The sequence below is a fragment of the Notolabrus celidotus genome, chromosome 16 (assembly GCF_009762535.1).
Source record: "Notolabrus celidotus isolate fNotCel1 chromosome 16, fNotCel1.pri, whole genome shotgun sequence".
In the NCBI taxonomy this organism is placed as follows: Eukaryota; Metazoa; Chordata; class Actinopteri; order Labriformes; family Labridae; genus Notolabrus; species Notolabrus celidotus.
In genome coordinates, this window is record NC_048287.1 from 2,147,371 (window position 1) to 2,724,086 (window position 576,716).

Sequence of the window (576,716 nt, forward strand, 5' to 3'; positions counted from 1 at the left end):
GTCCTCAGACAGCTCTTTCGTCTTCACCATTGTGACAAAGGAACAGGGGAACAACAGATGGCTTTTTAAAATGCGGAAGTCATCATTTCCTCTATAGAATTTTTTTTTTCACTTGATTCATTTTTTTCAGAAGATATTCCACATTATGTAATTTGTGACATGGTTAATACATTTGAGCTAAATTACACATTATTACCAGTGTTTACAAGTCTTCACAAAGCACACAAAGTGAGACAGAGGATCAAAGATTTCTGTGTGGTGACAAAGGGTCAGTTTTCTAAAATAGCATCAAATCTCACTTTGATGCTCACCTGCAAAGCACAAAGGTGGAACAATAGAGTAAAGCTGCTGTGCCACTGATCTGCCTTTGGAGGTAGGAAGAAGAGTAAAGGTGAGTCAGTGGTGTTGTATAATGTTGGAGTTTAACAGTGTGTGTGTGTGTGTGTGTGTGTGTGTGTGTGTGTGTGTGTGTGTGTGTTTGTGTTTACCAGTAAGAGGTCGGTGCACATGCTTCAGCAACACAGAACAATGCGCAACTTGTGGCTCAGGTTTTTACACATTCTCTCTGCTAGCTGATACGAAACAACCCGCATCAACACCTTTAAGTAAAGACAACCTTTCACCTCAGCCGTTGATGTGGGAGAGTAACTGGACTGTAGGATAATTCTATCTCTTTACAGGTAAGACAACAAGAGGTAAGACATTTTTATAGATCTCAACAGATGATGGAGTGAGAGTAATTTCTTCCACAACATACAAAGACTGAGGGATGAAGTGTTTTATTAGAGTGATTCACATATGTGACAAAGACACATGTCAGAACCACAGTTTCCTCTTCTCTAAATAAAGGAAGAACACAAACCAGCAAGGGGGAATAACTTTAGACAAAGAATACAAAGTCTTTAAAATTACAATTCATGGATGACAATAGTTCTCAAGCTGCTTCTACAAATGTAAAAGCAGTCTTAGTAAAAAATATTGAAAAGTTATCACAACTCATTTAATTTATCCATTCGCTTTTACACTTTCTTATTCATAAAGTTGAATGTTACTATTATTATATTATTGTTTTACACATTAATAAAGTACATTCTATTTTAAATATACTAAATATAGATCATATATAGATAAGATAGTATGTAATAGCATGTTAACTGTAGGGGTCTGGCTGTGCCAGGAGACAGGACCTTGGGGGGGGTGGGGATGTCGTTCGGTCCTTTGGTTGTCTGGTGTGGCCCCCACTCCCCTTGTGTTATGGTATTCATGGTGGTCACTTCAACTGTGAATATGTACCATGGTAGTTCACCTTATCCATTACTATATGGTTGATGCACTGAAATCTCATATTTAAGTCTTTGCTTTTTGTATTTATTTCTTCTTCATTATCATTGTTAAGATTCATATAATAAGAAGGATTATTACGATTTATTTATGTTTATACCTTTATTTATTTATATCTATTGATGTGTACATATTTGTGTATTTATATTCAGACTTCATTCCATATATTCAGACATTAATTCCATGAATTCAGATTTTACTCCATATATTCAGACTGTATTCCATATTGTTGAAGAGGTAAAGGTAGGTAGGGCTAATTCGTTTTAGTGTAGGCAGTTTTCAGGACGGTGTATCGATCAGGATACATTGAAGGATGAGGAGACAGTGCGTGCCTTTGGCTGCCGTAAGGCCAGCAGTATTTATTTCCTTTTCTCACACAGTTAAATAGGAATATTGGAATAGTTAAAACTGTGAAAGGAAGGAACAGGAGGAGCAGGGAAACTAACAACTAGGCACACAAACTACTGCTCTGCCTGTCTCTCCCCAAACATGCGCACTCTGAACGGAGCTTAACGAGCTGCATGACTCATGCATGCAGGCAGAGCATGACCATTAACCCCTTACTCCCTGAGCCTCTGAAACACATATGTTCAGTGTTTATTTAGATTTTAAAGCTATTATATATATTATTATTTCCTGAATGGCTTGCTTTAAAATACAGTTTATATATATATGTATACACTTTTTTTTTGCTTGCTCCTTTTTTAACCATCAATTATCTAATTGCCCTGGTTATTATTATTCTTATCCTTTATTTATTAGTTATCCCTCATATTCCCAAACACTCTCAATGTTTCTTAAAGCTGGGGTTGGTAATCAGATTTAGATACACTTTTTGTCATACTGGTTAAAATGATCTTTATGTCCTGATGGCAATCATTACATGATGTGTTCCTAAAAAGGAGGTAAAAAAAAGCTGCTATCTACAGCCGGAGTAAACCTGGGAAAACACCAACCAATCACTGTTTTTTGGCTCCCCAAATTTTAAACCAATCAAATCCCGTCCTCCTCCTGCGCGTACATTTCCCCGGCGTTCACTCCTCCGAGTCCCCGTCTCCTGCCTCTACTTCCCCTGACTCTGTTTACTGCCCCTCTCGCTCGTCCTCGGGCCTGTCCCCTCTGACCTGATGAGGTGCTTTGCTCAGGACTGTAGTCCGGATCAGAGTCTAAAAAGCTCTCACCAACAAGCAGAATAATTAATGACGTTCAGTAAGTCCTACAGAAAATATAGATTTATTGTAGCATTCGTCCAGACGCTGTAGGGATGACGAGCAGATTCGTGAACACGTTGAGTTTTAATAACCGGTCACTGTCGGCCGTGATCACGCCAACCAACAAAACAACAATCAATGTTTGAATGAATGAAGAACTTCTCCTCTTGTCTCTCCTCTCTCCCGCTCACACACTCTACACCTCTCCTGATGCCTTCACTGACCGTCAACACTGTAGGAATTAAGAACATCTACACTGAACACGTTTAACAAACAGTAGAGCTGTTACAGTTTTATATATGTGTTATAACTTTTCTCCTGATATCGTGTCACCGGTACAACTGGATAATGCTAGCATGATAGTTGTGAGTACTAACAGCAGCCATGTTTGTTTGTGTTTTTAACTTTCACTATGAGAATGTTTTGCTGAGGACCGGTTTTGAATCAGTCACCATCATATGGTCGAGAATCAGCGGCGCTCGTGCATGTGAGCGGGGGGGGGGGGGGGGGGGGGGGGGGGGGGGGGGGGGATGGGGGTTAGACGGAGTCATGAGGAAAAGGTACATTCAAATTCATGCTGGTTTTCCGAGACTACCAACCCTAGCTTTAACACTAACTGCATATTTTGAAAAAAAAACCCCAAAACACTACAATTCAAGAGTAATTCCTATTAATTTGAGAATAAAATATTGAAATTACAGTTTTTTCAATAAGACCACCAGTCTTAATTGTAGCGTGACTTTTAAAGTGGTTGTGATTGTGTGTTTTTGTAGTTTTCATAATCACATACTTATTTCATGTTGTGTTCACAGACTGGAACTGAGCTAATTTCAGAACGCCCTGCTGCTGAGATGCTTCACAGAAAGCTGTGCGTGCGTCTACTCCTCATATATTTCACTGCTGTGGGGATTTTTATGACATCTTCGTGGTTTTTTTCATCGTACCCAAGGTCTTTTCCACCTCAGAATGCGAGCCTTTGCGCTTGTGATAAATGTATAATGGACTTTGAACCTGGATTAAGTGGGCTGTTTAACAAAACTCCTGAGCTCTTTTTGTCCACGAAAAACAACATATCTGAGAAGATTTTTAATTGGTGGAGGGTAAGTACCATCTTTCAGATCTTAAAAACTTGCATACAGTTATTATTCAATGTAACAGCCTCTGCTAAGTAGACATGGTTGTTGAAAAAAAATTGAATGAGTTAGAATTGGTTCTATAGTTGATTGGATTTCACTGTCATTTAGTTTTTTATCCTTTTTTTGTTTAACAGCGTCTGCAACCGGAGTGGCGCAGCTTCAGTGCGTACCAGACAACAGTGAAGAAGGTGTTTCAGATTTTCCCACCAAGTCCACAATTGACAGAGCCCAGCCCAGACCGCTGCAGGACTTGTGCTGTGGTTGGGAACTCTGGTATCTTGAACGGCTCACACTATGGACCTCTAATAGATTTTCATGATATCGTCATAAGGTACAGTAAATCATGACCCACTCTGTGGAGTTCTAAAACAAAACAAAAGGTACTACAAGTTAAAAAATACCTCCATCCTGAGAAATCTGGATTTGATGATGATGATGATGTTGGAAGTGTTACAAAGATCCAGTAAACTAAAAATACAACTTCAAGGCTGTCCCTAATTTGATCCATCCATTAAAGAATCCTTCTGAAGCAACAAAAAACTAAAAACAATGAAAATTTTGCATTAACACGAAAAACATGAAATAAATTGAAGGCAAGGCAAGTTTATTTGTAAAGCACCATTCATACAAGAGCAGTTCAAAGTGCTTCACAGAGTTAAAAACAAAAACCAGAACAGTAACAATCAACAAAAACACATCAAACACTTCAAACATTTACATTTTATATGCAGCCAGTTATGTTTGATCTCTCTCTCTCTCTCTCTCTCTCTCTCTCTCTCTCTCTCTCTCTCTCTCTTTCTCTGTACTTATGTAACTTAACATACATAGTAAACAGAAAAAGAAAAAGAAAAAAAGGAAGATTAATAAAAAATAAAAAATGAAAATAAAGAAAAAAAGAAGAATTACCATTACACAGAAAGGCATAAAAACCTAAATCAGAATGCAAAGAAAGTAAAATAATAATAATAATGAAACAGATACAACTGAAGGACAATTTACATTACTAAACAACATCAATAATAATAATAATAATAATAATAATAATAATAATAATAATAATAACAACAACAATAACAATAATACATCAATAACATAATTAAGTTACAATAATAATAATAATACAAACAATAATATCAATAATTATAATAATACTAACAACAGCAACAATAATTAATATGATTATGATTATAACTATATTATTATGATTTAATAACATAATTATCACCAATAATACTAAAACTAATAAAAACAATTATTATTGCAATAATAATATTGATAACTTAAATAACAACAATAATAATAACAACAATAACAGCCATAATAATACAAGTACGGCAATAATAACAGTATTAATAATAACAGCAATAACAATAGTAATAAAACCAGTAATAATGATAATAATAACAGTAATAATAATCATATTAATAATAATTACAGTAATAACAGTAATAATAATAATTACAGTAATAATAATAATATTAATAATAATTACAGTAATAACAGTAATAATAATAATTACAGTAATAATATTAATAGTAATAAAATAATACTGATAATAATATCAGCAATAGCAATAATATTAATTACAATAATATTATTTTATTAATAATACTAATAGTAATATAATAACAATAATAATGATAATAGTAATAACAATAATACTGATAATAATAAAATGAACCTTTAACCCTGTAAGACCCAGATATAGAAATACTTGAGAAAAAAAATGTTTCACCACTCATATGTTTTTGTAGGGGGACTCTGATACAGAAATTAAAGGGTTTTTAAAATGTTGATGTTTTAGTAAGATTTTAGGGATATGTTGTAATATTGCAACGTTGGGTCTAGTTGGGAGCAGAATTTCTGTATTTATACTCACCTTGTTTAGACAAATATACTAAACAACTTAGGTTTCCTTTGCAGTGTTGAGTGCTAATGTTGCTTCATAACAGCTTATGTCATGGATAATAATCATAAAACAATCATATTTTTTTATGAAGTCATTTAATAATTAAAAAAAAAACAAGATAATACTGTATTTACAAAATTTACAAAATCCCTTCTGGGCATTCAAAGTCCTAGTGTCCCAGTGTTCAGCTTTGTTCATTTGCAGCATAAGTCCCAGAAACAGTTCTTTTCCTCTGAAAGCAAAGACGAACATCACACTTGCTGCGTAGGGTGTGGGTATTTCTATTCTACATAATCGGACACAAACTTCTTGAAGTACTCTAGTGGTGTATTGAGAGAAATTACATTATTGGTGATGTCTGGACCAGAGAAATCAGTATTGGGACTAATGAAATCCTTTTTCAGCCAATAATACTGGTCGCGGGGCTTTTTGTGTTTGGTAGTTTGGGGCTGAATGTTCATATAATCATCAGCTGGGCAGTCAGTGGGCTGCAGATTTTCTTTGTCCACTTTGCATGTTCATCTGCCTCTTGCACTGGTATCAGTGTCTGAATCCATCTCAAAACCATTGTCTCCATTTGTGATGGCATCAATCCCATCCTGCACACTGTAGAGAACATATCTCTTTGTTGGTGGCATTCTGAAATGGAAAAAGTAAAACAGACAAATTAATAATAAATATGTACGTAAGCGAGTAAGACAGATGAGCATATATTCTCCAGGCTAAATAGTTTCAATTCAAATGTATCCTAATCGGACTTTCACATTCCACCAAATTTACACTATAGTGTGTGGATGGCCTGTTAGGCTCTCTACTTATCATACTAAAAGGGAACACTTCACATCCCCACATTCCAGAACATTCTCACCTCTCCCTGAACAATAAAACAAGCAACCCCCCAAAACATTCAGAACCTGTTTCTGCCTACTCTAATGCAACAAGAAGCTATTTGAGCAGAAAACCCCCCCCAGGATCAGTTAAATTATATACTTCAACTGGTCGGGCAGGTGCCTTTCTGTGTGGAGTTTGTATCTTCTCTCTGTACATGAGTGGCTTCCTCCCAGAGTTGAAAAACATGCTCATCAGGTTAATTAACCCCAGGATCAGTTAAATTATATACTTCAACTGTTAATTATTTTAAACTGATGAGACACGGATGCAGTTTCAAATACTGCTACATGTAGAATTTCATATACGGCAACCAAAAATAATTGAATCAATTATTGTCTAAACTCAACATTTTAACAGAAATCACATTAATAGTTTGTATTAACAGTAATCATCATATAAATGATATTTCTAAAGCATATCTGTTCATATGTGAACATGTGAGAAGTACAGTGTCCCCATGGAATGTGTCAGGTGTAACTGCTATTTTGACTACCACGTTGACCCAGGGTTGTAGAATTACAACATAGACATAACATGCTCAAAATCACATTTGATGAATGAATTCCACAATAACTAAATATAATCATGTTATAGACATTGTAATCATCATCAAAAAAAATATTTGAGACATTTTACTCACTTGAATCATGAAAAATCCAGTCCAATAAAATAAGGAGATGAGTCTGGAGAAAAGTCTGCAGGTTGTGTGAGTTCATGGCCCGCTTGCCGGACCTATGAACACATTGACCACCCAATGGCAATGCAAGGTGAAACAATAGGACCCATTGACTATGTAAATGTGGTCTTTAAAAAAAAACCTTTGTTGATTTTTTTTAAAGAATATCTTAAACTGATGTTGTAATATTACAACTGTGGGTCTTACAGGGTTAATCATTTGATTCATCTCAGAACTTCTTCCCAAAGATTAAGACTCACACATTGAGTCTTCCCTGTGTCGAGTCTCAGTCTCAGACCTCTTGACACCCCCGCAGGGTGCCTGTATGCCCAACATCTTATAGATCCAATATCAGGTTCATTCCATAACGCCATACCTTGTCAGAAAATATCCAATTTAAAATATGACATTAAACAAACATAAGCATGAAAACATAAAATATTTGAAAATCTAAGATCCAAAAAGAAAGAAAGTAAATTAGTTACAAAATGTCCTTAAAACTCAGTTTTAAAAAAACAAGAAAGAAGTGAAATTTCACATCTGAAGCGTAAAAACATGGAAAAAGTGAAAATTCTGCTCACAATATCCCCTGTTGTGTAAAACCCTAATAATGCTGCACTACTGCTCTTTTGATACATGAAATAAGTGTCAAATAAATGTGTCCTCTGTACCATTTAGAATGAACAGAGGTCCTACCAAGGGCTATGAAAGAGATGTTGGAACCAAAACTACCCATCATGTGATGTATCCTCACAGTTCTTTTAATCTGGACAACATTACTCGTCTTGTGCTGTTTCCATACAAGACAAGTGATCTCGAGTGGCTCATCAAATCCTTAACTCCAAGGTGGGTGCACTTTACAAACCTGATACAAGTCGTCAAACATGAGGTCAGAACATGATATTTGTTTTAGTGTTAGGATGACATTCTTTTCAAGATGGGCAGCCAGTGAATCTCAGGAAAGTTCTCATGAATTAAAGGCTTGTGTTTTGTGAACTCGGTCATCTTGAGTTCAAGTTTTTAATGATTACTTCTACAACTACTATTACTACTACTACTACTACTACTACTACTACTACTACTACTACTACTTCCACTACTTCTACTTCACATGTTTAAGACCCTTCTATTTATTCTTCTCTTCATAACTTTTGTAGGTTTTTTTTAAATTCACATTTTCAGCTGTTTCACAGCCTTCAGCTTCATGGGAAATGCAACCTTTCAATTTAAAATTAAATTCCAGCAAAATGAACACTTCTAAATAAACAAGCACGATAAGAATGAACTTAGATGTCAGAAAGCTTAGTTGAGAAAACTGTATTCAACATATATTTAAATTTTCTAGTTTTACCCTGCACCATATGTTTTAACTGAGGAGGCAGGCTTTATGACTTTCACTGCAATCAGCCACCAGGGGGAGCTCTAACAGTATACTGGCATCACTCAAGGCTGTTCATACAGTCTTTTGTTTGGACCCAATGTGTTTGAGTTACAGTAAATTCCTTTTTCAAAGTGAGACATCAAATTCTAACCACCTATTTCATTTTTTAACATCATTTTGAAAAGTTATCATCCTTTTTGGGTTTCACACCAACGTTAAATAAATCACTTACACAAGTGAATGTCAATGTAATGACGCAAGTAGATACAAGTTGCAGAGCAAATGACTCAATTTGTGCATATTGCGTTAATTAAGTATATTGTATTATTAAACTATAAACATCTAACATTTGATAAGTCAATTAAAATCACAGGTTTCCTGCTGGAGTTTAGGGTATAACTCCAAGAGGCCTTCAACACATCAAGCCACATATGCCATCCAAGTTTCAAACACTGACGTGAGAGTCCCCTCTAAATAGACCACTTTTGGACATTTTAAGGGGGTGCTATCAGGCCATTTTGGAAAAGTCCTGCACAAGATCAATAAAATATGTATTTTTTGCCAGTTCCGTCACATGTGAAACACAAAGACATGAATCTGGAATGGGAGACTGATCAGACCAGGTGACAACAATTAGACAAGCTGGGTGCATGATTACACAAAAGTATTGGAATGAGTATGAAACAAGAGGAGGGCTGAGTACACAGAAACACAGGACAAGGCTTTGAATGACTGAATGAAACACATGATTCATACTGCAAGTCACTGCATTAAAAATAGACATGACTCTGTAGTGGAAGTCACTGCATTAAAAATAGACATGACTCTGTAGTGGAGGTCACTGCATTAAAAACAGACATGACTCTGTAGTGGAAGTCACTGCATTAAAAACAGACATGACTCTGCAGTGGAAGTCACTGCATTAAAAACAGACATGACTCTGTAGTGGAGGTCACTGCATTAAAAACAGACATGACTCTGTAGTGGAAGTCACTGCATTAAAAATAGACATGACTCTGTAGTGGAAGTCACTGCATTAAAAACAGACATGACTCTGTAGTGGAAGTCACTGCATTAAAAACAGACATGACTCTGCAGTGGAAGTCACTGCATTAAAAACAGCCATGACTCTGTAGTGGAGGTCACTGCATTAAAAACAGACATGACTCTGTAGTGGAAGTCACTGCATTAAAAACAGACATGACTCTGTAGTGGAAGTCACTGCATTAAAAACAGACATGACTCTGTAGTGGAAGTCACTGCATTAAAACAGACATGACTCTGTAGTGGAGATCACTGCATTAAAAACAGACATGACTCTGTAGTGGAAGTCACTGCATTAAGACAAACATGACTGTAGTGGAAGTCACTGCATTAAAAACAGACATGACTGTAGTGGAAATCACTGCATTAAAAACAGACATGACTCTGTAGTGGAAGTCACTGCATTAAAAACAGACATGACTCTGTAGTGGAAGTTACTGCATTAAAAACAGACATGACTATGTAGTGGAGATCACTGCATTAAAAACAGACATGACTCTGTAGTGGAAGTCACTGCATTAAACACAGACATGACTCTGTAGTGGAAGTCACTGCATTAAAAACAGACATGACTGTAGTGGAAGTCACTACATTAAAAACAGACATGACCCTGCAATGGAAGTCAATGCTTTAAAAACAGACATGACACTGTAGTGGACACATGAATCTGGAATGGGAGACTGATCAGACCAGGTGACAACAATTAGACAAGCTGGGTGCATGATTACACAAAAGTATTGGAATGAGTATTAAACAAGAGGAGGGCAGAGTACACAGAAACACAGGACAAGGCTTTGAATGACTGAATGAAACACATGATTCATACTGCAAGTCACTGCATTAAAAACAGACATGACTCTGTAGTGGAAGTCACTGAATTAAAAACAGTCATGACTCTGTAGTGGAGATCACTGCATTAAAAACAGACATGACTGCAGTGGAAGTCACTGCATTAAAAACAGACATGATTCTGTAGTGGAGATCACTGCATTAAAATCAGACATGACTCTGTAGTGGAAGTCACTGCATTAAAAACAGACATGACTATGTAGTGGAGATCACTGCATTAAAAACAGACATGACTCTGCAGTGGAAGTCACTGCATTAAAAACAGACATGACTCTGTAGTGGAAGTCACTGCATTAAAAACAGACATGACTCTGTAGTGGAAGTCACTGAATTAAAAACAGACATGACTCTGTAGCGGAAGTCACTGCATTAAAAACAGACATGACTCTGTAGTGGAAGTCACTGCATTAAAAACAGACATGACTCTGTAATGGAAATCACTGCATTAAAAACAGACATGACTATGTAGTGGAGATCACTGCATTAAAAACAGACATGACTCTGCAGTGGAAGTCACTGCATTAAAAACAGACATGACTCTGTAGTGGAAGTCACTGCGTTAAAAACAGACATGACTCTGTAGTGGAATTCACTGCATTAAAAACAGACATGACTCTGTAGTGGAAGTCACTGCATTAAAAACAGACAAGACTCTGTAGTGGAAGTCACTGCATTAAAAACAGGCATGACTCTGTAGGGGAGATCACTGGGCTCAAAAACACATCCAAAAATGTTCTAGTGGTTTGACAAAAAAAGTATGACATTCTTTTTGATAATCATGTACGCTGCTCCCTACGCTGTAAAGAAGGAAGGGAGAACCCAGCTTGTTATCAGCAGTAAGAAAGAAAGTAAAATTAGTTACAAAATTTCCTTAAAACTCAGTTTTAAAAAAACAAGAAAGAAGTGAAATTTCACATCTGATGCATAAAAACATGGAAAAGGGAAAATTCTGCTCACAACATCCCCTGTTATGTAAAACCCTAATCAAGTGTCCATGGCATGGGTAGCTCACACATCTGTGAAGGCTCTATTAATGATGAACAACATATACAAATTGGAAGCAACATAAGCTGCATAAGGGAAGCTTTTGATAAAAAATAAATACAAAAAAACTCCAGAAACTGGTCTCCTTGGTTCCCACATGTTGTTAAAAGAGGATGCAACACAATGGATGGGTCTGAACGAAAGGATGCCACATGTTCCAGTTAGTAATGATAGACTATCTCCTTATGTTTCCTCCAACAGAGAAAAACCAGACAACAAGCCAGGGTTAGAAGCTAACAAAGATTTGGTGAGTATAATGATTAATTTTGCTGAAAGCTGACACATATAATATTTGATGAGTCATCAATAGTAGTTTGTCTTTAAGAACTCATTGAAACATTCACAGGAATGCACCTGAATGTATAAAAAGCTAACTTTGCACCTGAACAGGTGATGATCCTCAACCCAGCTTTCATGAGATATGTTCATCATGTTTGGCTAAAAAAGAAGGGCATGTATCCATCCACTGGCTTCCTGACTTTGATTCTTAGCCTGCACATGTGTGATGAGGTAGGTTCATACCTAATCATTAGATTATTCCTTCTCAAACTGTTTGTCTAACGTAACTGATACAATGCAGAAGGTCAAACAATGACAGCCCTTGTGATAGGATGTAAAGATACTGCTTTACTGTATGATGCATTTCCTGTTTCACTGAATGATACGTTTCTGGGAGTTCAGTGTAAAGACCAGCTAAAGCTTTGGTTTCATGTTCTGTTTCCAATGAAATGTGTCCTGAAAATCGACTTCTTGTTTGTTAGTTTTTGTTATAGCAGATGAGAAGTTCTATCACTGCCAAAAACAAAGTGAACAAATACGTAAAACAAGGTATTCAATGTAACATTATTGTTTTCCCAGGTGGACGTGTTTGGGTTTGGAGCAGACAGATCAGGAAACTGGAACCATTACTTTGAGCCGCTTGCAGTTGAGGAGCTGAAAACTGGAAATCATCCTGGAAATGATGAGTATAAAATCATTCAGCGATTACAACGGCTGAAGAAAATCAGGTTTTTGAGAGGATGGTGACCTGGGTTTCTTTTTTGTGAAAATATAAGGGCGCTTTGCAAAGTAGATAAGACAAAAAAATCCAGATAGTTTGTCTTGTCAGGTTCTTGTTCTGTCTTTTTAATCTGCAATCTCTTCAATACCATGTTTGTGCTGTTAGGGAGTAACATAACTTGCAATAAAATCATGTCCTATCTTTTTAAAGTTCAACACAACTGTGAGTTCTATCTATTGGTCAACAAAACTATTTACTTTTTTTTTTTTTTTTACTAGGCCGTTCACACTTTCATTTTATTTACTTTTTACTTTTCAAATTGTATTAATTAATATACCTTTTTTTATTTTGCAAGAAATGTGCTTTACAAAAGGAAGTGACCAAATGACACGCAGACTAACAAGGTTACAACAACAGTAACAAAGACAGTGAGGGGGATTCATGATTAAGAAAAAGAAAAAAATGAAGATTAATAAAAAATAAAAATAAAGAAAAAAAAGAATTACAATTACACAGAAAGGCATACAAACCTAAATCAGCATGCAAAGAAAGCAAAATAATAATAATGAAACAGATACAACTGAAGGACAATTTAAATTACTAAACAACATCAAAAATAGTAATAATTAGAATAATAATAATAATATAGATAATAATAATAATACATCAAGAAAATAATTAAGTTACAATTATAATAATAATATAAATAATAATAATAATAATTATAATTATAATAATGGTTACAATAATAATAATAACAACAACAATAACAATAATACATCAATGAAATAATTAAGTTACAATAATAATAATAGGAACAATAATATCAATAATTATAATAATACTAACAACAGCAACAATAATTAATATGATTATGATTATAACTATATTATTATGATATAATAACATAATTATCACCAATAATACTAAAACTAATGATAACAATTATTATTGCAATAATAATATTGATAACATAAATAACAACAATAATAATAACAACACTAACAGCCATAATAATACAAGTACGGCAATAATAACAGTATTAATAATAACAGCCATAACAATAGTAATAATACCAGTAATAATGATAATAATAACAGTAATAATAATGATAATATTAATAATAATTACAGTAATAATAATTACAGTAATAATACTAATAGTAATAAAATAATACTGAAAATTATATCAGCAATACCAATATTAATTACAGTAATATTATTTTATTAATAATACTAATAGTAATGTAATAACAATAATAATGATAATAGTAATAACAATAATAATAACAGCAATAACAATAGCATTATTAATAATACTAATAAAACAGTAATATCATTATCATTGTTATTATTAATAATAATAGTAATAATAATAATTATAATAACAATAATAATAACAATAACAGTAATAATAATTACAAAATTAATATTATTATTATGATTATTATTAATAATAATAATCATAATAATAATAATAATAATAATAATTAGTGTTACAGTTAGAAGTATCACTTTTCCAATAATCATCAAAATCATCATTGTAAATTTGCAACTTTCCTTTTGTAGTGGAGGCTCATGTTGCAGGAATGAGGGGTCAAACCATTCAACCTGATTTTTATTTAATGCTATTATTTTTGTATTAATGCGGTCAAATATTGAATTGAGTCAGCGAGGTATTGAAAGGTTGTGCCCTTTGTTCCAGGTGCACTAAATAGTTTTCTTGGCTTTTGCTAAGGCAAGTTGACTACTTGTCAGGTGATGGTTCAACTGATGAGAATTCTTGTAAAATATTTGTATGCCCTATGTTTACATGTTGATACAAAAATGACCTGTCTTAAGAGCAGCTGTGAGGAACTCTCAGGTTTCTAGATTTTTTTTGTGGGTAAAGTGATAAGTCCAAACTCTTTGTCCAAAACTCCTGATTCCAGCTTGGACATCATCATTTGCCTGGCACAGTTTTTCTGCTGTTGTGTTGTCATGATCATGTTTGCTGATGAGTTTTATTCAGGACTGTTTTTTTTTTTATTCAACAATAAAAAATGTTTTTTTTTTTACAAGTATTTCATGTGTTTTATCATCTTTGAGTTGTGTGGTGAAGGTGTAAAGCAGGAGGGCCCAACCTTTGTTATGACCAAGATCTACTTTTATGGTTGTCAGTGTGCCGAGGTCTACAACAGTTACCAACAGTTGAAGTCAAAATGATTAGCCCCTCAGGAATTCTGGAACATTTTCCTTAAATTCTGCCCAATGTTTACATCATTGATAAAACTTGATATGATCACACATTCACCGGTGCTCTGTAGGAGCTTTGGTACATTTTGGAATGTAAAATAAATTTTTACCTTTGTTTTTTATTAAATATAGTGAAAAATGAGGTGGTCAAAAATATATGCCCCCTTGTGAATTTTTGCTTTCAAACCACCCCTGTGCAGTTAGCTGGTTTCCTAACAACACCTGTCGGTCAATTGGCTTCCTAACAACAACTGCGCTTCAAATCAGCATTGAGATTCACTTAAGGCACTCCAAACAGGGCACTCGAACACATTATTGAGAGAGACTACTCTTACTAACCATGCCAAAGACAATGGAAATCAGTCTTGAGCTCAGAAAGAAGATAATGGAGGCTCATAATAAGGGGGAAGGCTATACTGTCATGTCCAGGTGTTTTACAGTGTCTAAAACAACATCATTGTAAAGTACAAGGAGACAAACTCTGTTAGAAACAAAACGTGAAAGAAAACACAAGATTTCAAGAACTCTGGAGAGGAAAACAGTCGAAGATGTCAGCAAGAAGCCCCGGACATCTGCCAAGATGATTGTTTCTGACCTGACCTCCTCTGGTGATGATATTTGAAGGAACACAGTTGTTAGGGGTCTTCATCTTAGTGGGCTTCAGGGCCATCGTCCCAGAAAAACCCCTTCACTCAAAGAGGGTACATCACAGCCAGACTGAGGTTTGCCCGTAAACATTTGAAAGGTAAAGATGAGTTTTGGAAGTCCATCCTTTGATCTGATGTACCTGTTTGGACACATGGATGTTGATTATGTTTGGCCAAGAAACTGAGAGTCCTCAGAACACCATTCCCACAGTTAAACATGGTGGAGGGAGCATCACAGTTAAACATGGTGGAGGGATCATCACAGTTAAACATGATGGAGGGATCATCACAGTTAAACATGGTGGAGGGAGCATCACAGTTAAACATGGTGGAGGGATCATCACAGTTAAACGTGATGGAGGGATCATCACAGTTAAACATGGTGGAGGGATCATCACAGTTAAACATGGTGGAGGGATCATCACAGTTAAACATGGTGGAGGGATCATCACAGTTAAACATGGTGGAGGGATCATCACAGTTAAACATGGTGGAGGGAGCATCACAGTTAAACATGGTGGAGGGAGCATCACAGTTAAACATGGTGGAGGGAGCATCACAGTTAAACATGGTGGAGGGATCATCACAGTTAAACGTGATGGAGGGATCATCACAGTTAAACATGGTGGAGGGATCATCACAGTTAAACATGGTGGAGGGAGCATCACAGTTAAACATGGTGGAGGGAGCATCACAGTTAAACATGATGGAGGGAGCATCACAGTTAAACATGATGGAGGGATCATCACAGTTAAACATGATGGAGGGATCATCACAGTTAAACATGATGGAGGGATCATCACAGTTAAACATGGTGGAGGGAGCATCACAGTTAAACATGATGGAGGGAGCATCACAGTTAAACATGGTGGAGGGAGCATCATAGTTAAACATGGTGGAGGGATCATCATAGTTAAACATGATGGAGGGATCATCACAGTTAAACATGGTGGAGGGATCATCACAGTTAAACATGGTGGAAGGAGCATCACAGTTAAACATGGTGGAGGGATCATCACAGTTAAACATGATGGAGGGATCATCACAGTTAAACATGGTGGAGGGATCATCACAGTTAAACATGGTGGAGGGATCATCACAGTTAAACATGGTGGAGGGAGCATCACAGTTAAACATGGTGGAGGGAGCATCATAGTTAAACATGGTGGAGGGATCATCATAGTTAAACATGGTGGAGGGATCATCACAGTTAAACATGATGGAGGGATCATCACAGTTAAACATGATGGAGGGATCATCACAGTTAAACATGATGGAGGGATCATCACAGTTAAACATGATGGAGGGATCATCACAGTTAAACATGGTGGAGGGATCATCACAGTTAAACATGGTGGAGGATCATCACAGTTAAACATGGTGGAGGATCATCACAGTTAAACATGGTGGAGGGATCATCACAGTTAAACATGGTGGAGGGATCATCACAGTTAAACATGGTGGAGGGATCATCACAGTTAAACATGGTGGAGGATCATCACAGTTAAACATGGTGGAGGGATCATCACAGTTAAACATGGTGGAGGGAGCATCACAGTTAAACATGGTGGAGGGATCATCACAGTTAAACATGGTGGAGGGATCATCACAGTTAAACATGGTGGAGGGAGCATCACAGTTAAACATGGTGGAGGGATCATCACAGTTAAACATGGTGGAGGGATCATCACAGTTAAACATGGTGGAGGGATCATCACAGTTAAACATGGTGGAGGGATCATCACAGTTAAACATGGTGGAAGGATCATCACAGTTAAACATGGTGGAGGGAGCATCACAGTTAAACATGGTGGAGGATCATCACAGTTAAACATGGTGGAGGGATCATCACAGTTAAACATGGTGGAGGGATCATCACAGTTAAACATGGTGGAGGGATCATCACAGTTAAACATGGTGGAGGGATCATCACAGTTAAACATGGTGGAGGGATCATCACAGTTAAACATGGTGGAGGGATCATCACAGTTAAACATGGTGGAGGATCATCACAGTTAAACATGGTGGAGGGATCATCACAGTTAAACATGGTGGAGGGAGCATCACAGTTAAACATGGTGGAGGGATCATCACAGTTAAACATGGTGGAGGGATCATCACAGTTAAACATGGTGGAGGGAGCATCACAGTTAAACATGGTGGAGGGATCATCACAGTTAAACATGGTGGAGGGATCATCACAGTTAAACATGGTGGAGGGATCATCACAGTTAAACATGGTGGAGGGATCATCACAGTTAAACATGGTGGAGGGAGCATCGTACTGTTGGGCTGGTTTGCAGCCTCAGGCATAGGGAGCCTTGTTCGGGTGCATGGCATCATGAAAAAAGAAAGTTCTGTTGACATTTAGAGGGATAATATGAAGAACTCTACTCTTAGTCTAGGCTTAGGTCGGCGCTGGGTCTTCCAATAAGACAATGACCTAAAGCATACGTCAAAATTGGTCCAACAGTTCTTAAAGGACACCAAAACCTAGGTCCTGGAGTGGCCTGCACAGTTCAGTTTGCTGATCATTGTGTAGTCTCTTCTCAGCAGATTAGATCCTCCACATGGTCCACAAGTAGCAAAACCTCCAGGCTGTTTTAAAGGTGACATATCATGCAAAATCGACTTTTCAATGGTTCTGTACCTGAAATATGTTTCCCTGGCATGTCTACAAACCCCCCGAAAATGAAAAAAATCCATTCTGCCTCTTTTCTGATTTCTACACCTTTCTGTAAATGTGTGCTGAAACGAGCCGTTTCAGATTTCCATGGACTTGTTACGTCACAACAATATCCGGTCCGTGACGCAAGTCAGAGCTGGGAGCTTGTTCAGCCCTCAACTCCGCCTCCAAGTTCACTTTCTCTGCAGACTTCTACAGTCCATGCTGCAGTCAAGTTTGTTTTACAAAGATGTCGAACAAACGTGCTAATCTAAGTTGCTCAGTTGTTGGCTGCTTAAAAAGACATACATGTATGTTTTTACTCCCCAAGTCTGAAGATGTGAAGACCCGGTGGATGGATTTTATTTTTGATGGAAAAGTGCCCACAACAACAGCTAAAATGCTGTATGTGTGAGCTAACCACTTCACCTCAGACTGCTTTTCTAACAAGGGACAGTACAATGCAGGCTTTGCAGAAAAACTGCAGATGAAACATGGATCAATTCCGACTGTCCGTGACCCACATTCAAACTCCGGAGCTGTAAGTTTAATCATTTTATGCTGGTTTACTGTGTGTGTAGCCTGGTAGCCTGTTAGCCTGTCGGACTAGTGTTAGCATTGCAGCTAATGTGGGTAGTATCATAGAGGACATGCTGGAGTAATTTATATAAGGTTTTATGCAAGCGAAACTATGAAAACATAAGCCTAATTTGAGTGTAACCATATCCATGCGTTTACTTTGGAAGTCTGTGACTATTTTTTACGTGCTTTCCTTGTAGCTTTGCATGCTCCTGTAATGTAGACCGTGCTCAGCTGTTGTTACAGACAACCGGTCTCAGATCGCCACTGTTGTATCTGTTACTGTTGTATGAGCTTGTATGCATTCCTCTGCTTGGTGACGTCGTGTACGGGTGCCTACAAAGTATAAAGACAGAGAACGAGTCATCATTTATAATGGCTGTTTGAGCTAGTGTTTATATCAATACGCATGTTTGCGCCTACAGTGAATGTCTGTAAAGTACAATGATAAGCAATATGTGGAAGGGAGAGAAGCAGACTTTTTTATCATTACAAATATGTGAAATGTCCTGCATTGATAAGCTTTTGCGATATCGAATTTAAAAAAACAACAACATAGGTGCATTGTTCTTTTTAACTCTTTGTCTGTTTAGAAGTGAAGGCATTAGTTGTGATTGTTGTTTCACTATTTCTAGCTTTTTACAGAATTACACATTTGAAAACATGTAGGTGTAACCTGTGTGTCCTCTGTACAGGCCAGCACATCAGATGTAACTGTGGAGTTTCATGCAACAAGGGATGTTGCATGTCAGACTGACCAGCTGCAGACACATAGTGTAGGCACACAGCTGTCCCTGAAGACTCTTCAGCCTCATGTCAGAAGTAAAGGTTTGTACCCTCCTATTATACACTTGTGATACAGTTAATAGTCATTTAGCCCTTGACATTTCTTAATTTGCTTCTACTGTAATATTGCTCTGTGTTAATCTGTCACATTTATAGAGCTTCTTTTCCAAAAATGTAATTTTTTGCAGTTGTTCATGCTGCTGTGTCCTGTAGGGATTTTGGTGTTGGAGCATCCATTGCTACCTCTGCAGATCCTCTGTGTTTCTCATCAACACCAGTAAAGAGACCATCAAAGAGAGCTCGTTTGGACCTCGTGGAGGAGGGGGAGGAGGATCCGTTAGAGCAGCCATTCTCAACCCTGGGGTCCCGACCCCAATGGGGGTCGCGAGATGATTTCTGGGGGTCGCCAAATAATTTTCGAAAAATATATCTAATATTATATTACAGAATTTCAGTCAGGGAGCTGTTCTAGTTGCTTTGTGCTTCATTACTTTTTCAAAATGCATTGTATCAACTAAATTTGTATGAATTGACCTGTGCGCGTGAGATCATGCTCCGTGACCCACGGCGGGAAAAAAGACAAAGAAAAACAAACCATTAACCTCGCGCTACATTTTGCAACAAGTTTGCTAGCTTTCTGATGCTGTAAAATGGAGCGATGGCTTAAGAGAAAAAGTGTTCCAGCTCGAGACTTGGGTCAGCAGCAGGGGTCTCAGAGTCAGTCACCAGACAGTCTGACAGCAGGACCACCCCCTGAGAAACGGAAGGCACTGGGGCCGACACCGGCTGACTCCAGAGCTTCGAGGCTCCGTAAATATCAGCCCGACTTTCTTAAATTTGGATTTTCGTACATGACTAAAAACAACGCAGAATACCCACAATGTGTCATTTGCTCTGAAGTGCTGGCAAACGAGAGCTTGAAACCAGTAAAACTTAAGAGACATTCTGAGACAAAACACAGCGGCTTCATTGACAAGCCAGTTGAGTTTTTTCGGCGCAGGGAGCAAGAACTAAGGAGCCAAAAAACGGTGGTCAGTGACTATGCTACAGTCCCAGCTAAGGCCCTGGCAGCTTCATATGAGGTGGCATATTTGGTGGCTCAATCGAAAAAGGCTCACACGATCGCGGAGAGTCTCATCCGCCCCGCAGCCGTAGCGATGACAAGAGCATTGCATGGAGAGAAAATATCTAACACTCTTTTAACCATTCCCCTTTCAAATGACACTGTGGCACGCCTGGGTCGCGGACACCAGTGCATGTTAAATTGGGGGTCGCGACTCAAAAAGGTTGAGAACCGCTGCGTTAGAGGGCAGTTCGTCTATGGCAACCTCACTAGGGCTAGATGCTACCTATGGCCCTGCAGACTCAGTCGCAGCCTTGGCAGAGTCAACACTGAGGTCGTAAGTTACTCTAATATTTATCTCTATATGCATGTGTGAGAATAAAATAACAATTTGTGAGAGTGAGCCATGTACACTGCTGAATTAAGCTCAAGCTATTTATGCTCATAATTATAATGATAATAATATTTTCATTTATTGATTTCTTTACACAGAGATGAAACATCTACTCCCACCCACAAAACAAAAAAATACGTAGTGTACGAAACCTCCTTAATGGAGTTGTTCAAGGTGTGTCCTGTGTGCACGCGGGTGTGTGATGTGCGGACTCAAAGGTCGGGGACATTCCTGTCTGTGGAACAGCGGTGTCCCCATTGTGATTACCTCAGACGCTGGAATAGCCAACCTATTGTTGGAAGCACTCCAGCTGGAAACCTTCACCTTTCCGCAGCTGTATACCTCAGTGGAGCATCTTTCTTCAAAATAGAAAGGGTAAATTACACACAACTACTTTCCCTGTGAGTCTCTTAATATGGCATGTCATTTTGCTGTCTGTTTTTAATTCAAATAATATAACACAAGAAATTACTACAACAAATGTTGTGTCCACCTATTTTACAACAGGTGTTCAAGGCAATGCAGCTGCAGCTGTTCAGTTATAACACATTCCGTCGCTATGCCAGAACCTACATCGAGCCAGCAGTCATCCACCATTGGAAAGCACTGCAAGATGTGACCCTGCAACGCCTCAGTGAGGAGACCAGAGTAGTACTTGGTGGTGACATGAGGGCTGACTCTCCAGGTATTTCAATTTGAATACATGTAGGAGTACCAGAATAAATGCCACACCACTTCAAGTAATGACATAGTAAATGATGACTAAAGTCAAGATATTAACACTGTTTTAACAGGGCACTCTGCTAAGTTTGGTAGCTATACCATGATGGACCTCAATACCAACAAAGTCTTGGATATCCAGTTGGTTCAGGTGACTAGGAAAATATATGATTAGAAAAATTAGATTTATTTTTATTTTTAATTCACTGTTCATTCTGCATTTCCTAATACTACGTGTTTATTTCTGGTGGTGTCGGCAGAGCAATGAGGTTGGTGGGAGCTACCACATGGAAAAAGAGGGCCTGAAGAGGAGCCTGGCATTATTGAATGCACGTGGTGTGACTCTTCACTGCATTGTCACTGACCGCCATCCTCAAATCCAGAAGTTCCTCCGGGAGAGCAGCATCACCCAGTACTATGATGTATGGCACATGGAGAAAGGTAGATTTCCTTATTATCGAATACAAAACATTTTTTTGGCTCCCTGTTTAATACAGAATCACTTTCAAAATCCTATTGTAACCGGTCTGTGATGTCCCTACATTGTGTTCTGGTACTAATGACGATTCAGGAAACAGAAGGTGGGTTCTTACATCTGTAACCTTTAAATGAATTCAAAACTTTGTAAAAAAATTAACTGGAAGCAGTCGAAGTATTACATAGAACAGAATCATGTTTGAATCTCTTTTTCTAACTTTTAGTAACACACACACACATACACACGCATACACATGCACACACACACACAGTCTCTAGGATACGCAGGTAGGAGGAAAAGGACACCAAAATAAGAGAAATAAGAAAATGAATGTTTTGGTGAAGGCTCAACCACAACAACCTGTTACACTATCATTAGTCCATAAAGCACTCAATGCTTCTTCTCCCCAGACAACATTTCTGACTTGCTCACAGGCTATAACCATAGACTGTACAGTCATGGCCAAAAGTTTTGAGAATGACACAAATATTACATTTTCACAAAGTCTGCTGCTTCAGGGTTTTTAGGTGTTTTTGTCAGATGTTTCTATGGTATAATGAAATACAATTAGAAGCATTTCATAAGTATCAAAAGCTTTTATTGAGAATTACACAGAATTCATGCAATAAGTCAATATTTGCAGTGTTGACCCTTCTTTTCCAAGACCTCTGCAATTCTCCCTGGCATGCTGTCAATCAACTTCTGGACCAAATCCTGACTGATGGCAGTCCATTCTTGCATAATCAATGCTTGGAGTTTGTCAGAATTTGTGGGTTTTTGATTGTCCACCCGCCTCTTGAGGATTGACCACAAGTTCTCAATGGGATTAAGATCTGGGGAGTTTCCTGGCCAAGGGCCCAAAATCTTAATGTTTTGTTCCCCGAGCCATTTTGTTATGACTTTTGCTTTATGGCAAGGTGCTCCATCATGCTGGAAAAGGCATTCTTCATCACCAAACTGCCCTTGGATGGTTGGCAGAAGTTGCTCTCGGAGGACGTTCTGGTACCATTCTTTATTCATGGCTGTGTTTTTAGGCAAGATTGTGAGAGAGCCCACTCCCTTGACCGAAAAGCAACCCCACACATGAATGGTTTAAGGATGCTTCACTGTTGACAAGAGACAGGACTGATGGTAGCGCTCACCTCGTCTTCTCCGAACAAGCCTTCCTCCAGATGCCCCAAACAATCGGAAAGGGGATTCATCAGAGAAAATGACTTTACCCCGGTCCTCAGCAGTCCAGTCCCTGTACCTTCTGCAGAATATCAGTCTGTCCCTGATGTTTTTACTGGAGAGAAGTGGCTTCTTTGCTGCCCTCCTTGACACCAGGCCTTCCTCCAAAAGTCTTCGCCTCACTGTGCGTGCAGATGCACTCACACCTGCCTGCTGCCATTCCTGAGCAAGCTCTGCACTGGTGGTGGCCCGATCCCACAGCTGAAACACCTTCAGGAGACGGTCCTGGTGCTTGCTGGACTTTCTTGGGCGCCCTGGAGCCTGTTTGGCAACAATTGAACCTCTCTCCTTGAAGTTCTTGATAATTGGATAGACGGTTGACTGAGGTGCAATCTTACTCGCTGCTATAAACTTCCCTGTTAGGCCCTTTTTGTGCAATGCAATGATGGCTGCACGTGTTTCCTTGCAGGTAACCATGGCTAACAGATGAGGAACAATGGTGTCATGCACCATCTTCCTTTTAAAGTGTCCAGTCACTCAATCATGACAGATTGATGGCCAGCCTTGTCCTCATCAACACCCACACCTGTGTTAATGTGTGTGACTCCTGTGTGTCATTGAAATGATGTTAGCTGGTTTTTTGTGGCAGGGCTGAAATGCAGTGGAAATGTGTTTTTGGTGATAAAGTTCATTTTCAAGGCAAAGAGGGACTTTGCATTAATTGCAGTTGAGCTGATCACTCCTCATAACATTCTGGAGTATATGCAAATTGCCATTATAAAAACTGAAGCAGCAGACTTTGTGAAAATTAATAGTTGTGTCATTCTCAAAACTTTTGGCCATGACTGTATAATAATGGACGTAGTATCGGTGACGTCACCCATCTGTTCCTGAGAGCTGTTTTGAAGCCAATCGTCGGAGGCAGCCATATTGGAAATGCGGAACTCAACCAGGCAGACTGTGACGTAAAGGGGCGGAGTTTGAGCCTCCTAGCCAATAGCCGTCTGTTCCCGTCTGGTAGTCAAGTCAGTCATGTCCTTATTTGGGTAAAACTTGTAATCTTAATATCTTCTGAACCGTCGCGTTAGAAAAAAATTCACCCCGTACAGTGTGTGCTGATAGAGAGATTAGCTTTGTAGACCCAAGCTGTTTTTGAACCAGGCTGTAAACATGTTTATTAATGCTGTAAAGATCGTCTTTTTCCCATTCATGTCTATGTGGTATCTGGTGTTTCTGCAGCCAGCCTCAAGAGGATTCTTGATGAACTGCAGTTTGTAAAACTTCCGCATGGGCTCCATCGTTTGAGATCGGAGGTTGCCGCTTGGCTATAACCTGACCCGGCCCCTTAGGTCATCAGGTGGAAGTCTTTTAAATGTACCCAGAGTCAGATCCAAGTCTGGTGAAGGGGCCTTCGTTTCCAGTGAAACAAACTGCCTGCTGACCTCAGGTCCATCACTACTGTCTGTACCTTTAAAACAAAACTCAAAATGTGTTTATTATCCAGAGCGTCTGAATAGATACACTGTGTGCATGTGAATATGATGACTGATGTGACTGGCTGCGTGTGAGGCAACACTTGCTTTTTGTTTGATTGCTGTTTGCTGTGTCTCCTGTATGTGGGATGTGTCTAATGTTTGCTATATATTGCTTTTCTTAAAAATCAGTACAACTCAAATAATCTCACAGCTCCCTCAAGTGACATTTACATAGACTTTTCTCTTTTCAATCAATCAATCAATCAATCAATCAATCAATCAATCAATCTTTATTTGTATAGCACCAAATGACAACAAACGTTATCTCAAGACGCTTTTACAAACAGAGCAGGTCTAGACCACTCTATGTCAAATTATGAACCGAGACCCAACACCAAGACAGGATAAGACTCAGTCTGACCCCACCTTAATCCACCATGAGCATTGCACCTTGCAGTATTTAGCTAGTTACAGTGGAGAGGACAAACTTCCTTTAACAGGCAGAAACCTCGAGCAGAACCAGACTCATGTTAGACAGACATCTGCCTCGACCGAGTTGGGTCTGGAAAGAGGGATAGAGTAAAATAAGAGAGAGAGGGAGCGGTGATAGTGATGAGACGAGTAGTAGTAGAAGTTGCAGCTGGAGTCCAGCACGTCCGTATCAGCTGGAGTCTGGAACGTCCACAGCAGGAGGACGTCTACGGCAGCTCAGAGGAACCTACGAGACAAGGGAGCTCAGGGACTCCAGAAAGGTCTATGGTTAGTAACTTTAATGGGACAGGGAGAGTTAAAGTAAGTGATGTTATATTCTAACACTATTGAAACATGAACGTGTGTGTGTGTGTGTGTGTGTGTGTGTGTGTGTGTGAGTGTGTCTGTGTGTGTGTGTGTGTGTGTGTGTGTGTCTGACTTCTTACTAAGAAAGTTACAGGACCCAACCTTTGACACTGTAGCAGAAATGACACATAGATGGCAAGCTGCCAACTTCCTGCTTCAGAGGCGTTCCACCTGCACCATTATTAAAGCTGCATTTGATCATCAGTGGCTGACTGTGTCTTGTCCTGCTTGTAAATCATTTTCTGTATCACCTCTCAGGTAAGAGAAAAAGTTCCATGTTATTTTACAGCTGACTGTATTTCTAAATATTTCCTACATTTGTTGGTATTTTTTATATTTTCTAAAACTGGGTGTGTCCTCACTTCCTCTTTAAATGTAATCTTTGTTGTCATTTCTCAGATGTTTGTCTTGAACAGTCTTTGAATTAAAATATATATATATATATATTTCTAAAGGAGAGAAACATCATTAAATAAATCATATATTTTCATTTCATTTCATTATTTCTTGTGTTCTCTGAATATTTTGCCTTGAAAGCTTGAAGCATCTGCCTCTGAATAACCTTTAACTCTAAACTTCTAATGTGTAGTTGTATCAAACTACACCAGAAGTTCCTCATTTATAGTCTGTGTTCTTTAAATTCACTGCATAGTATGAAGCTAAACTTAACAGCAGCCACCAGGAACACAGTTGTTTGTAAGCGTTGTCTTAGTGCCAACTGTGAATAACCAGCCTGGCAGGATCTGATCAGACTTGTGATTTCTGCTGAACTTGTTTGTTTTCACTGTTTGACCTGTAAGGTGTGACACAATAGGTATCAGGGTACAGTAACCATGTGTGTCCTCTGGTAACCTTTTAATCTCAGAGTTCAGTCAGTTTCATATTTCATAATGTGCCGGCCGTATGTTGATTTTAACAGAGATCATGTGCTAGAGGTTTCAGTGTCTCTATTGGACAGTATTCTAAGACTTCAGGTGATCCCACAATGATGAACTGACTCACTTGTTGTGTCACGTTTTGGATCCACAGATCGTCTCTGTTCTTCACTCATCATGCCAAGATGCCCTTCGTATTAAGTAAATCCAAACTCAGATTTATTTTGTACCTGCTCTGCGTCACTGCCGTTGGTGTGCTGTCTTTTTACTCATGGAAGTTAAAGTTGCATAACCTCCTGCAAATGCAGTCCAGCCTTTGTTTGTGTGGCAGCTGTATAAAAGATAACGATCCAGTGTTTGGGGAGGTTATCAATGCTGCTCCTCCACCCTTTCTGTCAAGCAACTACTCAATCCCTGAGGGAGATTTCAACTGGTGGAAGGTAAGTGTCTCTTTAAATACACAGCACAGCACTGATAAGCTCTTTCTGAGAACTGCTTGATATCCTCTTCGTCTCTCATTCATTTATGATACACATCTTCTCAAAATATGTTCACACTGTCCATGAACAAACAGGAGCAGTAAGAAGAGAATTTATAGTACCTGCCCCTCTCATAATCACAACATAATCCACCACCAGTGCTGGATAGTAAAAGAGTAAATTTACTTGAGAACTGTACTAAAAGTCAGATTTTGTCATACTGGTCAAAATGATCTTTATGTCCCAATTAATTTTCACAATTTTAATATTCGAATTTAGAATTTTCGTTGACAGCCCTACTACCAACAGGTATTTTCAAGTGCAATGAGCAGTGCAGGCACTTTCAGTGTTGAGTGTCTTTAAACTGACTGGAATTTTGTAACTTGGCTCAAGCGCGTTCACCAACCTTTTAAATCCCTCATTGTCCACCAATGAAAACGACTGCAGGGGGATGATTCATCAAGTGCCTTCTCATATCACTTGTATTCCCCGACTTGTAGTGGATCGTGGTCTGGCAGTGTCTGCAAACAGTTTTTTTTGCGTGTCCGTCATGTTTTCTCCTCGATCGTTTTTGTTCACTGCAAAACCAAAATGTGTCCTTCTGATTTCAATTTTGCAGGAGGTTCCACTAGTTTAAGTTTCCCACTCTGCTCCCCCTCTGTGCTTTCAGCCATCTCTTCCTGCACTACACAGGGGATCATGGGAGATGATGTTTGCTTCTCAGACCGGCCCACTCAACTCAAACTACACTAGCGGGAGTCCTCCGAGTCCCTGTTTGATACCGTCACATGCCACGGTATTATTGTGAGAATTTTGAAACCGAAATACTGCGATATTTACAATACCCTTACATCCCTAGAAAACACCAACCAATCCCTGCCATCAGGAGCCAAATGATGAAACCAATCAAATCCTGTCCTGCCGTTCTGCCCGCCTCCTGCAGAGCGTACATTTCATGTTTGTTTGTGTTTTTAACTTTCACTATGAGAATGTTTTGGTGTTTTCTTACCGCTGAGTGAGACATGAGTTGATGTAGTGCAAAACACAAACCATGTGCTGAGGACCAGTTTTGAATCAGTCACCATCATGTGGTCATGAATTAGCGGCGCTCGTGCATGCAAGCCACGCAAATCCATGCTAGTTTTCTGCGACTACCAACCCTAGCTTTAAGTAAAAAAGCAAGTACTCCAGGACTTTAACTCAAGTCATAATCTGACTGAACAACTTTCACTTGTACTGAAGTATTATTTTACCTGGAGGATCTATACTTTGACTTAAGTAATAAAGCTGTGGACTTTGTCCACCACTAAACCAAGGCAAGGCAAGGCAAGGCAGCTTTATTTGTATAGCGCATTTCATACACGAGGGCAACTCAATGTGCTTTACATTAAAACATTAAAAGCATTGGAGACATTCAGACAGGCATAAAAGAACACAATTAAAATGACAAATATAATAAAACAGAAAAGAAAAGGAAAATTAGAAATATATTAAAAATTACATTAAAATTTTAATTTAAAGTGAGTTAAAATAATCTAAGATAGGAAGGCAGTGGCAAATAAAAAGGTCTTAGTCTTTGATTTAAAAGAGGTGAGAGTTGGAGCAGACCTGCAGCTTTCAGGGAGTGTGTTCCAGATATGTGGTGCATAATGACTAAACACTGCTTCACCATGTTTCATTCTGACTCTAGGGACTGAAAGCAGACCAGTACCTGATGACCTCAGAGGTCGAGGTGGTTCATAAAGTAGTAGCAGATCAGCAATGTATTTTGGGCCTAAACCATTCAGGTCTTTATAAACCATCAGCAGGATTTTAAAGTCTATTCTCTGACAGACAGGAAGCCAGTGTAGAGATCTAAGAACTGGAGTGATGTGGTCTACTTTGTTGGTCCTTGTTAGGACTCGAGCAGCAGCATTCTGTATGAGCTGCAGCCGTCTGATGGACTTTTTAGGGAGTCCTGTAAAGACCCCGTTACAGTAGTCTAGTCTGCTAAAGATAAATGCATGGACGAGTTTTTCTGCATCCTGCTGAGACATAAGTCCTTTAATCCTTGATATATTCTTAAGGTGATAGTAGGTTGACTTTGTGATGGTCTTAATGTGGCTGCTGAAATTAAGGTCTGAGTCTAAGACTACACCAAGGTTTCTGGCTTGGTTTGAACATTTCATCTGTGCAGATTGGAGCTGAGCAGTGACCTTTAACCTTTCTTCCTCCAAAAACAATCACTTCAGTTTTTTCTTTGTTTAACTGAAGAAAGTTCTAGCTCGTCCAGTCATTGATTTGTTCAATGCATTTACTCAGTGTTTGTATGGGACTATAATCCCCTGGTGATATGGTGATGTAAATGTGTGTGTCATCTGCATAGCTATGGTATTTTATTTGGTTGTTTCTTATTATCTGACCTAAGGGGAGCATGTAGATGTTGAATAGTAGAGGCCCCAGAATGGATCCCTGAGGTACTCCACATACGATTTTCATCCGCTCAGATGTGTATTTACCTATAGACACAAAATAGTCCCGGTCATTTAAATAGGACTTAAGCCAATTTAGTACTGCACCAGAGAGTCCCACCCAGTGTTCAAGTCTGTCCAGTAGTATCTTGTGGTCAACTGTGTCAAAAGCAGCACTGAGATCAAGTGATACCAAAACTGAAATTTTGCCATTGTCTGTGTTTAAATGAATATCATTGAGGACCTTGACTAGAGCGGTCTCTGTGCTGTGATGTGATCGGAATCCTGATTGGAAGACATCAAAACAGTCATTTATCATTAGATAATTGTTCAGTTGTTGAAAAACAGCTTTTTCAATAATTTGACTTAAAAAAGGGAGGTTTGATATCGGCCTATAGTTGTTCATTTCTGATGCATCTAAATTGTTCTTCTTCAGGAGGGGTTTAATTACTGCTGTTTTCATGGCCTGGGGGAAGACACCTGTAAGAAGAGACATGTTGACAATTTGAAGCAGATCTGAGGTCATGCAGTCTGAAACCTTTTTTAAAAATAGTGATGGTAGAATATCAAGGCAGCAGGATGAGGATTTCCAGAAGGCCAACCCGTTTGTAATCACCTTTTCTTTCCACAAACATCAAAATGTAGCACCACACACTGAAACAATCAAATACAGATTGATTCTTTTAAACCATAAAAAATGTGAGCAGCATTTCATATTATCATCCACAGTATATCTCCATGAACTGAAATACACATTTGCTTTGATGTAGTGCACGCGTATGGATATTTGAAATTAAATTCCCGTCTATGATCGTCCTCATGAGATGTAAACACTAACAGCTTCTGCAGGTTTTCAGGTAATGATCTGTTTCTGGCTTTAAACGTAACTAATAATATTTTAAAGTGAACTCGATCTTTAAAACCACATTCTAACATTTGCTTTATTTATAAGCCTGGTTGCTCTTTTCTGTAACACATACAAAGGGTTAATATTAGTCATATGTACATGTTCCAGATACCTCAGAGCAATAACTAAAACATGGAAGTGAACAGTACAGAATACGAAGAGAATCCAAACTGTCAATGGCCACGCCCAAAACACCAACACAATTCAGTTTATCATCTATTATCACTCCCAGAAATGTAGCTTCAGACGCCCTTTCAATGTAAACACCATTACCGTCCGCCTGCGTCTCACTCAGGACTCTTTAAATGCTGCTGCTTAGTGTGTTTCCAGATGTGTTTGAATGACGCTGTATGTTCCCCTTCGATTACCAGACACTGTCCTTAATGTTATTGTGCTAATGTGGAGGGGAATTCTGATGCTGGTCCAAGCCTGATCCAGCTCTAACTATAAGCTTTATCAAAAAGGAAAGTTTGAAGCCTACTCTTAAAAGTAGAGAGGGTGTCTGCCTCCCGGACCCTGACTGGTAGATTATTCCAAAGGAGAGGGGCCTGATAACTGAAGGTTCTACCTCCCATACTACTTTTAGAGATCATCTGCTAACGTGCACTCTGACTTAGGCAGATTTAATTAATTTCTTTAAATAGTACTCTTTTTAAAAATCTTATCTTTAATTAGAATTTGAGATTTAGATTAAGGTTTCTACATGTATTGCCCTTACTGTCTTGTCTTCCTTGTCGTAGGATTTCTAGAAATGTCATTAATATCATCTTTCTTTCTGTTGGGTGTCAGCACATACAATACACTCCACAGAACATCGATTACTTCAACATGACCGTGGAAAAGTTGTTTAAGATCTTCCCGCCCTTCCCGGGTGTTAGTGAAGCCCGTCCTGACCACTGCAGGACTTGTGCTGTGGTTGGAAACTCTGGTAATCTGGCTGGATCACATTATGGACTTCTGATAGACCATCATGATACTGTAATAAGGTATGTTATCAGTCCAGCATGAATTATAAAGATTACTGTTTCAAACATTGTCTCTTGACTTTCTGATTAAATATGCAGTCCTCTGTTTAATTTAGAATGAACCGAGGCCGGACCAAAGGCTATGAAGGAGATGTTGGGACCAAAACTACTCATCATGTGATGTATCCAGAGAGTGCTATTGATTTGGATAACACCACTCATCTTGTGTTTTTTGGATTCAAAATGCGTGACATGGAGTGGCTCCTGAAGTCTTTCGATCTAGAGTAAGTGCGAAGCTGTTATCTGTTCGTCCAAAAACGATGTAAACTGTCAGCGAATGAGCAACATGAGCTGTGTAAGAAGGATTATAGGGTTAGATAGATATTTGGGGTATGATGTTTTCAATGTCACAGGAGTCACTCTCCAAAAGTAACCTTTTTCACTAGAAGGTGAGATGAAGAGGAACGAGGGGGGGTTGCATCAGTCAGCGTATCAAAGCTCTGCAGTCAGCACCCATGGCTAACTCATTAGCTGGGAAATGTGCTTGTTAACCATCGTGGCCTCTAAGGACTGAGTCTCTATCTGTGGTGGTCCCTAACCAGAGTTTTGTGTTAATCAGACTGAAAGATGTATGCAGATTAAAAACATTTACATTAGCCTGCTTTATGGCTACAATCAATCCACCTTTATTTGTAAAGCACTCTTCAACAAAAATAGTGTAACATAAAGTGCTGTACATGAAAATAATGATAATTGAAATAGATAAATTAGAAATTAGAAATACAAAAAAACAAGCCCATCCCACAATTCATATGCAAGGTTAAGAACAAGTTTATATAAAACAATAATAATAACAATAATAAGAAAAAATAATAATAGAAATACAAATAATAATAATGATAATAATAACAATAACAACACCAGCAAAAATAATAACAATAATAATAACAACAACAATAATAATAATAATAATAATAATTATAACAATAATAACAAAAATAACACCAGCAATAATAATAATAATAACAATAATAATAACAACAATAACAACAGCAATAATAATAACAATAATAATAACAACAACAACAACAACAATAATAATAATAATAATAGTGATAATAATAATAATAATAATAATAGTGACAATAATAATAATAATAATAATAATAATAATAATAATAATAATAATAATAGTGATAATAATAATAATAATAATAATAATAATAATAATAATAGTGATAATAATAATAATAATAATAATAATAATAATAATAATAATAATACATAAATACAAGTGAAAAAAATAAGTTGCTGATAAACTGAGGAAACACTGGAGGAAAAATAAAATGTTAAAACTCAAGATAGAAAATCCAACTCACCAAAATAAAATAAATTATTAAAGGTGACATATCATGCAAAATTGACTTTTTAATGGTTCTCTACCTGAAATATGTTTCCCTGGCATGTCTACAAACCCCCCGAGAATGAAAAAAATCCATTCTGCCCCTGTTCTGATTTCTCCACCTTTCTGTAAATGTGTGCTGAAACCAGCCGTTTCAGACTTCAGTGTTTTTCATATCTCACAATGCCATCCGGTCTGTAACGGAGTCAGAGCTCGGAGCTTGTTCAGCCCATAGACTGTATAAAATACAACTCAACCCCTCCTCTGTTTTTCATTACCTGCACACGTGTGCTAACAAGGAGCTTAGGAGGGAGGCATGCTAGTTGTAGGCTGTCTTAATAAACACAAAGGTCTGTTTTACTCCCCAGGTCTGCAGATTTGAAGATCTAGTGGATGATTTTTATTTTTCATGGAAAAGTGGTAGCGCTAGTTAGCATAGCCACATAGCTACATGTTTGTAGCTGTGTACCATGACACACGTCTACATACTGACAAATAAAACAACAAGAAACACTAAATCTGTGACCAATCCTTCAGAAAGGTCCTGTTGCAGGCGCCTCTCCGTCAGGATCAGATTCTGGATCAGATTCAGAGGGTTGAAGTAACATGATCTCTGAGCAGCCGTGTATATTCAGCCAACATGTAAATATTAGATCAACGTGCTGGACAGTCGAGGCCACATCCACTTCCTGAGGGGGCGTGGTCAGAGAGAAAACAGAGTGTTCTGAGCAGGGCTGAAGAAGAGGGTTTTTCAGGCATGTCAAAATCTGATTTCAAAGTGTTTTTTTGAACATAAACTTTAAAGACATGTTTTGGGGACCTCTTAGACCAATATATTTTGGTGAAAAAGAGCGGAATATGTCACCTTTAAGATAATAAAAACTAAAAGATTAAACCAGTAAAACCATATTTCGATGTTAACACCATTATAGTATTATTTCAATACAGGAGTCTCTGTAACATGAATCTACATCTCCACATGCTTTTTAAAGTCATTTATCTGGGTCCTTTAAATCCTATTTATTACCTACAGCTAAATGTTATCTGACCTACAGTGACCTCTGCATCCTCAGCCTCTGCTGCTTTCTGCTCTGTATTTAAAGAAGGAAGAGATTTCCTCTGCATCTCCACCTGAGGTTATCAGGTAGAGTTTAGTGATTAATAACTTCACCTGTGATGTTGTGATAGTGACACTGTCAGCACTCTGTCATCACATTCACACAGCTCTAAACTCTCCTGATGAACTTTAAAGAGGATGATGCGTAATTGCACGTCACAATTTAAGTTAGCTATAAGAACAGGGCCAACCCACTTTAATGAGGGATGGATCAAATCTTTAAACAGTGCAGAAGTTTGTTGAACTCAGAACAACTCGTCTAATGAACACTTCAGCTACCAGTGTCACAGATCTACCTGTCACTCTGTGTCTGTGTGTCTGTGTTTACCTGCTGTCAGAAACCATCTCATGCAGCGTCTTTGGATCAAACCATCTACAGGGAGAGGAGGGGATGTTTTTGGGGTTTGACTTCTTGAAAAGTGGTTAGAGATTAGAGGATCTTATTAAAAATCTAGGATAAAAATTTAATTAAGGTTTTCAAAAAAATAAGGTATTCAAATATCTGATTGGGCACGTGCTCCATCAGATTGAATGAGCATGCAACCCCCCCATAGAAGTTGATGGTCACTCATTTGACTGACATCAACATGAAAAGGGGAGATTATTAGACTCCCACCTAAACCAGGAGTGTTGGCAGGTCTGTAAATGTGTCTGAAGTCTTTTCTGTGGATTGATTTGACATTACGTGTGATCAGTTTGTCTCTGGTGGTCCTCATATTAGTGAAAGTTAACAACCGTCATCAAGGGGTTTTAACCAATCAGAATCAAGCATCATACACAACCGGAAGATCAGTTAGACAGCCGGGTAATATTCTTTACTAATGTGCAGGACTCCTTTTTGCAGATTGATTTGACACATATATTTGTATTTGACAGACTAATGTTTAAACTGTTTCTCCTCTTAGTTACCTGTTTATCTTATGCTGAATTTAACCTTTAGTGTCACCTCCAACAGGAACTACAATAAAGTGAACTACAAGAGGAGAGCAAACAAGGATTTGGTGAGTATTATATTTGTAAAGAAACCGTAGCATTGTGCATTCACTGTTGAAAAGAAAGTGTCGGCTTGAGGGTAACACTTATTCCCAACAGGTGATGATTCTCAATCCAGCTTTCATGAAGTATGTTTATGAAAAGTGGCTTCAGAAGAAGGGCAGTTACCCGTCTACTGGCTTCATGACTGTGATTCTCAGCTTGGTTATCTGTGATGAGGTAGGTTTAAATCACACAGCAACTTCTGTATAGGCATTTTCTGACCGCAGGAACTTTACCCCTGAACTACGTGCATTTCGACCGGTGGACCCAGGGTCTAAATTTAGTTCAGGGGTAGGTAATCTCGCTAGGGGGGTAGTACTTTTCAAAGGTCCCGGGACTTTCGGGGGCAGGGCCTGCAATGCTGAACGTGTCTGATTGGTAGATTAACCGCAGTGTTTTTATTCCGCCCACCGTCCACAATAATAATAATAATAATAATAATAATACTTTATTTATATAGCACTTTTCAATACGAAGTAACAAAGTGCTTTACAGTGGGCAATAAAAACAAGAAGTGCAAAGCAAAATGAAGCGATTCAAAATAAAATGAAATAAAAGCTTAAAACCCAACAAACTTATTAAACAGACCCTTAAAATCTGAGCTAAAATTAAATAAAATCACACAATAAAAGGATTCCTGTAAAAGTGTGTCTTGAGTAATGACATAAAACACGGGACTGATTCTGCAGGTCTGATCTCCTCTGGCAGGCTGATCCAGAGTGAAGGAGCCCTGACTGAAAACGCCCTGTCCCCTTTGGTTCTCAGTCGGGTCCTTGGAACAGCTTACAGAGCACTGCCAGAGGATCTCAGACTGCGACTAGGTTTGTAGGGGGATAAAAGCTCAGATATATATAGAGGGGCAAGTCCATGTAGTGCTTTAAAAGTTAATAAAATAATCTTAAAATCAATCCTAAAATCAACAGGCAGCCAGTGTAGATGAGCTACAATGGGGGTAATTGGGCACATGTTTTAGTTCCTGTTATAAGACGAGCTGCTGCGTTTTGAACTGTTTGAAGACAGTGGATTGATTTTTGACTAAGACGTGTGTACAGAGACTTACAGTAATGGAGACGGGAGGATATGAAGGCATGAATACGTTTCTGAAGATCTTTGGCTGACATTAAGGACTTCACTTTGGATATATTTCTGAGCTGATAAAAACCAGACAGGACAACTTTTTTCACCTGTGTCTCAAAACACAAAATTCCAATCAAAAATCACACCAAGCTTTTTGGCTGAGGGTTTGAACTTATTTCAAAGCTCACCCAATTTTGGCAGGCTTTGATCCCTCTTCGCTTGGGGGCAAACACAATGACTTCAGATTTGGAGTCATTCAGTTTTAAAAAGTGGTCTGCCATCCAAGATTTAATTTCTGACAGACAGTTGTGGAGATGAGTGATTCCTGATTGGTTATTATGTTTTATTGGGACGTTAAGTTGCGTGTCATCAGCATAGCAATGATAACGGACATTGTATTTATGAATTATATGGCCAAGGCGGAGCATGTAAATGGAAAAAAGAGCGGGACCCAGGACTGAACCCTGTGGAACCCCATGTGATAGGTTTGCCGTAGATGAATAGCCGATGACACTACAAACACTCCAGTCTCTCAGTAAGAATATTATGGTCTATAGTGTCAAACGCAGCACTCAGATCCAACAGAACCAGGATAGCGCAGTCACCAGAATCTTCAATTAAAAGGAGGTCATTACAGACTTTGAGCAGAGCTGTCTTGGTGCTGTGGAGAGATCGCAAGCCAGACTGGAATTTTTAGAAGACTTTGTTATCGTTTAAATGGTCGTTGAGTTGCTTAAAACATTTTTTTTCCAGGATCTTAGCTAAAAACTGGAGTTTTGAAACAGGTCGATAGCTGTCAAGAGCATTAGGATCTAAGCTAGGTTTTTTAAGGAGTGGCTCAACCAGAGCAGTTTTAAAATAGGCAGGAATAGAGCCAGACAACAAGAGCTATTCATAATAGATACAATAAAAGTGCCAATGGTGGGCATGGTCTCCTTTAGTAGTCTTGTAGTGACCACATCTAGAGGGCAAGTTGAGGGTCTCATGCCTTTAACCAAGTCACAGAGTGTGGATAAAAACACAGGGTTAAAAGAGCTGAGGGATGGGCTTTGGAGTGGATACTGATTCGAGGATTCAAGGTAGGGAGGGCTGAGGAGACTTATAGCATTGGTCTGTGATCTAATTTGCCTGATTTTACAGGTAAAAAAGTCTTTAAAACGCTCACAGAGGTCAGGTGAGGTTTGCAGATTGTTATTCAAAGGGGGACTAACAAGCAGGTCAGGAATATTGAATAATACTCTTGGTCCAAATGCACCTTATGAAAGCCTTTCAGAAGTCGATCTGTATTATGCACATCATAAGATATCCACAAACGTGTGTTGTTACTCACTGCATTTATTTATTTGTTTATTTGTTTATTTTATTTGTTTTATTTGTGTGTGTGTGTGTGTGTGTGTCTGTGTGTGTGTGTGTTCCCAGGTCAGTGTGTTTGGATTTGGAGCAGACAGTGATGGAAACTGGAGTCATTACTTCGAACGGCTCGGCAACAAAAACTTCAGAACTGGACCTCATCCTGGAGCGTATGAATATGAACTCCTTGAAAAACTACACAAGGACAAGAAGATACATTTTTTCAGAGGATTTTAATTGTGTGTGTGTGTGTGTGTGTGTGTGTGTGTGTGTGTGTGTGTGTGTGTGTGTGTGTGTGTGTGTGTGTGATTGTGTCAAACTCAGTCACATGGACAGATTGAGGAGAACACTGAAACAAAGGAGAATGTTTGACTTTCTGTAGAACGAGCTGAAATCACACATTCAAGTTCTTTGATCGATCTGCTTATCATCCATGAATTCACAGTCTAATATTTAAAGCTGGGGTTGGTAGTCAGGTTTAGATCCACTTTTTGTTATACTGGTTAAAATGATCTTTATGTCCTGATGGTAATCAATACATAATGTGTTCTTAAAAAAGAGGTAAAAAAAAGCTGCTATCTACAGCCGGAGTAAACCTGGGAAAACACCAACCAATCCCTGCCATCAGGAGCCAAATGATGAAACCAATCAAATCCAGTCCTGCCTGTTTTGGTGTTTTCTTACCGCTGAGTGAGACATGAGTTGACGTAGTGCAAAACACAAACCATGAGCTGAGGACCGGTTTTGAATCAGTCACCATCATATGGTCGTGAATCAGCGGCGCTCGTGCATGTGAGCGGGGGCGGCGTTTTGGAGGAGCTCCGAGGGGGAGGGGGGGGAGGGGTTAGACGGAGTGCTGAGGAAATGATACATTCAAATTCATCCTAGTTTTCCATGACTACCAACCCCAGCTTTAACATTAAACTGACGCCAGAAATGCAAATTCAAAACGCTGGCCCAGTTAAAAACGAGGCGTGGACTCGCTGCTGAAGGCTGCACATGAAGGAGACAAAGCACAGCGGGTCAGGCACACAGGAGGAATCAGGCATCAGGGCATAAAAACATAGACACAAGTTAAAGTCTCTGGTGGTGAAGTAATAATCCGGCACTGAAGTGTCAGGAAGACCAGGGATGTAGAGGCACTGATGAGCAGATTGCAACAGCAGCAGTGAGCCAAACCTGCACACACACACACACACACACAATGGCCCAATCTCAATGACCACCCTCATGCACTCACTGACTTTGAGGCGCGTTCACGCTAAGTCCACGAGGGCTTAAGGTTGATTTATACTTCTGCATTGCCCCTAAGCAGCAGGGGCTGATGCAGACATGAGCACCACATACTTGAGCGTTGATGTGTCTGTCACCCATAGACTGTATAAAATATGGACGTGGTATCCGTGACGTCACCCATCTGTTCCTGAGCTCTGTTTAGAAGCCAATTGACGGAGGCAGCCATATTGGAAATGTTGAACTCAACCAGGCAGAGTGTGACATAAAGGGGAGGAGTTTGAGCCTCCGAGCCTGGGAGTCACGTCAGTCATGCCCTTATTTGGGCAAAAACTCGTAATCTTAATATCTTCTGAACCGTCACGTTAGAAAAAAATTCACCCCCCGTACAGTGTGTGCTGATAGAGAGATTAGCTACGAAGAGCCAAGCTGTTTTTTGAACCAGGCTGTAAACATGTTTATCAATGCTGCAAAGATCGTCTTTTTCCCATTCATGTGTATGTGGTTTCCTGTGTTTCTGCAGCCAGCCTCAAGAGGATTCTCGATGAATTGCAGTTTATAACACTTCTGCATTGGCTTCATCGTTTGAGACCGGAGGTTGCAGCTTGGTGTCGCCCTGAACTACAGCAATTCTCCTCCGAAACACTTGAGGGTAGTGTGGTCTCTCTGATAGCCGGTCGCCTGCTCCCTGCCCCGCTACGATCTCTGTTTCCTTTTCCACAGAGATTCAGAGCGTGTTCTGTTAATCTACAGCTGATACATGTTGCTGTTTATCATACAGACATGATTACATGAAGAATAGAGAGGAGGAGATGAAATACACGGCTGATGAGCGGGATCCTTGAAGTGCTGTAAATGCGGGAAATACAATGCAGCCGAGCGGACCAATCACAGGGCTTGCGGTCCGCGTCGATTCTACAGGTAGTTACATTTTGGAGGAGGTGCACTTCAGCTATGTGCGTGGGCCTCTGCATAGGTATGGGAGCGACACGGACCCCCGGCGTAGGCTACGCCGTCGATTCGACACAGAAGTATAAATCAGCCCCTTTCTGTAAGTGGGCAATTTTGCAGACTTGGCGTAAGGGAATTACCCATAGTTCATAGCACTGTGACGTCAAACACAAGATTCCCAGGGGAAGCCCGCGAGCGTGGAAAGGTAAACGAGCGCCGTAACATGATATTAAAAAAGTGCACCAGTAAAAAAGAAGCAAGAAAGCTGCAATGAAAGGAAGAGGCAAGGGCAGGGAGGAGGGTGAAACAAAAATGGGAAAATCACTCCCACCACAGGTGTGTCCGCATGACTGTGGTATTCAACCATAAGGCCATGAGAAACCCTCACCAATACAACCGGTCCAGCCTGATGTAAGGGCATACACATATCCTTTTGTTGAGTGCTTCACAGTGTGAAGAAGCTGTGAATATATATTTTTTTACATATAGGGCAAGTTTTTAATAATGCTAAAATGGAGATTATAAAGTTTGTTAGTACGTACGTAAGCAAACCGTGATAAGCTATCCGGGTGGGACCTCTGGATTCATGTTATTTAAGGCTATTGTGTTACTGTGACAGAAATGGCGTGCATAATCTGAGACTGGTTTGACAGGAATGGGCCAACTAACCTAAGAACCAAAGTACACATCCCTTTTATTCGAGTGTAGAAGGAGTCAACAAAGAAGAAGGAGCTGAAGTAATCCTGCACGTAGGCTGACTTCTCTTCATATACTGAATAAGGGATGATGTACAGGGAGTGGTAAGCCCACGTGAAGCGGAGGTCTGAACTGTGCTGTGGGAGCTTCATGTCAGTTTACTTTAATATTGTGTATCTCCTCTCCTCTCCTCTCCTCTCCTCTCCTCTCCTCTCCTCTCCTTTGAGACCCTGAAAATGGACACTTTCCAGGGCACTGGTAAAAAGGCGTTGTACCAGTGCTGCATAAAGGTCCTGCACCTGCGGTCACTAGGAGGCCTAAAAGAGTCGAGCTGGTCTGAGTTTCTCCTCTAAAGGCAGCTGGCGGTCCTTTTACAAGCTGCCCATGCATAAGCGGGCAGCAGACCTCCAGTGGAGGGTTGTACATTGAGCGATAGCTCCGAACAGATACAGAGTGCACCTTGATCCGGAGCTGGAGGAGGGATGTGGGTTTTGTCCTGGAGTTGAACATCTTTTCCATCTGTTCGTCCAGTGTCCTCAGCTGGCAGCTCTGTTTGAGATTTTAAAGTCCTGGTTTCAGGCCCTCGGGGAAGGTTTCTCTTCTGATTTGTTCATTTTTGGCCCAAAAAAGATAAGGATGCACACCTTAAGGAACTTTGTGTCGGGGTCGGCTAAGTTGGCCATCTGGCTGACACGTAAAAACCAGCGCCTAGGCGTGGGTAGTTTGCAGCCGGTGCTGGTGCTGAAGGGTCTGCTGAAGGCCGGACTAAAGGCCAAGCATCTGTACTACAAATTTACAGACAATCTGCAGACTTTTAGGCACACGTGGGCCATCAGGGGGGTTCTCTGCTCCGTCGGGGGTGATGGAGAACTTAATGTACATTTTTGAATATGACGAACACTTTGGTGTTTTTCTCTGGTTTTGTTTGTGTTAAGGATTTTCTCCTGTTCGTTGTGAGAATTAAGTTATCTGTGTTCCCTGTTGAAAAAAGAAAATAAATGCTGTTTTAAACCTCAAACCTCTCCTCTCCTCTCCCTCCCTCCCCTCCCGCCACGACAACCCTCCTGTAGTAAGTTATTGAAGTTACAAGCACAGTTTAGATGTTGGTTCATGCTCTCATTTCTGCACGGCTTGACTATTGAAGTTCTCTTTTCACCAGCCTCAATTAATTCTCTCTTGACCGACTACAATTAATTCAAAACACTGCCGCAAGACTGATAACCAGGTCCAGCAAAACAACTCACATCACCGCCGTCCTATTCCCCTTATATTGGCTGCCAATCAAATTCAGAATACAGTTTAAGATGCTCACATTAAAGGTGACATATCACACTCTTTTTCATCAATATATATTGGTCTAAGAGGTCCCCAAAACATGTCTTTAAAGTTTATGCTCAAAAAAACACTTTGAAATCAGATTTTGGTCTGCCTGAAAAATCCTCTTTTTCAGTCCTCCTCAGAACAGGCTGTTTTCTCTCTGACCACGCCCCCTCAGGAAGTGGATGTGCCCTCGGCTCTCCAGCACGTTGATCTAATGTTAACATGTTGGCTGCTCACAGATTGCCTTACAGGGCGAAAGTTAAGAGTCTGTTGGAGTTCTTGCACAGAACAGGAGTGTACACAAGAATATGAGAACTGATCTAAGGATTTGATTCATCGACCTGAGGAGGGCAGCAATACGCCGTTGTTGCGTCTAGCCTGCCGTACCCAAAGAAGAAGAAGAAGAAGAAGAAGAAGAAGATCACGTTACTTCAACCCTCTGAATCTGATCCAGAATCTGATCCTGACGGAGAGGCGCCTGCAGCAGGACCTTTCTGATCCATTGGTCACAGATTTAGTGTTTCTTGTTGTTTTATTTATCAGTATGCAGTGTTTCCCCTAGGTTTACAGCCATCTGTCTGTCTATCTGTCTGTGTGTGTGTCTGTCTATCTATCTATCTATCTATCTATCTATCTATCTATCTATCTATCTATCTATCTATCTATCTATCTATCTATCTGTCTATCTGTCTGTCTATCTATCTATCTATCTGTCTGTGTGTCTGTCTATCTATCTATCTATCTATCTATCTATCTATCTATCTATCTATCTATCTATCTATCTATCTATCTATCTATCTATCTAGCAAGTACTAACATCATCAACATTTCACTCTTTTAACTCTTTTGCTTTTGTTATATCTTATGTTAAATAATCTAGCCTGCAAAAAAGTCAAAAGAAAACATTCTTCATGTGAACACTATATCTAATTCTCACATTGCACTATTACGACGGTCCCTGAATGCACCTGCAGTAACAGGCGCTCTGGACCTCTGGACAGACAGTCAGCTCACGGCACTCTTTGATGCCAAGGAGTTGATCCAAACTTACTAAATGTGTCTGATGTTTCACCAAACTGGATTAAATCAAGCTGTAGACGCAGAGCTTTTTACGGTGAGAGCGGCAAAAACGTAAACAGACGTACCCCGGTTGTGTTTTTGTCACTAACGCACACCGGGGGGTAAAAATCCTCAATGAAGAAGAGGAGACTGGTTCACACAGCACACCTGCTGCAGGTAGAGACCAAGCTAACACTGAGCCCCCCCAATAATAACTCAGCCAGTCACAGGAATGCATAGCTTTCATTTCTAAAGATTAGACACACAGCGGGGAAAATATGAACTCTTCATGTCCGACGGTCCTTCTTAAGTTTTCATCTGAGTTTGTATTATCAGTGATGCACTTCAGCTCGTCATAGTCTCGTTTTCGTCTTGGAAAAACCGAGTTGTTGATAAACATTTATCGTATCTTTGTGATGTGTGTATGTGAGCGCACGTGTTTGTGTGTCTGTGTGCGCATGGAGCGGAACGCTGCCATGTGATACAGAGAGCAGATGAGCATAATGACATCCTGTCATGTTAATAAGATCAATAACATCAGGATATTTAGTCTGTTTAATAAAAGAACAAGTTATAGACCTGATCTATAAGAGAGGTAACCCTCAATTGCTTCTGCTGTGATCTGGCGCTATATAGAAAATAAAATTTACTGAACTTCCAAGGGGGGCGGGGGCCGCTGTTGGGGGGTCGCCCCCTGTATAATGGTAGGGGAAACACTGGTATGTCGACGTGTGTCTTGGTACACAGCTACTAACATGGAGCTATGTGGCTATGCTAACTAGCGCTAGCACTTTTCCATGAGAAATAAAAATCATCCACTAAATCTTCAAATCTGCAGACAAAACCGACCTTGGTGTTTATTAAGACAGCCTACAACTAGCATGCCTCCCTCCTAAGCTCCTTGTTAGCACACATGTGTGCAGGGAATGAAAAACAGAGGAGGGGTTGAGTTGTATTTTATACAGTCTATGGGCTGAACAAGCTCCGAGCTCTGACTTCCTGTTACAGACCGGATGTCGTTGTGACGTATGAAAAACACTGAAAACTGAAACGGCTGGTTTCACACACATTTACAGAAAGGTGGAGAAATCAAAACAGGGGCAGAATGGATTCTTTTCATTCTCGGGGGGTTTGTAGACATGCCAGGGAAACATATTTCAGGTAGAGAACCATTAAAAAGTCCATTTTGCATGATATGTCACCTTTAACATATAAAGCTCTCCATCATCAAGCAGCCTCTTATATCTCCGACCTGCTCCACCCTTACATCCCCAGTAGACCCCTCAGATCCTCAGACCAGGGTCTGCTTGCTGTGCCTCGTGTGAGGCTGAAAACTAAAGGTGACCATGCCTTTGAGCATGTGGCTCCATCTTTCTGGAACAATCTGCCGGGCCAAGTGCGCTGTGTTGATTCCTCTGAGACTTTTAAAAAGCAGCTTAAGACACATTTGTTTGTCATGGCTTTTGACCATCTGTTGTAATTTGTTGTTTTGTTATCTGCTCTCATTATCTTCATATTTATTGCCCATTGTTTTTTTCTTGTCGATATTGAAACTCTGTGAAGCTCTTTGTGACTCTGCTCTGTGAAAGGTGCTATACCAAATAAAGTGTACTTACTTACTTAGTGATCAGTCCTTCAGTGTAATGTGTAATGATTTATAAGGTCTGAGTCAAAGGATGTTGTTGAGCTTGTGAAAGGAAAGTGTTTGAAAACACTAATCGTCAGGTCTTTTTAACTCTGTAAAGCCTGAACCATCAAGTAATTGCAAGAAAATTCTAAATCTTTGAAAATGGAGTGTTTATTGGACCTTCTGATGAATTAAAAAATAAATTTAATAGCACTTTTCATATGTGAGTTTTAATTTGTATCATATTTGATGCACCAGGCATTTTGGTGCACATTTGTTGCTCAAAGATTCTTCTTTTTTAATCAAACTAAAACATATAAAACAAAATTTTTGACCTATTAAACTTTGAGTTTCCTTCAAATGTTTTTTCTATATTGCATGCCAACATCATATATATTTAGTATCTGCTACACAACAAAAAAACCTAATGTATTATATATTTCTTCTATATATCAATCATCATGATACAGCAGGTTACATATATAAAAATACAATATACATTATAAATATCTCAATGTCTACTCTAAATATACCTGATTATGTCATTTTAACATGCTCTTACATAATAAAAAGACTGTATGTTGCTTTATGGAATAATATATGAAATTTAACAAAATGATGATCGACAGATCTGTAAATAAATGTCCTTATATATCTGCTGTATCTATTTATATACACGATACACACATTTTCAACACAGTTTTTCTATAAATGAAGTAATGAAATATTAATTAGTTTAACATCAATCCAGTAACTATTCCTCTTGAAGTTTCAGGAACAATTTGAAAGTTTTTTTCATCCAAACTTTTTCAAACTTGGTAAAAGTATCACTGAAAAACCTTGAGTGGGTCTCTGATCCACAGCTGACATTTTGGATGTCTGAAGTGACGTCCTTCTGGTGCATGAATTACTCACACCTGGTGGATTATCTGTGCACTGCATGTATCTGATTGTATACATCAGGTTTTTACAGAGAGAATATATCACACTGATGATGTAGAGCTCTCAGAAACTGATGTATCAAATATGATACGCTTAGAGTTATAGGGTTAATAATAATTAGGGTACCTCAAGGGTCAGTGCTTGGTCCCCTCCTGTTCTCAATATACACCACATCACTTGGTGCAGTGATCCGCTCCCATGGCTTTTCCTATCACTGCTTTGCAGATGATACACAGCTTTTCCTATCTTTCCCACCTGACGACACAACTGTCTCAGCCCGGATCTCATCCTGCCTTGCTGACATTTCTAAATGGATGAGGGAACGTCACCTACAGCTCAACAGGATCCGACCCTACCTGACAGAACACGCAACACAGCTCCTGGTTCAAGCTCTTGTAATGTCACGCATTGACTACTGCAACTCTCTACTGGCAGGCCTCCCTGCATGCACAGTCAAACCTCTGCAAATGATCCAGAACGCAGCAGCAGCACGTCTGGTCTTCAACCAGCCTAAGACAGCTCATGTCACTCCCCTGCTCATCTCACTACACTGGCTTCCAGTTGCAGCTCGCATCAGATACAAAACTCTAATCATCACTTACAAAGGAGTCACCAAAACTGCTCCAGTTTACCTGGAACCCCTCATCCAGGTCTACTGCCCTTCTCGCCCACTACGCTCAGCCTCTGAAAAGCGCCTAGTGCTTCCAGCACACAAGGCCTCAAAATCACTAGCTGGACTCTTCTCTTCTGTTGCCCCTAAATGGTGGAATGAATTGGCCAACTCTAGAGTCCCTCTCTACTTTCAAAAGACAGCTAAAGACCCAGCTCTTTAGGAAGCACTATGCACTTAGCTAGACTGTTCTCCACTGTTGTCCCCAGTGGCAGATCATGTCTTCCAGCTACAGTTGACTCGCACTGTCCTGCTCTACTCTGGGAGGGTCTTAAATTGTTTGGTTGCTTCATTGTAGATGTTCCTTATTTCGGAAAAAAAAAAAAAATGTGCATTGCCTTTACACTGCTTGGCAGTACCTGCACCCAAATTGACTTGAAGCACTTTGTTACTCTTACTGATCTTGTTTCCTCTTGTCTAGATCTTTGCTTGTGTTGTTCTTGTTCTCGTATGTACGTCGCTTTAGATAAAAGCGTCTACTAAATGACACTGTAACATTGTAACATTGTAACATTGTAATAACAGCATTTTTTATTTTGTCACATTTGAACATTTTTAAGTTGGAACTGCTCATCCTAACCTTGATTTCAACTTATGACTCTCCAGCATTAATATTTATAATCAAAAAATATCTAGGTGGTCAATAATGAGTCTGTGTATGAGCAAACAAAGAGTGAGTCTGACCTCTAGTGTTCAAAGTGTAGTAAGTGCTCTGTTTTGACTGTGCTCCTTGAAAACTCAGCTTACTGTACATTTCTAGCTTAGCTGAGAAACCCACTGATCATTTCATGGTTCTGAAAGTGATTGAAAAGAAGCTTCTTTCTTTTTTGTGAAGACATGATTGATATTATTTATAATAAATTAATAGAACAATTTCCCCCACTTAAATTAGGTCTCTGCTTTTTGTTTAAATGACTGTTTTTTTTTTCTTCAATGAAATCAATTAATGTTAAAAAAAGAAAAAAAAATCATGACTGGGATGGAAGTGTTGAACAGAAAAAGAGAGGACATAGTCTGATTACCAATGACCGTTTTATTTCTAACATTTCTTATTGACTTACATGTGTGTAAAATTTAGAAAGTCTTAAAGGGTTCACAGCTGCACAAGAAAACAAATACACACCAATAAAGGATTATCTTCTCTTCTCTTATAAATCAACACTACATTGACACTGACTTTTCATGTTGTTACTTACTGCAGCACATGATGCCAAACTATAAGTTAATCCTTACTGCAGCATATCAAGCACACTTTTTCTCGCTCAGCTAACCACCACTGCTCCTGATTAATAACTGAATCCAGAAATGAGACTGCTCTGTTGGACCCTAGCAGGCCTCTATTAATAGAACTCCATTTAAGAGGTCAAATGAAAGCAGGAAGAGGAAATCTGCTGGATCTGAAATACTTATCTTACAGGCTGCGCCGTAACAAAGCTTAGATAGTTGTTTGCTTCCTTACTGCAGTGATAACCTTGGCCCTTAAAGGTGTTATGGAACTGTTTAACCCTGTTAGGTTACTCAATGTCTGGTCGGCTGTACGACTCTGACAATTTTTATTTGATGTATATTTTACAGACAAGGAAGAAAATACCATATCATAACACAACAGACAAACTATAACTTACTTCTTCACACAATGAAACAATGACACAACAAGTTATAATTCACTACTTGATTGTTTTTATTGTATCATCAGTCACCAGATCCAACTTACATTATTCAATGATTTCATCATTTAGCAAATACAATAAAAGAAGTGTATTATAATGATGTCTTTAAATCAATGAAACATATCTGAAAGGAAAGCATAAATGGAGATTTCATAACTGTGATGTGAGAGTAGTGACTGATCAGGGTTTGGTCAAGCATCACAACTGTTTTCAATAGATTCAATAAACCTGTGAGGTCTGTGGACGCCATCTCATCTCGCTCCAGGTCTCAGTGTCACCTCCAGCTAGTCCAAGTAAACAACCTTCTCTCAGCCTCTGCTGCAACTGATCACAGCTGAGTGTAGGATGTTTACATGGACTGAGTCTGAACAACTTTTTAGAATCGCCTTTCCAATCAAAGCCTGCTGTCGGTCCATGTTTGAGATGATCCACACAGCATCCATGTACACTACCAGTCACAAGTTTGAACACACCTTCTCATTCAATGGTTTTCATTGATTTTAATTAGGGGTGTAACAATTCTTTTTAACAACGATTCATTTTGTATCATGATTCGTGGTTGCCGATATGATTAAAGGACGATATTGGTTCATTTAGAAATATACAATCCAAAACGATTCAGTGACTTGAAATCGATTCAGTAAGTTTTTAGCCAAAAATTCCACCAGTGTGAGTGTGAAATAAACACCTTGATAATGGACAGTCCTAGAGTCCTGTTGTTTCTTGTAAGGGAATCAGGTATGAATTAATTATCAATCAATCAGACTTTATTTATAAATCGCTTTTCATACAATGACATTGTAACACAAAGTGCTGTACATAAAAACAACTTCAAATAGAATAAATTAAGAAAAAGATCCCAGCCCCAGCCCCAAACCCATCCCACAATCCTAAGGGTAACAACACAATATGCAACATAGTAATAAAAACAATCAAAATAAAATAAATAAATAAAATAAAAAAAGAAGTTGCTGAACGAACTGAGGAAACGCTCTGATGAAATCTTAATGAGGAAACACTGGAGGTAAAATAAGATGTTAAAACTCAACACAGAAAATTAAAATCACCAAAGTAAATACATTTCTAAGATAATAAAAGACTAAAATATTAAACCATAAAAAGAAAATAAGATGTGAGACTTAAAATAAATAAATAAGTATATAAATAAATAAAGTAGAATAAAAGTGACTAAATTTGAAATAGATAATAAATAAATAAATAGATAAAACTATTAAGAATAAAAATAAAACTTAGTTAAAAGCAAGACTAAAAAGGTCGGTCTTGAGTTTGCCTTTAAAAATGTTGATGCTCTGTGCAGCCCTCAGATCCTCAGGCAGGGTGTTCCACAAGCGTGGGCCGTGATAATAAAAAGCTGCCTCACCGTGAGTCTTAGTTTTTACGTTTAGTACCATTAAAAGTCCACTACCTGAAGACCTGAGGGCTCTCACTGGCTCATATGATAAAAGCAAATCTGATAAATAAGAACGAGCAAGACCATTAAAGGTGACATATCATGCAAAATTGACTTTTTAATGGTTCTTTACCTGAAATATGTTTCCCTGGCATGTCTACAAACCCCCCGAGAATGAAAAAAATCCATTCTGCCCCTGTTCTGATTTCTCCACCTTTCTGTAAATGTGTGTGAAACGAGCCGTTTCAGACTTCAGTGTTTTTGTTACGTCACAACAATATCCGGTCTGTAACAGGAAGTCAGAGCTCGGAGCTTGTTCAGCCCATAGACTGTATAAAATAATACTGAATCCCTCCTCCGTTTTTCATTACCTGCACAAATGTGTGCTAACAAGGAGCTTAGGAGGGAGGCATGCAAGTTGTAGGCTGTCTTAATAAACACAAAGGTCGGTTTTACTCCCCACGTCTGCAGATTTGAAGATCTAGTGGATGATTTTTATTTGTCATGGATAAGTGCTAGCGCTAATTAGCATAGCCACATAGCTATAGGTTCATAGCTGTAGCTGTAGCTGTAGCTGTGTACCAAGACACACGTCGACATACTGACAAATAAAACAACAAGAAACACTAAATCTGTGACCAATCCTTCATAAAAGGTCCTGCTGCCTTTCTGGCAGAGGTCGGTTTTACTCCCCACGTCTGCAGATTTGAAGATCTAGTGGATGATTTTTATTTATCATGGATAAGTGCTAGCGCTAGTTAGCATAGCCACATAGCTACATGTTCGTAGCTGTGTACCAAGACACACGTCTACATACTGATAAATAAAACAACAAGAAACACTAAATCTGTGACCAATCCTTCAGAAAGGTCCTGCTACAGGCGCCTCTCCGTCAGGATCAGATTCAGAGGGTTGAAGTAACGTGATCTCTGAGCAGCCGTGTATATTCAGCCAACATGTAAACATTAGATCAACGTGCTGGAGAGCCGAGGCACATCCATTTCCGGAGGGGGCGTGGTCAGAGGGAAAACAGAGTGTTCTGATGAGGAATGAAGAAGAGGACTTTTCAGGCAGACCAAAATCTGATTTCAAAGTGTTTTTTTGAGCATAAACTTTAAAGACATGTTTTGGGGACCTCTTAGACCAATATATATTGATGAAAAAAGCGTGATATGTCCCCTTTAAGAGCTTTAAAAACCAATAAAATAATCTTAAAATCTATTCTAAAAAAAAAAATTATGTATAGCAATATCTAGTGGGCTGACATGCTCCCTTGTTCCCCCCTCCTGTCAGTGAAGCGACCGTGGCCTTCAAGGACAACAAGCTCCCGTGACCCATGATACGTATAATCCTCTATTTGTCAAGTTTTACCATCGCAAACACATAAATACTAATCATACTCTCTTTTTCTTTTTTCTTTTTTGGTGGAAACCCACTGAAACGAAACAAATCAAAATGTTTGTGGCCCTCGCTAGATTATCCATTCCATTCAAACACGGCAGATATAAACGGCTTGTTCTAAGTTAACAAAGACAACACACATTTTATATTCAGGTCATTTCACACTTAACATACTTACTAAATATTGCACACTGCACCTTTAACGCTTTAAACTCCCTCTGTAATAGATTGAGGTTTCTGACAGTGTATTGCTTGGAGGTTAAGTTGACCCTCATTGTGCATGGGGAGACATTCAAAATGTGATACTTCTAAATACCACAACCTGACATCACATAGTGACCCAAGCTAGCTATCCATTGTATACTTTTTGTAACACTACATGATAACTTCCAGGTGGAGAGGCAGAGACCTGAGAGAGTGTTATGGGACAGCTAGCTTCTAGAGGTAACAGTGATGTAACTCCCTTTTTACTGGTCTGCCCAAAAAAATCTATCAGAAAACAGCAGCTTGTTCAGAACACTGCTGCCAGAGTTTTAACACGAAAAAAGAAAAGTGATCACATAACTCCTCTTCTTAAAACTCTGCACTGGCTCCCTGTTTCTTTTAGAATTGATTTTAAAGTCATTTTACTTGTTTTAAAAGCTCTTAACAGCCTTGCTCCTCCATACATTACTGATCTCCTGTCATTTTAGGTTAAAGAGGGAGAGAGCTTTCTGTTTTTATGCCCCTAAGCTGTGGAACTCTCTGCCTCTGGACATCAGAACGGTGAGCTCTCTGGGTGTTTTTAAAATTAACCTTATTACTTACCTTTTTAATCTAGCTTTTAATTTGGAGTCATTTATTTTTAGCCCTGGACTGCATTATTATTTTAATATTTTAATCATTGCTTTAACATTTATTTATCTTCTTTATTTATCTATTTATTACTTATATTCATCTTATCCTGTCTACCTTATTTTTAACTTTTCTTTCAACTATTACTTTTTTATTAATTTTACTGAATTGATTTTATTTTATTTTTAAGTACTTTATTTATAATTTTACAGTTGTTATTTTCTGTCTCTGTTATTTGTGAAGCACTTTGGGCTGCATGTTTATTTGTATGAGCGGTGCTATATAAATAAAGTTGAGTTGAGTTAATGAAAGGAGGAGAGTCACATCTGTAGCCCCCTTGCACCCTAAATGAGTGAGGAAGAAAATGTGAAGATAATAGTAAAAAAAATATATTGTTTTAGAATATAATTTGGAGTTAAAATGCAGAGTGATGCCAGTAAACATTTAAAAGCTTGTGATTCACTTTTGCGTTTTTAAAATAAAAGGTTTGCAAAGCAGTTTTTGAAGTCTTGAAGTGTTCATGATTGACCTGCTTTTGTTTTGTTTTGTTTTTTTCTTCACACTTTGGAAGCTCTTAGCTTAATTAGATAGAAAATGTAGGCTAGACTTAAATAAGCATTTTGCTTCTGCCTTTTCAGTCATCACTTAATACATTACTTTGTTGAAAGTGTCTGTACTGTGAGAATTATTGTTTTATAATGACTGAATAGGTTCTACTACTACATTATGTATTTTGAAATGGTATATATTTTGTTCCTGCTATTACTATTTTATTAATGTTCTTTTAGAGGTCATTTTTATTTTGAAACATAAAGCTGTATGTCAGATGTCTTTAAGTGTACATGTGATGTGATTTTTGTTGGAGTTGGCTACAACAGGAGTTCCCAAACTTTTCGTCCCACTACCCCCAAAATAAAGGTGCCAAAGACTTGTGACCCCCACTGTCCCTCAAAGTGATTTAATGTGTCTTCATTTAGCTGGTCTGCAGAAAATGACCCTACCTATATGATCATGTGTCTGTGTTTCCTGTGCTGTTATGAATGAACCTGCTGCTACTGATGCTTATTATAATTAACTGTTCACTAACCCTAAACTTAGGAGTCATACAGAGCAGGGGTTCCCAAAGTGTTGGCTGGGAACCCCCGGTGGGTTGTGACACACATGGGGGGGTCGTGAGATGTCTTCCAGAATTTTTTATTTTTTTATTTTCTAAAAACCTGTATTATTATATATTTTGTTTATTTACCTTCTTTTTTTATTTGTATTCCTTTATTTGTTTGTACTGTTTATTATTATAATTATTTCTTTATTATTTTTATTATTATTATATATATATTGTATTTTTTTTATTCTCTTTGATGGTTTTTTATTACTTATATACAATTTGTTAACTTGTGGTGAAGAAAGAAATACAGAAAAAATGCAATAAAAAAAGTTGAATGACAAAAGTTATCTAAAAGAAGTACATTTTACCCATCATAGTACAAAATATCAACAAAAATAGTAGCTAAACTTGAAATAAAACCTTGAAAATATTAAATGTAATGAGTTTTCTGCCTTTCTTTGTTTCCAGATGACTCCTAAGTTTAGTGTTAGTGAACAGTTAATTATCAAAGGCATCAGTAGCAGCAGGTTCATTCATAACAGCACAGAAACATGCACATATAGGTAGGGTCATTTTCTGCAAACCAGCTAAATGAAGCCACATTGAATCACTGTGAGGGACAGTGGGGGTCACGAGTCTTTGTCACCTATATTTTTAGGGTCATTGGCCGAAAAGTTTGGGAACCCCTGATATAAAGAAAGGCAGAAAACTAATGAAAAAAAAATATTTGCAAGGTTTTATTTCTAAAAGGGATGAGCAATGATTTTGGAATATTTGAATATTCGTTCACTTTGTAAAAATCAAAGAGTTAATTTGAATATTTTTTCATTTTTAAAAGTAAAAATTTTCAGGGTTTTTACTGGTGCCTGGTTGTAATACAGTATTCCCGCCAGACGGTGGCCACAGAGCGTCTTAAAGCAAACAGCTAAAGTAAACATTAGCGAAAGTCGTGGCGATTTCTCGGTTTCTGAATCTCACACCAGTGATGTAGTGGAGTCCTCAGTCCTCTGTGTTCGAGTCCGAGTCAAGTCCAAGTCACCAGAGAAAAATCTGATTCCGAGTCCTCATTATTTGAGTCTGAGTCCAAGTCGAGTCCTCACCGGTAATATTATATATTACAAGGAGGGCAGCCGTTTGAATCCAAACTATTGACTGTTAGACTGGCTGTGTGGGACCTTTTGGATGTGTAGGAAACACATTTATTTATTTATTAACATTAGTGTTGGAGCTATTTCCATCATTTGATGTCATAAATATTAATTATTCTAATATATTCATTATCATTTTACTTTATGTCATTTACTTGTTGTTGTTTATATTAAGGGCAATGTCATGTGCATTATTATGATTTTATTTTAGTGTCATTTTGATAGTTTGATGGTTTTCACCTGGATGGGCAGGTAAGATAGGAGGGGCGGACACAGGGAGAGGTGAATGTTGTTGTTTTTCTTTATACCAGAAGATGTTAGAGCACGAGGACGCTACAGACTGTTTAGTGAGAAACTATCTTGTTTAATAAGACTTCAGAGAATCTGCAGTTTTTCCTGGACATTTAAAATGTGTCTGATCCTGTACGATCCGCTCTCCCCCTGCGCCATGGCCGGTTTGATTTTCAGTTTTGAATTTAGTAAATTGACGAGGTCTGACTGCCACTGCAGTGAGATTCTAATGAAATCCGGCCGGTGTGTCTGGAGATTAATTTATGAATGAAGCCACAGCGCTGTGTGACGTGTGTAAATGCGCACCGTCTGTCGAAGAGGGAACGTGCTCAGAGATTCTGCTGCACTAGGATCACTGCTGGTGTCCATTAAACTCAGCCCAAACACTATTCATCAGAATTCTAATGAACCAATCAACTTAATAACTGTGGTTTAATAATATTATCGTTAGCATGCTAACACAGTAAAGTGATGAACGGTCTCAGTAACTTTAGCATCTCTCTTCTCTGGGTTCACCCTGTACAGATGTCTGTTAAAGTTTGAGCTGGTCTCTTTCCTTGATGGGTCTCTTAAATATCCAACATGTTGCTCTGCTCTAGCTGCATTTACTGTGAAATCTTTGAAAGAAAAATGCACATCAGTCCGAGTCCTGGACTCGAGTACTACAACACTGTCTCACACTACTACACACATATTTCCAAAGACTGAGCAGGGCTGTAAAATGTAAACACACACGCCATGCTGCGTCACAGAAACACATGAAGATTGAGACAGACACTGAGATTACCTAAAAAATTAAAAATCTTGAGACCCCCAATTAGTGTCTGGCGACCCCCCAGGGGGTCCCGACCCCCACATAGGGAACCCCTGGGCTACAATACAAGGGGGCACCAGTTGTATTTTGCCTAGGGCACCAAGTCGGTTAGGTCCGGCTCTGATGGCGCACATACAGCGGGCTTCCAGTTCTGCAGAGCTGAAGGTAGTTGGCAGCAGCAAACATCAGACTGAAAGCTCTGCTGATAGACAGCTTCCAGTCGGGGATGTTTACAGTCAGAAACTACCCTGTGCATCGGTTCAGTCACAGATGGTGACGACGAGTTGTTAAAGAAACCTAGACCGCAGAAAAGGGACTCATGGTGGAAGACTTTGTTTCATGCATGACCAAATGTGATTTAGATCAGAGTGGACTTTACCTGCAGCTGCTCTGTCCAAGTGCAGGACACTCACCTTCTGACATGGACTACAGATTACTGCCTTCGCAGATGATCTCTGTAGTGACTCCAGATTCCAGTTCAGAGAGTCGCCCTGCAGGAGAGAGAACACCTGACCTCATTTTGGGCAGCCTTTCTGGGTAAATCATGCTGAAGCTGAGGTCAGCTAACATGCAAACACACAGACATGGTAGGAGTAGTTGCTTTGTGTTGCTGTGAATTATAAATCACCCTTAAAACAAACTTTTGTAAACTGAACTCTCTGCTTTCACAGATAAACGAGCATGCTAGCTGAATCATATGAACTTTCTGAACATGTAAAACATCCTGAGCTGCTGTAACACCTCTTTCTCTGAATGGTGTTGTAATGTCAGTGAAGTTAACACAGCTGGAGAGCAGCTCCAAGGCCAGCTCCAGCGTCCTGTCCTCACTCACTGCAACACAGATAAAGACACTTTAAAGAGCGGGCTAGCCTCCAGTCACCACCGGCTATGGTCGGGAGTAACAGGGTGTCGTTAGCGAACCACTTAAAGTAACTTTGACTTGTCAGGCTGACTGCCAAAGTCAACAATATAAGGTGGTAACTGTTAGCACTAGCTCCTTTTAGCCAACGACCTAGGCTAGCTAGCTCGGTGTCATAGAGCTAGCTAGCTGCTGTTAGCTCACTGTGACCCTAACCTTCTGCTGTCTGACGTTTCCTCACCGGCGAATTCAACGACGATTCCCCGAAAACAGAGGCTCGAGCCCCGCTGCAGAGCACTGGAGTGAAGTTTGAGCCGACTTGCTCCTGTTCTCTGAGGTTTCCTGCAGCCTGTGAAGTTTCCTTCCGTTTTCATTCACTTGTCTTTATTTTGACCTTTGGTTACTCGACACCAACACTGACGTCATTGTCATGGCAACAGACTCCGCCCACCGTGAGTGGAGTCAGACAGGGAGTGATTGTGTACTCCTGACATAAAGCCCTCAATCTGCTCACTGAATATCATACTGAGTGCAGCGGTCATATGTGTGGGGTGTCAGGCTTACACAGCTCCCTGCGTCTAATAAACAAGATGAAGGAGACTAATTAGCTGCACCTCTTCAGATTTAGTGGAGCATCAGTGTTTTTATACGGAAGGGGATTAAGGCCACTGAAAAAAAAAATTTGAGGTCCATTGTATTTTTTAATTATTATTCTGAGAAAAAATTCAGAAAGTCTGAATTGTGAAATTAATGTCAGAAAAAAAAAAATCAGAATTCTGAGATTATTAAAAGCAAATGAACCCCCAACAGAATGCTCCTCTTACAGGGGGATTAGTCTTATGGGATGTGACGCAAAGATATTATGTAAAGCACTCTCCAAAAGATCAGACAAAAACATACCCAGATTGATAATTGATGATCAACAAGGATTTCTAAATGTATTATATAAGAAAAACAAAGCTGAAGATACAGCAATGTTGGCACTAGATGCATGTCAGGCATTTGACAGAATCGAGTGGAATTACCTCCTGAAATTACTCCCAAGATATGGAATTGGTGAAAGTTTCCTCCAATGGATTCAACTACTGTACACGAATCCTGCAGCACAAATTCTAACTAGTAGTAATATATCAGAATCCTTTAACCTGCAGCGATCAACCAGACAAGGATGCCCTCTATCTCCTCTTCTTTTCACATTAGCAATAGAACCGTTAGCCATTGCAACAAGAGCCCATGCAGGAATATCAGGTATTAGGCGGAAGAGATCTTTTTTTCACACAGGGTCAGGTGGGTTTGGATAACTTTTTTCCCTTAATGAATAAAATAATCATTTAAAAACTGCAATTAGTGTTTACTCTGGTTATCTTTGTCTAATATTAAAATTTGTTGGATGATCTGAAAAATTTAAGTGTGAAAAATGTGCAAAAATATAAGAAATCAGGAAGAGGGCAAATACTTTTTCACAGCACTGTATATTACAAAAGGAAAACGGAAGGATTTTGTGCATCTCTGGGAACCGTATATGAACATTATAGAAACTGGACAGTAGATCTCATCTGAAAAATGTGGGATCAATGTTATTTTATTTATGTCTTTATTTTTTTCAAAAATTGTGTATGTGTGTGTGTGTGTTTATTGAAATTGTTGTTGTAATAAAACAAAAATGCTAATAAAAAAATATTGGGAAGAATAATTCTGAGATTAAAATCAGAATTCTGACTTTCTTCACAGACTTCTAAATTTAATCCAAGAATTCTGACTTTTTTCTCAGAATAATAATAAAAAATATTTTGGACCTTATTATTTTTTTCAGTGGCCCTAATTCTCTTCTGTAATGCTAGGAGATGTAGAATTAACAACAATAGGTTGTTTGCATATAACTGTAAAAGAACACAAAAAGGAAAAGTGATCACAGGTCAGTTATTTAAATATTGATTATTTGAAACAATGTGCTTAACCCTATCTCTGACTTGACTCTTTCCTTACAGCTTATGCCTGATTTTTAAGTCCAGCCCAAAATCTCACCTTTGTTGTATACCCTAGTTCAAACCCTAAATACCTTGTTGCAGCTGTGGTGAACTTGTGAGCCTCTGGGTAGCATATCGCCTTAATCAGGCTCTTGAATGGTAGCAGGGGGTTAGTTTTAATAACTTGCTTAAGCTTAGAAGCAGTTATGCGCCCAGCTCGTTGCCTGTACCAAATCCTGGATGCACCCTGGCTTTGAGTTTCCTTCTCTGCAGCCTGGACCTGAGAAGGGGTTAGTTCCTCACACTGGAAATCCTGGCATAGCTCCTCAAGCTCTTTGGGGGGTAGCTGCAGAGTCTCTGATGTTCTGTATTCAAGTACAGTCTTAGGCAGCATGCATGATTTGGGGACAAATTCCTTGTGGTAATTCTCCCTCACCATCAGTGCAGCACTCCTTGGACAGTGTCCGGATAAGGAATCAAAAAACCTAGCGTATGTCTCTGACCCTTTCTTCACTCTTGGACATTCTATCAGCTTCTCAGACTTACACTGATCAGTTGACCTCCCAGTTGACTGGCATCATCCAGTTTTTGTTTTTTGGATTTGGCTGAGGAGAAGTCTATAAGGGCAACAGGAGCAGCAGGAATCTACAGAATATGGAAAGCATACAGGTAATAAGGCACTGCTCTACTAGGGGAAAAAATTCAAAACATTCCTGCTCTCCATAACATGGTACATTTAAGATGACACTGCAAAAACAATCAAGTAATAAAATGTATCATTCAAAGATTGTGAATTGATTCATTTAAAGCTGCTGTGAGGAACATTTGTTTTGTATCGATTCTGGCGCCCCCTTGAGGACAAAGTGTTACCTCTTATCTCTTGTCCTGTACATGCAAAAGTAGTGTTTTCAACAAAAGCCTCATCCTGTTGTCTTTTAATAGTCAACTTTATCAGGCAATGTGATTATTTTCCATGAAAACAGTCAAATAAAGGCTGTTTCTGAAGCGAGATGTCCATCATCTGGTCTGACACCTACCCCCTCAGGACGGTTTCAGGCATTAAAAATGACAACAGAGAAGGTGTCAGTGTTGTTGTTGATGGTCTTGTTTGCTATTGAAGGTCATAAAGAGGCATCAGTATCATTTTCAGTCTGTTTCTCAGCCAGTTCAAAACTCCTCACAGGGCCTTTAATCTGGAAAATAATTATTTTCATGAGAGATGCAGACACTCATTTCTCAAGTGGACTGTCCTAAGGTGATCTTAAAATACCTTTTCAACATGGGAAGGCATAAGCCACTTGCACTTTTCTGTCTCATCCTAACTCCAGCCTCAACAGTAAAGAGGACAGCCCCTACATGTGAGCATGATTCTGATAACCTGTGGAAAAATATATATATCACTTAGCAATTTACTGTTAAGCACAAATGGAGAGTTGCATATTACAGTTCATCTGTAGGGAAGCACTGCTATTAAAATATAATACTGTCACTAGCAAATAACTTGTTTTTAAAGTTGTTGAAGCACAGGGTTGTAAACTTTGAATATCTGTCTGGAGTGAGATTTTTTTGACATGGACATATGATCACATGTATTTGCACTTAATGAAGTGAACTTGATCACATTTACAGGATCCACATAAGAATGATCAGTGTTTTACTCCGGCTGCTTGTGGGGCAGGGGTGAAGAAAATAGAAAGAGAACTTCCTTTCAAATCTGATACTGAAAGAGGGGGTTCATTTAAACAAATCTTTAAGGTCATTTTAAGGGGGAGTATTTTATTTCACGTTATTGCTAATGAGCTCACGTCATGTGTCAATCAAAACCACCTTATTGAGCATCACACTGAGCAAGGGCGCCATCTAGTGACAACATTTAACACACCTTAAATGTCAAAATGATAACTTAGCATGTCTTTTTTTTTTTTTTTGTAATTCATATTTTTATTTGTTTTTCAAAACAAAAAACAATACACTGGTACACCACTTGTACAACATAAATCGACATACTCACATAAGACTACATAAACTACAACATACAATAATAAATAGACATTAGACAGTAATGTCTAGTGGGGGGGGGGGGGCGCAGTTCATTTACAGAAAATTCAATCATATAACATTCTTTTCCAAAAATTGCCTTATAAAGTTCCAGGGTCCTTCATCTCCACAGTCAAACTCAGATAGGGATGAAGCGGTCGTTCCATTGACAATAAATCCATAAATTCTTTTAACCAATCGTCGATGTTAAAGCAATTTGGTCTACGTATTTTCCAGTTCATCATAATAATACGCTTCACTGACAAAAAGGCTAGCGTGATGATTCGTTGTACAAGTGTTGAGCGTATGTTTCCTACTCTGGTGCCAAGAAGGCAGACTGTTGGACAGGGTGGTATTTTTACTTTCAAAATAAAACTCAATCTTGCAGTAACCTCGTTCCAGAATCTCCTAACGGAAGGACAGTGCCATAATAGGTGGATCAATGTTCCTGTCTCGCCACAGCCATGCCAGCACAAATGTGAGAGGGAATTGTTGATTTTTTTTAATCTGGTTGGCGTGATGTAAGTCCTATACAACATTTTTAATTGAATAATTTTATATCTAACACATTTGGATAAGGCTGTTGTGTTTTTAAGAACAGTCTCCCACTGTACAGTGGTCACCGACTTTTTCTCGTATTTACAACTAAAATCAATCGTTGAGCTACTTGTCTCAAAAAGCACCTCCACATGCCTTAAAGGTGAGTTGGATAACAAACTGAGGGAGATTGCTTCAGGGAAAAGATTAGTTTCTAATCTATATAGTTTATTTTCCACTGCTTCCTTGGACAGCTTATCAAATATAAAACATCAATGGGAGAGAGATTTGGGTGTATCCCTGACCACTGTACAGTGGGAACTTAGCATGTCTGACAGAAGTTAATCAGTCAAAGTAGAGCAGATCAGAATCCTATGTTTGAGCTGCTGATTAATCAACACAGAGATATATACATTACATAGAGTTTTTATGGTGTTGTGTTTTGGCATGATATTTGTCTGGGCAGAGTGGGAGTATGAGTTGGCAACCCTGAAGCATCATCACTTAGATATAAATCACAAGTATACACAGGACAAACAAAGGGCAACAACGTACCCTGCCATGCAATTACAGTGACCTGTGATCACCTCACCGTCCTGTTTTGCAATAATCCATGTCTTTAAAGGTGTTTCACCGGACCGTTTAGAGTGGTTAACCTGCGGTAAGGTAACAAACGTTAGTGTTGATAGCATTGTGGCGAGGAGGACAATTCATATGGAAATGTATTGAAAAAAACTCACCCTGGAGAAAACCAAACGACAGTCATCATTGAGCACCTTGATACCCAGGTCGTGGACCCAACCACTCAAGAACACTGTGAGCCTGGAGGCTTTTGAACGCCTTCATTTGCTCAGTGGGGTTTAATGAAGTCTGGAGGAAGAGGTAGTTTGTGATGTCAACAGCAGACACATTCAGAAATAAACTCAGGTCAGTTAAAAAATCGGAAGTCCTCATGAGATAAGGATCTCTTCCGACATAATCCAGATTTTTTTTCAGTATCTGTGTCTTATTACGGTGTCTAGAGCAGCACAGTACGGGCTTTCCTCGGTTGCGTCCATTCTGAAATTTACTTCCTGACCCCCATTTGAATTCCACCCGTCACTGGCGTCACGTGACTGCAAACAACCTATTTAGCTTTCTACTTTGTTAATTTTGCTGTATTGATTTTCATTTTATTTTATTATTATTATTTTATCAAGCACTTTGGGCTGCATGCTTGTATGTATGAAAGGTGCTCTATAAATAACAAGTAGGAAAGTTTCCTTACAGTAGCAGAGCATTCCTGGGTGTACCACTTCAAAAAAAGGTTTTATTATTAATTCAAAATGTGAAATCACAATGTCATCTTGCCATTCTAGGTAGTTTTATGAGTTTGCTGAGTTTCACCTCTTCAGACTTAGTGGAAGCTCAGTGTTAGAGGATGTAGTGTTATCAGCAGAAATAACAATGTTAGACAGTTTCCTTACAGTAACAGAGTATTTATATTAAGACTTTTAAACATAAACTAAAAATAAAAAATGCATTCAGTCTGGGTTTTATGTAGGGTTAAGAATTGTATTACTTCAATTTTTATATTGATTTTAATTTTTTTTTACTATTTTATTAATTTTGAATATCTGTTTTTTCAATTTATTTATGTACTCAATTTGTTATGATATTTTTAGCATCAATTTTATCTTTAACTCTTATTCTTACCCGTTTTTATTTAATTTTTCTTAATTTTTTTATTATTGTTTTCTTTTTAACTATCTTTATTCTTAATGTTGATTTGACGCTTTAACTTATTTTAATCACACATATTTAATTGTTGTCGGTATCCATTAGTCTCTATTCTAAAATCCATTTTTGTTTTTTAATATGTCTTTCCATTATTTTATTTCTGCTTCTTTCTTGATTTCAGTCGTTGTAAAGCTCTTTAGGTTGCATTTGATTTGATTGATTGATTGATTGATTGATTGATTGATTGATTGATTGATTGATTGATTGATTGATTGATTGATTTCTTGGTGTATTACTTAAACATCTGGTTTATTATTGATTCAAAATGTGAAATCAGAATGTCATCTTGCCATTGTAGGTATCTTTATATACCACATGAGTTTAACTGTTTTTTTTTTTAAATCCCTATCAGTGCATTTAACAACAATACCTTTAAGCAATTATTCAAAATATGTTGGGGTTTTTTTTCCCAATACTTTATCGTTAATTCTGCCCCTGTTTGGGGCATCAGGAATGATGAGGCTGTCATAAGTTACTCACTAAAGTATCCAACATTACTTACTGCATACTGGTGGCATTCAGATTATTGTAATTTTTAAAAAAGGGTAATATTTGGTCTGAAATACAGTATATGATCAGAATCAGAATCAGAAATACTGATTCAGTTGGGGGGAATTCAGTTGTTACAGAATGCTCTTATACACAGTATGAAGAACGTCAAAATATTAATAGAAAGAAGGAAGGAAGGCATATAGGGAAGTTGGATGTTGCAGTCAGGATTGTTTTATTCACATTCACTATTTGTGGTTCAATAATCTCCGACTAGGCATTCATATTCTAAATCCTACATTGATCTACCACTAAAATATATATATATATATTTTAAGTTATGTTTCATGGTATTTTTGCCGTTACCAGTAGAACTGCTTGTATGCATGTTTGCAATTTGCTTTATTATGATAAGTTGACCAAAATTCACTTTTAACGTACGATAATGATAATAATGTAATAATAACTTTATTTATATTGCACCTTTAAAAACAAATGTTTACAAAGTGCTTTGACGAACAAAGCATGGTTGGAATAACAAAGTAAACCTTTTGACAGACAGGAAGGAGGAATTTAAACAAAACAGAATAAAACATGAAGTTAGAAAGAATACACATACATTAAACAGAATGAAGTGGTGTGAAAATAGGCTAATAAGTCATTGTTTACGAGGTTTTTCAAAGATAAAAAAATAAATAGATAAATATGGATAAGTAAATTAAAAGAACAATAAAATAGGTTTTCAGAATAAAATTTTAAAAAAGGGAAAAGGATGAATTAAGAACATTAAAATAGAGATAAACTAAAATAATGAATAACTAAATACAATTTAAAACAATTAATTAGTTGGATAAAATCTAAAAATAATAATAAAATAGAAGTGCAAGCGGTTAGACGAATGAAGTCACATAAGAGCAAATCTGAAATGGGTTTTAAGAAGAGGTTTAAAAGAGGTCACTGACCCTGCAGGCCTTATCTCCTCAGGGAGGTCGTTCCAAAGTCGAGGGGGTCTGATGGAGGAAGCTCGATCCCCTTTGGATTTGAGCCTCGACTTTGGAACGACAAAAAATGCCCCACCTGAGGATCTGAGGTCGCGAGATGGCTCATAATTTGTTAGCATTTCTGATGTAGTTCAGGGCGACACCAAGCGGCAACCTCCGGTCTCAAAATATGAAGCCCATGCTGAAGTGTTATAAACTGCAATTCATCGAGAATCCGCTTGAGGCTGGCTGCAGAAACACCGGAAACCACATAGACATGAATTGGAAAAAGAAGATCTTTGCAGCATTAATAAACATGTTTACAGCCTGGTTCAAAAAACGACTTGGCCCTTAGTAGCTAATCTCCCTCTATCAGCACACACTGTACGGGGGGGTGCATTTTTTTCTAACGCGACGGTTCAGAAGATATTAAGATTTTGCCCATGCTCTTAGTCTAGGCTTTCGTCGGCGCTGGGTCTTCCAGCAAGACAATGATCCAAAGCTTACGTCAAAATTGGTCAAACAGTTCTTAAATGACACCAAAACCAAGGTCCTGGAGTGGCCCGTGCAGAGCCCAGTTCTCAATCCTGTTGAAAATCTGTGTTGGGTACTCAAAGTGAATATCCATGCTCAGAAACCATGTATTTTGGACCAGCTGGAACAATTTGGATTGGAAAAATGGGCCAAAATCCCTCTAGAGACATGTGCCAACCTTGTAAAGAACTATTTGAAGAGGTTGTTGTCAGGTATGGCTCAGAAAGGGTGAACTATTGACTACTTAGGGCCAGGGGGCTAATCATTTTGGACATGCCATTTTTACCTTTTCTTGTTTCAATTCATTGCATCAATAAAATATCCAAGTCAAACATAGTGAACATTTGTCTTTGTTATTTTGGAAACAAATAAACTCTAAACACTTGTTTTTAATGGTCATTTTCATGGCAAAATCAAGGGTTTTATCTGATTTCACAAGGGGGGCTAATAATTTTGACCTCAAGTGTAGATGTTGGCTAAGAGGCTCACATTACGTCACACTCTGCTTGGTTGAGTTCAGCATTACCAATATGGCTGCCGCCGTCGATTGGCTTCAAAACAGCTCTCAGGAACAGACGGGTGACGTCACCGATACTACATCCATATTTTATACAGTCTATGGGCGAGACCCAGGCAAGCTTTAAAAGTGGTCAATAAAATCTTAAAATCTAAAACACAGAGGAAGCCAGAGGAGACGAGAGAGGACAGGAGTGATGTGATGTTGTCTGTTAAAACCAGTTAGAAGCTGAAATTCTTATCTTTGAAATTCAGTTTTCAGTGATGGGATATATTTTAAAGGTTAATGCTTGACTCGTGCTAAACTTTGAGCTCAGCATGATAAGTTACAAAGTTGAAGATTGTATATTTCAGTGTGAGGCCTTGCACTTTTTGTAAATTCATGAACACAGGCAGTTTTCTTTTTTATTGATTTGTTGAATTTTCTTTTAAATGGAAAAAAGGCCCTGACTGAATCCCTTTAGATCTATCACAGAGTCTAATGTAAGGTGTCCTCACTGCTGAAGGGAAATTATCCGTCTTAACCAGTTATGATGTCTGCCAATAAGAAGTTGCTTATCAAAAAAAATTAACATCACTGAGACATGCCACCTGTGTGAAATACAGGGAGTACCTTGTAGCTTTGAGGTTTCATCATCCGATGTGGCTCTACTGATGTTGACGTGTTTGATAAGTAGTGCATTCATTCTCCTAATCAACAGCTCCCCAGGTTTAAAACATCAGAAGGATCAGACTGGACAGCTCAACTCTTAACTTTTGCAGGAGTATGAGTTTATACGTCTGTTGTTCTAGTAGCTCATGTAGCGTGCAGGGTTTATGGGGTTTGCACTGAGATGGTTCGACAAAGCATGCACACCGTAGGCTGGAGCAAAATATAGCCTTTAACTTTAAAACTGTCAGAACCTGTTCCTGTTTGTAGTTTTTATTACCTGCTTTATCCAACATCCTCCACATGAGGTCAGACTGGATCCATCTACTCACACCCTCCATCAGTCAGTGGGACCAAGTAAACTGTGCTCTTATGGATCATTCATCATGTATTCACTTTTTAATATGCTGCACACACATGAGCGTGTTGCCTGATTATTCCAAGTGCTCAAGTTTTAGACCAAAATATTAAGCAAGATCAGCAGAAGCATATTCCTGAAATCCTCTCTGAATGTATTAACAGGAGTCATTAGCTTTCTGGAAAGTGGTGTAGCCCTCGGTTTGTAACACTGCTGAAGATTTCTTAATAATTGATATAACATATCTCAGTTATTTCTTATGAAAAGAGTGGGAGAAGAAAATCCATCTATAACCTAACCAGGAAAATTGATTCCCTTGTCATTCTGTGTGGTCTGAAATTGCCCAGAGCTATTATAAGTGAGACTGATTTTCTCTGTGCAGTGGAGTGGAACATTTTCTCCTTGTAGAGCTTTTTGTGAGATGTGAACAGATTCATAAGCAACAGCACAGCTAAAGAGGTGTACTGTTTCGAGCTCTCAGGCAGATATCCTAAACGTGTCAAAATCTACAAAATTATTGATCAAGAAATCATCTTTGGCAAAGGTGCATGTGTTGAGCTTTGCCTCCACACATTATTCTTATTTTCTCTGAAGGCTGTAACTGGTGCTGCAGGTTTTGTATCCTACTGATGAGGGAAAAGCTGATATGATCTATGAAAAATTAATATGAAGTGTTAGAAAGGCCAGCGTAGTGGGAAACCATTTCGTTTTTAACATTTCAAGAGCAGTATTTTTATTTTTACAATACACGGCTCAAAACTGCTCAAGTAATTTGGTAAAGTGTTTTAGCACATCAGAAAAAATATATATCTCAAGACGCTTTTTCAAACAGAGCAGGTCTAGACCACTCTATGTCAAATTATGAACAGAGACCCAACACCAAGACAGGATAAGACTCAGTCTGACCCCACCTTAATCCACAATGAGCATTGCACCTCGCAGTATTTAGCTAATTCCCCCAGCAGTCTAAGCCTATAGTAGCATAACTAAGAGCTGGTCCAAGCCTGATCTAGCTCTAACTATAAGCTTTATCAAAAAGGAAAGTTTGTAGCCTACTCTTAAAAGTAGAGAGGGTGTCTGCCTCCTGGACCCTGACTGGTAGATGATTCCAAAGGAGAGGGGCCTGATAACTGAAGCTTCTACCTCCCATACTACTTTTAGAGACTTTAGGTATGACCAGCAGGCCTACATCTATCATATTATTCTATCTATCTATCTATCTATCTATCTATCTATCTATCTATCTATCTATCTATCTATCTATCTATCTATCTATCTATCTATCTATCTATCTATCTATCTATCTATCTATCTATCTATCTATCTATCTATCTATCTATCTATCTATCTATCTTTATTTGTATAGCGCCAAATCCCAACAAACGTTATCTCAAGACGCTTTTTCAAACAGAGCAGGTCTAGACCACTCTATGTCAAATTATGAACAGAGACCCAACACCAAGACAGGATAAGACTCAGTCTGACCCCACCTTAATCCACCATGAGCATTGCACCTCACAGTATTTAGCTAATTCCCCCAGCAGTCTAAGCCTATAGTAGCATAACTAAGAGCTGGTCCAAGCCTGATCCAGCTCTAACTATAAGCTTTATCAAAAAGGAAAGTTTGAAGCCTACTCTTAAAAGTAGAGAGGGTGTCTGCCTCCTGGACCTTGACTGGTAGATGATTCCAAAGGAGAGGGGCCTGATAACTGAAGGTTCTACCTCCCATACTACTTTTAGAGACTTTAGGTATGACCAGCAGGCCTACATCTATCATATCTATCTATCATATCTATCATATCTATCTATCTATCTATCTATCTATCTATCTATCTATCTATCTATCTATCTATCTATCTATCTATCTATCTATCTATCTATTTTCACAAAGTATGATTTAGGAACCAATCAAAGTGTGCCGGCTGAAATCTGCAACGTTGTCCCTGAATGGCTTTAGAAGTCTTTTTTTTGGTGAAGTGATAAATGCAAAAATCAATACTGGCTCAAGTCAGACTGAGGTTCCTGTAAAATGTGGCTCTGGGTAGTTTACCATGGAGGCTGGAAATGATTAAGGCTATCATGCTTCCCCACAAGTTTACTATTCTCCATGATTGATTGATAATGCGTATCAGATCATGACATCATTGACAACCACTCAACCTGGCTCAAACTTAGCAAGGCGCAGGAGTATCAAGGAGTTCAAATGTAGATAGATATCCTAACACTTAGTCGGTGCAATTTTCACTCTGCATTTAGCAGAACAGATTGAGTAGAAATTGTATCCATCGAATCCAATCCACTTTATTTATTCAGCACATTTAAAAAAACAATCAAGTTTAGCAGAGTGTTGCACAGTGAGGTCAAATAAGTTAAAACACACAGAACATAAAACGCTGTCAGAGAATAAAATAGAACAAAATAAAGGAATCAGAATGAAACACATAAAACACTTAAAAAAATAGATTTAAAAAACACACAAAAAAGGAAAAAATAGAAAATAAAAGAACTGACAGAGACAGAGACCACACAACTCTCATGCTGGCTTAAAAGCCAAGGAGCACAAATATTTTTTTAAGACAGGATTTAGAAATCATTAATATTGGGGACAATCATGGGGGGGGGGGGTAGCTCGTCCAGCTGCAGACCTCCACTCTCTGCCAGTTTAACGGCTCCTCCAGCATGAACCAGAAGCTCCCCTCCATGGTAGGACAGAAGTGACGTAAATCTAATCCTCCTTTGCGGTCTGAGCCGTCTGATAGGCTCCTCCAACTCCAGTTTTGTCGTGGTTCACTTTAAATGAACCCTTTATATTCACACAAGGAGCAGGTCTCCTAATGCACCGCCATGTTTCTACAGCAGCAACGGACAAACTATACATTACATCATACGCATTTCTGTTTTAGAAAGTCTGGCGGTTGTAGGACAAAGAAGAAGCAGAAGATGACGAAGGAGGGGAAGGTGAGGAACAGAGGTTTTTTACATGTACAAAAGGATTTGTACTGATAGATGTTTTTGATGGTAAAACTTGATAAATGGAGGATCACTTCTCAAATTCAAAGTTTGATAGGCTTGAAAATTTTGTTTTTATATGTTTTTGTTTGTTAAAAAAAATAAGAAACTTTGAGCAAAAAAATTGCACCAAAATGCCTGATGTATCAAACATGATACAAATTAGAACTCATGAAAAGTGCTATTTAATTTTTTCTTTATTTTCTTTTTTGTCAGAAGGTCCAATAAACACTCCATTTTCAAAGAATTAGAATTTTCTGGCAATTACTTGATGGTTCAGACTTTACAGGGTTAAGAAAAAAGCCTTTAACATTACAGATGACCCGTCTTTTCCTTTACACTCCCACTTTGAATTGCTACCATCAGGTCGGCGCTTCAGACTCCCATGAGCCACAAAAAACAAGAACTCATTAAATCATTAAATTCTTAAATTGTGAAATTCAAACCAAATTCAACGTTTTAATTTGTCGAGCTCTTAAAATAAACTGTGGCACCTCCAAACTGTCCAGAGATTACAGGGGCTTTCTTCATCTGTGACCTAAATTGCTAGACGCCCCAATGACCACATGCTCTGTTATAAATAAAAAAGCATGCAGCAGTGTAATAACACAGACGAAGTGTATAACAAAGCTGCTGCTCATTAAAGACGATGTATACGTTGTAAAATGAGATGCTCTTCATTGGTGATTCAAAAAGGTGTGTGTTATTAAAAACTCTGCAGTCTCTCTTTGTAAGAACATGATGAGCTGTGGAGAGTGTCAGAGGAGTGAAACCAGCAGGAACACAGCCTCTGCTCTTTACAACAAGTTACACTTATTGACTGCAGGGCTTTCAAAAACATCACATTTTGAACTTCATTGAATTCAACAACAGCAGCTTTATCTTTGAACACCAGCAGACTCCAACATGCTGGCTTCAGCTTCTGTTTCAGAGGCTCTGCTGTTTGACACTGAGTGAGGGCTCCAAGGCTTCTCACACTCACACACACACGCAAACACTCAGCTCTACGTGTGTGAACATGTGTCAACCATCTCAAGACTTACCAAGGACTTATGGCAGGCGTATGCTGGATGTATGATCCATATGCTGCATACTTACTCGCTGTACTACGACGTATACCAGCGTGCTTCAGCGTGCTCTTAACTTATACAAACTTACCTATAACAGATGCAACGTACGCCAGCATGCTCGCCAATGTGTGACAGGGCCATAACCGCCATGGAAATGGAAAATAAATCATATTTAAATCAATATTTTGTGTCAACCTGTCCGTGTCTTTAGCTGGGAGTTGTGTAATAATGGGATAATGTATTGAGAGTGGGTGGGTATGTGAATTGGAATCTGTGGGCCAAGCACCTGTTCACTATACAGTGCCACTAAATGTCTCCCCAGCTTGACAGCCACCAAGCCCTAAGCTCACGGATTCTGTATAGATCTTTGATTCCCTAATCTGACATTGGGATTATTGTAACAGACAGAAGGATTGCACAGTCTGACCTCAGTGTTAGTCCAGATCTGTTATAACACCTCTTATAAAACAAACAGCATGTTCCAGACGCTGACAGCCCACTGCATCATTCCATCGATGGACAACTCAAAGTGTCCGATTCAGCTGACGTGCATGTCTCAGGACTTTCACAGGAAACTGGAGCACCCAGTGACAAGTGAGGAGACGGAACTTTCTCTCAGTGAGGGGACAACGCTGACCAGTGAGGCACACTGGGACGCCGGGAAATCAAAGGCAATATGACGGCATTCAACTGATCCGTGCAACACCACTGCAAATAAGAGTTTCCATAGCAACAACACTGACATTTAAATGTTCAAGTGTACCTAAATGGTCCTCACTTAAGCAGTGCAGATTAGGACTTGTTTTTCAGGCCACATAGTGTGTACATGGAAATACAATGATGGTTTTAAACACTTAACACAGTGTCTTTTATTCTCAATGCTTATTCACAACTCTTAATATTTTTAGTCAGCACATGTTGTTTGGTAAGTCCACCAGTGCTACCAAAGGATGAAGTATCATGAGCAAGTGAGGGTACATCTAGTTGGTGTTGAATCCAGTCAGTTGCTCACACGCAGTTGTCTCTCTTCAGCCTTTGAAGTATCACCTTCACATTAAGAGAACCTGCAGGGTGTACTCTGTTCTGTGTTCTACTGAGAGGCAACTGAACTGTTACTTCAGGTTTAGTGCTTTTACAGCACTTATTCATTGTTTGCAAACACTACCTGTCAAAAGTTTGGGTATACCTTCTCATTCAATGGTTTTTATTTATTTTAAGTATTTTCAACATTCAATCAATCAATCAATCAATCAGACAGACTTTATTTATAAAGCGCTTTTACATACGATGACATTGTAACACAAAGTGCTGTACAAGAAAAACAACTTAGAATAGAATAAATTAAGAAAAAGATCCCAGCCCCAGCCCCGACCCCAAACCCACCCCACAATCCTAAGGTTAACAACACAATATGCAACATAGTAATAAAATAAATAAAATAAATGGTAACACTTTACAATAAGGGTCCCTTAATCAGCATTAGTTAATGCATTATTAAGCATTAATTAACAGTTTAATAATAGTTTAATAATCGTTATAATGTATTACCTAACATTAACTAACACATTAGTTAGTGCATTAATAAGCAGTTAATTAATGTCCACTGCTCAGAGTTAATTAATACATTATTAAGCATTAATAAAAGTTACAAAACTTAATTAGTTAACCATTAGTGAATGCTTTCTGGACCCTTATTGTAAAGTGTAACACATGCATCACTTAAGTAACACATTATAAATGCTAAACTGCCTCATAAGCATCAGCATAAGCATAAGCGTGTGCATCACTTTTAAGTGTCCTCTGGAAACACTTCTGTTGTGTTGCTGTCTATTTGCAGCGCGTTTTTCGAATGTATTGTGTTGTGGTCTTTGCATCGCGTTTTCTAAATGCTTCGCATGTGTTGTCAAATTGATGAAGATGTTTTCTATATGTGTTGCTTCAACTACATTTCAACTCATTTTGCTTCAGCGTATGTGTTACCTAAGGGATACATGTGTTACACTTTACAATAAGGGTCCAGAAAGCATTCACTAATGGTTAATTATGGTTAAGTAATGCTTATGAGGCAGTTTAGCATTTATAATGTGTTACTTAAGTGATGCATGTGTAACACTTTACAATAAGGGTCCAGAAAGCATTCACTAATGGTTAACTAATTCAGTTTTGTAACTTTTATTAATGCTTAATAATGTATTAATTAACTCTGAGCAGTGGACATTAATTAACTGCTTATTAATGCGTTAATTAATGTGTTAGTTAATGTTAGGTAATACATTATAACGATTATTAAACTATTTTTAAACTATTATTAAACTGTTAATTAATGCTTAATAATGCATTAACTAACGCTAATTAAGGGACCCTCATTGTGAAGTGTTACCAACTAAATAAATAAAATAAATAAATAATTTGCTGAACGAACTGAGGAAACGCTCTCATGTTATCTTAATGAGGAAACACTGGAGGTAAAATAAGATGTTAAAACTCAACACAGGAAATTAAAATCACCAAAGTAAAATACATTTCTAAGATAATAAAAGACTAAAATATTAAACCATTAAAAGAAAATAAGATGTGAGACTTAAAATAAATAAGTAAATAAATAAATAAAGTAGACTACATTTGAAATAGATAATAAATAAATAGATAAAACTGTTAAGAATAAAAATAAAACTTAGTTAAAAGCAAGACTAAAAAGGTCGGTCTTGAGTTTGCCTTTGTAGATTAAAACTGAAGACATCAAAACTATGAAATTATATGGTTTTGCCATAATATGGATTACAACCAGGGCGCACAATTAACTTTTTCCCTTATCTGCCATTGGCTAGTGACCTCCAAAAATGTAACGGCCAAAAATATTTTTTACCGGCCAAATAAAAAAATCATGCCATATTTGAGTTAAAATAATTACCATACATTTTTATTATGAAAATACAACTTAAGCATCACTTAAAGAATACAGTTATGTACAGATAAAATTAGATTATTGCCATTTTATTATACTTCATTTCAAGGTGACTGCTGCATCATCATGTATTATTTGGAAATATTCAAAAATGCAACCTTTTGCATTGACTGAGCGAGCCAAATGTCTATCTCATCAACTAATATCAAATGGGACCGAGGTTGGCCAGCCTAGTCAATTTTCCAGTTTTCTTTGAAACGTGGTATAGTGACATTACTCCGTTTAGCTCTCTGTTCCTCTCCTTGATCGTCTCCTGCCTCCCGATTATCTTTTTTGTTTGTGGTGGCCTCACGCCGCTGACGTCACGCCGTTCCAGACGTACCAAATCACAACGCAAGTACAGCACGCCGCGAGGATCTAAAATCAATTTAACAGCCTCAGGGCCCGATCTACTAAAGGTTTGTGTGTATAAAAACAAGTGCTAACTTGATAGCGCGCGCAAAGCTGACGTAGCACCGAGGATTGCGTCTTTGAAATGAGCAAAATAGCACTCGCAAATCATTTAGCATGTTTGCCTTCATGAATATGCAGAATACATGTAGATCATCAGAACGCGCAAAATACTGGGAGGAGAAGATGCAAATGTAATCATTTAGCACACGCAATGTGATTTATCAAACCTGAAGCAGATAGTGCACGCTGTATTTGCGTCTATATTTAGCACGTTTGAAAGGCAGGTGCAAACTGGCACAGCGTTACGCACACATGGCTGCGGTCACTGCAAAGCTCATCATAACTTTACAACATGGCCACAACAGCAGGGCTTACAAGCATTACTACATGTTTTAGTCAATCAAACCAAGAGAACAAAATAATAATAATAATAAAACACAAATTCAAAGCAGTTCAGCACCACGGATAGCGACCGCATCATTCTGACACCCACTTTAACTTTTTCAACTAATGAGAGCACAGTAGGTCACTGTATCAACAGATATACAGTTTAGTCAAATTGGCACAGCAGCCCACATCTTCACATATAAACAAAAAACAATATGAACTAGGCCTACTCACCACTGTTTGGACGAGCCTTAAGCTCCGCGGACTTGTCCACGATGCACTGTATGTCCATTTTCTTTGATCTGTCATTCTCAATAGATAACATGACATGTCCACTCAGTCTCTCCTGTCCCATCGTGCTCATCAAGGGGTTTTTAGTTAGTTTTAACTTGGAGAATGAGCGCTCACTGAGCTGCGCCAGGCAGCTCTGTGTAACTCCTCATCTCGTGCTTGCAGCAGTGTGTTGGGGTGAATTGACTCAAACATGTTCCCAGTTCCATTTAAGCTGGTGAATCTTTGGGACAGTTGCTGGATGATGATATCAGGCATTGAAAACGTTCACCTGAAAGTTGCTCTCTGCGTCAGTGAGGCGATGGTGTTCATCCAAGTGACGCCTAACTTTTCTAGAGCAAGAGTGGCAGACTAAGCCTCATTAAATCGCTCTCTAAACTCCCTCAAAACACTGATTGCATTTTGGAGAAGAGTAGATGCGTTTATTTCATTGGCAGATCTTCTGTTTTTTCTCACATCATTCACCTTTTCACAGATGGCCTCCCAAATCACGTTTCTAACACTGAGATGTCTCTGCTGGAGTTCACCGATGTGTTTATTTCCCTCCTCCACTAAAACCCCCAACTCCATGTCTTCAAACTTCATTTATCACTTAAGACCACTCTGCTCTCTCAAACTCTCCATGGTGACAGCCGATAGCACACGCAAAATCCTCGTAAAATAGGGCGGTCCACACCACTTTTACACTCGTTATCATTTGCGCACGCAGTCTTAGTAGATCACCCGCAACACGCCCAGAAATAACACGTGCAAAATTATTATTTGCACACGCAAATTAGCGCTCGTTATTTGGGATCTTAGTAGATCAGGCCCTCAATGTACAAACATTTGCAGCTGTTACATGAAGTTCAGCAAAATACATTTGCATTATGTCAATTAAGAGTTGTTTGCCTTTAAATATAAATAATATTTATATTTCAAAATAAAGTCAAGGTTGTAGTAAAAGTGTTTGCTGGGGTGTATTTCCCCCTGGTGTCATTGTTAGTCTTCTTCCCCTTCCTGCCCTCGCAACACTTTACTGTGTGATGTTCATTCCCTTAGCTTGGAGTACCCTTCACTCTCCTTTAAAGAAATTGGGTTACTTGGGGGTTGGCTGGAGAGTGGGATGGCTTAGGCGATATTCAGGGACCAGAGAGCTACAGTTTATATTCACTACCAATATAAGCAGAGAAAATCGCTTAAAGACCTTCTGACCCAGCAGACGTAAGAGGGCACAGAGGCTTCATGTAAGTGCTCAGTGAAGCGCAGTGGGTTGCTGGGAGTGCTAGCAAGAGATTTACTTTCTCAAGTTTGATACTGCTTCGAGGAACTGGCAGAGCCTTGCACTCTGACAAAACTTTCACTTTCTCATGCCTACTCAGGGTTTGATTTCTGAACTTAGTGCCAATAGTAGAGAGCAGCTTTGGAGCTTTCAGCAGTGCTGCAAAATTAACATCAAACTTAGACAAATTTAGCAAGTTTTAAACCTGCATCATTACATTTGATCACTTGGTGCATAAAAAAACAACAACACAGTTTCAACTGATCAGAATCAGAATCAGAATCAGAATCAGAATCAGCTTTATTCGCCAGGTATGCTTGAACACACAAGGAATTTGACTTTAGTAAACTGTGCTCTCTTTGTACAAGGCATAAGAATAAGAATAAGAATAAGAACTACAATAAAAAATAAAATAAAAAATATAATAACAATAACATCAGCTATAAATACAAGAAACAAAAAATAGGCTTGACTAATATGTACAGGCTAAAATAATATGATAAAGTGCAGTGGTGAGTTGCAGAGGTAGTTTTACATTATAAAATAGTAGTTAAATAGTACAAAAAATAGAAATATGGAATTCTGCTTTGAGAATTGTTGCATTGTGTATCTACATGTATATTTACTGATAACAGTGAAATGAATAATGTACATGTTCATTTTTGTCTTCAAGTGCTGCAACATGCTACCTCCCTCTCCCTCCAGTCTGGTAATAGACAGGTTATGTATAGTGTGTTTTACAGGAAACTAAGGTTTAGAATAAATCCTGCTGAATGATGACACAAGGAGAATAATGCACGGGGAAAAACACTAAAAAGCTTATTTTAAAGCCAAGTCATCTCTATTTACAGAGGAAGGTAGAGAGAAAGAAAGATAACACAAGGACAATGATAAACAATCAAGACATTAAAGAAAAATATGAATAATCCTTTTGGTGATAACTGATAAATAATCTGCTCTGCATGTCTGCTCTGTCTGGGTGGACCACAGCCCTGAGCTGCCTAAGAAACCCTACACAGGGAAGCTGTGGTAGAATAATCCACCAACACCTTCAACACTTTTTAAAAATGTTTAAAAATCATTAAAATAACTTAAAATATTTCATTAAGATTTATTAAATAGTATTTTTTTTTTTTTCATTTTTCAAAAAGTCTTTAAAATGTATTAAATTCAAAACATTTGTAGATTAAAGGTGCAGTGTGTAGTAAATTGCAGCCTGTAGTTGAACAGACTTTGTAGAAATGATATAATCAGTGATGGACAAAGTACACAGCTTCATTACTTAAGTCAAAGTATAGAAACTCCTGGTCAAATATTACTCCAATACAAGTGAAAGTTGCTCTGTCAGATTATGACTTGAGTTAAAGTCCAGGGCCCGTCTGCACGTCCAGCCATTACACAAACAGGACCATTAGTCTTAAAGTACCGTTGTGGAACGGCCCATTTGGCCGTAGCGTTAGCTGCATGCATGACTGCAAATAATTGGCCAATGAATTAATTGCACCATGACAGTGAGGCTGGTGCAAAGCGTCATATGTCCAGGGAACCTCCTGAAAAACCCTGATCCAACAAATTTGAACATGCCTGCTACGCATAAACAACAGTAAACATGGTGAGCGGTACCGCTGTGACTGAGAGAAGATCAAGAAGAAACAATGTTTCAGAGGAAGAAGAAATGGACATTTGATTAGAAGAATCTAGAATGAACAAACAGCTGTTATCAGCAAGTCAATCCTCAAAGATCACAAACAAGGAGAAAGGGAAAGTTTGGCTTCAGATCTTGAACCGGGTGTTTCTGAGCGCACAGAAGAAGACCTACAAAATAAAATAATGTCTTTGCATATTTAGTCTTAAACTGTAACACATAAGCACGATGTCCTCCATCCTTTAAACAGCCTAACAGGTGTAGTAATCCTGCTGTTAGCACCTGTAATGGTGGGGTCTACCTCCATTAAATGTAATGCTTTGTTGGGGTGTTAACCTGACTCATGCAGACCGCTAATCCATCTATTTTTCACCTTTAGTACAAACGGCCTGTTTTCAGCGCTAATGGCTGGACGTGCATACGGGTCCTGGAGTACTTGCTTTTAAAAACACTGAAGTATTCAAAGTACTTTTTAAAATGTCTCTAAATGTATTTTCACAATGTCAAGAGTCAAGACTACATAGGAGTACATTCTGTTACATCATGTTTATTTAGAAACCATTACTTGAAATCTCTACAAACTATACCATGGAATAAAAACAGACACTAAGTTACTCCAAGCACAGACACCTTAGTTTGAAATGTTCATCTGGAATGAAACAAAGGTTACGTAGCTCAACACGCTGTCTCTGGTTGGACTGTGAATGTTTGTATGTTTGGGCAGAGTGGGAAACAGGGAGAACATTTCAAACCATACGTATCATTCTTCATTTAAAAACCTCTAACACGGGCTGAAGATATGGACATGGGTGCTCAGGTGGAGAATTACAGACATCATTACCACCTCTACGTACATGAACTGTCTGATCTGAGTGAAACATGCTCTGTGTTTGCTCCACCTTCAACCATGGAGACACACGATATACAGGTATGACTAAACCACTGAGACAAACAGAACTACACAAACACAGTTTACTGTCTAAGGGTCAGATTTCAGTGAAGAGAGAAGGACATTCATGAGCTGACTTCAAAGATAAGGATAAGATAAGATACTCCTTTATTCGTCCCACAACGGGGAAATTCATGGAGTTACAGCAGCAAACAAGAAGGTGTACAGTACAAGAATTTCAACAAGAATATATATAGAAAAGAAATGTTCATCAGAGACGACAGCTTGGCCATAATTCTCCTGTCAGCCACCACCTCCACAGGGTCCAGGACTGAGCTGGCCTTCTTCACCAGTGTGTTGAGTCTTGCTCCGCCCACAGCAGGTGAAATCCTTCCAATGTGGCGTTCGTGTCCGGTGTTAGCTCTGTTAGCATGATGCTACTCTGCTAGTACTCCCTCTTACATTCCTCGTAACGGTGGGTGGAAGGACAGGTCCATGTGGTCCTTTTTAGCTTGCACCTCAGTACCAGCACATCATCCTTGCTTCCTTCTCCTCAGCTCACAGGGAACATCAGGCCTAGCAACGTTTAGCATCGACATGCTACGGGCTGCTAACAGCTGATCTCATATGTAAACAATGCGACCATGATTACGTAGGATCTCTGGACACACACAGGAACAAAAATAGATGATTAATATACAACCCCAATTCCAATGAAGTTGGGACGTTGTGTTAAACAGAAATAAAAACAGAATACAATGATTTGCAAATCATGTTCAACCTATATTTAATTGAATACACTACAAATGCAAGATATTTAATGTTCAAACTGATAAACTTTATTGTTTTTAGCAAATAACATTAACTTAGAATTTTATGGCTGCAACACGTTCCACAAAAGCTGGGACAGGTGGCAAAAAAGACTGAGAAAGTTGAGGAATGCTCATCAAACACCTGTTTGGAACATCCCACAGGTGAACAGGCTAATTGGGAACAGGTGGGTGCCATGATTGGGTATAAAAGGAGCTTCCCTGAATTGCTCAGTCATTCACAAGCAAAGATGGGGCGAGGTTCACCTCTTTGTGAACAAGTGCGTGAGAAAATAGTCGAACAGTTTAAGGATAATGTTCCTCAACGTACAATTGCAAGGAATTTAGGGATTTCATCATCTACGGTCCATAATATCATCGAAAGATTCAGAGAATCTGGAGAAATCACTGCATGTAAGCGGCAAGGCCGAAAACCAACATTGAATGCCCGTGACCTTCGATCCCTCAGGCGGCGCTGCATCAAAAACCGACATCAATGTGTAAAGGGTATCAGCACATGGGCTCAGGAACACTTCAGAAAACCACTGTCAGTAAATACAGTTCGGCGCTACATCCGTAAGTGCAACTTAAAACTCTACTATGCAAAGCAAAAGCCATTTATCAACAACACCCAGAGACGCCGCCGGCTTCTCTGGGCCCAAGCTCATCTAAGATGGACTGATGCAAAGTGGAAAAGTGTGCTGTGGTCTGACGAGTCCACATTTCAAATTGTTTTTGGAAATTGTGGACGTCGTGTCCTCCGGGCCAAAGAGGAAAAGAACCATCCGGACTGTTATGGACGCAAAGTTCAAAAGCCAGCATCTGTGATGGTATGGGGGTGTGTTAGTGCCAATGGCATGGGTAACTTACACATCTGTGATGGTATGGGGCTGGGTTAGTGCCAATGGCATGGGTAACTTACACATCTGTGATGGTATGGGGCTGTGTTAGTGCCAATGGCATGGGTAACTTACACATCTGTGATGGTATGGGGCTGTGTTAGTGCCAATGGCATGGGTAACTTACACATCTGTGATGGTATAGGGCTGTGTTAGTGCCAATGGCATGGGTAACTTACACATCTGTGATGGTATGGGGCTGTGTTAGTGCCAATGGCATGGGTAACTTACACATCTGTGATGGTATGGGGCTGTGTTAGTGCCAATGGCATGGGTAACTTACACATCTGTGATGGTATGGGCCTGTGTTAGTGCCAATGGCATGGGTAACTTACACATCTGTGAAGGCACCATTAATGCTGAAAGGTACATACAGGTTTTGGAGAAACATATGCTGCCATCCAAGCAACGTCTTTTTCATGGACGCCCCTGCTTATTTCAGCAAGACAATGCCAAACCACATTCTGCACGTGTTACAACAGCGTGGCTTCATAGTAGTGCGTGTACTAGACTGGCCTGCCTGCAGTCCAGACCTGTCTCCCATTGAAAAGAGACCCCCGGAGACCCCGGACTGTTGAACAGCTGAAGCTGTACATCAAGCAAGAATGGGAAAGAATTCCACCTACAAAGCTTCAACAATTAGTGTCCTCAGTTCCCAAACGTTTATTGAATGTTGTTAAAAGGAAAGGTGATGTAACACAGAGGTAAACATGACCCTGTCCCAGCTTCTGTGGAACGTGTTGCAGCCATAAAATTCTAACTTAATGATTATTTGCTAAAAACAATAAAGTTTATCAGTTTGAACATTAAATATCTTGTATTTGTAGTGTATTCAATTAAATATAGGTTGAACATGATTTGCAAATCATTGTATTCTGTTTTTATTTATGTTTAACACAACGTCCCAACTTCATTGGAATTGGGGTTGTACAATAATAATGAGTAACTAGAGCATTGATAGAAATGTAGTGTAGGGATGTGTCATGATCAAAAGCTGTGGCTCTGAGAGCCGATGCTTTGTAGTGAATCAGAAGAGCCGGCTCGCATCGAGAGAGAGCCGGCTCCCAGTTTTTTCCTTTCCCTGCTTAGCTCTCACAGTGCTCAGCCCCAGCTCTGCTCACAGCAGAACTTTGTTTTGATTGGTCAGCATGGCGATGGATAGCATATGTGAGGATATAGGATACAGGTGATGGAAGGCAGGCTGTGTATCGTGGCTTCATCTGTTCCTTCAGAGAGAGTCTTCTTGAAGACCGGGCAAATACTCACTGAGAGGAGAAATCGGATCAGCCCATCAAAGCTGAGGTATCTGATTTTTCTCAATGCCAACCTGAGGACATTAATAATGTTTGCTTGAGTTTGGTTCTGGTAATGTTTGCTTGAGTTGGTTCTGTTTCTCTTTACCTGAGTTGGTTCTGGTTCTGTTTGCTTGAGTTTGCTTGAGTTCGGTTCGGTTCTGGTTCGGTTCTGGTATGGTTCTGGTTCTGTTCTGTTCTGTTCTGGTTCGATTCTGGTTCAAGTCTGGTTCGGTTCTGCTTCGGTTCTGCTTCGGTTCTGGTACAGTTCTGGTTCGGTTCTGGTACGGTTCGAGTTCGTTTCTGGTATGGTTCGGGTTCGGTTCTGTTCCGATTCGGTTCTGGTTCAGTTCTGGTTCGGGTCTGGTTTGGTTCCTGTTTGGTTCTGGTTCAAGTCTTGTTCGGTTCTGGTTCGGTTCTGATACGGTTCTGGTACGGGTCCGGTTCGGTTCTGGTTTGGTTCTGGTTCAAGTCTGGTTCAGTTCTGGTTCAGTTCTGATACAGTTCTGGTTCGGTTCTGGTACGGTTCTGACACGGTTCTGGTTCGGTTCGGTGCTGGTTCGGTTCTGATACGGTTCTGGTTCTGTTCTGGTTCTGTTCTGGTTCTGGTTCGGTTCTGGTTAGGGTCTGGTTCGGTTCTGGTTTGGTTCTGGTTGAGTTTGATTCTGGTTCTGTATGCTTAAATTTAGTTCTGGTTCTAAACCTAACCCTAATCCTAACCCTAACCCTAACCCTAATCCTAACCCCTGATCACAACCCTAACCCTAACCCTAATCATAATCATTACCCTAACCCTAACCCTAATCACAACCCTAACCCTAATCATAATCACAACCCTAACCCTAATCATAATCACAACCCTAACCCTAAGGCAAGGCAAGGCAAGGCAAGGCAAGGCAAGGCAAGGCAAGGCAAGGCAAGGCAAGGCAAGGCAAGGCAAGGCAAGGCAAGGCAAGGCAAGGCAAGGCAAGGCAAGGCAAGGCAAGGCAAGGCAAGGCAAGGCAAGGCAAGGCAAGGCAAGGCAAGGCAAGGCAAGGCAAGGCAAGGCAAGGCAGCTTTATTTGTATAGCGCATTTCATAACCCTAACCCTAACCCTAACCACAACCCTAACCCTAATCATAATCACAACCTTAACCCTAATCACAACCCTAACCCTAATCATAATCACAACCTTAACCCTAATCACAACCCTAACCCTAATCACAACCCTAACCTTAACCCTAACCCTAATCACCCTAAAAGTAATAAGTTTTCCAAAAAAATAATACTCAAGTAAAGTACAGATACTCAAAAAATGGAGAGCCGCCTGCAAGCTAGTTCAGGCAGACAACTCGAGCTCCGCTCATTCATACTGACACGTCATCATCCTCCCTATCAGCTGATCTCAACATCCTCTCATTGGCAGCCTATTTAAGCTGCAAGTCTCCCTGTCTCTGCCTTGTGAGTGCTCCTGCTGTCCTGCTCAGTGCTGTGTGCAAACTTCGTACCCACCTCCTCCTCCACCTGCTGGCTCTGAGGGGGGTTAGTCCTATCTCATTACTCCTAAATGTCTGCATTTAAATAATCTATGAGGAGTAATGAGGTTCAGAGCCCATACGCCAGACACAATACTGTATGCTGCAATAAACTTTATCTTAAGTAAACATGAGTTGTCTGACTGAAATGTACTTAAGTACAGCACTCCAGTGAATTTACTCTGTTACTGTCCACCACTGGATATAATATATTTGAAAGTGTGTTTAAATGAGTGTATAATCACCTGAATGTTTAAAAAAAGGTCTGTTTTAACAGGACAGCCATGTTTTATAGCATAAAACATGTAGCATTTTTGTGTTGAGTGAGGGGCAGAGTGAAATGCACCAGTTAGAAGGTGGAGAGGAACAGAGAGGAAGACAAAATAGAATAGAATATATGTTTATTTTTATTGTACATGGTGCAATGTAACTGCAATGCAACCCTTTTTTTTTTATATATATATATATATAATTTTATTTTATTGAGTGTACAGGTCCAAATACATCAGTACATGCTGTGATTCAAATAATTAATCATCTTGATTCCAAAGAATAAAAAATAAAATAAAAATAAAAACAGAACAAACAAGCAAAAGACAAAAACAAAACAAAGAAATCAAATTTCATTTCATAGATCCTGTGTTGTTCATTCACATTACAGTTATGTTAAGTTGATCACACAGGTAGTGGGTATCCCTTACACCCACTCTGACATATTTACACTTGTCCACCATACACCTTCACCGACATATAGACTCAAACCAACACCAATACCAATACCAACACCCCCCACCACACACACACACACACACACACACACGCTAATACAACAAGTCTGAGGGGGGTTCCTTAATGTTTATAATACTCGGGTGATTTTGTGACTTCTCTCGTCTACAGAGCTTCATAAATCTTGCTCCATATACTGTCAAATAGTTTTCCTTTATTGCTGTCCTCCGATATGGTCCTTTTTAATACTCAAATAATATTTCATGAGTGTTTTCCACATTTGAAGCGTATGCAATGCAACCCATTTAACAGAGCAGGGAGTAAAATGAATAAAAATCATAAAAAACAGTAGACAAAAATAAATAATGAATAAATAAAAACACAAAGCATTCAACATTTAGTCATTCAAATTATTGCAGAAGAAGAGAGTGGTTGTTGTGTGCAAGATAATTTGTACTGATTGATGTTTTTGACGGTCAAAATTTGACAAACTGAGGATCATACTAACAGTCTACAATCTCACTGCTAGATATTGATACATACTTCAATTTCTGCACACTGTACATTTGGATACATAATAAAAACTGAGTTTAAAAATAAGTTAGCAGCCATTAGAGTACACAGTATGAGATCTACTAATTGGCTCACTCTCCAGGTCCCCAGAGTTCATTCAGAGCTGGGAAGATCTGCTTTTGGCTTTTTTTCACCATCTTCCTGAAACTCCCTTCAAAGCACGTTAAAAATGAATGCATTTGTTTCTTTTAGTCATTTTAAATCATTACTTTTAAACTTTTAACTGACTTTGTGTTAACATTACTTTTCAATGGTTTGAACATGACTTTTTAATGGTTGACTGTTTTAATTGATCATCATTATTTTAAGGTTTTATCGTTTATTTGCTTTTCATGACATCTTGACGTCATTGTAAATGAGGGCTTCGCTCTCAATGATTTTCGAGTTTAAATAAAATAAAGATAATTATAAAGCAGATGTCTGCATATGAGTACAGACAACAATCTGCAGACAACTCCACTCTCCTCTCTCAAACTAGAAGTAGGACTGTTGAATTATTTTTGTAATGAATGTAAGACCTAAGGATATGCATGCAAAACCTAACCCTGTAATTGACTAAATTCAAGTCTGTTCATTTAATAAGTGATTCAGTTTCTTCTCTCCATACCTCCATGAATGATAAGAATTGGAAAGGTCCCTAATCTGCTGGTCGGGTCCACTTTGCTGAGGAAATGAGGTGTCACTGCTGACATGGTAGTTTGCATCTGACAGGTGATGTAGGTGTTGTGGCACGAGTGATATTGACAGCCTCTGGTGTCATTAGCATGGGAACTAGCTGCTAATGGAAGAGAGACAGTAGTGTCAGCAGTATTCAGGAGAGAAGCCTCGTCTGTCAGGTACAGTTTCCTCCTGGTCCTTCTCTGTGGTTTAAACATTTGAATATGGACTGAAACTTAAACTACAGCACTTACAATCAGAATGCTTTTAACGTCATTGTAAGCTTGATGACCGGTAACACAGGTCATCATTTTGGTGCACCACAGAACGCCACAGGAAGTCATTCCTGCCTGTCACTGCACAATACTGTGCTCCTTTATTCCCTGTGCTTTTGTGCATAGCTGAACTATTCTGCACTTCTGTACATACATACCTATTATTATTTTTATTGTGCTCATATATACACTACCAGTCAGAAGTTTGGAAACACCTTCTCATTCAAGAGTTTGTATTTATTGTAATGATTGTAAACACTGTAGATTAATACTGAAGACATCAAAACTATGAAAGAACATATATGGAATTATTGAATGAACAAAAAAGTGTTAAACAAAGCAGAATCTGTTTTATATTTTAGATTCTGTAAAGTAGCCCCCTTTTACCTTCATGACAGCTTTGCACACTCTTGGTATTCTCTCAGTCTGCTTCATGAAGTGGTCTCCTGGAATGGTTTCTAATGAACATGAGCCTTGTCAAGAGTTCATTTGTAGAATGACTTGCCTTCTTAATGTGTTTGAGACCATCAGTTGTGTTGTTCAGAGGTAGGGTTAGTACACAATGGATAGCCCTATTTGACTACTGTTGTAATCCAGATTATGGTAAAACCAGATTATTTCATAGTTTAGATGTCTTCAGTATTAATCTACAATGTTGGAAATAATTAAGATAAATAAAAACATTGAATGAGAAGGTGTGTCCAAACTTTTGACTGGTAGTGTATATCTTATTTTATTACTTATTTCTATTGATATTCTTATTTATTGTGTATAAGAGCAACTGTAGTGACTTAACTTCACTTTAATCTGGTGGTCAAACCAAACCAAGTAGGGCAATTCTTCAACAAAAGCAGCCTTTTATTGGCTGCAGATTTCAGCTGTAATTTGTAATAAAACCACTTTCATCTTTGAATTTTACTGATGCGACAGGGTCAGGAATATTTCTTTCATGTATTGAGAGCTCCTGCACATCTTCAAGTGAAAAATGTCATTATTTCTGACCGTCAAAGGCTGTCAGGGATTTTCCTGTCATAAACCGGAGCCGGCACTATCCATTACCTCTGTCCTCTTCAACCTTTCAGGGACGGTGGTCCATGTTTCTGTGTGAAAGGACATGGCTCCAGCATCAGGAAGCACATCCCTCTCTGTCTCTGCAGGGCCTGCTGGGACCTCTTAGGTGACAGCGTCACTCGAGCTGAGGTTGAGGGCTTCCTCCAGCCGGCTGCTTGGCTGCCTGCCTGCTTCTCTTCCTCCGAGCTCAATGGACATTGATCCCCCAGCAGCGACACTGTGTCCCAGGGAAGGGTAAGCAGATACACCTCGTTGCCTCCAACAATCATTCTGCCCCTGTAGGGACAGGTCGTGGTAAATTAATAGTGTGCTTGCAGCGACTAGATATTGTTAATGTATTTGCTATTGATGGAGTGAGATAACATGAGTAGCTTCAGCCTTACTTAACACAAAACATAAATCCTCCAAAGGCACTGAGGAGCAGCAGTACAGAGAGAGCTTTTTCAAGCTTTAAGCCAGGGTTATAAGAGATATATTCATTTAATTTATATAAATAGCACTGCAAGCAGCTGTAGAGTTTGTTTAAATAATTGATTTTCATGTAATTCTCAGCATAAAACCAAATTCAAGTGCTGGATAAATACAGTGCTGTTTCGTAAAACACAGTTTCATTTAGATTTTAACTGAACCGTGAAGTGTCAAAAGCTATTCAGTGAAGAGGAGTGTGGAGGGGAGCTGAAAGTGAAAATAACCCACTAGACCCTGTAGTTCTCTACTCAAAACCCTGACAATCTTTCATTTTATTGAACGGGAAAGAGGCTTGAAAGCCAGAATGAATACATGCTTTTGTTTAAAATTGAAATCTTCTCATTTTGACAGACTGCTCTATTTATTGTTCACATGATGCTGAGCAAAGGTCCCTTTAGGAGACTCTGTCAGGTAAACACCTATCAGACACATTCAGATACTGCTGGTAACACTATCACCCAGGCATTCAGTTCATGAAAGGTGCACTTTACCTAAAACTTGCTGCATAATCCACTTCATCCTTCTTGAGAGCTGTCACAGAGCTACATATGCACGGTCTAAGCCCACTTTGAACTTTTTGGATTTGACAGGCTTTGGTGTGCTGTAACATGACTTATACGGCTGAACTGCTTTAAAATTGCACCCAGAAATACAGGATTCTTGGTAGGTCTTTTACTTACCGATTCTTCTCTGGCTGCATGCTCAAATGGCACATCTTCATGTGTACCTGTGGCAACCGGTAATTTTGGGCCTTTAGGATTTTTAGCCACCTTATATGACCACCAGTGTCAACCAGTGTTAATCTTGGCGGCTATTTTAGATTTAGTCTTAGTCTTTAGACGAAAATGCCTGTTAGTTTTAGTCACATTTTAGTCTTTGATTTTTTCCAAAACATTTTCACTCTTAAATTAAAGCTGGGGTTGGTAGTCAGATTTAGATACACTTTTTGTCATACTGGTTAAAATGATCTTTACGTCCTGATGGCAATCAATACATAATGTGTTCTTAAAAAAGAGGTAAAAAAAAAGCTGCTATCTACAGCCGGAGTAAACCTGGGAAAACACCAACCAATCACCGTTTTTTGGGTGCCAAAATTTTAAACCATTCAAATCCCGTCCAGCCGTTCTGCCCGCCTCCTGTGTGTACATTTCCCCGGCGTGCACTCCTCTGAGTCCCCGTCTCCTGCCTCTACTTCCCATGACTCTACCGACTGCCCCTCTCGCTCAACCTCGGGCCTGTCCCCTCCGACCAGATGAGGTGCTTTGCTCAGGACTGCAGTCCGGATCAGAGTCTAAAAAGCTCTCACCACGGGGGCTCTGACAAGCAGAAGAATGAATGACATTTAGTAAGTCCTACAGAAAATGTAGATGTACTGTAGCGTCCGTCCGGACGCTGTAGGGATGACGAGCCGATTCATGAACACGTTGAGCTTTAATAACCGGTCACTGTCGGCCGTGATCACGCCAACCAACAAAACAACAATCAATGTTTGAATGAATGAAGAACTTCTCCTCTTGTCTCTCCTCTCTCCCACTCACACACTCTACACCTCTCCTGATGCCTTCACTGACTGTCAACACTGTAGGAATTAAGAACATCTACACTGAACACGTTTAACAAACAGTAGATCTGTTACAGTATTATATATGTGTTATAACTTTTCTCCTGATATTGTGTCACCAGTACAACTGGATAATGCTAGCATGATAGTTGTGAGTGCTAACAGCAGCCATGTTTGTTTGTGTTTTTAACTTTCACTATGAGAATGTTTTGGTGAGGACCGGGAGGAGGGGAGGGGTTAGATGGAGTCCTAAGGAAATACTACATTCAAATTCATGCTACTTTTCCGAGACTACCAACCCCAGCTTTAATTCATGTTGTCGATCAGATATCTGTATCAGGGTTATACCAAGTGTTAAAATCGTCAACATTTCACTCCTTTAACACTTTTGCTTGTGTAATATTTTAAGTTAAATAATTCAGCCTGGCCCTGCTAAAATGTCAAAATAAAACATTCTTGATGTGACCACTGTGACTGTATTTTGATTCTCTTGATTCACAGAAAAATGCCATGAAAGGACTGTATTGCACATTTACGACGGTCCTTGAATGTACCTGTAGTGACAAGCGCACTGGACAGACAGTCAGTTCACGGCACTCTGAAATGCATCTGCATCTTTGATGACTAGGAGTTGATCCAAACTTACTAAATGTGTCTAATGTTTCACCAAACTGGAACAAATCAAGCTGTAGACGCAGAGCTTTTTACGGTTATAGGGGCAAAGACGTCAAATAGTCCTAAAACTGAAACAGACGTCCCCAGGTTGTGTCTTTGTCACTAACGAACACCGGGGGGTAAAAATCATCAATGAAGATGAGACAGATGCATGGAGGTGAGGAGAGCTGGTTCATAAAGCACACCTGCTGCAGGTAGAGACCAAGCTAACACTGAGCCCCTCAGATAATATGGATGTTTTTCTTCATAAGAAAAGTCTTCTGTCTTGTCACCCTACCCATAGCAGAAACATATGAAGAATAGGAGAGATGTTGTCACATGTAGTACACAGACAGTACTAGTCAGAAATCCCTGCAGCTCCTTTAATGTTGCTGTAGACCTCTTGGAAGCCTCCCTGCCAGTTTTCTTCTGGTCTTTTCATCAGTTTTGGAGGGATGTCCAGTTCTTGGTGATGTCACTGTTGTTCCATATTTTGTACACTTGATGATGACGGTCTTCACTGTGGTCCATGGTATATCTAATGCCTTGGAACATGTTTGTACTCTTCTCCTGACTGATACCTTTCAACAATGAGATCCCTCTGCTGCTTTGGAAGCTCTCTGTGGACCATGGCTTTTGTTGTAAGATGAACTGAGGACATGTCATGAAAATCCTCCAAGAACAGCTGATCTTTATTGGGATTAATCTGAGTCACTTTAAATTATGACAGGTGTATACTGACTACTATTTGTCATGAGTTTGAATGTGATTGGTTAATTCTGAACACAGCCACATCCCCACTTATAAGAGGGTGTGTACACTTATGCAACTACTTTTTTTTATTTTTCATTCCTTATTCTTCCCCCTAAAAGATTATAATTTTTTCTTCAGTTGAATTGTTCATGTTATAGGTCACATTACAGGTGAAAAAAGTTCTGACATGTGTAACCCCTTTCTGAAACTGGAATGGTTAAGATTTGACGGAGCTACCACTTTAAAGTTTATAAACAGGATCCTGGGTGCTTAGCTTTTGGATGTTGAACTGACTAACTCTCCCATTACCAGTAAAGTTATTACTAAAGGATAAAATATGAAGAATACAGTCATATAGTGAAGTAATAACCAGACATAAATAGCGCGGTGCCTCCACTGAAGAAATACCTAACTCAGCTTAGGAGCTACTCCTGTATTTCCCCAGAAACAATATAAAGACTGTTCAAAATATCAGCAAACCCTGTGTCAATGAAATAGTCAGGACCACCATGTAAAAGGGATAACAAACATATATTTATTTATTTATTTGTGTGTGTGTGTGTGTGTGTGTGTGTGTGTGTGTGTGTGTGTGTGAGAGAGAGAGAGAGAGAGATAAAACACCTCTTCTAACAACTATACCCAACAGAGCATAACTCCCATGACATTAACAGAAGTGTCTTTAAACTCACTCTCTCTAAATAAATCACTTTATGGTTATCCACCTGAACTCTTTTAAATGTTCACAAAAGTACCAAGCGCTTGGATTTTAAACCGTTTGGGCCCATAAGTTGGTGAACATTTGCTGAATGGAAATCCTCAATACACTCGACTTCCAATATGAAAGTCTTCAGGTACTCACGCGACCACGGTTTATAGTCGAACAAATCCAGGGGCAGGTTAATGGAACAGCAGCGGGCCGGCTGCAGCTGACAGCCGTCTGTGAAGAACCGTCCTCAGGGAAAACCAGGTCCGTCGGTCACAGCATCGATTGTCCATCACGAACACGGTGCTAGCTTAAAATGTCCACGCTTACAGTCCAAACTTACACGTTAAAAGCTATGAAAACAACAAACGCAGATGACGTGCAGCACGTTCACTTTCCGCTCACGGGAGAAGAAAATAAAAAGCATTTCAGTCGGTTTCACACAACTTGTATCTTAACAAAAATGCTTCCCCAGGCTATAACTGCGGGCATCGATTTCCACTGTCCTCCCTTCACTCTCTCATTCATTTCAGTTCCCTTCCTGCCTCAACCATTCGCTTCGTAAAACAGGAAGTAACCGCCAAGAAAGGATTATGGGAAATAGAGTTTTTAAAGAATACGCTTGTAATATGCAATGATACGGTCTTTCTAAAGGACCATAATTTGTAGGTCCCTACACATGATTTATCTTGGTATCATTTTTTTACATCACAAAACCTGGCATTTTAACAAGGGCGTGTAGACTTTTGATATCCACTGTATACAGGTTGAGGGGCAACAAATGCTGCCATCCAGACAATGACGTCTTCAGGAACACCTCACATATTTCAGCAAGACGACGCCAAACCACCTTGTGCACCTATTACAACAGCATGGCTCTGTAGTAGAAGAGTCCAGGTGCTGAACTGGTCTATACTGTTGTTAGCCAAGAAGAACTTGCATGCTCCTCAATACGTAAGCATTTCCTTTAACCTTTGGAATAGTGAAAAAAAGAAACTGAGTGCAAGTTTCCCTCCCTGCTGCTCCAAATGACAGAGTCTGTGTTCGAGCTGATCGCCTGTGGAGAAAAGCTACTGCTGCGGCGGCTTCCTTAACCTCGTCACTGTTGCCCTGAGTGAGAGCTAAAGGTCAATAATAGATCAGTTGCAGGGAGAACATAACAACAGGGTTTGGAGTAGCTGGTGTGTTGGAATTGACTTTGTGGAATGTGTAAATACAGGATAGGGAACAACTCGCAAAAAGAGCTTACCAATTTAGAGAAATGGGTCCACTGCAGCAGACGCTGTGGCCACATAGTTATTCCAGCGGGCGGTCAGCCTGCAAGAATGCTGAAACCTTACCAGTAAATAGTTTTGACACTGAAACATCAGACAAGCAGAAAATTGAGTCTTTGATCTGTTTCATCACGAGTGATCACTTGGTCATATCAGAATCATGGCTCAAAGGATGTGTTACAGATGCAAGAGCACATCATGAATCAAAGGAGGGATACTCGCGCTGTGCTGATAGGAGCAGTCAAACTCAATGTGATTTTACGGTAATAAATTCTGATTCTTTCATCTTTTCCCATTTAGCTGTTTCACACCAAAAACCATCCAGCACGTTCTCTCTGAAAAGTCACAATTCCTTGCGTGTGACGTCTCCAGCTGCCAGCCTGCAAATGCTCTTGCAAGGCCTTGCTTGATGTGCCTTTGTCTTCTTTGTTGCTCTGAAGGGGATTGAAATTCCTTGTGTGAAATGATATTTGAAGTGATTAAAGAGAGTCATTCAGTGGAGCTGACAGTTCTAATGGAGAGCAGAAACCGCCCGTCCAGCCCTAATAGCCCGGCAGGCCTCCTGACAGCGTCTGGAAGAGCTGAAACACACTGTGGGACCAAGTGCCAAGAGGGATATATTCTCTGATTTAATTTACAAAGATGTTGTTTGTTGAATTGGTTATGCTGCTTGAGGCACAGAGGGAAACAGACAGAATGACAGAAACTAAAAGTTCTGAGCTTTTAAGTTGTTTTCTTCTGAGTTTCTCTGGTCAACCATCACACTGCTGATGGTTACACACTCTTGAATAATGTTGACTAAAATTAGCTCAGAAGTGTGGCGCAGGCTTTCTAGTTTCAACACAGATCAAATGATCTACTTTTACTCCATTTATTTCTCATCCTCAGCTTCATGCTTAATAAACCCAGAGAGTTCTGCCTTTACTGAGCATGTGCTGGATTATGAGTCTTTGCTTTCACCTTACAGGGATGGAGACGGTGAAATGCAACATTGGTGTCTGTTTGATCAACATGAGTATAACATGAAGCTTCTATTATATTAATTCATGTTTGGTGGTTAAACATGTTTAAATCATGTAGTTTTAACATGACATGCAAAATCCTTCAAACTACAAGATATCTTTATGTCAACACAACCTAAAGGGTTTAGGTAGGAATCCCATCTGCAATACCTCTCCAGAGCAGAAGGTGGCAGTAATGTGCGTCAGGCCCTGTTCATCAGCCAAGGTAGCGTGCTTCTGGCAAAGAAGAGCCATTACAGGGAGTTGGGAGAGATCGCCTGTGACTGACTGCAATTGGGGGCGCTGGTGGCCTAGCGGTCTAAGCGCCCCACGTATCGAGGCTATAGTCCTCATCGCAGAGGTCGCCGGTTCGACTCTGGGCTGGTCGACCATTTCCTGCATGTCTTCCCCTTGCTCTCTACTCCCCACGTTTCCTGTCTCTCTTCAGCTGTCCTGTCAATAAAGGCCAAAAAGCCCAAAAAATATAACTTCAAAAAAGTTATTGTGACCCAAGACAATGAAGTCAGACCCTACCTTAGTAAATATGTTTAGTTTATGTTAGTTCAATACTTTATGTTCACTCAACATATTTACAATTAGTTGGTTCAACAAAATCGTGTCTCGCTAAATGAATGCAAAGAGACAGGGTTTAGCCAACAGCCATGTGTTCCCATCTGGGAGTCAAGTCAGTCATTTCCTTATTTGGGCAAAAACTTGTAATCTTAATATCTTCTTAGAAAAAATTCACCCCCCTACAGTGTGTGCTGATAGAGAAACTAGCTAAGTAGAGCCAAGCTGTTTTTTGAACCAGGCTGTAAACATGTTTATTTCTGCTGTAAAGATCGTCTTCTTTGAATGGGTGTGTATGTGGTTTCCTGTGTTTCTGCAGCCAGCCTCAAGTGGATGCTCAATGAATTGCAGTTTATAACACTTCCACATTGGCTTCATATTTTGAGACCGGAGAATGCCGCTTGGTATGAACTCTTGGAACCTGGAGCCAATCATTAGACCTGGTGTGATGTGCTCCAGAGAAGATTTTGAGTTTCCAATGAGAGGCACAGCTGACTTGATTGACAGGTGGGAACACTGTAGCTGTTGGCTAGGAGGCTCAAAGCCCGCCTCTTTACATCACACTAGCTTGACAGCAGTTATTTTTAATTCAATATTCCCAATAATCACCTCAGAAACAGATGGTTGCTGTACGTCAGGGATACTACGTCCAATATTTATACAGTCTATATTAAAAACACACTGTTCTACGTTTTTTTTACTACATTCATATTGTGTACATGTTCAAATTATGGACAATTTTTTCTCTATTTCCCTTTAGCTTCACTGAATCTTAAAAATACTTCTTGGTATGTATAATGCATCAAATGTTAAATCCTTCTGAGAGTCAATCTGTGTGTAGTAATGAACTACACTGATTTGTGCAGTAACAGAACCCTGTAGCCTGTACAGACCTTGAGCACTTTTAAATGACTACCCTTCATTACACAGCTGTGTTACATACTTGATTCTGATCAGTTGTAATGGCAGGCCGTAGTTATGAAGAGCAGACTGTATCAGAGCAGCAGCTCTAATCACAGAGCTGTAATCACATCAGTGCACAGAGAGGAGTCTGGTTGTGTTGGGAAAACTGAGAAAAGAAACAAAAACAGAAGAAATGTTAGAAGAGGTTAAAGACAAAAACTGAAGGTTACGACAGATAAATCTACGGGATTAAAGGTGACACATGAGGTAAACAGTTGGCAGCTGTTGGGATAGAGCGATGATCAATCAATCAATCAAGCTTTATTTATATAGCACCTTTCATACAAATAAAATGCAACCCAAAGTGCTTTACAGCGACTGAAAACAAGAAAGAAGCAGAAATGAAACAATGCTAAGACATTTTAGTGGAAGATAATAATAATGATAATAATAAAACTAATAAAAATACAAATTAAAAATAAGAACAACATAAAAATAAAATAAAATAGAGACCAATGCACACCAAAATAAAATATGTGTAATTAAAATAAGTTAAAGCATCAAAATTAAGAAATAAAAATAGTTAAAATAAATAGATTTAAAAGGTAAGGATAAGAGTTGAAAAATAAAACTAAGGCTGAAAAATATCAATAAAACTGAGTAGATAAATAAAATTAAATAAATGAATGAATAAATACATAAAAATAGAATAAGATAACAGTTAAAATTACTAAAATAATAAAGCAATATTTAAATCAATATTATAGTAAAAGGTAGGTAATAAAATTGTTAAACTCTACATAAAAGCCAGACTGAATAAATACGTTTTTAGTTTACGTTTAAAAGTCTCAATATCTCCATCAGCTCCTCTCAGATCCTCCGGCAGGCTGTTCCATAGTTTGGGAGCGTAGTGGCTGAAAGCAGCGTCACCAAATGTTTTAGTTCTGCTCTTAGGAACAGCTAAAAGAGAGGAGCCGGAGGATCTGAGAGACCTACCTGGTTTATATACTAAAAGCATCTCTGAGATGTAGTCTGGTGCAAGGCGATGCAATGCCTTAAAAACTAGTAAAATCATTTTAAAATCAATACGAAAAGCAACAGGCAGCCAATGTAAAGATTTTAAAATAGGCGTAATGTGTGCTCTCCCTCTGGTCCTCGTTAAAACTCTAGCTGCTGCATTTTGTATTAACTGCAGTTTGTTAATTGTGTTTTTTGGAAGACCAGAAAGGAGAGCATTGCAGTAGTCCAGCCTGCTGGTTATAAAAGCGTGCATTAGTCTCTCTGTGTTGCTCAGAGAGAGAAACGGCCTCACTCTAGAAATGTTCTTTAAATGATAAAAGGCTGTTTTGGTGATAAAACGAACACGTGGTTTAAAATTAAAATCAGAATCAAATAAAACACCTAGGTTTCTGGCTTCTTGGCTTGGATTAAGTCCATGAACATTTAGTGTGGAGGCCAGTTTCTCTCTCTGAGCCTTTGAGCCGATGACAAGTACGTCTGTTTTTTCCTGGTTGAGCTGTAAAAAGTTATGTGACATCCAGGTTTTAATATCTAAAATGCAGTTAAAAAGTGAGTCAATCGGCCCAGTGTCATCAGGATGACATCATGATGGATGAAGAATAAAATATGCAAGAGCTGCTGTATTTTAATTTTAATAATAATACTAATAATAATACATTTTATTTATAAAAGCGCTTTAAAAGGTTCTCCAAGCGCTTTACATGAAAATACAATTATACAATAGGAAGCAAAAGGAGAACAGTGAAGAAAGCAAATAAAAGCAAGGCAGCAAAATAAAACAAAACAAGAAAAAAAATCAATCAATTCTAGTTTAAAAGCCTTTGTAAATAGGTGTGTTTTGAGTCCGGATTTGAATTTGGTGAGTGAGGGAGAAAATCTGAGATGTTGGGGGAGAGAGTTCCAGAGGGTGGGGGCAGCGACAGAGAAGGCCCTGTCCCCCCAGGTTCGGTGCTTGGGTTTGGTGAGAGGGGTGAGGAGGTTGGCGTTGGTGGAGCGGAGGTTGCGGGAGGGATTATATGGCTGCAGAAGGTCGGTGAGGTTTTTTAACATATTTTGTTAAATATGTTTCTGACTGCTTTTAAATTCTTCAACTGGTTGTTTCAAACTGGGATTGACTTCCCAATTTAGTAGCCAGAGCAAGAGTGGCAGACTCAGCCTTATTGTATTGCTCTCTAAACTCCATCAAAACACTGATTGCGTTTTGGAGTAAAGTCGATGCGTTTTTTCATTGGCAGATCTTCTGTTTTTTCTCACAGCATTCACCTTTTCACAGATGGCCTCCAAAATCACATTTCTTCTGTCAACGCTGAGATGTCTCTGCTGGAGTTCACCGATGTGTTTATTTTCCTCCTCCACAAAGACCTCCAACTCCATGGCTTCAAACTTCATTTATCGTTTACGGCCACTCTGCTCTCTCAAACTCTCCATGGTGACAGCCGATAGCACACGCAAAATCCTCATTAAAGGCCGGTCCACACCACTTTTGCACTTGTTATCATTTGCGCACGCAGTCTTAGTAGATCACCCGCAACACGCCCAGAAATAACACGTGCAATGTTTTAGTTTGCACACGCAATATAGCGCTCATTACTTGGGATCCCTATGTGTTATCACCAGATCGTATTTCACTTAACTCAGTTTTGAGCCACACATTAGAGAAATAACAAAAAAGGCTTTTTATCACCTAAAAAAACTTTTCCAAAGTGCGTCAGTTTCTCTCTCAAGCCGATGCAGAGACGCTAGTTCATGCTTTTATAACCTGCAGAATTGATTATTGTAATGCTCTTCTTTCTGGTCTCCCCAAAAAGAACATTTCTCAGCTTCAGCTGCTCCAGAACTCAGCAGCTAGAATGCTGACAAAGACCAGAAAGAGGGCCCACATCACACCAATTTTAAAGTCTCTGCATTGGCTTCCAGTATCTTTTAGAATAGATTTTTAGATTATTTTCTTGTTTTTTAAAGCTCTTAATGGTCCTGCTCCTTCTTATTTATCAGATTTGCTTTTATCATATGAGCCAGTGAGAGCCCTCAGGTCTTCAGGTAGCGGACTTTTAATGGTACCAAACGTAAAAACTAAGACTCACGGTGAGGCAGCTTTTTATTATCACGGCCCACGCTTGTGGAACACCCTGACTGAGGATCTGAGGGCTGCACAGAGCATAAATATTTTTAAAGGCAAACTCAAGACCGACCTTTTTAGTCTCACTTTTAACTAAGCTTTCTTTGTATTCTTAACAGTTTTATCTATTTATTTATTATCTATTTCAAATTTAGTCACTTTTATTCTACTTAATTTATTTATTTACTTATTTATTTATTTTAAGTCTCACATCTTATTTTCTTTGAATGTTTTAATATTTTAGTCTTTTATTATCTTAGAAATATATTCTACTTTGGTGATTTTAATTTTCTGTGTTGAGTTTTATCATCTTATTTTACCTCCAGTGTTTCCTCATTGAGATAACATGAGAGCGTTTCCTCAGTTCATTCAGCATCTTATTTAGATTTTTTATGTATTTATTTATTTATTTTATTGTTTTTATTACTATTGTTGCATATTGTGTTTTTAACCTTGGGATTGTGGGGTGGGTTTGGGGTCGGGGCTGGGACAGGGATCTTTTTCTTAATTTATTCTATTTCAAATTGTTTTTCTTGTACAGCACTTTGTGTTACAATGTCATTGTATGAAAAGCGCTTTATAAATAAAGTCTAATTGATTGATTGATAGATAACTACAACAACAAACCGTCATGATAAGTGGAGCCAGGCCTGGAGTCAACAGGTCAGAGGTTTTCAGAGGACCAGAAAGACAACATGGATGAGGAGAGGAGGAGGAGAATCCTTGATTCAGTAATTACAGTGGGAAAACCTCGATCACATGACTCCAGCTGTCCGGAGGTCCTGCTCCGTGCTGCGTTCTGAAAATGTAACCGATGGGTGTTGACAGACGAGAGCGCCCGGAGACGGACTGTACACGGATCTGGTGAAAGTCCTGTGTTAAAGGTTTGTGTTTTAAGGTTTGTTAGTGTCGTTAGTGGAGCAGCACCTCATCCCGCCATGTTTGTTTTGAAGCACCAACCTCTTATGTGGACGGATCTCATGAGTGAAGGAGCGATCCAGGGGAAAGAGGATATTTGAAACAGTCGATCTTTGGATTATATGAATCCAAACATTAAAATAGTATAGTTTGAATCAGAGAATTGAATTCTATAAGAAGTGCTGGTAACTTCAACTCTCAGCAGCCAGCTGTCAGAAATATCAACACTAAGTTCTCAATGACGTTCATTAAGTAATAAAAGTACTGACCGTATATTTAGAGTCTACTCTGACTTTAAACATGTCAAGGTTAAAACTGTGTAATTTCCAGGTTCAGATCCTCTCCTGGATGTTAAAACTGCCTGATTTCTTTCTTCGCTTACCGACAGACTGTTGTATCCAAGCTGTCAGGCAGCCTGTCTTTACACTGAGGCCTCAGCGCTTGTTTCCAGCATCCCCACGTTAAACCATAATTATCATCCAGAATCTCCACCTTTGTACCTGCCACTCAGTGCTGCTCCCTGTGTAATAAGCTGCTCTCCTTCCTGTGCTGACAGGAAGGTTTCCCAGAGCCAGCAGACGGCTGCACATTCACACGCTGACTGCTGGCTGGTTAGGAGGGAGACATAGCCAATTACCCTTTTCCCCCTCAGCACTCCTATCTTTCTCTCTCTCTCTCTCTCTGGTTAACAAGAGCTAATGGAGGTTTGCTGTGGCAGAGATAACAGATACCTTTGTTCATATGACTGAGGCCTTTTTTTCTCCTGTTCCTCAACTGCTTTGGGTAAATTCAATTTATGAATTAACAGATTGTCAAGCCAAGTTGTGGAGCAACCTTCTTAGATATTGGTATAATATTGCTTTATTTCTATTGTTCCTGTATCTTTACTTCTGAGCTGGTTTCTGTAAGATCTGTGATTGCATTTGGATCTGAAAAATATTCATTCAAAAACAAAGTGTGTAACTTCATCTCCATTTACTAGATCAACATACTGACAAACCACGCCACGCTACCAGATGACATCTGTCATCACGCTTTTCCAAACAGAGCAGTTCTAGACCGTACTCTATAGTCTATTATTAACAAAGACCCAACATCAAGACAGGATCAGATCCAGTCCCATCTTACAGACAGGACTCAGTCTGATCTCATCTTAATCCACCATGAGCAGAGCACTTTGCAGCATTTAGCAAGTTACAGTGGCAAGGACAAACTTCCTGTAACAGGCAGAAACCTCCAGCAGGACCAGACTCATGTTAGACACACATCTGCTGAGACCGTGTTGGAGAGAGGGATAGAGGGAGATGAAGAGAGAGAGAGAGATGATAGTGGGGAGACGGCTAGTAGTAGTTGTAGCAGCTGGAGTCTGGCACGTCCACAGCAGCAGAGATCCAGAGGAACCTACGAGACAAGGGAGCTCAGGGACTCCAGAAAGGTCTATGGTTAGTAACTTTAATTGGAAAGGAAGAGTTAAAGTAAGAGACCGGATCCAAGTGTGCCAGTTCCCCCGGCAGTCTAAGCCTATAGCAGCATAACTAAGAGCTGGTCCAAGCCTGATCCAGCTCTAACTATAAGCTTTATCAAAAAGGAAAGTTTTAAGCCTACTCTTAAAAGTAGAGAGGGTGTCTGCCTCCCGGACCCTGACTGGTAGATGATTCAAAAGGAGAGGGGCCTGATAACTGAAGGTTCCACCTCCCATACTACTTTTAGAGACTTAAGGTACGACCAGCTGGTCTGCATGTTGGGAGCGTAGAGTTCTAGAGGGGTAATAGGGCACTATGAGCTCTTTAAGATATGAAGGTGTCTGATCATTAAGGGCTTTGTAGGTCAGAAGAAGGATTTTAAATTCTAGTCTAGATTTTAAGGGGAGCCAGTGTAGAGAAGCTAACACGGGAGAGATGTGCTCTCTCTTCGTGGTGGATGTCTGCCGTACAGCTAAAACTCAACATATGAGCAGCATTTCTGGCCTACAATGATAATGATCTTAACAACTTTCACTGACCAGTAATTCTGTTGCCTACCACTAGGGGGCAGCATTGAATCCTTTAGTCGCCTAAATGAGCACAGAAGCCTGGACCTACATTTTGATTTTGAGTCTGAAAATGTTCGTATACACTTCAGAAAGAACTTCCTTGTTCAGCATTTGAATATATTGATACCACTGGACGGATGACTGATTATAAGGCTCCAATCCATAGACTGTATAATAATGGACGTAGTCTCCGTGACATCACCCGTCTGTTTCTGAAGCGCTGTTTTGAAGCCAGTCGGTGGCGGCAGCCATATTGGAAATGTTGAATTCAACCTAACTTCTGTCGATCTAGTGTGAGGTAAAGAGGAGGGCCTTTAGCCTCCTCTCTAACAGCTACAATGTTCCCGCCTGTCATTTGAGTTATTCATGCCCTTATTTGGGCAAAACTCGTAAGTTTAAGGTGGCGTGTCCACCGCCGCCTTTTTTTGCGGCGCTAGCGCCCTCAGTTTCTGAGCCCTTCTGGACAGCATTTATTGTTGCTGGGTAATAAAAGTCGTCACGTCGACACTTCCGTGTCCCGTCATGTCTGTTTTAAAGGGGACATATCACACTTTTTTCATCAATATATATTGGTCTAAGAGGTCCCCAAAACATGTCTTTAAAGTTTATGCTCAAAAAAACACTTTGAAATCAGATTTTGGTCTGCCTGAAAAACCCTCTTCTTCATTCCTCATCAGAACAGTCTGTTTTCCCTCTGACCACGCCCCCTCAGGAAGTGGATGTGCCTCGGCTCTCCGGCACGTTGATCTAATGTTTACATGTTGGCTGAATATACACGGCTGCTCAGAGATCGCGTTACTTCAACCCTCTGAATCTGATCCTGACGGAGAGGCGCCTGCAGCAGGACCTTTCTGAACGATTGGTCATAGATTTAGTGTTTCTTGTTGTTTTATTTATCAGTATGTAGACTTGTGTCTTGGTACACAGCTACGAACATGTAGCTATGTGGCTATGTTAACTAGCGCTAGCACTTATCCATGATAAATAAAAATCATCCACTAGATCTTCAAATCTGCAGACGTGGGGAGTAAAACCGACCTCTGCCAGAAAGGCAGCAGGACCTTTCTGAAGGATTGGTCACAGATTTAGTGTTTCTTGTTGTTTTATTTGTCAGTATGTCGACGTGTGTCTTGGTACACAGCTACAGCTACAGCTATGAACATATAGCTATGTAGCTATGCTAACTAGCGCTAGCACTTATCCATGACAAATAAAAATCATCCACTAGATCTTCAAATCTGCAGACGTGGGGAGTAAAACCGACCTTTGTGTTTATTAAGACAGCCTACAACTAGCATGCCTCCCTCCTAAGCTCCTTGTTAGCACACATTTGTGCAGGTAATGAAAAACAGAGGAGGGATTCAGTATTATTTTATACAGTCTATGGGCTGAACAAGCTCCGAGCTCTGACTCCGTGACAGACCGGATATTGTTGTTACGTAACAAAAACACTGAAGTCTGAAACGGCTGGTTTCACACACATTTACAGAAAGGTGGAGAAATCAAAACAGGGGCAGAATGGATTTTTTTCATTCTCAGGGGGTTTGTAGACATGCCAGGGAAACATATTTCAGGTAGAGAACCATTAAAAAGTCAATTTTGCATGTCACCTTTAAAACACTCTGTATGCTTCAATCATGCTTTCATTCAACGGCATTTTAACATGAAACTGTAAAACATTGATAGAGATCGTGTCAGAGCATCAGCAGCAGCTCTAAACCAGGAAATCATATCTCAAAGAAACGAGTGTGATGACTTTTCTTCTCCACACTGACCTCTGCCATTGTGTTGACAAAGTTGATTGTAGAAGTCCGGCCCCTTCTTGATTCTGATTGGTCGGTGATCAAGAAGGGACATTGATGAGCGCAGCGGTGTTCCAAAAGTTGAGCTATTTTCAACTGAGAGCTCTGTGACAAAAAGCAGCTGACACTGGGTGTTCTTGCGCTGAGGGTGCTGAATCACATAGAGTTTGAAAAGAAAATCGGCACTGCCAGCGCAAAAAAGCCGGCAGTGGACACAATGCCTAATAACTTCAAAAATAACAAGTTATAAATAATTTCACCCCTGTACAGTGTGTGCCGATAGAGAAATAAGCTATTCAGACAACACTTGTTTTTTGAACCAGGCTGTAAACATGTTTATTTCTGCTGCAAAGATCGTCTTCTTTGAATGGGTGTGTATGTGGTTTCTGGTACTTCTGCAGCCAGCCTCAAGCGGACACTCTGTGAACTGCAGTTCATAACATTTCCACATGGGCTTCATTTTTTAAGACTGGAGGTTGCTGCTTGCTCCAAACAGAAATGGTTGGCGAACTTTGGGAATAAAAGTGTTACAGATGAATTTTTTTACTGCTGAATTCAAGCAATGAGTCCATGTTTGTACAGTCATGGCCAAAAGTTTTGAGAATGACACAAATATTACATTTTCACAAAGTCTGCTGTTTCAGTTTTTATAATGGCAATTTGCATATACTCCAGAATGTTATGAGGAGTGATCAGTTCAACTGCAATTAATTGCAAAGTCCCTCTTTGCCTTGAAAATGAACTTTATCACCAAAAACACATTTCCACTGCATTTCAGCCCTGCCACAAAAGGACCAGCTAACATCATTTCAATGACACACAGGTGTCACACACATTAACACAGGTGTGGGTGTTGATGAGGACAAGGCTGGCGATCAATCTGTCATGATTGAGTGACTGGACACTTTAAAAGGAAGATGGTGCATGACACCATTGTTCCTCATCTGTTAGCCATGGTTACCTGCAAGGAAACACGTGCAGCCATCATTGCATTGCACAAAAAGGGCCTAACAGGGAAGTTTATAGCAGCGAGTAAGATTGCACCTCAGTCAACCGTCTATCCAATTATCAAGAACTTCAAGGAGAGAGGTTCAATTGTTGCCAAACAGGCTCCAGGGCGCCCAAGAAAGTCCAGCAAGCGCCAGGACCGTCTCCTGAAGGTGTTACAGCTGCGGGATCGGGCCACCACCAGTGCAGAGCTTGCTCAGGAATGGCAGCAGGCAGGTGTGAGTGCATCTGCACGCACAGTGAGGCCAAGACTTTTGGAGGAAGGCCTGGTGTCAAGGAGGGCAGCAAAGAAGCCACTTCTCTCCAGTAAAAACATCAGGGACAGACTGATATTCTGCAGAAGGTACAGGGACTGGACTGCTGAGGACTGGGGTAAAGTCATTTTCTCTGATGAATCCCCTTCTCGATTGTTTGGGGCATCTGGAGGAAGGCTTGTTCGGAGAAGACGAGGTGAGCGCTACCATCAGTCCTGTCTCTTGCCAACAGTGAAGCATCCTGAGACCATTCATGTGTGGGGTTGCTTTTCGGTCAAGGGAGTGGGCTCTCTCACAATCTTGCCTAAAAACACAGCCATGAATAAAGAATGGTACCAGAACGTCCTCCGAGAGCAACTTCTCCCAACCATCCAAGGGCAGTTTGGTGATGAAGAATGCCTTTTCCAGCATGATGGAGCACCTTGCCATAAAGCAAAAGTCATAACAAAATGACTCGGGGAACAAAACATTAAGATTTTGGCCCCTTGGCCAGGAAACTCCCCAGATCTTAATCCCATTGTGAACTTGTGGTCAATCCTCAAGAGGCGGGTGGACAATCGAAAACCCACAAATTCTGACAAACTCCAAGCATTGATTATGCAAGAATGGACTGCCATCAGTCAGGATTTGGTCCAGAAGTTGATTGACAGCATGCCAGGGAGAATTGCAGAGGTCTTGAAAAAGAAGGGTCAACTCTGCAAATATTGACTTATTGCATGAATTCTGTGTAATTCTCAATAAAAGCTTTTGATACTTATGAAATGCTTCTAATTGTATTTCATTATACCATAGAAACATCTGACAAAAACACCTAAAAACCCTGAAGCAGCAGACTTTGTGAAAATGTAATATTTGTATCATTCTCAAAACTTTTGGCCATGTTTGTATATGTGCACTGTTTGGATGTAAAATGCTCACAAACAAAAGGAAAAAGAAAAAGTTAAGGAGATTTAAACTGTGCTAAGAGGAGAGTGAATATTGATTGAAACTCATTTGAGTTGCAGTAGTGGAGGCAATGTCTGAAGAAGCTGCAGTGTGAATGCTGCTTTTTAAAATGCTGGCTCTTGCATCATTGCCTTTAAAGGTTGAACAATATTGATAATGTGTTAAATATGTTGAATATTTTAAACTCTGTTGGACGATGCTGAACTGAGTTGCACGGTTTAATATTTATGATGGAGTTAATTTCCGAGGAATGAAATGCTATCTGTGGTCTTCGCTGGTCTCAGGCTGCTTGTGTTTATTGAACTCGTGCTCACATGAGTCTTGAGTGGGATCCTGAGTGGGAGGGCGAGTGGCACGGAGAATGAAATGAAACAGGATACTGCAATTTTCATAAGTACACCACCACAAATAATAATAAGTCAAAAAAGATGGAGCTAAGAATGAAGGAATAGTTGCACCAAGTGATTTCAGTGGAGTAACAGCGCAGATGCTCTCCTTATTCACCTGTTGCCGTGTGTTTCGTTTGGACAGCATCAGAAAATCATTATTATCTTATTCTAAATCTCTACAGTTATGAGAACATAAAAGCAGTCCTGTTTCATCATCCTGCTTTGCTTTGGTTCAGGTCGACTCTGAGTGGGTTACCTCTGGAACAACATGGAAGAAGTTGTTGTATTTCTGCATTTAGAACTAGACAATAATGAATGAACATCCTGTATAGTAGGAAGGCATATGTTGTGATCATTCTTTTAAATCAACACCGTTGTCATGAGTTGCTTATGATCAGTTTGTGTTTTCCATGTTTTGTATTTTGTCATTGAGAACCTGTTTTTATCTCAGTCTTGTTTCCTCTCTGTGTATTCTGTTTGTTATAAGTTGACCTTACGTCTTCCTCGTGGTTTTAGTGTTTCATGTCTTGTGTTGTCTTCCCTGTGTGTGAAGAGTTCCCTGTTTTATTTTGTAGTTTTTGCTCCCTGTGTTTCTGGTTTAGTTTTACGTCCTGTGTTTTCCCTCCATTTAGATTTTGTGCTGAGTGTTTCCACCTGTGTCTAATTACCTCTGTGAGTATACAAGGCTGTTTTCAAACCGCCTACTATACCAGCAGTACGTACTGATTTGTCCTAAATTCAGTATGTAGTGTGTGAACAAGAGCAAAATCTGCAGTATGATAAAACTCCCCAGATGTCGTACTGATTCAGGAACATGTCTCAGTCTGCAGCGGACCAGTCTCCCTCACGTACTGTTTCCCACAATGCACAGCGCTAACCTTCTGCTTCTTCTTTTTTCCGTACATCATCAATCAATCAATCAATCTTTATTTGTATAGCGCCAAATCACAACAAACGTTATCTCAAGACGCTTTTACAAACATAGGAGGTCTAGACCATGTCAAATTATGAACAGAGACCCAACACCAAGACAGGGTAAGACTCAGTCTGACCCCACCTTAATCCATCATGAGCATTGCACATTGCAGTATTTAGCTAGTTACAGTGGAGAGGAAAAACTTCCTTTTAACAGGCAGAAACCTCAGGCAGAACCAGACTCATGTTAGACAGCCATCATGCCTCGACTGAGTTGGGTCTGGAAAGACAGATAGAGGGGAGTAAGAGAGAGAGGTGATAGTGATGAGACGAGTCGTAGAAGCTGTTGCCGCTGGAGTCCAGCACGTCCGTATCAGCTGGAGTCCAGATCGTCTGCAGCAGGAGGACGTCTACGGCAGCTCAGAGGAATCTACGAGACAAGGGAGCTCAGGGACTCCAGAAAGGTCTATGGTTAGTAACTTTAATGGGACAGGCAGAGTTAAAGTAAGTGATGAGGGGGTTGGAGGGAAGAAGGTGAGCTAGGATCCCAGTGTGTCAGTGCGCCAGTTCCCCCGGCAGTCTAGGCCTATAGCAGCATGACAAAAGCTGGTCCAAGCCTGATCCAGCTCTAACTATAAGCTTTATGAAAAAGGAAAGTTTTAAGTCTACTCTTAAAAGTGGAGAGGGTGTCTGCCTCCCGTACATGACGGGGCGCTCAGTTTTTATTTGCTGTGAAAATGATTAAATTCCATATGAACCACTTCTTAACTTTTTAAATCATAAGTGATGCTAAAGAAGCAGTTTATCTATCAGCTTGGTCGTTGTTTACTTCCGCTTTCTGAAACAGGAAATCCAGCGCCACCTAAACCAGCATCCTGCAGACCAGATCCAACAGAACAGTCAGACTACAGGTTAAATCCAAAGGAAGTATGTAGTATGTAACAGGCCTTTTCGAAAAAAGCCCAGGTCTCTGATCGTTTTCGAAAGCGCCTGCTACATACTACCTACGAATGTAGTATGCACTACGTACTACATACTGGGTTTGAAGGTAGTCTGTAGTCTGACTGTTCTGTTGGATCTGGTCTGCAGGATGCTGGGTCAGGTGGCGCTGGATATCCGGTTTCAGAAAGCTGAAGTAAACAACAACCAAGCTGATAGATAAACTGCTTCTTTATCATCACTTATGATTTAAAAAGTTAAGAAGTGGTTCATATGGAATTAATAATTTTCACAGCACCTAAAAACTGAGCGCCCCGTCATATACGGAAAGAAGAAGAAGTTAGTGCTGTGCATCATGGGAAACAGTATGTGAGGGAGACTGGTCCGCTGCAGACTGAGACATGTTCCTGAATCAGTAGACATCCAGGTAGTTCTGGCATACTGCAGATTTTGCTCTTGTTCACATACTACATACTGAATTTAGGACAAATCAGTACATACTGCTGGTATAGTAGGCGGTTTGAAAACAGCCTCTGTGTTTCCTCCCTTCTGTGGCGGTTCATTATGTTATATCGTGCTCCTCATGATACCGTTGTGTTTTCTTTGATGGACTTTCACTTAAAGCTGGGGTTGGTAATCAGATTTAGATCCACTTTTTGTTATATTGGTTAAAATGATCTTTATGTCCTGATGGTAATCAATACATAATGTGTTCCTAAAAAAGAGGTAAAAAAAGCTGCTATCTACAGCTGGAGTAAACCTGGGAAAACACCAACCAATCACTGTTTTTTGGGTCCCAAAATTTTAAACCATTCAAATCCCGTTCTGCTGTTCTGCCCTCCTCCTGCTCGTACATTTCCCCGGCGTGCACTCCTCCGAGTCTCCGTCTCCTGCCTCTGCTTCCCCTGACTCTACTGACTGCCCCTCTCGCTCAACCTCAGGCCTGTCCCCTCTGACCCGATGAGGTGCTTTGCTCAGGACTGTAGTCCGGATCAGAGTCTAAAAAGCTCTCACCAACAAGCAGAATAATTAATGACGTTCAGTAAGTCCTACAGAAAATGTAGATGTACTGTAGCGTCCGTCCGGACGCTGTAGGGATGACGAGCCGATTCGTGAACACGTTGACCTTTAATAACCGGTCACTGTCGGCCGTGATCACGCCAACCAACAAAACAACAATCAATGTTTGAATGAATGAAGAACTTCTCTTGTCTCTCCTCTCTCCTACTCGCACTCTCTACACCTCTCCTGATGCCTTCACTGACCGTCAACACTGTAGGAATTAAGACATCTACAATGAACACGTTTAACAAACAGTAGAGCTGTTACAGTATTATATATGTGTTATAACTTTTCTCCTGATATCGTGTCACCAGTACAACTGGATAATGCTAGCATGATAGTTGTGAGTGCTAACAGCAGCCATGTTTGTTTGTGTTTTTAACTTTCACTATGAGAATGTTTTAGTGAGGACCGGTTTTGAATCAGTCACCATCATATGGTCGCAAGTCAGCGGCGCTCGTGCATGTGAGCGGGGGGGCGTCGTTTTGGAGGAGCTCTGAGGGAGGAGGGGAGGGGTTAGACGGAGTCATGAGGAAATGCTACAGTCATGGCCAAAAGTTTTGAGAATGACACAACTATTAATTTTCACAAAGTCTGCTGTTTCAGTTTTTATAATGGCAATTTGCATATACTCCAGAATGTTATGAGGAGTGATCAGCTCAACTGCAATTAATTGCAAAGTCCCTCTTTGCCTTGAAAATGAACTTTATCACCAAAAACACATTTCCACTGCATTTCAGCCCTGCCACAAAAGGACCAGCTAACATCATTTCAATGACACACAGGTGTCACACACATTAACACAGGTGTGGGTGTTGATGAGGACAAGGCTGGCGATCAATCTGTCATGATTGAGTGACTGGACACTTTAAAAGGAAGATGGTGCATGACACCATTGTTCCTCATCTGTTAGCCATGGTTACCTGCAAGGAAACACGTGCAGCCATCATTGCATTGCACAAAAAGGGCCTAACAGGGAAGTTTATAGCAGCGAGTAAGATTGCACCTCAGTCAACCGTCTATCGAATTATCAAGAACTTCAAGGAGAGAGGTTCAATTGTTGCCAAACAGGCTCCAGGGTGCCCAAGAAAGTCCAGCAAGCGCCAGGACCGTCTCCTGAAGGTGTTAGAGCTGCGGGATCGGGCCACCACCAGTGCAAAGCTTGCTCAGGAATGGCAGCAGGCAGGTGTGAGTGCATCTGCACGCACAGTGAGGCGAAGACTTTTGGAGGAAGGCCTGGTGTCAAGGAGGGCAGCAAAGAAGCCACTTCTCTCCAGTAAAAACATCAGGGACAGACTGATATTCTGCAGAAGGTACAGGGACTGGACTGCTGAGGACTGGGGTAAAGTCATTTTCTCTGATGAATCCCCTTTCCGATTGTTTGGGGCATCTGGAGGAAGGCTTGTTCAGAGAAGACGAGGTGAGCGCTACCATCAGTCCTGTCTCTTGCCAACAGTGAAGCATCCTGAGACCATTCATGTGTGGGGTTGCTTTTCGGTCAAGGGAGTGGGCTCTCTCACAATCTTGCCTAAAAACACAGCCATGAATAAAGAATGGTACCAGAACGTCCTCTGAGAGCAACTTCTCCCAACCATCCAAGGGCAGTTTGGTGATGAAGAATGCCTTTTCCAGCATGATGGAGCACCTTGCCATAAAGCAAAAGTCATAACAAAATGGCTCGGGGAACAAAACATTAAGATTTTGGGCCCTTGGCCAGGAAACTCCCCAGATCTTAATCCCATTGAGAACTTGTGGTCAATCCTCAAGAGGCGGGTGGACAATCAAAAACCCACAAATTCTGACAAACTCCAAGCATTGATTATGCAAGAATGGACTGCCATCAGTCAGGATTTGGTCCAGAAGTTGATTGACAGCATGCCAGGGAGAATTGCAGAGGTCTTGAAAAAGAAGGGTCAACACTGCAAATATTGACTTATTGCATGAATTCTGTGTAATTCTCAATAAAAGCTTTTTATACTTATGAAATGCTTCTAATTGTATTTCATTATACCATAGAAACATCTGACAATAACACCTAAAAACCCTGAAGCAGCAGACTTTGTGAAAATGTAATATTTGTGTCATTCTCAAAACTTTTGGCCATGACTGTACATTCAAATTCATGCTAGTTTTCCGAGACTACCAACCCTAGCTTTAAGTATGTTTTTGTTTATATCTTATTTTGTAAAACATTTTATTTCACTCTGCACTTGGGTCCTCCTCTTCGTTTCTCCTAACTGAGACAACCCTGCTTCCGGGACTGACCTTACACACCTTGGGCAAACCAAAACATGCATTAACTTATGAAATAAAACGATCCCTCAGCAGATTCATGTGTTGATTTGAAGCAGAAATTTGTGAAGATGGAAAGATCAATGATTCAGTGTTTGTTACATATCTCCCCTCCACTCTGCTTATTCAGTTCACAACAGTGCAGGAGTCTCATTTGTACATGGAGCTGTCAATCATCATCTTTTTTTAAACCAAATATTTCAAAGTAAACTCCAGAAATATGAACACTGTGACATAAATCATAATGATAAGAGGTAATTACAGTGACAGAGATTATGTTTGATTAAAATTAATTTGATGTGTATTTATTTTTTAAAGTTTGAGTCATGTTCCATCTGTTTACATGAAGGAGGCTGGGTTAATGATGTGCTGCAGCAGGTCAGCAGGGGGAGCTGTAAATGAATTTTCCACAGTCAGTGAACACTTGTGACGTGCATTTTAATATAGTATTAACGAAAAATAACGAAAACGTGTTTCCAGATCTGCTCGTTGACCCATGTCATGGCACCGTCCTCTGATCTTAAGAGACACGAGGGAAACTCAATGAGGTAAAGGAAAAAAGCTGCACAAATGAAAGTTTCTGGTCTCAATGGATGTGGGTCATACTTTACTGTTAAACAAGACGCTCTGTTTGATTATGAACATTAGTGCTTTTTTTGATGATACAGATAAAAAAGCATTATTTTATTTTTGTGTTTTAACTCATTAAATGTTACAAACTGGACTCACAATGCTCCATTCATCATCTCCAGTGCTCCTCCTCCCTCTCACAGCAGGTAATGAACTATTCCATCACCAGAGGAGCCGCTGAGACTGCTGCACACTGCTGCACACTGATGCACACTGCTCACTTCCAGGGACAGAGACTCCTGCACTCATCTGTACAACATCAAAACTTAAACAGGTTGTATTATTCCAAAACATAATAGAGGAGGGAAATGAAGTTTTAACGCTGATTCATGTTGAAACCACGGACAGATTATCGAATGTTTCCTATGTAATACCTTCATTACCACACTGTAAAAATGAAAACTTAACATTGTTGACCTGAAATTTTTTTATATCTAAGTAAACAAAAAATGTTCCATTTTGTTTCAAACTACATCAAAGTAGTGATCTCAGCTCCCTGTATTCAGTGTGTTGTGTAAAGTTGGTCTCATTTCATAAGTTAGGTTGGTAAAACTTGAAATGATGGGTTTGAGGCTCGGCTAAACTATTAGAGTCTGCTTCAGTCAAAGAACGGGGTCTCCAACTCAAATCTACAGGGGTCTTCATCCACACTTTCAATTCCCCACATGTGGCTCCATCTCTCCTGTCCTGTGTGGATTTGATCACCCTAAAGGTGAGTGTATAGTTTGAGTATTGTATTGAACACGCAACACAGCTCCTGGTTCAAGCTCTTGTAATGTCACGCATTGACTACTGCAACTCTCTACTGGCAGGCCTCTCTGCATGCAAAGTTAAACCTCTGCAAATGATCCAGAACGCAGCAGCAGCACGTCTGGTCTTCAACCAGCCTAAGACAGCTCATGTCACTCCCCTGCTCATTTCGCTACACTGGCTTCCAGTTGCAGCTCGCATCAGATACAAAACTCTAATCATGACTTACAAAGCAGGAACCAAAACCGCTCCAGTTTACCTGGAACCCCTCATCCAGGTCTACTGCCCTTCTCGCCCGCTACGCTCAGCCTCTGAAAAGCACCTAGTGCTTCCAGCACACAAGGCCTCAAAATCACTAGCTGGACTCTTCTCTTCTGTTGTCCCTAAATGGTGGAATGAATTGGCCAACTCCATTCGATCTGCAGAGTCCCTCTCTACTTTCAAAAGACAGCTAAAGACCCAGCTCTTTAGGAAGCACTATGCACTTAGCTAGACTGTTCTCCACTGTTGTCTCCAGTGGCAGATCATGTCTTCCAGCTACAGTTGACTCACACTGTCCTGCTCTACTCTGGGAATCTGTGTTCAGGTCTTGAGTGACCCAGCACTTGGTACTTTGGACATTATTGTGGTGATGTTAATTGTTGATGATGATAATGGAAGGTCTTAAATTGGTTGATTGCTTCATTGTAGATGTTCCTTATTTTGGAAAAAAAAAAAAATAATAATAATTCCATACTTATTTTTGTGCATTGCCTTTACACTGCTTGGCAGTACCTGCACCCAAATGGACTTGAAGCACTTTGTTCCTCTTACTGATCTTGTTTCCTCTTGTCTAGATCTTTGCTTGTGTTGTTCTTGTTCTTGTATGTACGTCGCTTTGGATAAAAGCGTCTGCTAAATGACATTGTAACATTGTATTGAAACTCTAGCTTTACAGTTGGTCAGTTGATGGTGAGTTGATTACCGGTTACTGTCACTTTAATTTGTTTAGTTAGTTTAATAAGACATGGTCATTACCAATAGTTAGCCTCTAGTTAGCCTCAAAACTCAAAAACCTAGTGCAGACAGTTGCCTTGAATTGATGAGTTTTCACAGCTTCCTTGTTTTAACTGCAGATTCAGCAACTTACCATCAACACTCATGGAAACAGATACAAGTAATCTAAAATAAAGTAAAACTGCTTTCATGAAAGAGGAAGATCAAAACAGAGAAGTGTTCTTTGAGTGTCTGTATTTTCCTCAACAGCTTGAGCACCGGTCTGCTCCACTTCAGATTAAAAATGTATACATGGGTAACTTTAACTGACTTTTGAGTAGTGTAATGTAATGAAGTAGTAATACTTTATTACAGGGTTCAATATCTTGTAGGAGTTATTTGTTTCTTACTTGTGTTATTCTATTTCTGACAGCTTCTACTTTACTCTGATACATTTTTAAAGTAAACTTTCTTCTTCTTCTCCTCTGAAACCTTTCCCTCAGAATATTTCTCACTTGTTCTCACTTTGCTTCTCTCGGACCACCAGGTTACTACACACTGACACACTGGGATCCCGTCTTTTCCTCTCTCTGCCTGTCTCTTACTTTAACTCTTCCTGTCCCATTAAAGTCACTAACCATAGACCTTTCTGGAGTCCCTGAGCTCCCTTGTCTCGTAGGTTCCTCTGGATCTCTGCTGCTGTGGACGTGCCAGACTCCAGCTGCTACAACTACTACTATCCCTCTCACCACTATCATCTCTCTCTCTCTTCATCTCCCTCTATCCCTCTCTCCAACACGGTCTCAGCAGATGTGTGTCTAACATGAGTCTGGTCCTGCTGGAGGTTTCTGCCTGTTAAAGGAAGTTTGTCCTTGCCACTGTAACTTGCTAAATGCTGCAAAGTGCTCTGCTCATGGTGGATTAAGATGAGATCAGACTGAGTCCTGTCTGTAAGATGGGACTGGATCTGATCCTGTCTTGATGTTGGGTCTTTGTTAATAATAGAACATAGAGTACGGTCTGGACCTGCTCTGTTTGGAAAAGCTTGATGACAACATTTGTTGGGATTTGGTACTGTAAATATAAAGATTGATTGATTGATTGATTGATTGATTGATTGATTGATTGATTGATTGATTGATTGATTGACTACACATTATCCTGCTCATTACCTGGCCACTAACTTAATATACCACTGATTTAACACCAAGATATGATGATGATTTTATTGATTTAAACATTTATCTTTAACAACTCACTGATGGAATGAACATTCAACTTCATATTTCATTCATAGTAATATTTTCACATTCTAATTTTTTTCAAATGCAGAAAATAACAGAAGCACCTCTACAAGGTCATCTTCCCTCTTACTTTCCTGTTGTATTTTTCTTCTCACCTGAACAGTCCTGTTATTCTTCCAAAGCTGCACTGTGCTGCAGTTTGAGGTCGCTTCATGTCTCTCTAATTCAGCTCCTCATGTGTTCCTCCTGTTCATTTCTAAGTGTCCCATTTCTTGTGTTCTCTGCTGGTGACTGTTCAGCCATTAACCCTCCTCCATGTTGCCTACTGGTTTGATTTGATATGACGTGATGTCCCCAGTGTCACCTTTGCTATTCAGAGTTAATGACCCTTCTCAAGGAGTATAGACCAATCCGAATCAAGTATTTAACACAGCTGAGTGATCATGAAGAAAGGCAGTTAATTAGAAAGAAATTAGAAAGTCGTTACCCTTATACAGGTAATACGCATGTCTGTGTTTATTTAGTAAACACACCTGGGTCTGTCCTGTAGTTCTTTGGTTTTATGAATTGAACAGAGATGATTTAACATATAGTCATGGCCAAAAGTTTTAAGAATGACACAAATATTACATTTTCACAAAGTCTGCTGCTTCAGGGTTTTTAGGTGTTTTTGTCAGATGTTTCTATGGTATAATGAAATACAATTAGAAGCATTTCATAAGTATCAAAAGCTTTTATTGAGAATTACACAGAATTCATGCAATAAGTCAATATTTGCAGTGTTGACCCTTCTTTTTCAAGACCTCTGCAATTCTCCCTGGCATGCTGTCAATCAACTTCTGGACCAAATCCTGACTGATGGCAGTCCATTCTTGCATAATCAATGCTTGGAGTTTGTCAGAATTTGTGGGTTTTTGATTGTCCACCCGCCTCTTGAGGATTGACCACAAGTTCTCAATGGGATTAAGATCTGGGGAGTTTCCTGGCCAAGGGCCCAAAATCTTAATGTTTTGTTCCCCGAGCCATTTTGTTCTGACTTTTGCTTTATGGCAAGGTGCTCCATCATGCTGGAAAAGGCATTCTTCATCACCAAACTGCCCTTGGATGGTTGGGAGAAGTTGCTCTCGGAGGACATTCTGGTACCATTCTTTATTCATGGCTGTGTTTTTAGGCAAGATTGTGAGAGAGCCCACTCCCTTGACCGAAAAGCAACCCCACACATGAATGGTCTCAGGATGCTTCACTGTTAGCAAGAGACAGGACTGATGGTAGCGCTCACCTCGTCTTCTCCGAACAAGCCTTCCTCCAGATGCCCCAAACAATCGGAAAGGGGATTCATCAGAGAAAATGACTTTACCCCAGTCCTCAGCAGTCCAGTCCCTGTACCTTCTGCAGAATATCAGTCTGTCCCTGATGTTTTTACTGGAGAGAAGTGGCTTCTTTGCTGCCCTCCTTGACACCAGGCCTTCCTCCAAAAGTCTTCGCCTCACTGTGCGTGCAGATGCATTCACACCTGCCTGCTGCCATTCCTGAGCAAGCTCTGCACTGGTGGTGGCCCGATCCCGCAGCTGTAACACCTTCAGGAGACGGTCCTGGCGCTTGCTGGACTTTCTTGGGCGCCCTGGAGCCTGTTTGGCAACAATTGAACCTCTCTCCTTGAAGTTCTTGATAATTGGATAGACGGTTGACTGAGGTGCAATCTTACTCGCTGCTATAAACTTCCCTGTTAGGCCCTTTTTGTGCAATGCAATGATGGCTGCACGTGTTTCCTTGCAGGTAACCATGGCTAACAGATGAGGAACAATGGTGTCATGCACCATCTTCCTTTTAAAGTGTCCAGTCACTCAATCATGACAGATTGATCGCCAGCCTTGTCCTCATCAACACCCACACCTGTGTTAATGTGTGTGACACCTGTGTGTCATTGAAATCATATTAGCTGGTCCTTTTGTGGCAGGGCTGAAATGCAGTGGAAATGTGTTTTTGGTGATAAAGTTCATTTTCAAGGCAAAGAGGGACTTTGCAATTAATTGCAGTTGAGCTGATCACTCCTCATAACATTCTGGAGTATATGCAAATTGCCATTATAAAAACTGAAACAGCAGACTTTGTGAAAATGTAATATTTGTGTCATTCTCAAAACTTTTGGCCATGACTGTAGTTTGTGTTCTCTGACTATGTTTAGGGTTGTATTGATATTTGCCCTGAGCCAAAAAATGACTGAAATGGACACAAAGTTTTAAAACTTGAGTTTCTCGAGCAGAGGTCTCAAAAAGTTTAACTCCAATTCTTCAAGTGAACCCATTTTTTAAAGTTATACCAATTAAAAATCACCACTTTCTTTTTATTTACATCTTTCACTAGTACTTTTACTTTACAATACTTCAGTACCAACAATATCAGGAAAACAATGTGTTGTTCTGGTTTGGTGTCTCTACTTTTACTCAAGTACGGCTTTTAGCTCACTTCATCCCCAACTGATACTGTTTTATTAGCAGATAATAAATGTTTGCATGTAGAAGAGTGTTTTTACTTCATGTAATAACTGTTTATAAAAGATCTGAGTGGCTCTTAACCCTAGAACACTAACATTGGATGATTTTCATTATGTTGCAGCTGATTGAGTTGCACGGGTCCCTGGGTAGCTTCATGCTGCTCTCTGATGTCACCAGGGTAGGCCTGTTTCCCTTCTACCATCCCTGTTTTCTTCAGCAGGCACATGTTCGGGTGATTTTCACCCAACATTAATAATTGAGAGTAACTTCTTTGTTATCTCTCCAACAATTATCAGTGATCCAGGGAGACTGTGCCTTCACTGGATAAGGCTCACGTGTCCCGGGAATGGTTGGCTCAAAGAAAAAGTTCCCAGCTCCATTGTTTAAAAAATATATATCATCAATTATTTATTATCATTAATGATTTCCTAATTTTTCGCTAATTTTGGAGCATTTTTACAGGGTCCCACCATGGTACTTATTTGTGTTTTATACTGGGAAATACAAGAAGAGTACTTCAATTTGCAATGTATTGTTGTACTATGATATATTTTGATATGAAGTACTTTTTATTGGGTATATTCTATCGGGTAAAATATACCCGATGTTAGTGATGGTGTTACTAACTGATACGTTAGAGTTCTAGGGTTAAGAGGTCCAAACAAAACCTGACAGAGACCCTGTGCCTGATGTAGCCAAGGACCTAGATCCCTCCTTCCGCCCCTTCATGAAACAACTTACCGTGGATAATAAAATTGTAACATGAATGGTGGATGAAGTAGCTGAAAGCCTCTAAAAATGTTAAAAGTATATATCATCAATTATTTATTGACATTATATATTATTATATATGTTATTTTATTATATATTGACATATATCAGGAAATAATTTCAATCAAAGTGAAAGTATGCTGTTGTATTTTCTTTGATCTATGAAATGAATTGATCCTGAGCATTGAAAGTAAAGGTACAAGACGCTGATACTAGAAGATCAGAATTTCAATATGAACATCTTATGAATTAGACACTTGATGAAGAACAAGGGCTTCAGGATTTGAAGACTCCCTCTGGTGAAATTAAGTTTCTAACCGTGTTAAGGTGTTCGCTCAGGGCATTTTTTTACAACACAAGATGAATCATGAATGAAATACTCTGCCTTGAAAATGCAGCGTAACAAAAACAATGATTCACATCCACCAAAACAGCAAAAATGTGTGTCTCTCTGGTTGTATTCATGATTCTGTGCTCTTATGTTGCAATCATACCAGATACAATTGCGCTATTTGCAAATGTTTTGTGTTTACTCGCTTAATTTGCATGAATGACACACTGAATTCGCTTGTCATAGCCACATGTACATGGGTGCCCATGTGCCCACCCATGTACATGTGACTGCCTCACCAGTGCAGTGTTATCAAACAAGGGCCCAATCTCAATGTCCTCCCTAAGCCCTGAGCCCTTCTTGACTTAAAGGTGACATATCACGCTTTTTTCATCAATATATATTGGTCTAAGAGGTCCCCAAAACATGTCTTTAAAGTTTATGCTCAAAAAAACACTTTGAAATCAGATTTTGGCATACCTGAAAAACCCTCTTCTTCAGTCCTCCTCAGAACACTCTGTTTTCTCTCTGACCACGCCCCCTCAGGAAGTGGATGTGGTCTCGGCTCTCCAGCACGTTGATCTAATGTTTACATGTTGGCTGAATATACACGGCTGCTCACAGATCACATTACTTCAACCCTCTGAATCTGATCCAGAATCTGATCCTGACGGAGAGGCGCCTGTAGCAGGACCTTTCTGAAGGATTGGTCACAGATTTAGTGTTTCTTGTTGTTTTATTTATCAGTATGTCGACGTGTGTCTTGGTACACAGCTACGAACATGTAGCTATGTGGCTATGCTAACTAGCGCTAACACGTATCCATGATAAATAAAAATCATCCACTAGATCTTCAAATCTGCAGACGTGGGGAGTAAAACCGACCTTTGCCAGAAAGGCAGCAGGACCTTTCTGAAGGATTGGTCACAGATTTAGTGTTTCTTGTTGTTTTATTTGTCAGTATGTCGACGTGTGTCTTGGTACACAGCTACAGCTATGTACAGCTATGAACATGTAGCTATGTGGCTATGCTAACTAGCTCTAGCACTTATCCATGACAAATAAAAATCATCCACTAGATCTTCAAATCTGCAGACGTGGGGAGTAAAACCGACCTCTGCCAGAAAGGCAGCGGGACCTTTTATGAAGGATTGGTCACAGATTTAGTGTTTCTTGTTGATGTATTTGTCAGTATGTAGACATGTGTCTTGGTACACAGCTACAGCTACAGCTACAGCTATGAACATGTAGCTATGTGGCTATGCTAACTAGCGCTAGCACTTATCCATGACAAATAAAAATCATTCACTAGATCTTCAAATCTGCAGACGTGGGGAGTAAAACCGACCTTTGTGTTTATTAAGACAGCCTACAACTAGCATGCCTCCCTCCTAAGCTCCTTGTTAGCACACATTTGTGCAGGGAATGAAAAACAGAGGAGGAGTTGAGTTGTATTTTATACAGTCTATGGGCTGAACAAGCTCCGAGCTCTGACTCCGTGACAGACCGGATATTGTTGTGACGTAACAAAAACACTGAAGTCTGAAACGGCTCGTTTCACACACATTTACAGAAAGGTGGAGAAATCAGAACAGGGGCAGAATGGATTTTTTTCATTCTCGGGGGGTTTGTAGACATGCCAGGGAAACAGATTTCAGGTAGAGAACCATTAAAAAGTCCATTTTGCATCATATGTCACCTTTAAATGACGTCATCTGTAAAGTGATTGAGGGCAGGAGGCTGTAAGGGCTCAAACTGTAGAACTGGAATGGGACAGCACTTTGAGACCTCTCACGTGACCTGCATGACATCACCAGCTCACCTTAGCGGCATTAGGATTTTTTATTGCACAGTTTTTACTTTCCTCAAATTCAAGGTGCTCAAGGGATGACTGACGTGACCCAACTCATAAATGTACAGACTGCTTAACCACACAATTTAAAACATCTAAATAGGCTATATAATTATAAATATATAAATTATACTGTGTACACATATCTATGAAGATAAACAGATTAAGGCTGTTTTTTATATTTATACTTAAATTAAAACTTTTTTTAATTTCATGTTCCTTTGTTTGTTTACCTTTCCATGCTCGCGGGCTTCCCCTGGGAATCCCGTGTTTCAAGTCACAATGTTATGAAATATGAGTAATTCCATTACACTAAGGGACCGATCTACTAAAGGTTTGCGTGAATAAAATCACGTGCAAACTTGATAGCGCATGCAAAGCTGATGTACTAATCGAGAGCATTGGATTGCGTCTTCCAAATGAGCAAAATAGCACTCGCTATCCATTTAGCGTGTTTGCCTTCATGAATATGCAGAATACATGTAGATCATCAGAACGTGCAAAATACTGGGAGGAGGAGATGCAAATGTAATCATTTAGCACACGCAATGTGATTGATCAAACCTGAAGCAGATAGCGGGCGGTGTTTTTGTGTCTATATTTAGCACGTTTGAAAGACAGGTGCAAACTTGCACAGCGTTACGCACACATGGCTGCAGTCACTGTGCACGAATCCTCTGTGCGCGTGTCAACATATTTGGACTGTAGGAAGTAAAAATAGTAGAAAGATATCATCTATCCAGCAATGCCATTTTTGAGCTGCTAGATGACCTAATTAAGGTCTGATTTGGAGCCAGTCACAAAAAGGAGCCATGCCATATCTCACAGTGAGCACTTGTTTATTCCTGATAGAATATCAAAATGTAATGTGTAATCAAGCTTCAACAAAAATCTGAGTGAAAATAAACATCCATAACTCTGAAAAAACTCTGTTCAAAAACAGCTTATTTTACAGGTCAGAGCATTTCTCAGGACTGTGTGGGCGTGGCCTAACTCTTTGATTGACAGGTCAAGAGAGAGTTCACAGCCTGCATGTTTGAGCCGTCTGACTCTGAATCTAAAGACATCAAAACTCCAGAATCTGAAAATGATTCATTAACAATGATCTCTGAGTGCTGAGTCACTAAATACTTCAGAATCAGGACTTCTATCATTTATTAGTTTTATCACTCCGTAGTCTCCGGGGCATCAGGACCATGGGACGCCCGGAGCAGAGGAGGCTGAAGTGGAGTATGTTCACGCAGAGGAGCTCGGCTCCGGGTGTCAGACGGAGCTGTTTGTCTAAACTCTGAGTTGTTTGGACAAAGTTAGTGAACCGGTTCTGGGGAAAGTTAGTGAACCAGTCCTGGGGAAAGTTAGTGAATCGGTCCTGGGGAAAGTTAGGGAACCGGTCCTGGGGAAAGTTAGGGAACCGGTCCTGGGGAAAGTTAGTGAACCGGTCCTGGGGAAAGTTAGGGAACCGGTCCTGGGGAAAGTTAGTGAATCGGTCCTGGGGAAAGTTAGGGAACCGGTCCTGGGGAAAGTTAGTGAACCGGTCCTGGGCAAAGTTAGTGAACCGGTCCTGGGCAAAGTTAGTGAACCGGTCCTGGATAAAGTTAGTGAACCGGTCCTGGGAATAGTTAGTGAACTGGTCCTGGGAATAGTTAGTGAACTAGTCCTGGGGAAAGTTAGTGAACCAGTCCTGAGGAAAGTTAGTGGACCGGTCCTGAGGAAAGTTAGTGAACTGGGCCTGGGGAAAGTTAGTGAACCGGTCCTGGGGAAAGTTAGTGAACCTGTCCTGGGGACAGTTAGTGAACCGGTCCTGGGGAAAGTTAGTGGACCGGTCCTGGGGGGAGTTAGTGAACCGGTCCTGGGGACAGTTAGTGAACCGGTCCTGGGGAAAGTTAGTGAACTGGTCCTGAGGATAGTTAGTGAACCGGTCCTGGGGGAAGTTAGTGAACTGGGCCTGGGGGAAGTTAGTGAACCGGTCCTGGGGAAAGTTAGTGAACCGGTCCTGGGGACAGTTAGTGAACCGGTCCTGGGGAAAGTTAGTGAACCGGTCCTGAGGAAAGTAAGTGAACCGGTCCTGGGGGGAGTTAGTGAACCGGTCCTGGGGAAAGTTAGTGAACTGGTCCTGGGGTAAGTTAGTGAACTGGTCCTGGGGTAAGTTAGTGAACTGGTCCTGGGGGAAAGTTAGTGAACCGGTCCTGGGAATAGTTAGTGAACTGGTCCTGGGGGAAAGTTAGTGAACCGGTCCTGGGGAAAGTTAGTGAACTGGTCCTGGGGTAAGTTAGTGAACTGGTCCTGGGGTAAGTTAGTGAACTGGTCCTGGGGAAAGTTAGTGAACCAGTCCTGGGAATAGTTAGTGAACTGGTCCTGGAGGAAAGTTAGTGAACCGGTCCTGAGGAAAGTTAGTGAACTAGTCCTGAGGAAAGTTAGTGGACCGGTCCTGAGGAAAGTTAGTGGACCGGTCCTGAGGAAAGTTAGTGAACCGGTCCTGAGGAAAGTTAGTGAACCGGTCTTGGGGTAAGTTAGTGAACTGGTCCTGGGGAAAGTTAGTGAACCGGTCTTGAGGAAAGTTAGTGAACCGGTTCTGGGGTAAGTTACTGAACTGGTCCTGGGAAAAGTTAGTGAACCGGTCTTGAGGATAGTTAGTGATCATATGCGGTACTGCTTTAGCCACTCGGCTGCGGCTCAACTCAACCTCGTCCCAAAGTTTCCCCAAATCCACCGCAGTTATAAAAATAGAAGAATGACAACAAGCTGTCATCTTCAGTGGTGGATGTGCAGACAGAGACACACGAGCACAGCGGTGCAAAGCGCAGAGAGACAGCTATACAGACAGATTACAGACAGTACGTGATTAGCAAACAAGCTAACAGTTGAGACAACAATGAGGGGAGCTGGCTGAGACGTCAGGAGACGGTCTGAGCAGGAGTGGAGTAGTTTTGTTGAACATGTGTGAACGTGACTCAGTGTTTCATTTCTGATTGGTTAAATATTTATCATGTAATAAATATCAGGTTAAACCAGCCCCCTTAAAACACAGTGTGAAAAAGTGTTAACAAACGTGATTGAACATATTTGAAAAATGGATTGAAGGTGAGTTCTAATATTTTTACATAGTTTTTAGTATTTACATATGGTCTGAAATATCATAGGTAGAAGGTTTTCGTTGATTTGGGTTCCCAGGGCCTCTAAGTAAAGATTCACTTGTAGTACATATACAGAATTATCCAGAGTTCAATTTGAATTTAACGGGAGGTTTTCCTGTAAGTGACTCTTTCATCCGGATGATATGAGTACCGGAGTGAACAGCTCGGTGTTTGACATATTGACATTCACGGGGATCGAATCCGTGACCTTCCTGTTGTCTCTCTGTTACAGGATGAACTCTTGAACCACAGAGCTGCCCTGCAACTAAAGGAAACCTAAGTGGTGACTTCTACAATCAATATTCGGCCCCTTTTGAGGTTTGTCCTGCCTTTACAATGTGCCGTTTCCATATTTTATATCTTCCAGCGTGATTTACTGGGGAGCGGAGTAAAAGGATGTGAGGCCAATTCTCTGCTTAACAATCTTTGTTTTTCAATTTCCTCTCTGGATTTCAATCTTTGCACTGAATAAATAAGCAGATCTGTGTTGTTTGTGCTTCTCGGCCGCAGAATAAAAATATGCCTTGTTTTTCTCGCTGTTCCGAAGTTGCAGAAGAGCAGCGGTACAGTGTGAGCGAGTTGGAGGATTTGGAGGATGAGTTGAGTAGGCTGAGTGGGTAAATCCTGTTCTCAGGTCTTTCCTCTCGCTGCCTTTGGCGTCATCTTTGATCCACCATTACAGTGCCTAATGGTTCATAAAACTAGGGCTTTAACTTTTTCAGACTCCTCCTTTTACATCTTCCTCTCTGACATATCTTTCCACAGAACACACACACACACACACACACACACACACACACACACACACACACACACACACACACACAAACAAACCATGTTGGATCTCTCTCATGAATAAATCTCATTTACAGTTTTTCTCAATTTTTTACACACATTTTCTGAAGCATGCCTCATACTCTCAGAACTCTATACACAAAAAAAAAACACACACAAAGGGCAAAACCCCTCAATTCTCCTGCAAAATGAAACTTTACATTCAAAACAATGTTATTTCTTCTCAAAATGGTATTTTGTTTTCAAATGACACACACAAACCACCATATGAATAGACATGTATAAGAACCAGTTGAACACTGATGTGCTCAATGTAAAACACTGATGAATGGAAAACACTTCTTCTCCATTCATCATAATGACTTAGGCCTTTTTCTGTTCAGTGTTACACTTACCAAAGACAGTACATACATAAGTGTGTTGTACAATATTTTAGAATATTGTTTTTATACTCAAAACACACAAATACATGGTAACAAATATATTTAAATTTTCCCCCCCAAAAAACAATGTACACAGTGTACATCCCAACCAACACAAAGTTGCACATACAGTGGTCTACATACAAAACAACAGAAGAATGTACTGTAGGGGAGAACGGGGTTGGTTGTCACACGGGTTGGTTGGCACACTCATTATATCTCGGCACCAGAGGGCGCTGTCTCTCAAATTGGGGTGTGGACTTTTCCAGAATTAGGATCAGAGCTCACCTACATAGTCTTCTCTAAGACAGCTGAACTTGAGGTGAGAGGACTTTTTGTGTTTTTCATGTCAAATAGTAAATATTCAGCTCCTCAGTATTTTTCTTCTAGGCTTTTAAACAATGGGTTTATAACGAAGCAAGTGTTACCCTTACAAAGTGTGAGGGGAAAGCTATAGTTTAGATTTGTATTAGCTTGCTAACTAGTTGTTAGATGGTTGTTAGCCTTGATGTGAGCAAAAATTTCCAGTTGGGGTTGGTCGTCACATTCTCTATGTTGGCAAAATCATGCATGATGAAATGAGTTGGAGTGCGCAGACCCTACATTTGCCATATCTGTAACTCAGACAGTGACTGCATGTAGCCTAGTTGAGTAGGCCATTGTTGTTAGGCCTATTTGTTTTGTTCTGTCTGTTGTTATATAGGCTGGCCTAAAGATGTGTTTCCTGTTCATGTTCCTTGCTCATTGTATGTTAAAATGCATTAAGTTATGTAGGCCTATCACTTATCAGTGCAATTAAACTTTCAAATTTAGTTCTGCCTTCTTGCCTTTTTTAAAAGATTGTTCCCATTGAAATACCATTGTGACAACCAACCCCATAGTGTGTGACAACCAACCCCATAGCGTGTGACAACCAACCCCATAGCGTGTGACAACCAACCCTATAGTGTGTGACAACCAACCCCATAGTGTGTGACAACCAACCCCATAGTGTGTGACAACCAACCCCATAGTGTGTGACAACCAACCCCATAGTGTGTGACAACCAACCCCATAGAGTGTGACAACCAACCCCATAGTGTGACAACCAACCCCATAGTGTGTGAAAACCAACCCCATAGTGTGTGACAACCAACCCCATAGTGTGTGACAACCAACCCATAGTGTGTGACAACCAACCCCATAGAGTGTGACAACCAACCCCATAGTGTGTGACAACCAACCCCATAGTGTGTGACAACCAACCCATAGTGTGTGACAACCAACCCCATAGTGTGTGACAACCAACCCCATAGTGTGTGACAACCAACCCCATAGAGTGTGACAACCAACCCCATAGTGTGTGACAACCAACCCCATAGTATGTGACAACCAACCCCATGGTGTGTGACAACCAACCCCATAGTGTGACAACCAACCCCATAGAGTGTGACAACCAACCCCATAGTGTGTGACAACCAACCCCATAGTATGTGACAACCAACCCCATAGTGTGTGACAACCAACCCCATAGTGTGTGACAACCAACCCCATAGTGTGTGACAACCAACCCCATAGTGTGTGACAACCAACCCCATAGAGTGTGACAACCAACCCCATAGTGTGTGACAATCAACCCCATAGTGTGTGACAACCAACCCCATAGAGTGTGACAACCAACCCCATAGCGTGTGACAACCAACCCCATAGAGTGTGACAACCAACCCCATAGTGTTCGACAACCAACCCCATAGTATGTGACAACCAACCCCATAGTGTGTGAAAACCAACCCCATAGTATGTGACAACCAACCCCATAGAGTGTGACAACCAACCCCATAGCGTGTGACAACCAACCCCATAGAGTGTGACAACCAACCCCATAGTGTTCGACAACCAACCCCATAGAGTGTGACAACCAACCCCATAGTGTGTGACAACCAACCCCATAGTGTGTGACAACCAACCCCATAGTATGTGACAACCAACCCCATAGTGTGTGACAACCAACCCCATAGTGTGTGACAACCAACCCCATAGTGTGTGACAACCAACCCCATAGTGTGTGACAACCAACCCCATAGAGTGTGACAACCAACCCCATAGCATGTGACAACCAACCCCATAGAGTGTGACAACCAACCCCATAGTGTGTGACAACCAACCCCATAGTGTGTGACAACCAACCCCATAGAGTGTGACAACATACCCCATAGTGTGTGACAACCAACCCCATAGTATGTGACAACCAACCCCATGGTGTGTGTCAACCAACCCCATAGTGTGTGACAACCAACCCCATAGTGTGTGACAACCAACCCCATAGTGTGACAACCAACCCCATAGTGTGTGACAACAAACCCCATAGAGTGTGACAACCAACCCCATAGTGTGTGACAACCAACCCCATAGTGTGTGACAACCAACCCTGTGGTATGTGACAACCAACCCCATTGTATGTGACAACCAACCCCATAGTGTGTGACAACCAACCCCATAGTATGTGAAACCAACCCCATAGTATGTGACAACCAACCCCATAGTATGTGAAACCAACCCCATAGTATGTGACAACCAACCCCATAGTGTGTGACAACCAACCCCATAGAGTGTGACAACCAACCCCATAGTGTGTGACAACCAACCCCATAGTGTGTGACAACCAACCCCATAGAGTGTGACAACCAACCCCATAGAGTGTGACAACCAACCCCATAGTGTGACAACCAACCCCATAGTGTGTGATAACCAACCCCATAGTGTGTGACAACCAACCCCATAGTGTGTGACAACCAACCCATAGTGTGTGACAACCAACCCCATAGAGTGTGACAACCAACCCCATAGTGTGTGACAACCAACCCATAGTGTGTGACAACCAACCCCATAGAGTGTGACAACCAACCCCATAGTGTGTGACAACCAACCCCATAGAGTGTGACAACCAACCCCATAGTGTGTGACAACCAACCCCATAGTGTGTGACAACCAACCCCATAGTATGTGACAACCAACCCCATAGTGTGACAACCAACCCCATAGTGTGTGACAACCAACCCCATAGTGTGTGACAACCAACCCCATAGAGTGTGACAACCAACCCCATAGTGTGTGACAACCAACCCCATAGAGTGTGACAACATACCCCATAGAGTGTGACAACCAACCCCATAGTGTGTGACAACCAACCCCATAGAGTGTGACAACCAACCCCATAGTGTGTGACAACCAACCCCATAGAGTGTGACAACCAACCCCATAGTGTGTGACAACCAACCCCATAGAGTGTGACAACATACCCCATAGAGTGTGACAACCAACCCCATAGTGTGTGACAACCAACCCCATAGAGTGTGACAACCAACCCCATAGTGTGTGACAACCAACCCCATAGTATGTGACAACCAACCCCATGGTGTGTGACAACCAACCCCATAGCGTGTGACAACCAACCCCATGGTATGTGACAACCAACCCCATAGCGTGTGACAACCAACCCCATAGAGTGTGACAACCAACCCCATAGTGTTCGACAACCAACCCCATAGAGTGTGACAACCAACCCCATAGTGTGTGACAACCAACCCCATAGTGTGTGAAAACCAACCCCAAAGTGTGTGACAACCAACCCCATAGTGTGTGACAACCAACCCATAGTGTGTGACAACCAACCCCATAGAGTGTGACAACCAACCCCATAGTGTGTGACAACCAACCCCATAGTGTGTGACAACCAACCCATAGTGTGTGACAACCAACCCCATAGAGTGTGACAACCAACCCCATAGTGTGTGACAACCAACCCCATAGAGTGTGACAACCAACCCCATAGTGTGTGACAACCAACCCCATAGTATGTGACAACCAACCCCATGGTGTGTGACAACCAACCCCATAGTGTGACAACCAACCCCATAGAGTGTGACAACCAACCCCATAGTGTGTGACAACCAACCCCATAGTATGTGACAACCAACCCCATAGTGTGTGACAACCAACCCCATAGTGTGTGACAACCAACCCCATAGAGTGTGACAACCAACCCCATAGCGTGTGACAACCAACCCCATAGAGTGTGACAACCAACCCCATAGTGTTCGACAACCAACCCCATAGTATGTGACAACCAACCCCATAGTGTGTGACAACCAACCCCATAGTATGTGACAACCAACCCCATAGAGTGTGACAACCAACCCCATAGCGTGTGACAACCAACCCCATAGAGTGTGACAACCAACCCCATAGTGTTCGACAACCAACCCCATAGAGTGTGACAACCAACCCCATAGTGTGTGACAACCAACCCCATAGTATGTGACAACCAACCCCATGGTGTGTGACAACCAACCCCATAGTGTGTGACAACCAACCCCATAGTGTGACAACCAACCCCATAGTGTGTGACAACCAACCCCATAGTGTGTGACAACCAACCCCATAGTGTGTGACAACCAACCCCATAGTGTGTGACAACCAACCCCATTGTATGTGACAACCAACCCCATAGTGTGTGACAACCAACCCCATAGTATGTGAAACCAACCCCATAGTATGTGACAACCAACCCCATAGTATGTGACAACCAACCCCATAGAGTGTGACAACCAACCCCATAGTGTGTGACAACCAACCCCATAGTGTGTGACAACCAACCCCATAGAGTGTGACAACCAACCCCATAGAGTGTGACAACCAACCCCATAGTGTGACAACCAACCCCATAGTGTGTGACAACCAACCCCATAGTATGTGACAACCAACCCCATAGTGTGTGACAACCAACCCCATAGTGTGTGACAACCAACCCATAGTGTGTGACAACCAACCCCATAGCGTGTGACAACCAACCCCATAGTGTGTGACAACCAACCCCATAGTGTGTGACAACCAACCCATAGTGTGTGACAACCAACCCCATAGAGTGTGACAACCAACCCCATAGAGTGTGACAACATACCCCATAGTGTGTGACAACCAACCCCATAGTGTGTGACAACCAACCCCATAGTGTGTGACAACCAACCCCATAGTGTGTGACAACCAACCCCATAGTGTGTGACAACCAACCCCATAGAGTGTGACAACATACCCCATAGTGTGTGACAACCAACCCCATAGTGTGACAACCAACCCCATAGTATGTGACAACCAACCCCATAGAGTGTGACAACCAACCCCATAGCGTGTGACAACCAACCCCATATAGTGTGACAACCAACCCCATAGTGTTCAACAACCAACCCCATAGAGTGTGACAACCAACCGCATAGTGTGTGACAACCAACCCCATAGTATGTGACAACCAACCCCATGGTGTGTGACAACCAACCCCATAGCGTGTGACAACCAACCCCATAGAGTGTGACAACCAACCCCATAGTGTGTGACAACCAACCCCATAGAGTGTGACAACCAACCCCATAGTGTGTGACAACCAACCCCATAGTGTGTGACAACCAACCCCATAGTGTGTGACAACCAACCCCATAGTGTGTGACAACCAACCCATAGTGTGTGACAACCAACCCCATAGAGTGTGACAACCAACCCCATAGTGTGTGACAACCAACCCATAGTGTGTGACAACCAACCCCATAGAGTGTGACAACCAACCCCATAGTGTGTGACAACCAACCCCATAGAGTGTGACAACCAACCCCATAGTGTGTGACAACCAACCCCATAGTATGTGACAACCAACCCCATGGTGTGTGACAACCAACCCCATAGTGTGACAACCAACCCCATAGAGTGTGACAACCAACCCCATAGTGTGTGACAACCAACCCCATAGTATGTGACAACCAACCCCATAGTGTGTGACAACCAACCCCATAGTGTGTGACAACCAACCCCATAGTATGTGACAACCAACCCCATAGTGTGTGACAACCAACCCCATAGTGTGTGACAACCAACCCCATAGTGTGTGACAACCAACCTCATAGTGTGTGACAACCAACCCCATAGAGTGTGACAACCAACCCCATAGTGTGTGACAACCAACCCCATAGTGTGTGACAACCAACCCCATAGAGTGTGACAACCAACCCCATAGCGTGTGACAACCAACCCCATAGAGTGTGACAACCAACCCCATAGTGTTCGACAACCAACCCCATAGTATGTGACAACCAACCCCATAGTATGTGACAACCAACCCCATAGAGTGTGACAACCAACCCCATAGCGTGTGACAACCAACCCCATAGAGTGTGACAACCAACCCCATAGCGTGTGACAACCAACCCCATAGTGTGTGACAACCAACCCCATAGTGTTCGACAACCAACCCCATAGTGTGTGACAACCAACCCCATAGTGTGTGACAACCAACCCCATAGTGTGTGACAACCAACCCCATAGTGTGTGACCACCAACCCCATAGAGTGTGACAACCAACCCCATAGTGTGTGACCACCAACCCCATAGTGTGACAACATACCCCATAGTGTGTGACAACCAACCCCATAGTGTGACAACCAACCCCATAGTATGTGACAACCAACCCCATAGAGTGTGACAACCAACCCCATAGCGTGTGACAACCAACCCCATATAGTGTGACAACCAACCCCATAGTGTTCAACAACCAACCCCATAGAGTGTGACAACCAACCCCATAGTGTGTGACAACCAACCCCATAGTATGTGACAACCAACCCCATGGTGTGTGACAACCAACCCCATAGCGTGTGACAACCAACCCCATAGAGTGTGACAACCAACCCCATAGTGTGTGACAACCAACCCCATAGAGTGTGACAACCAACCCCATAGTGTGTGACAACCAACCCCATAGTGTGTGACAACCAACCCCATAGTGTGTGACAACCAACCCCATAGTGTGTGACAACCAACCCATAGTGTGTGACAACCAACCCCATAGAGTGTGACAACCAACCCCATAGTGTGTGACAACCAACCCATAGTGTGTGACAACCAACCCCATAGAGTGTGACAACCAACCCCATAGTGTGTGACAACCAACCCCATAGAGTGTGACAACCAACCCCATAGTGTGTGACAACCAACCCCATAGTATGTGACAACCAACCCCATGGTGTGTGACAACCAACCCCATAGTGTGACAACCAACCCCATAGAGTGTGACAACCAACCCCATAGTGTGTGACAACCAACCCCATAGTATGTGACAACCAACCCCATAGTGTGTGACAACCAACCCCATAGTGTGTGACAACCAACCCCATAGAGTGTGACAACCAACCCCATAGTGTGTGACAACCAACCCCATAGTGTGTGACAACCAACCCCATAGTGTGTGACAACCAACCTCATAGTGTGTGACAACCAACCCCATAGAGTGTGACAACCAACCCCATAGTGTGTGACAACCAACCCCATAGTGTGTGACAACCAACCCCATAGAGTGTGACAACCAACCCCATAGCGTGTGACAACCAACCCCATAGAGCGTGACAACCAACCCCATAGCGTGTGACAACCAACCCCATAGAGTGTGACAACCAACCCCATAGTGTTCGACAACCAACCCCATAGTATGTGACAACCAACCCCATAGTATGTGACAACCAACCCCATAGAGTGTGACAACCAACCCCATAGCGTGTGACAACCAACCCCATAGAGTGTGACAACCAACCCCATAGCGTGTGACAACCAACCCCATAGTGTGTGACAACCAACCCCATAGTGTTCGACAACCAACCCCATAGTGTGTGACAACCAACCCCATAGAGTGTGACAACCAACCCCATAGTGTGTGACCACCAACCCCATAGAGTGTGACAACCAACCCCATAGTGTGTGACCACCAACCCCATAGAGTGTAACAACCAACCCCATAGTGTGTGACCACCAACCCCATAGTGTGTGACAACCAACCCCATAGTGTGTGACCACCAACCCCATAGTGTGTGGCAACCATCCCCGTGATGACAATGTGTCAGAGTGTCTTTGATAATTAATTTCCTCTTTGTTACAATGAGTTGGAAAATGAGAGGGATACACATTTTAAGCCAACCCTTTAAGCTTCAATTTAATGTAGGAATGACTATTGAAATATGTTTTGATAATGAGCAATCATCAAAACAGTAAAAAGTGTGACAACCAACCCTGTTCTCCCCTATACAGTTACAGTAAAAAAATTAATTAAAAACTATGCTGCATCCTCTCTTCTGTTTCGGTCTGGCCACATAACCTCATCCACATAACAAGCAATGTTTTCCCTGGCCAAGCAGTGGGGGAAATATAGCTCTGATTTCTAACTGTAAAACTGTGTGACAGATGTTAGCCCATGTGATGAGTCAGTGTGTATAGTAGGGCAATTAACTTTAGGTTTTGAATGACAGTGTGTTACTTGAGAAAACAAGAGATTTTCTTCATGAAAATTGTGCCAAATGCAGAGAATTGTGTGTAGTGGATTTGAAAAAAGTGTGTTTTAGAACTGCAATTTGAGTGTAAAGCAGGAATTGTGCTTGTAGTTTAGCAGAATTGGTTCAGGGGGTTTGTGCATTTATTTATTTATTTATTTGTTTATTTCAACAGGGACAGTGTACAGCCATTTAGTTGTACCAGAGTTAGCTAGCAGCTAATTTATATCTGTAGTCCATGGGCAGGAGACAGAGGCGATGCCTCTGTTAAAAACAAACAGTACATAATTTAAACAGCTACACAATAATACATGACTACTATAAAACAACAGGGATACATTTCCATCAAAACTACCAACACAATAATAAAATAGAAATAGCTAAAAGCACTACACTATGAAGGTCGTTATATTTAAGTGTGATGAGTACATGATTTCATCCTGGACTTATATTTAGCAAAGCTGCAGCACTCTCTGATTTTACTCAGTGATGAGTTCCATGAAGTTGTTGCTCTAATAGAGAGGGCTGATTTACCAAATTCAGAAGATCTGTGGTGTATGACACAGTCACCTCTATTTGCTGTCCTAGTTGTTCTTCCATTATCTTTACGCAGAGATATAAACTCTTTTAATGGGGGAGCAGCCAGACCATGGGGGAGCAGCATGGGTTACATGTTGAGGTCATTGTGTCTTAAGTACTAATATTTGTGTGTAAACAAAGAAAAACTGTAATCATTTTTGATTCAGTCAATCTGAAAATGCTCTTCTGTTATGACATTAGACTCTGCTGATTATGAGTCAGTATTTAAGAGCAGATGAAACTGTCAGGGGTTTGAAACACTGGACTTACTTTAAAGTATTTTAAACTAGATTGATGATTAAAACCACGGACTATGAACCAGAAGGGCCCGGGCAGGACCCACCTTTAAATCTTAAAATATACACTACCAGTCAAACTACCACTCACATCTCAATCAACCAATCAATCTTATTTATAAAGGGACAAATCCCAACCAATGTTCTCCTCAGACTCTTTTCAAACAGAGCAGGTCTAGACCGTACTCTATGTTCTATCATTAATAAAGACCCAACATCAAGACAGGTTCAGATCCAGTCCCATCTTACTAGGGATGACCCCAAATAGTCGAATATTCGACGATTCATTCTAACGAGCCTTAGTCGACTGCCAATCTCATAGTTGAATATTTGCATATGAAACGTGGATCATTCCATTCAAACCATGGGGGTGCTCAATGTCTAATTTTACAGTATTTTCCTGTTTCCTGTAAAAATAGTGTCTCATATATCCTATTTTGATATAAATATAAACTTATTTAATGTAATTCTGAGAACAGCTCTTGAAGTGTTAAATCTCCTTACAGTGGTAATTAAATCTCCCCTGGTAATTAAAGGTGGACTCTCCCATTTAGTGGGACCTGTGGAGCAGACGTACCTCAGCTGGTCTTTAAATCTTTCTACGTTCATGGCAGCTCAAAATGTCAGAAATAAAACTTCAGTTGATCCTAAAAACTAGTGATGAAGATGAGGAGCAGCTTCATGAAGAGGGCTGTGAGATCAAGGATTACCGGACCACACAAAAACTGCCCGGGGCCAAAAGAACGAGGAGGAATACCCAAAGCTGTCTGAAGCCTCAAAAACAATCCACATCATCCCATCCACCTCCACACCATCAGAGAGGATATTCTCAAAGACAGGATTTACAGTCAACAAAGACAGGAGCGCACTTCTGCCCGTACACACGATGGTTTTCCTCACGTACAATTTGAAAAGACTCAAGCGGACAAAGACGTGATGAAAGACTGTTTTAAAAGGTTCTGATAAGAGATTTAAAAACCCTTTAGCTGGTTCAGGTTTGATTTTGAACATTATACAAATGTTTAGTCTTAAGTTAGACAAACTACCCTCCACAGTGCTGCTCTCCTCTGTGTGAACACTGTTTAAATATCTCCTGATTCCTTATTCTACAGTGGAGCGTTGTTCCATGTTTAATGGATGGTGGTCTTATTTGAGTTTTCTCTCCTTCATCACCTCTTTGTTTTTGTAATATAGATTTAAAAAATCTAAGTTTTATACTTATAATATTCTGTTGTCCCTTTACTTTAAGCTATGAGTCTCTTAATTGTAAATGGTTATGTGTAATATTGTCATGCGGTCACCATCATGCAGACTTTGGGTCAATAAGGAAAAACAACAAACATTCCACTATTCATCCACTATGGGCAAAATCTGATGAATCAGATTCAACTAAGCTAATCCTTAGTCGGGCTCACCCCTACATCTTACAGACAGGACTCAGTCTGATCTCATCTTAATCCACCATGAGCAGAGCACTTTGCAGCATTTAGCAAGTTACAGTGGCAAGGACAAACTTCCTTTAACAGGCAGAAACCTCCAGCAGGACCAGACTCATGTTAGACAGACATCTGCTGAGACCGTGTTGGAGAGAGGGATAGAGGGAGATGAAGAGAGAGAGAGAGATGATAGTGACGAAGGCTTTTTATATATATATATATATTTCTTTTTTTAATTATATTTTTGGGCTTTTTGTCTCTATTCGATAGGACAGCTGAAGAGAGAGAGGAAATATGGGGAGAGAGCGAGGGAAGACATGCAGGAAATGGTCACGGCCGGGAATCGAACTGGCGACCACTGCGATGAGGATTGTAGCCTCTGCATGTGGGGTGCTTAGACTGCTAGGCCACCAGCGCCCCGTCTTTTTATAAGTTCTTATAATACAAGTATGATCTCTCTTCTTCTATGTCTTCCAACTTCATCTTGGATGGCCGCTCACTGAATGTAAAAACACCTGGCTGTGTGTTTGTTATTCTGTGCTGGGTGCCTCCATGGAAGGGGACCACTCCTTATGTACATAATAAAGGCTCCTTCTAAATGAACCAAAACAAAATGATCTTTATGTGGAAATATTATACACTCATTTAAACAGTTTATGAATATTATTTTCCATTTCTGCAAAATCTGTTCTCTCTAAAAACTCCAAACTGCACCTGAAAGTTTCCCTTGGCTTCAGCTTCAGGAGTTCTCGGTTCCCTGTTTTGATTTCACAGCCAACAACTTTACTTTTTAAATTACTCTTCGTGCTCACATCATCCGGGGAATTGCTGGAGACCAAAACACAGCAGAAAGGAAGAGTAAATATTGGACCAACTTTGCCAGGTGGCCAGAAACAAAACCGGACATGAATGCTAATGTTCCTCTCAGTGTGTGTTTTTTTTTTTTTTTGTGCTAAGTAGACAAAGAAAGACTCATGTTAGTTTAGAGATGTTAGCAAAAGATGTCTGTGAAATCAGCTGTTTTTCTCTCAGTCTGATATTCACACAGCTCCTAACTCCAAGCGTATCATATTTGATCCATCAGTTTTTGAGACCTCCACATCATCAGTGTGATATATTCTCTCTGTAAAAACCTGATGTATACAATCAGATACATGCAGGGCACAGACAATCCACCAGGTGTGAGTCATTCATGCACCAGAAGGACGTCACTTCAGACATCCAAAATGTCAGCTGTGGATCAGAGACCCACTCGAGGTTTTTCAGGGAGATTTTTACCAAGTTTGAAAAAGTTTGGATGAAAAAAACTGTCAAATTGTTCCTGAAACTTCAAGAGGAATAATTACTGGATTGATGTTAAACTAATTCATATTTCAGAACTTAATTTATGTCTCTCAGCTGGCCTGGGAGCGCCTCGGTATCCTCCCAGAAGAGCTGGTGGAAGTGGCCGGGGAGAGGAGTGTCTTGGCTTCCCTGCTGAGACTGCTGCCCCCGCGACCCGGACCCGGATAAGCGGAAGAAGATGGATGGATGGAGAACTTAATTTATAGTCAAATCATGTTGAAAATGTGTGTATCAAAATTGATACAGCAGGTATATAAGGACAATTATTTAGAGATCTGTCAATCATCATTTTATTACATTTCATATATTATTCCATAAAGCAACATAGTCTTTTTATTATTTAAGAGCATGTTAAAATGACATAATCAGGTATATTTAGAGTAGAAACTGAGATATTTATAATGTATATTGTATTTTTATATATGTAACCTGCTGTATCATGATGATTGATGACTGGTTGAATGTTGCCATGGCTCCCTAGTAAATAATTATCTTTTGCTCATTGATTTCCACTAAAAACTGAACAATTCAGAGAAGAAATATACAATACCTTAGGTAGTAACACTTTACAATAAGGGTCCCCTAATTAGCGTTAGTTAATGCATTATGAAGCATTAATTAACAGTTTAATAATAATTATAATGTATTACCTAACATTAACTAACACATTAGTTAATGTATTAATAAGCAGTTAATTAATGTCCACTGCTCAGAGTTAATTAATACATTATTAAGCATTAATAAAAGTTACAAAACTTAGTTAGTTAACCATTAGTGAATGCTTTCTGGACCCTTATTGTAAAATGTAACACATGCATCACTTAAGTAACACATTATAAATGCTAAACTGCCTCATAAGCATAAGCATAAGCGTGTGCATCACTTTTAAGTGTCCTCTGGAAACACTTCTGTTGTGTTGCTGTTTATTTGCAGGGCGTTTTTCTAATGTATTGTATTGTGTCTTTGCATCGCGTTTTCTAAATGCTGCGCATGTGTTGTCAAATTGATGAAGATGTTTTCTTAATTTGCTTGTGTTTTGTCTTTTTGCATGTGTTTTCTTCAGTTGCAGTGCTGTGAGCTCTCAGGGCCACCGTACTTCTCTGTGCCAGTTGAGATGTTATCTGTGATTATCTGTTTTATTCTAAATAAAATGTTTTTAATTCTTTATATGTGTTGCTTCAACTACATTTCAACTCATTTTGCTTCAGCGTATGTGTTACCTAAGGGATACATGTGTTACATTTTACAATAAGGGTCCAGAAAGCATTCACTAATGGTTAACTAATTAAGTTTTGTAACTTTTATTAATGCTTAATAATGTATTAATTAACTCTGAGCAGTGGACATTAATTAACTGCTTAATAATACATTAACTAATGTGTTAGTTAATGTTAGGTAATACATTATAATTATTATTAAACTATGATTAAACTGTTAATTAATGCTTCATAATGCATTAACTAACGCTAATTAGGGGACCCTTATTGTAAAGTGTTACTCATTAGGTTTTTTAGCTGTGTAGCAAATACTATGTGTGACGTTGTCATGCAATATGAAAAAAATAGTTTCTGTTTGAATTACTTGGAGAAAATTTTGAAGGAAACTCAAATTTTAATAGGCTAAAAATGTTGTTTTTATATGTTTTAGTTTGTTTAAAGAAGAAGAAACTTTGTGCATTAAATGTGCACCAAAATGCCTGATCTATCAAATATGATACAAATTCCGGTAAACTTCCATTGGAAGTTAAGCTGGGGAATTTTGGAAATATTCCAAATTGCACATTTTCCATGGGAGTTAACTGTGAATTGAGGATCATTTAATGGAAAGGTATCATATCCAAGCATAAATATTTGTTTTGTTATAAGCAGACATCCATCCAAAATAGAAAGCATGTGTGCTTCATGTGATGGAGGAATGCACAGTGCATGTAGGGGGCGTGGTCTCAATAGCCCTGCAGTAAGCAGTGTGCTATGTGCATGTGATTGAGGAATAGCAGAGATATTCCACTGTAGTGTAAATCTGGTTGTTTTAGTCAGGATTATGATCAAATATATTTTCCCCAACTATATTTAAGTTCTCTATTAAGAGCCAACCTTCAATTTAGTCAATTCCTGCTTTATTCACGTTTATTCTCATAAATTCCTGATACTTCCCAGAATTTTGCAACCCTAATACAAAGTAAAACTCTTACATGAAAATTGCTATTTAATTTATTTTTTAAATTATCTGTCAGAATGTCCAATAAACACTCCATTTTCAAAGAATTAGAATTCTCTGGCAATATTTGATGGTTGAGGCTTTACAGGGTTAACCAACATGGCCACTTCTCTGAGCCTGGATCCTCTCAGATGCAGTAAATGACCCCATCACTTTCTTCTGTACAGTATTTAGAATAACAAAGTGGCCCTCATGATGAGATTTTATCTAACCAATATGATAATTTGAAATTTAAGTGGTGCAGAGAAGAGCTTAAAGACTACCTGAACACGACAGGAGGGTCGACCCATGCGAGGAGACATTCAGAGAGTATTGGTGCATATTAAAAAGAGCCTGGGGCTGCATGCGTGCTGGTGGCTGCTGATGCTATCATAGTATCATTGTTCTCCTGCTTAATCGCTGTGGCTAATGACAGGAAATGAAATCACCCACTGTAGACCAACACGCTTCCCACAGAATAATTACTGCTGTTGACCTTGTGTCTCTGCGTGGTGTGTAAGTGCTCTGTGATAACACTCGCCGCACATTTAGTCACTGCATACCATGGACTACTTCAGGCTGCTCTGTTAACCTCTTAGTCATTACAGGCAAACAAAAATATGCAAACAGAGGGGCTGGCTTCATGTTGTATTTGTAGAACTGTTAGAAATGATCAGTCTAATAAAATGCTCCTGACATCAGGTTCTGTTTATTACCCTCATTATCTGTTCTGTCATGTTCACACAGTTTAGAGAGTAAAAACACAGCCTTTGTGCAGACAGTGCGATCACACAGCACAAAGGCCTAATGGAACACGTCAGTGCGTTATTATTACATTCACTAAATTATTATCTCTGCTGCTTTTTCGCTGCTTGCTATCGTTTCATTGGTTCAAAGTGTGAAGATGTTTTCACCACATTTTCATTTCAGTATTTTTTGTTTTTGCTTCTTTTAGGGAAAAAAATCTGTGCGAAGCTTCTGAACTCTTCAACCCATGCAGCCTATATATAATACACTGGTATAAGCAAGACATGAACTCATGTCATATTTTTAATTGCATGTGAAAAAAGCAAAAACAAAAGTTTCACTGAGGACAGCTTTCAATCTGAGATGCTTCTGTCTGACAACCAAGCGGCAACCTCCATCCATCCATCCATCCATCTTCTTCCACTTATCCGGGTCCGGGTCGCGGGGGCAGCAGCCTCAGCAGGGAAGCCCAGACACTCCTCTCCCCGACCACTTCCACCAGCTCTTCTGGGAGGATACCGAGGCGCTCTCAGGCCAGCTGACAGACATAGTCTCGACAGCGTGTCCTGTGTCTTCCCCGTGGCCTCCTCCCAGTCGGACACGCCCGAAACATCTCCCCAGGGAGACGTCCGGGAGGCATCCTGACCAGATGCCCGAACCACCTCATCTGGCTCCTCTCGATCCGGAGGAGCAGCGGCTTTACTTTGAGTCTGAGCTCCTGACCCTCTCTCTAAGGCTGAGCCCAGACACCCTGCAAAGAAAGCTCATTTCGGCCGCTTGTATTCTCCATCTTGTTCTTTCGGTCACTACCCACAGCTCGTGACCATAGGTGAGGATTGGAACGTAGATTGACCGGTAAATTGAGAGCTTTGCCTTCTGGCTCAGCTCCCTCTTCACCACGACAGACTGGTGCAGCGCCCGCATCACTGCAGACGCCGCCCCGATCCGTCTGTCAATCTCCCGCTCCCTTTTCCCCTCTCTCGTGAACAAGACCCCGAGATACTTAAACTCCTCCGCCTGGGGCAAAGACTCCCCTCCGACCCGGAGAGGGCAGGCCACCCTTTTACGACTGAGCACCATGGCCTCAGACTTGGAGGTGCTGATCCCTATCCCCGCTGCTTCACACTCAGCTGCAAACCGTCCCAGTATGAGCTGGAGGTCACTGCTCTATGAAGCCAATAGGACGACATCATCTGCAAAGAGCAGAGACGGAATCCCAAGGCCACCAAACCGGACACCCTCCGCCACTTGGCTGCGCCTAGAAATTCTGTCCATAAAAGTTATGAACAGAACCGGTGACAAAGGGTAGCCCTGGCGGAGTCCAACCCCAACTGGGAACGAATTTGACTTACAGCCGGCAATGCGAACCAGACTCTGGCTCCGATAATACAGAGACTGAATGGCCCGTAGCAACAGGCCATCCACCCCATATTCCCCGAGCACCCCCCAAAGGATACCTCGGGGGACACGGTCGTAAGCCTTCACCAGGTCCACAAAGCACAGGTGGCAACCTCCGGTCTCAAAATCTGAAGCCCATGCGGAAGTGTTATAAACTGCAGTTCATCGAGAATCCTCTTGAGGCTGGCTGCAGAAACACCAGAAACCACATACACACCCATTCAAAGGAGATGGTCTTTACAGCATTAATAAACATGTTTACAGCCTGGTTCAAAAAACAGCTTGGGTCTACATAGCTACTCTCCCTATCAGCACACACTGTGCGGGGGGTGCATTTTTTGCTTACGCGACCATTCAGAAGATATTAAGATTAGGAGTTTTTGCCCAAATAAGGACAAGACTGACTTTGCTGACAGGCGGGAACACATAGCTGTTGGCTAGGAGGCTCAAACCCCGCCTCTTTACCTCACACTAAGTTAGGTTGAGTTCAGCATTTCCAATATGGCTGCCACTGCCGATTGGCTTCCAAACAGCGCGGGCTACGTCAGGGATACTACGTCCATTATTTATATAGTCTATAGTTACAACCTATCAATAAAACTGAACACATAGCTGGTTGTTTTGCATGATTTTGACTGCAGGTTGGCTAAAAATTTATACGTTTAATAAGGTAACATTATTAAATAAATTCTGCAATGATATAACTCCTATTTATGATTAATGGGAAATGTTTAAAATAGATGAAAATGTGCTCACCAGCGATCCTGCCTTGAGTTAGAAGACAGGATTGATAGCACTCTGATGTCTACATGCTCAGCGTGAAGCTCCTCTGCCTTCAGGGGGGTTAGCTTAGCGTAGACTGAGATGGGGAAAACAGCTAGCCCGGTTCTGTCAAACTCTTCTGAAGCCGTCTGTGCATGCACACTCCACACACACGACCCCCTGGAGATCCCGCTTTTCAGGTTGTTGTACCCAAACTATGGGATGCTCCACGGAGGTTTTAACAGCCTGCTGACTCGGAGGAGTCCTTTAAATACCAGACGGGTGAGTGTTCATCTAGCATGAGTTTGAGTAATGTGTCTGAACAAGGTTAATACACTACCAGTCAAAAGTTTGGACACACCTTCTCATTCAATGGTTTTCATTTATTTTAATTATTTTGAACATTGTAGATTAATACTGAAGACATCAAAACTATGAAATAATCTGGTTTCACCATAATCTGGATTACAACAGGAATCAAACAGGGCTATCCATTGTGTACTAACCCTACCTCTGAACAACACAACTGATGGTCTCAAACACATTAAGAAGGCAAGTCATTCTACAAATGAACTCTTGACAAGGCTCATGTTCATTAGAAACCATTCCAGGAGACCACTTCATGAAGCAGACTGAGAGAATACCAAGAGTATGTAAAGCTGTCATGAAGGAAAAAGGGGGCTACTTTACAGAATCTAAAATATAAAACATATTCTGCTTTGTTTAACACCTTTTTGTTCATTACATAATTCAATATATGTTCTTTCATAGTTTGATGTCTTCAGTATTAATCTACAGTGTTTACAATAATTACAATAAATACAAACCCTTCAATGAGAAGGTGTTTCCAAACTTTGGACTGTATGTTTCTTATTTCTGTAATTATTGTGTTTTCAGTTCTTACTTGAGCGGCTGAAGTGGTCACCTTGTTCTCTTCTGTGTCTGCTTGTTTTTACATTTTGAAGTGAAGCAACTTCTATCTCATATAAATAGATTTTACTCATGCACAAAGGGGAGCAAATTAACATTAAATATCTTATTTGTTAAAAAAAATGTTCACAGTGTGTGAGCTCTTGAATTGGTGACCAATTAGACTATTTTTCTACTGATGGCAAAACCAGACTTTCAATCTTTCCCTCTTTTCAGTGCTTTCGCTTGTATTAATGCTCCCTACTTCTTTTTCAGTACATTTCTATTCTGATCAGATCAAATGTTCATACAAAATAAATAACCCATATTGCAGTGAATACCTATAATTCCTTAAATGAGAAGCAACAATCAGGTGATCCCTTCATTCTTCTGCAGAAAGTGAAACCTTGCCGGCGCCCTTTTCTGGACAGACAGTTTCAGCTGTAAGTTTGTTGGAGGTGTTGATGCTGTTCATGTGTGTGTGAGTGTGTGTGAGTGTGTGTGAGTGTGTCTGACTCGACCTTGGGAGCACTGCTGGGTGCCATTGATTTGTTTACCTGTGTGCTCCTGACAGTTTCTCATTAGGTTTCTTTTTCACAACACTTCCAGGAGAGTAGCCCAGAGTCTGCACTTCACAGCCGACGATGCGTGATCAATGTACCTGATAGATCGGCGCTGGCAATATAATTCTGTTGAATGGCTGTTTAATGGATGTGAGCGCTCCATTTAGTAGCCACAATAAGGTGCCTTTTGTGACTGGAGCGGCATTGTGGTGCTGTATGCAGAGGAAAACAATATCTTGAAAGAAGGGCTTTGTTAACCTTAGCAGGGAGGAGAAGAGAGCAGTGTGTTCTATAACACTGACATTAGAGAGCGTCGGAAGCATTTGCATAGTTTAAGAAAAAATACAATTTAGCATCATTAAGGCGTTTAAACATTTTGCTTTAAAAGGCGAGCATGCAGAACCTTTCAAACACATAAATAAAGAGAGGAGCGACACAGTAATGCAAAAACAATTCCCTCTGTATTTGCGGGCCTCTTATGATTCTGTGCCTGTTGTGACCAATTACAAACATTCCCTCCAAATACCTCCAGTAGAAGCTGTAAACAGAGCACCTCTGGATCTGTGTAGTAACGCTTTTATATAGAAGCTGCTTATAAACCAATCAAACTGCAGCATTTAAAGAAGCTTTATGGTAGTTCCTGGCATCCCTCCTCTTTCCCAGCTGGATTCTTCTCGTGGAGAAGCTCCAAAGAGCCTTATTTTCTAATGCTGCCTGTACATGCTTTAATACATGCTTTGAAATGGTCACAAGGAGGCAGTGTTGTCACTCTCCTAGCAATCCTGCCTGCCTGCACTGGAATGTGGTGATAGAAGGAATCCACTTATTTAAGGTGTTAAAAGTGCTCCTGATTTGCCGCTGTAATCCGGTCCATTTCACCGGCGCCAAAAATAAAGTGGAAATGGAAATCTGTCTGGCTCTGCATTCCCAGTTCCTGTTCCCCCTGTGACACAGAGTGACACAGCAATCAGCTCGCGGACAAATCAGGGTCTAATTACTTCTCAGGTGACAAGACCCAAATGACATCTTGTGGCTGAAAGGGGATTTTATGAAGACTGAAAGCTGACAAGAAGAGAAGCGTCTCCATTTAAATCTGTGAGGATTTACATGGAGTCAGCGACTGCTCTGATTAGATCCCTGCTTCTTGTTAACAGGAGCAGAAACACTGGCTCTAAGTGTGTGCAGACATAGAGGTGTGGGCATATACACCACATACAGCACCCTGAGGCGCTGCACAGGCTGTCCAGCTGTAGGTGTAGTTAACATCATATTTATCGGGCTGGGACAGGCTGAGGGGTGAGGGAAGGGGGCAGCCATTCTCTAATGATCAAAATAACACTTTGTCAATGTAATAGCCCACTGTTGCTCATTCTTTACTCCCACTGACAGAACATTTCTCATTGCTTTGTTTACACCAGTGCTGCTGCCCTTGTGGTCAGCTGTGACATATATAAAAATGTTTCCCCATAAACCATCATTATTTTCATTGCGGTTGATGTATTGCAATCACTTAGCGTTGGAAACAAACGTCTTGAGGAAGACGTATAGGCCTGCAACTTTGATTCAAACATCAATGACAATGTGAGGCTTTGTTTGTGAAGACGGGGAGCAACAGATGGCAAGCATATCTATAAATAAGTCGCTCTTCTGAATAGGAGATTAGTGCATTTGAGCCGGTTTTTAATGGTCTCCGGGAGAGATTAAAAAGTAAGCTGATTCATAATGCGTTTCTCTTTGCACTGAATCACTCATAAACAAGAGTCTGGAAAGAATTTGTGGTAGAGCAATCTTTCAACATGCTTCAGATTGGACGTCATACAAAAAAAAAGGAGAAGAAGAAAGCATGCCTCATTTTTTGTCTGCGTGCCTGCGATTTCATGAATCTGTCAAATGATTGAAAAGCATTTTACTGAATTACACACAGTCTGCATTTTCCCTCTGCATGTAGATCACTGCAGACCTTTCAACCCTGCATACCTCACCAAGCAAAATGTGCATAATTCCACCCATTTATTTATATATAGGACATATAAATATATATAAATCATCATTAGAGCCTGAAGCTGTTATTCCAGAGCGCAACTCGAGCCACAAAAGCAAAATAACCAATAGCACATTCCAAAGTTCACTGAGGATATAACGTTAATAAATATACATAAACCCATCTCGGTGTTAGCCTCTGGGTCACATTTTCTCCAAGTTATTGAAATAGAATGGAGAAAAAAAAATACTCAATTATATAACCAGTGCTGATCAGCCTACAGATAGCCGCCCACCTGAGGCTACCTCGGCATCCTCCACAAATATTGACAGAATTCTTATCTTTTTTGCACGTTTTCTAACAAACACCAGGCTTGTATACAAATCTTTTTTTCCTCAGCAGCTGAATGCTCTAAATTCCTCACAATGGTCCTCATGCATTCATTGTATGTTTCCAGGAACCTTTTGTAAGGCTCGGGGATGTCTGATAAAGTTGTGGCTGTATCTTTTGAGCTCCGCAGTCTGGATAAACTCTACGTCTGTCTTTTCATGCCTGCTCAGTGTCTCCGCCTGTGTTTCCAACACTGGAGACTCATCAAGCTGGGCTGTAATAATGACAGGGGCTTTATGTGGACCTGTTTTCTTTCTGATTTAATGAATTCAAAAACACGCTCGGGAGGAACGCATGCTTGACCTTTGGAAGGGTGAATGGATTTCCTGAGGTCTATTGACTGTTTGTCCTAACAAGTAAAAGCAACCTAAGGAGTCATGCAGCCCTAATCAATGACTTAAATGAGTAAAGAGGATAATTATTCGGCCTCCTGAGATGTTACTGTAGACCTGTTCTAAACATGGCAGCTACTGTATCTCCATCAGCACACATCACCTGAAGAAATGAGCCCATATCTTTCATCAGTCATGCATCGAGATTATGACCAGGTCTGTGTCCTCTGCATGGATCTTTTAGTAATTATCCAAGGTCACTTTTACACCTTGGATATTTATGTCTAATGTTTGAATCTGTGAGACAACCTTGGAATAAATATATGCAGAAAAAACCCTCTTCAATGACTCATTGTGTGAGTGTCTTCCTCATCAGGTGTTTACAGATATATTCAATATCATCTTGCTTTAACTAAACACTTCTCTAACGTCTTCAAGGATGATACCGAAGTTGATTAAAATGATTTTTAGAAAAAAGGTTGATTAGATTATTAAAGAAAACGTGTGGCTGTTTTTGTGAAGACATTTTAGTATGGTTTGAAGTCTGCTGGGTGCAAATGGGGAGTAATGTTTTAGAATTTAATTGACTTGGTTTAATAGCTTTTTTAAAACTGTTTATTTTGATTTTTCACAGCTTGACACACAGTTTCTACATTATACTTACCATCTATATAATGAAAAATAATGATAGAAATATTAATAATTATAAATAAATAAAATTAAATAAACATTTATATATGAATTATATATATAAAATGAATACATAAATGGTAAAAAATAAGAATAAATACCTTTTGTATCTGATTAGTTTGATTTTTCACAGCTTGATGCACAGTTTCTATATTACCCACCATCTATACAATGAAGAGAAAAATACATTAATAATAAATAAATAAATAAAATATACATTTATATATGATTTGAATATATATATATATACATATATATATATATATAGTGGTAAAAATAAGAATAAATAGCATTTAAAATTAACTTTATTTTAAAAATGAGAGCCAACCTGCAATGCCAGATAACCAAGGCCATTGGACCTTTTACAAGGTCCTGAGAATCAGTATTTTGTGTGCAGACGCCCCTTGGTTTAATGTGCCTTAGTTACTTTTTGGTAATTCGCACCACTAAAGTTAAACACCAACTGAACTCAGCTTCATTAATGACTTAATTACCCTTTCTCTAAGAAGGCTTTTATAATTGAAGTGGTGAAATCTTCATTAGTTTAATGGTTGAGTTAATTTGGTGGATGAGCAGGAGCTCTGGTTGGTCCTCGCACAGCTACTCTTCCGTATACTGCATTATTTATTTGTATAGCGCCAAATCACAACAAAAGTTATCTCAAGACTCTTTTACAAACAGAGCAGGTCTAGATCACTCTATGTCAAATTATGAACAGAGACCCAACACCAAGACAGGATATTGTGTCATGTCATGTTTTGTCTAACAGATAAAAACCAGAAGTGGGTGAACAACTGTACTTGTTGCTCTGTTTTGCTCTCAACCAGCTGCATGTAAAATTCACTTTAATTTCAGAAATTACAAAAATTATAGAATTGTATTTTCCAGCTCCGTCCGCTCAAATATCACTCCCTGTCCATGCTACATGTTCAAAGCATGCTTACAATCAATCTTTATTTGTATAGCGCCAAATCACAACAAACGTTATCTCAAGACTCTTTTACAAACAGAGCAGGTCTAGACCACTCTATGTCAAATTATGAACAGAGACCCAACACCAAGACAGGATAAGACTCACCTACCTTAATCCACCATGAGCATTGCACCTCACAGTATTTAGCTAGTTACAGCGGAGAGGAAAAACTTCCTTTAACAGGCAGAAACCTCGAGCAGAACCAGACTCATGTTAGACAGCCATCTGCCTCGATTGAGTTGGGTCTGGAAAGAGGGATAGAGGAGAATAAGAGAGAGAGGGAGCAGTGATAGTGATGAGACGAGTAGTAGGAGCTGTTGCCACTGGAGTCCAGTACGTCCGTATCAGCTGGAGTCTGGAACGTCCACAGCAGGAGGACGTCTACGGCAGCTAAGAGGAACCTACGAGACAAGGGAGCTCAGGGACTCCAGAAAGGTCTATGGTTAGTAACTTTAATGGGACAGGTAGAGTTACAGTAAGTGATGAGGGGGTTGGGGGGAAGGGGGTGAGATAGGATCCCAGTGTGTCAGTCTAAGCCTATAGCAGCATAACTAAGAGCTGGTCCAAGCCTGATCCAGCTCTAACTATAAGCTTTATCAAAAAGGAAAGTTTGAAGCCTACTCTTTGTACTGTATGATAGATCTCTGATTCACTCTCACATCTGTGTTGTAGTTCATAATTTGATAAGTTTGTCCTCAGACTCAAAGAGCAGATAAGCCAGGTTGAGTACATTTAGAGTGAGGAGAGCTGTAAATGAAGTGCTGTATAGATTGTGCGTATTAACAGGAGAGGAAGGAAAACAAGCTCTCCTAGTTTTAGTGATGGCTGACATCAGACTGCTGTCCTCTGCTCCAGCTCAGTGCTTGTGAAATGCCGCCCGTGTCCATGATAACTTTATGATAATGATATGGTAATGGCGGGATTCAGCACCGCGGACAGCTCCGGCGCGTCGCTCCGCCCTCTTCCCACCGGCTGCGTGTGGCGTTTGGCAACCAATAGCTGCCGCTGCTTCACTTCAGCACTGGATACAACAGCGTGAGCTTCAAAGAGCCTGTCCACCCAGAGAAGAGAGGGACCCTCACTCAGGCTGTAATGCGAAGCGGGGCTCTGCAGGCTGAGCAGCTCTTCCATGGGATAAAACCCTTCCGCTCACATCTAACCACTGACTGTGTGTGAGAGAGTGTGTGTGTGTGGCGAGGACTGAGGACTGCTCTGGTAGCGCGGGCTTGAATGACACTATCAGCCGCGTGTTTGCCTTCCGAAAATACATCTGGAGCTAACTTGGAGCCTTTTGGACGCTGAGCAAGTTTTGTTTCTCATTTACTCGACACACATCAGAGTCTCTCCGTGGAGCCCACTGCAGAGGACGAGATGGACAGCGAGAAGTACTTGCCGGAGCTTATGGCAGAGAAGGACACGCTGGATCCGTCTTTTCAGCACTCCCTCCGGCTACTGGATCAAGGTAAATACCCGTGGTTAAATACTGAAGTAAACAGTTTAGCTGCGTGGAGACGGTGCGAGTCTAAAGCTCACTGTTCAGGTTTTACGCATGGTGCTGGGCTGCAGGCTACATGACTCCACCAGCCCGCCTACTTCAAGTTATAAATAAGAGGTTTGTGGGTCTACTTACAATTTCCTGTTTGGTCACACTAAAATAGCGAGGTCATTTTAGCATCATGGCTGTTTTGCCAAGTTGTTATTGAGCAAATGTGCCATGTAGAGCCTTCAGTGGTGTGGAAATGAGGGGAAAGAGAGGCAGCTTTAACTGAGGACTGAACCTGATCATTACTACAACAAACTTTACATTTCACCTGCTCTGAGAAAATAACAAAGAGTGCCAACTTGTCACTGTTGACACCTCTGAGTAAGTCATTTGTTGCTGCTTTACTTTCTGCACAAACCTGGAAACATGCGGATGAAGGTTCACAATAACAAAGTGAATATTTTGAAAATGCTTGTAAGCAGCAGTTAATGGATGATCAGCAACTTGACATCCCACTTTGCAGGCTCCAGCCACCCCTATCCCATGCAGGCATGTGTGAGCTGCCGTGGAATGATCACGCTCTTATTGGAATGTACATGTGTGTGTCCTGCTTTGAAGAAATGGACGTGACTGAAATGGAATCTTGAACGGATGGAGCAGCTTGCAGACGCTTTAATTAATCCGTTGCACAGCTTTCTGCTTTGAAGCTGTCGGGAATTTTTTTTGCAAACACTCCTTCAGACGCGGCCCCGTGGAGCTCCTCATGTGGGAAGTGCACTGTTATAGCATCCAAGTGCCTCCTTCAAGTACCACTCACGGGCTCTGTCTAGAGTCTGCTAGACTGTTGGCTTTACAGGCAACACGCAAGGAGCAGCTGCACTGTAACTAATTCTATTGTAGCCACAGATGCAGCTCCTGCACCAGGCCGGTGTTATTCAGCGAGCCGTGTCCCCCTCTAGTCTCTGCCTCCAGAACTTGGAACAACAGGAGATCCTTAAAAGCATCCTGCAGAAGAGAAGTGATCCAATGTTAATGTTGTTTACTTGCTCAGAGATTACTAAAGTGACAAACAGTGTGTCTTTTCTGCATACACTGGCGCTGTTTAAACTTTTCAAGAGGGCTGATGTTCACTTTTAATGATGATTAGTCATCTGTGCAGGTGATTAAATAAACACCTAAATGTAGCTGTGACAGGTGAAGATTTCAGGATTGAGCTCATTTAAACAAGCAGCATTATTTATAATAATCAAATCAAGGGTTTAGTTTAGATTTACTCTTATTATATTCCATATTTCTACCATCAGCGTGTTACTCAGTGTTTACAGTTCTTTAACATAGATTTCACGTCTGTCACAAAAAGACTGACAGAAACTATCTGTGAGCTTTAATTTCAAACCCCACTGCTGTGTTTTTCTTATTTTTATATCTACTGATAAAAAGTGAAGTCTAGACATAAAACAGGCAAAAATGTCCTTCACTGCTTTCCAGAGCCCGCGTCTGAAGTCTTCAGAAAGCCTGCTTTTCAGCGTACAGAGAGGTTAAAAGGAGAGGAGGTGTAGTTTGTGTCCATCTTTAAGCTTGTAATAAAAAATAGTTTTCATTTTGCAAAAAAAGAAAAACTTGGAGATTATTCGTTCGTTCATATTGATCGATTAAAAAATGAACTGACTGCAAGGTGCACTGAGTTATTTCATCTTAAAGTTACTTTTAATTTTCATCCGGTCAGATCTCGGCACGTTCTTTTCCTTTTCCTTTAGATTTAATTTCACCCTCAGCACTTCTGAGTTCCTGATTTGAGCGGACACACACACACACACACACACACAGCATGACTCCTGTGTGACGTGCTGAAGTCGTGTTAATCCCACCCAAAACCATCATCCAGAATATTGTCACTGACTGATACAGTGATGAGTAAAAGCTCACCTCGTTCTCATTGAATCTCTGACTGCTTCTCATTAAGTGTATGTTGGAGTAATGGATGTGATGGCCTGACACTATCAGTTGCAGATGGAGTCTGGTTTGAAAGAACAGAGCGAGGTTAATGCATCTTTCAGTGAGCTGATTCATGTACAGTAAGGCAAATGTATTCCAGTCTGTGAGGGAGATAAGGCTGTGTTTTACTCAGCAGTTTTGTTATCTGCTGCTTTTCTCATTCATATCTGGGTTAGTCTTTTTTTCTTCTAAGAACACATTTTCCCCTTTTAAAAAAAAAAGAGAGAAGTGAATACTAAATACCAGTTAAAAGACAACCATTTCCCTGACAGAGTCTCTTTTAAAAACCTTTATCCAGTGAGCAGGTCTCTTGCAGAGTGATAGCAAAACTGTCCATTTCCCCAAATTAAAAATAAATGATGGAATACTTAAAGTCTGAGGCAGCACAGCTGAAAGAAACAGCTTTGGTGTAAATGTTTCCTGTGTTTTTCATTTAGATAGTTGAAGCAAACACTAGTTCTTGATGTAACAGTTCCAGTAAAGTTAGTTTGTGATATTTCTAGTGAGGGCAAACATTGCATTTGGACACCATCGCAAGCGGCAGAATTAATCCGTGACATTTTATGAAGTAAGCAGAACTCTGCGGTGCACAAAATTTGGCCGAAACAGTCTGCCGCAACTCCAAAACTGTAAATACTGTTATCTCTCTCTTACACAACAGATGGAACAGGATGAGGCTTAATAGAGCACTTCTTCTGCCATCTTGCTGATGAGTTCTGGACCTGATTATGCAATTGGCAGGGGAAGCAGAGAACACAGCTAGAGTAACCAGAGTTACTGCGTGCAAGCGGTGACTATGAGATTACTCCAGGTCCGGAGAGACTCCCATTGAGGAGAAATTAGGGGAGCATTGTGTTGGGAGCTGGGGGACAGCGGCGGGCAGCTTTGATAAGTTTGGGCCGTTCGCAGAGCTCTTCTCCCAAAAGGAGCATATCTCTGCCCCTGTGACAAGCCTCATACAGTCAGCAGCAGACACTTGGAGCTGCAGAAATATCTTAAGCCAAAATAAGAGCCAGGCAGGACCAGCAGCCTACATGGAATGAAAAATCCCCAGCTGAATACTAATGACAGACTTCTAGGTGCAGAAACACCTCCCGAGGCATGAAGTGCATCTGTTATTTACATGAAATCAGTGCTACTCGGCAGAACACGGGGGCACAGGGACTGCAAGTAACACTTCTTGTAACACCAAAAGGAAGTATAATACATTTTCTGAGTAAGAAACTTCTCCCTGACCTTGGAAATCATAATCCTTGGCTGTCACTTAATAATTTACAAATCCAGTGTGGGAAACAGTCTCGGCCGCTGTTGTTGTCTTGCAAACCAAAAATGGAAGAAAATTGCAACAAGATAAAGTCCATGCTATTTTTACTTCATAATAAAAATGTAATGATACATGCACCATATTCAGGGTTCCCACGCGTCCTGGAAAACCTGGAAAACAGTTGACCAGTTTTCCAGTACTGGAAAACACCTGGAAAATGGGAGAAAAAGTCAAATGTCCTGGAAAATCACAGATTGTCCTGGAAAATTATTCCAACATGACTGCGTGCGACCTGACAAGGTTAAAAAAACACATCCCCATTCAACATTTGTGGCCATTTTTGTCATTCAGTTCTATTTAGGTCAATTTATGCACTGATCCTCTGATTGTTATTATTATTTATTTATTTCACTAAGGCAGCTTCCAGATTCCTTTGCTGGCTCTTTTGTTTTTTACTTAGATAATTTTATTTTTTTTGAGAAAAGAGAAAGCTGAGATGAGAGTTGGCCATCATTATTACTTGGTTGCACTAATAAAGTGAAGTGCTGTACATCTGTGGTTGCATTGTTCAATTAATTTGCCTTAATTTTTAAGCATGTAAGAAATGATTTCATGGATAGCCATAGACTACATGTCTTTCAATGTAGACTTCCACTGAGAGGAACATATTAGACTATTTAGGAACTAAATTAGGAACTCAATTTAGACTGTCATACCAGCTTGATGATCACTGAAAATGTCCTGGAAATGTCCTGGAAAATGATCTCTGGAAAAGAGTGGGAACCCTGATATTATTTAAATGTATAAATAACACTGTAAAAAATGAAAATGTCAGGTGCATTGTTGCATGATATCTTAGATTTATCAGAAATCCTTCTTCTATTGATTTTCTATTGATGGTGGAAAACTAAGGACTACTCGTTATCGCGTGCAGTTCTGGAGAAGCAACATTTACCTTACATTACATGCAGTGCAAAGCATCTGCATCCTCCTGTTTAAACTGACCTTTAATTATAAGAGCATAACTTACATTATAATCAATGTGTGATTTGATGATAAAAAAACATTTGAACGTATGAAATAAAAACATGTTTGTACTCTGCATCTTCTGCAAGAAGTCTTTGTCCCACTAACTGATACACTAAACATCCTCTGTGATGTTTAGTACCTGTCTCTGCACCCACACCTGTTTCACACCAACATTCCTGTGTTAATTAAGCTGTAGCATTAAAGTGAGGAACAGGTGCACTACTTTAATTATAGATATCTGGGGGCTAAATGTATAAGAGAGAGTATTTAGTTTAAAGTCACACTGGCTCCATTTATTAAATTGCGTCCTGGTTTTGATCCATAGGTCAGGTTAAATGTTTAAGTGTTGCCTTTAAACCTGTAATGCTTAATTACTGCATCAGGAGGATGAGAGGCACCTGGTAAAAAAAGAGGGTGACTGTCAAAACTGCCCAGGGTGATGAATGCATCAAAAATGAACACATTATAAAAGTATACAGTGGAAAATATCCAAACTAAGCTATCAAGAACATAATGAAAAACATTTACATTCATAAGGGAGCTTAAACAGTCCCTCCAGGATTTTGATGAGGTTTTTTTTGTGATTGTTGCGTTCCAAAAAGCCTGATTTTGCAATAGCTTTTTAAAAAAATTGCAGTGCAAGTTGTGATTTTTTTTTAAAGCTTTTGTCCCCAATAACATCTCAGAGGAAGTAAATATGCTAAATTATTGGTATTTGTTTCTAATGTTGTTGGTAACCTTACTACAAAATGCTTGAGATTACAACTATCCTAACAAAATATACTTTATTTGCACACAGGTAACATCACAGAGAGTCTCCATCTTCATCTGCCAGACTTTGTGAAATACTGCACTGGCATACAGTTAAACAATTAAAAACAATATTATTTAGATTCAAACTGAGTAGTAAACACGACCCTGTCCCAACTTTCTTTGAATGAATTGCATTAAATTCAAGTTGGGCAAATCATTTTCCTACAACAAACAAAAGATTCTGTTTACAATAGATGCTATATTTTCAAATGAAATATTTGTTCAGTGTTTGTATTTATATTTCCCCCCTACTTTGCAAACACTGTTCTACTAGAAAAAAGGCATTGTAAATAAATACAACTATAGCTTCTGAATACTAAAAGGGTGTTTGAGTATCTATAAATAACAATGTTGTCAACCTCACTTTTCACCCGTTCTCCGTGCGTGTTTTTCTGTTGAAACGTGACGATCAAGTGAGGACTTATGTTTACGTTCCACCATGATATTGCACACTGTGGGAAACAGTTCACCCCCGCTTTCATGTTAATCATCTGGAAACTGACTTGCATGAACTTTGGCGGAAGTATTAGTTGGTAAATGTGCTTTTTTCGCGTCAGACAAGTCTTCATCTTGTCAACCGCTAACAAATGAAGTGAAATTGATGAGGAAACCGATGACGTACAGGGGCTGAGGTTAAGGTGATTGGTCAAATTTGTGGGAAAATTGCGGTGATTGTATAAAATTGCAAGGCCGCACAGAAATCGCGCCGATTGGTTGATAAGCATTGATAGTTGCGATCGCAATCTTGCAATGTGCTGGAAGGACTGCTTAGGGCAGGGGTGTCCAAACTTTTTTCAAAGAGGGCCACAGTGGGTAGAGTCGGTCGTCTATCAATCGGAAGGTTGGCGGTTCGATCCCAGCTCCGGCAGTCACATGCCGAAGTGTCCTTGAGCAAGACACTGAACCCCAAATTGCTCCCTCTGTTGTTCAGAGGTGTGTGAATGTGTACGAATGAGAGTAGCTAATACTGATGGTCCCTTACTGTAGCAGCCTCTACCATCAGTGAGTGAATGGGTATGAATGGGTGAATGTGACAAGTAGTGTAAAAGCGCCTTGAGTAGTCAGAAAAACTAGAAAAGCGCTATATAAGTACAAGTCCATTTACCAAGTCCATTTACCAAGTCCATTTACCATATGTTGTTGTCAGAATACCTCTGGGTCAGTGGCTCCTACTGAGACTGGAAATCTCTATTTAATAACAATCATTTTAAATTTTGTCTCAATAAATCAGTAACTAGGTAGTCCTCAGTTCTCCACAAGCCATGTAAACATTAGAAAACTTTATCTTCTTCTGGAGGAAAATGTTTTTTATTAGGATCGGGCAATGTGGGAAAAATATTGTGGTTTTTAAGACTTTTCTGACCAGCAGATGACATTTTGAGAACATAATAATCATTTGCCTGAGTTCTGAACAATTTCATAATTTTGATCTTGTCTTGTGTCCTCTTTTTTGTCTTCTGAACTTTTAGTGTTCATCAAGAAAATTGATCAGATTTCACATCATGATAAAAACATTCATTTGAAAACCTGTCAGCTTCAAGAGCTCTTGTGTTTGTTTCTTCTTTATTGCCGTCTTGCAGAGTCCTCCTCTTTTATACAAGTAGTCCACATGATGTTTTTTGAGATGTTTCTGGATTGACTTTAGTTTTGATTCAGCGCTTGAAAGAAACTGCAAATGTACAGATGATTCAGAAGGTGATTAATTTCTTTGCTATAAATAACACAATTTAAGATGGAAGCTTGGGGCCATAAATAAATGGACCTTGGGCCGCAATTGGCCCCCGGGCCGTACTTTGCACATGCCTGGCTTAGGGAAACATTGCACCCTGTAAAGAGCTTCATTAATATCACTATCATTACTGTGGAGGAACTATTATTAAAACAGTAAACTAATACAACCTTTGTCTAAATGTCCTGAAAGCGTGTGTAAACAGTACTGTGTGAGGAGATGGAGAGTCCCTTCCTGCAGCAGATGTATTCTGTTTGTTCAGGGTGAGGATGCAGAGCAGCGTGCAGCCCACTCTGAATGTTTCAGAACCTCTGGCCCAGTTTGAATGTCCTAACCTCAGTGTTGCACAGACACTCCACATCTAGTGCTTTTTAATTGGATATTCCTCAGCGGGAGCCGAGCACAATGTTTGCATTACATTAGCTGCCTCAGCTAGCTTCCCCATAAAAGAGAAACAATAACAAAAGACACACATTATCTGCACAAACTGTGCAGGTGAGGAAAAGCTTCCCTGTCCTCCGATGTCCCATCGTTAATTCATACATTTCCATCTCATCAGCTGCACAGTGGGGTATTTTTAGCCGTGCTTGAGTTTTGCCCCAAGTGAGAGCAGTTCCTGGGTTAGAATGCCCAGAAGTGAACAAAAATAAGCTTTGGCAGAGGATCAAAGGCAGAGATATTGTTTTGTTGGGGAAACAGTGCTTGATAGCGATAATGATCTGTGGATCCGCGGCCGGCCGACACGCTGAGCCACACAGTGAGGTGGAGGCGCAGCCGCAGCTCTGAACCTGTCTGAAGCAGAGAGCAGACTCGTGATTTGACCCGCTCATGTAGTGAACTTGCAAGTGAACTGTAAGAGGGCAGACAGGGGAGCTTCAGCAGCCCGCTCTGCATTCAGACGAGCAGAGGAAGACTGCTGAGCGGTGCTGTGGGGTAGAGGTGTTTGCAGAGCTCTGTTTCTTCTTTGCTACAGCTCCCACTGGAATCAATGTAGGCCAGGACTAACACAGGCAGACCCCGGCTATAAAACCTAACAGTGCCTCGTTTACAGACGCCACGAGTCACAAGGCTGCATTGATTTCTCTGCTAATGTAGGATGCATGTTCTCACTTGTTATAGCAGCCATAATGAGCTGATGAGGCTGTGATTCAGCTTTTTGTCTCTCTCTGATACGAGACCTGTTAATCTCCATTATAGTTAAAATGTCAAACCTGAAATATGAACATGAGTCATCTGTGTTCCTGTGTGTGTAAACAGACATAGTTGTTGCTAATTAAAAGCATTACAATAAAACACTGTTGGAAGAAAGCCATTTGCTGTCATTTCCAGCTTCACCTGGATGAGCATAATTGGCGCAGTCTGACTGTTGGAAAGAGTCCAGAATGAGAGGATGGGCTGGACTGTATGTACAATACAGAGTGTGAGAGTCTGAAAAAAAGACTTGTTATGTTAAATCTGCAGCCAACTAGATCCAGACTCTTTTATCTGCTGGAAAATGTTAGTGTGCTGAATAATTCTGCAGCACTTCAGTCTGCATTTGCAATATCTGGTTGACCACCTTTATTGTGGTGTATAGCACCAAATCCCAACAAACATTATCTCAAGACTCTTTTCCAAACAGAGCAGGTCTAGACCACTCTCAAATTATGAACAGAGAGCCAACACCAAGACAGGATAAGACTCAGTCTGACCCCACCTTAATCCACCATGAGCATTGCACCTCACAGTATTTAGCTAGTTACAGTGGAGAGGAAAAACGTCCTCTAACAGGCAGAAACCCAGAGCAGAACCAGACTCATGTTAGACAGACATCTGCGTCGACTGAGTTGGGTCTGTAAAGAGGGATAGAGGAGAATAAGAGAGAGAGGGAGCGGTGATATCAGCTGGAGGCTGGAACGTCCACAGCAGGAGGACGTCTACGGCAGCTCAGAGGAACCTACGAGACAAGGGAGCTCAGGGACTCCAGAAAGGTCTATGGTTAGTAACTTTAATGGGACAGGAAGAGTTAAAGTAAAAATCCTACGAGTCAGGCTCTAAAACAAATGCAATAAAACAAACAAACAGGAACACAGTGTGTGGTTTTCAGCTGCCCATTTACAGAAGTTGCAATTAATTTTCTCTTAATAAAACAAGTCTGCTGGACGGTGTGGAGAGGTTCACTGAGTTTGTCTTGGAGGCTTAGAGGGCGTACCTCACCTGGCTCCTACAGTCTGTAATAATGCTGGGCGATAATTTGATAACGATTATTATCGTGATATAATTTTTCTCAATATAAATAAGAAAAATATTCAATTAAAAATGTACATAAATAAACCTGTAATTACACCCCCAAACACTAATAAATGAGGGGGCGCGAGTGAGCCTTGAACGCTAGTAGCCACCCAACATTAGACAGAAGAAGAAGACTGCATTGAGCAGCCAATCATGTTGCAGGGTGAGAGGTAGGCGGGGCTTAAAGACATTAGGAGCAGAATGTAAACACAGCTGAAACGAGCGACACTGAAGAAAACTGAAAAGCTAGCAGCTGAAAGCAGAGTCGTTAGTCTGACACTGAGTCGACTCTGTGTTAACTATTAACTTCATACACTTCATTAAATCTACTTTCAGGATGTGGGTAAAGGAAGAGCACAGAGACAACTTCTGCTGTGAACACGTTTAATGTCCACCACGACCGTAGGACAACTGAACACTGAATAACCGTGATGCATTCACTGTACTGTGGGAAACAACATCACTGTCTGTAACCCTTAGTAATCTTAAAGGGGAGAGAACAACTCAAAACAATGCTCTATAAACTGATACACAGAATACAATTTGATATATATTTGTAGTAAATTTAAATCAAATTATGGAAATAAGCTCAACCTGAGAAAAATAAGAATTAAAAACTAAAACTTCACAAAAATCTCATTCTAAATGAAAGACCTGCTTCCTGTTAGCACCGTCAGAAATGATGGATTCAAGAAGTTCATCAGAAACTAAATCCAGATCCAAACTAACAAACTGTCTTCAACTTTCACTCAGGAGTAAAAATCTGACTTTACATTTATATGAAATCATGATTTGATATTTATCGTGATAATTATCGATATCGACTAATATTAAATATTATATCCTGATAACATCATTTTCAATTTTGCCCAGCACTAGTCTGTACTCCAAACCTTCAGCCAACAAGTATTGGTTCTTCCTCAAGTTCTGAATGCAACAAAACCTCAAGATATGTCGACTTCAGATTTAGTTTTGTTTTTCAAATTTGGACTTTTACTGCTTCGTTTTGTGAAATAACTTAAAAGTGTGTATTTTAGTTAACAGGAAAACTTTTAGACCCTATAGTAAATAAATACATTAATCTAAATCTGCTAACTCTAAAGTTTCATATGCATGTATGATTTTTATATTCTGACCTACGCTTGCATTGTTGGATTATTTCTATCACTTGTGCAAAAACTACACCAAATTTCATCCAGTTTATATGCAGACGTCCTTCAAATCTCTTGTTTTGAATCAGCAAAAATCTGACTTTACATTTAAATGAAATAATGATTTGATAGTTATTGTGATAATTATCAATATCGACTAATATTAAATATTATATCCTGATAACATCATTTTCAATTTCGCCCAGCACTAGTCTGTACTCCAAACCTTCAGCCAACAAGCATTGGTTCTTCCTCAAGTTCTGAATGCAACAAAACCTCAAGATATGTCGACTTCAGATTTAGTTTTGTTTTTCAAATTTGGACTTTTACTGCTTAATTTTGTGAAATAACTTAAAAGTGTGTATTTTAGTTAACAGGAAAACTTTTAGACCCTATAGTAAATAAATACATTAATCTAAATCTGCTAACACTAAAGTTTCATATGCATGTATGATTTTTATATTCTGACCTACGCTTGCATTGTTGGATTATTTCTATCACTTGTGCAAAAACTGCACCAAATTTCATCCAGTTTATATGCAGACGTCCTTCAAATCTCTTGTTTTGAATCAGCAAAAATCTAAGTTTACATTTAAATGAAATAATGATTTGATATTTAATGTGATAATTATCGATATCGACTGATATGAAATACGTCATCCTGATAACATCATTTTCAATTTCTCCCAGCACTAGTCTGTATTCTAAATAAAGAATCATCTGAATGTGACTTCCCTTGTTGCAATGACACAAAAAGTATTAACAGCTGTTATAAACCCAACAATACTTCACACTATGTGCCCCCACCAAACTGAATGGATAAAATTAGCAACTTAGTTATAAACACAGTCGAGATCAAACAACACAACGCCTTACATTGCATTCATAAAACAAGTGAACAACATTTTGTTCAACATGCACAAAAGGAGCTTAATAACAGCTTCTCTCTCCACAGCTGTTGGTTCAGTTGTCTTTCTCTGCATCTCTGAAGGAATCATCCATTCAGTCCCATCACCATATTGCGGTGGATACAGTCTCCACCTGGTGCAAAGCTTGCCTTGGGCCCTGCTTGATTACTCAATGTTAGGACTGTCACATTTCCATGTTGAACAAATCCTGCATTCATATTTGAAATACCACTAAGATGTGCATTTTCCTTCGCCACCGGCATGCAGAACGCTGCTTAGGGCCCGCCTTGAGCTGTCTGCTCAGACGGCTAGCCAAGAGAAGACTCTCAATTAAAGTGGCCAGTCGGGGCAGCTTAAATAATGCAAACTGGCCTTGTTTGGACTGGAGTATGCTGTAAACCGATACTCCAAAAGTCTTGTAGGGTGATCCTTTCGAGGGTTGTGTTGCGAGGCTGTAAGATGGCAGATTAAAAAAAGTTTGACTCTAGTCCTAAAACAACAAAACATGTTTATTTTATGCGTTCAACTTCAGCTTCACCTCAGTCCTTTTGTTTACGTTTATCAAAGAAAGCAAAGGTTCTTCTAAATCAGATATAGCTCACACCATTTCAAAAACATTACCACCAAAATGTGAATTATTTAAAATAAATTAGCATAAACATTTTTACCCTCATATCCAGGATCCTTTATGAATGAGTAAAGGCAAGCTTCCAGTTCTTGTCCGGGAAGCTTAAAGGGAAGGGAAAATAGATGTGACACAACATTCACAGTATAGAACTAGCTAACCTAATGTTGGGAGCTAGCTAAATGCAGCATATTCTGTCTGTCCCTCACTTTGTTCTTAAGTATAAATAATTATGGGTATTGTGCATACATAATATTAAAGGCACTGTCAGGAGGTTTTTCTGATTTTGAAACAGCATCTCTCTCAAACAACGCTGATGCCTCTTCATGTCTTATATTGTAAATTAAAAATGATCAACAACAAGGCTGGTTATTTCTTTATACTGAACTTTAGTACCTCTGTGCCAAAAGCCGATTCAGATTCACCCTGAAGTGTCTCTGTTTAGAGCTCTGCTGGTAAAGTTGGCAGTGAGAAGTTTTTTCTTTGTCCTCACGGCTGATACTGGAGCAGGATTATCAAACAGACGTCCGTTTTCTGTTTCAGACGGAGAAACTCTACAACCAGGGCTCTGCTGGCTAAAAGAGATACATGTCTATGAACAGGGTTTAATGTTTATGCCAAGCAGCAACCTCCGGTCTCAAACTATGAAGCACATGTGGAAGTGTTGTAAACTGCAATTCATTGAGAATCTGCTTGAGGCTGGCTGCAGAAACACAGGAAACCACATAGATATGAATGGGAAAAAGACGATCTTTGCAGCATTAATAAACATGTTTACAGCCTGGTTAAAAAACAGCTTGGCCCTACGCAGCTAATCTCTCTATCAGCGCACACTGTACAGGGGGTGAATTTTTTCTAACGTGACGGTTCAGAAGATATTAAGATTAGGAGTTTTTGCCCAAATAAGGACATGACTGACTTGACTCCCGGTCGGGAACACATAGCTGTTGGCTAGGAGGCTCAAACTCCGCCCCTTTACGTCACACTCTGCCTGGTTGAGTTCTGCATTTCCAATATGGCTGCCGCCGTCGATTGGCTTCAAAACAGCTCTCAGGAACAGATGGGTGACATCACAGATACTACATCCATATTTTATACAGTCTATGGTTTATGCGGACGTGTGAATGCTTCACTGCTCTTTGAGGACTAAAGAGAACACATTACCTCATCACTCAGACATTACAGATTTCGTCCAGAGGGGGCGCCAGATTCAACCCAACATGAAAACCCCTGACAGTGTGTCGAACCTTCTATTCTTATGATTTCAATCTGCAAAAAGTTGCATTCATGTGTATAATGCCACCGTAGAACCCCCAGAAAATGTTTGCAGGTTTGTGTATCAGAATAGGCCTCTTTGAATTTGAAGACCAGCTTCCCCCACCCCCACGAATATTCTAGCAGGTGTGTGGTGAACGGGGCAAGCAGCTGTCTGACCATGGACTACTGTACACAACTTCAGTGATGGTAGAACCGCTGTGGCTTTTCAAACCTCGGTTATGTTCAGTCAAAAAAACTGCAAGACAACTCTGATGAGCTACAATGGTACAAACTACTGCTGGTAAAGAAGTCACATGGTAGCTTAGTGGTTTTATTCTGAAAATTAACAGGATGCTTTCATTTGGTTTTGGTGAAACCTGACTTCCTGTCCCGCTCCATCTGCTCTGTTGAGATTGATGCATCGTGCTCCGTCATCCGGCAACAGTAGAAGTCTTGTGTATCTGATCCGGAGGACTCCAACCTGCCGGATCAGAGACGCAGCCGGGACGCAACGGAGCGGATCCAGTGGAAGTTAACACATTGAATAGAATAGAAACCGGAGACGGACCGGACACGGATCTGGTGGAATTTACCCGTCAAAGTCCAGGAGTAATTTACCCTCAAGGCTGCGGTAACACTTTACAATAAGGGTCCCCTAATTAGCGTTAGTTAATGCATTATTAAGCATTAATTAACAGTTTAGTAATATTTTAACAATCATTATAATGTATTACCTAACATTAACTAACACATTAGTTAATGCATTAATAAGCAGTTGATTAATGTCTACTGCTCAGAGTTAATTAATACATTATTAAGCATTAATAAAAGTTTCAAAACTTAATTAGTTAAGCATTAGTGAATGCTTTTTGGACCCTTATTGTAAAGTGTAACACATGTATCTCTTAGGTAACACATACGCTGAAGCAAAATGAGTTGAAATGTAGTTGAAGCAACACATATAAAGAATTCAACACATTTTATTTAGAATTAAAACAGATAATCACAGATAACATCTCAACTGGCACAGAGAAGTACGGTGGCCCTAAGAGCTCACAGCACTGCAACTGAAGAAAACACAAAACACAAGCAAATTAAGAAAACATCTTCATCAATTTGACAACACATGCTCAGCATTTAGAAAACGCGATGCAAAGACACAATACATTAGAAAAACGCGCTGCAAATAAACAGCAACACAACAGAAGTGTTTCCAGAGGACACTTAAAAGTGATGCACACGCTTATGCTTATGCTTATGAGGCAGTTTAGCATTTATAATGTGTTACCTAAGTGATGCATGTGTTACACTTTACAATAAGGGTCCAGAAAGCATTCACTAATGGTTAACTAATTAAGTTTTGTAACATTTATTAATGCTTAATAATGTATTAATTAACTCTGACCAGTGGACATTAATTAACTGCTTATTAATGCACTAACTAATGTGTTAGTTAATGTTAGGTAATACATTATAATTATTATTAAACTATTATTAAACTGTTAATTAATGCTTCATAATGCATTAACTAACGCTAATTAGGGGACCCTTATTGTAAAGTGTTACCGTGCATGGTAAGAGAAGGCACCAAGACATTCAACTTAACCATTGTGAGTGCCTCACCTGTAAACCTTTACCTCATACCACTTCATCTTTTTTCTTCGCCCTCTCCTCACATTGTTTTCCACAGAGATGGTAATTGCACATGATGTCTCACTCCTCAGTAATTCATTTTGCTGTTTTGTTTACCCGCCGCTTCCTGTTTGGCATGCCCCATTTATTCATTCACAGATCGTAAGAATGCAAGATGTCTCACTCCTCAGCAATCCAACTCCAAAAAACAATATAATGTCTGCTCGCAGCATGAAAACACGTGCAGAAAACAATCACCATGCATGTCGAGGAATCACCCTCAGTACAAATGTATTAATGAATTTTGCAAAAGTTGAATTGAGGCGTCGTCTTAAAAGAGGTAGACATAAGCTTTTATTCCATCCATGCCTCTGATTGATAACCCCAGCACACTTCTTTTTCTTGGTCTTCTTAAAGGGGACATATCAGGCTTTTTACATCAATATATATTGGTCTAAGAGGTCCCCAAAACATGTCTTTAAAGTTTATGCTCAAAAAAACACTTTGAAATCAGATTTTGGTCTGCCTGAAAAGTCCTCTTCTTCATTCCTCATCAGAACACTCTGTTTTCTCTCTGACCACGCCCCCTCCGGAAGTGGATGTGCCTCGGCTCTCCAGCACGTTGATCTAATGTTTACATGTTGGCTGAATATACACGGCTGCTCAGAGATCACGTTACTTCAACCCTCTGAATCTGATCCTGACGGAGAGGCGCCTGTAGCAGGACCTTTCTGAAGGATTGGTCATAGATTTAGTGTTTCTTGTTGTTTTATTTATCAGTATGTAGACGTGTGTCTTGGTACACAGCTACGAACATGTAGCTATGTGGCTATGCTAACTAGCGCTAGCACTTATCCATGATAAATAAAAATCATCCACTAGATCTTCAAATCTGCAGACGTGGGGAGTAAAACCGACCTCTACCAGAAAGGCAGCAGGACCTTTTCTGAAGGATTGGTCACAGATTTAGTGTTTCTTGTTGTTTTATTTGTCAGTATGTCGACGTGTGTCTTGGTACACAGCTACGACATGTAGCTATGTAGCTATGCTAACTAGCGCTAGCACTTATCCATGATAAATAAAAATCATCCACTAGATCTTCAAATCTGCAGACGTGGGGAGTAAAACCGACCTTTGTGTTTATTAAGACAGCCTACAACTAGCATGCCTCCCTCCTAAGCTCCTTGTTAGCACACATTTGTGCAGGTAATGAAAAACGGGGGAGGGATTCAGTATTATTTTATACAGTCTATGGGCTGAACAAGCTCCGAGCTCTGACTCCGTTACAGACCGGATATTGTTGTTACGTAACAAAAACACTGAAGTCTGAAACGGCTGGTTTCACACACATTTACAGAAAGGTGGAGAAATCAGAACAGGGGCAGAATGGATTTTTTTCATTCTCGGGGGGTTTGTAGACATGCCAGGGAAACATATTTCAGGTAAAGAACCAATAAAAAGTCAATTTTGCATGATATGTCACCTTTAACAAAACGTCACCTGACTTAAATAGCACATTGAAACACGAGACAAAGACACACTGTTCAGAAATGACACCATAGGGGTCGAAGCTTTTGAGCACTGCTGTGGGGAGGTTTGCTTATCTTTCTCTACTTTATACTTTTTAATTCTTGGGTAGGAAGACACTTTTAATTGAGTTACCCAGCCAGAAATATCCCCGGTCAGTTCCAGGAGGCAGTTCAGATCCCTAATTGCAGCACAGATATTGGAAAGAGCCCATGTCATCACCTCGACAATATGGCTTTAGCTTTAGCCGTCCCTGCAGCACTTATAGATCCATTATTAATCATTTTATCGGATGATAATGTGCTCTGCAGTTCTGCCCAGGACGGGACATAGACCAGGATTACACAGGATTCATTTGAGAGGCAGAAGAAACCCTTCAGACTGTATCAATTTGTTTGCTTAGCCTGAGGCTGAGAGACAAAGCGAGATGGGGATGGGAAAAAGGAAGAGAGGGAGGGAGCGGGTTTAGGGGTCTGGCAGGGCTGCAGAAAAAGTAAGTCTCTCTCCTCGGGGAAAGGTTATTTGTTAGGGGATTGTACCGAAGTCAGTTACAAAAGGGAAAATGCAATCTGAGAGGGGGAACAAAAAATGGATGAGGGGAATGGAATAGGAGGTGAAACAGAAGAAAGAGAAAGTGGTTTTAGAAATGCTGCCGTGGGTGTGTTAGTCATTAATATAAAAGTTAAGTCTTATAAGAAAATCTAAAACCTCTGAGGCGACTGAACCGCTTCATAGATCATTCCTCAATCAATAACTAAAACACTCTTTAAGGGAGGGGGGCGGGGGTGCAGGTGGAAAACAAGAAGGAGTGATGCATTTCATTCGTATCCATCCATGACTAAATGACTGTCATAACCACTGTGATGAAAGACAAGTGTGATTTCCCACTTCCTCAAAGGACCAGAGTGATAGGAATTCATTGCTTATTCATTTCTAATACAATGGCAGCTTTCCAAACACAAGCTTTTATTATGAGAGTGCTTTATTTTGGTGTCAGATTCAGTGCAGCAGAGAAAGCATTCACAGCCTTTTGTATGATTCTGTTGTATTCTCTATGATATTTGACTTTGTAGCATGTGTTTTTTTACTTAAAGGGGTCCTCTCTGTGTCCCTGCCTTGATCCCCTCGCGACAGCTCTTTCCCTCTTCTTTATTTATGGCGTTTTGTGTGGTTGGCACCTCTATAGAGTGGATTGCACTGGATTAGCTTCTCCGCCTTCCCAACTGATCCGATCCATTTTGTGTAATCCAACTCAATTTAATTATGTTTATCGTTCCACCTCGCTGGTGCCGAGGAGCAGCAGCACACCTCGCCCGAGATAAGCCTGGGGACCTTGTGCCTTTTTTCTGGCAGAGTGTCTGCCTGAGCCTGTTGCTCTATAAACAGATGGTGTAAGTCACCTACACTCTCAGTAAATACTATGGTAGGTACAATATTATGATTCAGAGCATCCCCTCAAACATCTCTGTGACATGGAGGAAATATCCAAGGTTAAGATCATAACCTAATTTTTGTTGCTGTAATGGGAATTTGTCCTGTTTAGCATCCATCGCTCGCCCCCTCAGATCTCATCCCCTCAATGTACACAGCCTTCTTTTTTTACTCCAGCAGGTCTAATCCTTGGCATTAGATTTCAAAAGCTCACAATAAAAGCCTGAAAATTGTATTTTCAAGCACTCCCATAGTCAGCGGACACAGTTTAAGGGCTCAAAGATAGCTCGACCATGTTGAAAATCTGACATGTAGCAATTCTGCTGCAAACCGTGTTAAATATTTTTGCAGGATAAATATATTTCTGCCTTAAGGGTACTGATGTCAGAATTTCTATCTGGGTGAGAAATGCCTACAATCCAGCGTCAGACACTTGTAGTGTGTGTGTGTGTGTGTGTGTGTAGACGTGTGCACGGGGCAGCAGATGTTACAGACCAGCAAGTCGTGAGGATCTATCATTAAGGCTGCTTTTAGTGCCAGTACAGTCAGTTTTGTCTTCTAATTCAGAGTTTTTTAAATTGGGGAGTCTGTACTGAGATAAACAGACCAACTCAGGGAGTGTTTTTAAAGCACAGAATACAACAACAAAAACAGAGGAAAACATGACATGCTCTGCATCATGAGAGCGTGCATGTTGAATATCTCATTACAGATTACATTCTTCTGTGACGCTTGATGGCACGTCGAAAAGCTGCAACACATTTCCCTTTTATATAAGGAACTTGACATATTTACATTCCTTTGAATGTTCAATTGAAAACATACGTGGTCATTATTTAGTCAAACATCAGTACGTCTTAGTGCACTGTAAACCTGAACAGCTCTTATACCTCATATCCATTCAGGCTCCAGCACTCAAAACCAGCTATTAAGTTGAACCAACAATTAACTATTGAGTTATCTGAATGATTAATGTTGTTTTCATTATATGTGGATCAATTTTATTGAGTTAATATCCATGTCCAAAAAACAACTTTTGAGTGTACAGAGGGACGCTGTGTATGATGTCATCAACGTCATCACGTACGTCTTCACACACGAAAAAAAACACACAAGGCTGTGATTCACCAAGCGGCAAAACTAAAAAGGAAACACAAGGATTCAGAACTACAAAATAAAACAGGAAACACAAGGATTCAGAACTACAAAATAAAACAAGAAACACAAGGATTCAGAACTACAAAATAAAACAGGAAACACAAGGATTCAGAACTACAAAATAAAACAGGAAAAACAAGGATTCGGAACTATAAAATAAAACAGGAAACACAAGGATTCAGAACTACAAAATAAAACAGGAAACACAAGGATTCAGAACTACAAAATAAAACAGGAAACACAAGGATTCAGAACTACAGAATAAAACAGGAAACACAAGGATTCAGAACTACAGAATAAAACAGGAAACACAAGGATTCAGAACTAAAAAAATTAAAAAGGAAATGCAAGGATTCAGAACTACAAAATAAAACAGGAAACACAAGGATTCAGAACTACAAAATAAAACAGGAAACACAAGGATTCAGAACTACAAAATAAAACAGTAAACACAAGGATTCAGAACTACAAAAATTAAACAGGAAACACAAGGATTCAGAACTACAAAATAAAACAGGAAACACAAGGATTCAGAACTACAAAACAAAACAGGAAACACAAGGATTCAGAACTACAGAATAAACCAGGAAACACAAGGATTCAGAACTACAAAATATAACAGGAAACACAATGATTCAGAACCACAAAATAAAACAGGAAACACAAGGATTCAGAACTACAAAATAAAACAGTAAACATAAGGATTCAGAACTACAGAATAAAACAGGAAACACAAGGATTCAGAACTACAAAATAAAACAGGAAACAGAAGGATTCAGAACTACAAAATAAAACAAGAAACACAAGGATTCAGAACTACAAAATACAACAGGAAACACAAGGATTCAGAACTACAAAATACAACAGGAAACACAAGGATTCAGAACTACAAAACAAAACAGGAAACACAAGGATTCAGAACTACAAAACAAAACAGGAAACACAAGGATTCAGAACTACAAAATAAAACAGGAAACACAAGGATTCAGAACTACAAAATAAACCAGGAAACACAAGGATTCAGAACTACAAAAATTAAACAGGAAACACAAGGATTCAGAACTACAAAATAAAACAGGAAACACAAGGATTCAGAACTACAAAACAAAACAGGAAACACAAGGATTCAGAACTACAGAATAAACCAGGAAACACAAGGATTCAGAACTACAAAATATAACAGGAAACACAATGATTCAGAACCACAAAATAAAACAGGAAACACAAGGATTCAGAACTACAAAATAAAACAGTAAACATAAGGATTCAGAACTACAGAATAAAACAGGAAACACAAGGATTCAGAACTACAAAATAAAACAGGAAACAGAAGGATTCAGAACTACAAAATAAAACAAGAAACACAAGGATTCAGAACTACAAAATACAACAGGAAACACAAGGATTCAGAACTACAAAATACAACAGGAAACACAAGGATTCAGAACTACAAAACAAAACAGGAAACACAAGGATTCAGAACTACAAAACAAAACAGGAAACACAAGGATTCAGAACTACAAAATAAAACAGGAAACACAAGGATTCAGAACTACAAAATAAACCAGGAAACACAAGGATTCAGAACTACAAAATATAACAGGAAACACAATGATTCAGAACCACAAAATAAAACAGGAAACACAAGGATTCAGAACTACAAAATAAAACAGTAAACATAAGGATTCAGAACTACAGAATAAAACAGGAAACACAAGGATTCAGAACTACAAAATAAAACAGGAAACAGAAGGATTCAGAACTACAAAATACAACAAGAAACACAAGGATTCAGAACTACAAAATACAACAGGAAACACAAGGATTCAGAACTACAAAATACAACAGGAAACACAAGGATTCAGAACTACAAAACAAAACAGGAAACACAAGGATTCAGAACTACAAAACAAAACAGGAAACACAAGGATTCAGAACTACAAAATAAAACAGGAAACACAAGGATTCAGAACTACAAAATAAAACAGGAAACACAAGGATTCACTACTACAAAATAAAACAGGAAACACAAGGATTCAGAACTACAAAATAAAACAGGAAACACAAGGATTCAGAACTACAGAATAAAACAGGAAACACAAGGATTCAGAACTACAGAATAAAACAGGAAACACAAGGATTCAGAACTGCAAAAATTAAGCAGGAAACACAAGGATTCAGAACTACAAAATAAAACAGGAAACACAAGGATTCAGAACTACAAAATAAAACAAGCAACACAAGGATTCAGAAATACAAAATAAAACAGGAAACACAAGGATTCAGAACTACAAAATAAAACAGGAAACACAAGGATTCAGAACTAAAAAAATAAAACAGGAAACACAAGGATTCAGAACTACAAAATAAAACAAGAAACACAAGGATTCAGAACTAAAAAAATAAAACAGGAAACACAAGGATTCAGAACTACAAAATAAAACAGGAAACACAAGGATTCAGAACTAAAAAAATAAAACAGGAAACACAAGGATTCAGAACTAAAAAAAATAAAACAGGAAACACAAGGATTCAGAACTACAAAATAAAACAGAAAACACAAGGATTCAGAACTATAAAATAAAACTGGAAACACAAAGATTCAGAACTACAAAATAAAACAGGAAACAAGGATTCAGAACTACAAAATAAAACAGGAAACACAAGACTAGACTAAGAAAACACAACAAGAGACATGGATCACTAAACACACAAAGGAGAAAAGGCTAACGAATACAGAATAAACACGGGGAGGAACCAAGGTGGGCTGCACGGTGGTGCGGTGGGTAGCGCAGTTGACTCACAGTGAGAAGGTTCCTGGTTTGAGTTTGCATGTTCTCTCCATGTACTCTGGCTTCCTCCCACAGTCCAAAAACATTCTTACCAGGTTAATTGATTGCTCTGCCCTGTAGGTGTGTGTGCGTGAATGGTTGTCTGTCTCTTCGTGTTTGCCCTGTGAGGTTGGCGATCTGTCCAGGGTGTACCTTGCCTTCCGCCCAAAGTCAGCTGGGATTGGCTCCAGCCCGAAACAGGATAAGCGGTCAAGAGAATGGATGGAAGAAACTAAACTAACCAAACCATGACATGTACTCAGTTTCATCTAGTATGTATGAATTAAAAATATAAAAAATGTAACTCATAAATTTGAGTTGGGGAAATTTGAAAATTAAAAAGAAAGAAAACAATTTAGTAAACTGAAATCGTATTTTATAATTTCCGTTATACTCAAAAAAGGTATTTCTGCTACTTAAAAACTCTTATGTGATCAGTTACCACAAACATTCTGAGTCATTTACACTTGTTGAGGTTCACAGTGTGGAGAGAGTTTTCTTATAACAGGACTAGAGGGTAATTTTGGGGAGAGACGCCAGTGTCAAAATCAGAGTAAAGCAAACCTGGCCTGTATCCTACATGTCACAGGCAGACAGCACGGTGGTATTGAAGAAGAGTAATGACCCTGCAGCAGTTTACCATACTTAGCGACTTACGCCTGTACATTTACATGCTATTGAACAGGCTGCAGCTGCTAATTATCCTCCAACTGACAAACTTGAACATGAACAAGAGGCATTTTCATGTAGGTTGTAAAACAAAGTCTGTCAGTTTGAAAGGCAATTTGCTGTCAAGCTTTTAGTCACCATCTCCCCCTGATAGACTGCTGAGGTTTCTGCTCTATGCATGGTGTTGACTGGCGGCGTGAAACACGGTTGGAGTAGTTGGCAGATATGTTTGTTTTCTAAAAGGCACCAAAACTTCACTCAGAATGCAGCTTAATGAGGAAAACAAGGCTCGGGTGGATTTAGAAGTTGTGTCCTTGTGTGTTTCGTACAGCAGAGTGCTCTCCACTGCACAGTTTACAACACTCTCTGCACTGTCTGCAGCACAGGTAGCAGAGCAGAGCAGCAGTGTTTGTGAGGCACTATAGCTGGTTGATCTATAGCTTAAATGCTCTTAACTTTGTAAAGCCTAACCCATCAAATAATTGCCCGAAAATTCTAATTCTTTGATAATAGAGTATTTATTGGACATTCTGACAAAAAAAGAAAAAAAAAAGGAATTAAATATAAATTTTCCTGAAAATCAATTTTAATTTGTATCATATTTGATACATCAGGCATTTTGGTGCACATTCTTTGCTCAAAGTTTCTTCTTTTTTAAACAAACTAAAACATATAAAAACAACATTTTTAATCTATTAAACTTTGAGTTTCCTTCAAATTTTTACCAAAGTAATTTCAAACAGAGAAATTGTTCTTTTTCCATATTGCACGACAACATCATATATATTTTGTATCTACACAACAAAAAAACCTAATGTATTGTATATTTCTTCTCTGAATTGTTCAGTTTTTAGTGGAAATCAATGAGCAAAAGACAATTAGTTACTAGAGAGCCATGGCAACATTCAATCAGTCATCAATCATCATGATACAGCAGGTTACATATATAAAAATACAACATACATTATAAATATCTCAGTTTATACTCTAAATATACCTGATTATGTCATTGTAACATGCTCTTAAATAATAAAAAGACTGTATGTTGCTTTATGGAATGCATAATGTATGAAATGTAATAAAATTGTGATCGACAAATATTAAAATAAATGACCTTATATACCTGCTGTATCTATTTTGATACACACATTTTCAACATGGTTTGACTATAAATGAAGTGATGAAATATTAATTAGTTTTACATCAATCCAGTAATTATTCCTCTTGAAGTTTCAGGAACAATTTGAAAGTTTTTTTCATCCAAACTTTTTCAAACTTGGTAAAAATCTCCCTGAAAAACCTGGAGTGGGTCTCTGATCCACAGCTGACATTTTGGATGTCTGAAGTGACGTCCTTCTGCTGCATGAATGACTCACACCTGGTGGATTATCTGTGCACTGCATGTATCTGATTGTATACATCAGGTTTTTTCAAGTTATTTATTTGTATCTACTTATCCAGACATTATTTTCAATTAGAATTGTTTTCTTTATATAAATCAGAGGAAAAAGTGGTCTACCAAAAGTCTTAAAAAAACATAGTCTTTAGCTAGTGGTTGAGTCGCCTGCCTGGTTTGAATTCAGTGTTTGGCCATTTGTGCACATTCCTTGTTACTCTCTCTCCTCTCTTCTCCACCCCCTGTCCTCTCAGTGAGGGAATAAAAGCACAAAAACTATAAAACTTAGTCTCAAAAACTGGGGTTGTCCAATAATAATCAATAATAATCAGGCTTGTCTCATATTCATACCAATATGGAGATTTACCAAAATACATATCACCTTTTGAGAGCAGAAAAAGAGACCAGGGCTCTGGTGGTGGTTGACATGAATCTTTAATGAGCGAGGATGGTGGAATATCAGAAAATGTGAGAAGTGAAATGCCTTCTTTTACATTTTTGGAGCAGGAAAAGTTATCTTGTAATGTTCTGAGAGAAGTGGAGAGATGGATGTTCATTTACCAGCAGAGCCAGGAGACCTTTTCTCGCATCCTGCTGAGCCTGAGTGCTTCACCATGTCTCCCGTCTCTATTTTAAGAACCTGATTTTAAAGCCTAAATGTTTAGTTCCTTGGTCCTCTTTTTCTATCGTATGTAATCAACCAAAATCATTCAAAATGGATCATATTGCTACACACTAATGCAGCCTGCATGTATCGTGCAGCCAGCTCCAGCAGACACACTGACTGATCTCATTGCCTCACTCTCATTAATACAGCACAGCGAGCAGATGCAGCCTGTGTATTGTTTTTGTCAGCCTGTTATCTTGTCACCACTGCTGCTGTAAAACATTCATTAAGTCTTATAGGCAATCCATAAACAAGGGGTCAAATCAGGATATATGACCCTCATAACAAGCACAGTTATCCACTCTCACCTTGGTGATAAAACCGTGCTGGTTCCGCTGTCTACCCCACACTCCAGTCGACGGCTCGTATGTGCTCCTTCACTGTGCCGTTTGGCAGCACTTCTTGTTAAAAAGTCCGGCCCAGGGTTTGCCCAATAAGAGGCTCGTTAAAGTTTGACCTGGAAGTTGATCTCTGTCTGTCTGCTTGTTAAATTTCTGTCTCTTTCAGAGACCTTCATTAGACCGCAGAACATGTTTGGTGCATCTAATGGGTCTATCTTTTTTGTTTTTGTGAATCTTGGACAAAATAAATTCCTTGCAGCATACTGCTGAGGAGTGTGTGTACCCCACAAAAGCAACAGATTGGCTCATTACACTTTATTTAAAAGGGACAGATGTTCCTCATGCAGAGATTAATTGGGCAGAGCCACAGCGCTGTAGTTTCTTGGTGTTTGTTACTTAATACTTGGTTAAAATGATTTGAATGGAGGTCTAATGCAGCCAGACTAGAATGCAACTCAGCTACAACAGAACGTCACACATGGGAGAAATACAGTACATTGTCTAGTGATGTAAAATACATGTTTATATCAGGGATGGGCAGTGATTTTTGAATATTTGTTCACTTTGTAAAAATGGAGTTACTTTGAATATTTTCTCATTTTAAAAGTACAGTTTTCATTGTTTTTACCGGTGCCTGGTTGTAATACAGTATTCCCGCCAGACGGTGGCTATAGAGCGTCTTAAAGATGTTTGCTAACCCATTAAAGCTGGGGTTGGTAGTCAGATTTAGATCCACTTTTTGTTATACTGGTTAAAATGATCTTTATGTCCCGATGGTAATCAATACATAATGTGTTCTTAAAAAAGAGGTAAAAAAAGCTGCTATCTACAGCCGGAGTAAACCTGGGAAAACACCAACCAATCCCTGCCATCAGGAGACAAATGATGGAACCAATCAAATCCCGTCCTGTCGTTCTGCCCGCCTCCTGCAGAGCGTACATTTCATGTTTGTTTGTGTTTTTAACTTTCACTATGAGAATGTTTTGGTGTTTTCTCACCGCTGAGTGAGACATGAGTTGACGTAGTGCAAAACACAAACCATGTGCTGAGGACCGGTTTTGAATCAGTCACCATCATCTGGTCGTGAATCTGCATGTAATCCATGCCATTGTCACATCCCTGCTGGATTACTGCAATGCACTTTATTTAGGAATCAGTCAGTCCTCCCTCGCACGTCTCCAGTTGGTCCAGAATGCAGCCGCTCGCCTTTTAATTGGAGCACGTAAAAGGGAGCACATAACGCCCATTTTAGCCTCCCTCCACTGGTTGCCTGTGCATTTTAGAGTCCATTTTAAGATTATTTTATTTGTTTATATATCTTTAAATGGTCTCGCCCCGCCCTACCTCTCTGAGCTGATCCATCTCTACGCCCCTGCTCGGTGCCTCAGGTCAGCTGATCAGCTGCACCTGGAGGTACTGAGGTCCAAGCGGAAGCTCAGGGGGGATAGGACTTTTTCTGTCGCTGCTCCCAAACTGTGGAACGATCTTCCTTTAGCCAACAGACAAACCCCCTCACTGTCCACTTTTAAAACTCGTCTTAAAACCCATTTTTATTCCCTGGCTTTCGACTCAGCATGAGACCCTGCTCTTGTTTTAGTGCCTTTTTATTTTTTTATTTTTTTATTTTTTTATTTTTTTATTTTAACTTAATTTTATCTTATTGTTCTTATTGATTTTATGATTGTATTGTTTGTTTTTATCCATTATGTTTCTGTACAGAACTTTGTGTCCAGCTGCTGTTGCTCTTAAACTGCTTTATGAATAAAGTTGAGTTGAGTTGAGTTGAGTTGAGTTGAATCTGAGGAAATGCTACATTCAAATTCATGCTAGTTTTCCGTGACTACCAACCCTAGCTTTAAGTCACAGAAGAAGAAGAATGCTAACTGCATTTAAATAGCAAAAGAAGAAGAAAACATTGGCGACAGCTGCAGCAATTTTCTCAGTTTCTGAATCTCACACCACTACACACGTATTTCCAGAGACTGAGCATGGCTGTAACATGTAAACACACACGCCACACTGTGTCACAGAAACACCGACATAAAGATGGAGACAGACACTGTCCACCTCGTTCTGCTGCTGGTTAACGAGACTGACACACAAACGGAATGTTAATTGGACAGTTGTGTGTGTATGTGTGTGTGTGTGTGTGGGGGGGGGATTATTCGAATAGTCGTCGAATAGATCCCAATGATTATCAAATAGTATTTTGCCTTGAAATGCCCATGTCTAGTTTATATGTGTAAAATAAAGGGTCATGCTTCTACATTTCAGAATCCAATACTTAAGCAACGAGCGAGGCATGTGCAGATGTATTCTTTTTCAAATCTAAAGGTCCAATCACTGCAGCTCCAGCTATTTATTACACGGCTCAGTCATTAGTGACAGGAGTATCGACGCTCAATCCTCCTCTGTCATATGTAATGCATCTCTGGCAAAGATGATTGTAATTACAGCAAGCATCCAGTCCACACAGTCAACGCCTCCTGAGCTGCTGCGTCAATGTGAGGCACAAAGAGGTGAACGGATAGAAATCAAGTTTATAGATCTGTGGTTCTCACACCCCCACCCCTCAGCCGGAGGGGGGGGGGGGGGCAGGGTTTTAATTGCTGTCTGACCAGGGTCTGTTCTGTGTGAAGATGGGCCACGCTGATACGAGAAGTAGGGGCGAGGAATGGTTTTCTTTCTCTGTGGTTGTTGTATTGACAGCTTCTCATCCTGGAGGAGCTGATAAGAACACTGGATCCAGGGAGACACCCAGAGGAGTGGATTGCATTTCAGTGCCAGGAATCAGAGCTGTGGTTTTTTTTTTCTCTTTTTTTTTCAGGAGAGTCTTGGAGGTCCTGGGTCAATCCGTCGTCAGAGAAGCGTAGAAATAGGTTGACATGTTGCAGTGCATGTAATGATGTAAAGCTGAGGGAAAACATGGCAGAGCAGGTGGTAAGCATGAGCAAGCTGTAACCTTGTAACACAGGCGAAATGAAACAGCTGCATGCATTAGGGGCATCATATTCAAAATCAATGAGGGCAAGTGCATTGATTTACAAAACAAAACACAAACACAGGGGACCTCGCTGCGTGCTTTATGTTTGGAAGCTGTTACAATGCTGCTTCATTTAAAGGAGCTTCTGCAGAGACTGATACAGAGAGAGAGAGAGAGAGAGAGAGAGAGAGAGAGAGAGAGAGAGAGAGAGAGAGAGAGAGAGGTCTTTATGTCCCTTTCTTTGTATTTATTGTTTTAAAGCTGAAAAGCGAATTGATTAATTTCCAAGTGAAACAAAAGCATCTAAACTCTGCAGGAAATCATAGAATGATTTTTAAACAGCATTAAAAATCAGACTCAAATATTTGCTCCTCTTAAAGTTTGTGTGTTATTTCCCTCTTCTGCTTTTGTTATACTCTGCAAAGCACTGCATCAACTGTGCTGTGTGAATACAGCATATGTTAAAGTGTTACTCCACACCTGTCTGCAATAACTGAGCATTGTCCCTTTAATTTTCCGTCACTTTCAGAGCATTATACGATATGATACGATGTACTTTATTGTCCCCGTAGGGAAATTTGTCTTTGACATCAGTGCTGCACATGTTACCTGCTCCCACAAAAAAATCCCCACAATGACACAAGAACAAATACAATAAATGGTACACATTCATACAACACACAGCATAATCTTAAAGAGGGAACACCATAACACTGTCCCAACCCTAACAGGCTATTTACCATTTAAAATTCTAATAGAGATTGGCACAAAGGAGTTTTTAAACAATTCAATTTACACTTGGATACTCTGTACCTTCTTCCAGAAGGTATATAAGGTATATTTTGTTTGAGTTTGACTATCTTTATGCCAAAAGATTGATTTTAAATTGTTTATCAGACTGGAGAAGTTTCTGAAACAGCCTTGATAACATCAAAAGAAGGGGAACTCTTACGTACACGAGTGTGCCAACAAATAATTCAGCAGTTTTGATTTTAAATGATGTGAGGAAAATAAAATCTAGCTGCAGACTTCTCAGAGTTGTTCAGCCATGCAGCGGTCTGGGAGGAACGTCTGTGTATCAAAAGGCGTTTTTTGACCACAGGAACTTTACCCCTGAACTACGTGTGTTTTAAACGGTGGACCCAGAGTCTAAATTTAGTTCAGGGGTAGATAATCTCCCCCCTAAAAGCCCCTGCTAGGGAGGTAATACTTTTCAAAGGTCCCGGGACTTTCGGGGGGCAGGGTCTGCAATGCTGAACGTGTCTGATTGGTAGATTAACCGCAGTGTTTTTATTCCTCCCTCCGTCCACAATAACATCACACACATCTGTGATTCACTTGATTTCTCTTTCTTTCATTAGTTTTCATTTGTTCTATCTTTTTTGTATGTGTGTGTACTTTTCAAAAGAAGAAGCTGTGATTCTCTTGATTTAGCAGCTTGTAACAGTAGTCTTCTCTCAGCCCACCGTGAATGCGTCTCTCCCGGTGTTACGGTTTTAAAAGTGACCCTGTAAACTGGAGACCTTCAGCTGAACGTGTCAGTGTTTGTGGAGTTTCCACAGCTGTTGAAACACAGAGGGAGTTCCTGGGAATGCAAACTAGTTTAGTTTTTATTAAGATTTCAAAATATCCTCATCAGATATTTAATGATGGTCTAAAGACGTTTATGAGGGATGCATCCGGCTGAAAGTCTTCAGTTAACAGGGTCGCTGTTTAAACCAAAACACCGGCCGATCTCTGCCACGGCTTTTTGAGTTCAAAAGGATTTTAAAGTCGTGTTGAAACGTCTTTGCTACTCGCGCTTATCTCCTCTCACGTGTTGATTCAGTGAATCCATCTGTGATGAAATATAGCACCATCTAAAACAGCGCCAGCTGAGTCTCTTCATGCTAACAGGCTAACTGTTGTGTTGCTCATAATGATTCCTGCCTGTCCGTCTGCTTCTATGGTGTCATCTGTGATGAATGGCATTCCTCTTTGTGTTACTGCCCTCTACTGGTCTGGTGGTGTAGTGCATTTACTTTTTTGTTTCTCCATACGTCACTGGCCTGATTTTCACAATCTACCCAGGACTTCAGCCTGCGGTCGAAACTCAGACAACAATGGAGGCACAGGAACCTTTTAGTTCAGGCTAAAAGACCCCAGAAATGCACCTTAAGCAGCCTCACATCAACAACCAATGAATGATAAGTATCAAAATCTGACACACCAGGGTTCAGTAATACGTGTATTCAACCTCAGTTTAGAGTGACATCATAATTAACCCTGCAGGTGTAGCTCCCTTTACACCCTTACACAATGTCTTAAAAGCTCTGCAGAGCTGGAGAACAGATCTATGTGTCATAGATCTCACTGTCAGGAGTACATTACCCCCGCTGGGCTCCTCAGGTCGCCCAGTGAGAGATAATTGTGACCCCTGCAGAGAGGGAAGAGCCTAACTTACAGGAGCCCTCTTCTGTTCATCACAGGCCACTTGTTTAAAGCCTCTCTCTTGTAAGTGGAAGTGCTAATCCTGGCCTCGTTCCCATCATGTTTTTCTTAAACCCTCTACATATTCAGAGGTTGTTACAACTAGCAGGGAAGGCCCAGAATAGATTAACTGTTCAGTCTCCCCATGTGTTATTTATATTCAGACACAGAGGATTAGGAGTCACATAGAAAACACGATGTTTAACAACTTCTTCTAGGACATATATCACCTGGAACATCTCTGCCGTCTTTATGTTGTTTATATTGAATTTATTGTTCACGTTGGAAATATCATCAACGGCTCCTTTTTGAACATTTCTAACAAACAGTGTTCATGTCAGAGCGCACATCATGTGTTTGTTTGCTGTTGATTTAATTCTACTCTTAAAATGTTGGCTGTTTTTTTCCTTTTGTTATATTTAATTATGTATTTATTTATTGCAAAACATATACAAGGCTCATGTTCATTAGAAACCATTACAGGAGACCACTTCATGAAGCAGACTGAGAGAATACCAAGAGTGTGCAAAGCTGTCATGAAGGAAAAAGGGGGCTACTTTACAGAATCTAAAATATAAAACAGATTCTGCTTTGTTTAAGACTTTTTTGTTCATTACATAATTCCATATATGTTCTTTCATAGTTTTGATGTCTTCAGTATTAATCTACAATGTTGAAAATAATTGAAATAAATAAAAACCATTGAATGAGAAGGTGCTTCCAAACCTTTGTCTGGTAGTGTAGCAAGACTTTTTTGTCTATTTGTTTATCTTTGTGCTTCCTTCAACTATTTTAAAATCACAAAGATATTCACTCTTTCATCCAAAACCTTGAACTAAGAGGGCAAAGAACACAAATTCTGATTGCATAAAAACATACGTGCATGTGGAGCAGTCTTCTTTGAACCACAAGGTTGTATTATTTCATATTTCTGCTGCATCTTTTGCTATTTGTCATTTCAAATACTGCACGTTTTATTTAGACATCCAGTTATCATTGAATAAGAAAGATCTGACAATTAATTATAGAATACTTTTACACAATTCACCTTCTTTGAACACACTGAGCAAAACAAAGTCCTTCACACGCACACAGACCAACACATCCCATTTTCCTCACCCTGTTTTTTACACTCTCATCCCTCTCTCCACTGCAGCAGTATTCTCCAGCACCATCTACCTGCTGTTCTCTCCACATAACACAAGTAACCCCCAGGCGTTTGGTAGTGTCTACCTCATTATCATATTTATTTAAAGTATAGTATGACCCATTTCATTCCAACATTGGTTCTTCTCGTCATGATTGAGTAGTCCCATATTTAAAGGTAGTCTCCTGAGATGCTGCTGTGCATAATGGGAACATTACTATTAAGCATAGTCACAGGCTTGTCCTTGTCATTAAATGAAAAGAGTAACACTTCCTCTTCTTCGTTGTTTGGTTCACAATGAGAACGTTGTTCAGGATGAGCACCAAATCTGCAAATAGGAAAAAAAAAAAAAGAGAGAGCTCCATTTTTTCAAGGATTGCTGGAAATCTAAGTCACTGAATCAATGGTTTGTCATGTAAGCAATATGAGCTGGAGTACTGAATCTGTTTGCCCTGTGGCGAGTGATATAGTACATAGAGTCATGTTGGTGAAAGGCAGGGGCTGTCCTTTGTAACGTGACCACTCTAATGGACCACATCTGATAGATGGTCCTGATTGAGCCAATAATAGACGGAGAAATCTGTCCGATTGCCGGGCACACACATCAGTGTAACCTTTAATGGCCGAATCTGTCAGTGAATGTCTCAACCTCGATCACAATGGCCACTGTCCTGTGTCTGGTAATGGAAGATTAATAGCGGGCTACCGGTCCATCTGTGATCGGAGTTATCGAATGGTTTCCCTTGGATACGTTTCTCAGGACTTGGCCACGTCTGGCCCGTATCGATCCTCCGCTTGCAAATTTATGGTTATGTTTCTTCAATTTGCACAAAAGCAAAAACATTGTTGTCTCTTATGGCATCAGTCATTGACTTCCTGTAGATGTAGCTGCTGCTGTTGGCCTCAACTCTATCTGTCCCTGCAGGTCCCCGGGGATCAAACCCTCTCCTTTTGTGACAATGTGAATGTCATGGCTGTTATTTTATCCATCTAATTGACGGTGACCTTCTCCATTCTTTACATTAGGAAGCTTTTATTGATAAAGGTTGCTCTCTGCTTTAAATACTGCTCTTGCTGATATGATATGGTGCTCTGCATGGGGAGAGCAGATCCCTGGTTTGTTGTTTCAGACAGCCGTGCCCTACTTGAGTCGGGGTGAAAGCTTTCTTAAAGGATTTCAAATACCAAAGCTGAGGTGTTTTCCTTTTAAAAACCTAGCCTAACCTGCTCAACCCTACAGCCCCAAACTTTAGCCTCCAATTGATTTAACCTCAGCTCCAGCTTTAGCTTCAGATTTACCTCCTTACCAACCTGGCAACCTCCCACCCCACCACCTCCACCCTCCATCCCCACGCTGTCTCGTTTAGCTCCAATGCGCGGGGTTTCATTACCTCTGCCTTAGTCAAATGGCTGGGAGCGCTGGACTGATATTTCAACGGAGACATAATTAATGAGACGTGCATGTCTGGTTCTCTCCCCTTCGAGCAAAGTACTGTGAGATGTCTGCAGGGACTAAGTATAGGAGCTAGGAGGAGTGGAGTCTTACTGCTGCTAAGGAGGTGCAGTGGTGTTAAAAGCATGATAACACACAACTTCATGTTGGTTCTTTCAAAGGAAAGCAAAAACTACACTGAGATGGTCTGCACTTAACACAGGACATAGGGTCTGTTGGTCAAGGACGTTTATGAGTGTGATGAGGAAATACTTGGTTTCATGTAACAGAACTTAGTTTTCTTGGCATACTCTACAGTATATGTGCTGGTCTATTTATAGATCAAGAGCTCAAACGTATATAATACAAAATAAAAAAGACCACATGCACTCTGAGCTGGAGCATTAAAATCGAAAAACATGCACATGAGTCAAGACAAATGGTGTTATAAGGTGCCAAATCATCAAACATTATGTCATTTAAACATTTAACATGCAAAACCATGAAACATAGATAAATAAATAAATAAATAAATAAATAATGATAATTTGGTCTTAAATAATGGTTTACCCCATTTTTTATGCGGACAATTCACCTGAGTAAATATTTTTCTGTCACAAAATTAAATGACAACCATGAAGGATTTGTTTTTAAGAAAAAGTAAGAATGATAAAAAAGTATGTTTAATTTTCAGCAATACCAGAACATTTAAGACTTGTGAGTCTCGTTGAGGATTATCTTTAGCGGCATGTTACACCAGCTCTGTATAAGTTGTGTGTTAAGTCAGGGTCCACACTAAACCATACTTTGAATCTGGTTAGTTTGAAACTTGAGTTGTGTCGTTGGTTGGTTTAATCATGCTGACATAATGTCCATCTTAAAGCTAGGGTTGGTAGCCACAGAAAACTAGCATGAATTTGAATGTAGCATTTCCTCAGGACCCCGTCTAACCCCTCCATCCCCCTCGGAGCTCTTCCAAAACGATGCCCCGGCTCCCATGCACGAGTGCTGATTCACGACCATATGATGGTGACTGATTCCAAACCGGTCCTCAGCACATGGTTTGTGTTTTGCACTACGTCCACAGATGTCTCACTCAGTGGTAAGAAAACACCAAAACATTCTCATAGTGAAAGTTAAAAACACAAACAAACATGAAATGTACGCTCTGCAGGAGGCGGGCAGAACGGCAGGACAGGATTTGATTGGTTTCATCATTTGGCTCCTGATGACAGGGATTGGTTGGTGTTTTCCCAGGTTTACTCCGGCTGTAGATAGCAGCTTTTTTTTACCTCTTTTTTAAGAACACATTATGTATTGATTAACATCGGGACATGAAGATCACTTTAACCAGTAGAACAAAAAGTCTATCTAAATCTGACTACCAACCCCAGCTTTAAATATTAGAGGGAGACGTCCAAACGTCTGTTCTATAATTATCTTTACTCGTGGAAAAGGAAGCAGGAGGTCATGTTAAAGTCAACAACCGGGGTCAAGAATTCACTACCACAGTAAAGTATCTGTACTGTAATCATTTCAGTATAACTAATACACTGAATAACACTAGAATACTGAGAGCAATAATAATAGTACCCACACTGTAATATCTCGGATCTTCATCATCCCATCTTCTAAATGGTGCGTCATGATAACCAGTGTTTTACAGAAGACTTTACACTCACCCTGAGCGAGGTATGTTGGAACTATTTCAGCTGGTGCAGCCCCTAACATTGGGGCGGCTGTGGCTCAGTGGGTAGAGTCGGTCGTCTATCAATCAGAAGGTTGGCGGTTCGATCCCAGCTCCGGCAGTCACATTCCGAAGTGTCCATGAGCAAGACACTGAACCCCAAATTGCTCCCTCTGTTGTTCAGAGTTGTGTGAATGAGATTAGCTAATACTGATGGTCCCTCACTACATAGCAGCCTCTACCATCAGTGTATGAATGGGTGTAAAAGCGCTTTGAGTGGTCAGAAAGACTAGAAAAGCGCTATATAAGTACAAGTCCATTTAACATGTTAGTAAAGTGTGATCTCAGAAATTGCCTTTAAACATCTTGAATTTAGCTGTTGCAACCAAGGGTTGTAGGTTTGATTTTGACATTGGTGGGGACATAGCCCCAAAACGTCCTCCCAGCATCCGCCTGTGTATCCGGCTGCAACAGAAACAATGTTTTGCCTTCATTAGCGGTTGCCTATGAGGGGGGGCTATGTTCCTCTGGTGACTTACACTCTGTTTGTTGAAATAGCTTCTGGTGTCCTTCTTATTTTTCTTGCCTTGCCTGACATCCTCAGACACGAGTGCACCGTCAACACTGCAAGCGAAACAGCCGACAGGGAGCTAAGCCAATCAAAAAAACAGACGGGTCTCAGTGACGTATTTGGGAGGCTGTGCTGAAGTGGGAAAGGATTTAACCCTTTGTGTGCCAAATGAAGCGCTTTTTTTTTTCCCCCTTCAACCTAAATATTCAGTCCCTCCAGGAAGTTGCGATTTCGCGATCGCAACTATCAACGCAAATTCAACCAATCAGCGGGTTTTTTTTCGCGGCCCTGCAATTTTTTAATTGGTCAAATAAAATTTGACCAATTACCTTAACCTCAGCCCCTGTACATCATCGGTTTAGTCATCAATTTGACTTCCTTGGAACATAAACGTAAGTCCTCACTTGATCGGCACTTTTCAACAACAAAACACGCACAGAGAACGGGTGACAGCAGGCAGGACAAGTGACCATGACAACGTTGTTATTTATAGATTGAGGGGCTCAGTGTTAGCTTGGTCTCTACCTGCAGCAGGTGTGCTTTATGAACCAGCTCTCCTCACCTCCATGCATCTGTCTCTTCTTCATTGAGGATTTTTACCCCCGGTGTGTGTTAGTGACAAAGACACAACCACGGGGCATCTGTTTACTGTTTGATGTTTGACGTTGTTGCCGTGGTTACCGTAAAAAGCTCTGCATCTACAGCTTGATTTAATCCAGTTTGGTGATACATCAGACACATTTAGTAAGTTTTGATCAACTCCTTGTCATCAAAGATGCAGATTCATTTCAGAGTGCCATGAACTGACTGTGCATCAGTCGCTGCGAGGTGCATTCAGGGACCGTCGTAAATGTGCATTACAGCCCTTTCATGGCATTTTTCTGTGAATCAAGAGAATCAAAATACAGTCAGTGGCCACATCAAGAATGTTTTCTAAACACAACTATAATTTAGCGTATTTACTTGCCCCTGAGATGTTATTGGGGGACAAAAGCAAAAAAAAATAATCGCAACTTTCACCGTAATTTTTTCAAAAAGCTGTCGCAAAATCAGGCTTTTTGGGCCGCAACAATCACAAAGAAATCCAGCGAAATCCTGGAGGGACTGAATATTGGTTGGGACATTTCAGCCATGGTTTGAGATTGATAGGGACACGTTCATATGGCCCATACACAACTCCACAGCATTGTTTGCAACCAAGCTGCAACCTCCGACCACAAGAAATGAAGCTCATGCGGAAGTGTTAAAAACTGCAGTTCATCTAGTGTCCACTAGAGGCTGGCTCTGGAAGTACCTGAAACCACATACACACCAATTCAAAGAATACAATCTTTACAGCAGAAATAAACATGTTTACAGCCTGGTTCAAAAAATACGTGTAGTCTGGATAGCTCATTTCTTGATCTGCACACACTGTACGGGGGGTGAATTTTTTTATAATGCGGCAGTTTAGAAGATATTATGTTTACAAGTTTGATTGACAGGCGGGAACACTGTAGCTGTTAGCGAGGACGCTAAAGGCCCGCCTCTTTACCTCACACTAGCTCTATAGAAGTTATGTTGAGTTCAGCATTTCCAATATGGCACCCACTGAGGATCGACTTCCAAACAGGGCTTCAGAAACAGATGGGTGATGTCACGGATACCACGTCCATTATTTATAAAGTCTATGGTTGCAAACCAGTGCAGGTGTTTGTTTTTTTGAAGCACAAGCGCCATGAATTTAAAACTCCGTCCGTCAGACATGAGCTTTTTCTAGTTTTCTTAGTCATTTGATAAAGTTTACTGAATATCTTTGAATTCTTTCAAAAGATATTAATGGACTGTTGCTCTTTTCAGAAATTCATGGTTGCAAGTATTAACAGAGAACACAATGTTAAAATTAAACCCAAATAATCATAGTCCACATCCATACATACTGTAGTAAGATAATGGCTTCAAAGTTGAAATCCAATGCCTCTAGTCAATACACTCACACATTTCATGCCTCCCACCCAGAAAGAGTGTGAGTTAAAGTCAACATTTTCTCTTTCATTTCCCCCTGACGAGGACTCTGTGAGCTGTACGGCTGAAACACTTCTGCCTGACTAATTTAAGACTTTTTTTTTAATCATACTGTTTCTCATTTTTCTGCGCCTGAAGAATATTTTCATGTCTGTTGTTTGATCTCCATATTCCCTGAATTTAAAACTCGTTTCCACATCCCTGCTTCTGCATCTTTTTAAGTAAGACTCTAAACTTCTCTCTCATCAGATGTTAAATGTTTTGCAGCCACAGGTCTGAATGTGTAAAAGTTGAACTCGGTCCAAATTGCTCCGTGATAGTCGGAGCCAGGAATGGAAATGGTGATACTTGGCATTGCATTCTGTGAATCTGAAGCCAGCTGCAGTGCTAAAAGGTGTAGAGGGAGAGGACCAACAGTCAAATACATGTTTTGAAAATGATATTCTCCTCAGTGTATGCTGTCTAACATTACTGCATGGTGTTAGAGATGTTGTGCTCTTGTAGTTTATTCAGTGAAAGCTCTGGGAAGCAGGGTGAAAAACAACAATTCCAACAAAGCTCCTTTCACACGATGAGTAAAGCCCCGTGGCAATGCTAAACAGGATATGCTATGTTTTTGCATAACAATGTATAATGACGGCTTTGGCAAAGCATAACAACACTATTGTTCTTAGAAGCAGTTTTCAGGCCCCTGAACAACACAGTTTCACTCGCACCACTTGACAAAGTGTCCTCTTAACTAAATGCAGTGCAGGGACTCAAAAATAACTTTGCTGTAAGCTGTGAGGTAACCGTCGGAAGTCTTTCACACGTTAAGTCTGATGGTGTGTGTGTGTGTGTTTCTGAATGACTTGGAGGATCTACAACCTGACCTGTATGACTGCACCTGTAACAGCTCCAGTCACATTCACAGGCTGTCAGAAGCTACAGCCGGGTCTCCTTCTGTCAGCTTCCATCGCTCTGTAGCCGTCTGTTAAACATCTGCCATATGAGAGCCAATGCAAATCTGTAGCTTACAGCACGCCAGTTTGAAGTAGGGATGAGCATTTCAAGTCAGAATACTTTTCGATAATCATTGGCTTCTATTCAACGATTATTCGAATAATAATCACATACACACACCTGTCCCATTAACAGTCTGTTTGTGTGGCAGTCTCATTAACCAGCAGCAGGGCGAGGTGCTGCTGGTAGCGGGCACTGACAGCGTCTGTCTTGATCTTTGTGTCTGTGTTTCTGTGACGCAGCGTGGCGTGTATGTTTACATGTCACAATCATGCTCAGTCTCTGGAAATATGTGTGTAGTAGTGTGAGATTCAGAAACAGAGAAAATAGCTGTGACTGACGCAAATGTTTTCTTCTTCTTTTGCTATTCAATGCATTTAGCATTCTTCTTCTTCTGTTATTTGATAAGGTAAGCAATTAGCTTGAAGATGGGAATATGGTATTACAACCAGTTACTGGTAAAAAAAGATGAATAGAACTTTTCTGACAGAGTTTGACAATTATGTTAAACACTTGTAACTTACAATGTCTTATCATAATAATAATAAAATAATAATAAAATAATAATAATACAATTGTATATACATACATACATACATACATACATACATACATACATACATACATACATACATACATACATACATACATACATACACACACAGACACACACACACAATAATAGTAGTAATGACAACAATAATAAAAACTATAATAATAATAATAATAATAATAATAATACTAATACAATTGTATATACATACATACATACATACATACATACATACATACATACATACATACATACATACATACATACATACATACATACATACACAGACACACACACAATAATAGTAGTAATGACAACAATAATAAAAACTATAATAATAATAATAATAATAATAATAATAATAATAATAATAATAATAATAGTAATAACAATAATAATAATAATTAATAAAAAAGGAAAAAAATAATGTAATTTTTTTTTTTAAAAGGTGATAATGATAAAATAAAACAATAACTGAAGAGTAGATGGGTCTGCTTGGTCAAACCTTATATGTAACGGTGAGCGGGTTGTCTCATATTCCAACAATCAGGGTTGTAGAAATAAGACAGGACATGGGTCAGGCCAAGAACCGAGCAGCACAAAGGAAGGCTTCATTGGGGGAATAACTGGGAAGATAATTGTCTTAGCATGATCCAGGAAAGGGTCTCACATCTTATTAAACCTCTCAGAAGAGCCCCTTGAAAAATTGTACTTCTAAAATGAGAAAATATTCAAAGTAACTCTTCAATTTTTACAAAGGGAACAAATTGAAAATCATTGCCCATCCCTTGTTAAAAGCATGAAGAAATGCATTTCCAACTTCAATAAAAGGGACAGTTATTATCACATGGGACTCGTGGCCCATGAAGTCTACCCATAGCAGGTGGAAACAACTCTCTCTGCCGACTGAGTGCACCCTCCACCATTCCTCACATTTCAGCATGAAGAGCTGGACTAGCTTCTTTTGTTTCTTATTTTCGTTTTAGTAGTTAGCACATCTCTTACCTTCTTTTCACTGCTGTCTGTCTTTTTTTTTGCTATTTTGTATGGAGAGAATATTGTGTCTTTAATATGCAATCAAAAATAATGGATTTGAGAACAAAAAACAATTTTGCAAACAAAATTATGATTTGAAAAATATGAAATAATGCTATGAATAAAGGAAATATATTTGTGATTTAAAATGTATCTTTATAAATCCACTCTTTTTTTGTTACAAACAAAATTATTATTCTCACGAACCACAGATTCGTTTGCGTTTCCAGTTTTTGCGTTTGCGTTTCCAGTTTTTGCATTTGCGTTTCTACATAACTGTCATGGGCGGGACCTCCCCTGAGAGATGCAAGAAGCCTCCTGATTGGTCCGGCTGTACCACGTGACTGCTTCGGCAAGTGGTTCAGATTTAGCTGCGAGGTTTGACAGCAATATAAACCCCTCAGGCCCCATTCAAAATGTGGGTGTTTGATGGAGAGTTGCAGTCAGTTCAGACTTCGGATAGAGTTTTGATAGTTTGGACACTAGAGTTTGGACAGCGTTTATATAGTTTGGAGAGTTGAGAGAGAGAGAGAGAGAGAGAGAGAGAGAGAGAGAGAGAGAGAGAGAGAGAGAGAGAGAGAGAGAGAGAGAGAGAGTTTGAAGATTTAGGAGTGAGAGGAGGACAGGTAAGACGGAGCCAGCTAGAAAGAGGGGAGTTAGGTGCGGACCTGTTGCGACTCTGGTGCGGTCTTGGCCTAATGGTTAAGTTGCACGCCTTTTTTTCCCCCCACTCTCTCCCAGTTTCTACACTGTCCTCTCCTCTATAAATAAAATGAGTCAAAGCCCAAAAAATATAACTTAAAAAAGAAAGAAAGAGGAGGATTTCCCCTGTGTGACAACATTTTGATTTAATAACTCCTAATAACACAAGCATATTCAGTGCCCTCTTCCTAGTTCCACAATCACTTTCACTGTCCTCTGTCTGCTAAAGCCAATTCCATTTTCCTAAAGTGACAGAAAAATAGAATTACACAACCTGCCATATCATATGATACTAACATTTTGGGAAAATGTACACACACAGAATACATTCAAAAATATTGTATCATACACAGATATGATAATTTATGTACAGAAATGATTTGGTCATACATTTGTTTGCAATTCATAGTCATTCCCATAACAGAAACAAAAATTCAATGCATCACACATTATGTGGTTAAGATCCAGCAGCATGTAATGATAAACCTGGCCAGTAGGTGGTTTCGTGTGCACATGAAGCTTCGAGTAATGAACCCTTTCTCGAACCAATTGGCTCAAGTGGTTTGAAGGCTCATGAGGCTTCATCTCACCATCACTACTTCGCGGCAACAACTTGTTGGGGCGGAAGTTGTCACACCGTCTCTCTGAGTGAGACTGACCAATCAGGAGGCTTCTTGCATCTCTCAGGGGAGGTCCCGCCCATGACAGTTATGTAGAAACGCAAACGCAAAAACTGGAAACGCAAACGCAAAAACTGGAAACGCAAACGAATCTGTGGTTCGTGAGAATAATAATTTTGTTTGTAACAAAAAAAGAGTGGATTTATAAAGATACATTTTTAAACACAAATATATTTCCTTTATTCATAGCATTATTTCATATTTTTCAAATCCTAATTTTGTTTGCAAAATTGTTTTTTGTTCTCAAATCCATTATTTTTGATTGCATATTAAAGACACAATATTCTCTCCATAATTTTGCATCATCAACTTCTGCTTTGGCCAATTTAATTTTCCGTTCCCAATGTCGACTGATCTCATTTTTCAACAGCAGATGCAGATGATTATTAACCCTAGAACACTATCGCCGGGTGATTTTCACCCGAGCAAACACATTTACATGATTTTCATTATGTTGTGTTTGTCTGAGTGTCATGGGTCCCTGGGCAGCTTCAGCATCGTCTTTGACGTCTTTGAAGGCGTGGGTGTTTCTCTACTCCAAAACCTGCTTTTTCCTACAGGCACGTGTTCAGGTGATTTTCACCCTTTTTTATTTCTCTCTCCTGCAGCTGTTTGTGTGTGAAGGAGACTGTGCCTTCAACAGGGAAGTCTTAAATGTCCCAGGAATGGGTGGACTGAACACCAAGTTTCCAGTTTCATAATTTTTTGTTTTAGAATTTTTTGGTCCCTAATTCCAACATTTTCAGTAATTTTTGATCATTTTTATAAGGTCCCCCCATGATACATTTTTTTCATTTTGTTAGACATGGCACAGTTTAAAATAAAATAACACTCTCTGACTTGTCATTTATTGTCATATTTTGATACATTTTGATGACAAGTACTTTTTATTGGGTTTATTATATAGGGTAAAAAAACACCACCATTAGTGATGGTTTTACCCATTTTAGCGAAAGTGCTTTAGGGTCAAGAGCAGGTCGAATGATGTCAGATATATAATATCTCTATCTAATATTGTTGTATATATTATACTCGTGAGAAGAGCTGTGTAATCTGGTGATACTATATGTCTAACAAAACCAGAACAGTAGGATTTAAATAGTGTTTTACATTGTATTACAATAAGCAAGGTTATGTATTGTGATCATTATCAATCTATGGTAATTAAACTATGAAATCACAAACACTGTTTACGTGAAGAAATGTAATGTAGCTACATCAGTGCTCTGCTATTGTGTTCATCACAGTCCCTGTAACATTCACAGCTCTGTGTCTCCTTCCGTCTTGGAGGAGTTAGCATGCTTCAACGAAATCTAAATCTAATTGATTTTAGAGGACTGATCCTGTATTTCAAAATATGATAAAGGTAGATTTATGTTGCTGCTGTTTTCTTAACACTCGCAGGTTGCTGCATTTCTAGCCTTTTGATTTTAAACTGAACACGATTTGAAGCTGTTCTCCACCAGCAGCACAGCTAACAGCACATCACACATACGTGACCTTTATCTGCTGAGAATCCATCCCATTATCACCTGCCCACAGTTGGCATGTATGTGCTTCAAAGGCGTGTTTTGCACCCAGACTTTCACAGCGAACATTTAATAGAGAGTTTCCACTGCCAAGTCTCAGGCAAACACACTTTCTATTATCAGCCATTGTCACAGCACAACAACAGCCCAGATGTTTCCACACAGATTGAAATAACCTGTTAACCCTTTAAGGCACAGTTTGAATCTGACCGGCTCTACGGAGGACCTCGACGACAGCAGTGGTCAGCTGTCTTCTTTTGTGTTTGGACTCAGAGCTGTCTTGCTAATGATGTGCAGTGGGCGGTGATGCACTGAGGCATCACACATGCCTCTGCCATGGTGTGAGAACAGATTCTGTCTTTCAGATGACATAAAGACACGTCTTCGATGTGTTACACCGCGAACTGTCATCCTGAGGAGTATGCATACCCTTCACAGTCCCCCTTTTTTCCCCACATTTCACAGCCTTATTTGCTCATACGTCTCAGGTCGGGGGTCTGACATTGACAATGCTGTCAAGATTACTGTCAGACAATATACCCAGAGAGCCAGAGTGCTGCCCTTAAACAGCAGTGTCTTCGTACTTTGCTCTTATGATGCTCAATAATTGGGAAACAATCCCTGGTATTTCAGCGTTTCCCCTCTTTCTTCCCCCCTCTCCTGTTGTTGTTTTCCTGCTCTGGCTGCTTGAGTGAAGCGACGTGCCAGTGGGTGACAACACGCGGCAAAATATGGTTAACATGTTTCATGTGACACTTCAATTTCCTCTCCGTCAATCAGTGCAGCAGCTGTATCTCTCTTATTGCTCTGCTAGACTGACAACACATGATGGATCTAGTTCTCAGTTAGCAGCAGAAATATGTCATTACCACAGACGAGCATGCAAATACATGCATACATGCAAACAAGGCCTAGATACACCTACTAATACTGCAGGAACTTCATGTTCAAGTGAAACAAAACCTCCACATTGGTGCCAGACTTTGATCTGAAACACAGAATCTTCAAAGTCTAACAGAGATAGCTTTTTTTTTTTTTTTTACTTCTGAGCTAAATGACTTTTTTCTGCAGTGCACAGAAGAGCAGCTCATGATTCTGGTTCTGAAATCATCTGAAATTCCTCAAAATGGATTGTGTTTACAGTAAATCCTGCACAATCTGAGCAGGGAGGTGACGACTCCCGGGCCCTCCCGTATGCCCACTGTGGCCTCGGAGAGATTGTCATAAAAATGGTGTGTCCTGAAGAGACAGCCGGCGGCGTTGCTGAGTCGACAGCCCCACTGTGTCCTAGAGTAGTCCATTAGCTCTACCTGCCCCTTTTCTCCACAGGATCCCCACAGCACTAAATGAAGCCAGGCATATTTTCATCTTCCTGACAGCCTGGCTGCGGCTGCATCCATGGGAGATGGAGGTCTGTGTCAGCCGGCACATTCTGCCGCATATCTGGAGCGGGAGGGGCTCAGACCAGTATATCACTCATGCTGGACCTTCCTTTTTTTGTTGCTATTTTAGAGCAGCAGATTTCATTACAGTGTGGACTGACTGCACTGAGCTGTCCAAGTTAGCCAGTTAACCTCCAAGTTCAAACGAGCCTTACCAGCCTGCAGCTAGAGTATCCAGGCAACACCAGGAACCCGGTGTACTGTCTGAGGAAGTTTCTGCACTAATCTATGCATCTGTGTGATTCCAGAAAGCACTCACTGCATGATTCCTACACAAGTTACCAGTCCAGAACAGAGAAAAAGGAAACACAACTTTTACATTTAAAAAAATAAAAATAAGAACTCTTACATTAATCCTTCATTTGTACCTCAGTACTGTGCTGTACATTTGAAACGTATCCAAACACATTTTATCATCATTAGGGTGTTAACTCGATCGAAGCCACACGTCTCATCTGCTCCTTACGTTTCAGGGGCAGCAAATTCTGGAATATTTATTCCAATGTGGCAAAAAACTGTTTATCTTTAAAATGTTACAAAAGATGCTTGAAAAAACATTTAACCACTGTTATTCAATTATACTCATTATGCTCAACTACAAACTCACAGACAGATATCCATACACATCATATTCATATCTTGTCCTTCAAATTCTGTCAATGTAATAACTATATTTCAGTCAGACAGTCAGTTTGAATTGTTTATTGTAGCAGCAAATACATGTTACATGTTTGGCACCCAGGCACTCATCACTCCCTGCAGATAAGTTTACATGGAGACATTGAGGAGTGATGAGCAAAACATACTGAACACACCCCGGAGCCTGCAGGTGGATGCTGGGGTATAGAGGTGTTGACAGGCAGAAGGAGAGATGGGAGATTTCCCCGGTTTAAATAGACCGCCAAATCGAGAGGCAGAGGGCGTGATTGGATGATGGTTATGAGAGTGGGACATGTGACATGTTTATAGCAGTGCAGCTCGAGTTGTCTGCCTGAACTAGCTCGCAGGTGTCGCTCCATTGATATTAATTGTTAATTTTGTGTATTCTTATGTTATTTTATTTTTAGCATCAACTATTGTCTTGCTATGTGTCAATTTTTTAATTAATTTGTAATATTAGAACATTATTATGGTGGAGGCTTCAAATAAGCTCTCTGAGTTTCCTGCCTCTTCCTGCACAGTATATCATTTATCTTTGCTCTTTTTTTGTGTGTATTCTTTTTTTATTATGCAAGTAAATAAAGAAAAATAAACATCATCTCAACAAAGTTGTCAGCGCACGACTGTTTACCCAAAACAGACACATGAAACAGAATCAGAATCAGAAATACAGCCATTAAAGTTGCTCCTATACACAATAAGTAAGAATATCAAATAATATTAATAGACGAAAGTAATTAATAAGATATAAATACAAATACAATGAACATATATATAGTGTGAGAAGGTGCTCAACATGAGACATCACACTTTGGTCGATGCATTAACAGGAGAGACGTACTGAGGGACCTCTCTCTCTCTCTGATCACCAGCAGAAGAGCATGTGTCAGTCCAAACACGTTACGAACACAAGGGTTCAGAGCGAGGGGAGATTATTATTGATCAGTGCGGACGGTCTGCAATCATACTCGGGCTGGGTGGCTCCCCTCAGGTAGCACCTTTGTGTGGGAAACATTGCATGTAAAGAAAGGAGGAGGACAACGTTTACATAATGCACATTGAAAAGAGTGAGAGTCCTATGTAGATATATCACTGCAGGGATTGTATTAGGGCTGCTAACTGATTTAATAATAATAATAATAATAATAAAGTTTATTTATATAGCACTTATCAAAACAGACGTTACAAAGTCTTTACATCATAGAAACACAAAAATAAACAAAGCATGGGAGGGGGGCATATAGAGCTAGCAAGACAATTTAGGAAGAACAGCTGAATAACATGTTGTATATCTACAGGAATAATCTGTGCTGTGATGTTAGCTCTGTGAAAGATAAGCTCATGTTGAAATATAAAGTAAAATGGATTGAAAATGTTCTGTTCAAACCAAAACTAAGCACATATTTGCAGATCAAGAATAATTTCATCCCAGAATTATATGTCACATCTCGTTCATCAAGAAGCCAAAGATCTTTAGTTGCACAGTTCAGATCTGGTGTTCTTCCTCTGGCTGTTGAGGTCGGTCGGTTCAAAAATACCCCAGAAGAAAACACACTGTGTGAGTTGAGTGATTTGAAGTGGAAACAGAGTCCAATTTTCTTTTGTTCTGTATAAACTATGATGACCTCAGAGAGATATTGATTCAACAAACTGCCTGTAAAACGCCTGAAATATTGTGGTGGACTGATGTACAAAAACTAAATTGGTTGTTTAATTCTAACGTGTTTAAACTTGATCATTTTGTATCAAAAGCTGGAAAAGAAGACAAGATAATCTTTTTATGTAGTGTGCTTTTTTTATTTGTATTATTTTCTTTAATTCAGTTCTATTTTTGCTCCTCAGTTTCCTTACAAGGAATTATGTTGCACGCTGGACTGTGTCTTGTAAGCCCATGTGGGCTGGGCATATGATTGTGTACATGACACAATAATAAAATAAAAACTTCAAACTAAAAGCAATTAAAACAATACAACATTTAAAATCAGTAGAACAAATAAAAACAGTGAGTGAACAAAAGAAAAACATGAATAAAAGAAAATTAAAAATAAATGTAGCATCATAGATAATACAATATTACAAGAAGGCCTCACAATAAAAAATATGTTTTCATAAATAATAATAATACTAACCCTGACGATAGGCAGAAAAACGTCATATTTTTATAGGGGTGATTCGTTCTAACGAGCCTTAGTCGACTGCCAATCTCATAGTTGAATATTTGCATATGAAACGTGGATCATTCCATTCAAACCATGGGGGTGCTCAATGTCTAATTTTAGATTATTTTCCTGTTTCCTGTAAAAATAGTGTCTCATTTATCCTATTTTGATATAAATATAGACTTATTTAATGTAATTCTGAGAACAGCTCTTGAAGTGTTAAATCTCCTTAAAGTGGTAATTAAATCTCCCCTGGTAATTAAAGGTGGACTCTCCCATTTAGCGGGAGCTGTGGAGCAGACGTACCTCAGCTGGTCTTTAAATCTTTCTACATTCATAGCAGCTCAAAATGTCAGGAAATAAAACTTCAGTTGATTCTAAAAACTAGTGATGAAGATGAGGAGCAGCTTCATGAAGAGGGCTGTGAGATCAAGGATTACCGGACCACACAAAAACTGTACGGGGCCAAAAGAACCAGGAGGGATACCCAAAGCTGTCTGAAGCCTCAAAAACAATCCACAGCATCCCATCCACCTCCACACCATCAGAGAGGATATTCTCAAAGACAGGATTTACAGTCAAAGACAGGAGCGCACTTCTGCCCGTACACACGATGGTTTTCCTCACGTACAGTTTGAAAAGACTCAAGCGGACAAAGACGTGATGACAGACTGTTTTAAAAGGTTCTGTTAAGAGATTTAAAAACCCTTTAGCTGGTTCAGGTTTGATTTTGATCATTATACAAATGTTTAGTCTTAAGTTGGACAAACTACCCTCCACAGTGCTGCTCTCTGCTGTGTGAACACTGTTTAAATATCTCCTGATTCCTTATTCTATAGTGGAGCGTTGTTCCATGTTTAACTGATGGTGGTCTTAATTGAGTTTTCTCTCCTTCATCACCTCGTTGTTTTTGCAATATAGATTTAAAAAATCTAAGTTTTATACTTATAATATTCTGTTGTCCCTTTTACTTTAAGCTATGAGTCTCTTAATTGTAAAGGGTTATGTGTAATATTGTCATGTGGTCACCATCATGCAGACTTTGGGTCAATAAGGAAAAACAACAAACATTCCACTCTTCATCCACTATGGGCAAAATCTGATGAATCAGATTCCACTAAGCAAATCCTTAGTCGGGCTCACCCCTCATTTTTTATTACAGCTTGATCTTATATGTGAGGAATACTCTATATTAGTTAGCAGGGCAAATTAGTTTTCATGTAACTAGCTCACTTCTCATGTTAAGTTGAGAGAACTTAGACCTTGTTACAGTGAACTCTTGATCTGCAGTTTGAAGAAAACACGTTGCAGTATGCTTCAGTGTGTCACATAAACCAACAGGTATCAACTGTGGTTTGAATATTTTTCAGTCACACTGAAATGTGTGCCGAATTGTTCATTTGCACTTATGTTGAATCATATACAGATCATAATATCTTTGACACACTGTGATTGCTTTCTATACTGGCAGCCTTACAAGTCAGTGAAAAAGTCTTTGTATTTTATTTATATTCTGACAAACTTCCTCCACTGCCATTTGAGTTTGCTGCACAAATAACTCCTGAGAAGCCTTGTTTTTTTTCTGAGCCCTGCACATTTAGAGCTAACCGAACCATCTGCCTGCGGAGCGGCTCTACCTCTGAAAAATGTTTGTCGAACAAAAACTCCAATCTGCAGAATGAATGCTTCCCCATAACAGCAGCTATACCTGGAGTATTTATGTGCATTGTGCTGCAGACGCTAGAAGAGAAAGCTTTCAGATGTGTGGAGGAGTTGGTTCAGCAGCACAATGTTAAACTATGTTGGCCTATATAATGCAACCCACCCACTCCAGTTTGAGATAAGTTTAGATGTGTTTGTTTGCCAAAATGACTAAGTGAGACATTGAGTAGAATACGACGTGAACAGTCATAAGCCATTCACTCCTTCGTGGCGTGTGTAAACCAGATAGAGGCGGTGCACTCCAGTGCTTTTACTAATAATGATCAGGTCAAACTCTTCCACAGCGCTGCACAGACTTCACCTCACCCTTTATTTTAAGATCATATAAGATAATAGTTATTCATCACACAGTGGGGAAATATAAAGGGTTAAAAACAGCAAAGTGGATAGTGCAAACAATAAAAGCAAGCACAAAAAATTGTAAATATTAAAAATACTATTTCATTAACTGACTCTTAAATGGCTGTTCAAAACCAAGCTTAGACTATTAGTTACTATTATTATTTTGCACTTCAGAGTAGGGATGTTCACAATGAATCGAGTATTGATTAACTGATTGTTAAGAACTTACTCAAACACATTTTTTGTTTGATTTTCTATCATGTAGAACAAACATGTGGTCTCATATTTGGTTCAGTTATCAGGGAGGTGTTTTAAGTGTAAAGCATGTTTGGATGTGAATCAGCTGACTGAAGGTGTTGCACACAGCGGAGACGCTCAGTTGGGGGCTGCAGCTGAGTGACAGGTCTCCACGAGTGCTTTTTTTCTCCGCCGCCGGACTGATTATGACCCAGTTGCGCTCCCGGCTGACACCTGACCACGTTCACATGCTTATTTTTCTCAATAAGAACAAGTATACAGAAAACTGGACACTGAGAGTCTGAAATATGTTTCTGTTCAATTCCCTTGTTGAAGTCTGAGCCTTCACTTTTATGACTGTGTGTCCACAGAGATCATGATCCTGCTCCACATGTTGATATTCATTGTGTTTAACATTTTGAACACCTCAATACAATCCGTAGATGTTCAATACTGTCAGTTATATACATTGTGTCATGAATGAAAATTTGATTCAGGGGAAAAAATGCATTTGGCATTATTTTTGACATGGAAAAAATGTACTTTGTTTATGATGAATCAATATTTGATTAACATTTCCAAAGATTGATCATGGAAAATACTTGAAATTTACATCCCTAGTTCAGAGCAAGTGGCAAACACCAGCATTGAGAAATGAAGTCAAAAGTGACAAAAACTGCAGTCCCTTCAGTGTCCACTTGAGGCCGGCTCCAAAAGTCCAGGAAGACACATACACACCCATTCAAAAAACAAAAAAATAAACGTGTTTACAGCCTGGTTCAAAGCAGGTCATTTCTGTATCAGCACACACTGTACGGGATGAAGGGATTTAAGACTTGAAAAGCATAAAGATACAGCACACTTGTAACGCAACAACCAGTGTTGCCAACTCAGTGACTTTGTCTCTATAATTAGCGAGTTTTCAGACCCCTCTAGCGACTCTTTTTCAAAAAAGTGATTAGCGACAAATCTAGCGACTTTCTCTGGTGTTAATGGAGACTTTTGGAGACTCTGAAATCAAAGCATGTATCGTTCCAAATGAGCAGCGGGTGCTGCAGTGGCCCCCTCCCCCGTCCCAAAGCACTCAGAGACGCGCAGCAGTCCTTTGTACCTGCAGTCAGAGCAGAGATGTTAACCCCTCTGTGTCCAGACTGCAAATGAATCACGCATGTACGAAGACACCGCTGGCTGATCCATTTAGATTGTTAGTGTAGATTGTGTACAATAAATATTTTAAAAATGATATAGTTGAAAAATTAAATGTTTTACCTTGATTTTTTTTAGGCTCCTAATCAATCAATCAATCAATCAATCAATCAATCAATCAATCAATCAATCAATCAATCAATCAATCAATCAATCAATCAATCTTTATTTGTATAGCGCCAAATCACAACAAACGTTATCTCAAGACTCTTTTACAAACACAGCAGGTCTAGACCACTCTATGTCAAATTATGAACAGAGACCCAACACCAAGGCAGGATAAGACTCAGTCTGACCCACCTTAATCCATCATGAGCATTGCACCTCTCAGTATTTAGCTAGTTACAGCGGAGAGGACAAACTTCCTTTAACAGGCAGAAACCTCGAGCAGAACCAGACTCATGTTAGACAAACATCTGCTGAGACCGAGTTGGGTCTGGAAAGAGGGATAGAGGAGAATAAGAGAGAGAGGGAGCGGTGATAGTGATGAGATGAGTAGTAGTAGCTGTTGCCGTTGGAGTCCAGCACGTCTACTGCAGAGATCCAGAGGAACCTACGAGACAAGGGAGCTCAGGGACTCCAGAAAGGTCTATGGTTAGTAACTTTAATGGGACAGGTAGAGTTAAAGTAGGTGATAAGGGGGTTGAGGGGAAGGGGGTGAGATAGGATCCCAGTGTGTCAAAGCGCCTGTTCCCCCGGCATTCTAAGTCTATAGCAGCATAACTAAGAGCTGGTCCAAGCCTGATCCAGCTCTAACTATAAGCTTTATCAAAAAGGAAAGTTTGAAGCCTACACTTAAAAGTAGAGAGGGTGTCTGCCTCCCGGACCCTGACTGGTAGATGATTCCAAAGGAGAGGGGCCTGATAACTGAAGGTTCTACCTCCCATACTACTTTTAGAGACTTCAGGTACGACCAACAGGTCTACATGTTGGGAATGCAGTGTTCTAGAGTGGTAATAGGCCACTCATGTTAGAAAGCCATCATGCCTCGACTGAGTTGGGTCTGGAAAGACAGATAGAGGGGAGTAAGATAGAGAAGTGATAGTGATAAGACGAGTAGTAGAAGCTGTTGCCACTGGAGTCCAGCACGTCCGTATCAGGAGGACGTCTACGGCAGCTCAGAGGAACCTACGAGACAAGGGAGCTCAGGGACTCCAGAAAGGTCTATGGTTAGTAACTTTAATGGGACAGGCAGAGTTAAAGTAAGTGTAGTTAGAAACATATTTAGGGTGTTTTTAACCTATTCATGTCTCTCCCTCGATGTTACACGTCTCTCTGACAGCGTCTATTACAATTCAGATTATGCAAATTAGGCGATGACGTCATTTAGCGACTTCTAGCGACATTTAGGACAGCCAATAGCTACTTTCCTCACTGAGGAGTTGGCAACACTGGCAGCAATGTCAGCGCTGCAACGTCACCAATGCATCACCACACATGTTCCTGTTCATTCGTCCATTCATTCATTCATTCACACCCACCTTCAATCCATTATCCGATCACTATGTCTTTCAAGGGGGCGCGTTATCCAAATCATGCCTACTGGAAGCATTTGAGGTGTACAGTAACCGGTGTGTGAGGAGTCAGTAGAGAAAACGCCGGCTTCCCTCTGGCATGGAGCGTGTTGTTTAGTCCGTGTAACGTGCAGATTGTGTGGTGAGACGGTCCTCATGCCAGTAGATTATTAATTTGTTTTCCCTGTCTGAATATATTTTTGGGCGACGTTCCAAACGGGAGTTTCCTTGCCAGGATAAAAGTCAGACTCCTGATGTTACTGATGGGACTGACTGACCTCTCTACTGTGAGTGCATGTTTTTTTGTTGCCTTGATGTGTTGCTGTTGTTATATTTTGTTTTAATTGACTGTGAAAAGAGACACTTGGTTGCTTTGTGGTATTTTCTAGCTGATATCGAAGCTAAAGGTCCACCTCAACTTTCCAATATGGTGACCACCATTGAAAGACTTCAGAACTCGGCTTCAGAAACCACTGGGTGACGGCACTGAGACTACATCCATGTTGTATATGGTTTATGGATCAGAGTCACTCCTAAGTCCTACATCAGCCAGAATGTTTTTCCAGTCTCACATTGAGGTGAGAGGTTTAACCACTGTTTCACAGTGTTCATTTTAACAGTAGAAGTTAACTAGAGGATGCTTTTAAGTCAGATTTGAACTACATTTTGTGCTGCCCTGTTTGAAGCGCACAAAGCTGCTCTGAATAGGCGTTAGTTTTCTTCAGTGTTTAACCTTATTTGACCAGGTTCATGTTTTTGGGAGAGGTGGAGACCATGTGGATAATTCCACTTCTTGTGACCTTGGATTGAATAACACTGAAGGATCATTTTAAGCCTCATTTTGTAAAGCCTGTCATGATTCTGCACCTGTGAAACACACACACCCAAACACACATACACACAAATCATAGGTTGTTTTTTTTTTCAGGAAAATGTTTTTATAATCTTTCCCATGATGCATCGCCATTCACAGTTCTTGCTGTTGCTCAGTTGAGAACACAATCAGCTCAGCATCTTTGAGTGAAACCAAAAGGCTACAGCCACGCACGTCCACTGTGGTTTTCCACCCTGCTATTAAGCTGTCAGTCATTGGGTTCAGACGGGCACTGCCGCCATTGCCCGCCCCCCCCTCCTGCCTCGTTCAGTTCCCGCTCTCATTTCCTCCATCATGATATTGTTTGGAGTCACGGCAAAGTTAGTGCGGCTGTGAGGACGCAGGTGCTGGGAGGCAAAGTGTCATCCCCTCTGGTGTGTGGTCCATAATGAGACTGGGAGAGCGGCATGAATAACTCCATGAACCCTTTTTCATTTCCTTAATCTCTGCCCACAGGCCAGTCCACTAACACTAAGTCATTATTTTCCATCAGTTTGTCCGCTACTTGATCACACATATCACCTCCTTTGGGGTCGGATAAAGGCGGGAAGAAAAATCCCCAGCACAAATGAAAAACGCTCCGTAATTCAATATCTTTAATAAAGATGGTGAACAAATCTCTTTGTTAAGCTCCGTGTACGATGATTAATTGCAAGCTTCCTTGAAACTTCAGGCCTTATAGCAACTGGTGACCCTAGGCTACCAGACCAGAGAGTCAAAGTGGCCCCAGGACAAGCGCTCCCTCTGCTTCGGGCTTTGACCAAACACAATGAGCCTTACAAAGGCACATATTCTTTCTATCGTTTTTCTCATTTTCTTCCCCTTGATCTTGTCACCAAGCCTGGCTCCCCATTGTGGTTCTCTGCAGTATCCTCTTTCATAAAATCCCAGGTTTGATGTGCTTCCCAGGGATCTGGTAAGTGCTTGGCAGTGCACGCCGGGTGACTCAGCGAACACGGATTCATCAGGCCGACACTATCGCTCCTACAGCAAGGGCCTGAAGCGAGGCTAAGCACTCACAATTGATTCAGTCACTTAGAATGGGAGTAGAATACAGCAAGGCTCTGTTCATGTCTCCCCCGGCTTTTAAAAGCTTGGCCACGCACAAAAGGTTAATCAGATATGGTGACCTACTGGAGACTGAGCTATCAAAGTAGCAAGGGTTACTTTCAAAAGGGATGGCAGATTAATCAATCAATAATGCCATCCACTGGGTCAGTCCGACACAATCTTTGAAATACATGTCAAAATGACTTCAAAAAGAGGTGAGAATTGAAAGATAAAATGGATGAAAGCCTGGGACATAATGGGCAGAGCATACGCAAGAATGCCTTGACACTTAGCAAGTGTAATGTAATACTTTCTATACATGGAAATGTTCCTAAAATCATTAGTTGATTAATGCATCCAATAAATGACAACCTCAAACTACCTGCTCTGTGATTCATTGTTAAAGGTGACATATCACGCTTTTTTCATCAATATATATTGGTCTAAGAGGTCCCCAAAACATGTCTTTAAAGTTTATGTTCAAAAAAACACTTTGAAATCAGATTTTGGTCTGCCTGAAAAGCCCTCTTCTTCAGTCCTCCTCAGAACACTCTGTTTTCTCTCTGACCACGCCCCCTCAGGAAGTGGATGTGCCTCGGCTCTCCAGCACGTTGATCTAATGTTTACATGTTGGCTGAATATACACGGCTGCGCAGAGATCGCGTTACTTCAACCCTCTGAATCTGATCCAGAATCTGATCCTGACGGAGAGGCGCCTGCAGCAGGACCTTTCTGAAGGATTGGTCACAGATTTAGTGTTTCTTGTTGTTTTATTTGTCAGTATGTCGACGTGTGTCTTGGTACACAGCTACAGCTATGAACATGTAGCTATGTGGCTATGCTAATTAGCACTAGCACTTATCCATGACAAATAAAAATCATCCACTAGATCTTCAAATCTGCAGACGTGGGGATTAAAACCGACCTCTGCCAGAAAGGCAGCGGGACCTTTTATGAAGGATTGGTCACAGATTCTGTGTTTCTTGTTGTTTTATTTGTCAGTATGTAGACATGTGTCTTGGTACACAGCTGCAGCTATGATATGTAGCTATGCTAACTAGTGCTAGCACTTATCCATGACGAATAAAAATCATCCACTAGATCTTCAAATCTGCAGACGTGGGGAGTAAAACCGACCTTTGTGTTTATTAAGACAGCCTACAACTAGCATGCCTCCCTCCTAAGCTCCTTGTTAGCACACATGTGTGCAGGGAATGAAAAACGGAGGAGGGGTTGAGTTGTATTTTATACAGTCTATGGGCTGAACAAGCTCCGAGCTCTGACTCCGTGACAGACCGGATATTGTTGTTACGTAACAAAAACACTGAAGTCTGAAACGGCTCGTTTCAGCACACATTTACAGAAAGGTGGAGAAATCAGAACAGGGGCAGAATGGATTTTTTTCATTCTCGGGGGGTTTGTAGACATGCCAGGGAAACATTTTTCAGGTAGAGAACCATTAAAAAGTCCATTTTGCATGATATGTCACCTTTAAAGCAGACATAAGGGATGAAAGCAAACCATCAAATCATATTGTTTCAGCAGTCATACACTGTCTTCCAGCAGTGATGAACATACTCTGAATTATTGTCTGAATCTGCAGCTCACCTGTTGAGTTTCAGACAAATATTTCCCTTGGAATTTGGAAGGACCATAGAATTTCTGACAAACATTCATCATCTTTACCACAAAGAGTTGCCCTGTAACTATCTGTAAACCTCAATGAAAAGAAAGTTATTCAATTTAAACTCAATGAGTGTTGAAATATTAAAATAAAATGGGATTCAATATTATTGATCAAGCACAGGGTAAACTTCTATGAGTTTACAGATTTGAAATATCATTTTAGGTTGCTATTCTCGGCTTCTTTGTACTCTCTGTTTGATAAATCGAGCAGTTTGAGGATGAAGGTTCAGAGAAGTTTGTCATATTTCTTATAATTCAAAGGAGTATTTCTCCCAACAAGCAAAATAATCTTTATTGAAACTGTACCAACAATCATATAAAAGACCTTTGGTGCCAGTAAAAGTTATAATCCTCATCTTTGGATCATGCAAGGGAAGCGTGTGGATGGCAGAACAATAGTTTGACACTTTATCAATCAATCAATCTTTATTTGTATAGCGCCAAATCACAGAAAATGTTATCTGAAGACTCTTTTACAAACAGAGCAGGTCTAGACCACTCTATGTCAAACACCAAGACAGGATAAGACTCAGTCTGACCCCACCTTAATCCACCATGAGCATTGCACCTCGCAGTATTTAGCTAGTTACAGCGGAGAGGACAAACTTCCTTTAACAGGCAGAAACCTCGAGCAGAACCAGACTCATGTTAGACACACCTCGACCAAGTTGGGTCTGGAAAGAGGGATAGAGGAGAATAAGAGAGAGAGGTGATAGTGATGAGATGAGTAGTAGTAGCTGTTGCCGCTGGAGTCCAGCACGTCCGTATCAGCTGGAGCCTGGAACGTCCACAGCAGGAGGACGTCTACGGCAGCTCAGAGGAACCTACGAGACAAGGGAGCTCAGGGACTCCAGAAAGGTCTATGGTTAGTAACTTTAATGGGACAGGGAGAGTTAAAGTATAAGTGTAGTTATGCTTTCTTTAAAGATGATATAGTCAATATTTTAACACAAACCATAAACCTCTCTAACTAGAGATTGTCAGCAGAGTGGGTGAAAGCTGGAAGTCTTAGCAGGGATATTCTTGATAAAATGCAAAGCATGTTTTTTTATCATACACCAAGGGTCTATCGTACACCAAAGTACACCACTACTACTAGCACTACTATTACTACTATTACCACTACTACTATTAATACATCAACTACTATTAATACTACTAATATTACCAAAACAACTACTATTACTACTACAACTACTACTTCTATTACTACTACTACTACTACTACTACTATAACTACTACTTTTACCACCACTACTATTACTACTACTACTATTGTTACTATTACAACTGCTATTACTTCTACTATTACTACTACTACTATTGTTACTACTACAACTACTATTACTTCTACTATTACTACTACTATTGTTACTACTACAACTACTATTACTACTACTATTACTACTACTACTATTGTTACTACTACATCTACTATTACTACTACTATTACTACTACTACCATTGTTACTACTACAACTACTATTACTTCTACTATTACTACTACTACTACTATTGTTACTACTACAACTACTATTACTTCTACTATTACTACTACTACTATTGTTACTACTACAACTACTATTACTTCTACTATTACTACTACTACTACTATTGTTACTACTACAACTACTATTACTTCTAGTATTACTACTACTACTATTGTTACTACTACAACTACTATTACTACTACTATTACTACTACTATTGTTACTACTACAACTACTATTACTTCTACTATTACTACTACTACTATTGTTACTACTACAACTACTATTACTTCTACTATTACTACTACTACTATTGTTACTACTACAACTACTATTACTTCTACTATTACTACTACTGCTATTGTTACTACTACAACTACTATTACTACTACTACTATTGTTACTACTACAACTACTATTACTTCGACTATTACTACTACTACTATTGTCAATACTACAACTACTATTACTACTACTATTACTACTACTACTATTGTTACTACTACAACTACTATTACTTCTACTATTACTACTACTGCTATTGTTACTACTACAACTACTATTACTTCTACTATTACTACTACTACTACTATTGTTACTACTACAACTACTATTACTACTACTATTACTACTACTACTATTGTTACTACTACAACTACTATTACTTCTACTATTACTATTACTATTGTTACTACTACAACTACTATTACTTCTACTATTACTATTACTATTGTTACTCATACGACTACTACTGCTATTACTACTACTACTATTGTTACTACTACGACTACTATTACTGCTACTGTTACTACTACCACTACTACTAGAACTAGTTCAACTATTACTACAATTACTACCACTATTATTACTACTCCAACTACTATTTCTACTTATACTATTGCTACTACCACTGCTACTACTACTACTACCACTACTAGTACTGCTATTGCTGCTACTACTACTATTACTAATAATAACAATAATAATACATGTTTTTGTTTAAACTTAACTCAACTTTAACTCTAATAATAATCAGAAGTCTGGGTCATTGATGTTTTTGCAGCGATAGAAGGAGTAAAAATAAGTTAAACTATTAAAGATCACTTTGTTCTGTAAATAAAGAGACAGAGAGATAATCAGCAGACTCATTAATTGAAGCATTACTGGAGAGTAGCTCAGTAGCACATGTACCTCACCTCATAATGAAGACAACTAAAATCTGTCCACCAGCTTCATTCATCGGTAAATGTATTAGGTGTTCATCATTTGAACTGTTGGTGTGTGAAATTATAAATGTAGTATCAGCATTGTTGGCATCGTTACTAACAATCCAGTCAAAGAAATGACTCACAATTTGCAGTGATGAATGATGGTGGATTATTGATGAGATGTCCTGATATACACTGTTAATGGACACGCCGGTCATTTAGAGTATTTCTCATGAAAGCAGTCGATTACAGTTTCCCAGCTGCGACGGGAACAATGCTACAATTATTTACAGCAGTAATAGTTTCATCTGCAATTTTACAGCTCTTCTGCCTCCAGACATTCTTCCAGGGAATCTAAAGGAATAATAATTGGAGACAAACATTATGTTCGAATATGTAGTTTCAGTTATTGCCTAAGCAAATCATGCTTTAATTTGGGTGTTTAGCTGTAAAAGAGGATCTCATTTCCTGTGATTTAATTCTTTTTTACTGTAATTTGTTGCATTCTGACGAGGGCTGTGTGTGTGGGGGGGGATTTCCCTGCTTAAAAGCTTCATGAGGTTTTTGAGAAAATGTCAAGGGTCTGCATCTGAAACCTGAGGACTGCTTCTGGACACTGAAAGGAAACGTAACGGTACATATGTGTGTGTGTGTGTGTTTAGTGATGCTGCGTTCATTTGCACTCCTTCACTCTTGTACATTCCAATTTCTCATTATTTATTTAGCTGGAGAACACTTAAGTATTGTGACCTTTCAGTACAGGCTGATTGAAGCAGCTTGTGTGGCTATAAGCAGGTCCTTAAAGGCTTCATTCATGGTAGCAGCATTCATGATGATCTCTGGTGTCATTACCTGTTAAACCAAGGCACAGCCATGGACACAGTCACACCACTCATATCAGCATCATGACAACAAGATGGGATGCATGTATGAAAACAATATGGGCTCCTTTCCTGGCAATTAGTCGTGACTGAATCGATGGGTGACTGGATTGTCTTGTTTTTGGCGTGCACAGTATTGGTATTGTTAGACAAGTCATATCTGCCTTAAATGATACCAGCTTTGTTTGAAGAAGATCTTTTGCAGGGGTCTCTCCTATCCACTGCCTGCGGTAGAAAATAGCGTCTCAGATTAAGTGGCTCAGCTGCATGTTCACCTCCATCTTTGGAGACATTTCAATGACGATACAGGCTGAGACATTGTTAAAAGGGGAGGGGTGGCGGTGTCCGTTTACCCAGGAGAGAGCCGGTGTAATCCATCAGCCTGGCTGCTGCCCGTTCGGCACAGCCGGCCCCAGCTGCCTACTGCTAACCAGCCCACCTCCTCCCGCTCTGACTCCCCTCCTCCTGCCTCTATCAACATCTCTCTTTCCGTCATCCTCTGCCTCTCTGGACTCACTGTGGAGCCCTTCTGTACACTAAAAGCTTCCCAGAATTTATAATTCATCATACCTGATTATCTACAGTTGACCTGACCACTAACAACAGCAAATGGAGACACCGTACTAATATTTAATGTTAAGTGATGCATAATGTACCACACAGTAAGCCTGTATACAACATAAGACATATCAACAGAGAACACATATGTTCTGCTTAAACAGAGGACCTTTCAGCGTCTCTTGACAAGTTGCAGATTTCCTGTCTTGTGTGAATTAATCAGCCTTCAGCACATTTATTTCTTGTGATGACACCTATAAAAATAAAAGTTGTGCAATGTGTAGTGTTTTTTGAAAATGATGCTTAGTTCTTGAGACTCTGCTATATCTGGCATTCATTAAAAAACAAGAGGCCGGGTCTAAATTTAGTTCAGGGGTAGATAATCTCCCCCCTAGAAAGCCCCTGCTTGGGGGGGTAGAACTTTTCATAGATCCCAGGGCTTTCGGGGGGCGGGGCCTGCAATGCTGAACGTGTCTGATTGGTAGATAAACCGCAGTGTTTTTATTCCTCCCTCCGTCCACAATAACATCACACACATCTGTGATTCTCTTGATTTCTCTTTCTTTCATTACTTTTTTGTATGTGTGTGTACTTTTCAAAAGAAGAAGCTGTGATTCTCTTGATTTAGCAGCTTGTAACAGTAGTCTTCTCTCAGCCCACCGTGAATGCGTCTCTCCTCCCGGTGTTACGGTTTTAAAAGTGACCCTGTAAACTGGAGACCTTCAGCTGAACGTGTCAGTGTTTGTGGAGTTTACACAGCTGTTGAAACACAGAGGGAGTTCCTGGGAATGCAAACTAGTTTAGTTTTTATTAAGATTTCAAAATATCCTCATCAGATATTTAATGATGGTCTAAAGACGTTTATGAGGGATGCATCCGGCTGAAAGTCTCCAGTTAACAGGGTCGCTGTTTAAACCAAAACACCGGCCGATCTCTGCCACGGCTTTTTGAGTTCAAAAGGATTTTAAAGGCGTGTTGAAACGTCTTTGCTACTCGTGCTTATCTCCTCTCACGTGTTGATTCAGTGAATCCATCTGTGATGAAATATAGCACCATCTAAAACAGACCAGCTGAGTCTCTTCATGCTAACAGGCTAACTGTTGTGTTGCTCATAATGATACCTGCCTGTCCGTCTGCTTCTATGGTGTCATCTGTGATGAATGGCATTCGTCTTTGTTTTACTGCCCTCTACTGGTCTGGTGGTGTAGTGCATTTACTTTTTATTTCCTCCATACTTCACTGGCCTGATTTGCACAATTTACCCGGACTTCAGCCCGCTGTCAAAATGCAGACAACAATGGGGGGCACAGGAACCTTTTAGTTCAGGGGAAAGTAGTTCTGGGGGCTAAAAGACCCTGGAACTCTTGGTCGAAATGCACCTAATGTCACTGCAGTTTTTAGACACCTTTGCTGTAAGTAACTCTAACACTGCTGTGGTAAGAAATAAATGACCAGCTGTCTCCCCAAATATCATTGGTTCATATACTTAAATGCCCAAATAATGATGATCCCACAATGTGTGCATGCTTTTTATAAGGAAAGATGGGTAAAAAATGTCTAATCACTGCACTTCATAAAGTATTTGAGACATTCAGTGGTGTCACAGTGGTTATTCAGCTAAACAGCCAAGCTAACATCCTGCCAAAGCCATGATGAATAATCATTCACTGATAATACTTGAAGTCTCTCTGGTTGTTGATGAAAAGCCTAAGGAGAACCTGAAGTTAATTCTCTATATTGAAAGTGAAACAGGCTAAAATAAAATGAATTAAGCTGCTGAACTTCAGTAATTAGCGCTAAAGTAATTCCACTCTGGAATTAATGATTCATGGGTGAATGTGTAACTTTCTAATTTGCCGCTGAAGATTAAAGCCATGTTCCTCCACCTTGGATGAAAAGTATCTGCTTTTGTGCCTCAGTAATAGCGTACGGTACGGTCCTAGCTCTTTGTGCTAAATTTAGCACCTGTGTGCCATTCTTAGCAGCCTAAGTTTCAAAGTGGAAGACGCACAGAAGAGTAAAAGTGAATGATGCTCTCTTTGTGCTGTATGTGCCTAGAAATAAGAGAGCAGTGTGTATCAGGTTCTTGTCCATTCAAGGATATCACTTACTGTAACTCTATGCGCTGCTAAGGGATGCTGAGACGACACTGAAGTACTTTCAGTGTTGTCTAAACTGTGTCCAAAGCTATAAGGACTAATGCAGTTTCTTCATATAACAGCTGAGTTAAATGATACCAGTCCAGGTGATGTGTGCCAGCCTCCTTTCTTCTTTGAACAGTTAAAACCAATGAAGCTTTTTAAACCTGCAGCAAATTGTTGGAACTTTTTTTATTTCTCACATTCACTAATTGTTTTATTTTGTATCATATTTCCTGAAAAGCTGAAGTCTGTCCCCGACTATCAATCAATCAATCAATCAATCAATCAATCAATCAATCAATCAATCAATCAATCAATCAATCAATCAATCAATCAATCAATCAATCAATCAATCAATCAATCAATCAATCAATCAATCCATCTTTATTTATAAATCTCCAAATCCCAACAAGTGTTCTCCTCAGACTCTTTCCAAACAGAGCAGGTCTAGACCGTACTCTATGTTCTAATATTAACAAAGACCCAACATCAAGACAGGATAAGCTCCAGTCCCATCTTACAGACAGGACTCAGTCTGATCTCATCTTAATCCACCATGAGCAGAGCACTTTGCAGCATTTAGCAAGTTACAGTGGCAAGGACAAACTTCCTTCAACAGGCAGAAACAGGCAGAGAGGGATAGAGGGAGACGAAGAGAGAGAGAGATGATAGTGGTGAGATAGATAGTAGTAGTTGTAGCAGCTGGCACGTCCACAGTAGCAGAGATCCAGAGGAACCTACGAGACAAGGGAGCTCAGGGACTCCAGACAGGTCTATGGTTAGTAACTTTAATGGGACAGGAAGAGTTAAAGTAAGAGACAGGCAGACAGAGGAGAGAGAGGGAAAGACAGGATCCCAGTGTGTCAGGTCCCCCTGCAGTCCAACCCTATAGCAGGATAACTAAGAGCTGGCCCAAGCCTGAGCCAGCTCTAACTATATCAATCAATCAATCTTCATTTGTAAAGCGCCAAATCACAACAAACGTTAACTCAAGACTCTTTTACAAACAGAGCAGATCTAGACCACTCTATGTCAAATTATGAACAGAGACCCAACACCAAGACAGGATAAGACTCACCTACCTTAATCCACCATGAGCATTGCACCTCACAGTATTTAGCTAGTTACAGCGGAGAGGACAAACTTCCTTTAACAGGCAGAAACCTCGAGCAGAACCAGACTCATGTTAGACAGACATCTTCTGAGGCCGAGTTGGTAAGTAGAATAATTAGCCAATTAACAAAACTTAATTCAAAATGTATCTTTTGGTTATGGGGGGGGTGAAATAGCGAAAGCAAGACATATCTACATGCCTCCATCCCTGCCCAACACTACCTTACTGTACATACTTTTTAAACTTTAGTGAAGAAAGTGAACATTATCTCCACACATCAGCAGGTCTGTAAGAAAAAGAACCAGATGGCTCCCAGTTGAAGGATGGTCATACATGCAATTAACTGCACTTAGACGAAACTGAACTTTAGACAAAAGCTTCATTTTTCCCGGGCTGCTTTTTCATTGAGGTCAAGTCCTCCCTGCAGAAAATTATATATAAAAAAATCTCACACAAGTCAAGTTATTATTAGGAAGTATGAGACCAAGAAAAATGATCACCAGGGCTGTATTAATATTTGATCATTGTGAAATCGTTTTAATCTCCTTTTGTAATTAAACTTTTGACAGTCATGTAATGGAGGTTTGGCAAAAGAAATGTGGAAAATATCACATAACTATTTAATTAGTTCCCAAACTCATTAGAGTGTTTCTGCATATACATTGCCATTAACTGGATGATTCATATGAGAACGACACGTCGGGTCATTTTGAACAGAAAGAGGGAATATTCTTTTCTTGTTCTTTAACCTGGAATAATAAGCTAAGTGGGAAAAGATAATTATCAGTGGATTTATGTCAGAAGAGTTGCCGATTGACCAGCCACAACATCTCGTTTTTCTTCTTCTCTTCTCAGAGTCTTGTTGCAGTCTCAGCAGGGACAGGCTGTCACAGGGCAGCAGCAAAAGAAATTGAGTGTATTCAACAAACACAAAGTAGAGCTGTTGGTTCTGCCTTCCCCATGGATTTGAGTTCATGGTCCAAACATTTTCTTTCAGTAAGCTATAAACAGTAGACCTGAGATTTGTCCCGCTGTGTATCCAGGAGCTCAGATCATGACATCCCCCGAACACCAGCGCTGACATTTTACATGCTTTTTTTTAGCATATCCCTTCATCCTGAGTGACTGAACTTTGAGTGCAACTGTAAATAATCTTCAGTTCCCTGAATCACACGCACACAAGAAATAAGGAGCACATAGAGGCGTACCGGCCTTGATATATTCATATTAACACATGAAGGATCATGTAAGTGCAAAGTGGAGGAGGCAGGAAAGGAAATAAAGAGAGGACTAAAGAAGTATAGAGGAGATTTTTCCCCTCATAGGAGACATATGATCCGTGCAGCTGTGCTAAGCAACTCTGTTAAGGCAGTGCAGAGTCACTCTTCCCTCCTCAGAGCCTTCAGAGACTCATTAGGACCTCCCTCATAACAGTAAAACCCGTCATGGTCCGCTCCCTCAGCAGTAAGACTGGAATCTTTTCTGGCATCTGGATACTTTCGAATGTCTGACCCCTGCTTAATCAAGACATTCTCTGTTAGATCTTATGTCTTGTTTTTCTTTGCTTAAGTTTCTCTCTGCCCAGCAGCTATTTCCTGCAGTGGAGTGGGTCAAAGTCAAACACAAGGACAGGAAATTTTGTTTTTTTGAGCAGTTGAGTTCTTTATATTTATAGAGTTATATTAAAACTACAGTGTCAGCATTTTCTGATAAACCTTCATTAGAACACTTTCATGTATTTAAGTCATTTTGTATTTTTAAGCATCAAAACAAGCGAGATGACATTGGGTGTTCTTTGAATTGTATATCAGAATCAGAAATACTTCATTTATCCCGGGGGGAAATCCAGTCATTAAAGATGCTCTATGCACAATAAGTAAGAATATCAAATAATATTAATAGAAGAAGTAATTAATAAGATATAAATACAAATACAATGAAAAGAAATGTAGAAAATAAATCCATGGTTGAAGTCCCGGGGATCAGGAAGAGGGCACTCTGGTGGTCTGTCTGGAGATCAGGAAGAGGGCACTCTGGTGGTCTGTCTTGAGATCAGGAAGAGGGCACTCTGGTGGTCAAGTCTTGAGATCAGGAAGAGGGCACTCTGGTGGTCTGTCTGGAGATCAGGAAGAGGGCACTCTGGTGGTCTGTCTGGAGATCAGGAAGAGGGCACTCTAGTGGTCAGTCTTGAGATCAGGAAGAGGGCACTCTGGTGGTCTGTCTGGAGATCAGGAAGAGGGCACTCTGGTGGTCTGTCTGGAGATCAGGAAGAGGGCACTCTGGTGGTCTGTCTGGAGATCAGGAAGAGGGCGCTCTGGTGGTCAAATCTTGAGATCAGGAAGAGGCACTCTGGTGGTCTGTCTGGAGATCAGGAAGAGGGCACTCTGGTGGTCTGTCTGGAGATCAGGAAGAGGGCACTCTGGTGGTCTGTCTGGAGATCAGGAAGAGGGCACTCTGGTGGTCTGTCTTGAGATCAGGAAGAGGGCACTTTGGTGGTCTGTCTGGAGATCAGGAAGAGGGCACTCTGGTGGTCTGTCTGGAGATCAGGAAGAGGGCACTCTGGTGGTCAAGTCTTGAGATCAGGAAGAGGGCACTCTGGTGGTCTGTCTTGAGATCAGGAAGAGGGCACTCTGGTGGTCTGTCTTGAGATCAGGAAGAGGGCACTCTGGTGGTCAGTCTTGAGATCAGGAAGAGGGCACTCTGGTGGTCTGTCTGGAGATCAGGAAGAGGGCACTCTGGTGGTCAAGTCTTGAGATCAGGAAGAGGGAACTCTGGTGGTCTGTCAGGAGATCAGGAAGAGGGCACTCTGGTGGTCTGTCTGGAGATCAGGAAGAGGGCACTCTGGTGGTCTGTCAGGAGATCAGGAAGAGGGCACTCTGGTGGTCTGTCTGGAGATCAGGAAGAGGGCACTCTGGTGGTCAAGTCTTGAGATCAGGAAGAGGGCACTCTGGTGGTCAAGTCTTGAGATCAGGAAGAGGGCACTCTGGTGGTCTGTCTCGAGATCAGGAAGAGGGCACTCTGGTGGTCTGTCTCGAGATCAGGAAGAGGGCACTCTGGTGGTCTGTCTGGAGATCAGGAAGAGGGCACTCTGATGGTCTGTCTGGAGATCAGGAAGAGGGCACTCTGGCGGTCTGTCTGGAGATCAGGAAGAGGGCACTCTGGTGGTCTGTCTGGAGATCAGGAAGAGGGCACTCTGGTGGTCTGTCTGGAGATCAGGAAGAGGGCACTCTGGTGGTCTGTCTGGAGATCAGGAAGAGGGCACTCTGGTGGTCTGTCTTGAGATCAGGAAGAGGGCACTTTGGTGGTCTGTCTGGAGATCAGGAAGAGGGCACTCTGGTGGTCTGTCTGGAGATCAGGAAGAGGGCACTCTGGTGGTCAAGTCTTGAGATCAGGAAGAGGGCACTCTGGTGGTCTGTCTTGAGATCAGGAAGAGGGCACTCTGGTGGTCAGTCTTGAGATCAGGAAGAGGGCACTCTGGTGGTCTGTCTGGAGATCAGGAAGAGGGCACTCTGGTGGTCATGTCTTGAGATCAGGAAGAGGGCACTCTGGTGGTCTGTCTTGAGATCAGGAAGAGGGCACTCTGGTGGTCAGTCTTGAGATCAGGAAGAGGGCACTCTGGTGGTCTGTCTGGAGATCAGGAAGAGGGCACTCTGGTGGTCAGTCTTGAGATCAGGAAGAGGGCACTCTGGTGGTCTGTCTTGAGATCAGGAAGAGGGCACTCTGGTGGTCTGTCTGGAGATCAGGAAGAGGGCACTCTGGTGGTCTGTCTGGAGATCAGGAAGAGGGTACTCTGGTGGTCAGTCTTGAGATCAGGAAGAGGGCACTCTGGTGGTCAGTCTTGAGATCAGGAAGAGGGCACTCTGGTGGTCTGTCTGGAGATCAGGAAGAGGGCACTCTGGTGGTCTGTCTGGAGATCAGGAAGAGGGCACTCTGGTGGTCAAGTCTTGAGATCAGGAAGAGGGCACTCTGGTGGTCTGTCTTGAGATCAGGAAGAGGGCACTCTGGTGGTCTGTCAGGAGATCAGGAAGAGGGCACTCTGGTGGTCTGTCTGGAGTCTGTCTATGGCAGTGTTGAGAACGTTGGACGCCGTAGTCTGGTTGGCAGAGGGGGGATGTAAACAGCTACCAGTATGACATGTGAGATCTCCCTGTGCAGATAATATGGTCGGAGGCCCACAGCGGTCTCACTGCTATCCCGGTCTGCCCGGACAGTCTGGAAGCCGTCAATGGAGACGTTGTGGTCTGGAATATCCTGATGCAGCCACGTTTCCATGAAACACACCATGCTACATTCCTGAAACTCTGTCTGACTCCTGGCTAGTCCTGTTAGCTCGTCCATCTTATTATCCAGAGATCTCACGTTGCCCATGATGAGAGAGGAGAGACACGGCTTCTATCTCCTCTTCATAAACCTCTGTCTTCTTATACCAGCTCTCCTCCTTGTAGCTCTATGCCTCCTCTGCCTCTATGTGTTCTAAATCTCCAGAGTTCTGCAGGAACTCTGCCGGCTTCAGCTCAACCAGCTGAGCATGGGTAAAAACAAAACAAAGCAGGGTTGCTGCACAACAGTAATGTGAGTAAAAGTTAAAGTTGGTGATTTCATCGTGAAAAACAGTCCACAGCTCTCACCAACGGAAGGCCAAAAGAGGTCACAACTTCAACAAACTGCCAGAGAAAAATCAGAGGGTGCATTTGAAGGATGAGAAGAAAAAGTGTATTTTGTCTATAACTAACTGTATTATAGCTTCTGATCACCTGTTTAAGTATAAATTAGATCACCTTCGTCCACCTTTGAGTATGTTTAGAGGTAATAAAGATGTGCTGTGTTCCTGTTCCCAAAGGACGGACTTGTTTTGCTCCGTGTTTGAGGCAGAGTACAGTCATGTCCTGGTGGAGCAGGGTGATTTCACAGCTGAGTACTTTTAAAATCCAGCTTCCTATTTCTGCTTTTCAGAATTGCTTGGCTCAGTGTTAAGTAAGCTGGGAAACATGATCTCAATTTCTAGCTGCTACCATCATGTTTGTATTAAACCATTAAAGTTTGCCCTCAGAGAAGCACTGAGGCTCTTTACACCAGACTCTTGATGCTGTGCTGTTTTTAGTCAGATCTTTAAACACACAATAACAGGATTGAATACTAACACGGAACTTCCACCAGATCCACAGCAGTCTGATTCCATGCTCTCTCGTCCGTCAACACCCACCAATGCATTTTCTAAACAGGACTGTCGGACAGCTGGGGTCATGTGACCAAGGTTTTCCCACGGTAATCCCTGAATCAAGGATTCTCCTCCTCCTCTCCTCATCCATGTTGTCTTTCTGGTCCTCTGAAAACCTCTGACCTGTTGACTCCAGGCCTGGCTCCGCTCATCATGACTTTGGTTTGTTGTTGTAGTTAAGTGAAATACGAACTGGTGATAACACAGAGTGTTTTATTCTGAAAATTAACCGGATGTTTTCATTTTGTTTTGGTGAAACCTGACTTCCTGTCCCGCTCCATCTGCTATGTTGAGTTGATGCGTCGTGCTCCGGCATCCGGCAAAAATAGAAGTCTTGTGTATCTGATCCGGAGGACTCCAACCTGCCGGATCAGAGACGTAGCTGGAACGCAACAGAGCAGATCCAGTGGAAGTTAACACATTGACTAGAATAGAAACCTATCAGATCCAGTGCTGAGACGGATCGGAGACGGACCGGATACAGATCTGGTGGAATTTGGCTGTAAATCTTAAAATGAATATATGCCTCCTGGAATAGATGTCAACTTTTTGGTAAATCCGGTGTAGCCAGAGATTAAGGCTAACTTCCACCACATCTGTATGTTGTCCGTCTCTGCTCCACTTTGGAATCAGAGGTGATGGATTTTAATGTCAGTCAATGTGTGTGTCTTCACTGGCTCTGCTACGTCTCAGCTCCGGCAATCACGAGCATCCTGCAGCAGATTCACAAGACTTCTGTTTTTGCTGGGACAGGAAGTCAGGCACTGATACAGCAAAAAAAACGGTTGATTTTCAGAATAAAGCACTGCTTGTTGGCACCAGATCCTACTTGACTTAACTAGAACACGAGTGTCAGCAGTTTAGAGGTTTTCAGAGGCTAGTGAGGAAAACATGGATGAGGAGAAGCTCATCATGGAGGTAGACCATCATTGATTCTGTAGCTATCGCAGGAAATCCTTGGTCTTGTGACTGTGACTGTCTGGGGTCTTGCTCCTTGCTTCACTCTGAAAACACAGCAGGTGGATGCTGACAGAGGACAGAGCACATATACTGAACCACAACGAAACAGAAATGGACCAATCACAGATCTGTTAACATTCCTGCCAATACTTCTTTTTTTGTGTGGTGCAACTTAACATCTGTCATATGTTGGTCCATTACACCCGATGGAGTAGTGGCTGTTTAGCTGTTTGAAGTAGGTGTCAGTTCTACAGGAGACAGTGGCGTTACATATAGTTCTATTCGACCAACGTGAACTGGGTTGTAATTCTGGGCTGGTGCTTGCGCTGGTTCAGAGCTGGTTGAACTCGTGAACGAACACGGCACCCGTTTGTGTCAAGAGGCACGTCATGACGTCAGATTTACGTGACCGCTTTTCCCAGCAGCACGACTTTCCCTCACAACAACAACGATGGTGGACAACGGCAGCTTGTCTCCTCGGCCGACCACTGCTTTGCCTTGGAATCCATTAGTCTCTTTTATTTTTTCACTGCAGGACAATGGAGGAAACGTGTTTGGTTTGTGTTTTTGATCACGGCAAACCCGCCCCCCGCCCCTGATGAAAGCGGTTCAAGGTTCTAGACCAGCAAAGAGTTGAAAGTAGCTCTGGAACCGGCTTTCCCGAACACGAAAACCCGGTACTCAATTGAGCCCCGGCTCGGAACCGGCCCTGAAACTGCCTCGGTTGAAAAGGGGTAATAGAGGCTCCACACTAGCTTACTTCAGCTGGATGGACCCAGAGGACAAACAGGTTTTCTTGTGATGTGTTCTTAACTAACAGGTCTCAAGTTTGCAGAAATGACAACATCATGATGCACGATTTTAAAGGTGACATATCATGCAAAATGGACTTTTTAATGGTTCTCTACCTGAAATATGTTTCCCTGGCATGTCTACAAACCCCCCGAGAATGAAAAAAATCCATTCTGCCCCTGTTCTGATTTCTCCACCTTTCTGTAAATGTGTGCTGAAACCAGCTGTTTCAGTTTTCAGTGTTTTTCATACGTCACAACGCCATCCGGTCTGTAACGGAAGTCACACCCCTCCTCTGTTTTTCATTACCTGCACACATGTGTGCTAACAAGGAGCTTAGGAGGGAGGCATGCTAGTTGTAGGCTGTCTTAATAAACACAAAGGTCGGTTTTACTCCCCACGTCTGCAGATTTGAAGATCTAGTGGATGATTTTTATTTATCATGGAAAAGTACTAGCGCTAGTTAGCGTAGCCACATAGCTACATGTTCATAGCTGTAGCTGTAGCTGTGTACCAAGACACACATCTACATACTGACAAATAAAACAACAAGTAACACATAATCTGTGAACAATCCTTCAGACCGCTGCCTTTCTGGTCGAGGTCGGTTTTACTCCCCAAGTCTGCAGATTTGAAGATCTAGTGGATGATTTGTATTTTTAATGGAAAAGTGCTAGCGCTAGTTAGCATAACCGCATAGCTACATGTTAGTAGCTGTGTACCAAGACACACGTCTACATACTGATAAATAAAACAACAAGAAACACTAAATCTGTGACCAATCCTTCAGAAAGGTCCTGCTGCAGGCGCCTCTCCGTCAGGATCAGATTCTGGATCAGATTCAGAGGGTTGAAGTAAAGCAATCTGTGAGCAGCCGTGTATATTCAGCCAACATGTAAACATTAGATCAACGTGCTGGAGAGCCGAGGGCACACCCACTTCCTGAGGGGGCGTGTTCAGAGGGAAAACAGACTGTTCTGAGCAGGACTGAAGAAGAGGGCTTTTCAGGTATGCCAAAATCTGATTTCAAAGTGTTTTTTTGAGCATAAACTTTAAAGACATGTTTTGGGGACCTCTTAGACCAATATATATTGATGAAAAAAGCGTGATATGTCACCTTTAAAAAGTAGAAATGCCAACTTTGTCAGGTTGTCTAGAAGAAAGAAATAACGGTAATTTATTGAGCAGAGGTCTGATTAATCGTTTCTGATGCACTCTGTAAGTCTGGACATGTGACACAGGACATCTAATCTGATTGGCTGATGCAGCGTTGAGTATATGTGTTGTTCAAATTAGAGTTTTGATCTGGAGCTGATTGTTAGCAGCACGTTCATGTAGTTATCTGTCCAGATAAATGAATCATGCCAGTATATATCAAGCCAGTATGTTATCAGGGTGTTCTGCCTGTGCCTGCTATGCACACAGCCTGCTGATCTGTGATTGGTCCAAACTTCTTGGACTACAAACACAGTGCAAATGGAAACCAGAACACCTCCCATGCTGAAAACCCGGACCCCCGAGTACAGCCTCTCCATCTCTATGTAAAATTTGTAAATAGAGGTTAGCTGCAGTGGAGCCTGATTGATAGATGGGGACTGTTACACCTCCAGAGCAGGAGGGGATGAAGTTCAGCTCAGGTGAAGTAAATCTGCTGTGAGACAGATGTGTCTCTTTGATGAGCTTATGTAGTTCAGAGGAATCAAATGCAGAAGTACTTTATTGATCCCAGAGGAAATTAGAGTTCTATAAGGAAAGCAACGAGCAGCTTATAAAAGATTCAAACTAGTTTGATAGATGGACAGAATCAGGCGTGCACATCCTCTGTGTGATCATGCACGTCAGCCGCTGCTCTTCTTAATCCCTGATACAAAACTGTCTGATAATCTGTGGTAATAAAACAACAGAGGATGTATTTGTAGAGCTGATCCGCTGAGTCTTTCCCGGCCTCTCACAGCTGATGCCAAACACTGTCTCTTTCTCTGTGTAGAATTGAGTGTACCTCTGCTGGAGAACATCAAGTGCCTTATTTCATTTGCAATATTGATCTTCTTCCTTCTCCAATTGTTTGATGCTCGCTACCATGAAAAGATGACAAAGTGCATTCTAATTGATTCGGCTCAGCGAGGAACAGAGGTTGTCTGAGTCTGTTGCGATCAGAGGACAAGTGATGCTGAGAGGCGGCATGTTTGCTCAACACCATGTTAGTAAATGTTAGAAAATGATATGCATGTGATAATATCGTAAGCGCTCATAGTGCGTCCCTTTAATGCTCCGTGACTTACTGTTGCAATGAATTTACCAGAATCCGAGACGCAGTGTGTGCGGATCCAAAGCTTTTAGGAGGCACTTCCGCGCTTCATGCATTCGTCTGCAGTTTTAATTGACATGTGATGAGTAATTGTAATATAAAATGAAGGTGGTCTGGTCATTACCAGTTATGATGATTCAGTGTGTTTCCAAAATGCAGCCTGAGATGATGAATCCCAGATAATGATGTACATTAAGCTGCACAGTTTTCATTTTCATCCTCAAATTCCTCCGTCCCGGCCTCCCCCCGCCGTTTGGCAGCCTAATGACAGTTTTATGGGAAACTTCATTAGGCAAAGGGATGTCAAACCGATAAACATCAGCTTATGTTAATTGCAGGATAAAGTGGGCTTGCTGTGGTCCTTTCATGTTGAGGTCCACGAAAACATTGTTGAGGTTGGGATGTGAACAGATAGATGATTTATTGTTAATTATTAACTGATTCATCTGTGCAGCTCCATCCTTTTCTTCCCTCTCCATTCATCCACACACACACACACACTCACACACATCAGCTCGGACTGTGTTTTCGTGCACAGTGGTCTGCAGACAGCCTAATGAAGAGAAAGCATTACAGGCTGCACTGCTACTTTGGAATGCTAAACAAAGACAGTGATTCATCTAAAGAGTAATCTGAGCAGAGAACAGTGAATGGGTGTCTTCTAACATCAGACCAACGTATCGGGATTATGCAGGCTTTTAATAAGTATCAGTTCTCAGCCAGTCATGTGGTCAATCTTTGGTATAATAGGCTCCCTTTATTGACCAAAGATACAGAAAAAGACTCATTACAGGTTCCCATTACAGACGGGATTCACTTCATCTTCATTATTTTTTGCAGATACATTCCTCCCTGTTATGTTTCGCATAAGAGTTCCCCCCTCCACCAACATAAGCCCCTTATGCTGATCATGTTCGAGGCGGGACTCAAACACTCTGATCCCGCCTCGCTGCTCTGTATAAAAGGTACAGAGATATGATGGAGGGCGGAAGACATTTTACTGCTGCTGCTGCTGTAGACGCACTAATAGAGCTGAATCGACTTCCTGAAAATGAGGGAGCCATAAGTGTGTGTGTATGTGTGTGTGATGCATATATTTGGTAGTAAAAAGGTGCATTTCGAACAAGAGTTCCGGGGTCTGTTAGCCCCCAGAACTACTCTCCCCTGAACTAAAAGGTTCCTGTGCCCCCATTGTTGTCTGCATTTTGACCGCGGGTTGAAGTCCGGGGTAGATTGTGCAAAACAGGCCAGTGACAGAGAGGGCAGTAAAACAAAGAGGAACGCCATTCATCACAGATGACACCATAGAAGCAGATGGACAGGCAGGTATCATTATGAGCAACACAACAGTTAGCCTGTTAGCATGAAGAGACTCAGCTGGCGCTGTTTTAGATGGTGCTATATTTCATCACAGATGGATTCACTGAATCAACACGTGAGAGGAGATAAGCGCGAGTAGCAAAGACGTTTCAACACGCCTTTAAAATCCTTTTGAACTCAAAAAGCCGTGGCAGAGATCGGCCGGTGTTTTGGTTTAAACAGCGACCCTGTTAACTGGAGACTCTCAGCCGGATGCGTCCCTCATAAACGTCTTTAGACGATCATTAAATATTTGATGAGGATATTTTGAAATCTTAATAAAAACTAAACTAGTTTGCATTCCCAGGAACTCCCTCTGTGTTTCAACAGCTGTGTAAACTCCACAAACACTGACACGTTCAGCTGAAGGTCTCCAGTTTACAGGGTCACTTTTAAAACCGGAACACCGGGAGGAGAGACGCATTCACGGTGGGCTGAGAGAAGACTACTGTTACGAGCTGCTAAATCAAGAGAATCACAGCTTCTTCTTTTGAAAAGTACACACACATACAAAAAAGATAGAACAAGTAAAAACTAATGAAAGAAAGAGAAATCAAGAGAATCACAGATGTGTGTGATGTTATTGTGGACGGAGGGTGGAATAAAAACACTGTGGTTAATCTACCAATCAGACATGTTCAGCATTGCAGGCCCTGACCCCCAAAGTCCCGGAACCTTTAAAAAGTACTACCCCCCTAGCAGGGGCTTTTTGGGGGGAAATTATCTACCCCTAAAGGGCTAAAGTTTCTCTGTCAGTGCAAGTACAGAGCTTGTAGAAAGAGTGGGCATCACTGCTGTGGGCTTGAGTTAGCACAAGAGTTCACACACTGAGGAATTATAAAGTATATCAGTGAGTGTAAATGAAACAAGTCACAAGCGCATTGGTTCATGTTTATAACTAAGAGATGGTGCCGCAGTCCGACATCACTCACAGTTCTTTAGATGGACCGGCGAAAGTTTTTCATTAAGCTATCTTTGCTCTTACCCCAGAATTTAACCCCACGGGGCATCTGAAGCAGAACCCCAACTTCAAACAGGGTTCCTTTTTTTTGTCATCAGTTTTAAAAGTCGTGCTCAGATTTCTGCTCCTCTGAACTTTACCGCTGTAACGGCTGTGACCACAGGAAGAGTCACCTCAAAGATGTTAGGATTATTCTAACTGAATGTTGAACTCAAATATACCATCACAGCATCATGCTCGAAACTAGGACTCGAGTCACCACTGATCACCTGAATCCATCTGACTCACATGGTCCCAATCTAAAGCTAAATATTGAGCTGGACTTTTTGGCTGCACACTTCTACATTCTGTGTTATTCAGTGGCCAGATGTTGACTACAGCACTTTTATTTATTTAAGCAGCTACTGTGCCATGGAAAAGTACATCTACATTGTATATGTAAATCTTAACAGCCCCTTCATGTCTGTTCCTTTGTTTTCTGGCACTGAGGATTGACTGCTCACTTTGCATTGATGCATAATGTACTGTCAAAACAAGAAGGGCTTTGTAGTTGCGACGTTGTGTTTCACCTCTGCATACATTTTTAGAATCAAAACTTCACTTGAATGTTTGCATATCAGTAACACGTAGTGTGGCTGGAGTATATTAATGTGGCTTTGGAAGCCTGCATCATCAACAACACTGTACATACGTATGTAATCATGTAGGAACGTTGTGACTACCTTAGTTCTTTTTGGAGCACGCAGAGATGGATCGAATCTTAGTGTCGTTTGTCTCACTTTGTATGAGTGTCTTTCTGGATGATGCCTCGCTAAATGGTTTCAGAGATTAGTAGTACTTCCTCAATATTTTACCTCCATGCAGCACACCTTCCGGCTCCTCTCTGCTTTATCTTTGAGGTTTCAATCAATCTTTATTTGTCTTGCGCCAAATCACAACAAACTTTATCTCAAGACTCTTTTGCAAACAGAGCAGGTCTAGACCACTCTATGTCAAATTATGAACAGAGACCCAACACCCAGACAGGGTAAGACTCAGTCTGACCCCACCTTAATCCACCATGAGCATTGCACATCGCAGTATTTAGCTAGTTACAGCGGAGAGGACAAACTTCCTTTAACAGGCAGAAACCTCGAGCAGAACCAGACTCATGTTAGACAGCCATCTGCCTCGACCGAGTTGGGCCTGGAAAGAGGGATAGAGGAGAATAAGAGAGAGAGGGAGCACTGATAGTGATGAGATGAGTAGTAGTAGCTGTTGCCGTTGGAGTCCAGCACGTCTACGGCAGCTCAGAGGAACCTACGAGACAAGGGAGCTCATGGATTCCAGAAAGGTCTATGGTTAGTAACTTTAATGGGACAGGTAGAGTTACAGTAAGTGATGAGGGGGTTGGGGGGAAGGGGGTGAGATAGGATCCCAGTGTGTCAGCGCGCCTGTTCCCCCGGCAGTCTAAGTCTATAGCAGCATAACTAAGAGCTGGTCCAAGCCTGATCCAGCTCTAACTATAAGCTTTATCAAAAAGGAAAGTTTGAAGCCTACTCTTAAAAGTAGAGAGGGTGTCTGCCTCCCAGACCCTGACTGGTGGATGATTCCAAAGGAGAGGGGTCTGATAACTGAAGGTTCTACCTCCCATACTACTTTTAGAGACTTTAGGTACGACCAGCAGACCTGTATGTTGGGAACGCAGTGTTCTAGAGGGGTAATAGGGCACTATGAGCTCTTTAAGATATGAAGGTGATTGATCATTAAGAGCTTTGTGTCTTCTCACGAGGCCAGATGCCAGTCCTAAAAAGTGATCTTGCAAGATGAGGAGCCAGAAGATCTATCTGGTGATTTTGTGAATATATATCTTATTAATTATTTTATTATAATTAATGTAAAAAATCGATTTGAATCAGAAAATCTGTATTTCGAAAAGCCCTGCTTAAAAATGTGAAATCATAATGTAACACACTGTAAATGCCAAATCTGCAGGTAAGTGTCAGATACATTCAGTAACTGAACACTCCTAGAGCTTTGTAATATATTTTCTATTACAAAAATTCATAATCATTGATGTGTTTGAATGTTAAAAGGAACTCTCAATAAATATAGGGAATTACATTTTTACAACAGAAATATTTTGCATTAAGACGGTCCGCCCAAACAGGCCCACAGGGCAGATGAATCTTGTTTCTTAGGTGTATTGTTATATTACAGGAGCACATTCAAAGTATATTCTTGGTATGTTTGGAATAAACTCATTTCATATCATAAAGCACTTTTATTCAGTTCAGCTTACTTTTACTTCTGTCAAGTGTAAGAAAGAAATCAAAGCCTCAGCAGGATGGTGATGTGAGGGCTGGTAGATTACAGCCCCTCTGTTTCCTCCACATGTTCCATGTTTGATGCATCCTTGCATGATGGAGGTCTGGCTTCATTCTGCTCCCCTCTGGAAACTTTAGAGCAGCTGATGTTTTTCTGATGCACTGTGTGAAAACTGAACATTGGATGTTGAGAAATATGTTGAATTATGTATGGGGGAATAATATTAACCCATATAAGATGTTTGAGGATCATGCACATTTTGAATTCAGCATCTCTGAGGCCACAGTTTTGAATGTGTTGATGCTTACGATTTGCTTTGAATCTTGAATACTGGATACGGCTTTGTGAGGAAGTCATACAACGTGTTTCATTTATATGATATTCATACACCTTACACTTCCCTGGTGGTTTGATGTGATGGCCAAAGCATTGAGACAGCTCATTTGCAATTTCCTTTTTTATGTTTTTTTTCATAGAAGCATTTCTTTCCTCTCAGATGAATTAATTAACATTGAGACGCTTCTGAACAGTATTTTAGTGTCTGCAACATTCTTGCCTCTTATTGATTATGGTGATGTCTTGTACTTGGGAGCCTCGGCTAAATGTTTGTTGTCTTTAAATAGTGTACATCACTGCGCGCTGAGGTTTGTCACGGGTTGCAAACGCCTCACTCACCACTGTGAGCTTTATGTCAGAGCCGACTGGCCATCCCTGAGTGTGCGCAGGCAAACACATTGGCTTCATCTAATTTACAAATGTCTACTTGGCTTGGTCCCAATGTATTTATGTGTTTATCTTCAGAGATCAGGAAGTCACTATGCCTTGCGCTCCTGCGACACCTTGCGGATGTGTGTTCCCCGTGTTCGGACAGAGTTCGGTAAGAGAGCGTTCAGTTTTGCTGCTCCTACTGCTTGGAATAAACTCCAGAAGGACTTGAATCTGTCGGATCTCATCTCTCTGGACACCTTTAAGTCTATCTTAAATGAAAGAAAGACCCCAGAACAGTGCCTGTGTTTTTAAAATGCTGTTTTACATTCACAAACTGCACTTTACTTGAAAATAAGTTGCACTTTTTAAATTATTATTGTTTGCTTCTACATACTGTCTGCATATATGTTCCATGTTGTTGAGTTGTGCCATTTATTCTGACGTGTGCTGCTGACCTCTTGGCCAGGTCGCCCTTGAAAATGAGGTCTTGACCTCAATGGGACTTATCTGGTTAAATAAAGGTTAAATAAAAAATAAAAAATTCATGTTAGTGTTCCTGAGCTGAGTCTGTGTCCAGTGTCTTAGAGAAGACTTGCGACCCCCACTGTCCCTCAAAGTGATTTAATGTGGCTTCATTTAGCTGGTCTGCAGAAAATGACCCTACCTATATGAGCATGTGTCTGTGTTTCCTGTGCTGTTATGAATTAACCTGCTGCTACTGATGCTTTTAATAATTAAGTGTTCAATAACCCTAAACTTAGGAGTCATCTGGAAACAAAGAAAGGCAGAAAACTCATTACATTTCTATTTTCAAGGTTTTTATATTTCAAGGTTAGTTACTTTTGTTTTTTTACTGTAATGGGTTCAATTCACTATTTTTAGACAACTTTTGTCATTCAACTTTTTTTATTGCATTTTCTAAGTATTTCTTTGTTCACCACTAGTTAACAAATTCTATATAAGTCATACAAAACCAACAAAGAGAAGAAAAATAAAATACAAAAAAATACAAACACAATAATAATAATAATAATAATAATAATAATGATAATAATAATAATAATAATAATAATAACAACAACAATAGTAAACAGTTAAAAACAAAAAGGAAGATAAAAATAAGAAAACAAGGTAAATAAAATAATAGTAATATATTTTTAGATAACTTTTGTCATTCAACTTTTTTATTGAATTTTTTCAGTATTTCTTTGTTCACCACTAGTTAACAAATTAAAGATAAGTCATACAAAACCAACAAAGAGAAGAAAAATAAAATACAAAAAACCCCAAAACAATAATAATAATAATAATAATAATAATAATAATAATAGTAATAGTAAACAGTAAAAACAAAAAGGAAGATAAAAATAAGAAAACAAGGTAAATAAAATAATAATATATTTTTAGATAACTTTTGTCATTCAACTTTTTTATTGCATTTTTTCAGTATTTCTTTGTTCACCACAAAATTAACAAATTATATATAAGTAATACAAAACCAACAAAGAGAAGAAAAAATTAATAAATGCAAAGAAATACAAAAATAATGATAATAATAAAGAAATAATAATAATATACATTACAAACAAAACGGAAGATCAACATAAAAAAAACAAGGTAGATAAACAAAAATAAATAATAATATGTATTCTTAGATAACTTCAAAAAAAAAAAACATCTCACGACCCCCATTTGTGTCTCGCAACCCCCTAGGGGGGTCACGACCCACACTTTGGGAACCCCTGTCTTAGAGGACGGGTCTTAGTGTCAACATATACAGATCATTTTATCAAAGGACCAAACATGTATTATGTTGTTGTTATATTATTGATGTTCTAATTTTCACTTCTCTCACTTTAACTCTTTTTTTAAATCGTCACTTTTTCCATTTTATTTCATTCCAAACATGACATGAAGAAAAAACAACAGACAACAGAAACACTCATGTCGTTATCATATCCTACAAAACCTCCATCTCTCACACGTTGCTGTTTATTGCAGCTGCCTGTGATTTCATGGATGAGGGTAAATATGTAGAGCAGAATCCTCTGGCAGGTTGAGAACACTTTGATAATCTCCTTGTGAGCAAGTCTTTAAATGAACAGGTGCCAAGACAAACGCGCCCTGAGACTCTTCTAATGATAAGCAAACAACACAGGCCTAAAGTAGATGGAAAGCTGCCACATAAGGTAGACGCCTTCAGTGATTCTGGCATCTTGGAGGAAAGTAGAACCCTTAAAGGCTTTTAAAAAAAAAAAGAAGCACTTTGAACAACCCCGCCACCCAAGGGTGTCTTCAGGGAACTTTAATGTTCTTACCAAACCGTTTCAAATCTGACTCACCCCGAGGGGGACAAGAGCATTCCTAAAGATCCCGTGATTTCTGCAGCGAGAATTCTCTTTTGTATTTGTCTAATGCTCCAGCCATTACCGCTAAGTTTGGCGGATTAAGATCATGTGAGTCGGACTTCCATAGAGAATGGAGTCCCTGACTGGCTGGATATATTTATGATGTTTCGCAGACCGGATACTGAAATGAAAGAGGCACCACTCGAGGGGCTCTCTGTCTTAATCCGTGGACATTATCTCTACACTGTAAGCGGGTCTTGGCTCGTTACCTCGCAGTAGAGAGCCAGGCTGGCAGGGTTGCAGGGAGAGAGGCAGAAAGGGAAAGGAAGGAGGGAGGGCCTCGCCTGGCCGCCGAGAATGTAATCTCCAGATTAGGGGGCGAGACGAATTCCTGCTGCCAGCCTGACCTTGTCAAGGCAATGGAGGAGCCAGAGTGAAATTGAGATTTCAGGACAGGGGCGAGTCGGGCGCTTTTTTTCCTTCTTCTTCTTCTCTTTTTTTTTTTTTTTTTTTTTTGAGCGTTAGCGTTTCTCTTCAAGGGTCACAGCCTTGACACCATGATTCACGCTAAATGCGTGTGGTCACACTGGTAGCACACATGAAATGTGTGTGGGGCAAAGTGTTTCTGTCACTGACCATACTGCCTGGATCCGTCCGCAGTCACTCATTCTGCTGCCGTCCCCTCAGGATGCAGCAACGACATGCATGTCAAAAATGACAGAGTTTACAGGGTTTGTCCAAATGTAGTGAGACTTGAGACAGCTTATGCTCCAAATGTTACAGGGAGTGGATTTGAGTATTTAGACAGGAATGGAGGCTCTGTGTCCCTCAGCTGTGTCATATAAGAAAATAGTTCTAACGCTTTCTTTGACACTGAGTTCAATGATTTGAAAGAACAGCTCTCTATCCAATATTATTTCTCACATAATATACTTCTATAACAGAATTCCTGCAATGCATCAAAACAAACTCCAAAAAAGGCCAGGGTCCAAGTCTACCTATGGAGTTAATATTGTATTCACAGTCAAATCTGGTATACAAGTCTAGGTTTAAACTGTGTTCCTGCATTATTACTGCCATCGTGTTCAGCAACTAGCAGTTCTTATGCAGAAGTGTAGCTCCTTCTAATATCATGTGTTATCACCACCCTGCCTGCTACCCATACAGTAGTTGAGCACAGCTTACGGTAGCGCCGAGAGGTAGGGACGGACTCACTGTCCATGACCAATTAACCAAAACTTGCACAAATCCTAATTATCTCCCCTGCATGTATCAGCTGATACATGTTGCTGTTTATCATACAGACATGATTACATGAAGGATAGAGAGGAGGAACACAGCCGATGTGCGGCCAATGTCCGGGATCCCATAAGTACTGTTAATGTGGGAAACGCAATACCGCCGAGTGGACCAATCACAGGGCTTGCGGTCCGTGTCGATTCTACGCGTAGTTACCAAGAGAGAGGTTCCGCTGGCTGGTGGTGAGGCTTTCAGCAGTGTGACTGCCCCCTGGTGGCTGGCTGCAGTATAGGTCAAAAAATCTGTCTCCTTCATTCATTTGAATGGGGGAGCAGTCAAACTTTAAAAAATAAATACACTTTATACGAATGTTTCTCACATCCGTATGCTGTGGTGATATGTAGTTAGTATTTGACTGTTTTGTGTTCAAGGCCTCTTTTTCCTGAAAGTTTCTTTTTCGTTAGTTATTAGAGTTTAAAAAACGGGGTTTTACTTCCTGGTTTGCTTTGATTCACAGCCGCAGTAGAGAGGAACTTCAAAGGACACACAGCGTCTTATGCAAGCGGCAAACTCCGGTCTCAAACGATGAAGCCAATGCGGAAGTGATATAAACTGCAATACATCGAAAATCCGCTTGAGGCTGGCTGCAGAAACACCGGAAACCACATAGATATGAATGGGAAAAAGACGATCTTTGCAGCATTAATAAACATGTTTACAGCCTGGTTCAAAAAACGGCTTGGCGCTACAACGCTAATCTCTCTAATGGCACACACTGTACGGGGGGTGAATTTTTTTCTAACGTGACTGTTAAGAAGATATTAAGATTATGAGTTTTGCCCAAATAAGGACATGACTGACGTGACTCCCGGTCGGGAACACACAGCCATTGGCTAAGAGACTCACACTACGTCACACTCTGCCTGGTTGAGTTCCGCATTACCAATATGGCTGCTGCCGTCGATTTGCTTCAAAACAGCTCTCAGGAACAGATGGGTGACGTCACAGATACTACGTCCATATTTTTTACAGTCTATGGTCTTATGACGTTACGCTGTAGGGCGGAGCTTATTACAGTGGCTTCACAGGCTCTGGCTGCACAATGGCTGCGCCCAGGAGGAGGATTTTTTGGCTTCAGAACCGTACAACTGGAAGAGGCGGAGCAACGCTGTCCATTTTTATTTACAGTCTATGGTAGTTACATTTTGGAGGAGGTGCACGTCAGCTATGTGTAGGGATGGGTACCGAATTCGGTACTTTTATAGGTACCGACCGAATTCCGTCGGTACTACCGAGTACCGATTCACGTAAAATCAAACGGTACCATGTTTTGTTACCTGAACGCATCCCTGTGACTGTGAGGGAGTGGAAGAGTAGGCAATTTTCCATACTTTCGCCCTGTAATAAAGTCAGAGACTGATTGGGTGAACGTCTCTGCTCTCTGCTCTCTGCTCTCTGCATCTGCGCGGGAGCGCGCCAAACGGAGCCTACAGCTGACGGGCGTGCGCACTCACTGCGAGGCAGAACTCCATGAGGATTAAGTTTATTTTATACAGTCTATGGTTGAGACTGACTCTCTCGCTCCGACTACCTGCCCTGTTTATAACGGTTCCTGTGTGTGTGAATGCCCAACAAGTAAGTTGTGTGTCCTGTTATTATAAAGAGACTGAGAACTGACTCTTTCACGTCTGCAGGCGTTCACGTTTGTTCATTGATAAACTCCAGAAAGAGCAATGAGACGCCACGAGCACGTGTCAGCTAATATATCTAATCACCTATATAATCCTGTTTCTGTTCATTTCATGTTAAATTAAATAAATATGTTAAATTAAACAAATTTGAGATTTCTTTTTTTTTTTTAATTAACATTTATTACCACATAAACACAAAAGTACCGAAAATTGGTACCGTTGAGTACCGGTACCGATTCCCAGGTACCGTGTATCAGTACCGTATCGGTTCAAATGTGAAAGGTACCCATCCCTAGCTATGTGTGTAGGCCTCTGCATAGGTACGGGAGGTACACGGACCCCCGGCGTAGGCTACGCCGTCGATTCGATGCAGAAGTATAAAACAGCCTTTAGACAGGATTTTATGGAGTGTGCATGTGCAGGTGTAATATTGAAGACATGATATAACCAGCTATGAGCTGAGCAACCTAGATGCAGGTCAGTAAAACATTTCAAAATAAAAAAAAACACCACCATCTCTTCTCTAAAGGTGAACATACACTGTGTTACTGACCTGCCTTTACTGCAGTGTTGACACTTCTGCAGCACAAATCATGTCAGAGAGGACATGACTGCAGCAATGGACACTAGGGATGGGCTCTGATTTTCAAATATTAGAATATTCGTTCACTTAGTAAAAATTGAAGAGTTACTTTGAATATTTTCTCATTTTGAAAGTACAATTTTTCATCGTTGTTACCAGTGCCTGGTTGTAATACATGATCCCTCCAGACGGTGGCTGTAGAGCGTCTTAAAGCTGTTTGCTAACCACATTAAGTAACAGAAGAAGAAGAATGCTAACTGCATTAAATAGCAAAAGAAGAAAAAACATTTGACAGTAGATGTGAATTTCTCTGTTTCTGAATCTCACACTACTACACACGTATATCCAGAGACTGAGCATGACTGTAAAATGTAAACACACATGCCACACTGTGTCACAGAAACACTGACAGAAAAATGGAGACAGAGGCTGCCAGTGCCAGTTTTAATTTATTTGCTGGTCTTATTTTCTATGACTAAAACACTGATCAATTCAAGGGTTCAAATTTCTGCAGTTGTTTTTAATAAAGGCATTTTTGTAAAAGCCGCTGACTGATGGTTCAACCAGGAACTAAATCCGAATTTTGGGGTATGATAGTATCAACTCCCGACGTTTTCAAATAAGTTGTAGATTATTTTTGATTGTTCATCTTTTCCTGACCATTCACACTTAGCTGACATGAAGCCACTGAGCAGTTTGGGGTTCAGTGTCTTGCCCAAGGACACTTCAGCATTTGACTGCAGGAGCTCTATCAAACCACCAACCTTCAGATTGAGAGACTTTAGTCAGGTCATTTTGTTCCTGCAGATGTTGCATGTAAAACACAATGAGCTTCACAAATATGAGCACATTCAGCAGTGTAGAAAAATCAGAAATCAACAATAAAGCCGTTCTGTGAAAGTGTTTATATTGTTCATTTTTAAAATATCACATGAAAATAAACATTTATTTTTCCAATTTAGCCTCTCCTGTCTGAACTGTTAACTGATCAAACTTCCCATCACACTTATCTCATGATAAAGTTTGACAGAGTCAACTTTCTCAGTGACCTCATTGTCCCTTCATCAGTCGTAGTTAAGCATGGCGGATAGCGAGTGGGAAATGAGAATAATGATATAACATCCCTTTTCTAGCATTTCATTCATTTGACCTGTAATGGCAAAACAACAAAATAATGAGTCTCTCTGGCACAGACGGCAGCACACCGCATCAGCTGCATAAGGGAAGTGGCGGAAAGCAGCCAATAAACTACCACCGCGCTATTTAGACCAGATTTATTTTTATTGCCTCAGACGGCTGCTGGAGCAGAAACCAAAGTCACTGTCTTCCAATTTTCAATTCAATTATTTATGCTAAGAGAGCTAAGCTTTTCTAAACAGGTGCATCCTGTCTATGCTGTTTTACCATGAAGAGCATTGCAAACACTAATAACATTCATAAAACATACACGGATATGGGAAAGTCATTGCTTTGTGTGTGTGTCATGATTAGTAACGCCAGCAGCTTCACTTATAGATACTGTACATCAACTCATGCTGTTTGAAATGAAACAATATAAGAAGACACCATGCTGTGTGGTTAAATGTTAATATCAAATGTGTCTTCTATTAAAGAAGAAGAAACGTACCTTATTAAAATTACATTTTTCCACTTGTGTTATTATTGGTCATGCTTCACACATAATTTGATATATACATACAATTTATGCACAAACATGCACTTAGGGAGAGATGTCAGAGTGAGGATGCTGACATCAACCTGCGCATCCCTTGCAGTTGGGGGGGTTCGGTGCCTTGCTCAAGGGCACCTCGGCAGTGCCCAGGCAAGTGAACCAGCACCTCTCCAGCCAACAGTCCACTTGCCAAACTTCGTCCATACTGGGACTTGAACCGGCGACTTTGGTTCCCAAGCCAAGTCCCTATGGACTGAGCTACTGCCGCCCCAAGGTGAAGATATGAAAGGGATGTCCATAATTAGTCCATCAAGCACACGTAACTCACGACAGTCTGTATTTACTTCAGCTGAGAGAGTTAAAGTGCAGGATGTTTGCAGTCCTTAAATAGTGTGTATCACTGTGCTCTGAGGTTCGTCACAGGTTGCACACGCCTCACTCATCAATCAATCTTTATCAATCAATCTTTATTTGTATAGCGCCAAATCACAACAAACGTTATCTCAAGACGCTTTTACAAACATGGGAGGTCTAGACCACTCTATGTCAATATATATCTAATCTATCAGAATATATATCTAAAAAACAAATGTTCATCAGAGACGACAGCTTGGCCATAATCCTCCTGTCAGCCACCACCTCCACAGGGTCCAGGAATGAGCTGGCCTTCTTCACCAGTGTGTTCAGTCTTGCTCTCCTGTATCCTGTCTGCCCACAGCAGGTGAAATCCTTCCAATGTGGCGTTCGTGTCCGGTGTTAGCTCTGTTAGCATGATGCTACTCTGCCAGTATTCCCTCTGGTGCTGGGTGAGCTCGTCCACCTTATCATAGATAGATCTTACATTCCCCATAACGGTGGGTGGAAGGACAGGTCGATGTCATCTTTCTTAGCTTGCACCTCAGTACCAGCACGTCATCCTTGCCTCCTTCTCCTCACCTTGCAGGGAACATCAGGCCTAGCATTGTTTAGCATCAACATGCTACGGGCAGCTAACAGCTGATCTCGTATGTAAACAATGTTACCATGGATACACGCAGGATCTCTGGACACACACAGGAACAAAAATAATAAAAGCACCACTGCAAACGTAGATAGTTTGGTGTCTATGGCCAACAAATGAGTCATTAAAAGTCATGACAGGCTCCAAATACAAAGAGAACTAAACAGATGTGAACAAAGGTTGAAAAAAAAGAACAACGAATAGAGAGCTGCTGCAACAAGCAGCCACTCAAGCGGCGCTAAGCAACTCATCACTGCGAACCATAGACTGTGTAAAATATGGATGCAGTATCCGTGACGTCACCCATCTGTTTCTGAAGTGCTGTTTTGAGGCCAATCGTCGGTGGCAGCCATATTGTTGCTGTGACGTAAAGAGGCGGGCTTTGAGCCTCCTAGCCAACAGCTACAGTGTTCCCGCCTGTCAATCAAGTCAGATGTGCCTCTCATTGGAAGATAATCTCAATATCTTCGAGCTTGCCGCGTTATAAAAAATCCCCCCCCCCCCCCCCCCTGTACAGTGTGTGCCGATCAAGAAATGAGCTATCCAGACTACACTTGTTTTTTGAACCAGACTGTAAACATGTTTATTTCTGCTGTAAAGATCAGCTTCTTTGAATTGGTGTGTATGTGGTTTCTGGTACTTCCGGAGCCAGCCTCTAGTGGATCCTTGATGAACTGCAGTTTTCAGCACTTCCACATTGGACTCATATTTTTAGACCAGAGGTTGCCGCTTGCTGTGAACTATGTCAAAGCTGACTGGCCATCCCTGAGTGTATGCAGACATACACATTGGCTACGTCTGATTTATAAATCTCTTCTTGGCTTGGTCCCAACTTATTTGTGTGTGTAGCTACAAAGATCAAAAAGCCACTATGCCTTGCCCTCCTTCGACATCCTACAAATGTGTGTTCCCCGTGTTTGGACAGAGTTCAGTAAGGGAGCGTTTAGTTTTGCTGCAGCTTGGCATACACTCCAGAAGGACTTCAAATTGTCTGATTTTATTTCACTTGAAGCCTTTGGCTCCATCTTAAAGAAAGACAGACCACAGAACACGCCTGTGTTTGAAAAAAATGCTGTTTTGTGTTCATGAATTGCACTTTATTTGCAAATCAGTTGCACTTTTAAATGATTGATTGTTTCTACACACTGTCTGTATACATGCTCCATTCTATTTAACTGTACTATATATTTTGACGTGTGCTGCTGACCTCTTGGCCAGGTCGCCCTTGTGAGAGAGGTTTGGACCTCAATGGGTTCTCATCTGGTTAAATAAAGGTTAAATAAATAAATGGTAACACTTTACAATAAGGGTCCCCTAATTAGCGTTAGTTAATGCATTATTAAGCATTAATTAACAGTTTAGAAATATTTTAACAATCATTATAATGTATTACCTAACATTAACTAACACATTAGTTAATGCATTAATAAGCAGTTGATTAATGTCTACTGCTCAGAGTTAATTAATACATTATTAAGCATTAATACAAGTTACAAAACTTAATTAGTTAACTATTAGTGAATGCTTTCTGGACCCTTATTGTAAAGTGTAACACATGTATCCCTTAGGTAACACATACACTGAAGCAAAATGAGTTGAAATGTAGTTGAAGCACCACATATACAGAATTCAACACATTTATTTAGAATAAAACAGATAATCACTGATAACATCTCAACTGGCACAGAGAAGTACGGTGGCCCTAAGAGCTCACAGCACTGCAACTTAAGAAAACACATGCAAAAAGACAAAACACAAGCAAATTAAGAAAACATCTTCATCAATTTGACAACACATGCGCAGAATTTAGAAAACGCGATGCAAAGACACAATACATTAGAAAAACGCCCTGCAAATAAACAGCAACACAACAGAAGTGTTTCCAGAGGACACTTAAAAGTGATGCACACGCTTATGCTTATGCTTATGAGGCAGTTTAGCATTTATAATGTGTTACTTAAGTGATGCATGTGTTACACTTTACAATAAGGGTCCAGAAAGCATTCACTAATGGTTAACTAATTAAGTTTTGTAACTTTTATTAATGCTTAATAATGTATTAATTAACTCTGAGCAGTGGACATTAATTAACTGCTTATTAATACATTAACTAATGTGTTAGTTAATGTTAGGTAATACATTATAATTATTATTAAACTATTATTAAACTGTTAATTAATGCTTCATAATGCATTAACTAACACTAATTAGGGGACCCTTATTGTAAAGTGTTACCAAATAAGGGAATAAAAAAGGATCACCACAGGTCCATAAATCCCTGTAGGTTAAGCAACTAACATAAAAAAACAGTCTCATGAAATGTTTTTTTCTGAACAGTTAATTCTGAAGAACCAGTCGCTTAAATTAAACTCAACCCAGATTTAAAAAACAGTGTTTTTATCCACGTTCGTCTCATTTACAGCTCTTACTCGCAACATAAAAGATTCCATGAAATGTATAATTCAAACTCTGCGCCGGGTTGATGCAAAGATTCAGACATAAACTGGTGTCAAAGTCTCCTTGAACATCCAAAGCCACTTTAAGGTCTGGGATAATTAGTGTATGAATCATTGCACACACCAGGGAGAATGTTCCTCATTATATCTGTTGGCTGGGAACTTGGTAAACAATATGTATGAAGCAAGAGCAGCATCACTGAGGGCACCCAGACTACCTTATTAGAGAACAGCTGACCCGCTGCTATTTCTCATATTTAGATTAAAGCGGCTCCAGGTACTTGGATACTATTTGTAATCAGTCATAGAAATTTAAACATGCATACAAAAAAAGCAGCGCATTGCAATTATTCCTGATTAGGGCTGTTTCAATAAATATTTTTTAAGATAGCCATTTAAAAAAAATATAAAAAAAAATATTGAGCTAAAAATGAGCAGACTGTAATACGATGTAACTAATTACACAGTGTTATTAACCATAGTGTGGGGCGGTAGTGGTTTGTTATGCTAGTTGTCCCCCCACCATAAAACAGAGAAGAAGAACTCAGTCCTTGTTTGGTCTCAGCAGATGTGTGTCTAACATGAGTCTGGTCCTGCTGGAGGTATCTGCCTGTTAAAGGAAGTTTGCAGAAAGTTTACCAGAAACAACTATGAGCTAAAGCAGTAAAAAACAAAGTCACTGAATTTACAGAACGCTATGACCTAACCCAGGAACTCACTGTCTCATGTTTGGAACAGAATCCCTGTTTATATACGCAGCCATACCTGTCCTAAATGATGTGATCTCTACACATATTCAAAGTCTGATCCACAACAATGTGACAAAAGTTTGACTATCCGTCTCACCGCTATCATCTCTCTCTCTCTCTCTCTTCATCTCCCTCTATCCCTCTCTCCAACACGGTCTCAGCAGATGTGTGTCTAACATGAGTCTGGTCCTGCTGGAGGTTTCTGCCTGTTAAAGGAAGTTTGTCCTTGTCACTGTAACTTGCTAAATGCTGCAAAGTGCTCTGCTCATGGTGGATTAAGATGAGATCAGACTGAGTCTTGGTGTTGGGTCTTTGTTAATAATAGAACATAGAGTACGTTCTAGACCTGCTCTGTTTGGAAAGAGTCTGAGGAGAACATTTGTTGGGATTTGGTGCTTTATGAATAAAGATTGATTGATTGAGTAGCAATAATTCAATGATACATTTTCAGTAACCATCTAGTCGTCTCGCTGTAGCAACACCCCTAAAGATGGTCAGACCCTTTTTAAAACCGATGTTCCAAGATTTATCATGAATCCAAAAACAATGTAACTGTCTTTGGGGAGCTCATACATTGGAATATTTAGACTTTTAAATCTTTCTTTTAGCTGTTTTCATTCAGCTCAGTAACTTACGATTACTTCAAGTAACATAAATTGCATTTCACAATAAAAGCATGCTTTTCCAATAAAGGAAATAAAGCAACCTAGATGCAGGTCAGTAAAACATTTCAAAATAAAAAAATAAAACACCACCATCTCTTGAAAGGTGAACATACACTGTGTTACTGACCTGCCTTTACTGCAGTGTTGCCACTTCTGCAGCACAACTCATGTCAGAGAGAAGATGACCGCAGCAATGGACACTAGGGATGGGCTATGATTTTCAAAATTTAGAATATTCGTTCACTTAGTAAAAATTGAAGAGTTACTTTGAATATTTTCTCATTTTGAAAGTACAATTTTTCATCGTTGTTACCGGTGCCTGGTTGTAATACAGTATTCCCTCCAGACGGTGGCTATAGAGTGACTTAAAGCTGTTTGCTAACCACATTAAGTAACAGAAGAAGAAGAATGCTAACTGCATTAAATAGCAAAGAAGAAGAAAACATGAGCGACAGTCGATGTGATTTTCTCTGTTTCTGAATCTCACACTACTACACACGTATTTTCAGAGACTGAGCATGACTGTAAAATGTAAACACACACGCCACACTGTGTCACAGAAACACCGACATAAAGATGGAGTCAGACGCTGACAGTGCCTGATACTAGCAGCACCTCATCCTGCTGCGGGTTAATGAGACTGACAGAACAGACTGTTAATGGGAGAAGTGTGTGTGTGTGTGTGTGTGTGTGTGTGTGTTGGGGGGTGGATGATTATTTGAATAATCCTCAAATAGATGCCAGTGATTATTGAATTGTACTTTGGCTTGAAATGCTCATCCCTAATGGACACTAAACCAGCAGCAATAAAAGTTTCCCCATTAGTTTGGGAGTGTTTGTGTTTCATATAAAAGACGAGGTGTTTGTGGACAACCTAATCACACACAGGGAGTTTTAAGAAGTTTCCGTCACAGGGTTAATGATGTGGCTACAACATACATTTGAACATGATTAGAAGTGGGTTTTGACATGTAAGTAAGTCGACTGCATTTATGAGTAAAGTTTAAGGTGTTAGGAGTGAGGAGTAAGGAGTAAGGTGTCGCTCCGCTCTTGTCTTGCCTTTCCATAAATTGGCTGATCGTCACACAGGCCGGATGAAATGGAGTTAAAATGTTTGATCTCAGATCTGAGGGGAAAAAGACTTCACACTCATCCATGTAGTTTTCTTTTTATTTGACTTGATACGATTTGACCTTTTATTTATTGTAAAAGTTGTAAAATGAGGGAACATGGAAGAGATTAGTCATGAAATAACTGTATGTAAATAGAGATGATTATCCCTGATGGAGTCATTGAAGTTTTAAGCAGGAGGGACATCTGATATAAAAAAAGAAGTGAGAAGTGATTTATGTGGCACTTTGTCTAATAGTGTTGTTTACATGTTTCCTGTGTGAGGAACAAGCTTCAGGTTAGGCATGATTCTATTTCTGTAGTTACAAATCTGTCTTTTGCAGTCTCTGTAACATGGCGAGTACAAAATGTGCAAGTAATATATTAATATCATATCTATCCTCAGGATGAGAAACTGGTGGTCCTAATGATACGATTGTTCCTGATATTAACTCGGCTCTCCAGCACTCAGCCAAGAAAGCAGCTCACGCATTTTATATGAGGGGGTCTACATCACAGAGTCAGTCCATTCCTAACAGAGAAGGAGACAGCCGGGTCGGTTTCCTGTTGTTGGGTGTCGTCCTCCAGGCAGAGTGTTTTGAAGACTCCAAATGTATTTTTAATGTGTGCAATGGTTGCATCGTTGATAAACTACATGCAGGGATATCCTAAGATAGAAACTTCCACAAGAAGCCGAGAAAGAGATCAATGTGCTGTACGGATCAATCTGTGCTTTTATCAATTCTGCTTTATTTTTGTGAGCCCCCAGAACTACTTTCCCCTGAACTAAAAGGTTCCTGTGCCCCAACCGTGTCTGTGTTTCGACCGCGGGCTGAAGTCCTGGGTAGATTGTGTAAATCAGGCCAGTGACGTATGGAGAAATAAAAAGTAAATGCACTACACCACCAGACCAGTAGAGGGCAGTAAAACAAAGACGAATGCCATTCATCACAGATGACACCATAGAAGCAGACTGACAGGCAGATAACATTATGAGCAACACAACAGTTAGCCTGTTAGCATGAAGAGACTCAGCTGGTCTGTTTTAGATGGTGCTATATTTCATCACAGATGGATTCACTGAATCAACACGTGAGAGGAGATAAGCGCGAGTAGCAAAGACGTTTCAACACGCCTTTAAAATCCTTTTCAACTCAAAAAGCCGTGGCCGCAGAGATCGGACGGTGTTTTGGTTTAAACAGCGACCCTGTTAACTGGGGACTCTCAGCTGGATGCATCCCTCATAAACGTCTTCAGACGATCATTAAATATCTGATGAGGATATTTTGAAATCTTAATAAAAACTAAACTAGTTTGCATTCCCAGGAACTCCCTCTGTGTTTCAACAGCTGTGTAAACTCCACAAACACTGACACGTTCAGCTGAAGGTCTCCAGTTTACAGGGTCACTTTTAAAACCGTAACACCGGGAGAGACGCATTCACGGTGGGCTGAGAGAAGACTACTGTTACAAGCTGCTAAATCAAGAGAATCACAGCTTCTTCTTTTGAAAAGTACACACACATACAAAAAAGATAGAACAAATAAAAACTAATGAAAGAAAGAGAAATCAAGTGAATCACAGATGTGTGTGATGTTATTGTGGACGGAGGGAGGAATAAAAACACTGAGGTTAATCTACCAATCAGACACATTCAGCATTGCAGGCCCTGCCCCCCAAAAGTCCCGGGACCTTTGAAAAGTAGCCTACTACCTCCCTAGCAGGGGCTTTTTAGGGGGGAGATTATCTACCCCTGAACTAAATTTAGACCCTGGGTCCACCTGTCAAAACACACGTAGTTCAGGGGTAAAGATCCTGGGGTTGAAAAACGCCTTCAAAGAAAAAAGGAGCATTCAGGTGAATGTGTCACACAAGTCGTAGTTAACAATGTACTGGCCTGACTGTATGTGCGCTATACTTCAACGTCAGGTAAGATATTTAGCTCTGAAAGAAAAGGGAGCAGAGGTGATGAATCATAGAATAACAGCACACTGTCCCTGCTCTCTTTACAAAGGTTGCTGAATTCATTGTGCACATACAAAGAAGGTGTTAGGAGTAAAACACAAGACGTTTAGAGGTAATCTTCATCAAGCACACTTCCCTTTCTCCACACAGCTGGTCAATCAGTGTCAATAATACATCTATTAAATAAAGATAGTGTGAAGTGTATAGGGAGAGGAAGCTTCAACCAAAGGTTTGTGATCTGAAATAACATGTCTCTTCTTGGAGAGTAAGTCGCCACCTTTAGGGCTAAAAATAAATACAACAACAGCAATGAGATCATCAGACAGGCTCTACAAACAGCAGGTTGTCAAACTTATTTTACGTACCTCATCTGGTTGACCTTGCATACTTTCTGTGATTGTTTGTGTCAAAAGAGATGATTTAAAACAGCTTGATGTGGTGGAGAAGCAGTAATGAGCATGTGCAGTGGGCTGCTTGATGATATAAGCTGGAGGAAGCTTTTCACTCGCGCACACACGGCGAGATGTTTTTACTCCACGGGAGCTGGTCCTTCAGCATGCTTGAGTCCAGGCAAAGAGTGATTGTTAATCATTCAGGTGTGCTCACTTATCCGACCACTCATTTATAGTGTAATCTTAAATGTCTTTCTCTCTGTATTAAAGCTGTGCACAGTGATCGGCTCTCTGTACGGCAAACAACAGCGGATCAGGCTGAATCTCAGCTCGACTTCAGAATCAGTCTCTGCAGCTTGAAAATGGGGTCAGATCTGCACAGTGCATGGCCAGCTTTAGTGATTATTCAAAGTGTACTGCTGCTCAAAAGCACCTTGATTTTCTTTCTTTTTCAGCAAAGTTGCCACTTTAAATGTCACGTTTACAGTTTTCATATCTCCATTTTCATCCCGATAACTAAAGTTGTTTTTCAATACAAAGAAGTGTAGCCACATTCATTTTCAGTGTACCTTTGTAAAGTGTCAACAAAGTTTAATCTAGTGCTGATTTAAGACATGAACAGAATTGATCTGCTCAGAGGGGAAATTTAATTGTTACACCTGAGACATATGTCATCAGGGAAGAATAATACACACTAACATTTATTTATTCATTTATCTATTTATCTATTTATTTATCAATTCATTTATTTAGATAGTTTATTTGATAGGGTCAATGCAGATTGCATAGTGCAATGTCTGCCTGTTAAACCCCTGTAGTAGCTGATGCTTTGCATATAGAGATTTTAGCTATTGCTAGTTTCCAACTCCTGTCCTGAGTAGGGATGTAAACTGTTAATCGAGTATCGAAACACGCATTTTGTTTTCAGTTTTCCAGTCCCTCCAGGATTTCGCGGGATTTTTTTGTGATTGTTGCGTCCCAAAAAGCCTGAATTTGCGACAGTTTTTTGAAAAAATTGCGGTGAAAGTTGCAATTTTTTTTTGCTTTTTTCCCCCCAATAACGTCTCAGGTGCAAGTAAATACGCTAAATTACAGATGTTTTTAGGAAACATTCTTGATGTGGCCACTGACTGTATTTTGATTCTCTTGATTCACAGAAAAATGCCATGAAAGGGCTGTATTGCACATTTACGACGGTCCCTGAATGCACCTCGCAGTGACAGAGGCACTTGACAGTCAGTTCACGCACTCTGAAGTGAATCTGCATCTTTGATGACAAGGAGTTGATCAAAACTTACTAAATGTGTCTGATGTATCACCAAACTGGATTAAATCAAGCTGTAGACGCAGAGCTTTTTACGGTAACCACGGCAACAACGTCAAACATCAAATAGTAAACAGACGTCCCCCGGTTGTGTCTTTGTCACTAACACACACCGGGGGTAAAAATCATCAATGAAGATGAGACAGATGCATGGAGGTGAGGAGAGCTGGTTCATAAAGCACACCTGCTGCAGGTAGAGACCAAGCGAACACTGAGCCCCTCAATCTATAAATAACAACGTTGTCATCGTCACTTGTCCTGCCTGCTGTCCTCTCTTTTCACCCGTTCTCTGTGCGTGTTTTGTTGTTGAAAAGTGCCGATCAAGTGAGGACTTACGTTTATGTTCCTAGGAAGTGAAACTGATGACAAAACCGATGACGTACAGGGGCTGAGGTTAAGGTAATTGGTCAAAGTTGCGGGAAAGTTGCGGTGATTGTATAAAATTGCAAGGCCGCGAAAAAATCGCGCTGATTGGTTGAATTTGCGTTGATAGTTGTGATTGCGAAATCGCAACTTCCTGGAGGGACTGATTTTCCGTCACATGGAACAACCATCATGTGGTCTCATACTTTGTTGAGCTATCAGGGAGGTGTTTTAAGTTTAAAGCATGTTTCCATGAATCAGCAGTTAAAGGTGTTGCACACAGCAGAGACGCTCAGCTGGCGGCTGTGCGTCAGGTCTCCACGAGCGCTTTTTAAAGAGGATCAATACAAAACTGCTGCCAACAACGACACGGGCACGAAGAGTGACAACTTTAAACAGGACATTTTAACCTTTAGATACAAAGCCAACAGACCGGTGGGAGTTGCTAGTACGCTATGTTTGCAGATCAGCAACATCAGAGCCGTCTGAGCTTTTCTGCAGCTGGACTGATTCTGACCTGGTTGCGCTCCCGGCTGACACCTGATCATGTTCACATGCTCATTTTTCTCAATAAGAAGGAGTAGACAGAAATCTGGACACTGTGAGTCTGAAGTACTTTTCTGTTAGTATTATGAGCCTTCACTTTATAAGACTATTTGGGGAGAATATTTTTATGAGCCTGATTGTTGATAATCAGTGTTAAACATGTACCTGTATTCAATCCAGTCAGTTATATGCATTTTGTTGCTGTAGAAAATATAATTTAGGGGGGAAAAAAAACATATTTGGTCTTGTTTTTTATCTTTTTATTGATTAATTGATAATTGATTGTTAACATTTCCAAAAATCGATCAGGGAAAATACTTAAAATTTGAATCCCTAGTCCAGGCATGTCCAAAGCACGGCCAAGCTTCCATCTTAAATCGTGTTATTTATAGCACAGAAATGAATCACCTTCTGAATCATCTGTACATTTGCAGTTTCTTTCAAGCGCACAAACAAAACTAAAGTCAATCCAGAAACGTCTCAAAAAGCTTCATGTGGACTACTTGTATAAAAGCCAAAGCACAGGGAATTCTGCAAGGCTGCAATAAAGAAGAAACACAAGAACTCTTAAAGTTGACAGGTTTTCAACTTAATGTTTTTATCATGATGTGAAAATGTTCTTGATGAACACTAAAAGTACAGAAGACACAAAAGAGGACACAAAACAAGATCAAAATTATGAACTTGTGCAGAAAAGGCAACATTCGGTGCATAAAAATTGTTCAGAACGCAGGGAAATAATCATTTAGTTCTAAAAATGTTGTCTGCTGGTCAGAAAAGTCTTAAAATCAACATGAAAAAGAAATGTGATGAAATCCAGATCGTGATCCTGCCATAGGAAATTAATGAGACACTATTTTTCCCATATTTTCCTCCAGAAGAAGATAAAGTTTTCTAATGTTTACTCGGGAGAACTGAGGACTACATAGTTACTGATTTATTGAGAAAAAAAATAATGTTATTAAATAGAGATTTCATATATATCTTTTATGATTCCAAAGTCTCAGTAGGAGACACTGGCCCTGAGGTATTCTGACAATGTCAAATGTGGCCCTCTTTGAAAAAAGTTTGGACACCCCTGCCCTAGTCCCTAGTATGACAAAATATCAGTCAAGTGTCTCCTCCAGAGCCCACAGAGTCAAACACAAGATGCCTAAAGAGAACTTCTGAAATTAAAGCTTGCATTCGTTCACTTCATTTGGGTCTCTGAGCAGCAGACACATTAAAGCTTTATCAACCCCCTGGATGTCTTTTATTTTAAACGTGGCACGAGTCAACACGATAGCTGAAGATGGTGTTTCATATAACAATCTGAAAAGAGACTTCTGGTGATGTTTTCCAGACTTCTAAAGCTTCAACAAAGCTTTTTGTTTTGTCTCCCAGATAGGCAAATTAGAATATCACTGTTCACCAACCATCTGCAGCTGGAGGTGAGGGGTCTCACAGAGCTGCAAGGGGAGAATGAAAAGGAACAACAGTCATGTCAGTGATGCATGTTCAAATCTGTTTTGAACACTCTGTAATGACGCAGAGGTGGAGGTGCGGGATCTTTTCAGAGAGCTGTTGCGAGTTAATCCACACGAGTTGATTCTGTGTATCCGCGTTCAGAGGATGGGCTCGTTCCACCTGCTGTTTGGTTGCTTATTACACTTGCTGACAGACTGCGGCGCCCTCTTGGAGTTTATTTTGTCCTGAAATGCAAAACGCTCTCCGTTGATGAGACGTAAATATGTGCTGCGAGCTTTTAGAAATAAAGAAATTAGACACGATCTCAGTCTCAATCTTGGAGCACATCAGAGGCTCCGTGTTTTGAGGACAACGCCTGGTAGAAAGCAGGAAACTCTGTCTTGGCATGTTGCTAGGCGATGCATTAATATTAATGTTGTCTTTTTTCAGAATGTGTGCACTCTCTGCCCCCCCTGGGATAAACTGAAGCTTAAAAGATATCTCCATCTCACTGATACTTCTTTTATCCTTCATTAAAACTCCTATCAAGGGTTTAATTACATTTTGCAAATGTGATGCTGCAGAGCTTTGTCAAGAAATCACTATTGTCTTTCAGCTCCTGGTTTGTAGCTTCAGTCTGCTAATTTCAGTGTTGAGTAATTGAAAAAATGTGTGGTTTATCTTGTGTTTGAACATGTGAGCGCTTTATTTTATCATGCTTACAGATTGAATGGAGCTCATTACACTGGGATGTAATCACCATCACATCTATATTTGACCCATTCTTCAAATATTTCCATTAAAAGGCGAGCTCCAAAGCCACAGCATCCTGCCCGCTCTGTTTTTATCATATCTCTCCTATTAAAAAATCATTTTGAAGACAAGAAATAAATCTATTATAGCGCCGGCCCTCTGCCTCACCCTTTCCCCTGCCGGGCTTTTAGCCTGGAGTCTTTGTCGCAGCCTCCCCTCACCTCTCCGCTGCCCTCTTTGAAAAACCATTTTGCTGGCACTGAAACACAGATGTTATCCATCTGATTAAACGTTCAAGGTTACATCTCCAAATACATCAAAGTCTACCTCTCCCAAAAGAGAAAGCGTGACAGCCAATATTTTGGTAGCCTGGAGGTGTAAGCTCCAGTGTCCTCCCCATATTATTTTTTTTCTGTACAAGTAGATTGGTGTCCCTGCTTAAATTACAAAGTGTAATGGTGATGGAGACTCCAGAAGGAGTCTCCATCGGTCATTGTCAACACATGCAATAGTTTAAGTTTGTTAAGAAGGCCTGATTAGGATGAAGAGATCCTGAACTACTCACCAAACACAAATCATTTGTTTTTATTATACTTGATTGTGTCACTATTATACATACATGAGATACATCTCTTATAGGTTCAAACCTTTTTAACACAACTTATTGTTTGACATTTTGTGACCCTCTACCCATACAGAATCAGAAAGTCAATTATATAAAAAATAACATAGAAAGAAAAGGGTAAAGAAAAAAGAAGGGTATATAAAAATGATCATTTTGATATAAAAAATATGTAAATAAATGTAGAAATAACCAAAAAAAGGTCATAAGCTTCTATATTTCCATATACTCATACAGGCACATAACATTACATTTATTCCTATTCTGTCCTTGCTTTGAAAGACACACATCTCTCTTAGAACAGCTTTTCATTTGTATTTATTCTATAAGTTACTTTTTCCATTGAGTAAAAGTTCTCTACTGTTTCTAACCACGTGTATACGTTTGGAGTAGGGATGACCACAATCATATTTTTTTTCCTGTACAAGTAGATTGGTGTCCCTGCTTAAATTACACAGTGTAATGGTGATGGAGACTCCAGCAGGAGGTGAGATGAATAGTGCTGAAGGGATCTATCGGTCATTGTCAACACATGCAATAGCTTAAGTTTGTTAAGAAGGCCTGATTAGGATGAAGAGATCCTGAACTACTCACCAAACACAAATCATTTGTTTTTATTATACTTGATTGTGTCACTATTATACATACATGAGATACATTTCTTACAGGTTCAAACCTTTTTAACACAACTTATTGTTTGACATTTTGTGACCCTCTACCCATACAGAATCAGAAAGTCAATTATATAAAAAATAACATAGAAAGAAAAGGGAAAAGAAAAAAGAAGGGTATATAAAAATTATCATTTTGATATAAAAAATATGTAAATAAATGTAGAAATAACCAAAAAAAGGTCATAAGCTTCTATATTTCCATATACTCATACAGGCACATAACATTACATTTATTCCTATTCTGTCCTTGCTTTGAAAGACACACATCTCTCTTAGAACAGCTTTTCATTTGTATTTATTCTATAAGTTACTTTTTCCATTGAGTAAAAGTTCTCTACTGTTTCTAACCACATGTATACGTTTGGAGTAGGGATGACCACAATCATATTTTTTTTTCTGTACAAGTAGATTGGTGTCCCTGCTTAAATTACAAAGTGTAATGGTGATGGAGACTCCAGCAGGAGGTGAGATGAATAGTGCTGAAGGGAGCTATCGGTCATTGTCAACACATGCAATAGCTTAAGTTTGTTAAGAAGGCCTGATTAGGATGAAGAGATCCTGAACTACTCACCAAACACAAATCTTTTTTTTTTATTATACTTGATTGTGTCACTATTATACATACATGAGATACATTTCTTATAGGTTCAAACCTTTTTAACACAACTTATTGTTTAACATTTTGTGACCCTCTACCCATACAGAATCAGAAAGTCAATTACATAAAAAATAACATAGAAAGAAAAGGGAAAAGAAAAAAGAAGGGTATATAAAAATTGTCAAACTAAGATAAAAAAATATGTAAATAAATGTAGAAATAACCAAAAAAAGGTCATAAGCTTCTATATTTCCATATACTCATACAGGCACATAACATTACATTTATTCCTATTCTGTCCTTGCTTTGAAAGACACACATCTCTCTTAGAACAGCTTTTCATTTTTTATTTATTCTATAAGTTACTTTTCCATTGAGTAAAAGTTCTCTACTGTTTCTAACCACATGTATACGTTTGGAGTAGGGATGACCACAATCAATCGATTATCGATTAATTGATTGATAAGAAATTACTCGAAACACACATTTTTGTTATCAATTTTCCGTCACGTGGAACAGACATCATGTGGTCTCATATTACACTCATCTATCAGGGAGGTGTTTTAAGTTTAAAGCATGTTTCGATGTGAATCAGCTGTTAAAGGTGTTGCGCACAGCGGAGACGCTCTGCTGGCGGCTGAGGCTGCGCGTCAGGTCTCCACGTGCGCTTTTTTAAAAGCGGATCAATACAAAACTGCTGCCAACAACAACACGGACACAAAGGTTCACAACTTTACACAGGACATTTCCCACCTTTGGATACAAAGGCAACAGACTGGGGGGAAATTCAGGTACACTATGTTTGCAGAGCAGCAACATCAGAGCCGTCTGGGCTTTTCTGCAGCTGGACTGATGATGACCCGGTTGCTCTCCCGGCTGACACCTGACCGAATACACGTTTATTTTTCGCAATAAGAACAAGTAGGCAGAAAACTGGACACTGTGAGTCTGAAGTACTTTTCTGTTAGTAGTCTCAGCCTTCACTTTATAAGATTATGTCCGCAGAGAATATTTTTAAGAGCCTGATCGTTGATATTCTGCGTGTCAAACATGTACCCGTATTCAATCCTGTCAGTTATTTACATTTTGTTGCTGTAGAAAATATTATTTAGGGGGAACCCACGTATTTTGCCTTGTTTTTGACGTAAGAATAATAATGTTTTTTTTTAATCAATTAATCGATAATTGATCGTTAAAGCTGCTGTGAGGAACTTTTGGTTTGTATTGATTCTGGCGCCCCCTTGTGGACAACATGACACCTCTTATCTCTTATCCTGTACATGCAAAATTTGTATCTTCAGACAATAACCTCGTCCTGTTGTGTTTAACATACAGATGTATCACATGGTGTGATTATTTGCCATGAAAATAGACATAACAGGGTGTTTCTAAAGCGAGATGTCAATCATCTGGTCTGACACCTACCCCCTCAGAGCAGTGTCAGGCATTAGAAATGACAACAGAGAAGGTATCAGTGTTGTTGTGGATGGTCTTGTTTGCTTTTGAGGGTCATAAAGAGGCATCAGTACCAGTTTCAGTCTGTTTCTCAACCACTTAAAAACTCCTCATAGTGCCTTTAACATTTCCAAAAATCGATCACGGAAAATACTTAAAATGTACATCCCTAGTTTGGAGATTTCTTTTTTATCCAGCTTCTTGTGAAACCCGTGCTGCCAGGAGTAGAGGTGTGAAAAAATATTGATACAGCAATATATCATGATACTTTGACCTCCAATATGATGTTGATATTTCAACTCTTAATATTGATATTTTTGTTATAATGAAAGTTCACATTTTAGCCGAATTGGAACTAAAATACGACTTCAGTGTTTCAAAAACAATAAAGTGGAAAAGTTGTTTTCAATCAAATAGATTTGACTTCATTTGTCTTTTCAATTTTGAGTAATATTGTGTGATTTACATATACACCAGCTCTATTTTTTCTTAGTTTACTGTGTAGAATATTGCAATATATCACAATATATATAGATATATTGTGATACTATCCTATTGTGACCCAAATATCGTGATGCGTATCATGTCGTGAGGTTCTTGGCAATACTCACCCCTACTCAGGAGTATATTATGTTTTCCTACATTGCTTGTTTTACATAACATCTGTTTGATTTGACTTAGTACATCTGACCAATAAGTTTTAATTGTTCTGCATGTGAAAAATATATAAAGAGTTAATTTGCAAAAACAGATAACTCACTTTTAAGAAATGTAAAAAAAAATTCAAAAGATAATTTTTTTTCAATTACTAGTTTTAGGTATTATCATCGATTGAAGTTGGGTGGCTTTTACTAAGTCAAAATTACATTACTAATTAGCGGTATCTTAAAAATGTAACTTTATTAAAAATGTATATTAAAAGGAAATATGTTTTTTTTTAAATGTATAAAAACAGAGATATCTGTTTTTGCAAATTAACTCTTCATATGTGTGCAGTGTGCATTATTTTCCCCACAGTCATTTGAGATACAATACTAACAGATATTACGATCCATGGTTGATTTTATTCAAGTTATTAAGTAAAGCAGGTTCCTTTCAGTTTGATATCCCAGGTTTCAGCTTTAATTAGAGAAAGCATTTTAAAGACGTCTCCTTGAGGACTGTACCTGATCTCTCATCTTCTGACCACTCAAAGTGCTTTTACGCTGCGTGCCACATTCACCAATTCACACACTGATGCAGAGGATGCTAAGCCATCAGTTTTTACCACTCCCGTTCACAATGTGGCCTGTGCTGCTGGGAGCAATTTGCGGCTCAGTGTCTCATTCAAGGACATTGGGATCAAACCTTCTGTTAAGCTCATGTTGAAATATGAAGTAAAATAGTTTGAAAAGGTTGTGTCCTAACCAAATCAAAGGACATGTGTAAAAATCAAGCATCATTTCATCCCAGAATTATATGTAACGTCTCATTTATCTAGAAGCCAAAGGTCTTTGTTTGCAAAGTTAAAATTTGGTATTCTTCCTCTGGCCATTGAGGTCAGTCCATTCAAAAATATCCCAGAAGAAAGCAATATGGCTGCCGCCGACAATTGGCCTCAAAACAGTGCTTCAGATACAGATGGGTGACATCACGGATACTACGTCCATATTTATACAGTCTATGCACCCCACATGTCCTGTCTCTCTCTGTCCTAACTAATAGAGGTGAAAATGCCAAAAAATGTAACTTTAAAATAATAATAATAATAATAATAATAATAATAATAATAATAATAATAATAATAATAATAATAATAATAATAATTTTTGAGACAAATGTTGAATTACAAGAAAAAAAATCAACTCTTGCTCAGTGTGACGTAACACCTGTTTCCAGGTCAAAGTTCATTGTCATACTGTAACTATGCTGTCCTGTTGTGTTATTTGCTGTTTTTCACTTTTCCTCAATATCCATGTGATGCGACGTGAGAGCATGAGTTGACTGAAGTAGATCATTTCAGTTAGATTGATAAACGACTGAAAACAAAACTTCTATAAAGTTTCCTCAGTTTGTAGAAAAGTGCTTAAATTTAATATCGGTTGGAAAACTGAGAAATAAAGAAAAACAAAAATAAGCTTTTGTTTGTGAATGATTGGTGTTAGCCCGTTTTGTATTAGCCGAGCTAGCATCCTGTGCTAAGTTAAACCAATAGACTGTATAAATAATGGACGTAGTATCTGTGACGTCACCCGTCTGTTTCTGAAGCGCTGTTTTGAGGCCAATCGGCAGCGGGAGACATATTGCTGCTGTGGAGCGAATGTGACTTAAAGGTGACATATCATGCAAAATGGACTTTCTAATGGTTCTTTACCTGAAATATGTTTCCCTGGCATGTCTACAAACCCCCCGAGAATGAAAAAAATCCATTCTGCCCCTGTTCTGATTTCTCCACCTTTCTGTAAATGTGTGTGAAACGAGCCGTTTCAGACTTCAGTGTTTTTGTTACGTAACAACAATATCCGGTCTGTCACGGAGTCAGAGCTCGGAGCTTGTTCAGCCCATAGACTGTATAAAATAATACTGAATCCCCTCCTCGGTTTTTCATTCCCTGCACACATGTGTGCTAACAAGGAGCTTAGGAGGGAGGCATGCTAGTTGTAGGCTGTCTTAATAAACACAGAGGTCGGTTTTACTCCCCACGTCTGCAGATTTGAAGATCTAGTGGATGATTTTTATTTGTCATGGATAAGTGCTAGCGCTAATTAGCATAGCCACATAGCTACATGTTCGTAGCTGTGTACCAAGACACACGTCTACATACTGACAAATAAAACAACAAGAAACACTAAATCTGTGACCAATCCTTCAGAAAGGTCCTGTTGCAGGCGCCTCTCCGTCAGGATCAGATTCTGGATCAGATTCAGAGGGTTGAAGTAACCTGATCTCTGAGCAGTCGTGTATATTCAGCCAACATGTAAACATTAGATCAACGTGCTGGAGAGCTGAGGGCACATCCACTTCCTGAGGGGGCGTGGTCAGAGAGAAAACAGAGTGTTCTGAGGAGGACTGAAGAAGAGGGTTTTTCAGGCAGACCAAAATCTGATTTCAAAGTGTTTTTTTGAGCATAAACTTTAAAGACATGTTTTGGGGACCTCTTAGACCAATATATATTGATGAAAAAAGCGTGATATGTCCCCTTTAAAGAAGCAGGCTTTGAGCCTCCTAGCCAACAGCTACAGTGTTCCCGCCTGTTAATCAAATCAGCTGTGCCTCTCATTGGAAGACTAGATATCTCAATATCTTTGAAATTACCATGTTATAAATAAATTCAGCCCCCGTACAGTGTGTGCCGATAGAGAAATGAGCTATCCAGACTACACTGGTCTTTTGTACCAGGCTGTAAACATGTTTATTTCTGCTGTAAAGATCATCTTCTTTGAATTAGTGTGTATGTGGTTTCTGGTACTTCCAGAGCCAGCCTCAAGTGGATCCTCGATGAACTGCAGTTTTTAGCACTTCTGCATTGGACTCATATTTGTAGACCAGAGGTTGCCGCTTGGTTAAACCTTAGCATATTTAAACGGCAGACTGCACAGATGATAAAGTGTTCATAAAGAGCGAGGCAGTGAGTGTTTATTAGACTGAGTGTTTTATGCAGAATTCTCAAAATTAAACAAATACATTTTATTCAACATTTCGACTTTAACCACAAAATTGTTTTTCCACTTTCTGTCAACATTAAAAAGAAAAGATATTCCTCCTCAAATGATTTCTTTCTCATCCCTGGCTCTGAAACTCCTCTGTAGAATTGATCTCATCTCCCTCTTAAACAGCGAACAAACTAGCATCATATGATGTTTATAAAATAATGAATTATTCACTCATTTGAATATGAAGATCATTTTAAGCCGCTACATTCATTTTGTTTATTTGACTGCTGTCAACACTGATTGATTCCTCTCTTTCTTCCACCTCTCTAGAGATCGAAAAAATCCAGAAAGATGAGGGGAAGGAGGAGGAGAAGTTCATCGACGTCGTCATCAACAAGAACATGAAACTGGGCCAGAAAGTTTTAATACCAGTCAAGCAGTTTCCTAAAGTAAGTGCTATCCTCACCCCACCAGAGACTCCTCCAAGAATGTGATGTGCACAGATCCAGATTATTTATAGATAATGAAGCCGACTACAGAAGCTCTGGGTTTGATTTAAACTCCTTACAACAACCACTTGACACATTTTGTTGATGCTTTATGTTATTAGATGTAGCATATCATGAGGATGGTGAACAGGCGTGCAGTGTGCCGGCTGACAGAACTGGGGTAGAACTATATTAGGGATGTTACCTTCTGCTGAAGAATTGTTTCAGCTTTGTAATGTTACAACTGTAACTCTCCTCCCTCACACACACACACGCACACACACACACACGCACACACCTCTCCATTACACTGACCTTGGTCAATGACGCTCTGATGCCTCGCTATATTAATTTGTCAATGAATATTTATGAATATATGATTCAAAGGAATTATCTCACAGTGGGTTTCATTTTCTTGAGTGTGCAGTGGATTTCTTATAATACACCTCCAGGTCTTTCTCAAGTTCAAGAAGTCTTCTTTCCCTGAAAAATAATAGCCTCTGTGGGTGAGAGTACAATTGCAAAGCAGCACATAAGTCACATGTACACAGTCCTAGACAGTGGGCTTCACTGTGACCTCCACATGCAGCGTCTTTGAGCGATAACACTGTTGCCACCTTTGAGAGCACTTCAGCCTCGCCCGCCACGAGGAGCCTTCACCGGCAGCAGCATTTATAGAGCCACCCACTCGCTGCATGACAGGGATTTCCCGCTGGGAGCACGACGGGGAGGTTGGTGTAAAAGTGAGAGGGGCCGCTCTTAGATGGGGACATCACTCAAGTTTTCACCTCGGTCCTCCAGAGGGAAGGACAGCGGTAACCTGCGGTGTGTGGAAGGGGAGGGAACTCAGCAGAGAGGAGGGGAAACCATGAACTAATACAGCTCCAACGGTGCATCTGTTTGTCTTCAGGCCTCATGTCTGGGCAGGCACGGTTTAATTCGCTTAAGAAATTATTTTTTTTTAGCATTAATTAAAGTAAAGACCCGCCATAGAGCCATCACTTCAAATCTAAACGTGTGATCACGCGTGTCTGGAGGAAAAGGAAAGGAACTATTTCACAGTTTCTTGTTCTCCAGAATTCATCTTCAATCAAAGTCCGTCTGAACCACTGCAGCCCCTCGCAACACACAGAGAGCTGACCGCTGTGCACATACTGTCTGTATCCGTGTCACATGACAGCAAAACATGATCATGCATGAAACGCTGCTGCTGTTACAGACACTCTGACAAACACTTCATTCAGCAAGATAGGTTTTAACAGTGTATCCCTGCTTCTCTCAGCGCTGTCAAAATGAAAAAGCTGTGAAAACTCAAAATTTCAAGGCAACTGTCTGCACTTTGATTTTTGAGTTTATTGAGAACTTGAGACTTGAGATTTTAGTTTTGAGAACTAGAAATCTTACATTTGAGCCAACTGATGAGTTTTTGTTGAGATAACTTATCATTCATATGTAGTGTAACTTAAAGTTTGGAGTTCTACATACTAAGAAGTGAAAGTTGTGCCAACTTATTATAGTTTGTTCAGAAAATGTCCCTAAATGTTACTGCACGTTACTGCACCGTTTTCACACCTGCAAGGTAGCTAGCTAATGTTCAAGGCGGCTAACTATTGGTAATGACCATGCCTTATTAAACTAACTAAACAAATTAAAGTGACAGTAACCGGTAATCAACTCACCATCAACTCACCAACTGTAAAGCTAGAGTTTCAATACAATACTCAAACATAACACTTACCTTTAGGGCGATCAAATCCACACAGGACAGGAGAGACGGAGCCACATGTAGGGAATTGAAAGTGTGGATGAAGACCCCTGTAGATTTGAGTTGGAGACCCCGTTCTAATTTAGCCGAGCCTCAAACCCATCATTTCAAGTTCTACCAACCTAACTTATGAAATGAGACCAACTTTACATAACACACTGAATACAGGGAGCTGAGATAACTACTTTGGTGACATTTTTTGTTTACTTAACCAAAAAATCATTTTCAGGCCAACAATTTTAGTTTTCATTTTTACAGTGCAGATGATCAGCTGCACACCAAGGATCAAACCATCTAGATTACTGTGGGACAAAACTGAAAGTCTTTGTCTATAATTTAATTTGTCAGATGATAATCTGCTCCTGGAATAATAATTTTCAGGCCAACAATTTTAAGTTTTTATTTTTACAGTGTCGGGAAGCTAAAACCGAAGAGATATGGTCAATTTTTTTGGTTCTGGTTAAAACCAGCTCTGGTTTGTACTCTTCACCACATGTTTGTACCTTATCTCTTGTAACCTGATTTTTATAAGTGAGGAACTCCGTGTGTTTTGGGTGTACAGCATCCATAAAATCCACTAGTCCCCCTGCTCTGTGTAGTTAAAGCTAGGGTTGCTAGCTCGGAGCTCCTCCAAAACGACGCCCCCGCTCACATGCACGAGCACCGCTGATTCGCGACCATATGATGGTGACTGATTCAAAACCGGTCCTCGGCACATGGTTTGTGTTTTGCACTACGTCAACTCATGTCTCACTCAGCGGTAAGAAAACACCAAAACATTCTCATAGTGAAAGTTAAAAACACAAACAAACATGAAATGTACGCTCTGCAGGAGGCGGGCAGAACGGCAGGACAGGATTTGATTGGTTTCATCATTTGGCTCCTGATGGCAGGGATTGGTTGGTGTTTTCCCAGGTTTACTCCGGCTGTAGATAGCAGCTTTTTTTACCTCTGTTTTAAGAACACATTATGTATTGATTACCATCAGGACATAAAGATCATTTTAACCAGTATAACAAAAAGTGGATCTAAATCTGATTACCAACCCCAGCTTTAAAGCAATTCTTTGTAAAATGAAATTTCATTGATATGTAAATGTGTTTCTACTTGATTCTTCTCAAACTTTAATAAAGAGTCATTCATTTCACTTGGGATAGACTCGTTCTCTGAAAGAAAGCTAATTGTGTTGTGATATTTTATTTATTTTTAGTACTTCTGGTATGTGTTTATGTATGTCGTGTCATCTAGGGGCTGATCTGAGTCTCCCAGGTTCACAGCTAAACAGATTTGCTTTGACAGCTTTGATAAGTAGAGCCACTAATACGCTGTTTAGAGCTCCAACAAGCCACCGAAGGAAGACAAATTCAATTTGTTCCATGTGACAGGCAGCAATTGCAAGAGTGATCGGTCTGACTTGAATGGGTTTTCTCCTGAGCTGCGAGCATCACCTTTTGGCTTCTGGCATTGAAGTGGTACAGACATTTTTCCAAATAGCCATTTAGGAGCATGTGCGGGGAGGTTAAATTCATCCTCCGCAAACATAGCTTTTTATCAAAATGAAATGGAAAAGGACGGCACGCTGCAAGTTCCAGCCTGCTGATTCTGTGTGATAAAACGGAGCTGCTCCTTGATGATTTGTTATACGGAGCACTGATGAATTTTTAGACTTCTGAAGATATTGGCAGGAGTGATGACATACTGGTGGTGGATGGTGTAGTTATGTTGTGTAATGGACACTTTGATGCTGCACTGAAAACTGTCACACATTTGGTTTTTTAAAAATAAGACAAGATGTCATTGAAACCTTGTCTACAAAAATAGATTCTTAGATTTTAGATCAAATTTAAGCAGCATGACACATAATGTCACTCCCACCAGGGTTCTAAAAATATCCCACCTTTTTAACAAGGATGCACTATCAGCGCTCATCAGTGCATTTACCGGATCTGTGCGTCTGTGGAAGAGCATTCTTTTGGCAGAAAGCGCCGCAGGCCATTAGCGAGGCGTAAGGAATCCCACTGGTTTATTTCCAGTTCAGACTGTGGCTTTTCTCTGCGCTGGGAGCGGTGATTTATCCTCGTGCTGTCGTTCCTGTCCTGCTGTCCTCAGCACATTCACTCGGCACCGGTTCTCTGTGAGCACACCTTTCACCACGCTCGCAGTATTACATTCAGCAAATGATGAAAAGATCTCAGATGCAAGCCCTCCCCCCCCCGACTGAAACCCGCCCCCCCTGCAGCCTCTTCAAGTTAAGTGTGATTAATCATGCGTCCTTTTTGTACCCGTGTCTGCTGTCTTTCTAATCTCCCACATGCCTTTTATGTGTCAGCTGAACATGCTGCAAAATATAAATACATTTAAAAACCAGTTTATATGTTTTCAGTCAAGTCTTCTTTTTGTTCTCTTGTTTCTGTGACTGACACCAGAACAGAGCAGCACAGACGACCTGTGATTAAACACATCAGCTTTTATTGCTGTGATTACAGCAGCAGCAGCAGCACAATCCTCTCACACAGTCTAATGACATGAACCAGTACGGGAGCCCAGGCAGGTTTTAGTAAGTCACATAATCCCTCATGATAACTAAAGCATTAGCAAAACCCCAAAGCATCCATCACAGTGGGAGTCAGACAGATTTCTGATTTCTGATAAACAGAAGGGATTACATTTATGTGTTCACTAAGACTCAGCAGATTGTCCACACGAGGAGACGAGGGGGCCTCTGCAAACGTATCGACTGGGTGCTGATGTGCTGAAATGTCGAGATTAAGACTTCAGTCTGACATTTACTGGCATTAGTCAGACAAACATAAAGCAAATCTGCATGATCTCTTTTTAAATAGTCAGGAACTTAAAATAGTGCCAAACAAATACCATTACACCGTGTCAATCTATTCTCTCTGATTCTGTCTGAAGTGGCTCAAGACAAAACGTGAGGAGGAAAAAGTTATTCTCTGCAACAGTCTATCAGTTACCAACCCTCTGATTCCCCCGACTTTACAGTGTTTGGCTAAATGTTTCCTGGCCTCAGATTTACTGTATGATCATTTTTAATTATTTAAACAATTAACACCTTTTAGGGACAATCAGCTGAACAAATGAATGAGCAAAATGGATCATACAAGGTACTCCTGTGTCACAGTTAGGGGAAAAATAAGGGAGATGACCCAAGTGCACTTAATGAAATAATTTGTTGGGTGAACGTAATCAAATTATGGAAAGAATTTCCACCTTATTAAAATGCTTTCATTTAGCGAGACACAATTTTGTTGAACCATTTAATTGTAAATATGTTGAGTGAACTTAAAGCTGGGGTTGGTAGTCTCGGAAAACCAGCATGAATTTGAATGTAGCTTTTCCTCATGACTCCGTCTAACCCCTCCCCTCCTCCCTCGGAGCTCCTCCAAAACGACGCCCCCCCCGCTCACATGCACGAGCGCCGCTGATTCTCGACCATATGATCGTGACTGATTCAAAACCGGTCCTCACCAAAACATTCTCATAGTGAAAGTTAAAAACACAAACAAACATGGCTGCTGTTAGCACTCACAACTATCATGCTAGCATTATCCAGTTGTACTGGTGACACGATATCAGGAGAAAAGTTATAACACATATATAATACTGTAACAACTCTACTGTTTGTTAAACGTGTTCAGTGTAGATGTTCTTAATTCCAACAGTGTTGACGGTCAGTGAAGGCATCAGGAGAGGTGTAGAGTGTGCGAGTGGGAGAGAAGAGGAGAAGTTCTTCATTCATTCAAACATTGATTGTTGTTTTGTTGGTTGGCGTGATCACGGTCGACAGTGACCGGTTATTAAAGATCAACGTGTTCACGAATCGGCTCGTCATCACTACAGCGTCCGGACGGACGCTACAATAAATATATATTTTCTGTAGGACTTACTGAACGTCATTAATTAGTCTGCTTGTTGGTGAGAGCTTTTTAGACTCTGATCCGGGCTACAGTCCTGAGCAAAGCACCTCATCAGGTCAGAGGGGACAGGCCCGAGGACGAGCGAGAGGGGCAGTAAATAGAGTCAGGGGAAGTAGAGGCAGGAGACAGGGACTCGGAGGAGTGCACGCCGGGGAAATGTACGCGCAGGAGGAGGGCAGAACGGCTGGACGGGATTTGATTGGTTTAAAATTTGGGGAGCCAAAAAACAGTGATTGGTTGGTGTTTTCCCAGGTTTACTCCGGCTGTAGATAGCAGCTTTTTTTCATTCTTTTTTAGGAACACATCATGTAATGATTACCATCAGGACAGAAAGATCATTTTAACCAGTATGACAAAAAGTGGATCTAAATCTGATTACCAACCCCAGCTTTAAAGTATTGACGTTACCATTACTTATTTAAAATGTTTGGGTCTAACTTTATTTGTAAAGGTTGTTTCAACATATTTACTAAGGTAGGATCTGACTTCATTGTCTTGGGTCACAATAACTTTTTTTTAAGCTACATTTTTGAGCTTTTTGGCCTTTATTGACAGGACAGCTGAAGAGAGACAGGAAACGTGGGGAGTAGAGAGTGGGGGAAGACATGCAGCACATGGTCGACCAGTTGGGAGTCGAACCGGCGACCTCTGCAATGAGGACTATAGCCTCGATACGTGGGGCGCTTAGACCTCTAGGCCACCAGCGCCCCAATTGCAGTCACTCACAGGCGATCTCTCCCAACTCCCTGTAATGGCTCTTCTTTGCCAGAAGCACGCTACCTTGGCTGATGAACAGGGCCTGTCGCACGTTACTGCCACCTTCTGCTCTGGAGAGGTATTGCAGATAGGATTCCTACCTAAACCCTTTAGGTTGTGTTGACATAAAGCAATCTTGTAGTTTGAAGGATTTTGCATGTCATGTTAAAACTACATGATTGAAACATGTTTAACCACCAAACATGAATTAATATAATAGAAGCTACATGTTATACTTATGTTGATCAAACAGACACCCATGTTACTTTTATTGAGTGTGCGGACTTCAAAATAAAAGGTTTTAATAAACAAAAGAACAAAAACGTACTTTCAACAAAACCACGGGAAACACAAACACAGGAAATACAGGCGGACTGGTGCAGACTTGACATGACACATTACACAATGAACCAACACAGAACGGAGGAGACACAGAGTCTGTTTCTGAAACCACCTACTAAACTAGCAGTATGTAAGGATTTGTCCTAAATTCAGTATGGAGTATGTGAACAAGAGCAAAATCTGCAGTATGCCAAAACTACCCAGATATCATACTGATTCAGGAACATGTCTCAGTCTCCATCACGTACTGTTTCCCACAATGCACAGCACTAACTTCTTCTTTTTTCTGTATTTGACTGGGGGAACTCAGATTTTAGGTGCTGTGAAAATGATTAAATTCCATATGAACCACTTCTTAACTTTTTAAATCATCAGTGATGCTAAAGAAGCAGTTTATCTATCAGCTTGGTTGTTGTTTACTCACGCTTTCTGAAACCGTAAATCCAGCGACGCCTGACCCAGAATCCTGCAGACCAGATCCAACAGAACAGTCAGACTGCATACTACCTTCAGACACAGTATGTAGTACGTAGCCGGCGGTTTGGAAAACAGCCAGAGACTAAATACTAACTACTAATCACACAGGTCAATCAATCAATCAATCAATCAATCAATCAATCAATCAATCAATCAATCTATATATCTATCTTTATGTGTATAGCACCAAATCACAACAAACGTTATCTTAAGACTCTTTTACAAACAGAGCAGGTCTAGACCACTCTATGTCAAATTATGAACAGAGACCCAACACCAAGACAGGGTAAGACTCAGTCTGACCCCACCTTAATCCACCATGAACATTGAGGACAAACTTCCTTTAACAGGCAGAAACCTCGAGCAGAACCAGACTCATGTTAGACAGACATCTGCCTCGACTGAGTTGGGTCTGGATAGAGGGATAGAGGAGAATAAGAGAGCGAGGGAGCGGTGATAGTAGGTGAGACCAACGAGACACAAGTGGAAACACTCAGCACACAATCAGAATGGAAAGAAAACACAGGAAGTAAAACTAAACCAGAAACACAGGGAGCAAAACTAGAAAATAAAACAGGAAACACAAGAGAAAATACACAAGGATTAAAGAACACAAGACATGAAACACAGGGAACAAAAAACAAATCTTAACAAAAGGCAACTCAGGACATCCTGCACATAAAGACATGTGGGTTTGTAATGAATACAGCTTTTAATAAAAGGAACTTTAAATGAAAATAATAAATCAGAAACTGCAGACATGAGGAAATACCAGAGTCAGAGTTTACCTTCAAAGGTTCCATGTAATAAAAACATGTTTTATAATCATATACTTTAGTAATCCTCCAGCCAGAAACTGTGGGAGCAGAAAAGCTTCTGCATTGTTTCTGTAGTCCACGGTCTCAGAGAACATCGCCTCTCTGAGTAGATTTGAATTTTCAGGTCATGTAACGATAGGAATGATTTGCATAGGCAAGCATGCAAAACCGCTCCCACTCCTCAAGCATCCCGCATCCTCCCACGCTGTTGTGCTCTTGCCTTGGTGTTGCAGGGTCAAGATGTCAAAGGTTGGAACCATTTTTTGAGCATTTTGCCTTTATCGATTGGACCGCTAAAGAGAGACGGGAAATGTGGGATGTAGAGAGCTGGATGATTCAGGCAGCGGAGGGTCGAGGCTGTCGGGTTTGGAGCAGTGACCGCTGTGATGAGGACTGTAGATGTTGACTTTCTATTCCAGCGCCAAAGAAAACTGGTTGAATTTAAAATTTCTAACAACATGTCAGATACAGAAGTCGCTAATTATTATTCATTTTTACGTGCTAACCACCTCACCTCGGACTGCTTCAACATCGAGGGGTCGATTAACACCAACCCTCATGAAAGGGTCTCTACCAACAGTTTGAGACCATAGACTGTATACATATTGGACCTAGTATCTGTGACGTCACCCATCTGTTTCTGAAGCGCTGTTTTGAGGCCAGGCCGCGGCGGCAGCCATATTGGAAATGCTGAACTCAACATAACTGCTGTGGAGCGATTGTGACGTAAAGAAGCGGGCTTTGAGCCTCCTAGCTAACAGCTACAGTCAGCTGTGCCTCTTATAATGGAAAACTTGTAATCTTAATATCTTTGAAATTGCAGCATTATGAATTAATTCACCCCCCGTACGGTGTGCTGAGCGAGAAATGAGCTATCCAGACTACACTCGTCTTTTAAACCAGGCTGTAAACATGTTTATTTCTGCTGTAAAGATTGGCTCTTTTGAATTTGTGTGCAAGTGGTGTCACACTCTGACCTAGAGTGAGGGTAGTAGGTCATAAGTAGTGATGTTAGGAGATGTGCCGAGGCTTCGAAGCGTGTGTCGAGTAATGGAGGGGGCGTTTCCGTGAAGCGCGTATCGAGGCTTGCTTCATTGAGGGGAGGAGCCGAAAATGATGACGTCCGAAGCCTCGCTGCCCGGATGTACCACGTGACTGCTTCGGCAAGTGGTCCAGATTTTGCTGCAAGGTTTGATGGTTTGACAGCAATATAAACCCCTCAGGCCCCGTTCATATTGTGGGTGTTTGATGGAGAGCTGCGGTCAGTTCAGAGTTCGGATAGAGTTTTGATAGTTTGGATACTAGAGTTTGGATTTATATAGTTTGGAGAGTTTAGAGAGAGAGATGGTTTGAAGATTTAGGAGTGAAAAGAGGACAGGTAAGACAGAGCCAACTAGAAAGAGGGGAATTAGGTGTGGACGTGTTGCTAATCTGTTGCAGACTTGGCCTAATGGTGAATAGCACGTCCATGAAATATTTGGCCAGGGTTCAAGTCCAGCCTGCGGCTTATTAACCACATTTTTTTCCCACTTTCTTCCAGTTTCTACACTGTCCTCTCCTCTATAAATAAAATGAGTCAAAGCCCAAAAATATAACTTTAAAAAGAAAGAAAGAGGAGGATTTCCCCTGTGTGGCAACATTTTGATTTAATAACTCCTAACTCCTAATAACACAAGCATATTCAGTGTCCTCTTCCTAGTTCCACAATCACTTTCACTGTCCTCTGTCTGCTTAAGCCAATTCCATTTTCCTAAAGTGACAGAAAAATATAATTACACAACCTGCCATATCATATGATACTACCATTTTGGGAAAATGTACACACACAGAATACATTCAAAAATATTTTATCATACACATATATGATAATTTATGTACAGAAATGATTTGGTCATACATTTTTTGTAATCTAGTCATTCCCATAACAGACACAAAAATTCAATGCATCACACATTATGTGGTTAAGATCCAGCAGCATGTAATGATAAACCTGGCCAGTAGGTGGTTTCGTGTGCACATGAAGCTTTGAGAAATGAACCCTTTCTCGAACCAATTGGCTCAAGTGGTTCGAAGCCTCATGAGGCTTCATCTCACCATCACTAGTCATAAGGCTGACTGAAAATGGTGTAGTTTAACTTTAAAATGTAAAAAAAAAAGTAGAAAGACAAAGTCCATTTGATGCAAAAAAAAATAAAATGAAGTGTTTTATTCCCCTTTAAGGACAGTCCAAGGATATGAACCACCATTACCTCTGCACAGCACCACAGCCCTTCTGTGACTGCTTAGGCAGTGCAGATCCCCTCCATTTGAAGGCTAAGCCCCTCCCACTGGACCATACCATCTTTAATTGGAATCAAAAGTAATCAGTTCAACCACACAGCTTATTTTCCACATAAAAAAAACATTACAAAGTCTATTTACATGTACTTACCACACATTAAGGGAGTCATCAAAGCATTCACCTAATACCCAAGCTAGGAATGAATTTACAACCCCATTTAACACTCCCATCAGTTGGTATGGTGCAGTAAGATGGACTCAGCATGCTCCCTACTCAGGCACTATTAAAGACAGCCTGAAACTATGCTCGGGTCCTTTGTCACTGCCCAGCACCAGGAAGCACCGTGGTAAGAGAAGAGAAACATAAGCAGATACAAAGAACTCAAGGTATACAGTCTTTAGATAATAGTTAACTCAAAACCATAACAATGTGTGTGCGTGTGTGTGTGTGTGTGTTTGTGAAACTTTATGGGGAAATTGCACAGGAAACTTACTAAGATGTTAAATGTAGTTCAGTGTGTGCACCCACCAAGCTATCAGTAGCATGCTGCCTGGCTAACATGTGGCATGTGGAATGAGTGATGGTGTGGTGTGTTACCAGTGGCAGGGGAAACTGCCACAGTGGTTTCTGATACTTCTGGAGCCAGCCTCAAGTGGACACTGCAGTTTTTAGCACTTCCACATTGGCTTCAATTCTTGCGACCGGAGGTTGCCTCTTGTTTGTGACCCAACATCAGCATACATGCATTCAGAAAATGTGGTCACTTTATGATGATGTTAACAATTTATTAACGCTGGTTTATACTTCTGTGTCGCCCCTACGAGTCTGACGCGGACATGAGCATCACATACTTGTGCGTCGATGTGTCTGTGTCGCCTGTTTCCGGCCTCTCTACGATCTCTGTTTCCTTTTCCACAGAGATTCAGAGCATGTTCTGTTAATCTACTGCTGATACATGTTGCTGTTTATCATACAGACATGATTACATGAAGAATAGAGAGGAGGAGATGAAATACACGGCTGATGGCCGATGTCCGGGATCCCGGAAGTGCTGTAAATGCAGGAAATACAATGCCGCCGAGTGGACCAATCACAGGGCTTGTATAAGTATAAATCAGCCTTTACAAAGAACATGTCTCGGTGCTGGCATAGGTTCTTCTGGAGCTCTCGCCAGATTTATTTTGGTGTTTTTCTACCTCTGCATCTGCAGTCTTTCAGGCAGTCTCTTTATTATCATAGCATCCCTGCCCACTCAGATCACTGCAGGGATAGTAGGAGTAAAAAAAAAGAGGCTGCAGATCCTCAAAGATTTAAAAAAAAATTGTTTTTATTGAATTTAAAACCTCTCTGTAATGAAAACAGCTAAAGATACCAACATAGAACCTTTAAACTCTGACATTGTAGAGAAAAAAACTGTATACGTTATAATACAACCCAAATGAATTGTTAAATATGAGGACAAATAAAGAATTAAAACTCAATTAAAGGCCACATGAAAGAGTTACGCTCCTTTAAAAAATTAAACAGATAAATAAATAGTAATAATTTGCAGTTTTCAGACACTCACAGCACGTGGTTGAGGTTACAGAAACATAGTAGTCTAGGTGTACGCCTGTTATAAAACATACCGGTGTGAAGATCAGAGACAAGTTGTTTGATGTTGACAGTGCAACCATCACCACAGTCACTCACGATGTGAACTCTGACATTACTCGTAGAAGTCATGCTTTATGTACACCCACCATCCACCCAAACCAGCATCCTGCAACGCTCCAATACTGTAGAGGACTTGAGAAACACTGTGGTGAGCGCTCTGCCTTCTAAAAATAATAATACAGATAAAAACACGAGTATATAAATGTAGTTCAGTCAGTCAACTCGTGCTGTGATGGTTTGAAATGTTTGTTGCAGAAGCACATTGTTTGTGTTTGGTGTCCAGACTCCTGATCACTCTACAGTTTTACTTTTTTAAATTGCAGAAATTGAAGAGTGATGAGGTAATATCTTAAACCTCTATGTTAGAGCGGGCAGGTGGATTCTGGGGTAGTGGTGGTGGGGTTGAAAGTTTTAAGGAAATGTGCGTTTTTCGACCGGTGGACCCAGGGTCTAAATTTAGTTCAGGGGTAGATAATCTCCCCCCTGAAAAGCCCCTGCTTGGGGGGTAGTACTTTTCAAAGGTCCCAGGACTTTCAGGGGTTAGGGCCTGCAATGCTGAATGTGTCTGATTGGTAGATTAACCGCAGTGTTTTTATTCCTCCCTCCGTCCACAATAACATCACACACATCTGTGATTCACTTGATTTCTCTTTCTTTCATTAGTTTTTATTTGTTCTATCTTTTTTGTATGTGTGTGTACTTTTCAAAAGAAGAAGCTGTGATTCTCTTGATTTAGCAGCTTGTAACAGTAGTCTTCTCTCAGTCCACCGTGAATGCCTCTCTCCCGGTGTTCTGGTTTTAAAAGTGACCCTGTAAACTGGAGACCTTCAGCTGAACGTGTCAGTGTTTGTGGAGTTTACACAGCTGTTGAAACACAGAGGGAGTTCCTGGGAATGCAAACTAGTTTAGTTTTTATTAAGATTTCAAAATATCCTCATCAGATATTTAATGATGGTCTAAAGACGTTTATGAGGGATGCAGCCGGCTGAAAGTCTCCAGTTAACAGGGTCGCTGTTTAAACCAAAAACACAGTGTGATCTCTGCCACGGCTTTTTGAGTTCAAAAGGATTTTAAAGCCGTGTTGAAACGTCTTTGCTACTCGCGCTTATCTTCTCTCACGTGTTGATTCAGTGAATCCATCTGTGATGAAATATAGCACTATCTAAAACAGCGCCAGCTGAGTCTCTTCATGCTAACAGGCTAACTGTTGTGTTGCTCATAATGATACCTGCCTGTCCGTCTGCTTCTATGGTGTCATCTGTGATTCCTCTTTGTTTTACTGCCCTCTACTGGTCTGGTGTTGTAGTGCATTTACTTTTTGTTTCTCCATACGTCACTGGCCTGATTTGCACAATCTACCCAGGACATCAGCCCGCGGTCGAAACGCAGACAACAATGGGGGCACAGGAACCTTTTAGTTAAGGGGAAAGTAGTTTGGGGGGCTAAAAGACCCTGGAACTCATGGTCCAAATGCACCTAATACTGATGCATGGCAGAACAGAGGCAGAGAGAACTTGCAGCTTAAATGCATATGTCTGTCGTGTGATCATGAGAGTGAGAATTCAGCTGCCTGAATTACCCCGCCGTTGTCACACAGTCTGAGGGTCTTACTAAAAAACTAACATTAACATCTTTGGCATGTTAGACTGGTACCTTTAAAATGAAATCACCTGGACTGGGGCAGTTTCAGGATTCTCTTGGTATTAATCCAGATTCATTCCTTCCTGTTTTCAGTTATAAGTAGTCTTAAAAAGTCAGGTAGCAGGTAGCTAAAAAGGTTCTAACCCCCAGTTTCTCAGGTTGGTATCCTCACATCTCATCTCTCCTCTGATGCATGTCCATTGGGTCCTGTATGTGCGCGTGTGTGTGCAGGTGTGTGTGTGTGTGTGTGTGTGTGTGTGTGTATTCGGCCTGGGTTTGTCGCATGTGAGTGACAAAAATGAATTTAGCCTCAGGGATTAATAAAGTGTATCTTCTTCTTCTTCTTCTTCTACTTTTGTTGAAGTAATTTTGGGTCTTATATTAAAAATAATGGAGTGACATTAGGCTGAGAGAGTTGTAGCCCAAGCCCATGGGCTGAATGGCGGTGAGGATTGTTGTAGTCCTCTGCTTGAACTGAATATTAACCCTTTCACTTCAAAGGATGTTAAACCTAATCAGGAATCAGTTTTCTTTATTTTGGACTTACACAGATGTGTTGAAAAACTGGATCTCTGCCTATGGAAGATCATTTGAAAAGACAGAGAAGATGCAGCTAAAGAACACTACATTTCTACATCTTTCTCACTATGTCACACTTTGATTGTTTTGAAGGTACAGCACAATTACTTTGGTAAAACTTGCCCCCAGGACATGAATTTAATTAACGCATATTAATAATGTAAGGAAATACTCAACCCACGATATGATTCGAATCACGATTTTTGGTTCACAATACGATTCACTCACGATTCTCTAATGATTTTCAAGAAACTGGATTGAACTCAAAATTGAAATAACTATTATTTTATTGGTAACACTTTACAATAAGGGTCCCTTAATTAGCGTTAGTTAATGCATTATTAAGCATTAATTAACAGTTTAATAATAGTTTAATAATCGTTATAATGTATTACCTAACATTAACTAACACATTAGTTAGTGCATTAATAAGCAGTTAATTAATGTCCACTGCTCAGAGTTAATTAATACATTATTAAGCATTAATAAAAGTTACAAAACTTAATTAGTTAACCATTAGTGAATGCTTTCTGGACCCTTATTGTAAAGTGTAACACATGCATCACTTAAGTAACACATTATAAATGCTAAACTGCTTACCGATTATTAACGATTATTAAACTATTATTAAACTGTTAATTAATGCTTAATAATGCATTAACTAACGCTAATTAAGGGACCCTTATTGTAAAGTGTTACCATTTTATTTCAGTCCTCAGATATGGACAGTTGCAGTATATATATTTGTTCTCTTATATTTCTTTGTAAACAAAGTCATCCTTTTTCATTTTTAAGGTGTGTTGTAACTCATATAAAACCACTGCACACTTTTTTTCAGCAACTTGCAAAAAACTAAAACCACTGTACAAAAATACCTTGTTGGAAAATGTCAGAACAATTGTAAAGAAATGGAAAGTGAACGATTCCCAGATGAAAGTATGAAATATTAAAATAAATAAGGTCAATCTTAAATAAACTAAAGAGCAGCTTCTGCTCCTGGCTGTGAATTGACATGTTTTTCTTCAGGAGTATCAGGGAAAGACAAAATGCTGCCGTACCTCAGACTGTAAACTCAAAGGTGCATCCTGACCTGCTCTGTCTTCACCTGCTGCCTCCATGTCTGTTACACTCAACTCAGCGAGTGACGAGAGAGCAGCGCAAGAGACTTCATGATGCTGAACAAGCGGAGTGAAATGCAGATAATGCCTTCTACTGTTTAAAGCTAATATCGCAATGCAAATGTTGTTAAATCCATTTTAATCCACCCTTATTTGTATCAGTTTTTTACCATCTTGTGATATATCCTTACATCTCGAACTAGGGTTGCAAAATTCTGGGAATTATCAAAGTTGGAGACAAATGTGAATTTATGGGAATAAAGCAGGAATTGACTAAATTGAAGGTCGTCTTTTAATAGGGAACTTAAATATAGTTGTGGAAAATATATTTGAGCATAATCCTGACTAAAACAACCAGATTTCATCAAGTACAGTTGAATATCTCTGCTATTCCTCAATCACATGCACACAGCACACTGCTTACTGCAGGGCTATTGAGACCACGCCCCCTACATGCACTGTGCATTCCTCCATCACATGAAGCACACATGATTTCTAGAATCCTGCAGAGGCTAGGCTTGAGAAGCTTGAGGGAAGATGCTTTTTTATCTGCATGTTGAATGGGACTTTGTTGGGATTGCATTGTTGTTAATTTTTGAACGGGTTGGGTCGGGGGGATGAGTAATATTAAACTCAACATTCATGTTTTTGTTCTTCAATGAAAGAAGTGATTGTTCAATAAAATATTTAACACTTCATAAAGTTCTACTTACAAATAATTGTATTATTTTGGATGGATGTCTGCTTATAACAAACAAATATTTATGCTGGATATGATACCTTTCCATTAAATAACTCTCAATTCTCCAGTTTAACTTCCCATGGAAATTTACCAAAAATTTTCCACCCCTTTGCAACCCTATCCCTAATGCACATTGTATTTTAAAAACAAACATAAACCCTGACATTTAGAATTGAAAAAGTCTCATTTAATAAAGCGGTCTTCAATCAAACATCCGTTCTCAGATGAGACATCTGAGAACATCTTTCAGGCGATCTTGTGGATCAGCTGGTTTTCACAGAGTGATGACGCAGTGTGTTGTGGACCATAATAACTCAAAAAGATTGTCTGGATATTTTTATTTTGAACTGCCCACTTCAGACAACATTGTCACTGATATGAAAAGAGTTTTTTGTTTTTTTTCCTTAGCTCACTCTCAAATCTGAGTCTGTGTCCCTGGTTTCCCAGAAACTCAAACAAGCTCTACTCATGTTTGGCTCAATTTCTGTGTCACAGTCTGTTCAAATTTTCCATTCATGTATATTTACTCCTTTAGTCTCTCAGCCTGATGGCCTTGTATGCACAGTTGCTACACCGGGATGTGGGAAGCAACACAGTTGCGATGAGTTCTTTATCAGAACAACAGCTCTCCCCCTGCATTTTTATCCTCAGGCGTGTAGACGACTGTTGGTAGACCGAGGGCTGACTGATCCGTACAAGCATCTCGAACAAAACCTGCAGCAACACAGAGAGAAGTCTACTGTGTGAAATTACTGTTCAAGAGATTGCACAGCTCAGTGATCAAGGCTCTATCCAGGTGGAAATGATGGATGCATGGGGCATCAGTTAAACTCAGCACATTTAAAACATTTCCTGACACCCTCTGTTCACCCTGGTAGCCCCGTCTCCTTTGATTATCCTTTTGTAAACTTGAATACATTACAGGCAGGATCTATCATGTTTGCTTAGATTATTCTAAATGAAATTTCCCTGACACCACAATAAAGGTCTCACTCTGTGTGTGGAGTTCATAAGAGGGAACATTTCTCCTAAAGGTGTGTTTGAGGTGATGTACGAAGCGTACAAATGGACATGAGTACGCATCAAAGTGAAACACTGTTTTACATATTCATCAATCCAAGGTCGGAACTTTGTAGGTCACTTATTCCCATTTGTAAGAGCGGGACAAAAACCAGCACAGCAGGGAAATGAATTGTACTTGTTCTTACCCTCAGTTAGTCAGACACGGCAGCTGAGGCCTGACACTTACAAAATATGATACTGCAGGTACCTGTAGCAGTACTCATAGCTGACTCTGTCCCCAGACTCTGAGCAGGAGGTGTGTTAGCAACAGAGTTCAGCCAGCCCTACAGCAAGCGTCAGCCCCAGGCGTCCCAGGACCGGCTCCCACAGGCCTTGTGTCCTATTGTTGATGACTGGATTTGCAACATCTCTCTTTAGAAGTTGATTTCTATGTTTGTGTGTTTTTGACTTTATGTCATTAATGCATTTATTTGGCTTATTGGAGCATGTTTCTTCATTTGCAGCACGTTTCTGTCACTGCATTTGGTTTGGACTTTTGCATGTCCTTCTGAGAGTGTTGATGTTAATCATTTGGGCTGCTGCAGACTGATTGCCTTTGCCATCATATCCCTTCAGGTGCATTTCGACCAAGAGTTCAAGGGTCTTTTAGCCCCTTGAACTACTTTCCCCTGAACTAAAAGGTTCCTGTGCTCCCATTGTTGTCTGCGTTTCGACCGCGGGCTGAAGTCCCGGGTAGATTGTGCAAATCAGGCCAGTGACGTATGGAGAAAAAAAAAGTAAATGCACTACACCACCAGACCAGTAGAGGGCAGTAAAACAAAGAGGAATGCCATTCATCACAGATGACACCATAGAAGCAGACGGACAGGCAGGTATCATTATGAGCAACACAACAGTTAGCCTGTTAGCATGAAGAGACTCAGCTGGTGCTGTTTTAGATGGTGCTATATTTCATCACAGATGGATTCACTGAATCAACACGTGAGAGGAGATAAGCGCGAGTAGCAAAGACGTTTCAACACGGCTTTAAAATCCTTTTGAACTCAAAAAGCCGTGGCAGAGATCGGCCGGTGTTTTGGTTTAAACAGCGACCCTGTTACCTGGAGACTCTCAGCCGGATGCATCCCTCATAAACGTCTTTAGACGATCATTAAATATCTGATGAGGATATTTTGAAATCTTCATAAAAACTAAACTAGTTTGCATTCCCAGGAACTCCCTCTGTGTTTCAACAGCTGTGTAAACTCCACAAACACTGACACGTTCAGCTGAAGGTCTCCAGTTTACAGGGTCACTTTTAAAACTGGAACACCGGGAGGAGAGACGCATTCACGGTGGGCTGAGAGAAGACTACTGTTACAAGCTACTAAATCAAGAGAATCACAGCTTCTTCTTTTGAAAAGTACACACACATACAAAAAAGATAGAAGAAATAAAAACTAATGAAAGAAAGAGAAATCAAGTGAATCACAGATGTGTGTGATGTTATTGTGGACGGAGGGAGGAATAAAAACACTGTGGTTAATCTACCAATCAGACATGTTAAACATTGCAGGCCCTAACCCCTGAAAGTCCTGGGACCTTTGAAAAGTACTACCCCCCTAGCAGGGGCTTTTTAGGGGGGTGGTTAACTACCCCTGAACTAAATTTAGACCCTGGGTCCACTGGTCGTAACACACGTAGTTCAGGGGTAAAGTTCCTCCAGTCGAAACACGCCTATAGTAAGTGACAAATATAGGGAGTTACTTGTGTTACATTGTTGATCTGACAAAGTTGCATGGTAGTTTCTTGTTCTAACACCATCAACAGCCTTTCTACAATCATTACATGATAGTCTTGTTGCCAGGAACTTACCTTTGGTGCTCATATAAAAGCTGCTGCTACACGATGGTTCTGAAAACATGATGTATTTTTACAATTTCATCCAGTACCAGAAATTGGAGCAATTATAAAAGTTGAAGGAACACGCGGGGAGAACTGCTGGACTTTAACCTGGACAGAATGAAAGCAGTCAGCTTCTGCCTTGGAGCGAATCTCTAAAGCTAGACTCTGAAATCCGTCACCCAAGAATTGGCAGGAGCTTCCTAATAAGCACTCACTTTCTGAACAAAAGGCAGGAGTGATATAGGTGAGGTGTAAAACCAAACAGCCTGTTTCTTTTTACCTCCTGCTAGCTAATTGATGACCTAGATGGTTGAGGGGAGTGCTGAATAACTCACTGTTAATGGAAAACATGGAGACAGAGAGAGACGCATCTCTCTCCTTTTGTCTCCCTAACCATCTGAACCATCCAGAATTGTTTAACCCGTGTAAAGGTTGTATGACTAAGATGTGTGTCTGCACAGAGAACACCTCATAGACATTGTGATGCATAACATTTGGGTTTCATGTATTAAAAGCGATGACCTTGTGCAGTAATCTAAGCTGGGTAGCCTTTGATGGATGGTGACATGCCAGAGGTGGTCAGGTTCAATGTTAGCTCAAACCATCACATTATGCTAATTCTGCATATCTAACATTTAGGTGCAAACCCTCAGTAACATGCAGTTACACCTGTGTAGAAATAATACCAGTAAAGGTACCACAGAAGGATAAAGAATACTGCGTACCTCATGACAACATTACGTGCAGTATTTCATTATTTTCTCTGGACTCAGTTTAAAGGTGTTCTCATTTAAAAGTGATTTACAGATCATAAGGGAGTATGGGGTGAAAACAAATGCGTTTATCTGAACTCTGGAGGTATGCTTATCTATCCTGATGGTGGCTGTTTAAAGTGTGAGATACACCTAAGTTATAATTAGGGGCTAAAACTCCTGATGTATTTGATTCTGCTGTGTGTATTTTGTCTATTTATTACTTTGGGATTGTGACATTTGAAGTAGCTGACACGTCATCCCAGCGCTAATTCTAACTATTCTGCACTTCTGTATATTTATTGTTATTTGATTTTATTTATTCGATTTTATTTGATGTTTTTTACTTTTTTATTTTATTGTTTTTATTAGATTTGTATTATATTTTATTTTATTTGTATTTATATCTTATTTTATTCTATTAGATTTGATTTGATTTCTATTTTATTTTATTCGTCTTTATATCTTATATTATTCTATTTTATTTTATTTTTATTTTATTCATTTTTATATCTTATTTTACTGGATTTTATTTTTATTCATATTTATATCTTATTTTATTCTATTTTTTTGGTTGTAATTTGATTTAATTTGTATTTATATCTTATTTTGGTCTATTGTATTTTATTCTATTTTTATTAGATTTGTATTTGTTTTTATTTTATTTGTATTTATATCTTATTTTAGTGTATTTTTATTAGATTTTATTTTATTCATATCTGTATCTTACTTTAATCTATTTTGTTCTATTATATATTTTTTTATCTTTATTTTATTTGTATTTTATCTTTATTTTATTTTATTCCTATTTATATCTTATTGTATTCCTTCTTCTTTTAACATTTTGACTGTCTTACATACTGTTTATAAGAGCTCTGTAATGACTGAATTTCCCTCCCTGGGATAAATAAAGTATTTCTGGTCTGATAAGTAAATGAAGGTAGGTTGACAGACTCAATGGAGGGAAGTGTTCAGAGGAAATCCTCAAACCACCAGAAAACATCCGAAACGTGAGATTTCAGTGTGCCAACTTTTAGTTTATCTTTTTTCTTTATGCATTATTCTGTACAGTTCCAGTGCTGACCATTCCTCAGTTGTGTTATTTTATTTTGCCAATTAAAGCTGCACTGGGGAGTCAGAGAAACCTCCAACGACACACAGAAGTATGAATACTGTTTGTACCGGCAGATAAACGTGTGCAGTTCACTGACACCAGGATTTTTTTTGCATCCTTCAAGGATTGTGGGAGTATTTTTATTCTCTTCATTTCTGTCTCTAATATTTATCAGATGAAAAAAAACGCAACCTGGAAAATGAAATTTGCTTGCAAATGTTGAGTAATTTAATAAATTAGGCTCATTGCACATGCCCTGCTCAATTTATTATTGCTCAAACTGCACCTAACTCCTTCTGTAGCAGTAATTTTTGGATTCCTCTGAAGATAATTTGCTAAGCTGCATGGATTTATTTAATTACTGCACTAATATGCAGCTAAGCTCCTAATTAGCTCTTTATTTTTGCATCAGAAACAACCATCTGTATACTTAAAGCCATTTTCTAGCTTGCAGGTAAAATGCAGATCATCTCTCTGCAGAGTAAAGCTTGAACTTGTGAAAAGGTGACTGTGAACCTGGGATAAGACGTCTCAGAAATGCTTCCATACTGATTCTATCGGCGCTGACTGCTGATGAGTTTTCATTAGCTGCAGTCTCTGAATGGGCCTTGAGTGATTGACACGAGAATGTCTTTGCTCTTTATCTCAAACACACAGATTCTGATTGATCTGCGCTCTCGCTTTCTGTTGCAGTTTAACTTTGTCGGCAAACTCCTCGGGCCACGCGGGAACTCGTTAAAGAGACTACAGGAGGACACTCTCACAAAGATGTCAATTCTGGGAAAAGGATCCATGAGAGACAAAGAAAAGGTAACACTCCACTGTTTTTCATTTTTTGGCCCTGCTCTCTTTGCTCTTTTCACTCTTTTCACTCTTTTCACTCCTTTACCTCCACATCTTTTTATCTTGGTCTGCTGCAATAAGTCTTTCTCAGGATTTGAAGTGCAGAGGGACTGGACCTACCTTTCAAGTGAAGAAAGGGGAACTTTAATGAGAAGGTTCAGCATACTTCAGCTAACATAAGAACTGTCTGACAAACGCATGCAGTGACATGGAGGTGCCTACATGCTTTTCTGTTTGGGTCTATAAGGTTTCAGCTCTTACGTGTATGTTTTAAAAAAGAAGTAATATAACTTTGCAAAATGTTAAACCTATGCAGGAGGAAAAATTTGACATTACGTCAACTCTTATAACAGTGATTTGATGACACACCAATTCAATGCAATGCAATCTTGGGTCAGATGTAGGGAGATAATTCGATAATGACAATTATCCTGAAATTCATATATTGAAATCTCAATATAAGTATAAGAAAGATTGGCTAATAATTTGATGTATTTAAACCTGTAATTACACCCCCAACCAATCCATCCATCCATCCATCCATCCATCCATCCATCCATCCATCCATCCATCCATCCATCCATCCATCCATCCATCCATCCATCCATCCATCCATCCATCCATCCATCCATCCATCCATCCATCAATCAATCTTTAGCACCAAATCACAACAAACGTTATCTAGACCACTCTATGTCAAATTATGAACAGAGACCCAACACCAAGACAGGATAAGACCCAGTCTGACCCCACCTTAATCTACCATGAGCATTGCACCTCGCAGTATTTAGCTAGTTACAGCGGAGAGGACAAACTTCCTTTAACAGGCAGAAACCTTGAGCAGAACCAGACTCATGTTAGACAGACATCTGCCTCGATTGAGTTGAGTCTGGAAAGAGGGATAGAGGAGAATAAGAGAGAGAGGGAGCGGTGATAGTGATGAGACGAGTAGTAGTAGCTGTTGCCGCTGGAGTCCAGCACGTCCGTATCAGCTGGAGTCTGGAACGTCCACAGCAGGAGGACGTCTACGGCAGCTCAGAGGAACCTACGAGACAAGGGAGCTCAGGGACTCCAGAAAGGTCTATGGTTAGTAACTTTAATGGGACAGGGAGAGTTAAAGTAAGTGATGAGGGGGTTGGGGGGAGGGGGAACCACTGGAAAGGGAGGGGGCGCTGATGTGCCTTGAACGCTAGATGCCACTCAACATTAGACAGAAGAAGTAGAACGGCCAATCATGTCGCAGGGGTGGAGGTAGGCGGGCTTAAAGATGTTTAGACATGGAAGAAAACTCGAAACCTAGCAGCTCAAGACAAAACACTGAGTCGACTCTGCGTTAACTATTCATTTAATACACTTTATTAAATATACTTTCAGGATGTGGCTAAAGGATCTTATCTTACATTAAAGACCTGCTTCCTGTTAGCATCATCAGAACTGATGGATTCAAGAAGTTCATCAGAAACTAAATCCAGTTACAAACTAACAAACTGTCTGGTTCCTTTAACTTTCACTCAGGACCAAAAATCTGCCTTTAAATTAAAATGAAATAATGATTTGATATTTATCTTGATAATTATCGATTTCGACTGATATGAAAAATGTTATCATGATGACATCATTTTCAATATCGCCCAGCTCTAGTCAGATGGTTAAACAGGTGAGGTGTTATGTGTATTTTAAGTTAAGCTAACATCCATAAAAATACAGTTAGTTAGATGAAGCTCCATTAGCTCCCATGGTTTGGTGTGTGCTGTGAACTAAAGACCCTCTTCTATAAGTCTCATTGCTGGGGTCTGATTTGTTTTTCTTACATTTAGATACAACTGTTTGCAACATATCATTAAAGTTGAGAATACAATAATTGGTTTAAAACTCAGCAGGAAGGTATCTCCTCCCAGTCCCTGGCTTCTCTGTCGAGTGTGCATGTCCTCCTTGTGCATGTATGGGCCTCTTTCTGGGTATACCCTGGCTTTCTCCCACAGTCCAAGGATGTGCTTGTTAGGTTCACCGGTGGCTCTAAATTGCCCACAGGTGTGAGTGTGTCTGGTTGTTTGTCCCCATGTGTCAGCCCTGTAATTGACTGGTGACCTGTCCAAGGTGCACCCTGCCTCTCTCCTAATGACAGCGGGATGGGCTCCAGCACCCTGCAGCACCAAATGGGATAAGTGGTATAGATAATGCTTGGAAGGGTCCTATCGATGAAAAGCTTCCCCTTTAAGAGGCCTCTAGGCATTGTGTTGTTATTTGATTGAAGCAAACATGTATTTGAATGTTTTTACACCAGGGTAAATATGTCTGATTTGATGTTTTGTGCAGGTTTGTGCAGGTGTTTTATCTTTGCATTTAGGGTGTGTGCCTGAAACTGAATCACCAGACTTCTAAAAATGTTGATCATCACTGTCAAATACAAACTTATTAAGGTCAGAATTTTGAAACTCACTGCTGTCAGTCAAACACCACTGCACATCAAACAATGATTCCTGTAGACAAACAGAACAAAGAGAGTTTCATTATAATATAAAACTTCATGAGTAATGTGAACAATTTTACAATTCTGTCACATCCTGCAGATAGAATTCAACTTTTACAACCGTCTAACAAATTGAACTAGGTTGAATGTATTTCCTTAAAGAGGTGGTTTAATGCATTTTTATATTTTAAAGACAAATATTGAGTCAAAATGTTGGAGATCAACATTAAACGTAGGTGAAGTTTCAAATTGTGGGATGAGACTTCAGGCTGCTCTGAAAAGCTTGTTCAAAAAGTCACACAAGAATGAAGCAAATGGGACGCGAGCTTTGCTCAATCTGTGACATCATTGATTGGTGCAAACAGAAACGTCATGCTCGGTTCTTTGTTAGTGGAGATTTTCTTATAGTCCCTTTCCAGACTTAGCAGGGCAGATTCAGGATTCAAAACAAGCGGCCATATTTCAGAATGTATTATTTTAGAAAGAGAAACACAGAGTAACGTAATGACAGCTGCTTTGTTGTATGGCAACAGTGGAGGAGGCTTCCAGGGAGCTGGCCAATTGAAAGAAAGTGGGCTTGTTGGGGGAAGGAGTGGTCTTAAAGAGACAGCATCTAAAATGAAGCAAGTGGGACGCAAGCTTAGCGGTTCATGTACTGGAGCTCAATCTGTGACATCATTGATTGGTGCAAACAGAAACGTCATGCTCAGTTCTTTGTTAGTGGAGATTTTCTTATAGTCCCTTTCCAGACTTAGCAGGGCAGATTCAGGATCCAAAACAAGCGGCCATATTTCAGAATTTATTATTTTAGAAAGAGAAACACAGATTAACCTAATGACAACGGCTTTGTTGTATGGCAACAGTGGAGGAGGCTTCCAGGGAGCTGGCCAATTGAAAGAAAGTGGGCTTGTTGGGGGAAGGAGTGGTCTTAAAGAGACGGCATCTGAAATGAAGCAAGTTGGACGCAAGCTTAGCAGTTCATGTACGGGAGCTCAATCTGTGACATCATTTATTGGTGCAAACAGAAACGTCATGCTCGGTTCTTTGTTAGTGGAGATTTTCTTATAGTCCCTTTCCAGACTGGAAAGGCAGGGCAGATTCAGGATCCAAAACAAGCGGCCATATTTCAGAATTTATTATTGTAGAAAGAGAAACACAGATTAACGTAATGACAGCGGCTTTGTTGTATGGCAACAGTGGAGGAGGCTTCCAGGGAGCTGGCCAATTGAAAGGAAGTGGGCTTGTTGGGGGAAGGAGTGGTCTTAAAGAGACAGCATCTAAAATGAAGCAAGTGGGACGCAAGCTTAGCAGTTCATGTACGGGAGCTCAATCTGTGACTCTCATGCTTGTTTTTTGTTGGTGGATATTGTCTTGTTGTCCCTTTCCAGACTTCAGAATCAGGGTCCAACACAAACAGACATATTTCATAATTTACTATTTTAGAAAGAGAAACATGAGTTAACTTAATAATGACCACGACTTTATAGTATGGCAACAGTGGAGGAGGTTCATTTGGGGAAAGGGGAGGGGTTGGTCTTAAAGAGACAGTATCTAAAAATAAAGCGTTTCAGAATGAAGCTGAAATGAATGTTTCAAAGAGTCTAGGTTGAGATACAGAGATGAAGTTTTTATTTTCAAAATCATGCCAAGGTATGACAGAGGTATAAAGACTAAGTAATGATCAATCTTTATTTGCATAGCACCAAATCACAATCTCAAGACGCTTTTACAAACAGAGCAAGTCTAGACCACTCTATGTCAAATTATGAACAGAGACCCAACACCAAGACAGGATAAGACTCAGTCTGACCCCACCTTAATCCACCATGAGCATTGCACCTCACAGTATTTAGCTAGTTACAGCGGTGAGGGAAAACTTCCTTTAACAGGCAGAAGCCTCGAGCAGAACCAGACTTATTTTAGACAGCCATCTGCCTCGACCGAGTTGGGTCTGGAAAGAGGGATAGAGGAGAGTAAGAGAGATAAGGGAGCTCAGGGACTCCAGAAAGGTCTATGGTTAGTAACTTTAATGGGACAGGGAGAGTTAAAGTAAGTGATGAGGGGGTTGGGGGGAAGGGGGTGAGATAGGATCCCGGTGCGTCAGTGCGCCAGTCTAAGCCTATAGCAGCATAACTAAGCAACTAACAATGAGCACAGTACAGCCTCTTTAACAAAGAGTATGTTCTTTCATTGAGTAAGTCTGTATATCTTATTTTTACTACAATGAGCTTCTTTATCAGTACATTAAGAGTTACATCTTTCAAGATAAAATGTGGATGTTAAATTTCTGTTAATTTACCTACACATTGAAAATGAACAAAGTAAATAAATAAATAAACAAACATAAGACCCATCCTTGTTTCAGCGGAAGTATTTGTTAAACCATGTTGCACATGTTGCACGCCCTCTCTGGGCCCGATCTACTAAAGGTTTGCGTGTATAAAAACACGTGCTAACTTGATAGCGCGCGCAAAGCAGATTAACTAACCGGGAGCAAATGGGATTGCGTCTGTCAAATGAGCAAAATAGCACTCGCAAATCATTTAGCGTGTTTGCCTTCATGAATATGCAGAATACATGCAGATCATCAGAACGTGCAAAATACTGGGAGGAGGAGATGCAAATGTAATCATTTAGCACACGCAATGTGATTTATCAAACTTGAAACAGATAGCGCGCGCTGTATTTGCGTCTATATTTAGCACGTTTGAAAGGCAGGTGCAAACTGGTACAGTGTTACGTACACATGGCTGCGGTCACTGTAAAGCTCATCATAACATCACTTTACAACATGCCCTCAAAAGCTGGGCTTACAAGCATTACTAAATGTTTTAGTCAATCAAACCAAGAGAACAAAATAATAATAATAAAACAACACAAATTCAAAGCAGTTCAGCACCACGGATAGCGACCGCATCATTCTGACACCCACTTTAACTTTTTCATATAATGAGAGCACAGTAGGTCACTGTATCAACAGATATACAGTTTAGTATAATTGGCACAGCGGCCCACATCTTCACATACAAACAAAAAATCAATATGAAGTACTCGGCCTACTCACCACTGTTTGGACGAGCCTTAAGCTCCGCGGACTTGTCCACGATGCACTGTATGTCCATTTTCTTTGATCTGTCATTCTCAATAGATAACATGACATGTCCACTCAGTCTATTCTGTCCCATCGTGCTCATCAAGGGGTTTTTAGTTAGTTTTAACTTGGAGAATGAGCGCTCACTGAGCTGCACCAGGCAGCTCTGCGTAACTCCTCATCTCGTGCTTGCAGCAGTGTGTTGGGGCGAATTGACTCAAACATGTTCCCAGTTCCATTTAAGCTGGTGAATCTTTGGGACAGTTGCTGGATGATGATATCAAGACAGGCATTAAAAATGTTCACCCGAAAGTTGCTCCCTGGGACAGTGAGGCGACTGTCTTCATCCAAGTGACGCCTAACTTTTCTAGAGCAAGAGTGGCAGTCTAAGCCTCATCAAATCGCTCTCTAAACTCCATCAAAACACTGATTGTGTTTTGGAGTAGAGTAGATGTGTTTATTTTATCAGCAGATCTTCTGTTTTTTCTCACATCATTCACCTTTTCACAGATGGCCTTCCAAATCACGTTTCTAACGCTGAGATGTCTCTGCTGGAGTTCACCAATGTGTTTATTTCCCTCCTCCACAAAGACCTCCAACTCCATGATTCAAACTTCATTTATCACTTAAGACCACTCTGTTCTCTCAAACTCTCCATGGTGACAGCCGACAGCACACGCAAAATCCTCGTAAAATAGGGCGGTCCACACCACTTTTGCACTTGTTATCATTTGAGCATGCAGTCTTAGTAGATCACCTGCAAAACGCCCAGAAATAACACGTGCAAAATTATTATTTGCACACGCAAATTAGCGCTCGTTATTTGGGATCTTAGTAGATCAGGCCCTCTGTGTTTTCTAACTGGATGGATTTATTTGCATTAAAAGTTCATATTTGTTGGCAGCGTTTCTAACTTGAAGTAACTTTTCTCCATGTTACAGCCTTTCCTCGTGTTTTTGAGCGCTGACTTAAGGAGACCTAGTTTGAGATCTTGTTGATACATTTTTGATGATAAGGAATCAAACTCTTTGAAAACCTCTAAGTAGTAACTTTCTTGCTCTTAAAAATCTGATCAGACAGAGCAAATGTCATCATTTTGATCTTCTTCTTTCGCTGCTCTTTTCAGCAGAACTTTGGCTTTATGTTTTATGTTTGTTGGATTTTTTTTAAAAGAGAGCTGCGATCAGATCAACCCGGCAAACTCAGACTACATTTGACTGACAGCTCATGGGTAACATGGACCACATCAGGTTTTTGAAAAACAGATTCATCTTGAAAACAAATTTCAAAAGTGTATGGAAATGTGAATGATCTCAGGGCTCACCACAACATGTCTCACATCTTTCAAAGGCTGCTCTCTCATCGTAAACAAAACACACACAGTGATGTCGAGAGCAGACTGTACGCTCACATCACTCTGCAGGATGTATGAAGAACCCTCTGTTTGAAAGAAATGATCAGAATCAGAATCAGAAATACTTTATTTATCCGGGGGGGAAAATCCAATCATTAAAGTTGCTCTTTACACAATAAGTAAGAATATCAAATAATATTAATAGAAGAAAGTAATTAATAAGATATAAATACAAATACAATGACAATAATGATAATAAGAAGACAGAAGACAGAATAAGCTCTGTAGAAAATAAATACATGGTTGAAGTCCCTGGAGATCAGGAAGAGGGCACTCTGGTGGTCTGTCTGGAGATCAGGAAGAGGGCACTCTGGTGGTCTCTCTGGAGATCAGGAAGAGAGCACTCTGTTGGTCTGTCTGGAGATCAGGAAGAGGGCACTCTGTTGGTCTGTCTGGAGATCAGGAAGAGGGCACTCTGGTGGTCTGTCTGGAGATCAGGAAGAGGGCACTCTGGTGGTCTGTCTGGAGATCAGGAAGAGGGCACTCTGGTGGTCTGTCTGGAGATCAGGAAGAGGGCACTCTGGTGGTCTGTCTGGAGATCAGGAAGAGGGCACTCTGGTGGTCTGTCTGGAGATCAGGAAGAGGGCACTCTGGTGGTCTGTCTTGAGATCAGGAAGAGGGCACTCTGGTGGTCTGTCTGGAGATCAGGAAGAGGGCACTCTGGTGGTCTGTCTGGAGATCAGGAGGAGGGCACTCTGGTGGTCTGTCTGGAGATCAGGAAGAGGGCACTCTGGTGGTCTGTCTGGAGATCAGGAAGAGGGCACTCTGGTGGTCTGTCTGGAGATCAGGAAGAGGGGCACTCTGGTGGTCTGTCTGGAGATCAGGAAGAGGGCACTCTGGTGGTCTGTCTGGAGATCAGGAAGAGGGCACTCTGGTGATCTGTCTGGAGATCAGGAAGAGGGCACTCTGGTGGTCTGTCAGGAGATCAGGAAGAGGGCACTCTGGTGGTCTATCTGGAGATCAGGAAGAGGGCACTCTGTTGGTCTGTCTGGAGATCAGGAAGAGGGCACTCTGGTTGTCTATCTGGAGATCAGGAAGAGGGCACTCTGGTGGTCTATCTGGAGATCAGGAAGAGGGGCACTCTGGTGGTCTGTCTGGAGATCAGACAGAGGGCACTCTGGTGGTCTGTCTGGAGATCAGGAAGAGGGCACTCTGGTGGTCTGTCTGGAGATCAGGAAGAGGGCACTCTGGTGGTCTGTCTGAAGATCAGGAAGAGGGCACTCTGGTGGTCTGTCTTGAGATCAGGAAGAGGGCACTCTGGTGGTCTGTCTGGAGATCAGGAAGAGGGCACTCTGGTGGTCTGTCTTGAGATCAGGAAGAGGGCACTCTGGTGGTCTGTCTTGAGATCAGGAAGAGGGCACTCTGGTGGTCTGTCTGGAGATCAGGAAGAGGGCTCTCTGGTGGTCTGTCTGGAGATCAGGAAGAGGGGCACTCTGGTTGTCTGTCTGGAGATCAGGAAGAGGGCACTCTGGTGGTCTGTCTGGAGATCAGGAAGAGGGCACTCTGGTGGTCTGTCTGGAGATCAGGAAGAGGGCACTCTGGTGGTCTGTCTGGAGATCAGGAAGAGGGCACTCTGGTGGTCTGTCTGGAGATCAGGAAGAGGGCACTCTGGTGGTCTGTATGGAGATCAGGAAGAGGGCACTCTGGTGGTCTGTCAGGAGATTAGGAAGAGGGTACTCGTTGAGAACGTTGGATGCCGTAGTCTGGTTGGCAGAGGGGGGATGTAAACAGCTACCAGTATGACATGTGAGATCTCCCTGTGCAGATAATATGGTCGGAGGCCCACAGCGGTCTCACTGCTATCCCGGTCTGCCCGGACAATCTGGAAGCCGTCAATGTAGACGTTGTGGTCGGGAATATCCTGATGCAGCCACGTTTCAGTGAAGCACACCATGCTACATTCCTAAAACTCCGTCTGACTCCTGGCTAGTCGTGTTAGCTCGTCCATCTTATTATCCAGAGATCTCACGTTGCCCATGATGAGAGAGGAGAGACACAGCTTCTATCTCCTCTCCATAAACCTCCGTCTTCTTATACCAGCTCTCCTCCTCGTAGCTCTCTGCCTACTCTGCCTCTATGTGTCCTAAATCTCCAGAGTTCTGCAGGAACATCCAGCGGCCCGAGCCGACGAGCCGGCCGGCTTCAGCTCAAACAGCTGAGCATGAGGAAGAACCATAGACTGTATAATATATGGATGTAGTATCCGGGACGTCACCCATCTGTTTCTGAAGAGCTGTTTGGGGCCAATTGTTGGCGGGAGCCATATTGCTGCTGTTGAGAGATTGCAACGTAAAGAGGCGGGCTTTGAGCATCCTAGCCAACAGCTACAGTGTTCCCGCCTGTGAGAAATGAGCTATCCAGACTACACTTGTTTTGTAAACATGCTTATTTCTGCTGTAAAGATCTTCTTCTTTGAATTGGTGTGGATGTAGTTTCCAGTACTTCTGGAGCCAGCCTCAAGCGGATCCTCGATGAACTGCAGTTTTTAGCACTTCCGTATTGGACCCATATTTTTAGACTGGAGTTCGCCGCTTGGTAAAAACAAAACAAAGCAGGGTTGCTGGACAACAGTAATGTGAGTAAAAGTTAAAGTTGGTGATTTCATGGTGAAAAACAGTCCACAACTCTCACCAACGGAAGGCCAAAAGAGGTCACAACTTCAACAAACTGCCAGAGAAAAATCAGACAAAGTATGATGAAGAAAGAAGAAAAACCAGAAGGAAGAACAGATGATAACAGAGGATGTGTCTGAAGAAGAGGCTCAAATTTGAAATTTGAAACACAATCCAATTTAATGACCTGGGTCATCGGCGGTGGGTTCATAAAAGAGGACATAAACGTCAGGTCTTTAGCAGCAGGATTGATAGCAGACTGGGCTGGTTAACAGAGAATAAATCGGCTTCACTCGGCTGGTCCGCGTCTCTCCTCTCGCTCTGTTTGTCAGGGCTGATTTGCTGGTGGCGATGATCCTCCCTATCATATCGCACGTTCCTTTTGATTACCGTGATCAATAGTCTTTGATGGTCGTGTTCTCGTGAGTAGCTAAAGAAAAGATCTGTCATGGATATGTGCTGACCTCGGCAGCCCTAACCTGTCTGCACAAACACACCACGGGATTTATGACGGACAGGGTTCTGTCGAGGACACGCCGAGGAGCTGTGCTTCCTCTTTTTAAGAGGGGGATACACCCTCACTCCAAAATAGCATTTTATCTTCTGTTGGATGCTGACTGTCTTTTTCAGCCACACGATGTATGTCATGGTCGTTTTTAGACCTTGAAATGCCTCTAGTAGGTCAGAAAAAAAAGGTCTACTTCTAGGCTGTTCGAGTCTGGTGAAAACAAAGCAGTCTTTCTGTAAAGTGAGACACTGCTGCCTTTAAAGACATGTTTCTGTTCATATTAAAATGCTCCCTGCACTGCCTGTCTGGGTGGCTTATTATAAGCAGGAACAGACAAAATGTACATTTTCCGCCCTGTGGAACTCATTAGATGAGATGTAATTGTAGTCTTGCCACTCAGAAAACACAGTACAATAGGCGTGTTGGAGGATGAAACTGTACAGTGCTCGGTACATTCCCTTTCAAGCTCTTACATTTGGCAGCGTTGCTGCAAAGAGCCGGGATAATTGCTGAGATATTTGCCGCAGCACTACCTTGATCTTGTGTTGACAAGAATGTGAGTGCAGAGAGGTTGAAAGGCACCGAGCTGCCGGAGTCGGAGTCTCCCCGCCTGGTTATGGCACCTCGGCTGTCCTGCCGCTGTCAGAGCAGGATGATGTAAAGGCATCCGTGTTCCGCGCCCCCTTCTCGTTAGCGCTGTGATTAACTCATCCATTTCCCTTCCCTGGGAATTGTTCTCCCTCTTTAATTTCCCTGATAGACAAAACAATCACATTGTCTGCGTTTCACTTTTGCTAAGTCTTTTGTCGACTCTAATTGCCAGCTGCTGAAAACACCTTCATTGTCTGCGAGGGGTAGTCTGTGTCTGAGACCAAAGAAATAACCAGCTGTGTTAGCTTGTAAATAGACTGTAAGTCTTCTTTCATCCAGAGATCCAGGAATAATCATACTCAATCACACTAACCACTGTATGCACTGAAGGAGACAAATTGGAGGCAGACACATCTGGCTGGAGATGATCTGCTTGATGTATTTATGATTGCGGTCGACTTGTCTTACTTGTTATTCTTTGTTCTTAATGCATTACTATAATCTCCTCTTGTGAACTGTGCTGCTGCTCTCCTTAAACAGAGATGAATAATCTCAGTGAGTTTCTCCTGGTTAAACAGGTTAATACAATAATAGTAATACATTGATTTATCCATACATTAACTGCTAAATATCAAGCTCTTTACTATTGGTTTATGAATTCTGTTTCCATGTTAGTGTCATTGCCTGAACCATGCCTTTCTGGTGGTAATATCCTTTTAACCACAAATATTCTAACTTTCAATGTTGTTAGCTAACATGACACTGTATGGAACACAAAACCAGTGAAGCCAAGTGTCCTGTTATTTTATACAAAAAAAAAAGAACTCAGCAATATGCAGGAGTCTGCATAATGGATGGAAAAAATACATGTATGAATGTTGTGGTGAACTTAAGTGATAGCCTTGTAACGGAGAGTGGACAGACTAACATTCAAACACTGGTAGCTGCAGCTAATATGAAAAAAAGATTTTGTGAACATTTGAATAAATGAAAAAAAAATCTTGTTCAAATTTTTAAACTCTGGAATTTTTTTAAAGGTGATTAAAAATAAAGAATAATGAGATTAATGCTAAAACTATTAAGAATGATGATAATAAACAATAATAATATTTTTAAACAATAATATTACTACTAATACTGCTACTACTACTACTACTTATAATAATAATCATATGTGTACTATTTATGATAATGATAGCAATGATAATAATAATCATAATAATACCAGTAATAAACATAGTTATAACAATACTGATATAATACTGACTGAAATAATTAAAATAATGATAAAGATTCTTCTTCTTCTTCTTCTTCTTCTTCTTCTTCTTCTTCTTCTTCTTCTTCTTCTTCTTCTTCTTCTTCTTCTTCTTCTTCTTCTTCTTCTTCTTCTTCTTCTTCTCTTCTTCTTCTTCTTCTTCTTCTTCTTCTTCTTCTTCTTCTTCTTCTTCTTCTTCTTCTTCTTCTTCTTCTTCTTCTTCTTCTTCTTCTTCTTCTTACTATTATTATTATTTTTATTATTAGTAGTATTAGTATTATGATTATCATCATTTTTATTATTATTATTATTTTTTTTTTATTATTATTTGTATTATTATTATTAAGAAGAAGAACAATAACAACAACAATATTGTTATTGTTGTTGTTGTTGTTGTTGTTCTTGTTATTATTATTGAAATAATAAAAGCACATATTAAATACATCAAAGAAACAGCTCAGTAAAACAATGGTTAAGGTAACACCAACAGTTAAAAGCAGTTCTGAAGAATTGGTTTTGAGCTGGATTTGAATTTGGGTCAGCCAGTGCAGTCACGTGTAGTACATGTGAACGCTCTGTCACCCCTAGGTTTGTACAACAAAAGTTAGACACATAATTTTAAAACAATTGTTGACCTTCATCACAAAGTTGAAATACAGTCAGATAACTGATAGAAGATAATAATTCAAACTTAAATTTAACTTGAGACCTACATGAAGCTGCACATCTTGTCCTTTGGCTGGTTATGTCTCATGACTTTAAGTTTTGTTTCATGACCAACATTCTCATTCCAAATATCTGAGCTGACAAAGGTCATTGTTTTTTTCCCCCTTGTCCTCTGATCCACACTCTACTGATCACTTTGTCGATTGCAGCAGTTACAGGCTAGTTTTGTTTTATGGTTAAAGTTGTCAGTTTTAATCACACGCCGTCTCATCATCAGTTTAACTCCTCAAAGTATTATCGCAAATAGCTCTGACAAATAAAAATTTGCATTTGGTCGAAACTCTAAAGTTACAGTAAGCATAGAAACCCAGATTAATCTGACAGCATGCTGCTGAAATAGCTACGTTTGCATTACAACATAATGTTAAATGGTTTGCACAGATGAGTCAGCTAATCTGAAGGGTGCAGAGACGGGTCATTGGCTGAGATTGCTGCAAGTCTATGCCGTGCTTTAAAAACAACTTAAATCTAAACCAAGTAACCAGATCTGAGCAGTATGTTGAAGCTGGCACTTCAAGGAGTCAAAGGTCTCTCACTGCTCGGCTGCTCTGACCCTTTGAGTTGGCAGATATGTAAACATGGAGGAGGGATACAGATGATGTGAACTTTATTCTTTTAATACAATGATGTTTTGGTTACAGTAGAATGGAATAGTTGCCAAATTATATCAGTGTTTATATCAGTGTTTCCCCTACCATTGGCCCCCCCCAACAGCAGCCCCCGCCCCCCTTGGAAGTTCAGTAAATTTTATTTTCTATATAGCGCCAGATCACAGCAGAAGTAATTCAGGGTTACCTCTCTTATAGATCAGGTCTATAATTTGTTCTTTTATTAAACAGACTAAATATCCTCATGTTATTGATCTTATTAACATGACAGGATGTCATTATGCTCATCTGCTCTCTGTATCACACGGCAGCATTCCGCTCCATGCGCACACAGACACACAAACACGTGCACTCACATACACACATCACAAAGATACAATAAATGTTTATCAATAACTCGGTTTTTCAAGACGAAAATGAGACTATGACGAGCTGAAGTGCATCACTGATAATACAAACTCTGATGAAAACTTAAGAAGGACCGTCGGACATGAAGAGTTCATATTTTCCCCGCTGTGTGTCTAATCTTTAGAAATGAAAGCTATGCAGTCCTGTTACATGCTGAGTTATTATTGGAGGGGTGCAGTGTTAGCTTGGTCTCTACCTGCAGCAGGTCATTGAGGATTTTTACCCCTGGTGTGCCGTGAGCTGACTGTCACTGCAGGTGCATTCAGGGACCGTCGTAAAAGTGCAAAGCTGACCTGTATTATGCGTTCATGGCATTTTTATTTGAATCAAGAGAATCAGATATAGTGGTCACATGAAGAAAGTTTTATTTTGATTTTTGCAGGCTAGGTTATTTCACTTCACAAAAGCAAAAGTGTTAAAAGAGTGAAATGTTGACGATTTTTAAACCCTGATACCGATATCTGATCGACTGCATGAATTATTTAAAAATTTGCAAAGTCTGTCTCCCCCCTGAAGGCTGTAAACCTAGGGGAAACACTGTATATGCAATAGTTTTTGGAACTTGCAAATATTTCAGATGGTTTGCTTGTTTTTGTTGTTCTTCTGGTCTCCTTTTTACATGCTGATGATTCTAAAATAACTTAACAGAAATCAATCTCCCTTTATCCTATTTAACATACATGTCTTGCCTGAAATTTAGCCTCCTATCATCATGGAAACTTTCCATGGGAATGAACTGTGAATTGAGGGTAATTTAATGGAAAGGTATCATATCAAAGCATAAATATTTGTTTAGTTATAAGCAGACATCCATCCAAAATAATACAATTCAAACAGATTTATTTGTAAGTAGAACTTTATCAAGTGTTAAATATTTTATTGAAAAATCAATTCTTTCATTGAAGAACAAAAACATGAATGTTGAGTTAAATATTACTCATCCCCCCGACCCAACCCATTCAAAAATGAACAACAATGCAAGACCAACAAAGTCCTATTCAAAATGTTAAATGAAAAAGCATCTTCCCTCAAGCTTCTCAAGCCTAGCCTCTGCAGGATTCTAGAAATCATGTGTGCTTCATGTGATGGAGGAATGCACAGTGCATGTAGGGGGCGTGGTCTCAATAGCCCTGCAGTAAGCAGTGTGCTGTGTGCATGTGATTGAGGAATAGCAGAGATATTCAACTGTACTTGCATGAAATCTGGTTGTTTTAGTCAAGATTATACTCAAATATATTTTCCACAACTATTTTTAAGTTCTCCATTAAGAGCCAACCTTCAATTTAGTCAATTCCTGCTTTATTCCCATTTATTCCCATGGAAAGTTTCCAACTTTGAAAATTCCCAGGAATTTTGCAACCCTAGACATTGGTGCATGTCATCCCCCACTCTCTCTCCCCACATTTTTTGTCTCTTTAGAAAATCTTTAGAAATCCCAATCAGTAGACAAAAACCACAAGATCTTTTCTGAGTAATAAAGACATCAATAATCCCTGTACGGCAGTATGTGTTGGGATTCTAGATGACATTCTTAAGCAACTGATTTCCAAATTAATTAAACAAAAATTTAAACCCTGACTCCTCTAATGATAAGAGGCATCAACAAGAGCTCTTTCTGGTTTAAGGGCTGCTGTAATTAAGACGACGGACACATCGGGCTGAAAGTCACAGATAACAGGGTCACCTGTGAAACCAGAACACCTGTATAGTTTTGCAAAGCTCTGCCTCTTTCCTGCTGTTAGCACTGTGATGATATAATATGAATATGAAAATACATTACTCATTCGAACAGGAGCCACGGAGATGTGTGTGAGGTACAAATATATTTCTTTGTAAAGAAATGTTAATATCATTACTGTATATTGATTTGACGCTTGAAAGGAGGCCAGACAGAGCCGAGCCTCTCAATGAAGGAGGAGGAGAGACGCTGCTTTCAGAGTGCTGGAGGCCATTTTCTTCACAACATATTCAAGCTGCACTCATCAATGAGTTAATGGGTTAACCAAACAGGAGAAGATTAATAACAGACGTTTAAAAATGGACATGTTCAGTGATTTTTCTACCAAAAATATCCAAGAGTGATTTCATCATTTGGTGTTTGAACTCCATTTACAGCCTTGACTTTGGGCTTTTGAATTGTACCAGGAATGTTAACAACTTTTTGACTTTTAAAGACAAAATGATTGATCAATTTATGATAATGAATATAAACAGATTAGTCAGCACTGAAAGTAATCAGAAGTCACAGCCCTAAACAATGATTTTTTATGTTGCCTTGTCAAAGGGGAGATTTGTTTTTGTGTCTGAAAGCCTCATAAATGTTGGAGCTCCACCAACAAGGCTGAGTTCATGGCCACAGTAGATGGCTGTATTGCATTCACTTTGATGCGTCACTTCTCGCCGAGACAGGATGATAAAATTTGGCCCCTGTTTTCAAACGTCTGCCCTTAATTTCATTTGAAAGTGAACGCTTCAAGCTCGACATTATTCTCTACCTCTGGGCTCTGTCTGCAGCCGCTCCAGCGTTCAGCGCGTCGTGGCCCCTCTGTTTTCAGGATGAACGGCTCTTCATAAGCAGATTTACGGAGGAAAAAAAGTAAACAGGATGAAGATGCTGCCAGTAGATATGAAGAACAGACAGCTGTAATCTCTCACCGTAGGCTGCTCAGCTGCTAAAGACTCTGCTGGATCACAGATGCCTTCTTATCAGCACTGAGAAAGGGACCCCGATACATGAGATCTGCTTATATCTACAGTATCATATGCAAATCATATGGCCTCACATACAGATTGGTTTCATGCCATCAAAGGTAGCCACGAGGTACAACGCTGACACCTTGCACATGTTAACTAGACTGCAAAGTTGGCATGATGAAGCAAAAGGACCTCTACTTTTAAAGTTGAGATGACTCATGCTGACAGAACACTGGACTGACTGCTTTTTGGCTGATGATATGGTTAGAGCACGAGATAATGATCGCTTTGCATATCTCCCTTCATGCAAATATACCAAGAAACACATGAAAGGGATGAGGAGAGACAGATCTGCAAGCAGTTGTCTCTTCCGACACCCTGCTCACACTCCCCGCTCGACACCGGCAGCTCCGTCAGCGCTGCTGCTGTGCGCAAAGGAGCCCTCTGCTCGTAAAGCACAGATTTATGAGGGGAATTAACATATCATTAACATACCACAGGCTCTCTTAAAAGAAGGTTATTTATAATTAGGTGACATCAGAGACACTGGCTTGCCTGGTGCTGGAGAGGGAGAAAGGGAAGAGGAAGTTGCCGCCACTGGAAAGGCCCCAGAGAAGACTTTTTTTTTCAGTTTTGTTGAGAGGGAGAATCTGGGACGCCAAACCTGTTGTTTCCTTTGTGTAATGTGTTGGGGAGACGTTAGGGGTTTTCGCTGTCCTATTTCTCGCCATCAATAACATTTTCTGGCCTGCTTCTGTCGGGCCTGAATGGCCTGTGCAGCCCCCTACTGTTTACATGGTATGTTGTTCTTGTGCATTCTGAGTGATCTGTGCTTCTGCAGGAGGGTGAGGCGCCGGAGAGTGGAGTGAGCTACAGCTGCTCTACTTTCAGGGGTTTGAATGAACAGAAACAGAGCGTGCATGCTCTTTGACAATGGGTCAGGAAATATAATACTCTGACATGCTGGCATAGCAACAGGTACATGGTGTTTGAACAAAGGTGAGCTGGTTGATTGAGTGTTCAAATGAAAATCATAATGCATATATGTCAAGTTAATGAAGTGAGATCCCACTGAGTTTATATCATTGGGCGTATGGAAATAAAGATGCAATGTGGAATGTAAATCTGGAGCAGCAGTTGTTTTGAACAGACTCTATTGGCAGTGCCAGCCAGCACACGTCTGACCTGACAAGCTGATCGACATCTTTCAATCCACATCAGATGTTTTGGTTACTCCACCATATATACCCTCAGATGAGTCATTTTATTTATGTAAACATTAGCAGAAAATAAAGACGCCACAGATCAGCTCTCTGAACTGTGTTCATGTGTTGCTTTATTGACCTAGAAATGACGTGTGTACTCAGACGCAGTGTGTAGGGCTACAACATAAAAAAATACAGGAATCTACACTACCAGTCAAAAGTTTGTCAGCACCCTCTCATTCAAGGGTTTGTGTTGATTTTAATGATTGTAATCACTGTAGATTAATACTGAAGACATCAAAACTATGAAAGAACATATATGGAATTATTGAAGGAACTAAAAAGTGTTAAACAAAGCAGAATCTGTTTTATATTTTAGATTCTGTAAAGTAGCCCCCTTTTTCCTTCATGACAGCTTTGCACACTCTTGGTATTCTCTCAGTCTGCTTCATGAAGTGGTCTCCTGGAATGGTTTCTAATGAACATGAGCCTTGTCAAGAGTTCATTTGTAGAATGACTTGCCTTCTTAATGTGTTTGAGACCATCAGTTGTGTTGTTCAGAGGTAGGGTTAGTACACAATGGATAGTCCTATTTGACTACTTTTGTAATCCAGATTATGACAAAACCAGATTATTTCATAGTTTTGATGTCTTCAGTATAAAGGCTGATTTATACTTCTACGTCCGATGTCCGGGATCCCGGAAGTGATATAAATGCAGGAAACACAATGCCGCCGAGCGGACCAATCACAGGGCTTGCGGTCTGCGTCGAATCTATGCATAGTTACAATTTGGAGGAGGTGCACGTCAGCTACATGTGTAGGCCTCCGCGTAGGTACGGGAGCTATGCGGACCCCTGGACAATGTTGAAAATAATAAACCCACAAAGCCCTCCACCACCAGGCCCCTTCCTACCTCGCTGACCTCCTCCACCACCAGGCCCCTTCCTACCTCACTGACCTCCTCCACCACCAGGCCCCTTCCTACCTCACTGACCTCCTCCACCACCAGGCCCCTTCCTACCTCGCTGACCTCCTCCACCACCAGGCCCCTTCCTACCTCACTGACCTCCTCCACCACCAGGCCCCTTCCTACCTCACTGACCTCCTCCACCACCAGGCCCCTTCCTACCTCACTGACCTCCTCCACCACCAGGCCCCTTCCTACCTCACTGACCTCCTCCACCACCAGGCCCCTTCCTACCTCACTGACCTCCTCCACCACCAGGCCCTTTCCTACCTCACTGACCTCCTCCACCACCAGGCCCCTTCCTACCTCTCTGACCTCCTCCACCACCAGGCCCCTTCCTACCTCTCTGACCTCCTCCACCACCAGGCCCCTTCCTACCTCACTGACCTCCTCCACCACCAGGCCCCTTCCTACCTCACTGACCTCCTCCACCACCAGGCCCCTTCCTACCTCTCTGACCTCCTCCACCACCAGGCCCCTTCCTACCTCACTGACGTCCTCCACCACCAGGCCCCTTCCTACCTCACTGACCTCCTCCACCACCAGGCCCCTTCCTACCTCACTGACCTCCTCCACCACCAGGCCCCTTCCTACCTCACTGACCTCCTCCACCACCAGGCCCCTTCCTACCTCACTGACCTCCTCCACCACCAGGCCCCTTCCTACCTCTCTGACCTCCTCCACCACCAGGCCCCTTCCTACCTCGCTGACCTCCTCCATCACCAGGCCCCTTCCTACCTCACTGACCTCCTCCACCACCAGGCCCCTTCCTACCTCTCTGACCTCCTCCACCACCAGGCCCCTTCCTAGCTCTCTGACCTCCTCCACCACCAGGCCCTTTCCTACCTCACTGACCTCCTCCACCACCAGGCCCCTTCCTAGCTCTCTGACCTCTTCCACCACCAGGCCCCTTCCTACCTCACTGACCTCCTCCACCATCACACTCCTTCCCGTAACCTGCGCTCCTCACATGCCAACCTCCTGTCTCCCCGTCACAGAACCAAGCCCCGAACCTGGGGGGACAGAGCCTTCTCAGTAGCCGCCCCCACCCTCTGGAACTCACTCCCCTCCCATATCTAAAACTGCTCTGACCCTTCAGCTTTCAAATCTCTTTTAAAAACTCACCTTTTTAAGTTAGCTTTTCATTTGTGATTGTACTGTTGTTTTGTTTGATCTGATCTCTTTTTGAAAAGCACTATATAAATAAAATGTATTATTATTTATTATTAAAAACCATTGAATGAGAAGGTGTGTCCAAACTTTTGACTGGTAGTGTATCCAGATAACTGCTGGGTATTTAATGTAGGCTACTAATAAACAATTTAAATATTCAATGATACAATTTTAACATTTAAGATCTTTAAGTCTATTTTCTGCTCTTAATCAAATTTCCCTCTAACATCGGCTCCAGAAAAGTAGAGAGACAAGAAGAGGAGAGAGAGCAGGTGGAACTTTACATTACTCCACAAACTGTCTTAACTAACGCACATATCTTACTTCTAAGCAACATAACCTCACCATCTTTTCTGCATGTGATTTACACAACATCACAATATATGTGTGATGCAGGTGTAGACCAAGCAGCAACCTCCGGCCGCGAGACTTGAAGCCAATGCAGAAGTGTTAAAAACTGCAGTTCAGGAGGATCCGCTTGAGGCTGGCTGCAGAAACACCGGAAACCACATACACACCAATTCAAAGAAGACAGTCTTTACAGCAGAAACAAACGTGTTTACAGCCTGGTACAAAGATGAGTGTAGTCTGGATAGCTCATTTCTCTATCAGCACACACTGTACGGGGGGTGAATTTTTTCATAACGCAGCAGATATATCCTGAAAGATATTAAGGTTACAAGTTTTCAGTTATGAGAGGCACAGCTGACTTGATTGACAGGCGGGAACACTGTAGCTGTTAGCGAGGAGGCTCAAAGTCAGCCTCTTTACCTCACACTCGCTCGACAGCAGTTAAGTTGAGTTTAACATATCCAATATGGCCGCCGCCGCCGCCAATTGGCTTCAAAGCAGCGCTCAGGAACAGATGGGTGACGTCACAGATACTATGTCCATTATTTATACAGTCTATGGTGTAGACCCTGAGAGTAAACACTCAAACACTGAACAGCATTAAGGACTCCAGGAATGAGCAGGAATACACTGTCCATTGCCGGGGTATCAGTGACAGCAGCAGTGTAGTGTCCATGTTTACGTTTTGCAGTCATGTGACATGCAGATACAGTCTCTGCATGGTCAGTACAGGGCTGCTTTTTTGTTACATCTGATGTATTGGAGATTCATCCTGAAATGAAGAAGTGGTGGCTGCGTGAAATGCTTGACATGGCTCGTCCTGTGTTATTGGCTATTGCACGTGCACACATCAAAATTATGCGTGCTAGATTTAAACGAGAAAAGGAACCTTCAAAAGTAACTTTGAAGTCACAGTCAACACATTTTCACTGCTCAAATCAAGATTTTTTAAGATTTATGTTTTCACTTTATTATGATTATGATTATGATGATTATTATTATTATTATACATGTTGCATATTTTTGTCTTTTTGTTTTTTAATTAATGAATTACTTATTTTTTGAAGCCAGGTTTGGTTGAGCCAAAATGAATGAACAATAAGAAAATACCATAAATCTTGGTTACACTGTTAAACGCCAATCTTTCACATGGTCATCGTTATACATATCACTGGAGTACGAAGGTTCCCAAAACATGCTCCTTCATTTTATGAATGTGTACTGATGTTACTGGATTATTTGGAAAGAGAACAACAATGCCAAGAAAGCATGCCATGCTGCTATTAGTGATGTGTCGGACGATCCAGCTCTCTAAAAAGAACCAGAATTCCCATCACTAACTGCTATAGCCTTGCTATAAAATGAGCTGTTCCAGCATTAACCCAGAAACTGCAGGGGTAACCCCACATCTTCTAACCCTATCAGCAAGAATTATGTGTTGAAGGTTATTTCAGTGGAGTATGTCTTCACTGGAAAATAAAGCTGATGTAGTTTACAGTGGACAGTGAGTATTCAAAGTGAGAGGGAGCTCACTGAGAACAAGACCAAAGTTAATCACATGCACACAGATCATTTCTGCAGAGGTCACCCTCAGATCTCTGTCCGTCATGGTCGTTGGTCCACAGTGAGCCGGGCTTATACTCGAAGCTAGCCAGATCAAATCATTCAAGCTTGATAGCAAAGCAGTGGCTGTTATCTTCAGTCTAATGCATTATTTAATTAATGATGCACCGGACCATAACCAGTCTCTCAATACTTCGGTCAGCAACCTAATACCTGAAAACATATAATGTTCCTCAGCTGAGGAGAGCTGTGCTCATGACTCTGAGGCTGGAATGCTGATCCTGCAGATTGTTTTTTTAATACATTTTCTACAGATTTCACCAACGACAGCTTTACTTAGAAAGTCTTAGGATTACCAAATAACACAAAGTTAACTTTAATTTGACTTTAAGTATGTATTTGTGTATATATGTATATTTTTCTGAGCATGAGTGAAGTATGTTCTCAAATCTGAAACAATCCATGTGAAGTTTATAAAGTTCAGTTGGATCAAATGGGGACCTGATTGCCTTGCAAACATAACTGGATTCTCCAACAGATATTATTGGTACATACTGTACATATATTGTATATTGAACCATCTCTTTCATTTCTTCACCTTTTTGTTTCTCATTTCTGCTAATCCATCAGGTGTTTCTTTCCAGTCTGTGTTTTCGACGCAGTCAGCTCATTGCTGTGTTTTTTCATTTTGGCACTTCATTTCCAAGATTCTCAGGAACCACCTGCCAGAACAGAACAGTGTGTCCAAGCTTTTCATGCCTTTCTGTCAATGAGGACTGATGCTTTCCACAAGTGTTGCACTGCAATTAAATGGAAGTGTATTTTAAATGAGGGGAGAATGCTTTATCAGGGGTACAAGTATGAATATTTATTCTAATGATAAAATAATGAAATGATGATTGTTGAAGTTGGAGTCAGTTTGGTTGCTGGGTATTTGTAAAAAAGGAAAATAAAAGAGCTTGTTTTTCAGAATAATGTAGAGATACCATTTAGAGAGTGCAGGTTATTATAAAAAGTCTGTTTTTCAATCCATCAATCTTTATTTGTATAGCACCAAATCCCAACAAACGTTATCTCAAGACTCTTTTACAAACAGAGCAGGTCTAGACCACTCTATGTCAAATTATGAACAGAGACCCAACACCAAGACAGGATAAGACTCAGTCTGACCCCACCTTAATCCACCATGAGCATTTCACCTCACAGTATTTAGCTAGTTACAGTGGAGAGGAAAAACTTCCTTTAACAGGCAGAAACCTCGAGCAGAACCAGACTCATGTTAGACAGCCATCTGCTGAGACCGAGTTGGGTCTGGAAAGAGGGATAGAGGAGAATAAGAGAGAGAGGGAGCGGTGATAGTGATGAGACGAGTAGTAGTAGCTGTTGCCGCTGGAGTCCAGGAGGTCCGTATCAGCTGGAGTCTAGAACGTCCACAGCAGGAGGACGTCTACAACAGTGGTTCCCAAAATGTGGGTTGGGACCCCCTAGGGGGTCGTGAAACACAAACTGGGGGTTGTGAGATGTCTTCCAGAATGTTTATTTTTTAAAACTGATCTAAATAGTAAATTTCATCCATTACAGTAAAAAAAATATCAACAGAAATAGTCGCTAACCTTGAAATAAAACCTTGAAAATAGAAACTGTAATGAGTTTTCTGCCTTTCTTTGTTTCCAGATGACTCTTAAGTTTAGAGTTAGTGAACAGTTAATTATCAAAGCATCAGTAGCAGCAGGTTAATTCATAAAGGAGCAGGAAACACAGACACATGCTCATATAGGTATAGGCTCATTTTCTGCAGACCAGCTAAATGAAGCTACATTAAATCACTTTGAGGGACAGTGGGGGTCACAGGCTGAAAAGTTTGGCAACCCTTGGTCTACAGCAGCTCAGAGGAATGAGACAAGGGAGCTCAGGGACTCCAGAAAGGTCTATGGTTGGTAACTTTAATGGGACAGGGAGAGTTAAAGTAAGAGATGAGGGTTTTTTTTATGACTTTGTTCTCAACATTTCACTGTAAGGTCTCTCTTATCCATATTTATTCCAAAATACAAACTTGTACATTTGCAGATGATTATTTTTCTAAATGAAAGCACTCATTGTCTTCCTGAAACATTCTACATTTATAAAAACCACTCTGTATTAATCCCACTGAGTGTGCTCTTGACTCCCAGTGCTGCTGAATGTGTTGTAATGAATCTACGGAGATCACGTGGGAGAGATGAAATGCAACAAGCAGTGCAGGGGTGATGATGAAGTGTGTGGGCGCGCAGACTTAATCTGTACATTTGTTATGAGGACAGGCAGCTGTGTGAGGACAAAAGCAATCGGTTAAATGTGACAGCGGCAGTCAGTAGGATTGTAAGGATTGCCTGCTTGCAGACAAAAGTTTACAAGAACCCACATAAATATTTTCTGTGTCTTTGTGTTCCTCTGCAGCCTCCAAACATCCAACCTCATTACAGAGCAGTTAGGGAAAAACTCGGCAGTAAATCCTCAACCAAATACAAAAGATGGACGTTCATGACTGTGACAGCTAACCCCTGATCACAAACAAAACAAAAGAAGAACGACAACAAACTTGTTTTATTAATGAATTGATTTTGTACCATCAGGAAGAAGAGCTACGACAGAGCGGCGAGGCCAAATATCACCATCTGAACGAAGACCTGCACGTCCTCATCGAGGTGTTCGCCCCGCCAGCTGAGGCCTACGCCAGGATGGGTCACGCTCTGGAAGAGATCAAGAAGTTCCTCATACCGGTACGTTCTCTTCTCTCTGCACATTTCTCTCTCTCTCTCTTCCTCCTCCTGAATCTCTTCTCTGCTGCTCTTTGGCCTCAGCCAACTCATTTCCAGCCTGTCCGCAGTGAAACCAGTGAGTAACAGCAGAGACAACCTGCTCTTTCACACACGCTCTTTGTCTGCTACTCGCGCTGTAAATTCTGTCGGGGCAGTCAGAGAGTGTGTGTGGAAAGCGTCTGATTCAGTGTGTGTGATCCTTGGTGGGAAGTCGTGGGTATAACAAAATAAAAGAGCGCAGGAGGGAATCTCTACACGGGCCAAACCCTCTTTGGCAGCAGCGTGCAGCATGGAGCTTATTTACTCTTCCTCCATTCATTATGCATGATGTCTCCAACGCTCAGAGCTATGATGATTTGCATCTCAGCATTAATTATGAGCAGACCCCTCCCCCAAACCTTTTCTGTTTTCCCAATGCTTCCATTAAACATACTTATTGATAAAGCAGACATATGACAATAATATCAATCCTTTTATGACAAAAGACATATTTACGGGTTAATTATGTCTTTTAATTTAGCAGCAAAACACAACTGTGTGAGAAGATAAAGGCAAATGAGGTCTCGAGGATTTATCAGCGGGAGATCTGAAATGTTTTGCTGCCTCAGGAACAGCGGTCACGGCAGCACTGTAAAGTACATTAATTAGATATTCCCAGGGCTGTAGCCCTGGAGATAAAGGACGAAATTTAATACAGTGTAATTGAAAGCGAGTCTATTGCTGCCTCTGTGTGTGCGTGTGTGTGTGTGTGTGTGAGCGCGCCTTAACATGCTGCCTCTCTGTGTGCAGGATTACAATGATGAGATCAGACAGGCCCAGCTGCAGGAGCTCACATACCTGAACGGCGGCTCAGAGGATGCCAAGGTGCCATCGGTGAGGGGCAAGTCAGCCGCCCGTGGAAGAGGGACACCTGTTCCAGGCCCTCCTAGGTAACCTGCTTCCAAGTGTGTGTGTGTGTGTGTGTGTGTGTGTGTGTGTGTGTGTGTGTGTTTGAGAGAGTAAACAGGGCAGTGTTTGCACTTTAGGTCAGCTTGGGGATGGGTATTATTTACAGTTAAGGGGCTTCTTGGAAGGCTTGTGGATGTGATGTGTGCAGTATCCTTGTGCATCTTCTGAAACAATGGTGTCATTTAGTGCAGGGGTTCTCAAAGCGTGGGTCGGGACCCCCCTGGGGGGTCACGAAACACAAATGGGGGGGTCGTGAGATGTCTTCCAGAAGGTTTTTTTCTTAATTATCTAAAGAATAGTACATTTTACCCATTATAGTAAAAAATAGCGACAAATATAGCTAAACTTGAAATAAAACCTTGAAAATATAAAATGTAATGAGTTTTCTGCCTTTCTTTGTTTCCAGATGACTCCTAAGTTTAGGGTTAGTGAACAGTTAATTATCTAAAGCATCAGTAGCAGCAGGTTAATTCATAACAGCACAGGAAACACAGACACATGCTCATATAGGTAGGGTCATTTCTGTAGACCAGCTAAATGAAGACACATTAAATCACTTTGAGGGACAGTCACAAGGTTTTGGCACCTATGTTTTGGGGGACAAGGCCTGAAAAGTTTGGGACCCCTGATTTAGAGGAACAGCACATTAAGGGCCTCCTGTGTCTGCTGCAATAATGGCAGAAGAAGAGAAAAAAGTGGATGTCACATTAAAGTTGTCCATGATCTGGGCCTCATTCCTCAGTAGAGAGCCCTTTGTTCTAAGTTCAAATACTATGCCAGATTTAAAAGAGTTATCAGAAACGTTGCTGCGAGTCTCAGTGTGGTTAAGACCTGCGTGTACTAACTAAGGCAGCAGCTCATTATGCAGTCAGCTCCTGAACTGATCCTGAGACTGCTGTCCTGACACATGCTGTGAGTAGAGGAGAGTTCATTCAGAGGAGGGATGTCTGAGAGTCACCAAAAAAAAAGAAGAAAAAAAAAGTCATTTTGACTAGACAGCGTTTACTTTGACGGTAGTTCTATTCTCAATGGGAGGAAGAAGGGATTATCATTCACAAAGGTACAGTGGAACAATTTAGAAATACTTTATTTATCCCCGGGGGACATTCAGTCATTAAAGTTGTTCTATACACAATAAGTAAGAACATCAAATAATATTAATAGAAGAAGTAATTAACAAGATATAAATACAAATACAATGAAAATGATGAATTATAATTATCATGTAAGGGATAATGTACGGTCACTTCAGGGTCTTGACTCACCCTGTTGGGATTCTATTTCCCATAACCACCTCCTAACCATACATTATCCAGCTTATTACCTGAAGATACAAACATGTGGTAGAATCGAGCACTGACGGCGTCTGTCTCCATCTTTTTTTTTTTTATTCAATTTATTTGTAAAGGGACCATGTACAATATTTAACATAAATGTCACCATCTGATGCATTGTACCAGAGTTAGCTTAAAGCTAATTTACATCTGCAGTCCCTTGGCAGGTCACAATTAAAACATCACATTGTAAAAACACTTGCTTGCACACACACAAGCGCACGCGCACACACGCACACGCACACACACACACACACACACTCAAACAAACAAACAAACAAACAAACAAACAAACAAACAAACAGTATGTATATCAAGTTAAAAGTATCAAATCAGTGGTTGCAGTGTTGAGTGTCCTTTAGCAGACTTTTCAGTTTGGTTTTGAAGCTGCTGAGAGATTCACTGTTCTTAATGTCCTCCGGTAAGGTGTTCCACTGAGTTGTGGCTTTCACAGAAAAAGCTGACTGCCCAAAGGCAGTACGGCGAAAGGGCACATTGCAATTTCTGAACGAAGAGATTCTTGTTGATTTAACGGAGTCCACTGACCGAAAGTTGATAAATTGACGCAGCGGAGGCGGGGCCAAGCCATTTAAAATCTTATACACAAGACACACATTTGAATACAATTTAAAATTCTCAAAGCTCAAAAGATGATGTTTCTCCAGTATCCTACAGTGGTGGTATTGCATTGTTTCTTTATGTCGGTGTTTCTGTGACGCAGTGTGGCGTGTGTGTTTACATGTTACAGCCATGCTCAGTCTCTGGAAATACGTGTGTAGTAGTGTGAGATTCAGAAGCGGAGAAAATTGCTGTGAATGTCGCAAATGTTTTCTTCTTCTTTTGCTATTTAATGCGGTTCGCATTCTTCTTCTTCTGTTTTCTAATGCCGTTAGCAAACAGCTTTAAGTCGCTCTGTAGCCACCTTCTGGCGGGAATACTGTATTACAACCAGGCACTGGTAACAACGATGAAAAATTTTACTTTTTAAATGAGAAAATATTTGAAGTAACTCTTCCATTTTTACTAAGTAAACAAATATTCAAAAATTTTTACATCATTGCCAATCCCTAACGGTCATACCTTGGGCCCGATCTACTAAAGATTTGTGTGTATAAAAACACGTGCAAACTTGATAGCGCGCGCAAAGCAGATTTACTAACCGGGAGCACCGAGGATTGCGTCTTTCAAATGAGCAAAATAGCACTCGCTATTAATTTAGCGTGTTTGCCTTCATGAATATGCAGAATACATGTAGATCATCAGGACGCGCAAAATACTGGGAGGAGGAGATGCAAATGTAATCATTTAGCACACGCAATGTGATCTATCAAACCTGAAGCAGATAGCGGGCGGTATTTTTGCGTCTATATTTAGCACGTTTGAAAGGCAGGTGCAAACTGGCACAGCATTACGCACACATGGCTGCGGTCACTGTAAAGCTCATCATAACTTTACAACATGCCCACAACAGCGGGGCTTACAAGCATTACTACAGTTTTTACACACAGTTTATGTCATTTTGAAGTCAATCAAACGGACATGAAGTCTAACAAACCAAGAGAACAACACAAAGAAATAAATAAAACAACACAAATTCAAAGCAGTTCAGCACCACGGATAGCGACCGCATCATTCTGACACCCACTTTAACTTTTTCAACTAATGAGAGCACAGTAGGTCACTGTATCAACAGATATAAAAAAAAATCAACATGAAGTACTCGGCCTACTCACCTCTGTTTGAAGGAGCCTTAAGCTCCGCGGACTTGTCCACGATGCACTGTATGTCCATTTTCTTTGCTCTGTCATTCTCAATAAATAACATGACATGTCCACTCAGTCTCTCCTGTCCCACCGTGCTCCTCAAGGGGTTCTTAGTTAGTTTTAACTTGGAGAATGAGCGCTCAGAAGGTTCAACGTTGACGGGAAGAGTAAAAAATAAAAGCAGGGACAGGCCTCATCAAATCGCTCTCTAAACTCCATCAAAACGCTGATTGTGTTTTGGAGTAGAGTAGATGCATTTATTTCATCGGCAGATCTTCTGTTTTTTCTCACATCATTCACCTTTGCTGGAGTTCACCGATGTGTTTATTTCCCTCCTCCACAAAGACCTCCAACTCCATGACTTCAAACTTCATATATCGCTTAAGACCACTCTGTTCTCTCAAGCTCTCCATGGTGACAGCCGATAGCACACGCAAAATGCTCATTAAAGGCCGGTCCGCATCACTTTTGCACTTGTTATCATTTGCGCACGCAGTCATAGTAGATCACCCGCAACACGCCCAGAAATAACATGTGCAAAATTATTATTTGCACATGCAAATTAGTGCTTGTTATTTGGGATCTTAGTAGATCAGGCCCCTTGTGTTTTATCTGTAGAGCAGCCACCTGTCACTAGCTGTTCCGGTTAATGGCTAATATGTTATAATGACCTACTACTAATATGTAAACCGACACAGATGATGGGTGAGCTCTCTTAACCCAGCACGGTTCTGCAGTATTTTGATAAAGAAAATAGAGAAAAGAGGTTAGGGTAGGCTGTGTCTGGTTGAATTGGCTTATGACTGTATGCTGGTTATGCAAGGAGGACCAGGGGGGCTGGTGGTACTAGCTCTGCTAACTGTAGGCGCACTCTGCAAGACAATTGTAAATCATTGAATCATCTACTTATTGCAGCTGTGCTCAGTTTTGATTGCTTTCTGGGTGTTTTCTTACCTTTACAAGCCGGTTAATGGGAGTTTACATGTTTGTTTAAAGGACTAGAACATCAGTCACTTTGAGAGTAATCCCTTTAGCTTTTAGTTTGGTTGACAGAGCTGTTGGCCAGGTGCATCCAGCACACTGACCTCTCCTCATTTTGTACCCTTTCACTCACTTAAATCCTTGTTTGCTGCTTACCATCTGTCTTTATGCATGAAAAATGAGCGCGAGCATACCCACGGATACTGAATGCCATCTGTAATCATGTGAAATTGCTGGAGTAATTGGTAACACTGGTGTCGTCCCATTATCTTTTTGGCGGATAAAAGAATACCCATATGCAGACATGCAGAGATAAATCTTTTTTGCTCCAGTTTTCTTGTTTTTTTCTCCAGATCTCAACTTCTTTATCTTGTCATCTCCAGATAAACAAATATTTGCTTCTGATTGCTAAGTTTCAGTTGCTTCCTCAAGATCTGAACTTGTTTTGTTCTCATTATCCAGACAAAACAAAGTGGGTTTTGCGATTATCACACATTCATTTGTCTCATTATCCAGAGAACATAACGTTGTTAGCTCGTCAAAACGAGATGGATGTCTGATGATCCAGAAAACAAAACAATAGGCTGGGCAGACCGTGACATGTCATGCTGCCACTGCTCACACTGAAGAATCAAGTTCAATTTATTTCTATGCTTGTTCAATGATTTTGTCTCTCGGGGTACGAGGTGTGATCATCTGACGGTGCAGCTGAAATGAACTTGTTCTCATAGGAAAACAGACTAAATCAAAAATATGAACACAAGTTCGTTCAGATCAGGACAAGTCATTTGTTTCACAAGTTTAGAAAATGTTAGTTTATGATTATTTATGTCACATGTTTGGAAAATATGAGAAATGTCTGGAGTCTGCACTTGAAGAGGAAGTGAGGCTGAGAGCAGGATAGGATAGCCCACCTATGAAGTCTAGACCCCGGTGGTGCTGGTGAAAGAAGGATGAGGAAGAGGAACTGAATCTGGACACTGATGAGATGGATTGGAGCTGAGTGGGATGGAGGATAGTTGCAATGTTTGAGCTGAAACGATGACTGAGAGCAGAACAGAGGGGAACACATTTGCATTTTTGGCTGCAGCAGATGATTGGTGGATACAGGTAGAGGTAGAAAGGTAGGAACCGGCATCCTGCTTGAACTGACGCTGAGCTTCTTTAAATAGGTGCATTTCGACCCAAGAGTTCCAGGGTCTTTTAACACCCCGGAACTACTTTCCCCTGAACTAAAAGGTTCCTGTGCCCCCATTGTTGTCTGCGTTTCAACCGCAGGCTGAAGTCCCGGGTAGATTGTGCAAATCAGGCCAGTGACGTATGGAGGAAAAAAAGTAAATGCACTACACCACCAGACCAGTAGAGGGCAGTAAAACAAAGAGGAATGCCATTCATCGCAGATGACACCATAGAAGCAGACAGACAGGCAGGTATCATTATGAGCAACACAACAGTTAGCCTGTTAGCATGAAGAGACCTTTAGATGGTGCTATATTTCATCACAGATGGATTCACTGAATCAACACGTGAGAGGAGATAAGCGCGAGTAGCAAAGACGTTTCAACACGGCTTTAAAATCCTTTTGAACTCAAAAAGCCGTGACAGAGATCGACCGGTGTTTTGGTTTAAACAGCGACCCTGTTAGCTGGAGACTTTCAGCCGGATGCATCCCTCATAAACGTCTTTAGACCATCATTAAATATCTGAGGAGGATATTTTGAAATCTTAATAAAAACTAAACTAGTTTGCATTCCCAGGAACTCCCTCTGTGTTTCAACAGCTGTGTAAACTCCACAAACACTGACACGTTCAGCTGAAGGTCTCCAGTTTACAGGGTCACTTTTAAAACCGGAACACCGGGAGAGACGCATTTACGGCGGGTTAAGAGAAGACAACTGACTGGCGGTTAATCTACCAATCAGACACGTTGAGCATTGCAGGCCCTGCCCACTGAAAGTCCTGGGACCTTTGAACAGTACTACCACCCTAGCAGGGGCTTTTCAGGGGGAGATTATCTACCTCTGAACTAAATTTAGACCCTGGGTCCACCGGTCGAAACGCATGTATTTCAGGGGTAAAGTTCCTCCGGTCGAAAAAACGCCTCATGATACGAAACGCTGATTTCCAGAGACTCCACATAGACGTGGTGAGTGTTGTTGACCTGAAAAAGCAAATACTAAAGCAAAGAAAACAGGGAATTCAAAATCCATCCTCACCGCTTGATGTTGTTAAACTGGTACCTGTGAATCAGATGAATTATCTTGGCAGGTATGACGTTTGAGACAAAGGAACATGTGTTCAATGTAAGTGTTTGCTCCGTGTGATGCTGCTCTATCTCAACAACACAAGTCCCCGTGCGTGCTGGAAGAGCTCAGACCGGCCGTTTAGAGAGGAAGTATCCTCAAAAACCAACCAGAATTGACAGTAAACAGTGCCTGGTGGAACAGTGATGCAATGTCTGGTGTCCATAAACATTAGCAAAGCAAAGCCACATTTGCATAACAGCCTTTATATGCAAATGCTCCCTGGTAGATGCTTGCCTTTCTACTATCCCTGCTAACCCACGCTAATTCCAGCTCCTTGGAGACCTCATAAGACTACAAATAAAAACACTCACAGCCATTAGAAGGCTTTTATACACATACACACACACACACACACACACACACACACACACACACACACACAGTGGTGCTTAGCTCGATAAGAGGAAGTACAACCAAAATGCACAGAGTGGAGTTGTTTGTTCTTTGTGTTTACAAAAGAAACCCTCTTCTTTCATCAGATCTGGAGATAAACAAGGTCACTGTGATTGGGTGTTTGCATTGCTCCCCGTCACAGTTTATTTAAATTACACTGTAATTAGAATTTACCGTGCCTAATTGAAGTGTGATAACACCGAGGTCCTGCAGGCTCCTGAGCACAAAGTCGTTTCCTTTTCTAAAATCTTCACACCTGCACGTCTTAGTTTTGACCCAAACCAAACTCAGATGGTTATTTATTTGCCGTCACATTAAACTCTTCTCGTTAAATTTAATGGGTCTTTTGAAAGAGGAGTCAACTTTCAGTTCCTGAGTGTTTCTTCTTCTTCTTCTCTGTTTTTTTTCTTTGTGGCCTGAAGGTGGTCTACTTCCAATCAAGTAAACATCCTCTACTGTCCCCGTGAGTCAGAAAATTAGAGAGATTATTCTGTTTTTCTTCTCCTGCCCCAAATTCCACCAATAAGCTGCGTGGCTGAAATTGAATGCATTGAAAAGAAAATGACCCAGAGAGCAACCTTTGTGGTTTTCTGCTGCCGCTTCAGATCAGTTAACTGCTTTTAACAGAAAGCTCAGCCGCTGTAAGAAGCTCAGACAACGTGTTACCAAACCGCAAGGTCAGACTGCCTTTGATTCCCAACACAGCAGCTTGACTTTTCCTCCATCTTGATTACAGTGCAGGTTAGACTCTGGGCTCGGTGTTTATTCATCGCGCTGACATCAATGACATGTACAGATCGCTATCTCACAGAAGCTATTTTTCCTCACTTTTTATAAAGATCTCGATCTGGCAACTTCTGCGCATTTGTTCTGAAAGCCAAAGAAAGACACGGCTCCTTTTTTTATTTTGCTATCGAACAGCAGTTTGCAGGGTGTGCTGCAGAGAGTAAATATATTTCTCAAGTTGAGATAAATAACTTCAGTGTGACAAATGTGAAATAAAGCCTTTCACGCAGGGAGCATATGAGTGACTCTTGCCCCATCCATATGGATGATTTTAAACGTAGTGTTTCCTCTGCGTGTTGACTGTACGTTCACACAGAGTCACTGAAAATAGAGATATTCAGAAATGCCTTCCAAGGTGGAGATTTGTGAACAGAGGTGTTGTTTATATGTATTGTACATGCTCAAAGATGAAGATGGTGTGTGACAGGTTTGTTTGCATCTGAGCGGTTCTGTAATTGTATGTTCAGAAGGAAACCTCTCTCTTCTTTATCATCACACTGCAGGGCAAGTGTGAATAAATATATTAAACTTAGTACAGATGAGCTCAGTGTTCTTCTACAGTGTTTGATGTGACAGACTGACTACCAAGCAGAAACCTCCAGTCTCAAAATATGAAGCCCATGCAGAAGTGTTATAAACTGCAATTCATTGATCGTCCACTTGAGGCTGGCTGCAGAAACACAGGAAACCACATACACACCCATTCAAAGAAGACGATCTTTACAGCATTAATAAACATGTTCACATCCTGGTTAAAAACCACCTTGGCTCTAAGTAGCTAATCTCTCTATCAGCACACACTGTACGGGGGGGAATTTTTCTCTAACATGACAGTTCAGAAGATATTAAGATTACAAGTTTGTGCCCAAATAAGGACATGACAGACTTGATTGACAGGCGGGAACACATAGCTGTTGGCTAGGAGGCTCAAACCCCGCCTCTTTTCCTCACACTAAGTTTACTAGGGGTGCAACGGATCAAAAAACTCACGGTTCGGATCGGGTCACGGTTTTGAGTCACGGATCGGATCATTTTTCAGATCAGCAAAAAAAAAAAGACAAATATAACTTTGTCCTCCATTTATTTTGTAAAACACTTGTGAACTTTTGCCCATTAAATAAAAACAACATTCAACTCAAAATGGACTGCATGTGCAAAGCACCCTATCTGTGGGCCCAGTCCTGCCTCAGCCACTGCATTTCATAGCATGGCAAGTGAAGGAGAAGAGGAACTTCAAAAGATTCACTCCATTCTTCTTTCAATCGCTGATTTTTACCGTCCACTTTTCTTTGAGCAGCAAACTGAACACACAGTTTTCGTGCATTCTAGGGTCCTACAGCTGGCAAAATGCCAATATGCAAACTGCTCCAGAAAGGAAAGTCAAAGTTAAAAATTGCACTCGCAGCATTGGACTCCAAGTGACCCAGTAACATCCTGTCTGCGTATCGTTGACATGGAGACAATGTAACAATCGACTCGACTTTTGTTCTCGTCGTAGTTACACACTAAGGGGATTCATGAGGAAACCGGTAAACCTGGTCGGTACAGAAAAGAAATAAAGCACTTGTAACCGTATCAAGTTTTAAACTGGACCGTATATGGACCCTAAATCAACGTAAAATTATTCCAAAACGAAATCCACATTCAACAAAACAATATTGCACTCTTTTGTGTCTTTTTCAGTCTTTTTAAGTTCGTTCGGGCGCTCCGGTCCGCCGATGCGTCCGTCCTCCGTCACCGAGAAGTTAATCCGATAAAAACGAATAAGAAGCCATCCAAAAGAAAAACGATTGATCCCCCCCCCCTGGTATACCAGTACAAAAGAAAAACAGTCCGATCTCACCCGCAGCCGGCGCAATATTTCCTTCCAATATCCAAAGACGAGCCTGGGAGTCTGATATCTCCGTGCGGGAAACGAGGGGAAAAAATCTGCATAATCCACAACAGTCGCGTTAAGGGATTTCCTGGGAACAAACTTTAACCACAGTTTTCACCTTACAACTCAACGTAAAACAGCAGTAGCTGCAGACAGCTCTGGCGCTACAAACTTTTTCTAATTTCTTCGCGGCTCTCCTCCGTTTTCCTCCCCTTCCTGGACCTCACATCCTCCTTAAGTAACCTCATCTAATTTTCACGGTATACTAGATTGATACAGGTAATGACAATAATGCCTTAGATGCCTCCTCAGCTCATACCTCTCCTTTACAGTGGAAATACAACATATCATACACATCATTCACATATTTTCCAATTTATATTGTGTCTGACATATCTGCCATATTTTTCGTGGTCGGTTTAACACTTCTTACTATGTGGCCCTGTCACAACAAGTCCTGGTAAACACGAGGTGATCCGACCAAAACACAGAGTGAAGGAATAACAGTTCCGGGGCCACAAATAGGCGGCCGGATGCGGCCCGCGGATTGACGGCCTCTGGTCTAGTGGGTGCGCAACGGAATTTCATAACGTGGCTCAATCACATTCAGCATTCACTGTATTTCACAGGGAAACCAAAATGCTCCCATACATGTGACTTACAAGATGCAGGAGGGTTTTCAAGTCCTTCTGCTCCTTCACTTGCCATGACTACCACTGCGCTTAACGAGTGAGTGTGGATTACACGTGCGGTCATCACGTGAACAGGCGCAACTTTTTTCATCAACCGATCCGCAGACCACGTCTGTGCCGAACCGTGGAGAGGCATCCGTACGGATCACGGATCAACGGTGATCCGTTGCACCACTAAAGTTTACCAATATGGCTGCCGCCGATGATTGGCTTCAAAACAGCACTCAGGACGTGACGTCACGGAAACTACGTCAATTATTTATACAATCTATGCTGAATACAAGTGCTCAGCACTTACTGGCCTGGCATGCTTTAGTGAGTATTTTCAACCTTTTTACTGTAAGGACAGAGAAATGTTCAGACACCTCTGATTGGGCAGTGTTCACACAAAAATGAACTCGTTCACGTTCATTTGTTGCATCTATGCATCTATATTCTTCTTCAGTAGAGCCTCCTTTACTTCAGTCTCCTGCCCTTAATCACTGACTTTTACTAAACCACATGAATTACTGTATTCTACTGTAGCATATTTATATCTTATTTTATTCCTTCTTCTTTTAATATTTTGACTTTCCTACACACTGTGTATAAGAGCTCTGTAATGACCGAATTTCTGATCAATAAAGTATTTCTGATTCTGATTCTGATTCTGGGGATTGAAAAATGGGCAACACTTTATATTAACTACACACTTTTAAGCATTAATTAAGCATTAGTTAATACTTAACTCATCATCTGTAAAGCATTGTTCATACATTAATACTCATTTATATATCATGTACAAACACAGTTATAAATGTTTTATTATTCATGAATATGACTCTCTATAATGTGTTAACTAACTCTTTGTTCATACTTTATAAATGATGGATTCACCAAATACAAATGAGCTATTATCATTATAAAGTCGTCATTATAAAGCAGTTATAAACACATTTACAAGTTATGATTCTAACATTTAGTAAGGGTTAGTGAACATCTTATTACATAGCAAATTATGATTAATTAAGGTAGTCACAAAGCTGTTGTTCATGGTTTTGTGAGCTGATCTAAAGTGAGGACTTTTTATGCTTTACAAAGAATTCATTAAAGATTTAAGACCAGCAGCACCTTTAAAACACAGAATCCAAGTTATTGTTCAGTTTTTCAGCTGCATTTTAACTTGTGTTTACAAATGGTTTCATACAGACAGAGTTTAAATGTTACTGTGTATTTTGTATATTTGATATGTCATATTTTATTTGAGTTTTTCCACTGTGAGCACCTTAAGTTTGAGAGATTTTCTTTTTCAGTTGCAGAGTATTTTAAGTTCATGTGAAGAGTTATTTTGATAAACAAGGTTTTATACAGAGGTTGTTTCCTTTTAACAAATACACCTTTAAGTACATGTGTTGTGTCTGTTTCCTTATTCTGTTGAATCAATATCTGTGACTTCTGTGTTTTAAGGTGCTGCTGGTCTTAAATCTCATTAATGAATTCTTTGTAAAGCATAAAAAGTCCTCACTTTAGACCAGCTCACAAAACCATGAACAAGCAGCTTATAAGTCCTTTGTGACTACCTTAATGAATCATAATTTGCTATGTAATAAGGTGTTCACTAACCCTTACTGAATGACTGAATGTTAGAATCATAATCTGTAAATGTGTTTATAACTGCTTTATAATGACCATAATAGCTCATTTGTAATTGGTGAATCCATCATTTATAAAGTATGAACAAAGAGTTAGTTAACACATTATAGAGAGTCATATTCATGAATAATAAAACATTTATAACTGTGTTTGTACATGATATATAAATGAGTATTAATGTATGAACAATGCTTTACAGATGATGAGTTAAGTATTAACTAATGCTTAACTAATGCTTAATTAATGCTTAATTAATACTTAACTAATGCTTAAAAGTGTGTAGTTAATATAAAGTGTTACCGAAAAATGGAACAGATGTGACAGATCTCACAGTGACAAGGCAGAGAAACTAAATTAGGCGTGTTGCTGATTTATGCAAACCTGTTCACCTCCTTTTACTTAACCATCAGTGGACATGTGAGTAATGACAGCTGAGTATGCTCATTTAAAGACAGCTACAGCGTTAGCCTTCTCTGTGGACGCAGCTTTATAATACTGTAATCATTTTAAATCAGTGAAACAGTCTCCCAATCAATATTCAGTGTAAAGTTATAGATTCTTCATGCAAGTTTCCATGTAATAGGCGGGATAGTGTAGAGTTGTCACTGATCCACTCACTGTACGTCCTTCCTCACATGATAACAAGTCAGCAGCACGATGCCACTCAGCAACAAGGCCAGGGGGAGTGTTCAGCTGTATGTCAATTGTTTTACGATGCTGTCCACTGTGACCTCCACAGAGTGCTCACACTGACAGACATGTCTGCTCTGCATTTTAACAGTGAAAGAGACATTTTACACAACTGTCAGAGAGACGAGCAAATAGTTTGAAGCATTAAAACCCTTCTTGAATGATTGACCGAGGCTGACGTTCGATGCTTCCATTTATTCTTCAGCCTCCCCTCTGCTATTATCTCATCGCTGCTTCTGCTCTGTGTGCTTCTCTTTGGGTAATTCTTGTTCTGCTCACTGTGAAACTTGTTTTGAGACAAAACCAATATTGGATGAGTAGTGGTGAGAGCAGAGAGAGGCCATGAGGAGAGTGATTTCAAACTTTCTTCTGTGTGCTTTTAAAGCTCATTTGGAGGCGTTGCTGCTAACCTCACAATGTCAAAATTCATCATCTTGATTTTTTTTCCCTGAACAGCATCAAACCTCCAAACCTGCAACATGATGTCTCAAATATTACATCAAAGGTGTGTTTCGTGTTTCTGCCGTCATCAGGTTTCAAATGCACGGCTGAGTTTTCAGACTGAACATTAAGAAACGACATCGGCACACGGACACATTCATCACCGAGCAGGCAGCGCTGCATCTTCCTTAAAAGACAGGAAAGCATTTCAGCGGCAAGACATGCTGTGTTTTAAGTAATGGACGTGACTCATTTCTTCTCGACTGGTGGAGCTTGCCCTCCACCCTCGCTGTTCCGCTGCCTCCACCTACACATGTAACATGCAGCTGAATGTATCAAATCCATCGCTCCGCTTGTGCTGAGTTGTTCTGGCTTGTGAGGGAAATTATTAAGAGAAGAGGAAGTGGTGAGACAGACTGACGCCAAGACTAATAAATTACAGCATCCCATTATAAAGACAAGGAACTCAGATGGATGATATATTACATCTTTTAATGCTTGAGGATCCTATGAGTGAAGAAGGAGGATATACAATATGCTATATCACTTAGCATACACATTCACTTATCCTTCTAATAATTCAGTGACTGAATCAAACTTCCCCAGAAGACATCTTTAAATGTGAGTCTTAGTTCCTTGTCTTTCATCTCAACCTGAGTGCATGTTTGTGTCTTGTTCCAGGACCCGAGGAGGAGTTCCTCCCCTGCATGCAGCGGTGCCACGGGGAGCAGCACCGAGAGGAGCCCCACCCAGCCGGGCTCCATCTTCAAGAGGGAGGGGGGTTCAGAGAGCCAGAGGCACTCCTCCAACCGCCGGGTACAGACCAGCTCCTCCCATAGTTCAGGACACGTACGGCGAATATGTGAGTACACGCAAACTCTGCTTTCCTTACCCGTTTAAAGGTGCAGTGTGTAGAGTTTAGCAGCATTTGGCAGAACAGAGTTGGTAGAGATTGAATTTTATATTTTGTAAAAGAGGCGGTGGTGTACTAGATGCCACACTTGAGACCTCAGGGAGATGAACTCTTTGCTGGGGATTTTAGCTGGATGGCAAGATATTCAGTGGTGACACACTCTCTTTTGATTTCCACTCCTTTTATTTTCTTTGACGCTGATCGGTCATTTGTATTTGAATATGAAGGTGAAGGTGAAGGTGTGAACGAGTGTGTGGTTTCTGGAGGAAAGAATAACATATATATAAACATGAAGTCTGTACAAGTAATAACCAATAATTAGAACAGCTTAATTTGAAACTCTATATGATTATAATCTATGAAATACAATGAACAAAGCTAAATTATACTCCAACTTCCTAGGGACAATCAACAAATTACTAGGGGTGAGCCCGACTAAGGATTTGCTTAGTTGAATCTGATTCATCAGATGTTGCCCATAGTGGATGAATAGTGGAATGTTTGTTGTTTTTCCTTATTGACCCAAAGTCTGCATGATGGTGACCGCATGACAATATTACACATAACCCTTTACAATTAAGAGACTCATAGCTTAAAGTAAAAGGGACAACAGAATATTATAAGTATAAAACTTAGATTTTTTAAATCTATATTGCAAAAACAACGAGGTGATGAAGGAGAGAAAACTCAAATAAGGCCACCATCCATTAAACATGGAACAACGCTCCGTTATAGAATAAGGAATCAGGAGATATTTAAACAGTGTTCACACAGAGGAGAGCAGCACTGTGGAGGGTAGTTTGTCCAACTTAAGACTAAACATTTGTATAATGTTCAAAATCAAACCTGAACCAGCTAAAGGGTTTTTAAATCTCTTAACAGAACCTTTTAAAACAGTCTTTCATCTCGTCTTTGTCCGCTTGAGTCTTTTCAAACTGACTGTAAATCCTGTCTTTGAGAATATCCTCTCTGATGGCGTGGAGGTGGATGGGATGCTGTGGATTGTTTTTGAGGCTTCAGACAGCTTTGGGTATCCCTCCTCGTTCTTTTGGCCCCGTACAGTTTTTGTGTGGTCCGGTAATCCTTGATCTCACAGCCCTCTTCATGAAGCTGCTCCTCATCTTCATCACTAGTTTTTAGAATCAACTGAAGTTTTATTTCTGATATTTTGAGCTGCCATGAACGTAGAAAGATTAAAAGGCCAGCTGAGGTACGTCTGCTCCACAGGTCCCCGCTAAATGGGAGAGTCCACCTTTAATTACCAGGGGAGATTTAATTACCACTTTAAGGAGATTTAACACTTCAAGAGCTGTTCTCAGAATTACATTAAATAAGTTTATATTTATATCAAAATAGGCTAAATGAGACACAATTTTTATGGGAAACAGGAAAATAATGTAAAATAATGTAAAATTAGACATTGAGCACCCCCATGGTTTGAATGGAATGATCCACGTTTCATATGCAAATATTCAACTATGAGATTGGCAGTCGACTAAGGCTCGTTAGAACGAATAGTCGAATATTCCACTATTTGGGGTCACCCCTACAAATTACCGTAATGACAGCCACTACCTCTATCTCACATACACACACAGTCATAGTACACAAGAAAATGCTGTCGGTCCCTAAGTGGACCCTGCATGTTTATGCTCCATGTCAGACATAGTGGCACCAATCAATTTACTCTAAAACTTTATCTACAACACAATATATGAACATAAATGATGATAATGAACTACTAATGCAAACTGATGACTAAACTATGATTAAAACTACTCACAATCTTATGGACACACTAAAAACTATGAAAAAGGATGGGAAGGGAATAGGATGATGATGAGGGAAAAGAGATGTCTCCTCCGATCGGCTGCATCACTGACTGAGGGGTGTGCATGTGTGCCTCTGTGCATCCTGCTTTAGTCCCTTCAAAATAAAAGTCATTTGCAGATGCCATGTGGAACAACTTTTTGTTCCTTCAAAATAAAGGTTTGCAGATGCAATTCAGAACAACATTTTGCACAATTTGTTAGTGTGTTCAAATCATAGACTAGAATGGACGTCATCTCGCTCGGCTCGAAGTGAGGCCGCCACAAAAACTGCTCCCCCTAGTGGCTGGTTGCAGTATAGATCTAAAACTGTGTTTCCCCCATTCATTTGAATGGGGCTGCAGTCAAACTTTAAAAACAAATACACGTGGTACGAATGTTTCTCACATCCATATGCTGTGGTGATATGTAGTTATTATTTGACTGTTTTGTGTTCGAGGCCTCTTTTTTCTGAAAAGGTTATTTTTCGTTAGTTATTAGAGGTTAAAAAACAGGGTTTTAAATCCGGTTTCACTTTGAGCAGAAGGAGGACGTTTACAGCAGCTCAGAGGAACCTATAGGACAAGGGAGCTCAGGGACTCCAGAAAGGTCTATGTGTAGTAACTTTAATGGGACAGATGAAGGGGCTGAGATAGGATCCCAGTGTTTCACTCAACACATGTTCAGTTTTCTCCAGAATCCCAGCAGTCCTTAATAATAATAATAATAATGCATTTTATTTATAGGTTCCTTTCTTGGCACTCAAGGTCACCTTACAACATTAAAAACAAACAGAGTTTAAATAACAAACAGTAAATAAATCACAATTTAAAAAGTTTGAAGTGAATGGACAGAGGAGTTGTGGTCAGATGGAGTAATCCAGTTTAAACAGATGGGTTTTGAGTTTGGATTTAAAATGTGGGAGTGAGTCAGTATTACGGAGGTCAGGTGGGAGAGAGTTCCAGAGCTGGGGAGCAGAGCGGCTGAAGGCTCTGCTCCCCATGGTAACAAGGCGAGCAGGGGGGACAGTGAGGTGGATGGAGGAGGAAGATCTGAGGGTGCGGACGGGTGTGGCAGTATGGAGGAGGTCAGAGAGATATGGAGGGGCGAGGTTGTGTATGGATTTGAAGGTGAGGTGAAGTATTTTGTAGTTGATCCTGTGTGTGATGGGGAGCCAGTGGAGCTGTTGCAGGGTGGGTGTGATGTGGTGGATGGAGGCGGTGCGTGTGATGATACGGGCGGCTGAGTTTTGAACCAGTTGAAGTTTATGGAGGGTTTTGTGGGGGAGGCCAAACAGAAGGGAGTTGCAATAGTCCAAACGGGAGGTGACGAGGCTGTGAACAAGAATGGCCGTGGAGTGGGGAGTGAGTGAAGGACGGAGACGGTTAATATTGCGGAGGTGGAAGTAGGCGGAGCGGGTGACGTGGTTGATATGGGAGGTGAAGGAGAGGGTGCTGTCGAGGATGACACCCAGACTCTTAACCTGAGGGGAGGGGAAGAGGGGCGAGTTGTTGATGGGAATAGAGACGTTATGGAGTTTGTTTGATGTAGATTTTGTGCCAATTAGAAGAAGTTCAGTCTTATTGCTGTTTAATTTGAGGAAGTTTGAGGTGAACCAAGATTTTATTTCAAGGAGACAATCAGTGAGGGAAGAAGGTGGAAGTGAGGAGTGGAGATGGTTGTCTGTGAGTTAAGGACTGCTGATAGTTTATTGACAGTTTTTGTCACGGTGCTAATGTATCAAAATGAATAAACCATGAAATATTGCCCATTGCTAACTCTATGAAAGGTGTTTAGGGGTGCTGGTGTGTCAGTTTGGTCTGGAGGAGGAATCAATGTTTCAAACTGCTCTGGATAATACAGACTATGAAATTACATTTATGGTAAAACATTCTCACATTAGCAAGGAGAGTTTATCTACCAGAAGAGACAAAACATAAAAACTCCAACTTAATTATCCCAGACTTTCAGACTTACATCAGGGGAGATAGTAGAGCAGTACGGTCTGGTTCAGTGACAGCACACAGTACCTGAAAGAAGAGAGCTGCTGCCTGCCAAAGCCCACATTCAAACACGGTGACAGCGATAAAACACATCTGCTACCAACGTGTCATCTTAAACAACACTTTGTCTCTTTATTAATTGCATCGAAGTTGTTGCTTCTGAACCGTGGGTGCTGTGTTTGATCTGTGCTGGACGGAGCCCAGCTGTTCATCAATATACTAATGTTAGAACAAGCTTCCTCCAACCCACTGCAGCTGACTGACATCTAAGGCTCTGGGGTTTTGGCAGGCAGATGTTTTTTTGCAAAATCTTCCAGGTAAAAGGTGTAACAGAATACATTTTGATGTGTCACAATAATCTGTTTTATTCCACAACACAGAACACAACTGTGTGTGAGTGGACGATCAGGGATTGTCCTGTAAGACATTTGAACGGCATGTGAATGTGCAAGCACGTCTGTCTTTGCTTCTGAACACAGTGCCTGTGAAAGATGTTGATTTATAGTTCTTGGACGTTAGATTTTTCTTGCACCGGAACAGAATTTATAATAAATGATTACATTTTCTAAATATTAATAAAACAAATGTTCAATAAAACGTTGATATATTTAAACCTTTAATTACACCCCCCCAAGGCCTGGAAAGAGAGGGGGCGCCAGTACGCTAGTTCCCACCCAACCTTTAAGAGAAGAAGAAGAAGAAGTCAGCATTGAACAGCCAATTATGTCGTAGGGTGAGAGGTAGGCGGGGCTTAAAGCTGGGGTTGGTAATCAGATTTAGATACACTTTTTGTTATACTGGTTAAAATGATCTTTATGTCCTGATGGTAACCAATACATGATGTGTTCTTAAAAAAGAGGTAAAAAAAAGCTGCTATCTACAGCCGGAGTAAACCTGGGAAAACACCAACCAATCACCGTTTTTTGGCTCCCCAAATTTTAAACCAATCAAATCCCATCCAGCCGTTCTGCCCGCCTCCTGCGCGTACATTTCCCCGGCGTGCACTCCTCTGAGTCCCCGTCTCCTGCCTCTGCTTCCCCTGACTCTATTTACTGCCCCTCTCGCTCGACCTCGGGCCTGTCCCCTCTGACCTGATGAGGTGCTTTGCTCAGGACTGTAGTCCGGATCAGAGTCTAAAAAGCTCTCACCAACAAGCAGAATAATTAATGACGTTCAGTAAGTCCTACAGAAAATATATATTTATTGTAGCGTCCGTCCGGACTCTGTAGTGATGACGAGCCGATTCATGAACACGTTGATCTTTAATAACCGGTCACTGTCAGCCGTGATCACGCCAACCAACAAAACAACAATCAATGTTTGAATGAATGAAGAACTTCTCCTCTTGTCTCTCCTCTCTCCCGCTCACACACTCTACACCTCTCCTGATGCCTTCACTGACCGTCAACACTGTAGGAATTAAGAACATCTACACTGAACACGTTTAACAAACAGTAGAGCTGTTACAGTATTATATATGTGTTATAACTTTTCTCCTGATATCGTGTCACCAGGACAACTGGATAATGCTAGCATGACAGTTGTGAGTGCTAACAGCAGCCATGTTTGTTTGTGTTTTTAACTTTCACTATGAGAATGTTTTGGTGAGGACCGGTTTTGAATCAGTCACCATCATATGGTCGTGAATCAGCGGCGCTCGTGCATGTGAGCGGGGGGGGCGTCGTTTTGGAGGAGCTCCGAGGGGAGGAGGGGAGGGGTTAGACGGAGTCATGAGGAAAAGCTACATTCAAATTCATGCTGGTTTTCAGAGACTACCAACCCTAGCTTTAAAGACGTTTTAGCAGAATGTAAGAACAGCTGAAACGAGCGACAGTGACACTGAAGAAAACTCAAAACCTAGCAGCTCAAAGCAGAGTGAAAACATGCTTGATAAGAAGCTAACAAACTGTCTGGTTTCCTCAAGTTTCACTCAGGAGGAAAAAATCTGCCTTTAAAATGATCTGAAAGAAAGATTTGACATTTATTGTGATAATTATCGATATCAACTGATATGAAAAATGTCCTCGTGCTCAGTGGGGAGGATAACCGGCTCTGTGCTAAAGTGGCACGTACAAAGTCCTATATTTCATAACTATTCTCTACTTACTGGAGGGGTACCTTTCTCTTTTAGGGAGTGGAGAGACAGAGGAATCAATGTTATATATATATAGATATATATATATCTATATATATATATATATTGTTGGATGTGGGAGTGAGGTCGAGAGGCCTTGTCTCTTCCCTTTACTCTTTCATACTAGAACCCTGTTGTGGTCCTCTGGCTGTTCATCAAGTGTGGACCAGAGACCTTGGTCTATCCAGTGATGAAATATGTTGGTCAACAGTATGGGACAATTTAGATAAAACATCCAAAAACCTTGATCACAAACTTCTACACTTTAAATTCATACATAGAATGTACCTTACACAAAACTATATTTCATGAAGCTCATACATTCTCCTATTTGTGATCTATGCTCTCTGGGCCATGTGGGATCTTTCTCACACATGTACTGGGAGTGTCCTGATGTGGCGTCCTTTTGGAAATCAGTGTCATCCACCTTACCAGATTTGTTGGATATGGACGTACCATGTCTGCCTGGAACGCTGCTTCTTAACGACACCTCATCACTGAGCCTGTCCTCCACTCAGACCCGCATTTTACTCGCGGGGTTGACTGCAGCTAAAAAAATGCTAGCCTTGCACTGGAATCCTCCTTACACACTCACACGTACCCAGTGGCTGCAAACATTTTTGAGCATAATATACATGGAGTTATCTGTAGCAAAAATACATGGGGCTGGTCAGAAAAAAATCCAAACCTGGACCTCTGTGGCTGCAATGGTTAAAGACTTACTGGGATGAAAAATGTGTACTTATGTGTGACCTTTTGTTCATTTACTTATTTATTCATCTATTTATGTACTGTTTGTATTTTATTTTCTTTATCTTGACCGACTGAACACAGAGGAGAATAGAGTATTACATACTGTACTGCTGTTTACAACTTAAGTAACAATGTTGAAGATCTTGCTGGGATAAGAGGGAGGGGGTTGTCGCCATATGGGGGGTGGGGGGTGGGGGTTCTAGTTTAACCCTGTAAGACCCAGATATAGAAATACTTGAGAAAAAAAATGTTTCACCGCTCATATGTTTTTGTAGGGGGACTCTGATACAGAAATGAAAGGGTTTTTAAAATGTTGATGTTTTAGTAAGATTTTAGGGATATGTTGTAATATTGCAACGTTGGGTCTAGTTGGGAGCAGAATTTCTGTATTTATACTCACCTTGTTTAGACAAATATACTAAACAACTTAGGTTTCCTTTGCAGTGTTGAGTGCTAATGTTGCTTCATAACAACTTATGTCATGGATAATAATCATAAAACAATCATATTTTTTTATGAAGTCATTTAATAATAAAAAAAAAACAAAAAACAAGATAATACTGTATTTACAAAATTTACAAAATCCCTTCTGAGCATTCAAAGTCCTAGTGTCCCAGTGTTCAGCTTTGTTCATTTGCAGCGTAAGTCCCAGAAACAGTTCTTTTCCTCTGAAAGCAAAGACGAACATCACACTTGCTGTGTAGGGTGTGGGTATTTCTATTCTACATAATCGGACACAAACTTCTTGAAGTACTCTAGTGGTGTATTGAGAGAAATTACATTATTGGTGATGTCTGGACCAGAGAAATCAGTATTGGGACTAATGAAATCCTTTTTCAGCCAATGATACTGGTCGCGGGGCTTTTTGTGTTTGGTAGTTTGGGGCTGAATGTTCATATAATCATCAGCTGGGCAGTCAGTGGGCTGCAGATTTTCTTTGTCCACTTTGCATGTTCATCTGCCTCTTGCACTGGTATCAGTGTCTGAATCCATCTCAAAACCATTGTCTCCATTTGTGATGGCATCAATCCCATCCTGCACACTGTAGAGAACATATCTCTTTGTTGGTGGCATTCTGAAATGGAAAAAGTAAAACAGACAAATTAATAATAAATATGTACGTAAGCGAGTAAGACAGATGAGCATATATTCTCCAGGCTAAATAGTTTCAATTCAAATGTATCCTAATCTGACTTTCACATTCCACCAAATTTACCCTATAGTGTGTGGATGGCCTGTTAGGCTCTCTACTTATCATACTAAAAGGGAACACTTCACATCCCCACATTCCAGAACATTCTCACCTCTCCCTGAACAATACAACAAGCAACCCCCCAAAACATTCAGAACCTGTTTCTGCCTACTCTAATGCAACAAGAAGCTATTTGAGCAGAAAAACAAAGCCCAGGATCAGTTAAATTATATACTTCAACTGGTCGGGCAGGTGCCTTTCTGTGTGGAGTTTGTATCTTCTCTCTGTACATGAGTGGCTTCCTCCCAGAGTTGAAAAACATGCTCATCAGGTTAATTAACCCCAGGATCAGTTAAATTATATACTTCAACTGTTAATTATTTTAAACTGATGAGACACAGATGCAGTTTCAAATACTGCTACATATAGAATTTCATATATGGCAACCAAAAATAATTGAATCAATTATTGTCTAAACTCAACATTTTAACAGAAATCACATTAAGAGTTTGTATTAACAGTAATCATCATATAAATGATATTTCTAAAGCATATCTGTTCATATGTGAACATGTGAGAAGTACAGTGTCCTCATGGAATGTGTCAGGTGTAACTGCTATTTTGACTACCATGTTGACCCAGGGTTGTAGAATTACAACATAGACATAACATGCTCAAAATCACATTTGATGAATGAATTCCACAATAACTAAATATAATCATGTTATAGACATTGTAATCATCATCAAAAAAAATATTTGAGACATTTTACTCACTTCAATCATGGAAAATCCAGTCCAATAAAATAAGGAGATGAGTCTGGAGAAAAGTCTGCAGGTTGTGTGAGTTCATGGCTCGCTTGCCGGACCTATGAACACATTGAACACCCAATGACATGGCAGGGTGAAACAATAGGACCCATTGACCATGTAAATGTGTTTTTTTTTTTTTTAAACTTTATTGTTTTTTTTTTAAAGAATATCTTAAACTGATGTTGTAATATTACAACTGTGGGTCTTACAGGGTTAAAGAGAAATGCCTACAACCTGTTGTACTATTGTCTTTGAAATAAAAAACAATTGATCGCAAAAAAGAAATGTTACTGTGATAACATCTTTTTCAATATCACCCAGCACTAAGCAACAAAAGTCCAAACAATCTCGTGGTTGGCTGACACGCTGACGGCATGTTTGATTGTTTTTTAGATGTCGTGTCTGAAAAAATAATACAAACGTAGGAACAATGTCAAAGTAACAGCTTGTTGTGAAAGAATGCCAAAAGAATACAAAAAGAATAATACAGATGATAATTCTTTGAATGTTAATGTGTTCAGAGAAAGGTAAACAATATGACGTGATGAAGGCAAGAATTCGTACCAGACACACGTCCCAATAAACCATGTTTACTGGAGAGTAGAAAGACAGACCTGGTTTCTGCACTCACTATAAATAGGAGTTATCAATGTTAGCCAATTAACATCAGCCCTGCAGCGCTGTGCACCAGATGATTTTATTCCTAGATATTCAGATCATGTACAAATACATTTCACATCATTGGATTGTAATCATAAAAATGTGCAGTAACTCATACCTGTAGTTAAATTAAGTCAGATTCATTCAATCAATCAGACATTATTTATAAAGCGCTTTTCATGCAGTTGCATTGTAACACAAAGTGCTGTACATTAAAAACAACTTCAAATAGAATAAATTAAAAAAGAAATATATACATAAACATGAACATTAAAAGACCCCCCCATCCTAATCCCAACCCCAGTTGACCCCAACCCCCCCCCCCCCCCCCCCCCCCCCCCCAACAAACCTAAGGTTAAGAACACAACATATGCAGCCATTATAATAAAACAATGAAAATTAAATAAATAAATAAATAAAAAAAGATGGAACTGAGGGAACGCTCTCATGATATCTTAATGAGGAAACACTGGAGGAAAAATAAGATGTTAAAACTCAACACAGGAAGTTAAACTCACCAAAATAAAATACATTAATAAGATATTAAAACACTAAAATATGAAACCACCAAGAAAATAAGGTGCTATACAATACATTTATAAATAAATATATACATGAATAAATAAATAAATAAGTAGATAAATAAATAAATAAGTAGATAAATAGATAAATAAGTAGATAAATAAATAAATGAATAAGTAGATAAATAGATAAATAAGTAGATAAATAAATAAATAAATAAATAAATAAGTAGATAAATAAATAAATAAGTAGATAGATAAATAAATAAATAAGTAGATAAATAGATAAAATAGAATAAAAAGTGAACTAGATAATAAAATAATGAATTAATAAATTAATAAATAAAAAGTAACTCAAATTGGAACTAGATAATAAATTAATTAAACAAAGTAAGGTGACATAAAACTATTATAAGAATAAAACTCAGTTAAAGGAGAGCGCACTGACTTCATGCCATGTGGTTATATCTTTATACAAAGATCAATGTCGTCCCCCTTTTGCTGGAAACATGATCCCCAGTTATTTTTTAAACTAGCATTTTAAAATGCAAATATATGTGTAGCTGTTTAGATATCAGCCTGTACAAGTTTACCTCTAACACGCATGCATCACTGGGTAATCTTGCTACGTGAGGTGTTAGCATAGAGTTTGAATTTGTTATTGTACCATTATTCTCTTTTGGTCTTGTAGCATACCTGCAAAGTCTCACGGGAGCTGGCTGTAATATCAACAGCTACCAGAGATGAATATATTAGGCTTAGAGTCAGAGCCTTTGTGTGTTTGCCAAGAGAGTCCCTGCCGCACTGTCAAGGCAAGTTCTCCAGAGACCCTGGCATCAACATCGCATATTTAGCAGATAGAAGGAGGAGAGGAGGTGGCCCGCGTTGGAAAATTGCCCCAGCAGCACATACCTAACCACATCTGACAGGTTTATTCAGAGGTTGCATTTCAAATGTGTGGAGGTCGTAGGGAATGACTCTTGGACCAGCTGTTTCCCATCATTGTCACAGTTGTAAACTGCATCCCCCAACACCTGCACCTGTGTATCTAGGGGCAGGAAAAAAGGACCCCCAACATCTGCCGGATGATAAATCGAACCATATCGCAACAAATTAGGGGCTGAATGAGTTTGACTCTGTATTATCTGAATACATCACCATCCCAGGACAAGTGTTCTCCATCAGCGCTGATAAATAGGCTCTTGTAGTCATCAATGAAATGACAGAGAGAGAGATTTCATGTTCACATTTGTTGCCTTCATTTATCTCTGCTTCCCATTCGCTGGTGTAAGTGTTCCCGTGCTCTTTTTCTGCACGACATCGCCACAGGCCAAAACGTTTGTTCAGCTGGAGGCATTGTCTCCTCTCTCTTGTTCTGACAAACAGCTCCAGACCGAGGTTACCTCTCAGTGATGATGTTACAGAGACACACAGAGGGTGTACATTTGTGGAGATGTTTTTTGTTTGACACAATCCACTCCAGTTAGTATTAAATTACTCTGAATCCAATTGTTACCAAACAAAATCACAGAAATGTTATTATCCTGTGATCCAGTCTTGGCAGCACTATCAGTCTTCAATGGTTACTTTGACTGCAGCAAAATCTCATTTCATGTAATTCATTAAGTGCATTGTGATCTGCATCCTACCTGCTGCTATAATCCCACAGGAGAAGAATTAGACTCAATGTAATTCTCTTTTCAGAAACAAGGTTGCAAGTCATCTTTTGTGTGCAGTTACAACATTGCCAATATGAAACCCACAGAGCCGGATCAAAGTTGTGGAGCTTTACGTTATGTTTAATCTGCAGCCTGTGTGTGTTTGAAACACTGTGTTCTGTTGTTCACACAGAGGCTTTATTCCTTTAGGTGAGAAGACCAAGAAATGTATGGGGCGCCGTTTGTAAAGTTGTGCAAACTGGAAGTAACTGCTACATTACTCCACATTTTGCTCCGAACGTCATAAATATTAATGTTCATTTTTAAAAGTCACTTTTTTTTAAATCACATTTAGAGGAATATTTTTGGGTGTTTCCGCTAGGCCGCAGTGTGAATTTGCATATTAGCTAAATATTTGGAATCGCAGGGCAACATTTAATATTTATATTTAACATTTAACATTTATATTTAACTATCAACATTTAGATTTAGATTTAACAATTATAATTACCAATGATATTTATATTTAACAAAATTTGTATATTTCACATTTAACATGTATATTTATAATTACATTCAGATTTAACATTTAGATTTAACATTTAGACTTAACAATTAAAATGTATATTTATATTTAACATGTAGGTTTATATTCATATTTAACATACATATTTAACATTTATAATTATATTTAACATTTAGATTTAACATTTATTTGTATATTTAACATTTAGATACAACATTTAGACTTAACAATTAAAATGTATATTTATATTTAACATGTAGGTTTATATTCATATTTAACATACATATTTAACATTTATAATTATACTTAACATTTAGATTTAACATTTATTTGTATATTTTACATTTAGATTCAGCATTTAACATGTATATTTGTAGTTTGACTTAGATTTAACATTTAGATTCAGCATTTAACATGTATATTTGTAGTTTCACTTAGATTTAACATTTAGATTTAACATTTATTTGTATATTTAACATTTAGATACAACATTTAGACTTAACAATTAAAATGTATATTTATATTTAACATGTAGGTTTATATTCATATTTAATATATATATTTAGCATTTATATTTATATTTAACATTTAGATTTAACATTTATATTTATATTTAACATTTATATTTAACATTTATATTTAACATTTATTTGTATATTTAACATTTAGATTCAACATTTAACATGAATATTAGTAGTTACACTTAGATTTAACATTTAGATTTAACATTTAAACTTCACATTTAAAATATATATTTATATTTAACATTTGTATTTATATTTAACATTTAGATTTAACATTTAGATTTAACATTTATTTGTATATTTTACATTTAGATTCAGCATTTAACATGTATAATTGTAGTTTCACTTAGATTTAACATTTAGATTCAGCATTTAACATGTATATTTGTAGTTTCACTTAGATTTAACATTTAGATTTAACATTTATTTGTATATTTAACATTTAGATACAACATTTAGACTTAACAATTAAAATGTATATTTATATTTAACATGTAGGTTTATATTCATATTTAATATATATTTAGCATTTATATTTATATTTAACATTTAGATTTAACATTTATATTTAGATTTAACATTTAGATGTAACATTTATTTGTATATTTAACATTTAGATTCAACATTTAACATGTATATTTGTAGTTACACTTAGATTTAACATTTAGATTTAACATTTAAACTTCACATTTAAAATATAGATTTATATTTAACATTTATATTTATATTTAACATTTAGATTTAACATTTAGATTTAACATTTATTTGTATATTTAACATTTAGATTCAACATTTAACATGAATATTAGTAGTTACACTAAGATTTAACATTTAGATTTAACATTTAGATTTAACATTTAGATGTAACATTTATTTGTATATTTAACATTTAGATTCAACATTTAACATGTATATTTGTAGTTACACTTAGATTTAACATTTAGATTTAACATTTAAACTTCACATTTAAAATATATATTTAACATTTAGATTTAACAGTGATTATAACAAATCTATTTTTCACATCACATTGAATGTGAAGAAGATCACAGATATTCCTCTAAAAGTGATAAAAGAAGTGACTTTTAGATACTTTTTATGATGTTAGGAGCTGAATGTGGTGAAGTGTTGCTGTTATTTTCAGTGCACACAACCTTACAAACAGTGCCCCATAGAACTGTGTATCCCACGTGGGCTGTTTACATTAAATCCTCCACACACACTAATCTTTTCTGATCCTTGTGGGTCCTTACTGCACGTTTAGAAGAACTCTCTCCCCTCTGGCTCTTGTCTGCTTGTCCAGCCTTGTTTAGAGTCGTGCATTGTTAACTGACTCATGTTTTCCACGGCTCCGTCCTTGGTGCATTTATTGCAAACAAAGCATGAAAGTATTTCAGATGTAGTCATAAAAACAAGATTGAAAGTTATTCACATGAGACAAAAACAAGTCATATGTAGTAACTGCAGACAGATATGTTTTATCTCCTACTTTTGTTATCTGTAATTCCACTCAAGCACAGACTGTTTGGGCTGAGGAGGGATCACTGCAGTGGATATAACACATCACATATCAGAGGCCTGTTTACCTCTGCATCTATATGAGCAGAAGAGAAGGAGAGGTTAAATCATCCAAAGTCTGACTCCACGCCGTTAAAGAAATGTTCTCCCTTTTACCAAATCAATACCAGGGTGCCAAATGTAGGTGTACCTGTCCCCAAGAGGAAATGGAACATAAAACTCTGATTGATTCATCTCATGGTGCAGCTGAGAGGCACCAAGAGATAAACCAGTGGAGTGTGACTGGTTGTCCATGTGTTCACCCTGTGATAGACTAACCAGGTGTGCTCTGCCTGTCGTCAAAGACCGCTTCAGTGAGCTCCGGAGCCCGATGCACAGAAAACGTGAGCACACCTCGCTGCATGTTGGTTTGGATTTCAACTTGAGACAGGGTAACTCCAGTAATTGCACGAGTTTCTTTCATAAAACTAGTGTGACAGCTATGAATAGACTTCATCTAAAGAATAAAGTCCAAACCGTGAAAGAATAAAGAGAAGGAACCAAAGGTGGCAAAGAATAACAGTGAGGAAAAGTAAGACATTTGTCAAGTGTAACACAGAGTAGTGATACTTCAACTTGATGCATGGGCCAACTTTTTTTGGCATCCTCAATCTGATCGCTTGAGTTGTATTTCTGTCCCTGCAGCTGAAAAGTTGCAACAGAATCCAGCCTCTTCAGCTCTCTAGAATATGCTGTCAGGAGGAGCTGAATAAATGATACCTAGCTTTGTGAAATTTTAAGACCAAGACAGATGACCGGGGGTTACAAATGCTGGGTTATTTGTTTTTCTTACAGCGATATCATGGGGTGTTATTTTGCTTTTATAGTTAAAAAGTTAAGAGCAATGTGTGGCACAGCTGTGCGGAGGCGCAACATTTATCTTTGAACAGATGGTATCCTCGTGAAGCCGCCCCAAAACACAGCTTTACATCTTCTTTGATTTGCTTAATTTTCTCACTTTGTTGTTTGCATTTCTGACACCTTTCGGGTCTCAGCACCGACCAGGCGGCGTGTGCAATTCTCGACAAAGTTCATAATGTGAGGACAATATGTCGGGAACTCGTTTAGATTTAGTGCGGCGTGCAGGGAATAAATCCAGCGGCTGAAAAGCCTGCTCTGGGTGTCAGTGGCATCCTATCTGTTACAGCGGTGTTGTAGAGCACAGTGCAGCGGCTGTGATACCGCTGTTGTAACATGCAGTGCCAGGCCCTCTGTTAGTCTTCAGTGGCCTCTGAGGCCGGTCCTTATCTTTTAACAACACGCCTCTCAGCCATCCGCTGGCATACAAATGAAAGACTCACTTAGGGGCTGCTCTCTCTCTCTCCCCGCTCTGTCTCTCCTCCCCCATCCAGCCTCTCACTGTCACACTAATCCTGTTTAGTGATGGAAACACCGCGCTGATGCAGAATTTTACTGCTATTGTGCTCTCCAAGATATTTTGAGTAAATGGTATATCCATTTAAAACACATCAGATATAACAATGGCTTCAATCACACTCACGTCACCTCTTTCCGTTTGAAACATGTGTTTCCGTGTGTCACACTGGAGAAAAGAATCATTTTGAATGTGCCAACGTGATTTATAAACCAGGCATGTTTCTCCTCTCGGCTCGCTTGTAACTCAATTATAGAGTAGCTGTTCTAATAAATTGCAATAACATGCCATTGTTAAAGTTTAATGTGGTCCTTAATACCAGGCAGGGCAGTCCAATGTGAGTGGACAGCACCGAGATAGAGTCACCGTTCAGACCAGTGGAGGACTCAGTTAACACTAATGACAAATGGTCTGTGCTGAAAACCAATCAGGTTATCCAGAACCTGCTGTGCTCACACACTGAAGGGTCTGCTGATAAATGGCTCTGTGTTTCAGGGCACAGAACGGGATATGACGAGGAAACATAGGTCAGGTTTGTAATGTGGAAGAGCAAAGCATAAGCTGGAAACAATGGATGTCCACAAACCAATGAGCAGTGTTGGGAGTAACGCGCTACAAGAGTAACGCAATTACAGTCATGTCTTACTTTCACCATCGACAGAAAACGCAATCTTTTATAACAGTTTGTCTAAAATCATAACCGTGTCACTGAGAGAGACTTACTGTAAAAACCAGATGCTCCATGAGAAGCTTAGCTATCCAGTGGTACTCTCAGTGTATTTCTGCGACATCCAGAGGGTTTTCTGTGCCTCTGAGAAGATCAGTGTATTTTCAGAGACTACCCAGATCCCATCCGTCCAAAACCAAAGGTCATCCATAACGATTTATGGATACATTTGACTGAAATATGATTATTCCTACAGCTCACGGAGCTACTCGAAGGCTGCCATGTTTGTTTTGGACGGTCAACCAATCAATGGTTGTGTATGTGATCAGATGACCCCTGAGGCTGTCTCAGACCAATAAGAGATACCAATAAAAAAGAAAGAGAGAGAGAGAGAGAGAGAGAGAGAGGGAGAAGAGACAGATCTCAACATATTTCTCAACATTTTAATTTTGGCTTTTATTTTCACAATGTATTTATGGTGTAAAGCCTTTTCAGATCTTCATCTTACAAGGTTTGAGGATAGATATTCTGAATCCCCAGGTTGTTCTGAAAAAAAAAGCTGTGCTCCATTCCTATGAGATTATACATGCCTTATAACAAAAAAATCCAGATGTTCAAAAATACTCAGTCTGACCCCACCTTAATCCACCATGAGCATTGCACCTCACAGTATTTAGCTAGTTACAGCGGAGAGGACAAACTTCCTTTAACAGGCAGAAACCTCGAGCAGAACCAGACTCATGTTAAACAGACCGAGTTGGGTCTGGAAAGAGGGATAGAGGAGAATAAGAGAGAGAGGGAGCGGTGATAGTGGTGAGACGAGTAGTAGTAGGAGTCTGGAACGTCCACAGCAGGAGGACGTCTACTGCAGCTCAGAGGAACCTACGAGACAAGGGAGCTCAGGGACTCCAGAAAGGTCTATGGTTAGTAACTTTAATGAGACAGGGAGAGTTAAAGTAAGTGATGAGGGGATTGGGGGGAAGGGGTAGAGATAGGATCCCAGTGTGTCAGTGAGTCAGTTCCCCCGGCAGTCTAAGCCTATAGCAGCATAACTAAGAGCTGGTCCAAGCCTGATCCAGCTCTAACTATAAGCTTTATCAAAAAGGAAAGTTTGAAGCCTACTCTTAAAAGTAGAGAAGGTGTCTGCCTCCAGGACCCTGACTGGTAGATGATTCCAAAGGAGAGGGGCCTGATAACTGTTTTTTTAATTTTTTTATTTAAGTGTTGCTTAACGACACAAGACGGATGAGAGACATGAGAATACCATACACAATATACAAAAAGTGAGACAACAAGTGAACATTACAGAGAATAATGTATGTGTGCGTGTGCGTGCGTGCGTGCGTGCGTGCGTGTGTGTGCGTGCGCGTGTGTGTGCGTGTGTGTGGGTTTGTGTTAGTCTGTGTATGTGTGTGAGTGGGTTTGTGTGAGTGTGTGTAAGTGTATGTGTGGGTGTGTGGGCGTTTGTCTCTTTGTATGTATAATGGTATAGCTAACTGAAGGTCCTACCTCCCATACTACTTTTGGAGACTTTCGGCACGACCAGCGGGTGTGCAAACCATCAAAATCTGTTTTTATCAACATTTTACACAAGGCTCCAACTTTTTGGGAATAAGAGTTGGACAGCCCTCTCTCTCTCTCTCTCTCTCTCTCTCTCTCTCTCTCTCTCTCTCTCTCTCTCTCTCTCTCTCTCTCTCTCTCTCTCTCTGACTCTCTCTCTTTTAGTGTGACATATTCCTCTCTTAGTCCCAGGTATCAGAGTGATGATCCTGGTGAAGGTGTCTTTTGAATTTTTTGCCGATACCCAAGAAACCGACTGACAGCCAAAGTCCTGAACCTGGCCTTTTGGACAGCCTCTGGACAGGATGTACAAAAACATTCGGGTTGGCGGCTCCTCCTGTCCACATGTCAAAGTGTCCTGCGGCATGATGCTGAAACTCAATTGCTCCCGATGGTCAGCCCGGTGCCTGGAGCTGTCCATCATTGTTTTGTGGCAGGTGACAAATTCAGACTCTCTTTGTGTCCTCATCCTGTGTGGAAGAAATATCATGAACTCATCATATCACTGAATGAGTCATGTTATGTTATAATGGGCATATAATGTTCATTGTAATATCAAAACTAACTTTTATTGTCATATTAAATCCACAAGGCCAATTTAAAAACATTTCAATCTGACAGACGGATTTTATATATTTTTTATATTTAGATTACAGGTCTTCCAATGAGAGGCACAGCTGACTTGATTGACAGGCAGGAACACTGTAGCTGTTGGCTAGGAGGCTCAAAGCCTGTCTCTTTACCTCACACTAGCTCAACAGAAGTTAGGTTGAGTTCAACATTTCCAATATGGCTCCAGCCGACGATTGGCTTCAAAAGGCAAGGCAAGGCAAGGCAGCTTTGTTTGTATAGCACATGTCATACACGAGGGCAACTCAATGTGCTTTACATTAAAAGATTAAAAGCATTGGAAACATTCAGACAAGCATAAAAGAACACAATTAATATGACAAATATGATAAAACAGAAAAGAAAAGGAAAATTAGAAATATATTAAAAATTACATTAAAATTTTAATTTAAAGTGAGTTAAAATAATCTAAGATAGGAAGGCAGTGGCAAATAAAAAGGTCTTAGTCTTTGATTTAAAAGAGGTGAGAGTTGGAGCAGACCTGCAGCTTTCAGGGAGTGTGTTCCAGATATGTGGTGCATAATGACTAAACGCTGCTTCACCATGTTTCATTCTGACTCTAGGGACTGAAAGCAGACCAGTACCTGATGACCTCAGAGGTCGAGGTGGTTCATAAAGTAGCAGCAGATCAGCAATGTATTTTAGGCCTAGACCATTCAGGTCTTTATAAACCATCAGCAGGATTTTAAAGTCTATTCTCTGACCGATAGGAAGCCAGTGTAGAGATCTAAGAACTGGAGTGATGTGGTCTACTTCTTTGGTCCTTGTTAGGACTCGAGCAGCAGCATTCTGTATGAGCTGCAGCCGTCTGATGGACTTTTTAGGGAGTCCTGTAAAGACCCCGTTACAGTAGTCTAGTCTGCTAAAGATAAATGCATGGAGGAGTTTTTCTGCATCCTGCTGAGACATAAGTCCTTTAATCCTTGATATATTCTTAAGGTGATAGTAGGCGGACTTTGTGATGGTCTTAATGTGGCTGCTGAAATTAAGGTCTGAGTCTAAGATTACACCAAGGTTTCTGGCTTGGTTTGAACATTTCATCATTGCAGATTGGAGCTGAGCAGTAGCCTTTAATCTTTCTTCCTCCAAAAACAATCATTTCAGTTTTTCTTTGTTGAACTGAAGAAAGTTCTGTCTCGTCCAGTCATTGATTTGTTCAATGCATTTACTCAGTGTTTGTATGGGACTATAATCCCCTGGTGATATGGTGATGTAAATGTGTGTGTCTTCTACATAGCTATGGTATTTTATTTGGTTGTTTCTTATTATCTGACCTAAGGGGAGCATGTAGATGTTGAATAGCAGAGGCCCCAGAATGGATCCCTGAGGTACTCCACATACGATTTTCATCCGCTCAGATGTGTATTTACCTATAGACACAAAATAGTCCCGGTCATTTAAATAGGACTAAAGCCAATTTAGTACTGCACCAGAGAGTCCCACCCAGTGTTCAAGTCTGTCCAGTAGTATCTTGTGGTCAACTGTGTCAAAAGCAGCACTAAGATCAAGTGATACCAAAACTGAAATTTTGCCATTGTCTGTGTTTAAATGAATATCATTGAGGACCTTGACTAGAGCGGTGTCTGTGCTGTGATGTGATCGGAATCCTGATTGGAAGACATCAAAACAGTCATGACAGGGCTTCAGAAACAGATGGGTGACGTCACAGAGACTACGTCCATTATTTATACAGTCTATGAGAGAACCTCATGGCTGCTTCTCCATTCGTTCATTCGTCTTCTTGCATCCCTCACTCCTGTCGTTTCCTCACGTCTCAGTGAGAGACGTGATCGTGACCATGTTAGTGGTCAATCCAGATCAGTTTGTCACGGTGGATGCTGAGATTGATAATTAGAGGGCAGCATTGTATAATGCTGATATCACTTTGTTGTTGTTGTTATTATTATTGTTTTATCGCCATTGATTAAATAGGATTGAATAAAAATAACATCCATTACTCCACGCACAATCTAAGATACATGCTTTTCTTAGCCAATAACAGGTTTCAGATACTTATTTTATATGTTTCAAATAATTCAATGTATATATATTTTTGGGCATTGTTGCTTTTTTGATAGGGTAGCTGTAGAGAGACAGGAAATGTGGGGAGTAGAGAGTGAGGAAAGACATGCAGGAAAGGTTGCTGCCAGGAGTCGAATCGGCAACCTTTGTGACGAGGACTATGGCCTCTGTATGTGGGGTGCTTAGACCACTAGGCCACCAGCGCCCCCATAATTAAACATTTCAAATAATTAGAATATGTTGTTGGTCATTTCAGAACTTGACTGATATTTATGCTAAAAGTTATACTAAACTCCATTATTCTATAAATCATAGTAAGAGAAACACTGTCCATTAAGGGCCTGATCTACTAAGATCCCAAATAACAAGCGCTAATTTGCGTGTGCAAATAATAATTTTGCACGTGTTATTTCTGGGCGTGTTGCGGGTGATCTACTAAGACTGCGTGCGCAAATGATAACAAGTGCAAAAGTGGTGTGTACCGCCCTATTTTACGATGATTTTGCGTGTGCTATCGGCTGTCACCATGGAGAGTTTGAGAGAGCAGAGTGGCCTTTGAAGACATGGAGTTGGAGGTTTTAGTGGAGAAGGGAAATAAACACATCGGTGAACTCCAGCAGAGACATCTCAGCGTTAGAAACGCGATTTGGGAGGCCATCTGTGAAAATGTGAATGATGTGAGAAAAAACAGAAGATCTGCCGATGAAATAAACGCATCTACTCTACTCCAAAACACAATCAGTGTTCTGATGGAGTTTAGAGAGCGATTTGATGAGGCTTAGTCTGCCACTCTTGCTCTAGAAAAGTTAGGCGTCACTTGGATGAAGACAGTCGCCTCACTGTACCAGGGAGCAACTTTCAGGTGAACGTTTTTAATGCCTGATATCATCATCCAGCAACTGTCCCAAAGATTCACCAGCTTAAATGGAACTGGGAACATGTTTGAGTCAATTCACTCCAACACACTGCTGCAAGCACGAGATGAGGAGTTACGCAGAGCTGCCTGGCGCAGCTCAGTGAGCGCTCATTCACGTTAAAACTAACTAAAAACCCCTTGATGAGCACGATGGGACAGAATAGACTGAGTGGACATGTCATGTTATCTATTGAGAATGACAGATCAAAGAAAATGGACATACAGTGCATCGTGGACAAGTCCGCGGAGCTTAAGGCTCGTCCAGACAGTGGTGAGTATGCCGAGTACTTCATATTGATTTTGTGTTTGTATGTGAAGATGTGGGCCGCTGTGCCAATTATACTAAACTTTATATCTGTTGATACAGTGACCTACTGTGCTCTCATTATATGAAAAAGTTAAAGTGGGTGTCAGAATGATGCGGTCGCTATCCGTGGTGCTGAACTGCTTTGAATTTGTGTTGTTTTATTACTATTAATTTGTTCTCTTGGTTTGATTGACTAAAACATGTAGTAATGCTTGTAAGCCCAGCTGTTGTGGACATGTTGTAAAGTTATGATGAGCGTTACAGTGACTGCAGCCATGTGTGCGTAACGCTGTGCCAATTTGCACCTGCCTTTCAAACGTGCTAAATATAGACGCAAAAACACCGCCCGCTATCTGCTTCAGGTTTGATAAATCACATTGCGTGTGCTAAATGATTACATTTGCATCTCCTCCTCCCAGTATTTTGCGCGTTCTGATGATCTACATGTATTCTGCATATTCATGAAGGCAAACACGCTAAATGATTTGCGAGTGCTATTTTGCTCATTTCAAAGACGCAATCCTCGGTGCTCCCGGTTAGTACGTCAGCTTTGCGCGCGCTATCAAGTTTGCACGTGTTTTTATACACGCAAACCTTTAGTAGATCGGGCCTTAAGTGTTTTAGATTTGATCTGCTGTTTTACAGGATGGAGAAACATGTTCTCAGATACACGTTAACTCTGTCTGTCAGCAGCCTCACTGATGAGTTTCCTGTTGTGTCTGTGTCTGCGTTTTATTTTATTATTTTAATCAGCCTCGTCAGTGCAGACATCGACTGATGCCAATTGTTTCAAAATGCCGATAATTGTCCCGTCTGATCAATCAGTCTAATCCCTGCGGCTCTTTATTTTACTTCTGTTTCAACAACAGAGCTGTGTGAGTATGTGTTCATTTCATTGTTAAATAAATAAATTAAAGACAAAATCAATGCAATCTGCTTTATATGACGCCACCACATTTATCATTACATGTAATTAGAATTAGCGCATCGATATATTCCAGCTTCTCTTCTTTATTCTCCTGGAGTCAGTGCTGTGAGAGGACCTGCTTCTCAGAAGCATAGGGAGCTTTGTTTTCTACAGCACCAAACCACGATGTTTTAAAAAAGGAAAGCTGTAGCATCCCCGGTCGAATGATGAGCTTACTCTCCAACTGATGGTTCACATAGTTTTATTTATAATTTTTCCTTCCACATCCATAGTGAACACACCGTAAGAGCTAAAACAAGATAAGAGAAGAAAGATATGAATACTTTTATACACATTAAATAATTATTTAGCTCTTTACAATTATGTGTTCAATTGTATCAACAATAATGTATTTTAAACCTTTAAACATAAATTATGCTTTTTATCCTTATGAAGTGTTTTACCTTTTTAACTAAATGACAATCTCAATAAAACAGAGTGCTTTAACTAGTAATTATCAGTCTTTTAAATGATGTTAAGTTGCTTCTTTTTAAACAAAATAACAAACTGCATCCTTCTGCAAACTCTCATATACCACAGGCAATACACACACACTGCAACAGCATGGTCCGGATCGTAGCATCTTTGCTAACCAGAACAGCCACACATAAACTCGACAAAACAAGGAAAAGAGGTCATAAAGTTGCATATTATTAATCTGCACAAGAAACGGAATAAATACAAACCTTATGCCTCCTTCAACCAGGCGCTTCATTTACTTGTAATAAAATAAAGATGTTCATGCATTTAGCCTTCACGTGCTTTCGAACTCTTCAACTTCCAGTTTTTGTAACTTTCAATATAAAAGCACCGATCTTTACAGGAAACACTTACAAACGCTACAAAAGCAGTTTCTGTTTTACCACCATGAGTGTTGTGATGTACTCTCTTGTGTTGAGCAAATGCAGCTCTGTTTGAGATTGTTTGTGTTGACTAAATACAAACTCTAAAAATGTATTAGGTAATAAATACTACATATATAGATATTTTATTCATTGTGCCCCTGAAAGGGGACTAATTATGAACTTGAGAACAATGCTACCATGTCGACTTTATGAATCAACCACCACAAATACTTGTTAATGTGACAACTACCATCACCCACTCATGACATCAAAGCTCCATGCCATCATGGACAACATCCACCACCCTCTCTACAACGTGATGGTGAGACACAGGAGCACAATCAGTGCGAGACTCTTTTCCCCTAAAGGCTGATTTAGACTTCTGCGTCTCCCCTACGCAGCAGGGCCTGATGCTGACATACTTGTGCGTCGTTCTGTCCGTGTCGCGCAGCAATTCTCCTCCGAAACACTAGAGGGCAGTGTGGTCTCTTTGATAGCTGGTCGCCTGCTTCTGGCCTCTCTACGATCTCTGTTCACTTTTCCACAGAGATTCAGAGCGTGTTCTGGTAATCTACAGCTGATATATGTTGCTGTTTATCATACAGACATGATTACATGAAGAATAGAGAGGAGGAGATGAAATACACGGCCGATGTCCGGGATCCCGGAAGTGCTGTAAATGCAGGAAATACAATGCTGTCGAGCGGACCAATCACAGTGCTTTCGTGTGTCAATTCTACTTGTAGTTACATTTTGGGGGAGGTTCACGTCAGCTACGTGTGTAGGCCTCTGCTTAGGTACGGGAGCTACGTGGACCTCCAGCCTTAAATGCAACAGAGAACGCCACAGGAAGTCATTCCAGCCTGTGGCCATCAGAGTGTCATATCCTGACCGTCATATCCTGACTGTCATATCCTGACTGTCATATCCTGACCGTGATATCCTGACTGTCATACCCCTGCCACTTTAACATTCTTATACATTAGTATATATATCTCCTTCATTCCCAGCACTTTTGTACAAAGATAATTCTAACTATTCTGCACTTCTGTATATACTTTATTTATTTTTTCTATTTTATTCATATTTTATTCATTTTATTTTATTTATATTTTATTCATTTTATTTTATTTATATTTTATTCATTTTATTTTATTTATATTTTATTCATTTTATTTTATTTTAATGATTTGTATTTATTTTACTTTATTCATATCTTATTTTATTCCTTCTTCTATTATTACTGTGACTTTCTTACATACTGTTTGTAAGAGCTCTGTAATGTAGTTCCCTCCCTGGGATAAATGAAGTATTTCTGATTCTGATCCTGATTCTGAACTAGCAGCGTTGCTTTTGTCTAAATTTGCTGTTTTGCATACATTGAAGAATAATCGAATCTGCAAGGATTTAAAATACAGATAGGAATTTCAACAAAACGCTCTAGACTGTGATCGTTGTGTTTTCTTCACTTGGAGGGGGAAAAAAAGTGGCAGAGCATCTTTCAGACTGGTGCACTTCAGCTGCACTACACCTCTGGTGCATTCTCCAAGAAACACAGGACAGGGTTGTCACGCTATGCCCTGGTGTCAGACTGTGACAGACTGGAGGCTGGAGGCGGAGGGAGGGAGGGATGGAGGAAAGGAGAGGAGGAAGGAGGGAGGGTTTTAGTTTGTGGGGTTTAGAAAATGCTTTCATTCAAAAACAGCGTTTATATGAAGAAGTTGTGACACGTTTTACGAGTACAATGACATACCTGTTGTCACATAGAGAGTGCAGCCTGAAAGGTATCACTGTATACAGAGCTCTGGTTAAAGGTGCTTTGTTCAGTTCAGTATGAGCAGTGCTCCGCCGCACTGGTACAGCATGCAGCTCATTATTTTTAATTAGCTCTGTGTTTTAGCATGGAGCATTTCTTGACTCTCCTGAACTAGTTAACACCGAGCCACAAAATGATAGCTGCTGCCATGAAGTATAACTCCTACAAGTCCACCTTAAGACATTTTTCAACTGCAGGAACTTAACCCCGGAGTTACGTGTGTTTCATTGTGGTTCCCTGGACTTTCAGGGGGTGGGGCCTGCAATGCTGAACGTGTCTGATTGGTAGATTAACCACAGTGTTTTTATTCCTCCCTCCGTCCATTAGTTTTGATTTGTTCTATCTTTTTTGTATGTGTGTGTACTTTTCAAAAGAAGAAGCTGTGATTCTCTTGATTTAGCAGCTTGTAACAGTAGTCTTCTCTCAGCCCACCGTGAATGCGTCTCTCCTCCCGGTGTTACAGTTTTAAAAGTGACCCTGTAAACTGGAGACCTTCAGCTGAACGTGTCAGTGTTTGTGGAGTTTACACAGCTGTTGAAACACAGAGGGAGTTCCTGGGAATGCAAACTAGTTTAGTTTTTATTAAGATTTCAAAATATCCTCATCAGATATTTAATGATCGTCTAAAGACGTTTATGAGGGATGCATCCGGCTGAAAGTCTCCAGTTAACAGGGTCGCTGTTTAAACCAAAACACCGGCCGATCTCTGCCACGGCTTTTTGAGTTCAAAAGGATTTTAAAGCCGTGTTGAAACGTCTTTGCTACTCGCGCTTATCTCCTCTCACGTGTTGATTCAGTGAATCCATCTGTGATGAAATATAGCACCATCTAAAACAGCACCAGCTGAGTCTCTTCATGCTAACAGGCTAACTGTTGTGTTGCTCATAATGATACCTGCCTGTCCATCTGCTTCTATGATGTCATCTGCGATTAATGGCACTCCTGGTGGTGTAGTGCATTTACTTTTTTTCCTCCATACGTCACTGGCCTGATTTGCACAATCTACCCAGGACTTCAGCCCGCGGTCGAAACGCAGACAACAATGAGGGCACAGGAACCTTTTAGTTCAGGGAGCTAAAAGACCCCGGGACTCTTGGTCGAAATGCACCTTAACACGTATAGTCCTCCTGTAGAGTCTTCGTTATCCTGCTGCTTGATGACAGTGATGAACTTTCTGGAGACAATGAACCTTAGAGCTTACATATCCTATAGATGTATACAATTTTACAAGTTAGATATATGAAAAGCGACTGACCCAGAGGAACATATGGTGGCATAGAAAACAATAAAGGAGTAATAATAATTCTTACCTTAACAAAGAACCTCCTCAAACCACACTGATTTTGCTTTTATCCTTCCTCTCTGCCTCACACTTCATCTCCTTTTCCAGTGTCACTACTTTTTAAAGCTTTCCAAAATGTCCCCCAAATATGAAGCTTTCTTCTTCAGTAATTTTTTTTTTATTTCTAAAGTGCTCCTCATTATTTCAACCAACAGAAAATAATGTGGTTACACAACTGTTTTCACCAGAGTGCAATTGAATGCCTCGCCTGTAATAAACGAAGGTTAACAATTGCTCTCCCTCTCCTAGTTAGTATCCATCATCTGAAAACAGACCCAGCATGCTCAGCCTTGGTTTCTAAGTTATTGGAGCTGAGGTGACCATTCTCACGAGCAGTAAAACAAAGAGCCTCAGTGTGATCTGCACTTCTAAGTCAGGACTCTATCTACATCATGCCCCTTCAAAGTATGTCTATATGTTTGTTTGCATTAACACAATATATCGGGTATAGAGTTTATATTTTTATAGAAGTAAATGGTGAATGCATCAAGTTTAGTGACACATTTACTGTTGAAGAGAAGAACTTTTTTAATGATTAGAGACATAGATTTTGTGATATAGAATCTACTCTGAAAACACTGTTGAATTAGCATTTTGTTTTTATTGTTCACATTGAAATTATTATGATTTTTTGCTAACTGGCAGATTTTTTTTTTATTTTTTACTCAGATAGCGTTGATAGAAGAACCATAATATTATGTACTATCAGAATCAGAATCAGAAATACTTCATTTATCCAGGGGGGAAATTCAGTCAAGTGGCTCTCATACACAATAAGTAAGAATATGTGAATATTAATAGAAATAAGGAATATAATAAGAGATACATACAAATACAGAAGAAACATTGTAACATAATATTATAATGAAATAATAAAGTATGTACATAAAAATATGTACAAAAGTGGATATTATTATTATTAATATTACTATTATTATTATTGTTATTATTACTGTCATCATTATTATTGCTATTGTTATTATTATTTTTATTATGGCAATTACTACTTTTGTAATAATAATAATAATAATAATAATAATAATAATAATAATAATAATAATAATAATAATAACAACAATAATAATAACAACAACAATAATAATAATAACAACAATAATAACAACAACAATAATGATAATAATAACAACAATAATAACAACAACAACAATAATAATAATAATTATTATTATTATTATTATTATTATTATTATTATTATTATTATTATTATTATTATTATTATTATTATTATTAATGTTGATGTTTTTGTTGTTGACTTAAATCAACTTTTTTTTAAATTTATGAAGCACCTTTCAAGCATGCAAGAACAAAGAGAGAGAAAACACAGCCCTTAAATTAAACCTCAGTTCAGGCATGTGGGGATGTGTTTTATTCTAGTTATCATCATACAAGATTGAAACATCTCAATATTGTGCTTTTTAACCGCATATTCATTAGTTCCACTACATCCATTGATATATATTGAATTGTAACTTGTAAATTGACTTGTGTAAGATAAGATAAGATAAGATATTACTTTATTGATCCCCCGGGGGGGAAATTCAGTTGTTACAGCAACCCAGACATAAGTACAATCAAGAAAGAAGTTTCACTAAGTACAAAATAAGTACAAAATAAGTACAAAATAATAATAAAACAAAAGTAAAACAAAATAACATAAAAAATAAAAATAAAAAATAAAAATAAGATAAGTATGGAATTTAAATTAAATAGCAGTAATTACAGGCAGTATTAAAAAATGTTTCAGTAGTGACAGGTTGACATGGTGTGGTTATGGTTGGTAATGACAAATTAAGCAATAAATAGAAAGAATATTTGTATGTAATATGACCATGGGTTGTAGTTAGAATAGTAATGTAATATAACAAAATATAATATAGCAAGATAATTATATAATACAGTATATTATGTATTATAATGCCAGCAGCAGTCAAGAGAGAGTGTATCAGATGCCCTTAAAATAACACAGGACATGATGATATTAAGAGAGCCACTCCTGGTTGTTGCATAAGAGTTAAAAAGGACACACTTTCATACAGTAATCATACAAATATTTATATTTAAAACACATTCATTTTAAAAATGATCAGAATCACACCAACTATATAAATCATCAGTGAACATGAAGTAACCAATGGAAAGACTTTTATAGGATACTCAGAGGAAGCAACCTGAGTCTCACAATCCCAGCCACATGATTTTATTTCATATTCATAACCATGCTTGTTTTTTGTTTTTTTTCCTGGCTGTAATAGAGACCTCTTTTAAAGAGATTGAAATAGAATCATCCTCAGAGTTTTGTAACAAAAACAGGTATTTTTCTGATAACAACAGAGACATTATTTCAATTTCAATCAGGATGACATTTCCTGCGATGCACCAACTTTCTTCAGCAGGTATCTTTTGGTTAAAGCTGTTAAAGCTTCAAAGATTCCAGTCGAGACTTTGAATTACTGCTGCGTTCTGCGCTGTTTTCTTATACAGCTAATTGAAACCTGTCTGCATTTCGTCTGTTTTTGGCAGCTGTTGCTCGTGTGGGAGAGAGAGGCGTCTGCTTTTAAATCGTACACTAATCATGTACGTTTCTTTTATTCTAAACTTTAACAGTCTAAAGTTGGAAACTTCTAATTATTTCTATACCAGAGTCACAGACATTTATCATTCTTAACTTCCAAAGATTAAAGTGTTCAAAGAGAAGTGTACGAATGAACAGAGGTCCACAGATAAAGGTGTATGATTCTGTTCACAGCAAGAATAAAATAAATCAAGAGTGACTCCCACTGCTGAGTGAAACAGTATGTTTTAAAAAGCTTTAATGACGGTCACAGAGTTTGCATGTCGTCTAGCTTTTAGATCCTTAGTTTGGTGCAAAGTGAATACACAGTTTGAGCTCCTATTTCCATACTTATCAGACACTTTATTCAAAAATAGTTGCAGAGGATTCCAGACGTTGTGAAGGATAATGACATACATATACGTTCTACCTATGATATTTCAGACCATATGTAAATACTAAAAACTATGTAGAAATATTAAAACTCAACTTGGATCCATTTTAAAATATGTTCAATTATGATTTTTAACATGTTTTCACTCTGAGTTTTAAGGGGGCTGGTTTAACCTGATATTTATTACGTAATAAATATTCACCCAATCAGAAATCAACTGAGTCACGTGCACACATGTTCAACAAAACTACCCCGCTCCTGCTCAGACCGTCTCCTGACGTCTCAGCCAGCTCCCCTCAGTGTTGTCTTAGCTGTTAGCTTGTTTGCTAATCACGTACTGTCTGTAATCTGTCTGTATAGCTGTCTCTCTGCTCTTTGCACCGCTGTGCTCGTGTGTCCCTGTCTGCACATCCACCACTGAAGATGACAGCTTGTTGTCATTCTTCTATTTTAATAACTGTGGTGGATTTGGGGAAATTTTTGACACAGTTGAGTTGAGCCACAACCAAGCGGCTAAAGTAGTCCGACACATGCTCGGCTCATTTCCCCAAGACCGGTCCACTAACCATCCCCAGGACCGGTTCAATAACTTTCCCCAGGACCTATTCACTAACTTTCCCCAGGACCGGTTCACTTACTTTCCCCAGGACCGGTTCACTTACTTTCCCCAGGACCGGTTCACTAACTTTCCCCAGGACCGGTTCACTAACTTTCCCCAGGACCGGTTCACTTACTTTCCCCAGGACCGGTTCACTAACTTTCCCCAGGACCGGTTCACTAACTTTCCCCAGGACCGGTTCACTAACTTTCCCCAGGACCAGTTCACTAACTTTCCCCAGGACCAGTTCACTAACTTTCCCCAGGACCGGTTCACTAACTTTCCCCAGGACCGGTTCACTAACTTTCCCCAGGACCGGTTCACTAACTTTCCCCAGGACCTATTCACTAACTTTCCCCTGGACCGGTTCACTAACTTTCCCCAGGACCAGTTCACTAACTTTCCCCAGGACCGGTTCACTAACTTTCCCCAGGACCGGTTCACTAACTTTCCCCAGGACCTATTCACCAACTTTCCCCAGGACCAGTTCACTTACTTTCCCCAGGACCGGTTCACTTACTTTCCCCAGGACCGGTTCACTTACTTTCCCCAGGACCGGTTCACTAACTTTCCCCAGGACCGGTTCACTAACTTTCCCCAGGACCGGTTCACTTACTTTCCCCAGGACCGGTTCACTAACTTTCCCCAGGACCGGTTCACTAACTTTCCCCAGGACCGGTTCACTAACTTTCCCCAGGACCAGTTCACTAACTTTCCCCAGGACCAGTTCACTTATTTTTCCCAGGACCGGTTCACTAACTTTCTCCAGGACTGGTTCACTAACTTTCCCCAGGACCGGTTCACTAACTTTCCCCAGGACCAGTTCACTAACTTTCCCCAGGACCAGTTCACTTATTTTTCCCAGGACCGGTTCACTAACTTTCCCCAGGACCAGTTCACTAACTTTCCCCAGGACCAGTTCACTAACTTTCCCCAGGACCGATTCACTAACTTTTCCCAGGACCAGTTCACTAACTTTCCCCAGGACCGGTTCACTAACTTTCCCCAGGACCGGTTCACTAACTTTCCCCAGGACCGGTTCCCTAACTTTCCCCAGGACCGGTTCACTAACTTTCTCCAGGATCGGTTCACTAACTTTCCTCAGGACTGGTTCACTAACTTTCCCCAGGACTGGTTCACTAACTTTCTCCAGGACTGGTTCACTAACTTTCTCCAGGACCAGTTCACTAACTTTCTCCAGGACCGGTTCACTAACTTTCCCCAGGACCGGTTCACTAACTTTCTCCAGGACCAGTTCACTAACTTTCTCCAGGACTGGTTCACTAACTTTCCCCAGGACCAGTTCACTAACTTTCTCCAGGACTGGTTCACTAACTTTCTCCAGGACTGGTTCACTAACTTTCCCCAGGACTGGTTCACTAACTTTCCCCAGGACCAGTTCACTAACTCTCCCCAGGACTGGTTCACTATCTTTCCCCAAACAGCTCAGAGTTTAGACAAACAGCTCTATAAATCAGTCCTTATGTACACTACGAGCTCGTCAGAGTTAGCTGATTTCTTTCCTGTTTCAATGGAAGCCTTGCAGAAGAACAGGCCTGCTTCGAAAGACCAGTTTAAAAAGGATGAAGACCGCTCATTCTTTGCAGTTTGTTCATAAGTGAAAGAAAGCATTGTCTTCATTTGAGAGGACAAGTTCTCCTTTTTTTTTTAGACTAAGTAAATTTCCTTTCAGTGCATCAAAGAGTTCTGATTGTGAAACAGAGACTTCCTTACCTGAATACCTGTGGAGTTGTTTGGTAGAGTGTGACCTTGACTTAACCATCACTTTATTCTGGGCACTGGAGCTGCTCGCCTCTGAGCAGCAGTGGAAGTTGACAGGCTGCACTTACAAAGGAGGAGCAGCCACTCTGCTTAGGCAATATGAAAAGCACAAATCCACTATCAAAGGGCTTTTTTTTTTGAGGGGAGGGTTTGCTGACTTCAGTTGAGTTTTAAAAAACAGACTTCTGTGTGGCCCACAGGTTAAACACACCCATGATGTAGCTGTGTGTTGTTAAGGAACATTTCAACACATGCTGATAAGTAAGAATAGAAAATAGTTAAATAAAACGTTGGATGTAAAAACTAAATGTGGGCAAAGTTTAAAATTTTTGGGGTGTGAGGATGAGACTGCAGGCTGCAGACATAAATGTTCTACTCTGTTCTTTACTGCTGGAGATGTTCTTGTTGTGTCCTTTCCAAACTTTACAGGTCAGATTCATACCGGTTAATTAAAGGTTCCTGTACCCCCATAAAGGTTCCTGTGCCCCCATTGTTGTCTGCGTTTCGACCGCGGGCTGAAGTCCCGGGTAGATTGTGTAAATCAGGCCAGTGACGTATGGAGAAAAAAAAAGTAAATGCACTACACCACCAGACCAGTAGAGGGCAGTAAAACAAAGAGGAATGCCATTCATCACAGATGACACCATAGAAGCAGACGGACAGGCAGGTATCATTATGAGCAATACAACAGTTAGCCTGTTAGCATGAAGAGACTCAGCTGGCTCTGTTTTAGATGGTGCTATATTTCATCACAGATGGATTCACTGAATCAACACGTGAGAGGAGATAAGCGCGAGTAGCAAAGACGTTTCAACACGACTTTAAAATCCTTTTGAACTCAAAAAGCCGTGGCAGAGATCGACCGGTGTTTTGGTTTAAACAGCGACCCTGTTAACTGGAGACTTTCAGCCGGATGCATCCCTCATAAACGTCTTTAGACCATCATTAAATATCTGATGAAGATATTTTGAAATCTTAATAAAAACTAAACTAGTTTGCATTCCCAGGAACTCCCTCTGTGTTTCAACAGCTGTGTAAACTCCACAAACACTGACACATTCAGCTGAAGGTCTCCAGTTTACAGGGTCACTTTTAAAACCGTAACACCGAGAGACGGAGGGAGGAATAAAAACACTGTGGTTAATCGACCAATCAGACACGTTCAACATTGCAGGCCCTGCCCTCTGAAAGTCCTGGGACCTTTGAAAAGTACTACCCCCCTAGCAGGGGCTTTTTAAAGGGAAAGTTATCTACCCCTGAACTAAATTTAGACCCTGGGTCCACCGGTCATAACACACATAGTTCAGAGGTAAAGTCCCTAGTTTCAAGATAAAGTTCCTGAAGTCTAAAAAAACCCTCTGTTACAGGTGGAGTTAACCAGACACAACAGACCGTCCACATTTCAGATCTACAGTAATAAATATATTAATAATAACTCAACACTGGACTCATCGAGTGATGATGTTTAATTGTGTCTTTGACTGAACATACACATCCCTGTATTAAACATTGAATCAAATACACATTAATGTTACCTTTACAGAGATGATTGAGGTGTGAGTGACGTGTCTTTTGCTTTTAGTTTCAGGGTTTTAAGCAGAGCTACAAACGTTTCCAAGGTTCAACACTCATGTCCACTTGAAGCTCCATCATATTCAGTCTTTATCCACCTATTTCTTACAACTAAAACATTATTTTTTACTGATTATTATGTGATGATAATCTGTTATAAAAGTACTCTAAAACAGGCTAATTATTTTCATTCTGTGTGTCTTTGGTTTAAAGTGTTATGATTAAAAATTGCAAATCAAAGTGCCTGTTGGAAAGTGCTGATAATTACATCCCCTCTGACGAAATTGCACTGCTCTTTGAGAACTGTTGCTTGTATTGTTTAAAGAGGCGTTCAGGGTCTTTAATACTGTCAAAAGTACAGTGGTTGACTAAACTCAGTCCTTGCATTAGCTTGGGGAATTGTTGACTTTGCAAAAGCTCTTGTAACTGCTGAATTACAAATGCCAGGAGGGAGTTGAATTCCCTTCAAGCTACCTCTAGACAAACAGAATGGAACTGACAAAGACCTTCACTAAAAACCAACAGACCTCCCACATACATGCAAACAACAAAGGAACCACAAACAACTCTTTTAAGAAACCCAGTGGGATGACCATGGAGAGGTCTGAGCATATAAACATGAGTTTTGTAATGCACCTGACATTTCAACTGGAGAACAAGAAGTCCTCACACAGCTGGGCCTCTTTGCTAAGGGTCAGACACAGTTCCTCTGCACTTACTTCATTTCTAGAAGATTAAAGATAAAAGAGTCAATTCAGTCATTTGGCAATGCATGTTTCTAATCAGGAATTAGGTCCTTAATAATAACATGGATGTGATGAGCATTTCCTCCATGTGCTAAATCTTACAGACATTCATTTCAAGCATGCAAATCAGGGGCAGATGGAATTAGCCAAGAAGTATGTGGGGGATGAGAGATGTGTCGCTAGGGGTCGACGCCTTTTGTGGAACATAAGTCCCATTTATCCCAAATTAGGACGGGTGCGGCACTGGTTCGCTTTGATGTTCCTCTTGGCGGGGGCCTGGGTGGAGTGCAGAGGAGGGAGTGGGGGGAACCAGGCAGATTGCTGGAGCACAAACAGATGTTCAAGACTCATCCTTTGAGGTGGTGATGAAACGTTGCCTCAGCGAGAGTCTTTACATCCCACTGTCAGTCGGCTGACATAGAGACAAGGGCAGGGCTGCCGTGGCTGCTCCAGTAGCTGCCATACCGACAGCAGCAGAGGAGGCAGTTTGACCTAAATCTGTGCAAAGTTGACGGCTTCTGTAAATTGCAATTTGTTGTTAAAAGCGCTCTCAGGGTTTGATGGATACAAAATGTAAAGCGATGGAATCAGACTGTGACAGAAACTATCATCCAATTACAGAGAGGTGTTGTGTCACAACTTAGCGCAGTTTACTTTGGGCTTCAAAGTCGGACAGAGTGGCTTACAGCAGCTTTGTATTTGTCCTCTGGGTCTTTAAACAGTGACAACACTGCACTGATTATATCATGATCAATTCTTTAACATTAGAATTAATGCTGGGTGATATTGAAAATGATGTTATCAGGATAAAATATTTCATATCAGTCAATATTGATAATTATCAGGATAAATATCAAATCATAGATTCTTATTTTTCTCAGTTTAAGCTTATTTTCATAATTTGATTAAAATTTGTAACACAGATATATATATAATTGTATTTTGTGTATCAGTTCATAGAGTATTGTTTTGAGTTGTTCTCTCCCCTTTAAGATTACTAAGGGTTACAGGCAGAGTGATGTTGTTTCCCACAGTGCAGTGAATGCATCACGGTTATTCAGTGTTCAGTTGTCCTACGGTCGTGGTGGACATTAAACGTGTTCACAGCAGAAGTAGTCTCTGTGCTCTTCCTTTACCCACATCCTGAAAGTAGATTTAATGAAGTGTATGAAGTTAATAGTTAACACAGAGTCGACTCAGTGTCAGACTAACGACTCTGCTTCAGCTGGTAGGTTCGCTCATTTCAGCTGTGTTTACATTCTGCGCCGAACGTCTTTAAGCCCCGCCTACCTCTCACCCTGCGACATGATTGGCTGTTCAATGCTGTCTTCTTTTTCTGTCTAATGTTCAATCAATCAATCAAGCTTTATTTATATAGCACCTTTCATACAAATAAAATGCAACCCAAAGTGCTTTACAGCGATTGAAAACAAGAAAGAAGCAGAAATGAAACAATGCTAAGACATTTTAGTGGAAGATAATAATAATGATAATAATAAAACTAATAAAAATACAAATTAAAAATAAGAACAACATAGAAATAAAATAAAATAGAGACCAATGCACACCAAAATAAAATATGTGTAATTAAAATAAGTTAAAGCATCAAAATTAAGAATAAAAATAGTTAAAATAAATAGATTTAAAAGGTAAGGATAAGAGTTGAAAAATAAAACTAAGGCTGAAAAATATCAATAAAACTGAGTAGATAAATAATATTAAATAAATGAATGAATAAATACATAAAAATAGAATAAGATAACAGTTAAAATTACAAAAATAATACAGCAACATTTAAATCAATATTATAGTAAAAGGTAGGTAATAAATTTGTTAAACCCTACATAAAAGCCAGACTGAATAAATGATGTTGGGTGGCAACTAGCATTTAAAGCTCATTAGCGCACCCTCCATTTATAGTGGCTGGGGGGTGTAATTACAGGTTTATTTATATCAAATTTTTATCGAACATTTTTCATTTTTATATCGAGAATAATTACATGACGTCATTGAATTATCGCCCAGCACTAATGAGAATATTTGCAGGGATTTGTTTCCTCATTGCATCATCTAATTGTCTGCATTTTGTCTATCACTTCAGGAGTACGATGACGGCTACGGGACAGCTTACGATGACCAGGGATATGAATCTTATGACAACAACTACAGCAATCAAGGACAAAAGTAAGTGTTTATTTCAGATGATTCATAAGCACTGTGTTTTTATGATTGTGCACAGATTCCACATTTTGCACCAGAGAGCAACCGCTACTTCATGGACTGAAGAGGGAAGCACAGTTTGACTCCCAGGTTAAAAAAATCGTATGCCTCTGTCAGCACATATTAACGTCTTTCTACAATAACAGAATGTTAATTGATAATTAAAGAGCTTCAGCTAAGACAAACCTGCACACAGCTACCATCTGATTCTGCAGCTCTCCTAAGAAAGGCTGAGTACTTTCACCCCCTTCAGCACATTGCTGCGATCTTACAGCCTACAAGTTTATTGTTGGGCTCACTGCTCTCATCAACCTCTTTGCCTGGGCTGAGAGATAAAGCAACAATCTGTGATAAACACTGTACAATACCAACCACAGCACCAACGGCAGTGAGGCAGAGTTAGAGACCAGCTGAGGAACAAAGGTATAAAAAAAGCTGCAGAGCCAGGTACTTTTCTCAGGATTAGGATACAAACACGTAGGTAAAAACATTGATTAAAGATGATTTCATTGATTTAAATGATTTCTGTTTACAGTTTAAAAATAGTCTCAGTGATTCCTCTTCAGTGATCATTCCATTGTGATGGATTCTCCTCTGCCTGTTGTGGTGGATTGAACATGAAACTGTCCTCATTCAGCTCTCCTTCTTCTCTGAGCTCTGAGGTTCACACACCTTTAAAAAGAAACTAATGTCACAACTTTGAACCCTGCTGCTATCATCACCACCGCTCATGGTTTAAGTTTCTTTGTAGAGATCACTAACCTAAAGTTTCTCTCACCTGCTCCGCTCCTTCATCATATTGATGGACAGGATCCAAGATGGAAACGTCCGTAGACTGCTGATTTAGCATGCTAACAGAAGCTAACATTTTAGGAGGTTTCTGCCTGTTAAAGGAAGTTTGTCCTTGCCACTGTAAAAGGCTGATTAATACTTCTGCGTCTCCCATACGCAACAGTGGCTGACGCGGACATGAGCACCACATTGTGCGTTGATGTGTCCGTGTCGCGCAGCAATTCTCCTCCGAGACGCTAGAGGGCAGTGTGGTCTCTCTGATAGCCGGTCGCCTCCTTCCGGCCCCTCTACGATCTCTGTTTCCTTTTCCACAGAGATTCAGAGCGTGTTCTGTTAATCTACAGCTGATACATGTTTCTGTTTATCATACAGACATGATTACATGAAGAATAGAGAGGAGGAGATGAAACAAGGCTGATAAGCAGGGATCCCAGAAGTGCTGTAAATGCGGGAAATATAATGGCGCCCAGCGGTCCAATCACAGGGCTTGCTGCTCAGGTAGTTACATTTTGGAGGAGGTGCATTGGCATCTGTGTAGGTACGGGAGCTACGCGGACCCCCGGCGTAGGCTACGCTGTCGATTTGACACAGAAGTATAAATCAGCCTTCAGGTTTGCTCATGGTGGATTAAGATGAGATCAGACTGAGTCCCAGTCCCTCCAGGAAGTTGCGATTTCGCGATCGCAACTATCAACGCAAATTCAACCAATCAGCGTGATTTTTTCGCGGCCCTGCAATTTTTTACAATCACCGCAACTTTCCCGCAAATTTGACCAATTACCTTAACCTCAGCCCCTGTACGTCATCGGTTTAGTCGTCAGTTTCACTTCCTTGGAACATAAACATAAGTCCTCACTTGATCTGCACTTTTCAACAACAAAACACGCACAGAGAACGGGTGAAAAGAGAGAGGACAGCAGGCAGGACAAGTGACCATGACAACGTTATTATTTATAGATTGAGGGGCTCAGTGTTAGCTTGGTCTCTACCTGCAGCAGGTGTGCTTTATGAACCAGCTCTCCTCACCTCCATGCATCTGTCTCATCTTCATTGAGGATTTTTACCCCCGGTGTGTGTTAGTGACAAAGACACAACCGGTGGACATCTGTTTACTATTTGATGTTTGACGTTGTTGCCGTGGTTACCGTAAAAAGCTCTGCGTCTACAGCTTGATTTAATCCAGTTTGGTGATACATCAGACACATTCAGTAAGTTTTGATCAACTCCTTGTCATCAAAGATGCAGATTCATTTCAGAGTGCCGTGAACTGACTGTGCATCAGTCACTGCGAGGTGCATTCAGGGACCGTCGTAAATGTGCATTACAGCCCTTTCATGGCATTTTTCTGTGAATCAAGAGAATCAAAATACAGTCAGTGGCCACATCAAGAATGTTTTCTAAAAACAACTGTAATTTAGTATATTTACTTGCCCCTGAGATGTTATTGGGGGACAAAAGCAAAAAAAAATAAACACAACTTTCACCGCAATTTTTTCAAAAAGCTGTCGCAAATTCAGGCTTTTTGGGACGCAACAATCACAAACAAATCCTGCGAAATCCTGGAGGGACTGGAGTCCTGTCTGTAAGATGGGACTGGATCTGATCCTGTCTTGATGTTGGGTCTTTGTTAATAATAGAACATAGAGTACGGTCTAGACCTGCTCTGTTTGGAAAGAGTCTGAGGAGAACACTTGTTGTGATTTGGTGCTATATGAATATTTATATATTTACATAGTTAAGAATAAGGCCAAGTTGATGTCACAGCCTGCGAGGAGACGTAAAGCACCTCTCAGCCCGTTCCTAGCTAACCAAAAGTTAGGTCAAGGCAGCATTTCCAAGATGGCTACCATCATCGTGCGGCTTCAAAACCCTCCGTGACATCACTGAGACTGCCTCCATGTTTTTTACAGTCTGAATCAAAAACTGAACAACCCCATTAAAGGTCGAAGAAATAGAAAATCAAAGCTGTTAAGAGTAGTCTCATGTGTGCCTGTTCACCTGGTACCTGGTATAAAGAATAATTCAGAAATAGAATCTGGGTTATCATGTTTTTATGGAGGGCCCGCACAAGAGGAAAAACACACACGTCAGCATGGTTCCAAACAGCTTGAGCGAGTGCATTAAAACACAAACTGCAGAAGTCGTGTCTTCGAATCTAAAGGACACGTCTGTGTGCACCATTCGAAGGCGGTGGATTTGCATCGGTCTCGCCATTTAGGCTAAATGAAACGGAAGAGAATGTGAGGTCAAATTGAGATTTCGGATTTAGAGCAGCTGGATTATGGTGCATGAGCTGTTAGGAGTCATCTGTGCTCATTTTCTGCCCCGTTTAAAACTCTTAAGAACACTTTCTGTTAATGAAAGTATTTTGTGAAGTGTGAAATGTTTTGACTGACCTTTAAAGTCGTCCTTTAAGGTTGACTCAGACAGGTAACACTTGAATCCCTCCTCCTGGAAGAATCAGTCAGGATGAAAAGACTTGAAAGGTTGCAGAATCTCTCATTTAAGTCTTCAGCTTTTGAATTTAAAGGCTCTGGAAACGTAAATGTAATATTTGAAATAAACAGAGAATAACAAAATTTTATGTGTAATCAAGCTTCAACAAAAATCTGAGTGAAAATAAACATCAACAACTCTGAAAACACTCTGTTCAAAAACAGCTTATTTTACAGGTCAGAGCATTTCTCAGGACTGTGTGGGCGTGGCCTAACTCTTTGATTGACAGGTCAAGAGAGAGTTCACAGCCTGCATGTTTGAGCCGTCTGACTCTGAATCTAAAGACATCAAAACTCCACAATCTGAAAATGATTCATTTACAATGTTCTCTGAGTGTTGAGTCACAAAATACTTCAGAATCAGGACTTCTATCATTTATTAGTTTTATCACTCCGTAGTCTCCGGGGCATCAGGACCATGGGACGCCCGGAGCAGAGGAGGCTGAAGTGTAGTATGTTCACGCAGAGGAGCTCGGCTCCGGTGTCAGACGGAGCTGTTTGTCTAAACTCTGAGCTGTTTGGGGAAAGTTAGAGAACCGGTCCTGGGGAAAGTTAGTGAACCGGTCCTGGGGAAAGTTAGTGAACCAGTCCTAGGGAAAGTTAGTGAACCAGTCCTGAGGAAAGTTAGTGAACCAGTCCTAGGGAAAGTTAGTGAACCAGTCCTGAGGAAAGTTAGTGAACCAGTCCTAGGGAAAGTTAGTGAACCAGTCCTGAGGAAAGTTAGTGAACCAGTCCTAGGGAAAGTTAGTGAACCAGTCCTGAGGAAAGTTAGTGAACCAGTCCTGGGGAAAGTTAGTGAACCGGTCCAGGGGATAGTTACTGAACTGGTCCTGAGGAAAGTTAGTGAACTGGTCCTGGGCAAAGTTAGTGAACCGGTCCTGGGGAAAGTTAGTGAACCGGTCCTGGGGAAAGTTAGTGAACCGGTCCTGGGGAAAGTTAGTGAACCGGTCCTGGGGAAAGTTAGAGAACCGGTCCTAGGGAAAGTTAGTGAACCAGTCCTAGGGAAAGTTAGTGAACCGGTCCTGGGGATAGTTAGTGAACTCTGGCCCTGGGAAAGTTAGTGAACTGGTCCTGGGGAAAGTTAGTGAACCGGTCCTGAGGAAAGTTAGTGAACCGGTCCTGGGGAAAGTTAGTGAACCGGTCCTGGGGAAAGGTAAGGGAACCGGTCCTGGGGAAAGTTAGTGAACCAGTCCTGGGGAAAGATAGTGAACCGGTCCTGGGGAAAGTTAGTGAACCGGTCCTGGGGAAAGTTAGTGAACCGGTCCTGGGGAAAGTTAGTGAACCAGTCCTGGGGAAAGATAGTGAACCGGTCCTGGGGAAGTTAGTGAACCGGTCCTGGGGAAGTTAGTGAACCAGTCCTGGGGAAAGTTAGTGAACCAGTCCTGGGGAAAGATAGTGAACCGGTCCTGGGGAAAGATAGTGAACCGGTCCTGGGGAAAGTTAGTGAACCAGTCCTGGGGAAAGATAGTGAACCGGTCCTGGGGAAAGTTAGTGAACCGGTCCTGGGGAAAGATAGTGAACCGGTCCTGGGGAAAGTTAGTGAACCGGTCCTGGGGAAAGTTAGCGAACCGGTCCTGGGGAAATGAGTTGTGCATATGCAGGACTGCTTTAGCAACTCGGCCGCGGCTCAACTCAACTGTGTCCCAAAGTTTTCCCAACTCCACCACAGTTATTAAAATAGAAGAATGACAACAAGCTGTCATCTTCATGGTGGATGTGCAGACAGAGACACACGAGCACAGCGGTGCAAAGAGCAGAGAGACAGCTATACAGACAGATTACAGGAAGTACGTGATTAAAAACAATCTAACAGCTAAGACAACACTGAGGGGAGCTGGCTGAGACGTCAGGAGACGGTCTGAGCAGGAGCGGAGTAGTTTTGTTGAACATGTGTGCACGTGACTCAGTGTTTCATTTCTGATTGGTTGGATATTTATTACATAATAAATATCAGGTTAAACCAGCCCCCTTAAAACCCAGCGTGAAAACCTTTTAAAAAACGTAATTGAACATATTTGAAAAATGAATCTAAGTTGAGTTCTAATATTCTTACATAGTTTTTAGTATTTACATTTGGTAGGAAATATCCTAGGTAGAACGTTTTTGTTGATTTGGGTTCCCAGAGACTTTTAGGTCTAAGTGACGTTTTTAATGTTATTAGAAGGAATCAATTGCAGCTCATTATGTTGAATGAACTGTCTGAGTTGTAATCAGCACATGAATATCTCGGCAGAGGTGCATTCAGCTCATTGTGTGTCTCACGTCGATGCAAAAAAGAAGAGGTCCTGGTGGTATGTTGCTCCATTTAACAGAGGGTCCTGCACAGCTAAATGCAGAATATTGATTTCCCTGTATCCAGGGAGCCATCACACTCTTCAAGCCACACAAGGTCAAAGGCTTTCACTCTGGTTTGCTGGCGTCCCACCATATTCCATCAGCACACAGTGTGCTACATTTATGTATGCCTGCCTGTCCTACTTCAAAGAAAGAGTGATTGTTCCCGCATTTAGTGTGTCAAAATATTGGATTGTATTGGCAGCAGCTGGAAAACTGAAGAAAAAAACATCACTCTGTCACTTGGCTTTTGTGAGCAGGGTGGTCAATGTTTTCTTTTGTCGGGGTGTCAGGATGTATGTCACCCAGGCTCCATCCATCTTTTGTGCTATCTCTTTTTTCGTTGGCCCAGATCCCAACCTGTACACACAAACATGCACTTCTCACCCTCTGTAACACACTGAGCAGTGTCTCTTGATGTGCTGGTGGTTAGGTGTAGAGGTGCCGGCTGCAGCAGGGTGGGGGGCGGGGAAAGCAGGTCTGCCTCAGGAACCTGCAGCTATTTGTTTTAAAAGCAGCCTCGTGAATAATGGTGTAGGGGGGTGAAGGTGGGAGCGTGGAGGGGGAGAAGAAAAATGGAGTCCATCATGAAGAGGCTGGAGGCTGGGTTGACTCAAAGAGATTTTCATGTCTCTTATCAGGCGGGAGACAAAGCAACTAATAGGACCCAGACATGGGGGCCTGCGCCTCCAGAGACAGCTGATTCACTTACTTCTCCTCTCATTTGTGTGTCCTGCGTCCTGAATATGGTTGAAAAGTTACAGTTACTGCAGGCTTACATTGTGCATGTGTACAACAGAAGCTTAAACTAGTATTTCTGTGATACTATCAGCTTTTGATTGAATGTATTTTGACAGTGGGTCCATAAATGTAAGTGACATGTCTGCTGCCTGTCCTTTTGTTCACTACTGAAGGCAGAACATCATGAACTGTGTACATAAACGTATTATATGGCCTGTAATGATATCAAAAGGTCCATGGTTCATGTTACATCAGAGGATCCCAGTAACCCATTTATTACCTTATCTTATTGCATTGAAGAAACTGCAGTCAGTCCTGTAATGTAAAGCCTCTCTCCACATTCACATACACATTTAGCTCTGTGATGGACAAAGGTGCATTATTCTCACCGTAAGCTTGGGGAAAGTCATGGCAGGTCCCAGCTGCAGCAGGGCCTCAGGGAGCGTGGTGTGCGTGTGTGTTAGTGTGTGTGCATGTGAATGGGAAGTCTACTAACAATGTTTCTGGAAGCCTAAGGAGCTCCCAGTCACCAATCTGCGCTCTGACTGCATGGCAGGATTTCAGTTGCCGGAGGATAACAAGCAGAACAATTTACAGTCTCTCTGTCAGGGTATTACCCCGATGGCTTATGCTCGAAACAGGCCTGCCATTTGTGAACACAAAGGAGAGGAAGAGGATGGTTATAAAAGGCCTCTGCTCTTAAAAAGACTGTAATGCTGCATCAGTGGATTCATTGATACTTCAATTAATGCTGAAATGTGTTTTCATAACACAGAGATGAATTAAGCTGAGGGTGGTTATTCAAAGGGGGGCTGTCAGTCAGGTAATTAATATAAACTCTTACTGCCCTTTATATTGCGATGATAAGTTTGTTCTCATGACAACCTTGACAGTCATCAGGAGACCACTGCACGGAAAATGCTGTTTAAATCAATGAGGGTAAGAAAACTTGATTAAACATTCAACAGAAAGATCAGCTTTGGACCGCCTCGTCTACATGCTGTATGTCTGCTTATGATATAATAATAATAATAATAATAATAGTAATAATAATAATAATAATAATAATAATAATAATAATAATAATAATAATAATAATAATAATACATTTTATTTATAAAAGCGCTTTAAAAGATTCTCCAAGCGCTTTACAGGAAAATAAGATAAAATTATACAATAGAAAAGCAAAAGGAAAACAGTGCAAAAAAAAAGCAAAGAAGAGCAAGGCATCAAAATAAAACAAAACAAGAAAAGAATAAATCAATTCTAGTTTAAAAGCCTTTGTAAAAAGGTGTGTTTTGAGTCCGGATTTGAATTTGGTAAGTAAGTTCTCCTCAGCTCGCAGGGAACATCCGGCCTAGCATCGTTTAGCATCGACATGCTACGTGCTGCTAACAGCTGATCTCGTATGTAAACAATGTTACCATGGATACACTGAGATCTCTGTACACAGACAGGAACAAAAATAGTAAAAACACCACTGCAAACGTAGCCAGTTTGGTGTCCATGGCCAACAAATGAGTCATTAAAAGACATGACAGGCTCCAAATACAAAGAGAAATAAACAGATAGGAAAAAAGAACAACGAAGAGAGAGCTGCTGCAACAAGCAGCCACTCGAGTGGCGCCTAGATAAGTGGTCAAGATAAAGGATGGATGAAACACAAGGAACAAACTAAAACAATTGAGTAAACTGAAATCATATTTTAATATTTTAGTTATACTCAAAAATTGTATTTCTGCTCCTTAAAAACTCTTATGTAATCAGCTACCACAAACATCAAGTCATTTCAACTTGTTCCGGTTTACAGTGTAGGTCAGTGGAGTTGCGTATGTGTTTGGGGAGGGTGTTCCAGAGGGCGGAGGAAGCAATGGAGTAAGCTCTGTCACCCCAGGTTTGGTGCTTGGTCCTACAGGTTGGGGAGAGGAGGTTTTCATTGGAGGAACGAAGACCACAGGAGGGGTTGTGAGGGTGTAGCAGGTCAGTGAGATAGGAGGGGGCCAGGTGATGGAGGATTTTGTAAGTCAGGAGGAGGAGTTTGAAGTGAAAGCGTTGGGGGACAGGAAGCCAGTGGAGGTTTTAGTGGACAGGGGTGATGTGATCACGGGAACAGGAGTGAGTGAGTGGACAGGCAGCTGAGTTCTGGATGTACTGGGGTTCATTGAGGACTGTGGATGATGAACCGGGGTTTCAGAGACTTTAAGAGTTTGATTTAAACAAATGCAACACACAGCTAGCATCAGTTTTTCATGTTTTGCAAACATAACTGAACTGTGCAAACAGCAGCAGAAATCACCTCTCATACGAGCAGTAACTCTAACTGAAGTCTTATTTCAGAGCTGCAGTACGGACACAGCGCGTACTCTCACTGTGGGGCAGTCAGTGATAAATCCTACTCTTCTCTGCTGGATTTAAGTGGAGCAAAATGTTGTTCTTGTTACATGAACAACTGCCAAATGAGACAAGACATTGTGAGTAATTATACTGTACACAGTCTGTCCCACAGAACAGCCAGAGTTGAGTCATTTAGACATCATTCAGTTTGAAAGGCAGCTAAGGCGTTCACAGTCTTGAGACATGAGACTTAAACAGAAAGAGATGTTTTCAGATACCCTGAGGACATTATGCGACATTTCCATGTTTCAGAAGAGAGCTGACGCCTGGGGGAACCTCGTGGAACACTACCTCAGCATGACAGCCATGGCAGTGGGTCCGCCACTTCCCAGATCACAGCCTCCTTTTAGCGTGTTTATACAACACTAAGCACTGAGCCATCATCTTTTTTTTTTTTTTTTTGGAGAGGCAGCAGAGAGCGTCTTCTCAGGAGAGCTATCTGAAGCTGCAGCGCATTGGTACCAATCAAACGCTAAGGTCAAGGAGGCAGGAGAGGGCTGCATGTGTGCAGAGCCTCTTTAATTTTATTAGCAGAGAAGGTGACGTCTCTGTAGGGAAATGAGAGGGATGACAGCTGTGGCACAGCCCTGGCTGGACACTCGGGGAGGTCACAGCGAGGTCGTCTCTCGCAGCTCGGGTGTGATCAAAGCGTTATTTCATACTTGACACCTTGGAGACTGTTGGCTGCTGACACCTCACACCTACTCTCGCATCTTGCTTTGGTATATCGTAGGCTGGATCCTGGAGGCTTGAGGGCACAAGGCAAGCCGTGTGACAGTGTTTTAAAGGGCAGACGCATCCCTGAGGAACAACTGTAAATCTTAGTACAAGGCCCGGGTGAAAAGAAAAGGGATAGAGTGGCTGGGTTTCTTTATGTTTGAGGTTGTAACTGCTTAGGCTGGATTGCTGGAAAGAGACAAAAGTTTAGTACCATCCCTCATCACATACACAATCTCAAGTTTAATGCTCACTGAATAACTTAAGGGCTGCTTTATAATATAGCACTGTTTAAAACAACAAAACCCTCTAGGGTGATGTATGAATACTTCATTTGGATGCCACCTAAGGAATACCTTCATCAAACACCTCAGAGAAAGACATCAAAACATGGTAACCTCTTTGTTTTAATGATATATCTTATCCAGTCAGCACAGGCAGACAAATAGCACTAAATATGCAACACAAAAGGTGCATTTCAACCAAGAGTTCCAGGGTCTTTTAGCCCCCAGAACTACTTTACCCTGAACTAAAAGGTTCCTGTGCCCCCATTGTTGTCTGCGTTTCGACCACGGGCTGAAGTCCCGGGTAGATTGTGCAAATCAGGCCAGTGACGTATGGAGAGAAAAAAGGTAAATGCACTACACCACCAGACCAGTAGAGGGCAGTGAAACAAAGAGGAATGGCATTCATCACAGATGACTCCATAGAAGCAGACGGACAGGCAGGTATCATTATGAGCAACACAACAGTTAGCCTGTTAGCATGAAGAGACTCAGCTGGTGCTGTTTTAGATGGTGCTATATTTCATCACAGATGGATTCACTGAATCAACACGTGAGAGGAGATAAGCGCGAGTAGCAAAGACGTTTCAACACGCCTTTAAAATCCTTTTGAACTCAAAAAGCCGTGACAGAGATCGACCGGTGTTTTGGTTTAAACAGCGACCCTGTTAACTGGAGACTTTCAGCCGGATGCATCCCTCATAAACGTCTTTAGACGATCATTAAATATCTGATTAGGATATTTTGAAATCTTAATAAAAACTAAACTAGTTTGCATTCCCAGGAACTCCCTCTGTGTTTCAACAGCTGTGTAAACTCCACAAACACTGACACGTTCAGCTGAAGGTCTCCAGTTTACAGGGTCACTTTTAAAACCGGAACACCGGTAGAGACGCATTCACGGTGGGCTGAGAGAAGACTACTGTTACAAGCTGCTAAATCAAGAGAATCACAGCTTCTTCTTTTGAAAAGTACACACACATACAAAAAAGATAGAACAAATAAAAACTAATGAAAGAAAGAGGAACCAAGAGAATCACAGATGGAATAAACAATAAATGTGAATGGTTTCTCGGAAAAAATTGAAAAAAAATTGAAAAAAATAAAATTAAATTAAAATTTGAAAAAAGATGACCAAAACATTTTGAAAAAAAAAATGAAAATTAGACAATTTGAAATTTGAAAAAAATAAAAAATAAAAAAATAAAAATAAAAAAATGGAAAAAAAATATATTTTTTTTCAATTTTAAAAAAAAATTGAAAAAAAAAAAAATGGAACAAGCTGCTAAATCAAGAGAATCACAGCTTCTTCTTTTGAAAAGTACACACATACAAAAAAGATAGAACAAATAAAAACTAATGAAAGAAAGAGAAATCAAGAGAATCACAGGTGGAATAAACAATAACTGTGAATGGTTTCTTGGAAAAAATTGAAAAAAAAATTGAAAATAAATAAATAAAATTAAAATTTGAAAAAAGATGACCAAAACATTTTGAAAAAAAAATTTGAAAATTTGAAATTTGAAAAAAATTAAAAAAAAAAAAAAAATTGAATTTTTTTTTTTTTTTTTCAAAATTGAAAAAAAAAAATTGAAAAAAAAAATTTGAATTTTGACTACTGTTACAAGCTGTTAAATCAAGAGAATCACAGCTTCTTCTTTTGAAAAGTACACACACATACAAAAAAGATAGAACAAATCAAAACTAATGAAAGAAAGAGAAATCAAGTGAATCACAGATGTGTGTGATGTTATTGTGGACGGCGGGCGGAAAAAAAACATTGTGGTTAATCTACCAATCAGACACGTTCAGCATTGCAGGCCCTAACCTCCGAAAGCCCAGGGAGCTGCGAAAAGTATTACCCCCCTAGCAGGGGCTTTTCAGGGGTGAGATTATCTACCCCTGAACTACATTTAGACCCTGGGTCCACCTGTCAAAACGCACGTAGCTCAGGGGTAAAGTTCCTCCAGTCAAAAATCGCCTGAAGCGACTTCAGGGGGCTAACACAGGCCAGAAAAAAAATTATCTAACGAGTTTCGTTGCAGCAGCCTTCTTCTTACACCATGAAGGCAACAAAGCTTTCAGCTGACCGCTCTCGGATTGCGGTGGCCGTAGTGAATAACACGGTCCCCCACTGAAGTAGGGGGTTGTAAAAGTTGGAGTAGGATGAGGAAGTCTCTGATCTAACTGTTATGTATGGAGGTGCTGTTGTAAATAGTAAAGTCTGTGTGGTTAAAGAGCCTGGCAGCTCGGTCGTCTGGAACGGTGAAGTTGTAGATTTTGCTCCAGTGGTTAAAGTTGGTGACAGTAGGCATTCAGGAACTGTAATCATGCATTTCACTTCCGTCTAAAGTTTTCACAAAGGTCTACAGCCTTGTGAAAGCTTTGTGAGGCTGTGCGTAGGCACGGTGAAAGCTTTGAGCTGTAAGCTAATGTCAGCATGCCTGCTCACAATGACAAACCTAACATACTGTGGTGGAGCAAGTTTAATGCTGGCAGTGAACAGAATATAGAGACAGAGTTGGGAACATGTCTGTCCGCATAAAATCCAGTGAACACTGAAGAATGTCAACCTGCAAGTGGCCCTGAAGGAAGAGTCAGAGAGTACAGAAGTAAGGTTCGTCCGCATAGAACCATGAATGTCTGCTCCAGATCTCCTCCTGTGGTGTCGAGGTAGTTAAGAAATATCTGTCTGGACCAACTGATAGACTTATTAACATTATAGAGCCATGCTGCTACTGTGGCTTATCTAGTGCAGTGACTCTCAAGAGGATGTTCAGGAAACTGTATTATATTGTATTATATTTTATTGTATTTTATATTTAAATTTTAGATATTTAAAAGCTGGAAGAGAGAAACAGCTTCTCGTTTTTCCTGTATGTCTCATATATACAGTGAAAACTGACAATAAAAACCTTTGAATCCTTGAATCCTTGAATCCTTAAAGGCCCTGATGTATGATTTGACCCTCTGCTGGGATTTGGCTATTGACGAACATACTGTACTGAAAGTTTTCCCCTTGCTTCCAAATCTGTTAATATTAATTTGATTGAATATTATCCATCCGTACTGCCTTTTTTTGTTTTAATCTTTTTATTTTGTTGTTTTTATTCGTCCAACATTGTTTTATTTCCTTTTATTTGTCTTCCTCTCATTTCTCTTTTATTCTCTTTTAGTTCATTTCTAAAGCATTTGTAAAGCACTTTGTAACCCTGTTTTGAAAAGTGCTATATAAATAAATATTATTATTATTATTATTATTATTATTATTATTATTATTATTATTATTATTTTTAGTAGTAGTTGTAGTAGTAGAATTGTTATTATTATGATAATTATTATTATTATTATTATTATTAGTAGTAGTAGTAGTAGTAGTAGTAGTAGTAGAAGTAGAAGTAGTATTGTTATTAGTTTTACTATTAGTAGTAGTAGTGGTAATATTAGTAGTAGTAGTATCAAATTATTATTATTATTATTATTATTATTATTATTATCAAATTATTATATATGTTTATATATATATATATATATATATATAATTAAAGTATTATTGTTATTACTATTAATATTATTTGTAGTAGTTGTAGTAGTGGTAATAGTATAAGTAATATTGTTATTATCATTAATATTATTAGTATTCAAGTATTATATTATTATTATCATCATCATCATTATTACTATTATTATTATTATTATTATTATTATTATTATTATCAAATTATTATATATGTGTATATATATATATATATATATATATATATATATATATATATATATATATATATATATATATATATATATATATATATAATTAAAGTATTATTGTTATTACTATTAATATTATTTGTAGTAGGTATAGTAGTGGTAGTAGTATAAGTAATATTGTTATTATCATTAATATTATTAGTATTCAAGTATTATAATATTATTATCAACATCATCATCATCATCATTATTACTATTATTATTATTATTAATATTATTAGTATTATTATTACATTTTATTACTATTATTATTATTATTATTACATTTTATTACTATTATAAAATTTTATTATTATTATTATTATTATTATTATTATTTTCACCTGATTTCCTTCCATCGTGCTCAAACCATGCTAAGCTAACTGATAGTCTCTTTCTGTTTTCTGATGCTCCCACAGAACGAGGATCATACTCGTCATCCGCCTCTCTGCAAACAAAGTGTTCACACACAGTAGAAACGATGTATTCTATAAGCCTGACTTCATCAATGCTGCTTCTTTGAGGTTTGCTTATGGTGTCTGTGTGCCCTAAGGCAGACAACATCCATTTAGTACAATAGAAATATCAGCGTGTTTCTGGAATCTAAGTACAGATTGGCTGTGTTAGCTGTCTGCCTCTGAAATGCCTGCGGTGCCTCACAGATGCTGGGTACCTGGATGCTGTTTTCATGGTACACAGCCTGTCAGGTTGAGTGACAGGTGCTGTGGCGGGAATTAGACCATCTGAGGGGAAGGGGGGGGCGGGATTTACATCAATCTCTCTCTCTTCTCTCTCTCTCTCTCTCTCTCTCTCTCTCCAAACAAAGAGCTGTGCTTTAAAAAAGTAATGTCCCTTCAATAAAATATAACAAAGTCATCCACAGATGTTAAACAACCCAACGTTTTCAAAATGGTTTCAGAAAATACTGCAGACTGACTTGACTTGAGGAGGCAGATTTTACCCGCAAGCAGGAAGTCATGTTCTTTCTTAAAAAGGAAGACAAGTGACATAAATGGTCATTTCAAACCCAGAAAGAAGTCTCATTTGTAAAGTCAAATCTCGCCGCAGGGCACTTTGTCCGTCTTTGTTGCTCTCTAGCAGGGGGTCAGTGTTGGAGATAGCTTTGCAATCAGCCACCACAAGAGCAATCACCAGTGTATCCATAAGGAGTTCTTCCATTTGAAATTATGTTGGCTTCATTTCATACCAAATGGCCTAAAAAAGAAAGGTAGTGCAGCTTTTTTTCCCTCTCCATTTTCATTGTATTGTGTCTGTGGAAATCACCACTGAGTCTGTCAAATCAGAGCATTCTGTGTGGGGCAATTTGTCAGGATTCTACTTTTTTCATCCCAGCGTAGAGAATGAATGAAAAAACATTTTTTTCAAAAGAAACCTCCAAAAAGTAATTTTGGGAAAGTCTGGATGAGTTAAAATGTGCTTTATGCAAGAAATAGGCAAGCAAAGGAAAAGTATCCTCTAACCCTCCACGTCAGCCCGGCACTGTATTACCTCTGCAGCCACTCGTAATGCCCTACTAGATTCCTTCTAATCTATCACAGAGGACTAGAAGAGTAATGGCGATGTAAGAAAACAAAGTCCACCAGGGACGTGTACTACATCATTCAGATTTAACACCGCCATCTGTTTCCTGTGCCCAGGAATGGCAACATCAGTGCTTACGACAAAGCATTTACAGAGATGACAGATGCTCCAGAGAGGCAGGGTCTTTACCTGTGAAGAAGTAGGCCTTGAATCAGACGCTGGATGAAAGAGACACACTTATCTAATAGGTGTAGTGTTCCCCTCTCATGGTGCACGCCTGTGTTTGAGACAGATGTGTTTTTTTCTGTTTTGGCCCGTGAAGTTTGGGGAGACACAGACCAGCGGTCGCCCTTTGCTAATGAATGTCAAATCAGAAGCTGACCTAGTTAGAAAGCCAAAGCTCTTTCACACCTATGACAGGGCATATCTCCAGTGAAATCTGAGCACCCCAGGGGGCTCATCTCCTGCTTGTGTTACAGCTGCCAGGTCTGGACTTCAGACAAGGCGAAGCTGTGATTTGGGATCAATAAGGAAGAGTGTAAAATACATAAAGCAGTGAAGACGGTTTTTTTTACCTCTTTGACTAACTTCCACTCTAAAAGTTTGGAGGAATTTCAAGTGTGGGGATGGAGCCAAGGATCAAATAATGTGGCTTTATGTTGTAACTGCATGAATACCCAGTTCATATGGAGATAAACCTCATCGTGATGATACAGCACGACTCATTTCTCAGTGATTTTGCTGTTTAGATTCATTATATTCAAAAAGTCTGCATGGTTGTTAGAAAGCAGGTGAGTTAGAAATCAATGCCAATGCTTCTACAAGTTAGATGAATGAATCATCTCACAGAGGGTGTATTGTGCTCATTTCCAGGCTTTATAATGTCCATTGATAGCTGTATTAGCAGCTTTACATCATTTACAGCTTAAAGAATTATTGGCGTCTGAGAACCGCCTCTGTCTAAAAAGCTTCATGTCAGTTACTGTCTCTGTAAGGCCCCCCACAGCACTCTGGAAGCCTCCTCCGCTGTTGCCCAACATTTTGATTTGCTACCATGAAACCACCTCTTTAATCAGTGGTTTCATTATGTTGACATAAGTGTTAATCAACAGTAATGATGACTATTTAAACTGCCTTTACAAGGACATGTTTCCTTCCAGCTCTCTACTAAATGTTCTGGTAAATCTGACATGAGCTAACGTGAGAACGCAGCAGAACATTTTCAGGCAGATTCAATGTGAGCGAGGGGCGGGGGTGATGATATTTGTAACATGTGTTCTAAAGGCTGGTTTATACTTCTGCATCTCCCCTACGCAGCAGGGGCTAACATGGACATGAGCACCACGTACTTATGTGTCGATGTGTCCGTGTCGCGCAGCAATTCTCCTCCAAAACACTAGAGGGCAGTGTGGTCTCTCTGATAGCGGGTCGCCTCCTTCCGGCCCCGCTATGATCTCTGTTTACTTTTCCACAGAGATTCAGAGCGTGTTCTGTTAATCTACAGCTGATACATGTTGCTGTTTATCATACAGACATGATTACATGAAGAATAGAGAGGAGGAGATGAGATACACGGCTGATGAGTGGGGATCCCAGAAGTGCTGTAAATGCAGGAAGTATAATGGCGCAGAGCGGACCAATCACAGGGCTTGCGGTCCACGTCGATTCTACAGGTAGTTATATTTTGGAGGAGGTGTACGTCAGCTACGTGTGTGGGCTTCTGCGTAGGTACGGGAGCTACTCAGAGAGGAGAGCAGGACCTCCGGACAGCTGGAGTCGTGTGACCGAGGTTTTCCCACTGTAATCACTGAATCAAGGATTCTCCTCCTCCTCTCCTCATCCATGTTGTCTTTCTGGTCCTCTGAAAACCTCTGACCTGTTGACTCCAGGCCTGGCTCCGCTCATCATGACAGTTTGTTGTTGTAGTTAAGTGAAATACGATCTGGTGATAACACAGAGTGTTTTATTCTGAAAATTAACCGGATGTTTTCATTTGGTTTTGGTGAAATCTCACTTCCTGTCCCGCTCCATCTGCTCTGTTGAGATTGATGCGTCGTGCTCCGGCATCCGGCAAGAATAGAAGTCTTGTGTATCTGATCCGGAGGACTCTGTGTTACGGCTTGAGCAAAGGACCAGGACCCAAATGCAGAGTACAGAGAAAAAAAAAATGTATTAAGCAAAAAACCAGATCTGGTGTTGTGATAAAATGTACTGCTTTGGCCACAGGGGGCGCCAAAATCCACACAAAGTGAAAGTTCCTTATGGGAGCTTTAACATATCAACAGATGCATGTTTTGATAGACTGTCCAAGTGATGTGAAATTTACCAGAAAACACTTTTGGAAAGGGTCTGAGAGAGAAACAAAAATAAATAGAATGGACTATAAAAGGAGATTTAAACATAAGAAAAAGCTACACCTTGCCTACTGCAGGGTCTATTTGACGCCATGCAGCCTCCTGAGACTCCCGCAGGGGAAACTTCATGCAGAGGGGACACACATGAACAGTCAGCTCTGGGGAATTTTGGGGAGCAGAGCTGCAGAAATGTGCATGTTAGTGTCAGATTGCAGCTTGATGTTCAACCTTCAGTAGCTGCTGTCAAACTTTGGACACAAAGAGCAGAACTTTACTGAAATCTTTGACCTTCAGGAAGCATCTCAAGACCCACCGGTTTCTGTAATTGAGAAGAGAAAGTAACTAAGGAGAGAAGTTCTGTAGCGATATTGATAAAATGTCACCTCAGAAATTAGAGGCGCCTAACAGCTTTTGTTGCACTCCTCTCCTTTGTGCAGAGAGCAGGTCTGCACTGGCAGCTTCCACCAGGACGGACTGCTATTATTGGTCTTTTCTGCCTTGAGCAATAGAGAAACTTCAAGATTTAAGTGAGGAGGGTTTTTTTTTTTTCTCTTTTCAGCTCTTGTGGGATAACCATAGAGAAAATAAATGAAGGGAGAAAATGCTGACAGCACAAAGCATGTAAGCAAGCCTCTGAAACACTGTTAACACTGCTGTGCAGCATCCTGCTTTGTGTTATTCCAATGTTTTCATTGTTGAATATGACAAAGAAAAGCCCACAATTATCCAATAATCCACACACTAAACCATATGTCTGCAAGCAGCGGTGAGTTGTGGCAAATAGAGTTTCTCATTTCATAGGAGGTGCTGTTGATTTTAAGATGACTTCTCTGTGTTTAGCATAATGTGAAACCTAATTATTTAGTATCTTGTCAGGGCTCGTCTCGGGGCGCACAACATGACGAGCCAAAACATGCTCTCCCTAGTCTCATGTCTCCCCTCCCCCCCTCTGTTTCTGTCGGCCATTGAGGGGTGTCAAGAATATTGCAGTGACTTGACATCTGTGGCAGATGTACGGTGGCACCTCAGCCGCGAGGGCTGACTGGAAACCTCATGCTCCCAGCAACAGCAGCTGGCCTGGCTCCTCGCAGGGAGACTGTCTTAGCACAGGGGGAAAAGCCTTGTTTTCTTCTGCTGGCTTGGCATTGTTTGTAGTTGAATTATGAACTGTGTAAAATTTATGCTAAGCCTGACTTAAGGCACAAGCCTCTGTAGGGAGCTGTCTCATGTCTCATTGAGCCGCCACAGTGCTCTTAAAACGATTCCCCCCCGCTGTCCTCAGCCGGTCCTGCTGTCTTGTTCATCCTTAAAAAGAAACTGTCACAGAAAACAATACAGCAGCCAATCAGTGTGTCATGTTGCTGCTGTTCAGCATTGCAGGTGTTGGAGAAGCTGCCAAAGTAAGATCAGCTCTCACAAAAGACAAGACAGCATATCATAAAGAATATTTTCACTCAATGTTGGCACAAATAGAAGATCAGTATGTTCAGTTTGTGCAATGAAGAAGATTATTCTGTGTACCTTTTTATGGACTCTGCTGTGTAACTCAGAGATATCTGATTTCATTTATTTTATTTTATTTTATTTATTAGTTTATTTGACAGGGGCCATGCAAAACAAAAACTGTCAAGCCAGAGTTAGCTATAAGCTAATTTTCATCTGTGGTCCCTGGGCAGGAAGATGTTAACAAATGTACAATACAAACGATAAGAAAACATACTAGCATTTAAAACAATACATAGACTACTCAACACAGTCCATCACTAATAACAACACATTTAAAATTACATTTCATTGTCTCTAATTTGATGCATTCAGATGATCACATGATTGTTTTTCCTTGAGCCATAATTTCAGTGTACTTTTAAAAACACTGAGGCTTGTACAGTCTCTAATGTGGGTCGGGATTGAGTTCCATTTTCCTAGTTCTTTCCTTAGTTCACAAAATGTGTGTATGATAATCATGCTACCCACTACTCTGTTTAATAATTACACCACAGTCCAGTCTGTGTAAATGAACGGTGTACAAACCAATTTTTTCTCACTTTTCATCCTTTTTTAAAATTTTCGTTAATCACCAGTGCTCTTTTTTTGTACCTCTATGCTGACATCAAGCTGCTGTGGGAATAGATAACCCTTCAATACCTCAATAGAGACGTACCATTTAAAAAATAATCAATACAAAGTTGATACTTGATGTCCACAGAGACCTTGAGAACTATGAGACCACAATGTTACCTTGTTTTCACTGCAACTACTCCCTACTAGAATCAGCGGAGAGCAGACCTGCAGAGTCAGTCCCTTGTTTTATTTAATAACTCTAGACACATTTTTACATGAAAGCTTTTATTCTGTGATTTTATTTCAGTTTAACTTGATTTCATGGGTCTGTTTTTTAAGCATGCAGGCTTTTAACCCTCCTGTTACCCTCAAACTGACTAACACCTTTTATCATTGAGGTCAATTTGCTCCCAGCAATTTAAACCTCCAGTAACTGATTGTTACTCAGGTATATTTGACAGGTACTAGGTATATAAATAGTCCTTTAAATAAAATATATTTCAAACATAAACACAATTTAAAGCATTCAGAAGGACTTTATTATAAAACAGAACATCAAACTGCTGCGAGTTTGTCATGCCCTCGTTGGCCCTGCCTTTTTTCTATGTTATCAGAACGTATGACTCAGGACTCATCACTTGAATGTCTTTAGAGACATGGTGGCTGGAAATATTATATCTCAATCTGAAGGTTGGCCATTCGATCCCAGCTCCTGCAGGCACATGAAGAAGTGTCCTTGGTTATAGTGACCTCAGTATCATCCAAAACAATCAAAACAAATGTGTGTAAAACGTTGATATTTCTCATGTTATATACAGCTAAAACAACCTGGGGTCAAATTGACCCCAAGGAACACCAGTGCGTAATTTAATTCTACAGGAGATTGGAACATATCAACATCTTAATATTATGTTTTCCCAGTTGTCCACATTAAATTAGGAAAAGTCATGAAATATGAAGCAAAAAAAAATGATGCTAGCCATTCATTTAGAGATGGTAAAAATTGAATGGGGTCCAATCGACCCCAAGGATAATAGAAGGAAGAAGTTTTTTTATATTGTTTCATTTTGCTTTGCTTATATACTTGCTTGTATTTCCCATTGTGAAGCACCTTGTTACCCGTATTGAAAAGTGCTATATAAATGTTGTCTTATTATTATTATTATTATTATTATTATTATTATTATTATTATTATTATTATTATTATTATTATTACTTAAGCTTCAGTCCCCATGAAATGACAAATGCATGGTGTGTTTACATGGTACTGATGTAAAGCGATGGCAAAAATTGACATGAGCATCTTTAAATCTGTGCATGTGAAAACAAAACCATTGAGGTGAGAGGTACTGACTTCAACTTGTAGCCCCGCCCCCTTTTGGGTGAACGCAGTCCATCTAAATGGAAATTCTGGGCTTCACCAAATTAATAGCCTAAAATAAAAAAGCATACTATTTAGAGGCTATTGAGAGCAAACATAATGTCCAGTGAAGCAGTCATATAAATTAAGACTTTGCTGATCAGTCATCAATGTTAAATTAGACTCATTTTTAATAGCTTCTAGCAAACAGAGCGGTAATGTAATGGCTAATATTAGCATTTTAAGAAAATCAAACAAACATGGAATATACGGACGAGTTCTTTCAGACATAAGCTGAGGTAACTAGCTCCTTTAGATAATAATAATGGTATGAAACTAACCTGAAAGCTACCATCACTCTTATTTATTAATACATAAAGCTCCTTTAGCTCCCCTAAGCTAGCAAACAACTCTCTAATTTTAATCAAGCGCTTCTGGTCTAGTCACTATGTCGTCACTGAGAAATATAGATGAGATGTGATGATGATGATATTGCCGTGAACAGCATATGTTGTGGGCTTTGTGAAGGATCCAGTGACAGAGGCAGCTGTTACAGGGCGCTGTGAGCAGCAGCCTGGAGGGACACGACACCTGAACCAAGCTTTCACACATTCATCCTCTAAAAACCACGGGGCTTTTCTTTTCCCTCCGTCCTCTGAGGAAGAGTGGAATATTATAATTGATTGTTTTTGTATTCTCTACAGTACAACATGTGTATCAGCACTCAGTCATAGTGCTACCATAGACTGTATAATAAATGGACGTAGTATCCGTGACGTCACCCATCTGTTTCTGAAGAGCTGTTTTGAAGCCAATCGTCGGCGGGAGACATATTGCTGCTGTAGAGCGATTGTGACGTAAAGAGGCGGGCTTTGAGTCTCCTCGCCAACAGCTGCAGTGTTCCCGCCTGTCAATCAAGTCAGCTGTGCCTCTCATTGGAAGACTAGTAATCTCAATATTGAGAAATTGCTGTTAGAAAAAAATCCACCCCCCGTACAGTGTGTGCCGATCGAGAAATGAGCTATCCAGACTAAACTTGTTTTTTAAACCAGGCTGTAAACATGTTTATTTCTGCTGTAAAGATCGTCTTCTTTGAATTGGTGTGTATGTGGTTTCTGGTACTTCTGGAGCCAGCCTCAAGCGGATCCTCAATGAACTGCAGTTTTTAGCACTTCGGCATTGGACTCGTATTTTTAGACCATTGGTTGCTGCTCGGGGCTGCACGGTGGTGCAGTAGGTAGCGCTGTTGCCTCACAGCTAGAAGGATCCTGGTTTGAATCCCCGGCCGGGCGGGTGCCTTTCTGTGTGGAGTTTGCATGTTCTCCCCGTGCATGCGTGGGTTCTCTCCGGGTTCTCCGGCTTCCTCCCACAATCCAAAAACATGCTCAGATTGATTGATCACTCTAAATTGCCCGTAGGTGTGAGTGTGTGCATGAATGGTTGTCTGTCTCTCTGTGTTAGCCCTGTGATAGGTTGGCGACCTGTCCAGGGTGTACCCTGCCTTCCGCCCGAAGCCAGCTGGGATAGACTCCAGCCCCCCGTGACCCCTAACGGGATAAGTAGTCAAGATAATGGATGGACGGTTGCCGTTTGGGTGCTACTCATGTTTTCTCATCTGCCGCCAGTACTTCTACAGCGTTTGTTTCACCCAAATGTGGGCGTTGTCACTTTTGCGAGCAGGAAGTGACGTTTGACTGCGCTCATCCATAACCTCTGCTTTCAAAATAAAATACATGAGATTCAACGTTTTTGTGTTTTAACTGTAAACCCTCAGAGATGAAGATGAAAATGTGACCACGCCCCACACATATGGGAGCAGGAAGTGACGTATGACTGCGCTCATTCATAACCTCTGCTTTCAAAATAAAAGACCAATGTTTATGTGATTGAACTGAAAACCCTTAGAGATGAACAGTAGCTGTTCTCATCTCATTTTGTGTCTCAAATAAAATTCCCAAGTCCCAAAAACATGACACGTGATGATGGCTATTTGAGTTCTGTCACGCTCAGCTAGAATTACAGTTAAAACAGCAAATTGGTGAGACAAAAACCAAGCTCTAGACCAATTTAGCTTTATATATATTCTCTATTTATCATGAGAGGCGTCTGTGGCTCAGTGGAAAAGTGGGTTGTCTCCCATCTGTAAGGTTTGTGGTTCGATTCCAGCTCCTGCAGTCACATGCTGAAGAGTTCTTTGAACCCTAAATCGCTCCTGGTGACATAGTCAGCCATGTGTAAATGTTTATAGATGAAATAATTGGGTTTACCGCCAACAACAGCATCTCCTGCCATCAGTGGGTGAATGTGGTGTGAATGAGGGAATATGAGGAAGCGCTTTGAGGGCTCAGAAGACTAGAAAAGTGCTTTACAGGTACAAATCCATTTACCGTTTACCAACAAGTCCTTCAGCAGGATAGCACTATTCACAACCGACAGTCCTCAACTGGTTTTAACAGATGACATCACCTCCCTCCTGTCCTCTCTTCTCTCCTCTGACTTCCTCTGCGTTTTAGATTTTCAGATTTTAGTGACCACTTTTAAAGCTTGCCCTGAACTATATCAGAATGCTAACAAATGACAAGCCATCTTGCGGCCTCAGATCCTCAGGTGGGGCATTTTTGGTCTTTCCAAAGTCGAGGCTCAAATCCAAAGGGGATCAAGCTTTCTCCATCAGAGCCCCTCGACTTTGGAACGACCTCCCTGAGGAGATAAGGCTCACAGAGTCAGTGACCTCTTTTAAATCTCCTCTTAAAACCCATTTTTACAGACTTGCTTTAATGTGACTTCATCCTTCTAACCACTTTGACTTCAATTGTATTATTATTTTTTGCTTTTATCCAACTAATTAATCGTTTTTAAATAAGGCCCAAAATACATTGCTGATCTGCTGCTACTGTATGAACCATCTGGACCTCTGAGGTCATCAGGTACTAGTCTGCTTTCAGTCCCTAGAGTCAGAACGAAACATGGTGAAGCAGCGTTTAGTCATTATGCTCCACATATCTGGAACACACTCCCTGAAAGCTGCAGGTCTGCTCCAACTCTCACCTCTTTTAAATCAAAGACTAAGACCTTTTTTTTTTTCACTCCCTTCCTATCTTAGCTTTTTTTAACTCACTTTAAATGCTAATTTTAATTGTATTTATTTGAATATTATATTTGTCATTTTAATTGTGTTCTTTTATGCCTGTCTGAATGTTTCCAATGCTTTTAATGTTTTAATGTAAAGCACACTGAGTTGCCCTGGCGTATGAAATGTTCTATACAAATTAAGCTGCCTTGCCATGTCTTTATTTGATTATTTAATTTGATTATTTATTGTTTTAATTTATTTATTTCCCATTTAATATTGTAACCTTCCTTATTCATCCTTTTCACTTTTTTCCAATTTTCCCGATATGATGTCGTCCTCTTATTCTGAAAACCTCTCTTTTTGTCCTTTTAATGCTTTCACTTACCTATCCTTTTTTATTTTTTTATTTTTATTCATTCATTCATTCACTTTTTCATTCATTATTTTAACGTTCCTAATTTATCCTTTTCATTTTTTCTATCTTTCCCGATGTGATGTCGTCCTCTAATTCTGAAAACCTCTTTTATTGTCCTTTAATACTTTAATTTACTTATCCATTTATTATTTATTTATTTGTATTCATTTATTTTATTTATTTATTTTTGAAAAACCTATTAAACAATGAATTATTGATCTTTTGTCACACCACTTCATTCTGTTTAATTTATGTTTATTCTTTTTAACCTCTTGACCTCTTCTTTAAAGGTGCTATATAACAAAGTCACTATTATTATTATTATTATTATTATAATTATTATTATTATTATTATTATTATTATTATTATTATTATTTATAATAATTTATTGTTTATTATTATTATTATTTATAATAATTTATTGTTTATTATTATTATTATTTATAATAATTTATTGTTTATTATTATTATTATTATTATTATTTCTTCTTCTTCTTCTTCTTCTTCATCATCTACTTATTCTTTTGTTTCTTCTTCTTCTTCTTCTTCTTCTTCTTCTTCTTCTTCTTCTTCTTCTTCTTCTTCATCATCTTCTTCTTCTTCTTCTTCTACAAACCCATGAGTAGAATACGTGTTGTTTGGTCTTGATAACTGTTATTCTTCATCTTGTCTCAAACCCCTTTGAAGACAGCATTGTTATCTCATGTACTATTTGTATTCTTTTATTTTATTTATTTAAAAAAAAAAAACTATTAAACAATGAATTATTGATCTTTTGTCACACCACTTCATTCTGTTTAATTTATGTTTATTCTTTTTAACCTCTTGACCTCTTCTTTAAAGGTGCTATATAAACAAAGGCACTATTATTATTATTATTATTATTATTATTATTATTATTATTTATAATATTTTTTTATTTTTTATTATTATTATTGTTATTTATAATGATTTATTATTTATTATTATTATTATTATTATTATTATTATAATTATTATTATTTCTTCTTCTTCTTCTTAATTGGTACCTCATGTACTATTTGTATTCATTTATTTTATTTATTTATTTTTTTAAAAACCTATTAAACAATGAATTATTGATCTTTTGTCACACCACTTCATTCTGTTTAATTTATGATTATTCTTTTTAACCTCTTGACCTCTTCTTTAAAGGTGCTATATAAACAAAGGCACTATTATTATTATTTCTTCTTCTTCTTCTTCTTCTTCTTCTTCTTCTTCTTCTTCTTCTTCTTCTTCTTCTTCTTCTTCTTCTTCTTCTTCTTCTTCTTCTTCTTCTTCTTCTTCTTCTTCTTCTTCTTCTTCTTCTTCTTCTTCTTCTTCTACAAACCCATGAGTATTATTCTTCATCTTATCTCAAACCCCTTTGAAGACAGCGTTGGTACCTCATGTACTACTATACCTTTAAACAGTAACGCCACAATGAAATACACAACAAGGAAAGCAAGTGACGCAAGGTTTAATTTAGAAGTATGGATCATTATGACGCTCCTTTTCATGAGGAGGATTCTGCTGAGTGAAAGGCCGACTTAATAACAGACTGAATTTGTAGAAATTGATTTCCTGGAGTGCTGCAAACTGTGGTGTAATTCGATAAAGGAGCGGACTGTCTCAACCTTTTGGGCTCCAGTTTGGCTTTTGAGATCACACCGCAAAAACTCTCCTCCATTACAGTAACTGGAGTGAAATGTAATCTGTTACTCTGGCAGCAGTGTGACATTAGCGTCACCTCTGTGCCCTCAGCAGTCGGGGTGTTGATGTGCTGTGTTGGGTTTTAGATGGTGCCTTCAGCTCTCTAATCCGGCGAGCAGAGAGGTGCTGCTGTCGCTGACAGACTGACTGACAGGCAGGCGGAGAGGACCCAGCTGTGATGGCTGGTGTCGGCTCAGTGGCAGCCTTATGATGAATTGCCTCTCTTGAATGATAGCGCTGTTACTGAATGATACCGAGGCAGGATTGTTCTGTCAGCATCTCACCTGCGACCGCAAATAAAGAAATAAATAAATAAGCGAGAAATGAAGCGCTACGCAGCTCGCCTCCCCATCTTTTTATTTTTCATTAAAGATGCCTCCTCTCATAGATCTCCATATGCAGTGATTTGGAACTGGAAGTTTGTGCAGTAATACGCCCGAGGAAATTGCCTTGTAGAACCACAAATGCTTGCCGAACTTTGGAGCAATTGAAAGCTTCCTCTTGTTTGTGTTTTGCTTTCATATTCAGCTGAGTATATCTGCAAAACCACTTCCTGTGTGTTTGTCTTCATTGCCACTGTATACATTATATCAGATTGAATCATTGTAAATATCACTTTGATCTTGTACAATAACTCTGGAAATAAGAAACATTCCATTTGTTTGCCGATAACTGCAATTTCACAGAGTCTATCTTTCTCTTATTTCATATTTATCTATGCATTCCAATCTTCATCTCGCTGCTCTCTCTCTGTTCACAGCTCAGACGACTACTACGAGTACGGACACAGCGGGGACTCGTATGATTCGTATGGTGAGTCGCAGACCTCTCCTACGCACATTTATCTCATGTCAATCGCTAGTTGCCATAGCGCCTTGGAAATGTGTGATGCTGCAGACTCAAAATAATTATGTTTGAATTGATTTATTCAGAGCTGGTGTTCTTTAGCTGCTTTAGATATTTGTGAGAACAATCGAAGAAGAAGAAGAAGAACAGACATGATATTGTTTTTCATTAATGACTTATTTTCCTCTTTCTGTTGTGATGGTGTTAGAGGTACAGTGTGCAGCACTTAGGAGAGTGTATAATCACCTGATTATGAACTTAGAATGAGCCTTTTATTTAGCCTTTTATGAGGAGCAGGTCCTCTTCCATCGAGGCCGCTATCTTGCACCGCCAAGTTTCTACTAGAGATGGGTATTTCAAGTATTGCAAGTAGGGATGTCAACAAATAATCGACTATGGATTGTTTGATTGTTAAGAACTTACTCAAACACATTTTTTGTTTTGATTTTCTTTCACGTGGAACAAACATCATGTGGTCTCATATTTGGTTCAGCTATCAGGGAGGTGTTTGAAATTTAAAGCATGTTTGGATGTGAATCAGCTGACTGAAGGTGTTGCTCACAGTGGAGACGCTCAGCTGGCGGCTGCAGCTGAGTGACAGGTCTCCATGAGTGCTTTTTTTCTCAGCCACTGGTAGGGATGGGTACCGAATTTGGTCTTTTTATAGGTACCGACTGAATTCCGTCGGTACTACCGAGTACCGATTCACGTAAAATCAAACGGTGCCATGTTTCGGTACCTGAACGCATCCTTGTGACTGTGAGGGAGTGGAAGAGTAGATGATTTTCCATACTTTCGCCCTGTAATAAAGTCAGAGGCTGATCGGGTGGACGTCTCTGCTTTCTGCTCTCTGCAGCTGCGCAGGAGCGCGCCAAACAGAGCCTGCAGCTGACAGGCGTGCACACTCACAGCGAGGCAGAGCTGCAGGATTAAAGGTGCATAAAATAGGTTGAGACTGACTCTCTCGCTCCGACTACCTGCCCTGTTTATAACCGTTCCTGTTCACAGCAGCATCTTGTCCTTGAAGGCCACCGTCACAGGAAGGGTGAGCAAGGGAGCGTTCAATCTGGAATCTGACTGCTTAATATTTCCGTTTCTACACACTGTACCTTTAAATAAATTGTAGGGTATTATGCATCTATATGAAGTCATTTTAAACTTTAAGAGTTTCACTTCTACTACAAAGTCATGAGTTTCAACTCTGGATTTATACATTTAATTTTTAATTAAGATTTGACTTCAAACTGAAGCAGGGAGGAAGGACATGCATTGCAGGCTCATTGTGCTTACCTCAGTCAAACTCAGGCCTCAATAACTTACCTACAAACAAACCACTGCAGACACAAAGACAGCTACTGTGAAACGCTTCTTCTGCATCAGCTCCATTGTTCACTTTTCCTCTTGTGCATGTTTACAATGAGCAGTTTATAACATAATGTTCACATGCATCTATCGGTCTAGTATCTGAATCCAGATCATTCAAGGTACACTCTTTGTAAACCTTTAAAACTGGGACTGAAATGTCTTTAGGAAAATCTTTAGTGTAATTCTTGTTTAAACAGGAAGCATTACTTACAGATACAGATGTTGATGTTGTTTGTAGTTTATTACATGTTTGTTAGTTTGGATTTATTTCTCTGTATATTTGTATTAACACAGGAAATAGGGTGATAACAGCTAGAGCCAATGAGTGGAATATACATCACCAGTCAAAAGTTTGGACACACCTTCTCATTTAATGTTTTTATTTATTTTACTTATTTTCAACATTGTAGATTAATACTGAAGACATCAAAACAATGAAATAATCTGGTTTTGCCATAATCTGGATTACAACAGTAGTCAAATAGGGCTATCCATTGTGTACTAACCCTACCTCTGAACAACACAACTGATGGTTTCAAACACATTAAGAAGGCAAGTCATTCTACAAATGAACTCTTGACAAGGCTCATGTTAATTAAAAACCATTCCAGGAGACCACTTCATGAAGCAGACTGAGAGAATACCAAGAGTGTGTAAAGCTGTCATGAAGGAAAAAGGGGGCTACTTTACAGAATCTAAAATATAAAACAGATTCTGCTTTGTTTAACACTTTTTGGTTCATTAAATAATTCCATATATGTTCTTTCATAGTTTTGATGTCTTTGGTATTAATCTACAGTGTTTACAATAACTAAAATAAATACAATGCACTGGTTGGGATTCAAACCCCAGAAATGTTGATGAGCGTGTTTCAGTCCGGGCTGTCTGCCTCTCCAATCAGCTAAACACAACTGTTTAATGTTTAATGGCACTTAAAATGAGTGGTGTCTGGTTCAGACGCAGTTTAACATGTCTGAAAAGAGAGATGTGAACAGCTCCATCACCAGAGTTCAAACAAAGTTGAAACCACTGAGATAATGTTCAACAATACTGTGTCAGCTTCTGACAGGTACAAGAAAAAGTGGGCCAAGGTCACACTCACTGCAGAGCAAACCCGGATGATAGTAGAGATAATATATGGTTCAGCACAGCAGACTGCTGCTGTATGGGGTGCAGAGCAGCATCCAAATTACCACACATGAAGATAATCACAGGTCGTTTAAAAATGATCCTGCAGAGTTATGTTAATGTAAGATTTGATTGTTTTATATGTCATTAAATTGGTTTAAAAGGGATGTCAGTTTGAAGTAATCTCCGGGATCGATCTTTGGAAATGTTAACGATCAATTATCAATTAATTAAAATGTTTAAAACGCTGAATATCAACATGTGGAGCAGGTTTATAAAGATAATCTCTACCAGTCCAAAGTGTGGAAACACCTTCTCATTCAAAGGTTTGTATTTATTGTAATGATTGTAAACACTGTAGATTAATACTGAAGACATCCAAACTATGAAAGAACATATATGGAATTATTGAATGAACAAAAAAGTGTTAAACAAAGCAGAATCTGTTTTATATTTCAGATTCTGTAAAGTAGCCCCCTTTTTCCTTCATGACAGCTTTGCACACTCTTGGTATTCTCTCAGTCTGCTTCATGAAGTGGTCTCCTGGAATGGTTTCTAATGAACATGAGCCTTGTCAAGAGTTCATTTGTAGAATGACTTGCCTTCTTAATGTGTTTGAGACCATCAGTTGTGTTGTTCAGAGGTAGGGTTAGTACACAATGGATAGCCCTATTTGACTACTGTTGTAATCCAGATTATGGTAAAACCAGATTATTTCATAGTTTTGATGTCTTCAGTATTAATCTACAATGTTGAAAATAATTAAAATAAATAAAAAGCATTGAATGAGGAGGTGTGTCCAAACTTTTGACTGGTAGTGTATATTTAATATTCAATTCAAAGCCCTCATAGTTGTGCTCTGTAGTGCTTTAGGACTGTTTCTGTGCATTATTAGTTTGGGATAAGATAAGATAAGATAAGATATACTTTATTTGTGCCCCGTTGGGGGAAATTTCTTTTGTTACAGCAGTTTACAACACGGGACAGGGGAATACAACAATGTACTAACATAGTTAAAAAATATAATAACAGTAATAATAACAATGACAAGGGTAAAATATTATATAAAAAAAAAAAAAAAATTAAGTAAAATAAAATAAAAATAAAATAAAATAAAATAAAATAGAATAAAATAAAATAAAAATAAAATATGGCAACTATTACAGATATATACACACTATGTACACTTCTATCTGATAAATAGATAGGTAAGTTATTGCACGATAAAAATTGCACCAGGTTATTTAAAAACAGACATAAACAGTATGAAGAACGGGGGAATGTTTTGTGTCAGACCAGTGGTTAGGAGAAGGAGAGGACCAACATGATGCAATTTATGTTTATGTCAATCAGCAATCAGCTCTAACTTCACCCAGGCATGTAATTACAACCATCCACGTTTCCAGGTGTTATCTGAAGGATCCTGTAGCGACAATCAACTCTTTTAATGCATATCAAAGCTGGGGTTGGTAGTCAGATTTAGATCCACTTTTTGTTATACTGGTTAAAATGATCTTTCTGTGCCGATGGTAATCAATACATAATGTGTTCTTAAAAAAGAGGTAAAAAAAAGCTGCTATCTACAGCCGGAGTAAACCTGGGAAAACACCAACCAATCCCTGCCATCAGGAGCCAAATGATGAAACCAATCAAATCCTGTCCTGCCGTTCTGCCCGCCTCCTGCAGAGCGTACATTTCATGTTTGTTTGTGTTTTTAACTTTCACTATGAGAATGTTTTGGTGTTTTCTTACCGCTGAGTGAGACATGAGTTGACGTAGTGCAAAACACAAACCATGTGCTGAGGACCGGTTTTGAATCAGTCCCCATCATATGGTCGTGAATCAGTGGCGCTCGCGCATGTGAGCGGGGGCGTCGTTTTGGAGGAGCTCCGAGGGGAGGGGGGGAGGGGCTAGACGGAGTCCTGAGGAAATGATACATTCAAATTCATGCTAGTTTTCCATGACTACCTACCCTAGCTTTTATTCCTCTAAAGTTTGTGCTCCCACCTCCACTCACTCACGCTCCTCAGTGCACAAAGGGCAGGAGAGGCATCTTCTTCATGCTCATATTGATCTGAAGTTCAGGCTTCAAGGAGACAAGAGAAGCGAGTCGTGACTTGTTATTTGTACACCATGATGGTCCATTTTCTGTCAATCACACCTGATCTGAGCTGTGGGGGTTGGTCTGAACCAATCACAGATCAGTTGTGATCTGCTGCACCACTAATTGAAACAATAAAAGTGTGTCTGCATTTGTTGAAGTCAAAGATAAGAGATTCCTTTACTCGTCCCACAACGGGGAAATTCAAGTGTCACAGTAACAGAGTAGAAAAAGAATTATATAAAGCAAACAAGAGCCTATAAAATAACAATTATTAAAAAGTTATGAGCAAAAAAATTTAAATTAAAGTAAGCAAAACTTTCACCAACTCTTCTGACCACACGAGTGAAAGAACAGGCCCTTCGGCTCATTAGAGTGCAGCGTCTCTGCACATGAAACCCAGAGCGCAGCCGCATGGGTCACACAGGGAAAGGGCGACAGTTCAAAGGAAACAGATAAACAGCGTTGATGTGACTCCTTGTTCTCCAAACACAAGGTAACCTTGGTGTGTTTCTTCAAAGTGTCTGTCAGTGAGTGTCTGACAGGTTTAATTAAGGGGTATTGGCTATGTGCTGCCAACAGAGAGCCTGTACACAGAAAAAAAACAACCCTTTGTGAGCCTCAGCTCAAGGGAAGCCTCGGTGCTGGCTGAAGATCAGACAAAGGGTGCCATCGATACTGGCACTTTCACATTGACAGTACCAGGGGGTGAACGGGGGCTGATTTGGGCTAATGGTAATTGTGACCTTTTTGCTGGGAGACACTAAACAGGTCCTTTTCAAGTAGCTATTTGATCCTCTCATTCAATTATCTGTGATGCATCCTTCCAGGTGAAAGTCAAGTGTCTTGGTGTGAGTGGTTTTGTTCTCAGTTTGGAAACAGGCTTTTGTTATGAGATGAGCGGCATCGACGCCAGACATTCAGAGTGCTCGATACAATATTTGTGTTGAGGTAAATAGATTTGCACGGGCTGCTATAAACGAACGATTTAAGATGAACGCCTCTGTGATCAATCCCTGTTCTTCTGTGTCTTTCCTTTTCCTCCACACTAGGTCTGGAAGAGTGGGCAAACAACCGCGGCAAAGCACCGCCTGCACGAACAACCAAGGGAGTGTACAGAGAGCAGCCATACTCCAGATATTGAACTGTTTATACAACCCACACCTGAGTCCTCATGGATGTTTCAACCCAAGTAATGGATTTTTTATGGACATTCCCACCTTTTTAGAATTGAAAACTAAACAGTGAAATAATACAAAAAATAACGGTGAAATTCAGACGCTCAAACTGGTTTTTCCAAAATGTTATGCCCTTATTATAAAAACATACTCCCCCTCCCCTGGGTAAAATATGTAACCTGTCCTCTACTAGAAATCGTCTGGACGTTGAGATTAAGACAGATCTAATAGCATATGAAGTCTCAGCTATATGTGATTGTGAAGAACAACATTGTATCACGCTCTTTTACTTGGTAATGACGAGTGACTCAGTAGAAGCTGTGGATTAGGGGTGTAACGATTCATCTACTACATCGATGTGTTGATTTATATTCCTATGATCCAACTACATCCATCTGTGCTCGGCAAGTTGGCCTTCTTGACGCCATATATCAATCTAACATCGTTTTAAAAGGTAATAAATGGATTGTATCCATACTAGGAAATAACACATTGAATTAAAGCACAACAGACTTTATATGCATGTTTTTTTTTTTGCACTTTTAATTATAAAGAAGTTAAACGTTACTCAATTCAGGCTGCCTGTCTGTGATGTCATCACCACGCGCCAGCAGATAACAAAACAGCATGGTGGACGGCAGAGGAGAAGCCGGTGAGCCAGGAATGATCAAGCCACCATTGTGGTCCAGCGCGTGGAAACACTTTGGCTTTTGCAAAGACAGTTATGTTCTAAATAAGTCCCTCGCTGTTTGTAGGATATGTAAAGGTCAAGTAAAGTTACCACGGCAACGCCACAAATCTATCCAACCACCTACTAAGGCGCCATGGGATTTCACACAACGCCGACCGTCCAGGCACCTCTTGCAGCGTTCATCAAGGTAACATCAGCTCTGCAGAATCCTCAGGCCTCTCCAGCATGTTTAGTCAGAGACTAGGACAAAACTCGGCTTGAGCCAAATACACCACGGCAACAATTGCCAAGTTTATATGCAAAGACATGCGACCTGATTCCCTTACAAGAAACAACAGGAATCTAGGACTGTCCAGTATCAAGGTGTTTATTTCACAGTCACACTGGTTGAATTTTTGGCTAAAAAGTTACTGAATCGTTTTCATGTCCCTGAATAGTTTTGTATCGTATCGTTCCAAATGAACCAATATCGTCCTTTAGTTGTATCAGAAACCACGAATCATGATAGGAATTGAATCGTTGTTAAAAAGAATCGTTACACCCCTACTGTGGATGCAATGTTTCTGCACAGCTGCCAGTACAATTTAATTTATAACCCTCTATTCTTCAAACCTTGAACTGCGTGGTTGATCACTTAAAATGTAGTAGCTTAGATCTAGGAAAGTGCAGTACTGTAGATATTTTTCTTTCTGAGGGGTAATCGGTGAAATTGTGTCCCTTGTAAATGAACATTTACAACTGAAAAAGAGAAAAGTCAAACTGTAAACATATTGTTTTGCTGTTTCCTCCTTTTTGTAAAATAATAGTTTGTTAGTGTTAAAGGGCTTATAAAAGCATGGTGTGCAACTGTGGATATTGTCAGCTGTTTTATTCTGAGAACTGTAGATGTGTTCATCATAACGGCCCTAAAACATCCACCTTAAAACATCTATAAAAACTGCTCATCCTTTATGTAGACGGATCAAGCGGAGCTGCAAACAGTCGAGGAGCTTTTTTCATTTCTGTGATTTTTTTGATGTCCTTCTCTGATTTAGTACAAGATGCTTTTTTGACTTTGTAGACATGATAACTAATTTTTAGAGCCTAAATCACATGCTGGTGAATTGGTACTTATTCTCATCTAGAGACTTGTTCAACTATATTGGTTTTGAGCTTATGTAAGCCCTTTAATATTTTCTTCTTTGTTGATGCTGAATAAACATTTTGAAAGAAAACTCTTGTGTTGGGAGAGAATAATTATGGACTGCTAAAACAGCCTTATAATTTAAACTAACAACCTTAAATGATAAACTGGATATTTTGGGTGATCTATCTCTTAGACAGGAGTATTTACTGATTGAAAAAGAAGTGTGGTAGTCATGACTAAAAAGAACAACGTGTGTTTCTGTAAAAAATAGAAAGTTTGACCGAACACCAGGAACAAGACAGGCTTTGTGTAACCTTGTAAACGGCCTCTGTAATCTGATAAGACTGGTTCCCCTGTTTGTATTTGGACACCATGTGATGCATTTTGGAGGAAATCTCCCCGACTGAGATTTGCAGGATTTAGTGATAACGACATCACCACTCTTGAAATGCGCTTCACTCTGTTTGCTCATATAATTCGGTGAGAGGCGGACGCTGATCACGTCAGGCATCATCAGTAAACACACATTAACTTTCTGAATGTTTACCCCGACACAAACAGCGTGTCGCAGTGCATGAAAGCCTCCTTGACCTCTAGGCCGTGTTCGGATCAGTATGAGGGGGTGGGGGTGGGGGGTGGTGGTGGTTTGCTCTCTCTTCTTGTTTTGCTCTTTCTGTTCTCCTCCGGTCATGTGACCCTCTCCCAGTCGTTTAAAGAGCCTGCCTTTGCCCCGTCCATTAAAGAGACTCTAAATGACCCCCAGCTGACCTCCGCAGAGAGAGGATGGCAGTAGCTGTTTAAAAAGACCTCCATCCCACAAGGTAAACAACCTGACCTAGTTTAACCTCTCCCCTAATGTAGATTAACATAAAACCTCTCTAAACTTAAATGTAATATGTATTCCTGTCTCTGTTAAGTGCGTAATCTAGCCTCAAAGCTGGGAATAATTAGATATCTGTAACAAACCATGTAAAAAGAAAAACAGTATGATAAATAGCAGTAACATTCTAACCAACTGCATAGTGAAATAACTTTATTCTAAGACTTTGATAAAACATGTCCTCTGTTACAATAATTGAACCATAAAATATAATATCTTTGCAATGTTTTCATGATATGAATTGTGAAATATGTTGTCCGCTGTGAGCTTGCATGGTCATGGTGTTGTTTATATCCCTTTCTAGGTCGATGTCCCGGCTACACAAGGCCATCCGTACGAGTATCTCAGTGGTGCTAGAGGTATGTTGTTCTCTGAATTATGCATCAAATGTTTAGGATGCATTTTTACATGAAACTGTAACGAAGGCACGGGGTCAAAAAAAGGGTCAGAAATATAGAAGCCTTGATATTTGGGTCTGAAAAACCTTGGAGGTTTCTTGAAAAGTTTCCAAGACGTCTGCAGAAAAACATGGTCAGCAGCTTGCTGGAAATTAATCTTTCAGCTGTGATAAAAGGTGCATGTTTAATCTCATATTTGTGCTTGTGAACATAGCAGTATTATATCTCCTATTTGGGTCATATATGGGTAAAAATATTTGAAGCATCATAATTGGATCATAGTTCCTAATGTGGATTCTTGAAAATGATCCAGAGGCTAAATATTAGTCTCTTTTTAGTCCAGCAATAAAATAATGCAATAAAAAGGCTGCAATATCCGGTCTGTAACGGAGTCAGAGCTCGGAGCTTGTTTAGCCCATAGACTGTATAAAATACAACTCAACCCCTCCTCCGTTTTTCATTCCCTGCACACATGTGTGCTAACAAGGAGCTTAGGAGGGAGGCATGCTCGTTGTAGGCTGTCTTAATAAACACAAAGGTCGCTTTTACTCCCCACGTCTGCAGATTTGAAGATCTAGTGGATGATTTTTATTTATCATGGATAAGTGCTAGCGCTAGTTAGCATAGCCACATAGCTACATGTCGTAGCTGTAGCTGTGTACCAAGACACACGTCGACGTACTGACAAATAAAACAACAAGTAACACAGAATCTGTGACCAATCCTTCATAAAAGGTCCTGCTGCCTTTCTGGTAGAGGTCGGTTTTACTCCCCACGTCTGCAGATTTGAAGATCTAGTGGATGATTTTTATTTATCATGGATAAGTGCTAGCGCTAATTAGCATAGCCACATAGCTACATGTTCGTAGCTGTGTACCAAGACACACGTCGACATACTGATAAATAAAACAACAAGAAACACTAAATCTATGACCAATCCTTCAGAAAGGTCCTGCTGCAAGCGCCTCTCCGTCAACATGTAAACATTAGATCAACGTGCTGGACAGCCGAGGGCACATCCACTTCCTGAGGGGGCGTGGTCAGAGAGAAAACAGAGTGTTCTGAGCAGGGCTGACGAAGAGGGCTTTTCAGGCATGCCAAAATCTGATTTCAAAGTGTTTTTTTTAGCATAAACTTTAAAGACATGTTTTGGGGACCTCTTAGATCAATATATATTGATGAAAAAAGCGTGATATGTCACCTTTAAGATCACATATTAAGTCAAAGTTTTTCTGAAAAAAGGGGGAAGCCATGGGGGCTGTCTTCAGGCACACCAGCTCGAGTCGAGGAAAGGGTTAAAAAGCCTTTAATACATACAGGGCAGACATATTAAAAGGTAGTGTACATTAAAAAGGAAAATGCCCACCGGTTTCCACCCTCACTGGGTCTTCATCAGGGCTTGGTTAAAGTTAAAGTTATGGGATGAAAATGCGGGCTAAGTTTCAGATTGTGAGGTAACCTTGTGTCGGAGGATGAGACTGCAGATTGCTTTAGAGGACAGGTTACACCACCATCTGAAGTTTTCACTGAGGGTCAAACTTTCATCTGGGGGGGGGGTTGTTTGTTGGACTCACTTACCCTGACACTTTGGGGGTAGATCAGCTCTCTGTATCTACGGTGTTACTACTCATAATCAAGTGGATGTTGTCATATCTTAATGAACAGTTCAATTCAGCAAGTCTCTCTTTCCTCTTCCTCTGTTGATGTCAGGGGACCTTTTTCAAAAACCTGCAGGGTGATCTTACTATTTGAAGCTCTGATGTGATCTTTGAAATGGTTTTAGGATTTAATAATTGACCAATATTAATAATCATACTTGTTTTTTTTATCCTTAAAGAGGGTGTATAATGCTCATTTTTAGGCATTGACCTTTTGATGGCTCTTGAGCAGCTTTACAGGATGAACAGCTCAAAAGATTCTTCAACTATCCCAGATCGGTGTCTTTGAAAACCCTCATTTTAGCCTCCATCTAAAACCTTTAATTTCAGCACTCCAGAACCCAGCATTTCAGAAGCTTCCTCCACTGTTACCATGCTAAAAAGCAGTCCACATGATAAAACAAGTTCTCCTCTATCTAAAATGACAAATTAGGAAATATAACTGTATGATTTGGACCCGGGAAGTTTGGAAAAGGACAAAAGGAACTCCAGCAACATGCTCTATGAAGGAGATTCACCAACTAGTGATGCCACAATTTTCTAAAAAAAAAAAAACTATTAAAAAGCTAAATGAGAATTACACGAGAGGGACATAATGTTTGCTCAATTTGTGACATCACTAGTTGGTGAATCTCCTTCTATGAGCACGTCGCTGGTGATTATTTTGTCCTTTCCCGAACTTTCCAGGTCCAAATCATGTGGTTATATTTTATAATATATCATTTTAAAGTTATATTTTTTTGCATGCAGTAAAAGGTCAACCGGCCGGGAGTCGAACTGGGACTGTAGCTTCTATACGTGGGGCGCTTAGACCGCTAGGCCACTAGGCTCCCCATACTTTGTTGTTTTAAATAGAAGAGCACCAGTTAAATTGTGTTGAGTGCTTTGTAGCATTGCAACAGTGGAGGAGGCTTCCGAAATGCTGGGTTCTGGATTGCTGAAATTAAATGTTTCAGATGGAGGCTAAAATGAGAGTTTTCAAAGACACTGATCTGAGATGGGTAGAGGATATTTTGAGCTGTTCGTCCGAAGGTTAAAACCTAAAAATGAGAGTTACACACTCTTTAAGGATGAAAAACAAGTATGATTATTGATATTGGTCAATCATTATGTCTTAAAACCATATTAAAGATCACATCAGAGCTTCAAAAAGTAAGATCACCCTGCAGGTTTTTGAAAAGGTCCTCTGACATCAACAGAGGAGGAGGAAAGAGAGACTTGCTGTATTGAACTGTTCATCAAGATATGAAAACATGTCTGAAAAGAGTGATTATGAGCAGTAACACCTTAGATACAGAGAGTTGATCTACCTCCAAAAGGTCAGGGTAAGTGAGTCCAACAAACAACCCCCCCCCCCCCCCCCCCCAGATGAAAGTTTGACCCTCAGTGAAACTTCAAATAGTGGTGTAACCTGTTTGGATGTCAGTTTTAAAAAACTCTAAGCAAGTACAAAATGCAATATTCCACAGAGGACACCGTGTTGTCATGAAATATCAAATATTAATGTGACTTTGAGGGAAAGTCTTCTGACGGACGTTTAATGTGGAAAATATTTTTTTCCGTGGAGCTTGAGAAATCCTTCAACATCAGCCCTTGTTTAGATTTTCACCCCCAGCTCTCCTGTGATGCCCTTCCACGTCTTTCTGAAAGGGGATTCACGTCCCTCTGGACTCTCTGCCTCACTTTGAACCTATATGCAATTAATGTGTAAGAGCACTCTGTGTCATCCGAACCGGATCAGGGTCCCTGTTGCTCTAGTTTGAAAATGATACCCTGTGTTAATGCCAAGCGGCAACCTCCGGTCTCAAACGATGAAGCCCATGCTGAAGTGTTCCATCCATCCATCCATTTTCTTCCGCTTATTCGGGGTCGGGTCGCAGGGGTAGCAGTCCAAGCAAATTGACCCAGACATCCCTCTCCCCGGTGACACTTTCCAGCTCCTCCTGGGGAATCCCGAGGCGTTCCCATACCAGGCGGGAGATATAATCCCTCCACCGCGTTCTGAGTCTACCCCGGGGCCTTCTCCCAGTTGGACGTGCCCGGAACACCTCTAAAGGGAGGCGTCCGGGAGGCATCCTTATCAGATGCCCGAACCACCTCAGCTGACTCCTTTCAACGCGGAGGAGCAGCGGCTCTACTCCGAGCTCCCTCCGGATGTCCGAGCTCCTGACCCTATCTCTAAGGCCGAGCCCAGACACCCTTCGCAGGAAACTCATTTCAGCCGCTTGTATCCGCGATCTTATCCTTTCGGTCATGACCCACAGCTCGTGACCACAGGTGAGGGTTGGAACGTAGACCGACTGGTAAATCGAAAGCTTTACCTTCCGGCTCAGCTCCCTCTTCACCACAATGGTCCGATACAACGTCCGCATCACTGCTGACGCCGCACCAATCCGCCTGTGGATCTCACGCTCCATTTTACCCCCACTCGCGAACAAGACCCCGAGATACTTAAACTCCCCCACTTGGAGCAAAGTCTCACTCCCCACCGAGAGAGAGCAATCCACCGTTTTTTCCGGCAGAGAACCATGGCCTCAGACTTGGAGGTGCTAACTCTCATCCCGGCCGCTTCGCACTCAGCTGCAAACCGCCCCAATGCCCGCTGGAGGTCCCCGCTCGAGGAAGCCAACAGAACCACATCGTCTGCAAAAAGCAGAGATGAGATTCCAAGCTCCCCGAACTGGAGACCCTCCTCCCCCCGACTGCGCCTTGAGATCCTGTCCATAAAGATTACAAACAGGATCGGTGACAAGGGGCATCCCTGGCGGAGTCCAACACGCACTGAGAACGCGTCCGACTTTGTGCCAAGTATGCGGACACAACTCTCACTTTGGTCGTACAGGGACCGGATAGCTCACAGTAGCGGCCCCCGAACTCCACACTCCCGCTGTACCCCCCACAAGAGCCCCCGTGGTACACGATCGTAGGCTTTCTCCAAGTCCACAAAACACATGTAGACTGGATGGGCAAACTCCCATGCCCCCTCCAGGAGCCTCGCAAGGGTAAAGAGCTGGTCCACTGTCCCGCGGCCAGGACGAAAACCACATTGTTCCTCCTGTATCCGAGGTTCAACCTCCGGTCCGAGCCTCCTTTCCAGCACCCTAGAGTACACTTTTCCTGGGAGGCTGAGAAGTGTGATACCCCTTTAATTGGAGCACACTCTCCGGTCCCCCTTTTTGAAAATGGGAACCACCACCCCGGTCTGCCACTCCACAGGCACCGTCCCAGACCTCCACGCGACACTGAAGATGCTGAAGTGTTATAAACTGCAATTCATAGAGAATCCGCTTGAGGCTGGCTGCAGAAACACCAGAAACCACATACACACCCATTCAAAGAAGATGATTTTTACAGCATTAATAACATGTTTACAGCCTGGTTCAAAAAACTGCTTGGCTCTATGTAGCTAATTTAAATATCAGCACACACTGTAGGGGGGTGAATATTTTTCTAACACGACGGTTCAGAAGATATTAAGATTACAAGTTTTTGCCCAAATAAGGACATGACTGAGTTCAACATTTCAAATATGGCTGCCGCCGACGATTGGCTTCAAAACAGCGCTCAGGAACAGATGGGTGACGTCACGGATACTACGTCCATTATTTATACAGTCTATGGTTAATATAGAGTGCACAGGCTGACTGATTGCCTCGAAGTGCAGATATCACAACGTGTAACATGGACACTCTACATGTCTTTGTGTGTTTCCCTTATTCTGAAGCTTACACTGTTCCTCTCTCTCTTCTCTCCCTCTCTTAATAGACTCGACAGACCACACAGGAGCTCCCCTCCAAACATTCGAGCCCACACAATGTCAAACCAAATCCCGAAAAGGCCGTCCAACCCTCACAAAGGATCTGCCCGATGGCCAAAGCTCAGACTTTCACATTTTTCACGGTCTGGACTGGGGATGAATCCTGCAGGGGACGAAATGGAGTGACCTGTGGAGATGTAAAAAAAAAAAAAAGGGGAAGATAATGCATGTATCACACATCGCCATTCTCTGGAGAAAGGGGGTGGGAGAGGAAGCCTGTAAGGTAAATGGAGTTCCACATCCTGGGGGACGACCTGCTGGAGAATACTTCCTTGGCGGTGTATACATTTTACATACACACCGGAGTGCTCTGAACTGACTGTGAACCTGCTCTGTGGATGTCTTGAATTTGGCTGTTGTTAAAAGTGATGAGTCTAACGCTTACATTAGACATCAAGCATCGCCTACTAGGGGGGAAGAGTAAATAAATAATGCAGTATATGCGAGGGTGATGACATCATATTTCTCAAGACACTTCTAATCTCATATTATTGTGCTCATTAACCTATATCCAATCCCCTCCAATGAATAAATAATTCCCCAAGTGCCTTATTGTTGAATTGTTATGACAGGTTTTTAAGCTTAGTCTCATTGCCAGAGTAACAATGTGGGACAGTACACCACAAAGAGAAGCTGCTTTTTCTCCTTTTATGCTGTTTTGTTGGTTTTCTGTTCGCATTTCCCCAACGCTGGAAAACATCCCCCAGCCACACACACGAGTACAGTCTATCCCAGATGTATTGCTTAATCAGAATCGACTTCAGTGGATATTACAATTCCAAAATAGCTTTCTAGCGGGTGGAGAGCTTCATTCTGTCTTGTGCATAAGTCCAGATAGGCTGATCCGTATTCCACACAGTTGTATGTGCTCAGTGGCAGACAATAGTTTTCCATTAGAGGAAGTGATTCTCTCTGGAGCCTGGGGCCAAGCCTCGCACAATAACACAGCGACCTAAAGCTTGCATCTCGGGCTACCAGAGCCAACTCTCATCACCTCCGGAGCTGATTCCCCGTCTGAAGTGGTTTTAAAAGACAGGCTTATCTGACGTGAGCTCATCCAAGTTAATAAAGTAAGAGCAGCTTATTTGATTAAGAATGCATACAAAGAAGGACAGTTTGATCTGTCACTCAGAGATAAGTCCGATCGATGGGTCACTAAAGGTGCATTTCAACCAAGAGTTCCGGGGTCTTTTAGCCCCCAGATCTACTTTCCCCTGAACTAAAAGGTTCCTGTGCCCCCATTGTTGTCTGCATTTCGACAGCAGGCTGAAGTCCAGGGTAGATTGCGCAAATCAGGCCAGTGACGTATGGAGAGAAAAAAAAGTATATGCACTACACCACCAGACCAGTAGAGGGCAGTAAAACAAAGAGGAATGCCATTCATCACAGATGACACCATAGAAGCAGACTGACAGGCAGGTATCATTATGAGCAACACAACAGTTAGCCTGTTAGCATGAAGAGACTCAGCTGGTCTGTTTTAGATGGTGCTATATTTCATCACAGATGGATTCACTGAATCAACACGTGAGAGGAGATAAGCACGAGTAGCAAAGACGTTTCAACACGCCTTTAAAATCCTTTTGAACTAAAAAAAAACGTGGCAGAGATCGCCCGGTGTTTTGGTTTAAACTGCGACCCTGTTAACTGGAGACTTTCAGCCGGATGCATCCCTCATAAACGTCTTTAGACGATCATTAAATATCTGATGAGGATATTTTCAAATATTAATAAAAACTAAACTAGTTTGCATTCCCAGGAACTCCCTCTGTGTTTCAACAGCTGTGTAAACTCCACAAACACTGACACGTTCAGCTGAAGGTCTCCAGTTTACAGGGTCACTTTTAAAACCGGAACACCGGGAGAGACGCATTCACGGTGGGCTGAGAGAAGACTACTGTTACAAGCTGCTAAATCAAGAGAATCACAGCTTCTTCTTTTGAAAAGTACACACACATACAAAAAAGATAGAACAAATAAAAACTAATGAAAGAAAGAGAAATCAAGTGAATCACAGATGTGTGTGATGTTATTGTGGACGGAGGGAGGAATAAAAACACTGCGGTTAATCTACCAATCAGACACGTTCAGCATTGCAGGGCCTGCCCCTCGAAAGTCCCAGGAAAAGTACTACCCCCCCAGCATGGGCTTTTCAGGGGGTAGATTAACTACCTCTGAACTAAATTTAGACCCTGGGTCTACCGGTCCAAACGCACGTTGTTCAGGGGTAAAGTTCCTCTGGTGGAAAAACGGCTCTATTCTCAACCAGCTAATGCAACGAGAAGATGCTCTACCAAAGTCTGAGCAGCTCTGACGTCTGCCTGTAAGTCCTTTTCTTTCTCAGGAACATGTTTGAAAACTACTGATGCTATGTTTAATCTTAACAAGATGACATTTGCGTTTGTTTCCAGAAGTGTCAGTGATCACACCCACACAGTCCACAATAAGCGCATTAGCTCATTGTTTGTTTGAAATGTAGAGACATGAGCTTGTATTTGATTCGCTGGGATCAGTAACTTCCTGGAGTTGCTTGGAAACAGATTTTTTTCATACACACTGGTTTATGTTGTTAACAAGTCAACTAACGTGGCAGTGTGATCTTTAGTGGATAAGTGGACGTACATTTGTTTCGTGAGCATGGGGCAAAGCCAGACTAGATGTTCCCCTTTGTTCCCAGTCTAAACTCACACTAACAGTACATTCATTTTTATCAGTTTTCATCAAACCCTGCAATAAAGCAAATAAGTCTACATGCCAAACAAATACATCATAGTGAAACTTCATGTGTTTCTACGTCTTTGTGTGTAACTTCTATGTAATTAAAGTACTCATCAAAATATTTGAATGGATAAAATTGTTGCAGTCTGGTGTTTCATCCCATTTTTCCATGCTTGAAGGAGTGAAAGGAAGAGAAGCGGTGCATATAGAAAGAATTTTATTTCATTGTTATTTGTGGCCAGAATTTTAAAATGCCCAAACCCAGACCCATGTCGTGATTCTCATCTCAAGACAGGAAGAGTAGATTTTAGGTTGCTCTAAATATATAAAAATGGGCCCCTCCAAATGTTACCTTTGGCATAGGGCTGGGCTATAATTCAATAACGATAATTATCATGATATAATTTCTCTCAATATAAATATGACGAATGTTTGATACAATTAAGATATAAATAAACCAGTTATTACACTGACCAACTACTAAAAGTGGAGGAGGCTCTAGTGAGCCTAATATGCTAGTTTCCACCATAGACTGTATAAGATATGGACGTAGTATCTGTGACGTCACCCATCTGTTCCTGAGAGCTGTTTGGAGCCAATCGACGGCGGCAGCCATATTGGAAATGCAGAACTCAACCAGGCAGAGTGTGATGTAGTGTGAGCCTCCTAGCCAACAGCTATGTGTTCCCGACCGGGAGTCACATCAGTCATGTCCTTATTTGGGCAAAACTCAAAATCTTAATATCTTCTGAACCGTTGCGTTAGAAAAAAATTCACCCCCCGATAGAGAGATTAGCTTCGTAGACCCAAGCTGTTTTTTGAACCAGGCTGTAAACCTGTTTATTAATGCTGCAAAGATCGTCTTTTTCCCATTCATGTCAGTGTGGTTTCTGGTGTTTCTGCAGCCAGCCTCAAGCAGATGATATTGCAGTTTATAACACTTCCGCATGGGCTTCATCGTTTGAGACCGGAGGTTGCCGCCTGGTTGCCACCCAACAGGTGAGAGGTAGGCGGGGCTTAAAGACATTCGGAGTAAAATGTAAACACAACTGAAACGAGCGACAGCGGCACTAAAGAAAACTCAAAACCTACCTACTTTATTTGTAGAGCGCCAAATCCCAACAAACGTTACCTCAAGACTCTTTTACAAACAGAGCAGGTCTAGACCACTCTATGTCAAATTATGAACAGAGACCCAACACCAAGACAGGATAAGACTCAGTCTGACCCCACCTTAATCCATCATGAGCATTGCACCTCACAGTATTTAGCTAGTTACAGTGGAGAGGACAAACTTCCTTTAACAGGCAGAAACCTCTAAGAGAGAGAGGGAGCGGTGATAGTGATGAGATGAGTAGTAGTAGAAGCTGTTGCTGCTGGAGTCCAGCACGTCTGTATCAGCTGGAGTCTGGAACGTCCACAGCAGGAGGACGTCTACAGCAGCTCAGAGGAACCTACGAGACAAGGGAGCTCAGGGACTCCAGAAAGGTCTATGGTTAGTAACTTTAATGGGACAAAGTTAAAGTAAGTGATGAGGGGGTTGGGGGGAAGAGGGTGAGATAGGATCCCAGTGTGTCAGTGCGCCAGTTCCCCCGGCAGTTTAAGCCTATAGCAGCATCACTAAGAGCTGGTCCAAGCCTGAGCCAGCTCTAACTATAAGCTTTATCAAAAAGGAAAGTTTGAAGCCTACTCTTAGCTTTAACAGCTAAGATAAGCTTTCTAACATTGCTAAATAAATGGAGGCTTTGACACAGAGATAAGAAAGAGAACAGCAGCTAAAAACAGCAAATGTAAAATATTAAAGGACACTTAGACACTGAGGAGCATCAGGAACATATAATCAGTGACAGAAAGATGCATGCAGACAGTGAGAGATTGTGTCTGTGGTAGAAGTGTTGCAGATTTGTGACAAAGCTAACACTGTGCCCATCAAAAGTTACAGGACTGCGTTGCTTGTAGCTTATTTAGACAGTATCATGGATCGTCAATGTACGATGTTTATAACACCAACATGAAGTCCTGTTTTGTCATATATCAGTCTGGGTTTTACTTTGAATTCTGCACTTTCATTCTGCCATCGTGGCGTCATCCTCACAAAAAAAAAAAAAGGTAACTGACGAGCATTTGTTATAATTATCAATAACTAAATAACCACAGGCTCCAAATTTGACTTTATTGTTCAGGCCCCAGGCAGCCGTCTGCCCTCAGTGGTTCTCACTTTTCTCCCACATCCTGAGCCCTTGATGACTAACTCTCCATATAATGTGGACTGCATATGACGGAGTAATGGTCAATTATAGCTTCTGTTTTCTTTCTCAGCTTAAAAAAGATGAAAACAATAAAACAGTTCTGATTCTGTAACTGTGCTCCTCTTCTCTGTGTTAATAACATGCCTAATCAGAAGCGTCTGCCTCCTGCCTTTTGTTCTGTGATTAACCGGAGGGCTCTATATCTCCTCTTGATTAAAACGCCCTGATCAATGCTGAAGTGCCCCTCTGTCTCCTTTAGAAGTGAGCACTGATGCGACCACGGGTCAGTGTCTGTCACCTGCTAAGTAGAAAGTAAGATTTAAAGGGATCGATCAGTACAGGGCTTTGAGTGAATAGAGGCAATAATAAGGAGAATGTAACATTATGAAGCCGGCCAATGGGAAATCTTCTTATTAGAATGTGCACTATCTGAAAAGTATGATACCCGTGCTCTGATGCATTTACTTTAAGGGAAACAGAACAGAGTAAAAAAAACAGCAGTCTCTTTAAAAACAGGTAGAGACGAAAGAGAAGTGGAGGGTAGACAAACAATGAAGAACATCTGTCATTATACAGATGTTAGAAGTAGGGGTGCAACGATACACACAATTCACAGTTCAGTTTGTTTCAGCTCAAAAGTACAGTTTTTAAATTCAATTAAATGTATCAGGGGCAGCTATACCTGACACATGTTCTGCTGTGCATGGGGGGTTGCGTGTGTGTGTGTGTGTGTGTGTGTGTGTGTGTGTGTGCGTGATACAGAGAGCAGATGAGAATTGTGAACGTGCGACCATGTAGAGACAGCAATGACATCCCATCATGTAAATAAGATAAATAACATATTAGGATATTTAGTCTGTTAAATAAAAGAACAAGGTATAGACCTGATCTATGAGAGAGGGGACCTTAAATCACTTCTGCTTTGACTTCCAAGGGTGGGGGGGACCCAGCAGGTGCGCCCCCGATATTACAGCAGGGAAAACACTGTCCGGTATCAGGCTGAGGTCTTACACAGCATGCAGTAGAAGACCACAAGTAATGCATATATGCACTTAAAACACATCACCTAGTCTAGCATCACTACAGGAACAACTCTGCTCTGCAACCAAAGAGGACACTCGTGCTTCCCTCTCGTGCGCGCTCACACACACATACATGAACATATGAACCCAGCAGACCGTCGTATGGTGAAATATATATTTACATATGAAGCACAGTTAATGCTGAACCCAAACCCACCCCACAATCCCAAAGGTAAAGAACACAATATATGCAAGAATAATATTAATAACAATGAAAATAAAATAAATAAATAAATGAAAAATAAAAAAGGAGTTGCTGAACGAACTGAGGAAACGCTCTCATGATATCTTAATGAGGAAACACTGGAGGAGAAATAAGATGTTAAACCTCAACACAGGAAGTGAAACTCACCAAAATAAAACGCATTTCTAAGATAATAAACACTAAAATATTAAACCATTAAAAGAAAATAAGATGCTATACTTTAAATAAATAAACAAAATAAATTAAATTAAATAAAGTGACAACAATTTGATTGAGATAATAAATAAATAAATAAATAAATAAATAAATAAATAAATAAATAAATTCAAATAAAATAAATTAAATTAAATTAAAAAGTGATAACAATTTGAAGAGATAATAAATAAATAAATTAATTAATTCAAATAAAATAAATTAAATTAAATTAAAAAGTGACAACAATTTGAACAAGATAATAAATAAATAAATAAATTCAAATAAATTAATTAAATTGAATTAAAAAGTGACAACAATTTGAACGAGATACTTAATAAATGAATAAATAAATTAAAATAAATTACATTAAAAAAAGTGACAACAATTTGAACGAGATAGTAAATAAATAAATAAATTCAAATAAAATAAATTAAATTAAATTAAAAAGTGATAACAATTTGAACAAGATAATAAATAAATAAATAAATTCAAATAAATTAATTAAATTAAATTAAAAAGTGACAACAATTTGAACGAGATAATAAATAAATAAATAAATAAATAAATAAATTCAAAAAAAATAAATTAAATTAAATTAAAAAGTGACAACAATTTGACCGAGATAATAAATAAATAAATGAATGAGTAAAAAATAAAATAAAAAAGAAGTTGCTGAAAAAACTGAGGAAACGCTCTCACGATGTCTTAATGAGGGAAACACTGCAGGTAAAATAAAATTTTAAAAAATTAACACATGAAATTAATACCCACAAATTAAAATACATTACTAAGATAATAAAACACTAAAATATTAAAGCAGTAAAAGAAAATAAGGTGCTATACTTAGAATAAATAAATGTACTAATTAATAATCAAAAAAGAGACTAAAATTTAACTAAATAATAATAAATAAATAAATTGATCAATCAATAAATAAAGTAAGGTGAAATAAAACTCAGTTTAAAGCGAGACTACAAAGGTAGGTCTTGTGTTTGCTTTTAAAATGTTACGTCTGGGTCCTGTGCTGAGTGTAAACTGTGCACATTGTACATCAAATCCCTTTAATTTTTTCATGTGATGTTGTTTGTTAGACTCACTGAGTCAATAAGTGAATCGTGTCGAGGTTGTAGCTAACCTTCCTGCTAATAAAGATGTCTCATGTTTATAACAAATGTATTGTTCTTATATTCTTGCTCTGAATGTGTTGTTGATGGAGCCGCTCTGACTACAATGTGAAGCACTGCTCTCTTTGATATCTCACTTCAAAGTCCGGATCTGTTCACCCACCGCTGTGTGTCATGTTGGGAAACAAATCATAAAGGCAATTCCAGTGTATTGGCTGTGAAGACTGACATGTACAGTATAATGAAGTCTGCACTAAATATATTTTTATTAACTCCGTGGGGGAAGCTCGTGATGAGTTTTGGCAGTTGGCATGTTTTTCCAACTTCAGATCCCTCCACTGCATGGATGTTATTTACCTTGATGCGCCCTTGAAATAAAATTTGTAGATCAAATAAGTTTGTGTTGCAAAGGCTGTCTCAGTCTCCAACCTTTTAAATATTGTATGTTCCCAGCGCTGAGCTGCCGTGGATACATCTCTCTCCTCATGTAAATGCTGCTGTTCTTTATTCTTTCAGCCTTCTCCTCTCGCTGCTTCCCTGCTTCAGACCTCTGCACTTTGAAGTTGTTTCCCAGCCATTTGAAATGTGAGATTAAAGTCCATCTCTTCTTGACCCCCCCCCATCAATACCTACTCGGATGAAAACAAGAACCAAACCTCACGATGAGAGGGTTTTTATTTTTATTAGGTCAAAGGCAGCCGGCATGGGAGTGAGATGAAATGTGTAATGTGCCCTTTAAGCCTCACGAGGTCAACGACCCCTGACTCAGGCTACTTAAGAATATCAGTTTCCTCTCCAATTATTGATAACTTTGATCAGCACTTCTTCCTGTATTTATGTCTGTCCTTTTTAAAGTGATCATTCACCATTCCTAACCTATTAAAGCAAACATTCACACAATAGAGCTGTCAAACGATGTTGTAATAATTAGGAGTAGCACATTGAACACAACATGAAATTCCAACGTTTGCACGTATAACTTGCTCCTTTAATGCAATTAACATCCCATGAAATTAACTCAGGTCTAATTGCATCTTAATACACACTCTATATGAAATTCACTGGCTTAAATTATTTTACTCACACAACATAAGGTATATCATCTTAACATGCCAACCTCAGGATATACCTTATCCATCAATCTTTATTTATAAAGCGCCAAATCCCAACAAACATTATCCTCAGACTCTTTCCAAACAGAGCAGGTCTAGACCGTACTCTATGTTCTATTATTAACAAAGACCCAACATCAAGACAGGATAAGATCCAGTCCCATTTTACAGACAGGACTTAGTCTGATCTCATCTTAATCCACCATGAGCAGAGCACTTTGCAGCATTTAGCAAGTTACAGTGGCAAGGACAAACTTCCTTTAACAGGCAGAAACCTCCAGCAGGACCAGACTCATGTTAGACACACATCTGCTGAGACCGTGTTGGAGAGAGGGATAGAGTGAGATGATAGTGGTGAGACGGATAGTAGTAGTTGTAGGAGACCCAACACCAAGACAAGATAAGACTCAGGCTGACCCCACCTTAATCCACCATGAGCATTGCACCTCGCAGTATTTAGCTAGTTACAGCTGAGAGGACAAACTTCCTTTAACAGGCAGAAATCTCTAAGAGAGAGAGGGAGCGGTGATAGTGATGAGACGAGTAGTAGAAGCTGTTGCCGCTGGAGTCCAGCACGTCCGTATCAGCTGGAGTCTGGAACGTCCACACAGGAGGACGTCTACGACAGCTCAGAGGAACCTACGAGACAAGGGAGCTCAGGGACTCCAGAAAGGTCTATGGTTAGTAACTTTAATGGGACCTGGAGGGTTAGAGGAGAGAGAGGGGAAGACAGGATCCCAGTGTGTTAGACTTGAGACTTCCACACGATGACTGTCCTGCAGTCAGTTGCCACACGTTGAGTTAGTGTTATAGGGTTAAATCAATTCAATGTGTTGTGATTATTGAAGCAGTATATTAAGTCAATGTTTGAATGAAGGTAAATTTAGAACCACAATTAAGAGATGTGAAAGGTCTTTAAAGTTAAAGTTTGTATTCCACCTCTGTTTTAAAAATGACCAACACCAGAGGTTCACACTTGGTGAGTTTCCCCACAGTCCACTGTTGGCAATATAGCAGTGTACGGCTGTATTTCTGTCTGACATATTTTTCCAGTTTTATTTTCTTTCCAGGTGAAAACAGAAGCATGCTATATTTCCCCAATAAACCGCAGACTGAGGCTGCAGCAGTTTTGTTGGCTCTGCTGCTGCTGGTCATCCTGGCTAATGAACTGATGTGCTCTCACAGCTCCCCGTCCCTCCTCCACTGGGTGCTTCATCTTTTATTCCAGCTGCGGCAACAGAGAGGGGGGGGGGCTGCTCGGCTACCTGAAACAAAGCGCATGGTATTGAAATGATTGCCTGCATATGCTCTCAAAGCATACAGGGAGTTATAAGCAATATAAGCAGACAGCAGGTGAAATAACACACTGCTCACTCCATACGAATAGACTGGTGGGGCTGGAGGTTATTAGGGAGACACCATCATGAGGAAATTGAAATGCCCATCACCTATGGTGTTTACCTTAACACCTTTTTCCTCTCAAGGAACATTGACCTTCTAAATGACATTTGCCTTGTGTTAAGATAAGCGTATTTGGCATTTAAGATGTCCTCATTCAGCCACTACAGCTCAACTCTGCCCAGGAACATGGTAAATAATAGAGGGAACAATCGATGCTCTGCCCTCTTCCTCCAGAGAGTAACCCATTACACTCAACAATGCTTAATTATACAGTATTACCTTACACTGTATTAGCATTGATGAAATATTGTCACACACTAAATTATACACTGTCTATTATTGCAGGCAAGCATCAGTACAATAACAGAGTACAGATTATATGCATTAAAGGGCAATGACACTGTTTTTAAAGTTATACTCTGTTTCATAGTCATTGAAAATCCCTTGATCGTCTCCAAACTGTACAGAACTCAGCTGCCAGGGTTTTAATCAGAACCAGAAAACACGACCAGGGCCCGTATGCACGTCCAGCAATTTCACAAAAGGGACCATTAGTCTTAACATACCGTTATTTGGTCGTAGCGTTAGCCGCATGCAGGACTGCAAATAATTGGCCAATCAACTAATTGCGCCATGAAAGCGAGGCTGGTGCAAAACGTCACAAATATGAATTGCGCATGCCTACTACGCATAAACAACAATAAACATGGCGAGCGGTACCGCTGTGACTGAGAGAAGATCAAGAAGAAACAATGTTTCAGAGGAAGAAGAAATGGACATTTGATTAGAAGAATATAGAATGAACAAACAGCTGTTATCAGCAAGTCAATCAAAGTCAAAGAGAACAAACAAGGAGAAAGGGAAAGTTTGTTCTACTTCATTCATGTCAAATAATCTACAGAAGAACTTTTATTTACATGGTTATGATTTGTCGGCACTACAGGGTGGAATTGTGTAGGAACAGCCTAACATCAGCCAATCAATCAATCAATCTTTATTTGTATAGCGCCAAATCACAACAAACGTTATCTCAAGACTCTTTTACAAACAGAGCAGGTCTAGACCACTCTATGTCAAATTATGAACAGAGACCCAACACCAAGACAGGATAAGACTCAGGCTGACCCCACCTTAATCCACCATGAGCATTACACCTCGCAGTATTTAGCTAGTTACAGCTGAGAGGAAAAACTTCCTTTAACAGGCAGAAACCTCGAGCAGAACCAGACTCATGTTAGACAGCCATCATGCCACAACCGAGTTGGGTCTGGAAAGAGGGATAGAGGGGAGTAAGAGAGAGAAGTGATAGTGATGAGACGAGTCATAGAAGCTGTTGCCGCTGGAGTCCAGCACGTCCGTATCAGCTGGAGTCCAGATCGTCCGCAGCAGGAGGACGTCTACGGCAGCTCAGAGGAACCTACGAGACAAGGGAGCTCAGGGACTCCAGGAAGGTCTATGGTTAGTAACTTTAATGGGACAGGGAGAGTTAAAGTAAGTGATGAGGGAGTTGGGGGGAAGGGGGTGAGATAGGATCCCAGTGTGTCAGTGTGTCAGGTCCCCCTGCAGTCTAAGCCTATAGCAGCATAACTAAGAGCTGGTCCAAGCCTGATCCAGCTCTAACTATAAGCTTTATCAAAAAGGAAAGTTTGAAGCCTACTCTTAAAAGTAGAGAGGGTGTCTGCCTCCCGGACCCTGACTGGTAGATGATTCCAAAGGAGAGGGGCCTGATAACTGAAGGTTCTACCTCCCAGATTTAGAGATTTTAGGTACAACTAGCAGGCCTGCATGTTGGGAGCGTAGAGTTCTAGAGGGGTAATAGGGCACTATGAGCTCTTTAAGATATGAGGGTGCCTGATTTTTAAGGGCTTTGTAGGTTAAAAGAAGGATTTTAAATTCTATTCTACATTTTATGGGGAGCCAGTGTAGAGAAGCTAACACTGGAGAAATGTGCTCCCTCTTCCTAGTTCTAGTCAAATCCTCGAGCAGGTGTGGTTATCCTGCTGTCAGCACCTGTAATAGTGGGGTCTACCTCCATTAAATGTAATGCTTTGTTGGGGCGTTAACCTGACTCATGCATACCACTAATCCTTTTTTTTTCACCATTACAAACGGCCCGTTTTCATCGCTAATGGCTGGATGTGCAAACGGGCCCTGATCTCTCCGGTTTTAGCTTTCTTGCACTGGCTCCCTGTATGTTTTTAGAATCTTTTTTAAGATTGTACTGATTACTTTTAAAGCTCTATATGGACTTACTCCTAGACCTTTTAGTACTTTACAAGCCGACATGTGCATTGAGACGTTTACTTTGCATTCCAAATACCAAAATGAAAACGAAAGGGGACAGGGTGTTTGCAGTGAGGGGTCCGACACTTTGGAAACATCTGCCTGAGGAGATCATGTCTGCTGAGTCAGTGAGGTCTTTTAAATCCCTTCTTAAAACATACTCTTATCGCAGAGCCTCTACTGATTTTATCTGAATTTTATTTGACTTTATTTTAATTTAGCATCTTAAGAAATATATTTTAAAATTATTTTATTCTTTTATTGTGTCTTTTAAAATACGTTTTATTTCTTTATCTGTTATGTATGTTTTTATGAAGTGCCTGTTTTATTTTGCTGCCCATGTGATGCACTTTGTAACTTGATTATTGAAAAGTGCTCTACAAATACATTATTATTATTTTTTATTATTATTATTATTATTATTATTATTATTATTATTATTGTTATTGTTATTATTATTATTATTATTATTATTATTATTATTATTATTGTTGTTATTGTTGTTTTGTTATTTGTATTATGACTATTATTATTATCATTATTGTTATTATTATTATTATTATTATTGTTGTTGTTGTTGTTGTTGTTATTGTTGTTTTGTTATTTGTATTATGACTATTATTATTATTATTATTATTGTTGTTTTTGTTGTTATTGTTGTTCTTGTTGTATTGTTGTTTTGTTATTTGTTTTATGACTATTATTATTATTTTTGTTGTTATTATTGTTCTTGTTGTATTGTTGTTTTGTTATTTGTATTATGACTATTATTATTATTATTATTATTATTGTTGTTGTTGTTGTTCTTGTTGTATTGTTGTTTTGTTATTTGTATTATGACTATTATTATTATTGTTGTTGTTGTTGTTGTTGTTGTTGTTCTTGTTGTATTGTTGTTTTGTTATTTGTATTATGACTATTATTATTATTCTTATTGTTGTATTGTTGTTGTATTGTTGTTGTATTGTTGTTGTATTGTTGTTTTGTTATTTGTATTATGACTGTTATTATTATTATTATTATTATTATTATTATTATTATTATTATATTGTTGTTGTTATTATTGTTCTTGTTGTATTGTTGTTTTGTTATTTGTATTATGACTATTATTATTATTATTATTATTATTATTATTATTATTATTATTATTATTATTATTATTATTATTATTAATAATGTTGTTGTTATTATTATTATTACTGATGGAGTGATTGAGTGAGGGAAAGTAATTTAACAACATCTAAGGAGTGGATAACTGGAAGGTTTTAGCCTCTGTGAGTAGAGCATGTCATTGGTTGCTTCGACCCCCAGCTCCTTCTGTCCACACACTTCCCTTGAGCAACACAATGCCCATCATTTCACCCCTCCTGTGATGAGTCTTTGACTGGTTATAAAACAGCCTCTGCATTAAACTTCTGCCTCTATATGACTTACAAAATCAGAGCAGACCATTAGCTACAACACTGGCTTCCTCCGTATAGTTATCCTTGACGCCTGTCACTGCTGTCATTGGATCGTTTCACATGAAGTGAGTCATGGCGTGCACTCACTTCACAGTAAGCAGTGCTTGTGCTTGTACGTTAGCCAGTTAAAAAGACACAGGGTGGGATTTCTCCTAAGAGTCTTAAAGAGATGAATGTACTTGGCAGAATCAGCAAAGAGATAAAAAGGAGTCATCTGATCTGACTAAAGAACATGAAACAGTGCAGAACAGGCAGAACCAACAGTCAGCTATGGATGGAAAAGGTCCTAAATGTGACCTGTTCCTTTAACAGAGACGTGCAATGTGTCTTCTTTTATTCATGAACTTCATTGTGAGACTTGGTTGAAGCTGAAGGGAGCATAACTGTAAGAGAACTGTCTAATGATGTACTGTTCAAGCCATCGCTGAATTATCTCATAACCGTGGATATATAACACTTTTTGGGAAGGTTGGAAACTGAGCTAAAGGCTTCATGGGGTGTGTGACTGAAAGTTTTCAGAGTTTCACCGTCATCATATCACTGTTTTTCATATTTGAGTTTGAAGAGAAACAGCAGAAAGAGAAGGAAAAAAAATGCTCAAAGCAGTCAGATGAAGATCTTCACAACACAAGGACAGTCCACTGTTGTCCATATGCTGCTTAAATCAACAAGCTGATCTGTGCTTTTACTGAAAACAATCCTCACACTCCGGCAGAAAGGCTTTGCAGCACTTGTACTGTGAAGACGGCTGCAGTCTGGCTCAGTGTGACCTGCTCCTCCTGTGACTGTTCACTGCTGTTACTGCTTTATATGAATGGGGCTCAGATTGAAGAACCGTGATTGGCTGCATTGGACAATTAAAAAATGGAGAATGAAAAATGCACTATGAAAGACAGTGAACAAGATTGTGATAAAAAATGTATACATATCTTATATTTTCAGGATCCAGAACCAGATTTAACAACGCTCAGAGGCAGAACTGAACCAGTCTATGCTACAGACAAGCTAGTTGGTATTGCTAAGTCTGTATCGCTTTAAGAAGCTTTTATTTTGGTGGTTCCACTAGGCGGCAGTGTGAATCAGCGAAATAGGTGCAGACTAACTCTGTGTCAAAGCCTAACTGGCAGAAAGCAAAGTCAAAGCATGTAAATGAGCCTAAGAAGCCTTTCTTTGGCCTGTCTGCTGCTATTGCTAGTGGAAGTTCTGTGAGTAAGTATGATGACAGCAAGAAAAAGACTTGGCCAGTTCAGCAGAAAACACAGAGCGCTAGCAGATATCCATCCAGCAGGTCTGCATCCTCTCAGAGTCCATCCATCCTAAGCTAAATACTTAGGATCCCAGAGCTACATTTAACATTTAGATTTAACATTTATACTTGGCATTTAGATTTAGATATAACATTTATATTTAAAATTTAATTTAACATTTAGATTTAACAATCAACATTTATATTTATATTCAAAATTTAGATTTATATATAACATTTAGATTTAACATTTATATATATATTCAACATTTAGATTTAACATTCTTATTTGACATTTAGATTTAATATGTAACATTTAGATTTAAAGGTGACATATCATGCAAAATCGACTTTTTAATGGTTCTCTACCTGAAATATGTTTCCATGTCTATAAACCCCCTGAAAATGAAAAAAATCCATTCTGCCCCTGTTCTGATTTCTCCACCTTTCTGTAAATGTGTGCTGAAACCAGCCGTTTCAACGATATCAGGTCTGTAACGCAAGTCAGAGCTTGGAGCTTGTTCAGCCCATAGACTGTATAAAATACAACTCAACCCCTCCTCTGTTTTTCATTCCCTGCACACATGTGTGCTAACAAGGAGCTTAGGAGGGAGGCATGCTAGTTGTAGGCTGTCTTAATAAACACAAAGGCCGGTTTTACTCCCCACGTCTGCAGATTTGAAGATCTAGTGGATGATTTTTATTTATCATGGATAAGTGCTAGCGCTAGTTAGCATAGCCACATAGCTACATGTTCGTAGCTGTGTACCAAGACACACGTCTACATACTGATAAATAAAACAACAAGAAACACTAAATCTATGACCAATCCTTCAGAAAGGTCCTGCTACAGGCGCCTCTCCGTCAGGATCAGATTCTGGATCAGATTCAGAGGGTTGAAGTAACGCGGGTCTGTGAGCAGCCGTGTATATTCAGCCAACATGTAAACATTAGATCAACGTGCTGGAGAGCCGAGGCCACATCCACTTCCTGAGGGGGAGTGGTCAGAGAGCTCATTTAAAGGCACAGACACAGAAAACAGCCTGTTCTGAGCAGGGCTGAAAAAGAGGGGTTTACAGGCAGACCAGAATCTGATTTCAAAGTGTTTTTTTGAGCAATAAACTTTAAAGACATGTTTTGGGGACCTCTTAGACCAATATATGTTGATGAAAAAGAGCATAATATGTCACCTTCAATATTTAACATTAAGATTTATGTTTAACATTTAGATTTATATCTAACATTTAGATTTATATATAACATTTAGATTTAACATTCATATTTCACATGTAGATTTAATATTTCACATGTAGATTTAATATTTCACATTTAGATTTAACATTTAGATTTATATATAACATTTAGATTTAACATTTAGATTTATATATAACATTTAGATTTAACATTTAGATTTAATATTTAGATTTATGTCTAACATTTAGATTTAACATTAAGATTTATATATAACATTTAGATTTATATATAACATTTAGATTTATATTTAACATTTAGATTTATATATAACATTTAGATTTAACATTCATATTTAACATTTAGATTTAACATTCATATTTAACATTTAGATTTAATATTTCACATTTATATTTAACATTTCACATTTAGATTTAACATTTAGATTTATATATAACATTTAGATTTAACATTAAGATTTATATTTAACATTTAGATTTATATTTAACATTTAGATTTATATATAAAATTTAAATTTATATTTAACATTTAGATTTATATTCAACATTTAGATTTAACATTCATATTTAACATTTAGATTTAATATTTCACATTTAGATTTAACATTTCACATTTAGATTTAACATTTAGATTTATATATAACATTTAGATTTAACATTAAGATTTATATTTAACATTTAGATTTATATTTAACATTTAGATTTATATATAAAATTTAAATTTATATTTAACATTTAGATTTATATATAACATTTAGATTTAACATTCATATTTAACATTTAGATTTAATATTTCACATTTAGATTTAACATTTAGATTTATATATAACATTTAGATTTAACATTTATATTTATATATAACATTTAGATTCAACATTTATATTTAATATTTATATTTAACATTTATATTTAGCATTTGGATTTAAAAATGATTTTGAACTTATATTTTTCACAACAAAATTAAATATGAAGAAGATCACAAATATCGCTCTAAATGTGATAAAAAAAAGTGACTTTTAAAAATTCTCTCTACATTTTTATGATGTTTTGGAGCTAAATGTGGAGAACTGTTGCTGTTATTTTCAGTCTGCTCAACTTTACAAACGGCGCCCCATACACGGCATGCCAATGAGTGTCCAAGAGAAGCTGAGTGTCAACACTTGTGATGCCTGCCACACACACGTATTGAAATCATTACAGTAGAGGAAAGGTAAATAGGTTACCTCACGTTTTTCTGAACATGTCTTTGCTCTCACAAACGAGTGCTAAACGTTTTAAGTGACAGAGCTAATGACGGACCTGCCTGCTCACCTTCCAGCTGTCTGCCCTCTGCACTCTCTGCACATGAGCAGAATCTTCAACATCCAAAACCAATTAGCGAGTCAGATGAAAACGGCTGAGGAAGGAAGTTTGATGCAGTCAGCAAGGACGGTGATGCACTGTGCTCCCCTCCACAAGGCTCTCTCTCATGGTCCTGTCCGGGGACATAAGTAAGGCAATGCATGCTCATGTACAGCTTTGCTATCTTATCCATGATGCACTCACAAAATCCAGCTCACCAGATCTGCTTTCCACAAAATGTTCCTACAAAAGCTTTCATTCTGTGAATTAATTTTAAATAAACACGAATATTGTGTGAATGTTTTATTTGAAAGTATTAAAACCATTACTCTCATCTCACACATCTATAGCACAGGCTGTCTCGTGGATAGTGGTGCCAGCAGAACTCCAGACATGGTCTTCCTCTGTCTGCAGTCACATGGATAGTTTGATTTTGTCTCAGGTTTTGGGGCAATCCCCTGGGCAGCCAGGTGAACACGGCTCAGCTTTAGCGTTAGATCAGTGTTGGATGAGATGATGAAACTGTCAGCGCTCTTTTCTCTGTGTGCCCTCAGAATAAAGTTACAGAGATGGACCTCCCGACCTCTGGGATTGTACATCTGTGCGTCTGTTTTCCCCCCCCCTACAGTGTACAGCAGGTTTTCATAAGATGTCATCCTCTGTGTCGAACTGGCCTCTGGGTTCTTCAGACTTTCTCTGCTTGTTTCTCAGATTGTCACTCTCTTGGGTACTCCCCTATGTTGATCAGCAGCAGAAATAAAACTCCCTCTATGCGTTTGTCCTCTCCCAGCCTGACAGTGTGTGTCCTCTTTGTATTTCCACAGGCCTAAATCACATATTCTCTTGTGGATGCATGTTTTCTTTCCTGTGCTGCTCTTTATATGGAGGGCATTTTATAGAGTGCATACACTAAGATCATGTTTTAATGAGAAAAAATGAGAATGACTCGCTGGATGTCTTCATTATCTGCCAATGTAAAGGAAACCATCACACGGCCACAGCTTAATGTGTCTTTACCGTCACATAAAATCACTTCAGACAAAGAGATCTCATGACCGCTCATCCCCACAGATCATCACATGTTATGATGGGTCATATTTAGGGCGAGTACAATGAGGTGATTTGGTTTTAAGTGTAATGAAATGGCTCTGTTTAACGTGAGGGCTGTGTGAGCGGGCGAATGGCTGCTGTGTGTGTGTGTGTGTGTGTGTGGGTGTGGGGGTGTGTGGGTGGGAGTGGTGAGATGATATAAATCAGCTCTAAGGAAGTTTCCCTCCTCGCTTCCAGAAACAAGAGGCACTTTTTGATGTTAATTTGTCACATAGCTGTGTGCACACACGTCCCCGGGGAAAATGATAGCAGGCCTCCCTCCCAATCACGGCCCTCCACTGTTCTACAGCCGTCCCCATTTAATAAATCACTTGGGGAAAAATATCACATCTCAGAGGCACCTTAGACAAGAAATCCTCCCCTGGAGTTCCAGCGGGGTCACATTCCTCCAAGAGATGGTGAAATTAGCATTTTTTTGTCTTTATCCAAGCGGGGAACAAAACTGGGCCTCTTGAAATGACTTCCCCTAACGATACTCAGGGGTGCGCTGTGCTTTTACTGTCTCACTAGAGGACAGCTCCATCCTTGCTCAGGTTTTCTGTTGTTACCTTCCTTCTTGTTCTCCTTACAGGCTCGCCTTCAGATTGAAAACAGTGTTTTCCTTCAATGTCACTCCAAACAAACTGATGACTTCACTTTTTCAGAAGTGGCATCAAAACATGCACTGCAAAACCTCAAAATCTTACCAAGTGAAATTGTCTCAATTTAGTCAAAATGTCTTCTCCCACTTGATTTAAGATACATTTACTTAACAAGTAACATTTGAGCGAGATAGAGGGACTTGTTTTAAAGGTGACATATCAGGCTTTTTTCATCAATATATATTGGTCTAAGAGGTCCCCAAAACATGTCTTTAAAGTTTATGCTCAAAAAAACACTTTGAAATCAGATTTTGGCATGCCTGAAAAACCCTCTTCTTCAGTCCTCCTCAGAACACTCTGTTTTCTCTCTGACCACGCCCCCTCAGGAAGTGGATGTGCCTCGGCTGTCCAGCATGTTGATCTAATGTTTACATGTTGGCTGAATATACACGGCTGCTCAGAGATCACGTTACTTCAACCCTCTGAATCTGATCCAGAATCTGATCCTGACGGAGAGGCGCCTGTAGCAGGACCTTTCTGAAGGATTGGTCACAGATTTAGTATTTCTTGTTGTTTTATTTATCAGTATGTGGACGTGTGTCTTGGTACACAGCTAAGAACATGTAGCTATGTGGCTATGCTAACTAGCGCTAGCACTTATCCATGATAAATAAAAATCATCCACTAGATCTTCAAATCTGCAGACGTGGGGAGTAAAACCGACCTCTACCAGAAAGGCAGCAGGACCTTTCTGAAGGATTGGTCACAGATTTAGTGTTTCTTGTTGTTTTATTTGTCAGTATGTAGACGTGTGTCTTGGTACACAGCTACAGCTACAGCTATGAACATGTAGCTATGTGGCTATGCTAACTAGCGCTAGCACTTATCCATGACAAATAAAAATCATCCACTAGATCTTCAAATCTGCAGACGTGGGGAGTTAAACCGACCTTTGTGTTTATTAAGACAGCCTACAACTAGCATGCCTCCCTCCTAAGCTCCTTGTTAGCACACATGTGTGCAGGTAATGAAAAACAGAGGAAGGGTTGAGTTGTATTTTATACAGTCTATGGGCTGAACAAGCTCCGAGCTCTGACTCCGTGACAGACCGGATATTGTTGTTACGTAACAAAAACACTGAAAACTGAAACGGCTCGTTTCACACACATTTACAGAAAGGTGGAGAAATCAGAACAGGGGCAGAATGGATTCTTTTCATTCTCGGGGGGTTTGTAGACATGCCAGGGACACATATTTCAGGTAGAGAACCATTAAAAAGTCCATTTTGCATGATATGTCACCTTTAAGACATCTTAAATATCTTGTTAAGTCAAACAATCTTGAAATGATCTTGTTTTGAGTTGTAATTTAGAAGAAACAAGATTTATTTTACATTTCAGACATTTTTCAAGCTGAGATCTTATTTGTAGACGACGGATAATCTTGATTTAAGACAAACCCTTTACTTGATTTAAGTAAATGCATTTTATTGGAGAATCTATCTCTATCTGTTGTCTCTTTGACAGAAGCAGGAGAAGACAGGGAACGTTTTGATGTCTTATTTGTGTATGTGGAGGGAAATTTGTGGATGTTCAGCTGTGTTTCACAGCTTTAAGCCTTCAGCTTCAGCACTTCAACGCATTTGCTTTCAGGAAATGCAACCTTTCTAGTTCCGGATTAAAAAACATCATGTAACCATGGCAACTGAGTTCTTAAAAAAAAAAAACTTTACTTCAAACATGACGTCATCCGTCCGGCTGAAATAAGGTATACTACAGGTCTACAAAGGAGAGCTCTTTACTGGTTCAGCTTTTTGCAAAAACCAACACTTTTGAAAGATTTGTTATCTCTTTAACTGCTCTCTTCTCGGTTCTCTTCTCGTTAACTCACGTTTCGAAAAACACATAGGCGTAGCCAGGAAATTGAAGTGATTATTTATTGGTGCCGGCCTCAGTGCAATATATTTACAAAGAACAAAAAAACTCAAAAGACGATTTACAAAAGAAACAATCAAAAACAGGGTCAGTGGACAGACACTGCTCAAGAAGCCACCTCCTTCTCTTACCAGGCGAAAGACAAACTGCCCCGAGGGAACTCGGCACAGCCCTCTTATATAATGCTGACTCCTCCCATGGGCGTCACTAATTATCAAATGTTTTTTTTACAAACATTACGTTCTAACAATTAGTACATCCATAAAACAAACAATAATACAAACCCCAACAACAATATATTTATCACAATCTTTGGCAGTACTTTACCTTACCCTAAACCACTTTTTCAGGGGGTAAAATATACCAACAAACAAACAATTGATTTCCACACCCATGTGGCACTTTTCGCCCCCCATAGGCCCTACTTAATACGCGGAAATGGGCCGCTCCGTCACAAGTCAGGAAGTTATGAACAAGGACTTCTCAGAGGAGGCTCCTGTGAAGACCACAGACATGGAGTTTACTGCTGAGGATATTCCTAGGATTGTGAAGATATTTCAAGAGGCTGATGCTGATGGAAGCAGAGGCCTAGATGAGTCCGAATTCTGCCAGGCAATGAAAAAGATCGATTTTAATGTAGCTGAGAGCGATAAGGAGGCCCTCCACATGAAGATTGACACAAACTGTGACTCTCCAGTGGACTTGGAGGAGTTACTGACCTTCCTAGAGCGAAGAAATAAGACAAGAGAAAATATGGATTCCAAAATAGTCTTCCCTAAACCTTTTGAGATCGTGAAAGTGACAGATCGCAAACCTAGAGTGAAAACAACGTTCCGTCCTTTGGAAGACGTCAGTGGCCCCGACCATGACTTTGAGGATCCAACAGAACCAGTAAGACCTTATGTGGAAGGTCAATATCACTCCATCACCTCCGGTGGTGTCGTCAGTTTCTGGTCCGACAGGTTTGATAGTCCTCGGACATTGTCACTGAAGAAAGATGAAAAACAATTGCCTTTAACTCACAAGAAGAATGTCTGTGTTAACGACGCGGTGTTCCTGCCAGAACTGTCACAGTTAGCTGTGTGTAGTGAGGACAGAGAGGTGAGGTTATAAATACATCGACAGGTTGGACCTGCTTTACATCAGCCACAGTTTGACTGTGGAGGACCAACAAGTGAAGTGCATGGACTACTGGTCCGACGGCACTAAGGCAGTGTTCACTATGAGTGACACTCAGGGGTTTCTATATATTTTTACCTCCTACAATAATAATAATAATAATAATAATAATAATAATAATAATAATAATAATACATTTTATTTAAAGGCGCCTTTCTCTGCACTCAAGGGCACTGCACAAATACATATATATATACATACACAAATTTACATTAAAGCTAGGGTTGGTAGTCTCGGAAAACCAGCATGAATTTGAATGTAGCTTTTCCTCATGACTCCGTCTAACCCCTCCCCTCCGCCCCTCGGAGCTCCTCCAAAACGCCCCCCCCCCCCCCCCCCTGCCCCGCTCACATGCACGAGCGCCGCTGATTCTCGACCATATGATGGTGACTCATTCAAAACCGGTCCTCACCAAAACATTATCATAGTGAAAGTTAAAAACACAAACAAACATGGCTGCTGTTAGCAATCACAACTATCATGCTAGCATTATCCAGTTGTCCTGGTGACACGATATCAGGAGAAAAGTTATAATACATATATAATACTGTAACAACTCTACTGTTTGTTAAACGTGTTCAGTGTAGATGTTCTTAATTCCTACAGTGTTGACAGTCAGTGAAGGCATCAGGAGAGGTGTAGAGTGTGTGAGCGGGAGAGAGGAGAGACAAGAGGAGAAGTTCTTCATTCATTCAAACATTGATTGTTGTTTTGTTGGTTGGCGTGATCACGGCCGACAGTGACCGGTTATTAAAGCTCAACATGTTCACGAATCCGCTCGTCATCCCTACAGCGTCCGGACGGACGCTACAATAAATCTATATTTTCTGTAGGACTTACTGAACGTCATTAATTATTCTGCTTGTTGGTGAGAGCTTTTTAGACTCTGATCCGGACTACAGTCCTGAGCAAAGACCCTCATCAGGTCAGAGGGGACAGGCCCGAGGACGAGCGAGAGGGGCAGTTAGTAGAGTCAGGGGAAGTAGAGGCAGGAGACGGGGACTCGGAGGAGTGCACGCCGGGGATATGTACGCGCAGGAGGAGGGCAGAACGGCTGGACGGGATTTGATTGGTTTAAAATTTGGGGAGCCAAAAAACAGTGATTGGTTGGTGTTTTCCCAGGTTTACTCCGGCTGTAGATAGCAGCTTTTTTTCACTCTTTTTTAGGAACACATCATGTATTGATTGCCATCAGGACATAAAGATCATTTTAACCAGTATGACAAAAAGTGGATCTAAATCTGATTACCAACCCCAGCTTTTAAAGGAAACAAAATCAAAATCAAAATGAAAACAATATAAACTAACAAAGTGGTAAGAAAATAGAAACAATAAAAAGTGGCAGTGCAATTGGCGTCAGACGGAGTAGGCGGTTTTCAACAGATATGTTTTGAGTTGTGATTTGAAATGGGGGAAAGAATCTGTGTTTCTGAGTTGAGGTGGTAATGAGTTCCAGAGACGGGGAGCAGAGCGGCTGAATGCTCGGCTCCACATAGTGGTGAGACGGGCGGAGGGGACAGACAGGTGTATGGAGGAAGAGGATCTGAGGGAGCGGGAGGGAGTGTGAACATGGAGGAGGTCGGACAGATATGGGGGGGCGAGGTTGTGGATGGTCTTGAATGTTAACAGGAGGACTTTGAACTGAATGCGGAACTGAACAGCGAGCCAGTGGAGCTGTTGGAGGACAGGAGTGATGTGGTGGATGGAGGGGGTTTGGGTAATGACACGGGCAGCTGAATTCTGGACCATTTGGAGTTTATGGAGGGATTTGTGCAGAAGGCCGAAGAGGAGAGAGTTGCAGTAGTCCAGACGGGAAGTGACAAGGCTGTGGACAAGTGTGGGGGGTTGAGGGAGGGGCGGAGACGATTGATGTTACGAAGATGGAAGTAGGCAGTCCGGGTGATGTTATTGATGTGCGATTGAAAGGATAATGTGCTGTCAAGGATGACACCCAGACTCTTAACCTGGGGGGAGGGTGAGACGGAGGAGTTATCAGTGGTGAGGGAGAAGCTGTTGGATTTGGATAGAGTGGATTTGGTGCCAATGAGGAGAACCTCGGTTTTATTGCTGTTTAATGTAAGGAAATTTAGGGTGAACCAGGTTTTTATTTCAGAGATGCAATCAGTGAGGGAGGTGGACGGGAGAGTGGACAAGGGGTTAGTGGTGAGGTAGAGCTGGGTGTCATCTGCGTAACAGTGGAAGTGAATGTTGAATTTGGGGAAGATATTACCGAGGGGAAGGAGGTAGATGATGAAGAGGAGGGGCTCCAGGACAGAGCCCTGGGGCACCCCTGTAGTGACGGAGGAAGGAGTGGATTTAAAGGACTTGAGTTGAGTGAACTGTGTGCGGCCGGAGAGGTAAGATGTGAACCAGTCTAACGGAGTGTGGGTGATACCAATGGAGGATAGCCTAGTGAGGAGGGTGGTGTGACAGATGGTATCGAAGGCTGCACTTAGGTCGAGGAGGATGAGGATGGTGAGGAGTCCAGAATCAGCTGCCACAAGGAGGTCGTTGGTGATTTTAAGGAGTGCTGTTTCCGGCTATGGAGTGGGCGGGAAACCAGGCTGGAACTGTTCATACAGGTTATTGTGGGTTAGGTGAGAGTGGAGTTGGGAGGCAACTGTTTTTTCTATGGAGAGAATATTGTGTCTTTAATATGCAATCAAAAATAATGGATTTGAGAACAAAAAACAATTTTGCAAACAAAATTATGATTTGAAAAATATGAAATAATGCTATGAATAAAGGAAATGTATTTGTGATTAAAAATGTATCTTTATAAATCCACTCTTTTTTTGTTACAAACAAAATTATTATTCTCATGAACCACAGATTCGTTTGCGTTTCCAGTTTTTGCGTTTGCGTTTCCAGTTTTTGCGTTTGCGTTTCTACATAACTGTCATGGGCGGGACCTCCCCTGAGAGATGCAAGAAGCCTCCTGATTGGTCAGTCTCAGTCAGAGAGACGGTGTGACAACTTCCGCCCCAACAAGTTGTTGCCGCGAAGGGAGACATATCAACATGGAGAAACAGGTACGTTTTGCCTAACATACCTGTCTATTTTCTGTCTTATTGGTGCTATTAAGGTTACACTTGTCGTTCGTTCTTCCAGTGTTTTTTTCCCCTAACCGTTTTAGACGGCGGTATCAGACATTAACACCTAACATGCTGTGTGCTCGTCATAAGTGACTGACTTTATTACCGCCCGGCTTTAGTGACAGTTATCCTAATTTCATAGTTATCGGCCTGTTTATAAATAAATAAACAAACTTTTTCATTAGATATACTATCAGAACAAATCAGGAGGCGTGTGTGTGGATTGTTGAGGGGTCATTCCTCCTTTAAGTTAAGGATGGTTCTCCATCCTCCTGTGAAGACAAGGGAAATTATTCTCCATGAGTGAAAACAGTCATAATAACAGTTACCTCAGTAAACTGCTTCCTGATGCTGCTTTCTGGTACCAGCGACAGTGATAAATAAAACATGATCAAACCCTAAGGGTTGAAGATCAGTGAAAATATGGCCCCTTTTATGCTTTTAGTTTCTTTTTACTTAACTATATATCTAATGAAAAAGTTTGTTTATTTATTTATAAACAGGCCAATTGTCCAGTCCTGACTCAACTAACCATGGGAGTCCTAGTAATTAATAATACACTTGCACAGCAATTTCACAAAGATCATTAATTTCGACAGTTCAATCTTTAAATAAAACACACTATGGTTAGGTTGTAGATTCAGCCTGGAATTAATGTCCATTTACTTTAAAAGCTCACCAACATTAAAAAGCAAACTACCATAAAAGCCCATTGCGACCACACCCTTCTGCCAACCAGCGTCGCTTCCCCTCAACGTCCATGCACCAACTCTTCTACACGACCGTCCCATGTGGCTCCCGGCTGCGAGCTCCCACGCCGCCTTTCGTCTCTTCCGGAGAGACAGCGTGGTTGTGTTGTCTTACCCAGACTCTCGAACAGACACGGGCTGCTGCGCTGCAACATGGGCTCCTTGTTGACATGCGGGCTTACTTCTGCTTCGGCCTTTCTCTCTCTGGTCCCGCTTTCTGTTACTCCTGCTTCCTGTTTCTCCTGCTGCTCAGCTCTCTCCCGTTCCTGTTGTTCCATCTGTGCCTTCTCCGTCTGCTGCTCTCATGTCCTTTTCAGGTGTGTGTCGGACATATTACAACTTAAAAACACACACTCAATAAAAACATAACATGCTTAAAATGTTAAAAAACCGACCCCGTCACATATGCACTGGTGTCACTCTCTCACCAGGTCACCTTCCATTACTCAGACCTAATTGATAACAACAATACACCCAGTTCTGCATTGCTACAAGGCCAACTATGCATATGTGTGTACATACATGTATAATAATATTGATACAATAATAATAATAATAATAATAATAATAATAATAATAATAATAATAATAACAATAATAATAATAATGATAATGATAGTAATAATAATGATAATGATAGTAATAATAATATAAGAATAATACTAATAACAACAATAATAATAGTAATAACAATAATAATAATAACAATAATAATTAGAATCAGAATCAGCTTTATTCGCCAAGTATGCTTGAACACACAAGGAATTTGACTTCAGTAAACTGTGCTCTCTTTGTACAAGGCAGAATAGGAATAAGAATAAGAACTACAATAAGAAATAAAATAAAAATATAATAACAATAACCTTAGCTATAAATACAAAGAAACAAAAAATAGGCTTGACTAATATGTACAGGCTAAAATAATATGATAAAGTGCAGTGGTGAGTTGCAGAGGTAGTTTTTACATTATAAAATAGAAGTTAAATAATACAAAAAATAGAAAGATGGAATACTGCTTTGAGAATTGTTGCATTGTGTATCTACATGTATATTTACAGAGAGTATTTATCTGACAGGTGTGACACTGTGATGGTTTAGTGTTCATCAGAGTGACAGCCTGGGGGAAGAAACTGTTCTTATGGCGGGTTGTTTTGGCGCACAGTGATCTGTAGCGCCTGCCGGAGGGGAGGAGTTTGAAGAATTTGTGTCCAGGGTGTGAGGGGTCAGCGGTGATGCTACCTCCCCGTTTCCTGGCCCGGGACCGGTACAAGTCCTGGATGGGGGGCAGGTCGACACCGATGATTTTTTCTGCAGTCCTTATAGTCCGCTGCAGTCTGTGTTTGTCTAGTTTGGTTGCAGAGCCAAACCAGACAGTGATGGAGGTGCACAGAACAGACTGGATGATGGAGGTGTAGAACATGATCAGCAGCTCCTGGGGCAGGTTGAACTTCCTGAGCTGACGCAGGACGTACATCCTCTGCTGGGCCTTTTTTCTGATTGTGTCTATGTGGGAGGTCCACCTCAGGTCCCGGGAAATAGTGGATCCCAGGAACCTGAAAGAGTCCACAGTAGACACAGTGCTGTTCAGGATGGTGAGGGGGGGGAGTGGGGGGGGGCTTCTCCTGAAGTCCACTGTCATCTCTACCATCTTGAGCGGGTTCAGCTAATAACAATAACAATAATATAACAATAATACTGATAACAATAATATTAACAAAAAAAAAAAAATAATAATAATAATAATAATAATAATAATGTAATAATAATAATAATAATAATAATAATAATAATAATAATAATAATACGTTTTTAAAAAATTGCTCTCTACATTTTTTTTTGTCTCCCTCCCATTTCTTCTTTTTGCATTTTGAAACTGTACTTAGAACCTTCTTAAGATCCAACAGTGCAAAATGTAAATTTGTGCAATTTTTCAACTGGTCTTAAAATTTTGATCAGCACTTTATATGGATGGGGTTGCTGGGTATAAGCTGATTTTACAATACCCTAGAAAACCTCCCTATCTTTCACAGTCCAATATTGGCAGGTATGGTACAATATCGCCGAAAAACGAAAACGTACTTTAATCAAAATCCAAATTAAAATCCAATAAAACCATCCGCACAATCCACACAAGAAACATTAGAGGACATGAGGAAGGGACAATACAGCAAGATTCAAGAAAGACTCAATAAACTGACCGAGAGAGGTGAACTCAGGGAAACCAAAAACACACAGGGTAATCAACACAGGTGTGACAAAAGACCCAGGTGAAACTAATTAGTGAAATCAAACAGGAGGGAAACACAAGGGCAGGAAGTCAAACTAAACCAGACGCACAAGGAACATACAGGAAACACTGAATACAAGAACACTGTCTGAAAGCACAACACAAGAAATGACAACTGAATACACAAAGGTTGGAAACTCAACAAAAGCAACCCGTGACAAAAAGTGAAAAAATAAATCAACAGATCTCAAATATCTGCCAGTGCAACAAACAAATGCTCTCAATAGGTTTCATGATTTCATGATATAGATGTCTGTTAAATGATCTCATATGAAGTGGGCTGAGACATTCTGACCAGAGATGAGACAAAAACAAGCTTTCTAAGGTTGAGTGTTTGCAGAGTAGTGAATGATTAGTCATTCTCTTTAGACTGTGTGTGTCTGTGAAGACCAAAACTCGCTCCGATACGACTGACAGGAATCTTGTGCAATGACCTGTCAGTCACAGACACTTCATGCTGAAGGGCTGCAGCTCCGAGAAAAACAAACCCACACAGGACTGTTGTGTCAGAGCGGCAAACAAAGTCAGGCGGCCCAAACTAGAGGTTGTCGAATGAAAACAAAGCTGACAGTGAGAACAATGGTCTGTTAATAAGAGAGAGAGAGACAGAACTGGGAACAATGAGACTCAGCGGAGGAGCGGTACGTTGAAAGTTTACATAAACTCAAATCAAGTATTTAAGAAGTTTGAATCAAGATCTCTTCCTCCAAAGTTTTATTTGATTATGTCGACGCACATATAATCAATACACGATCCTTCCATATGTTAAATATTAAAGGTATATTTTGTTGGTTTGATGGGGTTGTATGAGGTATTCGTCAAAAGGAAGTGTATTAACCACAGGGGAGGCCAACTGGCTCATAAACTGTAGAAGACATGCGTGCACATCGGAGAATTTGGCAAAAATGAGCAGGCTTTATGACAGAATATAAGTGATCTCAATATATTAATACTTTAAAGGAGAGTTCTTTGGTTGGAGTTTGTTGAAATAAGCAAATTCATGTTGTAGAGTTGACCGAGTCTGCAGCTTCCTCAACAAACGAGCCGAGCTGACCAGAATCTCTTGTAGTTCAATCCCTTTCAGAAAGGAGTTTTTCGACCGTAGGAACTTTACCAAAGAACTAGGGACTTAACCCCGGATCTACATGTGCGTTTCAACCGGAGGAACCAGGGTCTACGTTTAGATCAGGGGTTGATAATCTCCCCCTAAAAAGCCCCTCTAGGGGGGTAGGACTTTTTAAAGATCCCGGGACTTTCGGGGGGCAGGGCCTGCAATACTGAACGTGTCTGATTGGTAGATTAACCACTGTGTTTTTATTCCTCCCTCCGTCCACAATAACATCACACACATCTGTGATTCACTTGATTTCTCTTTCTTTCATTAGTTTTTATTTGTTCTATCTTTTTTGTATCTCTTAAGGCGTCTTTGGACTGCAGGAACTTGGGGACTTTACTCCTGAACTATGTGCGTTTGACCGGAGGAACCAGGGTCTACATTTAGATCAGGGGTTGATAATCTCCCCCTAAAAAGCCCCTGCTAGGGGGGTAGTACTTTTCAAAGGTCCTGTGATTTTCTGCATTTTTATTCTGCCCGCCGTCCACAATAACATCACACACATCTGTGATTCTCTTGATTTCTCTTTCTTTCATTAGTTTTGATTTGTTCTATCTTTTTTGTATGTGTGTGTACTTTTCAAAAGAAGAAGCTGTGATTCTCTTGATTTAGCAGCTTGTAACAGTAGTCTTCTCTCAGCCCACCGTGAATGCGTCTCTCCTCCCGGTGTTACGGTTTAAAAGTGACCCTGTAAACTGGAGCCCTTCAGCTGAACGTGTCAGTGTTTGTGGAGTTTACACAGCTGTTGAAACACAGAGGGAGTTCCTGGGAATGCAAACTAATTTAGTTTTTATTAAGATTTCAAAATATCCTCATCAGATATTTAATGATCGTCTAAAGACGTTTATGAGGGATGCATCCGGCTAAAAGTCTCCAGTTAACAGGGTCGTTGTTTAAACCAAAACACCGGCTGATCTCTGCCACGGCTTTTTAAGTTCAAAAGGATTTAAAAGCCGTGTTGAAACGTCTTTGCTACTCGCGCTTATCTCCTCTCACGTGTTGATTCAGTGAATCCATCTGTGATGAAATATAGCACCATCTAAAACAGCACCAGCTGAGTCTCTTCATGCTAACAGGCTAACTGTTGTGTTGCTCATAATGATACCTGCCTGTCCGTCTGCTTCTATGGTGTCATCTGAGGAAGCTGTGATTCTCTTGATTTAGCAGCTTGTAACAGTAGTCTTCTCTCAGCCCACCGTGAAAGCGTCTCTCCCGGTGTTACGGTTTTAAAAGTCACCCTGTAAACTGGAGACCTTCAGCTGAACGTGTCAGTGTGTGTGGAGTAAGAAGAGGAATACAATACTTTCAAAGATATTTTGAACTCCCAGGGAGTAACCAAAGTTATATTTCAAAATGTAAGAAGCTGTCATGATTATTCTATTATCAGACTTTGTGAAATTACAAGCAGAGCTCTTCTTCTATTAAATAATCAGCCTGTTGAGAAAAATCAATGAACCAAGACAACTGTTGTGAACTCGTGAGATATGTTTTTTAGTCTTTTTAAGCAATTATACTGATTAAAAAAAAGGAACAAGCCAAAATCAAGGCCATCATTATTTCTCATTGATGTTAAACTGACATGTTTTTTAAGAACGCCAAAGATGCACAAAACCCCTCGCTAATGATGCATTCCTGAAAACTCACACGGTTGTAATGCAGCCAGCTGTTTATAATAACAGAGGAAATGTGAAAGTCTGACTTTCAGCTCCACAAACAGTGATCATGTGTTAGCATGTGTCTTACAGCTTCCATTCATCAATCATGTCTCCCATGTTCAACTCAGCTGAGGAGGATTCTAATGTGTTCTGTGACCAAACGTGGAACTTGCAGGAAATGTAATTATTTTACAGCAGAAACAAAAGACTTCTCTCAGATGTCATTAAAAATAAGGAAAAGAGCAGAATAACTCATGAACAAAGAGCTGTTGTGATTCATATTGGTTGAACCCGCTACGAGCCCCTGCAGAGAGGCTGCCACCCAGGCTGAATAGCTTTTGCAGGTCTGGTGGAAACTGATAGGGATACCATGACCGTATGCTCAACCCCTCCAATAAAGCTTCCTCACATGCACATAGAGTGTAGAGCGAGCGGATCACATCCTTTCCCCTCATGCGATATGCAGAAACTGATAAAGGTTGAGCAAATGATTGAAAACACAAATTAAAGGACATGAAGTCATCCATTTTCAGAGCTGTCATCGAGCGAAACAACCGACAACATCACCAGGTGTTTGGCACAGACCTCCTCACCCCTTTACATGTCACAATGTAGAGCAGCATGCTGGGTAATTAGAGCCGGGCTCCAACAGAAACATCTGGTAAAGAGGAATCATGTTGCCGTGATGAATACTGAACAAACAATGCAGCTTTGTCGGAGCGTCGGCTTCACTTCTTACCCATGGAGCTGAAATGCTTTGTGATGTCCTTAGGCTGCTTTTGGCGTCGTCCTGCATGGAAAAGTGGTTAAAAAAGCCGGTAAGTGGGGCTGGGTGTGTGTTTGTGTGAGGAGCAGTGGGGGTTTCAGGTTAGGAAGAAAGCCAGAACCTCAGCTTCAGGCCAAACAATTACTGAGCCATTTGGTATTGATCAAAAACCTCTCATGGACTTATTTGACCATTTTCTATTGCAGTGCATGAAAAACTGAATTCTGCCAGTCTAAAGCGAACCAAACGTGGCTTTCAACCAACCGTTTCTCATAAAGCAGAGCTCAGACTTCATTTAAAGGATTTGGTGTGCATTAAACAAGCGCTCTAAAGCGGATGATGGAAAGGCAGCATGCATTAGAGTGACTATATTTGGTCGATGAGCTGCAAAGCTACAAGCTGTCCCTACCAGGATACTTCACATTGGATAATTGACAGCACAGATTCTCACGCCCTCGCACTGCCACGGTGCTGGCCACTATTCAACATGGGAGATGCTCATTAACATAAGTTGGTAGGTGCTGCCAAGTGTTCTGCTGTGAATATTTTTCAACATATAATGTGAGTCTATCACTGTGCATTTAGTGTTGACAGGTTGGATGGCCATATATCTAAATGTAAAGGCTTATTTGAAACTGCTGCAGCATTTCTTGTTGTATAGTCAGGGCGGTAAAAGGGCTCTGACTGGATTTATTATATGTGGGGAAAACTGGAGACTAATGCATTTAAATAACACACATAATGTTGGACGCTGTTGACAGTGAATCCAGCTAAGCTCCATCAGGCGTGATGAACACTTTGAAGAGTCCTTTAAGGCGTTTTTGGACTGCAGGAACTTGGGGACTTTACCCCTGAACTATGTGCGTTTCGACCTGAGGAACCAGGGTCTACATTTAGATCAGGGGTTCTACTAATCATCGGGTTAGTACTTTTCAAAGGTCCTGGGATTTTCTGCAGTGTTTATATTTTTTCATCTGTGATTCTCTTGATTTCTCTTTCTTTCATTAGTTTTTATTTGTTCTATCTTTTTTGTATGTGTGTGTACTTTTCAAAAGAAGAAGCTGTGATTCTCTTGATTTAGCAGCTTGTAACAGTAGTCTTCTCTCAGCCCACCGTGAATGCGTCTCTCCTCCCGGTGTTACGGTTTTAAAAGTGACCCTGTAAACTGGAAACCTTCAGCTGAACGTGTCAGTGTTTGTGGAGTTTACACAGCTGTTGAAACACAGAGGGAGTTCCTGGGAATGCAAACTAGTTTAGTTTTTATTAAGATTTCAAAATATCCTCATCAGATATTTAATGATCGTCTAAAGACGTTTATGAGGGATGCATCCGGCTGAGAGTCTCCAGTTAACAGGGTCGCTGTTTAAACCAAAACACCGGCCGATCTCTGCCACGGCTTTTTGAGTTCAAAAGGATTTTAAAGGCGTGTTGAAACGTCTTTGCTACTCGCGCTTATCTCCTCTCACGTGTTGATTCAGTGAATCCATCTGTGATGAAATATAGCACCATCTAAAACAGCGCCAGCTGAGTCTCTTCATGCTAACAGGCTAACTGTTGTGTTGCTCATAATGATACCTGCCTGTCCATCTGCTTCTATGGTGTCATCTGTGATGAATGGCATTTGTCTTTGTTTTACTGCCCTCTACTGGTCTGGTGGTGTAGTGTATTTACTTTTTTTTTCTCCATACGTCACTGGCCTGATTTGCACAATCTACCCAGGACTTCAGCCCGCGGTCGAAACGCAGACAACAATGGGGGCACAGGAACCTTTTAGTTCAGGGTAAAGTAGTTCTGGGGGCTAAAAGACCCTGGAACTCTTCGTCGAAATGCATCTTAACTTCCTTTCTTTAGTTCCTAACTCAAAAAACTTAGTAAAGTTGGATTTAAGACGTGTTTGGGAAACCGTGTATAGTTCTGGTGTTCCTAAGTTCTCAAGTCACCTCATATCAGATTTGGTCCTCTTCTGCTACAAATAAAATTATCATTATGTCATCTTTATGTGTATTAAACCAGCCTCCTCTTATCTGCTTGTGTGAATATGTTTAACATTTTAGCTTGTGGAAGACTCTCCTCTTCATGTGTGCATGTGCAGGTTGCACATCTGGACTATGCAGGTAGACAGGTGAGATATTCAATGTAAAAATATTACAGTCCTGTAGTGGCCACAGAGAGAGATACCTTTTCCTTCTTTTCAAATGTCTTCAGGTGTTTAGTTCTTCTGGGATTCGAAGCCTTGGGGAGCATGAGCATCATATTACGTCAGAGCCATCCACTCTGAAGCTGATCCGTGCCCGCTCCAGTCACTGCTCATGTTCCCACAGAAAATGCTCCGGTGCATCTCAGCTCCATCCCAGAAACGTCTCCCTGCTCTGCTTTGCTATAAATATGCACCTAGTCTATTTTTGACAGAGCCTGAGTCTAGCATGCATCAAGCTGAGCACATCAGATCAACCTGGGCAGGAAGTCAAGTACAGGAACGGCATTTACCATCCAGTCAGTTTCAAAGTAAAACAACATGTACGGACTCCTGACCATGAATCAGATCAATTCGATTAGAAAACACTTGTAGATTATGATATAACAACTACAATACGGCCTCTTGTCAGTGATCTATGTTGACCACATGTTGGTCATAGCTAGTGTTGCAAAGGGGTGGAGAATTTCCAGTAAATTTACGGAAAGTTTCCGGTAAATTTCGATGTGAAGTAAAGCTGGGGAATTTTGGAAATATTCCAAATTGGAAACTTACCATGGGAATTATAGGATTTAATGGGAATGTATGGGCATTCACTGGGAATTGAGGGTAATTTAATGGAAAGGTATCATATCCAAGCATAAATAATTGTTTTGTTATAAGCAGACATCCATCCAAAATAATACAATTCAAACAGATTTATTTGTAAGTAGAACTTTATCAAGTGTTAAATATTTTATTGAACTATCAATTCTTTCTTTAAAGCTGGGGTTGGTAATCAGATTTAGATCCACTTTTTGTTATACTGGTTAAAATGATCTTTATGTCCTGATGGTAATCAATACATAATGTGTTCTTAAAGAAGAGCGAAGAAAAGCTGCTATCTACAGCCGGAGTAAACCTGGGAAAACACCAACCAATCACCGTTTTTTGGGTGCCAAAATTTTAAACCATTCAAATCCTGTCCTGCCGTTCTGCCCGCCTCCTGCACGTACATTTCCCCGGCGTGTAGTCTGAGTCCCCTGCCTCTGCTTTCCCTGACTCTATTGACTGCCCCTCTTGCTCGACCTCGGGCCTGTCCCCTCTGACCCGATGAGGTGCTTTGCTCAGGACTGTAGTCCGGATCAGAGTCTAAAAAGCTCTCACCACGGGGGCTCTGACAAGCAGAAGAATTAATGACATTCAGTAAGTCCTACAGAAAATGTAGATGTACTGTAGTGTCCGTCCGGACGCTGTAGGGATGACGAGCCGATTGATGAACACGTTTAGTTTTAATAACCGGTCACTGTCGGCCGTGATCACGCCAACCAACAAAACAACAATCAATGTTTGAATGAATGAAGAACTTCTCCTCTTGTCTCTCCTCTCTCCAGCTCACACACTCTACACCTCTCCTGATGCCTTCACTGACCGTCAACACTGTAGGAATTAAGAACATCTACACTGAACACGTTTAACAAACAGTAGAGCTGTTACAGTATTATATATGTGTTATAACTTTTCTCCTGATATCGTGTCACCAGTACAACTGGATAATGCTAGCATGACAGTTGTGAGTACTAACAGCAGCCATGTTTGTTTGTGTTTTTAACTTTCACTATGACAATGTTTTGGTGAGGACCGGTTTTGAATCAGTCACCATCATATGGTCGCAAGTCAGTGGCGCTCGTGTATGTGAGCGGGGGGGGGGCGTCGTTTTGGAGGAGCTCTGAGGGAGGGGGGGAGGGGTTAGACGGAGTCCTGAGGAAATGCTACATTCAAATTCATGCTGGTTTTTCCGAGACTACCAACTCCAGCTTTAAAGAACAAAACACATTAATGTTGAGTTAAATATTACTCATCCCCCGACCCAACACATTCAAAAATGAACAACAATGCAATCCCAACAAAGTCCCATTCAAAATGTTAAATGAAAAGAGCCGCTCTCCCTCCAACAAAGTCCCATTCAACATGCAAATCAAAAAGCATCTTTCCTCAAGCTTCTCAAGCCTCTGCAGGATTTTTGAAATCATCTGTGCTTCATGTGATGGAGGAATGCTCAGTGCATGTAGGGGGCGTGGTCTCAATAGCCCTGCAGTAAGCAGTGTGCTGTGTGCATGTGATTGAGGAATAGCAGAGATATTCAACTGTACTTGCATGAAATCTGGTTGCTTTAGTCAGGATTATGCTCAAATATATTTTACACAACTATATTTAAGTTCCCTATTAAGAGCCAACCTTCAATTTAGTCAATTCCTGCTTTATTTCTGTTTAATCCCATAAATTCATGTTAATTCCCATGGAAAGTTTCCAACTTTGAAAATTCCTGGAATTTTGCAACCCTAGTCATAGCACAGCGATGAGAGCATAAATGTGTAAAACAAGGCGTGTGTTGTAGGACGGAGCAAAACGTCCACCTGTGAACCAAGGATATCAGTGAACTTTATCAAAATTGCAAAATGAGGCTCTCAAAAATAGTCACCTGACCTGCGTTGTAGCATTTAGGGCCGTGTCCACTGAGACGTTTTTTTTTTTTGTGCAAGGAGCGCCCGCAACCTCAATTTCAGAGCTCTCCTCACCAGCGTTTCCTGTTGCTTGTTATGGAAGTCATACCGCAGCACAGTTTCCCTCAGCAGTGACGGTTTGGTCTGGTTTAAATGCCCTGAATGCCTAATATTTGCCTACAGAGCAAGAAACTGTAAAAACCATTTATATAAAACGTGTCATCGCCATAGACTGTATAAATATGGACGTAGTATCTGTGATGTCACCCATCTGTTTCTGAAGCGCTGTTTTCAGGCCAATCATTGGCTGCGGCCATATTGCTGCTGTCAAGCAATTGTGACGTAAAGAGGCGGGCTTTGAGCCTCCTAGCCAACAGCTACAGTGTTCCCACCTGTCAATCAAGTCAGCTGTGCCTCTCATTGGAAGACTCGTAATCTCAATATCTTCGAAATTGCTGTGTTAGAAAAATATTCACCCCTCATACAGTGTGTGCCGATCAAGAAATGAGCTATCCAGACTACACTCGTCTTTTGAACCAGGCTGTAAACATGTTTATTTCTGCTGTTAAGATCGTCTTCTTTGAATTGGTGTGTATGTGGTTTCTGGTACTTCCAGAGCCAGCCTCAAGCGGATCCTCGATGAACTGCAGTTTGACAACTTCAAACAGGACATTTTAACCTTTAGATACAAAGCCAACAGACTGGTGGGAGTTGCTAGTGCGCTATGTTTGCAGACCAGCAACATCAGAGCCGTCTGAGCTTTTCTGCAGCTGGACTGATTATGACCCGGTTGCGCTCCCTGCTGACACCTGACCATGTTCACATGCTCATTTTTATCCATAAGACCGAGTAGACAGAAAACTAGACACTGTGAGTCTGAAGTACTTTTCTGTTCAGTTCTCCTGTTTCAGAAAAACCACAATTAGTAGTCTGAGCCTTCACTTTATAAGATGTGTCCGCTGAGATTGTTTATATGAGCCTTAACGTTGATATTCAGTGTGTTAAACATGAACTCTTATTCAATACCGTCAGTTAGATGCATTTTGTTGCTGTAGAAAATATAATTTAGGGGAAAAACTACTTATTCGGAATTGTTTTTGACTGAAGAAAACTCTGTTGTTTTTAATTGATTAATCAATAATTGATTGTTAACATTTCCAAAGATCGATCACGGAAAATACTTAAAATTTAAATCCCTAGTTTGAAAAGAAAACAGGCGCTGCCAGTGCAATAAAACAACATTAGTGGACACTGCACCTTACTCCATATGATATAGCTACTAAATAAAGGTGAAATGCATGCTATGAAAAGTAGAGAAAGCGCTGTATAAACCTTTCCATTCATGCTGTAACATTTTATCATTTAATAAGTGGTATTAAAGTAAAAAAAACAACAACATTACATGCACACAAGTGGGCAACCTAATAACTGTACTTGAAAAATATGTCAAAATGGATTTGGAACATTATATTTAAAATCCATCCTTGGAAAGATGACACTACTCTTCTGGTTCAATGTAAAACTGGAGCTTGGTTGTTAAAAAGATTCCACCTGAACATGACCAAGAGGGAATGTACCCACTTTCTGGCATTAGTAAGAGAAAGTTCATCAGTCAAAAGTTAAAGTGTTGAATAGGTTAGCTCATCTGTTATCCATGGTAACCCCGTTAGTCCATGGATGTACGTAGCACTATAGCTTCATTAGCATCTGTTATTATACAGTCATGGCCAAAAGTTTTGAGAATGACACAAATATTACATTTTCACAAAGTCTGCTGCTTCAGTTTTTATAATGGCAATTTGCATATACTCCAGAATGTTATGAGGAGTGATCAGCTCAACTGCAATTAATTGCAAAGTCCCTCTTTGCCTTGAAAATGAACTTTATCACCAAAAACACATTTCCACTGCATTTCAGCCCTGCCACAAAAGGACCAGCTAACATCATTTCAATGACACACAGGTGTCACACACATTAACACAGGTGTGGGTGTTGATGAGGACAAGGCTGGCGATCAATCTGTCATGATTGAGTGACTGGACACTTTAAAAGGAAGATGGTGCATGACACCATTGTTCCTCATCTGTTAGCCATGGTTACCTGCAAGGAAACACGTGCAGCCATCATTGCATTGCACAAAAAGGGCCTAACAGGGAAGTTTATAGCAGCGAGTAAGATTGCACCTCAGTCAACCGTCTATCCAATTATCAAGAACTTCAAGGAGAGAGGTTCAATTGTTGCCAAACAGGCTCCAGGGCGCCCAAGAAAGTCCAGCAAGCGCCAGGACCGTCTCCTGAAGGTGTTACAGCTGCGGGATCGGGCCACCACCAGTGCAGAGCTTGCTCAGGAATGGCAGCAGGCAGGTGTGAGTGCATCTGCACGCACAGTGAGGCGAAGACTTTTGAAGGAACGCCTGGTGTCAAGGAGGGCAGCAAAGAAGCCACTTCTCTCCAGTAAAAACATCAGGGACAGACTGATATTCTGCAGAAGGTACAGGGACTGGACTGCTGAGGACTGGGGTAAAGTCATTTTCTCTGATGAATCCCCTTTCCCATTGTTCGGGGCATCTGGAGGAAGGCTTGTTCAGAGAAGACGAGGTGAGAGCTACCATCAGTCCTGTCTCTTGCCAACAGTGAAGCATCCTGAGACCATTCATGTGTGGGGTTGCTTTTCGGTCAACGGAGTGGGCTCTCGCACAATCTTGCCTAAAAACACAGCCATGAATAAAGAATGGTACCAGAACGTCCTCCGAGAGCAACTTCTCCCAACCATCCAAGGGCAGTTTGGTGATGAAGAATGCCTTTTCCAGCATGATGGAGCACCTTGCCATAAAGCAAAAGTCATAACAAAATGGCTCGGGGAACAAAACATTAAGATTTTGGGCCCTTGGCCAGGAAACTCCCCAGATCTTAATCCCATTGAGAACTTGTGGTCAATCCTTAAGAGGCGGGTGGACAATCAAAAACCGACAAATTCTGACAAACTCCAAGCATTGATTATGCAAGAATGGACTGCCATCAGTCAGGATTTGGTCCAGAAGTTGATTGACAGCATGCCAGGGAGAATTGCAGAGGTCTTGAAAAAGAAGGGTCAACACTGCAAATATTGACTTATTGCATGAATTCTGTGTAATTCTCAATAAAAACTTTTGATACTTATGAAATGCTTCTAATTGTATTTCATTATACCATAGAAACATCTGACAAAAACACCTAAAAACCCTGAAGCAGCAGACTTTGTGAAAATGTAATATTTGTGTCATTCTCAAAACTTTTGGCCATGACTGTACAATTACATTTAAAAAAGAGTGCCCTGTAGATTTTTGAGCAACATGTCTCTGAACAATAGAAGCTTGTAACAGCATCCCTGAACGTATCTGTGATAAGACTTCAGCAGCCGTTCATGTCCTGTCAAGCTCAGTCCATTGTGCCGGTCCGGTTTAAAGGAGCCAGGCTGCAGTGGCCAAAGATTGCCTTTCATAATGCTCCTCGCTTCACGAGTAAATGAAGAAAAGGAGTAAGCCGTGGATTAGTATGAGCATTAACGACATAAAGCAGCTGACTCCAGAGGTCAACAAAGGTTCACAAAGGCTGTTATAGCTGCACGAGGAGCACACTCTAACTTTAGCTTTTCCTTTACATAGGTTTCATAACCACAGAGACACTTCAACAAAGCTACTGTGTCATGTAAAGTACAAAGACCGTATGAAGACTATTTTTGGTCATGGTTGGAGCAATTCAGGACTTCCACACAGGAGAATAGAGTTTGAGTCCAATATTAGCCAAAAGTCCAGGACCCGTATGCACGTCCAGCCATTAGCGATGAAAACAGGCCGTTTGTACTAAAGGTGAAAATAAAAAGGATTAGCGGTCTGCATGAGTCAGGTTAACACCCCAACAAAGCATTACATTTATTGGAGGTAGACCCCACCATTACAGGTGCTAACAGCAGGATTACCTCACCTGTTAGGTTGTTTAAAGGATGGAGGACATCGTGCTTTTGTGTTACAGTTTAAGACCAAATATGTGAAGACAACAGATATTTAGGGATCGAATGAATCCTTTGGAAAAGTATGACGATGATGAAATAAACAGCAAATTTAGATTTAAGAGACGCAACATAATTCTTAGGTAACCTACCAGCAATACTGTGAAGTGAATCCTTCCCAAACAACTCCATTAACAAGTCCTCATCCTTCAATGGGGGGACAGGTGGTCCTCCACCTTGACCACGTTGGTGGCGGTGCTTGTTGCTGAAAGCTGCTTTCATGTTGCTCATTTTATTTTGTAGGTCTTCTACTGTGCGCTCAGAAACACCACACACATTTACCCGGTTCAAGATCTGAAGCCAAACTTTCCCTTTCTCCTTGTTTGTTATCTTTGACTTTGATTGACTTGCTGATAACAGCTGTTTGTTCATTCTAGATTCTTCTAATCAAATGTCCATTTCTTCTTCCTCTGAAACATTGTTTCTTCTTGATCTTCTCTCAGTCACAGCGGTACCACTCACCATGTTTATTGTTGTTTATGCGTAGTAGACATGCACAGTTTGAATTTGTTGGATAGGGGTTTCCAGGAGGTTCCCTGGACACCAGCCTCACTTTCATGGCGCAATTAGTTAATTGGCCAGTTATTTGCAGTCGTGCATGCGGCTAACGCTACGGCCAAATGGCCCATAAATGGTACGTTGAGACTAATGGTCCCCTTTGTGTAATGGCTGGACGTGCATACGGGCCCTGATGCTTACTTTTTCCAACAGCAGCCACCATTTGACTTTTTGATGAGCTGTCTCAGTAGAGCGTACACTTTAACAGAGATAAGTGTTTGGGTTGTAGTTTCTCAGAATTAGCTTAATTTCATGGCAGTGTTGGCCCCATATGCAGAAGACTGTAGCCTAGCATACATGCTGTTTCCTCTTTAAAGGGGCCGAGCTGAGCGGCATCCATTGTGGATGATAGACGTACTCATGACAATTAACTCACACAACCCCACTTCAGAAATACTGAACTATCCCTTTAACAATTTTTTTTTTATTGCATTACTTAAACCTATCAGAAGAAGGAAACAGAAACTGCTTGTGCATCAGAAGATAGTACTACCGATTACATTTTTGGCAATTTATTCGATACCCGATACTTTCAGTGAATTCTATACCTTTTTTGGTAACACTTTATATTAACTACACACTTTTAAGCATTAATTAATACTTAACTCATCATCTGTAAAGCATTGTTCATACATTAATATCATTTATATATCATGTACAAACACAGTTATAAATGTTTTATTATTCATGAATACAACTCTCTATAATGTGTTAACTAACTCTTTGTTCATACTTTATAAATGATGGATTCACTAATTACAAATGAGCTATTATGGTCATTATAAACCAGTTATAAACACATTTACAGGTTATGATTCTAACATTCAATAAGGGTTAGTGAACACCTTATTGCATAGCAAATTATGATTAATCAAGGTAGTCACAAAGGACTTATAAGCTGCTTGTTCATGGTTTTGTGAGCTGATCTAAAGTGAGGACTTTTTATGCTTTACAAAGCATTCATTAATGAGATTTAAGACCAGCAGCACCTTAAAGGTGACATATCACGTTTTTTTCATCAATATATATTGGTCTAAGAGGTCCCCAAAACATGTCTTTAAAGTTTATGCTCAAAAAAACACTTTGAAATCAGATTTTGGTCTGCCTGAAAAACCCTCTTCTTCAGTCCTCCTCAGACCACTCTGTTTTCTCTCTGACCACGCCCCCTCAGGAAGTGGATGTGCCTCGGCTCTCCAGCACGTTGATCTAATGTTTACATGTTGGCTGAATATACACGGCTGCTCAGAGATCACGTTACTTCAACCCTCTGAATCTGATCCAGAATCTGATCCTGACGGAGAGGCGCCTGTAGCAGGACCTTTCTGAAGGATTGGTCATAGATTTAGTGTTTCTTGTTGTTTTATTTGTCAGTATGTCGACGTGTGTCTTGGTACACAGCTACGAACATGTAGCTATGTGGCTATGCTAACTAGCGCTAGCACTTATCCATGGTAAATAAAAATCATCTACTAGATCTTCAAATCTGCAGACGTGGGGAGTAAAACCGACCTCTGCCAGAAAGGCAGCAGGACCTTTCTGAAGGATTGGTCACAGATTCTGTGTTTCTTGTTGTTTTATTTGTCAGTATGTCGACGTGTGTCTTGGTACACACACGAACATGTAGCTATGTAGCTATGCTAACTAGCGCTATAGCACTTATCCATGATAAATAAAAATCATCCACTAGATCTTCAAATCTGTAGACGTGGGGAGTAAAACCGACCTTTGTGTTTATTAAGACAGCCTACAACTAGCATGCCTCCCTCCTAAGCTCCTTGTTAGCACACATTTGTGCAGGTAATGAAAAACGGAGGAGGGGTTCAATATTATTTTATACAGTCTATGGGCTGAACAAGCTCCGAGCTCTGACTCTGTGACAGACCGGATATTGTTGTTACGTAACAAAAACACGGAAGTCTGAAACGGCTCGTTTCACACACATTTACAGAAAGGTGGAGAAATCAGAACAGGGGCAGAATGGATTCTTTTCATTCTCAGGGGGTTTGTAGACATGCCAGGGAAACATATTTCAGGTAGAGAACCATTAAAAAGTCCATTTTGCATGATATGTCACCTTTAAAACACAGAATCCAAGTTATTGTTCAGTTTTGCAGCTGCATTTTAACTTGTTTTTTACAAATGGTTTTATACAGACAAAGTTTAAATGTTACTGTGTCTTTTTATATATTTGATATGTCATATTTTATTTGAGTTTTTCCACTGTGAGCACTTTAAGTTTGAGAGATTTCTTGTTCAGTTGCAAAGTATTTTAAGTTCATATGAAGAGTTGTTTTGATAAACGTGGTTTTATACAGAGGTTGTTTCTTTTTAACAAATACACCTTTAAGTACAAGTGTTGTGTCTGTTTCCTTATTCTGTTGAATCAATATCTGTGACTTCTGTGTTTTAAGGTGCTGCTGGTCTTAAATCTCATTAATGAATTCTTTGTAAAGCATATAAAGTCCTCACTTTAGATCAGCTCACAAAACCATGAACAAGCAGCTTATAAGTCCTTTGTGACTACCTTAATTAATCATAATTTGCTATGTAATAAGGTGTTCACTAACCCTTACTGAATGTTAGAATCATAACCTGTAAATGTGTTTATAACTGCTTTATAATGACCATAATAGCTCATTTGTAATTGGTGAGTCCATCATTTATAAAGTATGAACAAAGAGTTAGTTAACACATTATAGAGTCATGTTCATGGATAATAAAACATTTATAACTGTGTTTGTGCATGATATATAAATGAGTATTAATGTATGAACAATGCTTTACAGATGATGAGTTAAGTATTAATTAATGCTTAATTAATGCTTAACTAATGCTTAAAAGTGTGTAGTTAATATAAAGTGTTGCCCATTTTTTTAATAAAATTCAACCCTTGAAAGACAAGTCCCATGACAAATACTGTTAATTTAAAAATGTTAATATGCAAATCCTTTGCTTGCCTTTTTTAAACAATGAAATTAATTTAGAAAAACCCATAAATAATAAATAATTAACATCCTCTATTTAAATTCTCTGAGTTGAAAGCTTCAAACAGCCTCTTCACCATGACTACTGTAAAAATGACACTGTGATCATGATGTCTCTGTAAATGGTCAAGATAAAGAGTCGTAATTTCCCTGTCACAGGTTTGGGAGAGTGTTGTGCACCAGCTCAGTGTTCCCGGTCTTTATAAACAATCACAGTCTGCAGGCGCTCGGGAATGATCCACCGCCCGGCTGCTGCTTCCTATGGAAGCAAATATGTACCAAAGTTAAAATGAAAAAGTACATTTGAAAGCTAAATTGCATTAACAGAAATGCTTGTTAAGGTTTGTGTGATGAAGGTTCAGTGAGCCGAGGAAAGGACCATGCAGAGCGCCACACCAGACTCTTCTTTCGGGACCTCATTGGCTGACAGATGGCACCAGCGTTAAAGAGCACACCACCAGCTTCCCGGACTGGATGCGTAGGTAAAAACGGTCGGACTGTGAGGTGAAGTCTGACGTCACTTTTCTGCGTCGTGCACATTGTGATTTCATTTTCAAGTTAGTTTGAATACTGTGACAGATTAAAGCTGTTGTTGGTAGGAATGGTGTCAAAAACAGTCAGAATACTAATCAGTACTCATCTGTAAGTGAAGTAATCTGAGACTCTCTTGAAATCTCTGCGTTTTCCAATGCCTTTGTATATGCAATGTTATTATTCCCCTTGTTCCCATTATGACGAACCAGTCAAAGCTAATCTCCAATTCTCCGTCCTGATTGGTCGAGTTGCGGCCCCACTACATCGCCCTGATTAGCTGGGAAGCCACTACTTCCTCATAGAATGCACACAACAATCTTTTGTGGGCGGGGTTACGGGAGCAGAGAGGGGAGGGGTGATGTCACAACTACCAACAGCAGCTTTAACCGGGGCCGATTTGAAAACGAAAAAGCAATGTCCTTTCAGTTTTCATTTCAATTTTGTTACAAAATGTGCAAACATGAGAGTATGCCTATTCATTCTGAAAATTAAAAAACATTTCTGTGAATGCATTGTCATTTTTGAATTTTGTTTTTAATTTGAAATTTGATAATAATTTAGGGGTACATTTTTGGAAAATTAAAAAGCAAAAGTAATTTTCTGCATTTTAAATGTGCGAAATAATTAGCATTGCATTTTAGTTATGAGTCACATAATTCACCCATATTTGGAAAACTGTTTTCAAATGTGGTTTTTAATTTTAATTTTGGTACATATTTGCTTCCAAATTTGGGTGGCAGTAGCTCAGTCCATAGGGACTTGGCTTGGAAACCGAAGGGTCGCCGGTTCAAGTCCCAGTATGGACGAAGTTTGGCGAGTGGACTGGTGGCTGGAGAGGTGCTGGTTCACTTGCCTGGACACTGCCGAGGTGCCCTTGAGCAAGGCACCGAACCCCCAACTGCTCGGGGTGCGCTGGTTGACGGCAGTATCCTCACTCTGACATCTCTCCCTAAGCATGTTCACTGCATGTGTGTGCATTTGTATGTATATACCAAAAAAACTGTATGTGTAGCATGTCCAAAATAGCATGAGTGAAAAAAATGTATTTCCCCCTGGGGATCAATAAAGTACCTTTCTTTCTTTCTTTCTTTCTTTCTTTCTTCCATAACTTTCCACTCAAACTTTGAAGCTTAAAGAAACAGAGGATGTGACTCATTTCAAGCTTTCACTGCAGTGAAAGGCTACCGCTGCTTCTTGAAAAAACTTTTGATTTTATTTTTTACATTTGAAGAGTTCATTTGCAAAAACAGATTGCCCTGTTTTTATACATTTTCAAAAAAATATTTCTTTTTGATAAAGATTCCTAATAAAGTTACATTTTCAAGATACCTCTGATTATTAAAGTCATGTTGACTTAGTCAAAGCCACCCAACCTCAGTTGATTGATCATACCAAAAGCTAGTATTTAAAAAAAACATGTTTTTTGAAACATTTTCCAAAAATGAGTTTACTGTTTTCAAACTCTTCATTTGTCTTTTCTAATGAGTATGCGTGATGCACTATAAATTGAACCTTCATAATTTGAAACAGCATGTTTGTTAGATTTGTTGAACGTACCCCTCCTCCACTCCTCCTCTCCTCTCTTCTTTAAACCCTTTTTGTTTGGTTGGATCATCTCTCTGTAACATCCATGCCAATAGTCATTGAATTATGAATTGTATGTGAGCATGTGAAGAGAAAGACAAGGAGAACAAATGTGACCCTACTTTTTCTTACCGCCAGCAACGCCACAAGCTCAAGTTGTTGCCATGGCAGCGTGAAATGAAGAAAGTTTGACAAGGGTGCCATACATTTTTAAACCACTTATTGGCATTGCCTCAAAGGTAGCACCTCCCGCTGCCCTCCCCTTCAGCTGCTGTACAGCCACATCAGTGTCAGGCCCCGGCTCCCTGGAGGGGCGCTGCCGCAGCGGGCCGGCTGCGACTCGGGAGCCTAATTGGGGCCCGAGGACGCCTCCCTCTGCTGCTACAGCTGTGCTGCTGCTGGCTGTCGGTAGGATCAAAACCCCGTGACTAGCTAGGGGTCAGAGGTCGCCTGGTGGCTGCTCAGCATGCAGGGCCAGAGGGGGGACTCCTCTGTGACGGCAGGCGGATCAGGCAGTGCTGTCCTGCAGTCTGCATGAACTCTGACTGAAGCCCTCAGCTGCTCATCCTGTCTCTGCTGCTGAAAGGAAAACGTAAAGATAAACGGTGCTGACGCCTGAATGAAGTCTGATATCCTCACTGACATACAGTAATTATTGTTGACTCATTGCATTCATTTACTTTAGTCTCTTCAGTGATGTTAGACTGACAGGTTTAGCTCTTAATTCATCCTCTGCTGTAAGTGGAATTAGTCCAATAAAAAGGAAGTTCAGTTGTTACAACGTGCTAATTGATAAGTCTATTATCAAGTACAGCCTTAAACCAACAATAACATTTGACACTTAAAAGTTATGGGAACTACTGCTTGATAAAATACCTTGTTTAAATTGTATCTGCATGTTTCTAATTTTTTGAAGATTTACAATCAATCAATCTTTATTTATATAGCACCAAATCCTCAGACTCTTTCCAAACAGAGCAGGTCTAGACCGTACTCTATGTTCTATTATTAACAAAGACCCAACATCAAGACAGGATCAGATCCAGTCCCATCTTCCAGACAGGACTCATTCTGATCTCATCTTAATCCACCATGAGCAGAGCACTTTGCAGCATTTAGCAAGTTACAGTGGCAAGGACAAACTTCCTTTAACAGACAGAAACCTCCAGCAGGACCAGACTCATGTTAGACACACATCTGCTGAGACCGTGTTGGAGAGAGGGATAGAGGGAGATGAAGAGAGAGAGAGAGAGATGATAGTGGGGAGACGGATAGTGGTAGTTGTAGCAGCTGGAGTCTGGAACGTCCACAGCAGCAGAGATCCGGAGGAACCTACGAGACAAGGGAGCTCAGGGACTCCAGAAAGGTCTATGGTTAGTAACTTTAGAGTTAAAGTAAGTGATGGGGGAGAGAGGAGAGAGAGGGAAAGACAGGATCCCAGTGTGTCAGTCTAAGCCTACAGTGGGGCAAAAAAGGATTTAGTCAGCCACTGATTTTGCAAGTTCTCCCATTTAGAAAGATGAGAGAGGTCTGTAATTTTCATCAGAGGTACACTTCAACTATGAGAGACAAAATGAGAAAAAAAATCCAGGAAATCACATTGTAGGATTTTAAAAGAATTTATTTGTAAATGATGGTGGAAAATAAGTATTTGGTCACCCAGAAACAAGCAAGATTTCTGTCTCTCACAGACCTGTAACTTCTTCTTTAAGAAGCTCTTCTGTCCTCCACTCGTTACCTGTATTAATGGAACCTGTTTGAACTGGTTATCTGTATAAAAGACACCTGTCCACAGCCTCAAACAGTCAGACTCCAAACTCAACCATGGCCAAGACCAAAGAGCTGTCCAAGGACACCAGGAAGAAAATTGTGGACCTGCACCAGGCTGGGAAGAGTGAATCTACAATAGACAAGCAGGTTGGTGTGGATAAATCAACTGTGGGAGCAATTGAAAGAAAATGGAAGACATACAAGACCATTGATAATCTCCCTCGATCTGGGGCCCCACGCAAGATCTCATCCCGTGGGGTCAAAATGATCATGAGAACGGTGAGCAAAAATCCCAGAACTACACGGAGGGACCTGATGAATGACCTGCAGAGAGCTGGGACCAAAGTAACAAAGGCTACCATCAGTGACACACAACACCGAGAGGGACTCAAATCCTGCAGCGCCAGGCGTGTCCCCCTGCTTAAGCCAGTACATGTCCAGGCCCGTCTGAAGTTTGCCAGAGAGCATATGGATGATCCAGAAGAGGATTGGGAGAATATCATGTGGTCACATGAAACCAAAATAGAACTTTTTGGTAAAAACTCAACTCGTCGTGTTTGGAGGAAGAAGAATGCTGAGTTGCATCCCAAGAACACCATACCTACTGTGAAGCATGGGAGGGGGGGGGAGACCTCATGCTTTGGGGCTGTTTCTCTGCAAAGGGGACAGGACGACTGATCCGTGTTAAGGGAAGAATGAACGGGGCCATGTATCGTGAGATTTGAAGCCAAAACCTCCTTCCATCAGTGAGAGCATTGAAAATGGAACGTGGCTGGGTCTTCCAGCATGACAATGATCCCAAACACACCGCTCGGGCAACGAAGGAGTGGCTCCGTAAAAAGCATTTCAAGGTCCTGGACTGGCCTAGCCAGTCTCCAGACCTCAACCCCATAGAAAATTTGTGGAGGGAGTTGAAAGTCCGTGTTGCCCAGGGACAGCCCCAAAACATCACTGCTCTAGAGGAGATCTGCATGGAGGAATGGGCCAAAATACCAGCCACAGTGTGTGCAAACCTGGTGAAGACTTACAGGAAACGTTTGACCTCTGTCATTGACAACAAAGGTTATGTTACAAAGTATTGAGTTGAACTTTTGTTATTGACCAAATACTTATTTTCCACCATCATTTACAAATAAATTCTTTAAAAATCCTACAATGTGATTTCCTGGATTTTTGTTTCTCATATTGTCTCTCATAGTTGAAGTGTACCTCTGATGAAAATTACAGACCTCTCTCATCTTTCTAAGTGGGAGAACTTGCAAAATCAGTGGCTGACTAAATACTTTTTTGCCCCACTGTATATCAGCATAACTAAGAGCTGGTCCAAGCCTGATCCAGCTCTAACTATAAGCTTTATCAAAAAGGAAAGTTTGAAGCCTACTCTTAAAAGTAGAGAGGGTGTCTGCCTCCCGGACCCTGACTGGTCTATGATTCCAAAGTAGAGGTGACTGATAACTGAAGGTTCTACCTCCCATACTACTTTTAGAGACTTTAGGTATGACCAGCAGGCCTGCATGTTGGGAGCGTAGTGTTCTAGAGGGGTAATAGGGCACTATGAGCTCTTTAAGATATGAAGGTGACTGATCATTCAGGGCTTTGTAGGTCAGAAGAAGGATTTTCCCTTGTATTCTAAATTTTATGGGGAGGCGGTGTAGAGAAGCTAACACTGAAGAGACGAACACTAGTGTCAATTGATGTGATGGAAGACAACGGCACCACTGTGCTTTTGAACGGCACATTCCATCTGCAGTTTCTCATCAGAGGAGCCGAGCTGACTGACATCTAATATGAGTAGAACACTTGTTGTGACATGTAACTCAAAAATACAGAGCTATCCCTTTAATAATCATTGTCAAGGGGTTTTGACCAATCAGAATCAAGTATTTAACACAGTCCTCAGAATGTAATGAAAGATGAAAACTACTTAGTGTAATATACTCTGCATATCCATTACAGTATAAGTGAACAGACTAGAGCAAGACCCTCTACAGTATGTTATCTCTCACTGTTCTGGCTGTATTGAATATTGGTTTTCACAGTAAATGCATACACTGGATCAATACAGAACAGTGATCACATTCACTATCATCCTGCTCACCTCTCAAAAAGAAAAATCTGTTGCTGTTAAAGTCATACAGACGGTAAGTGGGACACATTTGTCTTCATAAACCACATGGATCCACCAAAACCAACAATCAATAACAATATGAATCTGAGAAAGATGTTTCAGCCCGAGCAGGATTAATTTTTGTCAGTGGTTTGCATGGCGTCAGCTAAGCCTCTCACTTACAGTGTGTGATTATTGCATTCAGTCCATGCAGAAAGGGGGGTTGATTTATATTTGTTTATTCAAATAAACAGTGTCAGTGCAGCGGTCTATGACAAACACTCAATTGAATTGCAATTGTGATAAACAAGTTACTGTTAAGACACCTCTTTTTTTAAAGGAGGCTGAGAAAACAAACACCAAGTGTTCTGGGGACTTCATTTCCATAGCAAAGGTATGAATGAACTCAGCATCACCCTGACGACAGCTGCTGCACCGATCCATCCCTCTCATGAGGAGACACATATCAGCTAACATCAGCTTAAACACTGAAGTTTATTCACATACTGGAATCACACCTAATGTGTACATGAACTCTTCCTTTAGTATTTAATACAAATATCTGGATGTGACGTTGGTGTTTGTCTTTGTGTGTTGAAGTCCTTTACCAAAGATAAACTATGACCTCAAAAGACATCCTGCTCACTCTGGATTCTCTGTAATTTACATTTTTCCATTTATTTGCCATTTATGGCGAATACTTCCTCTGACCTCTGGGTGAAGTCTTTGTACTTAAAAAAAAATCCTGCTCCCTTGTTATTGCCTTTTTTTGGCAGAAGGAGGAGGTTGGGGTGTTTGGTTCTTGGGAAAAACAGAATTCAGGGATTTTACCAAAAGCAGAAAATGGAGACTTTAACTGAGATGTCTCACTAACCAGCTGTAAAAGATGTTATGTTTGATCTTCTCTCAATTCAATTCAATTCAAATTTGCTTTATTGGCATGAACAACGAGATATTATTGCCAAAGCACATAAATTCATACAGTACATTATATATATTCACAACACACTACACTCACCATATATAGATTAATCACACACCATATTCATTACATATTATATTCATCACATACATATCAACCATATATTACATATTTTATATGCATTAATGAATGATGGTGTCACCTATACAGCATATCTCAATGTCCTCACCCGATGCGGCACGCTCACAAAACCTCCACCCAAAATCAAACACCATGGGATGGTGCGTCCCTCAGGCTGTGACAGGCAGACACATATTTAGCAGCCAGAGGAGCTGCTGACCCTTCCCCCAGGAGAACTGACAGTTTCTCTTCTGGGGTTAATGTTGGGAAGTTTGGTACCATGTTAGTAATGTCCCTGTAGTGGGAATCTCTTAGAGAAGAGAACTTGCTGCAGTGGAGGAGGAAGTGCATCTCTGTCTCTATGTCCCCTGTAGAGCAGTGAGCACATAGACGCTCCTCTCTGGGCAGCCATGTCTCTCTCTCTCTCTCTCTCTCTCTCTCTCTCTCTCTCTCTCTCTCTCTCTCTCTCTCTCTCTCTCTCTCTGTAACTTATGTAACGTACATAGTGTTGGGTCTTGTTATTTATTTAGATTAGGAGGGATTATTATAATTAATCAGCCCCCCCTTCACTGCTCTGAAGTCTGTAACTTACAGAGTCTTACTGTCCCGCCGGACACAAAATCACAACTGATCTTGTCTTAACAGAAATGAACCTTTAAACATTCGATTCATCTCAGAACTTCTTCCCAAGGATTCAAGGACTCACACATTGAATCTTCCCTGTCTCGAGTCTCAGTCTCAGACCTCTTGACACCCCCGCAGGGTGCCCGTATGCCCAACATCTTATAGATCCAATATCAGGTTCATTCCATAACGCCATACCTTGTCAGAAAACATCCAATTTAAAATATGACATTAAACAAACATAAGCATGAAAACATCAAATATTTTAAAATCTAAGATTGAGAAAGAAAGAAAGAAATATCAGTTACAAAATTTCATTAAAGATGACATATCATGCAAAATCAACTTTTTAATGGTTCTCTACCTGAAATATGTTTCCCTGGCATGTCTACAAACCCCCTGAAAATGAAAAAAATCCATTCTGCCCCTGTTCTGATTTCTCCACCTTTCTGTAAATGTGTGCTGAAACCAGCCGTTTCAGTTTTCAGTGTTTTTCATACGTCACAACGCCATCCGGTCTGTAACAGGAAGTCAGAGCTTGGAGCTTGTTCAGCCCATAGACTGTCTTAATAAACACAGAGGTCGGTTTTACTCCCCACGTCTGCAGATTTGAAGATCTAGTGGATGATTTTTTTTTTCATGGATAAGTGCTAGCGCTAGTTAGCATAGCCACATAGCTACATGTTCGTAGCTGTGTACTAAGACACACGTCTACATACTGACAAATAAAACAACAAGAAACACTAAATCTGTGACCAATGGTTCAGAAAGGTCCTGCTGCAGGCGCCTCTCCATCAGGATCAGATTCTGGATCAGATTCAGAGGGTTGAAGTAACGCGGGTCTGTGAGCAGCCGTGTATATTCAGCCAACATGTAAACATTATTGTTTTGGACAGCCGAGGGCACATCCACTTCCTGAGGGGGCGTGGTCAGAGAGCTCATTCTCATTTAAAGGCACAGACACAGAAAACTGCCTGTTCTGAGCAGAGGTGAAAAAGAGGGGTTTTCAGGCAGACCAAAATCTGATTTCAAAGTGTTTTTTTGAGCAATAAACTTTTAAGACATGTTTTGGGGACCTCTTAGACCAATATATTTTGGTGAAAAAGAGCATAATATGTCACCTTTAGAACTCAGTTTGTTGAAATAAATAAAAGCTTGTAGTTACAGAAATAAAAAGTGAGGTTTAAAAACGAGTTTGCATCATTTAAGGGGTGGAGTAAGCAGCTAACAAGTTGTTTTTTAATCTTTTATTTAATTGGGAAGGATTATAAATAATCAGCCCCTCCTCACTGCTCTGAAGTCTGTAACTTACAGAGAATAAAGAAAACAAATGCTGATAAAATCAACACTTCCCTTTTGCTGCATGGTGAAAACCTTGTTTCTTGTTCCTACTAAACTTAATAAATGAATCAGGTTTAGTTATAATTTGTTTACAGTATTTTCAAAGTCCTCACTTTCTGTCATCTGTGTATGGAGCTAGGATGGTATTCTTTATCCTCCTTCTTATTTTAATGTCTGATTCATAAAGTGGAAGGTGAGGGAAGGATGGATGGATGGAGGCGAACAGTCCTCAGAGATTCATTTCTTTGCACATCAAGCTGTTGCTAAGTCACACCAAACATCTGAATTTGATCAAAATACTCCTCATAATAAAACCTGATTATCATATCCATTGATTTAAATAGTTTCAGTTCAGTTCAGGAGAAAGGGCGGCTGTGGCTCAGGCGTGGAGTCAGTCTTCTCTTAACTGGAAGGTTGGGGGTTAGATGTCAGGTCCCAGTGTCCACATGCAGAAGTGTCCTTAGGCAAGGCACACCCAACAACTGGTTGAAGCCACTGCTATTGGCGTCTGATGAAATACTCATCACTATGTGTTATTTATGAATTTATTAATGTTATTCTTGCTCTATTTTGATTAAATGTTAGTCTTCTTTTTCCCTTTGTTTTTCCTTTTATTACTTTCCTTTTGATATGTTGTTCCTATCCATGCCTTGTTACTTTGTATTTTGGCTTCCCTGTCACTCGGTCACGCCCCTTCTTGTGAAGCACGTTTCCTGCAGTATACAAAAAAAAATATGATGTAGTTTATAACAACAATCAGTGTATGTGGGGGGTGAATATATGTAATGTGAAAGCTCTTTGATTGGACAGGAAACTAAAGAGAGAGTCCATTCATAAAAACATGGAGATGGATTTTTAATATTAACCTAAGGGAGAGTTTTTCTGTCCAATTCACCTTCGTAGGTACAACTGTAAATGCATCACTGTTCATACAGCCTGAAGCGCATGCACACACACACACACCATTTGTTCTTCCCATGGCGCTCGTTCTAATCCCGTCCCTCTGTGCTGTGACCGGACAGGATAGCCTCAAGGTCAAACCAAGGACTTCACCCAGGAGATTCCTGTCTGTGTCCCCAGTGACACCAAAAATCAACATTGACTTAAATGCCTAACCCAAACCGTGAGCGTCATTGAATCAAACAAATGGGTTTTGATGACTACACTGAATAACCAAGCATCATCAAACCCTGGCCAACCTTTCTACAAGACTCTGGATAAACAGGGACGTCTGCATATTTGACATATTTAAGCCAATGACTGTTAAATTAAGTATCTGTTGTGTCTTTTGCTAGTTTTGTCTTTCCCTCACATGTCACTACCCAATCTATAACAAGGTATAGCTCAGCTGCCTATACCCTTTACCTGAGTTATCAGGCTCTAATGTGTCACTGTTTCTGCTTACTGTCATGACGCTTGAACAAGACACTGCGTATTATCCATATAATGCAAATATAAAGTTCATTATTTAAAGGTGACATATCACGCTTTTTTCATCAATATATATTGGTCTAAGAGGTCCCCAAAACATGTCTTTAAAGTTTATGCTCAAAAAAACACTTTGAAATCAGATTTTGGTCTGCCTGAAAAACCCTCTTCTTCAGCCCTCCTCAGAACACTCTGTTTTCTCTCTGACCACGCCCCCTCAGGAAGTGGATGTGCCTCGGCTCTCCAGCACGTTGATCTAATGTTTACATTGTTGATTTAATATTAACATGTTGGCTGAATATACACGACTGCTCAGAGATCACGTTACTTCAACCCTCTGAATCTGATCCAGAATCTGATCCTGATGGAGAGGCGCCTGCAGCAGGACCTTTCTGAAGGATTGGTCACAGATTTAGTGTTTCTTGTTGTTTTATTTGTCAGTATGTAGACGTGTGTCTTGGTACAAAGCTACAGCTACGACATGTAGCTATGTAGCTATGCTAACTAGCGCTAGCACTTATCCATGATAAATAAAAATCATCCACTAGATCTTCAAATCTGCAGACGTGGGGAGTAAAACCGACCTTTGTGTTTACTAAGACAGCCTACAACTAGCATGCCTCCCTCCTAAGCTCCTTGTTAGCACACATGTGTGCAGGTAATGAAAAACAGAGGAGGGGTTGAGTTGTATTTTATACAGTCCATGGGCTGAACAAGCTCTGAGCTCTGACTCCGTTACAGACCGGATATTGTTGTAACAAAAACACGGAAGTCTGAAACGGCTTGTTTCACACACATTTACAGAAAGGTGGAGAAATCAAAACAGGGGCAGAATGGATTTGTTTCATTCTCGGGGGTTTATAGACATGCCAGGGACACATATTTAAGGTAGAGAACCATTAAAAAGTCAATTTTGCATGATATGTCACCTTTAATAACACTCTTGCCAGCACAGCGAGGGGACAGAGATGAACACTGTGCCACAATAACCAGTCAAAAAAGACAGAAAATAAGATTACACAAATCAAACTCTTGTAGAGATGGTATCTGCACCAGTTCAAATATCACAACAAATGTTGATCAGTTGAAGTCCAATCAGTCATTATCTTCCTGAAACATGTCTGTAAACCATGTAAACAGCTGAGGGAGGGAGCAGCTCTAGCAGTGGACGCAGGCATCATTAGAGAAACTCTGTTCGCAGCTCTGCAGATGATACAGTATGCAGCAGCGCGTCTGGTCTTCAACCGACTCAAATCAGCACATCTCTTCAGATCCCTCCACTGGCTCCCACATGCTGCTCACAACAAATTCAAAACCACGCTGCTCACTTACAAAGCAACAACGGATCCTGTTTACCTGAGCCCTCTCATCCAGGTCTGCAGTCCTGCTATGATCTGCCAATCAAAGCTCCATGGTACCTCCACCATAACAGGGCCCTACGTCACTAGCTCGGCTCCTCTCCTCCTCTTTAGTTACCAAACATCATTCCATCTGCTGAGTCCCACTTAATTAAGTATTGGGATATTCATGATGATAATAATAGTCTTGTATTGATGTTTATGATGTTTATGATGAGGATAATGGTGATTAAGAAAAAAGTACTTCTGATTTCATACACACTGTGCATTGCCTGAATGCTCCAGACCCATTTACCAATGTCATTCCCTCCTGCTTCTTTGCTTGTGCTATATTTACTCTCAGATGGATGTTGCTTTAGAGAAAGGTATTCTGGATTACGGACATGTATTTGCAGCTGTATTATGTCTTAATGATCATGTTAGCTGCCCCTGCATTAGCAGCTGCTCTCAGCAGGAACTTCATCGCTGAGGACTGTTTGTTTTCTACTTCCAAGAGCCTGAAGAAGCACTGAAGTGTTTTCATCCAGTCTTTTGTCATTCCTAGGATACTTATTTGCTTCCAGCAGTCAAGTTACTTTACCTTTGACTGAAAGCAAGTGTCTTAAACACCATCAATTGAATTTGCAGCATGACGTCAGTGGTGTGGCAGCTCAATGAAGCAAATCAAGATGATTGATCATAGAGTCCAAAAGGTAGACCGGGTGTTACGAATCAATGCACAGTCCCTTCAGGAAGTCGCGATTTTGCGATCGCAACTATCAACGCAAATTCAACCAATCAGCGTGATTTTTGCAATTTTTACTGCAAATTTGACCAATTACCTTAAAGGTGACATATCATGCAAAATGGACTTTTTAATGGTTCTCTACCTGAAATATGTGTCCCTGGCATGTCTACAAACCCCCCGAGAATGAAAAAAATCCATTCTGCCCCTGTTCTGATTTCTCCACCTTTCTGTAAATGTGTGTGAAACCAGCCGTTTCAGACTTCAGTGTTTTTGTTACGTAACAACAATATCCGGTCTGTCACGGAGTCAGAGCTCGGAGCTTGTTCAGCCCATAGACTGTATAAAATAATACTGAATCCCTCCTCTGTTTTTCATTACCTGCACACGTGTGCTAACAAGGAGCTTAGGAGGGAGGCATGCTAGTTGTAGGCTGTCTTAATAAACACAAAGGTCGGTTTTACTCCCCACGTCTGCAGATTTGAAGATCTAGTGGATGATTTTTATTTACCATGGATAAGTGCTAGCGCTAGTTAGCATAGCTATATAGCTACATGTCGTAGCTGTAGCTGTGTACCAAGACACACGTCTACATACTGACAAATAAAACAACAAGAAACACAGAATCTGTGATCAATCCTTCAGAAAAGGTCCTGCTGCCTTTCTGGCAAAGGTCGGTTTTACTCCCCACGTCTGCAGATTTGAAGATCTAGTGGATGATTTTTATTTATCATGGATAAGTGCTAGCGCTAGTTAGCATAGCCACATAGCTACATGTTCGTAGCTGTGTACCAAGACACACGTCTACATACTGACAAATAAAACAACAAGAAACACTAAATCTATGACCAATCCTTCAGAAAGGTCCTGCTGCAGGCGCCTCTCCGTCAGGATCAGATTCTGGATCAGATTCAGAGGGTTGAAGTAACGTGATCTTTGAGTAGCCGTGTATATTCAGCCAACATGTAAACATTAGATCAACGTGCTGGAGAGCCGAGGCCACACCCACTTCCTGAGGGGGCGTGGTCAGAGAGAAAAAAGAGTGTTCTGAGGAGGACTGAAGAAAAGGACTTTTCAGGCATGCCAAAATCTGATTTCAAAGTGTTTTTTTGAGCATAAACTTTAAAGACATGTTTTGGGGACCTCTTAGACCAATATATATTGATGAAAAAAGCGTGATATGTCCCCTTTAACCTCACCCCTGTAAGTCATCGGTTTCATCATCAATTTCACTTCCTTGGAACATAAACGTAAGTCCTCACTTGATCACTTTTCAACAGTGAAACATGCACAGAGATCAGGTGAAAAGAGGGGACAGCAGGCAGGACAAGTGACCATGACAACGTTGTTATTTATAGATACTAGAGTTATTATATGAGGGGCACAGTGTTAGCTTGGTCTCTACCTGCAGCAGGTGTGCTTTATGAACCAACTCTCCCTGTCTCCTGTCTCCATGATTTTTACCCCCAGTGTGTGTTAGTGACAAAGACACAACTGGGGGACGTCTGTTTAAAATTTGATGTTTGAAGTTGTTGCCACCATTACTGTAAAAAGCTCCGCGTCTACAGCTTGATTTAATCCAATTAAATTATTAAATTATTTAAATTTGGTGAAACATCAGACACATTTAGTAAGTTTTGATCAACTCCTAGTCATCAAAGATGAAGATGCATTTCAGAGAGCCGTGAACTGACTGTCAAGTGCGCCTGTCACTGCAGGTGCATTCAAGGACCGTCGTAAATGTGCAATACAGTCCTTTCATGACATTTCTCTGTGAATCAAATCAAAAGAATCAAAATACAGTCACAGTGGTCACATCAAGAATGTTTTCTAAAAACAACTGTAATTTAGCGTATCTACCTGCCCCTGAGATGTTATTGGGGGGGGGGAGGAAAAAAACATAATCGCATCTTTCACCGCAATTTTTTCAAAGAGCTGTCGCAATATCAGGCTTTTTGGGCCTCAACAATCACAACAAATAAACGTGAAATCCTGGAGGGACTGAATGCATATAGGCTCCCAGCAAAGACTCAGTCTCCTCCCATACAAAGCAAAACTTCTAAACTTTAACTCTTTCTGTCCCATTAAAGTTACTAACCATAGACCTTTCTGGAGTCCCTGAGCTCCCTTGTCTTGTAGGTTCCTCTGGATCTCTGCTGCTGTGGACGTGCCAGACTCCAGCTGCTACAACTACTACTATCCGTCTCTCCACTATCATCTCTCTCTCTCTTCATCTCCCTCTATCCCTCTCTCCAACACGGTCTCAGCAGATGTGTGTCTAACATGAGTCTGGTCCTGCTGGAGGTTTCTGCCTGTTAAAGGAAGTTTGTCCTTACCACTGCAACTTGCTAAATGCTGCAAAGTGCTCTGCTCATGGTGGATTAAGATGAGATCAGACTTTTTCACAGGGATTCAGAACGCTTCATGTTGATGTTAAACTGATACATGTTGCTGTTTATCACAACAATGATTACAGGGAAGAATAGAGAGGAGACGACGGAGGAGATTAATTGTACGGCATATGTGCAGGGATCCCAGAAGTGGTTTAAATGCAGGAAATACAATGCTGCAGAGCGGACCAATCACGTCGATTCAGCATGTAGTTACATTCTGGAGGAGGTGCCTGTAGGCTATTCCGTCGATTCACAGCAGAAGTACAAACCAGGCTTTATGGTCTCCATTTCCATAAACAGTCATTGTCATAAACTATGATGTCTTATTTTACCTTTAACTAGAAGAGTATACTAACTGTCCTCTGTGTTTGCATCGCCTTAAAATGATTGTATGATTTTTTTTATTTGAGGAATAAAAAAATGAAGATGAAGACAGAGAGAGACAAATACTTTTGATTCTGTTTGTACGTCAAATTACTGCAATTTCACAGTTTTTTGTATAGCAAAGCAAAGTCCAATGTTCAAGCTGTCAATCTTAGAAATGATATAAGTGGGTTCATTTCAGGTCACATGTTAATTTGGACCAAAAATGTGCTCAACTATTAATAAACCTTTGGGGAGGTATACAGAATGTCATTCCTCAGGTTTTGTTTGCCAAACTTCTTATTAATAATAATAATAATAATAATAATAATAATAATAATAATAATAATAATAATAATACATTTTATTTATAAAGCACTTTTCTAAAAACTCAAAGATGCTGCACAGATGATAAAAACATCATATAAAACAACAGATTGATAAAAACATGAATGAAACACATTTAAAAGCAGTCATACATTAAAGCAGTTCTTAATAGGTGGTTTTAGTGAGTGTTTTGAAGGTGGACAGGTTGGGGCAGTTTTCCAATGTTCAGTGGTAAGGCTTTCCAGAGGGTGGGGGGTGGCGACAGAGAAAGCTCCATCCCCCCAGGTTTAGTGCTTGGTGTCAGGTGGAAGGGAGAGGAGGTGGGTGCTGGAGGATTGGAGGTTACGGGAGGGGGTGTGATGGTAGAGCAGGTCGGTGAGGTAGGAGGGGGCCTGGTTATGGAGGAGGATTTTAAAATGTATTTGCTGTCTGATAGAGAGCCAGTGGAGGTTTTGGAGAACAGGGGGGACGTGGTCATGGGAGCAGATGTGGGCGTCAGAGTTCTGGATATATTGTAGTATGTTGAGTTGTTTGGAAGGAAGGCTGCAGGAGCTGCTAGTGCAGTAATCGAGTCTGGAAGTGATAAAGGCATGGATCAGGGTTTTGGCAGTGTCCTTAAAACCCTAACGTTGATGCTCTGCAAATTCCTACATTTTGGTTGTACTCTGATCTTCTGATGAAAAAAGTCAGACGTACTTTACTTCATTCCTATCATTACTCTCCTTTAGCTTCATTTAGTGCAGTCTCTCTCCTCACTGGTGCTGAACGCTGGCCTTGGGTATAAATCAGAAGTTAGAGAAAGGAGCAGTATGACTGTGATTCCTGTGGATCACTCATTATTAAATATTCACTCATAAAGATGCAACGTTTACTCCATAATGAAGCATTGTTTTGACACTGCACTGCAGTCGAATAGGTGTCACACATACAGTACGCTACCTTGTGTTTTTGGCCTTATTTACTATGGTCCTACAGCAATTGTTCACTGTCTCTCAAACACCTACAGACAAATCCACTTAAACTCCTGCAAAGGGCTTAATGACAGAGCAAGCAGACATCTGAGAGAAGACATTATCATCCCAGAGGACGAAAATGCTATTATAAACTGATTAGGTGGAGGAGAGCTGGATGGAAATCACTCCTGAATCTTTTTTTAACCATTAATTAGTGGGTCTGTCAGTGCGGTTCATTCTGCGGGGATGACTAATGTGTGGAGCTCTCCCACTGCTCTTCATGACCAGTTGGTACATTGCTGTCACATTTGCATATGTAGCTCTGACAGAAAAATCCCAGTGCCTATTAATGTAGCCGGAGTTCTGTGTCTGCAGTCTTTGCACTTCTCTCAGGAGCAAGGTGACATGTAAGCAACAGGATGGCTGTCTCATATCAGTAATTGGTTGACTATAGAATGAGTTGTGGTAAGTTGTGCCCTTACTCCAGCTCTGACTTGTGTGAATATATCAATTTACACACCACAGCTACACTGGGACGTGCCATTATTGCATCAAAGTCTCTTTAGATTTAATTGAAGGTAGAAACAGTCTGTTTCTTATCCTCTTTGACAAATAAACATCCCCCTCTGGGCCTCTTCACTTAAATTATGACTCTGAGAAGGTTTGTTAGACAGAGCTTCCAGGCCGGGCTCCAATAAAAACATTGCTTAAGCTTACTGCACCACTCTCGCTCCTATCCAGACGTCTAACTCAATGCATTTTTTAAACTCTGGAGTTATTTATTTTAAATCTTCAAAGTGTTAAGATCACTAAATATGCTCCTTTTTAACCTAGCTTTGAATGACTTTAAAGAAACCTTTAGATCAAGCGTTTTGGTTTTCTAGTTTAAGCTTCACCATAAGTGAAATGCCCTTTTCTCTTTCTTTCTCCAATTCTCTGCTTGAGAAGGTTTTTCTATTTTTCCCTTCAATCTAAGTCTGTAATCAGCATGACATCCAATAACGTAACTACCAGCTAGCAAAAGTCAGATTCAGATTCAAAATCAGAATACTTTATTAGTCCCAGAAGTGCAATTCAGTTTTACAGTCAAGTGAAGAAGAGACAGTAAGATTATGGGCCTGATCTACTAAGATCCCAAATAACCAGTGCTAATTTGCGTGTGCAAATAATAATTTTGCACGTGTTATTTCTGGGCGTGTTGCGGGTGATCTACTAAGACTGCGTGCGCAAATGATAACGCATGCAAAAGTGGTGTGGACCGCCCTTTAATGAGGATTTTGCGTGTGCTATCGGCTGTCACCATGGAGAGTTTGAGAGAACAGAGTGACCTTAAGCGATGAATGAAGTTTGAAGACATGGAGTTGGAGGTTTTAGTGGAGGAGAGAAATAAACACATCGGTGAACTCCAGCAGAGACATCTCAGTGTTAGAAACATGATTTGGGAGGCCATCTGTGAAAAGGTGAATGATGTGAGAAAAAACAGAAGATCTGCAGATGAAATTAAACGCATCTACTCTACTCCAAAACGCAATCAGTGTTTTGATGGAGTTTAGAGAGCGATTTGATGAGGCTTAGTCTGCCACTCTTGCTCTAGAAAAGTTAGGCGTCACTTGGATGAAGACCGTCGCCTCACTGTCCCAGGGAGCAACTTTCAGGTGAACGTTTTCAATGCCTGATATCATCATCCAGCAACTGTCCCAAAGATTCACCAGCTTAAATGGAACTGTGAACATGTTTGAGTCAATTCACCCCAACACACTGCTGCAAGCACGAGATGAGGAGTTACACAGAGCTGCCTGGCGCAGCTCAGTGAGCGCTCATTCTCCAAGTTAAAACTAACTAAAAACCCCTTGATGAGCACGATGGGACAGAATAGACTGAGTGGACATGTCATGTTATTTATTGAGAATGACAGATCAAAGAAAATGGACATACAGTGCATCGTGGACAAGTCCACGGAGCTTAAGGCTCGTCCAAACAGTGGTGAGTAGGCCGAGTACTTCATATTGATTTTGTGTTTGTATGTGAACATGTGGGCCGCTGTGCCAATTATACTAAACGTTATATCTGTTGATACAGTGACCTACTGTGCTCTCATTATATGAAAAAGTTAAAGTGGGTGTCAGAATGATGCGGTCGCTATCCGTGGTGCTGAACTGCTTTGAATTTGTGTTGTTTTATTACTATTAATTTGTTCTCTTGGTTTGATTGACTAAAACATGTAGTAATGCTTGTAAGCCCAGCTGTTGCGGGCATGTTGTAAAGTTATGATGAGCTTTACAGTGACCGCAGCCATGTGTGCATAACACTGTGCCAGTTTGCACCTGCCTTTCAAACGTGCTAAATATAGATGCAAAAACAGCGCCCGCTATCTGCTTCAGGTTTGATAGATCACATTGCGTGTGCTAAATGATTACATTTGCATCTTCTCCTCCCAGTATTTTGTGCGTTCTGATGATCTACATGTATTCTGCATATTCATGAAGGCAAACACGCTAAATGATTTGCGAGTGCTATTTTGCTCATTTGACAGACGCAATCCTCGGTGCTCCCGGTTAGTACGTCAGCTTTGCGCGTGCTATCAAGTTAGCACGTGTTTTTATACACGCAAACCTTTAGTAGATCGGGCCCTAAGTGGCTGACTGAGCAGATTAATACAACACCTTTCCAGTCATCCCTACTGAGAGCACAATACATGTCAACACTCACACACGCCAGAGGCTGCCATGTAAGATGCCTGTTCACCAGTATCTAATACAACGCACAATCACACACATGCACACATCGCTGCATTCACAAGCAATTTGGGGTTATGCATCTGGATCGTGGAGGACAGATGCAGAAGAGGAGGAGCCGGGAATCGACAACCCGCTCTACTTTACAATCCAGAGTACTCTACACTAATCATCGGCCAGCTGAATGTGCATGCGTTTCTGCAAAGTAAGGCACAGGAAATAGAGCGTGCACTAAAATTGACGTGAATCCTGCTTTCTCAAAATCAGCTAAATCACACAACAGAGCTAATCCCGTCTGCAGCCGTTGATAGCTTAGCTTCTGTGCTCTTACATAAGCCAGTGTTTCAATAAAGCGTCCGAGCGGACCGGGATCCCCTGTGGATAATACACATAATATTGACAAGTATCCATACATAACCCACTTCAAACCACTAAACTATCTCAAATCCAATCATTCAAACCAAATCCATGCGCGAGGTTTGTAATCCTCATGCTCAGATTACTAATCCGTACCCTCAGGTTTCTTATCCGTGCTATTGCTGATACATATGGATTGGTACTAGGCTGTTTTTTTATGTCTTGAGCTGGCACCCAGGGGGGGTCATACAATAATCAACAAGGAAAGTTCATTTTCAAGGTAGCAAGAAATCCAAAATGACACCACAGGGTGATCTGATGTCAGTGCTGTGGCCCCCAAGCCACTGCTCAGGAAGGTTGGAGATCTCCTCCTCCATGTGGATGGCTGTTCCATCTCCCCATCTCCTGAAGTCTGCAACCTGGATGTCATTCTTGACTCCACCCTCTCCTTCCAGTCACACATCAAGTCTGTCACCAAGTCTGCCTTCTACCACCTGAAGAACATCTCCCGTCTGCGTCCATCTCTTTCCGATTCAGTTGCAGAGAACCTTGTCCACGCATTTATAACCTACTGCAATGGAGTCCTTTCCGGGGTACCCAGCACTGCCCTGGACAGGCTCCAATATGTGCAGAATTCAGCTGGCAGGGTTCTCATGCACACTAAGCCCTGGCAGCACATCACCCCCACTCTCACTCACCTCCACTAGCTCCCTATTAGGTAACGCATCACCTATAAACTCCTCCTCCTCACTTACAAATCCCTGCATGCCCTCGCCCCCCAATACCTGGCTGACCACCAACACACTCCATCCCGGAACCTACGGTCTTCAGTCCTGGGTCTCCTCTCCATCCCCCGGACTAAGCTGCAGACTTTTGGAGACAGAGCCTTCAGTGTGGCAGCCCTCACTCTGTGGAACTCTCTCCCTCCTGACATCAGTGCCCCAACCCTAGACACTTTTCCTGCTGATGGTTTATAAAGCACTGAATGGTTTAGGCCCAAAATACATTGCTGATCTGCTACTACTTTATGAACCACCTCGACCTCTGAGGTCATCAGGTACTGGTCTGCTTTCAGTCCCTAGAGTCAGAACGAAACATGGTGAAGCTGCGTTTAGTCATTATGCACCACATATCTGGAACACACTCCCTGAAAGCTGCAGGTCTGCTCCAACTCTCACCTCTTTTAAATCAAAGATTAAGACTTTCTTATTTACCACTGCCTTCCTATATTATTTTAATTCACTTTAAATTAAAATTTTAATGTAATTTTTAATATATTTCTAATTTTCCTTTTCTTTTCTGTTTTATCATATTATTAATGTTTTAATGTAAAGCACATTGAGTTGCCCTCGTGTATGAAATGCGCTATACAAATAAAGCTGCCTTGCCTTGCCTTGCCTTGCCTTGCCTTGCCTTGCCTTGCCTTGCCTTGCCTTGCCTTGCCTTGCCTTGCCTTGCCTTGCCTTGCCTTGCCTTGCCTTGCCTTGCCTTGCCTTGCCTTGCCTTTTAGAGAAGCAGTCAAAACTCACCTTTTCCTCAAGGCCGTTCCCAATTAGATAGTGTTGTCCCCACCTACCCCCCAGACCCCCTACCTGACCTTGTGAAGCAACCTTGGGTTTCTTGAAAGGCGCTATATAAATCCCAGTTATTAGTACTCTAAATGTGTGCACGTATTTGCATAAGCATTGTAAATAAATCTGACTGAATAATATTTAATATGTGACAGTTAAATGCACTAACACTTTTATTCTGATAATTCTGAATTCATACTTTAAGACTGAGCAGCTGCTAAATTGAATCCCAGTCCTCCATCTCACTTGGATTCCACTTAAAACAATATTTTCCATCCCAGAGACAGACTTGTGCCTGATCACTGTGACCCCTGAACCCCTACACACCCACAGTTTGTTATGTTTATATTGCCTGGGGGCCCAAACGTCCTCTGCAGTCCCACCTGTGAGGAGGAAGATGCTGCATCCTTCTCTTCATCCCCTACACGGACAGTTTTAGTATTAACCAGAGAGCTGTTTGAAGGCAGGGAGGCTGTGTGTGTTGGCTAACACGCCCAAAAAAGACAAACTGACAAATGAAACATCAAACCTGAATCCGTACAGTCCGGCCCCAACATGCTACCAGCACCAAACCCCAATGACACCTTTGGTTTAATATGTAAGGCATACACTGTAATACATCTGCAATGCTTTGGTGGTAAAAAGAGATTTATGACACACAACAAGCTATTAAGGAGCTGTATGTGGTGGGGTAATCAGGCCGGGAAATGGGCTGGAAATTCTCTTCTTCATGCCACATTGATTCATCCTTCAGTGAGAGAAACCTCCCCATTATGCACACCTCATCTAAAAGGGCCCGAGGATGATCATTGTGGACCCGCAGTATACTGATCCCAGGTCTGCTGTGAGGTCAACAGAGGTCCTCTTTGCAGCATCTGGACTCTCAGGAGACTGCCACAACTGCTTGATCCATGCAGTGTGTGTAATGCCGCTGCATGAGCACAGAGTGAGGTGAACTCTCATGCATCATCTCTCTAAGGACTGTGAACTGTCTCACACTACAATGTTCTCACATCCTGCTGTAACATGTACACATGTTTTACAAACTGCATTCAATTCCATACACAACCAAAACCTCTAAATAAGTCTTTTTGTCTTATTATGAGTGAAAAAACAAACAACAAAAAATATGAATATAGTCTTAATTCAAGAAACGGAACAAGTAGGGCTGCAAAAAAAATCACATTTTCAGTATGATGATAACTCAACTGATCTTTATTTATAAAGCACCTTTCATACATTCAGGCATGCAGACCAAATTGCTTCACTAAAAAACAGAGACAGAAAACAACAGCAATAGGTAAACTGATTAGAACAAGATAGAGGAAGGTGATATACATTCTTTTTAAATAAAATTACTGCAATAAAATCAATAAATTAAAACCTGTGAATATATCTACCAGAAATAAAATCATTACAATAAAATCAATAAAACAAAAAATGTGAATGTATATATCAGACAAACAAAAAAATTGAATCATTACAATAAATTAAATTAAATAAAATCATATTAGAAAAAAAATAAAAATAAAAATAAACAAATAAATAAATGAAATTAAATCATTGCAATAAAATCAATGAATTAAAATCTGTGAATATATCTATCAGAAATAAAATCATTCCAATAAAATCAATAAAACAAAAAATGTGAATGTATTTATCAGAAAAACAAAAACAAATAAATAAATGAAATTAAATCATTAATATGAATTCAATAAAATAAAAGCATATTAGAAAAAAAAGTTTAAACAAAAAAAAAAAAAATTAAATTAAATCATTACAATAAAATCAATGAATTAAACCTGTAAATGTAGATATATCAGAAAAAATAAAAACATAAACAAAAAAATAAATGAAATTAAATCATTACAATACAATCAATAAAATAAAACCAGATAAATAAACAAATATATAATCTTAACATAGTGAAAAAATAAATAAATAAATACAATTTAATAATTACAATAAAATAGAAGAAAATAAAATCAGATAAATAGCAGATAAGTAAATACAAGAAATAAAATTAGGCTAAAACAAAGGTCATAATGGTGAAAATACAGTCCAGGGCTAAAAGGAAATTACCCTTAATTAAAGGACAGATTAAAAAGGTAAGTCTTAAGTTTACGCCCAGAGAGCTTGCTGTTTTGATGTTCAGAGTAGGAGTTCCACAGTTTAGAGGCAACTCAACTCTTAAAGGGATATTTCAGTTTTTTGAAGTGGGGTTGAATGAGTTACATTACACTATTGCTCCTGTTAGCCACAATGCGTGCCGGTGAGCTCTTCCCCTTTAGTGAGAAAATTCCCAGAGGACCGGCAGGCAAGCTAGGCTACATTTCTCTGTGGACGGGGCCTCCTATTTCATGTAATTTCGCCAAAGTTAAGAAAATATGGTCCAAGCACTCATCATGGTGCAAATGCATGCGCCAGTAGAAAAAATTGTAGCTCTTCAGTTTGCCGTCAGAAACCCCCTTTATTTTGCATTATTTTCAGACGCACCTCGCAGACAGGTGTTCTGACGCTGCATGAGCACAGATACACAGGAGCACTAGTGTAATGTAACTCATACGACCCCACTTCAAAAAAACTGAAATAACCCTTTAACTATTCAATAGTCCAAGGTAGGTTATTTATTTCTAAACGAAAGACAAACGAGGACTTGGAAAAGTTAAAACATTTATTCATTTTTTGGCTTCATAACCTTTTGAATCCTTTGTGGACCACAGAAAGTGACTGCAGGTCTTTGGCTTTATATTCAGCGGTACAGAGCTTTGTCTCTGTTCTGGGGAAATGAGGATGGAAACACTTCCTGTAGAGTCTTTTGGCCTGGCTGGATTATTTCCCTTGCATCTTCTCAAATCTTTTCAGGGTGATGATTTATCGAGTGGCTTCTCACATCCAACAGTCAAAACACTGCAGGCAAAGCAAAGTGCTTCCACACTTCAGATTTAAAAGCCACTGCAGCATCCACGATTTCCAAATCATCTCACTAACGTCAGTGTCCGCCGTTTCTGCTGTGCTAGACCTGAGGCAACAAGCAGAGCGCAGAGGAGTCCCTTTGGTACGTACTTCATTATTCCCCCAAACAATTACAAAGCTGAGGGGTAAGTAGACATATACAGCAGTGTGGATCCACTCTTACTTGAATGACTCTCAAGTGGCCAGAGGTGAGCATGAAGTACACGATGATGTTGACCCGGCACAGCTAACTGTCATTAATTTAGCTCAGGTGATTATATCATTTTCAAGCTCCCTCTCCTCGTCACACACCGACGTTAAGATCAACTTTGTTGTCTTTTTGTTTTCTGACATTTCTGCCAGAAAGCTTTTCTATGTTCTATTTTAATTAATGTTCCACCAATGTTTAATATTGAAGCATACCTAGAATATTATTATTATTATTATGATGATTACACAAGTAGCTTATAATCATATTCTTAGCTCATTTATATTTCTAAAATGTAATATATTTGTATACTTGTGAATAGCTCTGCAGATACGATGCACATTAACGCATCACTTAAAGCTGTGGTTGGTAGTCAGATGTAGATCCACTTTTTGTTATACTTGTTAAAATGATCTTTATCTTCCCTCTCCCTTTACCCTGTTTTATTATATGTACGTAGCTTCATCACTTTATTTATTTACTCTTCTCCCCCCTTTTTTTTATTTTTTAAATTTTATTATTATTATTATTATTTTATTCTTTTTAATCTTTATTTTTCCATTTATTGAAAAACATAATTAATCCGTGTCACTTGTATGTCTTTGCACTCTACCTCTGCCTCTGAAGATTGGAGTGACTTCCACATTATACTAGCCTCTTTTCAAGTAATAATCAACTTGCTGTGTGATCTTGCTCTCCCTAATGTATTTAAATGATATTGTTTTTTTTGTCTGTTTACCCCTTGTTAATGTCGGTATGGATGTGAGATGTGTGTGAAGTGATCAATGTTATGGGGTGGGTGGGATCTTTAGGGTGTTTGTGTTATTGTGTTTTACAACATCACCCACAGAACCCTGTTACAACTATTACATGTCACAAAACCTATTGTTTGTCTCTCTGTGCATAAAAAAACAATAAAGAAACTCTGGGAAAAAAAGATCTTTATGTCCTGATGGTAATCAATACATAATGTGTTCTAAAAAAAGAGGTAAAAAAAGCTGCTATCTACAGCCGGAGTAAACCTGGGAAAACACCAATCACCGTTTTTGGGGTCCAATTTATAAAACCAATCAAATCCTGTCCTGCTGTTCTGCCCGCCTCCTGCGTGTACATTTCCCCGGCGTGCACTCCGAGTCTCCGTCTCCTGCCTCTACAGACTGCCCCTCTCACTCGACCTCAGGCCTGTCCCCTCTGACCCGATGAGGTGCTTTACTCAGGACTGTAGTCCGGATCAGAGTCTAAAAAGCTCTCACCACGGGGGGCTCTGACAAGCAAAAGAATGAATGACATTTAGTAAGTCCTACAGAAAATGTATATGTTGTAGCGTCCGTCCGGACGCTGTAGTGATGACGAGCCGATTCGTGAACATCTTTACTAACTGGTCACTGTCGGCCGTGATCACGCCAACCAACAAAACAACAATCAATGTTTGAATGAATGAAGAACTTCTCCTCTTGTCTCTCCTCTCATCAGCTCACACACTCTACACCTCTCCTGATGCCTTCACTGACCGTCAACACTGTAGGAATTAAGAACATCTACACTGAACACGTTTAACAAACAGTAGAGCTGTTACAGTATTATATATGTGTTATAACTTTTCTCCTGATATCGTGTCAACAGTACAACTGGATAATGTTAGCATGACAGTGTTGAGTACTAACAGCAGCCATGTTTGTTTGTGTTTTTAACTTTCACTATGAGAATGTTTTGGTGAGGACCAGTTTTGAATCAGTCACCATCATATGGTCGTGAATCAGCGGCGCTCGTGCATGTGAGCAGGGACGTCGTTTTGGAGGAGCTCCAAGGGGAGGGGTTAGACGGAGTCCTGAAGAAATGCTACATTCAAATTCATGCTAGTTTTCCGTGACTATCAATCAATCAATCAATCAATCTTTATTTGTATAGCGCCAAATCACAACAAACGTTATTCAAGACACTTTTACAAACATAGGCGGTCTAGACCACTATATGTCAAATTATGAACAGAGACCCAACTTCAAGACAGGGTAAGACTCAGTCTGACTACCAACCCTAGCTTTAATATCTGCTGTTGTAACTTTTTTTTTTCCGTGTGCACTCTTAACCATGTATCACTCACTTCATAATTTCATCATGATACACACTGCATGTATTTGTAACAACCTGATGCAGTTTTCTCAGTTCAATATGGATCTATCCAAAGGTATAAATGTATTCACCATCATTTATTTGCTATAATTTTATTTCTACCTTCAATATTATCATATTCTAACTAAATATTCTGTCATATTATTGTTATTGTATTATGATGCCAAGCACTTTGTAACATCTGTTTTGATAAGTGCTATAAAAATAAACTGTTATTATTATTTTTATTAGTACCATTATTATTATTATTATTATTATTATTATTATTATTATTATTATTATTATTATTAATTGATAATTGTTGGTGACCTGTCCAGGGTGTACCCTGCTTTCCGCCCAAAGCCAGCTGGGATAGACTCCAGCCCCCCCTGACCCCTAACGGGATAAGTGGTCAAGACAATGGATGGATGGTTAATACAAGTCATAAATATTATTATTATTATTTATTATTATTATTATTATTATTATTGGTATTGGTTATTACTATTATTATTATTATAAGTAAAACTTAACATGAATGCAGTTAATTGCATCTGCTTTACTATGAAAGCAGGTGTTTCTATTTAAAACCATCTTCATTATGGCTTCTTGTCACAGGATAAATATTTAACTCAGAAGCTGAGAGTAAATTTGGCTCATTCCATATTTCATTGACTCAATTTGCAGTATATCCTCCCAAATACAGAGAAAGCCACAGTAAATATGCTTTTCTATTCCACTCTCAGATTTAAGCCCTGTGGTAAAGACCATTCTCTGTCGTCTCTTTGATTTGACATTTCATTTTATAATTTTTCGCCACTGGGCTGACTGCATTGTGACGGCAGGACGACATGGAGGGGTAATACTGGCACAAAGTGGCCCTCGAGTGCATCAACGGCCAGGGCTCAAAGCAGTGCAGCCGCTGCGGTCAAGGTTATGATGCAATGAAAGCCATTTGCCTCATTTTCCTGAGCTTCAGGCCACTGTGGAACAATTTCAGGGCAGTGCTGTTTGTCCCAGACCCCGAAGATGTCATTTCAATTCTCACTGTGAATCCACATCAGTGGAAAAATGACATCCACTCTAATGGTACAACATGGTAAAACTTGGCAGGACTGAAGAGACATATTGAGTCAATGCTGATCCGCTGGTATTGATTTTTAGTCAATGGTGAACAGAAGGCCTCACTGCTCTGTCTGATTAGGACCCTGTGGCTTCATTTGATCTACTGTTCGTTCGTCTCCTTTAGCGCTGTTTACTGCCTCAAAGTTTCTAATTAACTAGATACAGAAGAGAAAAAAGCAGGCTTCAAAGTGAGTATCTTTAATTAATACTGGAGAATTAGGAGAGAGGGACCAGGAGCTGTATTGATCTTTTACCCGTTTTAATTAACTAAGTGAGTTATTTTGGCTGCTGTGTTACATTCCTCAAGGCAGCTTATTTACACAGCATCACCTCTCATTCAGGCTGCTTTATCAGCTCATATCTGATCACTCTTTTATTTCAATCTGTGTTATGAGTTATTATGAAACGTACATTTTTCATATAGCTCATGATATAACTCGTATGCATGTAACTTTAGTGCTTTCATGTGAAAGTTATTACAAAAATCCATCCAATAAATAATTAATCATGTTGTCTTTGCATCCTGTTTGCTGAAGGTGTTTCGTTCAGTGAGTGACACCAGAACATTTCAATGTCCATCAGCTTCCTCTTCTTGTCCTGCTTCATCTGCAGAGTCTTTGACTGATGAGGAGTTTGTAAGTGATAATGAAACTGTGAAACAGTTTAAACAGAGGTATTTAGCTAAAATTGCAAGAGGTCCAGTTAGGGAAAATTTCTTAAAGCAAAGGTCCGAAAGATCATAATGTCAAACTATTTAGTGTGATGTATCTGCATGTAATCAACTTAAATAAATTCAGTACAATTCAAAACCTTTTTAAAAACTATATTCAAACTAGGGTTGCCAGGAGTGAGATTTTTATGACATGGACTTTATCACACTTGCTTTTAATGACGTGCACTTATTGATCACATTGGATGGAACAGAAGGCAAGGCAAGGCAGCTTTATTTGTATAGTGCATTTCATACACAAGGGCAACTCAATGTGCTTTACATTAAAACATTAAAAGCATTGGAGACATTCAGACAAGCATAAAAGAACACAATTAAAATGACAAATATGATAAAACAGAAAAGAAAAGGAAAATTAGAAATATATTAAAAATTACATTAAAATTTTAATTTAAAGTGGGTTAAAATAATCTAAGATAGGAAGGCAGAGGTAAATAAAAAAGTCTTAATCTTTGATTTAAAAGAGGTGAGAGTTGGAGCAGACCTGCAGCTTTCAGGGAGTGTGTTCCAGATATGTGGTGCATAATGACTAAACGCTGCTTCACCATGTTTCGTTCTGACTCTAGGAACTGAAAGCAGACCAGTACCTGATGACCTCAGAGGTCGAGGTGGTTCATAAAGTAGTAGCAGATCAGCAATGTATTTTGGGCCTAAACCATTCAGTGCTTTATAAACCATCAGCAGGATTTTAAAGTCTATTCTCTGACAGACAGGAAGCCAGTGTAGAGATCTAAGAACTGGAGTGATGTGGTCTACTTTTTTGGTCCTTGTTAGGACTCGAGCAGCAGCATTCTGTATGAGCTGCAGTCGTCTGATGGACTTTTTAGGGAGTCCTGTAAAGACCCCGTTACAGTAGTCTAGTCTGCTAAAGATAAATGCATGGACGAGTTTTTCTGCATCCTGCTGAGACATAAGAAGGATGATCAGTGGTGTACTCGTGCTGCTTCCAGGGGGCAGGGGCGAGGAAAATAGAACAGCACTCCCTTTCAGAACTGATACCCAAAATGTAGGATTAATTTAAGCATATCGAGGCAGAGGTGGGGGGGGGGGGGGCTGGGTTTCCTCGTCCCAGGACATGTTGAGGATCTAACACTTAACTCCTAACACTGCATCCTGGTGAATATTTATGTGACCATTTGTGCTGGAAATTAAAAAACGAAAACATGAATTCAAATCCCTGAAAGAAGTTTACATTCTAGTACAATTTGATCTGCTATTTTTCATGAGGTCTCTTTAAACCTGAGTAGTTTAATTTAAATCAGAGGTAAAAAATAAATAAATACAATAATAATAACTGATGACACATTTAAATCAATAAACACTCTCTGAGGTGTTAAACTAAACTCCCAAACTGGGGGTCCCAATCATTCAGGACTCACTTCAGATCTGAGTGGGTCTGTTTGTTCAAAACCTTCATGTTTTGCCATGTTATATCTGACACAGTTACTGAACATATGATATACACTGGTTTAGTGCTCTCAGAGGGAAGTATGAACATAAATGACTCTGTGTGTTGCCTTTCAGGCAAAATATTGTTTAGACTTTTATTTTGGTAAGGCTACTTTTATTTTGAAGGTCATTTTGTCATGTTTGTAGACTGCAACTTTTTTCTAGTCCTTTCCAGAGAGTCAGTTCAGTGAGAGCACATGGCTTTGTTTCTTCCTTTTTTGACACTGTAAGCTCCACAGACGCAATGTCGTAGGCGCTTGCAGGGAACTTGGAATGACTCAAGGCAAACCAGATGTCACTGTGCAGAGGTACCTTAACCAACAAGGATGTTCCTGGGAATTCAATCCCCCACATGCCTCACACATTGGTGGCTCATGGGAACGTCTGATTGGGGTGGCCAGAAGAATCCTGGACTCAATGCTTCTGCGACAGCACACCCGCTGAAGTCTTGGTAACATTACTGGCAGAAGTAACAGCAATCATGAATGCAAGGCAATTAATCCCAGTTTCAAATGAATCTGACGATCCATTCATTCTGTCACCAGCATTGCTCCTTACCCAGAAAGTTGGAGTCCCACCTCCACCAGGAGACTTTACAGACAACGACCTCCTCAACAAACAGTGGAGACAAGCACAAGTTCTTGCTAACAAATTCTGGAACCGCTGGAGACGAGACTACTTGCCAACCTTGCCACCTTGCAAGAAATGGACCAAGTCCTACCAAAATCTGCAAGAGGGAGATGTTGTCCTTCTCAAGGATAATCAGGCTGTCCACAACCACTGGCCCATGGCCATGATCACAAAAACTTTCCCTGGAGGGGATGGAAGGGTGAGAGAGGTGGAGTTGAAGACTGGAGATCCAGGTCATTCAAAGACTTTCCTGAGACCTGTGTCAGAAGTTGTATTACTGTTAGCTAAAGAATGATCTTTGGACACACTCTATCTGTGTATGAAGATGAGCCACAGTAAAGCCACAGGAAACTATACTACGACTCACGTCCTCTTTGTATAAGTTAGAGCAGGGGTGTCAAACATGCGGCCCGCGGGCCAAAACCGTCCCGCCAGAGGTTCCAATCCGGCCCGGCGGGATGACTTTGCAAAGTGAAAAAAATGACAGAGAAGACATTAACTGCAATTTTTCAATAAAAGTAACTACTATTTCAAATTTGTCCTCTGAGGGTCACATAAAATCAAAGTGCTGACTGAGCACACCTGAACAGCACTTTTTTTTCCAGGACTTTTTTCCTCAAAGTGAGAAAATAGATGACTTGCTGTTTGCATAATCCAGTTGAGATTCATGCAGACTTTTTAGAGCATTATAAGATGACCCACTAACTCCTAACACTAGCACTACACCCCTGCATACAACACTGGCCAACAAGCAAACTGTTCCTGCTGGAACTGAGGGGTCCATAATAGTCAACTTTACCTTCTTCATTATTATAATCTCTGTTCTTTTGCAGTAAACATTACACTCTGTGTCAGGTGAATGGGTAACCTGTGTGTTTGATGTGTTCGCAGCAGGTTTCAGGGCTTAAAGAGTAAAATATTCAGCCCACTGTGAGACTCATCATTGCAAAAAATACCACAGCTGTTTTTGTAGAAAGGTAGTTCATGAAATGTGAACATTTTCAGAATGTACTTTTTCGCACTAAAACGAAAGGGAATACTTTAGAGTTGTTGTTGTTTATAGGTTATTATGTTCTGATTTTACTGGTCTGGCCCACTTCAGATCAACTTGGGCTGTATGTGGCCCCTGAACTGAAATTAGCTTGAGGACCCTGAGTTAGAGTTTAGCTGGTTGGATAGTCGCAGCTCCTATGCTGCAGCAAAGACAACATACTCCGTCCAGTCTGAATTAAATTCTCTATTTTCACTGCACACTTTTCTTTTATGGAGAGAGACATTTGTTCCTTATTTTCTAAACTTTCTCCAGCACAGTCATCAGTATCGCTCCATTTCTCCATCTCATTCCTCTGTATATCTCCCTTTGTTTCTCTAACTGTATCGCTCTCTTTCTTTTTCTTTCCACTGTCTTTTCCTGTGTAACTTGCCTCTAACTCTCTCATCTGTCTGATCTGTATAGTCGTAATGTTCACCGCCATGAAAAAGTTCATCAGAGACGACAGCTTGGGCATAATCCTCCTGTCAGCCACCACCTCCACAGGGTCCAGGACTGAGCTGGCCTTCTTCACCAGTGTGTTCAGTCTTGCTCTCCTGTATCCTGTCCGCCCACAGCAGGTGAAATCCTTCCAATGTGGCGTTCGAGTCCGGTGTTAGCTCTGTTAGCATGATGCTACTCTGCTAGTACTCCCTCTGGTGCTGGGTTAGCTCGTCCACCTTATCGCAGATAGATCTTACATTCCCCATAATGGTGGGTGCATGTCATCTTTTTTAGCTTGCACCTCAGTACCAGCACGTCAACCTTGCCTACTTCTCCTCAGCTCGCAGGGAACATCGTACCTAGCATCGTTTAGCATCAACATGCTAAGAGCTGCTAACAGCTGATCTTGTATGTAAACAATGTTACCATGGATACACGCAGGATCTCCAGACACAGACTGATAACTGAACAGATAGTGATGGTCTAAACCATAAATGAATGACTCTGTATGACCTACAAAGACAAACTGGAGCATGAGCAGTTCGCCCTTTTTCTGCATCCTTACTTTAATACTTTGTTCCTGACACTGAGTATGTCATAGGAAGCAGGAGGAAGCTTTAAGAGGACACACACAGGCTTGGATCACCAAAGAGATTACAAGGACAAAGAGGAAGTAAACACAGGTGAACCTAAGTCAAACCATCAAAACCATAAAGGGATAGTTCAGTTTATTTGAAGTGGGTTGAGGCACTTGTCAATAGTAAGTGTGACACCCAACAAGAGATCCCAGTCACCGCGCCCCTTTGATGAGAAACCAGCCAGATAACAGGGACAGATTCCAGGCTATCGATCGCTGCAGACGGAGACAGCTCCACCACATCATTTAGCTAATTTGAAGAAATAGAAACCCAAACCCAGACATCAGTGCAGGTGAACACTCTGTTTGGAACATTTTCACTGCTTTGTTTGACTGTTTGGGTCTGCAGGCTTTAAGAGAGACAGAAATACAACCAAGCGAAATAATGAGTGATTCTGACAGTGACGATGGCATGCTGTTTACTGTGAAAAGAAGTGGACACCTTTATGAGCTGGAGTTTACAGAGGAAGAGGGAGACTTAACGGCCCTAAGGAGAGAAGAGAGAAACTGCTGCGCTGACTGGAGAGCAGGAGAGATCCCAGTTTACCTGGTGGTACAAATATCAATCAATCAATCTTAATCATACAGCACCAAATCCCAACAAATGTTCTCCTCAGACTCTTTCCAAACAGAGCAGGTCTAGACCGTACTCTATGTTCTATTATTAACAAAGACCCAACATCAAGACAGGATCAGATCCAGTCCCATCTTACAGACAGGACTCAGTCTGATCTCATCTTAATCCACCATGAGCAGAGCACTTTGCAGCATTTAGCAAGTTACAGTGTCAAGGACAAACTTCCTTTAACAGGCAGAAACCTCCAGCAGGACCAGACTCATGTTAGACACACATCTGCTGAGACCGTGTTGGAGAGAGGGATAGAGGGAGATGAAGAGAGAGAGAGATGATAATGGTGAGATGGATAGTAGTAGTTGTAGCAGCTGGAGTCTGGCACGTCCACAGCAGCAGACATCCAGAGGAACCTACGAGACAAGGGAGCTCAGGTAGTATTATGTAGTATGAAAGTAGTATGGGAGGCAGAACCTTCAGTTATCAGGCCCCTCTCCTTTGGAATCATCTACCAGTCAGGGTGCGGGAGGCAGACACCCTCTCTACTTTTAAGAGTAGGCTTCAAACTTTCCTTTTTGATAAAGCTTATAGTTAGAGCTGGATCAGGCTTGGACCAGCTCTTAGTTATGCTGCTATAGGCTTAGACTGCCGGGGGGAACTGACACACTGGGATCCTATCTCACCCCCTTCCCCCCAACCCCCTTATCACTTACTTTAACTCTACCTGTTCCATTAAAGTTACTAACCATAGACCTTTCTGGAGTCCCTGAGCTCCCTTGTCTCGTAGGTTCCTCTGAGCTGTCGTAGACGTCCTCCTGCTGCGGACGTTCGAGACTCCAGCTGATACGGACATGCTGGACTCCAGCGGCAACAGCTACTACTACTCGTCTCATCACTATCACTGCTCCCTCTCTCTCTTATTCTCCTCTATCCCTCTTTCCAGACCCAACTTGGTCTCAGCAGATGTGTGTCTAACATGAGTCTGGTTCTGCTCGAGGTTTCTGCCTGTTAAAGGAAGTTTTTCCTCTTCGCTGTAACTAGCTAAATACTGCAAGGTGCAATGCTCATGGTGGATCAAGGTGGGGTCAGACTGAGTCTTATCCTGTCTTGGTGTTGGGTCTCTGTTCATAATTTGACATAGAGTGGTCTAGACCTGCTCTGTTTGTAAAAGAGTCTTGAGATAACGTTTGTTGTGTTTTAGCGCTATACTAATAAAGATTGATTGATTGAGGGACTCCAGATATATGAAAGGCTGCAACATACAATATGAATCAAGTTTAAAATAAACTTCTACCAAAACATGTGTCTACATTATCTAAATCTGAATCATACCTGAGTTGAGTGACTAACTTGTAGACACTGCTGTTTACATAACTCACAGGGATAACAGCAACACTTCAATATAGACCTGTTCTAAAACTTCCTGCAGTCCTGTAGAGCGAGCGGTCTGAAGCAGCTACAAGTGAAACTGGAGTTGCATGTGTGGTCATGTTTATCATGTAGCTCCTGCAGAGGTTCCCCTCTGTCTTCAGAGACCGCCTGCTGAGATTTCTGTTCGACCAGAAACAGAAATACTGCTGGTCTCTGTGAGGGGTGACCGTCAAGCTGAGGAGAAACCATGCCTGAGCTGATCATGCTCACTGAGTTTTCCATCATTAATGCAGTTTGGATAAATAAAAACGTGGTCATGGTGTGTATTATTTTACATGATTTAATTGATGTTAGATGGACATGAAGGGTCTAGTCCTCACGTTATTCACAAGCTAGCAGACTGTTTCCTTTCATTCAGTAGCCTATTATTGTTGCTGAGTGAGTTTGTATGATTAAGAAGTATGTATTTAAAATCCAGTTTAACACTGTGTGTATCAGAATCAGAAATAATTTATTTATCCCGTGGAGGGAGATTCAGGCATTACAGAGCTCTTATAAACAGTATGTAAGAAAGTTAGATATTAATAGAAGAAGGAATACAATAAGATATAACTACAAATAAAATAAAATAAAATGAAGATCAAATAAAATAGAATAAAATGAGTAAGGGATAATGTATGGTTAGCAGGTAGTTATGGGAAATAGAATCTATATTCCTGAAAAGCAAAATAAATTAAAGCTGCAAGCGGCGATGAACGGGCCCTCGCACACCCACGGGCGCCGCCACATGTAAACCGCCGCCTGATATTTGCCACCACATGATGCGAAAGCAAGATCTGAGAGTATATACTTCCTCAGGTGGTGCAAATGTTCCAAGTTTTTGGCAGATTGCCAAGAAAACCTCCAAACTTGACAGTGTACGACGCCCACAATTTTAGTCTGAACAGAAATCCTTTAACACTTATTTAATCGTCAATATGTCTGCTATAGAATGTGCCTTGTTTGGACTGAATCGGAGAAAAACTCTAGGAGGAGCTCTCAAAAGTATGCACCCTTATTTGGGCGTCACTCTTCACATTCAAAGCTGTATGTGCGTTTCATGCCCCGCCTCAACGCCTGCCACGCCCACATTTTTTGTCTGATCAAAATTTGTTCTGATAATTTTTTCTCGTCAAGGTGTCTACTATAGGTGACCCTTGGTTTGGACTGAATCGGAGAAAAGCTCTAGAAGTTAATAGCGAAAGTATGCACCCTTATTTTGGCCCCGTTTTTCATGTTCAAAGCTAGGTGGCGCTCTTCCTGTTGAGTTTAGGATATGGGTGCAAGAGGCGTTTTTGTGCGTCCTGATACCATGAATATGGGTAAAATTTTTCAAGCATGTAGCTCAAAATAACCCCTACGGGAGGGGTTTTTGAAAACTGTAGGGGGCGCTAGTGAGCACATTTTTTTGGCTTTTTTTGCGAAACCCATAAAATGTCGCAATTTTCCCAGGACTGATGAGTGTGTTGGATGAGGGGAAATAACATGCGTTTTAAAGTCACAAAAATCCATTTTCCGAAGTGTTTTTTTTTTATGCCCCGCCCCGAAGTCTGCCACGCCCACAACTTTCGTCTGAACAGAATGCCTTTACTTTGTATTAATCGTCAATGGGTTTACTATAGAATGGGCCTAGTTTGGACTGAATCAGAGAAAAGCTCTAGGAGAAATTAGCAAAAGTATGCACCCTTGCACGGACCCATTTTGGCCCCATTTTTTCCTGTTCAAAGCTAGGTGGCGCTCTTACTGTTGAGTTTCGAATATGGGTGCAAGAGGCTTTTTTGTGCGTCCTGATGCCATGAATATGTGTAGGACTTTTCATGCATGTAGCTCAAAAAAACTCTATGCGTAGCATGTTATTTTTACCTCTAGGGGGCGCTACTGATTTTTTTTTTGCGAGACCTATAATAACTCGATGAGTGTGCAAAAATATCCACGCTTTCTTTCACGTTCAGGGGTCCAAAAATGCGTTTTAAGTGGTGAAAGAAAGAACAATCCTTAGGGTTACAATAGGGCCTTCGCCACCAGCGGTGCTCGGGCCATAACGAGGCAAATGTCACAACTTTGAACTCTGCTGCTATCATCACCACCACTCATGGTTTAACTTTCTTTGTAGAGATCACTAACCTAAAGTTTCTCTCACCTGCTCTGCTCCTTCATCATATTGATGGACAGGATCCAAGATGTAAACGTCTGTATCCTGCAGAGTTAGCATGCAAACTGAAGCTAACGTTGTAGCCACATTGTTTTGATTCCGACATGCAGCCCTTTACTGCACATCAGTCCCCTCTCTGTCTCCTAGTTCCCTTCTCCATCCTCTCTCCTACCCAAGCGACAACCTCCAGACTAAAAATATGAGTCCAAGGCAGAAGTGCTAAAAACTGCAGTTCATTGAGTGTCCACTAGAGGCTGGCTCCTGAAGTACCAGAAACCACATACACACCCATTCAAAAAAGCTGATCTTTACAGCAGAAATAAACATGTTTACAGCCTGGAACAAAAGATGAGTGTAGTCTGGATAGCTCATTTCTCAATCGGCACACACTGTATGGGGGGTTCATTTATTTCTAAAGTGGCAATTTTGAAGATATTGAGATTATCTTCCAATGAGAGGCACAGCTGACTTGATTGACAGGCGGGAACACTGTAGCTGTTGGCTAGGAGGCTCAAAGCCCGCCTCTTCACGTCACAATCGCTGACAGAAGTTATATTGAGTTCATCATTTCAAATATGGCTGCCGCCGACGATTGGCCTCAAAACAGGGCTTCATAAACAGATGGGTGACGTCACGGATTCTATTTCCATTATTCATTCAGTCTATGGTACCCCCTTAATGAATGCACAAAAGCCCCAAAATAAACTTAAAATGCAGGACAATCAGAAAGCCTTCAATGAAAAGGTAAAGAAATGGTGTGCATACCTGGAAAGTAAAATCACGTTTTCTTATCAATCTTATGAGAATGTTTTCAGAGATTTTGTTAACTAAGTATGTGTTATTGTAAAGGTGTTCCCTCTTATTCAAGCCATAAAAACCCTTCCCCTGTACTATTCCACACCTCTTTACCCACAAAGCAGCTCAACCCATCCCAGAGACTTCCATTATCCGTGTAAGGTGCAGTATATGATAACCTCGCCATGCTGAACCTGACCCTCTCTGCTCTCTAGATTGGTTATTGATCCTGCTTTCTTTGCGCATATTGCCGCATGCACTTTTTCCTCTCAGCCCAGTCTTTTATGTGGAGACAGTCTCTTGCGCTGTGCGACGTATCTTGTTGCATGAAAAATGCTGAACAGGATGGGCCATGTCATCTTCCCCAGCTTGTCCCCCCCCATAAATAATGATCATTTCAGAAGCCCGTCAGCTTAACTTTGTGGAGCGATGCTTTTGAAAGCATTTATTTTTCCAATTCAATAGATCCTCATATTTCATTACCTGAAGCAGGGGACATGTGGCTGTAATCCACGGCACGCTGAACCCGATCAATAGGTATGATAAAGAGACTCTGATCAATCAATACCACTTTTCCTGGACATCAGTCAGATCATGCGAGCAGGTTCTGATGGATTTATTTTTTATTCATTTCTTTATTTTTCAAATAGATTTTTTTCATAGCATTTTAAAAAAGGAGTGGACATGAAGTGTGCCGGCTCCTCCCTGAACACTTCTTACTGAGCGTACGGTTAGCACCTTTGGTTTTCCCATTGTTGTATTACACAATATTGCAACAGGGTTATAATATTTTTCATCATTTCTAACTTTAATTACACCGCAGTATATTTTATTATCATCTAACCAACAGCAGTTTTATACAGTGCTAACCTTTAATGGAGTGTAGCTCTATTGTGCTTCTCCCCTAATGATTGTGTCTGCACTAAAAATGAGCTACGAGATTGTGTGTGTGTGTGTGTGTGTGTGTGTGGGAGTATTCTTGCATTTCAATATGACTCTGCTGCACTGTAGTCACAGTGTTCATTCAAATACAGGAGGAAATAGATGCTGATTTGATTTTGGGGTGGTTTGTTTCTTGGCAGAGTGAAATTAAGATCTTTAGAGTTTTATCACTGAGGGGAACTGCATGGTAAGTTTCTGCAATTTAATAATGCGTAGTAGTTTTGAATTAAGGATGCTGAGGAGCAGAGGCGACTTCTTCTCCTTTGACCTTGCTGAGCAAGATTTCAGAGCTGGGACAAAAAAAAAAAAAGCAGTGTGGATGCAATCAACAGTCATAAGGAGAAAAAGGTCTCTGGATATGCTTCACATGCTCCTATAATGAGGGAACATGCGTACTGGTGAGGGCTCTGGTATCACCTTGCAAATGTGGGCGGTTTTTGCTTTGTTTTAAGAGAGGATGCTCATACATCACTCAGCTTTCCCCTCTGACAGGCAGCCAGCTGTCTCCATGTCAGTATTCTGTCAGAACAGCACTTCCCTTCAATCAATCTTCTGATTACCCATACCAACATTTCAAGGATTAAATTGGAATTGGCGACTCCGATACAATTACGGAGCGCTGAAGATCCCCCCCGGGGGCTCTGCAACTGGCCAGGCATCACCGGCTTATTACAAAAACATAATTGGGCTGCAGTGACACTTCGCGGTGGCCCCCCTCTGTTTGTTGGCGCCTCACTAGGACTGTCCGTGATGAGGCGAAGCCTTGCCTTGTGTCTTTTGCTGTTGTACAACAAAATCAATGATTCGTAAACAGCACTCAGTGATCCGAAACGCAGCAGTCGGCGCCGTGTGTCAGATAGGCACCCCTGCAACCACATTCAATATGGTTATACACAGCCAAATGAACACTGAAGGCGTTTACTTCAATGAAAAAAGTGAAACATGAAACACACACTCAGGAGCCTGGACAGTGTTCAGTAATTACTTGATCTTGCAGTTCACAGCCTTTGGTAACACACAGGCGGTAAGCCACCCAGGCACCCAAAGGGTAAATGATAGCTCCACAGCACAGTGTGAGTTTCATACGGAGCAGCCGCTGTGCCTCAGCTCTCCCTACATTGACTCTCAAAAGTCCTTCGCACATCCTGACTTACCCTTACTAACAGACCTGTGCGTGCACACACACACACACACACACACACACACACACACACACACATTTTCTGACTCTCTCTCTCTTTCCTTCTCTCTCCCTTCACTCTCTCTCTCTAAAACCCTGGAGGAGCAGGGGTCTGGCAAATGCTGCTCTATGTTGAAAGGGATTAGAAAGATTTGTAAGTGCTCAAGCTGACTCCTTCATGTCAGGATTGCAGCGGTAGCTGGAGGGCTGCGGTCGGACTCTTTTTTGCAAACGGCACGAGCAACTTTTTCTTTGCCTTACTTTGCTTGGCCATCCTGCTGAGGCTAATGTGAGGAAGAGAAGGAGGCTTTCAAAACCTAGCACGCCTCCTGGCCCTGGCATTCTTCCTACCTCATACAGTTGTATTTGCTGTCATCTGTGGATTATTTTCTCTGTGGGGTTATGTTGTTAAGACACTTTTCCAGCAGTAAAGTGGCCGCACACTGTGGAAATGGCCTGTTCAGTTCTGACTGTATTATTCCTCCCTGAGGAACTTTACGTTCAGTTACACTCAGGGCGTACACTTTAGCAGGCGGAGTAAAGTTTCATATCAATTTTTCAATTCACAGCCTGAAATTGTTGTCAAATACTGTGATTGAAACTTCCACTGTTCCCCGGAAAACAATGTCGGATTTTACGAAAGAAGGCAAAATATATCATCTATCTCACAGTTACAGAATGCAAGATTTATCCAGGCTGAAGTGCTGTGGTCTGTGTCTAGCCCAAATCAAATGATTATATGTGCACCAACAAAAAACCTATTTGTTTCCTCTCTCTCTAATGGTCCAACCACGGGCTCTTTCCAGCCCCGTGATCACAACCTTCAATTTCATACATGGCTCTCTGCGACGGCACAGGTTGTATGAATAGCACGGGTCAGGCACATCCCATCCAGCGTTTCATTATTCATTGTTCTCATTTTCTGTGAGAGATTCATTTCTTTCAGGAAGTCATCTAGAAAGCGTTGAATGCCTATTTCCTGCTGCCCGGTGCGAGGAGGAGGGGTGTGAACAGCAGGGGCAGGGGTATGGAAATCGAGCAAATAGAGCTGACAAAAAAAGCTGCCTCTACACAAATTGCCTGCATTTTCTGTTGATAGAAATCACAGCATGTTTTGTTGACCATGCTTATTCATTTATACATGCAGAGATATCCGTGCCCCCTAATACCTGACTTACTCCATCCCCCCTTTACATCCCCCCACAGAAAAAAAAACATCCTTTATTTATGAAAAGAGCCCAAATAGGGTTGGTAATAATATATTGGCTTGGTCAGCATATTCATTTGTGATTTTCTGCAGATAGCTGAATAGAATCGGGCTGATGTGCCACTTGTGCATGCTCGTCTACAGTAACAGTGATGCAATGTAGGGACATGTAGTTTAGCAAACAAGACAAGAATACACCAGCAGGCAGCAATGTGACAGTTATGTATAACCATTGAATCATAGGATTGTATAATCAATGACACCTAAACCGCAGTACAGACATATAGCAGGGTTTTTCTGCACAAATGGAAATGAGGAGCAGTCATGCAGCTGTGGTTGTAATATTATTTGTATGTAAAAGGAGGTGCTGGTGAGTATTTACTCGGTGATTTGGAGTCATTAGCTCAGCTCTGGGTTTAATAAACTCTTTCAAACCTGCAATAAAAATAGGGAACACATAACTGATATACATGCAAACCACAGGATCACTGAGTTTCTATAAGTTTTGATTTGAAATGACAGGCTCATAAACAGGCTAGTTCAAAGACAAAAAGGTCTGTTTTCTGCTCAGTTGTTTATAGAAGTCTTACTTCTCCACAGGTCCATCATCCAAGACTTTTAAAAAGAGAACTTAGTGCACTTTGGTTGATGACAGAAATGGGTAACACTTTACAATAAGGGTCCCTTAATTAGCGTTAGTTAATGCATTATTAAGCATTAATTAACAGATTAATAATAGTTTAATAACCATTATAATGTATTACCTAACATTAACTAACACATTAGTTAGTGCATTAATAAGCAGTTAATTAATGTCCACTGCTCAGAGTTAATTAATACATTATTAAGCATTAATAAAAGTTACAAAACTTAATTAGTTAACCATTAGTGAATGCTTTCTGGACCCTTATTGTAAAGTGTAACACATGCATCACTTAGGTAACACATTATAAATGCTAAACTGCGTCATAAGCATAAGCATAGGCGTGTGCATCACTTTTAAGTGTCCTCTGGAAACACTTGTGTTGCTGTCTATTTGCAGCGCTTTTTTTAATGTGTAGTAGTGTTGTCTTTGCATCGCGTTTTCTAAATTCTGAGCATGTGTTGTCAAATTGATGAAGATGTTTTCTTAATTTGCTTGTGTTTTGTCTTTTTGCATGTGTTTTCTTAAGTTGCAGTGCTGTGAGCTCTCAGGGCCACCGTACTTCTCTGTGCCAGTTGAGATGTTATCTGTGATTATCTGTTTTATTCTAAATAAAATGTGTTAAATTCTTTATATGTGTTGCTTCAACTACATTTCAACTCATTTTGCTTCAGCGTATGTGTTACCTAAGGGATACATGTGTTACACTTTACAATAAGGGTCCAAAAAGCATTCACTAATGGTTAATTATGGTTAAGTAATGCTTATGAGGCAGTTTAGCATTTATAATGTGTTACTTAAGTGATACATGTGTTACACTTTACAATAAGGGTCCAAAAAGCATTCACTAATGCTTAATTATGGTTAAGTAATGCTTATGAGGCAGTTTAGCATTTATAATGTGTTACTTAAGTGATGCATGTGTTACACTTTACAATAAGGGTCCAGAAAGCATTCACTAATGGTTAACTAATTAAGTTTTGTAACTTTTATTAATGCTTAATAATGTATTAATTAACTCTGAGCAGTGGACATTAATTAACTGCTTATTAATGCATTAGCTAATGTGTTAGTTAATGTTAGGTAATACATTATAACGATTATTAAACTATTATTAAACTGTTAATTAATGCTTAATAATGCATTAACTAACGCTAATTAAGGGACCCTTATTGTAAAGTGTTACCCAGAAATGTAAAGCAGTGTTCATTTTGGCAGCTATTTTAGATTTAGTCTTAGTCTTTAGATGGACATTGTCGTGGAATTTCCATAGTCTTATATATATGTATGTAAGAATGTTTAACTATTGTATTCTTTCAGTCTAAATGTCATGTGTAGAGTAACTTGTGTCATGATCCTCATCATGGCAGCCCTCCCCTCTCCCTCTTTGTGTGTGTTTTGTCATTTCCCTGTCTGTTGCTCCTCCTCCTGTGTCTCTTCCCCTTGTTTGTGTCTTGTGGGTGAATGTGGGCGGGGTTTCCATTCTGCAGGCAGCACCAGGTGAAGCCACTCAATAATCAACCCTCTCCTATAAAGACTCCGGATTCTCTCCTACTCGTTGCCAGATCGTACTTCAGTTTTAAGGGGTACACTGAGTCCGTGGCTCCTCAAGAATGTTTTTGTTTTGCTTGTCTTTGTGTGTGTCAAGCTGACGTCCTTGTGTGTTTTCATCTTGATTCAGAGTTTGCCGTGCATGCTTCCTGCTCTCGTGCTGATCGCTTCCCTGTCTGCTGCTGAACCTGCCTGCCTTTGCCTGAGCTCCAGTTACCCTCTGTGGAAGGACACTGGAAAGAGGGACTGCTCCGCTCGTTACCCACGGCGCCATTACCACGGAGTTCACTCTAAATAAAACACTTGTATTTTTCACAATCCAGCTTGCCTGAGTTCTGCATTTGGGTCCAGTCCTAGTGACAATCATAACAACTTGTTTCCTATGTCGTCTATGACGGGCGAGATCGTGTCAGGGTAGTAGTCAAGGTCTCTCCCCCTGCTCCTGTCTTTATCTATGTGCTATGGACGACTTACTGTCTCCAGAACTAGAGCACAGGTCTTCTTCCCACTTGTTGTGTTCCTATAGTCCAAACATGGTTATCTAACTTTAGTGTCGTCTTCGGGGGAAATAAATACCATGCCAAGGGTTTTGTCTTGCAGAACTGACTTGGCATTGCACTGCACTCTCCTGCCTGTGTACTGTTATGTTATTTCTCCCTGATCAAGTTCTACATAAACTATTTCAACGTAAGCCGTCCGAGTCTCCTGAGTCTTCTGTGTCCAGTGTCCAGTTTGTTGCTGAATTCCATCACAGACATGCCTGTTAGTTTTAGTCACATTTTACTCTTTTTATCCCTTTATAGCAGGGGTGTCAAACTCATTTCAGTTCAGGGGCCACATACAGGACTGTCTCAGAAAATTAGAATATTGTGATAAACTTCTTTATTTTCTGTAATGCAATTAAAAAAACCAAAATGTCATACATTCTGGATTCATTACAAATCAACTGAAATATTGCAAGCCTTTTATTATTTTAATATTGCTGATTATGGCATACAGCTTAAGAAAACTCAAATATTCCTATCTCAAAATATTAGAATATCATGAAAAAGTATACTAGTAGGCTATTCAACTAATCACTTGAATCGTCTAATTAACTCGAAACACCTGCAAGGGTTTCCTGAGCCTTGAAAAACACTCAGCTTGGTTCAGTAAACTAAATCACAAGTATGGGGAAGACTACTGATCTGACTGCTGTCCAGAGGACCATCATTGTCACCCTCCATCAGGAGGGTAAGACACAAAAAGAAATTTCTCAAAGAGCAGGCTGTTCACAGAGTGCAGTTTCAAAGCACATTCACAAAAAGTCTGTTGGAAGGGGAAAATGTGGCAGGAAACGCTGCACAACCAAGAGAGATGACCGCAGCCTTAACAGCATTGTGAAGAAGAGCCGCTTCCAGAATTTGGGGGATCTTCAAAGACAGTGGACTGAAGCTGGAGTCCAGGTATCAAAAGCCACTGTTCACAGACGTGTCCGGGAAATGGGCTACAATAGCCGTATTCCCATGGTCAAGCCACTTCTGAACTCAAGACAACGGAAGAAGCGTCTGACTTGGGCTATGGAAAAGAAGCACTGGACAGTTGCAGAGTGGTCCAAAGTCCTCTTTTCAGATGAAAGCAAGTTTTGTATTTCATTTGGAAGTCAAGGCGCCAGAGTCTGGAGAAAGGCTGGAGAGGAGCAAAATCCAAGTTGCTTGAAATCCAGTGTGAAGTTCCCACAGTCAGCGATGGTTTGGGGAGCCATGTCAGCTGCTGGTGTTGGTCCACTGTGTTTCATCAAGTCCAGAGTAAATGCAGCTGTGTACCAAGAGATTTTAGAGCACTACATGCTTCCGTCTGCAGAAAAGCTCTATGGAGATGATGAATTCATTTTCCAGCATGATCTGGCATCTGCCCACAGTGCCAAAACCACCAGTAACTGGTGTACTGACCATGGCATTACTGTCCTCGATTGGCCTGCCAATTCCCCTGACCTGAACCCCATTGAGAATTTGTGGGGTATTTTGAAGAAGAAGCTCAAAGACACCAGACCCAACAATGTAAATGAGCTAAAGGCCGCTATTGAAGCATCCTGGGCATCCATAACACCTCAGCAATGCCACAGGCTGATTGCCTCCATGCCACGCCGCATTGATGCAGTAATCCGTGCAAAAGGATTCCCAACCAAGTACTGAGTGCATTAATGGACATTTTCAAATGTTTGATTTTGTTTTGCTGTTATACTTTTTTTTTTACTTGGTCTGAGGAAATATTCTAATATTTTGAGATAGGAATATTTGAGTTTTCTTAAGCTGTATGCCATAATCAGCAATATTAAAATAATAAAAGCAATATTTCAGTTGATTTGTAATGAATCCAGAATGTATGACATTTTTGTTTTTTTAATTGCATTACAGAAAATAAAGAAGTTTATCACAATATTCTAATTTTCTGAGACAGTCCTGTACAGCCCAATTTGATCTGAAGTGGCATGAGGACAGTTTCATGTTCAATCCACCACAACAGGCAGAGAAGAATCCATCACCATGGAACGATCACTGACGATGAATCACTTGAACTATTTTTAAAAACTGCAAACAGAAATCATTTAAATCAATGAAATCATCTTTAATCAAGGTTTATTAACAACGTGTTTGTATTTTAAGTTAGTAGCCGGGGAATAAGCAGGATAATCAGTAGACTGAGTGGTCTGCAGCATGTGAACTTGTTGCTATTACTTAAGGAGTCTGTCTCTACCAAAAGAGATCAAATGTCCCCTTCACCTGCCGGATCCTGGCTCAGGAGGAAGAGCGGCTGGTCCTCTAATTGCAGGGTTGGGAATTTCAAGTGTTCTTGAAAAAGACATGCACCTTCCACTGCAGAGCCACCATCATCTGTGTGAGTATGAGCACATGAGTGTGTGTTAAAGGGTCAGTGACAGGCAAATTATAGGGCTTTGTCCATTAAGGTGTAGAAGCACTGTATAAGTACCGTCCATCTATGCTAATTACATGAGCTTATGATTCAAACACAGTCTGGATTACATTTTCTGAGACATGATCCAAACATAGGTCTAACTGCTCTTAATGATGTGTCAAAACAACCTGGTCGAATGGCAGCTTGTGAAATGTACAGCACATTTAAAGGTATAATACATGGAACCATAACTGCTTGCATTTCAGTCAGCGCAAATTTTAATCTAACATATCCTGATTCAAAAGATATCTTCATTGTTCTAAAAATTGCACATTACTGGTATTTAGAAAATCCAGATGGAGGAAAACCAGCATAAAGAAATCTGATCAAGGAAAAAAAGCTGTCCGACACCAAGTATATACGGTAAAACTTCCATTAAAGCACATCCCAATTAAAGGCAGGGTCCCTTATAGTATCCAGGTGTGACTGTGTGTTTAAAAAAAATGGCCGCTCTAAATTAGAAGCTTGTTTACATTAACTGTTTTTTCTAGCAGTCTGTGCAAGAAGCGTCAGATTTTTCATACTGACACTGAAACGCCACACATCATATTTACTGATCACTAAAGCAGCACAGAGAAAACCATCATGCCATGAAGTGTGCACCACAAAAAGCAGCAGGAGAACCCTTTTCTTTCGCTTTTTAAGAGAATGGGGGGAAACACAGCTGAACTTTAACTTACAGTTGAGGCCAAAATGATTAGCCATCCTTGTGAAAGCAGATAAAAACCTTGATTTCTCCATGAAAATGACCATTAAAAACAAGTGTTCAGAGTTTATTTGTTTCCAAAAGAACAAAGTCAAAATGTTCACTATGTTTGATTAGGATATTATATTGATGCAATGAATTGAAACAAGAAAAGGTAAAAATGACACGTCCAAAATGATTAGCCCCCTGGCCATGAGTACTCAATGGTGCACCCTTTCTGAGCCACACCTGACAACAACCTCTTCAAGTAGTTCTCTTCAAGGCTGGCACATGTCTCTTGAGGGATTTTGGCCCATTCCTCCAGTGCATATTGTTCCAGCTGGTCCAAAGTACATGGTTTCTGAGCATGGACATTCACTTTGCCAGCAACAGATTCTCCACAGGATTTAGATCTGGGCTCTGTGCAGGCAACTCCAGGACCTTGGTTTTGGTGTCCTATAAGAACTGTTGGACAAAATGAAGCTCTGTTTTTACTGTTTTCTGAGATTTTTCGGACTTCTAAACTTCTTAATCAGAATTTAATTTTCTATTTTAACGACTTGGAGGTTATCCACTTGTGAACATCCCTGTTTGATACTTTTTAATTATTAGGGCCCAAGCACCGCTGGTGGGGAAGGCCCTATTGTTTTTTCTAAGGAACGATTTTTATTCTTTGTCGCGCGACTTCAAACGCATTTTTGGACCCCTGAACGTGAATGAAAGCGCAGATATTTTTGCACACTTATCAGGCCCGGTAAAAAATTTATTAATTTATGGGTCTCGCAAAAAAAAAATCCAAAAATGTGCTCGCTAGCGCCCCCTAAAATTTTCAAAAACACCTCCGTATTGGGGTTATTTTGAGCTACATGCTTGAAAAATTGTATGCATATTCATGGCATCAGGACACACAAAAAAGCCTCTCGCACCCATATCTGAAACTCAACAGGAAGAGCGCCACCTATTTTTGAAAATCAAAAATGGCTCCAAAAAGTGTCCAAAAACGTCCAAATAAGGGTGCATACTTTCGCTATTAACTCCTAGAGCTTTTCTCTGATTCAGTCCAAACCAAGGTCAACCTATAGCAGACACATTGACAAGAAAAAATTATCAGAACAAATTCAGACGAAAATTGTGGGCGTGGCAGACTTTGGGGCGGGGCATAAAAAAAAAACGTCGAAAACTGGATTTTTGTGACTTTAAAATGCACGTAATTTCACCTCATCCAACACACTCTTCAGTCCTGGGGAAAATTGCGACATTTTATGGGTTTCGCAAAAAAAGCCGAAAAAATGTGCTCACTAGCACCCCCTACAGTTTTCAAAAACCCCTCCCGTAGGGGTTATTTTGAGCTACATGCTTGAAAAATTTTACCCATATTCATGGCATCAGGACGCACAAAAAAGCCTCTTGCACCCTTATCCCAAACTCAACAGGAAGAGCGCCACCTAGCTTTGAACATGAAAAATGGCGTCAAAATAAGGGTGCATACTTTCGCTATTGTCCGAACCAAGGGCAACCTATAGTAGACACATTGACGAGAAAAAATTATCAGAACATATTATGTTCAGACTAAAATTGTGGGCGTGGCAGGCGTTGAGGCGGGGCATCAAACACACATACAGCTTTGAATGTGAAGAATGACGCCCAAATAAGGGTGCATACTTTTGAGAGTTCCTCCTAGAGTTTTTCTCTGATTCAGTCCAAACAGGCACATTCTATAGCAGACATATTGACGATTAAATTAGTGTTAAAGGATTTCTGTTCAGACTAAAATTGTGGGCGTGGTACACTGTCAAGTTTGGAGGTTTTCTTGGCAACATGCCAAAAACTTGGAACATTTGCACCACCTAAGGCTGCATATACTCTCAGATCTTGCTTTCGCATCGTGTGGTGGCAAATATCAGGCGATGGTTTACACGTGGCGGCGGCTCACGTAGGCGGCGGGTGCAGGCGTGCGAGGGCCCGTTCATCGACGCTTGCGGCTTTAATATGTTCTTCTTTTTTTGGTATCCATGTAATACACAAATAATAAGACACATTATTTTAATCTATAAACCTACCAGGCAGTGCAGCCAACTTAGAGCGACTTTGTCTCTATATTTAGCAAGTTTTCAGACCCCTCTAGCGACTCTTTTTCAAAAAAGAGACTAGTGACAAATCTAGCGACTTTTTCTGGTGTTGAATGGAGACTTTTGGAGACTGATGTGAAAGCATGTATCGTTCTTACTCTACTCAACAAGCAGTGGATGCTGCTGTGAGTCCCTCCTAGCTGCATCCAGACTGTTAATGTATCACGCATGTACGTAGACACTGCTGGCTGATCCCGCCTCCTGTCTCTTTTTGGTCCTTTTAGATAGTTCATGTAGATTGTATATAATAAACATGTAGAAAATGTTATGTTTGAAAAATGTCATGTTTTACTTTGATTTGTTGGAGGCTCCTAAGTGTAGTTCTAAACATATTTAGAGTGTTTTTTAACCTCTTTTTGTCTCTCCCTCAACGTTACACATCTCTCCTACAGCGTCCATTACAATTACAATTAGGGGTGGGAATTGATAAGATTTTATCAATGTCAATGCCATTGTCGATTCTGCTTATCAATCCAATTCCTTATCAATTCTCCTAACGATTCCTGAGTATTTTTTTGAGGGAAAAAAAAGTTGCTTCTGCACCACAAGGAACCATTTTATTTTTTCCAAAATTATGTCTGCCAAGACTGAACATAAACATATTCAACTTGAACATACTGAACAATGGGTCACAGTTTTGACTGGTGCACTGACTGTTGAAGGGGTGGCCAGGCGTGGAAAACATTAGGGGCTTACCCCAAACCAAGGAGGGCTACTTCCAATAATCACATCTACTTTAACTTCTTTTTATAAAATAATTTAACAAATGTTACATTTTAGTAGATTTCTAACGTTAACATTAAAAATGTAACTCGACAGAATGTCAACATTCAGATCTGCTAAACTGAACTCTTTAAAGACTCAAAAATTAAGATGACCAAAGTCAAAGCATCAACAAAAATAATATTCAAATCCACAGAAACTACTGTCTCTGCAGCTTGTTGAGACAAAACAACACAATAGCTGATTTCTATATAAGTAATGCCTCTGACATCACAAATAGCCATTCATGTTTAGAATTTCAGGGTGGCCAATCAGTTTGGCCACCCCTTTGCCACCTCCCTGGCCACCTCCTGGCTCCTGGCAATAGGTTCACCTCATTCTCGGCCACCTGGATACAAAATATACTTTGAATTGAGAGAGGAAAAATGCTTTTCCTCCGGGGGTCATTGCGGAGGTATTTTACCCGCTCTCGGTGCCTCATTTTCGGCCGCGTGAGTCCGGACTAAGCCCCTGGTGCCTGGAGGAAAGGACTTTGAATTTGGAGAGGCAAAACGCTCCTCTTCTCCATGTTTCCTCGTGGTTGAACAAGTTATGCGTCGCAGATTCTGTGACGTAATGCAGCGTACCGTGACATGACATTGTGCCGGTTCTAAGTCGGATCTGGTTTTCGATTCCCACCCCTAATTACAATTATGCAAATTAAGTGATAACGTCATTTAGCGACTTCTAGCGACTTTTAGGACAGCCAATAGCTTATTTCCTCACTGAGGAGTTAGCAACACTGCTACCAAGTAATAAATCCCCCCCCCCCCCGTCCTTACGCTCCCCCTCATTATCAAGGGCAAACCTCTTCCAGAGTTGACTGTGCATTGAACTATGGCTATGTGTGGGGACATTATGCTGAGGAAGAGCACCAATGCTCCATGTTTAAATCACCTTTACATTTTTTCTGTGTTGCAAAATCACTTTCCACATTTTTCTGGAGAAGCACATCTTGTGAAGTGTTTTTTTTTTTTGTAGTAGAAGAAGTGCTCTTCTCCACAGTGAATGGTGATGGCATACACATTATGTTTCCCAAAGCAGTTTGAAATATTTTACCTGCATAGCCCTCAACCCTTATTGCAGCAAATCAAACACCAGCATGGTAAAAGCAAACAGGGCAAAAGTACAAAATGAAAAATGATCAAAGAAATGAAAAGATGCAGTAGTTGTTGAACTGTAAGAAACACTCTCTGGTGGGTTCATTCATGTCTAGGGTTGCAAAATTCCAGGATTTTTCACAGTTGGAAACTTTCAATGGGAGGTAACAGGAATAAAGCAGGAATTGACTAAATTGAAGGTTGGCTCTTAATAGGGAACTTAAATATAGTTGGGGAAAATATATTTTAGCATAATCCTGACTAAAACAACCAGATTTCATGCGAGTACAGTTGAATATCTCTGCTATTCCTGAAACACATGCACAGAGCACACTGCTTACTGCAGGGCCATTGAGACCACGCCCCCTACATGCACTTTGCATTCCTCCATCACATGAAGCACACATGGTTTCTATTTTGGATGGATGTCTGCTTATAACAAAACAAATATTTATGCTTGGATATGATACCTTTACATTAAATTACTCTCAATTCCCATTTAATTCCCATAAATTCCCCAAATCCCATGGAAAGTTTCCAATGTGGAATATTTCCAAAATTCCCCAGCTTTACTTCCCATGGAAATGTACTGGGAACTTTCCGGAAATGTACTGGAAATTTTCCAACCCTTTGCAACAGTATTCATTTCTCAGGATCAAGTGAGTCGTCTCGCTCCCTGTGATGTATAGAACATGACACGGCACCAGAATGACTTCATGTAGCTTCCCAGGACATCACATATATCAAAGGATAGTTGTAGCAAAGGTAATGTGGTGACTCTCAGGTAACTGATACCTCTTGCAAAGGCAGCTTCTGCTCTGTGAACTAGACAACGGCGTGAATCTGATATCAATCAAAGTCACATTGAAAACAATCAGCTGATATGATACACCCCGAGCAGACCGCAGAAGAGATTGGAGGAAGATGCCTCTGACATGCTGCTGGTATCAGAAGTGGTGTGGGATCCATTATCTCATCTCCCCTTCAGAGGATGTCACCTGCCATTTTACACTACTCAGGGTATTGATCATTTTGCACCACATTTGGACGAAATTCCACCCAAGGTGACACCAGAACACACCAGAGAGGGGCTAAGACTTAATCTTCTCCATTGCAAATGAGCTCAGAGATGAGTTAATTTAATCCCTGGACTAAACAAATTAGAGTTAGGATGTATCATGTTCTCTGCCAGATCCTAATGGCCTCTTCATCTCTGAAGCACTATGTGAGAACGGGAGAGTCCCTGAGCACTGCTTCATAAAATGCAAGCACAACAGATAGGTAGGTTGCTTTTTGACCCATTAGTCACACAGCTCTGTCTAATGGATCACTCTGAAAGGACTGGCTGTGCTGGAAACCAGTATGTGGAGGGGGAAACATTATTGTTGCTTGTTTAATAAATATTCATACTAGTAAAGTACCATGTCATGGAAACGGCATAATCTGCTTCTTGATTGTCTAATGTGCTTGGATTATGCTGATACATATTGTGTAGTGATGGTTGGTACTTTAATTATACAATGACCAGCTGAAATAAGAGAGTGTTACATTCAGGAATTGATTTGGCTAAAAAATAATAATAATACAAATAAAAATAAGAATAAGAATAAGAATACAATTAAATAAATACATACATACATACATACATACATACATACATACAAAATAAAAAAGGTTAAATATGTATTTATTTTGAATTTAATTACGATTATGATTATTCTTATTATTATTATTATGATTGGTAGTATTATATCTCTTTATTTGTATTTACTCAAAAAAGGAATTTCTTTGGCTGACTCATCACTTCACTTTTACTGAAGTCAAGATGAACATCAGTCAAAATGACAGATCTAACCGTGTGCTAACATTAGCATACTCTCGGCCAATGGGAAACTGGCGTCATAAAAGTTTAATTGAACCAGGTAATGCATGAGAATCAAATGTATTATTTCTTATGTCATAAATTGTTTAAAATAAATTACATGAGTCTGGTCCTGCTGGAGGTTTCTGCCTGTTGAAGGAAGTTTGTCCTTGCCACTGTAACTTGCTAAATGCTGCAAAGTGCTCTGCTCATGGTGGATTAAGATGAGATCAGACTGAGTCCTGTCTGTAAGATGGGACTGGATCTGATCCTGTCTTGATGTTGGGTCTTTGTTAATAATAGAACATAGAGTACGGTCTAGACCTGCTCTGTTTGGAAAGAGTCTGAGGAGAACATTTGTTGGGATTTGGCGCTATTTAAATAAAGATTGATTGATTGATTGATTGATTGATTGATTGATTGATTGATTGATAAGGGTGATTCAACCAAGAAAATTAACTTCCACTGGATCCGCTCCATTGTGTTCCAGCTGTGTCTCTGATCCAGCAGGTTGGAGTCCTCCGGATCAGATACACAAGACTTCTATTTTTGCCAGATGCCGGAGCATGATGCATCAATCTCAACAGAGCACATGGAGTGGGACAGGAAGTCAGGTTTCACCAAAACAAAATGAAAACTTCCGGTTAATTTTCAGAATAAAGCACTCTGTGTTATCACCAGATCGTATTTCACTTAACTACAACAACAAGCCAAAGTCATGATGAGCGGAGCCAGGCCTGGAGTCAACAGGTCAGAGGTTTTCAGAGGACCAGAAAGACAACATGGATGAGGAGAGGAGGAGGAAGAGAATCCTTGATTCAGTGATTACAGTGGGGAAACCTCGGTCACATGACTCCAGCTGTCCGGAGGTCCTGCTCCGTGCTGCGTTCTGAAAACACAACAAGTGGGTGTTGACGGACGAGAGAGGACGGAGATGGACCGCACACGGATCTGGTGGAAGTACAATGTTACTTTTGGAATCAGAAATGGTTCTAATGTACTGCTCAGTTTCCTTACTCAAAGCTATACAAATAAATTGGAGTGACTTCATTTGGCTTTGTGAATGTGGAATTTTCCTGAAAAAGGTTTCAGCTCTTCAGATGAACCAGCGCGGTTGAACAAAGCAGCAACCTCCGGTCTAAAAATATGAGTTCAATGCGGAACGGGCTAAAAACTGCAGTTCATCGAGGATCCTCTTGTGGCTGGCTCTGGAAGTACCAGAAACCACATACACACCAATTCAAAGAAGACGATCTTTACAGCAGAAATAAACATGTTTACAGTCTGGATAGCTCATTTCTCAATCGGCAAACACTGTACGGGGGGTGAATTTTTTCATAACGCTGTAATTTTGAAGATATTAAGATTACGAGACACAGCTGATTTGATTGACAGGTGGGAACACTGTAGCTGTTGGCTAGGAGGCTCAAAGCCCGCCTCTTTATGTAAGAATCACTCGACAGCAGCAATATGTCTCCCGCCAATGATTGGCCTCAAAACAGCGCTTCAGAAACAGACGGGTGAAGTCAAGGACACTACGTCCATATTTGATACAGTCTATGGGTTGAACATCATGAACAATGGTGACCTCAAAGTACAGTAATTTCTGGAGCTTGTGACCTGTACCTGCTGATGTGTAGGAACCAGGTTTTCTATGGGGGGGGTGGAGCTGATTACATTATGTAGCATCATCAGCAACCTGTGAGTCTTTAGTCAGCCATGAATACTTTTCACAGGAGGGTCCAGGAATGTAGCCTTTCAAAAGCCAAGGTTAATTATGCACTTCCAGCATTCATGTAACGATAATTCTGATAATTATTAAACTGCCTACAGAAATCTTTTGTCTTCTACATCCAGCCTTCTAAATGGCATTTATCATTTCAAGTCTTTGTGTGTGGTCAAAACAGTGTCTCTCTGAAAAGCCTTGCTGTAGTTAACCTACTTAAAGGTAGCCACACAAAAGGATAATAAAAAAAATGCTCAGTACTCACACAATAAGATAGGGCAGCACTCGGAAGCACTCAGAAGCACTTGGGAGCACTCAGAAACAGCCACAAGTGATAACTACAATCAGTGGTAACTGCTTTATGATGCTGGGGCTTAAAAAGGAAACACCATGTTGCTGCTTCGCAGAGCGATGTGGGAGTCTTTAAAGTAAATATGAGGTAGGATAGTCCTGCTGAGGAAGAGTGACAGGGCAGGGCGAGATGACTGATGGATGGATTCACATTATGAGTTACTTCGTAGGCCTTATTGTTGGGGGGCAGATCTGATCCCACAATCTTTTCAGCACTGTTTTACCGGGAAGCACACAATGGCTACTGACTGAAGTGTGACCCTCTGTGGTTGATACACACAGCAGAGTGTGAAGTATATGAAGTCCAGTGCTCTTGGCCCTGTATCAAAGTGCAGAACAACAGAAATGCTACTTTTAAAAACAAAGCTAGTTATGACTGTTATCACTGGTGTCGTGCTTTAAAGGGATATTTAGGGTTCCTTGGAGCAGGGTTGTATGAGATACTGCGAGAGGACATACATGGGATCATCATGCAGAGTAAGTCTAAGTGCACAGTTTAGGCGTTTTTCCACCACAAGGACTTTACCCCTGAACTATGTGCGTTTTAAACAGTGGACCCAGGGTCTAAATTTAGTTCAGGGGTAGATAATCTCCCCCTAAAAAGGCCCTATTAGGGGGGCAGTACTTTTCAAAGGTCCCGGGACTTTCGGGGGGCAGGGCCTGCAATGTTGAACGTTTCTGATTGGCAGATTAACCACAGTGTTTTTATTCCGCCCGCCGTCCACAATAACATCACACACATCTGTGATTCACTTGATTTCTCTTTCTTTCATTAGTTTTTATTTGTTCTATCTTTTTTGTATGTGTGTGTACTTTTCAAAAGAAGAAGCTGTGATTCTCTTGATTTAGCAGCTTGTAACAGTAGTCTTCTCTCAGCCCACCGTGAATGCGTCTCTCCCGGTGTTACGGTTTTAAAAGTGACCCTGTAAACTGGAGACCTTCAGCTGAACGTGTCAGTGTTTGTGGAGTTTACACAGCTGTTGAAACACAGAGGGAGTTCCTGGGAATGCAAACTAGTTTAGTTTTTATTAAGATTTCAAAATATCCTCATCAGATATTTAATGATGGTCTAAAGACGTTTATGAGGGATGCATCCGGCTCCAGTTAACAGGGTCGCTGTTTAAACCAAAACACCGGTCGATCTCTGCCACGGCTTTTTGAGTTCAAAAGGATTTTAAAGCCGTGTTGAAACGTCTTTGCTACTCGCGCTTATCTCCTCTCACGTGTTGATTCAGTGAATCCATCTGTGATGAAATATAGCACCATCTAAAACAGACCAGCTGAGTCTCTTCATGCTAACAGGCTAACTGTTGTGTTGCTCATAATGATACCTGCCTGTCCGTCTGCTTCTATGGTGTCATCTGTGACGAATGGCATTCGTCTTTGTTTTACTGCCCTCTACTGGTCTGGTGGTGTAGTGCATTTACTTTCTTTCCTCCATACGTCACTGGCCTGATTTGCACAATCTACCCAGGACTTCAGCCCGCGGTCGAAACGCAGACAACAATGGGGGCACAGGAACCTTTTAGTTCAGGTTAAAGTAGTTCTGGGGGCTAAAAGACTCTTGGTTGAAATGCACCCACAGACTGTAGAACAAATGGATGTAGTCTCCGTGATGTCACTCAACTGTTTCTGAAGCCCTGTTTTGAAGTAGTTCTGGGGGCTAAAAGACCCCGGAACCTTTGGTCGAAATGCACCTTTAAAGCACTCTAATAAAATGTTTTTCTTGCAACCTAATTCAAGAAACCAGAACTCTGCAGATGATCCCACCAAATTCCCATGAGTCATGTTAGCTAACCTCTGCGCTCACGTGCTAGAACGAGCTAAAAGAGTGAGTTATGAAGATGCAAGGATAATTGTTGCTTTTGAATTATTTTCATTATTCATTTATTTATTATTGTTATATGTGATTTTCAAATGCTGCATATTTCCGTTAAGCTCTCAACATTTTGGCGAGCTGTTTTACCCCCATTAGGTAGGTACTGCAATGTCAGAATGTACTTTCTCACGTGAAGGGATTTCATGATGGAGGCTAATTCCACCCTGGAAGATGGACTGCATGTCTCTTTCACTTCCTCTGCAGAACACTGCAGAAAGCTGAGCACAACCTTTTTAATGGGAATACCATTAAAGAAGGATGTGCTCATTTTTAATAGCACTGAGGTTATTTTGACTCCTTTGTTCCTCTCTTTACCCCATTACCATCACCGTAGAAGATGTTTTCTGATGTTCCCTCGTGCTGAAACTCCAATCAACCCACAGTACTGTGTGCAAGGCCCTCACCTGCACCTTTAAACTCAGACAGGTTTCCACAGACGCTTCATACCTCAGCCTGCTCAAAATGTCACAATCTGACAACTTTAAGCAGCTTTCCATATAATTTTTCCCGAACCGAGCTGACACCTGTCGTTTCGATTAAAAAAATAAATCAGCCTCTCATATTCTAAAAATATGCAGAATGAACATAAGTGCTGCTTTCCCAGATCTATAATTAATGTGGTCACATCCACATCGGGAAGAGGAAATCTGATGTTCTCCCCTCTCCTCCCCTCCTTCTCACCAGCATCTTCCTTGGCAACCCAATAATCCCCGAGAGAACAAAGAGAGCTGTGAAAGCATAAATATAACCATAATATCAAAACTTTCAAATCTGTGCTGTTACTGTTCTGACAGCTGCCTACACTAATTAGCCATCAAAGGTGTCCCTCTGCCTCCAACAGCTAACACCAGTAACACTGCTGCTGTCAGAGCGTGTTTGCTTGTCCCTATTTATGTCTCTTTACCATGGGCAGATTGCACCGTGTAGGTACTCTCTTATAGTTCATTCGACTGTGCATTTAAATCCATTAAGGATCACAGATGTGGACTGTCAGGGGGAGAGATACAACAAACTGTTACAGATGAAATCATTGCAGGTTTGTTGCAGGTGATGATAACGACAGGTGTGTCATGAGTTGCTTTTGTTTTTGTATTTTCTTTGTTGTATCAATCAATCAATCTTTATTTATATAGCGCCAAATCACAACAAACGTTATCTCAAGACGCTTTTACAAACAGAGCAGGTCTAGACCACTTTTTTTTGTGTGTGCAAGAAATGTGCTTTACAAGAAGAGGGTGACCAAATGACAGTAGACTGAATAACAAGTAGTCTAGGCACGAATATGAACAACACAAAAAAGCAGACAAAGAAGAAGAAGAATAAGAATAAGAAGAAGAAGAAGAAGAAGAAGAAGAAGAAGAAGAAGAAGAATCTAAATCCAAGGCAAAAACAAAACAATTATTGGTTTTTTTTTAAATAGAAAATAAATAACCTATAAAAAGTAAGCAGTGACAAAAGGAAAAATAAATGAATACATTTGAAAGTACATAAATATATTATATTAATAATGATAATGAAACAGATGAGGCTTAATGACAGTTTCCTAATTATTAATTAGACTACTCTATGTTAAATTAGGAATTCATATTTGTATGTTGCAGCCTTTCATATATCTGGAGTCCCCAAGCGGCAAACTCCGGTCTCAAATGATGAAGCCAATGCGGAAGTGCTATAAACTGCAGTACATTGAGAATCCGCTTGAGGCTGGCTGCAGAAACACCGGAAACCACATAGACATGAATGGGAAAAAGACGATCTTTGTAGCATTAATAAACATGTTTACAGCCTGGTTCAAAAAACGGCTTGGCCCTATGAAGCTAATCTCTCTAATGGCACACACTGTACGGGGAGTGAATATCTTCTGAACCGTGACGGTTCAGAAGATATTAGGATTACGAGTTTTGCCCAAATAAGGACATGACTGACGTGACTCCCGGTCGGGAACACACAGCCATTGGCTAAGAGGCTCACACTACGTCACACTCTGCCTGGTTGAGTTCCGCATTACCAATATGGCTGCTGCCGTCGATTTGCTTCAAAACAGCTCTCAGGAACAGATGGGTGACATCACGGATACTACGTCCATATTTTATACAGTCTATGGGAGTCCCTCAATCAATCAATCTTTATTAGTATAGCGCTAAATCACTTGAAACGTTATCTCAACACTCTTTTACAAACAGAGCAGGTCTAGACCACTCTATGTCAAATTATGAACAGAGACCCAACACCAAGACAGGATCAGACTCAGTCTGACCCCACCTTAATCCATGTGGAATCTCGCTTAATTTCCTATTATACTCGTGCATTTTTCTTGTTATATTCATGTATTCTCTCTTAATAGTTACATTCATATGTTTTCTTTTTGTATGACTTATCAAGTAACAAGCTAATAGTAGGGTATAAGACCAGCAATCTGTGCAGTTCCTAGAAAACATGTTTGACCGAGGTCAGATCTATTCGCCTCTGTATCACAAGGTCAGTCAGCCAGGATGTGGTAGTTCATCTCAATCAATCAATCAATCTTTATTTGTATAGCGCCAAATCACAACAAACGTTATCTCAAGATGCTTTTACAAACATAGGAGGTCTAGACCACTCTATGTCAAATTATGAACAGAGACCCAACACCAAGACAGGATAAGACTCAGTCTGACCCTACCTTAATCCACCATGAGCATTGCACATCGCAGTATTTAGCTAGTTACAGTGGAGAGGAAAAACTTCCTTTTAACAGGCAGAAACCTCGAGCAGAACCAGACTCATGTTAGACAGCCGTCTGCCTCGACCGAGTTGGGTCTGGAAAGACAGATAGAGGGGAGTAAGAGAGAGTGGTGATAGTGATGAGACGAGTCGTAGAAGCTGTTGTCGCTGAAGTCCAGCACGTCCGTATCAGCTGGAGTCCAGATCGTCCACAGCAGGAGGACGTCTACGGCAGCTCAGAGGAATCTACGAGACAATGGAGCTCAGGGACTCCAGAAAGGTCTATGGTTAGTAACTTTAATGGGACAGGCAGAGTTAAAGTAAGTGATGAAGGGGTTGGGGGGAAGAGGGTGAGCTAGGATCCCAGTGTGTCAGTGTGCCAGTTCCCCCGGCAGTCTAGGCCTATAGCAGCATGACAAAAGCTGGTCCAAGCCTGATCCAGCTTAACTATAAGCTTTATCAAAAAGGAAAGTTTTAAGTCTACTCTTAAAAGTAGAGAGGGTGTCTGCCTCCCGGACCCTGACTGGTAGATGATTCCAAAGCAGAGGGGCCTGATAACTGAAGGTTCTACCTCCCACACTACTTTTAGAGATTTTAGGTACAACTAGCAAGCCTGCATATTGGGAGCGTAGAGTTCTAGAGGGGTAATAGGGCACTATGAGCTCTTTAAGATACGAGGGGTGCCTGATTTTTAAGGGCTTTGTAGGTTAAAAGGATTTTAAATTCTATTCTACATTTTATTGGGAGCCAGTGTAGAGAAGCTAACACTGGAGAGATGTGCTCCCTCTTCCTAGTTTTAGTCAATACTCGAGCTGCAGCGTTTTGAACTAGCTGAAGAGTCTTTAGAGACTTATTGTGGCAGCCTGATAAGAGGGAGTTACAGTAATCTAACCTGGAGGTAACAAATGCATGGACTAGTTTTTCTGCGTCGCTCTGAGATAGGAAGTGTCTAATTTTAGAAATATTGCGCAAGTGAAAATAGGCTGACCTTGAGATTTGCTGAATTTGGGAATTGAAGGATAAATCTTGATCAAATAGGACTCCTAGATTCCTAGCCGAGGTGCTGGATGCCAGACTAATGCCGTCTAAGGTACTTATATTATTAGAAAAAGTCTCTCTGAGGTGTTTGGGGCCGATAACAATCACTTCAGTTTTTCCTGAGTTTAGCAGTAAGAAATTTCTGGTCACCCAGGTCTTTATGTCTTTTAGACAAGCAACTAATTTAGATAACTGATTAGTTTCTTCTGGCTTCACTGATAAACAGAGCTGAGTGTCATCAGCATAACAATGCTCTTTGCTGATTTGCTTTGGAAGCACAGGAAATGTTAGCTCGTGCTTTTAATTACGGTTGTATGTAAGCTTAGGGGTTTTATGCTAAATGAATAACCATATGTGTGCACATTTATAGTCTTCTATGCATGGTGGCTTATAGGTCACAAGACTGATGTATGTCTCTATTGTTTCCGTGTGCTATTGCTCTAATCGACACCCTTTACCCTTAATTGCAAATCACACGCTTCCCTCCTCCCCAGGGCACGAAGAGATGTATAAAAAACTGAATGTTTCTCTAATCGGACAGAGTACGCTGTAACTTCTCTCTCACGCTGCGTGAATAAACTTTGTGTGTAAACTTTTATACTGAGTTTGAAGCCTCATTTCTGGTCACTGCTCCGCTGGACGATCGCCTCACGCCGGGCCACGCCACCACATCCACCATGAGCATTGCACCTCACAGTATTTAGCTAGTTACAGCGGAGAGGACAAACTTCCTTTAACAGGCAGAAACCTCGAGCAGAACCAGACTCATGTTGGACACACATCTGCTGAGACCGAGTTGGGTCTGGAAAGAGGGATAGAGGAGAATAAGAGAGAGAGGGAGCGGTGATAGTGATGAGACGAGTAGTAGTAGAAGCTGTTGCCGCTGGAGTCCAGCACGTCCGTATCAGCTGGAGTCTGGAACGTCCACAGCAGGAGAACGTCTACGGCAGCTCAGAGGAACCTACGAGACAAGGGAGCTCAGGGACTCCAGAAAGGTCTATGGTTAGTAACTGACAGGAGGGGTTAGGGTGAGATAGGATCCCAGTGTGTCAGTGCGCCAGTTGTTGTGGAAGTTTTTGCCGTTACTTCCCGTTACTGGTGAATAATGAAATAGAGACTTCTGCTGGCCGACAAGGTTTTATTTTCTTTGCAAGGAAAAGGTCAGTCAACACCCGAGCGGTTGGAATGAAGATAGACCTCGAACATGGGGAAAGCTTGAACATTTATACCTGAGGACTGCCCCCTAAGGTGTGTTTCACACCCTTTGTCTGTAGCAGGTATCTACATCAGGGCGGGTTCCCTAAGGTGTGTTTCACACCCTTTCACACCCTTTGTCTGTTGTAGGTATCTGCACCAGGATGGGATTGTGTATTCATCAAGGAGGTTTCAGGGTCTAGACGTCACAATTTAAAACACAATGGGACCTGGTGTCTTGATGAGGGGACAAGAGATGGGGCGTCTCAGGCAGTTGACCACAAAGGAACCGATTCTACCATTACACAGTTCACCCGGCAGTCTAAAGGCTGATTTATACTTCTGCGTCGCCCCTACGCAGCAGGGTCTGACGCGGACATGAGCACCACATACTTGTGCGTCGGTGTGTCCGTGTCGCGCAGTAATTCTCTGCCGAAACGCCTGAGGGCAGTGTGGTCTCTCTGATAGCCGGTCTTCTCTCTACGATCTCTGTTTACTTTTCCACATCGATTCAGAGCGTGTTCTGTTAATCTACAGCTGATACATGTTGCTGTTTATCATACAGACATGATTACATGAAGAATAGAGAGGAGGACATGAAATACACGGCTGATGTGTGGCCGATGTCGGGGATCCCGGAAGTGCTGTGAATGCGGGAAAGAAAAAGCCGCCGAGCGGACCAATCACAGGGCTTGCGGTCCGCGTCGGCTTTACGCGGAGTTACATTTTGGAGGAGGTGCACGTCAGCTACGTGCGTAGGCCTCTGCGTAGGTACGGGAGCTACGCAGACCTACGGCGTAGGCTACGCCGTCAGTTCGACGCAGAAGTATAAATCAGCCTTAAGCCTATAAGCTCTAACTATCTGTCTGATTTCTGGTTTTACTCTATAGATTGTCCTTGTGCTTCTTCCCTGTTTTATATTCTGTATTGGTTATATGTGATCTTTGTCTTGTGTGCGTGTTTCTTAGTGATCCTTGTGTGTGTTTCTTATCGTCTTGTCGTCTTATAGTCTTTCCTGTTTTTATTGTGTAGAAATAGTCTCCCAGTGTTGAGTCTAGTTTAACCTCTTGTGTTTTTTCCCCCCTGTTGTCCTCACCTGTGTCCTGTTACTCATTACCCAGTGTGTATATAGTCTCTTGCTGTTTTTGAAACCGCCTACTATACTAGCAGTACGTACTGATTTGTCCTTAATTCAGTATGTAGTATGTGAACAAGAGCAAAATCTGCAGCATGTCAAAACTCCCCGGATGTCTACTGATTGGGAAAATTCACAGTATGCATCGGACAGCGCTAACATTCTGCTTTTTCTTTTTCCTTCTTTTATGATGGGGGGAACTCAGTTTTTAGGTGCTGTGAAAATTATTAAATTCCATATAAACATATAAAAAGTTCTTAACTTTTAAAATCATAAGTGATGCTAAAGGAGAAGTTTATCTATCAGATTGGTCGTTGTTTACTTCTGCATTCCGAAACCGGAAATCTAGTGACGTCTGACCCAGCATCCTGCAGACCAGATCCAACAGAACAGTCAGACTACAGACTAAATTGAAACGCAGTATGTAGTAGGCAGTACCTACTAGAAATTCATGAATGGCCTAGAAATTGTCATCCATGCATTCATAACTTCCCGAATAGATTATTGTAACTCACTCTCCACTTGCTTAAGCAAACACAACCTCTCGAATCTCCAGTTAGTCCAAAACGCTGCCGCCAGACTCCTCACACACACCAATAAAAGGGAACACATCTCACAGATTTCAGCCTCCCTTCACTGGTTACCTGTGTGTTTTAGAATTGATTTTAAGATATTAACAGTCACTTTTAGAGCCATAAATGGACTGGCCCCTGAGTACCTACGCGAGTGTCTAAGGATGTATGTCCCCAACATAGACTGTATGAAATATGGGCGTAGTATCCGTGAAATCCCCCATCTGTTTCTGAAGCGCTGTTGCTGCTGTCGAGCGATTGTGACGTAAAGAGGCGGGCTTTTAGCCTCCTAGCCAACAGCTACAGTGTTCCTGCCTGTCAATCAAGTCAGCTGTGCCTCTCATTGGAAGACTTGTAATCTCAATATCTTCAAAATTGCTGCGTTATAAAAAAAATCACCCCGTACAGTATGTGCCGATCAAGAAATGAGCTATCCAGACTACACTCATTTTTTGAACCAGGCTGTAAACATGTTTATTTCTGCTGTAAAGATCGGCTTCTTTGAATTGGTGTGTATGTTCTTTCCGTTTTTTCTGCAGCCAGCCTCAAGCGGATCCTTGATGAACTGCAGTTTTTAAAACTTCTGCATTGGACTCATATTTTTAGACCGGAGGTTGCCGCTTGGTCCCCAACTGCTGCCTGAGATCCTCTGGGAGGTCCCTCTTGGAGCTTCCTAGAGTGAAGTTAAAAAACCAGGGCGGGCCTTTGCAGTCAGGGCCCCTTCACTCTGGAATAACCGGCATGAGGAGATCAGGCAAACCACATCCTTGTCCTCTTTTAAATCCCTTTTAAAAACACACTTTTTTAAATGTGCTTTTACTTCTTAACTTATCACTGACTTTTTCATTTTTGCATGTTTTTATTTTTGTCTTTTACTAAACTCATTTTACCTCTCCTAACCATTGTCATGTGCTTTGTGTTTTCACTATGTTTTGCACTCTTTAAAGCACTTTGTAAACCTGTTTTTAAAAGGTGCTATATAAATAAAATGTATTATTATTATTATTAATATTATTATTACTGCCTACTACATTTGTATGTAGTATGCAGGCCATTTTGAAAACAGCCTCTGTGTTTCCTCCCTTTCATGTCAGATTATCGTCTACCCCACCCGGGATGTTCCTAGTGTATGACTTGTTTCCGTGTTTCCATTGTTTTTGTTCAACAGTAAGTTTTGGTTTATTAAATTCTTTATTTGTGTATCTGCATTTTGGGTCCTGCACTTTTTGTTTACTGAATCGTGACAAAGTGTGTAACCACTTTGTTGGTCATGGGATATTAATCAGAGGAGTGTAAATCATCGTCAGTTCAAACGGTATTAGCTGTTTGGTGTGACTTAATCAAAGTGTCTCCTGCTGACAGGTCGCCTTTATCCATTACATTTGTCACTGATGATAAATATAGTCCATTTAACGTAAGGCTAACCAAAGAGGGAGAACACAAATGCTGCAGGAGCACACTCAGTCTGGAGCTGAAGTCATCCAGTTTGATGGGGTACAGGTGCTGATTCACCTCACTCCATTTGCTCATTAAGAGCCTCCTACTGCTATCAGTGCTATCCAGCTCTGGAGCCAGGATGGGGGGAAGGGTTGTATTAAATTGGCTGCAGGGTTTTATGAACCTTCTGCACCGCCCTGCCTAACCTCTCAACTTAAGAACTGTCACTTTTTATTAACACAGCCTGCAGACAATCTGATCAATTATGTTAATAATGTGTGATGGATATATTTTTTTCAGGTTCCTGTATAAACGCTGTGACGCTGTAGAGCTGCTGGAAGTCATGAGGAACATTTAAAGCCTCTGGTTACCCACATCAACAAAAATGTTCTACCTATGATATTTCAGACCATATGTAAATACTAAACTATGTCAAAATATTAGAACTAAATTTCGATCAATTTTTCGAATATGTTCAATTACGTTTTTTAACATGTTTTCACACTGGGTTTTAAGGGGGCTGGTTTAACCTGATATTTATTGCATAGTAAATATCCAACCAATCAGAAAGGAAACACTGAGTCATGTGCACACATGTTCAACAAAACTACTCCACTCCTGCTCAGACCGTCTCCTGACATCTCAGCCAGCTCCCCTCAGTGTTGTTTTAGCTGTTAGCTTGTTTGCTAATCACATACTGCCTGTAATCTGTCTGTATAGCTGTCTCTCTGCTCTTTGCACCGCTGTGCTCGTGTGTCCCTGTCTGCACATCCACCATGAAGATGACAGCTTGTTGTCATTCTTCTATTTTAATAACTGTGGTGGATTTGGGGAAACTTTGGGACACAGTTGAGTTGAGCCACGGCCGAGTGGCTAAAGCAGTCCTGCATATGCTCGGCTCATTTCTCTCAGGACCGGTTCACTGACTTTCCCCAGGACCTGTCCACTAACTTTCCCCAGGACCAGTTCCCTAACTTTCCCCAGGACCGGTTCACTAACTTTCCCCAGGACCGGTTCACTAACTATCCCCAGGACCGGTTCACTAACTATCCCCAGGACCGGTTCACTAACTTTCCTCAGGACCGGTTCACTAACTTTCCCCAGGACCGGTTCACTAACTTTCCCCAGGACCGGTTCACTAACTATCCCCAGGACCGGTTCACTAACTATCCCCAGGACCTGTTCACTAACTTTCCCCAGGACCTGTTCACTAACTTTCCCCAGGACCGGTTCACTAACTTTCCCCAGGACCGGTTCACTAACTATCCCCAGGACCGGTTCACTAACTATCCCCAGGACCGGTTCACTAACTATCCCCAGGACTGGTTCACTAACTTTCCTCAGGACTGGTTCACTAACTTTCCCCAGGACCGGTTCACTAACTTTCCCAAGGACCGGTTCACTAACTTTCCCCAAACAGCTCAGAGTTTAGACAAACAGCTCCGCCTGACACCCGGAGCCGAGCTCCTCTGCGTGAACATACTACACTTCAGCCTCCGTTGCTCCGGGCGTCCCATGGTCCTGATGCCCCGGAGACTACAGAGTGATAAACTAATAAATGATAGAAGTCCTGATTCTGAAGTATTCTGTGACTCAGCACTCAGAGACTATTGTAAAGGAATCATTTTCAGATTCTGGAGTTTTCATGTTTTTAGATTCAGAGTCAGACGGCTCAAACATGCAGGCTGTGAACTCTCTCTTGACCTGTCAATCAAAGAGTTAGGCCACGTCCACACAGTCCTGAGAAATTCTCTGACCTGTAAATAAGATGTTTTTGAACAGAGTGACTTCAGAGTGGTGGATGTTTATTTGCACTCAGAATTTGTTGAAGCTTTATTACACGTTACATTTTGATATTCTATATGCATTTTAACCATTCCATTTAAGTTTCCAGAGGCTTTAAGGTTGTTTTGTTGTCATAGCAAGCGAACGTTATCATGAAAACAAAATCTGGATTCTACAGGCTGCAGCAGATCCTGAAGGTCTCTTCTTTACTCTGGGGATTTCTTTTAACCATCTGAAGGTTTCCGTTCCATCTGCAGTGTTTAATGGGAGCTATGTTGAGCTCTGTCAAGCCACAATTATACATCTGCTGCGCAACCAACATCACTTGTAAACCAACCACAGGAAGCTCAAGTGGAGATTTCTATTAAGCTCTCTACAGCCCCCAATTAACAGGCATGTTGGAGACATACACTCAGAAAGAGTTCACAGAGTTTAATGAAAAATGAAAGATGAATTGAACTTCCCCTCCTACAGGCCCATCCTGCTAGTTATCCCTCTGTCTCATTGAAAACAGATTCACCAGGAAACATGATTTGTGATTTAAGGCTTTTCCAACACGTCCTGCCAACATATCAACTGCAGCAACACATTTATATGCTTCAGTTTGACTTAACCTATTCCAGTATCTGTTATTACATATGTATCAGGGATGAGCCTGAATCCAAATATGAATTCAGAACGGCATGGATAATGAGATGTCTCGTGACGACGTCTGCCAAATTACAACAGCTTGCTCCTGTTGATTTGTGTCTAATCACTATTTCAAGATTTTGCATGAAAAGTGCAAAAATCTGTAGGCACTGGAGTGGTTAGAGTAAAGGAAGTGTTGAGGTTTTTGTTTGTAGTCTAAGCTGTATCGCCCACAAGCCTTTCAGCTGGCATTGACTGAACACAGGGAAACCGTCCATGTGGAGGGAAGAAGAGGAAACATGGAACCCGTATTGGCAGTCACTTATTTATGGTTTAGTAAATGTCTGACGAACAAAAATTCTGCATGCAAGAGTATCTTAGAATCTGCTGTAGGAAGACCGGTGGACTCAGGGTCTAAATTTAGTTCAGGGGTAGATAATCTCCCCCCTGAAAAGTCCCTGCTTGTAAAGTGGAGACCTTCAGCTGAACGTGTCAGTGTTTGTGGAGTTTACACAGCTGTTGAAACACAGAGGGAGTTCCTGGGAATGCAAACTAGTTTAGTTTTTATTAAGATTTCAAAATATCCTCATCAGATATTTAATGATCGTCTAAAGACGTTTATGAGGGATGCATCCGGCTGAAAGTCTCCAGTTAACAGGGTCGCTGTTTAAACCAAAACACCGGCTGATCTCTGCCACTGCTTTTTGAGTTCAAAAGGATTTTAAAGCCGTGTTGAAACGTCTTTGCTACTCGCGCTTATCTCCTCTCACGTGTTGATTCAGTGAATCCATCTGTGATGAAATATAGCACCATCTAAAACAGCACCAGCTGAGTCTCTTCATGCTAACAGGCTAACTGTTGTGTTGCTCATAATGATACCTGCCTGTCCGTCTGCTTCTATGGTGTCATCTGTGATGAATGGCATTCGTCTTTGTTTTACTGCCCTCTACTGGTCTGGTGGTGTAGTGCATTTACTTTTTTTCCCTCCATACGTCACTGGCCTGATTTGCACAATCTACCCAGGACTTCAGCCCGCGGTCGAAACGCAGACAACAATGGGGGAACAGGAACCTTTTAGTTCAGGGGAAAGTAGTTCTGGGGGCTAAAAGACTCTTGATCGGAATGCACCCACAGACTGTATAACAAATGAACGTAGTATCCATGACGTCACGCAGCTGTCTCTGAAGAGCTGTTTTGAAGCCGATCGTTGGCGGGTGCCATATTGGAAATGCTGAACTCAACCTAACTTCATCCGAGCTAGTGTGAGTTAAAGAGGTGGGCCTGTAGCCTCTTTGCTAACAGCTACAGGGTGCCCACCTGTCAGTCCTTATTTGGGCAAAACTTGTAAGTTTAATATCTTCAAAATTAACAAGGTATAAAAAAATCACCCCCTGTACAGTGTGTGCCAATAGAGAAATTAGCTATTAAGATTCAAACTGTTTTTTTGAACCAGGCTGTAAACATGTTTTATTTCTGCTGTAAAGATTGTCTTCTTTGAATGGGTGTGTATGTGGTTTCTGCAGCCAGCTTCAAGTGGACGCTCGATGAACTGCAGTTTTTAGCACTTCTGCACATGCTTCATATTCTAAGACCGGAGGTTGCTGCTTGGAACAAACTAACAAAAATGAACAGCTGAAATAACTGCTAGCTAATTTGGAAACCCCAAAAACGTGTGTGTCTCTCCCAGAGGTCATGTCTTTGTTAGGTAGATGACGTGTTCTTAGAATGACTTGGGTCTGACCCCCAATGGACTTTTCAAGGTGAGAAATAAAACCATCATTCTTCACAGGAGGGAAATGACAGCAGCTTTGATCCAGAGTACATGTCTGAGCATGGCACATAGTGTTTACTTTGCCTTTCATCAAATCTCCTCTGTTTGTTGTTGGCTGGCTGCAGCAGCTCTCTCCGTCATGATGCAAAGCTGCAGACAACCGTCAGTGCAATTAATTGATGGGTGAGCTGATGTCCCTCATGGCTGTGTGTTATTCTCGTGTCCTCCCAGGCTTCCTGCTTTTTTACTTGGCACATTACAATGTGTTGACAAATCAACTTATGAGAGCTTAATGGTACACAACAGGATAATGTCACACATAACGATAATGTGACGCACACTGAGAAATAGCAGCTCCAGTGAGGGTTCTTGAGTGTGTGGTTAAAGGGGCTGAACAGAACAGCAGCTTACAAACTTGATAAGCTTTACAAGTACTAGCTTTCAAAAGAAGCTTTCGCCCATGCATACTGAGAAGACACCAGCCATGAACATAAACCAGAGCTCAGTGCACACATTTTGAATTAAAACAAAAACTGTAAGTAGTGGAAATACAAAAGTAAGTATATCTGAAATGTTTAAATACAATTTCAGTTTACTCAATTGTTTTCTTTCTTTCTTATAATTTTCAAGTTTCCCCAACTCAAATTTATTAGTTACATTTTTTTATATTTATATGTTTAATTCATACACTGAGTACATATCATGGTTTGGTTTAGTTTAGTTTTTTCCTTGTGTTTCCATTATCTTGACCGCTTATCCCGTTTCGGGGTCACGGGGGCTGGAGCCAATCCCAGTTGACTTTGGGCGGAAGGTAGGGTACACGCTGGACAGATCGCCAACCTATCACAGGGCTAACACAGAGAGACAGACAACCATTCACGCACACACTCACACCTAATTTAGAGTGATCAATTAACCTGGAAGAGTGGCTGTTTTCGCAACGGCCTGCTACATACTACCTACGAATGTAGTAGGCAGGAGGGGCTGCCTACTACATACTGCATTTGAATTTAGTCTGTAGTCTGACTGTTCTGTTGGATCTGGTCTGCAGGATCCTGGGTCAGGCGTCACTGGATTTCCGATTTCAGAAAGCGGAAGTAAACAACGACCAAGCTGATAGATAAACTGCTTCTTTAGCATCACTCATGATTTAAAAAGTTAGGAGGTGTTTTATATGGAATTTAATAATTTTCACAGCAAATAAAAACTGAGTGTCGGCTTAAAATAAAAACAGAAAAAAGAAAAAGCAGAATGAGCGCTGAAATTTTCCTGAATCAGTACAACATCCGGGGAGTTTTGACATACTGCAGATTTTGCTCTTGTTCACATACTACATACTGAATTTAGGACAAATCAGTACGTACTGCTAGTATAGTAGGTGGTTTCAAAAACAGCAAGAGACTATATACACACTGGGTAACGAGTAACAGGACACAGGTGAGGACAACAAGGAGGAAAAAACACAAGAGGTTAAACTAGACTCAACACTAGGAGACTATTCTACAAAATAAAAACAGGAAAGACTATAAGACGACAAGACGATAAGAAACACACACAAGGATCACCAAGAAACACGCACACAAGACAAAGATCACATATAACCAATACAGAATATAAAACAGGGAAGAAGCACAAGGACAATCTATAGAGTAAAACCAGAAATCAGACAGATAGTTAGAGCTTATAGGCTTAGACTGCTGGGTGAACTGGCGCACTGACACACTGGGATCCTATCTCACCCTAACCCCTCCTGTCAGTTACTAACCATAGACCTTTCTGGAGTCCCTGAGCTCCCTTGTCTCGTAGGTTCCTCTGAGCTGCCGTAGACGTCCTCCTGCTGTGGACGTTCCAGACTCCAGCTGATACGGACGTGCTGGACTCCAGCGGCAACAGCTTCTACTACTCGTCTCATCACTATCACCTCTCCCTCTCTCTCTTATTCTCCTCTATCCCTCTTTCTAGAGCCAACTCGGTCTCAGCAGATATCTGTCTAACATGAGTCTGGTTCTGCTCGAGGTTTCTGCCTGTTAAAGGAAGTTTTTCCTCTCTGCTGTAACTAGCTAAATACTGTGAGGTGCAATGCTCATGGTGGATTAAGGTGGGGTCAGACTGAGTCTTATCCTGTCTTGGTGTTGGGTCTGTGTTCATAATTTGACATAGAGTGGTCTAGACCTGCTCTGTTTGTAAAAGAGTGTTGAGATAACGTTTCAAGTGATTTAGTGCTATACTAATAAAGATTGATTGATTGAGGGACTCCAGATATATGAAAGGCTGCAACATACAAATATGAATTCCTAATTTGACATAGAGTAGTCTAATTAATAATTAGGAAACTGTCATTTAGCCTAATCTGTTTCACTATCATTATTAATATAATATATTTATGTACTTTCAAATGTATTCATTTATTTTTCCTTTTGTCACTGCTTACTTTTTATAGGTTATTTATTTTCTATTTTTAAAAAAAAACAATAATTGTTTTGTTTTTTGTTTGTTTTTGTTGTTTTGTTTTTGTTTTTGCCTTAGATTTAGATTCTACATACTACATACTGAATTTAGACCAAAATCAGTACGTACTGCTAGTATAGTAGGCAGTTTCAACTCTGGGACGTAGCCGGAGTACCACGGAGAGAAGATACAAACTCCTCACAGAAAGGAACCTGCCCGACCGGGGACTCCAACCGCACCCCTGTTCATTCTGTATTAGTTATCCTCTGTCTCTCTTGAGTGTTTAGTGATCCATGTCTCTTGTTGTGTTTTCTTAGTCTAGTCTTGTATTTCCTGTTTTATTTTGTAGTTCTGAATCCTTGTGTTTCCTGTTTTATTTTGTAGTTCTGAATCCTTGTTTCTTGTTTTATTTTGTAGTTCTGAATCCTTGTGTTTCCTGTTTTACTTTGTAGTTCTGAATCCTTGTTTCTTGTTTTATTTTGTAGTTCTGAATCCTTGCGTTTCCTGTTTTATTTTGTAGTTCTGAATCCTTGTGTTTCTTGTTTTATTTTGTAGTTCTGAATCCTTGTGTTTATTGTTTTATTTTGTAGTTCTGAATCCTTGCGTTTCCTGTTTTATTTTGTAGTTCTGAATCCTTGTGTTTCCTGTTTTATTTTGTAGTTCTGTATCCTTGTGTTTCCTGTTTTGTTTTGCCGCTTGGTGAATCACATCCGTTGTGTTTATTCTCATGTGTGATGACTTATGTGGTGACGTTGATGATGTCATACACAGCGTCCCTCTGTACACTCAAAAGTTGTTTTTTGGACATGGATATTGACTTAATCAAATTGATCCACATATAATGAAAACAACATTAATCGTTTGGATAACTCAATAATTCATTGTTGGTTCAACTAAATTATTAAACCTTTATTTAACCAGATAAAACCCATTGAGATCAGGATCTCTTTCACAAGGGTGACCTGGCTAAGAGGTCAGCAGCACATGTCATAAAAACAGTTACAGGAAAATGACAGTACAAGTTTAAACATACAGTTTATAGATGCACAGTGTTTTCCAATAAGAATAAGAGGTGTGGAGGCTTTAACGAAACAACAAACAATAATTTAAGGTTTAAAACACAGGCACTGTTCAGTGCTCTCACACTGTCTGTCCCTCAGGATAGAACGGACGGCTCCAAGTGTAATAAGTTCAGAGAGTTTCAGTTTAGTCTGTAGAGCATTCCATGCCATGGAAAATAGCTGGTTTTGAGTGCTGGACCCTTAATGGCTATGAGTTAGAAGGACTGTTCTGGTTTACAGTGCACAAATTATAACTCAGTACCACTCCTCAGTCAGGTGATGGTTTTATTTTGGGCGATAGTTTAACTACTACATGTCAGCATTCATATTTAAATAGGAACTATTCTTTACCACTGCTGAACTTACACCGTATTCTACAAAGCTATGATTCAAATAGTTCTCCAAATATTTCTTTTTGCCTCACCAGGCAGTTTCAGTGACAGAGGCCAAAAGTACCACTGTATGCAACCTGCAAGACTACATTCAACACCAAATGTTGCCCATTGACACATCCAGTAGATATGAAGAGTGTTAGAAGGTTTCTTAGGCCCGTCTTTGGTCCCTGACAGATTACACACTAATATTAACGCTCCTCTAAATATTTTAGGAGAAGGTAATACGTCATTGATGAGGAACTTCTCCCAGAGGAGAAATTCAGTAATTCAGCTTCACCTCTCCGTGGTCTCCATCAACCATATCTTGTTCTCTGGTGACGAGTCCTACTTTCTGAAGTATCTGTGCTTAATGAGAGCTGAAAACTGAATCCTAACAGGTAAATACTGTTTCACCAGCAAGGACCGCACCATCAACAGGATGTAATCTGACAGAGATTTAGTGATTTCATTGGAATAGTGATTCTAAATTTGAAACTTATTGCTGTTTCTGGTTTGGGGAAGCGTATTAGAGGATCTGCGGTAGCTCCCGGGCACAACAGACCCCCCCTTAAGAGCCCTGTCATGGCCAAAAGTTTTGAGAATGACACAAATATTACATTTTCACAAAGTCTGCTGCTTCAGGGTTTTTAGGTGTTTTTGTCAGATGTCTCTATGGTATAATGAAATACAATTAGAAGCATTTCATAAGTATCAAAAGCTTTTATTGAGAATTACACAGAATTCATGCAATAAGTCAATATTTGCAGTGTTGACCCTTCTTTTTCAAGACCTCTGCAATTCTCCCTGGCATGCTGTCAATCAACTTCTGGACCAAATCCTGACTGATGGCAGTCCATTCTTGCATAATCAATGCTTGGAGTTTGTCAGAATTTGTGGGTTTTTGATTGTCCACCCGCCTCTTGAGGATTGACCACAAGTTCTCAATGGGATTAAGATCTGGGGAGTTTCCTGGCCTAGGGCCCAAAATCTTAATGTTTTGTTCCCCGAGCCATTTTGTTATGACTTTTGCTTTATGGCAAGGTGCTCCATCATGCTGGAAAAGGCATTCTTCATCACCAAACTGCCCTTGGATGGTTGGGAGAAGTTGCTCTCGGAGGACGTTCTGGTACCATTCTTTATTCATGGCTGTGTTTTTAGGCAAGATTGTGAGAGAGCCCACTCCCTTGACCGAAAAGCAACCCCACACATGAATGGTCTCAGGATGCTTCACTGTTGGCAAGAGACAGGACTGATGGTAGCGCTCACCTCGTCTTCTCCGAACAAGCCTTCCTCCAGATGCCCCAAACAATCGGAAAGGGGATTCATCAGAGAAAATGACTTTACCCCAGTCCTCAGCAGTCCAGTCCCTGTACCTTCTGCAGAATATCAGTCTGTCCCTGATGTTTTTACTGGAGAGAAGTGGCTTCTTTGCTGCCCTCCTTGACACCAGGCCTTCCTTGACACCTGAGTCTTCGCCTCACTGTGCGTGCAGATGCACTCACACCTGCCTGCTGCCATTCCTGAGCAAGCTCTGCACTGGTGGTGGCCCGATCCCGCAGCTGTAACACCTTCAGGAGACGGTCCTGGCGCTTGCTGGACTTTCTTGGGCGCCCTGGAGCCTGTTTGGCAACAATTGAACCTCTCTCCTTGAAGTTCTTGATAATTGGATAGACGGTTGACTGAGGTGCAATCTTACTTGCTGCTATAAACTTCCCTGTTAGGCCCTTTTTGTGCAATGCAATGATGGCTGCACGTGTTTCCTTGCAGGTAACCACGGCTAACAGATGAGGAACAATGGTGTCATGCACCATCTTCTTTTTAAAGTGTCCAGTCACTCAATCATGACAGATTGATCGCCAGCCTTGTCCTCATCAACACCCACACCTGTGTTAATGTGTGTGACACCTGTGTGTCATTGAAATGATGTTAGCTGGTCCTTTTGTGGCAGGGCTGAAATGCAGTGGAAATGTGTTTTTGGTGATAAAGTTCATTTTCAAGGCAAAGAGGGACTTTGCAATTAATTGCAGTTGAGCTGATCACTCCTCATAACATTCTGGAGTATATGCAAATTGCCATTATAAAAACTGAAAGCGCGGACTTTGTGAAAATTAATAGTTGTGTCATTCTCAGAACTTTTGGCCATGACTGTACAGTAGGAAATAAAGAAACAGGATGAAAAGGGAAGGGAGAAGGCGGGGCGTGTATGTGACAGGTTGAAAACTAATGCATTAGTTCATTGTTTATAAAAAATGCTAAAAACTACATTGGGGATAAAAACATGGTGAATTCATACATTTTGTACAAGCACTTAGCAGGATCAAGGAGCGATATATCGGTCTTTAGAGTGAATTAAACTCACTTTTCTACAATTTTTTTTTAAATATTTTATTTGTGATTTTTTTGTTTTCTTAGCATATACACACTCACACACAATAGCCACAGGACACCACGAAAAATAACACAGGCGGGTTGTTGCACTTTTCTGCAAATGTAAAAGATGGTACGTACCTGTCTTAATCTCCGCTGTTTAAACAAGCAAACCTCCTGGTCTCAACACAGATTTCATCCTATTCCAGTGTACAACGTAGGCCTTGGGCAACTGTGGCTTGTGGCTTTGAAAATGGATATAAACACTCACTGTCTTCAGACTCCACCGTGTCTGCAGTGTCCGTTTTTGAAATGACGATCATGTGCAACAACGTCCAAATGGGAAATGCAGAGACCTTTTGAAGACAGATTTTATTTTTTTCCCCCCAATAACATCTCAGGGGCAAGTAAATACTCTAAATACAGTTGTTTTTAGAAAACATTCTTGATGTGACCACTGTGACTGTATTTTGATTCTCTTGATTCACAGAAAAATGCCATGAAAGGACTGTATTGCACATTTACGACGGTCCTTGAATGCACCTGCAGTGACAGGCGCACTTGACAGACAGTCAGTTCACGGCACTCTGAAATGCAGCTGCATCTTTCATCAAGGAGTTGATCCAAACTTACTAAATGTGTCTGATGTTTCACCAAACTGGATTAAATCAAGCTGTAGATGTGGAGCTTTTTACTGTAATGGCGGCAAAAACATGAAACATCAAATATTAAACAGACGTCCCCCGGTTGTGTCTTTGGCACTAACACACACCGGGGGTTAAAAAGATAAGATATACTTTATTGGTCCCCCATTGGGAGAAATTCTTTTGTTACAGCAGCTTACAACACGGGACAGGGGAATACAACAATGTACTAACATAGTTAAAAAATATAATAATAAAATCAGCAATGACAAAGTAAAATAGAATAGAAAAAACAAAAAAAAAATAGAATAAAATAAAATAGAATAGAATAAAATAAAATAGAATAAAATAAAATAGAATAAAATAGAATAAAATAAAATAGAATACAATAGAATAAAATAGAATAAAATAGAATAGAATAAAGTAGAATAAAATAAAATAGAATAAAATAGAATAGAATAAAATAGAATAAAGTAGAATAAAATAGAATAGAATAAAATAAAATAGAATAAAATAGAATAGAATAAAATAGAATACAATAGAATAAAATAGAATAGAATAAAATAGAATAGAATAAAATAGTATAAAATAGAATAGAATAAAATAAAATAGAATAAAATAGAATACAATAGAATAAAATAAAATAGAATAAAATAAAATAGAATAAAATAAAATAGAATAGAATAGAATAAAGTAAAATAGAATACAATAAAATAGAATAAAATAAAATAAAATATGACAACTATTGCAGATGTAAAGAAGAAAGGTACTTTATTGATCCCCAGGGGGGAAATTCAATTTTTTCACTCATGCTATTTTGGACATGCTACACATACAGTTTTTTGGTATATACATACAAATGCACACACATGCAGTGAACATGCTTAGGGAGAGATGTCAGAGTGAGGATACTGACGTCAACCAGCCCATCCCGAGCAGTTGGGAGTTCGGTGCCTTGCTCAAGGGCACCTCGGCAGTGCCCAGGCAAGTGAACCAGCACCTCTCCAGCCACCAGTCCACTTGCCAAACTTCGTCCATACTGGGACTCGAACCAGCAACCCTTCGGTTCCCAAGCCAAGTCCCTATGGACTGAGCTACTGCCGCCCCCATGTATACACACTATGTACACTTCTGTCTGATAAATAGATAGTGAGGTATGTTATTGCACAGAAGAAAAAAATCCTCAATGAAGATGAGACAGATGCATTGAGGCAGGGAGAGCTGGTTCATAAAGCACACCTGCTGCAGGTAGAGACCAAGCTAACACTGAGCCCCTCATATAATAACTCTAGTATCTATAAATAACAACGATGTCATCGTCACTTGTCCTGCCTGCTGTCCCCTCTTTTCACCCGTTCTCCGTGCGTGTTTTGCTGTTGAAAAGTGCCGATCAAGTGAGGACTGATGTTTATGTTCCAAGGAAGGGAAATTGATGACGAAACCAATGATGTACAGGGGCTGAGATTAAGTTGATTGGTTGAATTTGCGTTGATAGTTGCGATCACAAAATCGCAACTTCCTGGAGGGACAGCATAACCGCCTGCTAACCATACATTATCCCTTACTTATACTCATAGAAGCATGTTCTCGAATATTCATTAGTGCATATCCAGACATAGTTTTCTTCAAACATGAATAAAACTTGTATTTATCTTAGTTTGGCAACATGTTCTGGTATTTTTTTTAGCCTTTAAGCTGCAATAAAACTAAATGTAGAGGAGTGGAAATATTACTGTTTGAAGGAGAAGAAAATAGAAGTCTGTTGTGTGGATGAGAGCAGGCTTTGGTGGAAAGTTCTGCAGGGATCCTGTTCTGTAGCCCAGACTCAATATTGTGCAAGTATTTTCATTCCAGCATTTTTCACTGCAGCTGTAACAAGATTACAGTTCAGGCTTAGTCACTGGCAGAGGGCACAGACAGACACATATTCTGCCTATTTACAGGTACACTGACACAAATAAGATAAATATGTCCCTGGAATACTGTTGGCCAGCAAATGGTGCCACAATTTAAAAACACATTTCTCTATAGGCTATGTTATAAATAAAAAATGTGCCTTTAATAACCGGCGGGGTTTCTTGCCTATTTGAAGAATAATTACAGATCTTATTACGTAGTGCTTAGTCAAACATGTTCCACACTCTACAAATGTAAAACATCAAACTGGCACCTTGTTGTAACTGATGCTGACATTTTAACATTCAGATCTGTCTTTCCATTGCATATATAGCCACACTTTCCTCTGAGGTTGTTTTTGAGAGGTTGTTTTTGAAGAAAAGAAGCCTCTCTGCGTTATCAGCTGTGAGTCTGTTTCTCTTTTCATCCTCAGTATGGGACCCTGCTCAACAGCCCTCCACTGTTCACACTCTGCATGCTGCATGGAGACGTATCTGCGTGACATTTGGGCCAGAATAGGACACTGCACTTTGTGAACTCCCCGGTGCTGCAGTACTTTATTTTCCGGAGAAGTTGTGTTCTCAACAAGGCACTGTGTGTCTCCAGCTGAATGGCAGCACCCACTGGTGCACTTCCCAGTGATGTTGATGTGTGCTCATTGAACACGCTGTCTAGACTACTGCCAGCCTGGGCCTTTGCATAGCATCGAGCAGGCTGTGTCCCCAGATCCTCTTGCTAGTCTGCTTCTGCCTTCTGCAGCTTCAGCATCAATATCTCCTTGGCCTCCGCCGCAGTTTGAGTAAAAAATCATATACCTACCAGCAACAGTCGATAATGTTTTAACTGGTATTTCACAAACCTGGAGTGTCAGAATAAAGGACATTTTGTATCATTTAAAGCTGGGGTTGGTAATCAGATTTAGATCCACTTTTTGTTATACTGGTTAAAATGATCTTTATGTCCTGATGGTAATCAATACATAATGTGTTCTTAAAAAAGAGGTAAAAAAAAGCTGCTATCTACAGCTGGAGTAAACCTGGGTAGACGGAGTCCTGAGGAAATACTACATTCAAATTCATGCTGGTTTTCCATGACTACCAACCCTAGCTTTAAAGTAATGATGACCATAAAACTTCATCAAACCTGTTTCTTAAATGCTCAGCAAACACACACAGGCCGACTTGAGTCAAAAGTCTCTCTAGGACAGTCACTGCAGGAATCTGATGGCATCAGGTTAACTCCTCTAACAATGCTTACACAGATGGAGTATTTTCAAGAAGTGTCCACCAGTGAGTGGTGAGATAATAGGGGAGTTCCTAAAGCTTGCTTCATCTCAATGAGAGGCTGTTGTGTGGAACTTACAGCCAAATTCCAACAGATCTGTGTCCGGTTGGTCTCTGATCCGTCACAACACCTGATAGGTTTCTATTCTAGTGTTGACTTTCTCTGGATCCGGCAGGTCTGAGTCCTCTGGATCAGATACACAAGACCTCTGTTTTTACCGGATGCCGGAGCACGACGCATCAATCTCAACAGAGCAGATGGAGCGGGACAGGAAGTCAGGTTTCACCAAAACAAAATGAAAACATCCGGTTAATTTTCAGAATAAAACACTCTGTGTTATCACCAGATCGTATTTCACTTAACTACAACAACAAACCGTCATGATGAGTGGAGCCAGGCCTGGAGTCAACAGGTCAGAGGTTTTCAGAGGACCAGAAAGACAACATGGATGAGGAGAGGAGGAGGAGAATCCTTGATTCAGGGATTACAGCGGGAAAATCTCGGTCACATGACTCCAGCTGTCTGGAGGCCCTGGAGCCGGACCACAGCGGATTGGAGATGGACTGGACATGGATCTGGTTGAAGTCCCATGTTAGTGTTCTAGCAGGTCTGTACATCTCACTGATGTCTCCTGGCTGAGCTGCACCTAGTTGTCTTCTAAAGTGGAGTTCACTAAAGTAAAATGTTTAAAATACACAACTATTTGACCTCCACCGCAACTGCATCAGCTACACTTATCAGAAGCAAACCTGAAGGGTGTGAGGAACACACAGCGGGGTGAGGACTCTGCCATCAGTCATGGCTTTGATCATGATTCTGGCTTTGTCCCATGAACAGAACTTTTCAAAAAGCCTCATGTCTGAAGCATGTCTTCAAACACACCTTCGAGAACCTGACTAGTGTGCAACCCCTGAAACTGATTCTTGTAGAACAACTCTCTGGGGAGTTAAATCTTGATCAATTCACAGTTACCCTGATGTGAGACATCGGGCTGACACATCTGGTCCCAATATAATTGGTGAAGCTGAACTCTGAAATGTGCTGCAACAGGCTGTGGATGTGATGTTTTTCAAGAAGTCATGCAGCAGTGGTAACATGGTGACTGTGATGTGGTGACATCTGAGAATGTCATGGCTCCCGTATACTGAAGAAAGGGTGCAAGATTTATCTTAAAGCCTCTGGGAACCCAAATCAACAAAAATGTTCTACCGATGATATTTCAGACAATAAGTAAATACTAAAAACTATGTAAAAATATTAAAACTCAACTTCCATCCATTTTTCAAATATGTTCAATCACGTTTTTTAACACAATTTCACACTGGGTTTTAAGGGGGCTGGTTTAACCTGATATTTATTAAGTAATAAATATCTAACCAATCAGAAATGAAACACTGAGTCACGTGCACACATGTTCAACAAAACTACTCCACTCCTGCTCAGACCGTCTCCTGATGTCTCAGCCAGCTCCCCTCAGTGTTGTCTTAGCTGTTAGCTTGTTTGCTAATCACGTACTGCCTGTAATCTGTCTGTATAGCTGTCTCTCTGCTCTGTGCACCGCTGTGCTCATGTGTCCCTGTCTGCACATCCACCGCTGAAGATGACAGCTTGTTGTCATTCTTCTATTTTCATAACTGTGGTGGATTTGGGGAAACTTTGGGACACAGTTGAGTTGAGCCGCGGGCGAGTGGCTAAAGCAGTCCTGCATATGCTCTGCTCATTTCTCTCAGGACCGGTTCACTAACTATCCTCAGGACCGGTTCACTAACTTTACCCAGGACCGGTTCAATAACTCCCCAGGACCGGTTCACTAACTTTCCCCAGGACCGATTCACTAACTTTCCCCAGGACCGGTTCACTAACTTTCCCCAGGACCGGTTCACTGACTTTCCCCAGGACCGGTTCATTAACTTTCCCCAGGACCGGTTCACTAACTTTCCCCAGGACCGGTTCACTAACTTTCCCCAGGACCGGTTCACTAACTTTCCTTACGACCGGTTCACTAACTTTCCTTAGGACCGGTTCACTAACTTTCCCCAGGACCAGTTCACTAACTTTCCTCAGGACTGGTTCACTAACTTTCCTCAGGACCGGTTCACTAACTTTCCTTAGGACCGGTTCACTAACTTTCCCCAGGACCAGTTCACTAACTTTCCCCAGGACCGGTTCACTAACTTTCCCCAGGACCGGTTCACTAACTTTCCCCAGGACCAGTTCACTAACTTTCCCAGGACCAGTTCACTAACTTTCCCCAGGACCAGTTCACTAACTTTCCCCAGGACCGGTTCACTAACTTTCCTCAGGACCGGTTCACTAACTTTCCCCAGGACTGGTTCACTAACTTTCCTCAGGACCGGTTCACTAACTTTCCCCAGGACTGGTTCACTAACTTTCCTCAGGACCGGTTCACTAACTTTCCCCAAACAGCTCAGAGTTTAGACAAACAGCTCCGTCTGACACCTAGAGCCGAGCTCCTCTGCGTGAACATACTACACTTCAGCCTCCTCTGCTCCGGGCGTCCCATGGTCCTGTTGCCCCGGAGACTACGGAGTGATAAAACTAATAAATGATAGAAGTCTTGATTCTGAAGTATTTTTTGACTCAGCACTCAGAGAACATTGTAAATGAATCATTTTCAGATTCTGGAGTTTTGATGTCTTTAGATTCAGAGTCAGACGGCTCAAACATGCAGGATGTGAACTCTCTCTTGACCTGTCAATCAAAGAGTTAGGCCACGCCCACACAGTCCTGAGAAATGCTCTGACCTGTTAAATAAGCTGTTTGATTACACATTACATTTTGATATTCTATATGCATTTTAACTATTCCATTTACGTTTCCAGAGGCTTTGAAATACCTCCACACAGCTCACTTTGCTTCATCACTCTGCCTACCTGCTAAACTAACAAGAGGTCAATGTCATGTTTTCAAATCAGTACCAGGTACAGCTGTATGAGAGCTGTTGTACCTCTTCAAGTTTGAATTCTTAAGCATTTATATAAGACTTCATGAAAAAGGTATCTGTATCCACGCATCTCTAACATATTCCTCATGACCAGAGGCTAAAATGAACATGAGTAAATACACAACCTGCATATTCCTTCACATCTGGGAAAAACATTCTTAATAGTATCCAGAGTATTAAAGGCTTGAACATCAATTTATCATCTGGCAGTCCAAAGTTTGAGAGTTGTGAGTGTGTCTGATCATGCACTTGCATGTGTGTGTGTGTGTGTGTGTGTGTGTATTGTTCACTAATTAAAGAAGGGATTCAGAAATATCTCACATAGAGAGGAGATAAGCGCGAGTAGCAAAGACGTTTCAACACGGCTTTAAAATCCTTTTGAACTCAAAAAGCCGTGGCAGAGATCGGCCGGTGTTTTGGTTTAAACAGCGACCCTGTTAACTGGAGACTTTCAGCCGGATGCATCCCTCACAAACGTCTTTAGACGATCATTAAACATCTGATGAGGATATTTTGAAATCTTAATAAAAACTAAACTAGTTTGCATTCCCAGGAACTCCCTCTGTGTTTCAACACTGACACCTTCAGCTGAAGGTCTCCAGTTTACAGGGTCACTTTTAAAACCGTAACACCGAGAGAGACGCATTCACGGTGGGCTGAGAGAAGACTACTGTTACAAGCTGCTAAATCAAGAGAATCACAGCTTCTTCTTTTGAAAAGTACACACACATACAAAAAAGATAGAACAAATAAAAACTAATGAAAGAAAGAGAAATCAAGAGAATCACAGATGTGTGTGATGTTATTGTGGACGGAGGGAGGAATAAAAACACTGAGGTTAATCTACCAATCAGACATGTTCAGCATTGCAGGCCCTGCCCCCTAAAAGCCCTGGGACCTATGAAAAGTACTACCCCCCTAGCAGGGGCTTTTTAGGGGGGAGATTATCTACCCCTGAACTAAATTTAGACCCTGGGTCCACTGGTCGAAACACACATAGTTCAGGGGTAAATACATACATGTTTGCACCGGTCTGCTTAAAGTCACTTGAGTCTGATGTAAATCATCAAACATGGTCTTCAGTCAGTTAGCGTCCACCCTCACTTTCAGCAGATCCTTCAAAGGTGCAGAGATGGACTGCTTTTCTCAGAGTGTACACCCTGACAGCAGGATGAGGCTTTTCAGAAAATAAAAGCCATCACATCCAGATGTAAGCTGACACAGTGCTCATTTGCTTCAGAGGTGAGAAGCACTCAGGGCCTTGGTGCCGAATGACCTTGGCAGTTGTGTCCGCGGGGAGAAATGAATTAATAGCTGACCTTTACATCAAACATTGTTCCTCTCGCTTTGTTTTTCCAGGAAAGTGTTTACATAAGCACAAAACACAATCTACTGAGAATTGTTTGAGAAGTATCTACATATTCAAAGGTGTTTTCAGTCATTTCAGTCTTCATGCATCATTTAAAGGGATATTTCATTATTTAAGTTATGTTGCATTAGGTAAGTGTCAATGGTAAATGTATTACTCAAAGGTTATCCCAGTCGGCTCGGCTCCTTTGCTGAGAGACTTGCTGACCTGTGGCTCAGTGGTAGAGTCGGTCATCTCTCAATCAGAAGGTCCCAGTGTCCTCGGCCAAGACATTTAACCACTAACTATCAGGTTCAGAATATGGGAGGGGGGGGAATTCAGTCATTAAAGTTGCTCTTTACACAATAAGTAATAATATCAAATAATATTAATAGAAGAAAGTAATTAATAAGATATAAATACAAATACAATGAAAATAATGATAATAAAAGTATGTACAGAAGTAAGAATAATCTATGTAGAAAATAAATACATGGTTGAAGTCCTGGAGATCAGGAAGAGGGCACTCAGGAGGTCTGTCTGGACTCTGGCTATGGCAGCATTGAGAATAGGGGTGGGAATCGAAAACCGGATCTGACTTAGAACCGGTTGCAATTGAACCATCCATTTCCATCCATTTGTACAATTCCGATGGAATTGTACAAATGGATGGAAATGGATGGAAATACATTACGTAGCATTACGTAGCATTACGTAGCATTACGAAGCATTACGTTGCATTACGTAGCATTACGTTGCATTACGTAGCATTACGTAGCATTACGTTGCATTGCGTAGCATTACGTTGCATTACGTAGCATTACGTTGCATTACGTAGCATTACGTTGCATTACGTTGCATTAAGTAGCATTACGTTGCATTACGTAGCATTACGTTGCATTACGTAGCATTACGTTGCATTTCGTAGCATTACGTAGCATTACGTTGCATTACGTTGCATTACGTTGCATTACGTAGCATTACGTTGCATTACGTTGCATTACGTTGCATTACGTAGCATTACGTTGCATTACGTTGCATTACGTAGCATTACGTAGCATTACGTTGCATTACATTGCAGTTGCATTATGTAGCATTATGTTGCATTGCGTTGCATTATTTAGCATTACGTTGCATTACGTAGCATTACGTTGCATTACGTAGCATTACGTTGTATTACGTAGCATTACGTAGCATTACGTAGCATTACGTTGCATTACGTAGCATTACGTAGCATTACGTTGCATTACGTTGCATTACGTAGCATTACGTTGCATTACGTTGCATTACGTAGCATTACGTTGCATTACGTTGCATTACGTAGCATTACGTTGCATTACATTGCAGTTGCATTATGTAGCATTATGTTGCATTGCGTTGCATTACGTTGCATTACGTAGCATTACGTTGCATTACGTAGCATTACGTTGCATTACGTTGCATTACGTAGCATTACGTTGCATTACGTAGCATTACGTTGCATTATTTAGCATTACGTTGCATTACGTAGCATTACGTTGCATTACGTAGCATTACGTTGCATTACGTAGCATTACGTTGCATTACGTAGCATTACGTTGCATTATTTAGCATTACGTTGCATTACGTAGCATTACGTTGCATTACGTTGCATTACGTTGCATTACGTAGCATTACGTTGCATTACGTCACACACTACGTCACGCAGAACTCCTAGGTGCAAATACCTCAAATATGCTGAAGCATTTGTCGACTCGTCCTCGAAGCTTGGGGTTCGCGTCGGGCTGAAGTGGAGAAGGGTTCCATGTGAACATGTTCACGTCGGGGAGGCGAACCCCCACCCACCTCCCCTCTTTTGGGACGCTTTCCCTCAGGCTCCAGGCGCCACGTCCGGACTCACTCTGCCGAAAATGAGGCACAGAGAGCGGGTAAAATACTTCTGCAATGACCCCCGGAGGAAAACCGTTTTTCCTCTCCAAATTCAAAGTTCTTTCATCCAGACTCAAGGGTCCACGTCCGGACTCACGTGGTCAAGAATGAGATCAACCTATTGTACAGTATGTTCAAGTTGAATATGTTCATGTTCAGTCTTGTGCAGACATCATTTTGGAAAAAGTAAAATGGTTCCTTTTGGTGCGGAAGACTGTGTAGAACTACTTTTTTTCCCCTCAAAAAAATACTCAGGAATCATCAGGAGAATTGATAAGGAATTGGATTGATCAGCAGAATCAACAATGGCATTGACATTGATAAAATCGTATCAATTCCCACCCCTAGTTGAGAACATTGGACGCCGTAGTCAGGTTGGCAGAGGGGGGGATGTAAACAGCTACCAGTATGACATGTAAGATCTCCCTGTGCAGAAATGTAAGCTCCTTGTCAGCTTATCTTAATGTTAGACAGGTAGTGACACTGGAGTCACCAGTATGGACTGTGGTTTTCCATTAAAGTGTATGCATTGTTTACCAAACACATCACAGTTACTGCTCAGCTGTATACAGAGTCATACGACTAAACATCAATTCACTTAAGGTCTTGTTTCTGAATTGGTATCGCTAAGGTTGTTTCAACTTTGTTGTTCTTAACTTAACCCTGTTGCCCTGTTGGTATTTCCCTTCACTGAGTTTCATATCCACTTAACTAAAGATGATTCATTTCAGCCTTGTTGCAGAAATAATGTGCCCTTTAAAAGACAACTAGTGCATGCTGAATGGGGGCTGTGCTCATATGCTTCTCCAACTCCCCATTTTCAGAGACCACGGAAACATTTGCATAACATTTCTCTTGCTGGTATGGGGCTCTCATGAGTCAGAGGTCCAGCTCAATGAAGAATACAGCAAGTGGAGTGTGAAATACAGCAGTAGATGAGACCTTGTTCTCTTGTGGTAGAGAAAAGAGCGGATTGGTTGAGGATGTAGTGACTTTCATAACAGGTACCTTGAATTCAAAGTTAATATCAAGGTAGAGATTTATTTCATGGAAACAATTTACTGCACTTCTGTTCAACAATGCATCCTCACAAGACAGAAATATCAGAAATGTATTTTGACTCACGGGGTTTAGAGGGAGCACCAACAGAGAGCTGATCTGATTTTGGAGTAAAGGTAATTAATCACTTTCTACAGTGTGGATAAATGATTTTATAAAAATAGTGACATGACTAACTGTCTGAAACTTGATTCTACAGAATGAGTGATCAGGGGTCCGTTTCACAAAGCAGGTTTAGTGAATACTCTGAGTTTGTTAACCCTGAAATGAGGGAAACTCTGTGTTTTCCGTTTCACAAAGGGAGGTAACTCAAACCAGAGAAAGAGGGGTAACTCTAGCCTGTTTCACAGAGGGAGGTAACTCAAACTCTCGGTCAGTTACCGTAGTAACAGACTCTATGAACCTAATCTGGTCGGGACCAGGTTTTTCTCAATGAACCTCGAGTTTCTCTCAGTCTAAGCCCCCTTTCAGCCACTTTCACCTGTGACCATGCACCCACCTCTAACTTGTGCTCTAGTAATTCAATTTCGAGATCTGCCCTTCTCATCTGGCGGTCCAAGAACTGAATTTCTTTGTCGGTTTTTTCAAATTTTTTCAGAAGAAATATTTTATAGATGTCTTTCACTGGTAACTGGGAATACATAAGGAGGACATTAAATTATACAGTTGCACATGAATTCCACAGAATGAACCTCTGGTGTTTACTGAACATCCATCTCACGGTGTCAATCTGTGCAGTTGAAGTTGAGGGACCCTCCTGCTGCTGCCCAGCCATGCCCTGTTAAAAAGGATGAGAATGTGTTAATACTTCAGTGTAGGCAAGGCAAGGCAAGGCAGCTTTATTTGTATAGCGCATTTCATACACGAGGGCAACTCAATGTGCTTTACATTAAAACATTAAAAGCATTGGAGACATTCAGACAGGCATAAAAGAACACAATTAAAATGACAAATATGATAAAACAGAAAAGAAAAGGAAAATTAGAAATATATTAAAAATTACATTAAAATTTTAATTTAAAGTGAGTTAAAATAATCTAAGATAGGAAGGCAGAGGTAAATAAAAAAGTCTTAGTCTTTGATTTAAAAGAGGTGAGAGTTGGAGCAGACCTGCAGCTTTCAGGGAGTGTGTTCCAGATATATGGTGCATAATGACTAAACGCTGCTTCACCATGTTTCCTTCTGACTCTAGGAACTGAAAGCAGACCAGTACCTGATGACCTCAGAGGTCCAGATGGTTCATACAGTAGTAGCAGATCAGCAATGTATTTTGGGCCTAAACCATTCAGTGCTTTATAAACCATCAGCAGGATTTTAAAGTCTATTCTCTGACAGACAGGAAGCCAGTGTAGAGATCTAAGAACTGGAGTAATGTGGTCTACTTTTTTGGTCCTTGTTAGGACTCGAGCAGCAGCATTCTGTATGAGCTGCAGCCGTCTGATGGACTTTTTAGGGAGTCCTGTAAAGACCCCGTTACAGTAGTCTAGTCTGCTAAAGATAAATGCATGGACAAGTTTTTCTGCATCCTGCTGAGATATGAGTCCTTTAATCCTTGATATATTCTTAAGGTGATAGTAGGCTGACTTTGTAATTGTCTTAATGTGGCTGCTGAAATTAAGGTCTGAGTCTATGACTACACCAAGGTTTCTGGCTTGGTTTGAACATTTCATCATTGCAGATTGGAGCTGAGCAGTAACCTTTAACCTTTCTTCCTCCAAAAACAATCATTTCAGTTTTTTCTTTGTTGAACTGAAGAAAGTTCTGTCTCGTCCAGTCATTGATTTGTTCAATGCATTTACTCAGTGTTTGTATGGGACTATAATCCCCTGGTGATATGGTGATGTAAATGTGTGTGTCATCTGCATAGCTATGGTATTTTATTTGGTTGTTTCTTATTATCTGACCTAAGGGGAGCATGTAGATGTTGAATAGTAGAGGCCCCAGAATGGATCCCTGAGGTACTCCACATACGATTTTCATCCGTTCAGATGTGTATTTACATATAGACACAAAATAGTCCCGGTCATTTAAATAGGACTTAAGCCAATTTAGTACTGCACCAGAGATTCCCACCCAGTTTTCAAGTCTGTCCAGTAGTATCTTGTGGTCAACTGTGTCAAAAGCAGCACTAAGATCAAGTGATACCAAAACTGAAATTTTGCCATTGTCTGTGTAGGCTAAATGTCACACTCTATTTTACACCATAATGTTAAGAAATGTGAATGGGAAGAGAACTAGCAATAACATATCAAATGTTACCTCTACAGGCCTTTCTGGTTCCCCCTCTGTGAAGGCAGCACACAAAGTCTCCTCGCACTCTTCATCCTAGATGAGTGATATGTCTCAGTATACTTAAACCACCATTTGGCAAAATCTTTGGAGTATTGCCTACTTACAGTTACAAGGTCTGTTGTGGCGTGAGGGGGCTCCACCAGGCAGATCGCACCATCAGAATATGTTGGGAGAAAAAAAAAAAAAAAAAATGAAAAGGGAAATAAATATTTGTATGAATAGGCTTAAAAAAAAGATATATAGGTCTAGGAATATTACATGTTATAAAGGCACTTGTGTCTTGGGGGGTGGGCTCAGAGGATGAGCTCCCTCCAAGGATTCCCTCAGTCGCTGTCCTTCCAAAATTCTGGCTCAGGGCCAGCGCCTCTGCCTCCGTTAGAGGGGGCGGTGCTCGGCCGCCACCCGTTTTACGGGCATCTGCTTTCTTTCTGTTGGCTGAGAAGAAGTCTGTGTTAATTTAAATAGGCTTAATTATTTAACAGAACATGATATAGCTTAAGGCTCCTTCAAACAGTGGTGAGTAGGCCGAGTACTTCATGTTGATTTTTTGTTTATATGTGAACATGTGGGCCGCTGTGCCAATTTTACTAAACGTTATATCTGTTGATACAGTGACCTACTGTGCTCTCATTAGTTGAAAAAGTTAAAGTGGGTGTCAGAATGATGCGTTCGCTATCCGTGGTGCTGAACTGCTTTGAATTTGTGTTGTTCTCTTGGTTTGTTAGACTTCATGTCTGTTTGATTGACTTCAAAATGACATAAACAGTGTGTAAAAACTGTAGTAATGCTTGTAAGCCCCGCTGTTGTGGGCATGTTGTAAAGTTATAATGAGCTTTACAGTGACTGCAGCCATGTGTGCGTAACACTGTGCCAGTTTGCACCTGCCTTTCAAACGTGCTAAATATAGACGCAAAAACACCGTGCGCTATCTGCTTCAGGTTTGATAAATCACATTGCATGTGCTAAATGATTACATTTGCATCTCCTCCTCCCAGTATTTTGTGCGTCCTGATGATCTGCATGTATTCTGCATATTCATGAAGGCAAACAAGCTAAATGAATAGCGAGTGCTATTTTGCTCATTTGAAAGACGCAATCCTCGGTGCTCCCGGTTAGTAAATCTGCTTTGCGCACGCTATCAAGTTTGCACGTGTTTTTATACACCCTTAGTAGATCGGGCCCTTTGGCTTTTACAAAGATGGAGATGTTCTAAATAAGTCACTCTCTGTTTGTAGGATATGTAAAGGTCAAGTAAAGTTACCACGGCAACACCACAAATCTATCCAAACACCTACTAAGGCGCCATGGGATTACACACAACGCCGACCGTCCAGGCACCTCTTGCAGCGTTCATCAAGGTAACATCAGCTCTGCAGAAGCCTCAGGTTAAAGGTTAACATCCTGTCAATTCAACCTGAAGTGTTGGTTGCACTTTATTCAAATAAAATAATGAATGCATTTGCCATTAATTGTTGTTTACTTGTTTGTTTATATTCATAATTAATTTATACCTGATTCCCTTACAAGAAACAACAGGAATCTAGGACTGTCAAGTATCAAGGGATTTATTTCACAGTCACACTGGTTGAATTTTTGGCTAAAAAGTTACTGAATAGATTTTGAGTCACTGAATCATTTCAGATCGTATCGTTCTAAATGAACCAATATCGTCCTTTAGTTGTATCCGCAACCACAAATCATGATACGAATTGTTGTTGAAAAGAATCTTTACACCCCTAATTCACAGTGTTATTTATTGCTTATGTCTGATTTGTCTCAGGTCTACTGTTAAATAAAAGTATTTTAAAAAAGAGAAAAGTGCAGAATTCAGTCAGGGTTGTACTTGAACATTGCTCAAGAAACAGCTAAAGAGCATGACCCCCATCCCCTGCTCCACGTCTGTATTTCTGATACAATTAGCTCAAAGAAAATGTCATAATAGGAAAGAGAGGGGGTTGCAATGTGAGAAAACTCAAGTCTGTTGATGACTCAAGTGCTATTATGTGATTAGACCACATGCACACCCTGCAAATGAAAATTATAATCCCTGTCATTGTTTCTTTGAATAGAAAGGAAAGGGGTAGAGATCTTACAACAATGCGTGAGTGCGAGGGCCTCTCTAACGGGCACTGCTCTCTAATCAGAGAGTCACCTGTATCAATCACGCTGCAGTGGCAGGCTAATTTTTTCATCATCAATTACCCTGAACATTTTGGACGCCGATCAGACGAGGCCCGTCTTAAACCCACTGCCGAGCTGTCACCGACACTAATGGAATTTTAAATCTTCCCTCACAGTGGAGTTCTACTTAAGTGCAAGTCCCAATTACGGGGAGGGTAATTTAGCTAATCTCCTTGAAAAGTGACGATAGGCTGCAATCAATATCAAAGTATGTGCCCTGCTTAGGAGTGAGCAATTTCCTCCGTTCTGACACACCGTGCTGCCACTTCAGATATCCATGTGAAACACAAAAGCACAGTTTACCTGCACCAGAGGAAATACTGAACCAAATATGTTTACTGTTTGTTCTTTTGTGCTTGTTTTGCCCCGGGGCATGAAGCAAAAACACCAACATAGCTTCATGTTCAGTTTGTTAATGTGATGGGAGGGAAATGTAAACACTAATGCATCATTATTATGATCGTCAGTGGGTCTGAGATTTCCACAGAGCCAAACAGATTACCCTCAAATTCTGAAAGAATAAATCCTGAACCATCAAATAATTGTCAGAAAATTCTAATTCTTTGAAAATGGAGTGTTTATTGAACCTTCTGACAAAAAATAATTTAAAAAAAATGCAATAGCAATTTGCATATATGAGTTTTAATTAATCAGGCATTTTGGTTTTAATTTAATGCACAAAGTTTCTTACTTTTTTTAAACAAACTGAAACATATAAAAACAATATTTGAATTCTACTAAACGTTGAGTTTCATTCAAATGTTTCCCATATTGCACAACAACGTCATATATGTTCTGTATTAGTGATGGGAATTCCGGCTCTTTTTAGAGAGCCGGTTCTTTTGGATCGGCTCACTACAAAGAGCCGGCTCTTTCGGCTCCTGAGTGGCTCCTCAGATTTGTTCTTGTTTAAATTAATGTATGACCTAAAATGATGTAAAATGAGTAACTAATGTAAAAAACATACATTATATCAAATGTGTATTATTCATAAGGCTTTATTTATATACTCAACATGGAGCAGAGTGCTACAGAAATGTATTACAAAGTACAAAAACAAGATCCATCTTAATTAGACAAAAAGGTCCAATCTCTAATTGCATGTATATTATTTATAAACTTTTAAACCCCTTCATTAACAGCAGGTTCCCTTCACTGTCTTTCTTCTTCACTTATTGCACTGATGGATAAACAGCTCTAATGTCCATGACCTGGATGACTGAGATCCTTCACAGACACTTCTAATGTGCCTTTGCAGGTTTTTTGTGGACCATGATTGATGACACTTTCACCTTGCACAGTCTACACTCTGCCTTTAAACAGTCTAAGCCAGGGGTGTCAAACATGCGGCCCGCGGGCCAAAACCGGCCCGCCAGAAGTTCCAATCCGGCCCGTGGAACAACTTTGCAAAGTGAAAAAACTACAGAGAAGACATTAACTGCAGTTTTTCAATAAAAGTAACTACTAGGGGGGTCGCATAAAATCATAGCGCTGATGGAGCGCACCTGAACAGCGCTTCGGGACTTTTTTTCTCAAAGCACTATAAGATGATCCAATTAGCACTAAAGTTTACATATACAGTACAGGCCAAAAGTTTGGACACACCTTCTCATTCAATGCGTTTTCTTTATTTTCATGACTATTTACATTGTAGATTCTCACCGAAGGCATCAAAACTATGAATGAACACATGTGGAGTTATGTACTTAACAAAAAAAGGTGAAATAACTGAAAACATGTTTTATATTCTAGTTTCTTCAAAATAGCCACCCTTTGCTCTGATTACTGCTTTGCACACTCTTGGCATTCTCTCGATGAGCTTCAAGAGGTAGTCAATCGAGATGGTTTGGGGTGAGCTGGACCGCAGAGTGAAGGCAAAGGGGCCAACAAGTGCTAAACACATCTGGGAACTCCTTCAAGACTGTTGGAAAACCATTTCAGGTGACTACCTCTTGAAGCTCATCGAGAGAATGCCAAGAGTGTGCAAAGCAGTAATCAGAGCAAAGGGTGGCTATTTTGAAGAAACTAGAATATAAAACATGTTTTCAGTTATTTCACCTTTTTTTGTTAAGTACATAACTCCACATGTGTTCATTCATAGTTTTGAAGCCTTCAGTGAGAATCTACAATGTAAATAGTCATGAAAATAAAGAAAACGCATTGAATGAGAAGGTGTGTCCAAACTTTTGGCCTGTACTGTATGTAAACTTTATATCTAAACTTATTACAGCAGGAACGGTGGATCCACAATCTTCAAAAGGAGCCACAAATTATACACGTGCTTACCATACATGTGCATGCCTTACAGGTGCACTCAGTCACTACTAACACTCGCACTATCCCTTCATACAACACTGTCCAGCAAGCAGACTGTTACTGTTTGAGCTGAGGGGTCCAAAATAGTCAACTTTACCTTCTTCATTATTATAGTCTCTCTGTTCTTTTGCAGTAAACATTACACACTCTGTGTCAGTTGAATGGCTAACCTGTGTGTTTGGTGTGTCCGCAGCAGGTTTCAGGGCTTCAAGAGTAAAATATTTGGCCCCACTATGAGACTCAGCATGGCAAAAAATACAACAGTTGTTTCTGTAGAAAGATAGTTCATTAAATGTGAACATTTTCAGAATTTACTTCTACTTTTTTGCACTAAAACAAAGGGAAAAATGTAGAGTTGTCATTATTTATAGGTTATTATGTTATGATTTTACTGGTCCGGCCCACTTCAGGTCAACTTGCGCTGTATGTGGCCCCTGAACTGAAATGAGTTTGACACCCCTGGTCTAAGCTGCAGTCACTCGTTTTCTCACCTTTCCTTTTTTTTCTCTCTGTCACGCGTGTTCTCCCTCTCGTCTCCCTCCTGTTGGTGTGCCAACTGTGCTGTGTGTGTCTGTAACCCCTCCCCTCCCCGTTCTGCTCAATGTAGACACGTGATTGGTCAAGACACCACCATATGTCTTGACCAATCACGTGAGGCTTTAACAGAAAAAGACGAGAAAAAATAAATAAAAATGGCACAAATTAAGTGATGAAATATTAATTTGTTTACATTGCATCAATCCAGTAATTATTCCTCTTGAAGTTTCAGGAACAATTTGAAAGTTTTTTCATCCAAACTTTTTCAAACTTGGTAAAAAATCTCCCTGAAAAACCTGGAGTGGGTCTCTGATCCACAGCTGACATTTCGGATGTCTGAAGTGACGTCCTTCTGCTGCATGAATGACTCACACCTGGTGGATTATCTGTGCCCTGCATGTATCTGATTGTATACATCAGGTTTTTACTGATAAGATATATCACACTGATGATGTAGAGGTCTCAGAAACTGATGGATCAAATATTACCCTTTTTGACCGAGGCAGTTTCAGGGCCAGTTCTCCCGGCCTGGAAAACCGGTTCCAGAGCAGCTCCAACTCTTTGCTAGTCTAGAACCGCGAACCGCTTACCTCAGGGGTGAGGTTGCTGTGATCAAAAACACAAACCAAACATGTTTCCTCCATTGTCCTGCTGCGAAAAATTTAAAAAGACTAATGGATTCCAAGGCAAAGCAGTGGTCGGCCGAGGAGAAAAGCCAAGAGCAACACTAGCAAGCATGCCACGATGTCCAACATCGTTGTTGTTGTTGTTGTTGTGCAGTCACAAAATATTGACTGCAATGTTAAATATTAACAGGAACGGTGCAGGGCATCCTGCGAGGTCAAAATGGCAGCAGGCAAAGCAAATAACTCCACATACCCCACCCCATGGCAATGTTTTCCCGCTCCTCCTGTGGGATCCTGTTCAGATTAGATCTAGTTAAACCCCTTTTCGACCAAGGCAGTTTCAGGGCCGGTGCTCAATTGAAAACTGTTTTTTCATGTTTCGACAACTCTTTGCTGGTCTAGAACCGCGAACCGCTTACATCAGGGGCAAGGGGCGGGGTTGCCGTGATCAAAAACACAAACCAAATGTGTTTCCTCCATTGTCCTGCTGCGAAAAATTCAAAAGGACTAATGGATTCCAAGGCAAAGCAGTGGTCGAGGATACAAGCTGCCATTATCCATCTTGTGCTTGCAGCAGTGTGTTGGGGTGAATTGCCTCAAACATGTACACAGTTCCAGTTAAGCTGGTGAATCTTTAGGATGGTTGCTGGATGATGCTATCAGGCATTAAAAATGTTCACCCGAAAGTTGCCCACTGCATCAGTGAGGTGACTGTCTTCATCAAAGTGACGCCTAACTTTTCTGGCCCTGGTTGTTTCAAACTGTGATTGACTTCCTAGTAGCTAGAGCATTAGTGGCAGACTTAAGCCCAAGATCCACAGGATGCGTCGCGTTACGTTACGGCTGTGCCGCGCACGTCGCAGCAAATAGGTTCCCATTCAAGTCAATGCTCTAGAGTCCACAGGGCGCGCTGCGGCGCGTCTCAGCTCCGTCTCTGGAGCGTTCCGCCGCGCCGCTCTGCCAGAGATACGCGGGGAGTCTATTTTCGCCGCTCCCCGCGCCCAGCACGCGTCAATCGACACAGAAATGATCGAACTATCCCGGAAGTCAGGCACGAGGATCGTATGCAACATCCGCTCACTTTCAAAATAAACACCATGTGCAAACACAAGATCGTAAATTTCACCACTTCTTCAACATTACGTCATAACCTGTGGCATCGGGCCAGACGTCAGTCTCAAAAGATATCCGACACCATGGACGAGGAAAAGTTTATACTGTGTTGTTCTCGCGCGTTTTGGAGTTCTCGAGGGATCTTGAGTTTCCTGCTCCGGAGTGCGCGCCGCTCCAAACACGCATCCTATGGACCAGGGCGAAAGCCCCGGGACGGAGCAGAGCCGTGTCGCAGCCATAACGCGGCGCACACGCATCCTGTGGACTCCCCGAGTTAGCCTCATTGTATCGCTCGCTAAACTCCATCAAAACACTGATTGCGTTTTGGAGTAAAGTAGATGCGTTTATTTCATCAGCAGATCTTCTACTTTTGCTCACAGCATTCACCTTTTCACAGACGGCCTCCCAAATCACGTTTCTTCTGGCAACACTGAGATGTCTCTGCTGGAGTTCACCGATGTGTTTATTACTCCATGGCTTCAAATTTCATTTTTCGTTTACGGCCACTCTGCTCTCTCAAACTCTCCAGGGTGACAGCAGATAGCACACGCAAAATCCTCATTAAAGGGCAGTCCGCACCACTTTTGCACTCGTTATCATTTGCGCACGCAGTCATAGTAGATCACCCGCAACACGCCCAGAAATAACACGTGCAAAATTATTATTTGCACACTTAAATTAGTGCTCGTTATTTGGGATCTTAGTAGATCAGGTCTATTGTGTTAAAGGTGACATATCATGCAAAATTGACTTTTTAATGGTTCTCTACCTGAAATATGTGTCCCTATCATGTCTACAAACCCCCCGAAAATGAAAATAATCCATTCTGCCCCTGTTCTGATTTCTCCACCTTTCTGTAAATGTGTGTGAAACCAGCCGTTTCAGACTTCAGTGTTTTTGTTACGTAACAACAATATCCGGTCTGTCACGGAGTCAGAGCTCAGAGCTTGTTCAGCCCATAGACTGTATAAAATAATACTGAATCCCTCCTCCGTTTTTCATTACCTGCACAAATGTGTGCTAACAAGGAGCTTAGGAGGGAGGCATGCTAGTTGTAGGCTGTCTTAATAAACACAAAGGTCGGTTTTACTCCCCACGTCTGCAGATTTGAAGATCTAGTGGATGATTTTTATTTATCATGGATAAGTGCTAGCGCTAGTTAGCATAGCTACATAGCTACATGTCGTAGCTGTAGCTGTGTAGCAAGACACACATCTACATACTGACAAATAAAAAACAACAAGAAACACAGAATCTGTGACCAATCCTTCAGAAAGGTCCTGCTGCCTTTCTGGCAGAGGTCGGTTTTACTCCCCACGTCTGCAGATTTGAAGATCTAGTGGATGATTTTTATTTGTCATGGATAAGTGCTAGCGCTAGTTAGCATAGCCACATAGCTACATGTTCGTAGCTGTGTACCAAGACACACGTCGACATACTGATAAATAAAACAACAAGAAACACTAAATCTGTGACCAATCCTTCAGAAAGGTCCTGCTGCAGGCGCCTCTATGTCAGGATCAGATTCTGGATCAGATTCAGAGGGTTGAAGTAACGTGATCTCTGAGCAGCCGTGTATATTCAGCCAACATGTAAACATTAGATCAACGTGCTGGAGAGCCGAGGCCACACCCACTTCCTGAGGGGGCGTGGTCAGAGAGAAAACAGAGTGTTCTGAGGAGGACTGAAGAAGAGGGTTTTTCAGGCAGACCAAAATCTGATTTCAAAGTGTTTTTTTGAGCATAAACTTTAAAGACATGTTTTGGGGACCTCTTAGACCAATATATATTGATGAAAAAAGCGTGATATGTCCCCTTTAATGGGTTAAGTCCCCCACCAAGCGTGAAAATTTTGATTATTCTATGAAATTATTTTACCTTACAAAACAATTTGTTCTGTATTCGTAGCTCCAAAGTTCGATTTTTCTGCCTGAAACTGTAAACAGCTTCTGTTCTTGTTTTGTCCCCTTCTGCTCAGAATTGGCTGCGACATCGCTACATGTCACGAACCTTGCAACACAGCTTTGCTCTAACCAAGGCCCACTATTCTAAGCCCTGTTAAATTACACTTTATACCATGGTATCAATAATTTACAACTTTTGGGAGTGAAATTTTATAGGCCTCTCAGTTTGGTAGCTATTATATTCCTTATTTCTCAACATGACAGGCTGCTGTAGAGTTTCTCTCTATGAATAGAAGACATATCATCTCTCATCTCTATTTCTGCTCACCTCTTAAATATAGCATTGGGTTCTTTTGATATGAATGTACTGTTCAAGTGATTCTCCATCTTCCGTCAGATTTTGACACTTTTAATCAATAGGCTCAGACAATGCAATGACTTATGAGTGTTCACAGCTTCTTCTGACTGCTGAGCTCTAATGACTCATTCAAACCCATTTTGCTTCCGAATGCCACATTACAGTCTGCTTCGGAGAGTTTATACACAGCTGTAAGCACATAACCTCGGTAAGAATCCTCCAGAGTGACCTGTGGTGAAAGGCACACAGTCGCACCAAGGCTGGAAACAACAAGTCTGGATCTTGTGTATGGGATGCAGCCAATACAAAATGAATTAATATATCTAGGATGACATTTAGCTGTGTTTTTATGCTAAAAGTATCTTAAACTCTGGCATCAATCCAGGTAATGTTTGATTCAGGTTAAGCTGTTTCTGTGAACTTTGAACACCCTATTATGGAGTTTTTGTGCCTTGAATAAAGCAGTGAACACAGTATTTTACTCTCCTATCAAACTGAATATCTCATTTTATTACAAGAGTCCTTGGAAATAGCATCTTACTGATGTTGACTTTTAAAGGAAGTAGTCTCAACGTTTCTTCCTGAGCTGGAAGAGTATGGAGAGAATATTGTGTCTTTAATATGCAATCAAAAATAATGGATTTGAGAACAAAAAACAATTTTGCAAACAAAATTATGATTTGAAAAATATGAAATAATGCTATGAATAAAGGAAATATATTTGTGATTAAAAATGTATCTTTATAAATCCACTCTTTTTTTGTTACAAACAAAATTATTATTCTCACGAACCACAGATTCGTTTGCGTTTCCAGTTTTTGTGTTTGCGTTTCCAGTTTTTGCATTTGCATTTCTACATAACTGTCATGGGCGGGACCTCCCCTGAGAGATGCAAGAAGCCTCCTGATTGGTCAGTCTCACTCAGAGAGACGGTGTGACAACTTCCGCCCCAACAAGTTGTTGCCGTGAAGGGAGACATATCAACATGGAGAAACAGGTACGTTTTGCGTAACATACCTGTCTATTTTCTGTCTTATTGGTGCTATCAAGGTTACACTTGTCGTTCATTCTTCCAGTGTTTTTTTCCCCTAACCGTTTTAGACGGCGGTATCAGACATTAACACCTAACACGCTGTGTGCTCGTCATAAGTGACTGACTTTATTACCGCCCGGCTTTAGTGACAGTTATCCTAATTTCATAGTTATCGGCCTGTTTATAAATAAATAAACACACTTCTTCATTAGATATACTATCAGAACAAATCAGGAGGCGTGTGTGTGGATTGTTGAGGGGTCATTCCTCCTTTAAGTTAAGTAAAAAGAAACTAAAAGCATAAAAGGGGCCATATTTTCACTGATCTTCAACCCTTAGGGTTTGATCATGTTTTATTTATCACTGTCGCTGGTACCAGAAAGCAGCATCAGGAAGCAGTTTACTGAGGTAACTGTTATTATGACTGTTTCTTTTTACTTAACTTAAAGGAGGCATGACCCCTCAACAATCCACACACACGCCTCCTGATTTGTTCTGATAGTATATCTAATGAAGAAGTTTGTTTATTTATTTATAAACAGGCCGATAACTATGAAATTAGGATAACTGTCACTAAAGCCGGGCGGTAATAAAGTCAGTCACTTATGACGAGCACACAGCGTGTTAGGCGTTAATGTCTGATACCGCCGTCTAAAACGGTTAGGGGAAAAAAACACTGGAAGAAGGAACGACAAGTGTAACCTTAATATCACCAATAAGACAGAAAATAGACAGGTATGTTACGCAAAACGTACCTGTTTCTCCATGTTGATATGTCTCCCTTCGCGGCAACAACTTGTTGGGGCGGAAGTTGTCACACCGTCTCTCTGAGTGAGACTGACCAATCAGGAGGCTTCTTGCATCTCTCAGGGGAGGTCCCGCCCATGACAGTTATGTAGAAACGCAAATGCAAAAACTGGAAACGCAAATGCAAAAACTGGAAACGCAAACGCAAAAACTGGAAACGCAAACGCAAAAACTGGAAACGCAAACGCAAAAACTGGAAACGCAAACGAATCTGTGGTTCGTGAGAATAATAATTTTGTTTGTAACAAAAAAAGAGTGGATTTATAAAGATACATTTTTAATCACAAATATATTTCCTTTATTCATAGCATTATTTCATATTTTTCAAATCATAATTTTGTTTGCAAAATTGTTTTTTGTTCTCAAATACATTATTTTTGATTGCATATTAAAGACACAATATTCTCTCCATAGAAGAGCTGGTTAAATATCATTATTTAAAAACTGAAGGCACTGATGTGAACAAAAATCATCCAGCTAAAAAGTCTGTTTGATCACTTTTCTTGTTCAGGGCCTGTATGCACGTCCAGCCATCAGCGATGAAAACGGGCCGTTTGCATTAATGGTGAGAATAAAATGGATTAGCTGTATGCATGAGTCAGGTTAACAGCCCAACAAAGCATTACATTTAATGGAGGTAGACCCCACCATTACAGGTGCTAACAGCAGGATTACCTCACCTGTTAGGCTGTTTAAAGGATGGAGGACATCGTGCTTATGTGTTACCATTGAAGACCAAATATGAGAAAACAATGGATATTTAGGGATCAAACGAATCCTTTGGAAAAGTATGAAGATGTTGAAAATACTGCAAATTTAGATTTAGTAGACGCAATTTTGTAAGTCTTCTACTGTGCGCTCAGAAACACCACACGCACTTACCCGGTTCAAGATCTGAAGCCAAACTTTCCCTTTCTCCTTGTTTGTTATCTTTGACTTTGATTGACTTGCTGATAACAGCTGTTTGTTCATTCTATATTCTTCTAATCAAATGTCCATTTCTTCTTCCTCTGACACATTGTTTCTTCTTGATCTTCTCTCAGTCACAGCGGTACCACTCACCATGTTTATTGTTGTTTATGTGTAGTAGGCATGTGCAGTTTGAATTTGTTGGATAGGTGTTTTCAGGAGGTTCCCTGGACATATGACATTTTGCACCAGCCTCACTTTCATGCCGCAATTAGTCAATTGGCCAATTATTTGCAGTCGTGCATGCGGCTAACGCTGCGGCCAAATGGGCCGTTCCATAACGGTATGTTAAGACTAATGGACCCATTTGTGTAATAGCTGGACGTGCATACAGGGCCTGGTGCTGTCCAATCATCATCCCTGGCAGATCTCAACATGTTCACATCATTCCTAAAGTTAAACTTCAAGTATTCCCAATCATTCATCATGTGAGATTACTGAGAGGTCCAGAACAACTACCACATGGACCATGTACAAGCATCACTTTGTCAAGCTTTCCATAAACAGACCCTGGAGCTTGGATATTACAGTGTTGTTGCTTATTACCAGGATTTTTTTCCCAGTTTACTCTTTTGTTTTAGCCCCTGAGATTCTCTCTGTGATTGAATTTAGCAACAAACGGGACACTGGACACAGAAGACCCAGGAGACTCTGATGGCTTATGTTGAAATAATTTATGTAGAACTTGATCAAGGAGAAATAACATAACAGTACACAGGCAGGAGAGTGCAGTGCAATGCCAAGTCAGTTCTGCCAGACAAAACCCTTGGCATGGTATTTATTCCCTCTGAAGACAACACTAAAGTTGGATAACCATGTTTGGACAATAGGAACACAACAAGTGGGAAGAAGACCTGTGCTCTGGTTCTGGAGACAGTAAGTCGGCCACAACACATAGATAAAGACAGGAGCAGGGGGAGAGACCTTGACTACTACCCTGACACTATCTCACCCGGCACAGATGACATAGGAATCAAGTTACTCTAAACATGACACTTAGACTGAAAGAATACAATAGATAAACATTCTTACATACATATACATATATATATAAGATGATGAAAATTCCACAACACTCTCAGTAGAACACATTAATCCTACACGACCTACAGCTGTAATAAGGCCAGCCTTTTATGAGTTATATCGGCCCTTGCAGGAGAAAATCTGGCTAAACTCTTATGGGAGGGTGTGTCCTTTAACACATTTTGCTGTACTGTGTTTTAATGCTGTTAACATGGGCGTTTGAAGGCCTCAGTAAAGCTCATCTTTCATGTTTATCTCCACTATCACTATAAAAATCAAATCATGATTTCATTTTAATGTAAAGGTAGATTTTTGCTCCTGAGTGAAAGTTGAAGACAGTTTGTTAGTTTGGATCTGGATTTAGTTTCTGATGAACTTCTTGAATCCATCATTTCTGACGGTGCTAACAGGAAGCAGGTCTTTCATTTAGAATGAGATTTTTGTGAAGTTTTAGTTTTTAATTCTTATTTGTCTAAGGTTGAGCTTATTTCCATAATTTGATTTAAATTTAAAGCAAAGATATATCAAATTGTGTTCTGTGTATCAGTTTATAGAGTGTTGTTTTGAGTTGTTCTCTCTCCTTTTAAGATTACTAAGGGTTACGGTCAGAGTGATGTTGTTTCCCACAGTGCAGTGAATGCATCACGGTTATTCAGTGTTCAGTTATCCTATGGTCGTGGTGGACATTAAACGTGTTCACAGCAGAAGTTGTCTCTGTGCTCTTCCTTTACCCACATCCTGAAAGTAGATTTAATGAAGTGTATGAAGTTAATAGTTAACACAGAGTCGACTCAGTGTCAGACTAACAACTCTGCTTTGAGCTGCTGGGTTTTCAGTTTTCTTCATTGTCACTGTCGCTCATTTCAGCTGTTTACATTTCTTGCCTTTAAGCCCCGCCTACCTCTCACCCTGCGACATGATTGGCTGTTCAATACTGTTCTTCTTCTTCTGTCTAATGTTGGGTGGCCACTAACATTTAAGACTCATTAGCCCCCCCCCCCTTTCCAGTGATTGGGGGTGTAATTACTGGTTTATTTATCGAACATTTTTATCGAACATTTCTAATATTTATATTGAGAAAAATTATATCGCTATAATTATTGTTATTGAATTATCGCCCAGCACTTATGAAACATAACAGAACAGATTCTCTGCTCCCTCTCTCTCTTATTCTCCTCTATCCCTCTTTCCAGACCCAACTCGGTCTCAGCAGATGTGTGTCTAACATGAGTCTGGTTCTGCTCGAGGTTTCTGCCTGTTAAAGGAAGTTTTTCCTCTCTCCTCTGTAACTAGCTAAATACTATGATGTGCAATGCTCATGGTGGATTAAGGTGGGGTCAGACTGAGTCTTATCCTGTCTTGGTGTTGGGTCTCTGTTCATAATTTGACATAGAGTTGTCTAGACCTGCTCTGTTTGTAAAAGAGTCTTGAGATAACGTTTGTTGTGATTTGGCGCTATACAAATAAAGATTGATTGATTGATTCTGTGGTTTGAACCCATTGTTCTTGTAGCCTTACACACAAAGCGAAGTCTCCATCAGTCTGACATAAAGTCTCTGGTTTCAGATAACTGCATTAGAATTAGTTGAAGCACACCAAGGTGATCGTGGATCAGAGGATTTGAGAATGAGCCTGAGAGGATAAAGTGACAGTAGTGAGCTGGATGAGGTGCACATCCCGGGTTCATTCAGTGGATTGAATGATGATTGAGCACAGCATGAGGGTCTTCCCTCAGGAATCCTGCTGGGATAATCCCGCCCTGATAACAAGAATGAGTTTTATTTTAATCTCCTCCTTATCTGCGCTGACTCCATTTGTATCTGTGCGAGACATGAGTCCTCCTTTATGCGTATGAGGCTCAATTCACAAAGTCAACATGAATGTGTTTAATGCTGGTTATTGAAAACACACATGAAGTGCATTCATGTTAGCACCATAGACTGTATATACTGTATAATGGACAGCGTCGCTCCGCCGTTTCCCATTGTACGGTTTTGAAGCCAAAATATCTCGTTCCAGAGCGCTGACATCTTGTACATTTTCTGCAGCCAGAGTCTGCTCAGAAGGGAATTTATGTGTTTCCACGGTAACAAGCTCCGCCCTACAGCGTACCGTCCCGTGGTCCTATAAAGTTTCTCTCTATGGCAGCTGTCAATCAAAGTAAACCCGGATGTAAAACCCCGTTTTTTAACCTCTAATAACTAACGAAGAAGAAACATTTCAGAAAAGAGAGGCCTTAAAGGTGACATATCATGCAAAATGGACTTTTTAATGGTTCTCTACCTGAAATATGTTTCCCTGGCATGTCTACAAACCCCCCGAGAATGAAAAAAATCCATTCTGCCCCTGTTCTGATTTCTCCACCTTTCTGTAAATGTGTGTGAAACCAGCCGTTTCAGACTTCAGTGTTTTTGTTACGTCACAACAATATCCGGTCTGTCACGGAGTCAGAGCTCGGAGCTTGTTCAGCCCATAGACTGTATAAAATAATACTGAATCCCCCCTCCGTTTTTCATTCCCTGCACACGTGTGCTAACAAGGAGCTTAGGAGGGAGGCATGCTAGTTGTAGGCTGTCTTAATAAACACAAAGGTCGGTTTTACTCCCCACGTCTGCAGATTTGAAGATCTAGTGGATGATTTTTATTTATCATGGATAAGTGCTAGCGCTAGTTAGCATAGCTACATAGCTACAAGTCGTAGCTGTAACTGTGTAGCAAGACACACGTCTACATACTGACAAATAAAACAACAAGTAACACAGAATCTGTGACCAATCCTTCAGAAAAGGTCCCGCTGCCTTTCTGGCAGAGGTCGGTTTTACTCCCCACGTCTGCAGATTTGAAGATCTAGTGGATGATTTTTATTTGTCATGGATAAGTGCTAGCGCTAGTTAGCATAGCCACATAGCTACATTTTCGTAGCTGTGTACCAAGACACACGTCGACATACTGATAAATAAAACAACAAGAAACACTAAATCTGTGACCAATGGTTCAGAAAGGTCCTGCTGCAGGCGCCTCTCCGACAGGATCAGATTCTGGATCAGATTCAGAGGGTTGAAGTAACGTGATCTCTGAGCAGCCGTGTATATTCAGCCAACATGTAAACATTAGATCAACGTGCTGGAGAGCCGAGGCACACCCACTTCCTGAGGGGGCGTGGTCAGAGAGAAAACAGAGTGTTCTGAGGAGGACTGAAGAAGAGGGCTTTTCAGGCAGACCAAAATCTGATTTCAAAGTGTTTTTTTGAGCATAAACTTTAAAGACATGTTTTGGGGACCTCTTAGACCAATATATATTGATGAAAAAAGCATGATATGTCACCTTTAAACACCAAACAGTGAAATAATAACTACATATCACCACAGCATACGGATGGGAGAAACATTCATACCACGTGTATTTATTGTTTAAAGTTTTACTGCTCCCCGATTCAAAGCCAGCCACTAGGGGGAGCACTTTTTGTGGCGCCCTCACTTCAAACCGAGCGAGATGACGTCCATTTCATATACAGTCTATGTTAGCACCAAGCGGCAACCTCCGGTCTAAAAATATAAGGCCAATGCAGAGAGGCAGAGCTGACTTGATTGACAGGCAGGAAGACTGTAGCTGTCAGCGAGGAGGCTCAAAGCCCACCTCTTTACCTCACACTAGCTCGACAGAAGTTATGTTGAGTTCAACATTTCCAATATTGCTCCCGCTGATGATTGGCCTCAAAACAGGGCTTCAGAAACAGATGGGTGACGTCACGGATACTACATCCATTATTTATACAGTCTACATTATGGTTAGCACACACCCCAGCATCATCAGTGCTTCTAACTCACAGTCTACCATCAGGGACACAGAATCTCACATGATCCTCATTGATTTTGAAGCTCTTGAAGAGACTCATTTCTGTATTGAAGTATTGATTATGCAGTTTCAGGTGATAGAGGAATGCTGGATGCATTACTGAGACCTCTTAGTAACAGTCATATACCTCTGCATGTGTTCCCATTAGTTTCCGCCTTCATTACGCACTCTTTGCTAATTAGCTTTGAAACTGTGAAATTAATCATGAATTGAGGATGCCACAAATTAATACCTCAATCTCACTGAAGTCTTTCCACATTCCTCTCATGCTCGGTGCTGCAGCACATTATATCATCATCCTCTTTGCTGCTAACAACAAGTGGCACTCCATGAAAGTGGGATACTGACTGCTCTTCTTTGGTTTAGTGCGCGCCCTTTCTCTCTTCCTACTCACCAACCAAGTCGTATGTGTCAGGAGCCCAGCGCCTCTATTGTCAGTTTCTGAACACTGTCTTCAAACATCATTTTTCAAGGCTGGCATTGAAATCAACTGAGGTTGTATGAAGAGGAAGCAAGTCTACTTGGGAGGACTATTTAAATAGACAGATCCATCCAATACAGGTTTCTCCAGGGTTACATTCCTGTGTGAAACAAAGAACCAGTTCTGAATTATTTCAAGAAACTGTCATATTTACCAGGTTATGTTATTAATGTTTTGTAGTTTCTTTTGATATTAAACATTTGTCATGAGACTTATTTTAGTAACCTAACCAATGGTAATTCTTCAAACCAAAAATGTTGTTTTTTCTGAACATAAAGTAGCAGGCATTGTCTAAAAGTCACTAAAAGTAGTATGGGAGGTAGAGCCTTCAGTTATCGGGCTGCTCAGATGCTACAGCTCAGATCCTGTGTGTCATGACTCCATGTGGTTCAATTGTGTCCAGCACATGAATCCAGAAAGCTTCCCTTCTTAAGAGCTGGGTATGAAATCACCTCCTCTTCGATTAGTTCTCACTCTTTCAATACCAATAAATGTGAGAGTAATAACTGACCCATAGTTTTTCTCCATGCACAAAGAGTCCTGTTAACCATGTGAGTAAAAACATGTTGGTCAATCATAAGTTCAATTATTTGTTAGAAGTTTCCTGTGATGTTGGTAATTTTAAAGACAATGTAGGGGTAGTGACATTAGAACTAGGAGGAGAGAGCACATCTCTCCAGTGTTAGCTTCTCTGCACTGACTCCCTATGAAATCTAGAATAGAATTTGAAATCCTTCTTCTGACCTACAAAACTTTTAATGATCAATCACCTTCATATCTTAAAGAGCTCATAGTAACCTATTACCCCTCTAGAACACTATGCTCCCATGCAGGCCTGCTGATTGTACCTAAAGTCTCTAAAAGTAGTATGGGAGGTAGAACCTTCAGTTATCAGACCCTTCTCCTTTGGAATCATCTACCAGTCAGGGTCCGGGAGGCAGACACCCTCTCTACTTTTAAGAGTAGACTTCAAACTTTCCTTTTTGATAAAGCTTATAGTTAGAGCTGGATCAGGCTTGGACCAGCTCTTAGTTATGCTGCTATAGTCTTAGACTGCCGGGGGAACTGACTCACTGACACACTTGGATCCTATCTCACCCTCTTCCCCCTTCATCACTCACTTTAACTCTCCCTGTCCCATTAAAGTTACTAACCATAGACCTTTCTGGAGTCCCTGAGCTCCCTTGTCCCGTAGGTTCCTCTGGATCTCTGCTGCTGTGGACGTGCCAGACTCCAGCTGCTACAACTACTACTATCTGTCCAGAGGTGGGTAGTAACGAGTTACATTTACTCCGTTACATGTACTTGAGTAGTTTTTTCAAAAAATTCTACTTCTGAGAGTAATTGTTTTGCAGAGTACTTTTTACTCCTACTCAAGTACATTTGTGTTAAAATAGATGTACTTTTACTTCATTACATTGGGCTGTCCAGTCGCTACTTTTACCGTTCCTTTTTTTCTTCATTTTATTTGCATCTTCTGATCCAGAGCTATAAATAGCCTCAAAACTGAATGAACGGATAACTAGCTCCTACCCTCCTCCACCTAAAGCTGGGGAGAGAGGCTGTGTTATACCTGCGTCCCCTTTGGAGGAACATGTTTACCCTGTACCCAACATCCAGACTCTCTCATAACTTCTAAATGTTGAGGAGAAACAGTCACATTATGCGCTGCTTACTTTGTTCTATACAGTGGAAATCTTGAGCTTCAACATAGAACAATTAAATCCTAAAAAGCATGTCATGGTGAGTTATCAGTTAGGTAAGCTAAGGATCATACTGGTTAATATTAAATCCTAAAAAGCATGTCATGGTGAGTTATCAGTTAGGTAAGCTAAGGATCATACTGGTTAATATTAAATCTTAAAAAGCATGTCATGGTGAGTTATCAGTTAGGTAAGCTAAGGATCATACTGGTTAATATTAAATCTTAAAAAGCATGTCATGGTGAGTTATCAGTTAGGTAAGCTAAGGATCATACTGGTTAATATTAAATCTTAAAAAGCATGTCATGGTGAGTTATCAGTTAGGTAAGCTAAGGATCATACTGGTTAATATTAAATCTTAAAAGCATGTCATTTGTTTTACAGGTAGGTGTTCTTCCTGCATGGCCCTCGGCCTGCCGCACCTCCAACGGTGCCTGTTTTGGTTAGCTGCAGGGTCATCAGCTGGGGACCACCGCTCATTGATGTTTCGCCCCTTAACCCAGAACATCTCCTGGTGGCGGGGAAGTGAACAGGGACCTCTCCCTGACACTCCCTGCAGCTAACCTTCTTCAGGAGCTGCTTGCTCCCCATATCTTGTCCCTTCTTCTCAGCCATAGCCAGAAGCTTGACTTTTTGGCCTCCTCTGAGAGCTCCCTGGTTGCTTTGTGCAGCCTAGCTCCCCGACACCCCAAGTCTTTGAGTAGCCGTGTTGTTGAGGCTCCCACAAAGCCTCTAGCCCCCACCTCCACTGGGTAGGGCTTTACGCTCCATCCTCCTTCCCTGCACTCTGCCACCAAATCAGCATACTTTGCTCTCTTTCTCTCGTGGGCAGCCTCCAACCCCTCCTCCCATGGCACTGTGAGCTCCACAAGGAGGGCAGATTTTCCTGCCGAGGACCATAGGACCAGGTCTGGCCGAAGGGTGGTGCTGCAGATTTCTGCTGGAAAGTGTAGCTGTCTGCCGAGGTCCACTCCAATCCTCCACTCCAACCCTGGTGCCAGAAGCTTGGGTATCAGTGTCCTGTTGGTAGCAGTTGCAGGCTCCCCCTGCCTGAGGAAAGTCATCCTCTGGTGGCCCCTAGTAGGGCTCTCTTATAGTTAGTTATCAGTTAGGTAAGCTAAGAATCATACTAGTTAACATTAAATCTTAAAAGCATGTTAGAAATGTTGGAAAGTAATCTAAATTAACTTATAAGAGATCATGATAAAAACAGCTGCTTCTGAAGCTCAACAGTCACCTCAGAGAGATTCTTCAGGACTGAGTTCATGGCCTTTTTAAACACTTCCAAGTTGTTTTAGCACTTTCAAGTTATGTTTTTAAGTAAGATGTATTGAAAATAAGCTAAAGGTTAAAAAAGAAAGTTTGGAAGCTATAGATATATATTTTTTATTGTAATGTTGGAGTATTGATGTTCTGGAGTTCTGATGACATCTCAGACACAGTTTGAAGTTTCAGCTTGTTTTAAAGAATGAAAGCGGGTACATTAGTTCATGCACAGAGCAGCTTCTCTTTCTTTAATGTTTGAAAGTAAACCATGCCTGACAGCATTCATTTTGGCATTTTCCTATTTACGTTTCCAATACAATACAAATGTATATATGATACTACTCACAAGTTACTCACTACTTGAGTAGTTTTTTTTCAGGTACTTATTTACTCTTACTCAAGTACTTATTTCTACAAGTACTCTTACTTCTACTTGAGTAACATCATTGTAAAGTAACAGTACTTTTACTTGAGTACTGTTTCGGTTTACTCTACACACCTCTGTATCCGTCTCACAACTGTCATCTCTCTCTCTCTCCATCTCCCTCTATCCCTCTCTCCAACACGGTCTCAGCAGATGGGTGTCTAACATGAGTCTGGTCCTGCTGGAGGTTTCTGCCTGTTAAAGGAAGTTTGTCCTTGCCACTGTAACTTGCTAAATGCTGCAAAGTGCTCTGCTCATGGTGGATTAAGATGAGATCAGACTGAGTCCTGTCTGTAAGAGGGGACTGGATCTTATCCTGTCTTGATCTCAATCTTTATTTGTATAGCGCCAAATCACAACAAACGTTATCTCAAGACTCTTTTACAAACAGAGCAGGTCTAGACCACTCTATGTCAAATTATGAACAGAGACCCAACACCAAGACAAGATAAGAGTCAGTCTGACCCCACCTTAATCCACCATGAGCATTGCACCTCGCAGTATACAGCGGAGAGGACAAACTTCCTTTAACAGGCAGAAACCTCGAGCAGGACCAGACTCATGTTAGACAGGCATCTGCTGAGACCCAGTTGGGTCTGGAAAGAGGGATAGAGGAGAATAAGAGAGAGAGGGAGTGGTGATAGTGATGAGACGAGTAGTAGAAGCTGTTGCCGCTTGAGTCCAGGATGTCCATATCAGCTGGAGTCTGGAACGTCCACAGCAGGAGGACGTCTACGGCAGCTCAGAGGAACCTACGAGACAAGGGAGCTCAGGGACTCCAGAAAGGTCTATGGTTAGTAACTTTCGTTGATGATGTTCGGTCTTTGTTAATAATAGAACATAGAGTACGGTCTAGACCTGCTCTGTTTGGAAAGAGTCTTCAGATAACATTTGTTGGGATTAGGCGCTATATAAATACAGATTGGTTGATTGAGATTTGTGGTGCTTTAACCTAAATGAAATAAAACCTCATTTTCTTTGTAAACCACATTTTAATTACTGCTGAACATACACATCTCATGAATGTGAAGTCTTTGAGAGCAAGCATTATTTAAAATACCAAATTAGATGTTGCAAATGAAATACCCCTGACATGACCACCTTGTTTGAAAAATATAACCAAGCAGTACATTTTCTATTATCTTGGTCGTCATATTTTAAGGGTAGGCCCGGTGTCCATTGGACAGGCTGTGTTCTTAACATGTGAGAAGAAGTCAGACAGACAAAAAGATCAAAATAAAGCTGTGTTATTAGATCAATGGACCCCTCCTCTGCAGCTCCGATGTATTAGTGTTTCATTTAGCAGGACTCGGGGCTATGAATTCAATGTTGCTGAAAGGGTACTCACATCTGCAGGAGGTACGTCTCACACTGTGACAGGCAGAATGGAGAGAAAAATATCTCCTCAGTATCAGCCGGGATCAATGCTGGAATATCTCACGGTGGACTCCAGAGAGAATAGCAGCAGTAAGAAACGCCCTCAAAATGTGAAAAGGTATTATTACACAATACCTGCTATCATAATCTCCATTATTCTATTAATGGAGACTTGGGCGAACGTCTGATTAAAATGTCAGAGCCACGAAGGCAAAACCTCGCTGTGACCTCCCTGAATTTGAATTAATGAGATATTTAGACTGTGGTTTTCTTTCCTCGCTGCCCCATGGGCTCTGTGATTATCCTAAGCTGTGGAGTACATCTGTGTCTATTAATTTTCATCTGACAGTAAGTAGGCAGGCATATATTCAGCAGACATCTTGGTCACTCATAGAGGAGCTTTGAACCCGCATGCTGAGGGTCAACAGTCAGTTTGTTAAAGCCGAGGAGCCGCTGAACCAACGGCCACTTTGACATTTTATCAGCACATGCACTGATACTCCTCGCTGACTTAATTAAGAACGTTCCATGTCTCCTTCTCATGACAGTGTTGATGAGCAGTCACATGATTCAGGTTTTTTTATACTGTACTGTTTATTTCCCAGCACGGCGTCATGTCACGTTGCGGTACTTTGCATTACGTCACACACTCTATAAGCAGAACTCCTAGGTGCGAATACCTCAAATATGCTGAAGCATTTGTCTGCACCGCCTTGAAGCTTGGGGTTCACGTCGGGCTGAAATGGAGAAGGGTTCATGTGAACATGTTTGCGTCGGGAAGGCGAACCCCCGCTGACCTCTCCCCGTTCGGAGTCAGGACGCTTTGCTCCAGGGGCCACGTATGGACTCACGCAGCCGAAAATGAGGCACCTAGAGTGGGTAAAATAACTCAGTGATGACCCCTGGAGGAAAAGTGTTTTTCCTCTCCAAATTCAAAGTCTTTTCATCCAGGCTCGAGGGTCCACGTATGGACTCACGCAGCCGAAAATTAGGCACCTAGAAGGGGTAAAATACCTCCGTGATGACCCCTTGAGGAAAAGTGTTTTTTCTCTCCAAATTCAAAGTCTTTTCATCCAGGCTCGAGGGTCCACGTCTGGACTCACGCAGCTGAAAATTTGGCACCTAGAGTGGGTAAAATACCTCTGTGATGACGCCCTGAGGAAAAGTGTTTTTCCTCTCCAAATTCAAAGTCTTTTCATCCAGGCTCGAGGGTCCACGTCCGGACTCACGCAGCAGAGAATGAGGTCAACCTATTGTTCAGTATGTTCAAGTTGAATATGTTCATGTTCAGTCTTGTGCAGACATAATTTGGGGAAAAATTAAAGGGTTCCTTTTGGTGCGGAAGACTGTGTAGAACTACTTTTTCCCCCTCAAAACAATACTCAGGAATCGTTAGGAGAATTGATAAGGAATTGTATTGATAAGCAGAATCAACAATGGCATTGACATTGATAAAATCTTAGCAATTCCCACCCCTATACTGAATAAATTATATGAACATAAGCTCATCACAGAAGATTTGTGTCCCCCTGAGCACTTCAAAGCTCACCTGACACAGACCTGCTTTTAGCAAACTTATAAGTAAACGTCCTCATAAATGTATTTGTTGCCCGTGGTGAAAGCATTACCTCTTCCATTTTCTTCCTGCAGCAGAAAATAGCCAGAGCTGCAATCAATGTTCAGAGCTACTTCAAGTCCTTGAGCTTCTTTGTGAGTCTCACTTTCAACATAAATATTAAAAGATAGTAATGAATGTTTTTTAGACCCCTTGAAATCAAGCCTGCAGCTATAAGTGTGTATTAACTGAAGTGGAGAATAAAACACACATTGAAGAGTAACTGAGTTGTGTTGTGAAGAGAAGCTTTTAAAGACAGTGCACTTAGTGTTTACTTTTTCTCTGAATGGACTTTTATGACTTGCAAAGCAATCATGTGTTGATCACTGAGGAGTTCAGTCTGCAGAGTTTCCTCCTGGGTTACCCTAATTTGAAACTTGCTAAGTGCACTAAGGGTACAATAACGTCATCTAAAATTGATTACACAACAACGAGCTTGCACTGATAAATATTCACATCATGGGAACATTTGGAATGAAAAACGTTCGCATCGTTTGACATTAACGAATCAATTCCCCAGTAACTTCAAATGTGTGCTTGTTGCTTTTATAGCAAAAAACAAGAAGTAATGGCTTTGGGTGTTTTAATCTAATCTGTGCCTCAACCCCAAACTAAATCTGCAGGTTTTTTTTTATAAACCTTCCCCTGTACGGTGACCTTGAGTTTTTGAAAGGCACCTATAATTAAATGTACTGTTATTATTATTATTATTATTATTATTATTATTATTATTATTATTATTATTATAAATCATTGATTATTATTATTATTATTATTATTATTATTATTATTATTATTATTATTATAAATCATTGATTATTATTATTATTATTGTTATTATAAATCATTGATTATTATTATTATTTTGTATTTTTTTTAAATTATAAATCATTAATTATTATTATTATTATTACTACTTATCATTGGTTATTATTACTGTTATTATTATCATTAATATTATTATTATTGTCATTTGTATTAGTTATTATTTCTATCATGTTATTATTATTATCATTTTCATTATTGTTATTATTTATATCATTTTATTATTTTTATAATTGTTATCATTATTATTATTATTATTATTATTATTATTATGCATTACTTATCATTGGTTATTATTGTAATTATTATTATTATCACTACTTATCATTGGTTATTATTGTTATTATTATTATTAATATTATTATTATTGTCATTTGTATTAGTTATTATTTCTATTATGTTATTATTATTATTATTATTATCATTTTCATTATTGTTATTATTTATATCATTTTATTATTTTTTTATTGTTATCATTGTTATTATTATTATTTGTATTATTATAATTATAATAATAATAATAATTATTATTATTATTATCATCATTTTTGTTTATTATTATTATTTGTATTATTATAATTATTATTATTATTATCATCATTTTTGTTTATTATTATTATTATTATTATGAGAGCTGATTTTTCTGGAGGAAAGGTCATAAGACAACCCATTCTCCTTGAATCCTGTGTCCTCCTCACGTCACTGGTTACGTTATGTACCTCACATCTTTGTGGACCATATTCAGAGCCATTGCGGTCCTGTCATGTTAGCAGCTCAGTAAATGGGCCAAAAAATTACCATCTTGGTCATTGAAGAGATAAAGAGGCTTCTCTGTTCAGAGATTTTCCTAGTGTTTGTTGTGAAGCAGCACATTAAGGTGTCATGTCAAATGCAGCAGTCTTGACGGAGCTGCATTGCCGACACGGACCAAATCACCTGACCCTGACACCTAATACAACCCTGTGTGTGAGAGAGAGTGTAATTAGTCGAGATGGATTTCAGAACCAGCTAAATGTGAAATTGAAGTTTATTTGTTTCATGTGAGCTGGAATACTCAGCACCTTCGTTTTAATGACCTATCCTTTGAGTTCAGTTTGTTGCGTTTGATTGATAATGAAAAATAAAGAAATATCAAGTGGTAGAAAATCAATAAAAGCAATGCAACTTCTTCCTCAGTCGATGAAAAATACATTTGGTACAGTGAAGTTATACAATCCTTGCTCCTTTGTCTATTGATTTCCCTGTGGATGCCAGTGTAGTTAATTTAATACACTTGATTTTCTGAAGCAAGATTCAAAAGAGGAGAGACAAAGAGCAGGGAATAAATGAAGAAAGTTGAGAAAAATGCTGCTGAACTTGGTTGCCATTGGTTTTCCAGCAGCACACTGTGCATTTGATGGCAGCTGCTGCTAGTTTGATGTAATACCGACTGCCTTTCAAACACATTGTTATTTCACTGAATGTGTCATTGGCGGTGAGGTAAGGAGCAGTCTAATGGTTGTATAACAATGAACTCAGCGTTGCCTTTTCGGTTTGATTGAGACCTGCAGTGCTGCAAAGGTGGGCATATTTCAAAGATGAATGTATCATCTGCTCAGATATACAGACAGAAGTTCTTTTGTTAAAGCAAGAGGCAAAAACTAAGCGGTGAAAAAAAAGACTGGAAGAAATCAAATGGGTTGCCCAGCAAACGAGCAGCTCGATCTATTTACCTGAGTGTCTATCTCACAGAGGGAAGAACGAGAGGGCAACAAATCCCTGCTGGATCTCACATTGATGATGAGGAATTTTAAACTTCACTGTTTCATTCACCGACTTCCTGATAATCTCTGTGGGATGTGATCACTTTCTATCAATTAATCTTTATTTGTACTGCGCCAAACCACAACAAACGTTATCTCAAGACGCTTTTACAAACAGAGCAGGTCTAGACCACTCTATGTTAAATTATGAACAGAGACCCAACACCAAGACAGGGTAAGACTCAGTCTGACCCCACCTTAATCCACCATGAGCATTGCACCTCACAGTATTTAACTAGTTACAGCGGAGAGGAAAAACTTCTTTTAACAGGCAGAAACCTCGAGCAGACTCATGTTAGACAGACATCTGCCTCGACCGAGTTAGGTCTGGAAAGAGGGATAGAGGAGAATAAGCACGTCGGTATAAGCTGGAGTCTGGAACATCCACAGCAGGAGGAGGTCTACGGCAGCTCAGAGGAACCTACGAGACAAGGGAGCTCAGGGACTCCAGAAAGGTCTATGGTTAGTAACTTTAATGGGACAGGGAGAGTTCAAGTCAGTGATGAGGGGGTTGGGGGGAATGGGGTGAGAAGGATCCCAGTGTGTCAGTGTGGCAGTTCCTCCGGCAGTCTAAGCCTATAGCAGCATAACTAAGAGCTGCTCCAAGCCTGATCCAGCTCTAACTATAAACTTTATCAAAAAGGAAAGTTTGAAGCCTACTCTTAAAAGTGGAGAGGGTGTCTGCCTCCCGGACCCTGACTGGTAGATGATTCCAAAGGAGAGGGGCCTGATAACTGAAGGTTCTACCTCCCATACTACTTTTAGAGACTTTAGGTACAACCAGCAGGCCTGCATGTTGGGAGCGTAGTGTTCTAGAGGGGTAATAGGGCACTATGAGCTCTTTAAGATATGAAGGTGATTGATCATTAAGAGCTTTGTAGGTCAGAAGGATTTCAAATTCTATTCTAGATTTCATAGGGAGTCAGTGCAGAGAAGCTAACACTGGAGAGATGTGCTCTCTCTTCCTAGTTCTAATGTCACTACCCCTACATGGCTGAAAATAAAAGCCTGTATGATATGTGATATTGTCTTTAAAATTACCAACATCACAGGAAACTTCTAACAAATAATTGAACTTATGATTGACCAACATGTTTTTACTCACATGGTTAACAGGACTCTTTGTGCATGGAATAAAACTATGGGTCAATTATTACTCTCACATTTATTGGTATTGAAAGAGTGAGAACTAATCGAAGAGGAGGGGATTTCATACCCAGCTCTTAAGAAGGGAAGCTTTCTGGATTCATGTGCTGGACACAATTGAACCACATGGAGTCATGACACAGGATCTGAGCTGGATGACATTGATTTAGAGTAGTTGCTTTGAGGGTCTAATATTGTCATCAGTTGGTTTACATTGGAGTTGGTTGACATAAGGTGCATTTCGACCAAGAGTTCTCGGGTCTTTTAGCCCCCAGAACTACTTTCCCCTGAACTAAAAGGTTCCTGTGCCCCCATTGTTGTCTGCGTTTCGACCGCGGGCTGAAGTCTCGGGTAGATTGTGCAAATCAGGCCAGTGACGTATGGAGGAAAAAAAAGTAAATGCACTACACCACCAGACCAGTAGAGGGCAGTAACACAAAGAGGAATGCCATTCATCACAGATGACACCATAGAAGCAGACGGACAGGCAGGTATCATTATGAGCAACACAACAGTTAGCCTGTTAGCATGAAGAGACTCAGCTGGTGCTGTTTTAGATGGTGCTATATTTCATCACAGATGGATTCACTGAATCAACACGTGAGAGGAGATAAGCGCGAGTAGCAAAGACGTTTCAACACGGCTTTAAAATCCTTTTGAACTCAAAAAGCTGTGGCAGAGAACGACCGGTGTTTTGGTTTAAACAGCAACCCTGTTAACTGGAGACTCTCAGCCGGATGCATCCCTCATAAACGTCTTTAGACGATCATTAAATATCTGATGAGGATATTTTGAAATCTTAATAAAAACTAAACTAGTTTGCATTCCCAGGAACTCCCTCTGTGTTTCAACAGCTGTGTAAACTCCACAAACACTGACACGTTCAGCTGAAGGTCTCCAGTTTACAGTGTCACTTTTAAAACCGGAACACCGGGAGGGACGAATTCAGGTTGGGCTGAGAGAAGACTACTGTTACAAGCTGCTAAATCAAGAGAATCACAGCTTCTTCTTTTGAAAAGTACACACACATACAAAAAAGATAGAACAAATAAAAACTAATGAAAGAAAGAGAAATCAAGAGAATCACAGATGTGTGTGATGTTATTGTGGACGGAGGGAGGAATAAAAACACTGAGGTTAATCTACCAATCAGACACGTTCAGCATTGCAGGCTGTTAGGGACCAAGCACTAAGGCACAAGACACAGGTGTACGTTTCAAAGAGAAGTGGGTTTTTTATTTTACCCAAAATTAGGCCAACCAAATTCACAAACCAAACTTATAAGAACTAGGCCTATAAAAGAGGTCAACTTAACATAACTCAATTTAACACAACAAAAGGTGAAGTGTGAGCTAAACAAACAGACCTCACACAATGAGACATCAAGGAAGTTATATAGTGGTTGAGCCAAACCAAGTTTAACTCAAGGGGTAAACAAAATGGACACTTAATCAAACTGAATTCAAAGTAATACTAACTAAGCCCAACCCCCCCCCCCCCCCCCCGTGACATCAGAGCCGATGGTTTGCTCCACTCAGCTGGCTTCAGCATAAAAGTCCCTTTCACCCTTGGCCACGCCTTTTGTTCATTCCAGGAAGTGCCATGCTCCCACAGCCAGGTAACTCACTGTGTGGCTCCAGCCATCACACACTCCCCCCCTTCAGGACTCTCGCTGGAACTGCGAGAGAGATAGTCTGCTGTGAGGTTTGCCCTCCCAGGGATGTGCTGGTTGCTGAAGCGGAATGGTTGCAGGGCCAGGTACCATCGGGTGATTCTCCCATTGGTGTCCCTCATCCTTTGCATCCACTGAAGTGCCCTGTGATCTGTCTCCAGGGTGAATTCCCTGCCAAGGAGGTAATATCGAAAGGAATCCAGTGCCCACTTGATAGCCAGCGCCTCCTTCTCCACCGTCGAATAGCGAACCTCCCTTGGAAACAGCTTCCGGCTGATGCAGGCAACTGGATGCTGATCATTTGGTGGTCCCTGAATTAGCACAGCTCCCAGACTGCTGTCAGAAGCATCGGTTTGCAGAATGAAATGTTCATCAAAATTTGGACTGTATAGCACAGGCTGCTTACTTAATGACTTCTGGAGGTCCTGGAAGGCTTTCCCAGCCTCCTCTGTCCACTGGATCTGTTTGGGACTCCGGGATCCAGTCAGATCAGTTAGTAGGGCTGCCCTGGTGGAGAATTGGGGAATGAAGCGATGGTAGAAGCCTGCCATGCCCAAAAAGGATCTGAGTTGCTTTCTTTGTTTGTGGCAATGGACATGACTCCATGGCCTGGATCTTGCTGACCTGAGGACGGATTACTCCATTCCCAATGATGTGGCCCAGGTACTCTGTCTCCGCAGCAGCAAAGACACACTTTGATGGGTTCACAGTCAGCCCAGCAGAATGAATGCGATCCATGACAGCCTGCAGGCCCTGCCTCCTGAGAGTCCCGGGACCTTTGAAAAGTACTACCCCCCAAGCAGGGGCTTTTTAGTGGGGAGATTATCTACCCCTGAACTAAATTTAGACCCTTGGTCCACTGGTCAAAACGCACATAGTTCAGGAGTAAAGTTCCACAGGTTGAAAAACGCCTATAAAGCGCTTGTCATTCAGATGCTAAAGTTATCAAAAGAGGGTCATAGTTTCATACATATCTCACCTAAAGTTCTAACTTACATCAAATTAGTTTATGTTGAATCAGTGGATGAGAGCTCTTCAGTTTCCATGTCTATAAGCAAGCTTTAACTCTCATTTTGGTCACTATCTCCGTTAGTCTGTCGGACTGTCAGAGGACATGGTGTCAAAATGTTATGTGACTGTAGACCTCTGTCTTCTCATGTCACTGAAGCAGGAGAGGAGGACACAAATATCCGTAGAGAGAGCAGATAATTAGATTAACAGCTTAAGATTTAACTGTTGCCTTTTTGTGGACAGCAGACGAAGAGGCCACAGAGGGTACAACAATCTGATCACTTAACAGAGCTGTGACAAATAGCTCTGACAATCCTGTCAGTGGTGGAAACATTGAGCCAGAGTGTCTAAAACTGAATGGAGACCTGCCAGGCCCTGCGTGACAAATCGTCTCAGACTGACAATCTGTCTGCCTGCCCACAAACTTTCAGCTGTCAAATAATGTGGAGTCAGTGCTCCTAGATTATGGAATAAATTCAACATTTCTGCTTTTCAATCCCTTCCCCTGTTTTTTGAGGGAACCTTTTTGCACATTTATTTTTTACACACCAGAGAGCAGGCTGACTCAGTCCTCTGAGAAGTAATGGAAAATCAGACACAGCTTTGAATGCAGATTGATGGAAGACGTCTTTCTTTTTAATCTCTAAATTGTTAAACACTCCATATTTAGTCTTGTGATGTGTTCATTTTTATGAGTGACGTTTGATCTTAAATACGGAAACAGAAACACAGTGCCTACATTTATATATCTGCTAATTGTGACTTCATGAGTTTCTATAAATGCTTTATAAACCCTAAATTAATAAAAGGCCGGGAGCCAGACCCAGCCCACAGGATGTTTTTTGCTCCTTTTTTTCACCAGTATTTCAAGTTAGCCTTTACCTTCGGCCATCTCAAGGTGATAACGAGGACTCCCGTTTGGTCGTGAGGGGCCAAAAAACCCCTTTTTTTGAAAAATGCTCCAGGCATGATCATTTAAATCTACAAAATAAAGTGTTAAAGGTGACATATCACGCTTTTTTCATCAATATATATTGGCCTAAGAGGTCCCCAAAACATGTCTTTAAAGTTTATGCTCAAAAAAACACTTTGAAATCAGATTTTGGCATTCCTGAAGAACCCTCTTCTTCAGTCCTCCTCAGAACACTCTGTTTTCTCTCTGACCACGCCCCCTCAGGAAGTGGATCTGCCCTCGGCTCTCCGGCACGTTGATCTAATGTTTACATGTTGGCTGAATATACACGGCTGCTCAGAGATCACGTTACTTCAACCCTCTGAATCTGATCCAGAATCTGATCCTGACGGAGAGGCGCCTGCAGCAGGACCTTTCTGAAGGATTGGTCACAGATTTAGTGTTTCTTGTTGTTTTATTTATCAGTATGTCGACGTGTGTCTTGGTACACAGCTACAAACATGTAGCTATGTGGCTATGCTAACTAGCGCTAGCACTTTTCCATGATAAATAAAAATCATCCACTAGATCTTCAAATCTGCAGACGTGGAGAGTAAAACCGACCTTTGTGTTTATTAAGACAGCCTACAACTAGCATGCCTCCCTCCTAAGCTCCTTGTTAGCACACGTGTGCAGGGAATGAAAAACAGAGGAGGGGTTGAGTTGTATTTTATACAGTCTATGGGCTGAACAAGCTCCGAGCTCTGACTCCGTGACAGACCGGATATTGTTGTTACGTAACAAAAACACGGAAGTCTGAAACGGCTGGTTTCAGCACACATTTACAGAAAGGTGGAGAAATCAGAACAGGGGCAGAATGGATTATTTTCATTTTCGGGGGGTTTGTAGACATGCCAGGGAAACATATTTCAGGTAGAGAACCATTAAAAAGTCCATTTTGCATGATATGTCACCCTTAAAATTGCATTCTTTGATATCCAAGTATGAAATTTGGCATAGAGTATCCTGACACATAGGGGAAAGTGTCAAAATAAGTTTCTGGTGCTTGCTGATTTTAGATTTTAAAATATCATCAACAAAATCCACAGCAAGACTATAAAAATTGCATCTGTTGGATGAAATCTCATATGAAATGGTCACTTTTGAGCATTATATGGTCAATGTCACTGCCTCATTTGTATTTAAAAAACCGCCCAACTTTGTACACTTCAATTAGAGCTCTCGATGACCTCTGTATCTTAAATATTACACTTCCTGTGGCCATAAGTACTTCACCAAACCCCAAATCAGAGAGAACAGAATTTTCAGTTTCCAGCATTCCAGATGGAGGTTCCATCGAAAACCGGATCCAACTTAGAACCGGTTCCAATTGATCAATTCCATCGAAATATTACACCTCAAATGTTATCGATTGTTCTTAACCATTCATTTCCCAGAACAATGTCACGTCGAGGTGCGTTGCATTACGTCACACACTCAGCGACGCAGAACTCCTAGGTGCAAATATCTCAAATACGATGAAGCATTTGTCGACTTGGCCTCTAAGCTTGGGGTTCACGTCGGGCTGAAGTGGAGAAGGGTTCCATGTAGGGGTGCAACGGATCAAAAAACTCACGGTTCGGATCGGATCACGGTTTTGAGTCACGGATCGGATCATTTTTCGGATCAGCAAAAAAAAAAAAAAGAAGAAGAAAAAGAAAAGACAAATATAACTTTGTCCTCCATTTATTTTGTAAAACCCTTGTAAACTTTTGCCCATTAAATAAAAACAACAGTCAACTCAAAATGTACAGCTTGTGCAAAGCACCCTATCTGTGGGCCCAGTCCTGCCTCATTCACTGCATTTCATAGCATGGCAAGTGAAGGAGCAGAGGAACTTCTAAAGTTTCACTCCATTCTTCTTTCATTTGCTGATTTTCACCGTCCACTTTTCTTTGAGCTGCAAACTGTGAACACACAGTTTTCGTGCATTCTAGGGTCCTACATCTGGCAAAGTGCCAATATGCAAACTACTCCAGAAAGGAAAGTGAAAGTTAAAAATTGCACTCGCAGCATTGGACTCTAAGTGACCCAGTGACAGCCTGTCTGCGTATCTGACATGGAGACAAGTCCCGGTAAACACACAGTGACCTGACCAAAACACAGACTGATGGAATAACAGTTCGGGGGCCACAAATAGGCGGCCGGATGCGGGCCGCGGATTGACGGCCTCTGGTCTAGTGGGTGCGCAACGGAGTTTCATAACGTGGCTCAAGCACATTCAGCATTCACTGTATTTCACAGGGAAACCAAAATGCTCCCATACATGTGACTTAAGAGATGCAGGAGGTTTTTCAAGTTCCTCTGCTCCTTCACTTGCCATAATCAACCGATCCGCGGACAACGTCCGTGACGAACCGTGGAGAGGCATCCGTACGGATCACAGATCAACGATGATCCGTTGCACCACTAGTTCCATGTGAACGTCGGGGAGGCGAACCCTCGCCGACCTCTCCCCGTTCGGAGTCGGGACGCTTTCCCTCAGGCTCCAGGGACCACGTCCGGACTAATGCGGACGAAAATGAGGCACCAAGAGCCGGGTAAAATACCTCCGCGATGACCCCTGGAGGAAAAGAGTTTTTCCTCTCCAAATTCAAAGTCTTTCCCTCCAGGCTCGAGGGGCCACTTCCGGACTCACGCGGTCAAAAATGAGACACAAAGGCTGTTTCCGAAACGGCCTGCTACATACTACTTACTAATGTAGTAGGCAGTAGGTATTGCCTACTACATACTGCGTTTGAATTTAGTCTGTAGTATGACTGTTCTGTCCGATCTGTCATGCAGCATGCTGAGCCAGACTTCGCTGGATTTCCGGTTTCGGAAAGCGCAAGTAAACAACGGCGAAGCCGATAAATAAAAAGCTTATTTAGCATCCATTTATGATTTAAAAAGTTAGGAAGTGGTTTATATGTAATTTGATAACTTTCACAGCACCCAAAAACAGATTTCCTCCCGTCAAAAAATGAGGAAAAAGAAAAAGCAGAACAAGCGCTGTGCATTGTGGGAAACAGTACGCGAGGCAGACTGGTCCGATGCACACTGAGATATTTTCCCGAATCAGTAGACATCCGGGGAGTTTTGGCATACTGCAGATTTTGCTCTTGTTCACATACTACTTACTACATACTGAATTTTGGACATATCAGTACGTACTGCTAGTATAGTAGGCGATTTCGGAAACAGCCCAAGAGCCGGGTAAAATACCTCTGCGATGACCCCCGGAGAAAAAGCATTTTTCCTCTCCAAAGACTTTTCCTCCAGGCTCGAGGGGCCTTGTCCATGTGAGGTCATCCTATTGTTCAGTATGTTCAAGTTGAATATCTCCATGTTCAGCCTTGTGCAGACATAATTTTGGAAAGAAAAAAAAGGTTCCTTTTGGTGCGGAAGACTGTGTAGAACTATATTTTTTCCCCTCAAAAAAATACTCAGGAATCGTTAGGAGAATTGATAAGGAATTGGATTGATAAGCAGAATCAACAATGGCATTGACATTGATACAATCTTAGCAATTCCCACCCCTAGTTGAGAATGTTGGACGCCGTAGTTAGGTTGGCAGAGGGGGGTTGTAAACAGCTACCAGTATGACATGTGAGAAATGTAAGCTCCTTGTCAGCTTATCTTAATATTAGTCAGGTAGTGACACTGGAGTCACCAGTATGGACTGTGGTTTTCCATTAAAGTGTATGCATTGTTTACCAAACACATCACAGTTACTGCTCAGCTGTATACAGTCATATGGCATAATCGCATTGACATTGATAAAATCTTAGCAATTCCCACCCCTATACTGAATCTAACACTGCCCTCATATATTCTGCTTGTACTGCTATCTGAGGTGGAAAACAAAACAAGGGGTTGTTACAGTAGGACTACTAATGCTTTAAACTAAATTAATATATGTTTTAACATTTTAAATGGACAAATCGGTGCACACAAGCAGTGTTCAGTAACAACTCACCCTTTTTTGAGACTGAGTCCTGAGGAAAAGCTACATTCAAATTCATGCTAGTTTTCCGTGACTACCAATCCTAGCTTTAAGAATAGCCACTTACCGTTGTCTCCAGGCGTGATCACTCAAACATATTACATAACTTCCAGACCAAACTGTGGAGGTGCTTTACTGTGGAGGTCTGCAGAGGAAGGGGCCTAGCTTTAGAGGTCTGCAGCTGGACCCCTCTCCTTTTATTTAGGAGCTGTTTAAAAAGTTTGCACATGACAAGAAACTCAAGGGAAGACATCAGCAACAAATGTGGGTTCTGACCAGTGTTGGGGTAGTTACTCAGAAAAAGTAATGCATTACATATTACTAGTTACTTTTTAGAAAAGTAATATATTACTTTACTTAGTTACTCTCTGCCAAAAGTAACTAGTTACACTACTAGTTACATTACTTTTGCAATACTCCATAAAATGACCTTAGATGTATATAAACTTAAATCTTACATATGTCATCATCAGCACAAATACTAGTTAAAGAAGGAAACACAAGGTCTACCTCTTATGCTCTTTAATATAATCAAGGCAACAGCAGAGTTGTCAGTCCAAACATCACTGGACATTAAAACGGGTCAAAATATAGGCTACAGGCACTGGAGGCTTGTCTCAAAACAATATTATTTTAAAAATGGGAAACTCTTGTCACCATTAAATGTCTGTTTCTTGTTTAAGAACATGAGACAAGTAACTTCAAACATGGTGTCTTTAAAATACAACCCATGACCACCTGTTTTATAAACACACAAAATCATATTAATATATGCTAGAAATATTAATAACCAAAATTGCAACGCAATTAGAGATAGTGGCATCTATCCCAATTTTAAACAAGGAGACTTTTTAAGAAAAAAAGCCGTGCATATGAGAAATAACATTAACTTGGATTTAACAGGCTCAACACTCGTATACAGTAGCTCACTCACCAAATCAAGGCTTCTTACTGAACATGCTTCTCAAAGAAGTGGTTATACCTCATGAGGAGGAGTCTTTCAAACCTTTTCTCAGACAACCTATTCCTCCTCGGAGTCAGCACAAGACTGCCCAGGCTAAACAGTCTTTCAACTGGTGCACTTCAAGGTGTTGCTGTGTTATATTTCATGGATATAGTCTTAATTGTTGGGAAACGGTGCAGGATCTCAAACTCTGACTCTGACTTCAGATAGTCAATTACTTCTGACGGTGGCCGTCCGCTCCCGGTTACCTGTATTTTGCCCAGTATGTTACGAAAAGGTTAAAATCCAGTCTGGGCTGTTTAACCAGTGTCATGCTGTTATCTTGTGCATCACTCTGGGTCGGGGGGTCTTTAGCCACCAGCTTTGTATTAGCATGTTGCTCTGCAGGTGTTAGGACAGATTGGACGTGGAGTTCGTCGCGGTGGAAAGGTGGTTCTGTCCAGGGCACAGTCTATACTTCACCGTCAAATTCTTGTTCTTTCATGTCACATAGTCGAAGTAATGTGCATAACTCCAAAGAAAGATGCCTCGAAAGATGCTTTAATCTGGGCGTCTCTATCGTCTCCGCTCTCACCCTCCATGACCTCTAGCCTAAATCACAGACACGTCATGTGAATAGGGTCAGAGGGCACCGCGGGGTCGCGCATGAAAAGGGGCGTTTGTTTTGTTGTTCTGTACTCCCCTTATTTACACAGTCTATGGTCCTCCCGTAAGGCAGGTAGGTGAAGAGCTTAAAATAACCCAAGTAACGAGATCATTATTTGATTAGTAACGGTAATGTAATTACTATATGAGCAACAATAACGCGTTACATTACTGCGTTACAGAAAAATGTAATCCCGTTACAGTAACGCGTTACTTTGTACCGCGTTACCCCCAACACTGGTTCTGACCAAGGGAAAAGTTCCGTTGGCTGGTGGTGAGGCTTTCAGCAGTGTGACTGCCCCCTGGTGGCTGGCTGCAGTATAGGTCAAAAAATCCGTCTCCCCCATTCATTTAAATGGGGCTGCAGTCAAACTCTAAAAAATAAATACACGTGGTACGAATGTTTCTCCCATCCGTATGCTGTGGTGATATGTAGTTAGTATTTGACTGTTTTGTGTTCAATGCCTCTTTTTTTTGAACAGTTGCTTTTTCATTAGTTATTAGAGTTTAAAAAACAGGGTTTTACTTCCTGGTTTGCTTTGATTCACAGCCGCCGTAGAGTGAAACTTCAAAGGACACACAGCGTCTTATGACGTTACGCTGTAGGGCGGAGCTTGTTACAGTTACAGGCTCTGGCTGCACAATGGCGGCGCCCAGGAGTGGGATGTTTTGGCTTCAGAACTGTACAACGGGAAGAGGCGGAGCAACGCTGTCCATTTTTATTTACAGTCTATGGTTCTGACAGAAAAGGTGGAAACAGTGAAGACTTTGGCTGCTTCAGTGTTCTGGTGAGATCACTTCAAACAGGATTAAAACAACGACCCCCCTCGCTCTTCTTTCATCAGGTTAAACAACAACATTTGAGAAGGGTTGATCTTGGAAAAAGAGAAAGTAGCTGCATGAAGAACAAAGAGGAACCAACAACAGTAATCTCTCATCTGCAGACTTCATTGCTCTGCAATCACATCGAGTTCTTCCCTCTTTCGACCGCTCCCTAAACAACTCAGGGACCAGTTTCATTAAACGGTTTATCCGACCTTTCCTGACCTTATTAATTTCTCCAAAAAAAGTTGGCAGTCACATTCTTGCATCGCTCAAGGGAACTCTGTAAGTAGTTGCAAGTGCAAAGTTTGAATCACATGTATTGACATTTTAAACAGCTTTTGGGTTTTTGCCATACAGCAGCAAAAAGCCTCCCACTCTGTACTGCAGGGCCTGAACAGCCTCACAGCGATGCGCCCAACTTTATGCAAATGGTCACCTTTCTGTGGTAGATTTATATAAAAGTTATCACTGCTCATTGTCGCAGCTCAACGAAGTTACTTTTTAATGCTGCAGTTAAGCAGAAAATGCCAAGTGCATTAAGTGCCTCCTGTTATTGTAAAGACCTTGAGTACGTTCTGAAATATAATCTTAAACGCTCTGCTGTCAAAATTCATCAGAGGTGTGGAGGTAGTGTTCCCATGGTACAAAAGATGCACTATATTAAAAGACATTAAGGTGCACATCAGTCATGCTTATTAATTACCATAGAGTTATTGTTCGTCCATCGTGGAGCTGCAGTACAGAGTCAGGAGAAATGTGGGAAAGCAGCTTGAGACTCACGAGAACAAAGCCTGCTGTTATATCTTGAATGATTAAAGTAAATTCATCCAAGTTAAAGGCGTATTTACTCTGTGCTGGACTTAAATAAAACATATGGGCTTGATCAGTTACCAATTTATCTGTTCCTGAAGTGTTGTTCTGAAGCTGATCATCGAGGGGTGCCATATTGGAAATGCTGAACTCAACCTACCTGCTGTCAAGCTATTGTGAAGTAAAGAGGCGGGCCTTTAGCCTCCTCGTCAACAGCTACAGTGTTCCTGCCTGTCAATCAAGTCAGCCACGTCCTTATTTGGGCAAAACTCGTAAGTTTAATATCTTCAAGAATAACAAGTTATAATAAATTCACTCCGTACAGTGTGTGCCGATCGAGAAATGAGCTATTCAGACCTAAACCGTTTTTTGAACCAGGCTGTAAACATGTTTATTTCTGCTGTAAAGATCGTCTTCTTTGAATGGGTGTGTATGTGGTTTCCTGTGATTATGCAGCCAACCTCAAGTGGACACCCGATGAACTGCAGTTTTTAACACTTCCGCATGGTCTTCATATTCTAAGACCGCAGCATGCCGCTTGATATCCCCGCCTCATAGCTACATTTCCTGATGTGGTCCAAATGTTTTGATGTGATATTGAAGTCCAGTGTCTTGGCACGAGGAGCTCAAAAGCCTGCATGAAGCAAGCGACAACCCCTGGTCTCAAAATATGAAGCCCATGCCGAAGTGTTATAAACTGCAGTTCATCGAGCGTCCAGTTGAGGCTGGCTCCAGAAACACAGGAAACCACATACACACCCATTCAGAGAAGACGATCTTTACAGTAGAAATAAACATGTTTACAGCCTGGTTATAAAAAACAGCTTGGATCTACGTAGCTAATTTCTCTATCAGCACACTAAAACACATTTAGTAAATTTCGGCCTCACAGAAAAAAAAGGGCAAGCCTCTTTTCCCTAGTCTAGTACAGGCGTTCGCAAAGTGTGGGTCGGGACCCCCTTGTGGGTCACGAGACACAAATGAGGGGGTCGGGAGATGTCTTCCAGAATGTTTTATTAAAGTGATCTAAAATCCGCCCCCCCCCCCTATTTTAATGCACCTCACTAGATACTGATATAGGTAAAGATATAGGGTCGGGGGGGCGGGTTTTATACGGGGGGGGATTGTGATGCAGTACGGCTCTCCCCCCTCTCTCCCGCCTCCCTTCCTGCCCCCCCTATTTTAATCCACCTCACTAGCAAACATACATACAACAAAAAAACAAACAAAACAAAATTCAAATCATATCACACACACACAGATCAGGTTTGGCGGGGCCTTAGTGTTTGGCTCGGCCCTACTCGTTGGGGGCCCATCGGGGCTGGGTGGGTGGCTGGTGTCCCTGTCACCCTCCGCCCCCCTGCTGCCCCCTCCCCTGTGGGGGCCTGGTCCACGGCTGCCCTCGGGGCCGGGTTTCCCGTGGTTCCCTCGCGGTCCTCTTGGGGGGGTAGGGTGGTGCGCAGCTGGGGGGGTGTTACTACGGCAACCATTGGGGTGTCCCTCCATGCCCCCGCGGCCTGGTCCATCAGTCGCAGGGCGTGGGTGGGGGGCGTGGCTGGGGGGAGTGGTCGGGCCGTCTGGGGGGGGCAGGTGGGATTGGCCCTGCCGCCTCCGCCCTCCCCCCGCTCCGGCGCGCCGGTTGGTGGGCTCTGGTCCTGGTCCTGCCCGTCTGCCTGGCTGTCTGCTCCTGGTGCCGGGCCCCCTCGGCCCTGGTGGCTCCTTTGGCTCCGTCTTGGGGGGCTGTGGGGGCGATGTTGTGGGGGTGTCCCTTGGGGGGGGCTGCGGGATCTCTCCCCCCTCGCCCCCCTTTCCTCCTAATGGGTGACCTGGGGGTCGCCCTGGGTGCTCCGGCGGTAACTGCTTGCTTCCGGTCTGGGTCCTTGGCTTGTCCCCTGGCCTGGGTCTCCCGCGGCAGGTTGGGTCCTTCGGTCTGACTGCTCTCGCGGCCCGGGTGCTGAGCCGTACCGCTCGGCTGGTCTGACCCAGGTGGTTTCATCTGCACCAGTGGTGGTCTTGTTACACAAATAGAACACAGCACGGCGGCAACCCTCTGCGACCCAAGCTTCAGTAATGATTGTGGACACTAAGGGTTGCTTAATCATTAGTATCACCCCACCGATTTTTTTTTTGGCATCATGGTGAGATGGTCCCTCTCCATCTAAGTGTGTTAGGTCTCTCTCTCCTTCTCTCTCCCTGTCCCTTTGTATATCCTTATGTAATCTTTCTTTCACTTTCTCTCATTTTTTTTATTTTTTTTGGTCCACCTAGGTGTGCACGCCCTCTTTTACAGAACATGATATTAGCTGTCAATAAAAGATAGGCCAGAGTTCTAAGAGGGATGGTGATGGTTGCATGCACACAGTCACAAGCACAGAAGAAAAAGGTTTTCTTTCTTTTCTTTTGCTGCAAGAATAAATTGCATGAATATTTGACAGTTTGTGACAAACATGACACAAACCAGAAATATATATGCAGACAAGAGGAAAAAGAAAAAAAGAAAAAAAAGTGATCTAAAAATAGTACATATTACCCATTATAGTAAAAAATATCACCAAAAATAGTAGCTAAACTTGAAATAAAACCTTGAACATAGAAAATGTAATGAGTTTTCTGTCTTTCTTTGTTTCCAGATGACTCCTAAGTTTAGGGTTAGTGAACAGTTAATTATCAAAAGCATCAGTAGCAGCAGGTTCATTCATAACAGCACAGGAAACACAGACACATGCTCATATAGGTAGGGTCATTTTCTGCAGACCAGCTAAATGAAGCCACATTAAATCACTTTGAGGGACAGTGTGGGTCGCGAGTCTTTGGCACCTTTATTTTGGGAGCTGAAAAGCTTGGGGACCTCTGGTGTAGGATGGACATGATAAATGTGTGACACATACTGCTAACGCTGACAGTCTGAACGGTCTAATCTGATAACACGCACGTTGAAATGAAAATGAAGCTGTCACACAGCCAACACACTTCCTGTGTGAAACCCAGGTTAGTCCTAATGAGAGTCCCACCTCTGACCAGGAAGATAACCAATCATCCTTTATGGAAGGCTGGTCAGTTTTTAATGGGGCCATGTCAACTACCTGAAGTACCACTGGCGATAGCAACCATAGTTTAATCATAGGGGGTGTGTTAAGATTATAAAGTATCTGCCTGGATTACATTACTTAGACCTCTGTTAGATTAAAATGACTCATCAGCTCAGGATCAATCAAATCAAGATAAAGGAGAAGAACCTTTTTACAACCTACACTGAATGGTTCAGGCCCAAAATACATTGCTGATCTGCTGCTACTGTATGGACCATCTGGACCTCTGAGGTCATCAGGTACTGGTCTGCTTTCAGTCCCTAGAGTCAGAACGAAACATGGTGAAGCAGCGTTTAGTCATTATGCACCACATATCTGGAACACACTCCCTGAAAGCTGCAGGTCTGCTCCAACTCTCACCTCTTTTAAATCAAAGACTAAGACTGTTTTATTTGCCACTGCCTTCCTATCTTAGATTATTTTAACTTGCTTTAAATGCACATTTTATTTTTTAATATATTTCCAATTTTCCTTTTCTTTTCTATGTGTTTCATCATATTTGTAATTTAATTGTGTTCTTTTATGCTTATCTGAATGTTTCCAAGGCTTTTAATGTTTTAATGTTAAAGCACATTCACACCTCCTCCAGGAGACCATAACAACACTAAGGAGCTCGTTCAGTGACAGACTTATTCACCTGCGGTGTCTCACAGAGAGATACCGCAGGTCTTTTCTTCCTGCAGTGGTCAGACTCTATAACAAATAATATATATATATCTTGTAAGATATGCTTATTTTTTACCTCTTTAATTTTAATTTTTTATTTTAATTGCTAATAACTTTTTAATAATTGTTATTTTATAGGCTCTTGTTTGCTTTATATATATTTTTTGCACTGACTACTTGTTACTGTGACACTTGAATTTTCCCGTAGTGGGATGAGTAAAGGACTATCTTATCTTATCTTATCTGATTGAGTTGCCCTTGTTTATGAAATCTGCTATACAAATGAAGCTGTAGTGAAAGTTCAGACAGGAAGACTATAAAGCAATCACATCAGTTGTTTAACTCTCCTCTTGTCATGATCCTCATCATGGCAGCCCTCTCCTCTCCCTCTTTGTGTGTGTTTTGTCATTTCCCTGTCTGTTGCTCCTCCTCCTGTGTCTCTTCCCCTTGTTTGTGTCTTGTGGGTGAATGTGGGCGGGGTTTCCATTCTGCAGGCAGCACCAGGTGAAGCCACTCAATAATCAACCCTCTCCTATAAAGACTCCGGATTCTCTCCTACTCGTTGCCAGATCGTACTTCAGTTTTAAGGGGTACACTGAGTCCGTGGCTCCTCAAGAATGTTTTTGTTTTGCTTGTCGTTGTGTGTGTCAAGCTGACGTCCTTGTGTGTTTTCATCTAGATTCAGAGTTTGCCGTGCATGCTTCCTGCTCTCGTGCTGATCGCTTCCCTGTCTGCTGCTGAACCTGCCTGCCTTTGCCTGAGCTCCAGTTACCCTCTGTGGAAGGACACTGGAAAGAGGGACTGCTCTGCTCGTTACCCACGGCGCCATTACCACGGAGTTCACTCTAAATAAACACTTGTATTTTTCACAATCCAGCTTGCCTGAGTTCTGCATTTGGGTCCAGTCCTAGTGACAATCATAACACCTCTCCCTCGTTCAATAGCTCACCTCCTTCCAGCTGCATGCTCCAGAGCTGTCATTGGTTAATCAGCGGCGGCTGTCATCCAATAGCTCAGTGGCACGCCCTTATCGTCAGCCTATCAACTTTCTGCTGTCTTTTTAAATGTGTCTCTCTCTCCAGCTAGTTCCTTCTTGCCTTGATGGTGCACACCCCTCCACCTCCCCATCTCCACCTGGTCTCTGCAAAGTCCTCAATTCCTAGGATTCATCAACCACCACCACCAGTGTCTGGACTCTAGGGGGATTTCTTCTGCCATCCTACGCTCACAAAAGTATCCCCATAGAGTCCTTACACCAAAGATTTCTGTCAAGTTTCATTATTCATTAAGTTGTAATAAATAACCTTTAATCTTCAAACTGCGTCTCTCCTGATTGAAATGATGCTGCCTTGCCTTGCTTTGCCTACAGTGGTTTGTAACCATGCAGGTAATTTGGGTTTTATCTGGAGAGGTTCTTACATCTTTCTCACAGATTTTGTCGTGGCGGATTCTCTAATCTAAATTCCCAGAAATGTGCAAGAGAACATTCGAGAGGTTGATTTTCCAGAAACCAGGTGTTTCATCAATTTGTTCTTTAAAGGGGTTCATTAGTTCACTTTCTCACGCACAGATACTCAGATCAACCTGACCTGAGTGGATAGTTGGCAGAACATGCGTGTTCCAGTTATACAATATGTTGACAGGATACAAGAAGGGAGCCAAGTATGAAGCAAGGCCTCCATGTAGGAGGTTGTCGCCATGGTAATTATCAGAGCGAACGCAAAACGGTGATGTCACTGAGAGTCCATAAAAAGCAGAGGAAAGGATTCGTTTGGGGTTCTTCTTGGGTTTTGGGTCCGTCTGTCTGTCTTTGGAGGATGACCAGAGATGTGAGCTGTATGCTGTATCTTCCATAAACCTGCAAAGGCTGCAAGTTGATTCTGTCTTTGTGTTATTTAATTAACATCGGGAAATTTCTCAACAATTTCTGCTGACGCTGCAATAAACTGGAGTTTAATGTAGTTTTGTTGGCACGACCCTGGAAACAAATAATGCCCCAGTTTCTCTGGTAAATGTACGAGTCTGATAGTTTTATTGGACCTACTTTCCACTGAGGGAGGAGGATGTTCTTAATGTTGACAGCAAACTCTCTCATACCATAACACTGGTCAGGTACTGTTGTGTGTACATATATATATATATATATATATATATATATACAGTACCTGTGTCCACTTGTAGGGCCAGAGGCTTGAAATCTAGTGTTCATATCATGCCGTCAGTGTGAGTATACCATCAAACAAGTTTGCAAACCCTCCTCCCTCGGCTGCGAAACACAACTTCATCCTCCAGAGGGGGGAACAAGCAGAATCTGAGGTGATGGCTCCTATCCCCATGTTGCCTTGAGGAAAGCTGCAAAAACATAGCAAAGCACTCAAAAACTCTCAGCTGCACCCTGCAAGAGGACGACCAACATGGACACGCAGAATCCCCAATGAGGTGAGACCGTTGTTTGTTTCCCGTATGAACTCTCTGCTGAGAATGACAATATGTTGAAAGAAAACCTTAATCAATCCACTCTGGTACTTGACAGTGCTACTCACAGGACATAAAGGAGAAGAAACAACAATGGGAAAGCTGGAGAATGTCTCGTATCCATCAATAAGTGATGACACTCTGCGGGCTTCAAGGTTTGTAACAGCCAGGAGCTTCTTCCACCAAAGCAGCAGCTGAAACCTGGCCTGGTTTGTGCTCTCTAGTCCGTGGTGATACATAGATTTTCAGCACCAAGTGTTCCTTGAAGGTTAGTACTGGCATAACTGCACACAACGCACGAGGCAAGGTATAGGACCTCCCCTGAGGAGATGTACTTCACAGAGAATGTCAGTCCATGTTTACATCCCAAAGAGTCAAACTGATTCATGTTGTACAATTCATACGATGACGGTTGCCAGTTTGCTTCAGAATAAAAGCTCAAGAGATCCAAAAAATACAAATAAAAACAGGTAAAGTCCTCCATGACAAAATGACCATAAAAAGAACTTCAGTACTCTGAAGATTGAAGACAGGATATAAAGTAAGAGATTAGAATGATTTACACTTAAAAAGAGTAAGATAAGGATTCATTTAAATAAAGGGAATAATAGTTCCAAAACAAAAGCTCTCATAACCTCGCCCACTCCTCAAACCACACTCCCCATCTCACCCCCCTCAGATCATTGGATGCAGACCTCCAGTCCCCCATCACCAAGAGCAAGCACCGCACTTTGGGAGACAGAGTCTTTGCCATGGCTGCCCTGACTCTCCAGAACCCCCTCCCTTCAAACATCCTCAACTGACTCTCTTCAATCATTTAAAAATTAATTCAAAACCTACCTCTTCAAAAAAGCCCACAAGACCTGACCTCTACTATTTTTTCACACTTCATGTAAAGTGCCTTGAGTACATTATCTATCTATCTATCTATCTATCTATCTATCTATCTATCTATCTATCTATCTATCTATCTATCTATCTATCTATCTATCTATCTATCTATCTATCATTATTTATTTTTTTCACACTTCATGTAAAGTGCCTTGAGTATTTAGAAAAGTGCTATATAAGTCCAACCAATTATTATTATTGTTGTTGTTGTTGTTGTTGTTATTGTTATTATTATTATTATTATTATTATTATTATTATTATTATTATTATTATTGTTATTATATTATTATTATTATTATTATTATTATTATTATTAATTAATTTTATTATTTATTATTTTCACACTTCATGTAAAGTTCCTTGAGTATTTAGAAAAGCGCTGTATAAGTCCAACCAATTATTAATATTGTTGTTGTTGTTATTATTATTATTATTGTTGTTATTATTATTATTATTATTATTGTTGTTATTATTATTATTGTTATATTATTATTATTATTGTTGTTGTTATTATTATTATTATTATTTTTGTTGTTGTTATTATTATTATTATTGTTATATTATTATTATTATTATTATTGTTATTATTATTGTTATTATTATTATTATTATTGTTGTTGTTATTATTATTATTATTGTTATATTATTATTATTGTTGTTGTTATTATTGTTATTATTATTATTATTGTTGTTGTTATTATTATTATTATTATTATTATTGTTATTATTATTATTATTGTTGTTATTATTATTATTATTATTGTTGTTGTTGTTATTATTATTTTATTATTATTATTGTTGTTGTTATTAGTATTATTGTTATTATATTATTATTATTATTATTATTAATCAATTAATTAATTAATTTTATTATTTATTATTTTCACACTTCATGTAAAGTTCCTTGAGTATTTAGAAAAGTGCTGTATAAGTCCTTTCACTTATTATTATTATTATTATTATTATTATTATTATTATTATTATTATTCATGGAAAACTAGCATTTCCTTAGGACTCCGTCTAACCCCTCCCCCCCTCCCCTCAGAGCTCCTCCAAAACGACGCGCCCCCCCCCTCACATGCAGGAGCGCCGCTGATTCGCGACCATATGATGGTGACTGATTCAAAGCCGGTCCTCAGCACATGGTTTGTGTTTTGCACTACGTCAACTCATGTCTCACTCAGCGGTAAGAAAACACCGACACATTGTCATAGTGAAAGTTAAAAACACAAACAAACATGAAATGTACGCTCTGCAGGAGGCGGGCAGAACAGCAGGACAGGATTTGATTGGTTCCATCATTTGGCTCCTGATGGCAGGGATTGGTTGGTGTTTTCCCAGGTTTACTCTGGCTGTAGATAGCAGCTTTTTTTTACCTCTTTTTTAAGAACACATTATGTATTTTGGCCATTGGGACATAAAAATCGTTTTAACCAGTATAACAAAAAGTGGATCTAAATCTGACTACCAACCCCAGCTTTAACTGAGCCCAGAGTGAACACACAGGGCTGGAAGTGTCAGTTTGGGGTGCAGTGGTCCAGCTCAGCAGTGATGTAACATGAGTAGTAAATATCCAACAAGGAGTCTTTGGCCATTGTGCCAGAGAAGACCAATCATCATCTTCATACAGATTACTCTAATGAGTGTCATGGGGTTGAGAGTGCAAGACTTAAATGCTCCACAAGCTGCACAGCAAAGAAAATGATGTCTTTGTGTGCCCATGCAAAAATTTAAGTGAGCCATTATGCATCAAACTGGAGCGAAATATTCCAAGACAGTCCAGCTGCAGACCTCCACTCAGCCGACTCTCTTGCAGGCTCCACTCTGAGATCCCCTCCACCTTTTTCTGTCTGAAGGAAGTGACATCAGGATTAAGAGAGTGGAGGTCTGCAGCTGGACCCCTCTTGGTTTGATGACCTTGGTTAACCTGATTCTTCAGTAGTGTTACATTGAAAAAACAAAGTATAAAATGCATGTTATCAATAACACAACATAAATTGATGGGCACCTTCTTTTGGTGATCTCGAGCGTTTCCATTTCCTCCAGAGAGACAGGATTGTTTGATTTGTGCTCCAGTCCTCTCACAACCTCTGTGCTTACATTCATTGTTGTTTTAACTGTAAAACAGGGATAGAGGTAGGATCAATTCAAGGGTTAAAGATTCACAGCATTATGATTCATTTCATATTATATGCAACACATGAAGGTAAGATATGTTCATTTAAGTCAGTTTCATGATAACTATTTTACAGTTATTTAGGTATAGTTTAGACGATAGAGGAGGAGGAGCTGGAGGGGGAGGGGGAGGAGCCTATCAGACGGCTGAGACCGCAAAGGAGGATTAGATTTATATCACTTCTGTCCTACGATGGAGGGGAGCCTCTGGTTCACATTGGAGGAGCTGTTAAGCCGGCTGAGAGTGGAGGTCTGCAGCTGGACCCCTGTCATCACACTCCTTTGTGATTAAAACATATTTCCAGGAACATTTTAAACATGATAGTTATCACATGCAAATATTTAGTTTATTTGATTTTCTAGAAAAAAATAGTTTGTTTAATTATTGATATTTTTATGGGTTTGTCTTTCACATGAAAACATTTTGAGGATTCTTAAAAAAAAAATGTGTGGTAAAATAAAAAGGATTTTGTCTTGGAGAGGAGATGGAATTTATTCATATTTTAATGTAGAATGAATTACACAGTTTGCTCTAAGACCTATAAGATGACCTGGTAAGATGTATCTTGTGATAATGAGAAATAACATGCATGTTAAATACAGCACAATGTATTTGTCTAGTAATAGCAGATGATTCTGTTTTGTTGCATGCCTTAATGTCCTCCTTTAAAACAATCTGAGTGTGTGGACTCTCCCTCCAGTCCAGCAAGTAGAGCAATTATTGAGTTACTTAAAAAAAAAATGAACAAACTGTCCTAAATTGCAGCGAGACGGGCAACTTAACTGAAGGTCACATTTGCATACAATTTCCCTCTATTGACTTGTAACCTGAACAACAGTGGCAAGGAAAGGTGAGCATTTGCACTGACCGCAGCAGCAGCAGCATGCTCGAGTGCCGGGGGAGGAAGCCCTCGGCTGTGTAAAGACTCCCCGCTAAAGTGTTTGTCACACACGCTGAAGCTCATTTTTCCAAGACAACAAGCTTTCTCTCTTTGCCGGAGCGGCACAGGCATGCACTTCAACAATGACAAAAAAGAAATGCCTTTAGTGCAGAAATGTCACGCAAATTGACTCGTTACTGAATCTGGAGTATGCAGCCACGGCTTCTCAGGTGGAGTTTAAAAAGGCACACGCGTTTCCTGGATGTCTCTGCGGATGAAAAATGGGGCATTGATGGCCAATGCCCTCCATCTCTTCTTGACACAATTAGAACCTGAAGTGGAACTCCTCTGGCTTCATGACTTTTGAATAGCAGCCATAATGAGGTTTAATTGTCTCAAACTATAATAGCCTGGGTGTTGACTTTTTTTTCTCCTTCACATTTTGGGCTTCTTACCCCCCACAAGCTTCATGTTACCGCCTCCCATTAAATTAATCATACATTTCACTCATGGCACTTATCAGTGGGTCAGGCCCCATTATAAATACAGTTTTCTCTATTCATGCACACAGTGATTCCCATAAGGGTTGAAGAGTAGGTGATTAATTTGATTGGCTTTTGCCTCCGGCGGTACAGCGGCAGACTTGGCATGAGGTTTTTCATTCTGCTGAGCAGATGGAAGCGGCTTTACCGAGTCCCTCATACAATGAAGTTATGTAGGAACACTTACCTCTGTGCAGCAATGTGACAAATACATCAAATTCACAAAATGATTGTCCTCTCAACAATCACATGTAAACAATGCAGCCCGTGTTTCTACATAGAAATCTACAGTTTATTTTTAAAGAGGCTTAAAAGTTTGATGAGTCAGAAGCAGGTTTCCTCTTTTAAGATCATTTTCTCACTGCACTGTTTAACCCTCCAGTTATGTTCCGGGTCAGTTGACCCATTTCAAAGATAAAAAAAAAAAAAAAAGAAGTTGTTAAAAATAGTTTTACGATATGAAACTTCTTCTGCTTAGCTTAATTAGCGTAATAAACATGTTTAAAAAATGGTTAATTTAACATATTTGCCACCCCACTGCATGTTCATATTACATACATACTGTTCCGGGGTCAATTTGACCTGGCAGTCAAATATTGATTTAAATGGTTAGTAATGGAGTTAACAATGAAATTTAAAAAATGTGTCTTGGGATTTTTTGGGGACACTTTTGGATAATTAAATATGCCCCGGTTCAAACTGACCCAGGAACATTATTGCTGTTCCTGAGGAATGAATATAACAGGAGGGTTAAACTTTTTAAAGTTTGCTGCAGAAAATGGCACATTATTTGAAGCCCTGCAAATGTAAATGGAATATTTAAAATTCATAGAGAATATCATAATTAAATGTTTAATCAAACATCAACAAAAATCTGAGTGAAAATAAACATCCACCACTCTGAAGTCACTCTGTTCAAAAACATCTTATTTTACAGGTCAGAGCATTTCTCAGGACTGTGTGGGCGTGGCCTAACTCTTTGATTGACAGGTCAAGAGAGAGTTCACAGCCTGCATGTTTGAGCCGTCTGACTCTGAATCTAAAGACATCAAAACTCCAGAATCAGAAAATGATTCATTTACAATGGTCTCTGAGTGCTGAGTCACAGAATACGTCAGAATCAGGACTTCTATCATTTATTAGTTTATCACTCTGTAGTCTCCGGGACATCAGGACCATGGGACTCCCGGAGCAGAGGAGGCTGAAGGGTAGTATGTTCACGCAGAGGAGCTCGGCTCCGGGTGTCAGACGGAGCTGTTTGTCTGAACTCTGAGCTGTTTGAGGAAAGTTAGTGAACCGGTCCTGGGGAAAGTTTATGAATCGGTCCTGGGGAAAGTTAGTGAACTGGTCCTGGAGAAAGTTAGTGAACCGGTCCTGGGGAAAGTTAGTGAACCGGTCCTGAGGAAAGTTAGTGAATCGGTCCTGAGGAAAGTTAGTGAACCGGTCCTGGGGAAAGTTAGTGAACCGGTCCTGTGGAAAGTTAGTGAACCGGTCCTGAGGAAAGTTAGTGAACCGGTCCTGAGGAAAGTTAGTGAATCGGTCCTGAGGAAAGTTAGTGAACCGGCCTTGGGGAAAGTAAGTGAACCGGTCCTGAGGAAAGTTAGTGAATCGGTCCTGGGGAAAGTTAGTGAACCAGTCTTGGGGAAAGTTAGTGAACCGGTCCTGGGGAAACATAGTGAACCGGTCCTGGGGAAAGTTAGTGAACCGGTCCTGGGGAAAGTTAGTGAACCGGTCCTGGGGAAACATAGTGAACCGGTCCTGGGGAAAGTTAGTGAACCGGTCCTGAGGATAGTTAGTCGACAGGTCCTGGGGAAGGATAGTGAACCGGTCCTGATGAAAGTTAGTGGACTGGTCCTGGGGAAAGTTAGTGGACTGGTCCTGGGGAAAGTTAGTGGACCAGTCCTGGGGAAAGTTAGTGGACCAGTCCTGGGGAAAGTTAGTGGACTTGTCCTGGGGAAAGTTGTTGAAACAGCAAAATCCTCCATAGAAAGGGAAACAGAAGATTGACAACAAGCTGTCATCTTCAGCGGTGGATGTGCAGACAGGGACACTAGCACAGCAGTGCAAAGAGCAGAGAGACAGCTATACAGACAGATTACAGACAGTACGTGATTAGCAAACAAGCTAACAGCTAAGACAACACTGAAGGGAGCTGGCTGAGAAGTCAGGAGACGGTCTGAGCAGGAGCGGAGTAGTTTTGTTGAACATGTGCAGTGTTTCATTTCTGATTGGTTAGATATTTGTTTTGTCATAAATATCAAAGTTAACTCCGCCTTCTTTATCCTAGCATTAGAACGGTATCAAAAACTTAACCGATAATACTTCATAAAGGGATTAAAGTTCAGTTTCAATATTTCAAATATATATAATATGATGTAAATGTTACTATAAATATCAAAGGTAGATTGTTTTTGTTGATTTGTGTTACCAGAGGCTTTAACATCAGCTCAATATCTGTGATCAGTGCTGGTATTACTGTTTATTCAGCAATATCGACCCAAATCCCAGAAAAGGCTCTTCAGATATGTGTTATTTGAGTTTTCTATCACTGTGTTTATAAAAGAAACAGTGAGTTAGACTTCTGCAGGGTGTAACAGAGCACACATTAAATGAGTTCAGATGGTACACATTCAACTGAAGCCTCATTTATACGTCTGTGTTGAGCCTACGTCATCATGAAAATTACATACATGTACGTTGGATGTGTGAAGTACCTGCTACGCTCTGCAATATGTTGACTGCATGCTTGATAGCAGGGTCATTTCAATATCCCGCTGTGTTCTCTGCTTGTTTGTGCACAGGAAACCATGGCGACTGAGTGTACCATGTTGGAGTTGGACCTGAAGAAAGTTGAGTAGAAGTTAATCATACTGCAATTATTGCAAAGTGGTAAGAGAGGGGATCAGTCAAAGGGCTTGCAGTCTGCGTTGTTGTGATGCATGGTTTTTTCTGAGGTGTTCCACGTCAGGATATGTATGTCGGCTCCTGCTGGGCTGCGTGAATCTGTGGCTTATTCTACCATGTAGAAGTATTACACAGGTTTAGGTGTACATCTTCCTCTTCCTGAATGATTTTAGACTTTTTTCAACTGCAGGAACTTTAACCAGGAACTAGGGACTTTACCCCTGGACTACGTGCGTTTCGACTGGTGGATCCAGGGTCTAAATTTAGTTCAGGGGTAGATAATCTCCCCCCTAAAAAGCCCCTGCTAGGGGGGTAGTACTTTTCAAAGATCCCAGGACTTTCGGGGGACTTGTAACAGTAGTCTTCTCTCTCTCTTCCCACCGTGAATGCGTCTCTCCCGGTGTTACGGTTTTAAAAGTGACCCTGTAAACTGGAGACCTTCAGCTGAACGTGTCAGTGTTTGTGGAGTTTACACAGCTGTTGAAACACAGAGGGAGTTCCTGGGAATGCAAACTAGTTTAGTTTTTATTAAGATTTCAAAATATCCTCATCAGATATTTAATGATGGTCTAAAGACGTTTATGAGGGATGCATCTGACTGAAAGTCTCCAGTTAACAGGGTCGCTGTTTAAACCAAAACACCGGCCGATCTCTGCGATCACGGCTTTTTGAGTTCAAAAGGATTTTAAAGGCGTGTTGAAACGTCTTTGCTACTCGCGCTTATCTCCTCTCACGTGTTGATTCAGTGAATCCATCTGTGATGAAATATAGCACCATCTAAAACAGACCAGCTGAGTCTCTTCATGCTAACAGGCTAACTGTTGTGTTGCTCATAATGATACCTGCCTGTCCGTCTGCTTCTATGGTGTCATCTGAGGAAGCTGTGATTCTCCTGATTTAGCAGCTTGTAACAGTAGTCTTCTCTCAGCCCACCGTGAATGCGTCTCTCCCGGTGTTCCAGTTTTAAAAGTGACCCTGTAAACTGGAGACCTTCAGCTGAACGTGTCAGTGTTTGTGGAGTTTGCACAGCTGTTGAAACACAGAGGGAGTTCCTGGGAATGCAAACTAGTTTAGTTTTTATTAAGATTTCAAAATATCCTCATCAGATATTTAATGATCGTCTAAAGACGTTTATGAGGGATGCATCTGACTGAAAGTCTCCAGTTAACAGGGTCGCTGTTTAAACCAAAACACCGGTCGATCTCTGCCACGGTTTTTTGAGTTCAAAAGGATTTTAAAGCCGTGTTGAAACGTCTTTGCTACTCGCGCTTATCTCCTCTCACGAGTTGATTCAGTGAATCCATCTGTGATGAAATATAGCACCATCTAAAACAGACCAGCTGAGTCTCTTCATGCTAACAGGCTAACTGTTGTGTTGCTCATAATGATACCTGCATGTCCGTCTGCTTCTATGGTGTCATCTGTGATGAATGGCATTCCTCTTTGTTTTGCTGATTTGCATAATCTACCCGGGACTTCAGCCGAAACACAGACAACAATGGGGGCACAGGAACCTTTTAGTTTTGAGTAAAGTAGTTCTGGGGACTAAAAGACCCCGGAACTCTTGGTCGAAATGCACCTTTTGATGAACAATATGAGTAAAGCATTTACTATTTGTTCAAAAAAGTAATTTTTAGAGCTCCACCTGCGGTTTCACTGCAGTACAGGTCATAAACCTTGCCTTCTTCTTGAACACGTGGAGCATTCATCAGACCAGAACATAAAATACAGCAAATATTTTTGAAATATGCTGTCTGTTATCGTAGTTAGTTCATGTTCCACTGTTCATTTTTCTTCAAAGTTTAATTTTAATGAGTTATTTGATGCTAAATTGAGGATTGTTCAACAGCTCTGATAACAAAGCGTCCTCCTGCAGCGTTCAGGACTGGATTATCAGAGGAGAGGAGCAAACATGAAGACGCATCAGACCAGTAGTTTTCTTTACAGAATCACATTCAAAGAAGGTTTTAAAGGTGACATATCATGCAAAATTGACTTTTTAATGGTTCTTTACCTGAAATATGTGTCCCTGGCATGTCTAAAAACCCCCCGAGAATGAAAAAAATCCATTCTGCCCCTGTTCTGATTTCTCCACCTTTCTGTAAATGTGTGTGAAACCAGCCGTTTCAGACTTCAGTGTTTTTGTTACGTAACAACAATATCCGGTCTGTCACTGAGTCAGAGCTCGGAGCTTGTTCAGCCCATA

The 576,716-nt window shown here is 40.5% G+C and overlaps 5 protein-coding genes and 2 long non-coding RNA genes across 8 annotated transcripts; 6 read left to right on the plus strand and 1 right to left on the minus strand.

The window, feature by feature from the left end:
* Positions 1-1,623: 1,623 nt before the first annotated feature.
* LOC117827599 (CMP-N-acetylneuraminate-beta-galactosamide-alpha-2,3-sialyltransferase 1-like) lies at positions 1,624-12,673 on the plus strand. Of its 2 annotated transcripts, none has more exons than XM_034704202.1 (7): positions 1,624-1,684; positions 3,365-3,652; positions 3,823-4,019; positions 7,843-8,010; positions 11,684-11,729; positions 11,873-11,992; positions 12,341-12,673. In XM_034704202.1, exons 1-7 carry the CDS (start codon positions 1,655-1,657, stop codon positions 12,506-12,508), a joined length of 1,017 nt encoding a protein of 338 aa, XP_034560093.1. In that variant the 5' UTR covers positions 1,624-1,654; the 3' UTR covers positions 12,509-12,673. The 2 variants fall into 2 exon arrangements, with proteins under 2 accessions (XP_034560093.1, XP_034560094.1); XM_034704203.1 differs by lacking the exon at positions 1,624-1,684 and adding an exon at positions 3,035-3,039.
* A 5,439-nt stretch (positions 12,674-18,112) lies between these two features.
* Positions 18,113-20,372, plus strand: LOC117827602. Its single transcript, XR_004634240.1, has 3 exons — positions 18,113-18,569; positions 19,303-19,435; positions 19,582-20,372. It is a non-coding gene; the product is annotated as an uncharacterized LOC117827602 (long non-coding RNA).
* Positions 20,373-20,381: 9 nt separating this feature from the next.
* LOC117827600 lies at positions 20,382-25,890 on the plus strand. The gene is made up of 6 exons (XM_034704204.1): positions 20,382-20,793; positions 20,949-21,225; positions 21,358-21,535; positions 21,645-21,721; positions 21,831-22,011; positions 25,615-25,890. The coding sequence occupies exons 1-6, from the start codon at positions 20,714-20,716 to the stop codon at positions 25,644-25,646; spliced, it is 825 nt and encodes a 274-aa protein (XP_034560095.1). The 5' UTR covers positions 20,382-20,713; the 3' UTR covers positions 25,647-25,890.
* A 1,730-nt stretch (positions 25,891-27,620) lies between these two features.
* LOC117827601 (CMP-N-acetylneuraminate-beta-galactosamide-alpha-2,3-sialyltransferase 1-like) lies at positions 27,621-37,447 on the plus strand. Its single transcript, XM_034704205.1, has 6 exons — positions 27,621-27,680; positions 31,031-31,227; positions 31,323-31,490; positions 34,681-34,726; positions 34,818-34,937; positions 37,257-37,447. The coding sequence occupies exons 2-6, from the start codon at positions 31,070-31,072 to the stop codon at positions 37,422-37,424; spliced, it is 660 nt and encodes a 219-aa protein (XP_034560096.1). The 5' UTR covers positions 27,621-27,680; positions 31,031-31,069; the 3' UTR covers positions 37,425-37,447.
* Positions 37,448-145,720: 108,273 nt separating this feature from the next.
* Positions 145,721-383,293, plus strand: khdrbs3 (KH domain containing, RNA binding, signal transduction associated 3). The gene is made up of 9 exons (XM_034704107.1): positions 145,721-146,169; positions 251,189-251,307; positions 272,926-273,042; positions 297,326-297,472; positions 298,301-298,440; positions 312,035-312,215; positions 348,628-348,710; positions 375,531-375,583; positions 381,263-383,293. The coding sequence occupies exons 1-9, from the start codon at positions 146,079-146,081 to the stop codon at positions 381,352-381,354; spliced, it is 1,023 nt and encodes a 340-aa protein (XP_034559998.1). The 5' UTR covers positions 145,721-146,078; the 3' UTR covers positions 381,355-383,293.
* A 608-nt stretch (positions 383,294-383,901) lies between these two features.
* On the plus strand, positions 383,902-390,493 carry LOC117827531. Its single transcript, XR_004634234.1, has 3 exons — positions 383,902-384,026; positions 384,390-384,444; positions 389,907-390,493. It is a non-coding gene; the product is annotated as an uncharacterized LOC117827531 (long non-coding RNA).
* Positions 390,494-520,773: 130,280 nt separating this feature from the next.
* LOC117828305 lies at positions 520,774-542,182 on the minus strand. The gene is made up of 6 exons (XM_034705344.1): positions 541,990-542,182; positions 522,921-523,109; positions 522,767-522,777; positions 522,630-522,695; positions 521,092-521,148; positions 520,774-521,001 (listed from the first exon to the last, which is right to left on the minus strand). Exons 1-6 carry the CDS (start codon positions 542,180-542,182, stop codon positions 520,774-520,776), a joined length of 744 nt encoding a protein of 247 aa, XP_034561235.1.
* Between the last annotated feature and the right edge of the window lie 34,534 nt (positions 542,183-576,716).

Coding starts and splice junctions, on each gene's coding strand:
- LOC117827601 (XM_034704205.1), top strand. CDS start 31,070: ATGACCGTGGAAAAGTTGTTTAAGATCTTCCCGCCCTTCCCGGGTGTT. Junction 31,491..34,680: donor CTGAAGTCTTTCGATCTAGA/GTAAGTGCGAAG, acceptor CACCTCCAACAG/GAACTACAATAAAGTGAACT. Junction 34,938..37,256: donor GCTTGGTTATCTGTGATGAG/GTAGGTTTAAAT, acceptor GTGTGTTCCCAG/GTCAGTGTGTTTGGATTTGG.
- khdrbs3 (XM_034704107.1), top strand. CDS start 146,079: ATGGACAGCGAGAAGTACTTGCCGGAGCTTATGGCAGAGAAGGACACG. Junction 251,308..272,925: donor CAGTCAAGCAGTTTCCTAAA/GTAAGTGCTATC, acceptor TTTCTGTTGCAG/TTTAACTTTGTCGGCAAACT. Junction 312,216..348,627: donor AGGACACGTACGGCGAATAT/GTGAGTACACGC, acceptor CTATCACTTCAG/GAGTACGATGACGGCTACGG.
- LOC117827600 (XM_034704204.1), top strand. CDS start 20,714: ATGGCAACCTCACTAGGGCTAGATGCTACCTATGGCCCTGCAGACTCA. Junction 21,722..21,830: donor TGGATATCCAGTTGGTTCAG/GTGACTAGGAAA, acceptor TGGTGTCGGCAG/AGCAATGAGGTTGGTGGGAG. Junction 22,012..25,614: donor TGTATGGCACATGGAGAAAG/GTAGATTTCCTT, acceptor CTTCTTACTAAG/AAAGTTACAGGACCCAACCT.
- LOC117828305 (XM_034705344.1), bottom strand. CDS start 542,182: ATGGCTGAGAAGAAGGGACAAGATATGGGGAGCAAGCAGCTCCTGAAG. Junction 521,149..522,629: donor AACCAGAAAGGCCTGTAGAG/GTAACATTTGAT, acceptor CCTTTTTAACAG/GGCATGGCTGGGCAGCAGCA. Junction 521,002..521,091: donor CAACTGCACAGATTGACACC/GTGAGATGGATG, acceptor ATGTATTCCCAG/TTACCAGTGAAAGACATCTA.
- LOC117827599 (XM_034704202.1), top strand. CDS start 1,655: ATGAGGAGACAGTGCGTGCCTTTGGCTGCC. Junction 8,011..11,683: donor ATCAAATCCTTAACTCCAAG/GTGGGTGCACTT, acceptor TTCCTCCAACAG/AGAAAAACCAGACAACAAGC. Junction 11,993..12,340: donor GCCTGCACATGTGTGATGAG/GTAGGTTCATAC, acceptor TTGTTTTCCCAG/GTGGACGTGTTTGGGTTTGG.